Source organism: Apteryx mantelli, chromosome 6 (genome assembly GCF_036417845.1).
Source record: "Apteryx mantelli isolate bAptMan1 chromosome 6, bAptMan1.hap1, whole genome shotgun sequence".
Lineage (NCBI taxonomy): Eukaryota > Metazoa > Chordata > Aves > Apterygiformes > Apterygidae > Apteryx > Apteryx mantelli.
This window is the reverse complement of record NC_089983.1, coordinates 47,820,776-48,319,927: the sequence shown is the minus strand read 5'-3', so window position 1 is coordinate 48,319,927 and position 499,152 is coordinate 47,820,776. Positions and strand designations below refer to the sequence as shown.

At 38.9% G+C, this 499,152-nt stretch overlaps 4 protein-coding genes and 1 long non-coding RNA gene across 15 annotated transcripts; 2 read left to right on the top strand and 3 right to left on the bottom strand.

Annotated features, from left to right (window-relative positions):
* Positions 1 to 7,143: 7,143 nt before the first annotated feature.
* EPC2 (enhancer of polycomb homolog 2) lies at positions 7,144 to 60,524 on the bottom strand. Of its 2 annotated transcripts, none has more exons than XM_013957356.2 (14): positions 60,325 to 60,524; positions 41,450 to 41,609; positions 33,062 to 33,207; positions 31,323 to 31,529; positions 30,441 to 30,589; positions 30,069 to 30,201; positions 26,240 to 26,431; positions 25,488 to 25,577; positions 21,446 to 21,591; positions 20,989 to 21,332; positions 13,579 to 13,709; positions 11,855 to 12,014; positions 9,786 to 10,119; positions 7,144 to 8,413 (listed from the first exon to the last, which is right to left on the bottom strand). In XM_013957356.2, the coding sequence occupies exons 1-14, from the start codon at positions 60,475 to 60,477 to the stop codon at positions 8,341 to 8,343; spliced, it is 2,418 nt and encodes an 805-aa protein (XP_013812810.1). In that variant the 5' UTR covers positions 60,478 to 60,524; the 3' UTR covers positions 7,144 to 8,340. The 2 variants fall into 2 exon arrangements, with proteins under 2 accessions (XP_013812810.1, XP_013812809.1); XM_013957355.2 differs by having other exon boundaries at positions 13,579 to 13,715; positions 60,325 to 60,523.
* Positions 60,525 to 87,798: 27,274 nt separating this feature from the next.
* Positions 87,799 to 91,823, top strand: LOC106496639 (uncharacterized). Its single transcript, XR_001294650.2, has 3 exons — positions 87,799 to 87,947; positions 88,114 to 88,232; positions 88,608 to 91,823. It is a non-coding gene; the product is annotated as an uncharacterized lncRNA (long non-coding RNA).
* Positions 91,824 to 91,951: 128 nt separating this feature from the next.
* MBD5 (methyl-CpG binding domain protein 5) lies at positions 91,952 to 236,951 on the bottom strand. Of its 8 annotated transcripts, none has more exons than XM_067299418.1 (16): positions 236,582 to 236,951; positions 184,718 to 184,815; positions 162,560 to 162,726; positions 158,419 to 158,553; positions 153,943 to 154,133; positions 149,104 to 149,161; positions 139,337 to 140,018; positions 134,538 to 134,640; positions 133,403 to 133,583; positions 128,005 to 130,143; positions 111,018 to 112,046; positions 109,114 to 109,328; positions 106,132 to 107,340; positions 100,894 to 101,006; positions 94,637 to 94,712; positions 91,952 to 92,538 (listed from the first exon to the last, which is right to left on the bottom strand). In XM_067299418.1, the coding sequence occupies exons 7-16, from the start codon at positions 139,447 to 139,449 to the stop codon at positions 92,467 to 92,469; spliced, it is 5,250 nt and encodes a 1,749-aa protein (XP_067155519.1). In that variant the 5' UTR covers positions 139,450 to 140,018; positions 149,104 to 149,161; positions 153,943 to 154,133; positions 158,419 to 158,553; positions 162,560 to 162,726; positions 184,718 to 184,815; positions 236,582 to 236,951; the 3' UTR covers positions 91,952 to 92,466. The 8 variants fall into 8 exon arrangements, with proteins under 8 accessions (XP_067155519.1, XP_067155520.1, XP_067155521.1 ...); XM_067299419.1 differs by lacking the exon at positions 162,560 to 162,726 and having other exon boundaries at positions 139,337 to 139,471; positions 139,901 to 140,018; XM_067299420.1 differs by lacking the exon at positions 162,560 to 162,726 and having other exon boundaries at positions 139,337 to 139,471; positions 139,916 to 140,018.
* A 372-nt stretch (positions 236,952 to 237,323) lies between these two features.
* ORC4 (origin recognition complex subunit 4) lies at positions 237,324 to 257,917 on the top strand. The gene is made up of 14 exons (XM_067299414.1): positions 237,324 to 237,395; positions 240,737 to 240,808; positions 243,454 to 243,530; positions 245,215 to 245,305; positions 246,692 to 246,767; positions 247,185 to 247,270; positions 249,412 to 249,460; positions 250,022 to 250,173; positions 251,933 to 252,106; positions 252,456 to 252,542; positions 255,355 to 255,463; positions 256,095 to 256,190; positions 256,269 to 256,336; positions 257,610 to 257,917. The coding sequence occupies exons 2-14, from the start codon at positions 240,752 to 240,754 to the stop codon at positions 257,796 to 257,798; spliced, it is 1,311 nt and encodes a 436-aa protein (XP_067155515.1). The 5' UTR covers positions 237,324 to 237,395; positions 240,737 to 240,751; the 3' UTR covers positions 257,799 to 257,917.
* A 3,167-nt stretch (positions 257,918 to 261,084) lies between these two features.
* ACVR2A (activin A receptor type 2A) lies at positions 261,085 to 328,374 on the bottom strand. 3 transcript variants are annotated; one of them, XM_067299412.1, is made up of 12 exons: positions 327,260 to 328,374; positions 326,496 to 327,086; positions 292,918 to 293,125; positions 290,519 to 290,628; positions 288,950 to 289,104; positions 273,822 to 273,965; positions 272,351 to 272,494; positions 270,578 to 270,723; positions 269,443 to 269,557; positions 268,087 to 268,225; positions 266,054 to 266,184; positions 261,085 to 265,075 (listed from the first exon to the last, which is right to left on the bottom strand). In XM_067299412.1, the coding sequence occupies exons 2-12, from the start codon at positions 326,548 to 326,550 to the stop codon at positions 264,881 to 264,883; spliced, it is 1,542 nt and encodes a 513-aa protein (XP_067155513.1). In that variant the 5' UTR covers positions 326,551 to 327,086; positions 327,260 to 328,374; the 3' UTR covers positions 261,085 to 264,880. The 3 variants fall into 3 exon arrangements, with proteins under 3 accessions (XP_067155513.1, XP_067155514.1, XP_013815225.1); XM_067299413.1 differs by having other exon boundaries at positions 326,496 to 326,559; XM_013959771.2 differs by having other exon boundaries at positions 326,496 to 328,374.
* Between the last annotated feature and the right edge of the window lie 170,778 nt (positions 328,375 to 499,152).

Here is a 499,152-nt window from a genome sequence, read left to right as displayed (position 1 = left end):
GAACGCAATATATAGGAGTGTTATTTTACAGAGGAAAAAGAAGTCCTTGAGGCATTTACCATCTGACTCATGTAATGAAAGGCAATAAAAGGCAATGTTTAATTGAATGGACACAAGTTGCTCTTTGCCTCTCAGGCAAAGCACATTGGCAGGACTGGATTAGAATGTCGCAGAGTCATTTAGCAGCGAGACACAAGACCTGGGGTTGAACTGAAAATTTAGCTAAAGAAAAACTTGGATCAAGATCAGTATTCCTTTCTTTTTGTTTAATATTTTGTCTCTCATTACAGCCAGCCCTCCATAAGATGTTCACTAGCATGCAGTATTACGGAGATAATTTCCTCCTATTTCTGTGTAATGGCATCTTGATATGTTACTTACTCTAAATCATAGAAGAGGTTTTAAAACAGGTAATAGGAAATACTCCAGAATAACTGGGAAGGTAACACAGTTCAAAGATTTAAACTAGATTTTTAGAAGACTCTGTTTCAAGAGAATTTCTGTAATTTAAAATTCCTTAACTCCAGATTGGGAAAAATTTCAGGTCAAAATATCACTTTTTTATATAAACACACACAAAATGTTGATCTGTATTTTATATAGTAATGTAGAAGACAAAACTTGAAACAGAGTAATTAATTTTAGTACAATTCAAAGTGGAATAGAACACAGGGTCCTTATAGTAGTACGGGTTAGATGTTTAAAAGAAGTAATTGAAACCAACATGCTTCCACAGAAAGTTTAGATTTTGAAATAGAGTATTGCCAATCAAAAGATATTTGATCAGAAAATGTTTGATATATGCTAGCAGAAAGTTTAAGAGCAGCCATTGTTTCTGATTTGCAAAACACTTCAATATGTGCTTACTTCAAACATGTATCTAAATATGTTAAGCACATTAAACAGTCATATATATTATGCTGACTTATCTGTAAAAAATGATTTTACTTAAAAAAAATCTTTACCACTTTGTATAAACCCCCAAATGTTTGTTAGCTAATTATTCAATATTCAAAACATGATATCTTAAGTAACCCACATAATATGGTTATAACTTGGAAAAATATCTATTCAGATTAATTTGTCTTTCTTAACTGTAGGAAGCTATAGGCAATCATGCAATCCCTTCCCCCCCCCCCCAAAAAAAAAAAAACCCAAACCCTCCACACCTTGAATTTTATTTCAAGGGAGAGTAACACGTCCATTATCTTAAACAAACAAACAAACAAACAGACCTTCATGCAGTGAGGTCCAGAAAGAGTTAAGCAACATCACAGGCAGATGATGCCATCTTCTGGTGTCATTTCCAAAACTGCTGATTTAAAAACACAATGACTAGTCTAGCCAGATCATCAGCAGGGAGACAGGGGGATGATGTTAGTTTAAGCATCACTTTATCCCCAGGGCAAGGTTCAATGAAATAACATTAATTCAGGAACAATCACTGAAGCATTAATAGCGGTGGTGGGAAAGCAAGCGCTAGGCTGCCATCAATTCACAGCTCGCTGCCACCAGCCTGTCCCCAGGGGTGAAGTCAGGGCATACGGGGCTACATCACAGCTTGCTGAAGCATGGCCTTGCTGCCGGAGCTGCCACTATCATCTCTGCCAAAAAGAAGCCCGAACCACTACTGAGGTTTTGAAAGCACTAGTAATTGTGCCCAGTCTTGGTTAGCTGATTATCTTCTGCCCCATTGATTTTTTCCTGCTGTCCTTATGAGAGTTTAACAGCTGACATGCACAGTACTAGTCAATTTTTCTGTGCATTCCTGAATAAATTCACACCAGAACATATATGATATATATGGTACTGTGGCCAGTCTTGCATGCCAGAACTCTAAGGCAGTGGTTGTGCTCTCCTGTCAGACAGGAGGATTTAGGCTGATATAGCCATTTCCTGTTAAAGTTTTTCTCTCTTACCACTATCTGCTATGTTATCTTAGTTAATTGCTTCCCTCCTTCATTTACCCCTTTCTCTCTAATTGATCTTTCCCCTTTATCCTCCCTTTGTAACTGCATTTGTATTAGAGTAAATTCAGTGTGTAATGGATTTCGACGAGGCTGGACAAAACTGATTTTCCCATTCTTAGTCACAGGAACAATCCTAGCTTTGAAACAAAAAACAGCAGTGTAACTGGTGTACACAGAAAAGGCTGTTCTGCCTCAACGACAGGGCTCAAGACTTTTTCCAGTTTTTCCTCCAGGAGGTTTTGGGCCATCATCGCTTCATCCATGCTTGCACTTCCACTTGCCCCAAGGCTGGGGAGGGATGCTGGATCGCACATACATAATTCTGTCAGTTGGTACTGGGACCAGCACTTTGGACAGTACTACACATGGGGCAAAAATGGGGAAGATCAGCTGAATGGATTCGAGTTATTCATCCTTTCCTTCCAAAGGAGGGGCAAACTGAGGAGCGGACATAGCCTATGTCCAGGAAGCAGTTCAGTTTTTCCACTGTTATCACCCATATAGCTTTGAGATTTTACTCTAATTCCAAATGCATTCCTTTTGTTCTTCATTCTGAATTGTGTGTGACAATAATATGTGACAATACAGACTGTGACTTAATGGCTAAATTCATGGCACAATGTAACTATTTCGGGTGCTCTTTGTTATTTAAAACAAAAAGCCCCAGACCACACACAAAAAAAACCATAACCCTGCATTTCAAGATACTCTAGGGGACTGGGAAACGAGCAAAAGTGATTGAAGGCACTTAATTTGAGGCTCCCTTTTCCTCCTGCGTAAGGGGATGATATTTCAGAAGAATACATTCTCATATTAGGGAACGTCATTTTGGAGCAGCATGCATCGCTGTGGCAGCATAGCACACAATCAAAAGACAAAAGAGAGCTTCACCTCAATCGTGTCAATTCAGATATTCCAGCAGGGTTCCTGTGAGCAGGAGGCTGGCACTCCTAGCTTTTCCCTTGGAGTCAGTGAAGAAGCAGAGGCAATTATCTCCGGTAAGTTAACAGAAGTCATCTGAACTAAACTGTTTGGAAGTCACTCCCTTGAGAAGACTGTATTCACTATCAGGAGAATAAGACACCCGAGCACTAGTTAAGCTAGGTGCTTAAAAGGACAGAATAAAATATGAGCAAGTATTGCAGCCAGTTTCAAACTGGTCATATATTTAGCCAATGGGCTTTTGTTACCAAATAGAAATGAAATCAATATCATGGTCTCTCAAAACCGTATCTTTACATTCTCCTACTGGTTATTGAAATAAAGTTTTATATTAAATTTACCCAAATATATCTCCATTTCATACAAACCTGCTGTTCTCTCATACCATTATCACTGGTCTGCATGCAAAATGCTGCCACTGAATGCCATTTAAGCACCCTATAAATAGCTCAGTAGGTTTGGAGGCTGCTTTCTTTCCTGATCTATGGAGGCTAGAACAACGTAACGAGGTATCTATACTGTGAGCACTATTACAGGGCAGCAACAGACTCCGCAACGTACAAACTCCTAGATAATATAGTTACAGCGGATGTGCTGGGAAGCACAGCAGACCTCACCGTGAATCATTCTGTTCCCCGTCTACCATGAATCCCTACCATCTCCTATTGCACAGTACGGCATGGCTTCAGTAATGCTGCCCTTCCCCTCAAGCTGCCCATCCTTGTCCCAAGAAACCAGCTGCCAGCTTCCCAGGCGCAAGTGATTCCACGGGGGAACTACGCAAGCTGACACATCACTGTCTCCATGTTGATTGATCTGGATGGCTTTCCTGGAAAATTAAACTAGCCCAGAGACAGCAATTGCCCACTTTCCACATAATTAGCTGGTTCAATCAGCTATGCAATTCAGATGTAAACACAGGGATCTAGCTCAAAATAGCTAGCTCAACTCCTGCTGCCAGGTCTGCTGCTTCACAGGAAGCATTTCTTCTCCCAGTTTGAGATGTCTTTCCCTTTTCTTCTTTCCCAAGTGACAGTTTACTGTAAAGACATGCTTTAATTTACAAGGATTTCTTAGATAAGAATGTTATTCTCCATCCTTCTAAGAGTAAGTCTGAATATCCCAAAACCTAAAAATAGAAGAAATAGGGAAGTAAGATTTGAAACTCTCTCTCCAAGTCAAATCCAGAAGGTCTGTTGAGATGACTATCCTGTGACATTCCTGTTATTATCTGCAAGGGAGTTGCAGATAGTGGAGCAAAATGGACCACCAGAGAAGGAAGAAAAGTTTCAAAGTCAGAGCCTCAGGACAATGGGCTGCGGTAAGTGGTATCATTTTGGCAAGGAAAAAAAAAAAAAGTGCATACAGTCTACTGAAGAGGATTAAAGAAAAGTGATGGTTCTGTAAATAGAATAGGATATTTTTTAGATGTTGTTTTGAGAGGAAGAGTCCTATACCAGAATTAGAAACAAGACTGGGTAAGTATTTTTTTCAACATTTTAGTACTATTATGCTGTAAGATCTGCTTTTGTGGTAGAGTGGGAAGGAATGAAAAGAACAGCAGAAATCTCTTAATCATTCCGAAATGGCTCTGGGAAAATCTTTTTGGTTTCATGAGGTTCAGCCAGGAACTGAAAAATTCTCACATGTACTACTCGCGACAGAACAGGACCACTGAAACATTTAACGCTGTGAACCTTCAATGTTAGTTCAAATGTTAATAGACTGAAATCTACTCTAACTCCTGAGCTTCGCACCTTCCTCCCCTCTGTCAGGATGATCGGTACTTGACTTCAAAATGGAGAAAGTTAATATAAAAAAAAAAAATTCACATTGCCTACAATGAAGCTGAGTTATATATCTTCAGGGTTAATATTTGAAATGTTAAATTTTACAGAATATGAATGAATCATTATTTTCTGCAGTACCTGACATTTAAAGTAAGACTGCACATTATACTTAAAAGCACAATATGAACTGCTGTACATTAATTACTTTCAAAAATCTTAACTGAGTATTCCCTAGTATGTAATAAATCAGAAGTCACTACTCAAATTATATTGCAGATGTGCATTTTGTTCAAATAAGGAAATTCAGAAATAAGAATATCAGATCCTCAACACACACCTTTAATGCAGCATGCAAGAGTAACTCAGTCATCGGCGTTCCTAACTGTATTTCAACACCAAGAGAAAACAGAAGAGTTTCTAACAAGAATACGCCTGCATTCTTTTTTTATTCTATGGACTTCTATGGACTTCAGTATTATTCATCACTCTCCTTTTCTGGCACTTGAGGCAGAGAATTAATTTATTGCTAGAAATCCTTAAGAAGAGAATTATAGCCTACTTTACAGGAAAGCTCCATCATTACTAGTCCTTTAAGTGAAACTCATTCAGCATATGGCACACTTACCGTATAGCCTTTGGAGTTTATAAGGAAATCCTTTTCTCCACCTAACATTTTCCCACCGTATATTAAGTGTTAGAAGCTCTAGCTAAAGGTTTTTCTAGTAATCAGATGAGGATTAGACTATACAAAATCACAGTTACACAGCAATTTTAAAGACACTTTCAGTCCAATTTATCATGAAATTTATCCGAATTTGTTGTGAGAAGAGTCTATTCTGCAGAGATCAATAGCTGTATTTTACTAAATGTACAGCTTTCAATCTTCAGAAAAAATGACTCCACATTTTTTTAAAAAACTGCAACAGGATTTGGGGTCTAAATTGGAGAGAGAAGCAAGGTTATTTTTATACATCACGGAAAATAACTTTTTTTTCCCCCCTCTTTTTCAGACTCGGTTTTGCAACAGCTCTGCATCCAAGAAATCGATTCCTACTTCAGACTACATAAATCATATAGCCCTTCACAGAAATAATTAAATTCTACAGCAAATCTTAAATAGACATGAAAAGATCATGTACTCGTAGGGAACTTATCCGACAGCGGTCATTCTGATAAAGGCACGATGCGGGAGCAGTGATGAACAGGCATGAATGTGCGCAGCTGCCTCTCCCTTGTGCAGACACCCCACACCCCCACCATCACGCCTTGCCTGACCACGGCAGTGACACCGAAGTGTCAAGGGTTTCCTTAATTATTCTCAATAGATATAATCTAATATTATCTCCCCTTGTGGGCTTCATAGAACTATTGTGACTAGAAAATAAAACATCAGTTAAGCTAAAATACAGTTAGTCATCTGACTTTCTGACAAGCTCTTAGTATTTCTTTGTGAATGATTAACTGTCAGAACTTATAACTTACTGAACATAAGACAACATTTACACAAAACAGATTAAAAGCTCTTTATATAAATAGCTAAAAAGAAGGATATGTGGATGGCATGGCATACAGACAGATGATACCTTTTTTGTTTAAAAAAAATGCACGAATTATTCTTTTAGATGTTTTTGAGAGGAAAAAAACCCTGCACTGTTAACTTTAGTCCAGCTAAAATTGATCATCAGAACACAGCACATACCTATGCTATGTCGCCTCTTGATAGGACGTGATTTCAGGCCGTCTCAAATCTCAGGAATGTAGTTGTAAAACATTCTTAAAGTAGAAAGAATTAATCTCTAAGTTTCACTTTGCATTGTCCCCCATAACCGACCTGTGACTCAGCAACAAGATACTTGTTTCTACCAAAGTACGTACTGCAGGAAGCAAATTTTCCAACTGAGAGGAGTTGCAAATAATTCCCTTCAGAAGCGCCCCAGTTGTCTCCATACGGATGTATGTGCCCTTACTGTAGATGTGATGCCTTGCAATCTGCATTGTGTTCAATACCTTGTGAAGGTATCCAGCTATGGGGGTTGGACTAAAAGATCTCCAGAGGTCCCTTCCGACCTCAACCAATCTATGATTCCAAGAAATACAGAAATATCATCCAAATTACAGGTAGCGAACCAAACCATGGAAAATTCAAATGACTTGCCCACAGTAAAACCTGAAGTTTTTCCTGCCAGAACAGGAAACTTGCCCTTGTCGTGATTATTTCCAAGTCTTAGGACCTAACTACTGGACCATCCTTCCCCTACTGTATACTGAAAGGGACATTAAAGACAGGAAATAATCACATTATTTCTCCCAAAGGTTTCAGTTGAAGTGCACATGCTTTGGTTTTAAAACAAAACAAAACAACCAAACCCCACTAATATCCCCTAGAATTTACATCCAAACTGTTTGCACATTGTGAAATAAACACATATGCAACATGTCCATGTTTTGATATGTATTTTTATTTCCCTGCAGTTTTCACTTATCAAGAACAAGTAACAGGGAAAGTTGTCTGAACTAGTGCATAAACAAACATTCTGAAACACCACTACACGTATCTAATTTACAAGAACCGTATAAAAAAAGTCACTAAAACACTACACTACGAAGGTGTCCAACGCTTACAGTCAGACTTTTTCCAACCCGTTACTTGCCTTGTAGCCACAGGAAAACTCTCCAAAATTGAAAAGACAATCTTGCCACAACCCTCCCTCCCCCCCACCACCTGGGATGGCTCGATATCTAGACATCCAATAATTATTGCAATGATATATAATGCAATACATACCTGGTAAAATATCCTTTATGTGGTGTGTTACAGTTTTAAAGCCGGTTAAAATATGCAGTCTCCAGATAAAATGTAATCAGTTGAAAATTTTCTCATATCTGCACAATTTAATATGTGCTAGATGCATAATTTTCCTAGACAGTTTTTTTCCTGTGTAATTATTTTTTATAAACTGGTATTATAAATAGAAATATACATTCAAAATATATGGAAAAGTGAGTTACTACATTAAATTTGCATGTATCGATCCATCCCTTTCCCCTGCACAGTAATAGAAAATACTATTTTGCCTTGAACTTCATATTTGACAGTGAAATGCCACTAAAGTATTTACCAAAAAGTCCATCTAGTCAAATTGTGAAACAAAATGAACCAAGTGAAAACTTTACATTTCCTTTAGAAAAAAATTACAAGAATTTTGTTTCCTAGCTATGAATCTTTAACTTTTCTTTTTAGACACAAAGTTGGATTTATTTGTACAAGATACAAAATGTAAACATGGCAAAATAAATAGTTAAAACAAGTGATGCAGGATCCCATTTCATGCTCATGATCCCATTAAAGAATTATTTTTTAATCCATTCAGTTGCAAATTCAAGTGCAAAAGCATGATGATGAATATCTACTATTCAAGTAACAGAAATAATATTGATGATACAAATAAACTATTTTACAAGGTAGTGATTTTCCCAATTTTACAAAATTTACATTATATATCGACTTAATATACGATATAATGATAGTCCATTTAGGTCCATTTTAGTTCTCTGTGATCCACAGAGTGCTGTATTTTGCATTCAGTTGGAATATAAATGACTACACCATTAGCACAGGTTGAGACACTGGTTTGAGGTTATGTCACTTCCATTGCTACTGTGGTCTCTGCTATGCCATTTAAACCCAATCGTTCTGGTTCATGGTTCTCTCTGCAACAGAAAAAAAAAATTCAAGAATTACAGGTAGAACATTAGTATTTCCTTACGCAAGTTTAAATATTTCTTACAGGCATTATACATTTTTACAAAGTTGTTACTTGGATCAGGGACAAAACTTAACATATACAACAAACAGGTAGAAACAGATTTTTTTTCTTTAAAACTAAATACTGGCATTTAAGAACAGCTTTTACTCCACTAGTACTGTAATCCTTTCTATAAAATTATTAATAAATATAGTCCAATTTTATTGCACTTAACTGTAAATTATCAGCTTAAGTTAATGGTACTAAAAAGCCTCTTGAAAGAGCAAAGCCAAGATATGCTCCGATGACTCAGTATCAATTACCAGTCGTTCTGTTGGTGAGCAGAGCACTGTTCTAGCCTGACTTTTTTTCAGTTCTGTTTCAGCACTAGCACAAGAAATCTTAATTTCTTTCTAAATTTGTCATTACTATTCTCTGTGCACAGGCATAAGACCCATTCAGCTAGGAAGAAGGTACTACTTTAAACAGTGACTTGAAACACCCCTCTGACCTAAGGGAAATAAGAGCTAATCGCACTAATGATACAAAGGAATGTTTCAAGGTATGATTGCTATTTTAAAAATATCTTTTCCCCAATCTACACAGTGACTAAGTTATGCAAATAATTTTCCATCTCAAAAGCCCTTTTTAACATCTCCAGAAAATCCTGTGAAACAATCAGCAAGCCACATTGACCAATGCCTGTTTTCTGCTTTTCCAATTCATAAACAAATGTGACTCATAACATAATACAATCCAAAGACCTTTAAAACAGAGCCCAAATACTGGAATTTTCAGACAATGTTATCCAAGAGCAAGCTGCTGCCGCTCCTGTGTAATATCCATTAAGTATCCTGAAATGCTAGTGCCTCAGCTGGTCAAAGGGAATAAACATAAAAATCTTTAATGGACGTGTGCCAGGCTGCATCTTGCAATATGGGTACACAGAGCTCTGGAGAGAACATTCGCACAGCTTGAGAGAATCTACTGGAAAGTGCTCCACGAGAAGGGACAAACAAAAGCAGCTAAAATGAAGCCAATTCAAACAAAACTGAAGTTTACCAAGAGTCGTGTGCCCAGCCTAAGTATAAGTTATCTGGATGTTAACCTGCAAAAAGACATCACTGCATGAACTTCTACAGTTTATCACAGCCATGCTGAAGACGAGATAATGCAGCTGCATGTTTTTGCAAGGTTGACGCTATACTAGAAATCTCTTAGAAGAGGAAAACACTTCAATTAAGTGCTCGGCTGTAGAGTTGGACGCGTCTATGGAGACATCCATATAACATAAAGGTAACTCGAATTCTGCTGCAGCTCGCTAGGTAGGCGCTTACCTTGCTATACTGCTGATGGCACTGCTCGGAGTTACCTTTGGCACTCTGTCCATACTGGCAGCAACTGTGGCAAGTTTTAAGGCTGTTGGCGACGGTGCTGAAGTCCTTGTATTGATATGCACATTGACTGGAGAAACAACACTGACATTGTTGAGGTGCACTGCATTAGTCAGGCAAGAATTGTTCATGGGAAGCGTCTGAGGGCTGCTTGTGCATAATGCTGGAATTAAATGGTTTGTGGTGGTGTGGCTGACTGTCCTTACAAGCTGTACAGTTGAAATCCCTGGGCTGGATGATAAAGCCATGTTGGTGGAGTACAAAGTTCTGGAGGTTCCTGTTACAAAACAAATATGTTACCAATTAAAAAGAAGAAGAAGAAAAAAAAAAAAGCTGTTACTTAATCCCAAAGCCAAAGATTCCCCTCAAGGGTAATGTTTTAATTACATGTGTCACTGGAACGGTGCAAAAATCTGCTTTTTAAAGATTCAAAAATGTGAAATTTTAAAAACTTTTCCAGTTAACACCAGAATTCTTTCATAGCTTTTTCATTCACAAAAACAGCAGAAAGAAAGATAAATTGCTACTGTATCACGAAGAACATCTGTGCTGCCCAACTTCATGCACCTCATTTTAGGTGCCTTAGAGGGGCAGTATTTCCCAAAGGAAATCAACTGTGAAACGCCTTAGCTAGACAACCTCAGAGATGGCCTGAGGCAGAAGCAGCCAAATTCAGGCGCTCTGAATCACGTTCTCGAGTTCTGGGGATCAGTCTCCCTCACAACACCACGATCAGGGGTATAAGACTAGGCAGCGTAGAAAATCCCTCTCAGCTTATGTTCCGATGCTCTGTTCGCACTCCTCAGTTTTAGGAAGCTTCAGATTAGAATTCCAGCTTCCAATTGGGCACAGCATATAGTTGAACCAGAGGTTTCCAAATTTCATCTTGGTATCCTAGCTATTCATTACTCTGGTTTTGACCACAATGAAATGGCATACGTTTTCCCAATAATTTTTTATTTCTGCAAAAATTTGTTTTCAGCTGACTTTTAAAAAGTCTTTCTATCCTAAATGGCAATAGCTATCCTACATCATTCCCATTTACAGCTTTGAAACAGTCTAATTTTACATGCATAATATTGCAGTGGTTTTCACCAACCATAAAATTGTGCACCACGTACCAACACGGCACACTAATGTACCACTGCCTAGTTTTGCGCCTCTCAAAATATTACCCTCTCAGATAGAAAAAAAGTTTCTTTTCTTTCCTGGAACTGTTCCAGCATATTGATTTCATTCAGCTGTGGTTTTTTTCCACTCTATTCATTCCATTTTATCATTAAAACACCCTGGCAGAAGGTCTGGAAAACTAATCACACCATTAGCTGTTAAACAACAAATTACTGCTTATTTGTTACGGCAGTCAAATTCCAAATGACCCGTGTCTCAGTAACGTGGCACCTACACTAGCAAGCCTGGCATTGCCGCCTTCTCACAGTGGAGTTTCAGGTGGGGGGCTGGGGGGCAAAAAAAGGTAGCAAATGCCAGCGCGTACATTTGTTATGATTTGGGAGGAACCTCAAATGCAATAAAATCTAATACTTAGAGCAAGTCTTTTACTATGGCTGTAAGTTAAGTGCTTGATTTTTGTCTGATACACAAGTTAATAACCAAACAATGTAGTAACTTTTCTATTTGCCTTTCAGATAATAAAAAGTATTTTTAAGTATATCTTTTAAAAATTGGTGCTTTTTTTAATTACACATTCACACTGCTTCCAACATGCTATCACCTACATTTTTGATTGTAACACTGTTATATTGAAATATAGAACCTACCAAAAAAGCCCAGAAACAATGCTCTTCCAAGTGTAAACGAGCACTCAGTAGTTTTATTATCATATTAACCTGAATGCCATGGCACAAAAATATTTTAAAGGGTTGTAATATACAAAGAATAATATTTGAAAGTATTACTGTTTAATAAAAAATTCAAATACATTATTTCAGAAGTCAGAACAGTTCACACATTCTCAGCTCTGCACTAAACCATTAGTCTTAAGAAATCATCACCTGAAGGCTGGACAACACCATTAATATTGTTGTGGCTGGTGTTTTGCTCCTTCGTTACCTCACTGCGACTGGGAGCAGGTGCACTGACCACTGCCGAGGCCGCAAAGTGGGCGCTGGCTGAATCGAGGGTTTTCGACATACAGTCGGAGGTGCTTGAGCCCTGTCGGGGGGGGGGGGGGGAAATGAAGACGTTTTTCTTTATAATTATGCAGGTACAAGCCAAAATACCATGTCAGGATCAATACAGTGCAAAACTACCAGCAATCAAGTAAACACACACATCTTCTAGAGCAGAAATATTTCCAGGTCACAAGACTTACTACACACATCCTTCTGAAAAGTTGAAGATTAGTCGCCAAATAAATGCAGAGCCCCAGGTCAACCAGTCAATGCAAATGGCATCTCAGAACGGTGTGTCAGTTCAATGCTGTGTTTGAGCAGTTTCCTCTAGGAAAATAACCATGACACAAGTTTCCTCCTCTCTCTTCTGTGCCTGGTCAGCAAGTATTCTGCAACCGCAGGTCTACAGAGTTGCTGGTATTTATGGTATACTAGCACCCTATGGAGTAGTTTTTGCCACAGCATAATCGCCTACCTAATTCTGGCAGTTTACATCTAACTTCTACCAGTCCAGGTCCCTTGACAGAATGTTACGTGCTGGTTTAAAGTTCAGCTATGCACCCTGCAAGGACAAATCACCTAACCGTCTCATTCTGCACTTCCAGTTTATATTAGCTGAGAAAATGGCTTCCCATAGATGTTCAAAGTCTCTTAAAAATTCAGAATCTGTCTGTTCTGTTTAAACATTGCAATTTTTTGTTTTACAGAAACTGAAATCAATAACCACTAACACAGAAGGATTAACCAAAGAAAACACTGAGCGGAGGGAGGAACACCACTGGCCACCAGCCACACAACACTCACAATATGTGGAGAAAAACAAAGCAAAAAACAACAAAAAAGTTTTCCTGGTAACGGACAATAGCTTCTAGATTTTCTCAGTAAGAAAATACCAGACAACTAAGCATGACAGAAAACATATGTTCTTCCCTCACTAGGTATTACACAGGAGAAATGCGATTCATTTAGAGGTGAAATAGTACCACTGGCCGCTACAAGGGGAAGGGAAAGGCATCAAAATACCTACAGCTATCCTTGTCCTCTCGGAAACCACCAACTTTTAGCACTCCTTCAAACTTTTGCTCATAACAGAGCATACTACTTCATAAAGTAGTTTCAATAAGCAAGTCTCCTTCAGAGCATGTCTGCACAGGAGTATAAGAACAGTGATAACAGTATGTATTTACAGAGCATTGACTAACCCTGTGGACACCACTAACACTAAAACATGAAGTCTCTTACTCAACTTTAAGATACATGTCATGGCTGCACTAAAAAAAAAAAAGATTTTAAAAAGTAAAAAAAAAAGTTTTGATGTTGAAACTTAAAATATTATCTCATTCTGCAAAGAAAAAAAGAAAAAAAAGAAAAAAAGTATTCTTATTGGCCAGAGCACAAATTACCTTCCAGGTACTATACATCAAACTGGGAAAAAACCCATCCTGCCCTAAAGCTGTTCTATATTCATTCTAAAATTCAGTGTATTTATTGAAGTGTTACATTTAGCTTGTAACAGAGATGATGAACACAATAAGCAGAAGGGAAGGGAGCATCTATCAAAGGAGAAGATATAAGCATATAAAAACATTTTACATGTGCATTACCTGTGCTTTTGGATGCGTCTGTTGTGAGGAATGCTGAGATTGCTGTTTCTGCTGAAGCTGAGCAAGTTGTTGCCTCTGCATTTGAACTAACTGCTGTTGATGTGTCTGAAATTGTTCCTCTGTGATACCCCCTGTTACTACGGAAAAAGAAAGCAACGCCACTGTTAAATGGGTCTGCACAAGACAAAAACATCTAAAAACGCAAGCATAGACCACTGCTGGGTAACAAGGGGGTGAAAACAAGATATATTAGTTGTGCTTTAGATGCTTCCAAAGATCTTCATAAATTCCTTTGTAAAGGACAAGTCAAGCTAAATTTCTTAGCTTTGTTTTTTTTAGCATAAAATCAACTTATAATACAAGGATTCACAACTGTCACTGCTTTTAAGAAGCTTCCGTCTTTGGTGTTCTTCTCTCTAGTAGCTATGCCCGTCATTTTTGTTAATCATATGTCAAATGAAGCTCTACCATGACCACATCAACCAGATAGCATCCTTTACAAAGCACTACTTATCCAACAGCAAAAGCTGACTCGTTTCTGAAAACGTGGAAAAGAATTTCTGTATATCCTAGAAATCATAGCTGAGGGAACATGGTGAATTCAGCTGGGTTTCTTCTCTCACTCCCACAGCCAGCACCCTCCGTTTATTCCTGTACGACTTTCCTTCCTATATAGTCTCCGATACCAGAACTGGCTTCGCCGAGGAAGCACGTGCCTGGCATTCCAAAACCACCTATTTCAACAATATAGCCAGACTGCGTTCTGCAGGTACTAACAAAAATGCAACACCATTCCACTTATTTAATAGCAAGTCTAGAGCTACATACTAATCCTCACTTGAAAGGGAGAGAAATTAATATACAATGGCAAAACTAATCTTCAGATCTAAAACGTAATACATTTGCAAGCAACACAATGCATTGCTTATGCTTGCTTAGCAGATCCAGTTTGACCTTCCAACTTAAGCATTTCCAAAAAAAAAAAAAAAAAAAAAAAACTACACACCCCACACATGAAGTTTCACCTGAACAGTATTTTCTACCCTATTAAACTTTTTTAAATGAAGTAGGAGTTTAAGTGACATAAGGCATTTGTCCATTTGTGAGAATGTTTGTTTGCAATCCCAGTAGCATCACACTCCCAAAAATGAAGTGTGAAGTCAGAAAAGCTGTTTTCAATTCTGTTTTTACAAGAAATGGCACATATGATAAATCAAGAATACTGTCAAATCTTTGACGTTAAACCTGAATTTTGTGCAGTCTATGCTAATCTGAGAACAAAGTTTTTATGAGCAAGTAAAAAGAGAATTCACTTTTTGAAGATTCCCATTTTCCCATTTTTCCCCAAAGATTCCCATTCCCAATATATTTTAGCATTTTATTTTGAACTATATTTTTCAAAGATTAAGTTGTCATTTATCTCAAATATCTATATTCTGCAGGAACACCATCTTACCAAAAGACACCAAGGTAACAACAATAATAAAGGTACTCTGTCTTTCAGGGTCTGCCTCTTTCATCTATTAGATGAAATACTCATAGCTGCACGGAAATTCCATTTCAAATAAATGCCAAAAGGAGGACTGATAATTTAGAATTTAGCACTGAAACTTCTCTACTGCTGCTACATTAAAAGAGGCTTTAAGTATATTAAAATGGGACTTAAAAAAAACAATTTAAGTTCTGAGATAACAAATTCCAGAATACATCTTTTGGTCTATTATAAAAAAATGTTTTAAAACATGCTTATATGGCATGAAGAAATACCTAAAAAGCATTTAGCCCTAACTAGGTATTATCTGGCTGCAATGAAACGGCATCAACCTAGACTCAAAGTTACGCTCTTCTATGAACTACAGCGCTAGAGAACAGCCTCTGTATCAGACCATCCTTTAATTAAGAGCGAACCTATGCATCAATTCCGTATTTTCAGTCTCCCCTTCCTCTCACTTAGGCACAGACCATGATGCCACGAAACCCTGTTTCAAGGTACAAGGCAGATTAGCGTAATAACGCAATAATTGTCTCCTCTGCTTTTACATGTTTAAATTCTCCCCAGTTCAGTGCCTATCACCTGATGATGTTTCAGTAGTCAGGCTGAACTCAGCTTTAGCCTGTTATAGAGCAGATGCTCATTATTACATTTAAGCATCATTTGCTTCTGCCAAGGTAGCAAGTGAAGAGTCCTAGAGGAGATCAAAGTTCCACCGCACCCCGAAGTCTTTAAGGCCACTGTTAAGTGCAAGCATTCCCGTGCTTTTTGCAAAAGGCTCTATTTACCAAAATTTTAGTTTCCACACTCAGGATCTTCCTAATAGTATTTCAGTACAGTTAGACAACAGGAAAGCATAAAAAGTCCATGTGAAATTAATAGTCTTTTAGTCTCCACTCCTGGAGAGCTTTGGTTTAGATTACTATGTCACTTCTCTCAGGATCTGAAGGCTTTAATCAAAGATCATCTTTCAGGCTGCCCCCAAATAATCTAATTCAATAATCTAATTACCTCTACATTGTATTTCACTCTAGAAGAAAATACCTCTATAGAAGGCCAAAGCTCAGGCCATAAGCAAAACTCTTCAACTGAGAAGGCCATGGGCTGCAGGTCTCTTCTGCGGGGAGGGACGCAGTGACTAAGCAGGCGACCGTGCGCGTGGGTCCCCAGCAGTGGCAGCCGACACATGCTGGAAGCCCAACACAACACACCGACCGCGGTGCGCAGTGCTACAGCTTTTGCCTGAAGCCTGCTTCTACCTCCAGCCCCAGAAGTGACCCGAGTGGCATTCGGCATTCACCCTAGGAATTAAGCAAACCAATTAAGAATTAGCTTGCTCTCATAAGCTGTATTATCTGTCAGATTCCTGATAACTTCTTCCTCCGCCATTCACCCTAATCATCCCTTGTATCCCTAGGGTTTATCTGATTTTAGAGTAAACAGAGAATCCTGCCAAAGGCGTCATTCCCAAGGAGGCCAACTCGCTTTTCTAGCTACAGCGTACAAGACTACAAAAAAAGCTCACACCGCTGATCAAAGCGTCGGACTGTTTCAGCCACCTCCCCTCTTAAGAGTTCCTCAAATTCAGCTCCCCCGTTTGCACTTCTTATAACAAGGGCAAGAGAACAATTCAGTTTGAAACAGTGGCTCTTTATTCATACACTGGTTCGGCACTCTCCAGAAAAGAGATGGCATACATTTATTTATTTTTAAATAAAGCTTATTTTTCCGTCAGTACAGTGCCTAGCATTCGAGGAAATACCAAAACAGTTGCTTTCTTAATACAAGTGAAAATATAATACAGAAGTTATTTTAAATATTCTTGTGCATTGAAAACCAAAGCAAGCTACTCCAAGTCTTCTAAGCTGAAGAAATAATCTTCCCAAAAAATCCATTTACTTAACAACTATCATCGTTTCCTCTAGAAGTAGGTTACAGACAAACCTGTTACAAAATTAAGTGCTTTCAACCATTATCTCCCAAACAGAATCACGTCAGTGAGCAGTGACAGTACCTGTGCAGATGCAATGCACAGGCAGCCTTCGAGCATCCCTTCCAAAACTTCCTCACTATTTCCCAAGAAGCAAATCTAAACCAGCAGTGCCTCGTGTGGGCTCGGTTACTGTTTGGTGAAGGATTTTGCTGGTATTGCACCTGATCCTTTACCAAAGGGATAGGATCTGTTCTGCAGTCTAAGTCTGAAAAGAAAAAGTCTTCCACAACCATAAATTTCTCTGCATAATGTATTATTTAATAAAATACTGAGTGAATTCTGTGCTCATCCAAATGTAATCTTCAGGGAGATTTCCAGAATTTATACAACACATTCCCAGGGTTACATATCAAATTTGTTTTTTATCTATTTTTTTTTCTTATAGTCTCTCCCATCACTAAAATGTGTATTTTCTCTACCTTTTCCTTTAGTTCACTTTCCCTAATAGTGCAAATCCTAAAGTACAAGTGCTATTCCACATATTTTTATCACCTGTGTTTAATTTAACATGTAACAGCAGCAATTCAGGTTTTTATTCTTGTTGACTGGATTTCTTGAATCAGTGTATAAGTGTTGGCTTTTTTTTTTAAATGTCTACCCAGTTCCCTTCCTAAGAGAAGGGTGCCCTTTCACTCAACGCACCACTGAAACATTGCTCTCATTTTTATTTTCTTTTTATGCCATCAGTCCTCTGGCTGTGAAAGTTCTCTTCCAGTGGTGTCTTCTTCTTCATTTGTACTAAAGCCACACATGGAGATTTCACAAGTCTCCAACTTTTTTCCTTCACTTAGTTAACATACTGCGCTAGAACAAAAACACCAGCTTCCATCCCAAGATATTCCCCTAATTCTTTAGGCAGACATCATCCCTCAGGAAAAAAACCCAGACTTTCCAAAACAGCACAAGTCCTGAAGGCCCTCAAAATTTTACATTTAAAAAAATCAATCCCACCTCAGTCATATTACTTGCTTTCGTTATATAAAAGAACCATCAGCAACAACTTTGTTCCTCACAGCTTTTTTCTTTTCCACGTCCTTAACTGACAAATAGCACTCGCTTCCATTTTCTGCATCTGCTCTAAGAACGAACCTCTGGACTCTCAATGACCATCCCGTCACACCCAGCTGCCCCTCTCCGCTACCGGTGCGACGCTGCGGCCATTTACATTGCTCACAAAAACTTACCAAAACCTCATCGCTGCCCACTATGTCCGCTCCCTCCGTACATTAGAAAGTGTTCTTGTGCTAAAGCTTTCACGAGAGAAAGAACAATAGAAAGGTTGCAGGGACTATAGCTAAAAATAAATTGTGTGTTAAAAAGAAACCATGTGTAAAAAATATTAGGTTGTAAGAAATATTCTGTGCATATGTCAGTACTATACTGATGTTATGAAATGTTAATGATGATCTTTTAAAACTATAATTCAAAGAAAATTGCCTTTGTCTTCAGGAAATTTAATTTCTATCCATGAATTTCTACACAGGTTTGTTATTAAATTCCCAACCTTGCAACTGACTTTAGAGAGACACACCGGTATACATCCATGCAAAGTTAATTACAGGATTCAGGATCAGCCTATTATCCAATTATCCTGTTTTACAATACCCAAGTTCTACACATGCAAGAGAGTGGGAGAATATTCAGATGCCTGTAGATGCTTGGTAATAGATGTCTTTTGGCATATCCCCAACTAATCAGCATTTAAAGCACTGTACATTCTTTTACTAGTATAAAAAAGTGGCAGTGTTAAAAATTATGTAATTAAAGCTCCTAATACATGAAGCAAGTGATGCAAGATTGCTCACTTAAGCTTTTTTGGTTCTGGGAGGTTTTATTCCAACTTTAGTGTAGCTTCTATATCCAAATCACAAAAAACAAGAAAAGGAGGGAAGGTCTACAGAGATCAGAATAGTATTGCATAGATTTTATATTCATGTGAAGATACTACAAGAGTGGGTTTTTTGTTTTGTTTTTTATAAAGCCCTCTCTCTCTCAACTGCTGTCTTGCTCATCTGGAGCAATCGGCTCATAAATCTGAATGGTAAAAGACAGCTGGGCTTGCTATGAAGAGAGTTAGAGATCACCTTCAAAAGGAACAAAAATCTCCTATCACTCAATCTATGGCTGCTGATTTTATGACAATCCTTACAGCACAGCCAGCAAGATCTGACTCTTACCTACAGCATTGCCTTCGACTTCTGCCATTTACATTATCCTTCCTAAATGCACAGCTGTGCTAGACATACCACAGTTTTAGTGTGAGAGGATACAAAAACAAATATCGAATAATTACTCCTGTGTAAACAGAAAAGGCATTACGCTTCTTAAATTATAACGTTTACAGTGGTCTAAGATACAGCCCACAAAAATCCCATCATATATTTTACACATATCAGATTGGAGTCTGATGAATAGCAGCATCTATTAGGATTATGCTTTATTACCTGCCTCTCCCTGTTCCCGCGGGATGACTTGGTAAATGATTGCCTGGACCAGGTCCCCAGCCCCTCTGCACTGCGGGTGACTCAGCCCACGAGTGCGGAGTGTAGATCATGGAATATGCTGTAACCCACGGATGCCAAACACATGGCTTTCTTGGGGCAAATGACTTCTTTAGTAAGGGTCACTGGGGATCGTATGGCTGACAAGCACTTTTACTTTGAAAGCTTGAAGTCGGCACATCATCAGCATTTGTCAAACACGAACCGAAAAGCTGTTCTTCCAGCCTTGGACATCTGAGGTAGTTGCATGAGAGGCAAAGTTCAACAGCACTCAGAGGTTTACTCCACATTACTATTTTAAAGATCCTGAACGCTGGCAAAGTTCCACAGCAGACTTGGGATGCTAATTAAGCCACGATGGAATATGCCCCAACGTTCTGGGGCAAAGGCTCATCAACTGTGCTACCAGATGAAGACACATGATATGATCCAGTTAACAGAAACTCTGCAACAGGAAAGATTAGATTTTTGACACCTGGCTAAATGAAAAAGGCCAGGAAATAAGGTGTTAAAGTGCTACAGCAAGCCTCCAGAGAAGTTCAGCATATTTTACTTCTCTCCAGGTGCCCAAGATAATTTGGGACAAGACTGGAAAGTCCTAGTTTTACTCATTTAAGTGTACTTTATTAGAGTGAATTGAGAGCACTGCTTTGGAATCTTTATGCCCCGACTGATATGTATAACAGTCATTTATAGAGAGAAGCCACCAAGCCCTAACTGAGCTCTGAGCTAATGGGAAAGCAAGTCAGCTCCAATCCAAACGCCACACACCCACGTTACTCGAGCGGTATTAATCCTACAGCTCCCCGAGCAGCATCCCAGGCCTAAAAACTGCTGTACCAGAAATGGATCAAGATTTGCATGTGTCTCAAAGAGCGGTTCAGGAATATCACAGAAGGAGCATCAAAATTCCAATCGTGACAGGTATCAACAGCAAACACGGTTTTCCAATTTCTTCATGCCTGCTCAGTATGTTTACTAGCTCAGTACTGAGATATTTTGAGAAAACAAAACAAACAACCCCCCCCACAAACAATCCCCACCCACCAAACCAAAAACCACCCTGCTTTACTTTGCTTTTACATTTATAAAGAGCATTCTTCTCTCAAATGAGGTTAGACCAATAAATGTCTTTAAGACTCAGTGCTTATGTATAAGCAATCCTTAAATACAAGCAAAACCTTCGTGTTACTCAACACAGTACCTGCCACTTTATCAAGGTTCAGTATTGAAGCCGAAATTAAAGCAGGGAGAAACGGACTGTTTGTGGAAAAACTCTGCGTCTTCTAAGAAAATCAAAAATAATTAGCTTGTATTTTGGGGCATCTTCACGCATCACTACTGAAGATATTATCAGACCAGACCCAAGGAGAGCACTGGAATTTAATATTTTAAGTCCCATATGAATTCAAATCCTTGCCTACCTGATATGCCATTCTTGCTGGTGTTCAATAAAGCTACAGATGCTGCAGAAACTCTTTTATTATTCACAGTCTGCCCTGGTTTCCTTGAGGTACATTCTTCACTATCACTGTCCTGTAGATTTAGTAGCCTTGGCTGAAAACACTGCAGTCGACATGATCTGATATTGCTTAGTATTTCAGAAAGGGACAGTCTGTTTTCACAACGTTTATTGGAAGCATTGGTCCGTGAAAAATTAGAAGAAAAGTCTAAAGTCTGGGAAGAGCTTGAAAAACTATTCAGCATTTCCGGGTCAATCTGTCTCAAGACAGGATCATGTTCTGTAGATATTCGGTCCATTAAAACCCTGATCAAAGTGGACAAAAATAAAAAAATAAAAAAAAAAAATTAGTTGAACTACCTCTTTCTAACACCCATACGCTTTGAAAGGAACAAAGAGTAAAAATAATGCAACTTTACCTTCCACCCCTGCCAACTCGTCTTCTTGCAAATCCTATACATCTCCTTGGAATTGTAAGGGTTGTAAGGCAATGCCTGAACCTCCGCTTGTCCAATTCTGCCAATTCCGAATTCTCATATGAAGAATTAGTTTGGTCCAAACGAGGCTGCAGAGAAAAAAGAAAAGGCAATTTTGCACTAAATCTAGAGCATATGCTTCGGCCAAGCTAGACTATCCATACTAAGTGATTTAATACACATAGGCTGTGTTACAGTATTAAAAATGCTGAAAATGCACAAATTAGTATCACTTGACTAATATACTCAGCTCATGACAGAACTTAGAAGTTTTGTGGAAAAAAAATAAGGTATGAATTTGTGCAGCAGAATATCCTCTTTGCTTGATTATACATGAAACAAAACAACGCAAAAAAACCCCCATGAAACAGCACAACCAAAACACAAGTCAGAATTAATTCAGTCTACTAATAAGTACAAAACTGTCCTACTCAAACAGACAAAGGTCCGTCTGGCCTGGCATCTCTTGCCTGATAATGGCTCGTTTGATCATTTAACAAAAGGTATAAAACACAGGGCCTATGGAGCGGTTCCTTCCTCGTCCAGGCTCTGAGCTTCAGGCTATGAGTCGCCTAAGGACTGCCTGAAGGAAAGGCTGCGTGTCCCGCCTGCTTCGCGGCCGGCTGGGGCCTAGCCTGCAGGAACCCGTCTGTTCCCTTTAGTGAGGGTCAGCAGCCTAAGAGGTCTTGTCTGTAAAAATAAGCTTAAGAAAAATAATAGGCAGAGATCTAAGAGCATATGCACAACTCTTCTGCTAAAAATGACAATGCAAAATTTTAGGTGAAGTAGGAGAGTACTTTTAACACTTAATTGTGACAAAGAAAATAACAAGAAGGCCCGTCCGTCCCTTTGGGATCCTACTGAATTACCAGCTGTACAAAAGCAAAGTGACAGTTCCCAACTTGGACAGCTTACAACCCAAGTGAGTAAGTATTATCAAAAGCAGTTCCAAAGTTTGCAGTTTACTTGGCTCATAAATCACGTATTGCCAAAGGTAACAAAAGCTGATTTTAACGGCCTTTGTGCTGGTACACAGCATTCAATTACAAGACCTTGAGAATGTGTTTGCTGGGGCACAGCTACCTTAGGGTTTTTTTTTTTTTAAACTAGTCCATAAAAATACTTATTATAATAAAACTCAGAACTGGATAATCATTACAGGTGAAAATGCTGTGTATAATCTGCAATACTTTGTAATTGGTATTAAATATTAATTTAAATAATCAATTTTTATGAACAGGTTAAACCTTTACAGCAACAGTAATGCTGTTGATTAAATCAATTTATAAAGAGTTAAATGATTAGAACTCAAATGGCTTCAGAAGGGAGGGAAAAAAAAAAAAAAAAAAAAAGCAGCACCCAAACCCACCCCAGACCCCACAAATTTCTGCAAAAAAACAGCAAGTTCCCAAACTGTTGGCAGCTGATTATTTTTATTCTTAACTAATCATGGAACTGTGCACTGTGAAGAAACCAAACACAGGAAGATGTTAAGTGCTGTATGCATTGGAAAATAAACATTTTTTTAAAACTGATTTTATTTTGTTCACCTTCTTTTAAAGGCTAGCATCAAGTCGGTTAAATAACTTGATTCTAAACAAATAACAGATAAAAGCATCAAATATGAGATTCTAATTATCTCAACTTCTTTTGGCCAAAGACTGAACTCCTACAGATTAAGGGAAAAAAGCCCCATACACGCAAAGTCAAAGCAATCAAGTCAGAAGCTTCAGCTAAACCTCTGGGGCTAAGCAGAGCAGATGACTAGATGAGCAATCAACAGGCAACAACAACAACAAAAAAAATCCCACTTCATGAACTGAAGGAATAAGCAAGCTAGGAGGCCATGCCAGAACTGCAGGGTAAGCATACAAACTAGTATCTTAAATAACCCACTGGTAAATCTCCAAAAAGCAGAATACTTAAAGTAATGACATATTTTTGAAGAGATCTAGTATTAGAGCAGAAACGCTATAATGTGGGTACTCCACAAGATGTTTTGACTTGTGAAACAACCTACCTAGTAACTGACTTCTCTACTGAATTACAAGCAGCCTTAACGACTATACAATTACCGAAGTATTTTGTCATCTAACTTCAGCAGTCCTCCAACGAGGCAAACAAAGAAAAACCAAGCCCGTTATAGTATTGTGCTCATCTCTGCCAGCTCTCTGCAGCCAACAGCTCCCAGTCTCCGAGCACGTGCTTGGTGAAGTTTCAATATGGTTCTGAGATAATGACAGGACATCTATAATTAGGCTCAGTGCTCTGCTCACTGCTGCAATCTCAACCAAATGTTTTTCAATATACTTAACAGCTTGCACCGATTTCAAAATAAGTTTCTGACATGAAAAAAATCTTAACGCCTTAAACCCCTCTGCTTCTGTAGCAGATTCTACTCAAGCCCCTGGTAGGTTCTCTCAACAGGTCTGGCAACTGAGACAACTAGTAGCTAGCAAGCTCTACGAGCTGGGGAAAAAGGATTTGCCAGTAAAACTTGGGGCAGGTGGGGTGCACTCTCTTCTTAGCAGTGGCTGAGCTGGACTGCTGCCAGCGCATTATGTTATTTTCAGATAATCACAAATGGAAAACATAGAGAGAAAAACTCTTGTGAAAACTCAAAATGGTTTTCTTTGGATTCACCAAACGATCAAAGTTTTGATGCTGGAAGCGGGAATAGGAGGAACTATTACAGAATCACAGAACGGATGAGGTTGGCAGGGACCTCTGGAGATCATCTAGTCCAAACCATCTGCTCAAACAGGGTCACCTAGAGCACATTTCCAAGGATTGTGTCCAGATGGCTTTTGAATATCTCCAAAGATGGAGACTCCCCAGCCTCTCTGGGCAACCTGTTCCAGTGCTCTGTCACCCTCACAGTAAAGAAGTTTTTCCTCATGTTCAGACGGAACTGCCTGTGTTTCAGTTTGTGCCCAGTGCCTCTCGTCCTATCGCTAGGCACCACTGAAGAGAGTCTGGCCCCATCCTCTTTTACATCCTCCCTCCAGATACTTGTACACGTTGATAAGATCCCCCCTCAGCCTTCTCTTCTCCAGGCTGAACAGGCCCAGCTCGCTCAGCCTCTCCTCATATGAGAGATGCTCCAGTCCCTTAAGCATCTCTGTAGCCCTGTGCTGGACTCAATCCAGTAGCTCCATGTCTATCTTGTACCGGGGAGCCCAGAACTGGATGCAGTACTCCAGATGTGGCCTCACCAGGGCTGAGTAGAGGGGAAGGATCACCTCCCTCAACCTGCTGGCAATGCTCTTCCTAATGCACCCCAGGATACCTTTGGTCTTCTTGGCCACAAGGGCACATTGCTGCCTCATGGTCAACTTGGTGTCCACCAGGACCCCCAGGTCCTTCTCCACAGAGCTGCTTTCCAGCAGGTCAGCCCCCAACCTGTATTGGTGCATGGGGTTATTTCTCCCTAGGCACAGGACTCTGCACTTCCCTTTGAAGTTCAGGGGGTTCCTCTCTGCCCATCTCTCCAGCCTGTCCAGGTCTCTCTGAATGGCAGCACAGCCTTCTGGTGTATCAGCCACTCCTTCCAGTTTGGGATCATCAGCAGACTTGCTGAGGGTGCACTCTGCCCCTTCATCCAGGTCACTTATGAAGAGGTTGAACAAGACCGGACCCAGTACTGACCCCCCAGGGGACACCGCTGTCTACAGGCCTCCAACTAGACTTTGTGCCCCTGATCACAACTCTCTGAGCTCTGCCTTTCAGTCAGTTCTCAATCCACCTCACTGTCTGCTCGTCTATCCCACACTTCCTGAGCTTGCCTATGAGGATATAATGGGAGACAGTGTCAAAAGCCTTGCTGAAGTCAAGGTAGACAACATCCACTGCTCTCCCCTCATCTACACAGCTAGTCAGCACATTACATTAGCATTAGGTCAATTAAAAAAAAAAAAAAAAAAAAAACACCACACACACAAAACAAAACAAGCAAACGAGTAAATCCAACAACAGATAGTCTTACAGCATAATACTGGCATCCTGCTCTTCTCCTGAAAGCACAAGGTCCATCAGGATCATTTTCTTCTTCTGCTTCTGATACTGGTGAGGGTACCTGGACCAGAAAGCAAAGTCATTTTTCCAACTGTTACATTTATGTTTGAAAGAAGTGTTTTAAGGGACTTGAAAGGCACTATTAATGAGGTACAGCTAGAAAGCCATTACTTCTTTTTGACTGTACTTAGCTTTTTAAAACAAAACGTAAAATCAAATAGGTTGACAGGTTTTTTTCACTCATATTTAAAAGGGATCATAAAAGAGGAAAAAAAAGGCAATATATGTTAATGCAATCACCAAAAGACAGGTCATTTAACTCGCATGCTTTTGTCTAAGCAACTAGAGCATAACCATTGCAAAGACCATCTGCAGATGCCTTAAAAAAGTACCAGAAGGTGTTTACATATTTTAAAAATACAAAATAGCTAGGAAGAAAGATTTTGTTATGTTTGACAACATCCTAATTTGGGGTCAGTATTCTTTGACACACAGTAGAAAAAAATCCTTAAAATGAAAGCTTCTCTGAAACATAGCTTATAAAATAAAGGAAACAAACTTGAATAGTTTATGCAAATGTCTTTTAGATAAAAATATTTATCTAACACAGGTACTCTCCATCTACTATTAAAAGTTCAAATGAGAAGTTTTCAAGCTGGACTAAGTTACAGGTAATTTAATTTTCTGTCTTCTGTAAGTCAGAATTTTGTAACAAAATGTTACCTGTGGGAACTCATCTTCGTCTGAACTGTGGAAGTCATACTGTTTAATATCACTCTTATTGACAACAGGCAAGGGCTCAGTAGAAGGCTGTTGAGGAGTTACCACACACTCTAATTTAGGTTTCTTTAGATACTTCTTCTTTTGACGTACAACATCTGACACCTCCTCCTTTAGAGATGAATGATGAGGATGCTGTTTGTGAAAAACAAAAAGTATTTGGACAAATAAAGTATGCAATTAATTTAGTCGTTTCCTCTTTTCATGCCTTAGAAAGAAATGACTGCTCGTCTTGCAAAGTCTTTTAACATGCAGCATCTGCAAACTACTTCAGACAGATAATGAAAAAAGCAGTTTATTCAAAGCATTTAAAAAACCCAGAACTTTGCCTGTGACTGCCTTTACAGCTACTTTATTAAATTAACAAAAAACTATGCTTTCAACTACATGACTGTATAAAATAAGTTCCATCCTTTGTAGTAAACACGGTACATACTATAATGAGACATTCTATTCCAGTTATTTCCTGAAATCTCAGTTTTGTAAGCCAAGCACTTGCAATTTTCTTAACTGCTGAAATTTGTTCAGAAGAAACAATCTAATTTATGTTTAGTGTTTCTCACATCATTTTTACTTTTAAAGGGCTTTAACACTACTAGTCTTTGCTCTTTCCTTGTAAATTTTGCTAATATTAACCCTCTAGAATAAGCAACTGAGGTAACAGTAAAATGTTCACTTGAACATGGATGGTGTTAAATCTCAAAGCTTTCAAATCTATTTACAACTTGAAGATTACTTTCAATTGCGCAATTTTCAATTATAAGTAAAACCCTGCAGTTTTGAAAGATATTCTTAAATTTCCCCAAATTACCACTTGCCAATAACCATCTGACCAAAACTAACTCGAATAACGGTGCTCAGCTTCCTAACAGGAGACGTGCAAAGCAAGGCATAACAAAATCCCCGCAAGAGAATCAAGGTAACAGACTTGTTTTTAAATTTAGTGACCACTAGGTGTCGCAGGTGTTAAATTAAAAACTTTAAGAGGTCTTCAAACCTCTAGTCTTACTTCCAAGCATTGTATGACAATAACTAGTATTCCAAGTCGCTTCTCAAAAACACATCTTAATTCTAACTTGTGCAATTCTACTACAATAACAGCCACCCAGTCACAAGGATGCAAATGAAAACCAATGAACTCAGAGCTGATAATATCTCACAAATGATTCAAGTAATTAAAAAAGTCTAAGAAACCACTGAATAAGTTAATTATTTGTTTTTGCTACAGACATTTGATACAGCATGCCTCTGCCTAGTCTTCTTCCTAAAAATCACTTCATTTCTGGTGTGCTCATGATCTGTATTATACACACATTAAACAAAAACAGGCTCTCCAATTATTGCAGACTAAGAAAACAAATTCAAAAGTCTCACCACCCTGAAACATGATGTGCTCCCCAACTAATCTGCTACATTCTTACATATTTAAAATGCAAGACGACACTGCAGCAGTTGCCTTTTCATGCTAGGTAATTTTCTGAGAGAGTTCAACAAGAGACGTGTTTAAATGTTTGGGGCGGGGGGGGGGAGCTGTTTGCTTTTTAAAGTGCAGCTCTTTGCTTTGCTACACCTGGAAATCGTACAGCATGAAGGCATCCTCCCGCCTCTCCTCTCTCGTCTCAACTCCTCCTTTTCCCCCAGCCTTCAGCTGCTGATCCTGGCTAAGGGAGGGCTGGCAGGAGAACCGCAGGCAGAATTTCAGGCTCAGAAGTACTGAGGTGCAAGCGAGTCCCATTGCTCCTCTGCAGTGCATTTTTCCTCCTGTCACATCAGCAATGGAACATCATGCCTTTGCCTTTTTTTCCTTTTTTTCCTTGTTCAGTGACCTCAACTACAATAACGACATTACAATGGCTTGGGATGAAAAAAATTTTCTTATATAACATGACTATCTACTACATCAGAGTGGCCTGTTTTAAAGCAGAGAGAGCTCCTAAAAAGAACAAGAGATACTTATGGCTTCAGTGACAGTTAAAGGAAATGTCATACGAAGAAGCAGAAAAATAGCAATACCAGTACGCTAAGGTTATGGGCATTAACTGCAAAATTAATTGCTTCTATTAACTGAAAACAACAACAAAAAAAGACCCTATTCTGAAATAGTAGTTTTAAACCCGAAAACGAAGTTAGATGCATTTTTCAAGTATAGCAGACCTTCTGTAAGCTGGTTATAGCTATACTGATCTTTTTCACTTAGTTCTACTTGAACTGCAGGCCACCAGAGCCAACAAATAGTCAGAATCATGGTTAACGTCTGAAAAGAGTATTTTAACTCTGTTCTGCACAGGTTATCCAGAAAGATCAGGGTAAGCATACAAAAGCTTACTGCTCTGATTCAGGATCTGACTCGAGCAGGGACAGAAGCACAGAGATGTACCCTGGGATGTACTTCTCTTAGTTTTGAGCAGAACATGTTCCTCCATGATACAAGAACAAAAGAAAAGAACACAAGTTAAAGTCATATAAAAAACTTGGATAAGTGGAATAAATTTGAAACCCTTGTCCAGTGACTTGTCTGTATGTTTACAGATGGGATTTTTTTTTTTTTGGGATACATTTAAACAAGGAGCTTCAGATATATTATGTAGTGAGTAGTCCTTTGGTGGAGATTCTCCTACTGATGACAGTAAGAGAGCTCAACGAAAAAGTTAAATATTTACAATGTTACAAATGTTGAATAGGCAAACTATTGCACACCATGTCTAAACAAGGTTCAGAGTTTCTAGCTATGAATTATTTTTATACTATCAGCTCTCCAGACTTTACTAACAAGGCCAATCATAAAAATAAAATTAGATCCACTGGGCTTTTGTACACAAGAAAAAAAAAAAAGTAGAGGAAGACTCTGTCAAATAGCATGAAATTTCTTGAAGTCCAGCATGCCACAACTTTGCTAGTTTTAGAATGACAAAATAACTAGCATGTGGCACACTGCGATTCCAGTCTTACCTTTCTGTGCTCGTTCTCTCAGAGCCTTCCATCCCTTTGCAGAAATAAAAGGTTCACAAACTGGTCCAGCTTTTTCTTCCCCCCTTTTGTGTTTGCTACTTTCCTAATACTGCAGGGTGAGCAGTGGTAGGCATAAAAACTCCTGCTCAGTGTTACTGAGAGGTGTACAGCCTTGGTAATAACAAATTACTGCTACAAATTCCAGCAAGTGTTTTTAAAAATATTAGTTGCCTACAGCTTTTTCAGCTGTTGACAAGATATAACAGTTGTCATCTTCTGCCTGGAAATACTACCAGTATAGGATCACTTAAACAGTTCAGAACAGTTGTCTAGAATCCCTTTGCGTTCTAGCCAAATTTCAGTAAAATCCTTTATTTGCAGGACTTTTATCTTTGCACTGCGGTCCAGCCAGTACTCGCAGACAGTGCAACTGAAGAAAATCAGACGTCTATTCTCCCAATGAAGGGAAAAGGAAAAATAGTTCACTATACTTTAAAGTTTCACAACTGTCCTGATGTCCATGTAAAGTGTTCGTGTTTATGCCACCTTACACAAAAGAGACAGAACTGTGAGAAGGAAAACGAAGACTACTACAACGTTGGGGTTTAAAGAAACAAATGGTGATGTCAGCCAATCATTTTAAAACTTAGGTGGGAAAGAAGTCAAACATTAAGCTACAAGCTCTTGAAGCATGGCAGTCTCCCTTTTCAGTTTTCCAATGAAAACATCTGCAGCGGCGTACATCCAGAAGAATGATGAAACATGGAACACCGGTGAGTCAAAAAAATCACGCAACAGAGTCTTGCAGCAGCAGAAAGCTTACCTTAACTTTACATTCTTGAACTTTGTGATGATTTCCATTATGAAGAGTGGATGGAGTTGTGCTCATCTCTTTTTCAGGTCTATTAAGTTTCACTTCATTGAGGATTTCACCTCCATAATCACCCAGATGATACCTTCAAAAAACAAAAACAAGAAAAGCCTGCATTTCCATTGCCCGTTTCGTATTTTTAAAACATTTGCCATCAGGCTACACAAACCCCTTCTATTTTAGCTTTCTAAAGTTTACAGTGATGCCTTCAAGACTAGCATCCACAGAGAAATAAATTACAGGAAGTGCTGCCAAATCTATTACATGAAAACAAAAACCTTTATGTTATAAACAACTTTATACAGATTTAATTTGCCATTTTACCTTTTCTCTACAACTTCTAATGTTAAATGCAATAGCTCGCGTTTTGTTTTCTCTCTTCTCTTGATCATCTCCAAAATTGTTATGGCTCTGCTAAACTCTCTTCTTAATTTCAACATCTTCTCATAAGAAGCTTCATCATTCTTTCGATTCTATTGAAAGATTAATTAAGTTTTAAATCAAAAGCATAATCTGTGAGGCATAAATAGCACCAATTTAGCAAAAAAAAAAATTACACAATGCTGCTAAAGAGAATCGTATGATTACACTTGGAATAAACTTTTCACAAGTGTAAGTTATTTGGATGATGAAGTCATAAAAGCAAAAGAAAATGGATTTTTTTTTTTAAATTAAGATAAAAAAGAACTCTTCGGTCATCTTCTCCATACTTTCTCTGCTCAGATTCCAAATCAGTCCAGTGGAAGTCTGTCAAAACAACGTATTCAGGATTTGGTTCCTAAAACACTTTTTTCCACCTGGATTCTGCACACAGTAAGGGTGAGTGCACATCTGTACAAAGTCGATGTAAAATAGTGAGTAATTACAGACTTCCTAGTTCAAATCAATTCATGCTACAAATACAAAACTTTCACAAAAGGGGAAGTTTATAACCTAAAAAGTCTCTAAGTTACTTACTTGCTCGTGTGCCAATATCTATAAACTGACGTTTGACTTTCAACTTTCTAGAAAAACGGACAGATTACAAATTGACTATAGAAAATCAATGGATTATAAACTCACTATATTATTTAACAAGTCTGAAGTTTAGCTGGGTCATCCAATATTGCAACTATTAAGAAACAGAATGCTTTAGGCACTGCAGGATTTAGAATGACAAGTTTAAAACAACAAGATTTAAACCAACAAGTAACTTATCAAAGTTACCTTTCTTGTCTGCATCTTCTCAGTTCTCCTCCGAAAGGCAACGTAAGGGTCGTTGTTGGTAGAGCCATCCCTCTTTTCTTGTTTGATTTGGGGGATGAGAGATGGCCCTCTGCAATTCTTACGCTTTCTTACCCAGTAGTCATATACAGCCTTAATAAGGTAATCATCTTCATTTAGCAGCAATTTAGCTTCTTGAAGTGTTACAAGCTAAAAGAGAAAATTCAAAAGGTGCAACTGAGATGTATGTGCGGAGGTGGAAGGACAAAAAGAAGGTTATCCCATGTCTGTATTTCTTCTAAACTTTCCAGATAAACTTAATCCTTTTTCAGCACAAGAAAGCAAAAGGAGAAAAAAGTATTGATCTAAATCAAAGTATTTAAGCCAGTAGTTGTTTTTGTAACTTAAATATAGTTGCCAACTTTTCTGCATTTTTTTTTTTTCCTCCTTCGAACTCCATCTTCTTTAGCATAATAAGAGATTTTTAACCCAACCATTGTAAAGTCTCTCTAAGATGTGGAGAATACAACATTTTGGCCTCTTAACACATAGCTTCAAACTAAATCAAGGTAAGTAATCAAGGTAGAGCTACAGACCCTGCAAGGGATTTCTGACCCCAACAAAATGTCTGTCCCATTCTGAGAAATACTTGCATCCATTTCAAACTTGCCCTTCAGAACCCTATCTTGCAGGTGTAAGTTTTTGAGCAACTATTCAAGAATACTATTTCACATAGTCCTTGAGACATCAAGTCAAGGCACGGGTTGACAGAACAAAAAACCTGGATGGTGTGCCAATACTTTGAACTAAAAGGCCAAGAGACATTAGAATCCCCTATTCTCAGCCCTTTATTTTTCAATCCTCGCAAGATCCTCTTAAATTCTTCCCAAACCAAGCAAACCAACTGGCCGCACTGAAAGATTCACGTTTGATGAATGACCTTTGAAAAGACATTCTGTCCAAGTTAACAGCACTTTTTCCAAAGAGTTATTTTTACAGCTTTAAGACTGTTCTCCAAACAAAGATCTCCTGGAGCACCTCAGCAACTTACGATTAAAATACCAGCACCCTGATGAAGTCAGGGGATAAATATGCAGCACAGGCCTGCTCTTAAAGCAAGAAAACTAGCCTCTCAGTCTGAACTATAGAGACTGGGGTAAATCTTCCTTCCTTGCACCTGCACAACGTGCAAGGTACCAAACGCTGAGGCTGCTGACTTGTGGGAATGGCTGAAAACCTTTCTACTACAGGAGTCCAACCTTTGCAAAGGCTTTGCCTTGCTGCCTATGCGCCCAAGCCTAAGCTTTGCACTTCAACTTCAGCCAGTGTCCACTAGCACCAAGGGCAACAAAAATCTAGATTCACACACACACCCGAAGTGTGTTTACAGCCCAAACTGTACGCTTACCAATCACAGTAAGGTTCTTTCATAGCAACACTGGTAAGACAAGATGTTTTAAGCATCTTCTACTAATGGATTACAGTTAGGAATTAGAATTTGAACCCCCCCCCCATCCTTTCCCCTTCCCCCCATTACACCTATTTTTATGATGTTGACGATTAGATACAACAATGTGATTTCTGTATACTAGCAAACTCACAAGTACACGCTTATCCAGTTAGTAGGATAATAAAAGCAAACAAACAAAAAAAACCACACAACCCCCCAAAACACACCAAAAAACCCCCAACAGAACCTCAGAAATGAAAGAAAACATCCAGTTCTTAACCTAGTACAATACCTGACTAGAACTGGCTTTTTCAAGCCTGTCAACCATTATTTCAAACTGCAACGGCTTGATTTCCATCTTCCGATTTAGTCTGTTCAATAAGGTTTCATCCTCAGAGTCCATATCATAATCTGGCTGTTCGTTGTCCAGATTAAAGGCTGAAACAAAAATACACACACAGAAGTGAAATGTTAGGTAAATAACATACTACGGAAATACAGAAGTGTGTAGTTCAATCAGAAAACAAAAACACCAATAAAACTTCAGATTTATTTTAAAAACTCACTACAGGTGCAAACTTTAATAACTCTTTACAAAACACAAGAACAAAAATGCTTTTTAATGCCATTATAATACAGTTCTTCTATAATACCAGGAGAAGTTTCTGAACAGTGAAGATTATAATTTTCAGTCAAATCCTAGACTTGGAAACAGGTGCCTAAACTGAAGTTACAAAATACTTTCAATTGCCCACTTTTAATTCATTCAGCTAAGCTAGATTCTTAAAACATTTAATAGGGTAAACTTTTTTATGATTGTATAACTGAAATTGTAAAAGTGCTAAACCAATCCTGTGGGAATTAAAATGCTACTCATTCTCCAAAACCAGTTCAACAGTAGACATTGAACCCGACTCTTTCCCCATACCGTCCAAATAGTAAGTTCCCTTCTTTATAGCAAAGATCATATCTTTATTACAGACTGCGTAATTCATTCTCCATACTTATGCAAAACTCCTGGTCTTTCTAAAAGCAGAAGAAAATTATCATTCGGATAACATAGCAAAACCTTTTTTTTTTTTAAAAAAAAAAAAGAAGTACGAGAAAATCCTGTACAACAGTGAGAATTATTACGTGTAATTAATATTTCACATTAAAGCCTTGACAAGCTGAAACACTAACTACAATCCTCCAAATAATTCAGTCAACAAATTACTGTATTAACAGCAGTGAAGGTTTGTTAAAATATATTCTATTTGTATTAGCCAACAAGTCAAAGCCCTATCACATGCCTACACTGTTAAGTCATGCCTGTATCCAAGCACTAATTTAAGGAAAACTGCTATTAGCCTTCCTAGTATGCTTTGAAGGGACCCATAAGGGAAGACCTGGAAACACCAGGTCCAAAGACTAGGACCAAAAGAATAAGGCTAACAAATATCTTTAAGGCAAATCAGAGTGTCCTCTCACACAACATCCAGACAGTCAACTAAAAGGCAGTAATACCCTTCTTTGTACATCTCAGACCAGCCCAAGACCACTCTTGCTGCATTCCAATGCAAAGTCAATAAATTAGCTTAAAGCACCGCCAGGACGGAAGAGAGTCTACTTGGCTTTGCATGGAAATAGGTGAGACACACTCACAGAGTCGGATACAACCGAGAAGTGCTAAGATGCAATCCCTTACCATTTTCAGCTGTGAAACGAGGCAGTGCTTGACTGTACTAATTCAGATGACACTTAGCCAAAAAGATACAATATCAACATATGCCAAAATATATTTCAAAAATAAGTTAGTAATAATAATATATAATGGTATAGTTATGTATTAAGTGGAATTATTAACATCAGCAATTTAATAATGTAATTTGCATGACAAATTTATTTAAGACACACAACTTAGGACACAAGACACTTAAGATGCATCCCCTTTGATGGGACACATGACCCCCAGCACCCACTCTATCAACCAACAGCAGGATACCAGACTTAAACTACATCTTACAACATCGGGTCCTGCTGCTTCAGTGGCAATCTGTAAGAATCTATCTAAAGTTTTGAGATAAAAATTCATATGGAACCATGAATTTTAAAAAATATTCTGGAAAACTGCATTAAAATGTCACCAGGCAGGACTGCGCAATGGACACAGAGAGAGACTCTTACAGTACCTGGAGTGACAGCCACAAGAGCCCCTTCCGACAGCTGAACAGCCAGTGAACAGCCAAACATCACTGTTGGGATCAATGATGCCAAGGTGCTGTACAGTACCTTCTGGTCCAGTAAGCTGTGCTCCAGTTTATCCTATGTGACCCTGGCAGAGTCTATTGGGAGCACTGCAGCGTTGGCACCAAAAGCACATCCCACGAGCCAGACGCAGACAGGGTGAACCGTCCTGCCCGAGCTGTAACCCTCATGCTGGTGTGCTCCACTCCACTCTCCAACACTTGAAAAACCTTCTCCCTCATGCAGCTCTGACCACTGTTCACATATGGACTGCATATGTCTGATTCCACCTGTTAGGCGCCCGAATTTCAAAACTATTCATAGCTCTCCCAGCCAAGTCCAACCCTGTCAGTTCATACTTCCCCTGCTCCTAGGTAACGATGCCCCATGTTGCACTTCCCCTTCACCAAAATCTGTAATTCGATGACCTTGTAAGCATAAACTGCCACTTTCTCCAAAAAGGAAATTGCAAGAGTTCCCCTGCCCCTGCCTAGCCCCAGTGCATACAAAAACAACTGCAGTCCCAGCATGCACTGCAAAATCACATTCAAGCAACTCTGCTCAAAGTAGATGGCCAAAGTTTTCTAGACAACATATCCACGTCATTTTGGAGCACATCTCCAAACACAAAGGGAATTTTGCTTAATCAAAAAGCCAGATGTTCAATCATGTTCTCACAGATGATGTGAGAAGGCAAAGACATCCATGAAAAACCTGAGAAGGTATCGACTGTTTATCTTCAGACAGATGCTGATCTTGCACAGAAACTGTCATCCTGTTACCTGTCAGCAGGCAATTCACTAACTCCTTGCAAACAAGATGTTTCAAGTAAAACTTCTTAAACCAGAGTATTAGTGAACAGGAGGATCCCTACGATAGGGAACAGATGATACTGTTCACCCGTAAGCAGTGCCAGTAAACTTGCCTTGGTTTCCGCAAAATGAAAGGGTTGCTGAAAACTCTTGCACCAAGCACCTTTCAGAATCACCTCACAGGGCAAAAAAGTGGACAGGCCGAGATAAGGTGCAACCAGCAGGAGACACCAAGACTAGCTAGAGGAAAAAACCCAACCATTCCACTGATAGGCAAATTAAAAGACCAAACCTTCTCATGAACTCATTCTGAACACTAGTGATTAGAAGGCGAGATCCCCATCTCAGATAAAGAAGGAAGCGACTAAAGATCACTGAACTGCAAGCATCTGAACTGACCCAATGGCCCACCTCAGCTGAAAGCTGGCGGGTGCCTCCCGCCTGCTGCTCACCCACCTGCGCAGTCCAGCCCCTCTCCTGGTGTGGCACCCATGAGCCTCTTCCCTTAGTGAATTCAAGCCCCTAACCCAGCAGGAAATTATACAGGTTCCCCCCCAACATAAACTCCAATAAGTTGAATCATTTGGAGACACACTCAACTCACTGTCCCAAAGGGGCCTCAGAGAAACCCTAGATAGTTTCCTGCTAGGTTCGTGAGTTGAGTCAGTTTGCAGAAGTAGCCAAGACGCATCGGGACCAGTACAGAGCCAGTACAAGATATGCAGGGGTGTATGCAACCAGAAGCAGAAAAGAGAGGAGAAGCAGAGCCTCTCTCTTTTGGCTGTTAGATTGGCTCACCTATTCTCATGAAACCACAGGCTAAACAACATGTCAAGTCCACCTAAGTTCACAATACCACACAGGTATTGTGAAAACAGAAGTAGTAGCTTATATCATGTATGACGTTTTTAGCAATGCTTTTGATACCATTTGTCATGACCTGCAGTTATCAATAGCTCATTGCCAATGAAAGAGGGTTTATATGGAGGCTGGGTGATAACAGAGTGAAAGCAGTAAGCAAATCTTGCAATCCACCTCCCGTCTCAAGGCAGGCAGGAAGGCCACAAAGCCTCAGCAACCTCCTGGAGACCTACAAGTCTGGAAATGTAAGGTTTTTATATATATAAATTTTTTTTTTTGGTCCCCCCTCCCGTCCCCTCCTCTTCTCTCTCCCCAAACTGCTGCCTGGAATCACAGAGAGTTAACTCATCAACGCTGAGCTGGCTTGCCTCAGCTCTGGGGAGATATTCAGAGAAGCGTCCTCCTTCACTGAGGTCTGCTCTTTGAAACACACTTCAGTGACATCCTTAACCACCATTTTGTGCTGTATTCCCAAATACAGAGTAAACAGTCAAGTATCTGCAGCTAGTTCCAGAAAAAGCCATTTTTCATCCTGGAGCTAGCCTTTAGTATGGCAGCTTGCTGGCTTCTACAGCCATCACAAGATACAGGTGGTTTATGTCTCCTGTGATATAACCACCCATCACAACCTCTTGTTTCTGCCCCTGCCAAAGCAACAGATGCAACTGTTCATTCATGCCTGCACAAATTAGTGGAGAACAAGACTCAGTAACAGAAAACACTGTATTTCAGATGACTGACTCCTGGCCAGCACTTTAAGGCTACCCAATCTGCTGGACCATCTATAGTGGACCATCTATATCCATTCCTCCTGGCAATTCTGCGGAGTTTCTCGTGGTTGACTAATAATTGTCCTACTCCAACACTTCCGTCATTCTCCACATTGCAGGTTTCCACAATGCCCTGAAGGAAAGGGTCTTGATGATCCCAGCAGTAGCCTTGTCTCACGTGAACACTCAGAACTTGCTGGCTTGCTACTAGATGCTGCAAAACCAACAGCCTATTTTACATCCTCCGTCACTTCAGCCACTCCTGATGGCAGAAACTTTCACAAAGGGATTTCTTCTGTTTAACTGAGCTCCCCTAGGAACTCAGTTGATACTAACTTTAAATTTAATTTAATGTAACTTTAAACCAAATTACATTAGGGTTAACTTAACTAAGTTAACTAAATTTAATTAACTGAATTAAGGCTGTGGTTCCATAGTCATTTTAAGCTGACATAAGTGTGGGTTACCATTGAAACAAGTGGCTCCACTAGCTTTCCCTCCCCAGCAAGCTACGTGTTCCTGCCACCTTGCTCGTGCTGCTGCTGGCAAGCACACAATGAACCGAGTCAGAAAACTGAAAATCTGAAAGCTAACCAAAGACAGGTAAGTTTTCTGCCAGATCAGTTCCCTGACTTGGCTCACCAGAGAACACAACTGCCACCAGAAGGGAGATGGCAGTAAGAAGTGAGCGGGCAGTGGTGATCCTGTTGGCAGCAGATACACCTGTGCCGACCAAAAGAAAATGAAGAACCACATAATAGTAATTATAACCAAAGTAAAAACAAACCAGCAAAGCTTAAAGTCATTCTTATCTCAGAAGGGAATTGCACTACAGACCTATTTCAGTTTAAAATTTTCATAGAAGTTCTTAAATCTAATTCTATTAAAGATGCAGGAAAATATTGTCTTTTTGCAAATAGTAAAATCTTTAGATTTATACAAATCCTATTTTCACTTCTCTAACATCCCCTTTTCTTCTCATTCTATAATCCTAATCCAGTCATATTCAGCATTACTTTCTTCCATCGTAGCAACCCTTATTACAGGCTTTCTGTCTCACTCTCAACATTTCCTAGTGTTATCATGTCTATGGTAAGTTTGTAGCACCTAACTGGAAGACAGCTTCTACGCCTCTGAACTAGAATTAAAATATCTTAGTAGGACAGGTATCGTGCAATTACTACCCATTTTATACGTCCAGGCTGCAAGCCCACAGTCTGAAGAGATCCTGCTACAACATTCTCTAAAAACGTGGCATGCATAACGAATAACAAAAAAAAAGTGCAACTCTAAACTACATGAAATGCACACTTCACTTTTAAATTTAAACAAAGTAACACAACTTTAAGTGAAGATTATTTGATGTAGGTTTAAAAATTCTGGCTTTCTGTGTAACTTATGATGAAGTATTCGTTTGGTATCATTAGCATTTTTTTTTTTAAAGTCATTTATATGCAAGAGTCTTTGCTTAGGAGGGAGGTTTCTTTGTATATATGCACACACACATATGAAATTATATATACATTATATATACATAGCAGTAACTACTTGCATCCAAATATATATTTTGGGGTCCATTTTTATTATTTTAGTTAAGGAAACCAATTTGCAAAACCCAGTTAGCTATAATTCTAGCATAGGCGCAAACATAGTAACTTATTCCCTTTGTTGCATACTAGTTAGTTATAATGCATCTCTATGCTACTCTAAATACATTCATTCTTGGAAAATTACTAATCATACTAGCATAATTAGAATAGCTCGAGGCTTTTGCTTTATATTCAGTTTAAAGTCATCTGAATTGGTACTTCCCAGGTTCCGTAATGCCTAGAATCCATGCCAATTCATCTATTTCATGCCTCACCAAGAAATTACCTTTTCTCTGCTTGGAACCATTGGTTCAAATAAAAGAATCCCCTTAATTATGCTGGTAAAGTTAAAAATAAAATCCTTAACTGCCACATGAACTGCAGAATTATTTAGGCTTACTCATAATTTGCTAGTAATAACCACAGTAGGTATGGAATAGAGTACCTGGCCTCTTGGTTTCTGTCAGTTTACTTAACTGAAGCCAGTACTTCTGTTCAAGCTTTCAGCATGAAAACAGAATTTCTAAGCAGTTATCGTAGCATAAAGTTCCCTTGTACCACACATACTCCAACCAGAATATGTGGGAAAAAGTTATCTTAAAGCAGTATCTGGTATTTATCATCAGCTCAAATGCCTTCTGTAATTCCATTCAGAAAGGCTGTGCGTCTTCGCAAGGCAAAGACTACTTTGGTGTAATATATTTAACACTTTTAGACATGTTTATAATCAATATATTTACAATGTTTCTGGCAATGTCCAACAAAGAGAGGAACAAAGTACATTCCTCATTTAGAGACCTTAGTCAGTCAACCTGCCCTACACATAGCTTTGTTGCTTCTATTAAAAAGAGAAGAATTTGACCAATTTCCTTTGGCTCATTTCTTACATTACCAGTATGAACCTTATTGTGTCTTAACCATGTTATTTCCTAAAATCTCTAATTTTGGAAATACATGAGGGAAAAAAAAAAAAAAGAAAAGAAAAGAAAATAGGAGACATCACTAAGACAGTGAGAAAAAAAAAAATTGGAGGATCTTCAATATACAATTAGTTTTGAGTTTCAGCATCATTGGCCTAACTTGAAGTTCAGTTGCCCCATAAGAAAAGCAGAAAACATTCCAACATAAAATTCTTTTTCTGCTCAAATCTACATAGAGATCAGCAGCCTCTTGTCGAGGCAGCTGAAATGCATGTGAGGAGCAAACAGATATCAACACATGCTCTATGTCTGGCAAGATGAAATTCAATAAAACCAATACCATTTGCACAAAACCCAAAACTAACACAGCAGAGGACTGTATTCCTGTCCAAAATGCTCTGGCGTAACTCCATCAATAGTCTTTCCAATATGATCAAGGAAAAAAAAAAAAAAAAAACACCACAGAAATTGGTGATGAGAAGCTTTCCTTGCAGAAACCCAACACTGACCTTGTGCTTCACCATCAGGTCTCACAAACTATAGCAATGACTGACTCTGAAGTTTTGCTACAAAGGTAACTTCTAGGAGAAGTCCAAGTCACAAAATAACCCTCTAAAATGACATTCTGCATAGGACAAAAATGATTCACATGCCAAGGAACAACTGAACAGCTGGAATACAAATATCATCTGTCTCCTGTCAACTGAACAGCACCTGCGAAAATGTTAAAATGAATCCAGAGAAATCCATGATTAATTTTCCTAAAGAGACCTTTTAAAATATAGGGAGCCAAACACATACAAAGGAATACTTCCTTTTATCTATAAAATAAGCTAAGAGTTCCTTGCATAAAGAAAAACACAATTTTAGCAAAACTCTGAGAAAATCATTGTCACCCATAGCCCATAATATATCTGGCCCTAGAAATGTCACACATGCTATAGCAATTAGCTTAGACTTTGCTTTTAGCCCAGTTCAAACTGAACTTTCAAGAGCTTTGTTACAATCAGTAGAACCAAGGCTGATTTTCATTACAAAAATTCTTCTATTTACTTGATTTTTGTTTAGATATACCTCTTGAATTAACAGTCATTTCAGACTCATTCAGTGAGCAACCCCCTTCCTCCCCTCGTATTAATATAAGCACCTTGAAGGCAGCTAGGGTCAGTTATTCTTTCCCAGAAAAAGGAAAAATCTGAAGAATGCCTTGATCAACAATACCAGCTGACTAACAGACAGAACACAAGGCTTACTAGTTACTATGTATGAACGTCAGCACAGAGCCCATAAATGAATACTGTAGGGAAAAAACTCACCTTTAATCATCACATTTTTCCCCAAACTTTAAAAGAGAAACTGGAATTCAAGTATGTAAATCCACCTTGGATTTCTGAGTCCTCCCACTTTCTGAATACTGCGGCAACTTTGGCTTCAAGATTGTTTGACTATTACTCAATTTAACTAAAGGGGGTGGAAAAAAAAAAAAAAGATTGTGAACTTACGTTGAATGTGAATGAACTGCTTTGGTTGCTTAAACTCTCCTTTATACAAACGATTGTAATAGTTGACATTGCTCTCTGCTTCAGGAACTGGGATAACCATGCTCTCTTTCTTTTCTCTGAAAACTTGTTGTGCTGAGATAGCCCGTTGCAAATGGTGTTCCTGCAAGAGGAAAAGTTAGAATTTGTTTATTTAGATACCAGCATATACAAGTGCATATGAGAAAAAAAAAGTCATCCTACTTTCCTATTGTTATCCTGACGTAGTACAGGAGACCCAGATAAAGAGTTCAGGCTTGTATCACTGTATTTTAGAGGAAAGTAGAATGTTTGCTTTCAGATTAACGTAAGGAGAAGAGTAAGTCCTTCTATGTGTTATTATAATCAACAGATTCAAATTAAAAGAACAGCCAATTTCATCATTCCCATCTCCCCAGCAATCCTTACTCGCTTGCTTTCTTCAGAAGTTCTGCCAGTTGAGAGCAACAGAAGGAGCAGTCCTCACAATACCATGCAAAGGGCAGGGACTCCCTAAATAGATACCAGCTATTTCATTTTATTCTTGCAGTACAGGAGTCAGAATCACCAGAGAATCACTTCAAGTGAAATACGGATCATAGCACAGGTATTAGTTTACCAAGACTTTTTCCACATCCATAGTTTTACTAGTTAACTTGGTGAAACCCATTTACTGCTGGGATTAATACTAACCTTTGACTCTTCTCTCTCAAAGATTTTCATAAATATTTGTGTTAAACTTAGGCAAAGAAAACCTGTACAGATGTAGTATTCTGATTCATACTGCTACCTACATATCATATGAGTGGAGTTTGGAGAACCCCTGATACGCACTGACCAGCGACCAAAGGCTGGGCTGACCGGCTGATTTCAAATGCCATCCCTGTAGCTCTCTGCCCTTCCTAGGGCGGGAGGCTGGTGGCAATAGAGAACATGCCCCTACGCTTCACATCCCCCAGTTCAGTTAAACTATTACAAAAACTGGTCATGCTAAGACTTCAAACTGCTAAGAAGTTGGCACATGCTCCCTTCTGTGGGCCCTGTAGAGGAGGAGAAGAGTGGTAATCTTCAGCAGGAGGAGATCTTAAATCACCATAGCCATTTACTCAGTGAAAGTTAACTCAAGAACTCTCCTTCACCTGCCTAAGTCAAATATAAAACAAGCAAGCTGCATTCTCCTAGGGGACTAACTGCTAGTCTCTTAATGGAACCAGGAGCTCAAAAGTTCTCATCTCTCCTTTCACTGCTCTTCTTCAGTTGTCTGGGGAGGGAAGACAAAATAGCAGATCACTGACTTGGAACCTACTCTGAGGCTCCGTTCGTTCACAGAAATCCATAAAGCCTTATTTTGCCTATTCCAAGGGCTATCACCTAGCCATTCCCACACACTGACTGTTGAGAAAAAAAAAGTTTCAACAGAAAAAAAGCCTTCTCTCCCCCCTCTTGGGTTTCTGGGGTTCACCTCCCCACAATCAACTCCACCATCCATCCTGCCTCACAACACAGGTGCCACCACCACAAGCAGCAGAACCAGCCCATTTTGGTAACCTGGTTACAAGGCAATCTGGCACGCACTTCTGTCTTGCGCTCACAGATTCTGTACTATGCACTTGGTAAATTCTCTAAAGAACAGTTTTTTCCCCTTCTAATTCCACTTTTTTTTTTTTTTAAGGGTAATGAATGAAAGTAAATCTTCTAAAATATGTAAATGAAGTTATTTAATAAATGATAGCCTCTTAAATACTAAGATCTTGCAGAAATGTAAATAATGCAATTTCTGCAAAGTTAGAATATAATCACAAGTCAGTGACTGGAAGAGTAGAATTGGGAACCTCTTGTAGCAGATAAAATGACATTAAATCAAACTATCAGGCTCCCAAGTGAATGCTATTAGAATTAAGACAAGCATGCAATCAAGTATCTGGTGTGATCTGCCTGAGTTACCACACACTGACTAATACTGTCACTCCACCATTAAAATATGTCTTGGAGAGCTTCACAGAACTGAGTATGTAATTTGACTTAAATGAAAAATTATTTCTTTTCTTGCTGCCCCCCTCCCTTTTTTTTTTTTAATTCTCTAATGTCCCTAGAGTTGCCTCCTAACAGTTAACAGTACAGCACACATAGGAATACCACCAAAATGCTGCCAGGTAGGACCTCTGCAGGTTATTTGTCCAACCTCCCACTCAAAGACCATTATCACTACCACTAAGACAGGTCAGCCATGACTTTGCCAAGTCCTGAAAACCTCCGATGACAGGATCCCACAGCCCCATTAAGTAACCTGTTCCAGTGATGCACTAACCCTCCTAGCAAAGATGTTTTTCCCTAGTGTCCAATCTGACCCACTCAAGCCATAGCAGGTGCTGCCCCTTGTTTGCCATGTGCCACCATCAAGACTAGCTCGGCTCTGCCAGCTTTGCAACCACCTTGCAGTCAGTTGTCGGTTGCTATCAGATCCTCCCAGCCTCTTCTTGCCAGACAGAAGTGGTGCAGTACCCCCTCCTCATAGATAATGTGGTCTAAGTCTTTAACCATTTTGGTAGCCCACTGACATATTCTCTTCCAGTTTCTCAATATCTTGTGAGAAATTTGGGGAAAGCAAAGACACTGGAAAGAGCATTGCAACTGCAGCCTCGCCATCGACGAGTGAAGGAGCATAACTTCATGCTGTCTGGTAGCCATGCTCCTCCTAACAGACCCATATACAATCTGCCTTACTCATAGTCAGAGCACACTGCTGGTCCTTCTTCCGCTTGGCAGCGACCGTGACACCCGGACCTTTGCAGCAGGGCTGCTACTCAGCCAGGCAGTTCCCAGCCTGTATCGATGCACAGCATTAGTCCGCCCCAGGGGAGGAGCTGTGCACTTCTCCTAACTGAAGGTCGTGAAACTTCAGCTGGCCCCAACCTCAAGTTTCTCAACATCCACAAATTTGCTTGGGTTGCTCTTTTCCATGTCCTTCCTAGAAAGGAGGTGAAGTTGACCAGCTTGTAGTTCCCAAATTCCCTTCTTCCTTGCCTCTTCTGAAGATGGGCATAATGCTGTTTTCTTCTAGTCACCATGGATCTCCCTCAATTGTCATAGTTTAGACAGCTGATAACCACCAGCCACACAGTCAAATCTGTCAGCTTTTCCAGCAGCTTTTGGCTCACTTGCCTTCATGAACTTCATCAAGCCCAAACAACACTTATACATACACACCTCCTTTGTTGCCTGTATCTTGCTTCCATCTTTTTTATTCTCTCTCCTCGCATTTTAAGTTCCTTAAGAAGCTCCTTGCTGTTGCACAATGATCCACATCTCAGTACAAAAGGTCAAAAAATTTATTTCCACCATTCTTGAAACTCACAAAAGACATTAGAAATTCCCTTCAAGCTATCCTTAATCATTCTGTATTCTGTAGGACAATCCCTTTACCTCTTCAAAAATCTTATTAATCTAGATAATTTTTTCCACACTCTGCTCTTTGTAGATCTGTGCTATCTCCCTTACCTTGCTATTTTACTCTTCTTTCACCCAGAAAAAGATTTTAATTTACATAAATTATGTCAGTTTACACTTTAAATAAGATACAAATACAGGCTGTAAAGAAGATAACTACACACACAAAACGCACCACTGAGCATGAATGTATAGATATGGGTCTCCAGGCATCGAGTCATTACTGGGATGTGCCTAGCAGGTACAGTGCTGATTAAATCCCAATTGGTTGCAAAGCCCTTTACTGGGCTCCTTTAATCCCCAGTTCAAGCATTCAATGTAGTCAGCGTTTCCGTTTCTTCTTCTCAACGGACATCCTCTTACTCTGATCAAAAATAAGAGCTGCATCTTTATTTGCTCACAGCCAGAGTTCAGGTATCAGTTGCTCCTCTACACAGAGAAATAACATGGAACTGGCAGTGCTGTTTTAAAGGCATATTTCCAGTTTATATAGTGGAGAAATTGTTGTTTTTCACCAACATAAATTTCCCTATTCACAGTCACTGTCCCAAACCATGCTGTAGTTTTTCCTTCCTGTACTTGCTATCTATGGTGACACTATACTTTTAGAGGCCACGTGACCTGAAAGAGTTGGCAAGTTTTTGTCAAATACATTGTTCTAATTTGTTCAGATAAATTCCTTTCCACCTTTTTCAGGACACACATTCCCAAATAGTAAGCTTAGGGTGCTGTATCCAAATGTACTTCCAAACAAAAGAATCCCTGTTCCATTTTCAGTTTTGGCGTTTTTATTTTAAGTCACCACTGCTCAAGTTGCAGTTCTCTTAACAGAAACGAATACTCTGAAAATACTTAAAGGCACAAAGCTCAGAGCCAGTTTAAAGACTGCTACATCACAGACTAAATCACTTCTACCAATATCCCACTGCCCCCAAAACAAAACAAACACTGACATTTTTCTAAAATGAGATTAAATAACTTGCTCATATGGAAGACACAGAACCATACCAGCCTAAGTAATTAATGGGTAAATAAGGTTTAACTTTTGGAAAAAGAAGTAAAGACAGACACATGGCAACTGAGATTCAGAAGATCTTTTTGGCCCAAGCATAGCTCCACAGCTTGTAACAATACCAATGAGTAATTCAGATTCTCAGTTTTTATAACACTGTTAGTGAATGTACCAAGAGTTCCCAAAGAAAATCTGACAATAGGTCACTTTACTATAAAAAGCCCTCACACATAACAACTTCCAAACAAAAAAACCCTCGGTAGTATTACTGTCACCCACTGAAACAGCAGAACTTCAGAAGACAGATAGATAAGCTACATATATTTTTCAAATTAGAATAAAACCAAAATCTTTCTGCTGAACATGAAGTTAAGGAAAGGACAGAATTCCCGAAACAGTTGTGTTTAAACAGAGTTCAGAGTTTTGCTTAAACTCTTAAGACCATTATATGAAAATGCATCTAAAGAGCTAGATTAAACCTGAAATACAGTCTTTCTAAAGGCTTAAAGATAGATTTAGTGACTAGTTTACGAATACAAACTCTTTTTTATTTTTTCCCTTTTCTTACGGTTTTGAAAGACACATACTGTATTTTAAAGCGCACTTCACTCTGCAGTAAGGGAGATTAAAAAAAAACCTACAAAACTGAACATAGAGGCAACGGTGATAGTAGCATAGAAAATACAGAATATGCTGCCATGGGAATAAAAAGGAGCATCTGTTAAAGTGTCATTACCCCAAAATTTACTAAAAACAAACAAACAAACAAACAAACTCCCACAACTTTCTCATTAACTACAACATTTCAAACAAATACAATTTAGACTGGCCTATTTCTTCAATTAACATCATGACTGAATTAGGAATAGCAGTGTTTAATACCTGCAATACTGCTGCTTTAGCATATTTAAATATTAAAAACAATTTTTTTCCCTCCATGTGCAAGATTCATACATCTAGATTCACTCTAGCCACTGAGGTAGCCTCACCGTACAATAACCCCAGTGACACCAGATCACAGTGGTTCGCTAAAGGCACTGACCTCAGGTAATCTGGTACTGCTTCCCTCCGTGCAGGCAGCATGAATCCACTCATTGTGCCCGCAGAAGTGCGCACCGCAGCCAGCGGTCTCACTCTGCCACTTCAGAAGCTCCCATCCACATGGCCATTAACATTAACAATAAGGTTGGCTGAGGATAAACATTAGCTTTAGTCCAGAACAAGGCTTGAACTCAGACCTATGAACCCCTCATTGGTTTGGCTGCATACATTCAGAGCCTGGCTCAAACTCCAATCTCAGAAGCAGAGCACGATACCTTTGCCGCTGTGTCCTTCCATCCCTGAAATGCCAACAACAATTTTAATGATCATTTTATCTGGAAATTTCTTCACTACGAAAAAAGTTCATCAGTAAAAAAAGAAATTTTAGGAGACTATTATCTGGTGATTTATTAATAAACTTTAAGGGAAGCAGTGATCAACACTGAAGCCTTTTTTTTTTTTTTTTTAAACCTGTTAGAGGTACATTTACCCACATACCCTGCTTTGCTCTACTACAGCAAAACAAAGCACACTGATCCTGCAGATGGGTTTCTTTCTTCCCTTAACCCGGAATTCCCGAAGGCCATTCTGCCCAGTACCCTCCTTCAATTTCAAGTACTTCTCCTTCTCATTTCAAGTAGATGTGCTAAGTTTTTGGATGTGTGTGCTGAATACCATCCCCTTAATGAAAAGCTGATCTTTGTCTTAATTATGAAACTGCAGCAGGCAACTCTGTATTGGATACAAACATCCTAGGAGAAGAAAGTTTAGGGCATACTAAATACATCTTTCTCCTCCTCCATCCCTGAAAATTATACTATAAAAGCAGCGGAACAGTTTTTTTTGTTTTTTTTTAAAGTAAGGCTATTTCAACACCTTTATTCAAGTTTTCCAATTTTTGTAGTTTGTAGCTTTTTTGATACACATTTACTACTATTAAGACTTTGCAGTAGTAAGTACCCAAGCATGTTGCTGTTTACTGTGACGCTATTTAAGAAAAGAATTTCTGTTTTGTCAGTCCTTTCACAACAGAGCTTCAGGACACACGATTTAGATTAAAATTTGCAGCGTTGCAAATACTGCTAATGAAAGAAGTATCCGCACTGATGTTACCAAGATACAAGTGAAACAAAACAAAACATACCACAATGTGGTTGATAAACTGATTCACTCAACAAGATAAATGGCTTTAACTGTGTAGCACTCCACTAAAACTATATACAATCTGAAGGTAAAGAAAAGTCAATTTATTAATAGATTTATTTACTCAAAATAAGATATTTCTAGGGTAGTCTAGGGTCAGCCTTGTGTTCTACCTGCAATCCAAAACAGAATTAAAGCAAAGAAAGGAAGAATGGGGAAACTTCACTAAAGCCTAGAGATCCTATTGCCTGAATATTATATTAGGGCATAGAAACCTATTAGTTGACATTTTTATATTTAACATGGAGATTTGAAAACAAAAACCTATAGAATTCAATACAAAATGTGCATCAGACTTATCTTTTAATGTCAACAGCAGCTAGCACAAAGAAAGTTTTAGGCAACATCTGTCCACAGTACTGACAAAAATACCTTTGTGTCAGGAAGCGCCCAAAGCTATATATATATTTTTTTAAGGCATTGCCCTATCTACTCCTGTAAAGTTTTCCAAGATGAAAGCTCAAACACAAAGACCACCTTTTGTTTTCTCCTGTAGTTAACCCATTCAGTTCATAACTGCCCCAAAAAACACAGCCAATGTAGAGTTCTCCTCCTCTATGCAGAGGACCTTTATTTTCTATTGGGAAGGATTCATCCACTTCCATAAGATTACTGGAAGAACTCTTCTTGAACTGACAGCAGCTCATCAGCAAAACTTTTTGAAAATTTTTTTAGTGACTCCTGGACATGTAAATTTATGTAGTAGAATTAAAATGATTATCAATTATCTGAAGCATGGTTGACCCTCAAAAAAAAAGGGGGGGGGGGAGAAAAAGTACTTACAAATCTGTTTTCCTTTCTTTCCCCTCCCTCTTCGCTGGGATGGAAAGCGGTTAACTTAAATAAGTAGTCAAATATGCAGCAGGAAACCTGCCTGCGCACCACAAGTAGTTTATATCCTTGAGAGGAAAGTGAGCATCTTAGATGAGAGTCTCATTGCTTCATTTCCATTTATTTTGACAAACAGACATTTCCGTGAAATAGCATGCAAGAGGGATCACATTTTTCTACTGATCTAAGAAAGAACATCCACTATGAAGAATTAACATACTCAGTAAGTAGTGCTGGCTACTTCTGCTACATGGTCCTCTCAAATGTTGCATTAGATATGGAATAATGCAGAGAGCTGAGCAAACAACAAAAATTCACATACTGAATTCAAGCTAATGCGCCTGAAACAAACCTGTTTTATATGACAAACTTCTCTCTCAGTTGCACTAGAGGATTTCTGACTCTTGTAGAAAGAAGCTCAAAAACCCCTCAAGAAGCAGGAGACAGTATGATGATCCCTCACTGTAAGTGGAACGGACTTGTGGAACAACCTCTCAATTTCACTTTTGGCTATAACATTTTTCCAATATAATTCCTCAGTTTCAAAAAACCCTAAGAAGACAGAGCATTCATCCACTCAAATCAATCAGTTCTTCTGTTAATGACTCCTCATATGAACCATTATTAACCCCAAATGTACAAAACCAGGAATTCCTCGATAGGAAAAAATATATATATTATAATCATAAAAGCAACTGCCCCCTCTCCAATCTTCCTTACTGCCACATTATGACTACAGGAAAACAAAAGGTGAACTAACAGGAGGCAGCTGTTACAAACCACTCAATGAAGAGGGAGGTGGCAGAAGTCAATCAAAATGTGCTACTCTACCCTAAAAATTCACAGAAGTCCTGTAACGGGTAAGATACTAATATAAAATACACACACACTTTAATTGCTTTCTTCTGCTTTCTACTTCTGAAACGGCTATAGTATCACTAAGCAATGCTAGTGCTATCTAAACACTGAGGAGAAACAATTCCATTACTGTGAATACTTTACAGTTTGCCTGAAAGTTACCTAAGAATGCTGACGTAGGCTGAAATGATACAACAGAAGGGCCATAAAAAACCCCACATAACTGGGCCAAACTTCTTTGTACAACACTTGGTGTCTGGATACAATGAGTCAACATAGGACCTGCGGATCTAAATGCAGAAAGTCCAACACAGACTAATAAATGCCAAAGATTTCCTTCATTTCCTCTCTGACAGTCTGACAAAAGCCAATTTAAGTGCTATAAAACACCTACTGGCAAGATACACAGAGTGAAATTAGCCCATGAGGCACCAATGAAGGTATAGGAAAATGACTGCAGAATGTCATAGTCATTTTCATGTTTCTTTAGCTGACCCAACAGCACAGAAGTCTTTAAATAAATTTAACATAGAAAAACAAGCAATGTGATTTCCATCATCCTGTGTAATAGTTGGGACATCTTGCAATCATTTCATGTCCATTATTACCCTACACAGTGGGACAAGAAGCAATATGAGAACAAGCCATCTCTCATTCCTATAAACATGATTGTGCACCATTTACAAACATGTTACCAACAGAGTCACTGTTTACAAAATGTCAAAAAAAAATCCCCTCGAGCATTATATTTCAAAACTACATTTAATTATTCAAATATCCAAGCTGTCAAAACTTCAATAAATACAACTTCAAACTGAATTATTAAGAATTCCTTTTGAATAGGCTGAATATGGTACTTTGTGAAAAATATATTTTTTTCCTGAAAAGCAGAGCGTTTTGTTCTGGGATGCCTTTTTACAGCATTTTAAGAGAAAACTGTTAACAAATGCTGTTAATACCTAATAAAAAAAAAAAAGCCCATACAGAAGGTAAAGTCTTAATCTAGCTCCATTTAATACATTTGTATCATTCATTACATAACAAATACAGTTTGTATACACAGAAAAGATTACTGAACTGCCTCTCAGGATTTCCTTTTTATTTTCTTGCTTCAATTAACGTAACTTGATTTTCCCAAGTCAGGCAGAACTGAGATGGAAAGATGCATACTTACACACATAAATTCTCTCCCTCAATTTTATGTAATTAACCCTCCAGTGGTATTTTAAAAGGCTCAGATTCCAGAACAACTGATTTGCCTCTTTACTGATAGTACTACACATAAAATCTCGTCCTCCCTGCAGAGCCGAGGGGAGGGAGGTGGTGGAATCCTCAGACAGAAGCCGGAAGCCGGTAGCAGCTCCGCAGGGCTCCGTCTCCCTGCTCTCGGTGAGGGGGCACAGCGAGGCCAGAGCACCCGGGGAAGGCAGTCCGAGGAGCAGCTGCTGCTGCCTCACTTCACCCCCACTCGGGGATTCAGATTATCCAACACCTCCATAACAGCACATCAGGTCCGAGCACAGAACCTGCACTTAAACTACTCAAGAGCCTCCTGTGGCTAACCAGTCAGGGCTAGACACCCCCTGCAGGAGGCTACCTGCTCTATAAATCTGTCAGAAATACGACTGGTAGCAAAGCAACTGTGTTACCTTGATATCAAAGATCTGGTCTTTCAGGAACTCAAATTTTTTATCATACTAATCACTGGATACCATTGCCAGACATCCAGTATTTTGTTTACATCTAAGTTTCATACAGGTAAATTGGACAATACGAGGGTGCTTCAAAGTAGAAGTGATATTTGTTTTGCAACTCAGACTGGTCAAACAGTAATAAGATGCAAGTCTCAGCTACACAAATGGGAGAAAGCTAAGATAACCAAATTACAAATTAAAATGCAAACAGCGGGAAAAAGACTAGGACAAAAGAGGCAGAAAAATATTCATAAAGTGTTGGTTAAAGAAAGATATGTAAATTAATTACTTCATGTGTCATGAGGGATACATTGAGATAAAAAGAAAAAAGAACAGTTTAGTGATACAGGAAATTGTCAGAGAACTGACACCTAACAAACTGGAGAACGTTTTCACATGGAAAGTTGTTTAAATCCCAAATTCTTGCAATTTACAAGGCCACAAACATGAGAAAATACCTTACAGAGACGTGTCTACTGAAGCAGACAGACTGGCGAGATGCAGAGCACACCGCATTTCAGAGACTGGAAAAGTAAGTCCATCAGATATCAGCAACCCAGTTCTCTCCTCACACATTTACCAAGGGCACTCTTCTTCCCCAAATAACTTATTTCAGGGGATACAATTCTGATACCAGCTCACCTACTCCTCCCACTCAGAAGTGACCATTTAAAAGAGCAAAAGACCAAAGACATATCTGTATCCAATAAAGTCCAAAATTCTTATGCCAAGCATTTCATTGTTGGTTTATTTCTGAAGAAATAAGATTTTTAAGAAACTGTGAGAATCGCATATAGCATTCTCTCCTTTTATCTTAAAGGATTAGGCATTCTATCAGAGCAAATGCATTAATCACATAACTAATTATCACTGACTGCAATTAGAACTGCACCAACATAGGTTAAGCAAAACCTGAACTCAGATTTTTTTTGGCAAACTTGCCCCTTCTGCTCCTTTACATTTAGAGCAGTTCTACTGAGTACAGAAATAATATTTTAAACTGATACCCTGAGTAACACTAAAAAGTGATTATTATATGTTAACAAGTACGTATTTGAGAAATGGATTAAAATCAAGACTTTAAAATAGTATATTACAATACACCTCATTTCTTTTTTGACTCAGAACTATTCAAAACTGAACATGAAATTATGACAGTCTATACCAATATTACATTTAGTTTCATCAAGTGATTATCTCCAGTTCTTGCTCCCTTCATGTGCAATAATTCAGTTCTGGTTCAATTCTTCTTTAATCTGTTACAGACGTTTCAGTTCTACAATTTATCTTGACCAACAACGGTTTTCATGGCACCTAATGTTAAATTGTAATCTTATTTATGTAAATATTTAATGTGTTCTTTATCTTTGAAAAAGTTGAACAGTTAGCATCTGACAAATATGCTAATGCAGAAAACTATTCAGATAAGCATAAATAAGGCATAGGATGTTAGCTCCATTGGCAAAATAAATTACAAATAACCTTTAAATGGTTAGCAGCCAAAGTGATCTTTCTTATGAAAAATAACTAAACCCAAGATTAACATAAGCAAATTTAATGTTTGCTAAATTAAATAATTAAAATAGGACATTTTAACTGACAAGAATCAACACAAAAATTTTATGAAGCTGACTACTGCTCAATTTTGCCAAGCAGGAGCAATATGAAATCTGGCACGGTGTGATTCAAAGCGCTACTGAAGCTGCCTGAGGTATTTCTTTCCGAGGTTCCAGAGCTGAGCGACAGAGCACAGAGAGCTAGATTTCAAAACGTTTTCCCAAGCTTTCATCATGGCTTTACACCTCATCCTGAGGAAACGTACCTATAAGGGAAAGTTCCTGCATAATGAATGGCGGTGCGACTCTCAATTCACTTCCATGCAGATACCATTGTTCTCTGTTAAGGACTCAGGCACCTAAGCAAGTTAAGACAGATTCCACAGACCAGGGTTAACTGACCCGATGCATCCTGCTCTAGCCTGCAGCAAAATGCAGCTTTATCTAAATTAAGGGTGTAGTTTTAGGAGACAGCCTGAACCCATCTAACCTGAGGATGATACTAATAGGGCAGTCTCACAGTCTTCCATTCCCAGCCTTTCTATCCCCACATGCTCCTGCCATTTCCCATACAATAGAGGATGCTCATCTTATCCGCGGTGGGCTTTCGCCTCCCGCTATCCAGTCAGGTGGGCCACAGTACTTAGGAAAGCACAAGCAAGCAAGAGTAACCATAAGGGACAAGACGGAAAAAGCATCCCACCCCTACTAGCACTAGACCACAGCTAGACTGGCTCAGCCATATCTTAAAAGCACATTCCAAGATTAAGTTACTTGACGTTTGTCCCAGGCTAAGCTCACGCTCACAAGCAGTTGTCACAGGTTAGCTAATAAGTGTTAATGTGATAAGCTCTAATAAACTGATCATTAATTTGAGTCTTAAGAGCAAACCTTCACATTGTTTACATTCATCCACATAACTACACCCAGAGCAAATTAAAAGAAACCTACTCAATTTAACAATCCACCAGTCAACTCACCAGTCAAGTCACTCGGCTATTCTACCATTTAGATTGGTCCAAATTCAACAGAGGTACTTTCATCCCTACTGCTGTGTCAAGTTCATGCAGTCCAAACCGCTTAGTTTTAAGGGCAAAATACCCTTATCAAATAGGATATTACAAAGTACAAGTGGTGCACTGAAAGGAAACTTCTCATCCACAAAAATATTTTGCAGGTGAAAGCAAAGGAAGGATAGAGGATGACAGCTGAAAACTGAAATAATTGCTGGGAAATGGAGTTGAAACATGCACTTGTGAGGAATGCACAGCATGATGCAGTGGGTCTCACAGGGAGGGAGAACAGTACAGAACCTGAAGGCAGGGAAAGAGGTCTCTCAAACAGAACTAAAATTGAAAATGCTATGAATAAAGCTTCCCATTACCAAGAAGATTTGAGGGCAAAATTACAACACAGCATTATGTTACCTGCTACTAACCAGACTTCAGTAAATCCAGCAGTCTCAGAACATACACAAAAACACTAAAGGTGCTGAACTCATACCAAGAAGTAAACTTCTAATGGGAGTTATGGGTTTTTTTCCCTCTCATATCGCCAGTTCATTCCAATAAAATGAAAGCCATTTCTTCCCTAAAGGTAGTCTGTACAGGTCTCATTTGCTCTAATATTCCTGAACTACATGCACATTATCTGCATGGAAGAATAGTATCCACAAATGTTTATCTCACAAGTTACATTTACTTAATCACTTATTAATAACTCAACTGTTTTAAATTTGACAATATTCAAATATAACTCAGCTTTTAGGGTACCAAATACCCAAAGTATTAATAAATAAATGAAACAGAGATGCTGATTGCTTTTTCTAAAGAGTGTGAACCAGTGAAAAAATATGCCAACATCCACATTAAGATAATAACAGTTTGTTTTAAAAATAGTAAAAAATTTTCTTATTCTTGAAATTGCATAGCTGCTTGGTAAGGCTAACTGGTCCATTTTCTGTCCTTTCAGAGCCCTCCCTCAGGAGACATGGATACTTATCACTAGAAGAACTGTGTAACTGTGTAACACTACTACACACAGTATCTGCTCCATGGCATATACCCAGGCTAGCTAAGAAATGAACAGAAAAAGCAAGCCTATCACTTCATGTGAAAAAAGGTACTTCAGCAGCAGCTTGAAAGGGTAATATCTGGCATTTCTATTCAAATACGAACAGAAAACTGAACACTTAGATGGAAAAGCAAACAAAGTTCTCGGAGCTGTCTTCCCTACTAGGGATGGGAAGAGACAGAAATGGTATGGAGATCAGTTCCACAAGTTGAGCTGTGGAAAAAACTGCTATACAAGATGGATTCTTTGCTTAGTTATTTCAACATAAGTTTATTACAGCATTTCTCCCATAATGTTCATTAACACACTATCCTATTTTCTTTAAGTGCTTTTTAAAACTAAATCTGAGTGCCTCAGAAGGTACCAGATAGCTACTTCTACTCAACACCTTAAACAATACTTGACTGTATTTCTCTAAGTAAAAGTCACATATCAATACTAGGAGTAGCAACAGAACCTAGTTTCTCTCTAAAAGAAGATACCATCATCACTATGAAGTTAAAGCTATCCAAACATTTTAAGGCACCTACTGGTTAACAAATATAATTTAGTACAAATAATTATTGTTAAGTTGGGAGGGAGAGAAAAACTAATTAATACAATGAAAGCAACCATCTACAACACTTCCCCATACAAATCAGCTTTAAAAGAGGTATGCTTCCCAGTGAGATGTGAAAGTCTTAAGCAGGGAGAGACTCAAGAAGGAGAAGAGAAACTGTTAACTGACCTCCAAGCTCAGATTTCATTGTAGAAAGCAAGTCAGTAGTATGGAAGCAATCAACACATTTCCAAGGAGTAGGATATACATGAAAAACAAGGCTACTTGCTTTTATGCTGACAAGTAACTGTAATATGTGAACATCTCCATTCATTTCCTTATATTAAAAAAAAATGACACTGTCTCTTAATACTTAATTGTACAAAAAAAAAATCTGGAAAATGTGTATGTAAGATTTTAAACAATAAGTAGAAGGGCCAAAAAGTTTGGCTGACTGGTTTCTTCTTGTTCAGGGATTTTCCTTTCGGAAGTCTGAGCTATAAGCAAACCTGAGTATATTTTTGCTCCAGTGCTGTTCACTACAGCACTACTATCAACTGGAAACCTGGTCATTTCAGAATTGAAAGAAAACAGAGCACTGCTGAAGTCTCCAACCAATGTGTTTATTCTCACACATGCAGGATGAAACCACTCCACGAAAAAATTAAGAGGTCTCTATTCATTCATTTTGTAACCAAAAACCAGGGAAAAACTGTTCAGGCATAAAGATATGTTCAAGAGAGTGCAACTGCAGGACAGAGCTATAATTAAATGCTTTTTAAAAAAAAAAAAAAGCACTGCCAGAAAAATAAAGTTAGTGATAATCTTTATATGTATGTATGCACATATCTTTAAGTGCTCCTGACTGAACTCTTCCACATTATTGTATCAGCAAAAATATTCAGTATGCTACTCTGTATCAACAGAAGTATTCGAACAAAAGTGACATCTGTGCAAAATTAATGCTTCCTGCCTTAAATGGAGAACAAATATGCTATTTTAGAAGCACCACTTGCTCCACGATGCCTGGAAAGCCAAATAGTGAACTCAAGTTTCCAGTATTACAATGGAAACAGAATGAACTAAGGGATGGAAAGCAAGTGTGAGCAGAAGACAAAGCAAGGAAAAAAAAAAAAATCTTCAATTTAACTATTTCCAGCCTTTCAAAATACTCAAAAATTGAACATTAGATGATGACTGAAAGATCATCCTGAGGCGATTACTCAAGGGCTGAGAATGAAATTCACTCCTTTTCATTCTTACTCAGTCAGCATTTTAATAACCTTAAACTATGTCCTTAACTTGCTATTCATGCACTTTTCCCTGTATAACCTTAGCCTTATCATTTCATGCCAACCTAGCTATAAATGAACGTATGTTCAAACAAGAATTTTCAGGTGTCCCTTCAGATAGCTCTGATTGTCCAATCTGTGTACTTTCAATTACTACCACGCTTTTAACTTTGTAACAACTCAAAGTTAAATCCACCTCTGAAAGTCTTCAGCCTGAATTTGTCTCATTATTAAATGTTTTTCCCCTAAAACGCGCAGCTCAACAATATGTATTCGAATAAAAAAGACACTTATGGGATATATATTCTGCAATTTTTCCCCTTCTAGCAGCAACAATTCATTAGCATTATGAAGTAAAACTCCTACTCATCAAGAATATCCAATAGTTTTAAAGCTCAGCAGGAGCATTTTATAACAAAAGGTCATCTTTCTACTTTTGCTTAACTGTAACTCTCCTCTTACATGAAATAAAAACAAAAAAAACCCAAAATACCACAAAACAAGTTTTTCCTCAGGTTTAATTTTGATTAAGTTATAAATACTTGCTAACATAAACATACTACATACCAGAAGCTTAATCTTTTCACAGCTGGAATCTCCAAGCAAGTTACAATACAAAAATGAGCTGCTGATCTCTAAAAGGTTGTATGAGTGGATACAAGTCTCTAAGATACTGAAATGGGAAATAACTCCAGAATATTCATCAAGATCAAATCAAAAGAAAAGCCAGATAAAGATGCTCACACTGAGCAGTACTGCTTTCTGTAATGGCATGACTGGGGGTTTATATTGTGCTTCTGGGACAACAGTGATTGTATGACATTTTAATACAAATAACCTTAGCAGTAGTATAAGAAATGGGCGACAATAATTAAAATGCTCCAAACTTTAAAACTTTCCATGTTTCCAATACAATATTATTACTTAAATAAGAACTTTACTACCAAAAATAAATCACATTAAAAACAAATGGACTAAAATCTGCATTTTTGTATATACAAAATATTAATCACGAACAAAGCAGCTCATATGCCTGTGCTGGCAGGACTAGGTTGTAAAGAACAGCAGGTCAGATGAACAGACCAACCTTAGCTATTTTAAAACTTGTAAACACATAACTATTTCCAGTTAAAAAACAGACCTGGAAGACGATGCTTAACCCCATGATCCACTGTACTACAAGATCCTTCTGACCTCACTGAGCGTTCACACAGGCAGTGGCACACCAAGGACAGAGGTATACTGGGGCCACAGTAACGTGAACTTTGCGTCTTTGTACAGCGAGTTTAAATCATGAGCTACCCTAATGGTTCAGCTGGCTTTCACCAGATGCATCCCTGGCAGAAGTCCGAATTTAAAAGGGTCCTGAGACACCTAAGTAACTGAGATGTCAGAAAGGAGTATGTGTATATATCCCTCCTCCCAAAAGTCCCTCTCAAAATAGACCAAATCACATCTGAGTAACGCTTACTATGATAAAAGCTGTTTAAAGTGAATTCCTCGAATATTCAACTACTGTCATCTACAACAGCCTTTTCCAGAGGTGCTGGGAAACTGTCGTTACATGGCAATAATATAAACAATCTATTAGAGTTAATAATCTTGTTTGGCTGATGTATCTAGCACTATGCTTATATATTGCTTCAATGACCATTTCATTTTGAGATTATGGCATAATATATCAAATACAGTCACATTTCAGTGAAGAAGAAAACACCTCAATCTTACAAGAGAAACATTTTACTACAACACTAGAGCAGTTTTATTAAAGTGTAAATCTAATCCTCTTCACAATCATTTAAGCAGCCCACAAGCAGCTTGCCTGCTTTAACTCTTAGAGAAATTTTCCATCAAAAAATTTAAAACCTGATTTATTAAGAAAATAATCATTTTTTAAAATAAGCCACACTTTATAAACATGAAATGCTAACAGAAGACTGCAAGGCAGACTTCACTGAAATGTAAGAAAACCAAATTACCCTCCAAGATTACTTCATCAGTACCACACTGCTGTGCACGTCAAATACGTTCTCAGGTTCTAGGAGAAATTTACTCTTTTGAAGTGCTGGAAGTTTTGATCACTGTGTATTACAAATTGCAATAGGATGAAATAAACAGCAGAGGAAACCAACGGTAAAAGAGAGAAGGACTTCTTTTAATATCAATAGTCAAGTGAGAAAACCAATCGGAAAGGCACGAGGCTTCCTCTGACAGCTGTAACCTCTGAAAAGCCAATCCACATGCACAGAGGTTTGGCTGAGGCGGAGACAGGGATTCATTGAAGAAATTCTTGAGGGTGCCTTTACTATCAGCTCTACATACAAGTACAGATACATTAGGCAACAGCCGAAGTCTAAGCTAGACAACACAACTCGAAGGAGCACAAGAGTCAGTATTGAAAAAATAAATAAATAAATAAATAAAAATCAGTAGCACAGAATAGCACATTCGAACAGCAGAGCTGTGGGCATGCATTTTCAAAGTGCTGTCCTAATGCTTTGAAAACCCCGAGAAACTTATCTTTACCTTACAGGGACAAAACTTCTTTCTCCCTATCACACTACGAAAAGGAGAACAAGTATCATGTATGCGTTTTTAAAAGTTGCTGCTTAATTAAAAAAAAATCATCTAAATGCTTAAAAGCATAATGCTTAACGCAACACGTCCAGCTGATGTGCCTGACAGCTGGCGTACACTCTGCAGCAGGAAACGCTTGCTTTCTTCTCATACTTAAAAAAAAAAAAAAAAAGCAAAGAAAAACCTCAAACACACACACACAAAAAAAATTCTTATAACCACTACCAAGAATTTCTAGCAGAGCATCTGTTTGCACGCCGCTGCCCCGTCCCGGCGGGAGCGGGAAGGCCGGTGCCGGCGCTCCGCCCCGGGCCGCGGCAGCAGCGACAGCGCCGCGGCCGCCCCGCTCCGCTCCGCACCGCGCTCCCCGGCCCGGCCCGCTCCGCTCCCGCGGCGGCAGCCAAGGCGCGCTACGCCAACGGCGGCCACAGCGCCCGCCCGCTCATTCAGAGACGCCTCTTGCGCCTTCCTCCTTCCTACGCTAGCGTAAAGGCCTCCCCCCCACCACTAATCAAAACACTCGCGAGTCGGGACGCAAAGAAGATGGCGGAGCAGGGCCCGCTTACGGCGTCGGACAGCAGTTTACGCTGCGCTCTTTGCGCAGGGCCCCATAAGAACCGTGCAGCGCCGCGGCGGGGAGCGTGCGTAGTGCGCTTGGTGAATGCCAATGGCCTATTTCCCGTGAGGGGAGGGGGGTGTCTGATAAACAATGGTGCCCCCCCTGCGCGGCTCCCTTACCGATTCCTCCTCTTTCTCCATGCCCGTGGGCATCTGCGGCACAGCCCGGTTGATGGAGACGCAGTCGTTGAGGTCGGGCATGTCCTTGCCGCGGTAGATGGGCAGCGGTTTGGCGGCGTCTAGCGCCCGGGCTCGGAAGGAGAGTTTGCTCATTGTCTCCCCCTCACAATAACACCCCGGGGCCGGGCGGGCGGGGGGGCCCCTCACTGCGGCCGCGCCGCCGCCTCCCAGCCGCTCCCGCACCCGGCCCGCAACACCATGGAGGGTCCCGCCGCCCCGGAACAGCTCTCCGCGGGGCCGCCCGTAGCTCACAGCGCACGCCCCGCAGCCCTAGATCCGCGCCGGGCTCGCTCGATCCGCTCCCTGCGCCATGGCAAACATGGCGGACATTAACCAAAGCGGCCAGCGATCCCGACAGCCAACGCGAGAGCTCGGGACGGGGGGGAGAGGGGGGAGGGAGAGGCCGGGAGGGAGGGGGGGAGGCCGGTGCGCGCGCAGCCTGAGGCGGGCGGCGGCGGCGGCGGCGCTGTGACGGGAGGGCCGTTGAGGCGGGCCGCGACGGTGGCGCCGCTCCCGCCGAGCCGGGGGCGGTTGCTGGTGGTGGCGGTGGTGATGGTGGTGGGGGAGACCCGCCGTCCTCCCGCCGCCGCCCCCCGCTCGGGCGGAGCGATAGAGTGCGCTGGCGGAGGCGGGTGGCTGCCGCCGCCGCGCGCGCGCCGGCCGTTGGGGCCGTTGGGGCCGTTGGGGCCGTTGGGGCCGTTAAACCGCGCTACTTTACCACAGAGCAGCTGCGTTCGCCTCCCTCCAGAAGGCTCAAGCCCCGGAGCTGGAGGGCGCCCCCTCGGCCAGGTAACTCACGCCTCTCCAGGCTGACACCTCGGGTGTTTTATTCCCGAAACGATCAGCCAGCAGGAGAGAGGCTCCTCCGAAAACGACCTGATGCCGGGAAGGCGTGAGACACACCGTGCAGTCCCCTACTCACGTAATACATTTTAAGTGTATTCCCAACTACTCCTCACTGGGACGAAACTAGCCCCTTCTCAGAGACGGTCTCAGGTGCTTCAGCCTGTTCAGGCGGATTGTGGCTTCCCAGCAGCAGCAGCAGCTCTGTGACACCTGTCAGAGCGCAGCCATAGCAAATTTTGCTGGCAGTGAAACTTAAAGTCTTTATCCTTCTTTGTATTTTTATTTGGGATTATTCAGGCTCATCGGTTATTTGGGGATTAAAACAGATTTTAGCAATAAAAACAAATGGTGCAGAGAATTCACTTAGGTTGACATAAATTAACTTGATGGTACATAACTGCCCTCAGATTTGCCTTGTATGAGGGACGATTAGCCTTGTAGAGAAGACAGTGTTCATGCTGTGAAACAAGGCTTCAGCTACGCAGAATCACACAGTCCTCGCTGTACTCAGAGCTCCCTCACTACCTTTTGGACTTCAACACATCTGTGTAAGGCAGCACTGCTCACTGTTTAAGCATTGCTTGAATTAGAAATGTTGCTGTGCAAAACAAGACTGGGTAAAGGCCGCAGACTTCAGTTACGTCACAAACTAATAGTACAGAAATAAGCTCATACTGGCCCAGGATTTTTTTTTTCCTTCAGGAGTGATTTCCTGTATTGCTCTTTAAATGGATTTAGCTTTGAAAAGGGGCAGAAGTTCCATATACTGCAGAATGCAGGCACAAAATTTCTCGTTTGTGAAATTTTGTACTAAAGTTTTGTCAATATCTGGAGTTACTTAAAGATAGCTATGTGTTGTATGTGTTGGCACTCTTCTACTATAAAAATGCCTTGTTCCTATTTGGCTTAGCCTACTTTCAAAGTATACTAAGCTAACCAGGAACAAGGCACCCAACTTTCAGAAGGAGATTGCCCACAACATGGAAAGAATAATCCTGAGCTACATGTGTGAGCAAAGCCACAGCCCTCTACCATTCCAGGGCTTCCCACATCTTTTCGGTGTATTGACTTTAGTCTGCAAAGCCCTTTGTAAAAGGTCTTTAGTACTTCAAATACCTCATCACTTGCATATTATCTTGACACCTTGAGATCAGGTCAGCTGCTTTTCCTCATCTCTTCCTTGGAGCTCTTACAGGAAATGTCAGTACAATCTTTTGTCTCTGGAACTAACCTGAACTGTTAGTCAAATAAAACTTGACCATGTTAACTTTTGGAGCTCAGTGCCGATTGTATTTAACACTCCGTTTTTTGATTTAAAAAAAGGCTGACTAAATAAGTTCAGTGTCTGAATTGCAGAGTGGTTTGGAGTTTGTTATTAGTTGCCTGATGCATTTGTTATTTATATAGTTTTATATAGTAAATGCAACTACTGTTCATGATAAACACAAGATTTACAAAATGAAGAGTAAAGAATTGCATCCACTAGAGAAAGAAATAAGGGAGATGGAACAAGTGCAATAATGCACAAGAAGGAAAAAGAAACAACAATAACTTTACCTACATAACCCATAGACCTGCATTAACTTGGGAAAGAGATCTTGAAATTATATTAGCTACTTCTATGAAAGCATCAGGTTAATGTTCAATAATAGTTATATGAACAAATGAAGCATTAAAAATTAGGAGAAAAGGAACAGAGAACAAAACTGTGATACACTGCCCTTATTTATAATTTCCTTAAAATATTTTTATTCATACGGAGACGATTCTTGACTTGGATTATAATTAACACCCTTCATGCAGAAGTGTATCATAAACCAGAGAGCTAAGTACCAATCTTATGTGCTTATAGCTGCTCAAACTGTGTAGGAGATGGGCAGCTGCACTCTTCATCAGCTGAAAATTTGGAGCATATTTCAAGAGTTATGCCATGTGCTAACAGTAGAAAACATGCAGAACTTGCCTGTGCAGTGGCTATTCAAGCCAGGCAAGGAGATCTACAGCAACATCTCTCAGTCTCCCATTACTGTGAATCAGGAGCAATTCTGTTACGGAAATTACTGCACAGAGACTCAGGTTCTGAACTTCTTTCTGCTCTAGAGATTTGATTCATTTTTGACAACTGCTTCCAACAATGTTTCTGCTTGCACAAACACTTAAAGTTGTGTAATCTACAGTTTAGAATTTATAGTTTAGTTAAGCACCATTTCAGAAGCAGCCAAATTTCCACCACCCAAAATTGATTTGATATCCCCAGATTGATTCACAGTTGCTTGGTAGCAGCTGAAGGTTGCCATTTTTCAAAGAGTAATTGCAGTGGGCTTCTGCATGAGCTTTGGATTTTCAGTCTTACTATGCAGCACTGAAAGATCAGTATTCAGATCTTCAGTCAAATTCAACTACAGCCTCTTCCTGAGGGGAAAACTGTGCATCTTGTTCATCCGCTCAGGTCTGTAGAGCAGTATAATCCCACTAGCTGTGGCTGAGAAAGTGGAAGTCGAAATAAGGATAGGGTAGTTGACAAAGTATATGAGGGGCGTGAACTCTAGTGTCAGTAAATAAAATGCATTTTCAGTTCATGGTTCATGAATTTTCTGTATAAACACCCATTATATAGATTCCTTACTTGTCAGTTACATAGTTGCAGCTTGCTGTACAAATAAATGCACTTTAAAAGATTAGTTTAGCTGCATGGGACAGGCAGTTCCTCCTGAAGTACTTCCTCAAGTAGTTAAATGACAAGAAGGACTTTCCTCTTTCTGCTGCCCTTCTAGCAAGAAAGCGGCATTTTATACACTGCCATAAGATTTTTTTTTTGCTTTTTCAGTTAGCACAATTGAACCATACATACTAATAACCTTACTCCCTTTGTGTGCATGTTTTGTTCCTTTTTCACTGCTTAAACCAAAACAGAAAAAAATGTAGCATATTTACCCTCAAGGTGGCTCTTGGTCCTAACCTCATCCCATTATTTTATTTTTATTCACAATGCACTTTTTTAAAAAAGAAAAGATGCCCTGTAGAATACTGAGGTTTTTTATATAGTTAAAAAAAGCTATTGCACATAGCTGAGAACATGAGTAAAACTAAAGTTTCAACTTACATTAATACTTCACGTAGCTTAGCTTTAAGCCAGAGCCATACATCTTTTTAGTACATATTCTTATCTCTTCATCTGTTAAAATATTACAGATTTTCTGAAGAAGTTCAGCTGTAAAAATAATTGCCAGCTGTACTTGACCTATAGATAAAATAGCTTACTTCTGATGCACAAATCAAGGAAACAATGTCTCAAACAAAATCATTTGTTCAGTAGTTGAATTCTGAATTGTCTTCATGTTTTCTATGTAAAATAATGCAATTGAATATACATATTTGTATGCTGGATGGACCAAAAATACCAAATTAAATTTGAACACATATATCTATGGAAGTCTGTTAGAGTCAGGATGAAAAAGAAATCCAGGAAGAACTGATGGTTTGGTTCACAGCAAGTGTAGTAATATTTGCTCTAGCCATTATTATTTTTCAGATTGCCCAGACTGTTCGTCTATCTGATAAAAGATACCCATTTTATTATAAGTATACAGTTAACAATATGACAGACAATAATATATAATGGCATAGAACTTATAGGATACAGTTATAAGACGGTAGGAAAAGTATGTATCATATCTTAGATACAGGCTATGGTGCTTTATGAGCTCTAACACAGCACATCCTTGCTTTTTGTTTCTGTTTCTCTATAATGATGTTTAACACAAGGAATGCTTGGTCACACTGTAGTTGGTTAAAAACTGGATCGTATCTGGAGGTCTTGTTGCAAGTTTTTTTCTGTTTCTTGCTAATAATTTACAGGTCACTGTATAAAGCTTACATGAAGCAGAAGCATTGTTTATGAACAATTATGTTAAGAATTCTCAGTGTGCTTTACTGCAGTATGACTTATCAGAAGCATTTAATAGTTCTTTGTTTTGTATGTGCTGTTTCCTTATAAGTACAAGGTGGAAAGAAGTATAAAAAACTGCACAGACAGTATAGAAATACAGATTCCAGAAGTGGTTAATGGCCTCTGAAAAAGCATGGTATAGTTCAGTCTTGTGGGGTGTTTGAAACTTTAATTAATTGTATTGTATTAAAAGTTAACTAGAATTTTAGGATGCTAATGACTTGACTGTAAATGCACAGAAATAATCATCTAGATACAAAGTATATAAAAGAATTATCTTTGAATGTTAGTCTTCTGCAACATGCCAAATATATAGTGCGTGAAGGTTTGAAGATAAGATTGTGAAAGTAATGATGATGATTCTATGCTCAGAAAGCAAATGTTTCCAATGTCATTGACACAACTATTGTGTATTCAGGGTTCCTGTCTTGGTAGCAGAAGCAGAAACCTCATTATAAGAGATTTTTGATCTCATGTTTAAGCAGAGCTTCACTAGAAGAGAGCCTAAATGTAGTCAGGAGGCTGGCTGAGTAACTTCAGCACAGGGAAAAGTGCTGAGCATTCTAGGAGATACATGAATGGACTAGGAGTCTTTTTAAAGGTTATGAAGTCCTTCTTTCTCCCTATGTCTGAAAACTCCTATTGAAGTGAAAGGAACCTCTGTCCTATTCATTTCAAAGGGGGTTTTGTCAGGAAAAAGAGCTTGATCAAAGTAGCTACTAAGCATGCTTAGTGGCTAATGTTCTCAGTTAAATATATCAGCTGTTCCAAACTATTTCTATTACAAATTTATTCAAAGGGTTTAGGGGACTGGCTGCCTGCACATTTTCCTCTTTCAGGTCACCAAAGCCCATCAGCCAAAACCTGAAATATACTATGGAATAGCTCCTTGGGAGGCTGTTAGATTTAAAGCATTGAATAAAAATTAGAAGACTGAAAAATAAGTTAAAACCTTGAGTCCAATAGCAATAGGCACTATATAAAACTATTAAAAAGGCAATTATGAAAATAGCTTGATTCCCAAAATTATAGCAGGAAGGTCAAATGATGAAAGATTCCTGAGCTAGGAAGCAGCAGGAAGCTCCTGATTTAGGAGTCATATACCAAAAATATCTATGTCAAGAAATAGGTTTAAATTGGCAGGAAAGTATGCTTTATATCTGAAGGTTACCAAAGGTATTGGAGAGGTCACCAAGTCTTTAAAGGAATCTGGTGCAGCTGTTTCCTATTGTATATAATTTTGGATTCCTAGTCAAAAATCCACTCTTGACCGTGCTGTTTTATTACACCATTCAACAAGTTAACAGTAGTACAATTATGAAACCAAATGAATTTGTCTTAGCATTATACTCCATAAACGTCTGCATTTATGTGACACTACTTCCTTAAATGACGCGGACTACACAGACTGGAACAACTAGTTTGCTCAATGGATATCAAAAGCTAAAGTAGCAGAAGTTTTCATTTTAAGAAAGGTCATTTTAGGTGCTTATAAAGACATTAAGTTTTTACCTTGTAGGCTGAAATTTGTTCTTCATCACCGTGGAAGTGCATACACATCTATATTAATCTCTCTCACATAGTTAAATACTTTTACTGAGTATACATAGAGCATGAAGTAAAACCGTTAGACACCTTTAAGAGTGTAACTCAGGAACACAGGAATGTAAGACTGAGATTTAAAATATGTAAGGAGGGGTAGAATATCAGGCAAAAATGATGCATTTGAAAACAAAAGGTTGTTCTAAAACAGCTATATTTCCCCCCAGAGAGTATGTAATAATAAGGGTATTCATAGCTCAGATATCATGCATGTATTCAGATTACAGAAATCACCATGTCTCAGGAGTTAAGCCCACTGAAAATGGTAAACATTAAAAAGTTTATCAAAAGCATTTTGAACCCATTTGTTATCATTTAATCTTGAAAATGATAAGCATTGAAGGAATTGATAGTTCTTTTGATATATGACTTCATAGGAGATTCCAGTGTGGCATCATTGATATCATATGGTGTAATCTTGCAGATATTTCAGTGAAAGTGTAAGGGAAATTACTTAAGTCAGCTCTTTAAGTTACTCACATGCAGGTTTGGAAGACTGGCTAATGGCCCGAAAGTAACAGCTTTTTCTATGTCATTAAGTCCCATATATGAAAATGAACATAAGGAGGTAACGCTAAAATACCAAATCCCTCCTGTATTTTAGGAAAATCTCAGGATAGATTTTTAATATTTCCCTTAAAATAAACAACAACCCATTTGCAATTTTTCTCCTTCCCCTCTCAACCAAAAAAAAGAAAAGCCCCTCACACTAAACAAAACCATATGATGTGCTAGAGTGGCATGGGCTGTTCTCTTCCCGGTCATTCTGAGTAACAGTGCAGCTTTCACTGCTCACAAGGGATGTATGACTCATGTAAATATGCATTTTAACTTGTTTCACCACCAGGAAAAAGGCAACTATACAATGGAATGACCAGCACAGAGGAGAACAATGGTTATTCCTGGAACTAGAAAACTGCTGTTATAATTGGCGCGTAATAAGTACACAGTATATACCATCAAGTATACCATCAAATTTTGGAAAATAACATTTGGCCTTAAAAAGAGAGAGATTTACCCAACTTTCATTTCGAAGAAACTAACAGAGAAAATCTTGAAAACTAAGTTTACAAATATATACAAATTTATCCCAATATCTCACAGCTCAGGAGGCAAATGCCACATAATTTTGGGGGGTGTTTTTTAAATCAATCTTTTTCTAGGAGCTGGGAGCTCCCCAACTCGTGTTAAAAAAACAAACAAACAAAAAAAGAACCTGCCACACAACTGCCTCTCTCCAAGTACATCAGTGCTTTTGTAAGGCTTGCCGATAAAACAGGAATCATGGATTTTTAAAAACTGTTATAATTTTTATTCAGATCTCAGAACCGAGGATGAAGGAATGTTCCTAAAATGAAATAGACTCTATGAAAAATTCTGCTCCAGCACTAAGTGATACTCCTTTTCCTCTTAAAAGCTTCATAATTCTGCTGAATTTTAACATAAGGGTGGAAATGGGCCTGCTTTCTAAAAATATGTTTGCAGACATCTGTAAAAAGAAGAAATCAGGAAATACACAAAACATAACTTTTACAAAATAACCTAAAAGCCACATCCTTACCTAAATAATCTTGAAAATTGCCGTCTCCTGGATTAGTGGCCCAGATACAACAATTTTTCTTCCTGCTTAGAAATGGCAACTTTTCCTCTGCCCACCTATTTCTCCCAAAACTGATACCATTTGCTTCAGACTGAGCCGAACTAGCAGTCCTTGCCAGTGTGGGAAAGTAGTATTTAATGATTTAATACAGTGAAAATTGGAACTATGATGTAGCTTGCACCAAAGTGTCAAGCCATGGAAAGACACCTTTGCCTGTGTCACCTACCAGTTTTTCCACTGTGGCAGAACAGCCCGACGGGGGGCTTGATGTCAGCCAGATTGTTTGCAGCCAGCCTGACATCAGGGTGCCTGGGCGAATCACAGTGACACAGCCTGGCTACTGATGTAGCCTATGGATACTGTGAATTCCAGCTGAGCAGGAAAGGGTACAATCCATGGCTTCTAGAGCTATGCTGGAAGAAAGCCTCTAGTGTAAATGCTGTTATTCCAGCAAAACTGTACCTTCTGTAGTATTGCTTGTTTTCCTTTTCAGAGAAGAAGCGGGATGGAAAACACTACCATATCAGTACAAAGTCCCACATTATATTTGCTTTTATACTAGCAATAGTATATTAACCCTTTAGTGTATAGACCATCAGTTCTCGCTCTTTTTTTTTTTTCCTTCTCAGATTATGTCCCTCCCTGATCTCTTAAAAAAGAAAATATATTTAGTGCTGCTTTGCAGCTGGGATAGCAAACTGGTCCACCTCTACAGCAGTGAGATGCTCGTGGTTGCTGTTCTTCCACGTACCAAGAGGAGCTCCTTGCTGCCTGCTCTGATGACCTCTCCTTCTGCATCACTCTGTTCCTCTGAAGGGAATTGTTCTAGCGCTTACCACCAATTCTGGGTCTCATCAGCTGGCCTCAGCAGTGCAGGCCACCCGCGCTCTCTGTCATGGCTTGCCGGGCTCGGACAATAACAGGATGGCAAGGCATCCTTTAACCAGTGCTTTCAAAAGGCCACTTTGTGAGAATGAGTTCCTGTGATTCCATCCACTTCTGTGGATGATAGCCACTGTGCAGAAATAACCCAGCTCCTGCTCTTTGCAGTGATTCCCCTGCCCCAAATCTCTGTTGTGAATTGTGGTCTGGAGGCTTTTCCCTAGGAAGAAAGATTGCAGTTTCATTTTACTGCACCACTAATTAGAGGGAAGTTTAACATTGTTTGTAATCAGAATAGTGTCATTGTGTGTTCTGCACTTCAACCATAACTTCTGGAAAATGAGACCTGAGAACAATCAGAGAAAAAAACAAGTAAGTGTGTCACTCAATGAAGTTGCTATACATCAAGAAACAAAAATATTAGCTAGATTCTAAGAAAAGTCAAAAGAAAAATGAAAGTGTTAAGTTGACAATGAATAGTGCAGTGGCAATACTCTTTGTAGTATACTCTCAGTGAATAAATTCACACTTATTATGAAAGATGCACACAAAGTTTTTAGTTTTCTGTGATAATTTATGCAATGAACACAGATTTATAAATGTATTGAAGCTTCAAATTTCTGTAGTCCTTTGCAAAAGAAGAAAATAATGTAAAAAAGATACCTTTAATATGCAGATGTCAATCATAGCAAATCTGATACAGTATTTCCTCTTCCAAATTGCTATTGATCACTGTTCATCGACCAGTTCAGAAATATCTTGAAGTTATTGCATAACAAATACTTTAGAAAACCTGCTTCCAAGAAATTCACAAATTTATTCCAGCTATTGCTTCCTCAGAAACAGTAGTGTGAGCTACACTCAACTGAGCTCAATTTATTTGTATTTGAGTGACTAACGATTCAACATTGTTCCCTGAAAAGATGGGAAAACTTTGCGTGTTAGCACATTCAGCTTCTTCTCCACTTGCTCTTTTGGATTACAGTCAAGCTCTTTTGGAAAGGTGAGTAGTGTGTTTACTTGTGAGGTGGCTACACCTCAATGCCATGCATCCATTGCCAATTTCTGTCCTGGAAAGCACCACTTCAGGAATATAGACTCAGATGATGGGAGAGGTAGGAGTAGGCAGGGATAAGATGGCAGGAACTGGTTATACTAAAAAGGGCAAGTGAGATGCCAGGACAAGAGTTCTAGCTGTTCACATATATTGAGTCAACCCTTACCTTGCAGTCAGCTCCCCTTGGTGTAGCTGGCTAGCATGTACTGCAAAGACTTGGGTGAGGAGTGAAGATGAGCCCAGGGTTAGTACATGCACCATTTGCTCCGTGTCGGGCTAGGGAGCTGGGAAAGATCAGCTGCACAGCGTATGTGATGGGATAAGGCATGTAGAACATAGGTACCAAGGGCATGGCGTAGGTGCACAATGTTTTGGGTGTAATGCAGAGCTGAAAAAAAGGCCAGTTTGGAAAATTCAACAAACCAATACTAAGACAAAGTTGAATAGTCAGGAACAGGAATCTTTGGTGCATATTAGACAAGCACTGTCACTGTATGAATAATGCCATTCACAACTCTCAGAGCTTTTGTTTCAGTTTGGATTAATCTTTAGAAGATATTTTTATACAGCTGAGTCTGACTACATATTTCTCTAAGACTGAACTTGAAGCTGGATGTGAAGACCCTATTCCTCATGTCCTAGACTCAGGTTTGGAGTACAGACGAAGCCATAGCTGTTGACAACATTTCTCTAAACTTCACTAAGATAGAAAGGAAGAAAAAGGTTAAAAGTGGGAACTGAATTATGGGATAAGAGGACACCTGTGAAGGGTGATGCCTTCAAGTTTGAATTTTCACATTTTACATTTAAGCAAATTATGAATAACTCAAGTTAATATTTGTGGAACTACAAGTAAAGATATGTAGTGCAATAAGAATTGAAAACCCTGAGAAAAGATCGTTTTGACATAAATATTTTATTTTAAATAAAAATTTCACTCTGTAGAGATGTGCAGTGAGACCATCTTCCCCTAGATGAATTAAATAATTGAGGAGGCTCAGAATTATACAGGTGGGCACCTAGGGTCTCTTAAGGTAGCTCACAGACAGAACACATCTCCGTGCATGTATTCACTTTGACAAGTCTGAGTAGCAATTATACAGCGACCATAGCAAGCATGTACCTATGGCAATCATGTAAATGCATCAGTAGCATTATTTCTGTTAAATAATTGCAAGCTGAAATGCTGTAATTTTTGACAATTTGGTGCTACCTGATTTGAGGTGGACTAGGACACTGCTTCCACACAAAACACTGCTTCCACTGGGAGCGGGGCATTGCAAATATCTTGCTTCCAGCGCAGGTCACTGGGAAAGAGGGAGGATTTGTAGGAGTAATTATCACTGTTTGAAAAAAGCAGGTTATTCTATTTAGTCTTTTGTTTTCAGGTAACCCATTCATATTATTTTTCAGTGTACACAGAAAATTGATTAGTAAAAATAAGTGGCATTTGCTTTCATAAAAAATTTCTTTTGTTATAAGGTAAATATCAGTGATGCATGCATGGCAACCAACAGGTCAGAAGAGTCAGTGCACAAAAGAACAGGAACAGCAGAAAAGAACTGAAAATAAGAAAAGATCGGAAACAGCAAACCACACGGGGAAGTTTCTAAAGCGAGTGCCCAGGCAGTGTTAATCAGCATGAGACAAGCGATTGCAACTGTTTCACTTTCTATCTACGCTGGCGCGATTCAGTGTGAGGCAGAATTCTGGCATGCTTTGCTCTACGCAACTGAAACTTTGAAAGCTCTAGTAACAGTTGTGCAATACCTTATGCATTTGTTCATAGAAAAATCAAGCAATGTTGCAGGCGTGACGAGAATTTCTAACCCTGAAATTTCTGATCCTGAATAATGCCTGTGAGATTAAAAATCCAGACTCCGGGTGTTTCACTTTGCAAATTTTACTACATATACGCTCATGTACAGTTTCCTACAATGAAGACACATATAGCAAAAATCTTGTAAGACACTAAGCAATGGCTGGATTTTGTAATGTTTCAGTAAATACATAGATAATATCACTAATTATTCTTAGAAACAAAGGAGAAATACAGAAATGGGAAATACTGCCATTATATAAAATAAACAATGACATCAGAATTTTACTATAAATCTTCAACTGAAAAAAATATCAGTGCAATAGTTACAGTTTTCAGGAGCCCAAATTAATCCATTCCATTTTTTTCTCCTGTTTTCAGTGGTTGTTTACTAATGAATTTCTTTGCACAGTTCTTTCTTGATTTTAAACACAGATATTTTTGTGAGCTTTCCTTGAAGTCACAGACAGGTTAATCCTTTACAGGAAAATGACCCATAGAGCATAGGAGTTGCAAGGAGCAGTAATCCCAACCTGTAAAATTATCCAAAATATATTTGTAAACTACTAAGCTTTTTTTCTCTCAGTGAAATTATAATGCAACATGGGATTTTCTTTGATCAGAGAAGACTGACAGATTTAAGCTCTCCTTAAAAGCAAAATAAGGTGAAGCTAGAGATATCTTCTCCTCTTGTCTTAACTACCAAACAGTACTCTATTGTAATAACTGGCATAGGAAATATAAACAAACATTTCTTTGTAGTTAGTGTATGTATTCTTCTGAGATGTTACCTGCTCAAGGAACTTGATGAACAACAGATAGTACTCAAAATGTAAACAATAATAAATGCACACAGAGTAATGTCCACCACTGAACCCATAATGACCCATAAAACCAAATGATCTGTAGTAAATTTCTTGTTACATTCACCACTGAGCCTTTAAAAATTTCGTATAGTGGTTCTAGCAGGAAAAAGTATATTACTGTCAAAGTGGAAAACCAAATACATAGATTTAATCCAATAGCAAATTCTTTGTCTAAAACCTCCAGCTTATTGAAATGAGCGGCCTCCCAAGTTTATGAGAGCATTCTCAAGCTTTTCCTATACTGTTTTAGCACCTTCCAATAAAATATAATACCATATGGTAAAATCAGGAAAAAAAAATTGGAAGACAAAACAAAACAGTTATTCTAAATTGCTGTTAACAAAAGAAGAAGAGACATAGCACTGCGCAAGTGGAAGAACAATATAGAAACAACAGTTTGATACTTAAAATCACCACCAATGAAAAAAAGTTTTATTCTCAGAATGTGATGGCAGTCATTGAAATTAATATACCTATCAATGTATTTTGTCTGAGCCACGTTGTCCCTGCAGCTTAAGAAACAATAGTTATGGGGGTCTGTTAGGAAAGTTGCACATTTATGGGCACTCAGTAAGCCCTTTCTTGTTGCTTTAAAATGGCTTCTCTGGTGGCTCTCTTTCCCTTGAGAAATTAATTTTGGCAGAAAATCTTGTATTTATGAACCTTATAAGAGAGAATATTGAATGGATGAAGGGACCAGATGGTTCCACTCTTCAAGCCATGAGCTATGTCCTAGGGGAAATATTTTAATGCAGAAGCAGGAGCAATGTGTCTCCAGGAATATCCCAGTGAGCCTAGCAGCTTTAACTCATCGTCTGCAAAGTTTAGATACCAACTGTGTATCGTAACTCCCCTTTCCCATTAGCTACAAGCTAAATGTTGAAATATAGTAAGGTGAACTAAGTCACATAAGCTCCAGGTCAGAGATACTTCGGTTGAGTGGGACAAGATGAAATACAGCTAGTGCATAGCTTCCAGGAACTCAGATACCTGCAATACTATTTAAGGAATAATCCTTCTGCTATGCTAGGCTTCCTGTTGTCCTTCCAGAAATAGCTGCTGAGCTACTACATAGATCTGCTAATAGTCATGTCAGATCGTCCATGGTCCCTCTTCTAGAAAAAGGAGGTGTGGAAAATCCCATTTCTGGTTCAGAATCATCACGCAGACATCATGTGAGTGAAACTGGAGGAGCAAACTCTTCTCTTAGTTTGTTAATAACAAACTGACAGTAAATTGAAAGACTGAGCATGTGTGTATTGGGGTATAAACAAAATATGAAAGTGATTCTTCCCTTGTATTCTGCAGTTTGATATGCTGTCTGGAGAACTCTGTCTAGTTTTGGGCTCTCCGGTAGAAGAATGACTTTGACATACTGGAGCAAGTCCTGCAGAGCACTGCCAGGATGGTTAGGGGGCTGGAGCACGTGATGTATGAGGAAAGTCTAAAAGAACTGGGGTTGTTCTGTTTGGAGAACATCTTGTTTTAAAGACTCAATATACATTAGCTTTACATTGAAAGCTGAAGCTTCTCTTCTTTCTCCAGCCCCTCATCCATGCAAAATCAAACTGGTTGTGAGACGATCATCTTGCAACTATGATCTTTCTATAGGAGTAAAAAATTTTTTCAGAAGTCACAAGGGTTGAATCCTCATTCAAGCTGATCTTCAGGGATTGGGATCTGTGGCTCATAATGTGTAAAACAGCTCATACAATTTTATCTATTTCAAGTGGCTTTACCTTTGATGATTTAGCTACTTTTTTTTTTGTTCTTCCTATTAGCATGGGCCCAACTAATGTCAAAGCAGCAAAAGACAGTCCAGGACCATAGTCATGCATTTTTCAGAGGCTTTCAAAACAGAATTGTATCAACAAGAAGTCAGCCAAAATGATCAAACCAGTTAATAATTCAGTCTGTGAGTTTCCCTAATTTCTTTTGGAAAAGTGAAAAACACAATAAAAATGTTTCCACACAGACTTTTTAATCAACTCTGTGATATTTCTGATGCACAAAATCTTAGCTTTCCATCTGAAAACTCTGATAATATGGATCTTGTCTAAGCTTAAACAAAATTTTCTTATGATCTATTTTTAACAAAAGGCTATCTAGGCCTGTTAGATTTTTAATGGACTAGCATTTTAAAAGAGATATGCATAATAGTAAGATTTGAAATAGAAAGTATATGTAACAAAAAAAAAAAAAACCCAGACAAGCAAGTCACATTAACAAAATTCATTTTCTTATATGACAAATTTGAAGAGGAAGAGAGAAGGATTAATTATTGTTTTGGTTTTGAAGGATTCTAAGGCTTCCTCTAATTTTTAGCTAATCCTCTTTCATTCAAACACTCAGCAATTTCAGATTGTCAGGTGTGGTTCAGAAAATTTGGCATTATTCAAATTCCAAATTACACTCTGGTTACATACACATGCTAGTTGCATATAGGAGAGCAGTGAGCACCATACAGTTGAAATAAAAACATACCTTCTCCTCAAAGAAACAGCCATTAAAAGAGTTCTTGCCATTATTTTAAACATTTCCTTTTTGTTTTCTATCTTATTTGGCTTCAGCAGTATCTGTGGTTGACATGTGGTAAGAATCCATGCTGAAGCAGCACTGAAGCATTATGTGGCTAGAATCTCCAGAATCCTGCCCATCACGAGTTTCTATGAATATACTCTTTTCTGGAGAAGAATGGGACTTTCATATTCCTGTAGCAATATTTGTATTAGCTGACTTGTTTATCCTTTTTTTTGTTGTTGTTGTGCTGATAAGTTTCAGACTTATGATTTTCACTCTAACTTCAGATATCTAGATGACAAGCTCAAAAGATTATCCTTTATTAATAAAACAGTGACCCTATGTCACCAGGAGCATACTAAAGTACTCTAAATTGGGAAACTATGGTTCTATTGTATGCAGCTTGCTTTTCATGCTTGCACCTGTTAAGTAATATGTTTTGCTCTTCTCTGACTACCAGTTAGAAAGGGAATAGCTTCTATATGTGACAAGACAACCGAAAAAGAAATCATAAGCCTTTGCATTCTATTGGGATTATTAATTTTCTGATGAACAGTTCCTCAGGTATTCATTCCACTGCAGGCAAATATTTCGTAATGCTTAACAATCACTGTGAAAGTTTTTCCGTTTCTCAGTTTCTCCAGCTCAGAACAAGAATGGAGCCATTGTTACTACAGCATCAAAAGATTTGATGACATTCTTTCCAATGGGTCATGGTGTATTTTGAGACATCAAGGAGCATCTAAGGAACCCCCCGCTTGTGGGGCCTTAGATCTTAACACAATATGCTAAACACCACTTGGGCGTTGTAAAATTAATCTTTATATCTACTTCATGCTAGCCAAAATACCAGATCCATGGTACTTGACATCCAATATCTCCTGAATTAATGACCTCCCAATATTACTCTCTGTAAAATTACGTTATTAATTGTGAAACTGTGATATTTCCCCTCAAAGGGCTGCCAATAATGCTAGCTTTTCTTACTGTCCAAGATCCTGTCATTCACGTTAGACAGAAATGCTTCTTTTTTGGCCACCCAACAGTGGGAATGTTGAAGATGTTGGTATTCAAGTATCCTTTTTTAGCTATAATCCTGAGGTCTGCCAGTTTCATTTCCAGAACTGGTAAATTTGACAGTTCTAAATTCAATGGGTTTAACTGTTCTGCATTTGTCCTATTCCTATGGACACTTCATCATTCATGATACACTTTGAATAAATTAAATCATTTGAAATATTTTCCTCTTTTAAATGTACCTTTAATATGTTAGAAAATAAATTTTAAGAAGTCTTTTCAACATGAATGTTTGTGCACCCAGTACCCTAGGAGCCATAGTCATGGATGTATGAAGCAAAAACCCATTTCTGTCTGCCAAGCAATTTATAATCTAAATGGTGTAACCTTGGTTTTTGCACTTCCTTTGAATAAAATTTCATAGGTGCTCAGTTCTGAGATATGTATTTTTAGAAATGGTTTTATTTACATTACCTATGTGTTTATTTTTTAAATCATATCTTCAGGTAAATTCCTGTTACCTTCATTCATGACTAGACATGGCCATGTTAATGTAAATAGCCATTTGGTGATAGTTTAAAACATTCAGTGCAAATTTGATATTTTTATAGCAATAAGAGCAAGCAACATAAAAAAAACTTCATAAAAGTCAATTTTATTTCAGTAGTAACAGAGCACAGGATGTGGGGATACCAAGAAAACTCTTCTCCCCATAGGTGTGGTTAGTGGCAGGCAGTCAAAGTGGCATCACCACACCCAGGGTGTTTTTTTGCTAGTTACCAAACACTTCCAAAAAAACAATGTTTAAAATAAGTTTAAAAATAGATTTAACAAAACAAGTTTAATTTCAGTATGTCCAACAGTCCATTTAAGTATTTTGCTAAAAACATCTATTTTCAGCTTTCATGTTTTAATCCACAAACTGTTCTCTTCTCCTATTGCTCCTTGTTTGCTTTTGTTGGGTATGTGAGAGTTTGCCTGAGAATTGCTCTCTCCTTGCGCTGGCACTAGGCTTTGCAGGCTCTCTGTAGCTCTGGCTTCACACTGTTGTACTTCAGCATGGTGGTCCCCGTCCTCAGTGTGCTGCTGAAAAACATCTATGTATAGATTAATGCAACAGGCAGCAAACAGTAAAGAATAGAGGCCTATGAATTTACTTAATATGAAAGAGCCTAGAATAGGTCATTTTACTTGCAATTCATGTTTTTCAGCAGTTAAAGCTGTTATGCTCAATAGTTGTAACTCCAGTTACTCCTGTCTGAATAATAAAAGATAAACTGGTGCATTTGGGGGATAAAGACTGGGCCTATATCTTAGAAATTTTAGTTCTGTAGTTTTGCTTTGAGAAGTTTTCAATATAAATCTTAAATATACAAATTTATATAAATCTTCTTGTATGCAAACTTTCCAGCATGTATTCAAAAAGCGACTACTTTAAGCATGTGCTTAATTTAAGCATGACAAGTGATTTGCTAAACAGACTTACTTGTATGACTAAACCAACACATAGTTTGTTCAGTGGGACCAAAATTTGTTCCAGTGTGATTCATCAATGAGTAAGAATGATGCTATCCAGAGTTTTAATCTAAGCACAAATTTGAATAATGACCTGGATTTTTTGAAGAGGAGCTAACTAAGCAAGAAAAGAAAAAAAAAAACATTTATAAAGAATTCTATGGCTGATATCACTACCTATTTTCAGCTATATGAGTCAGTGAGCTATATCACATGGATTTTCACAGAAATATCAAAGCAAATCCCACTTCAAACCCACACCACTTCCCAATATATACCCTCACTCATCGATTCTGACAGAGCGACTGAACGTATATTTGTCTGAAATAAAAGCATAAGATAACACAGATCATAGCTACAGCAACAATTAGCTTTCTTACAGACTGTAATTTTCCGTGGAACTTCTGCCTAGGCTAATTTATAGAAAAACTGAGGAAAAAAAAAAAAAAAAGCAATAACCAAATTCAGTTTGCTGGGATCTATAAGTGAGTTCTTTAGAACGTGTGCTGGGCTTAAGGGAGGCAAAATTTTTGCGAAATTGAAAAAAATAAAGATTTTTTCTAAAATAACAGAGATGGTAATTAGTGCAAATATTCCTTAATAATCATGGCTGAAAGAGCTTCAGCTGTCATGAAAGAATTAAAACCAAACATTTCTTCAATATCAGAGGCCTACTGAAATATAAATACGAGATATCTCTGGATACATGGGAGAAGCATAATTTGTACTGGTTCATGTTTTGAAACATGAAGCCAAATACTGTAGTGGAAGAAAACATCACTCAATCTGCTATAGTGTGTTTCTGCTAAATCACATCCTGCTAGAAGATGAAGCTTTGATGGACTTCCACTGTTTCCAGAATGTTCTGTAAGGTGCTGCATGGTGCTGCCAGATGTAAAGTCCTCTGGAAAACAAAAGAATGATTTAGGCAATATTTTTAATGGTGTATTCAGAACTGTAACATTTACACACAGGAAGACTGTTGTATTGTATTTTTATTTCTTTTATGGAACTAAATAATTATGCTTTATAAGTCCTTCCATCTTAGGACATCATACTTTTTCCCAATAGTTTATAAACCTCTCTAATTAAAGATGATTAGGACCTCCCCACTACACAAACTAAAGAGAATTTAGAAAGGCAGCTGTGAAGAAGCAAGCAAAAAAGAGAAACAGAAGAAAACACTGACTTGCCTCACTGTTCCTTGCAAAGGTCTGCTTCCAGATCATCAGTTCAGCTCTGGGATTTGTGGGACGCCCCTGTTCTGCTGGACCCACGTTCACCAGTGAGCAAGTGTTCTTCGAACCCTGACTGAACAGGACGGGTGATATCAAACTCACCTTTGCAGTCGTCCAGGGAAACTTTACAAAGCTCCGCGAAGCCAGAGCGCAGCAGCCTCTGTCTTCAGCAACGCCAGCTGCCGAGAGCCCGAGCGCCCGCTCGCTCCGCTCCCCGCTGGCTGCCTCACCGGGCAATGTGCTGATCCAAAATCCACGAGTTGAAAGAATCATTGAAGGCAGCGACTGGTGAAGAGCTGTAAGCTCTACACTGTAACAGGACATTGCAGTGCTGCAGTCTTGGGGTTGCATAGTTCTGCGTTTTGTGGAATAGCTAGACTCCTTGTTTATACTGGAAGCACAAATATACGGCGGATCTTATCTACGTATATAAATACCTGATGGCAGGGGGGTAAAGAAGATGGAGCCAGACTCTTCTCAGGGGCGCCCAGTGACAGGACAAGAAGCAGTGGGCACAAAGCGAAACACAGGAAAGTCTACTTAAACATAAGAAAAAAAGCTTTACTATGAGGGTGGTCAAGTACTGGAACAGGTTACCCAGAGAGGTTGTGGAGCCTCCATCCTTGGTGAGGTTCAAAACCCGACTGGACACAGCCCTGAGCAACCTGCTTGAGCTGACCCTGCTTTAAGCACCTAAGGGCTGCCAAGATGAACAAGTGAGCAGCGAAACTATCATAGGAAAAAGAGATGAGAGGTGTTCGGCTTGTTTCGTCTAACAAAGTGAAAGCTGAGAAGGCATATGATTGCTGTCCGTAGAGGTATCGGAGAATAAATACCCAGACAGAAGCTAAACAACTGTGGTGGAAAAAGAACAAATGGATGAAAACTAAGTTTGAGCAAATGTAGGTTTGAAATTAGAAAAAGACTTCTACTCTGGAATGATCTCCCAATCAGAACAACTGCAATAAAAAATCGAATACATTTTGATGGAGCTTAAAAAATTCTAAAAGTTATACAACACAGTGCTTAGTAGCACTGGCCAGGACTTTACTACATGAAGACCCTTGCACCACTATGTTTCAGGGTTAGAGTTTTTGTCATTTGTTTTTATGCAAAGTTCTTTAGACTATGTTCTTTGTTTTAGCACCAAACAAATAAGCATAGACTAAATAATGCACACTGTATTGCTTGGTGGATTTCTTGATAAGAAAAAGCACGTATGCAGGTTAAAAAATGAATTTCCTTCAGTGGCACAGAAAATTTGCAAGTTCTCCTAATGACCCAGGAAGAGGGAATTGCCTTGCAGTTATGAAAAGCAGGTCATTGACACTAAAGAGCGAAACACATTTCCAAATAGAGCAGCCTTTGTAGAATGCCAATTCAATTTTCGTGGACCATTCACATCCATTAAGCCCTGACCCAGAAGTAAAGGCAGGTAACTACTGCAATAATTTTATTGCTAAGCTTGATTGGGAGCAGGAATAAATTTAGCTTGGTTTACTTTGTGGATTAGACTGTGGTTTTAATATGATTTTTAGAAGATGCTCTATGAGAAATATTATAAAAATCTTTTCTAAAATCACTGAAAATTTGAATAGGTGCTATTGTCTACAGGGTTTAAGTAAGAATTCATTTAAATTTCAAACAAAAAAGACAAAATGTGCAACATCAGTTAAAAGCAGTTATTTCTAAGAATGACAAACAAGCAAATCTTGGATTCTGTTTATTTACTTGAAAAAAATGGGTCCTGATACTTTTTTGCAATGCTAACATCAGAAGTTTTGAAAGAAACCTTGTTTTCTAGCTTGCCTTTTTTTTAAGAAATGTAAACTTCAAAACTTTTTACCCATTCTTTGGATCCAGAAGCAGAAAGAGCCAAATATTAACTGCTCATCAGTTGGCATGCATTACTTTTTTGTTTGTTTTATTGTAGAACAAAATTGAAATAAACCTCTGATTTAAGAGGCCCCCTAACTCATGACATTTCTCAAGGAGAAGAAATCTCATTTTATCTTTTAAGAGATCATTAAAAAAACTATGTCGGCTGATAGTAAAAGGATTTCCAGAGTCTGATGTAAGGTTTATTTCCAATATTAATGTAGTTTACAATATAGAATATATTACAGAGCTGTAACTAATTATTAGTGATGTTACAGGAAGAATCTGAGTTTACCCAGTCAGATTCCTTGAATGAAGCCCCGACAATTGGACTCGGAGAGATTCATACTGATGTAAGAAATTTACTGATAAAATTTCATCGTATTGTAAAACCAGGAACAGTGCAGGGCTGGAGAAAGCACAAAAGGCGTCTTTTCTTCCCTCGGTGATAACATTTCAGCAAGCGGGAGCAGTGGCAAAGCGCTCTGACCGTTGACCACTGACCTACCACTGCAGAGCGAGCAGAGAGCTTGGGGCTAGTACTTGGATGATGTTGTGCATCGTAAGACATGCTTTCTTCACTGCCTGTCCTTGTACAGCCTGCTTTGGGGGGCAGCTAGATGAAACAGTTATCCTTTAGTATCTCTTCTGCTATCCAAGTTTTAATGACCACCCCCGGAGAACTTCAGGGCCACACACTATATTCCTCAACCCCCCCCAAGAATCGGCGGTTAAACCTGTGCCGCTGTGCGTTTGGATGTGTACAGCAGCCCTCATTATTTACATCTGCCTGCGGCTGCTCCCACCAAACACATTCCCGGAGTGGGAACGTCTTGATCACAAGGTTCTGTTTATAGCTCCTTTAATTAATATTCATCGATCCTTTCCAGGAAATCAGATTTAAGCATAGGCAGAGCAAGCAGTAGCTTATGGCAGCAGGATGCCGGGAACAGCAAAACAGCCCCGGTCTCGACGCCTGCCTGCTCCTGCCAGGCCTGCAGCTGCGGCCGCCGCCGCTGCTATGGAGGCAGTTGGGGGTGGTGGTGGTGGGGAAGAGCTATTTTGGGGAGAAACAGCCACTCCCAGGAGCACAAGCGCTACCCTTGTCTCGGCGGGAGGAGCAGAGCTACACATCTGCTGCCCCCCATCACTCCTCCTCCGTCGTCTACTTTCTCTCTTCCCCTTTTCTCCCAGGATAGGAATGGCCCCTCCTTGGCCCGGCCCAACTTCTTTTGCTCACATCTGTTGCTGAGAAATGCCCTGTATTCTGTGAACGGTTTGCAGAACAGATACATTGGCTCTTTTAAAAATGCTTCACATCTTCAAGATGTTCATCCCCTAAAAGTTTTAAGATCAAAATCAGTAAGCCTCTTACTTTTTCTTTCCATTTAGTAAATAATTGTGTTCATTTTGCTGCAGGTTCAATTATCCTCCTGATACACTTTGTTCTCTTGCTGTTTGTTCCATTATTGTATTAGACACTTAAGTCACCCTTATCAGACAATTAATAAGAGGATCATTGTAAATAGTTAATGGCAACATCTCCACTTGAAGACTAGTTAATAGAAACACGTCCTTCACGTCCTTCAGAGTTTGGCTCAACTTAAACTCTTGCTAGCAAAGCACAAGAAATCATTAAAAATATTCGCAGTTGCTCTGGGGTTTGTTAGAAGCTTTCATTGCCTGTTTTTTATTTATGCATCGCTCGCTATGAGATGATCCTCTTCAGCAGTAAAAGCGCAAAGACCACGGCACATTTTTGATTACGCGCACTACGAACGAGCTCACTGGCTCGCACGGCACGACCTTGGGCGCGCACCCAGCTCCCCGCGAGCCGGGAGCCTCTGCAAGGCGCTGCTCCTCCTCCGCCGCTCTGCGGAGGGGGCCTGCGTGCGGGAGGGAAGAGCGGCTCGGTTTGGGGGACACACAGGATAACATCTTGTTGCACAGATTCCATAATTAATTTTAATTTACTTAAATATTTAGTCTGTGGGGAGGAATATGACGAAGTTGCTTCAGGAGCTGACAACGGGCAGTTATTCTCAAGTTCTGATCCTGGAGGCATACGTGGTAATGAGAGCTGTATAAATACCTAGACAGATTGATTATATAAAATACATAGGATTCCCCCGGCACAGTCCTCTCCTGTGTTTTCAGAGTAATGGATACCTCTGAGCTTTGCTGGAGTAATTCGCTGTTCCCCAATTTCACAAGAAATTAAAACTGGCTTTGTCTGACTATTGGGGGATAAATATGATAGCATTAAAATGAAAGAAATACAGAAGAAAGTGGATGAATTAGACTGAATTGCCACTGCCTTATGTGGACAAGAGCAACAGAAGTCAAAATGTGGAGACATCAGTAGTTTCAGATTCGAGGATAGAGTTTAACAGACTGCACTTTCATTGCACAGGTGGAAGAAATCTTTACAGAGTGACTCAAAAAGCTGTCCAGTATGAAAGCACTAAATGTGCCAGATCAGGAGGCGATACTCTGAAAATGGCAGCTAGTTAAATTTATCCGACTTTTTGGGTTCAGCATGTGGAGGCTTCATTTCCGCACTAAAACTTCTCTGCAAAAGAGAATTTTCATTTGAAGACTTATGGCTTTGATTGTTAATGAAGTGGTTACTGATTTAATTTCTACCAGAAAAATCATACCTTCACCAAACATTAAATCAATAGACAACAGAAGTTGGGGAAATTGTTATTAAAATTCTAACGTGGAAATTCCCAAATCTTTTCCCCAACACACATAAAAATAAAATGATATAAATGTAAAAGAAAGCCAACAGATGTAGTGTCATATGGACTTGCTTAATAGCAATGCGTAGCCTTTCAAAAAAAGATTTACATTTACATTCACTACTAAAACTTGACATTTGCATTGAATAATTCATAATTTGTTGTTTATTATGCTTTGCTGCTTTTCTTAAATCCATGAATCTAAGTAATGTTATTTCTGCTGTTAGTGAAGTAGATTGATTCCCACAAATGCAGATATTTTGGTGTTAAAATGTAAAAATCAGCAAACACTCTGCATATAGCAGAAATACTCAATAAAGATTTAATTCGCACCATTATTGGGCTTGAGAATAGCTCTTCCACAAGTATCCCGAGCATCTTACCAACAATCACCTGCAGTCAGGGCACGTGTTTTCACGCCTACACGCGTCTCATTTCATACAAACTCACTGCACCTTAGCATGGATGCAAATGAGATCGCCCTCGGTGCTCTCCACCACGCCTGGGAGACTTTGCAGCTCATCCACCGTTCGGTTCCCACCTCTTGCTGACCTTGCTCCAAACAAGAAAGCTGGCTGAAGATATGTCCGGATTCAGCAGCTCTGCGTCAGAGTGGTTGCCAAAAGGGGACCTAATGCCTGATTTCTGTTACTGCTTTGCTGTTTCTGACAGCAGCCCTGCAGATTTTAGGGTTGCAAACAGCATGCTTGTACGTTCATAAATCTCCTAACTAAAACTTGCACTGTTTTTTTTTTAATCTAAATTTAATCCTTGAAATTTTATTGTCTTTTTTAAGCTCACTCTCATAACCAAGTTGTTAATTACAAAGATTTAGGCAGTCTCAGTGTTTGCCTGGCACTTAATCTGTTAGTCTGAGGGCAGCAGAGGGTGCTTTTGTAGACCTGCTGGCTCTCCTCCCGCATCAGTGCTTCTTTCGTTCCTTCTCTCCGAACAGTTTAATAATTCAGACTCGTGGATCAAACAGCACAGCAGATTTGATTCCACTAGCTTAGCACATGCTGAAGGGTCTAAGTACACTTCGCTCTACAGCTTCTCTGCAGAGGGGATTTGCCTAGGAGTAACCTCCCTCCTGACACCCGACTGGCCAGCGGGCAGGTCACGCTGCTTTGCAGGCCTGTTTTATTTTCATTTATTTATTTATTAACTAACTTTTCATGACCTGTGGACAAACTTGCTCCCTACAGATGCAGGCAGAGCGCTGCTCTACACCAGTGCGCACCCTGCAGACTTCACTAGATGAACCAGCAGCTACAAGCTGTAAGTACGGTGTCTAATAACATGTCTTCCAACATGAAGTTTTTTGAAAATTTAACAGTCTCTTTTCTATTCTGTATAGTTTATTCTTCTTTCGGTTCAACTTCTGTACTAAATATTGCATATATGATCAGGCCCTATCTGTGCACAAAAAAATCTGTGCAAAGTGTGACTATGCAGCCTTAGTGTTCCAGAATGGGAGTGTAAAAATTTAATGTTTAAAAACCAGAGTAGAGGAGGATGTCAGAGATTGTTATATCGCTGTTTCTCGAGATTCCTGATAATCAAAAGAACGTGTTAGAGACTTTAATAACTGGCTCCTAAGAGCCAATAACCTTCTTCATAACCTAAAAAGCAAATTAATAGAAAGGCTATCATGACATCATCTAAAATGCCAAATGCCTTTTATTTTCTTATTTATGTTCACTTTCTTTTTTGTAAAATAAATTTTTTAATATCTGAAAAACAAATAGAAGGCTGGAGAAGACTGCGTGTTGTTAGCAATTGAAACTAAGAACAGCTGTTCTGCGATGAGACCAACGGTGACACTGTAAGCAAGATGCTGAAAACCATTTCTTCCTCCTTTAAATATTTTTAAACATAGTTCACTGTTTTCTTCCTCACCAAATTTCCTGCCCGAATCCCCCCAAAGATCAAACACTTTTCACCTATACAGCAGCTCCAAGGTGTGCTGGACGACTTTCTTTTTTTTTTTTGTGTGAAGTCCCAGATCTCTCTGCTTCCCAGTTGTTCTTCCCATTGCTGTTGCCCCCTCCCCATGCCCTGGAAGAGTTTAATCCTTGCAGAAACCTGCCGGGGGTGGTGGTGGTGGGGGTGGTGGTGGTGGGCAGCAGTATTGCTTACCGTAAGAGATATCTAAGGTCAAAACCTGTAAAGAAAATGGCTTAGCTGAGGCAAAGAGAGATGCATAGGTCTCTGTGATCTCCCAGGTTATAGAAGGACCTATGAAGCCCGTAAATGCAGCTCATACGTGCTGGATGCTGGAGGCCTGGCTTCAAACCTGCGCTCGGGCCCAGGGCAGCGCCGCAGCAGCCCTCGCTCGCTCGCTCGCTCTCGCCCACGGCCTGGGTCTTGGTTTTTTGGTTTTTTTGGGTTTTTTTGTTTTGCAAGAACTGGAAGTCTGCCTACTCTCCTGGGAACATTCTGCAAAACCAGCAGCTGTTTCCGGGTACTTCTAATGCCTCTTTTGCATAGCTTAATATACTTCCACATTTATATATGGGAAACAGGTGCTTTTTCATATAATGAGAATTACCTGCGTATTTGGACAAGATATGCTTTGTCACCTGTGTGCCACCATGCTTCCCTCGCATCAGGATTAAAACGTTGCTCCAGGCTCTCCTTCTGTGTCCGCATCTTCTTTTTTTCCCCCAAGTAATTTTTTCCCCGACACAAGACAACAAAATATATTTAAAATCCAACAGGCAATTAAGTAGGCATGCCACTCTGGAGTCTATTTTTGAACACTGCGATGGTATCTTTGTGTCTAGCAGAGTAATTTCGGTCGTTTGGGCTGGTTTTGTTGCTATCTTTCAGTAGTGATATTGGGAGCAAGAATTACATGTTCTGTTTGTTGTTTTGTTTGTATGAAACTCTAACGATCTACGAGACTGAGTCATGGAACTACTATTTCTCATTTCTGTCACAATCAATTAAACTAATAATAGAATAAAGCCCCTCTTTCCCTTATTTTTGGGGGTTAAATCCTCGCTTCTTCCTCAGAAGCAGAGAACAGCTTCCACAACTGATAATAGATAATGGCGAGCCCTAATAATTTTTCTGAGTTTTATGACTCTTTCTCTTCCTAGGGAAGAGAGATAAGCAGCAAATTACTTTCCTGGAACTAAAAAAGTTCTACCACAAATTAATAATTGCTTCTACTTCAGATGGGTCTGATTCGATTGCGATTTGATGAGAATGAAAACTTCTGTTGTGGGATTAAACAAGTATCTTCTCCATAAACTTGGTCCCTCGATCGAGGTATTAGAAAGAATTTCCCACTAGCTCCAAGAGGTTTTGCTTTTGCCTCACACGCTGTGGCTTCTTCAGTGTCGGCTTATACACACATACGTGCATATGTTCACATTCTACAAATAAATGTGAAGCAGGAATCGGCTGAGTAAAAGTTATATATATCTTTTTTTTTCAAACCAAAAGCATTTATTCCTCCCTGAATCTGGGGTATCGTTCTTCTGCTCCTTTGTACTGTAGGTCTAATTTTGGTATCTGGACATTTCCTCAGGGCAAGAATGTTTTTTTTTATTATTTTTTACAGCATCACATGATCACTGGTTTCAATAACGGTTAATAGAGATTAACTTTATTAGCCAACTGCAGTCATTAACACCAACAGGAGGACTTACCTGCAAATTCTTTGCCCCGCCAGACCTTGATAACGCCCGTGGCTGTAACAGAGACTTTGCTCTCTCATCTGCTGCTCTAATTGTTTTAGTGCTGCTCAAAGATGGACTGAAATCGTGGCTCAGATCCAGCTTGCAGACTTTGGTATTGATTTCCACCTGTAAATTTTAGAATGCCAGCTAGTACTAAATGTGTTTTTCCTGTTTTTCTCCTTTGCCTCCTGACAACCTATCTGGATGCATGTCCATCGACATGCTTCCCCGGTGCTTGCCTGCACGTGGAAATACACGGGGGCAGCTTTTCATATCATCCTGTACGTGGTTACTCTTATTCTGGAATGAAGCTGTCTTCTCCAAATTAAGCGTAGTCCACAGTAAGTATATGAAACCCTCCCCCCACCTCCCCGCTTCCCATATCGTTTCTGGAATAAAAATTTCCAGAAAGAGCTATTATATAAATTTTTTTTTTCTGTTCTAAACCCTAAACCCTTATCTCCTGTTGGAATAGCATTCAATTATAGACAAATACTTATCTCGCAGCAGGTAAAAATATGAGAGATGAAATCTCTCCAGAATGTGCTTTCAAGGGGGAAAACAGAGAACGAGGGGGACGTTTCCAGCAAAATCAAACCGCTGTGATTTTTCAAAGCAACAAAAAGGTAGTTTCTTTTAATTGTTCATAGCCAATAAATAAATTAATTGTAAAACCTGGCAGAGAAATGATCTGTGGAGGCCTGATTCGCCACTGCTTTGCAGCGCTTAGCTTTCCCGTGCAAAGCGAGGGCGCCCTGCTGCCGCTTTGAGCTGTGCTTGTGATGAGTTTTGAACTAAATTGTCTGTTTATGTGTTTTGGATTTTGTAAATTAAGAACAAGCTTAAACCACTTGGTTAATGTTTCTTAGGGAGTTCTGAAATGTGAATGTAAGTTGCTCAGTTAGTACTGTTAAAAACAGCAGAGAGAATAAAGTAACTGAAGACTGCGTTAAAGGCGCAGTTATGTTTTGACGTAAATCAGTGTCCTGTTTTTTTGCCAGTGAAAGCTTCGACAGCCATCGATTTCCTTAACTTACCTGTCAGACGTCACATGGGATGACAGTACGCTGTGTACGATACAACAGGAAAACTACGGACAGGTGACCAGATTTTCAGTCTTAACTGTGAATTCTCTTGTTTTTTTAACATTTAAATCAACCTTAACATTGTTGGTTACTATTTAATTTTACAGTGGTGCCCATGGCCCCGTTTAGGATCGGGCATCCCCTTGTGCTAGGCATTTTACAAATACATAGGAAGACATAGTCCCTGCCCCGAAGAGAACATCACAGTAACTTTTTTTTCTGGTGATTTAATCATAATATTGACAACTTTATCAAAAATTACAAAACTGATATTAAAAAAATTTCTAATTCTTAGTAAGACTAGAATGGGTTTTTTTAAAAAATAGAAAAGCATTTTTATGCTACTGCTCTTCTGGAATTCTCACATTACAACCCTACATAGCAAAATACAAACTGTAACTAAGAAAGGTAGCAGTTCTAAGGTAATTCAGTCCACCATGAGTCCTCTAATATTTCTATACCACCAAACTCAGGGACTCCAAAATGATACCACATTACTTATAAACCTTCTGCAAAACTGACTGAGGAAATAACTTTAAGCTCTTTTTAACCCCTAAAACCTTAGACTGTGAGTATAATAGACCTAGGACATCAGAGAAGTGTTACTTTTTACTATGTGGATATTATTTTCATAGCTGATACCAGCAAAACTTTTTGTCAGAAGTGAAAATATGAAGAAAATCCATCGAAATAAATGAAAATATTTTTATGGTGTTCACAAAATGCACCATAATAGAAAGAGGAATATTTCCTTTAATTTGAATGTCATCTGAATGACTCAACCACATTGTCACCCACTTAGCAAAAAAAATAAAAAAATAAAAGGCATAATAAATAAATAAATAAATAGACAAGAATACGTAACACTTTACATCCTCAAAGAATCATGTAGTTAACTAATTTACCGAGATACCGATATACTTTGTGGGCTCGCTTTACTCAGCCAGTTCAGTTCTGTGTGATTGTGCCATATTAATGACAAATAAAGTGTTGTTCCACTTTCCACAATGGAGTATTTTTTCACCTTTTAAATATAGGAATTCTCTCTTAAATTAGAAAGTAGGCAAAAAGTATTTTTTTAAATTTTCATTTTAAGTCTTCTATTAGAAAAAATATAGATTTATTAAACAAAAAATAATAAGGTAGAAAGAAGGGTTGGGCCTCCATCAAAAAAGTATATTATGCTTTAATGCAAAGAGAAAGAAATGGCTCTATGGGCAAAATTCAAGTATGAGTGACCAGTTTTTTAATTGTAAAGTAGGTGCAACATTTCTTAAAATGTTACAACACTGCATGACCTGTAATGCTCACAATATTTACATTAACTGCTTACATGAAACCATAAAAACTCTAAAAGAGAAAAAAATTTGTATGGACTGAAACAAACTACTCCTAGCACCCACATCAATGCCATTATTAACCAATGAAACCAAGTGCACAAAAATACTTTACATAGTCTACTAATGTAAAGTATACATTGGTGAGAAAGTACAAACCTAATTAGTTAAAATGCCAAAAGAAGGGTTGGTCAATACAAACTCAGTTTTAGGACAGAAAGCAAAGGTAGAAATAAACTAAATATAAGCACGCACACGCGCATACACACACACACATACGCACACGTATTTATGAATAAAAAACGTAGGCGTAGACAAACAGCAGAAAAGCAGGCTGGTATGGAAAATGGACAACGTTAACTCTTTAAACATAACAAACACATTAACTCGTAACATAAAATGCCAACTCAGCTACACAAGCGATCACGTCACATGAGTTTGCATGTAGGACCATGGCGTCACACGACAGACGAATGAACCTACCCGCGGAAGGAAGGGCTCCGGCCCCCGGCCCCGCGGCCAGCGCAGCGCCGGCGCTCCGGGGCCGGGAGGGAGCGGAGCGGGCGCGAGACGCGCGCGCAAGCAGGGGAGCCCAGAGGTAGTGCTTTGTGCTCTGGCACCCGAGCGCCGAGGCCGGCAGAGCCTTCGGCCTCGTAGTCCTCGGGGACAGCTGGCCTCAGTCATGTCCTTCGGGCAGAGGAGCCTGGGATTTGGGCAAAGTGAATCGGAAGAGGAATAGCGACTCGCGATACTAGTGCCGCGTGCTGGCTACCGGAGAGTGGTCGCACCGCCAGCTTCACAGGGTGCTGATCGCTGCCAGTCCTTAGCTAGAGAGCAGAGATTTGGAAACTCAGGGAAAAAGGAACTCTGAGGTAAGTGGTGGTCCCAGATGAAGAGGTGGGGGTTAAGGACTCCATCCGGGGACCAGGAACGGTGAACTGAGAATTATTCGGGGAAGCCTTGAAGACAGAGTATGTCATCGCTTCCATCACCTTCACCACCATCCGTGTTAAAAATAAATGAAATAAAATTGAAATAATGTTGTGCTACACTTCCGTTTGTTAATTTTATAATGGCTCATAGCTTTAGACTTTTAAATCTGTAGTGTATTAATTTTTTTCTACATATGTTTCACATTTCTCACTTAATATAACATAAATAATTTGGTTAATAGATTTAACCTGCACATTTCAGCCACATTAATATATATAAGAATCTGTTAACGGTATAAATAATTCTTTTTAAATAAAATAAATCTGATATGTTACATAATACTGATAGAAATTACTGTTGCTAATAGTTTTGTAAGCCACCCTTAATTTTTCGTAGTAACACTGTAAGATGGATACTGGAATTACTTTTATGAACACTGTGGAGCATGCCCTCTCATTCTACTGCAAAACCAAACTGTAATCAGTACTGATCACGTTATTAAAATAGGGCTTCTGCCCCATTAAAAGTAAACAAGATGATTAATGAAGTTAGATAATTTAAGCTAATAAATCTAGGGGGGCTGGAGGGTTCAATGTTACTGGGGATACAAACTGTTTAGTTTATCAGGTGGCTATGAAACTTTAACTACAGAAATGGTTGACTAAAATAATCCATCTACTTTTTTTCTTTTTTTAATAAAATCTACAGCATTCTACTTCAAAAGTTAAGTAAATGAAAATGCAACCAACAGTTGCAGCCTTTGAGTTACTAAATAGACCTGTGATCCCACATCCCTTTGGGAATCTGCAAGGCTGCGCTCTCCTACAGAGACCGGAAATGGAGTACAGCACTTCCAGGCAAGGTTCATTCCAAACAGACAATATAAATGAACACTCAGTGGCGTGAAGTGTATGTCATAATTAAGGTATTACATAATCATGCCTTCTCTCTGCTGTTAAATACAAAAACAGCATCTTTTACATTATCATATAAAAGCATTTAGGCTGTATTTTTATTTATCACTTTACACTGGTAGTCTCTTGTATGTGTACTCAATAGAAACCAAAGAATTTTGTACACTATTTTTTTGTACAATAAAAGATAAAGTGTGCATTAGGTACGCTTGTACATGACAATATTGTACAATATTTACATTTCAGATATCACCATGAAATTCTGTATTATCTATATACACAATGAAAATTTCTCAGAAACATTTGGACTATTTCTTATAATCACAATTTTAGTATTATAGAAAAAAATTTCAGTAATCATCTGACATTGTTACTGTAACCTTTCAAGATTTCTGATTGGCTTATCCAGCAACCACTATCCCTCCTAATCATCAAAAATATTGTACCACTAATCCACGTAGCACCCTGTGATGGTATCTATCTGTCCTCATATAAATATTGATATAACCACGTCTATATCAATACCTACACACAGACTTATGTGCATGGTCATGTCGATAAGCACTGGACCAGTAACAAAGACATTCAATGTTATCTAGAGATCTTCCTCCTCTTGGGTTTTGGAGGCTTCACTTGTCTGTCTCCCTGTGGGATTTGGTGGACCTAAAAGTAAGTATATTTACAAGTTAGCAGCGAACATCAGGCAAAATAACCAGTCAGTAACAAATGAGTTACAGGATTGCTTGAGATGCTATCACACTGCCCTCATGAAACGGTTCTTATTATTTAATGTTTAGATGGAAGCCGGAATTAAAAGGAAGCCCAAGAACTTTAAAACACACTGCCACAACCTGTGCATCTCCTGGATGCCACAACCTGGGCGTCTCAAACCTCTGCCACCTTGGAGACAGGTACCAACTACATTGAGCGCGCAACAAAAGCGTGATAACGTCAAACGCTATGAGACAAATCTTTATAAATCACTGTGACAATAGTGATAAAGTAAAAAGCAGGTAGGCAGCAAATATTGCTAACGTGCAAAAAATGAGAGAGGTCAAATTCAGGTCTGTGGCAGCATTATTAATGAACAAGCTACGTTCAGCAAACTGTTTTCATTTAACATTAAAATGAAATTTTCAATTTCAAGTCAAATACTAGATTTATTTGAATGTGAAATATGTTTTCATCGACTGCTCAATAAAAAGCACAACACGAGTAGAAGAGACGACGTGTGAGAACGCATTACTGCCTAACGTGGGATACCACCACCATCTGTTGGTAGAAGTGAGCTTGTGTTTGAGAAAGAGCAGTTTTCAGCTTGCAAATAGCAGTCAGTCAAAAATAACAAATCCTTGAGCAATGTGTTAAATTGTTTCCTGGATTCCTTTCCAAATGCCTTCAGAGAGCTAATATTTACTGTATATTTAATGGCTCTTACAGTAGAGATAATGCTTTAAGCTAATTATCCTGTTCGCACATGCTTTTCATTCAAAACAACTGACATCTGAACAGCAGTAGCTGAAAAAAAATGCAAGTCACTACAACGAGAACAACCGTTGATTCCCTACGATTGTTTCCATCATAATATTCATGGAAATAAACCCTGATTACAAATTTTGTGACAAGATAATTAAAATACAATTCAAGACTATTTAGTGACGTACAGTCTGGCACATCGGCTTTTCTGCATTAGGAACAACCAGATCAGCAAAGCCAAATGGCAGCAGTTTCCCCCGAGCCAGTTTATATCTTAGTTAAAATGCATATAGCATACAGTTCTGATTAATACCGGCTTTATAAACAAAAGCAATGGAACTGGTATCGGTAGAACTGTTCAGCCCAGACATTTAAATTGTGGCGTAACAGACACAGAAGATGCGAGGGCCGTGAACAGATCTCACGGTTTGACTTTATTTGCAATAGGGCTACAATCAGTGGGTTTACTGATTCTTTTAAATATGCGGGTGTCCAAGTATCTTCAGTACTGAGCATCAAATATCAGCAAAAAGAACCTTTTATGCATTCAAATGTTTTATAATTAATAATTTGAATAACTGCCAATGATATGTTATGAGATACACGTTATGTCACATGCACTCTGATACCCTTTTATGCATTTCTAAGTCTGCTTTAATGAAATTATAGGCATGTTTGTGATGTGAAGATCAGTACATCATATAAATCAATTTATAAATTAGAAAGATTCTGAGCTTGCAAAATAACAGTGTAAATATTTAAAAAAGCAGCACTGTTAGATTTGATATTAGGAATACTCTTTTTAACTTACCTTCAATGACAATAACTTTCATTTCACAAGAGAGAAAGTTTACTCAGAGAGTGTTACAAGCAAAAGAATGATACTTCTAAATGCAGTTTCAGTAACTTGCTAGTCAGCTGAAAAACAAATGAGCCTGATTTTGCACCACTAGTCAGAGAAAACCAAGGAATATGAGCGGGACTGGAACTGATCCAAATATTTTCAGGCTGCATGGATAAAAAGTATGTCCAGGAATCTATCTTTGTAAAAAATATAATTGGCATTGTAACTAAAACTATACATCTTTTCCAGCTTTTCAGAATGATTAGACATTTGCAGTTTTTAATGCAAGAGTAATACTGAAAATTCCACATCATTTTAGAAAATACAAACAAAATTTATATTAAAAAGCAATCCAAAACAGCACTCCCAGTCTTCAATTTGACACACATGCACAAACATAGAAAAATGAAAAGATTATTGCTAACATGAAGAGAGACTTACATTCCCAGACATTTTGTCTAGTTCACTCATGGCCTCATGAATAGCAGCTTCTAAATGGTTATTTAGCTTTCCACTTCTAGGAAGAAAAAATTAATGCCATCAGTAATTCTTAGTTGCAGAAAAAACCTTTAAGATTCATAATAAAGAAACACATGCATTCATCAGACATATTCTACTAACTGTATTCAGCCTCCCAGGTAGTTATAGTACAAATAGCAAAATCAGACCTATACACAGTATTATGTAAATTAAAAGCTTGTGTTATAATGACAAAAGAAAAATTAAGGACAGCACTTCAATGAGTTGTTAGTTACAATAGCCACAACATAGACTACAGCCACGAATAATAAGCAAGAGTACCGCACAGTAACATATCAATCTTGAACTATTATATTATATTTACATAAAAACACGGTGTTTTGTGCAACGTGCCTTTCCTTCTGTCGCTAGATTAGGAGAGCAACGAGCATCAGGCTCTCGGGTTTTGGTGAGGAGCAGTCAGTAGGCACAAGAAGAGTTCTCCAGCTGCTCTGCACTTTCTCAAAGACCTGAAGTGTTACTAAACCCGCAGTGTTGCTTGCCTCTGCCCGCTTCCCACACCATATTACACGCTGCATTTACTTTGTACTGGCAGTTGCATTTCAGCAATACATTTATGAAGGACTAAGTATGTTCGCTAATAGCTTCTTGAAAAATCAGTGCATGTTCTGCAAAGTTTTCCTCTTACCCGAAGTATGAAGCTCAAAGTTAAATAGCCCTTCTAATTTTAATTACCCGGAGGAAGAGAAGTCACATTGTTCCTCTCAAACGTTGCAGTTTTACCCTGGAAAGACAGCCCACTGAGGGCTACGATAAATACAGAAAGTGAATGCCCAGGGTTTCCCTCGTAGTTAACAGAGGGATGGAGATGCAGAGCAGGCGGCTAACCTCGGTGCGGTAACTGTTCCCAGAGGGAGCCTTCAGCTGAGGGAAGGGAGGCAGAATAGTTTCCTCTTCCAAATCTAAAGCTACCCCAAGTCATTGGGTAGCCCCATCCACATCTAGTATTACACTGACATTTCTGATTTATGTATATTTATTTAAAGAATTTTCCCCTCTTAAGCGCCATACTCAGCACTATGGGTCATACTTCTATGGCTTCTTGTTCAGAGTTGCAAGCTAGCAAATAGTGCTTAAGCACAAGTGACCATCATTTGTTGACAGCTTGTTGAGGATCTGTGCTTAAAAGATGGGCTGGTTCATTCTGATGAGTCCAACTCAACAGGGACATTTAGAAGAACAATGAACTTGAAGAGAAATGGCTGAATATGCGATGGGAGATGGACTGTCCTGGAGATTAGAGACAGTTCTGTGAGCATCCATCACAACACCCTTCTGAAGCAGGGAAGTGCTATTATCCCAACTCTGGAGATGCAGAAGTGAGGGGAGGAGCAAGAGTGCTGCCTAGCGTCTTAAAGCAAGATTATGGCACAGACAGGAAACAAGACAGCTTGTCCCAAGCTGACACTGGTGGTCTGGCTCGCTGGCCATCTATGACCTTCACAGAAGCAGGTGCTTTCTAAAAAATCTTCCCTTCAAAGAAAGAAAGATAGTCATGTCAGCCTGGACGTTCTTCCCTGGGACTTAAAAGATCCATAGTGACAAAGAGCACTGGCAAGAGATTCAAGAAGTGGCAGCAGGGACAAACGATGCAGACAGCATTGCTCTGCAGCAACTCCGTCCCCCTAGTTCAGCAGAATGATTTTCAAAACTATCAGTACAGCTGAGAGATCAAAGATGGGAGATCAGAGGGTCAGTTACGTTTTTCAGTCAAAGTTTTTTAGTCAACTGCTCTATCAGCAGCCCAGTATGTCTATATCTAATTTTTTTCCACTACTTAACACAATCTCCCTTTTTATTGGAGAACTAAAATGAAACAGTGTTTGCAAACCCAATATGAAGTGCTTTTCAATAACATTATTTGCCTAAAATTCAATATTAAATTAATTGAAGTTCATTACAAACAGTACAGAGAAACTTCATGCTATAACACATTTGATTTTAATGGCATTAGACCAAGGATAAATGTGCGTATACAAAGAATTGGTGCATCAATTAAAGCTTCCAATGAGAACTAAAAGAAATTGCAATTTTTAAATACTTTATTCCGCAGGTGTGCATACCACTAGTTTTCAAAATGTCAAAAATTCTGTATTGACATTAAAAACTTGAATTTCTGTTTTAACAGAACTGCATTTGAGCTGATGCTTAGTATGGCATTAACAGAATATCTAGCATTTCAGTAGCAATCAGTCCTAACAGAATGCAGGGAAATTTTAAAATGGTGTGGTACAGTTGCATAATTTCTCAGTTAAAACAATAAAGCCTTAGAGATCCTCCTTAGAGATGTATTTTTTCCCATGAACTTGCTATAAAGTATGGCAAACCCAAAAGTGAGGGATGTCACTCCATTACGTTGATTTTCATCGTCATAGTGAAACAACACTAGCAATTAAAATAATCATAGGAAGCATTACATAATAGCCTTTTTTCCAATTTTTTTCTTAATATACCGCCTTTGGGTAGGAGCTTGATTAGATGACCTCTCGAGGTCTCTTCCACCCTTATTATGATGTCTATGAAAATTATTGCTATTTGGCAAAACAGCCATTTGAAAGTATTTAATATAAAAATGATCATTTGAATTATAGCCTTAAAACACTATTGCTGTGTACACTGCACCATGAAGAAGATGATCTGTCACTGAGCAAATCAAAGTTTTAGAAGTGCCCATCACTAACGTATCTATTTACTGCAGACAAATCACTTTAGCTAAAAGCCTGAAAGTTTAATTTCAAATAAATATATACATCAGGTCTCTAGTGATACAAACAAATCTGTGAATATCACAATTTTTGTTAAATTGTATTGAAAAGATTCTAGCAATACTTTCTTTTTCTTATTAAAAACCCATCACCTAATCTCTTTGAAAGCCTCTAACGGCCGACGGCTTTAGAGAGGGAATGTAAATTTGGCAGGCAGAGAGGAGAGCTGTTTTGTCAGAAGTGCTCCTTTCATCCTCTGCGCTAGAGCCCATTAAATTTTTACCAAATTGTATCAGAATGAAGTCTGAATGTGACTTCTTTGAGTTGAACAGGTAAGAACCTCTGAAGCTCCTTCCCACAGTGGGCATGTGCCAGACTTCAGCTGCGATCACTGCTCTGGGCTTCTGGCACTGGCAACAGGGAACCTTGATGTGGACCCACCGTGCTCGACCCAGACAGGATGGTGGAAGCAGCTACTAGATCCAAACGCAGAGCGGACAGACACACTGAGGTAGAGGATGGAGACTGACCGGAGCTGGAAGCTGGAAAAGCAGTGGAAGAGTTGCAATAGCTCTTCCCCTACTCAAGTCCTGTTCAACTTTGAAGATGGCACATGGCCCATAGGAAGAGGGACGTCACAGACTTAACTCCCAAACGAATAAGCCATGCTCAACCTGCATTCTGAAAAAACTTGGTAAAATCTGGATGGATGGTAGGGATGGCAATGATGGCAATATTAAAAAGCACATTCCTGACAAAAGAGCAGCCTGGAGTGAGAACTAAACACAGAAGGACAGGAAACCACAGGAGCAGGAGAACCTGGTACTGGATGAAGACACTCAAGAGATACTCGCACGCAGTGGGACCAGAGAACACTAGTAGACAGAGGAACATAAAAAACTATGAAGCTTGGGAAGAACAAAAATTGGACCAGACGAGGCATTAAGAAGGGAAGACTCCAGCAGCTACTGCAGCAGAGATACAGCTGGACAGGTGAGGAAGCTGCTACGTCATGGCTGGCTTGAAGCCGAAAGACACGGTCCCAGTAAGGACAGAAAGGTCATGACCAGGAGGAACCGAGAAAGCTTGGGAAGGACGAGCGGTTTGTACCAGAGTACATCTTCCTATAGAGCCTAGAGCAAGTACAACCATTCAGGAGTCGTATCATTCCTCTGAGAAATCCCCACGCAAAACACCGCACCGTTTTCCAGGCAAGTTCTACACAAAATGCTCTGGATTGTACTTGAAGTGGCAAAGCTCTACGTATAGCAGATCTAAAGCATCTGACTACGCCGATCAAATGTGCTACAATGACATTTTTTCTGGCTACTTGTTTGAAAACTTAAGAAACTGAACACGCAAAACATTCCCATTTAAAAAAACTAACAGTTAATGTGAGATTAACACTTAAAATTCACAAATACTGTATTTAGGGTTTTCTGTGCAACTTGAATTGCCCCTTACTACCATCCACACTATGATACAGTTTTTAGTTTCACAGACATTTTTTCCACCTCCTCCTAATTTAATGTGCATACGTCTGGAGACTGAGTCAAGACTGTGCAGCGAAGGAGATTATTGCGGCAGTCCCGGAAATAAAATTCGTTGCAAAAACTGGAAGACGCACTAGACCCAAGGCAAGGAACTGCGGGAACAGCAGGAGTGATTTGGGGGTTGAGATATCCCAAGGTCACGTTGAGGATCTGGACTCTAACCTTGCTCTGCCGAAGATGCTCAACCTATGCGATGTAGTTCATGCTCCTAAAACAAACTTCTCCTCGGGTTCTTTACTTGTGTATTCTTTATTACGCAAGTGCCCAGGTAGGCGCCAGGACGGGACGTGCCCAAGGGCTGAGCTCTTGCACTTTATGCTCACGATGGCAACGGACACTAATAGGAAGGAGCTGTGTTCCACGCGTAACACCTACAACTAATTTAAATGTTCCAAAAAGCTTGGAGCCATGGGTGACAATGCAAGGTACCGCAGAGACATACACCACAGAAAAGACCACAAGGAGATTAGTAAGTTTTTCAGATCAATTTAGGACGGTAAACAGGTAAGAGAGGAAGGGGCTCCCCTCCAGTTCACGAAGAAAAAGCAAAAGATTTGAACGGCTACCATGAAACATGTGCAAGCAGAAATACGGACAGAAATGTATGCAAAGGCTGAAGCAACCCTAAGAAAAGGGGCAACCAGATGCCAGCAACAGCAGCCGCTGCTTCCCCCTGCACCAGCAGCGGGACAGAATCAGCGACGCCTCAAAAAATGGCCCTCGAATTGAGTGAAATTCCAGACAATTCCCTGCAGCTGCTAAATATACACATGCAGATCAGAAGATGGGAGTTTTTCTTAAATTGTACTGTTTATTTCATCTTTTACACCTCTTTAAATTTGCTCATGGTGTCACCTTACTTGAGTCGCATATTTTGCTTCAGAGACAACAGCAGATAACTGAGGAGTTGCCAAAAGCACTTTCCTGTTCTCACCACACACGCTTAAAAAAAGCAGTAAAATATTTTTGAGGGTGATCTTGGAAAAAAAACCAACATTGTCTCACTGGCATTAAGAATATTTCTCTCGAGCACCGCATGACATATAAATAGAGGAAAAGCTTACACCTTAAAAGGAGCTGAAGACAAATAATTATTTAATTCCTTTAAGTCTGTGTTTATTGTTGTAAAGACGAGCACTGCAAGCTGACAGGGCTTCACGTTCCCCCGCAGACTCAAAGACAGACATTGCTGCTGCAGCAGTAGGTAAAACCCAGCATCCTAGAACAACTGCAATCACCGTGCAATTTCCACTTTTCTACCCTTTTATAGCTGTCAGGAATTTTCTCCTCTTAAAATCAACTTCATTTTCCCCTTTTGGTCTATGCCTACGTTTCCTGCTCTAATACTTCGTATTTCACAGTTTTTCTGTCCTTGTAAAACAGTAAGCAAGGGGGAAAGGCGAGCTAAACCCAAGTGGTTCCTGCCTGCCTGGGCTCTGCCTGGAGGAGCCGCCGGGCTGAACGCAGCCAGGCGTCGCCAAGTCCCGGCCGCTGCTCACGACTGCGAAAACCACCGGATTTATCCGAGTCGGCCTGGGCTCTGCCTGCGGTCGGGCTGCCGGAGGGGAGGCAATGGGCAAGAGGGGCAGCTCTCCTTAAAAGGCAGGTTTAGGCAGGAAGGTTTCGGGGCGTTAGCTGCTTGCAGGTGTAAATCGCAGTCCTGCACGTGAGAGCTCGCACAGGCGCGCTGGCATTTCCCAAAGGCCACTGTAAACATCAGGCGATGCAACATAAATGCAGACATCAGAGAGCGCGGACGATTATCATAACCAACATAAGGAATTCAGAAAATCAACTCTCAGGGTTTGCAGGTCTGCTGAGCTCTCCAAAATGCAAGCCTCAGGAAGCAAAATAATTCAATTATTCCATTTCACTAGTGAATAAACGAGTGTTTACTTACTTTCTGTTCCTTTTTCTGGCTCGGTTGTAGGCTTCTAGACCTTCTGTTAGTGTCTTCAACTTCTCTGGCTCCACCTGAGTGAAGGTATGAACACCAAACCACATTACCCAGACCTGCAATTATTAAACACTGCTTTTACTTTACTGCTAGACATGCATTTTTTATGGAGCCTAATTTTCACTGCATCTATAAAACACTAACCTTCCCAGCAAAAAAGGGACTAATGTGTACCTGTACATACCCCCTCATATGTATATGTATATAATTTCTCTACATGTCCACACTACTAGCAATAGAAATACAAAAAGTAAAAACATGACATCTAGTAAAACAAAATTAAGAAGGAAAATCATATTTAAAAAAAATCTACTTTTTCTTTGTATTATTAATATGAACACTGTTTAAGTCTCATACTCTGTACTCACATTTTACACACAGTTTTACACGCTTGAGACCACTTGGAATGCATTAAAATATTAAGTTCTCCAGTACACATGATACAAGTTTTACAGATGCCATCAACATCAGAGAGTTTTACATCGCCTCAAATTTCCAGGTAAAGCATTTCAGGCCTTAGTTCAACCATGCTGTTAATGACATGCCCAAATTCATCCCTTTTGCAGAAGAGCCACCGTAAACGCGTAAATTAAGTTAAAACAACCAACCAACCAAACAACCCACAGCCCCTAAAAAGCTTTGTTCAGGCATTAACCAGAGCTTGCTTTAGTGAGCTACTTTTTCGGTTCGGATAAAGGTCTTTTCTTCCTCTTAAGTACATACTCCAGTGATCTGCTGAATCAGGAATGCATCTGAGCACGTGCTCTAAAGGGTTGCCGAACTGGTATTTTAAGTACTTTAACTGGACATTTAAGTCCTCTTGAAATCAGCCAGAATATAATCTTATAAGCAGCCTGGACAGAAACCACTGCACATAACCACGGCACCGCTGCAGAGGTAGCGGCTATTACTAGTGTAAACAATACAAACGTGAAAGAAAATGAATTATATCTATACGATTGTATCATCTGCATTAGCCCCGTTAACTCTGCATATTATTTTGCCTTGGTTCAGTCATTTCTACATTGACCAAAAAAAAGAACCGAAAAATTCCTTTTCTTTGTTAGTAGCGTTGCATTTTGCTTGGCTCATTTTTAAGCCTTGCATAACTTCACAAGATCTTTATATAACATTTGTTTCATTAATAATAAGTACAGCTTGTATTCTGACACCAAGAAAATTAAATCAATAAATATAAATTTGTTAAGCATGCCTATGTACAATCTTAAAAAGAAATTTAAATGCAACTTCCCTCTAAACCCAACCTTTCAATTACTAAATAATTTATATTCACAATGAAACTGATTTTCAGAAGTGACGACCTGAAGTTAATGGGTGAGCAAGTTGTCAAAAATCTCTAGAAATCAGGCTAAATATAATAAATTCTTAGACCAAATTTAACATGTCTTGAACTTCTGCATCTGATAATGAAACCCGGGAATACTGCAGTTTGGGGGACTTGCAAGAGAACCGTCGCTGTCGGTGCAGCCGGCACATGGGGAGGCAAGATTTCCATTTTCATGAAACGGATTCGGTTACACGACAGATTGTACTGTGGACAGCACGGATCACCAAATTAAATAAATATACCTTTCCCTTCAAATTATGCTTACTTTTCATATAAGACAGCAGATACTTGAAATAATTCATTCCACAGTCGGACTTTGTAAAAACGCAAATGCGCATATGAAACACTATCTACTCAAAATAACCGCCTGGAGCTGGGGGGGTTTTACGGATAACCGTGAGCACAGAAGGCGCGCAGCGCTCGGGGGATGAACAGCCCAGCTCAGAAATGCATACGTTGCCTTACATGTCCTAAGTTAAAACGCGTTATGGGAAGCCACGTCTGCAACGCACTATAGCTGTAATTCAATCCTTATTTTTATAGGATGTTTGAAGAATAGCTAAAGAAAAATCTTATAATTTTCAACCTGGACAGAATTAAAGGGCAATAATATAATTAGTCCGAGCCTTTACCTATGAAACTGTACTACATCACAGAGATATAAATGAGCACTAAATTGCAGAGTATCCATATCCATGACAGATACGTGCATATAAGCAGCAAACTTTGCAGAAGGCTGCATATGCCTGCCATTAGATATATAAGAAAGTTTAACGGTAAACTGGTTTTAGGCAGAGTTCATATGATGTTTGGATAACAAGGGACTTAAATCTTTAGTACTGAACAGGCATCAATACCTTAACTTTTTGAATTGCATGATGGTAGAACACTAGAAAAGTCTGCTAGCACTTACTTTTTTGAAGAAGTAGGATCAAATTGCTAACTTAACCTGGTATCGAAAGCAAACAGGTTGGATATATTGGAGTTATAATGTCATAGGCCTTTGTTTACAATAAACCATTACAACACTAAATAATAAATACAAATCGGAAAAAGGTTTTAAAATTGTGTATTCAAAAGCCCGGCTAGAGGTACAAGGCAGTAAGAGACAGCCCAAAGGGTCTCCTCTTCAGGCAGGTCTCGCCATAGCTTTTTTCCTCTCTTTTTTAAGGTAGCCCTTATTTTGTTGGCATCTGCTTTCGCTGCCCTCCCCCAGACACTAAATATTTATCCACCTAGCTGTGCGCTTTTCAGGAATTTCTGCTGCCACTGCTCTACTTCCTGCAGATTCCTCCTTACTTTTCCAACAACCAAAATGCAAGCGTTCGCTAGGAGAAAAAGGCACGTTCAACCTCTCTCCCTTCTCCTGTCAGAGACACCATTCTGGTTGCTCTTCAGATAGCAATATTCTTACATTTAGTACCCAAATTCTTTTAAATGGAAGTAAAAATTAAATTCATATATGATATAGAGAGCAGAGAACACACAACGCACAACGAAGCCCCACAGCACAGCAAAACTGATGCCACAATATAAGGAATTAACATTTGATTATACAAATACTTAAATAAGATGCTTTAAGAAGCCTCCTCAGAAAATACAATTTTCAAGACCGCTACTAGCGACTCCCATCACGAATTCCAGCCTTTCGGGATTTCCTGAAGCGCAGAATTTCTGAAGAGCATTTGCTTTGCAAGTTTTTTCTTTTTCTTTTTTTTTTTTTTTTGCTGCAGACCAGGCTGCCGGCACCTCTGCAGCTGGAAGCGCACTGCCGGGGCACCGGAGCACTGCCACCGCCGGCCACCAGCAGCGAGAGCTCCTGCCGCTGCTCCGCTAGAAACGCGCGTCTTTGCTCGTACTTATTTTCACCTCTCTTGCACTCTCTTACATCCCAGCTTTCAACCTCAAATCCTGCCCTCTGAATGGTAATTCATGCTGTATTTCTTGTTGGAGAAAATTAGACATACTTTTTATTATTAGGATTAAATGAAAGATCTTCTGAACCTAAAGGTGCTCCATCACGTGGGACCTGGTGGTGACGAACCTGAAGCAGTCTCTCTTGCTGCCTCCAAATTGCCTTGCGGTGCTGCACGAGCAGCAATACGTGCACTTGCACAGTTTAGAAGGGATCCATAGCTTGCTTCCATGTTGTTTGTTTTCCAGCATATAATAAAATCTATGCCATTAAATATTATATTATGCAACAAATGTATATTACATGAGAGAGACAAAATTAAGGTAGGTAGAATGTAGGTTTGCACAAAAGCAACTATACGTTTTTGTACTCACAAAGTGGTGAGACAAGTTATAAAACTGCTAAGGAATGCAAATGTGAACATTTTCTGCAGTTTACAAAAGTTATAAAAATGTGAGCTCTTAAAATGTATTAAAAACAATCTTATAAATATGGATATGCATTAATTTTGTGACGTTAACACATACTTGGAACATCCATGCAGCGTAAGAAGGGCACCAGTAATTCATACAGGACAGCAAGGTTGTTCACCTCTTAATTTTTCCATTTTTATTTAATCGTTTACAGTTTGTGGTCTGCCTTATTAAGAAATGTTTGCCTATACTTTAAAAGCGTGTGTTATAACTCGGGGATCTAACTCTTTAAAGAGTGAGCTCCTCGGCATGCAAACACTGTTGCTAGAGCAGGCTGATTTCCCTAAAGTAAGAACTTCAGATCCGAAGGCTCGGGGAGGACCTCTTCGAAAGCTCTGCAGGTACCAACACCCCCGAGGAAGCTACCTGAAAACGGAGACTAACGTTGAGTTGAACCAGGGTCGAACCTGTTCTGGCCAAAGCATCGCCCCAGTTAATTTACAGCGCAAATTCGTTAGGGAGCTGTTGGACCGCTTGGGTAAACGGTATTCGCACATCGGCCTCAGATGACTTTGTGACTACTAAGGGCAGTAGGAGCAGCTTTGGTTACAAGTTCCCGAGCCCCGCGCCGCCGGAGCGGGAGTGCTGCGGGGGAAGCACTCAACGCGGGCTGGCGCTCTCCTCGGGATGTCTGCTCTTGGCCGCTTTTTGGGGAAAGGAATACTTTGGTCCGGCTCAGGATGGCCATTCTCACGTTCCTGCGATGGTTTTCATGCACCACGTTCAGCAGGAATATGGGAAAAGGACAATATAATTTTTAAGTGGTTCCATTTCTTTGTGCTAGAGAGAAAAAGTTATTTCATTAGAGCTTTGTTTTCTGTTTACACATTTTTAGAATTTACATTTTTTTTAAATGGTATTTTAAAGCAGGTGGTATCTTCCCCGTTAACAGATGTTCCAAACCTGCTGTCAAGGAGGAAAAGCTTATACATTTCCTGCCAAAAAGCGTATGTGTCAGTCAGCAACCTTTTGCTTATTACAGATTCTTCATTCTGGTTAGATGAGTTTTACATTTTGCGGTTTTCATCACTTCTAGATGTCTACATACACCTTACACATCGGAGCAGTTTCTGCAGAAACAGTCAGAAGTTCAAGTAATTACAAAATCTAAGTTAAACAATTTTCTGTTAAAGCCAAATATTTTTTGTGTTGTAAGTATTTCGTGGACAAACTACTTAGTAAAGCAAAATTAGGCCTGAACATAATCTAACATATTTCATGGCACTGATAGAAATTCCTCATTAGATAACTATGGGATAAACTCAGTTCTTCAAGTTATATATATGAAACAAAGCAATTTGTATTACTAGAATAAGAGACAAAGGAAAAAAAAAAAAGAAAGAAAAATATACCAAAATAAAGTTTTGATAAACATTTGCGTGGGTGTATGCGTGTGTGCACAGACATATAGATAGATATGTGCATATATATATATATAAATATACCTTCCCCTCCTCAGTGTTTTGTTGACATGAATTGTGAACTTCTTCTTCTCTTACTAGTTTTCCAGGCCATGAAGTCAGTCCTTTGATTTGGCCCCAGACCAAGTCGCCAACATTAAACGTCCTCGGCCTGTAATGTATCAACTCATTTGAAGAAGGGGAATCTGGATTCCTTAGGTCATCTTCACTACTGATGCTTTTAGCATCTGAAGGGCTAGGCACACACCCATTAATGCTTTTGGCATTAAAATCTCCATTGTAATGGATATAGTCTTTCACCAATGAACTCTCCAAACTATTTGAGGAACTTGGAGATTGCTCTTCCAGGATTAGGTCTTGTTTAGAAGTGTTCAGCAACTCTCCAAATCCTCTGTTCTGTTGAGGCCTATTTCCATTTATGTGTGCACATCGTTCCACAGTGTTCTCCAGTCTTTCCTTAAAACTCATCATAGTTCTTTTGTAATTGTTATACCTGAAATTCTCCTCCAACATTTTATCACTTTGACAGTTTCGTTGTGACAACAATATCTGATGCTGCTCACCTTGTAATAATGGCAGTGTGGAGATGTTATTGGGTCTTTCATGACAAGGGCTACTATGGATATGGGTAGAGTGGTCTAGAAATTCCTCACATTTCCATCTATTTATCTCACTGACAGGACTCTGCTCCCCTTCCCACTGTTTTTTGGGTGTGTTACAACTTGTTGATTTGTAATATTCATACCCATCCCCTTCACTTGAATTTTTACCATGTTCTGAATTCTTCAGTATTCGTGTTCCTCTAGTGTTTCTTATCCTACCTTCATGATCAGAAACGGCAATGTTTCTTCCGTGGATTACTGCACTGACAGCACTAGAAAGATTTAATGGGTCACCAATCGAGGCTGTGAAGGCACTCATGGCACTCAAAGCTGGAATGGGACTCATCTGTGTTGTACTGCTAACGGCAGTGGTGATTACTACTTGCATTCCTTTGCTTGCAGCATCTACAACCGCTTTGTAGATAGCGTCCACCGATGTATCACCCTGAGCAGCGACATTGAGGTTATCCTTTGCCTGTTGTCCGAGAGATGGGTCAGTTCTTTGCTGCAAATCACAAGATGTTTCTTGGAAAGGAGGAAGCATAGTGTTGGAGCTCTCAGGAACTGGTGTCATTCCCATTTGAGTGATCATTCTTTTGTTTAGGACAGCAGCATCTTCCTGCATTCTCACCTGAAAAAAAAAAAAGAAAGAGAAAAAGATGGAAATTGCTATTCTGCTTGAAGTTCCATTTCAATAGATAAACTGTGTTTTGTTTTAATTAAAAATAAGGAGGGTGACCTGGGTTACAATACATAAAAAATCTGATTTTGGTTATACATCAGCTACAAAGTTTAAGGCTGAAAAAGTAGATAGAAAAAAAAAAAGCATAATTTAGAGGAAAACAAAACCCCTCGTTATTAGACTTTGCCTCACGGTGCAAAATAGACATGCATTTCATTTGCATGAAATGATACAACCTACCATCCACTGCTGTGACTACACTACCGTCTCCTCTTTTAGAGTCCTTTCAAGGGTTTCCTCTTCTGAATGAGGTACAGCATCCTCCCTTTTCCCTTCAAGTCCTAAACAACTCTACCAAGGTCAATATTTCTGTCCTCAGCTATTTTCTTTTGTTCCTTTTCAGACCCCAATTTTTCTTCTCTCCCTGCTCTTCTGGGCTCCTCTATGTTCGGTCCCCTTTGAACCTGTGGAATGTAGGTCACTTCGGAAATGCCCTTTCGGAATTGGCAAACATTTCTAATTTTTCCTTTTTCTTACGTGCTTCTCTCATGGGATATCTTTTTACTTCAGTCCCTGTAAACCACGTCTGCCTCCCTTCGCATTGCAGCTATTATGTCAGGCACTGCCACAGTAAACTGCAACCTTCAGATTAAACTAACTGTGCTTTTTATATTTCTTGTCACATATGTAGGGAGTGAAGACAACAATATTAATAGTAGTGCAATGACAAAAACCTTTAAGTAACAAGGGCAGAATATTTCCAAAAGCTCCTTTAAATACTTACCATTACTAAGTATTTATATAATAGAGCATCTGAAGCAAAAATAACTGAGATAAAGCTATCAAAATTCATACAAAACCAGAGAAAGGTAACAGGCAATTTTGGGACTGTGATTTTGCAACAGCAGTGAAATGTCTACACTGAGAAAACGACACGTCGTCTTCTTCCTTCTTGGAGGGTAAAAGCGTTCTCTGGCACTAGTATTTGCACGCTTCAGCCTTTACCTTTCGGGTTCTGCAGCAACCACAGTAATATTGAATAATACTAAATACATACTGTAACTCTGTTTTTATTACCTCTCTTGGTTGCTATGCTTCCTGTCAGTTTGTTATTTTAATAATTCAACTTGCATTATGAAGGATTGTCTATTTAGGCAGATAGTACAGAGGTATCATCTCTGCACAGTTTGTCACTGTATATTAACCCCAATGGCTGTTTTCTTCAGCATACACTGTCTAAATCAGAGCTAGCCTTTCTATTCCATTTCAGGGAGAATATAAGAGAACTGGTAGATACAGCAACCTACAATCAGCTTTTAAGTTCCTAGTTACTATAAAATACTAACGATATTTACTTTTCACCACTGAATTGTTCAGAGGGGTCTAAAAGTGAATTTATGATCATCTTTTCAGCATGAAAATTAATTTGCTAAAAAGGTATAGCAACTGTCAGAATACGCATAGCATAATTTTTTCAACATACAGAGCATAACTTTTTTTTTTTCCCCAAAGAAACTATACCCAACTTCTAAGAAAGAAGGTATAAAATCTCAGTAACAAACGATACTGATTTGCAAAATGCAAAACCTACTGAAAGAGGCAAGCAACCGTATACACCACGTTGCCTTACACATTCAGCAAAAATTCAGACTGTGGAGGATCCGGTTTTACCTCCTGAGAGCTGCGCATTTGTTTGAACACCGATTTGATTTTGCTTTCTACCTGGAAGTTTTGGAACAGACACGCCATGGGGTTCGGGTTGCTAGCCGGGCCAGGGAGCGGGGGCTGGCCCTGAAAGCCCTGCACGTTCTGGTACCCCTGGAGCAGGTGCTGCTGCTGCTGCTGATTTGAAGGAAACATCTGATTGTTGTTTAAGAGCGACTGGAGGTGACTCAGCTGATGGTTGTTCAGAGTAGTGTTTATAGATGACATGTCACCTGCAATTCAAACACAGGGAAACGCAAGTCAGCACGGTTTTCACAGGTCGGCAGGAGTTTCCTCGGCTCAAACTTTAACTGACTGCTAAGCAAATGCCTCTGTATAACATCACTTTTCCCCTTCAGTCTTCTACGGAAAGGTCCTCAAGGCATGTGTCTCCTACTCTTTACTCCTTTATTTCTTCAGCACTGCTTCTTTTGCATGCCACCTCTATCTGGGCTCTTTCTAAAGGTCTCTGACATGTCTGTCTGTCTGTCTGTCTGCGCAACGGTACACAGCCAAGTATGGCACGGGGAGCTTCTACGACATGCTGGGTCCTGGACCCTTACGCCTAGTTCCCAAAGAGTGACTGCTTCAAACAGGACTGGGGTGGTGGGCACGGGCGGGAGGAGGAGGAGGAGGAGGAGGAGGAGAGAGAGAGAGAGAAAGAGAGAAAATAATTTAAAAAACCCAACAAAACTGGTTTTTCATCAACCATGACAAAATAACTTGACCTAACTACGAAAGAGCAAAGGCTTTGTGGATCACGGACATGCCAGCCAACATGCCAAACGCTCTATTTTTTTTACATTGAACAGAAAAAACTGTATTAACGTTTTTTATTACACAAAAATCTCACTGTGCATGAAAACAAATAAAAAATACCACAAGTTCTAGTAAAATAATACACTGTTGGACCTGACTTTATAAAATTAATAATAAAGCTTTAAAATGTATCCGTTTCCTAATTTCTGTTATCAAGAGCTCACATTTTTTGTAAAGGTTTCAGAATCATTGGTTGATTGTATTTTACATGAAAAATGAAAAGTAGGGTTGAGTTCACAGTAGCAATTTGGTAGCTAGGTTTGAGGTATTAAGGAACGATGCTTTTCAGCTCTTCACCACTATTTTATTCCTGCTAACAGTATACTTATTAATTTATGCAGTCCAAACAACAAAGGAACACTAGCTATATTGCATAGTCTAGTAAATTTAATCTGAAGACTAGGCACGAGAGAATTTAAACATAAGGTTTTTTATCACTTGTTTTGTGAGGCAGGTGCTTGTCAGGTGAGATACCCTGGGCTTCTAAACTACAAGATAAAGTAAAAAATGAAGAAATATGAGAACAGAAACATACAATAAAGGGCTCGAAGGGCAACTTCCCTCTTTGAACTTGCGCAAGGACTTACTTCGAGTGCTTTATGTATTACTTTACAGGGAATGTGCTTGTGGTTTTGGCACTTTTGCTTCATTTGGAAAAACGCATTTGGCCATTTTTCATCTACTGCACAGCTACTCGTACTAACCCTGTGATGCCACACGCACTTGAAATGAAACGCTGCATCCCAGAGATGCACCTGTGCTTTTAGTACTTGAAAAATGAAACGAGTCCAATTGCTTGCAGAATTTTAAGGTATATAGTAGGTCTAGGTGGCATCAGAATTCAGAACAGAATATAAGGTAATTTCCAAAACAGTTATTTAGTATTACTGAATTAAAGAAGAGTGTATTTAAAATTTCTTACAATAACAGTTATGTTTGTCTCCATAGAAATAAACAAGCTGTAACATATAAAAGCCTTATAGAAAATATTATGATAAAGTGGATTCTTTAAAAATAGAAACTAGAGTCAGAAATTCCCCCTCCCCAACCCTCTTCCTTTTTTTTTTTTTTTTCTTTTATATCTGTGAATAAATTGAACTTACCAAGCAGACCTGTCCCCAGTAGAGGGTTAAGTAGCTGTGGCACCACAGAGTTATTGTTGAGTTTAGCTGGACCAGATGCATTCCCAGCATTATTAGATATGTTGAGCAATGTTTCTGCCATTGACACCACTGCTGTCCCACCACCCAGGGTTGAGACAGACAGTGCTGCCACTGCTGATGATGTAGTGGTTGTGGTAGTGGTTGCTTGGGAGGAGGTGGCTATGGAAACCTCTGGATGATTAGCGGTGTTGCCCGACGCGGAGTTCAGGACACCTCCCACCAGCTGGGGATTCAAGGCCATTAATGCTGAGGCCCCAGAGACAGCTGGGAGGAGCAGGGGGTTGGAAGTAGTGTCAGCGCCCGAAAAGCTCGGCATGGGGTTCCCCAGGGGGTTGGTTAGGAGGGTCTCAACCCTGCTGCTCTCTGACTGAGCGCTCGGCAAGTGGTCGGGTGGGGCTGTCATCTGCGTTACTGAGGGCAAAGGGTTATTTTGCTGTTGCAGCAAATCTGAGATGGTCAGATTGAAAGATGGTAGGGGAAGCATGGCAGCTGCTTGGGCTTGGTTCTGGAGGAGGGTTGCTAGGAGCTGAAAGTGGACAGGCTGCAATACCTGCCCGTCCACGTCACTGGAGAGAAAAGCTAAAGCAGCATTTACATTTGGGTTGAGAAAACCTAAAGGGTTGAGGTTGACCTCAGACTTGCCTTCTCCTGCTGAAGGCTGTAGTATATTTAATAGATTCTGGTTTAGGAGATGTTGCTGATTCACTGGCAAAGAGATAGGTAGAGAATTGAGGAGGTTTTGATTCAAAGAGTGTGGAAGATTGTTGTTTGAAGAGCTGTTCTGCGGAAAATGAAGCGAGTGTTCGTGACCGGCAAAAGGGAAATCGCTCCCAATGGGCAGCTGGCTCTGGAGCGGGTTTCCAGCTGCAGTAGTGACTATAACACCATCTTGAAGAACAGATGTTGTCTTTGTGATGGCAGGTTGGCTGGTGCCAGCTATGGCTATAGATGATGATGGTCCTGAAACCCCTGCAATGCAAAGGAACAAAATATTAATAGTGCGCTGCCTTTTGCAAAACAGTCATCAAAGTTACAAAGCAACTAGGTTAATCCAAAAGAGCAGTGTTTGAAACTTGTGCATAGGAAAGAAAATATTCTGAGCATCCAGATTTCGGTATTTCTTAAATATGAAGGAATCTGCAATGAATTACTTCAGGTAATACATACTGTGCCACATCTCATCAGAAATTATGTATCTATATACTTGTGTTTCCCTTAAATTTCTTGAACAGTAAGGGGAGTTCATTCATTATATTTTTTTATTAGTGTGAGCTTGAAAGTAACTGTGACTTAATGTCATTAGTCACGGACCAATGTGAATTTAACTACAATTTAACTACAAGGATGAAGGATTGATGGGAGACGTGGAAGGTGCTGGGGGAAGTGCGTGACCGCATGATCTAAATGCAGATGTGAAGCTTGTGCTCTTCGGGTTTATTACCAGATCTATTCCACTAATGGGGTTTTGGAGAATTATTATTTTAAAGCCTTATTTTGGATGCTTGAAGAAAAACACAATGATGATCATGATTATGATAAAATCTAACAAGCAAAATATATTATGGTCAAATGTAAAGTATCAGACAAAAAACCCAGATTATTTATTTAGAAAAAACATAAGTAATTGGCATGGTCTAATCATATCCATCACTTGGCATGGAAGGAAAGACCAAGTCTTGCCAACTAGATAGATTTACTCTGATGGTATTACCCAAAAAACCATTATTATTCTTCCCCCATTTCCATGTATCTTCATACCACTTTGACCAAAGTTGAAGTCTAAAATAAATTATGCATTTTCTTTTAATTGAGGGAGAGTACTGAACTGACAGTGATCATACACAAAACAAACATGAGGGGAGACTAGGAGAATTAAAGCAAGTGAAATTACCTTGAGCTACGCCTTTCTACTTTATGCATTGTATTAGAGAATGAACGTTAAAAATACATATTAAAATAAACTAAGGTTTTGATGCTATGAAATCATTTTCCATTCCAAACTGCCCTGTATACATAGCTAATCTGAAGAAGATCCGAAGGTATCAAGTATCATTTATCTAAAGAAATACTATTTGAAAAGTTACATGCAACTAACTGGTAAGTAGCGTAAAGTACTGACAGCTCAAGAAGGCATGAAAATTAAGAGAGTATGAGAGTCCTCGTGCTGAACTCAAGGAAAGAAAGATCACACCTTGTCCTTCAGGTACCGTTATCACATTTCAGTACAGAAATTAAATAATAAATTAAAAAGAGATAAAAGTAAAAACAAATTGTAATCATACAGCACAGGGTACCCTATTCTGCTGTAAGGAAAAATACGTTAAGAAAGCAATAAAAACGGTTCCGTGACACACACATTTCTCTAGGCTGTTTTGGAACAAAAGACGGATAAGCCCTTGAGAAAAAAAACAACGTGCGCTGAAAATACGTATCCCGTTGGATTGCCACTTACAGGTTCGTGTTTGAACCTTCGGGTTAGGCAGCTCAGCAACTGCTCCGTCTTGACCCCCTCTCACCCCCCTGCCTCGCCAGCCCCAAAACGCAGACGTCCGCGCTGCAGGCACCTGCCTGACGAGAGCCAGCAAGAAGCTGCCAATGAGGCAAGTCGCTCAGCTGCCTCAAACCGCGGTGAAGGTGGTAAGAGCAGCCCACGGGCGCAAGCGCGCGAAGCCTGCGGCTACGGGCAGCGACTCTGCCCTCTGGCCAGGCACCTGCCTGTTCTGGAGACCAGGGGTCTCCGACAAGGTCTCTGAAATGGAGCATAACGGGAGGAAAAAAGAAAAAAAAGAAGATTCTCTCGAGCACACGTTTACAAAGGAAGAGGTACGTAACCTACTGAGATGATGTGTTGAAAAGGATTTGCGTCCGGGGGCGCGTGCACGTGTTTTCTTTTTACCAAGAGTTTTGGGAGTGTTCTGCTACTTCCGAAAAGCAGCCAAGAGTAAAACACAGTTCAGTCACATCAGCAGCGTGTCACTATAGTATTCGCTGGGCGCTTCTATTTCTTAATATAAATTCAACTCAGAATCATTTTCAACATGTATTATTAGTATTATTTATTTCTAACACTCAACTGAAAAACCTGGTTACTCAAATTCAATTACCCAAATCCCAGAGAACTTCAACTAAACTATAACTACGTTTTTTCCTTTTTTGCTAACCTCTGAAATATCTTCAATTACATTTTTCAAAAAGTAATATAACACTTTTTAGGATCTTTGGGGCTAAAAGCAAATTCTTTTTTCTTTCACCACAGACAACACTCCTATCTCTAAGAGTTTCAGTCTAATTACAGGCTTGTAATGGAGCAGTGCATTACAAAACCTACAGCGATACACGCTGAATGTCACAGGCTGCTCTCAGGAGAAAGCAAGGCAGCGGGGAAAAACTTTCTCGCTTACAAAAAAGAAAAATTTCAACTTTTTTTTTTTTTAAATCAGAATATTCAGAGCTGCCGCTCCGAGGATCTGAGCGTCAGGAGAAGTCCCAAAGAGCAAACCACGGATTTCAGAGAGACAAGAGCAAAGCCATGCCCGCGAGGGATCAGCTGTACCGCTGCCAAAGGAAAGAAGATGGGTTTGGCGCACGGAAATACACGGGCCCTCTCAAACGACGCCGGTGGAGACAGGGCTCGCGGGGATAACTCGCTCACACAACCAAACGTCTGTCTCTGCACTTAGAGACGCATTAAACATTACTTTCTCCAGTTGTAATTTAGCCTAATATGGGCAAGTAATACCCAAATACCTTCACAGAGCTATTCCTACCGCTTGTAAGTGACCTTTGGCATAAGAAACTTACTGTCATATAGATAAAGGCAGGCTGTGATCAGCTTAGCCTGACCTACAGGGAAAGTCTGCTAAACCAGGCTTTTAAAGGCACAAGTTTGTTTCAGCCAGTTTCGCTTTTTCTTCTTCTTTTTTTTAAAGAAACTCTTCACTCCTGCACTAGGGAGAGGATGATATATGCAATTTTTTTACCCAGTGGACAGGGAAGCCTTCCCTAGAGGAAATTTCCTTCAATGTCTTAAGCAGAACATGGGCAGATTTTTAATTCAGGCCTGAGCAAACTATCCTATATTTAGCTCTCATGAATATAAAACCTAATTTAGGTTTTTCAAGTGGACCTAATCTGTTTCTAATTTATTTATGATCATATTTTCCATTCCAGTCAGGTAAATGGTCACACCAAAGAATATATTTCGAGCTGGTAAAATTGTTGCTCATTTTTTGCCGAACAACAGCCTGTTTTTTATCCCCCATTAAACACTACTTCCAGAAATCCAACCCGAGAGGTCTACAGTGCATTCAACACTTGCCCTTCCTTCAGATTAATTAGGCAATTAATTAATTGCTATTGGGAAAAAGAAAATCTTGATGGAACCTGAGTAGTAAGAAGAAAATGTTTATTTCAATCCAGACTTGAGAAATTAGGGATTTAAAGCCTGGTTTTTAGAAGTGATGAGCAGCAGGAAACCACCCCTGCTTCTGTTAGACCTGCCTCACAGAAAGACGCAGCATGAATTAGGATAGAAAAGTCGTGAAGAACTGAAAAGTTGTGTAGCTAATACACTATTCACAACTGCATTCTGGAACGAATCTATCCACACCAACAGACTGATGTGTCAGAACAGAATTTTTGAATCTCTTCCAAAACAGCATCACTAACAAGTCAATATTGCAGATGGAGAAACACATGCAAACGCATCCTCATTAAAATACAGTGCTGCTAGTCATCTTCTGAATTCTTTATCCCAACCCAAAAGACAAAATACTGAATTGTTTTTTTTTCCTTATAAAACACACGGAAGAAAGCGATGCCCAACATCAGAAGTGTAAAGCCACAAAGAGTTCTAGGGAATTGTAGGGAAAAACGCAAGACATCTCCCTGAAGTAGCAGTATAAGCTATACCGCTGGTGCACCACCAGCCAAAGTCCTAGGAAGAGGCCTATCCTTCCGCGTGGGGCAGCAGCAATAAAGCACAGCAGCGGCCACCTGAATTGACTCCGGATGTCCTTAGAGGCCTGTCTTTTATTCAAAGCAGTATTTTGAACCATACATCGTATCTACTACAATTTTCCGGGAGGGCAGGATGCCAAGGAGAAACACAGGGTGCAGGTCAGTCGGGAAGGATCTCTGCGCGACTGGGTGCCGCAGGCAGGAACGCTACAAGGAAAACAGAACTGCAATTCTGACCGTTTGCCCCAAGGAGGATGACGGGGAGAAGAGAAGAAGATGCACCACAGCACCGAAGGTGTTCAGTGGCGCGTTGGCTCGCCCAGCGCTGCAACCTGCAACGCTGCGGTAATCCTCCGCCTAGACTCCAAGCTGACAGTCAAGGTGTTTTAATGAGAAGTGCGAAGGGGAGTTGAAAGCTAAGAGGAAATCACAAGCTTTATTGCATGTTTCATGAAAACATGACAGTTTGCATCCTGGAAACCCAAGGCACTGTAAATGTTAGCTCAGTAAACAACAGTCCTCAATAACGAGAAGTTTTCAGAGTAAAAGTGGAATGAAAAAAAGATGAAGGAGTTAGAATAAAAGTAATCAAAGCCTACGATGAAAGCAGGCTTCCCAGTCTTGCAGATACAGATGTCTGCCAAGAGCCCGTTCACCAGGTACTGAAAAAAAGGAACCGTCTTTGCAATGCTCTGAGTACAAGAGATATCCAGAGCGGCGAAAAATATACCTATTGTCTTAGAGGGTCAAATTAATGTTTTGGGAATCAATAAATGGAAATTCAAGAGGATATACTTTTTTTTTTTTTTTTTTTTAAGTTTTTTGCTTTCATTTATGTGCATTTTTAGTTTGTTTTTTTGAAAGCAGGTTTGCTTTCCGGTGTGGATTGTGCCTTCCCGAACTGCACCCCGTTCCTTTTTCTGAAGTATTGCTTGACAGGTGCCCTTAAGCAGATGCAATAACATAATATGTATTATGAAATCAGTCTGCATTCAAGAAGATTCACTCCCTGCTCACTTAAAATAAGGAGATTAGAGTGGAAGATATTTATGATTTATATATCAGTGTTGTTTTACCATGAAATGGCAGGAACATATACGTACACACACTGCACCCTTATTTGTATTTTTCCATAAGAAGAGTAGGAGTCTAAACAATACTTGTTTCATATATGCCATTCTGGCTCGGAAGCGCTCGTTTTTAACTGTTTAATTTCAACTTAATGGCAGAATAAACTCATCTCGGAATTAAACAAATGTTAGTATCAAAAACTTTGGCACCAGCTGAACAGGCCAAATCCTACATTTGCACACATAAGACTGTAACTCGCTCGGGTTCCTACCGAAATTAATGGTGGGCAGCTTTGCTGAGGGCACTGAGAAAACCTGACAAAGGAGTAAGGTCTTACCCTGATATTTATTTTTTCTTAAAATATCTTTAAAAATGAGGATTAAAACTACATTTTACTTAGCTCAATAGATAAGTAAAATTACAATTTAATAGGCATAAACACCAATTTTTCGGATTGTATATTGAATATCTAAAAGCCATTTATATGCATGTAAAACCCACTGAAATCAGGGGGATTTGAAAGAGCTCCATACATTATACCCTGAGCTTCTGCAACAACTCCTGGTACACAGCCGCGTTTGGCAGGGGACATTTATTTCCCTGCCGCGCTCCAATACAGTACTGAAGATTACAACGTCCTTGACTGCGCACCCCGCACAAACGAAACCCCGTGGTAACACCACTCCTTGAGACAACATTTGCATTTGGGATGGGTGAAACAGAACCACTAAAGCAGAGTTTTGGAGAAAAGAATGTGGTCTAGCGGATCAAATATCAGTAACTAGGCAGAGATCTTGACCCCTAGCTCTGAGGTGGATTCGCTGGGATAAATTGTTTTGTCTCATTCAGCCCGATTCGACGTTAGCTCCAGGGAGGTAAAAAAGGGAGAGCTCTAGTTTCGAAGGTACTGTGGGCTTGGGAATGGGGAGAGGAGAAACGTTAGCAAAAGTTTCTTAATTTCTCAAGAATTTCTCTCTCTCATAAAATAAGAGCAGGCAGATGGGATACAAGGAAAAGGAAGGTCATCTGGTGTCGGGCTGGTAGGATATATCTAGATGTCCGTCTAGTTTTGAATTCTAGTCTTTTAAACAGCATTAAGATTTGAATGGCAAGCCTCAATGGTTGTCCTCGGAAAGAGAGACTGGGATGTGAGCTATCGATTTCAGACCAAGCAAAGGGAGAGTCAAAAACAAAGTAACATTTCTGCAGCAAGTAGAAGGAAATTAGGTAGGAACACTAATGACTTCATACACTGTGAGCAATGCTCAACTTCCTTGCAAACCAGACGACTCAAATTGAAAGCAAATTGCTGTAGCCCTCACAGATATTAAACGTATTTCCATGAAATTAAAGAACATCTAACTATATTGTATTTTTATAATAAAACACAAAATGGCAATTCCAATATAGCAATTAGAAGGTGATAATGCAAAGGATATTTTACAATACATTCCTCTGTGAGAAACTATACATTATGCATTCTAACATTTCAATAGTTTCAACGTTGCATTGATGGAATTTGTGGAATAAATTAACCAAGGAGACAGGTATTAGATTAGGCACTTAGGAAATTAAAAGTGCTCAAACAAAACTGTGCTTGTCCTTTCAGGAAAGCACTTTTAAAAAAATCAAAATCTGTAAAATAAACAAACAAACAATTCCCCCTGCCAAACAATATTGGCTGCATTCTGCTGTAATTTAGTGGAGGACTCGCTCAAGATCATTACGACATTAATATCTAAAACGTTTTAAGAGTTTAAAAACAAATCTTATACATACCACTTTTAAAATTTGCCAATTCTTACAATTCTGCATATTAAAACCAAAGTGCAGCTAGCATATTATTTTACAATTGGTATTTTCTTTACTGTTTGTTTAATTTAAAACATCTCCTGTTTTTGAAACCCTAGTCAAACTCACATTTAACTCCTTGGTCATACAATGAGCTTCTTGCTAAAACCTCCGCCCTTTTCTTCCTCTCCTAGGGTCAAACTCGGCAGCTCTCGCAGAAGGAATCTGCGAGATTCCTTTCGAAGAGATTCAGCGATGGTGTACCATCCTTGACAGTCAGCGTAATGCAGGAAAACTTGGTTAGAAAGAGAGGAAAGTTTCACTGCACACCTTACCCTAAGATTCTGAAGGTGTCAAAGCACAAGAGATCACTTACTCATTCTAATCGCCACTATATCGCAAAATGTTTGTGCAACGTTTACTGTAAAGAGTCTCCAATCCACGCTTGAGACCTCCAGAAACTACTAATATGAAATAACAGTAAAATAAATAAGTTTTCAGTTTTAGAGATACAAACACACTCTTTGCGTTAATGGCAGAATTTTTAAATTGGCAATTGTGAGAAGTTTAGCTTTCACCAAAGTATAAAGCCTGGTGGAAGCAATATGACTTCATATTCCTTAAAAATTGTAGACAACACGTTCCTACTTTAACTATATATCCCATCACTTACCTATAAACTTAGAACCAACGGCTATACACTTTTATAATTATGTTCTCTACATTCTTTTTGGAATGGAAAACATGTGAGATATTTATCTGGTCACACATTTATTATAGTGCTTTCAATTCCAAAGAAACTATAACTCAGCGGTTAACTGCAGACTCCTGCCGGTCGTCCTCCTTATCGAGCTTGTGGGCTTCCTCGAGACGACGGAGAAATCGTGCAACAGTGGACCAATAAATAACGTGTCCTCCTCAGTCCCGCAGAACCAGGGGCTGCTCAGTTTGAAAAACCGGGCTCCTCTTACACCTGATCCTCCTTCTGAGCAGAGCTTTTCTGAGACGGACTGAACTGCCTCACTGCAGTGTCGTGCTCCTCACGGCAGCAGCCGAGCGCGTTACAGGGACTACCAAGGGCACGGTGCTGCACGATCATATACTCTTTACTTGCAACCAAACAGCTGCTCCATTTGCCCCATTTCTAATACTTAGGGTTTTTCAAACTCTTACTCTAACAGATTATTTTAAGGAAAAAAATATCATCCAGGACTACTGCGCACAGTCTCTGCCAACTTCTGAAAAGTGACTTAATGAAGACTGAGTCTTTCAAAATTTTTTGTGGAAGGGCAAAAAGCCCGAAGTAGTTTCTAGGACAAAATAAATGCTTAAAATGAGGCATTTTCTTAAATACCCGACTGAATCTCGGTCTTGGTTCTTCTCCTTGCCCCTGTCTCTTCCGACTTCTCCTCTTCTACATTTTACCATCACTGCTGTTTTTAAAATGACTTTGGGAAAACTATTCTTATGTGCTTAGCTGTTAACAGAAAGCAGAAGCAGTTTTCTAGTAAAAAACCTGACAAGACAAAGGCATGCATTAAGGAGGAGTCGTTCAGTATTTTCCATGTTGGCACTTGTCTGCTCTCTTTCTGCATCATTCCCCCATTCGCAGTTGTGGGAGATGCGCTCCAAATGAGGCATGACTTTTTTTTTCTTTTTTTTGCAAATTTGCAAAAACTAAAAATCCAATAAAAAGCATTATTTTTCTAGCAATAGTCCCCTCTCCACCCTCTAGGGAGTTTTGTAATTGCCCACTGGTTCTGCTCAGGAATATTTTCAGAAGATGTGGAGAGCGAACTATGTATAGGAAATCTGGTATTTAATTAATTCACTTTTTCTTCATGATCATCTCTTTAATAAAACAGGACCCATCTTTCTGCACTTTCTTTAATAAATCTTCTGATTTTTATTAATATAAATTCCTATAGAAGTGTATGGCGGTCAAAACACACACTAACCTGACAGGAGTCTGGGTAACCAAAGGAGTATATTCTTGGGAGTCAGTGGCAAATTCAAATTAAAAAAACAAACTCCAAAACGAGCTGTGCGTGTAAGCACACGAGGTGCTCAGTAAGTGGAGCTCAGCACAGCCGAGCTTTTAATCTTTGCATTTATCTCAGAGCTAAAGCCACTGTGATTCATCACCTTGGTAGAGCAGTGCCTGCGGGGCCCAAAACAGTAGCTGAAGTCAAGGTATAGCTAATATACGTTGATAGTATCAAGCTCAGAACCGAGTACTCCAAGCTGTAACCGCTGCCACCACAACCAAGGGTGAGGGACGCAGGGGCAAGGGTGAGGGACACGCAACCGCACACGTCTACGCAGGAGCCCAGCACCTAGAGCATTTGCCCCGGGAGGTGGGAGAAGCCGTAAGGGACCCCGTTATGAGCCTCGACAAGCCAACACCCGGTGTTACTGTTTCTGATCTCCGCTTTCCCAAATTCAACCCGCATAACCAGACTGAAGTATCTATAAATAAAACATTCTTACGTTTCCTTCTTCCACTTCTATTAAAATTAGAGGTTTATGCATTTCAGGTCCTGATACTAAACAACTGAGTTAATTAAGTAGAGATCGAGCTGATTCCCAAGTGTTTCCAATTTGCTAGCACTCTCTAACAATAAACATTCATAAATAGAGGTAATTAGAAAAAAAATAATCTATTCCACTTCCAAATTCTTCATCTACTGCAAACATCATGGTAGCAAGTAAGTTTGCACCAACTGTGTAAGGGTCTATCACACGTTAACAATTATGGTTGCAGCTAATATGGTCACTGATGCTTATTAAGGCAATAATTCCTTTATGTTCAGAGAATGAGAGCGGTTTTGTGCGTAAGTCTTCTATCAAGAGTAAAAAGGGCAAATAATTAGAATATTCATTTCAAAGGCAGGGTAGGGAGCAGACTTGACCTGCCATACATGTCTTATACCTGGATATCCTATTCTTCATAGGAAACATTTCCCCCTTTCTTTACAGTCCTCATTTGAATAGTAAATGAATCACTTTTTTTCCTTCCCCAAATATTAATACAAAAACACAGGAGAATATTGAAAAAGTAGTGCCAGATTTCAAATAATGGTAATTCCTTATAATCACAATTTTTTGTTGTTCCTGAGAAAAAGTCTTTCTGTACATTTATATAAACACTGAAAGACAAAAATCAATAGAACATTTCAATCTGCTTTATAATTAGAAGAGTACCTCGTTGGCATCCTGTCCGGGGGTTATTTAAATTTAATAAGAGACTTTTCTCAGACATAACAAGTTTCATAGAGGATGCCAGCCAGCCACTCTTCCAATTTTAAAGTCTGGGGAAAAGTTCTACTGATTTTATATTTCAGTGATATATAAAAGTAATTTGGGGGAGCAAATCCAAAGGCTCACATATTAGAATATGCCACTTTGCACAAGTTTAATGGTTTGCACCATGGTGCAAACTTTGACCATACTGTTCAGTATTTTCTAGAATAGTCTATCTTGTCTGATGCATAGGAAGACAATTTTCAGAGAACCAAGGGCCTAAACTATGTTGAAGGCTACTACTACATCCAATAGTGCATTTAACCAAAAATTCCTTTTATTCAGATAAGACTTTATGCTTTAGTTTCCAAACATCATCAAAAAACCAGGTATGGTTCCAGCACCGTTCCTTTCCATCTGCCTCACAACCTAAACCATTTGCATTCATGGCACTCCTGGAAAATAAGAAAGAATACTTACCCCAGACTATAAAAAGGAAAAGAAAGAAAAAGCAGGTTGACAGAAATTAAAATTGGAAGTGATGCTGCTTACATCACAGGTCAGTATTTTTCACTTAGATTAAGCACAAATCCTTTAGTTAGACTAATGCAATTCATTCTTCAGGAGACTTAGCTTTGTGCTATAGGCAAAAAGCAAGAGAAAGCAGAACATTTCAAACGGCAGAGCATTGGGACATGTCCTGAAGAAGGCCAGAAGAGACCACCCTTATTATTCAGTTAGATCCTCTGCACACTTAGGTTGTGAAATCTCCTAAGGACTCTCTGCTAATACGTTCAACATGCCCTCTGCTAGTGCGTTGCAATGTTTAGTATTCTCACAAAAAGAAAACCATTCATTTCTTTGATGCTGAATTCACCAGCTTTCAGCCACTAGATGTTGTCATTGCATGTCTGTCAACAAGGTAAAAAAAAAAATTATCCTCTCCATCTTCTCAGATATTGGCCAAGTATAAATACCTAAAGGAAGAGATATAATTCCCTGGCTATATCTGCACTTATTTGAAAGAGCAGATTCCCAAGTGCTCCTTAGTGCTGGAGGATCTCGTGGCCAGCTTGATGCCCTCCTCTGCTGACAAACCCACAGGATGGAGACAGCCAAGCCTGACTTCAGGACCTTTGGTAAGACATAGTATGGACTTAACCTCTAAGGCTAAGATATCCTGAGACCTGACCTGCGATCCCCATAGCAGCTGTGCCTCCTTTGAGCTCTCTAGCACTTCTGTACCTTTCATGAGGAGAGACCAGACCACCACATCCTAACTGGTCTTCTCAAGCTATCCATAGAGCCAAGAGCATCCAGAGTTTCACTGTGTATTTCCGTTTTCATACTTCCAAACATTTAACTAACTTCTATTTTCTTTCTTTTTTTTTTTCTGACAGTTTGCATTAAGTCTGTTAAATCAAAGACTCCTAAGGCCTCTCTTTGACTCACTGTTTTCCAAGATAATGTTCCATGTTCAACTCTGCATTCCCAATTATATTGCACTATAATTGGCTGCATTAAAATAGGTTTTGTTTGAGTGGAAAAGAAACTCCTAATTGAATGGCATTGGTCACATGTGCTCCTCCTTATTTAATTATATCTTACTACTCTTCTAATCTGTAAATTTCACCAGTACAATTTTGCTATCCTGAATCCATGGCAAGGAGAACCTCAATAGTTTTTTCCCCCCAATATGTATCTGTCCTTTATCTGTCACTATTAAACTTGTAGACCTGGAGTTTCTTATACTTCTGATATTCAAATATTTGAGATAACTTATTGTCTTTAATCCTATTAGCTATGGTTATTGGATTAGTTCCCTTGGTTTCCCTTATCAACTTTATTTCCAAACATTTTTTCATTTGTTTTCCTTTATCCCATCCTTTACGCATTCTGCATTCTTAGCAGGGCTTGAATGTCGACTGTTCAACACTTACACACAGATTTTCTACGCTGTGAACGTCTGGACTACCTGCACATCCTAACAGCAAGAATAAAGCAAATGAGCCAGACTCTGCAATAACATATAATACACAGCGATACCTTCCCATTACAGAAAGAACAGACAAAGACTGCTTCTGAGGGGCAATGTGGCTTAATGAATAAATCTTAAAGCTGCCAGATTAGCAAGCTGGATTTTACCTTCAGTTTGTATTAGAACTACGAGAGCTTGATTAGTAATGAGAAATACAATGTCAAAAGTTAGCAGAAATACTAATGTTGCTCATTGGAAAAAACGAGTCTAGTACTCAATCTCTTGGCCGAAAATGGACTCTTTTCAAATGAATAGCCCTAAATAATCTATACAGATTTGCTGCCAGTTCCTCCTATGAGACAGTTGTTATTAAACAGTGTTTGCAACACAAATATCGCAGAACAGAGAGCTGGAAACTTAATAAAAATGAAATGAATGTAACTGGTTTTCAAGTGCTCAAACTAGGAAAACCACTGAAAGTCTCCTACTGCATAAATATAAAATTTTATTTCAATTTTTTTTTCATTTTTATTGCTATCACACTCATACTGAAAATTACCTGGAAACTAAAGATATTATCTGCAGATGAAGGAAACACAAGCTAGAACAACAAAACAGTGTTCTTGTGGTTAAAGTATAATTAAAAGCCCAGGCAATAACCAGCTAGCTAATTGTGGTGATTCTCAGTATTTTTTCTTTTAGGAACTATTTTCTGATGAGCAGCTATTCCGAACACTGGCACAGAAACAGAAAACAGATTTAGCAACTAAAATACGTAAAACAAAGCAAAAAAGGCCACAGACTCAAACGTGGACATGTTTGCTGAGTTTCCTGAAGACACCTGACTCAGCTGAACTGCTCTTGTACACCTGGTTCACCCTGCGTGTTTGACACGCTCAACTCCATACACCAAAGCGATCGCCCTGCTACACCTCTGCGCAGAATAACTCATAACCTTCCTCCGCAGCATTTTTGTCACATTGGACATAAGTGAATGCAGACAGGTAACTAACTTTTATTTTTTAAAGGTTAATATTAATGCAAAATATTCAACATTTCACATTTCTACAACACTTAGATATCTCTATCAAGTAACTTAAACATTTAACTGAAATCAAAACACTGAAGTAGTCCTTGTACCATCCTGAGTAAGACACTATTACGAAGGCTTGGATTTAGAGCTTGTTAGCAATGACCCAGCAGCAATGGCAGTGGTTTCAAGAAAGCAACACTTCCATTCCACTGTAAAATATAACAAAATGCCCCTATCTGGATTTTAGCGTGCTATGGGTCATATTCAGCTGCTATGCTGGAGCCACACACTTCTGCTATATCTCAGGCAGGAGGGTGGATGAAGGTTTATGCACAGGTTTAGGGCCCTGAGTCTGGGAATAATGCACAGACATCAGAATCTCAAATTTTGATATCAAATGGGTCTTCAGGCTTCTAGCCTTCATGGATATTAATAAATAAATAACTGCAGGTTGTGTATATTTTGCAGCCCCCAGAACCAAAGAAATAAAAAACTTCACTAGTGAGGAACCAAGCATATTTCAATCTTCCTAGTCTTTGCCTACATAGAATTACCATTTGCCATTTGGATAGGGAAAATAGTGTCAATTTAAGCCCATACAATTATATTTTTAAAATTCTAACAGTTATCTCTATGGTATTAGAAAAACCACTGTTTTCTGGTTTAACTTCAGTTGCTCGGAAGAAGGTTTAAGGTAAATCAGAGAAGTCAGTTACAGCAGAACAAAAGTCCCCGTGTGGGGTTACATACACGTAACTATCCCTATATTGATGAGAACTGGACTAGCTGTTCAGGTTGAAACACGTTTCTTCAGGAGGCTTTGCCCAAGCCCGCAAGCAGAGCACAGCGAAGTGCACGTGCACGCCTCCGTCCTGTCGCTGCTGTCCCGCAGGAGGCTCGTGGCTCACACTACCATTGCGTCCTCCTCGTACAAACATTTGCCTTCTCAGGGAGCGATCCAGCTTGCCTGGAGGCAAGGACTGGCAATGCAAAGAAAGGCTCTGATTAACTGAAGGAGGGGTGATGACAAGCCGTGCTGCCTGCCCAAAAGTCAGTTTTTGCGTGAGCGGTCCCTGCTACAACCCGACCAGAGCAGGGCACAACTATGGGAAACGGCCGGGGCCAAAGTGATGGAGCAGGACCAAGAAGATCCCACGGGGGGATGTATTTAGATTCTCTATTCTTAGAAGTCCACTTTAATGACCTTTAGGTAATGTTTTATTGACAATTCTTAAATAATGCAAAATTTTTGTTAATCAGTTCCAGTCTGTATTTCCTGCAGGGATCTTGAACCTTTTCAATCCTTTCCCTAGGTGAGGCAAGTCACTACTGCTCAGTTTTCTGGTGGTAACTGCTGGTGTACAGGCTCTGATCTCACATCACCTTCACTCTTTTCTGTTCTCTGAAGGGCAATTTAATGTAGTTCAATGTTGCAATAACTTCACTGCTTTCTTCTGCTGTGTGGATCATGCCAACACAGGAGAACCCAAACCACTGTTTCCACTGAACTCAGCAGAGGTGGATCCCCACAGGGTTCATGCAAAAGGGATCTTGTAGTATGCACGGTGGTAGAAGAAAGCAAGCTTCTAAGGCAAAACTTGACCTTTCGTCTATTCAGGAGAGAGTTCAGGGTCTCAGGATAGACAGAAGGTATCAGGAAATACTCTTGTCAGCCTGGCAAGACAAAACTACCATGAAAGGGTTAATAGCTGATTGCTTGTGACATAAACCACCACCATATCTAAGGAAAAGAAGCCTTTTTCGCCGGAATGGAGAGAAACCACTAAAAGCCATTAGAAACTGTGACCGGTATCATTTTAGAAAAATTATTTTATCTAATTCAGCTCTGTATTTTGAGGAGTAAACAGCTCTCTTAGAAGCAGCCCTGGAATACATATCAGGTTCTTCCCTGGGCTAACGAGACAGCTTGCACGCTTACAGGCACTTTCGTTTGACCTGATGCAGTTTATCTATGATTGTATCAAACAAACACTTTGAAAGTTAACTGAGCTGCAAGACCGAAATATCAAATAGAAGTTTTTTCTGCTTACGAAATTAACACAGTATCGTCTTTCAAAAATTTGTACTTTGTTCAGCCAATAGTAGTTAAATGAAACCCACATTTTTGAGTTGTCTCCCTTTTATCTTTAAAGAGCACAAAGATAGTAACAGCTGCATACCTGCTTCCTCTGGAAGTCTTCATTGATGAACAAACCAGGAAATCTCGCTACACTCTTCCAACCAAATACACAGTTTATTCAACCATCTAATTATCAGCTTAGTAAAATTAACAAGATCAAGGCAAACACAGGCTTGACACTCCCCCTCCCAACCCCAAGGAAGGTTATTTCGCAAACTTTTGTACCCCTAGTATTTGCTCTAATCTCGACAGCACCCGCCTATTTAATGCAAGGGGCAGAGAGCACATACCTAGCCAGGAACAGACACTACTAGGTCAGCCATAGCATTCTAGGATTGAAGTAGCAGGACATGCTGCAAAAAACAATTTATTCGGGCAAGTGTTTGAAGAAAGTTGAGGTCTAGGTGTGTACAAAAGCGCATGGATTTTATTTATGAGGAGCGTGTGGAAGTTAATAGAAGCAAAGAGTGGGCACAGGAAGGAGGCCAGGATGTTTTTGTACAGAAAAAGGGAGATAGATTTTAGTCTACCACTGTTTTTTCTTATTGGTTTTATTTTTGAGTATCTGGATATCAGCATGAAATATGCATATTTTTTATATTGGTAAGTTCAGATTTCAAAAGTAGATATGCAGAAGGAATCCATTTAAAAATAGTCACAATATATTTCCAAACAGTCAAACATACGGGTATCCTTTTAAAAGGAAACATACCTGCTTCAGGACTGGTTTGATTACAGCTGCTAACAATGCTGTTTGGTATCACTGGAGTGGAGGATGCCTGGATTCTTGGCTGAGGTGGGTTCGGATGTAATGAATTTCCTAACGCCACTCCTGACTGACTGAGCATCCCACAGTTCCCGCTAGTCTGCATCTGATTTATTAAACCTGCCAGATGGTTGGTTGAGCCTGGGCTAGTACCGTGGACAAAGTTAGTGTTTGTGTTCTGGCAGTGCATACCTTCCCCTCTCAATGGTAAACTCTGTGCCAGTGAATTCTGAAGAGTGCCAGGGTTCATATTGGTGTCTGCAAAATGCATCTGGTTACCAGAGCAAGGTAAAACAGTATTTGAGCTCCCACAACCGGTGGTACTATTGCTGCTCATGTGAGAGCTTTGACAACTCATGGACTGAAGTAACTGGGACATTGAACTGATGGGAAATGAGCTTTGACTTTGTTTTCTTATCAAATCGGATCCAGCCTTGGAGACTCCCGAACTGTCCAACTGAGACTGTCTCAGCAAACTCAACACCGTGGTGGTTGGCTGCTTTCTTTTTCTCAGAGGATCTTTTTGCTGAGACATCAGTTTATCTCTCAGTGCTGCTCGACCACTTTGCCCTTCGCTTGTTGGTAGGAGCACATTGGCAGCAGGAGGGAACATGGTATTTAAAGTGCTATGTCCTTCGTTGTTGCCACCACTGGCAACAGGTCCAGAATTGCTACTGCTGTTATTGTTGTTACCAGCAAGTTTATTTTGATTTGCTAGCTGTGCTTTGGCTGCTGCTGAGAGTAAACTACTTGCTGGAAAAGAGGCAGCGTTGTGCTGGTTCAAGATCTGATTTAAAGGCATTCCCAGCAAACCAGGCTGACTCTTCAAGGAACCACTTCCAGCCGATGCAGTGGAAAAAACTGCATTGTTTGGAGGATTTAATACATTACTCATTCCAGCAATTAATGGGTTAGGGATGTCCTTGTATTGATTAAGTCCATCATGCTTGGTGGAGGGGCTAGATGGCATAGATGGTCTGGGTGACCCTATTGTTGACCTTGGGGACCTGGGAGGAACTTTAATACCACTACAGGATGACTGTGGTCCTACTGGAGGCAGCAGGAAATTTCCATGATCTGATGATGTGGAAGAAGAACGTGATCTTTGGGGAGAAGCCTCGATCCTTCCAATCCCGGACCCCATCATGTGAACAGGGGATGTCACTGGCGAAGGAGAGAGGGAAGTTGAAGCTGAATGCTGAACTCTTTGAACATGACTTCCATGGTTCAGGTGACCAGGTTTTACAGTTGGCAAAGGAAGATTACTTGGCAAAGGGACGACAGCAGGAGGCATGCTTACATTCATCACAGGTACCTGAGAGTGGACATTTGAATGGAAAGTAGTTGGGTTAATGATAACAGGATTCTGATTCACTGGTTTGCTAGGAATAGGGTCAAGTATGCCAAGCGGATCCTTTTCTGATGTTAATGGCTTTTTCTGAAGAGCACAAGAAGGCGGTGGAGGAGGTGGAGGTGGACCTTGGGGCGGTTTATGGTGAAACATTGCTCGTGGTACTTCCATACCAGTTGAAAAATTACACATAGGTTTTTTCATTACTGGGCTTTTTGTGGTCAAGGTTGGGGAAAGAGGTATATTAGTCCTTCCAGCCATTGCACAGGATGACTGTATGGGAGAACCATGTAGCATTACTGATGGTGGAGATAAAGGTGTCCTGTTCATGTGAATAGGACTGGAGTTGGGTGCTCCATGAAAATTGGGATTGTTCCTTGTGAAAACGTCAGGGCTTCCAAGTGGGTCAGTCCTAGGAGAGATTGAGCCATCTCCATATATCTGTGATCCTGATGAAGCTGGACTGGGCATCCCACCATGACTGCCACGATATGGAGACTTCTGTCCAAGTTCATTACTACCCAATCTCTGCCTAGGATAGACAGAATGAAGTTCTTGTTGCTGGCTTCCAGCCATTTCTTGCACGTAAAGCCTACCCATGGCATTAGATGCCCCTATCATCAACTTGAAAGGAGTCTTACATTCCGGCATCACAGAATTTGTAATTCCTTCATGTGATTTATTCCTCATTGATCTTGGAGTTGCTGCTCGAGTAGGAACTACTGGAGTTGCACCTGATATTAAAAACACAAGAGTTACTAATTAGAAATCTGAAATCACAATTCAGTGCATGAAAATATTTGTGAAAGCTAGAAAGCCTTTTAACTAAACTTCTGCCTAACCAGAAATAATACCTAAATCATCAAGTACTTGCTGGAATGGTGCACGCTCCCGTATTACATGGTGCAATTGTCTATATATTAACTCCATATCCCATATAAATGCTGTATGAATATGAACAAACTACTTTAAATCTTGTGTTTCTTAGGTTTCAAGCATACTGGCTACCTACATAGAATTTATTTTAGCACAGTCCTTCCAAAACATAAACTCCTAAAAGCGTTTTTTCCCCCCCTTTTTTCTCTTCCCTCTAACAACCATCTCCAGTGCTCTGCTCCTGAATCTTCAGCGTCACCACTTCGGCTACAGCGCTAGCTAGATGAGCTGGCAGGAGGAGTGGGCTGTCACTAACACGGGGAAAAGGAGTCTCTGGCACCATCTATTGAGTACAGGAGGAAACAAGGACCAACCAGGGGTGAGACCCTCTTTTCCTCTTGCCCTGCAGAGAGCAGGACCCTGCCCCAAATGCTGTCCCTGATGAGGATGGTTGGGGAGCCGTGCTGTACGCACTTAAGCATAAGCCTAATGCTGAGAAGGGGGCTACGCAAGGCAGGACGCAGCTTCCGCCACTGCTCTGCACCAGTCAGTGGCCCTGAAGGCACCGAGAGCTGGACTCCGAGTTAATTTGTTCTTGGTAACTGCTTTGTGGAAAGGGGAGCACATGATATAATGTCTAATGCTTGACTGAATTAAGGCTTTTCCTGCAGCTTCTGCAACAGTTTTTGTTTGGGATCAGGTTATTAAATTTAAGAAGGGGCTCTTCCTTACATCCTTGTTTTCAGGATAAAGGCCTCGGGGATATTTACGTATATGCACATGTGAATCCTGTTCTCTATTATGAAAAACTTACTGTAAATTCCAGTTTTGAGACCAGAATTTCCTACATGCACAAAGCCACTTAGGCCCACTAATACCAGTTTTGTTTTTTAAAAGCTTTTATTTTTTCAGTGTTTTACTTTAAGAATACCATCACAAGCAGCTTCAAGTCTGGTGGACTTTCTGCCAGTTTTGCCGCTCTGGGAATTTGTAATTCAGATTTCAGTGTGAGCTTAGTAAGGGAAAAATGAATGCATTCTTGGCATGCAGCCTCTGAATATGCAAAGTTAAATTTGAGTAATGAGCTAAAGATTTCATGTTCAAATGAATTCGGAGGTACCTTTAAAATTCCCTACTCACAAGAACTCAATTTCCTTCTTTCTTCAGTCTGGCCCTAGTAGACAGATGGCACTGACAATTCTGCCTTCATCCTATTTGCTCAACCAGCTACATCATGACAGAAACAAACATGATACCTTTCCCAAAATATAACCCAAGTCTCATTCAGTGGACAGATCTCAAGACTGAACTGCAAAATGAAATATGTACAAGAACCCTCACCTTGAATGCTGGACCTAAGCAAACTGCCAAATGTAAGTGTGCATAAATGAAAAGACATTCTTTCATTTATTAATGCACTTCATTGGGAAATTGTCTTTTTCATCTAGTGCACAAAATGCTTGTCAAGAGAAGGTAAGACTGAATAAACAGGATTTTTGTCTTTACTATTTAACTGGCTTTCCTCTTTCATTTTCTAGTCCTTTTTAAAAAGAAATGTAATTTAAGAACTACTAATAAAGAACAATAAAAAAATTAATATGGAAAATGCATAGTAATTTGGGAAAATGTACTGTTCGGTATAAAAACATAAATTACACCCCCAAAACCAACTTAAACAAAGCTTTAAAACCATAAATAGCAATCTGAAAATGCAATACTACACCAGTACCATGAACAACACAGGCATCTTAGCACTGTCTACATAACGGAAATTTATTGTTGGTTTTTATAGTCTTTAAATTTTCCATTTCAAAGTCAGGTTGCAGATGGTTAGAAACTAGCCAGCTATTATTTTAGCAATATAGAATTGCAAAAGATCTCTCAGATTATCAAGGGCCATTTTCGAGCAGATGCAGGTGTCATAGCATATAATCATAAACTTACTGAGCTCTGTCTTAAAAGTAACTTCACTCCCTTGTCCTAACTGCTCAGATTAGCAAGACTACTTCAGAACCTTTTGTTGTAATCCTTAAAAACTTAGTTTTCAGTTTAAATTTCTGTGCAAATCGCATAGTTTTTGAAGCCTTTTTTCAATGCTAATTTTGTCCTTTATTTAAAGCAGCTTTATTTTCTGGTGCCGATTCTCCTAGTGTCGTTACTGACAGCAGTCATATCTCCTTTCAGCCACCATTTTGCTAGGCTAAACGAGCCAAACACTTTTAGATCGCCTTCGTAAAACAGGTTTTGCACTTCTCTAGCTATTCTATTGGCCTCTGTTGCACCAGCCTGAGTGCCTCTCTCCTGAGTGCTGCTAGCGAGAACAAAAGCACGGGAAGCTGGCGTACGACAACATTTGTACTTCTCTACTTCAGAATCACATTGATCTGCACCATACTGCCATCTGGTACTGCTCAGAGGCATCTTTGATCAGCTAGCATATCCAGGTCGTCGTCTTTCTCAATAATTCACAGGTAATAGCTTTTGTTATTAGTCCCCAGGTGAATAACCTTACAATTAATAGGTTTGTTGCTACACCTTTCTTGCCGTCCAGTTCTCAGTGACTGCCCGTTTTTTCAACGTATTACGATCTTCTCTTGTTTTGATAATACCTGTCAGCTTCATCCATCAACAAATTACTTCATTTTTATGTTGATATGAATAATTAAAATATTAATCCAGGTTGGTCTGAAAAAATAATCCTTGAGAAATTACAGTGGAGATCTTCTCTAGCTGTATATTCTGCCCTGCAATACAATTTCCCACTTAGCCTGGTCCTTAGCCATATTATAATCCCTTTATAATCACTTTACTCAGCTTCTCTAATTTCCCATGTGACAGAATATCAGACATATTACTACAGTTCCAAAAGATGAGCGCTAATGTATTTCCTTTGTTTAGAACAATCTGCTATCTTTTCCAAGAAAATCATGCTCTTAGTGCGGGATGACCTGCTTTTTAGACCCATTTTCTATCTATCTACATCTCTTTAATTATTCTTTTTTTCTGAACCTGTTTACAATTGCAGTATAGATACAGGACTTTTGGGGGTGTTTTTGTATAGCACTTTATAATTTTTAGAAATTAGGTAATTAGATGATTCTGCCTGATTTTACTTACTTGTTCCACCACCAGGACTAGTTAGAACTAGTGAAGGATGTGGTGCTTCCATGCTTTTATGAAGTGTAGCCACAGCAATAATTTTCCTTTTATGTATGCATAGTTTGGTGACATCTTCGTCTGCTTTAACATCTTCAGCAGTTCTCTGCTTCACAGCAGCTCCAGGATCAAAATTAAATACCTGGGAGTAAAAATTCCAACTTTTAAAATACTTATCATATAGACAGCAAACTTAGCAAAATATACCTGAACCAGAAATTTTACATTAAATTACATTTGCCTCTGTTCTTTAGATCTATCTGACAGGTCCTACATTGCACAGGATATAACTTATAGTATGCTTTGAAACTGCAAATAAAAATTGAATATATTTATAATAAATAAACAGAGACATGTAAATTGCCATTTAGTAATATAGAACGCTAACACCCTGCAGTTTAAAAAGTTTAAAGCTGGGGTGGGGAGGAGAGGAAAAAAGAGTTACGTGCGATTGAGATCATTTTATCATTAAGAGGGAAAGTTTACAATTTGTATGTAGATGTTACAACTGTATATTTTAGTATGTTATAGTGATTCAGCTCAGTTACTGGAAATAATACATCTCTGTTATATTTATGCATATGGAGCACCTTTTATGTCTACTTTTAAAACACGTTATCAAAACACGTGAATTATTGGTCTAATTCTAGCAGCTGCTGGGCTCCTATGAGGAAGCATTCCACACATCAGCTCCCGCTGAAGCTACTGCTGAAGTCCGTTTCTCTTTCCAGTTTTCGCACGTTAACACAACGCTGTTGATGGAAGGTTTCTAACTTGACAGGAAAGTGTTCAAACATAGCAAGAACCAAATCAGATCTTTTCCATGAATGAGAGTGGGAGAGACTGGGAAAGGGAAGGGGAGGTGGAGAGGGAGATTCATTTTACGGTTTTCCCTTTCCCCATTCATCTATATTCTGCTAATGAATAACCTCTCCCACTTACGTATTTAAAAACCATACCAATTCCTTGGGTGCCTACCAGTTATCTCACTTTACATATACGTGATGTGAACAGAGGTTCCGTTCTAGTGTAGTGCACCAGCTGACATAGTGGATAAGGATGATAATTGGGGATACAGAAGTAGGCTTTTCTTTACCTTGGGAAGAACAAGAGGACATTCCAGGCCACACTTGCATGTTCCATCAGTCAGCAAGTACGTCTTCACCTGCTCCAAGCAGGATAATAAAGACCCACTGGGACTGAAAAGGAAGAGAATTGATAAATAAAAGCAATTTGATAGGTAATGACATCTATCTACTGTTCTAACAGCTCACATAGAGAACATGAAAAATAACACAGATATGATTTCATATTCTGTTTCACAGTACTTCCTGCTTTTAGTCAAGACCCAAGATGATGCTTTAAAAACAGCAAAAAAATCCTACTTTCAAGGAAGATCTGATTACAGAAAAACAAACTTGGCAAGTGTGGAGAAAAGAAAGTAGCTGAGATTATTGATATTTACTGTTCACATTACAGTCATGCTGGAAATCCTTAACTGCTGCCTGACAGCACCGAGATTGCTTTTCCCTGTCCTTTCTCTATCTATAGAGTGCAAGAGGGAGGCAGCCAGCGCAGTCCCCACGGACCTCCGCTCCCTCCAGCCCATCGCTGCCGCTCCAGGGAGGCAGGACAGTCGTCGGTACTTTTTAGGACTGGGACCTAATTTTAAAAGAAAACATTGCAAAAATGTGTTTCAAGAAATATGAAAAGCCAACACGGGAAATGGAGAACAGTAATAAACTGCTGCGGCTCTGTCTGTCACGTGCATAAACAATTTGGTTTTATTCAGCTAAAATTTCATATCTCTCACTGGAAGTGAGAAATATTACACCAAGAAGCCAGTCCAGTGAGTTTCTGATAAACCGCATATGGATTTCTCTAACTCCCACCAGAAAATCATTATCTCCATATCCAAAAATAGGACACTGGAAATTCTGCTACAGCAAAATCACTAATTCATAAGAGGGAAAAAAGTTCTCATGTCACAAGTCTCTAACTTCCAGATTGCTCTTTATTACTTAGCCATCTAAACTGTTTATTGGTGAAAGCATAAAATAATTAGTGAGGACTGGCCAAAACACTGGCTCCTAATGGCAGCTGTAAATAGCCCTAATTTTAACAAAAACAATGTCACTGGAATATTTTGGATCACAAAAAATTCAGAAGTCAAAATAGCAAACTATGACAAACTTTCATATTTCAAACCAAATGTATAAACAACTAATTCTGCATGACAAAGACTGAGTTATATATATAGCAACATCTGCAAATGACATTTAAAGTTATGTTAGCAGTTTAATTAAGTGGTTTGTCTGCCAAACCTGGCCTGAAATAGTCATTTTAGAGAGAACTACTTAGGTTGAAAATGCCTAACAGTGAAAGTTCTGAAGAAAGCAAGATAAAACAGCAATCTAAAAATACATAGTACAGGTATGAAGGAAAAACTGATAGGTAGGCTAGAACATCAACCCCCTCCTGCCTTAAACTGAAGCACCTTGGCAACGGGGATAACTAAATAAATAAGTAAATAATAATAATTTAAAAAAAAACCCCAAAACACACTTTATTCCAAAATCCCAGAGCTGGCCCATCACTTTGACCAGACAGGATCTCACAGCCTGTTTGCAGCAAGCACAAGGGGAAGGTCTGCTCACTCCAGGCCAGCTCTGCAACTGAAGATGTGACTCAGCTTCCCATCAGAGAAGCTCAGTTTGCCATTTGCCCTACACTACCCCATCCACACGCAAAATCCCCATGGACCATTTCTGCGATGCTTTAAAAGCTCATCTTAAATGGCATCTCTGGGGATATGCTCTGGAGTCAGGATACCATTTTATTTGCGTTGGTAAAAGGCCTACTTAGCAGCAAGAACTAAGCTCTTGTGTAATTTTGCTTATTAGCAGTCCCTTGGCTTCCCAAGTGGCCCCAAATGCCCAGAACGGATGAGTTCTCCGGCAGTTCTCCGAGGGGATCACAAAGCGGCTCCGTTCAGCGCCGTGCAGGGAACCTCAGGAGACCACAGCCTTCACATGAACACACCGCAACGTGGACAGCCCTGATTCGCAGTGCTGTTGCCCACAGCTGGAGTAGATTTCTTTTTCTGCCCGAACCCTGGGCAGACAGAGAAGGCAGGTCTGATGAAACCCAGGCATACACGACAGCCCTACCGATGTCCCTCAGAAATCACCTCCTCGGCACGCTAGTCAAACCCTCCCTGGACCCGTGTCCTTGGAAGGTCTCCTCTGCGGGTGCCGATTTCCTCCCGCTTCTCTACTGCAAAGGGCAACCTCCGGCTTCCTTCCCAAGGCACCTCCAGCCTCCTGTCGCTGAGGAATCCAGACGCTTTAGGACCCCGCAGAAACAGCAGATTATAAAACCTATTTGGATCAGTTACTGATGGTTATGAAATCTTTTCCCATTATCAAAGGGCTTTTCTCAGTTTATTCCACTCGTGATTATTCACAAACAGCAACCTGAAGAAAAGCTCTAGATTCCTGAATTCTACTTTAAGACTGCAGCACAGTTTTACTAAGAAAATCACTGAGACTCAGAGTTTTTACCAGGTAATAAAAGCTTATTAATTTATGAATTTAATCCGGAGCTGATAGTTGATAGAAAATGTGTACGCTTTACATGGAAGCACAAATAAAATAAGTCCTTATCTAGCTGGGATCACCTATTCTAGTTAACTCATGTCGGGTCTTAATACGCACACTGATTTCCCCTTAGATAGCTTTTGAGTCAATACTGTTTGACCTTCTGCTCTCTCAGTAAAGCCGTGAATATCCCCAGGGAAGCCGTTAGCTAGCGCAGCGCTAGACCAGGCGACCCGAGCGCTGGGGCACTCGCCAGCCGCGAAGGGTGACACAACGAGGGTGGACCCAAGCCAGTGCTGGTGGCACTCTGCGCCAAGCAGGAGGCTGCACCAGCCGACGTCCGCCCCGTCCAGGCAGCACGTCCGCGCTGACGGTGCCCTTCACCCAATAAGCACGTATGAGCCGTGGGACATATCCGAAGCGTTGCGTAGCCTTCCCTTACTTGGGACACATTACAGAAGGCAACCGGAGATTTAACCGTTGGATTAACGGGAAAAACAACACGTGGGCGAACCTTGGGGAGAGGGTGGCAATAACACGAGCTTCTCCAAGATGGAAAAGCCAACTGGTGAACTAAGCGGGAGTAGAAACAACAGTTTGCATCAGGCAATTTCGAAAGTTGTTTCTCCTGAACAAAGATCACATGCATAAAAACAAGACAGAGAAGTAACTGTCAGGATGATACCAACACGTACTACTTTATAAGCGTACACGAGACACACTTGAAGCAGCAGCACAGGCTAGGTGGCCTGCTTCTTACAGCTGTACAAAATGAAGTTCAAAATTAAGCAGGATAACCAGCCGTATAAAAATACCAAATGCAAGTCCTGCTGCCTGGATATAGGGATGACAGAAAAAAACCAACTCTTTCTTTCTCATTGATTTTTAACTAAGGCAGAGGCCCAGTAAATTATAGCTATAATGAGAAATACATGGGAAAAGTGATTTATCTTTGACATGCATATCGCTGACATGGACTTTGCTTGGTTCTGCTAATTAAGAATATAACAAGAAATCCTGGAATGCATTTGATTTTTTATGTTAGTTCAGTGTAAAGCTGGAGTATGCTTTGACTCATTAAAGAATTCTATATTGGTATTACATAAAATGTTGTGAAGAAGTGGTTATTTCAATCACAGAATATTGGGATAAGATTAAGCAAATAATAGACTAGTAATCATTTAATATTAATGCGATGTAAATCTGATATATCTGTATTTTGTTAAAGCCAACTATGACTTTTTCCCAATAACATTAATTTATAGTCTGCCTAAACACACTCATTTAATAGTAATTTCAATTAATTTATTTGTGACTGTTTCAGGATGAAACAAAAAAAATCCAATAAGCTAACAAAATAAACAAATAAAACACCTAAAACTTCAGTGAGAGGTTACAGTCCAGGCTTGTATCCCTGTTTTTCTGCATGAGAAACATGGGGAAATCTGTACAAGTAAATCTTGCTGGAGAACACCAGTGATGTTGAACACAGAACCTTCACAGAATGTTTAAAAACTGATGATTTCCGGAGCTACTGAAGTTACGGAGTTACACCACTTAATTTCCTTCCAAAAGAAAGTATGAAAAATGCAAACATATAATGTAGATCTGGAACATAAACCCAGAAAAGACTTAAGGAAGAAGAACAGAATGGCAGAACAAAGTTATGTGACATTGCATGAACTAAGCTGAAGACTGGCTACTGACAGAAGAAGAAAGTCCCACTCTGTCCAATCTGCAAAAAGTTGTTTTTATGCCTGGTCACTGATGTGAACTCAACTGGCAAAGGATCTAATGAACATTCAGTGCTGGCGCAAGGGAAAGGCAATGTTTATGCATCTGGGAGTAAGATGGAGACAGCATCACTTTCTCATCATCTCAGCTGCAACGTATAACTTAATTCTCTGGTTAGTTTCATTATAAAAGGTTTGAATAATACAAATATTAAGTAAGGTTAAATCTGCTACTGTTCAACTTTAAAATCCACATGACCATAATAAGTAATAAAGAACTATTCATGCCTAAAGCAAAATGTACAGCAAGGGTATCAAATTTTCAAGACTTAGCAATATTAGATTTGGATGGCAGAACACGTTATGGGCATGTGAATGGCGCAATTCCACTGACTTCAATGGGCTCCACTAATACCAGTGGAAAAACTGGTCTAGCACTTCCAAAAGAAGAACAAGTCCTTGAAGTTCTTGAGCACAAAAGATTAGTTGAGCTGCTGATTTACCACATGTTCTGGCAAAACTACAATGAAAACAAAACCAGTCACCATTTTACACAACCTTACCTGATATAGAGCACTCCACTTTGGTCCACCCGCCGTTGCCACCCAACTGGAACTTGCACTGCTGGTGGCCCTCCATCCGTGTCCCCTCCGTCACACTCCTTTCCTCCATTCATTTTTCTGTTTCTGTTTATGAGTCTTCAAAGATATCAACAGTAAGATGATATCCTTTTACTACATGTCATCATGGCCTCCCAAAGAAGGCCATTCAGTACACCTTTCCCCAAATTGTACAAAGTGCATTGGGAGGCTCCAGCTCAGTTTGAAACCAAGTCCTTAAAAGTGGCCATTTTTGTTAATGAGTCAGTTTCCCATTATAATCCACATTAAATATGCAATGTTTAACTCCTTATATATTCATAAGGATGGACTATATAGATAAAAATTAGTGCTTCCAACCTGGGAAAATGATAATTCACCAATCCTTTGTTACCTGTCAGAAAGGAGAATGGGGAAAAGGAGAATTTCTAGTTCAACAGCATGGCTCCAAGCTTGATGACTGTCTAAGATAACTTGTATTTTGTGAAAGCTCGTCTCATTTTTATAAATATGAGTCAGATCTAATACCTCCAGGTATTATACCCTTTATATGCCACATTCTTTTTGTTTTCTTTTTATCTTCCATTCATTATCCAAGTTCTCTTCTTGAGATTCTTTCATGACTCCCCAGCTCCAATAAAACAGTCTGAAAAACACAGATATAGAAAACACATGAGCCATTTTCTTACATCTTTTAGCCCAGTTCTGTAACTCATGAAGATGTATACATCTGCGTTTGTTTACATCAAGATATCATATACATCAAGAGTTTAGAATCAAAATTTTAACCATCAATGAAACTGTAAAATAAGGGTTAGGGTAAATACAATCTCACTAGCATATTCTATTTATATGTGAATGCAACTGAATTATATCTGTAACCGCAACTGCAGTTATTAAATAGTTAATGTATAGTTTGGGTGAATTAGGGATACATCTTTTAACTGAAGTTTCACAAATGTTTCTATTCAAAATTATCACTGAATGACTCACTCAGTTAATGCCCTTTATAAACTGTTTATAAAACTAAACGAATTTAATGTGAAGGAAGTTGCTTTTAGGGTTGATAATATCCATAAGAATGGAAAAAATTTTGCATTTAAACTAGATTGCAATAATCAGTGTAAAAAAAGTTGTACAATAAAAAGGAAAAAGCCAGCATCATTAGATTTCTTAATCTAAGTTTAATATCAGAATCTTCAGGTTTTTCTGCATAGATGTCAGAATGCCTATGAAACAACTTAAATGTCAGAAGTAATACACTTTTCCGATATTCTTGTATGAGCAAGTCTTCTTTAAAGTAGTTCAGAATTACATGAACTGTTATCCCCCCAAAATAAAGTTTTATAAGGAATCCAGACAAGAACTAACTCTCAAGATTGGAAGTTTTATTAAGGAATATGCAATTCTAGTAAGTATGTTATAAAAACTAGAAAACAATAATCCTAGAACTCTAACATTAAAGAGCATTGATGACTTTCTATTGTAGTAAAGACTCTATTACAGGTTTTATTTGTAATTGTATGCCAATTCCGCCTCATCGTTCCCACTGCTAACATTTTTAAATACAGCAACTGTTGCTATAGACCTGGCTGATTTTTATAAGAAAAAGTTTTCTGAGATAGAAAGACTGAGGATTTTAAAACATTTCTACAACAGCATCAACAACACATTAGGTGTACGTGTAACAATAACAGCAGCTCCTTCAAGACCACTAGAGGAAGACTCCAGAGACATAAATTCAGTCCTCGAAATGATTCCTTTAAGTATTCTTATGCAGTACATGCTCTTTGGATGTGCTACTTAAAAATGTAAAGTTCAAAATGTTACATAACGAAAAAAAAGAAACCGATGTAATATTTACGAAGTGATGTGGACTGGAAAGCAGCAGGCTGGACATATTCCCTCGACTAAGGTGCAGAGATCTAAAGACTAAACACTGCGATTCCTTCCTGAAAGAAGGCTTCCCGAAAAGCCTGCCACAGCTTTCAGGGACCTGTTTCAACTTTCCTATACTCTGGAGTACCCCAACAGGATGTAATCCTTGGCTGGCCAAAACTGGGGAAAGGATGAGGAAAATATATGGCTAGAGGTTTGCACAGATAAGATCCTGATTAAAACAGGGAGGTTGGAATGACTGCATTTATTTCTTCAGAGTTACGTACACATAACTCCCAAGTTGCCCAGTGCGTGCAGTGTGTCTTGCTTACAGCAAGCACCTCGGAACAATTCCACTTTGCAAGATACTTGCATGCCCTGCCTTTTTTTTTTTTAAGAGAACATATTTTATTAGTAAATGGAAAATGGAAAATTTTATTACTAAATTGTGAATCTCCATCCAGGAGGTGGAATCAAAACGCTATGGAAATTGCACAAGTTTTGACCTACAGCCCAGATACACGTTTAAAGAAGCAAGGCATAATTTGTGACATATTTGCTGCTTCACCTGCCAAATGAAGGTAATTTGTAAGAGAGAAAAGAGCTTTCTGCGGGCATCACCTGGGGCTTCTCCAGACAGACACCTGCCTTGGAAGCCTCCTGCCTGTTCCTATCCACCGCGCCCTGCCGGCGAAAGGAGCGGAGGCCCCGCGGAGAGGCTCGGCTGAAGCCCTACCCCTTTCCTCGGCAGGCAGGGTCTGCGTAAATGCGTTACGCGTGGCACTCCGTGCAGCCTGGCCACCTGCTACAGAACTGAAGATCCTGGTCGCTGACACTGGGAAGGTGAATAAGGACAAGCTAAAGAAGATTAGAGTGAATGTCACATGAAACACCTTGCCGTCTTTCATACAAACAATATATCCTTTAATCTCTAAATCTGGCAAACAGAAATGGGATCTGGGAAGCACTTGGCAAGAGGACAAGACTCTCGAGTCCTGGACTCCCGAGTTGAGCCTTTTAGTTTAACAAAGTTTTGTCTTGGTTGCTAGGTTGGTTTTATCCCGATTAGCAGGATAACAGATGATGTTTCATCAAGTACAAGACTGAATTTACCTTTAAGTTTCGTTATTATTGCAAAAAGGTGCTTTGGAATTTTATTACAGGTTCCATGTAAGACTAAAATAAGTAAATTATCTCCCCATTATTTTTAATGAGAATTAACGTTCCGTAATACACTAAAATTAGAATCAGAAAAGACATATTAAAAATACTGGAAGCAGATGCTACAGAGAAGGCTCATTTCTTGACCCAGCCTAACTTGTTGCTATTTAGGGCAATTACATTGGATCCATTACGAGGAAATAATAGCCATCAAATTTTTTTTTTTTTGCACAAGCAGCAAGAGACACTTGCAAGTAACCTTATATTTTTACTGGTTCTACGATGCCATGTATCAGCTAATGTTGCAATCTATCACTACCATAATGTTTATCATCATTTAATCAGATAAATCATCTTTCTGTGCTACACATATCTTGAAATAGTATGGCAAGAAGCAAAAAACTTCATATAACTGCTTCTTCTGTGGCAAATATTTAAAGATTTTTACTCAGTACAGTGAGTTGGTATAAAATGGCTGCTTCAGCCATATGCTTTTTGGCAAAATTTATTATTTATACGACTTTTTCTTGAAGGCTACTAGAGACTGAAGAACTGTAAAGTAGTACAAGGATTTCAGTGATGTAAAAATCAGAGCATACACATGATTATCCATTTTTTCCCAAGGTACAAAAATATTTCAAACAACACACACACACCCTAAGCAGAAAACAGCAAACGATGCTGTTCCCATTAACCAGGTTGGACCTTTTATCTTTTAACTTACTGCACTCGTGTAAGTTGGGCTCTGCGAGGACACACCAACGTGCCTGCATGCAATGAATTACAGGGAAAAAAGGCTGAGGCTCTCTGGAAGCTTCTTAGAAGTACATAGCTCATCAGTGTGTAACTAGTCACGTTTTTATGTGTTTAGATGAAAATGCTTACGGAAGCAAGATTAGTTCGGTAAACCTCAGCACAGTTCAGCGTGGATTTCCACAAATTACAGGCAATAAAATAATCAGAAATTGCTTATTGTAACCATTGCATATATCTATTAGGCATAAACGACAAAAATAAGAGGTTGCCACTGATGCTGTCATACAAAAGCTTTCACTGAAACCCACATCCAGAGCTGCTATCCGTTATTTTATTCCACTGCACGACACCATAGAAAAGCTAAGCGTGGCAGAGATTCCCTCCAACAGGAGTCAGTCCTTCCAGCTCTGCCGCGAGAAGGGACACCCTTCGCATGCCCCAACACCCGCTTCTCAGGCGAGGAAAACGGAGCTGAGGAAGGCAACAGGGGAGAAGAGGACGAGAGTCCCTTAAAGCTGCTTGAGTCTGGCTCTTTTTCACCCTACAGCTGGCACAGGCGGGTTTCACAATATGTTTTAAACGGTGATGCAGGCCAGCCTGGACAAGGAGCTGCAAGTTCTGAGGAGACACCTGCAGAGGACAGCGGCACTGTGCTATTAGGTTTGACCAACCCTTCCGCGGCTGAAAAAGGACACTTAAATCCCAGCAGGGATCGGCATGACTGTGAATGCCCTGACGTACGGAGCATCCGCTTGACTACTCAAACCTTTACATTTCTTGCCAGCCCAGAATCTTCCAACTCAATTGCCCAAACGCTGTCGCTTCTGATGTACCATCTTCCCTTTCTCTACCAAAGTATTCTAACCAAAGTAATTCTATTGGTTAAGAAAGTATTTGGATTTTGGACTGGATCCAAAGTATTTTGCACACTGGATTCTATCCAAAGGCCTGATTTTCATCAACTCATGTAATAAATACCTCTTCTCTGTAATCTCATAATAACTCCAGACAGCTCATGTTATCTCACCACGAGTAACACAACTTTCCATATCCAAATCAATTACTTCTTTTTTTCTGTGTGCCAAGACATGCCTTTTAGATTTGTTTTGCACTCCACTTTCATTATAATATGTTTAAAAATATTTCATGAGAACTATATAAAACTATACTGAACTGTTTTCCCCCTACTTCCCCCTGCAAATAACCTTCCTCCCATGAAAATTTTCTCCCTAGTTTTCATATGCTGAAAGCATGTTTTCAATTTTTAATGGAGTTGTCTCACTTTTTAAAATGCTCCACTTTCAAAGCCTCTTTGAATGCTTAGCTGTTAATGTTTACTTTATCAATTTTTAGTTAAGTGGTGAAATAGAAAACTTGGTATAAAGTAAAATAAACTTAAATTAGATAATAATAGTCTGTATTCACAGCTATCACATGATAGATGAACCCACATCTGGACTTACATCTATCACAGTGATACCCATGTAACATTTATTTCATTAATAGGTGGATGTAAACTCAGTAAGTCATATTTTGACATTCTAATATTGAAAATATGCTTTGCAACTTTTTAAGAATGAACGTTTAAGTGTGTTTAACAATTCTATGCATTACAGAGAAAAGCTGATCAGAGGCCTTGACAAAAGACTGCCTCTCTGATGCACAAAACTCAGCCCTTACTGAGGGCATGACCACAGATTTTGGGTATAAAGTTTTGCAAACACTCAGAACATCCACAAAACATACTGTGTATAAATTCAAATACCAAACTCACTTCCAAGCTTTACTTTCTATCACAGAAATACTTATGATCTATATTTAATAAAATTCAAAAAAACATCCCCCACAGTTATTGTTAAAGGAAAATTCTGTGTTTTACTGATATTAGTTCATACACATTCAGAAATAGAACTGCCCTCAAATCATGGTCTTGGGGTTTTAGAACTAACACAAATTTTTAGCTTGTTAAAGAGCATTATTTTCAAACTATGCAGAGTTAAAATGAGCTTTTATTTAGTTATCACTTGCTAATTATTAATCTGTTTAAGTCTATCAAAGCAATTAGTTAGGATTCTCTTGTATCATCTAATTAGAAACAAATGCATGTTCCATCACTTTTGGGGAATGCTTTTCCATTTTGAAAAGAAGCATTCTGTTCACTAATTAGATCGGTATTGAACAATTTATGAAGTGCTATTTTTATGTGAGTGGTTAAATAAACCTATGTACCTAATGTATATTTTGTTATACTGGATTCTAGGACTAAAGCATAGCTGTATACATGATATACTCTGGTCTTTGTTTTGAGAAAGACATCTTCATCTTATTCGTAAACAAGGAGTATTAAGAATACACTGCAACAACCATAAAATTGATCTGTATTGAATGATTTAATTAAAATGGTACATTTTAAATTGCTTTTAGTGCAGAAGCAGTTTATAGCAGTCCAACTACCTCTGGTAGGAAAGTATTTTGAACTGTACAAATGACAGCACTGTTAGGTACTGGAACAAGGCTCATGTGGTCCTAACTTAAACTGGTTTTGATGGCGTTGAACTTTTCAGGATTGGAAGACACCAATTTAACCACTCTATAAAATGAGAGCTATTTGGATGAATTCACTCTTAAATAGCGAACAATTTCATTCAAGCCCCAAGGCCATCTTACCCAGCCCTCTCCACGTCCACCATGATCTTTGCCCACTGCATACGCCCCAACTCAGAGAGAATTTCTTAGCTGCATGGACATAATCCTGCAGCACTTGGTTTCTAACGCTGCCAGACTAGACGATGGGAGCAGCCGCTTCAGGGCGTACTATTTAGGAACCTACAACAATGAAACAATTTTCAGCTGTATCGCTGATAGCTAGGGAAAAGATTCTGACAGAAAAGCAGTGATTTATTTTCATGGATTCTGGCTGATCATTAGGACTGCACAATACGAACCTCTTCTGCTAGGCTACGCTGGACCAGAACGCCTTTAGCTAAATAGAAATTGTAACCCTTCCTAGCGATACTTCCAGTACCGAGAAAAAGCAACGAGGTTTCCTCGATTTATGAGACTTAGCTAACTAGCACTACAGCTCTCCAAGGCAATGGCTGCACTGGAAAGGAGAGCGACTCTTTTCACATCCTTTACGTAGTGTAAGCATAGAAGCAAAATCTGAAACTTGCTCAAAGTGTGATTCCTTTTAACACATCTAGCTGTGCGACTCCCCGAGTTGGGAACAACTGAGGTCTTCATTTCCAATAAAAAGATGGAAAGAGTATTTCCTTTAGGGAACTGGTCATAACTGTGTGTATGTGAGACAGGCCTATGCTGCTTATACTTACTTTACACTGCCAAAACAAAGCAATCAGGCTTTTTTTACTTTTAAAGTTAAAACTAATATTTGGTAGGAACACAAGCAATTTAAAACAGCTAAGTTATTCTGCCGAACAGAATTTCATGTCACCATTATCAGCAAACCTTTTTTAGGGAATGTTATGAAATAAAATGTCACTAACCTACTGCTAATAAGAGGAAGTGAAGAAATGTCCATTTTGTCACTCTAAAGAGGAGTTTGTATAATGAAAAATGTTTGTCTCCAGCAACCTACCAATCTAGGGAAAGTGAAAATGGACATAGATGGTTTTCTGTTTTTAAAATGACCAAAAGCCTTTCGTGCATTTACTTTTCAATGGCCTCATTTCCATCTGCAAACATAAAGCTGCAGTAATCTTACACAAACCGATTATTTTTTTTTATTTTCTGAAACAGAGCAGCAAGTAAAGTATTATGCAGCAGAGAAGAGACTGCATAATGAGGTTCCCATCTGATGAGTTTAAAAGGATAAAACTTTCTATAACAAAGACAAATCATACTTAAACTCTTCTTCTGAACAGCTTCTTCTCTCCAGTTCTTCCTTCCCTCACATCATGCATGTTCAGTGCGTGCAGCCAGTTCTGCACCCGGAAAGGACTCTCTTGTTTGGTCCCCTTCAAGCTTTCTTTGGGTAAGAAATTCTGTCTCCTCTAAAACCTATTTTACCATAGAGAACTCCAAGACTCTTCAAGTATTTTATTTTGTGGACAAAGTTCCTTTCCAGATTTTAGTGTTTTGGAGCAGGGATAAGTAGTTAATTTTGAGGTTAGATGTCCTCTATCTTAATTCTCTGCGGCTTCCCTTTCATGGTTGTAACACTGACTTTTTAAAAATTGGTGGACGTTCTGTTAGCTCTAGAAGAGACAGCAAGCTCTAGGAGTCTAGCACTAGAAAGTTAGCAAAACAGACACCATATCATGAGAAAAGACAACCGTGAAATGTGGAAGAAAAAAAAAAGCAGTCTGCACTACAAGAGAGAAACAATTCAGACCTTCAAAGAGCAACTGCCGCAACAAAAACGGATAGCAAAACAGAATAATCTGATTTGTCACAGTGGGGTCCATCTCTCTCTTGCTAACTTAATACACAGATACATTAGAAAATGACCACTGTAGACAATTACGTTTGTCAGGAAAAGTGATAAGGAAGTTACAGACCAACATAAACTTAAAACTGTAGAAGTAACGCACTGATTATCATCAAGAAATTCAGCTACAAATATAATAAAGGTTCAGACTACTTCCAAAGTAGATCCAAGCACATAAAGAAAAGAAGAAAGTTGTTCCCTCAATGTTTCAGTCTTCCAAAATCTCAAATTATTAAATATAATTTTATAACAGTTTTTTAATGTAGCTTGTATGAATTTCAGAAACAAAAAAAAAAGCAGGAAAATTCAATTCATTTTCACTTACACAGTTAAAAAAAAAGAAAAGAAAAGAAAAGAGAAAAAATCAGGTTACTGGAAATATGATCAACAGCTTTGAACTGCAGCCCTGACAATTATCCCTCAGTTAAGATAACCCCAAATCTCCATTAACTGTGCTATGTAATGTCAAAAATACAGCAGTAAAGGGTGAAAATAAAATTATGCTTCTGAATCTCAAATGCAGAGACCTCAGTAAGCTACATAAACTTCCTTTGTATTAGACACCTGAAGTTCAGGACACAGAAATACTTAAATCATTTGAATAATTCAGACTGAGTTTCTGAGTAAGACAATGTCAAAAACATAGTAGGATTGCAAATTAAGCCTCTAAATTATGCTTTTGTGCCAAAGTAATATGTCATGTGACTATACTATTTTTAGACACATGGAATTTTTTCTCCAAATGTCTTTTTTTTTTTTAAACATTGTTTACTGAAATATGCACCTCTACTCAGCAATTTCCCTCATGAAAATACTCTTAAGATATTAAAAATAAGATAACAAACCCCAGCTATTCAGACACCTTAACGCAAACTCCGCAGCATTATCTGGCATAACAGTAAAAGTGCTTGAGAGCTTAGGCTGCCCCTCTGAAATCTGGCGTGCTACAAACCTGCACAGTATGATGCATGAATCTCTTTCTAGCATTAGTAGATTATTATTCACTGTCTTTCAATGATACACTAATTGAATGCATATTTGGAGGATTTGGCCCCACTGTTTTATTTATGAGATAGTCAGTATTAAGAGTCTTCCTCTCTTTTCTAAAAGAGCACTCAGAAGTTTAAGGATATGTACAAAAAATAGTGGGTTATTTTAATCCTTTTAAATGCCTTCACTCCATGAAAATTATGACAAATATTTATTGATATACAAGAAGCCCATTAATTTTAAGTTTAATATTTTAAAATAAATCTCTATGAAGGCTTGTATACTTGACCTTTTCTTATGTAGTTTCCTTTTTCTATTTACACAGGTCTGAGTCAACTGTTTTATGAATATACCTCTCAATTTAAAATACTCTCTCAGCCTCCTGTTAAACCTTGTATTTGGTTTGCTGTGTAAGAAATATGAAATAAGTAATGCAAATATACAGTATTTTGAATATGCTAATTAGCAGTAGTATACAGGATAAAAAAAAACTGACCTTTTTCCTCATTAAGCATTAGATTTAAGGTGGATATGTTCGTCTTGTTCATTCCAAGCTGAAAAACAAAGAATCAGTTGAAACAGAAGATAAGCAATACGGTCCTCTTATTATGTTAAGATTTCAATATTAAATTATTCTTAATTAGTCCTTAATATTTATACTCATTTAATCAGTGAGGTTTCTTTGAACAGTGTTTCTACTTTGAAACTCTGCAACAAACACCTGTTTGCACTCCATATTTTGTACACATTTTATTTCAATAAAACATCATAAGCATATAAAAGATAATCTAAAGTACAACTTAAAAAACCCCCTACTCTATTGAAGTTTACTCTGCATTCCAGCAACAATGACAATAAAGTTCTCAACTGTGCATACGCATTTAGTTTCATACAAGATTTTGTGCTTACTGAGCCAAAACCTCTTTGCTGTCTCGCTGGCCCAGGGAGAGCTCAGAACTTCGTTAACCTGCCCCTGTTCTCCGCGGGCTGCTGCAGCAGAGCTTCTGGCAAGACTCACCAACTCATAATCCCCTTTACTCCAAGATTTACATTCAAGAAAAAGCAAGGTATATTCAATCTACTCAAATAGGCATAGTATCTAAATGTTAGTTTCTGCATATTTTTAGGCTGAATTTTTACATAACAAGTGTCAGAGCTATTCACATTGACACCTTAATACAAGGACAAATTTCATTGTCCAATAAACTGCCAAAGACTACTTTCTGGCTCCTGGGAAATGAAATACGTGTTTTTATGATGATAAAAATCACTCTGCTCTCCATTTTACTACAAGGGTTGTGAAACTCTCCTTGGAGTTATTTCACCATCCAAACGATGCTAAAAGTCTAGATTTTAATTAAAAAAAAAAAAAAAACCTTTCTCTGCATATGTTTCCAGAAGCACAATTTTAGAAAAATATTTTTAAGTTAGGACTCAGAGATGGAACATGAAATTTCTTCTCAAATTTTTAGGTTACTAACCTGCACTTTAACACAGAAGTCTGGGCATTTTCAATAAGTGTCTAAAGAACCTTTGTACAACAGACTTCTAAAAGCAAATTCTTTTGCCACTTCTAAACAGTTTTTTTCTACAGTTAACAGAAGTGTTAAAAGGCAAAAACTTTGGCTATCTGGACTTTGACCAACAAAAGCCAATTTACTGTGCTTCTGAAAAAAGGATACGCAGGCTACTAAGCATACTTTACTTTAGGTAAAAGCTTTTTTTTTGCCTCCTTAAATACCCCCTTTCTTCCTCTGCAAAACAGGAATGAGTGTTTTTATACTGAACGGATCTCTCAAGACTTCCACACCCTCTCCCAAATAGTTGGGCACTAGGAAAGACTGGTATTGCCTCTTCCCGGGATATCGTTAGGTGTAAGGTAGAGCTCGACGGTCCCTGAACGATGCTCAACGCTGTCTTGTCAGGTGTCTGTGGCTTTGCTCACTTGAGGCACTGTAAAACCTGATTTTACTACACGTGCAATAAAACGCACGTACTCTAAGCTGGACAAGAAAAGGTTTGATTCCCTTGAGAGGGAATTCAAGCTCGACAAGTGAAAAAGCACTGCACCAGCTCATCAAAGCAGAGAAAACAAAACTGAGAGTAAAGACCATGGGTTCGCAGGAATTAGTAACGCCTTTCCCTATTTCCCTCTTAATTATAACGTTTTAAAAGCTTTTTAAAAGACACCCATTTAGTAACACAAATATATCCTGCCACCAAAAAAAAAAAAGCCCCAAAAACCAAAAACCAAATGTGGCCACCTGTGTCATGAACAGATGCCATCAACTTTTGGAATAAAAATATAAGAAATGTGAATTCAAGGTATAGACAGGTAAGACAGCTTTCTGCTTCTCTTTTTTAATGTATTTATTTCTTATGTTACACTGATGCATACCATCTCAATGAAAGTCTGAATTCACTGAAATCAATGGCAAGCATCCAAAGACTATTGAACCTGAATTTCACTCCAGCTTAGATAAGGTCTTTTAAAGCACTTTATACAAGAAAAAAAGGCCTTTGGTTCATTTTCATGTACTGAAACTTGCTGTCAGTAAGTAAAGATTTTAAATACCAAATACCTTAAACTGGAATATGTTACCATTAGTACAAGAAGTTTTGAGGGAAGTAAAACAAGGCTAACGCCAGAGTCAAGCTGGTAGAATTACCGACACTGCGACTCCGGTGAGGGACCTCAGGAGAGCAATCTAGGCAGCCCACGGGCACTGAAGGAAGATCAAATTTACCAAGACCATCTCTGGACGCTGCTTCTCTATGCGTTTTAAAAACTTTCAATCACAGACTTCATCACAGCTGTAGGTAAAAATTCCCAGTTTTTCATCTGTATTTACAGTCAGGTATCAGGAAAAACAAAAAGGTGGCCTGCTTTCTCCTAACATCTATCCTAAACTATCTTTAGTGCAAATTAAACTTTTCTGTATTTTTTTATCCACAGAGGAACTGCCACCATTCCTTTTATAAAAAGCTCTTATCTTTTTCAAGCCTCCCATCCATCCTCCAGTATTCTTTTTTCCTACAATAAACAAACACAATTCTTTCAACGCTAAGTCTCTCACTAGTTTGTTGTTCTCCTTTGCCCTCTTCCAGCTAACGAAAACTGTTTTTCAAGAGCAGTGTCCAAAACTGCAAAATATATTCTACCTGAGGTTTTACTAACTTACTAGCTTGTAAAATTGCCAGCACTCAAGGAAAGAACATTTATGATGCGTATTTTCTTCAAGCTCTCCAATCATCTTCCTCTTTTAGAGGGAAAATGCAAAGAAACACAGAAGTTTCCAAAAAATTACTGAAATTATTAAAAATTATTTTTAATACCTTTTTTTCAAGCCAAATGTCTGTCCAGAAAGTAAAAAAGATTTTAAAGGAGGGAAGAGGTCTTTAAGGAAGGAGAGATAGGAGATCTAGGTTTGTGCTGTCTCTAGAAGAGAAGGTGAAGGGGGAGATCCCATTGCTCCTTTCAACTAGCTAATGGCGGAGTAGAGAGACGATGGAGCCAGACTCTTCTTGGATGTTCACATTAAAGGACAAGAGGCAGCACATGGAGTTGCAAGATGGGAAGTTTTAAACAGACGTTAGGGAAAGATTTTCACCGTGAGGATGATTTGGTATATCCTTGTACAGAGGCCCAGTGAAGTCGTGGGATCTCCAACCTTAGAGGTATTCGAAATTCAGATGGAGAAGGCCCTGGACAACCTGTTCAAAGTTGGCCTTGCTTTGAACAGGGGGTTGCACCAGACGACCTCCAAATGTCCCTTCCAAATGATATCATTCCAGGATTATGTGGTAATTCTGTCTCGTGGCTTCCCTAGCTACTGTTGTTTGCTATCTTCAACAGAAAACATTAAACAATGCTTCATTAATACAAGTATTTGTGTCTTTTCATCCAACATCATGGAGAAAAGAATCTGTTCATTTACATGCTCAGCAATTTACTTATCTCAGAATCCAGAGCTTTTCTTAGAGACGCTTGCCTTATGACCTATTCACGTCCGAGACCGGCCAAATTTGATTATAAAGGGAGTAATGCCCTCGCTAGAAAGTTATGAAATCCTGCAAGTCTGCTTTCAAGAATTTACAGTATCAGGTATGGAAGCCAGGAAAACAAGCACTTCTGAACGTAGCCACGAAAGTGTTAGAGTCCATAGGTACAATTTACAAATGCCAAGGAGAAAACACCACAGTGCCTTCCAAATTTTCATAAAATCCTACCAAAGTAGATTGCTTTTCTGTTAACTCTCTCTACTGAAAGGGGCAGCTCTCTAAAAAATACAGATTCAAAATGACTTGGGAACCTCAAGTATTCTGTGGGAATACCATAAAGACAGGTTCCATTTTCTCCTTTCCCAATACAAGCTGCTTTATGAAGACCAACAAGGAAGAAATTCCTGATGAGAATGCAAACATACCAGTCTGTTTAAAAACCTTATTTTGAAGCAATAGTACTCAACTACATTGAATCATTATGATGCCCAAACAACCTATTGCAGATTGACATAATTTTATTTAAAAAAGAATAATGTACATATTTCTTCAACTGGGGCACATCAGATTAGGATTCTCTTCAGTCTTTTCTGGAGGGATTTAAAAAAGCTTTGGAGAAATCTTAAAGCTATGGAATTAGGCTGGTATTTATAGCTCAGATTCCTAGTGTGCTCTTTGAGCTTCCTAGGACGTTCTTTTTCTCCATCTGCTGGCTGCTGACATGGTATAACCTTATATTTTGAATATGAAAATGTATAAGAATAAGAGCACTTGATTTTACATTTCACGGTAAAGTTCTAGCTTCATCTCAGGACAAGCCAGCTACACTTAGTTTCTACAATATAATCTAGGTCAAGAAGGGTGCTGAGTATTTTCTGATGCCAATAAGTGGAGTTCTATTGTTTAATTATGTCAAAATATATTACTACCAATTATGACTAATACTCATATGAATCACACTGTTACAAAATTATAATTTTCTTATCATTAAAATACTGTACTTTATATGCTGTTTCAATGGAATGTGTTAAATCTAGGTCAACAATGCTTTTTTCTTCCTTGTTCAATTAGCAAAAAGGTCCACGTATGGGTGCACTGTCTATCTTACAGAAAGATATGAATTGCTAAATTGTTTACTCCAGCACCGTTAAATGCTGAATTTTTCACTGTCTACTGTTCTTCTGATTAGCTTTTCTAACATTGCCTCAAATATGTTATAATATATCACCTGAAATATCTTTTGCAACAATCTTTCCTACAACAGCACAGATCTATGAAAATGAAATCCTAAGTCTGTTTAAAAAGATTCACTGATTTACTTTTGAATACTTACCTTCAACGCTCCTCATGGTCTTGCTTCTAGTGACTTGGGGATCTTCAGGTTTCTTAAAATTCTTTGTGCCCTTTCAGCTTTGCTTTAGATATTCTCCTGTTTACAGCTCGGTGATGGGCTACGGCCATTGAGGCTGGGTCCTGGCCTTGCTGCACCCCTCATGTGTGGAACTCCTGCACCCCACGTTACATCTGTCGAGACAGGAACATTGCTCGAATTAAAGGATGAGCCAAATGATTTTATTTCACTTTTCCTGACTGCTTTCGAAGCCATTATCCAATTACTTTGTAGTATAAACTGCAATAATACTTGCTTTAAAATAAGGGTAGGATAGCTCTGACTGGAACTGATGGAAAAAAAAGGTATGTTTTACTAAATTATGATGGTTATTTCATTGTCTGCAAGAACGAGTAGATTTCTATAAAAATAAGTATATGGATTTTTAAAAGGATGGAACTAGTATAAAACTGTATGCATACAAAGTCACATCTTCAAACAAATGTAGTTGTAGTGACGCATGCTAAAACCTTCAGCTAGTAAGGCAAAAAGCCTTGGCCTTAAAGAGCCAAAATATTGCAGCTAATACTACATGAAAATACTTTAAAAATACAGTTGCAATTTCTCTTGCTTTTTCTCTCTTTTTTTGTTTTTTTTTTTTGGTTTATTTTTAAATCACCTGACTGGCCTCAGTCACGTAGAAGGTCCCACCAGCATGGTTTGCGAGCTACCAAAGGGGACTGCTCAAGCACAGGGATACGGGCGAACCCCCGCGCAGGGCCGCAGCGAGGGGCACTACGTAACGCCTCCCACTCAACAACGAAAGCACGGGGCTGCTGAGGAGCTATTTACTTAAGAAACGACGCCAAAACGTGCCTGCGGCCCTCCGCTTGCTCCGAGTTGGGCTCCGCTTGCAGCAGCTTCAGTGTCTGCGACCCTGAGAGGAGCTAACGACCTTCGCAGGACTCTGAGTCAATTAATCAGTTCTTTCAGAGGTGAAATGGATTGGTGCTCGTTAGGTTAAAGGCATATCCAGAAGAGTTAATGTAGGCCTTTACGTGTTATACCTTGAAGCCTGTGGGCTCAATAACAGTGTACTTAGGGATTAGAAACACACTTTTAACAAATTCAGAATTATAGTGGTTTTTACGTTGTTTGAATAAATCTTCTATTCCAATGGATGCAACATGTCCAATCACTGTTTCTTCAGATCCTACCGAAAGCCTAAAGTATCTGTTCTGATCTACAGGTCTTTTAAAAAATGTTTGCCATCATAGTAAGGGTCTTGGCTGTTGTTAAAAACCTTTTCCTCTCTCCAACAGAGAACACAAAACATGTAAGAAAACCTCCAGTTTAGTCAAACAGGATATATGCGGATTCATCAAAAGTAGACTGGTAGCAAATACCAAACACAGTATTTACTACAATTCTTAAATATCTCAGTTAAATTCATAAGCAAAAAAAAGTTTGCTTTCTCGGCAATGACCTGCTCTTTAGCTTTTATTAATTTATTATTATTAGTACCAGTAATTCAACTGAGCTATTAGTTGATCAGCACCTTTCCAATTTAAGGGCAAAATAGGGTCACAATATATTGTAAAAATAGATACCAGACAGTCTGTTTTTTTTTAAGATGTATTTACCAACCCAGTAGAGTCTATCATGGATCTAGCTTGTTTTTTTCACAGGCAAACTATTTAGAAGGAAAAAACTTAACTCATTAGAGTTCTCTAGCCGATATCACTTTGAAAATTGTGTTCCTATAAAAACATAAATATATATTGTATGAAGTTCTTACTCTTTAGGCTTTCTTGAAGTCTGGGACACCAGACAGCTTTCAGTTTTGAGCACTGTACATTCAATGTTTCTGAAGATTACTAGGCTTAGCAGTTCTTAAAACTGAACGTTTTTATTTACTGAGACTACTAAAAGATACATAGGTGATGGCTATGCAGCTAACATCAGTAGTCTACCAATGCCCGTGAACACCAGGAAATAGATAAAAAGTCTTCTTAAAGACTAAAGAGTGCTTTGTTCAAAACTGTTAAATCTTCTGCTTCCGCAAAGTCTAAAGATAAAGATAGCAGGCCAAAATGACAGCTTGTTCTTGTTGCCAGATCATCCAGTCCACAGACATTAATAAGATGATTAAAATAAAAATAAATAATAAAACATTCATAATAAAGTAACAAAATCGATATTATTGCTATTACTAAAATAAAGCCTCTTCCTCTTAGTTGAAAGGGTTTACAACAAATAAAACAATCAGAACACTAATATTAAAGCAATGCGACTTGACAAAAGCAAGGAGTCATAGGGATCCAAATATACTACAGAAAAAATACTGCATTTTAGCCAGTGAAAATTTGGGGTATTCAGTGAAGAAAACTGCAGTTGCTCATCACAAAGCCAGACTTCATGCGAAAGGAGAACGATGTCTTGGTATGGACACAGATGTGGTGGAGACTGGGGCCGCGGGGAGCTTCCTCCTGCCAAGCGTCCCCAGGACTTGCAAAGTTGGGCTCTCAGGAGCGGGCCTTAGCTACGAGTTTTTAGCTTACCAAGAAAGCAAACGGCAATGTTTTCTACATTACTCAGAAATTCTAAATTCTAAAGCTTAAAATCTGACATATAAATGGCACAATTTAAATAGACAAATTTCTTCAACTGTAGGAATGATAGAATTTTTAACTTTCTTCCTCTCTATATAAATCTGATGTATGAAATATTTGAAAAAATAAACATCTTTAAGTTACTCATAAAATTGTAAATAAATACCTTAAGAATCTATGGCTTCATAACATAGCTTTCCTTTACAGTAATAAAACAAATGGAAAGATGGTATAACCTATCTCTAAAGAACCTGCATACAAATATATCTCAGACTGTAATTTCACTATGGAAATAATATTCTTTGGATAAAATTATTTATTCATGTTTAAATACATTGAAAGGTATTGATTGGAGACATTTTTGTAAAGACCTTCCCTTAAGCACATAACGCTACTCACAGCAAACACTGTAAAACAAATTTACTGGAAATAATTTCAGTAGATGGTGAAGTAGCCCAGCAATGAAACCTAAGTCATACTCGAGCTTAAAATAACTAGGTCATATGGACAAGACTGAAGACTGAAGTGGCATCAGTAGAAGAAGCTTCTAGTGAAGGCCCCAAGAAACCTACATTATTAAAATAAATTTGAATATATAACCTGTTTTTTGACCTGTAATATCTAAATACAATAGTATCAATGAACTAATGATAAAAATTGTCTTATTGAGCATATGGAAATGAAAACACGTAAAAATTTCTGCTGAAAGAGCAATTACATTACCTTAATTATATATCTTCAGTTTACAAACTTACTAACATTAAAACATTACCATCACAGACATAGGTGACCAGCCATACAGTATAGTTTTATAAAACGCTAAGCCTAAATTACCAGTGATAATCAAAATGGTCCTGTGTATCTCAGTCTAGAAAATTTTTGCAGCTAATACAAATTCAGTAGGTTCAATCTTGCTGTTCCCCTCCTGAAGTCTTTCTCTCTCTCTCCTTTTAACCAACCTTCTTATTTTTCTTTGCCTATTAGGAACTATCTCTTTTTTGTGATAAAGAACTAAAATAATCATCTGTAAAAAATTTCAAAGGATTTTTTTCCCCCGTTCAATTAAAAAATGAACACTTGACATTGAAAAAAAGCACTTATACTTCTGGAAATCTGCTATTTAATGTAAGATAGTGATTATTAGAGACTGTCCCAGCTATTATTAAATAGTTAGCACTGCATCATGCATGAAAAGATTTTTTATCATTCAGAAGTAAGTATAGGACTTATACACTGACTACAAAACATTTATGCTTCTATTGCATACATATCCATAATAAACTTCCCCATGAGTTCTCACCAAGGTGCAGGAATCTAATGGTGAATGTATTTTTGGAGGAAGAGACAGCTGTTTTTTCTGCGAGTGCGCTTTCTCATTTGCTTGTGAGCTTTCTATTACATAATAAATCTGTGCTAACAGATTAAAAAAACCAAAGACTGTCCCCATCTAACTTTTTAAGATACACACAATATTCTTATAATTATAGTACTTGACGAATCTAAAATTCAGGATGCTCTACTTTTCATAAGACTGCACTAAAAAAAGCCAAAAAATGCTTTCCAGTAAAAGAAACAGGCCCACCAACTTTTCAGTTGTGTGCTGTCACGAATGAGTAGAGAATGGCAGTCAGCGAGTTTTCTTTCATGTTTGCTTTTCAGATATGTTTTAACTGTATAGTGCCTAAACTAATCTACTTGACTATTGGCTATTTCTCAGATTATTCTTTCCATGTGTAAACAGTGTTGATTAACACGTTGCTTCAGAAGAAAGAAAAAACAGAAGAAAATTTAAAAATTCAGACAACTGCATTTACTATCTGTACGTGACAGGAAGGGAACGAGTGGGAAGGAGAGAGAATTTGCTTACCTCAGATCAGGTAGACTGGTGGAGATGATCCACCAGACTTTGGTGGGTCTCTGAACTGGAAGGAATTTGGGAAGTATCGTTTCTTCAAGTCTTTATGATTCTTTGTCTGTTTTGTTGTGAAAACACCTCTTCTTCCTGTAATAAAACATACCTCGTACTAAAACAAGAGTTGCAGAAGGACAAGTTATCAATACCTGTACTTAATGTAATCTGCGTGGCTTCTCTAACATACTGCTTCACTGCACAAAAACCACAGGGGCACTCACAAACTCAAACATTGAGCGAAAGTGGTTAGTTTATGGAGGATCTCTCTGTAGTCAGTGAAGAAAGGTAGACCCCAAAGTGCCATTTAAAGCACCTAAATTAATTGGTATTCTGAACTGCCTTCTAGAAGGACCTCTCTTTCTTCATGGACCATAAACACAAAAGCAGAAGAATAGCCTCTGAAGTTGAGGGTTCAACTTTGGGTGTATCCTCCATTGCTTTGCAATTTTCACAGAATTTAAAACTATAAAAATAGAGCCTACATATTTGGAGAATAAGGAAAACTGACCTTTTTATTCAGATATTCTTGAGAAGAACTACCATAAAACTTCAAAGAATTAAAATCATCAAAAAGATGCCCAGTGCTTGTTACTTACATATAATTATATGTATACCCCCCCAATATATAAAAATTAACATGAGCAATGCAAAGTAGCTTAGATACTTATGAAAGCAGATTTTAGAACTGTAAGCATTTTAACAGTTTTGGCCCTGTGATGATAGTACTGAGCATACTCAACCCCCCACCATTATCATTTACATATACTCACACATGGAAATACATTATAATGATGCTTTCACACTTTTACCAAAAAAAGCTTAAATAGAAAAGTAGCTTAAGTGATTTTTTTTCCTAAAAGAAACACAGCTACAGATAATTCTGTGAATTGAATGTGTGAATGAAAATTGTGAACTCTGCTTCAGCAGGGCCTTGCATTTATTTATTTATTTCTATATTTATTTTATTTATTCCCATAATCAGCATAAATAGTTGCCAAAAATACCTTTGTACGATTATTATTGGACAAACTAGAGGGATCGTCAGATTTTTAGCTTTCCCAGTGTAGATCTGGAACCTTGGTAAGTCTAGAAGATCTGGCTTAATTCAGGGCTCTGTTAGCTCCACAGCAGAAAGCCTGAAAACTCTGAGGACCCCAGCATTTTCCCTTCCTTCTTCATTTTCTGGAACTTGGGCAGGAAATGCCCAACACGTAGAGCCTTAACCATGACATGGTGGCATAACCCAGTCCTTCTCTGCCAGGGCTCCATCCTCCCTCCCCTTGCTCCCGGCTGCTCCCTCTCTTTGCAGAGGCCACCCCGGTCCCACCGCCTGGTGAACCAGACACGGAGCCCATTTGTGCATTTCTACCGGATTAGCTTTAACCTAGATCAGCTCCCTAATCCGCACGGCTGGAGGAAGGCTTGTGCCAGGCTATGCGCTTAGGAAGCAACGGCACACATGCCGGGATGAATAACCCAAAGCGGGACCTGCTCTTTCAGCAGCGCATTTGCCTTACACCAGTTTAACGTGCTTGGGGAAATGCAGTATCAGTTGGTTCATTCATTTTATTTCAGAATAGCATACGATGGAAAATACCTTCTCCTTCCCCCGTTTTCATAGGCAGACTTCAGTATATTATTTCACTGTTTAAATAAAAGTAGTATTTAGCTATCCACACAGTCAAAATGTATGATCCTAATTCTAAATTTTAACTGCCGTAATACCTAAGAGTAGTTAGGGTATGTCTTAAAATCTGTTCTGAGTTACCTGATTAAAGTCTTCATAAAGCTGCTGGAAATGCATAATCCTGTTTCTTACTGATTAAAACTGACATACATTATCCTAAAAGTTCCTAGACATAGTATCTGGAGAAAATGAAGTTAAAACATAACAGATGATATAGGAAAGCAAGAAAAAAAAAAATTTCTGCCTTCCCAGACTACCTTTGCATGCATGTATGGCCTTTCAGAACTGTACGATTCTTTTATACCATAGCCACATTACTATAATAACTTAAAAAATGTATTTAAGGGCCTAACAATGCAAAAAAAAAAAATTTAAAGCTAAAAAATACACTATTAAAATATAGGTCTTTTAGAGGAGCTTAAAGATTAGCTATAAGGCTAACACACTAACATGTTTGTTTTATGTATATGATATATATCTGATGATAACATAATAACATTTCTCACAGACTTGGTAACTGTCATGTGAGTAGATGTAGCTTTGTATAGAGAGGATGTAAGGGGGATACTACATAGTTGTTTTATCTGCAGTTACATAAAAAAAGAAATGGATTTTTAATTTGCAAAAGGAGAAAATCAGAGACATCAATTTAGTCAATAGCTGCAATCCTATAAACCCTACAAATCTGATACTTTCATAAAGTGACAAGTACTGATAATATATATCTTACAAATATGAAAAGACTTTTATTTTATAAAAAGCCTTGGTTTGGATAGCATAGGTGCATGTTACCGTTCAGAAACACCATACATGCAGTCTCCACCCAGCGATTTAAAAACTGAATGAAAACAATCAAATTGACAAATAGATCAGTTCCAAACTATAAAGAAAATCACTGCCATGCACAACCTTGGGTAATAAAGAGGTAAGCACAGTGCAGGTCCACGTACCACAGCACTCATCGGACCTAACTGCTGGTTGCTATGGCAAGCATTGGCCTGTATTCTGTACATTAAACAGTAGTATGTTTTCTGCTTCCTTGTTCTTGGATTTTGACGCAGTTAATACTCGAGATTTATACTTATAAGGTGTGAGAATTGAAGGTTCTCTCAAATAATCATATATTTCAATTTATTTTGGTTTTGCAAAAAGATTTCATAACTAAAAATTAATTAATAATTTAAATTTTTTTCATTCATTTGTAACAGCATATTTAAAACTTGTGATTTATTTCCATTAGCTTTGTTGCATACCTGTTGTATATGCATTTCTGTTTTCTAGTTCAAAATATAAGCAATGGAAATGCAATCTACTTTTCTCCTTCACTGATCTTTAATTTAATATAGAGATAACTCTGGAACTGATGAGAACTGAGATGATAAACAAATGCTTTTAGCTGTGGATAATGCCAGTTTGTCTCCCCGCCCCCTTCTCCCTTTTTAAACAACATTTGTTAGAGATACAAAAGAATGAATTAATCAAGATGTTTTTTATTCAGTGGTTACTACTTTAAAGTAACAGAATAACTGACTTTATTTCTGTGTTTGCCCATATTGGAGATGTAGTTGTATTCCAAAGGTGCAATAGGCAGCTCGCGGTAGAATACAAGTCACTCTCCTGAGAGGACTTCCCCCTTTGTATGGCTAATGTAAAGCCATAATATACAAAATAAAAATACCCCAAAGCGAACACATTTGACAAAATACTCTCAGTAGAAGAGAGAAACACAAACCTCTTCCCACCCAAGGGGTCCACACTGACCCAACTGCAAACTCAGGTGTCCGCTACCAACAAAAAAATCCATAACAAAACTTGCTAAAAGTCAAACGCTTTTTTTTAGACAAAAAAAAGCTTCCTGTCGATCTCGATGCTGTTTCCATTCTCAGCAAGCGTACACATTCCCTCTCTTCCCCACAAACGATAATAAAGATTTTGTGCACAACTTTGGCACCATGGCTTGACATCGGGAACTACCACAGAGAACTTTGCGTGGGGATCAGTAGCCCTGGATTATGACTTTTTACTTCTCTTGGACGTGGTAATTTATTTGACCTGCAGGAACAAAGTCTCCGACGGCTATTTACAAACTGTATAAAGGAGAAGTTCACACTTCGCCTACGTTCCATGGATAAATCCACCAGCAGCATAAGTAACAGGGAAAAAAGGATACCTGGACTTTAAGCTGAATTTCTTATCCAAAGCCTCTAACTCATAAGGAAAGAAGAAATTAAATTTGGCACGTGCACTTACAGTTTATATTTTTCTTAATGATACATAATCATTGGATAAGGTGTCTTCTTTTAGACATGATATTGTGCCACTGTTTAAAATTAGATCCTCCAACAAGGAGACAATGTAAACTTTTCCGAACTGTGCTATTTCTTATTTAAATATTCTTGGCAGAGTTACCCAGAACTGGCAATTCTTGCGTCTCTTCAACTCTTGTTCTTTCTGAGCAGGCCAAACGCAGCCGTCAGAGTTGACGGTGAAAGGACTCAGGGCCTGACCGGCTTCCACTATGGACGCTTTCTTCAAGAAGATGACGACTTTTCCTCAGACTCGGACTGCAACCAAAGCTGAAGGCAGAGAAATCGGTTTTCACCTAAGTTTGAAATATTACATTGTACATCTGAAGTTCACGGAGAAAAGAATCAGCTTTTTTGTTCACTGTAAATGGACAACAGCATCTATGAATGTTTCTTCAGTTGTTACGGCGCAGGTATGAGTTAACTAGAAACTCTTAAGGAAGCCAAGTTGCAAACCAACCAACCAACCAACTCCCCCGCCGTCGGCTGCCCCACAGTCCTTTCCTGACCACGAAGCCTTTGAAAGAGGAAGAAGTACCTTGAGGACGTTCAGGAAGCGTTATTCACCACCAGTGACTTTGGTGCCAATGTTTTTAACGTGTCGATTTTCGCTCTTTGCTTATTCGCTGTTGTGACTAACTTCGGCACTGTAATATTCATCCTTTCCACACTGGCCATAAGATTTCAACCTCCCAGTAAAATGACAACCAAACCCACCACACACGCAGTACTAGATTTCATTACTTAATACCTCTTCGATGCTTTAAAAGCTGCTAAATTTCGTGACGCTTCGCAAAAACCTGAACAGTCTCTGTAACGCCAGCTGTCCCTGCCTGAAACCGAACAGGCTGAGAAGGTCCAAGACAAATTCCCGGCGGGAAGGAATTCCACCTCGCTGCCTAGCCCCTCGCACGCTGTCCCCTGCTAGCCGCCTCCGTCACCAGCGACCTGCCGGCAGTTTGCTGCTTCTATGTACTGCTTTCGAACCGACGGCACTGCTAATTAGTACTACTAATTGTCCAGTTCATTCATAAAGTATCGGGATGGTATTTTAGTAATCCCCTGGCAGACGACTCCTAATGCAGAATGCGGTTTCCGGAATTTTAATTCTATTCTTGCTAAGGTTAATAGATGGTTTCCCGCTGAGTTTAGTATAATTCACACTGGATCACTACTGAGCATGTATTTTTATAAAATGCCCTACTATTTGAATCTCTGTTCTATTACCTTAAAAAACCCACCTTATTAATTCATAAATAGAGATAAAAATTCTCTAAAAATTAAAAATCCTCTAAAAATTTAGCCCATGATCAAGTTAATTTTTTTTAGAAAGCTTCCATTAGATTTTATGAAGTTTGTTTTTAAGGTACTTCAAAGTATCATGGTACTATCATTACACATTTCCCTGAGTTTTAGAAATATATACCATTTTTTGGAAATGGCGTGAAGACCAGACAGACAAGTTAAATATTATTAAGCTTCTTTTAATAACAAATGTCCCAAATATCATTGGGGAAAAACATATCCATCCTCTTAAAAGGGTAAGAAAACTGGCTTCTTTGTTGCAAGGGTTTTCTGAAGTCACTGTTAAATACTCTGTTATCCATCATTTTTACTCTGTATTAAATACAGTTAAGTAATAAGTTTGTGAGAAGGGCAGAGATGAGAAAAAGACCACAGGACCACAATAGCTAGTATATAAACATATTTAAGACCTCATGAGATCTTAATGAATTTACTAATTTGAAAGCTTAATGGTGATCTTGGGCAATTACTGATATATATATATATATATACACACATATACACACACACATACATACACATATATACATACACATACATGGGGGGGGGTATCGTTATGGTCAATACGGTGCTTGTAATGCTTGCTGTAGAATTTGATAAAGCTGAATTTTTCCAAAATGACATTTTGAAGTCCAACCCATACATTGGGAAATATAAAAAATCCAAGAGAAAACCCAAGAGAAACAAAACGGCACAGAAAACTGGCAATAGTAGATGAAAATATCAATTTAATCTGATAACTACTCAAGGAAAAATACACAATTTATTACCCATAGAGAACTGCTTTGATGACACCTGATGATTACAATGCACAGAAACATCCTAAGGTCAATGAGAAAGCCATTCCTAAGTGTGCAGACCCTAAATTGCCCTCAGAAAGTCAACAGCCATCCTAGCAAACTTGCCAGAATCCTTTCAGTTTCAGTTTGGGGGAATTCCCTCTTGGAGAGGCCATGAAAACCATGTTCTCAAGTATGTGACTAAGGGATGCATACAGAAATTGCCAAGCCTACTGGCTACACCTCAATTCCTCTAATTTATTTTTTGACATAGGAGTAAAGCACAAATACTTGTGCACGAATCACGTTCTCCCCCCGCTGGGAGAAGCAGCTGTGCTGCCTTGAAGGCTTCTTCTGCAAAGTTGATTCCTGACTCTCACCTGCAACTCTTCTTGCTCCTCCGCTTTTTCTCCTCCTCACCACAATTTTGCTCTTGGATCTAATCCCACACATATATCATGTGGATAATCTGCACTTACTATAATCCTGAAACTTCCTCATATCCTGCTCAAATCCTTTCCTGCACATGGTAACATATTGCCCGACATCATCTTAACTCGCTCTCTCTTGCTCCTGTTCCCCCATCCGATTTTCTCCTGGATTCACCCCTTTCCCAGACCCCAAACACCCCTTTATTCTGCAATCAGTTCCATCCAAAAGCATCTTTGCCTTCTTGCCAGGCCTTCAGTTATTCTCCCAGCCCCCTCCTAACTTTCTTCACTCCTTTCCATTTCTGTATCTCTACCTCAGTTCCAATCCTATACTTCATTTCTCCATTTCTCTAGTAATTCTCTATGGGGTCTCATCAGGGAAAGCTTGGCCCAATGTATTTTTTTTTCAGCTGCCTCATCTCATTTAGAGGAACATGGTAAGGAAAGCATGCACCCTTCCTTGAGGGATGCGTTTGATGATGTTAGCGCTAACGGGAAACAGAATTCCCAGCTCCCGGATTGACTAGGGAGAGCTGTAGCTGGTGAAGACCATCAGTAAGAGGCACAGCCGTGGGCTAGATTAAGCGACTGATGGATATGAAAGCATTTCTATTCACATTAGGCTTTTTCAGAAAAGAATCTAAAAATGGACAAATAAATAAGCTGGTATTTTGTGCCTGTAAAGAAAAAATAAAGACAGTCCTCCTAATGTACACCTACTCCCTACTTCTTTCCAGGGTTGGCACTGAAGAGCTGTTCTCCCCCAGATCAGACTGCAGGCTGGACGAATTACTCCAGCAGCCCTACTCCCTCAAACCCTCATACGTGACCAGAAGCATATCCATCTCCCAGGCAAAATTAAGAACCACTTCCCTGGAAATGAGATTTCAGTCACATGACAAAGTATTTTCAAGCAAATGACAAAGGAGAGACCAGAAAGCACGTCTCTTCAGCGTATCCATCTGAAGAGCGACTCACCCCTGCGGTAAGCCTGAAAAAGAGACAAATGGAAATGCACGGGGAAAAATCTAAGCCTACGTCCGCTGAAGGCAAACGTAGTTTCGTCATCTGCTTCCGTGGGGGTTCAACCAAGTCCACACAACTGCTATGGCGGCACGCGGCAACAGAGGTAGGACACACTTTCTTCAGAAGCAGACGACTAAACTGCTAGTTAAGTGCAGCAAAAGTAGAGCAAAGTCTCAAGACGGTGCTGGCTATGTGCTGTTTTAGGTCAGGATTTCATCTCGCTTGCCTAAGGGAACTGTGTAGACAACGTCTGGTTGCTGTTCTCCAGGACGGTTTACCACGTATTTAGGCGCATCTGGTTTCGCAGCGTGACGCCTAACAGTTTGAACAGCAGACTGAGCCCGGGGCACTGCTTGGTTTTCCCGACTTCACAAAAATCCGGACGAGTAAAACCAAGCATATTTAGGAAACATGCTATATAGATATGCCATCTGATGCCCTACTCAGCGAACTAAGAGGTTGCAAGGACTGACATAAGGGCTCTAGGGAAGCCAGGTTTTCCTTCTGGAGAGTGCCATTAGAGCACTTTGGGACGTCGTTATCACGGTGTTTTCTGTCACACCGCTCCACTCTCGCTGTTGGGAAGGCTGTCTCATCCCAGCGGTTTGTAATGGGAAAAAATTCAAGTTCTTTGGAGATGATTGCAGTTCTAGCTACAGCCAGCATAGAAAAAGCATTTTACTCAATGTCCCCTAGCACGAGTCAGTCACAAGTCACCCGATGTCAGAAAGCGATTAACTCGCAGGTATTTATTCAATACCCCAACAAAGATACTCAACAGCGGCAATACTCAAAGCAAGCAAACGGGCGTGAAGCTACAGGAGAGGCAACGGGAACCTTTGCAGCACAGTTCGCCATCGCGCAGCAGCGGCGTCGCTGCCGCGGCGCCACGCAAACGGCCCTCCGGCCCCTCCGCGCACGGAGCCAGCTCTTCGGCAACGCCACGCGTTTCAGCTTTTCTTTTTTTTTAATTTGCAGACCGCTACAAATAAAAAGCTCTGCATTTTCCAATTCCCATTTTAATACAGTATTTTGTAATACAGATTTATACATTTAAATTACATGCTCAAGAATAATGAGTGGACAGAGGCATGTAACTGGTTTATTGGTCTGGTTTTCTGCTTTTATTATGTAAAACAGTAATGATAATTTTTATCAAATAAAAAAAAATTCATATTCTTTTTACTCTGAGCAATTCACCAACGAGAAAGAACAAGGCAGATTCCCAAGCTAACAGTTAGAGGTGCTGATGCATTATGAGGTGTCAGCTATTCATACAGCAAATGAAAAACCAGAGGAAAAATACATTTCATAATAAAGTTATAATAAATTTTCAGAAAGCCGTATCGCACAGTATCATAAATTTACTATCTCTTTGCTTTACTGAGACAACTGAATAACTTCTGGGGGAAGGGGATAAAAACAAAAATAGAAAGAATTGCCTTGGAAAAAAAGCCCCACCTACTGAAAACAGATGCAGTATTTTATCCCACATAAGGCAAGAGAAAGGGGATGGTAGTAAAAGCAAGCATTTAAAGCTGTCAAGGTATTTGACAGTAAAACAACAATAAGAGAAAGTAAAATGGATTTTTACAAAGGACATACAAAAACATACATTGAAGGATAAAGGAAAGATAAGCTATTTTTATACAAGAAAAAAAGAATCCATCAAAATCACAAATTTAACATATTTTCTACAAGCTTGTTATACTCCAAAATCTACAATGTAAATTCAAAATAAAAGGTGCATTAGGTTCTTTGCTTGTAAAAACTTCTTCAGAAAGCAATTCAGTGAACGGCTACATTAATGCTGTCATACAGAGACCAAGAAAAATGCAAGTTTCCTGTGCTACAGCAACTGAACTAATGAATTTTACTAGCTTCAGGTCAGCCAGCTCTTCACATCAGCAGAGCACGCGGAGAAAAAGGATCCCAAACCATTACTTTTAGCAGCAGTTAACAGATAACTGGTTATACCTTGGTTTGGTTTTGATTACAAATTCTATGTAAAATTTGCTCTGCCACCAAAAACAACTGTCAAGCCAAAGAAATTTCTAACACATGACAGGAAAGACTTAAGTCTTCCAGTTGTTAACAAGAAATTAAACACTTCTAATTGCTTTGCAAGTTTTCTTAATTTAGTAATTAAAAAATGCAAGTATAACAGCTGCATAGCTTTGCAATTTTGTATGGATCTAACAGTAGCGAACGACACAGTGTCAAGTGGCCAAATTTAACGAATACATTTTTTTCCTTCTTCGCAGAAATCACACTGTAAGCTTCCCATTTACTCCCTTTTTAGCACGTTTTTGCCCTACCTGGATTTAGGTAACATGAAATAAAGTTCGTGACTCTGCATTTTGGACTGCCCTTCTCAGCTTGCAAAGGTCTCCAAGGCAGAAGCAGGGCGCCTGAGCGGAAGGAGTTAAGGGGAGCTGCCAGCCGACAAAAAAAAAATAAATCACTGAACATCCATTCAACGAGAAAAACCTGAAATTCCTACCGCATTACGCTAGATTGAAATTGATGGGGCAATCAGATCCCCGAGCAGCTACTAATCCGGTAGATAAAAAGATTTCTATTCGAAGCAAGCACTGAGATATTAACAGCGAGCTGGAGCCAAAGGGCCAAAGCGACTCTTCACCTTAACGTAGACTCACCCGGCTCTGGCCAGCCGCAGCGGGAGCGCGGTGCGCGACTGCGGGCGACCGAAGCCGCCCGCGGGACCCTACGGCCCGTCGCCGTCGCCAGCAAAGGCAAAGCGCCGAGGTCGGGAAGCGAACGCCGTGTGGCGCCCTTCTTGCCTCCTCCACAACGCGTCCAAGCTGGCACCGGCGCAGCCTCCCCGCAGCTCACTAGTTCGGAGCTCTAACTACTAAAAACTGATCCAAACTAATTAGGCGCGTGCCTCATTTAAAGCAACCGAGTGGTTCCACTGCCTTCAAAAGATTACTCATTGCTAGAAGTAATTGAATATAATCTAATTAGATTTTAAAAATATCTTGTGAAGGATGCCAGTAAGTAGTCCTGGTTATGCCCAAGGAGAAATTTTTAGTTAGCTTTTTTGAACATGCCAAAATGGAAACATGACAAACACACCGAAACAAAAGTTGGGACCTAAAAAAGTCATTTAAAATTCTACTCCTTCATCCTCACTTGGGATTAACAAGATGATCAAAAAGTATAATGAACAGGATCTTCACTCGAGGAACTAAAGACTTGCAATCTTATCTTATTGTAATCACAGGGTGTCAGTAAAAACATGATCATACATAAAGGTGCAAAATTAAGATACTGAAGGAAATGGAAGTGTGCTCTAGTGCATTAGGAAATATCTATTTTAGCTACTGCTCAATTTCAGAGAACAGATGAAAACATTTAAAGTTTGGGCAACAAGGATTTTTTTTTTTAATATCAAGACAGCCTGCAAACAGGTAGGTGAGAATACCTTTAATTCCCAGCGAGCTAAGACCTTTACAACCTCATATGGCTAGTTTAACATACCAGTTGTTAAAGCGGCAAGGTTTTAAATAGTTACACAAAATATTTAACCGTCACATTATATAAGAGGAAATATATAAGGAATGTTTCCTAACCTTTACCTAATCATCCCAAAATACGTCTTAGACCATAGCTTAGCACGTATTTATGATGATATGACTTTGAAAGAGTATGGAGACAGCCATGGCTCCACGTCTCATTCCCACTCCTGAGCCACCCTCTCCTCGCTCCAGCACGGCTCCCGCGGGCTTCTGAAACCGCCCCGGGTGACGAACGGCTCAGGGAAGCAGCCGGCAAGCGCACACGCACACGCGGACCTCCGAAGCGCGCGCGCGCGCGGTGCCCTTGCGGCCGCGGAGCCTCCCGGCCAGCACCCCCGCGGCTCTGCAAGCCGCGCGGAAGCAGAAGGAAGGGGCACCGATGGGGGAACCGTGGCCAGAAAAGAAAGCAGCAGTAGAAACTGCTGTTTGGCTTAAGTTCAAGTAAAATTACATCCTAACTTTCTTCGTAACTGAAGAGTTCTCTGCTTTACAGTGTCTGTAATTTCTAGTGGCTTCCTAACATTTTAAATGAATTTGTCAGTACAGTCTTTTGGCCACTGAGAGCCAGCAGGTATGAGTAACGGTGTGTAATTCGTTCCTCAGTTCCAGTAGCTACAAGCTTTTTGACAGCTGTTTCTTGAATACTTTTAGTAACACATATCTTATCTAGAAGTTTCAGTGCTAGAGACAGTGACTCAAATTACACACAAAACAAGACTTTAAGAAGAGATATAGGAAATAAGCCAGAAATACTTGTAAAGTACCAACGCAATCGCTATTAAAATTAGCATGCAAATGTGTCATTATAATGTAAAATATCTAACCAGGACATACAATGGCAAATGGACATCACCAAAAAAGTCAGAATCCTGCAAACTCAAGTAGCGAAATCGTTTTTAAGCAGAGTTTCAAATAGCCAACGCAAACCAGATGCAGACTTCCGAATTATATACTTTTTGAACAACAAACATCTCCTCTGTTAATCCATCAAATTCAGAAGCTACTTACGCAGCTGGAGCCTCCTCTTGCGCAAGAGGGCTTAGGCACGCTAGAAACACAAAGCAGTGTACATTTACCCAAGCGAAGGATTTCCCCTAAACATCCGCAAGCCTGTAGTAAACAGAAACATTCAGGACGCTTGCGTCTAACCGCTGCAGGCCAGCCCAACTAGGCCTACCAAGGCAAATACAGTTTCTCTTTTGGCACATGCAAGGATTTTAGGCAGCAGGTAACAACGAACAGTTTAAAACAAGCTTCTTCAAGCAAACTTTTGGTTTATTCTTCCAAAGAACGCAAGTAAATAAAAAAGCCATGAGTTCACCCGCACAGCATCCTCCCTATCAGCAAGAACTACTGGTATATCCACGTACAAATTATCTTATATTGGTATTTCTTCCCACTTGATACAATTAAGCCATTTTGAGGTAGAGTTAATTTGACAGCGCACAGTAACCAACCTATCCTTTCTCCTTTATCAGTTTTACCTGTTGTTTTAATCCGAATACAAGATCCTACTGCAAACAGTGAACTTGTTGCAACCCTACCGCGAATGGTAGCCTGGGCACTCACAAGTCGGAAAGCTGAAAATACTTGCTTTATGTGCAAATATTAGGGAATAAGCAATTACTCAAGCTTACAGAGCAGCCCTTTTCTAAACCTCAAACCACGATGAAGCTTTTTGAAACTATAGCAACACAATTTAATATACTATACTGCGATGCAGGTGGGGTCACGTTTATTGACATCAGGTTTTGCAGGTATTTCGACTGTCCCTGGCATTAAGTTATTTGACATTCATGGAATCATCCTAGGTTAAGCTGAACAGCAATACACTGCATCAGGTTGCATTTTAGCAACTACACCACCGCAAGCTTAGCAAGCAATTCAGGATCTGAGATATTTTGTATTACTGCAAAGGCACTGCATATAACAGTTACTGTATGTAATGCTACATCAGAGAAAAAATTACTCTGAATTACAAGTATAGCACTTACGCACGGTTATGAACCTTGAAACCTATCAGTGTGATTTTTCCTCTCTTTTCTCTTTTTAGCTGGCATTGGCACAGCGAGTGCTGGCACAGACTGTTTTCATTTTGCACACAACTAAGACCAGTGCTCATTTCCTGGGACAGTTGATTTAAAATTGGTATGTGCTCTCTGAGGATGCACAGAGTATTTGCAGGCAGGTTCATACACCTCGGAACAGCAGAGCAAGCCAGGGGACGGCATCGAGGACGCGATACCTGGACGCGGGGCTTGGGCTTGGCCTGCGTGTGCAACCTGATACGCCCTACGCTGCTCAGCAGAGGCTTTTTGTTTCCTAATTATCAAATTATATATTCTTTAGTTTCCTTTGTTTTGTTGCATTAAGTAGCTGTTACATGTTTTTGGACTGAATAAGGAAGTGCCAGGGTACAGCATAACTCTGTTTTGGTGCAGTTTTTGTTTTTCAGAAGGGAGGAAAGGGAACAGACAGACGATTTATTTTTGGCCTCTTTGGGTTTGAACGGCAATGCTAACCAAACTCTTTCATTTGTCAGACAAAAAGTGAGACTGGGGTTAAGGTGCTTACTAATAGGTATCAGAGAGCTTTCTGCAGTGTTAGCTTTATTTAAGCAGAAACACGTTAGGCTTAATAGTTTACAAAACGAAAAAGCACGACGGAATTACGAGAGCAACAAGAAGTCACAGCATACAACGGTAAGGTACTGTATTTTAAAAGTACCTGTATAATAACACCAGACCCGTCTACGCTCCTCAGTGAAGCCTCATTCTGCCTCCTCCCACTCTCCCCGCAGCCATCTCCACCTCCTTTAGCGCAGGAAACGTTTCTTCAAGCTGTGCAAAAGGAGCTGAAAGTCTCTATTTCCTAACTCAGCCAGCAGCAATTGCCAGGTACTATGCAAAACCGAAACATGCCCTGCTCAAAGCAGGCAGGTACCGCTCGGAGTCCTGCAGCCCACGTGCGACATCCGACCACGCAGACCTCTAGCCCCAAAGCACTATTTGCTCGTGTCCCACCATCAAGTGCTGTAGTTGTCAGCACGCTGGTGAAACACCCAAGTGGTACTTCGTATGGAGCACAACTCTTCGATGGAGGAGCTGGAGAGATTTTTTGGCACCAGTAGGGATTACAGTGAATTAAGAGTAAATTAACAGACATGCAGGAAAGTTCTCCTCCGGCATCCAAAAAGTCTAAAGCCATTTTTGGACTTGTACACACGAACCACTAGAACAACAACAGATGAAGAGAGTCTGATTCCTGAAAAGGACTGGCCAAAGGCCTTAAATCTTGTATTCCTGTCAAAATATTTCCAAAGATACCACGGGTGGCATCTAGCAAAAGCCGAGTCCTAAAAAAATTAAACCAGCCTAATTAGGAAGCGAGCTAGCTACACCATTCCATAGTAAGTAGGTATGAAACAACAAAGGTAAGAAGTATATAAGGTGCAAGGCTCCAGAGATCACCAATATCTGCATTTGAAACTATAACAAGATCTTAGCCAGCATAATTAGCAACATGGCTGTATTTAAGGGAGAGGTGGGTAAAAGTTGGACAAAATGCAAGTCTTCCTAATACTCAAAAATTATCTTCAAGGTGTGGTACTTTTAAAGCTATTTTAGTATATTTTCTTAGTAAGCACAGATGAGGCTTGTGTTTTATTGTCTTCTGCAATCTTTTGCTCCCAAGTCTTTAAGTATTGACTCAGCTTTCTCTTCCCTGAGCTGTAAGAAACAAATCTTGATTTGGTTTTACTGTTAAGCCTGCCCACTGACGGGGAGCGCAAAGGGACCTCCGCGGAGGCACCGGATCGCAACAGCCGTGCACAAAGGCCGGGAAGCGGAACCGCGGCGAAACGCCGCCGCTGAACTGCTCGGGGCAGACGTGGCAGCCTGGCCGGACGCCGCGTGGGAACCGCGCGGCCAGGCAGCGGCAGAGGTCCTCTTCAGCAGACACAGGCCGCCTGGAGAGGCAGACGGCGGCGGCGGCACATGACAGAGATTTGGACAAATCGCGACGTGTCAGAGGTTATCCCGCCATTTACACTGGCCAGACCTCGAGCCCAGCAATTTACTGAATATAAATCACCAAGTTGCAGAAGTTAGGGAAAAAGTCTGCTCAAAACTCGTATTTATTTTCTCTGGAAAGTGCTCTCAAAAGAAGCTTATTGCAAAATCTTCAATATTCCCCAGAAGTCTTTATTTATTTATTTATCTTTTATTAGTGCAAAAGAGTCATGGAAATGAAAGACAGACGCAGCTTTAGCATTCAGACAGTGTTCCCTAATGTTGCCAACAAATAGTTTTTATATGGCACAAGTACTAGATGAGTTCAGGGACAGATAAGAAAAATTTAACTGATATGGAGTCTGTAGCCTAGAGCTGGTATTGCAAGACATGCCGTGAAAATACCTAAAAATGTGTCAAATCCAAAAGAAGGACCAGGCATCTCAAATGAGATGCCCATCTAGAATTTGGCAATGAAACACACTTCAATCAACACAGCACTGCACTGCGTGACCATGACCGAACCCCTGCGGCAATTCTGCCATCCGTTTCAACGGAGCCGGGACCTCACTCAGGCTTCAGAAATTGCTATGGACACTGACTGCATCCTCAGATGTATCTACTTTAAAAAACACCTTTTAATCATCACTAAATGACCATATTTAGTTCCACACCGAAACATACAGTTCAATCCTAGATTTAGGTTTTGTACGTTTCTATTTCCACCTAAACAAAATAATTTACTGTCACATCAGTCCACTAAGACTTTTGCACTTTTTTTTCCCCTTTCAATGAATGCATCCCACTATCCTGAGTATTATACAAACATGAATCTAAGCTAAAGCTTAGTAAGAAACGTACCTCAAACAATTGCTTTCGGTAGCCCTCCTCCACCACAGCCCTGCTCCAAGAGCCACCTCCCGGCTCCGCGGAAAGCCCCCGTGTCCCCCACGCCCTCCCTCTGCCTCCCCTCCGTTCGGCTCGCTTGCCAGCAGTGCCACCGAGCTCGGGGGCTAAACTGGCTTTAGCATCTTACATACTTAGTTCCGGATGTAGGAAATGATCGTGGAGGAGGAAGAGAGAGACCCTTCTCCCCTTCCAGTCCCGCGCATAATCCCTCTGACCTGCTCCCGAGCAGACCCCAGGAGTCACTTAGGGCTTTAGCTTCTCCTCCAGAAGAGCTCCGTATCCGTAAAAGACGGACCGGGCCAGGCGCAAAAGCTCAAATTGATTCTGGGCTAAGTCTGTGCTTACGGCCCAGTCTCTAAGTTTACACCAAGGCATTTTTTCCCTATCACAGATTCTTTTTTTTATTATACATTTGGGGCAACAGAAGCCTTAATTCACTTTTTGGCTTCCCCAAATCTCTAAATTCTATTTAACATGTACCACATTCATTCTCATCAGCAATTTAGGGGATAAAGCAGTGAGGCATGACAGTAACATAGCTGCAAACTTAGTACACTATAGATCTATTATATGCTAGAGAACCACAGTGAAAGCGTACCAGACTACATTAATTATCACAGAGTTTAGGGTACCATTTTAAAATAAATGGCTTTCACAGACTTTTCCAAATTCACATTTTTATTTTTTTTTGGCTAATAATGCAGGAAAATGCTAAAACATGTACAACTAAGAGAGATGAAAAAAGTATATTCTACTATAAGAAAAACAACATGCAACAATACTATCATGAAAGACATTTTAGTACCTATTAACGAAGGGAAAGATTTTAAGTTCTTCTAGATGAAAGGTAGAGTAGTATTAATTTTATATAAGAAGCAATTTTTTACTATTATAGGTAATCAAACAAGGAAGCAGTTTTCTAGGTGAAATGATGGGCTCACTATTAATTTCATGCTTCAAAACCAGATCAGGCAGCTTTCAAAAATGCAAACTTTAATCCAAACTAATTCCCCTTTTCTGGGAAAAAGTGTGATGGCCTGCATATTGTAGGAGGTCAGACAACGCAGTCAACGTTGTCCCTTCCGGCCTTCAAATTTGTTAGATTTCCCTTACTCTCCATTAGATATCCCCCCAAAATAGACTTACCTTGGTCAGAAAAGTACCATAAGCAGTGGAGATAGAAGACACAACTGAAGAAGCTACGTTCAGTTAGAATACACTACTTCCATCTTTACACACTTCTATAAAAGAAGTATTTCTAGCCTGAAAGCATTTTATTATTAGCTGTGCTTTACTGTTCTGCAAAAATAATGCAAGTTTGTGCAGTAAGCGTGTGTCCGTAGAGCTCGCTTCACTGGGGAGAAAGGCGGGAGTCGGGAGGGACGCAGCCTGAATTAGTACCAGCTGATACGGTGCGTGGTCCAGCTGCCCGGACCTCGCTGCTTGGCTTCATCTGCTTCTCCCTACCCCATCGCTGCAGCTGCATCCCGCTTGTCCATTGGTAATTACAAGACATCTTGGATGTCTGCGTGTAACATGTATTGCATGTTATGAATGACAGAGTCCCACACACTTGATACAGTGGATGTTTAACTTATTTTTTAGTTAAACTGGAAATTACAAGCTTTTTTGTCAAATTTATCAGTACCTTGTTTTTGAAAGACAGCATGCTAAAGCAGTGACCCATTTTGATAACAAGAATCTAGAAAGCTCTTTCTTATGTCCTAACAGGGCAAAAACCCCAACGATTTCACAAGATCTTTGTGCGGCCAAAATGAAACGTCAATATTCTGCTCACATGCTGAATACAAGGCTCTTTTTTTGTAGTTTTTTTTTTAAAGGAAAGAGACTAAACAAAAATGGGGTATTAATCAAACGGGCGTACTCCCACCACCTTTAACACATCGGTAAAAGCTGTGTTAGGTAAGCCATTTGAAAAGTATGCAACTTCCAAGTACCATCATCCTGAGGAAGGTGTCCCAATTCTTCCTAAAAGACGACACCGTAAAAAGAACCGACTTCTACAGGACTACAGGTATGCAGATAAAGTATCGGGGCTATCCACAGTCTTAATACTGTTCAGGACAGATGGAAAAAAAAATCAGCTGAATATTGGCAATGTGGCTTTTTTTTTTTTTTTTTTTTAAGTAACATATTCTAACGCAGTGATATGCTGATCTGCTCCACTAGCAAATACATAGTTTAGTTTCACAATACGAACGAATTTACGAAGCATCTTAAAACGCCCCTCTGTAGGAGCAACTGTACTCTTCTCTAGCATCACTGGTTCCAAATGATTGTTTGCCAGGGATCACAACCAATTTTAATAAATACTAACCTGATCAAGGCACATGCATCAGTTTCTGCTGATAAAAGTTACAGACAGGCCACACGGTTTGCTAAGATTTTTAAACTTTAAGTGGTATAATAGCAGTTAGAATGATATTTGAGTAAAATGACATATTGATCAATCTTCCATACAGACAAAATAGTATACCAGTATTAACCAAGTTAATGTTGAATTCATGTTTTTCGGCTAGCAGACAGTTATCTAACCTTCTGCAAGTCAATGGTAATACTGGCATTAAACTTTAATGAAGCAAAGTTTTCTTACTTTCTCCAGCTGTGAAATTTCACACTACACACAAAGTACTAACTCACTTTACCAAGATCTCTTGAATACACACTTGGGGTTTGCAAATCCATAAAGAAGCCAAAAGTTGGCAAGCAACCAATGGCCAAGCGCTCCCTCTCCTTCCTAAAAAATTAACACCTTTATTCCGAGTTGTTCTTAGTACAGCATGGAGAGGTTGCGTGGGTCAGTCCACAGGGGAGCGTACTAAGCCGCTCTGGAAGACACTGCCCTCTTTCACACCTGCAGCAAAAGCCAGGACTTGGACTAGTGTCCTCAGACTCCTGTATCTATCCGTTGAATTTGCTTTCAGAGTATGTAATGATACTTCTTCAAGGGATGAAATCGCATATTCATGTGCCTTGGGTATATGTTTTTCTTCTATACTATGAGAACGCAATATAAATTGAAATCTACTACAGGAGAACTTCATTCAGCACCATGAGCACCTTCCAACCAGACCACCTACGTGCCGGGTTATTCCAGCTGCCGTTATGCCTACCGTCATCGCTCATTTGCCCGCAGAATGCTGCTGTACCAATGTCGCCCTCTGTCACTCAAACGCTTGAGGTGTTTGACATACAAAGAAGATTAAAGGGAAAAAAAAAAGATATACACCTTACGTCTTGTAAGTATAAATGTCTGCATTAGAAGGCAGGAAAACTTCCAACAGAACTTGTAGAGTAAGAAGAAAAGCTGCATTAAAATTATCTACGTGAGGTTTGATTATATACTGTTTTTCTTTTTCTGCCTTTTATTGAAGGTACACAGTCATAAACCGCGACCAGGTCTGCTGTTCCATTTCCTGCTTCCATTTGCCAGAATAGCAAATAAATCAGAATTCTGTTATGTATCTACCTTCTCATAAACTATTTTCAAATCAGAAATAACATTCAACACTGAACATTTTAATTTTATTTATCAATAATATAAAAATAACTGTATCCCTTTTTTCTAGCATTTAAACAATACGGATCTGAAATACATGGCTGTTACTTTGAAATTCATTCTGGGATCTACGTCCTAAATAGCTTTAGTTCCTGTATTAAGAACTCAGACAGATGAAGTTGGTTAAAAATAGGTATTTTCATTATTCCTAATACCTTACAAACAAAAGCTTAGTTTACCAACTCTTTTCATGAGCTCAAGTACTTTTTCCCCTCCCAGACTTGTACCTACTGCCTTTCATACACTGAAGATAAAAACCTTAACAAATTTAAAGAATCCTTTGAAATGATGTAATTTCAGCTTGGGAAATTAAGTTAAAGGAAACTGTGGCAACCACATACACATCTAGGTGAAAATCTTCTCTCATTAACATCTTTCAGGGATGTGAGAGAAAAAAAAAAAAAAAAAATCCTGTGCCGGATGACAATTATGGAGTATCATCACAGTTTTTCAGTGGAGAATGGTTCTTCTCTTCAGAAATTCTGCATGACTGTGAAATTAAAAGCATCACTAGTTTGGGTTTTAAAATGTTTTGCTAAACTGGGATCCTTCCATGTGAAGAGACAAAGATGTTTCTGAGATCTGTGGAGGTTGATCTGCAGGTATCAACTTCTTCCTTTAACAGAAATATGCTGATACAGGCCAGTTAAGAATTTGAACAGTTATGACTGTTTAAAGATAAAATAAAAACAAAAATTAGACTGTTTCATTTGAGAGCTGTTCCTTCTCATCGCAGGAAAAGCAAGTTGCAGGTACACACTGCAAACGGGAAGTAACGAATAACTTTGAACTGGTTCTCTATCTGTAACCACAGATCTATAGATTTTTATTTTTTAAATCACTGGGGTTTTTTTAATTAATTTTTTTCATTTGTCTTTTGTCTCCAGATTAGCATTTAGAATAATATGATTAATTCCCCTCACTATTAAACAAGGTGTTTAAAAAGACTATGCTTATTTCTTGAGCAAACTAAAGAGACCGGCTGGACCGACCGGCTTGCACTGAACGCTGCCTCTACTTGTGCATCAAATTGCAGGAACCAGCGGGATGAGGCCAGACCAGAAGGGGATAAGGAGCGGCGATCCAGGCTGAACAGGGCCACTCCAAATCAGGGCTGTGGGCAAAGCCTTGGAGCGCCGAGGGTTCATCCCTTCCCCCCGCTCCCCCGGCGGGATGCAATTCTCGCGTAGCCGGAGCCGACCGCGAAGCATCTTGGCATGACAAGGGGCCGGGGGCCACCGGGGCCGGGAAGAACCTAACTGCGGTCGGGGTCACCAGCACCAGGAACCCAACCCAACCGCTTGCCTGATGAGAAGGTGCCGCAGCAGAGAAATCCTCCTCTTGGGAGAGTCTTCTCTTTCTTTTAGACTAGCTACCCTTGAGTTTCTTTTTAGAACATTGTTTTTTTAGACGGAATTATGAAAGCAAATTAGAAGACCTCAATTTGGTTTGTTGTTACAACAGAGAGGAATTATCCTGTTTAAAATACTGCATTCTACATGCGTTTTTCCTTTATATATTTTTTCTAATTAACAAATAACGATGGCAGATCGATGATCTGTTATTTTAAACAAGTAGGTCTTGTAGAGAAAACAAAAGAGGACCTGGCTCAATTATCACAGAAATCTCTTGATGTATTACAAGAAAATGGATATTTGTAGAACTTTCTAAACTCATGGACTGAGTTAATAATAAAATACACACACCTTCTGGAGACATACAAGTTACTGTGATATGATACCAATCCTTAAACAATTAATTCAAAAGCTTTGCACATGTGTATCGAGCTTTCTTTCATTAAGAAAAATGATTTAAAAAGGGAATTTTAACAGTTTTGCTATAAAATTATCAGTCTTACAGAGACACAAATAATTTACCTTAGAATCAGAAACTTTTACATTATTTAACTTTGAAATTCCAATTAAACCACTAGGCTTGATTAATTTAGTAACAGTAAAAATGTGTGGGAATATTTACTTTTCTTTGGGGCGCTCTCTGTCCCAATTTTTCAAAACAGAAAGCTCCTGTAGTTTGCAATATTTATTTCCAGTATCTGTTTCAAGAAGCAGTTTAAAACATCAGCCCACATTTGACTTGAAAAATCTTCCAGAATGACCAGCTGGAAAACAAATGGGGACCACTGAAAGCAAACAGCCAAAATGTATATTTTTAGGTCAGTCCCACCCTTCTTGTTCCTGTCAAATGTGAATAACTCAGCAAAAGAGGTACAATATTTTTTGCTGAGACAGACACTTACCGCTTAAATTGATTATATTTAAAACATATTCTAAAATTTGGCTGAGAGTAGAGATATAGAAAGTATAAGTTCCACTTTTTTTCAAAATCCTTCAAATAATTTCTGTAGAAGTGGCTTTTGAATTAAGTAGGCTTCCCTTTATTAAATTTAAAACAGCATAATTAGGTTATATCTTGCATTAGAGAAAATAACTTTGGTTTTCACAAAATAAATACCATTTCATATTAAAAGATGAGAGAGACAGAGAATTGACTGTTCTCAGAAATACATTAGGGCCTCAGAAAAGACAACTGGACTCCTTGGTTTTAATAACAATTCAGGAAAAATTGTCTGTCAATCTGGACTGCAGACAGCTCCAGGGAGAAAAATGATGCAACTGTGCTCCTTTCCTATCTTAGAATAATTACTATCAAAACATTAGTAATGACACAGTTCTAAGACAAACTATTGAGAGCGGCACTGTGTGCGCAATGCCAAGTCATATATTATAGACTTCAGTGTAGTTAAACAGCCTTATAAATTCTAAAGTTTGGATAGCGTGAGGCCCGCTTTTGTACAGTGATATATCACGGATGCCAGGATTATGCAGCTCAGAAAGTTCCCAAAGACTACGCGGCTCGCAGCTGGAGACGGCGCACAGGACTAAACACCACTGTCACTTTTATCACACAGTATAAAATCCGATCTAGCTACTAGAATTTTCCATGTACCATTTAAAAAGATAAAACACATGAAACAGATGTTAGGACCGCCTATCCACCTTACGCTTGCATAACCAGTTTCCTATTTTATTAATGCTGTATCTCTCTGATATATTTTTGCATCCTTCTGCATGACTAAAAAGAAACAAAAATTATGAGAACTTGTAACGTATAGTTCTGGTTTCTTTCACACGCTGGAACAAATAGTACAAACCAATAAGCTGCATCTCCATTTATGGATAAGAAAATCCAGCGTTCACGTTAAGATGCTATACGAACACTAAAAACATCCCTACATTCCATGCTCTCTTCTAGTGGACAGCCTAAAGGTTTTTGACATGCACGTTTCTTGAAATGCAAATTTTTAACATAGGCACGCATCATGGCAAGGACGTACGGTTTGGCAGAGAGGGCTGGTCTTTGCCCTAGGGCTGCGTGCCAGCAGCGCCCGGCAGCAGAGCCGGCACGCTCAGCTCTCCAGGGCACCTGGCAGTGCCGCAGAGGAGCCCGGGCCCGGAGGGGACGCGCACCAGCTGCCCGGGGCATGGGCACGAAGATAGGCCACTTCCCGCGTCCGGCTGCGCAGGCATTGCCCTCAGCGACACGGGTGTAAGGCTGGAGCCAGAACGGAACTAATTCGGGAAGGTAAGTGACATGCCGGAAGGCTGCGTGAGAACGGAAAACGGACCTGGAATAGAAAACAGCTGACATTGGGAATCACTTGGACAAGGCAGAAAGAGAAAATGAAGACAAGAGAGAGAGATGTGGAAGAGACAGGACATGAGACATGCAAGGGGCTAGGACACAAGTAAAAATGGCTCAGGATGAAACTGGTATTGGGAACACAGGAGAACAAAACTAGGACTAAAAGGCAGCGCCCAGGCCAACAACCCTTTCAATTCCTAGGCTTTGCGCGAAGAATCGCAGGTCCCACTTTCCCGGCTTGACGAAAGTCTTCATGGAGCGAGCACCCCAGTTCTGCACCCACTGTAAAAAGCATGTGAACCCCAGCAGCCCATCAACAGAGGCGGCAAGAAAAGTTCATAGAACGAATATGTTTCTGCAAAATGTCTTGGGCTTCACAGGCTGGGTTTGGCTACAAAGTCTTAGAGAAAACTTGTTGCTAAAAGGTATAATAAAGCGCATAAGCAAATTCCTAACTCTGTCTTCAGAGCAAAGTTAGCAAATTGCACAATACAGAAGATCTGGAACCATGAACAATTAAAAATACTATATAGCCACATACTGATTAAATGCCATCTATTTAGTGCAAGGATTTCCTTTTATGGGGAAAAACAGCACACTATCATATAATTAAAGACTGCATGATAATGCAGGTACAAGTAGGTGAACCAAGGTCACTAAGGTTTTGAAGTATTAGACTGCAAGCACAGTAATGCGTATTAAATACAAAAAGCCCCTACATTTAAAAATAGATCAAATGGAATAGAAACAGTGTCTGCACATACTTACACAGCTGTGAACAGTTTAGTACTGGTAGACAAAAAAAGTGCAAAGTAAGAGCTAAGTTACAGAGAATAAGGGCTAAATGTTTTTTGGATTTAGTCAGAAGCATTCTGAGGTTTACCCACACGTATATATTAAAACTTTAAGGAAATAACCAGTTAAACATTAACCTTACAGAAAGAAAGACTTTCCCTGTACCAGTTTTTCAGATACAATAAAGGATTCTTCTTAACCCAAATGCAAACTTTTATTCCCCAGTTTTCCTTCATCAAAATCTGGGAGTTCCCCCTTTTGGAGCAACTAAAAGCATACTCAAAAAGCCATCCTTGCAGGAAACAGTAACAACAACAGCCAAAAAAGATTTAATCTCACCATGGCACAGGTATAAATAATCTCTCAGCTCAGTAGAATTTATCTTTTAAATAAAAAAGGTCTTCCATTCTGGGGTTCAAAAAAAAAAGGAAAAAAAAAAAGAAAAGGAGAAAACTGCCTTCCTTTCTTTCTTAATTTGAGCTTTCCTCAAACAGCTACTCTTTGTTTCCTTATTTTAGGTCATGTAATTCAGTTATGCATGCCACACTCTTTAACTATTTCCCATCTGCTTTTCTCTTATAAAAATCATTTGGAAGCTGAGAAAACCTAGAATGATCCAAAAGCTAATAAAACCAGGGCTGCATTAGCTCAGATACATCTGCCAATGACCACTGCATATGGCAATATATGTTTTAGTATCCTTGCAGTCAAACTTGGGCTGGAAAAAAACAAACAAAACAAAACAAACTAAAAACTCCAAAGTGAAAAAGTGTTATTACAGGAAAACTCCTACTTATATACAAAAGATACTGAACAGACACTAACACAAATGCATCACAAACACTAAATAAATAAATAAGGTCTTTTATTCTCATAGGATAGAAGGGAGACGCAGAACCTTGATCCCGTGCATCCTGGACCTGATGCTCCACTAGGCTTGGCCTGAGCTAACTACTTCATTCCAAAGATTTTCAATTCATGCTGCTTGAAGAATCAGTAATAAAGATCTGCAGAACAAGCTCTTCCCCAGCAGATCACGGCTGCCCAGAGATGCGGAAAAGAAGACCATTAGTTCAGTACACCGCACAAACTTTGCACTACATACATCACTGGGCTGCATTGCATGGCCTCGCGCTGCAGGTGAGAAGAGCATCGACAGCGGCACAGCGCCCCAACAACGCGGTGAGTTTTATTCTTCAATAAACAGCTCATGAAAGCTATCTGAAGTTCAGATTTTGGGAGCTAAATAACTTACTCAGGAAACGAAGACCATTCAAAAGAATTTTATGCACTTTATTTCATAAAGTCTAAGAGGTAGTTGCTGTATTCAGAAGTTCAAAAATCAAGCTGTACCTTCGTTTTGGACCTGTCTACTAAAACGGAGAAAGGCAAATATGCAGATTTCAAGTGAATTAAAGTGCCCCATTAGGAGTTTAATTATATTCTGGAATTATGTCTTAATTGGTTTGCTTATAGATGAGCTGTACAGCTAACCAAAAATCTACTGCCATATAATCATCACTAAATTTCAGATATTGCCATATGTAAATTTAACAGTAGATAATGAGTGGGAAAATTAGCTCTATTTCCATAACAGATACAATCTTCTCACAATATTACCTGAGGTGTTTTATACAGTTAGTTTTAGAATAAACAGACAAAAAATACACACGAAACTATTCTGAGTATCTGACGTATTTTGGTGATCAGAGTCCATATACTCAAAATAAATAGTACGAGCAGAGACATGTCTCTAACTAACACCTAATTAAAATGAAGTCACATTTCCAAAATCCTACCGAAAACTTTAAGAGACCAATCACTGTATCTTATTTTTGTGTTGCTGGCTATTTCTTTTCCACATAACTTTCATTTTTTCAAGTAGCAATCCCCACGTCTAACTACACTTCATACTGCAACATATAAGGTATTCCTGGTTATGATCAGTATCACACATAGATGATGCAAGTGGTCAGCGGTACAAAAAACTCGGGAAGGATAAGGACTGCCATAGTAAATGCAGAATCACCAAGTCAAGGATTCATATTTTTATAACTAAAAGAAGGAAAAAGATCCAACTGCTTTCATATAGCTCATTTTTCATATTAGTTATTAAAAAGCTTAAAACTTTCAAAAGTGAAACCAGGCTAATATTCTTGAAGGAAAAAAAAATCTAACTTATTAGTCATATATAAGTATATAACACAGATATTTTACTCACCTTTGCTGTCTAAAGGAAACAGATTTCAAACATCTTCTCTGTAAATGACATATTCTTCAGTATTTATACCTCCAATGACCACCATCGTCAATAAGGATCTGTAAAAATCCACCACAAAACAGTACATAAGCCAGGTCAGTTGCAATTATACTTAGGATTTAAAAAAAAATTGTATTTATTTATATATTTATTTATTATGAAGGCACAAACTACAATTGTACCTTGTATACGATATATTAATTTACTTAGTGCTTTTAAAAGCAAATGGACAAGCACTAAAGCTATTCCATCAGAAGGCATTTATCTACATGAGTCACAAAACAATTACTCTGCATTAACATATTTAAGATTCTAACTAGAGCAAACTGGGGAAATTCACTGTTATCATACCAAAATAACAACAACAACCACCACCCATGAGTTAGTTAAAGATTATATAAGACATATTAAATACACAAATCAATATTGAAGAATGCTATATGATATGCAATAATAAACACATTTATTATGAAAATTTAAATAGCTCCCTAAACTCTGAAAAATCAAATTAAAGATAACTTCAAGACAAGGCCCCTAAAAATGCCAGCTGCAGTTTTAAACGAAAAAATGCCATTCACTAACATAACCATACAGTGCCATTGGTTAGTACTGTTTTCCCATTTCAGAACCACAAATATAGGAAAATGAATTAAAAAACAGTAAATGTCTGCACTTACGGTAATGTCAGAAACCAGATGAACTAGTCTAAGTATGTTGAAGCGTATTAACTTTACTTCATTTGGAAAGTAACTTAGGCTAAAACGCCCAAGAGTTACACACGTTAAAGCCTCAGTTTCTCTCAGCAAACCGGAACCCACTCGACTATGTTACAAGCACGACAGCGTTTTGGAGAACGCTCCCCTAGCAAGGGGACTGCAGCGGGTAGCTCTGCCCCGCAAGGCAGACGGAGCCTGACAACGGCCCTAAGCCAACGCAACCCTCGTGTACACGCTTGACGTTATGTACAAAATTAAGCTCCTCCGCCGGTGCCGGTGTAGCCTAATATATGCTGCAATATTCTTGAACTCTTTTGGTCCTGATTTAGCAATAGGAGCCATTAACTATGAAGTTAATTGAGTTAAAAAAAAAAATTCTTCTCCTAAGTAATTTTTCCCTCTGCTCAGTTGATTGGGCTCGGTTCGCCTTTTCTCAGGTTAAGGAGGAGCCCAGCTTCGAGCGGAGGCAAAGGAAAAGCCGCCGCCGCCGACTCCAGAGCACGCACAATCCAATCGGCACGGGAACTTGGGTTCAAACAGGCCGTTCGCTCATCCTGGAAGGCGCTCCGTTTTTTACAGCCCATTTAGCTATTTCTTTGTGGGCCTGGAAGAGGCGATGGCCTGCGGCGAGGGCTTTGGCGTGGGAAGGCAAGGCTGAGCGCGCCAGAGGCTTCGCAGGACCGCGGCCGCTCGCTGCCGCGCGGACACCCAGGCTGAGCTAACTACCCTTAACGGCACAAATGCCATGTTTCTGCCCTTCGCCCGTATCGGCCTCAGCTTTAGGGCACTGCTCGATCTGCTCTGCCCATGCTTCCTTCTTCGGAAGGAAATCCAACCCCTGAGGTTTCACCGCTGCAGAAGAAACATCTCCCAAATCGACTTCATCCTCAAAGCAGCAGATACCCGAGGCTCAAGCGGGTACTTGCTCCTCATCCTAGCGCCTCCAAAAATCTAAAATCCTTGTAGGAGAGTAACCGTCACACCAGTCCCGAAAATAAAACATTACAGTTGCATACGCTACCATGAATATGCTTTATTCTCCCCTCCCCCCCCCATGAAAATCTTAGCAATAAATTGGCTGCACATTGGGCCTTGACACTTGCCAAGCTTGGCGTTGATGGATTGGTACAGGGGGAAAGTCCCAGATCCGGAATGACCCTGTTACGGGATGAAAAAGCCGCCGCGGGGCAACGCAGCGCGGCACTGCCCCAGCGGACCGCCGCTGTCAGATGCGGTTCACCACGGGGCTGAGGGGGAGCAGAAGAGGCGAAAAAGTGTTTTTAAATAATCGAAGCCTAACGAAACACCTTGACGGGCAAAACAAACAGGCAGACAACAAGTTTTGCTGACAGGCAGCTCATGATCACAGCCGGACACGATGAGGTACCGAACGCTGTTGCTTTATGGTAAGCAGTAGGGACATTGCAAACGAAACGCTTAAAAACCCAGCACTTTTACTTCAATAGGTCTATATTTGGTGCGGTCATGACATACGCTTCTTTGGTTAGTTACGATAGGCTTTGGGTGCGTTTCACTTGTTTCATACGCCAGCCCAACAAACTCAGAGGAATAAACTGACGCAGAAGCAAAACCAGATCCCTCAACAGGTCTGTTCGGTAAGTTCTGCCGGTGGGACGTTCATCGCTGGTAAGTGGAAGAACACCTTCAGACGACTGCATCGTGAGAGCAGAGCTGCCCCGAGAACCCAAGAAAAGTCTTTTTTAGACAGAGAAAATGTAATACGGAGCAACTGCAGGGAAAGAAACGTCGCATGTCACCGTAGCATTTTAAAAATTAGTTTTCGAAGCGTTTCAGAATCGGTGGTTTGTTTCCCTACAAGCCACCTTGCGCACGCAGTTAGGTGCTGAGACAGTCTATCAATCGCCCTTCAAACCTGGCCTTCAATTTTCTTAAGTTGAATCTTACCCCAAACTCCCCAGATTTTTTAAACGCTACTGCATTGATTACCTTTTCTTTTTGCCTGCTGCATAAATCACTCCCACTATGTCTTCTATATATTAGCAGATGACTATATTTTCTTTTTTTGTTGGCACTGAATTGCACAACCAAAATCCAGATATTTAAATTCTGCTCCCATTGCAGACGTTATTTCTGATCTTTTTGGTCTTTTTCTCATTCACAACAATGGCAATAATTGTAAGGATACAATTAATTTTGTTCTCACAGCCTTAAAGGAATTTTGAACATCACTACAGGGGAAAAAAAAAAAAAATTCTTCTGTGTTAATACCCATATGTTTCAGGAGAATATTACAAAGCTCTTGGGACTGGTTCATTTTACTAAGGGTAAACACCCGTGTTTGGTGATTTTGTTCTTCATATGGCTTTGTGATCCTTTTCTTAACAGCCAGAAGGAGTCAGTACAATCTCAGCTTCAATTAATGTGAGTTTACCAATGAAATTAAAACATTACTTCATTTTAATAACACATAATCTTATTTACAATTCCTGTTTCACATATGTCATCTAACACTGACGCAAAAGAGGAAGACAGTTGCAAGGCACTAGAAATACAGGGACATTCCTAAACAGGTCTCATATTAGAGATTTTCTGTCTACCCCCTCCCCCCCCCCAAAAAAAACCCCAAAACCAAACACCCCCTCCAACTATATTCTGAATTTTTTTAAACTCTTGAGCACCTTGCTTTGAATGTTGTTACTCTGAATATTCTACAGAATAAAGAGTTGGTTCTATAAGATTTGCATACTAGTCTGGTGCCAACCCACAAAACATATGTCTGTGCTCAAATGCAAGAATCTGTTTTGATTCTTTTTTTCCTTCCTGGACAGGGAACAAAACAAATGAATCTTCTTCTGAGATACTAAACTTGCTCAATCCCCAAATACATCATGGTACATACAACCAAAAGAATATTTTGGTTAATTTATTACCAAACAGCAATTTTGAAGAAGATAAACTGAACACATCATAATAATCATTCAAGGTAAATGCTCAAAAATCATTTGGGAAATATAATATATTGTTTGTAGACATTATTATTTACACCCATGGGTGCTACTGAGTCTTAAAAATAACAGATTTATTTTTTAACCTAAATATTTTATAGCATAGCTATGTAAAAACATCAATATGTTTTTCTAATGTCATTACCTGAATGCTTAGTTCCTACTGTAAATAGTCCTTTGTACCCTATTTTGGCCATCTTTGGGATAATGCAGATTTTCTGCTATTAATATTATTGACATAGCAGCAGGAAGTATTGTTCAAGCATTTTACAAAATAACTGAAACTCAGACGCGTACAGAGTAGATTTCTGAGCCCACTACCGGCTCTCTTCAGGTCGGCCTTTGGGCCTGTACAAGCTCTGAGGAAACCAGGGTTGTGTGGGCTCCGACATCCGTCCCCATCCACCCCCCCGGGGGCTTTGCTTTTAATTAGAGCACCATAAATGCAAACAAAAGACACTATAACCTCAGGAATTAAATATTTGCATTTGCTTCAGTGAATCAGCTTCTTGATAGAGCCAAATTTTGCACAGGCAGAAATCAAAAGCAACTGCAATCAAGTTAAATGTGTTACTTTAAATTACATACGTGTAAAACGTGCCTGAGCTTCACACAGACTTCCACACATAAAAGGAACCCATTAGCTTGAAGGGGTGCAGAATTTGAGACCATTTTGTTTCAAATAATGGACTATATGGAAGAAGGGCTACCACAGAAGTGCTACAAAGGCTTGCAACTCCTATCAGTCGTTTGCCTCTGGGAGATATGTTTTTGTTAGTTGTAAGAGAAAATTTACAGTCTGATGAAGATTATTTCATGTCAAGATAAATGTACAAGGAGAACGTTAGAAACTTGAGTATACACAAATATTAGAATATCTGCATGCAGTTATACAAGGATAAATCAGTCTCTTCCAAATTTTAGCTCTTTTCTGTGTCTTTTCTAAATGTTTGAAGTGACAAATTTAAAGGATTGGTAGATTTGAAAAACACTGAATGGATCTTTGTTATTTTTACATCCACAAACATATATCACATACTGGTGAACGCACCTGACACGCATAGTGGAAGACAAAGAAAGCAACTGCAACAAGCCTTGCACAAAATGCACTGCAATCTAGAATAAGGTTAAATTCTCGTATTTTATGATCCTCAAGACAACTCAGCTCAGCTGAAAAGGCATACCTCTGAAAAAGGATTAGGAGGAGGAAGTCTGATTTTCTTTTTTTGTTTCACGATGCAGAAAAGGCAGTCTCAGTTTTTTAAATTAATATTTTAAATAAAAAATAAACAAAACAGGTCTGTCTTATCTTGTTTTTGTCAAAGAACAGCAAGTGAGAACTAATGAGATCACGCAGGAGACAACTTTGCTCCAGTATTGTTCTATGAATGAATTTCTTCCTGCTTTTGGCCATTATAAACCATTTTATTGACACCAATGTAACTGAACTGTCTGATATGCATTAGGAAAAAAAAAGACATTTTTACTAAAAATTTGAAAGCCTCACTACTTTTATCATTGGTAAACTGAAGCAGCTCAGTCTTCACAGTTCTCCAGAACACATTTCTGGAAGAACCCTCCTCCCTCCAGTCTGAGGGACCCATTAAACTACATTATAAAGAAATCCCATTTCTTTTCCAAATGCAAATATCTTTCTCTCCCTTACAGGTTACTTATAAATACTTATTTAGCAGCTCAAGTTTCTTTAAAGCTGAACAGTGTAATTTCTTCTACAATTAACGAAAGCAAAATTCTCCATGAAGATATATTTTCATTTAAAACACCTATTTGTCTCTTCAATGCTCAAAGCCAATGTCATATTGTGTAATGGGCAACCATCTCCTGGAGTACCGTAGGACTTCAGGTCCTGCATCTAATGGAACTAAAAACATATTTGAGCTTACGTAAGGGGTAGGACAGAAACACAAAACAAAACACAAAACAAATCCAAACAAGCCAACAAACAAAAAAACGCTCTACAACTACTCAAGCTCTGCAGAAGATCTCAGGTGCCCCCCTCGCACAAAACACACGCGCCAGATTCTCCCACAGCACCATTCCCGGACACGTGATGGCTGGGATCGTCCTAGAAACAATCTGGACTTTTCTTCTACGCTGTTATTTGATACGACCTTAACAGGAAAGCATGCTCCTAAAGCTGGAGAGCTTAAAGTGAGTACAGATGTTATGACTCACTCACCAGAGCATGAGGAAGCTTTTGCATCAATTTTCTTCACGTCTCAGGCAATCTTTGAACCAGGCTGCCCGCCGAGGATCCGCACGAGCAGCAGCGCTGGGAAGATGAAGACGGTGGGGTTTAAGCTGAGATCAAAACGTCTGAGATCCTCGGGGAGGGGGGGGGAGACAAAGCAGGAAACTCCGAGCGCTGGGAAGAGGAGGAAGACCAGGAAACCCGGCAGACTGGCCGCGACGCTGGAGGGGGACCCTGAGGCGGTAGCGAAGAAACTGGAAGAGCCCTGTCACCGTACGAATAGCCCAGAAACTGGGAAAGATGAGAGGAGGGCAGGGGCCCCGACTCAGGCTGGCGAGATGGGGCAAGGCGGCGGCGGAGCAAGGGAAAAGCCCAACGCCGCCCCGGGGCAATTACTGTCCACAGCAAACTGAGCTGTATTACAATAAACACTGCAACACATTTATTATTAATCTGGCCTATCAAGAGACTTAAAAAAATGCCTCATACATCTACCTATCGACATTACATAGGCTCTGTATTTTAGATAGTATAAAACGCGCCGACTGTAAAAGCTATCTACATCAGAAGCGCCGTTCAGAGCAAAGGCCCAGCACGCTGTTTCCAGCACTGGTCATAAGCAGGTGTCCAGAAGAGCAAGAGCTGACAAATAAATGTTGAATGGCAGGTTCTGCACAAACAGATCCTTATGCTGAATTTTTCTGTAAACCAGTGACATATATTAACATATTTACTCCAGAAAAATCAGGTGGTCTTTTTGATGTAAACCGTGATGCTTTTTCAGACTGAAGGGGAGAGGTTGAAAAACTAAGTCACAAGTAAGGAAAAACAGGGAAGAAAATCCTGTTAAATAAAAAGGAATTATTACGGACTCAAATTTTACTATGGACTAAGTATCATTCAATTCAAAAGTATATGGACTCAAGTCTATGCCTCACATACTGTGTTGCACATGGTTCGTCTACAGTCTTCTGACATACTAAAATACACATGTACAAAAAGTTGTAAGAATCAGGGCTATGATCTTTCACGTTACTTTTCAACAAGCCTATGGTTTTCACAACACTCATCCAGTTGTATTGAATTCTTCCTTTAAAGAAGTGCAGCAAAAATACAAATTAGCCTTCAATCTGATATAACATGGTAACAGAATTATACTAAGGCCGATAAATGTTGAGTAACGTGTGACCTAATGAGGACAGTACGGAGACCTTAAAAAGCCTGAGACCGTTTCACATTTGCGGGGGGCGAGAAGGAAGAAGGATCTGCAGAACTGTAGAAAGCTTACATCAACTGTGCCGTGGGGGAAAAAAAAGTTTATAAAAAATAATGTGAAGCTAAAAACAAATTTCAGATTTTAAAATGAAAATATCAGAAAATGCTGAAAATGAATGTAATTTCCACTTATGGGTAGAAACACGTGTTGCAGCATGGAATTCACTGAAAGAACAGCTGATCTGTTGTGCTCACGCGGCAGCTCCTGCTCAAACGAGAACATGGCATTGCTCAAATTGAAGCTAATTCGGCGACTAAACATTTTCAAAACTAAGCTTGAAGCCATAATCTTTCCGGCTGCTCCGGTGCTGCAGCTGCCCCTCAGTTGAGGGAACCCATCCCGTCCCAGCTAGGTCGCTCCCAGTCCCGGCACCTGGCTCTGCACACGGAGGCGCTGCGGCTGGCTCGCCCGGCGCCACATCAAGGCTCATCAGGCACATCGCACGTTCACTTGTTCTTTGAAAACATAAAAAACGAGTAGGATTTACTACAAATATCCTTTACTTGTAATTGCATGACCACGGCTGAAGTTATAACATCTGTTCATGTCTCCCCCAAGCACTCTTGCTGTAGCCTGACTTACTGTAAAAAGCATATCCCCCAAATATATTCTTGAATATAATTTATTTTATAAGTCATGTGAAGATGACATTTTACTTATAGAAAACAGAGGAAGAGCAATTTAGTGACCTTCTCAAATTCTCCATATGTCAGTGGTATAGATGGAAATAAAATCTGAAATTTCTGTCAACTCTAATCTTGTCACTGTAACAGTACAATCCCTCTGATAGTTCAAATCCTTTTGATAATCTGAGAATGTAGAAGCCAAGAAAATGAATGAAAAGGATTAGGGATATTAGCTACTTTTTATTTTTGGATTCAAGAAAGAAAATGGAAATACTATTTTTATAACTATGCAAGTATTACTGTGCTTTATGAAATAATGTTGTTCTTCTGTTTAGATGGTTCCAAAAATATTCACCTCCAATCTGTGGCAGTTGATATCCCCTAACAGCATTTTGTAGCTCCAGGGCAGTCTATGTCTATAACAAATCTGTAGAGAACTGATGTCATAGTAATAATTTTTCTAAACATAGAACCAAAGACTGAAAGAACTGCATTACAGAGCTGTAGGTATCAAGCCTTAGTTTTTGAATGGATATTTCATGTCCATACTTGCATCTAATACCTGCAAAGACGTTACAAGTTGGACTAAAGTTCCATTTTTGGCTGATTTTGAGAAACTAAGTACTGACATTTACTACTATAAAATAATTAGTGTGCTTGTGCTTTCAAATACTGAGCATCAGAAACCATGCGACTGAATGAAAAACTGAAAAGAGGACACTACACGGCAGATAAAACACTGACATCTCTTCAGAGACCTTCTGTTAAAAAGGAAAAAATGGCGCAGTGTTGAGCCTCAATTGTTTGAGGAAATATTCCTCTCCTTCAAAACTGAATTACAAACATTTAGCAAAAGCACAAAATGCTATAAATTTAAGAATGCATGCATCTGTGATGATTACATAGCAAAAGAAAAATAAATGCATCTTCAGATATGCCTCTTGTTCTGTTTTCTGTCTTTTTTAAACAGAAAAGACAATAAAATGCAACAGAAAGCTTGTATTAACTGGCTGATTGTGCAAGGGTTTCTGTTCAACAGCATGTTTGCATTCATTTAGCTGAAGCATAGTTATTTAGGGCAAAATGCAAAGTTTTATAGCACGTTTCAGATACCAATAGGCAGAATGCAACTGTTTTGTAGAAAATCAGGTACCAAACAGGAAAGGACATGGAGACATCACCAGAGCCCCTGTCGTCTGTTTAGCAGGGTCACACCTTAAGATCTGTATGTACAGAGATCAGCCAGTTGTCTGATACCACCAATTACACATGACATTCAGTATAGCAATATTCCTTTTTTTAACCTCTAGCCAGACTCTCAAAAGAGTTCAGCAGCCTGTTGTGCCAGATGACTTTCCCACCCGGCAGAAAAAAAAAAACCCAAAAACCCAAGCCCCCAGCCCAAACAGTAAGAGGAAGAGGCACATGGGGTCGGGGCACTGCAGGAAATAGGATGGCAAAAGATGCTGGAGCAGAGACTGGGGGTGCCCGCGCATGCACAGCTCCTGACGCACGGGAGGAGATGCAGGACGTGGCATTGCTACATCCTTGAAAACAATTTCAGGTCAAAGATTGGAAATGAAATCTTTCCTCCGTACTGCAGTCCATCAAATTTGTTATTTTATTTTATTTTTTTGCACGCAGATATTCACATATCAATACAGAAGAGAAATGAAACTGAAAGAGAAGGTAATTATTAAAACAAGAATTACTGGGATTCCCAAAGCAATAGACCTATTCATAGCAGCATGAAAGGGCGAGCTGTTCTGTATAGGTACCGGTACTATCAAGGCTAAGGACTTGCTCTTCGTTTGCACTAGTCTGCAATCTCCTGGTTATTGTAACCTACAGTTTCTATTAATTTTTCTATACATTACAATAAGTTCTGAGGAAACCGAAAAATTCTTGTCTTTGGGACCCAGCACCAGTTTCAGGATTTAACAAAAGTAAACTAGTCATCTTGATTCCACTAAATAAATTGATATAGATATTTCCATGAATATCTTATTTATAAAGAAATGAAGCAGAAAGGAGGATTAGGAAACCTGTTTCTATGAAATCTTGGAATCCTAGTTAGCAGGTTATCGGGGTCTTCTCTGCGTTTTTGACTTCAGCTTCTTTTAACTTCGGCTGCTGCTAACTGTATTTAATTTACCAGAACAAGAAATATTTGGTTTGCATCTTAACATCTATAGTTTTATAAAGGATTTCTCTTCTGACAGAATTTCCAGAAACAAATTCAAAAGTGGCCCAAACTCTCACAAGATTTAGTGGAGGCATATTTCTTTCTATCAGCAGTGCATGGACACCATGAAAATGAAACCCAGTAGCACTTGCCATATAAAATTTAAGTGTTTTTTGTTGAATCTGTAGAAATACAGATGCCTGGCATCTATTCTTTGAGGCTTTACATATCCTACCACATTTTTACATATTCCTGTTACTGTGCCTGCTTTCCCTTTTCCCTGATGTTCAGAAATGAGCACGGACAGGAGGGCCACCCAGCCGCTGGAGCAAACATACCTACTAGCTGCTACTGGGGATACCAAGCAAGTGGCACTGTAGGCCCTGACAGCGGGAAAAAGAAAACAGCAAAAGGTGAGAGAAAGGAGATGAAAGCTGGGGACATGCCATAAATACCAAAATGTCTCACTGTCTAACTGTTGCTTTGAAAAAAACAAAAAAACCAAAACAACAAAAAACCAAAACTCAACAACCCTACAACACAGGAAAGATAATTTTAAGGACAGAGAATAGCTATCAAAAGCAAGAATCAAACAGAAAATAGCAGGAAAAAAGCAATTCTCTACATGTTCAGGTAAAACAGTATAAGCTTTGCTTTTACTTTTAATAACACTAGAAAAAAGTTGGCAAGGTAATCTTTTTATCCCACTGCATGCATTAAGAGAATGGTACTCACACTACAAATACCATCCACACAATGTTTGAGCTCAAAGCATGAGTCATATTTACCAACAAATTTTTCCCTCTATTAAAATAAGAGGGACAATTTTGCAGAATTCCATAATTGCAGTACTTTTAACACAAGACCGTATACAACTATCACCCTCAGACTGATTACTACCACAAACAGGGAACGTCATCCTCCAAAACTCCATCGCTTCCTTTGCACCCAGACCAACATGAGCCATTTCATAGCTGATTATTTAGGAGCCAACACAAAAGGCATCGGTAACAACTTCGTTGCACTAGTCTGATCTAATAAACAATACCTTGTAAGATGGCTGCATTACTGACAGAAAGGAATTTATCTCCCTTTTCAACTATGTACACACCAGGTACAGATCAGTCCTGTGGAACCTGCAGATCACTAAGAAACATGAAAATACTTCCCAATGTAATAATGCAAACGTTTTTAAAAATAGACTATTTGAAGTTACGCCCACATTCCCTCCTCGGTTAAATAAAAAAAATAAAATCTTATTTCGTCCATGTTCACTATGATGCCTTCTTGACAAGCAGATTTTTAGATACATGGAAAATAAGGAAAGTGACTATAGGTTTTTTTTTTTTTTGGATGGACTTTTTGTTTCTTTACCTCATTTCCCCTCCAATGTATTTGGCTGCCAGATTAAAAACACTGTTTCTGTGTGTCAAATCTATTGTGCCATTTAATCAGCTTAGTTCAACTGTAATTTTACACTCTGTTAAGAAAGTGGACTGAAGTTTCAGGCAGGGACTATTTCTTTCCAGAAGGCTCTCAAATTCTGCATCCAGCCTTGCAGAGTTTAGCAATACCAACCTCTAGCCTACCCGCTCTACGACAGCTTGGGAGGCCCACGTGACTCAAACTGCCAGATACCTGTTTAAAAGCATTCAAGTGAACAATTCGGTGCTCTTTATTCTTTCACAGAGAAAAGATCACCTACTATTAAAGAATTTAGTGAGGTACTGGTAACTTCTTCCGAATGGGCTTTTCAGCTCTGAAAATGCACCTAATACATCTTTAAAAATTCTGGCTTTAGACTGCTATTCCTTTTGATATTTCTGCCTTTATCAGTTTGGTCTTTACCACTACTTTTTTCCATCTTACCGTTATTGAAAAGAAAATCTTTCCCAGGAATCTGCCTCATCCCTTCTAGTGGCTTGAGAAGCACCTCTCCGGGTTAGTACCATGATTATCCCACCAAGGCACTTCCACAACAGGTACACAAGACAATTAAGGCAGACAAAGCTAAAAGCAATATTCCCTTGGTTGAAATGAGATTTGGAACTTTTTGTTAAGAAAATGACCTTGTTAATTCTTTTTTTTAAGGACATCTCCCAGGAGTACCATAATCATCACATCCCTGTTCCACAGCCGCCAGGAGGAATGCCTGGGACTGCGCTGCTTGATGCCCTTGGTATCCAGGCATAGCAGGTATTCAGTTCGCCTCTTCATAGTCTATCAACAGAAACAATATTTGTAGCAAATGCTGTTTACAGAAGCTGTTGATGGGACTGGTTATTCTCTGAGAAAGGGAGAGATTGAATGTCTGCATTTCAATAAGACCCTCTTGGGAGAGCAGAGAGGCATTTGAGCCTAAGGAATAGTTGTGTTTTAAATTTTAAGGAGAAATTTAACTATTTTTGTTATGTATCACATAACATCTCTTCTTTAAATATGTAAGTGGTTTGGAGCCAGGCTGGTCTCCAGTTTCATCCAGGCTGCACTTCATTACCAAGCTGGAAGTGACAACTAGTCAGATTATTATTTAAAGAAAAGCTCAGCTGGAATACCGCTCAAATTCAGAGAAGTGCAGACAGTAAAGGCACAGAACTAAGCTTACTTTTATGCTACTGAAGATGAAAATAAGGTGATATTGATAGATCTAATAATTTCAAACAATTTTAGAAAAAGCTTTCATCTTCAATTAGAGCACTTAAAAGTTTTTTTTTAAAAAGTATCACTTATTTTAATTATAGTTGCTAATAGTTATTTGTGATAGCTACAAGACTGGAAAGATATATGGGGAAAAAGAATAATCAAAGAGCGCTTTTGCATGTAGATCTCCTCCAGCGCCAGACCTGTCACAGAAACACCGCATGGTTCCTCAGCTCTGCGTTCACATCTGGCCCTTGCAGCACATCGGCCTCTCAGATGTGCCTACGTAAATATTTGCGGAGCCACACTGAAAACTACAGCACCGAAATTATTTGGGTTTGGGGGGGGGGGACCCCAAATAAAATCCCAAAGAAACAAAAGATGAACCAATCTGAGGAATTTTTGCAGGATCCAGATTAATCCCCCTTCCTCCCCAAAATAACAAAAAAAATTATTTTATCAGCACCATTTCATTGATCCACAAATGCAACCTCACAAGCGCTTTCCCTGGTGCAACTGAAAAGGAGGAGAGAAACCTTCGTGCTGGGAAGCAGCGAGTGGCCTCGAGGAAGTGGGCAGAAATGGCTCAGGGCATCTTGGCTGCTAGAGAAAACTGCACAAGCATCCTCTTAACTGCAGTGTTCCTGATGCCAGTTTATAGTCTATGTTTAAAATGCCATCTTAATTTTGACCTGCAAGAACTTTACGACACCGGATATAATACCATGAACTTTTCAGGAAAGACGCTTTAGACATCAAAAGCTATTGAAAATTAAGCCAAGAGTATCTGAATGTGTCTAAATAGCATAGTTAAGAATTATCATCTACTCAATCTATTAAAAAGTTTAAATTTAGGATTTTGGTTTGTTCATTACCTATTATTAGTGGTCAACAGACCACAACACATATATAACTTTCTTTCTCTTTTTAGAGTGATTCTAATCTCCAATAAGATGGTACAAATTACTGGTAGGATTGTCATCTAGGTCCTACTGATGGCAAATAAGCATCAGCATTTATACACGTGCAAAGGAAACAAAAAACCTCCTGTAAGAGATCAGTAATTTCTTCATATCTTCCTTCTTTTCTTCTCTACCCACTTCAGCCCAAATAGTTTTTACTCTCATTTATTTCAGCTTGTCTAAAATGAAATCCGGAGCCATGTGGATCCTTTTATTCCTACAAAGTCCCACTGAAGCTAGTGAGATGTCGTATGCTCACCGTGCACACAGACCTACCAAGACAGACTAGGCGACAGGGTTAGAAGTGTGTACTGTAAGGTCCCACGGAGAAAAATTGTGGCTTTGGTTCTGCAGAGCTACACAGAACTTCGGCATCATGACAACAACTCCCAAGGATGCAAGACTGCCAAGAATTTAATACATTCTTTAATATACCCATATGAGACTATTTTACATTGAATGGTTAAACTGAAGGAAAGGAAAGGAAAGGGGGAGGAGAAGAAAAAAATAAAAACAAAAAAGGAAAAAAAGGCCTTTGTCCTAAAGCAGTTTTTTTTTCTTTGCTTTCTTTGGAAGAGTCCTCTAAGAAAACCACTACTATTACAGAATGTTCTTTCATGACATTTAACCTTAATCTCCTCTTTCTTCATTTCACTGCTTTATTTTTAGCTATAAGCCCCCTGAATATTTCCTTTTTATCTTTAGTTGTTTACAATTTCAGATATATGTAAGGCTGTTATGTCTTGCCTGTTCTGCTTTCTTAGCCTATCTATAATGTTATTTCCTTATGAGACTAGACAAAGGCTCATTCAGGTGTCTGAATAAATAAGGCATACCACTATTTTAGCCCAGAAGAGGTAATATTAAATCGTCTGGCTGGACCTCTTGGAGTGAATGTCCACACAGACGTGGCTATAAGTCATGTAACCAGTTACAACCTTTTCAGCAGGTTGCGCTGAGGTCCTTGAATTTGGCATTTGCTTCTAGCTCTCTCACTTCAAGATATATGAGACTTCAGTATTAAAATTCTAAGAAATCAGCTATTTCCTGAAGTCCTCTGATTCTGGTAACCTATGTGCAGAAAATAAATGCAAACACAAAAATATACACAAAATAATGCCCCCAAACCAACAGAAAAATACCCATCCGCAGAAGTTCTAAAAGTTTTTGTTGGATGAAGTAAATACATGATGATACAGTTTCAAATGAAATCAATCTAGATGGATAACTCTTTCACAGACATAACCTTGGCCATTTGAAAAACAGTACTGTCATCCATAGCAATGAAAACAACAGTTTTGACCAAAAATAATTAGCACAGTAAATGTAGTTTTATGAGACACCATGACCGAATTTCTTCCGTCTTCCTCAGGCAGCGACACCCCAGCGCAGCATTCGTCCTCTCAGCCCGGGAAACTGACACCATACTTGTGCATTTTTGTGTTAAACAAGCTGCTGATCCTGCTGAAGGAAGCGGTCCTACTTCATCTCCACTTCTAAGCACTTGTTTCTGCTCAGTACTTCACCCTTTCCCTAGTGCTATCACAAGCACCAGACTGCACCAGACTGACCCTTTAAACGAACTTTTTTTTTTTTTTTCCCTGCTGTACTAATTATAACCTGGATAAGTTTCCTGATGCAATTCATCATAGGAACACTTGCGGTGGCAAAAGGGAGGGCATAACGACACTGGAATAGCAATGAGCTTCTTTTGGGAGTTTAACATAAATCGGGCATAACAAGGTAACCTGCACGCTGTAAATACAGGCTGGTCGCAAGTCACAGTCACTCGTACTAGCGGTGGCTTGACCCAGGGCAGGACACCTCGTGAGGGCCAAATCCTCGCATTTAGCTTACTGCACAGAAACCTGCACTTGCTGCAGGCTAGAACCACAGAAGTAGGTAGGCTGGAGGTCTCTAGACCAACTTCTGGCTCAAAGGAGGTCCAGCTTGACCAGGTTGCTCAGAGCCTGGACCCGCTGAGTTTCACCTGCCTCTGCAGATGTAGATATCGTAACCTCTGCAGCGACTGGCCACCTTCAGAGATTTTTTTTTTTTCTCCTTATACCTAATTGGATTCCCCTTGTTCCAACTTGTGTCCGTTGCCTTTCATCCTAACACTGTGCAACTCCAAAAGGAGCCTGGCTCCATCTTCTCTGTATCCTCCCATTAGGTAGAAAGGCACTTTTACAATTCCCCTTCCCTGGGTGACAACCAACTCTATCCTTCTATTGAATACCATTAAACCCACAAGTTTCTCTCCTATTTATCTCACAGATAGAAAATGGGCCCCATTTACTGCTGAAATGAAGCATAAATACCCGGAAAGACTGTACACGAGGTGACCAGGCAAAGTTTAATAAATCTCCTTAAACCCAACCAACAGCTCCACTGAGATATTTCAACTGCTCCTTCCACTACTCAGTGCAACTACACCTGAGCACGCAAATAATTTTCAGTTGCTAGTGCCAGCTCAGCAGGGGAAGATTTAAATCTGGATTTTCTTCTACTATAACTCTTTGTTTCTTTGTTGTCAAGGTCCGAGATATTTTGAATTCTATGCACTATAAGAGCTAGAGATACTGCCAACCAATCACAGTTCTTCACTTTTTTTTTTTATTTTAAAACATAAGGAAATGTTTTTTTAAAGTAAATTGTGTCCTTTCAGGCAGTTGAGGTTACAATGTCAATTTGTGGCCAAGACACACCATTGCAGTTAGCAAAAGATACAGATGCTATGGAAATATTAGGTTTTCTACCACTTTGTAAATAGTGTTATAATTTAATCACGGTAATCATCTTTGTTTTTTCATATGCTTAGAAAGTGAAGTTGCTTCCATACAAGGAAGGAAGAAAAAAGTTACAAAAGTACATGTTCTCCCAAATCTCGACTGCTTTACTTCAGGTTGCAGTAACACAAAAGAAAACTCTTACTCTCTCTGTCTCCACTCACTCTATAGCCCCAGGTCAACGCAAGCACACAGCTCTCCCACCACCAGCTTAACCTCCTCAGCATTACGCGGCTCATACAAGGCATTGCACTTAGCGGGCCTCTAGTCATCACGGTCCAGCTGGGCATCAGTACCAGCTTGGGCATGGAAGCGTTCCTTACGCCTCTCTTGCTTCCAAAGGGAGTCGCATTCACATCCCCTTGGATGAACCGACCACTCAAGAGCCAGCTCATCTTCCGTTGCCAAAGTTCAGGCAGCGCTTACACAATCCCTTCCCTTACCTGACACAGTCTGCCCTGCTTTTGAGGAGGACAGTCTTGCTCTTCCGACAAGCCTCGCCATTCATCGCCGTCACCTGCCGCTGCTAGCGCTGGCATCTGCCTGGCCCTGCAGCGAGCCACGACGAGGAAGCGACCTGACTAAAGGCTACTTTTTTTTGGAGGGGGAGTTTTTACTCATTTTGTGGTTTGCTAAGTGATTATACAAACGCTAGCACTGGTGCAACAGGAAGCAGTAGGGACGTGGGCAGCTGATTCTTCCTATGCCGTATTTATTCCTCCTCTACACTGATGCCTCCCAACTTTGTTTGTCAGGACTGCCCTTCTGCTGGTGCCAAAGTCATTAACACAAATATTTAATAAAATCGGTAGTAAGACTGTCCTTAAGAAAATCCTTTGTTAAATTCACTCTAGCTTGACAGCTCCCCTTTCAGCACTACTAGCAGTCATTTTTAAAGATCCTTAATGAGGTGGGTAATTCTTGTAGTACTTCCTACATTTTACAGTTTTGATAAAATCGTATCAAAACGCTTCACTGAAATACTTCACCAGAATGTCACCATTCTTCGCTGAATGGGAATTCCCCATGGCAAACACCACAGTCTAAAATAGCTCTAAGACATGTAAATCTATCATTCATCTCCCTGGGTGCTCTCATCTGCCTCCTTCCACATCATCAGCGCGCATGAACCCACCGCAGGTTCCCAGAACACCTCTTCCCAGCTTCCTGCCCAAAGCTTCCCAGAGGGTATTTCTGAATTCCTCAAGGATCCCTTGGATCTGGATTCCTCAAGGAAGATGCCCCCACACTCTTGAAACCAATACACTGAGCGATCAGAGTCCAAAATTCTGCCATAGGATGCTGTGGAAGACAAAAGCATAAATCCCCTCAAAAAGGAATTAGTAAAATTATGGAATACAGATCCATTAGTAGCTATTAAAAACAAGTGGTCTGAGTACAACCTTCATTTCTAAATGTCTTTAACTCCGCTGGCATGGTATCTGAGGTTCTGATAATCAGTGCAGTGTAGCTCTGTACATCCACTTCTGCTAAGCACCTGCACCACCCGTTCTCAGAGGCAGGACCCAGAAAGGGCTGGACGGACCACAGATCTGACCCACTATGGCTCTCTTTGGAAGAAAAACAGGCCTCCTCAGACCACAGTACAACCACAGGAGAGCAGAGAGAGATGTGGGCCTCTGCCCCTTCCCATCCACACAACCCTGAGCGACACAAAAAAGAAACAAAAGCTTGACATTTTTCATTTATTTATATTAGAAATTAGAAGCCTCATTAATTTAATTAATCTTATGACTTTTCTCCCTAGTCTCTCCACCTAGTTGCTTCCTCTTCTTCAAACACTGCTTTCTTACTACTTCAGCCTGAAATCAATCCCTCTGACCTTAGTTGTTTCACCTGTTGAGATCTCTTCATCCACCCATCCCACAATTTAAACCACATTAATTTTCACATGTGCGTTCCCTCTGATTCATCCGATTTCTCCTCCTCTCCCTTTATTCTCTTATTTTACATGAACAGCAATCTCAATCTAAAAATACTAGGACTAACTTCATATCAGTCTGGTTGTGTACTAGGAACCTTTTGGCCTAAGGCACATCCAGTTCTCACGTTCAACAAATGGTTTTATCTTCTGACTTTCATCTTCTCTGAACTTGACCAGTTGTGCTTCAGGTGGAAAAGCTAAAGCATGCTCAATCACCACTCTTGCACACTGCTGCAGTACATACATCATCTATTTGCTTCCACAAAATAGTCAGCAAATTTGCGTCAAGCACAGACATTAGGTTCTCACAAAAAATATAGACAAGTAACTGCAAAAGAATAAAGAAACTTGACAAACCCCAGTGGCAGCAACATAACTACAGAGCACTCTCCGTCTGCTGCCAGGGATTAAGCTTGGACGGCCAGTACATGCAGTTCAAAAACTGTGCTTTGTCTCTTTGATCCATCAAGTCAGTATGATTGCCTGTCTGCCTGCAAATCCCTCAGCCAAATTTTGCTTCACACATTTATTTCAATTTCTCAGTCAAAGCATTGAAAGCAAATGTTGCTCAGAAGAATAAAACTTTCATTGGTAATTCCAATATTGCTTAGTTAATGGTCTGTACGCAAGCTGTCAGAAATTTTGCAAAGCTAAGATGATTTGATAGATGATGATAAGCAAGCCTTGACCACAGCTATACAGAAGGAGTTGGAAAATCCATTAAATTTACAAAACGTTGATGTTTGAGAAACAGTCAAAAAATATTTTTTATTTAAATGACCAGAAATTTAGCTCATGAATTACAGGTAGGGCGCTCTGCTTCCTGATAAAACAGAACAAGTTTTGAGACAATAAGCCCCAGGATTTTATAGCACTTTGAAAGTCCTGCTATGCCTTAGATTTCGCAGCCATAGTTCAATACCCGTATTTGCATGAGACTGACTAAATCCCAGAGAAACAACATGATTTAGAATAATGAAATACAAATTTTAAATTAGAATACTACACTTACATATTATATGCATAGAATATTAAAATATTAAACACAGGCAAAAGTGCTCACACATCAATATCATTCTTCTTTAAAAGCACACTATAGTTATTGCTTCTTCAGCTAAAACAAGTTTCATTCATCTCAAGGTGGAAAAACTTCAACCTCAAAACTTCAATCTCAAAGTCTGAGTAGTTAGACTACTAAAATTTAAAGTCTGAAACATTCCCACAGTTAAAGCCTATGAACTTTTAGGGTAGAAAAAAAACCAAAGAAAATGAGGACACTAAAATTTTAGATCTCAGGTATTATTTACAAGTTGAAAACTACATTATTGATTATTATTTCCAGGACCCCTGTTTTAGAGATACCGAAAAATTACATCAACAAGTCGCAAACTACTGCCTTTGGGAAAAGAACTCCCATTTTCATGACTGTTTAAAACTAATGTGAATAGTAAATACTAATGTAAACTCTGCAAACATGAATTTTTGCATATAAGTTGCTATATGATATTTTATTAAAACACACTAGAGCCCATAAAATATAAAAATGGCAAAGAGGATTTATTACATCTTTTAGAATAACTGCATGAACAATTGAATTACATCAGTATTTTGAGTGATAAAAAAAATCTTAAGAGTTGTTAAAAATATGAAAATAAGTATGTTATAAACGTGTTTGACTTTGTAAATAAGAAGGCAGATTAAATGATGGAAGTAAAAAGACAACAAACATCTATGTTTATTAGTATTATCTGCTATATCAAAGAATAAGTAAAAAGATGTAACTAATATGTTGAAAAAATTGGAAAGTGAACATCTTCAATGTCAAGGTTTTGAACACAGAATGTAGCACATTGGGTAAATGAGAAAAAATAAAGTAACAGAAAGGCAATAATAAAGATTATCTAGTAGTGATATTGAATTGAGACTGTAGGAACGCAAATGACTTATAAGTCTATATACAATAACTATTTATCATACTTAATAAAAGCTTCAGAGACCACAGGCAGATGCTATACAGACACCAGATATCTTTAAAATGGGCTTTTCAATGAGAAGAAGCTACAGTGTAAAATGAACAAAGTTTCATAAAAGGCTGTAAAAACATGCATGGCAGGAAAGCAGCCATCAGAAAAAAGGCAAACTTCTCCCAAACCAAAATCACAAAGCGGTCGTTTATCAATTGCTAAAAAAGCTGCTGAAACCCTGCAAACAGAATTGCTCTTCAGAAGAGGTCTTACAAGGAGACCTCAAAGCAGGAGTTCCAGGGACAGCCCCCACGGGAAATCACAAACACAAAAAGATAAAAGACAGCTTCCTCGGTCAGTGAGGAGGCGACAACGTACAACTTCTGCGGCGCATCCGCTACCGTCGTTTTTAAAAAGGTGTTCAATCGAAGCGTTCAAAAAGGTGTTTTCAAGGTTTGAAAATGACATCGAACGAAACCAGAAATAGGGAACGACCCATTTTACCCCATGCTGCTTAGCCTAGACCGGCACCAGGGTGGCAGAGCCAGACTGCCCGACCGGATGCTGACGACGATGATCCACCACGTACCAACTCCCAGGCACCTCTCGGCGCCTTTCACATGGAAACACTCCCCTGATGCTGAGCGAACGCCGAGAACTGTAATTCCAGCCTGAATTACAGTTTCTGCTGCTTACAGATCACACACAGAGATCAGTCACTGCAAACTGTCAAAAGGAACAGAATATTACTTTCATAGTATTTAAATAAATTATAGCTTCAGCTAGGCTAAGGAGCCTGGAAGCTTCACAACAGCACATCCAAGGTACTTCTGCTTGGCGTGAAGACTGACTTCCCCGACAAGAGCGTACGCACCTACAGAACAACGCACCAGACAACCTTCCCATGCCCCATTTCCCATCGCGCAAAACTACGACACTTTTGAACAAGACAAAATGATCCGAGAATGCTTGAACTACAGGGTTGAAGAGCTCACGATTGTTTCGAAAAATTTTAAACGTTTCAGAAAAAGCCAAGACTACTTGCAAACACCAGTGAACTTAACTACTCCTTAATTTCAGGAGACGTTCGTTACAAGCAGTTTTGAAGCCTCTCCTATCAGCAGTCTCACAATCAGCATCGTTTGTACATTTGTAAGCATGAAGAGTACACACGTTGTCTTTGACTTGAGTACATGACTGAAGTTAAAATGACATTTTAACAGTTGCCATTGCCAAAATTTCTAACTTGAAAACTGACTGGGCTGCCATGCGTCACGCCTCTAACCGGTTCGGAGAGCCGAGCTGCTGGGAGGCCTTTCTGCCCGCAGCCTGCACGAGCGCAAAGCCCAGCTCACCGGCACAAAGCCCCGGGAAACCGCCGCGGGTTCTTCACTACTGAGAAGGCAGGTTTGTGGGGAATGCAGATGAAGCGACTCCTTATGCTTTTATTTAAATACAGTCACTCCCACTCTGCAAATGCCATAATATACTAATTTATATTAGTATATTCATATCCAAATACCAGAAATAGAATATAGGAAATTATCTTATTCCTAAAGTTTATTATTAGAATTTAAAAGTCAAGCAAAAAAAGCTTTGGCTATATAAGAAGTCTTGACTTTGGTCAATGAATTCATGAGTACCTTTCTTCTAATTAGATATTTAAAATTTGCTAATCAATTCGTGATTTGCAAAACATATTTCCATCCGGCAGGAAAGCAACCTTGCTTTCAAAAGCTACTTTAGAAGTACGCAAGTTTTGAGGACACGACCCCTAGATACACCCTCTTCTGCATCAATGGAAACACCTTCACATCGGAGAACAAAATACTCTATTTGAAATTTGAAATGCTGACAAATATGTGGATTTTAATAATAACTTTTCAGCCTTTTTTTCCCCCCACAGGCTATAAAATTAAGGACTTCAGAACCTACTCAAGTCAATGGAAAGTTTAAATGAGTTGGCTTTGGCTAAAGTCCTCAAAGGTCAGGTCTGTATACATTACAAGTTTTAAATACTCAGTCCTGAACATCACAAAAGGGAGTCAAAGACTATTTTTTGTATGAATAAAGTTATCTAACCATTTTAGGTATCTCAAATATGCTTTATTAGATTGCCCTGATATTTTTTACAATGCCACTTTTCAAATGCCATCATATGTGAGATTTTATGTGCCTAATTATTAAAAATATGAAAGAAACTGATACATTTTTATAAAAATAGAAAGAAGGCTTACACAGATACATCATATACCAATTATTTTGATATTAATCCACAGCTAAAGTTATTCAATTCTGTGAAACAGAATGGCTTACAAACAAAAGTATGAAGATCCAAATTTGATTTTATGAAGAAAGGAATTTAACACTCACACCCTAAAAATATCACATCATAATACTATGGGTCAAAAACAAACCACTTCATCTTCCAGAGACTCCCCCTCCTTCAAAAGAAATTGTGTGTTTTGTACACGGCAATTGAAGGATAAAGAACACTTCTGCCTTATAGATGACTGAATGCAGCCCTATGATTTTAGTTTTTAATCATCGAATATTTAAATTACTTTTAACAGAGAGTTAAATAGGGGAACTGAGGTGATATCCATAGGCTAAATCTCTCCTGGCCTGCTGAGTGCCGACTGGGCTGCCAGCCCTGAGCTGCGCTGGACACTCATTACGTAGAGGTCTATTTTAACAGGTTTGATTAAATCATCAGTGACTTCTGGAAAATGCCCCATTTTAATCTGCGCAAGTATACTAAAGAGAAGCTGGAAGGAAAATGTTCTCTTCTCAAACGACGAAGGATAAGGAGCAGCCCTGTATTAATCTAAATACCATTGGGTTTCTATTTGTTCATACCTGACTTGAGTTTTTATTCTGGTCTATTCCATTGCTTGGATATTTAGCTGTCTAGGGCTGAATGCTGTACTCAAGAAACAAGTTTGGAAACTGGAAAAATCCAAGTTCGGTATCCCAGCTGTGCTAACAGATCCTCCTGGTCTTTACGCACACCACAGTTGCTCAGGGAGGGATCCAGCTTCAGCGCAGGCACCCAGCGCCTCCTCCGCTGTGTCTGACACACGCAGACCAACCGGAGACCTCACGGAGCCGCAACCGGAGGCCAAAAAGACACTACCTGCTCAAGACTAAGCACCTGAATCCTGCTTGCAATTCTGTATCCCGCTACTGAAAACGGCTTTTTTCTTTGCTTCAATAATTTTGTCTGTTTCAAAAATTTTGGCAAACAAAAGCTAACATGCTGTATATGGACTTCAGACATTCAGAGTGGTATGCAAGACCTAAGTCTCATTAAATCTATCATTGAAATTTATTTAAATGGACAGTTACCTCTATATTCTCAAACAGAAAGAGGTCCAGGCAGGTCCATCACTTTTAGGGCTTGAACATGTTTTTGACAGTGTTGATCTACATAGCTTTTGGTGGAAGCTCGATTCTGCATTTAATCCTTAACTTCTAATCATCTGCTAGATGAGATGTATACAAAACATCTATATAAACCATATGGTCCCGTGAAAACGCGGAATTGAACTGAATGAAACGTAAGCTCTTGCCTTTTCTGAGCACATCTGTTGCTGTGGCTTCTGACAGGATAGCACCAAAAGGGCTCCCGCGGCAGCGGGACAGACGGCAGGAAGCATTTTGCACATGCTGTGCTAGGCTGCAATTAGCAGACTCAGAGGCCACCTGTCAGGGGACTCGGTGGCACATAATTCCAGGGGACGGCGTGGGGGAAGTAAACCGAGTTGTTAGTAGGCATCAGGCATACCCTATTTCCTTGGCTGACAGCAGTAAAATATCTCTTTCCTTCCCTCAGTTTTTTCCCAGCGTACCCAGTAGACAGGTCCCTGCTAGCAAATTTCTGGTCCTCTTAATACACATGGTGGGGGACTGCAGCACGCTAAGATTGAGACGATTTAATCTTTGCAAAATTACCCAGAGTATCTCCCCGATTGTCGCTGGAGGTCAAATCTGGACTATTCTCCTCAAGGCAAGGTATTGCACATACAATCGAACTTTGCCTTCCTTTAATCTAAAAAATAAGTTGGGACTTTTCTAATTACATAATCAAACCGGGAATTTTTATCGTGACATTTTAGGAGTTTGCGACAATGAAATTTTGCAATATGCACAAAATACGACAGAAAATCATTATCCAAGTTCAGAAGCAATGAGCTTCTACCCTTTTTTGGCACAGTGTGTTGGATCGCAGTCAACTTTTCCCTCCTTATAAACGGGAAAGTTACAGATATCATGAAAAGGCCACTTAAAGGCAAAACAAAATAAAGGAATGCAAATTTATATAGGAGTTACACAAGTGCCAAGAATGCCCTGAGCCTACAAATCTTGTTTATTACTTGTATGTTCTCCTATTTTCTTCAGTAGTGACTATGCAACACTGAAAACTTTGAAAACTATGTTTTAAAAGCTGACTTTGAATACCACGAGCATGAGTCACACAATTTACATGGCTGAAATTTCACTAAATATCTTTGAAATTATACCACCACAAACCTTGTCAGGAGTATTTATTTTCAGCTTCTTCATGAATTCTGTTACTGTAATCCCGAGCTCTCTAACAACATGAATAAATTTAATGTTATATTAGCAGCGTGATGCAAGGCCACCATCAGTCACTTTTTAAAGCATAGATGCAAAGAGCGTGATCGATACAACGGCACGTGGGAAGTCTGTGGCAGCGCCGAGAACACAGCTCAACCATCTGAGCCCTGGACCTTTCACCACAGACCATATGCTCCTGGTGCCCAACACGTCTTTAAAAACCAGACCACCTTTTCCCGCACTAGCAGAGCTTAGCCAGACTGCTCCAAACACACCTCCTTTCTAAAGCCAGCCACACAAACACAAGAGTGGTCTGAGATCCCTGACGTCTACTCGTGATGCCTCGAAGAAAACACTGAAAGCTCGGAAGAAAGTTCTTCCATCGCTTCTGGAACAGCCGGTCGGATTTGCAGTTTGCAGCTATCTGAAGCAAAATGTTTAGAAGGAAGTTGCACCAATATCTCTGGTATTACCTCCTCAGAACCGTGCATATCCACACTCAAGAAATACCGTTCCTCTTGCACACTGGTCTCTACTCTTGCCTCTTGGCAAACTCTTGCCTACAGGAACATCAAAAAGGACAGGAGGGAAAAAAAAAAGTAAAAAAAAAGCTTTTTCACAGCGTGACATACTTCTTAAAGCTGTGGATGACACAGCAATGGCTTTCAAGAAGAATCAAAGAGAAAGAACTTCTGCCTCTCTCCAAAGAATGACTAAGTGATCTACTATTCCTAGAAAAGTCATGGAAGTGCGACAGGGATCCATTGCCCTCTAGTGAGGCACAGACCGTGTATATTCAGATGGTGACTGATTTTTTAAGTTATTCTCATGCTATTAAGCATGCATAATATTTATCTACAAAAGAGGAAACCAAAATCAAGAGATACTTGTACAGGGTAAGTTGACCCTGAAGGTTCAAAGAAAGGAAGGGGGGAAGGGGGAAAAACATTTTTTTTAAATATATAAACAGATGGGTTTTATTATCTACCACAAGGTAACAATTAGTACTACTCTCAATGTAAAGGCACACAAACCTGTGGAGATTCATTTTCTTCATATGATCACCCCCTCCTCAAACTCAAAGTCCATTAAAGAAAAAAAAAAACAACAACTACCAATTGCTCTATCCATTGAAAAAAGGAAAACATGCATGTGGGATTTTTTTGGACAATTTAGTTTGACCAACCTGTATTATGATACTGCTGATTTCAAATGATACTGTTGATGTCAAATTTTCATCCTTTTAACCAAGTTATAATTCTTAATGAACAAATTTACTTTTCTGTATGAAGACTGATCTTTAAAATATGTTTAAACATATATCCCTCACTTGAATAAAAACCAGAGAAACTCAAATGATGTCAAAAAAGCATAAACCAGTCTTCTAAATACCAGAAAAGGAATACTTAAAAATGCAATAATTTTCAGAGATGCTAAATAATCTTACTCTGAGACTAGTTTTCAAACTATGTTGATACCTATGTTGATATTTATACACCGCAATGACAATCATGCAAAATGTATTCTATTTTAAAAGTCTTTTCTTTAGGTTTAGATCCCATTCATAAAAAGCTAAGTCTTACAAATCGTCCTTCCTTGCCCTGTGTGGAGCACAAAAACAAAGAGCAGCAGAAGTTAGCCTTATGATTTTTGCTTGTTATTTTTCTCCTATGGATACAGTGATGTGCATCATTAAGGGACAGGTATTTGCCTAACATCTTCATTAAAAATGGTGTTGGGTCTAGACTCGTGGTTCAACTTAAAGCACCTTTATTATACTAATTCACTTCTACCCTTTCAGCTCTGACGGTAGTTTTCATATGCTAAGTTCACTGTTTGACCCATAAATGGATCTTATGCCCAGAAGACGACAGGGGTACAATCCTGCTACCACCTGAATCCATTTCAAAATTCCCACTAATTTAACCTACAACTTCCTGATTATTTCATCTACAAACTTTCCCCATTCTTGGTACGCACAAAACACGGATAAACAGAAGAGCGCGAAGCTCCGATGCGACTGCAGCATACAGGGAGGCTTGCTAAAGTCGGAACCGCTTACCCTGGTCCCATGCTCGTACTCTTGCCATCGCCTAGTTCTGGTCTAAGCGACGTTAGCTAACAGCACTACAAAGACTGTAGTCTGCTTATACTGCCCTTTGTTTTAGGGCACCAAATTATCAATATAAGTATTATAAAATTGGCCGAATTTTAAGAAAGCTCAGAACTTTTGCACTTTCTCTTCACGTGCATACAACCTCAGGTCCTTCAGGCATGTAACGTTTTTTGACTCCAAAGTGAAAATTTGTACGTGACAGTTATTTAAACACGTTTTTACACTGGTATCTTTACAAACTTTAAAATTGTTATATATTTACACATACCTAGAAAGAGTTTAATCACTGAATAACACAGGATGTTTGTACAGCTACTGGACATGGGTGATAAATCCTGCTCATGACACAGTAAGTTAGATATGAATAACAACAAGAGGACACACTTATCCTAGCTTCTAAACACTGTTTTATTAGACAATAATTCAGGATAGAACTAACAACATAATCCCGTATGTACAGACTAGACCAGACACAGAGTCCTAATCCCACTCCAGACACCGACCAGAGCAAGTTTTTTAATGTTTCCACTTGTCAAATGACATGTTTGTTTGACTTGCAAGTTACTATGAGGATGCACCAATAGATTCAGCTTGGGGGGGGGACGACCCACAAACAAAAAACACCCAATGGAAGATAAAATGGAAATTAGGCGCTCTAAAGGTATCATAAAATAAAATTATTACAGCAAAGGATCACAACCTAAGCATATCAGGACGGAACTGTACAAAAATCCTTAAGCCAGACTAGAAGACCTCAACAGTGATTAAAGATGCATTTAAAAATTAAGCATGTGAGCCTGTTTGGCCATCACAGCAAACACTTGGGATGAACAGACCTTTATCTATTTTTTTTTTCCAACAAGAAAAACAAAGAAAAACCCATTATAGGTGACAAAAAAAAGTGGGAGTTTAACTCCTTGCTGCAGCCAAACACCCAGCAGAGAGCATGAAAGGCCTACAGAGCTACAAGCAAGGTGTTAAGGGCTGCACTAGCAGCTGATACAGGATCTGTCTTAAAAGCACTAGCATAAATCATGAGACCTAGTGAAATACATGCATTAGTCTAGTACTGCATGAAGCTGCTACTGCTGCTCAAAGCTTTCCCAAGCAGTATGAAACCGAGATGATTGCCTTAATTTCCCCGTTGCCTACAGTATTCTGAAGAAGGAAAAAACCACCACAGTATTGCAATTTTTTCCCTGCTGCTGCTTTTCTATTTAGCAAGGTTTGAAGCAGAAGCAGCGAGCCTGTATTCTTGGAAACATTACACTGCCCTGGCTCACATTTTAAAGGTTATCTTTACAACCAAAAGAGCTCAGAATTGATCTTTTAAAGCTAGTGTGTTCTTCTTCCTGGACAGGAAGTGCTCCTCGGAAGTTCCCCCATTGGAAAACCGGGAATAAGCAAGTGCTTTCTTAGAGCTTCTGCTCGCCTGCCCCTGCTTCCCCTCCCCCCTCTTCTTCCTCTGGTATAGAAAGCCCTAGTATCCCAACAGAATTTGGCCAAAACGAGCTTTAACATCAGTGCTGTTTTGTCTGCATTTTGTCATACGAAGCCTCGTTTATACAATGTTAAATTAAACACATGACTCTCTCTAAAAAAAAAATAGTTTTTTTTAGACTGTCTCATTCCAGTATTCTGCAAAGTTATTTCTCCATTGGCACAGCTAGGTAATTCATGAAAACTTGCAATCAATTTATTCCATGTGACACTGGTAAACAAATTAATGGAGAATTTAATTGCCTTTGTCCCTTCAGTTCAGAATTGCCTTTTAGTGATATTTATCTGAAATTATGATCTGCAAAGAAAATAAATTATAATTGGACTTATAAAATTCATCATATTTAGAAACTGACAATTGTCACAATTATTAATCTGAATTTTACTTGTCCAGGAAGAAGCTAATTTGATCAAAAAAATTCTGCAAAGAAGGTTGTTTTTTGCTGTCTCATGTTTCCTGCAGTATTTTACTTGCATACATTTTTCTAGATTTATTTATTTATTTATTGTATTTGTATAAACCACTCTTCTAGTTTCTTGCAAAGCATACCAGAAACCCTCTTTTCGCATCCTTTTTCACAGGAAAATACAAAATAATCAAATCTTCATAAAACCTGATCCACTGAAAAACAAATAAAACAACCCAAGTGAAAAAACCTCCTGATAATCACTGTTACATAATGCATACTGCCTCATCAATATTAGTACAAATCATTAAAACAAAAAAACCCCTAAACCCAAATATTTGTATACACAAGTAAAAATAACACATCTGACATTTATTTTCTAAAACAAAGTTTGAATCATGGTATGTTGAAAAATTATGGCAATGAATACTCTGCATTCCTGAAAGACCCACATATTTTCAAAATTCCTATCTATTGAAAATATACCTTATAGCTGCACCAAATCACTCAAAGAAATTGGTATAAAACAGGTAGAAAACACCTTCTCTGTTCAGACCTTTCCTCTGTAAAGAAGCTTTGGCAAAGAAAAAAAAAATTTTTTTTTAAATTGAAGATATGGCTACCTATACCGATGAAATAATATTCCTGTTTGCTTATTCTGAGATTTACAGCAAAAGAAACGCATTTGAATCTGGAAGTGAAAGTTTATTTTCTTTAAGGAAAAAAGTGCAGGGTGGAGGCTGGGAAAGGAAGCAGGCAAGAGCAGGCTGACTGGGCTTTTGCTAGCGTGGATATGAATGGACTTCAGTAACACGTCTCAGTTATTTTTGCCTAAAAACTGGGGCTTTTTAGCAAATAATTACCATAGCCTGGAATTACTTTGGATTATCTCCGTGGACAGGAGAAACACAACCTTAGGCTTGGGACTTGCACCTGGGGGCTTCAGGAAAGTCCATGCAAGAATATAATGATCTCAACCATCTAAAATGGAACAGCTCAGTCTTTCAGATGAATTTACTTTTAGCTAAGACAATGACACAACTGAAACATAATTAAATATTTTATGGACATGTGTGTTCACTCTTCACATGTTAAAAACAGGAAGAATCACAACAATAAATTCTTACAGTTATCAGACAAAGCAGCAACCAACATTTCCCCAATTTAACATTCTGGATTCACAGTTACTTGTCTGTCTTTGACGCTGGGGGCAGGGAGAAGAGGGAGGATTCCCTGGGTAAAAGAGATTAAATTTAAGGTATGCCTACATTGCAAACAGAAGGGTGTAACCGCAGACAGACAGATGGACATGACCTAGTTTTAGTCTCACTAGCTTGGGTACAAACAGCAATGAAAAAGGCAGCAGCAAAAGCGCCCGTGAGAGTAGCTGGAGCATGTTGAAGCCTGTTCTTCCGCAAGTTTACTGCTTTTGTGCCCAAGCTAGTTAGCGTATGCCTAAATGTGCTGCAGTCGCACCTCCCAGGCCTTCAACAGGATACGATTACTGCCGTTTCTCCAACAAGCAGCCGACCATTAAAGAAATGAAGGCCCCACAGAAGCACAGCAGAGGTGCAGTTCCCGCAGGCAGGTAACAACAAGGAAGGCGACGAATTTCCAAGCCAGCATGCCTCTTACAAAGCCACCTGAGCGCTGGGCTGAAAACAGGAGATCTGCCAGAGCTCTTCTCTTCGTATTTCCTTTTGAGACACGACTCGCCTCTCCACGGGCTGAGCAAGAGCACTAACGAAAAAGGCCAAACAGAAAGTAACTGGCAATTTTTATATTCTCTTCTCTCCCGTCCTCAGCAATGATCCCATGACAGGCAAAACATGTAACTGCTATCTCCTACAAATGAATTTTATACTTACAAACATTAAAGAATGCCAAAAAGCTAAAGCCCTATCATTAAAGTATTAGTACAATGTTTTTCAGCCAGAAAATTCAAGCAACTAGGAGAAAGACAGCTAAGGGGGAGGGAAGAAGCCCTTTTCTCCCTCTAAAATTTGGTAAGTTTAGGCAGGGAATATTAAAATTAGCTGAATGCAAGAAGAAATGCTAAAGCCAAAAAGTTGTCATCCACAAGCCGTCCCTTGTAGCACACTCGTCTTAAAAGCCCAGACAAACAGATACAGGCGTTTAAGATTCTACACTGTCAGAAAATCCAGCTTCACTGTTGGTGAAGAAATTATAGGTTGTCTGGGACAAAGCTCTCCCGGCTTACCTTTTCTGGCATCATAACACTAGAATTAAAAAGAAAGGCTTATGTGCTGTTACCCACCAAAGCCTTAACAGTCCTGCCTGATCGGGGCTTCTCTCTCGCAGGCTGCAATGACAGCCAGAAGAAACTTCAACACGTGACAAAGCCGAGGTTACAGAAGTGGAATAGATTGACAGGCAACTGCCATTTAACAAGCCAGGAATAGGGAGGCCAGGGGAACGAGTCTGGTTTAAAGTAAATGCTTCTTACTAAAATCCCCACTTACTTTTGACCGTACGAATTTAAGAAATACTTGCAGCAGCAGTCCACAAAAGATAAGCGATCCCATTAGCAATGATAGTATTCATTCGCGCATTTTAAAAACAGGGCTCTGGCAGAGTGAGCAATCCAGAGGAATTTTCATAGGATGTTTAATAAAGACCAAAAGGTGGATGAATAAAGATTATTTCATTAATCTGCCTCAACTTTTTATACAGAAGAAAAACAAACAAACAAACCACCAAACAGTAAAATCCCTCAAACTTTATTCTGTATAGACTTCAGAGAGACTTGCTCAGATAGGCATCATCTCAAAGTCAGCTGTATTTACAGAAAGTCCCCATTCGATAGCTGTTCATCCAATGGTAGATGTTTCTGGCTTAATATGGGATCACAGCAAGATCCAGAGTAACTCTTCTTTAGTTTCTTTAATCGGAAGTATGGATGTGGCTGAGGATCAGACATGTTAGGTAATGAAAAGCAACCGCCACACCTTCGGCTTCGGAGAGGTTCTGGCACAAACACCTCCCTTCTCCGGGTTCACAAACACCTCTTCCAAACGCATTTGTTACGTCTCCTCCTTTACCAAATGGTTCGGTCTTTACGACAGAGCTTATACGACACTGAACACACTGCTGGTAACTGAAAAGAAGTCTTGTCCAAGGCCTAAATGTATTTGACATGCAGCTACATCGCCTTGTGAGTCGAGGCGTTCATGAAACAAATTATTTGCCAACCACAGCAACATCATGATGCCATGTTTGCACCTGGGCTTTGCCGGGGAAGGAGAGGACGGGGGAAGTCGGACAGGTATATCGGAGCTCTGTGGCACACGTGCATGTAACAGCAGTGACAAGGCAGTGCACACGGGACACTGTGCAGCATCCGAAACGCATCTATGTGCCCCAGCCTAATGGGGAGCAGACTGCTAATATCTTTTAAACAACGTTAGTGCCGAGATGCACGTTTCAATCATTCTAAGCTAGCCTGACCTAGGAAAGAAGGTTTAGCTTTCTGTCTATGAAGCTGCGCACATCACAAGTCAGAAGAACCTACTTCCTCTCTATTAGCAACATTGAAAACATACAGTATGTAGGTGAACTTCAGACACAGTCTTACAGAGTCCCTTAAAGGGAACACCACAAATACGTATTCTGGGCAATAAACACGAGTGCTGGCTGGCGGATTTTTATCCTGCTCCCGCAGTCCTTCAAGCTCTAATCCGAAGCAGGGCGCTCTCCTCCTTCCTGTCTACGAGGACAGGCAACAGCAGTGTTCTGCTACCGACGGTCTCTACACGACTACTCTGCTCTATCTGATCAGCTTGCTGCCATCCGTAATCATTTCTTAAACAGCCACCATTTTGTAAATGCACTCTGATTTACGAAACTTTTATCCAATATTTCTTTTGCAGCAAAAGGGTTTGTTTTCAAATTGAGACAAACTGCTCTGGTGCCAGAAAAACTTCCTTCGCTGTACAGAAAAAGGCAGAGATGAGTAATGTACTGTCTGGAAATATCCACACATAAAACAGAAAACCTACTATCATCCATCTCCTATACGGCTTGGACAATAAAGACACTGTCACTGGTCACCGAACCCCACGAGGTGTTTGCGCGACCCTGCTAAGGCCTATTGCCGTGGACGCTGTCGCGCTAGGTCCCCTATGGAGGTACCTGCAGTGCCTGGTTTCCGGCACTTGCATGGCAATTTGGAGGCATCTTTCCCTACTAGCTAACGGCGAGAGAAAGGCTACTTCAGGCAGGACATAGAGCCTAACGGCGCTGCTTGCCGCTCAGCCGCTGACCCCAAGTTGATCGAGTGAGTATTTCAATCAGAACTTACTACTACCAAAGGAGGTTCTAAAGGAGGACAGTTCAGAACACATGCAAATTATTTATAAGTACAGATACAACTATGTTGTCTTGCAGAAGGCATAGTACCAGGAAATACTCCTAAACGCTAGTTAGAGACAGTTCAGCCACGTCTCTTTTTTCCTTCTTCCCAGTACACAAAAACAGTTCCAAGAGATCAACAGTTTTTAGAAACAGATATTTAATTTTTTTTTTAAGAGGACAAGCAAGGTGTTATTCCCCCAAAATCCTGTTGACATATGACCCTAAGTTTACACCACAAAGTGGTACACCAATCTCTGCTTTTACACTAAGGCTTAATACAATGTTTTACATCAATTTTTGAAGGATTTGAGAGGAAAAAAAAGAAATCAAAAGAGTGACATTTATTTTTGAGGAATTCATTGTATTTTTATACTTTCATATTTATTATAATGTATGCATTATTATGGAGGAGCAGAGTAGCCCCGGAAGATGACAACCCAAAAGCAGAGCGCATATACTGAATACTGTTAGAGTTCACCGAGGGAACAACGTTCAAGCCTCGGAGCTTCCCTGCAAGCAAACGCTCACCTTCACAGCAAGAGTCGGCTTGCATTACTGCAACAGCTAGCAGTTACGACACTTGAGTGACTATACTCAAGCTAGCCCCACCAAGCACAAACTTACAGCCAAAACTGGAGCTCAGAGTGGTTTGACTGGCAGCTGCTGAGTTTTGCTAATTAATGTAAATGGTGCTAACTTGATATATAGCTTGTGGTTGAATTCCCATGTAGAATACTCCAATAATTTTACTCACAGACATGCTTTAACCCCAGACCTTGTACCATCAACAGGCAAAACAAAAACATGTACATATGTGTGGTTTGGATTAATGCTTTTTTGCAAAAATTGTGGGTTTTCTTTGATACTCTGAGGTATTCCTACAATTCCTTGGGCCAATATAGTGAACCTTTCTTCCTGCCCACAATTCCTGCAATCTTCTGATGCTGAAAACTAATGCTGCTTATACACGCCTTTTCACTATTTTGCAAGATCTATATGTATCGGCCAAACTCCAACTGTCTACTATAGAGCCGAACCACTCAGAATAGCACATGTGAGGACTGACAAGAATACAGCTGGGTCTATGACTTTCGGAGAAACATCAGAAATACCCATTTGCATTTTAAGAACTAACATAGGCACAGGTCGATCATACTGCTGTATGATGCCAGAAACGTGTTTAGAAACTGAAAACCCTCTTCTGCAAGGAAATGACAAGTCTGGATACTCCTTCCCTTCCCATCCCTACTACAGGGAGTTTGAACAGTTCTTTCCTTCATTTTCTAAATATAGATCTCATGATTAGATTCTGGTTTATGAACAGGAGCAGTATGATTTCAGACTGGAATAGCAAAAGCAAAACACAGAGCAAGCCACAGTGCTCAGAACAAGCCACAGTACTTATACAAATCCCAGTTAAGGTCACCACCCTTAGGGCCACAACCCATGAAGCTGAGTTGTGAGCCTAGGGATCTACCTCCCGAGAACCAGCCAGAGCTGCAACCGAGTAAGTGGTAGCAGTAATCTTTATTACGATGGGGTAATAAAGTGGAAGTGACTTCCAGACCTTAAACAGTAATGTTACAGTAATGAACGATATTATAAGCAACAAATTGGATGGCTTTAATTGCAAGGTATTAGTAACACTATTTCCCTGACTTCCTCTGTAACAACTAAGGTGGACTCAAAGCAAGAGAAAATAACTTAAATATGTAACTATCAGTTGATTTTATGAAGCTTGCATTTATTAAAAAAAAAACAAAAAACAAAAAACCCAACCCCCAAACTAGATTTACAGGTCTAGCAAGCATTACTGCATATTTCTGTAAACTTCCACACTCCTTGTAACTCTATCATACCGGTAACTTAATAGTGCTATATAGTTATTAGCATTAGAGGAGCGTTTCAGTCAGTCTGGATTAGAAATCCAGTAGCTGAATTAAGCAAAGAACCACCCCAAAGCCATCTGTGTTTGGGCTCCTCGCCCTGGAGAGCGGGGAGAATGAATTCTGCTAGCAAACCTCTGACCCTCCACTCAGCATCCTGCTCAACTGACTTGTGCTCATTTCTGTCGGATTCAGTGAAACTCCTACCCAGAGCAGTTTACTAACTCTTTGTGGTCCCTGACAGACGGTTCAATCATTAACAGCACTAACAACCTGTGTACCATGAGACAAATCATTTATGACCCTCTTCCTCTTTCCTCCCTGGTTTGTCTCTTCTCCTTTCCCGCTTGTGCTGGTGTCTTCGTTCAGTTGAACTCTTTGTTCATTTATTCTTTCGGTTGGGGGTGGGGAAGAATTGGAGTATTTTTCAGCGAGGAGACAAAAAGAATCCTTTTGTTTTGCCCAGATTTATATTTTTAAAATCTGGTATGCCTTCCCTTCAGTATTTATTCTGCCTTTAAAATCCAAACTGGTAAGATGTTCCTTGACAAGATGCTCCCAAACCACTTTGGTAGAAATTTAAGATCGCACTTACTTAAAAATAAAAATTAAGGTCTAAACTGATAGATCGTATCATTGAACTGGGCCCTTTTACCTGTGCTGGTGACAGTGTTACCTCAGGCTGGAAGGGCTTTTAGAATATCCTGGTCTAGTGGAAGTCTCGGTGCAGAAGGAGCTGTTCTAGATGACTTGCAGAATTTTTCCAAGGGCACAATTTTGCATCAGGTTTTGTTTTACTATACAATTTTACTTTTCACCTTATTAGTGGACAAGAAACTGGAATACTTTTCAGTGTATTCTTGGTTAGTTTAAGGCTCTGTTATCTTCCAATCAGTTTTTTTTTTTTTTTTTTGTAAAATACAATGTCATTTTAATTTTTGTAAGAAGCAGCAGAATCAGGAAGTTATACCCAAATTTCTAATGTCATTACTAAAGGTCTAACAGTCTAATACCAGCACATCAAAAATAAACTGATTGCTATACAAGCCAACAGAGCACTCTACTTTCTCATCACAGCACTGTATTTTCTCCCTCTAGATCTTCACACAAAGCAAAGACACAAGCACAAAGCACACAACGCTCCTTGGTCACCTGGACCTGTCCCCAGCTTTGACAGCCGTACCTGTTTGAAATATGCCTGCTTGCAGCAGTGCCTTCAGTCCGCTTCAAATTAAAATGATGATATGTATGCTTACCGCTGTGCAGAGCAGAGCCTAACACAACAATGCAGATTGCACTGGCTCAGTGGCATTCAAACGGCAGTTATTTTGCCTTTAGGTGTCAAACGTGCATTGTCCTGCACTGCTGAGTTTGTAACTAGAACGTGGCCATACCAGCAACTCTGCGGTAGTTTTGGTAGTACAAGGTGGGCAAAATCCTCTGAAGCAACACTGGGATACTCCTCCTAAAAATAATGTTATTCAGAAAGTGTAGACCCATCACTGCCTAAATAAGTTAATGATAGATCTTCCCAACCATGTGGAGTTGTACACTTTGCCAATGCAACCTTGTTATATTTGTTATGGGAAAAGAGTTCATAGGGCTAACCAAGAGCTACTTTATCTAGCAGGCAGTAACCTTCGCAAGTGAAATTTCATGAACAGATATGAACACGATTAACCCAAGGAAGACTATCCTCTACAAAGCCAGCTATCACTTCAGACCTATTTGCTGCATTCACCATTTGTACGTAAACTGGGTATAAGATGTGGCATATTTAATGAACATCTCCACAACTGCAGAAGTAACAAGTTCACAAAACAAAGCCTAATCCCCAAACTATTGCAATCCGAATAATGGCCACCTACTTTTGGGCTGTAAATAATAGCTCATTTCCCTGGCTAGACAATGGACAACTGGAATACTCTCAAAAAAAGCTCCATGTATGCCTTGCTTTCTCTATCAAAGCGCTCAAATATCTCAAGTATTCATACCTGTAGGATTTCACGTTGTTTTAATTGCACTGCATCAGAAAGCAGCTACAGAAATGACAGAAGCTGCCAAGTGTAACAGGTGTCTGCAGCCTGCCACGAAGAACCTCCTTCTAGGTGCCTTCTAGAAATCAGAAGTGCTGGGTTCCCACCAGCCATCCTTAGTTCCCACAGAACCCGAAGTGCAACCTGCTCCAACGCCAGCTCAGCCACAGGCAGGTGCGGCTCATCCAGCAGCCGGGCAACCGCTACCACCAGGAGAAAAAGGCAGAAGTGAAGAACATAATTGAATCAGCTGTACCTCAGCTTAAAAAAAGGTGATGGCAAATATTTGGGCAAGATGACTTAGAAAGGACAAACACATTCTTCCATAGCATATTAATTATGCCATAATTAGCTAAGGCAGTTGGTTACAACCTCAGAAATTTTAGCACCGATAACGTGCAGTTGCAAGATACAGCTATACATAACCGGATTGTAGACAGTTAAGGTAGTGGGCTCTGAAAGTGGGCTCTGTGTGTGTTTATACTTGTATAAATCTTTGCATAGGCATATTCTGTAACATTATCATATACTGGATTACAAAACAGAGGGTATCTGTCAGGCACCTAGCCAAGCCTATCCAAGAACCTAAAATAAAAAGTAATTTTCTGCGAGAATGGCATCTGAGTTAGGCATAATGTTCAAGATCCGTGCAAGTCTAACACAAGTCTCAACTGGCAAGGGCATGGCTGATCTCTCAGATTTGCTAGCTTCAGCAGCGCGGATCTGGCTCTACCTGCTCCGCTCTCCCCATGCACCCCCCCGCCTTCTCCAGTGTACGCTCCGGAAGCACACCAGTTCACGGGACTGAGAAGACATCTCGTGTTTGTTAAAACGTTAGTGTCCTCCTGACAAATTCACTGCTGGACACAAGGTTAAAATTCAATAAAGAAATCTCAGTGGGGTGCAGAATACCAGTGCCACGGGTGGAGCAATACGTATGCCCAAGTTCCCAACTCACAGGCCAAAGAGAAGTGAGTGGACAGATTATTACAAGAAGCCTTTTGCCAAATGATCTGTAACTAGTTCTATTAATACTGCCCAGGCCCTCAACGGAAGAGCCGATTCTCAAGATAAAATGAACATGCATGTGGATTTTATAGCACTATGGGGAGAAAAATCACACCCCAAAACTAAACAGGTTTGTGAAATGTTAGACTGCTCCAATTTATCTGTTGAGTTGCTATCATCTTCATAACTCCACCCTCAAAAATAAAAGCGCAAAGCCTATTAAAATATCTTTTTCAAGACATTAACATTAGACTTTTTAATCTACCTGCTCCAAACTCTCTGTTTCACCCTACGGCTCAAGCACTGAAGAATCGGAAGGCATCTGAAGCAAGCAGAGTTTTAGAAAAGGCTACTATCTCCAGTCTCCTGCACGCGGAGAGCTCAGTGTTCCCGTCACATCCTGGCCCAGTTACCTACTGGTGGCTGAAGATAATCTCTTCCAGGCTTCTCAAACGCTGACACAGGAACCTCTGCGTGCACACTGAACTACTTCCTTTTCTCCTTGAAAAGATCTAATAACCTACAATTTTTTTTTCTGTGCCCTAATTGTAGTCTATGGTTTTCTTCCTTCATGTACAACACTTGCTAAAATAAAATGTTATGGTGTGTCAATTCAACAAAAGAAAAACTATAAAGTTACCTCTGATAGGTCTGGGAAAAAGAAAAAAAAGAAAAAAAAGAAAAAAAAGAAAAAAAAGAAAAAAAAGAAAAAAAAAGAAAAAAGAAAGAAGAAAAAGAAAGAAGAAAGAAGAAAGAAGAAAGAAGAAAGAAGAAAGAAGAAGAAAAGAAAAGAAGAAAGAAAAGAAGAAAGAAGAAAGAAGAAAGAAGAAAGAAGAAAGAAGAAAGAAGAAAGAAGAAAGAAGAAAGAAGAAAGAAGAAAGAAGAAAGAAGAAAGAAGAAAGAAGAAAGAAGAAAGAAGAAAGAAGAAAGAAGAAAGAAGAAAGAAGAAAGAAGAAAGAAGAAAGAAGAAAGAAGAAAGAAGAAAGAAGAAAGAAGAAAGAAGAAAGAAGAAAGAAGAAAGAAGAAAGAAAAAAGAAGAAAGAAGAAAAAAAAAGAAGAAAGAAGAAAAAAAAGAAGAAAGAAGAAAAAAAAAGAAGAAAGAAAAAGAAGAAAGAAAAAGAAGAAAGAAGAGAAGAAAGAAGAAAGAAGAAAGAAAAAAGAAAAAAGAAAAAAGAAAAAAGAAAAAAGAAAAAAGAAAAAAGAAAAAAGAAAAAAGAAAAAAGAAAAAAGAAAAAGAAAAAGAAAAAGAAAAGAAAAAGAAAAGAAAAAGAAAAAGAAAAAGAAAAAGAAAAAGAAAAAGAAAAAGAAAAAGAATAACCTTTGCCCTTGAAAGGACAAATTGAATAGCCTTTGGTATTCTACAGCTGTCTTCATATTAAAAATTCTTTTTGGACACTAAACACACAAGTCTTTGCTGAAATGTGTTTTGCCCAATTCACAAACTTCTTTTTCCGTTGCACAGAGGCAAATACACTGCACTGCCGCACTTAAGCTCAGCTCTCGGAGAGGTGCAACTCAAATTCAGCACACATCTCAAGGGGATGCAATTCCTGAGATAATACCATCACATGAAGTAACCTCAAAAAAGCCACAAACAGATACACAAACGTATGACATTCAAATTTGGGAAAACAGTATCTTCTCCACAGAAATACCCATGATATTCTGTCCAGAGATTCTCATGTTTCATTATGGAACGTTTGTCATCAATACATAAATTACATAGAGACATTACGATGGCAGGACTGAATCACAACGCATAGTACTTAAAAAACAAACAACTGAAAAAACTGCCTCAAACCCCCAAACCAAGAGATCAGAGAATGTATGGCTGTTGCTTTTCCATGCAGAAAGGGCATTCTCCTATAGAGCATACAGCGCAAGAGCAACGTAAAGATTCCTGGTTATAAAGGAAAATGAGGCCAGTACTCTCAAACATTTAAAGTCTCCCTGCATTTCCAATTTAATATATCAGATTGAAATACTGCAGAAATCCATTGTTTTCCCACTTTTATCCAAAACAATTAAGTTTGATTCTAAAATTTTGCATTTGATAGTACTGCAAAAAATATCTAACAGAAATGATTATCAAAAATTAATCCAATTGCTGAGTATAGTATTTATACTCCTTGCAGAAGAGGCATTTTCACTTTGTCAGATGGCCCCCCCAATCTATCTGAAGTTAAAAAGTCAATCTACCAGTGTCTTGCTATATAAAAATCTAAACAAACACACAAATTCTTTTAAATCTGTTTTTCTAAGTTAAAACAATTATTTATTAACATATCATTCATCAAACACTGAACCACTGGGAAAATGCATAACCAACTCATTGCTACTTTGCAGATAATTTTATTTCAGCTGATTGAACAAATCTCTTTTTCGTGGCTTTGGCAGAGCTGTATCAGAATATTTATTTACCAGAATGTATGCAGCTGTTGTAGCTGAGGACAAAAAAACCCAGACATTTAAGAATTTTGTGACAGATTTTTTTTTAAACCCTTGAACATAAAAAAGGGGGAAAAAAAGGCTTACTACTTATAATACAAAGATATTCACTGGTAACCACTACAAATATTAAGAACCTAACATAGAATAGTATCAGCAATTGGAATTTAAGTTGTCCAATAGAAATTAAATTTAGAAATCAAGTTTATCTCATTATTAGAAATCCCTTCTACTGTTCATCCCAAATTATCACTTCTTTTTTTCATATTCTTCTCTGAACTATTTAAAACCATCCCACTATATTAGGCCCAATTTCATTTTCACATAAGTCAATGAAAAAAATCCCTCATTATTACTATTATTCCGTATTACAGTAATACCAAGGCTCCAGTCAAGACTGACAAATCCACAGAAAGACTGTCCAGAAGATATCCAGACGGATTTCGTCAGCCATTGAATTCAAAGTAATTGGAAAATAATTCTGAAAATGCAGACTGCTTAAAGCATAAAAAATCCACACCTATCTGGTCAGGTTCCTTAAAAATTTCTGTTCCTATTTCTGCTGAAATATCTAAGCACTCAAAATACAAAGAAACTGATGTTATTCAAAAGATACCTATGTCCTCACTAAGGTATGCTGGATTTATTTCCTATAGCAGAAGCCATATTTTTGAACACCATCTCAAATTAGAAAATGCTGTACATATTAGAACTCCTGCCCATTAGAAAACTTTTCTGTCCGTATTCAATAGAAGCATGTTTGTCCCTTTATATACAAGCATAGAAATATTAATTTGAAAATGAAGATACAACCATTAAAAATAATTTTCATATTTTTATTAATTGTAAAACATAAGCTTCTGGTTTTGATGAATAAATTCACAGTCTTAAAACTCTGAAGATAAGAGTTAAAAAAACAGAAAGTTAAATTCTCCATCAGAATCCATTTGCTCAAGTGTAAAGCTAACAAATGCTAAAATTTTTGGCAACAGTCTGCATTGCTGAATCATTAGGTAGTCAAACTATTTTTTGATTTTGCTTGCATGAGGTTGGATTATAATAATCCATATAAATCAGTGGTTTCCCCTCACTAGGAATTCTGTGTTTACTTCTGGTCATCTGATGTCAAAAGGATGCATAAAAAAGTAGGGAGGTTCAGAAATAAATAACAAAAGTGGCTTGAATGTACAGTAGTGGATTAGAACTGTTTACTTAAGAGACAAATAAGAATATAGTCAAAGTAAACAAAATAATGGATAGCCAGAGAAAGTATGCTGAGCATTTCAGTCACCCTTTTCAGAATATAATAATGTGATGTTTCTCCTAATGCAAACTTAAACATTTAGGTCTTTGCGCGAGAGAACTGTTTATGCTATGGGAACGCCAGGATTCTCTGATGCTTTCATACAAACAGTGCGGAATCTGCAGCCGTGGGACTGAACCGCACTAGGACACAGCAGAAAAAGCTGAGTTCAAGTCATGGATTTAGTTGCCTAGAGGCTTGTGGAAACCTAAACATCTAGGCCAAAGTCCTCAAAGATATTTAAGCATTTCATTTCCACTAATATTAGTTAACACTTGAAACCAACGGGGCCGGTGTCCAAATGTGTCTGATGATCTAGACTGTAAAAGCTTTAAGCTTCTCCAAGTCTAGGCAGCAACAGTGAAAGCATCATGGATTTACTTATATGCCTAGGACACCAGGCGGATACCTATTGTTGTTCTGCGATCAAAATCCCCCTGTGACTCTATCTTATTTAAAGATTGCTGTCAAGCAGCACTTGCTAGTTGATACTGTGAAAAAATATATGCGAAGGGCTTCATACTTGCGTCTTCTGTGAGGCTACCAGTTTACTCCCTTAAGTCACCACCAGCTCTCCTTCTGCTCACCGCCCGTTACCAAACCTCCGCCTCTCTGTCGTGACAAACACTTTACGCGCGCCCGCACCGCGAGGCCCTTCCAGAAGCCTGCGCCGCAGGTCCTCATCTCCCTGACGGAGCGGGGCACCATCTTCCCATACGACGATTGCACCGAAAGTCAGAACCCAGCTCGCAGCAGGGAAACTTGGCCCCGCGCAGCACCTCGCAGCTTTAAGAAACTGGCTCCCGTGGTGAGGCAGGCCTTGCCGCTGTTTGTTTGCGCGAAAGTAAAAATACTTCCACACTGCGAGGCACACAATATTCTCCGAAACTTCTAATTTATCTACGCGGCATTCCAAACTCGCTGTCCTACCAAACAGAAAAATGCCATCAAGTTGAATATTAAACATTACTTTTTAGACCAACTAATGGTGAGCAAGTTCTTAGGTAGTTCTGCTAGGGAAAAATAAAGTGTCTAGATACATTAAAAAAAAAAAAAAAAGTTAAAAGCAGGGAAGCATATGCAAACTGTGGGCAGAATAATTATGGATCATACTGGATCAGATTAATACAGAGCTTAAAAAATATTAGTTATTTGCAGATTTTCGTTGAACGTGAGCATTCCTACAGCCTAATCCTACGGTATCACTTGTCTGCAGAGATCTCTGCTATATATAGCAACACACTGGTATTTGGACCCTACATCAGGCCATTGAGCAGAAGCCTCTAACGTAAAAGAACTTTTGTTCAAGATACTGATAACTGGAGATGCTTTAACACATCTTCAGCTAAAGGTCCAAGTGGGGCCAGGAATGAATAAGTTTACATTCATCACCATTACACAAGATGTTTGTTATATTACATATGAATTTTGATTACTTATAACAAAACAAGAATTAAAAAATCATTTTTCGCTTTAACAGAAACTCAGAATCATTCTAGACAGATACTATAAAAAGGAAATTCTAATGAGCACGTATTATAATTATTTGCAATAATTAGAAAAAGCTTGATATTAACACTTCTAATACTGTTTTTTTAAAAGCAGTAATATTAAAAATAGGAATAATATACATCCAACAGTTTCACCAAGGGCAAAACAAGTTTAGAATTGGTTTATTAAACCCATAGCTTTGCTCTATGTCTTTAAAAAAAAAAAAAAAGTCATACTTTTTTTTTTATTCCTACTAGATCAATATTTGGAGACAGTCAATTAATTTTCTGATTTCCAGTTAAAAAAAAAGTTTCTACAAGGTTTACATATTAAAATTTCTGAAAATACAATAGGTATTGCTCTGATAATTATTAAAGAAAAAAATGGTAGCTCCTACACACAAAAATGCATTTACTGGCATAAAAATATTTATAAATCAATCACTTTCACATAAAAAGAGACCGAAAAATCACGATCTTTTAGTTAGCTGTTTACTTTTTAAGTTCCAGGGATATGCTCATTAAGTCCTACTTCTCCATGTGTCTGTGGATTCTTAGCAGAACTCTTACATCAGATAATGATTTATGAGTTGCAAAAAATGATTAAGACTGATTCATAACTGAGAAGTTTTAAAAATGAGCATGAGAAAGAGCAGCAAAGACCGCAAATACAGGAAGAAAGCTAAATATTTAAGGTGATCCAGGAGGAATACACACACCAGCTGATTAACAAGTTGCCTAAAGACCAGCTTTGGGGATTATTACATGGTTAAAACTCTTCATTCCCCAATACCTTCATGAAGTTAGAACTCATGAAAAATTTAGGGTTAGGGCTTGATCCAGCACCTATTCAAGTTAATAAATATTTTACCACTGACATCAGTGAAAGCAGAGTAGATCCTTTATGTTTTTCCTTAGTATAAATATTTCATATATAGATTTTTATCATAAAATACCAAGTTAAATGTACAAATATAGTATTTTATTGAAATTCCAAAAAATTAAAATCACCTTACACAGCAAAATTATAATACCCCAAATTACATGCCTAATGTAAGTTTATTTATCAAGCAGTAATATTTTGGCCAAAATGCGATGCAAAGAAGCAAAAGACAATGAAAATGCAACAGCCATAACAAAGATGTGACGAGCGTATTCCAACTTTCAGAAAAAACACCAACACTACTACAGTGAACACCGCAACTTTACAGCTAGTACATCCTGCACAGATGGACAAGTAATTTTTAGAAATGAATCACACTGCAAATGATTTTACTAATTTTAAAACAGAGGTGAGGAACCAATAGCCTACAGGCCAGATATGGCTTGCTTCTTCATTTCAGATGGCCTACAGACACATATGTGCTTCCTTACTTAATAACACCAAAGCACACTTCAAGAAAAACCAGTCATGTTTTAAAATACTCCTATTTTTAAATACATAATCCCTATACCCAAACATCAGCCTAAAGTTTAATGCATTAAATGACGTCTACACTATTAGTTCACAATTTTTTTTTAAACACAAATAATTGAATTAGTGTCCATTAAGTTGAAGTATAGCACATTCTTGCTGTCCCGAAAAAGCTGGACTTTACAGCCTAAACATCTAAATTATCTTACTAGAGAAAAGTCAATGGTGCTTTAAATTTTGATCATAGCTTATGTCATGGCTACGGTAGAAGTATTTTGACAAGACAGAAGACCTTATTCTACAATCCTTATTTAGGGCAAAACTTCTACTGAAATCAGTGAATGTTTTGACTTGGAAAGAAACAGTCCCAAATATAGATTTCAGTCTTTCATACACAGTTGTTTTTTTTCCAAAGTGCAGAGCATTTCTGAATCTGAAAATATATGCAAGAGTCTAAATATGAAGTGAAAAGAATAACAAGTAAAAAAATTCAATAGATATACTGAGAAAGAGAGAAATCAGACTACCACTCTGTTTTCATCATTTCTGGCAATTATTTGCAGCTGCCATGAACATATTGATATTTAGTAAACTGAAGGCTGCAGCTTTAATTGAAGTTTGAATGTTATAAACAGTTAGCTGTCTGGCTCTGGCCTGCACTCTAATACCATCAGCAGAACAGAGATGGGAAGCATAAACAAACCTTTTAACTAGATTACAGCTTCTAAAATGGCCAAGAAACCCTTCGGCAAGAACTCCTGTGTGACAAAATGTTAAAGAAGGAAAAATATTTTGAAGCAGTATCTTAAAAAAGCCTAACCTTTCCTGGGAATTTTCCAAGGAAAAAGTCTTTGTTTTAAGCTTTCAAATGGAGCTATCCCTGAGAAACACACACACACACATATAAAAACAACCTTTCAAACAAACGGGTTGCAAAACAGAACAATATCTTCCAAAGGTTTTTTCTTCAGACTTCAAAACATACTGAAAAAAGTTATTGAACTCTGAAATACCAGCAGACCTAATAATATCATTTCACATTTCAAGCAGCCATGCTAAAGAAAAATGTAACTAAAATACCTTGCATCACCACTTTATATCATTGTCTACCACTTAAATTTGATCCTTCAAATACCACGTTTTACAGTGAGCTGCTTCCTCAGAGATTACAAGGGGAAAACCTCCCGCCATCCCAGATCTATGAAAGATTAAAGCTCTGTTCTCAAAAAAACAGCTATCAGCTTGTGCAAATTTCTGACAACTTTGTATCTTTAACCAGCAATGTCACTTGCCCACTTTCACAGTGTTTTTTTTTGCTGAAATACTCGATATTCAAAAATTCTTCCTCTTTGGGGTTTATGGATTGCATTCTGATCCAGCAAAAACTCTGTGTGCTTGTCTTCTGCACAAACATAAAAAAATAAGTAAAATAAGTAAGATCTGTCTCACTAAGTCAACAGCATGCTTACATACAAAAATTAAGTGCATGCATAAATCTTCATACTATCAGAGCCTTAAAAGTATAAAAATGATAACTTAAATGTAGTTTAGGTTCAATCACAGTCAAAGTATAAAACCAGGACCAGTGCTTGTCATTGCAGCCTCAGTCCTACAAAAGCACATGAAACTTGTACCAATTCTAGTGGGGCCAGCCCTATAAACTTATGTGTCTAGATCTATACTGGTATATCTGTATAGATCTCTACAGATATACCGGTATAGATCTAGACAGACAGAGCTCTATAGATAGACACATATATGCATGCACATGCGTATACATGTGTTTGTGTGTGCATGCGTGTTTGTGTGTGCACACATATGTACATATACATATTTTATACATATAAATTAGGTATACAGGTAAAAGTTTGAAGGGTGAAGACAAAAATCAACGTTTTGTATATTTTTATAAAGAAAGAGTTTAGTTTGTCATAACAGACAATCCTAAAAAATGTGTTGGCAATGATCTACCAGAGCTTAAAAATAAAACCTCTAATATTGGGAAACTGAAATTTAATTTAAACGTTTTTGAAACATTAGGCAGTATGAATGGATAAGTTAAACTATTTGTATTTATGATATTTAGGCCTACCTTTTATTTGCCTGACCTGTTCTACTTTACTCCTAACTTCCAGGGTATTTGTTTCCTTTGGCAGCAGGGAACAGGGCAACATTACTGCAAGCCTCTCTTTATTGAAATGTTGAAAATATCACCATTTGATCCAGCAGGATTTGTTGTGCAAACAACTGACAACTGTTCTGGTTCCCCCACTTGGGAATTATTTTTAAGCAAGGCCATGCTACTGATGTTGCAACCCAAGGGCCCTAAAATTTAAGATGTTATTTATATTTCAGATGATTCTTCCTTCAATAAGTCACCAAAATAATTTTGGATTTAATGTCACTGAATGTAAACTAATGTCAAATTCCAAGAGTAACAATCTTGAAAAATCCTGGGCTTCACCTTCAACATACATAGGAATAATAAGACTTAACACCATCGCTTCATTAGGTCTTAGTTACCAGACATTGTGATAAAATAAAAAAAAATTTTTTTGCTATTTTATTTTAAAATATTTCCTTTAAAAGAAATGAATAAGAAATAAAACAAAATGAAAACAGCACAGTGAAGAACTTAACCAGAGAGTAATGGATGAAATCCTTTATTCTTTCTCTGATAAAGGAAGTTATTAGAAACCTCAAAAAGAATTTCCAGATAATTCACCACTTCATTTCTAAAGTAAATGCAATGCTCATGAAACGGAGGATTTCAGGAAAATCAAAGCGACAAATGGCTCCTGTGCAGCTCCAGCTCCTCTGTACTGCCTTTACAATGTTTCTCAGCTCCAACTCCGTGAATCAACATCTAGAGAGGAGAGAGGCACTCAAAGCCACTTTCCGCGGCACGTTCCGCAGTCACTCCCACGGCAAGGGCGGGAGGTAACAGAGATTTTTGTGATGGGAACACCTGTCAGGCTGTAGATAAACCGAGATGATCAACTCATTTCACAAAGGTCTATGAATAGCCATCTCACGGTAATGACTGATTCCTGCTGCCATGTGCCAGATCAAATCAACAGCTTAGAGGTAAAAGACTCCAAATACAAATATTGGAGCCACACAGTCTCTTTGATTTTAACTTTTAAGTACTATTTAAAATATTTATTTTTTGCATTTCTTGTATACATACACAGTATATATACAACATGCATTTGTGTATGTAGCTAAACATATGCACATGCACACATACCTTTATATTCTAAGTGGTTTTAACAAATTTTATATTGATTTTAAAAAATCTGCTAAGTCTGAACTCCTTTCTAGACAATTCATCAGAAAACAGGTATCCTTATAATTAAGAACTCAGAATTTAGAAGGGGAAAGGAGTCAGCACTCCTAAATCTCATTAAAATATTAGCATCCAACCTGGTTTAACTCTAGTTTATATATATATATATAAAACACACACATATATGTAGTTTTCAGGGAGCTTTAATTCTTATCCATCTCCAATGCCATTCCAAAATTTTACTTCATGTTCTTTCTGTTAATTAATACAGGCTTTGGTTCTTTTGCAAGAGTATTTGAAACTGTTTGAGCAGTATTATTCTACCTAATATTCCCCAAAATATTTACAGAGAAAAGCCAATGAAGTCCACAAGTCTAAGCATTCATATCATTTTGGAAAAGAATAACCAGGTCCTTAATGACATAGGAGCATTCAAAAATGTATCCCTTATCTTGTTCTTATTGAAATCAGTGAGAGTTTTGATATTCCCTTCCACTGGGGCAAGGCAGAAACCAAGACAGGGTCCTTAAAAAACAAGCCAAAACCCCAACAGAACAAACCCCAAAGCAGCAACAAAGAAATCCCACTTTTCAAAAGTATTAATACCATTTTTGAAAAGGAAGCTTAGGCACTTTAAAAGTTTGTGTCTTGAACCATTTATAGCTGAGATTCTTCTCTTGCAAGCTGCTTTGTGCATGAGGTCTCTTAAGCCCACAGAAAGATGCACTGACTGCAGTGGGGCTCCAGAAGGGCGTGGGGGGCCACCCACCTGGTCTACTTCCAGAAGGAGCATCCACGTTAAGCCCTTGCTGATGATTCAAAAACTAATATTTCAGTAGTTACTGACTGTATTCAAGTCACTGATCTGCAGGCTTCCTCATAAAAGTAATCACAGCCAATAACAGTAGAAAGAAAAAATCTACTAATAAACTGAATTAAATAAACCCAGATGAAAAACAAGCATTCAGTTCTTGAGCAAGCTGTTACTTATGCCAACATCTTCATTGCTTTTTTTAAAAAAAACAAAAAACCAAGAAACCCCCCAAAAATGGAAAGACTGATCCCTCCCACATCCAAAGAATGAAAGGGTTGCAACCAAAGAAAAGTTAGATCATTTAAAGTATGGTGCATCTAACAACATTCCCTTTAAACATCTGCTTAGCTAGACTAAATAGAAACTAACAGGTTCATCTACAATGAGTAGCAGGGTAGCAAACTCCAAGGAAAGACTGATAATTTAAAGACAAGTCCAAATCCAGCCTGAATAACGTTTTTACATCTAGCACAGTCTATGTTTTGATGTGGTAGATTCCCTGATAATTCAACATGATCTGTCTGCTTTAGAGTCTGGAAAGCTACTAATATGGAACACTTGAAAATAATTATTAATTTTGGCTTGAAAAATAAAAATTGAAAAATATGAAAATGTTTTCCTAAAAAGCAATCAGTAATTGTAGATACCCATTCATCATAGCAGCATAAAGAGCTTAAAAAAAACCAACAACCCAATATTGACCTTTAGTTATAGCTGTTGATAACTAACAGTTTTCCTTAATGCAAGTTGATAGATTCAATTCTTTCAGTTCTTAGAAGGTTGTTGTGACAGCAGCCAGAGGCCCCAAATTAGCCTACGACCTCTTTGTACTAGACACTGAAACGCAGAAATTACCTCCGACACAACCCTGGAAATCCTACAGTTCAGACTCCAGCCCTACAAGCGGTTTCTTAGGATGAACCCTCCATCCTCAACCCCCCCAAATCAGTGACTGTTTTTCCAGCACAGACTTGGCTACAGGAGCTGGAGACCTATGGGAATTAAAGTTCTATTAGTAATTTTTTCTCTATAATTTTAAATCAGAGAAGACCCTGAATTATTCTACCCAATTTTAGAATTTTGTTAGCCTATTTTACTGAGCAATCAGATTAAATCAAATCTTATCTATTTTTAACATTACAACACAAAGAAATTAAAGTGTTAATCTCTGTAATAAATAATACATCTCATCAGCTGTAGTCCATGAAAGTTGCAGGCAGATCTGAACTATACATATATTGAGAACATAATCCTGAAGGTGCTATGGGTTCCCATGCACAGATGAAAGCACATCTATGGTATCTTAGCTTGGGATAAGAATTATTGTTATGAGCGGGGGGGGGGGGGGAGAAGTGTCATTTATTTCTGGACATTCTGTTGCTATCCACTTCTTGCCTGTAGTAAACTAACTAAAGGAGAACCACATATTTAAAGAATGGGCTTTCATACGTGTACCTGCTGATTTTGAAGAAAAATATCATTTTATCAAAATTTTTCATGTGATTAGAAACAGTCATCTTGTTTTCACAAGCTGATAGAAAACTAAGGGCAAAACTATTAGAAAGAACTGCAGTTATAGCCGTTAGCTTCAGCTCTTCTTCACAATATTTGAGTATCAGTCTAAATATGTTTTTCTCTGGTTCTTTCCCCTCCAATCAAACTACTGTTTTCTCAAAATCTTTCCGGCCTGATCACAAAATTGCTGCTTTAGACAAGAAATTTTTGTGTACAAATTACAAATGGGAGAAACCACAGCATTTACAAGAGAGTTGTTTTTTGTGGCTGTTTTTCCCACGCGAGATAGAGAAGATGCACGTGCTACACTGAACGCTATCTACCCGCGAAGCCCCGCCGAAATACATACTCGTGGCCTACTTCATGCTTCAGAATACTCTGTGGTATTGACCAAGCCGAGCACCCAGAACTGTCTTCCCAAAATCGCAAACAACATCATTAAGCTCCAGAAGTAAGCGGACAACAGCAGTTTTAATACAAACATCCTACTTAGGTAGGTGACTCTCACTCCAATTCGGCATTGACGCCTGAACTCTTACTCCTGGGTTCTTTTAAATCTCCGGAAGGATCGTTCCGATATTTTCTTCGACGTGCAGTTGGACGTTTAATTCGCGCGCTTGCGTTCGACGCGTTACACCCTTTTTGCCAGCGGAAAGGGGGGTCAGTGGAAGCAACCCGCGGTACCTGATCCAGCAAACTAGCAGCAGCGCAAACACCGGCGGGGAGACTTGGCCTTCCCAGCAGAAGGCCGTGGAAAACCAGCTCGCGACACGCATCCGAACGAACCCAACCGCTGAGGATAACCGAGGCTCGCCGTCGGGCGCGCGGCGCGGATCCCGACCTCGCGAATATCTCCGTCTGTCGGCAGTCCGGCTCCCGGAGCGCAAGGAGAAGTTCAGCGGCCGCCGAGCCGCGGCGGGACCGGGGCCTTAACGGCGGCGTCGACGGTGGCAGCGCCGAAAGCTCGCGGGCGGCCCAGCCCGGGGCAAGCGGCCGCGGAGACTCCGCGGCGCCCTGCGACCGGCGCGGCCGCCCCGTTCCCTCCTGCGGGCCCCAAAAAACGTCAACGCTCCGCGGAGCGGGGCCGCGGCTCGACCCCCCCCAAGCCGTCGCCCCTAACTTTCCGCCGCCGCTAACGGCCGCTCCCCCCCCCTTCCCCCCGCGGCGGCGGCGGCGCCCCCCGGGCCGCAAAGCTCCGGCAGGACGTTCCCCCCCCCCCCCCCCGCGCCGCCCCGAGCCGGGGTGACAGGCGGCCACCCCCTCCCCCCCCACCCCCCTCCCGCCGCCGCCGCTCCCTGAGGTAAACAAGCGGCAGCCCCGCCGCGGCCCGGCGCTCACTCACCTCAGCGGCCCCCCGGCGCCCGCCCGGCCGGCCGGCCCCGGAGCAGCGCAGGCGGAGACGCACACAAAGGGTAATAAAGGGGGAGGAGGGGAGCGCGGGGGGTGGCGGCTGCCCAACCGCCGGCTGCTCCCGTGCCGCCGCCGCTCCCGCCGCTCCCTGGGGCCGCGCAGCGCCGCGCCGCGCCGCCGAGAGGCTTCCCGGGCGCTCGCTCGCTCGCTCCCTTCCTCCCTTCTTCTTCTTCCTCCTCCTCCTCCTCCTCCGCCGGCAGCCGCCGCGGGGGGAAGAAACTCTCCCTCCGCTGCCCGCGTCTCTCTGCGCTCCTCCGGCTGGGCTGGGGGGGTGGGGGGAGAAACTCGGGCGCCGGGCGCCGGCCGGCCGCCCCCGCGCGGAATTAGCGCGCTGTCCCTTTAACAATATAAATAACGGGCCCCCCCGCCCCCCCCCGCGCGCCTCATCATCAGCTGCTGCTGCTCCGGCTGCTGGGCTCCGGCGCTGCCGGGGAGGAAGATGGGAGGCAGCCACTGCGCATGCGCCCCGGGGGAGCTCGGGAGGTTGAGGTGGGGGGGGAGGGCGGGACGTGCCTTCCCACAGGGCAGCGCGCGCGGCGCGCGCACCCGGAAGGAGACCCGGCCGAAGGGGGAAGGAAGTGCCGGGCGGGCCGGGGCGGAAGTGAGCTAGGGGGGAGGGGGGAGAAGAGGCTGGAGGCGCGCGGTCACGTGAGGGGGCGGGCGGCGTGCGCGGAGGCTGCTGGGAGCGCGCGGCGTGGGGGCCGCCGTTGCCGCGACCGTTGGTGCGGCCGTTAGTGCCGCCTGAGGTGAGGGCGGCGCGGGGAGGCCCCGGGGGCGGCGGCGGGTCCTGCGCGGTCGGAAGGGGCTGGCTCCCCCCTTCGCCCGGGCCCTCCGGGGAGGCGGGAGCCGGGAGCCGGTTGTTGCCGCTTGCAGCAGCGAGGCGGTTCCGGAGCGCGGCGGGCCGCAGCTGTGTGAGCGCCGCGCTCGCCGCGGGCTTTGCCGGTGAGCGCCGGGGCTCGGTAGGTGACGGCTGCTGTTGCCGAGCTGCCCCGCTCCGCCCGGGATTTGGCGGCCGGTCCGCGCCGCCGCTGCTTTTCCGTCGGGGGCGGCGGAGAGGGTGGCGCTGAGCCTCCTCCAGCGGGCTCCCAGGCAGCGTACAGGGGTCGTGGCTATTTTTCAGTTGAAATCTCGCCTATTTCTGTAAAACGTGGGCGTCGCTTGGTAGCTGGTCCTTCCGTATAACTTTCTGAACCGTGGTGGGGGGGAAAAATGTGAACAGGAATGTTCTTCTTCCGTTAATCTTGTTGCTCTTGCACGTCGGTTTGAATAATCTAATTGCTACGGTTCTGCTTTTCCAGCCTTTTGTTTGCAGCCCTCGCGCTCCTGCATGTCTGCCCCCACAATGACTACTTATTTATTTATTTATTTATTTAACATCTGGTCTGGCCCTTTGCAGGTGTAGCTGCTGTAGGAGGTCACTGAACACGGCTGTTTAGGTAGTGCTACAATAAATGCAAAATGGGTTGCAGGGTGAAATGACTATGATAGTGTTAAGCTTAAATTGTTGCAGAGCAGCAGTCTTAAAGATTAATAAAATTGGAGTCGGAGCTTTTCAGGTCTGATATCCAAGACTGCATTTCTGTTTCCCTACTGAAGATTGTAAAAGAAATGAGAAAACTTTGCTGCTTTGCAGAGTAGTAGTCACAAGTGAACATAGTCTAAGGGTCGCTCCTATTTCTCTCAAGATCCTCTGACTTGTCACCCCACTGAGTGCCATCACTGGCACTTTTGCAAGGGTTTCTTGACTTCTTGGGAAAAACCTTTTAATAACTAGTAATCTTTATGAAAACGGGTATCAGTGATGTTATACCTTAAAATGCCATACAGTGAATGACAACCTTTTGGATGTTTTTTTACAAGTGGATTGGTTATCTGTGCGCTGAACAGGTGACTGGTTTGTAACCTCATGGGCATTTTCAGGTTGTGCTGCCATCTCTCCTGAATCAGTCCTACATTTAAAGGATTAATTCTTTTTTTTTTTCTCCTTCTTTCACTAAGACCAAAGATGACTTGAGATAACAGAGGGATTTGAGCTATTCATCACTAAGCCTTCTGGCAAACAAATTTTTTATGCTCTACCCTTCTGTAGTGATGATTCTAGTTTGTTATCTTTGTGGTGCAGTTGAAGGATCGTCATATTATTCCAATTGGCATTAACAATTTTCCTTATATTTGAACCACAATTTGTTTTTGCTTGGGTATCATCATTGTAGACAAAAGAAGCATGGCTTGAGGGAATGAGCATGTTTAAGATACTTGGTGATATTTTGTAGAAAAAGTGTATTACTTTGCTGACTACCAGGAATTTTTTGACTATCACTTACTAAAGTTCTGGAGCTCATACTCTATTTCATATATTAAGCCTTTTCTGCTGAGGTTCTTCACAGTCCTGTGATATTTCAGCATGTTTTTTAGGGAGCTCAAGTGTTTCAGGTTATGTTAGGTCATATTTTGGAGAGTTTAGCTAAAGACACATAAGTTTACTCAAATGTATTGACATGGTCACAAAAAAGTACCAAGCAACTTTCTTGTTTGTTTTTTTTGTTTTTGTTCTGAGTATTTTATATGTCACTTATGAAAATCATGACTTACCTCTAGTATTGTTTAAGCTTTTATTGGTAGAGGCAGGGGAAAAGATCACACATCCTTTTTAGAGCAGTGAGGCAGAAGTAAGTACATCTTTAACTATAGGGTGATGATAGATGTTTACAAGAAATACTGCTTAAACAGGGCTTCCTTCATTTCTCCTGTTCACTTACTGAGGAACTTCTGAGTTGGATCAGTTCCCTGATTTCACTGCATCAAGGCACAAGTGCTTTCTGTTGGCACAAAGAAGGGGTATTGGTTTTTTCAGACTGACACTGGTTATGAATATTTACTCATTAAACTTCACCCCCCAGACCCCATACATTTGAGTTTAACAATGACTAGGAGAAACATAAGAAAACATAACAATTAAATTACCTACAACCTCAGTAAGTCAAATATGATCCATTTAATCGCTCTAAAATTTCTGCATAGCTCTTGCTCACTGAAATGATCAATTTAGACTTGAGAATTTACCACGTGTGGTGTTTCGGCCAAGATTCTTAGCTAGGAGAAAAGACACGGGGTTGAAGGACTGCAGAAGGCTTCAAAATAGCCTATATGGAGATATACATACATACATACAGACATATATGTACACACACATGCACACATATATAAAACTTTCTGTATTTCTGGAGACACTGTGGTTATTCCTTTCTTCCACTCTCCCCAAGATAATTATATTAGTACAACTGCCCTATGTGAACATAAGCTGTACCAATATAAATATGGACAGCCAATTGTTACTGTAAAGAAATTAGTTATCATGGCTTAACATGGTGCCATGTGCTTATAGCATGTTTCAGCTAGACTGTAAATGCATTTTCTTAAACTATTCTAAACTTTATCAAAATGACCACAATAGATTTTGTAGTTAGTAAGCGGAGAAGGTGAACATATGTGACTTGTAAATACAACTTACTGAAGAGCATTGATTTGATTGTTTGAAATAATCCATCTAAAGTCAGTTCCCATCCAAAGAGTTGGAACACACTGTAGAATGAAGTGCAGTTGTATAAGCTCTTGGGCTGGTTCTGTGCAAATTCACTTTGTGTATAACTGTGCTGTCTTAGTAGACTTTGGCACGTCATTCACAGACACATTATTGCCTTTATCTTAAGTAAGAGCTGTCTAGAGAAACCTGGAAGTCTTGTTACTCCGATATCAGTTACATTAGGCACTTTTTGTTTGCATTGCATTGCCAATATATTAACAAAACAAATGGAGTTCAGAAGTTGTGCATAGATAAGGATTTTGTCTCCTCAGAAATGATGTAAAAATTCATTCAGTGGTTTTGTTTCACAAGTAATAAGATAAACTAATATATCTTTTTCAGTCAAGAAAAAAAGTCATTAAAACTTAAGTTCTTACAAATTAGCAGTTGTCCTGTGTTTACAATGCTAAATTTAGTCTACTAAAATTTCAAGTACAGTTTCTGACTAACATGGAAACCAAAGTAATTTAGTGCAACTGTTTTATGTTGTCCTTCTTATTTAAGGTAAAAATTTCTGCAATGAGTAAACGTAAGTCAAAGGAGAGCAGCAGTGCAAATGGAGAATGCATTTCACAGGTTAGTAACATCCTCATTGGCTGGCTTTGGCTTGAGTTATGAACCTTTTCCATCCTCTGTCATCCTTATAATTCTGTGTGTTTTCAAGAGACCAGTAAAAAGGCGCGTATAGATACTTGATAAAATTTCTAGAGAGAAGTGGTTTTTGCATCTATGTTCTGTATTAATTTCAGCTTCTCACCTGGTGTTTGCTCGTTTTAACTGTTTCAGTAATGATCTAGTTTTTGGAGTGTCTTAAAAATGCTAAAGGACAGTCTTATACTTTGGCAGCCACGTGTGGCAATAGATTATAACTTGTACACAAAGAGGGTTTTTTTTCTTGCTAATGCAAGGGGTGGAAGAAGTTTGAGTATGTAGCACATCTTAGCCTTTTCTCAGACTTGGACTAATCTATCACTGTCTGATCAGATCCTTTATTTTCCAGTTTGTAGTGTGAATCAGAACCCAGATAACTTTTGCTTTTTAAAAGGAATAACCCAGGTTAGGTAGGACAGTAGCTGCCTAATCAGGTTTCAGCTTTGTAAAGTTTGTTTGTCAGATTTCTCAAATCGGCCACCTAGAAGCTGTGATGTGTGTTGTGGTGTATTACCTCTGGTGTGCTGCAGTGATTCTCTTATGTTTTAATCTTTCCTTTGTCTATCTCTAGAATGCTTTTAGAGTTGGAAAGTCTTTTTGCTTGTGAATGGGCAATGGTGACTGTTCAAGCTTTTTTTTTTTTTTTAACAGAGTTAATCTGGAAATTAAATCAATAGGACTTTAGTAGAAGAGAAAGGGACTATGAAAAATCAGGTAGACAAGCACAGCTGGTGTATTAAAAAAAAAAAATTCCTTTCATAGTGGAATTGTTACCAAAATAGATTTTTAATCTTCTTCTATCCATTATTTAGACTTACTGAAGAATACTTGACAAAGATGGAGGTTATGTGGGTTTATTTTTAAACCAAACACCTAGAGCTTGTGGTGGTAATTCCATGATGAATTAGAAATTAGCTAAAACATTAGAAATAACATATTTTCAGGATACTAAAAACCTGCTAGTGATGAACCCCATGATAGTGACTGGTGAATGTTAATCAGCTAAAAATGACATAAAGAAATAACTACTACTTAGGATCAGAGAAACTTGGGAAGCTTCAGAAAGACCTCAAGATCTAAATAGATGGTAAGATAACTGACCAAACCTAATATTGACAGAGCCATTCTTGAAATAATTACTTCAGCTTTTTAAAATGTTGGCTGCTCAGTTGTAGTTGAAACGCTATTCTCTATACAGCATTAAAATGCAAACATCTGGTGTACATTACTGCCTCTGTATAGGCTTACCTGGATAGCACAGCACTTTTTTTTTTCATGATTTCTTAAAATTCAGCAGAAATGAAAAAGGATGCAGTCGAGGTGCAACTGAAGAATGTAGAGAAAAAACATATGAAGGGGAAGATTAAGGCAACTCAGATTATGGGGATGAAAAAGTAACGTCATAGATATGTGTTGATGATGATATAGGAAAGAGTTAGACTGAAAGGCCAGATGTTAAAATGTGATTTTAAAAGGAAGATTATTTCATTAACAGTGTGCAATTTAATCTCTGCAATTCTTTGCTGTGACACCAAGCATTTAAATTGGACACCAATCATTACAAAAGGATGGAGTATTCAGGTATAGCTTATATGAGGGGCAAGGATTAGTAGCAGCCTAGTCCTGTAAATTATTAAAAATCGGGATTCTCCAGTCTGTGTGCTGTTGGTTAAATGGTAGGAAAGGTATGCTATGATGCTAAAGGTTTGCCATTTTGGAATGTATTGAAGATACAGTTTTAAGTAATGGTTCTTCTTAAAATGAAAAACAGAAATCAATGCAGAAATATATCTAATGATATTCCAACAAATCTATCCAAACTCATAGTTAAAATACTGTATTCAATATGCAAGTTGAAGGACTTGAGGAAAAAAAATATTTAAGTTGCTTCATACCACTTCATTCTATCCTTTGTAAGAATATATTAGCTTGGTTTTATAAAACTACCTCTCTCCCCCCATGCCCCCCCCCCCCCAGCTCTTTACAAATTGTAGGAACAAAGTGTTTGAACTGAGTCTTCAAAGAAACTGGAAAAACTGTTGAAAAAAAGAGATTTGACATTGTTCTGATGTTTGAAGGTTGTAAGCTGCAACTTTGTGTTATGGCTGATGCAAGAGGTGTATCCAGGGAGGATTTTTTGGAATAGCTAAGTGGGTTATTTTTCTTATTTAAGTTTGCTAGTAAATGTTTTCTTGTCCATATTACACAATCAGTTAGAATGCTGAATAAGATGAACTACTGACCTAATTTTGGCAGCAAGTATAACATCTCTTTGAGGGTGAAGGAAAGAAACTGTAATAGAAGGGACCAAAGACATACATCGCTATCACTGAATTTTCTCTTTTCTGCTACTAAGTGTCTGTTAAATACTGTGCTTACTGCAATTTTATTCTTATTTTCAAGACCTTATGTCGTTGGTGACAGTTAAAGCTTACATGTTATAGAATGGTTTCAGTGCCACAAACATGCATATTTTTCTGTCATTTTACCTGTAGTTATTACTTTATTGTTACATGCTAATGTCTGAAGCACCAACCATTTTTTTTCTGAATCTTGCTCTATATCAATAGGTACAAAGAATTTTACGTGAAAGATTCTGTCACCATCATGCTACTGGAAAACCATTTGGGATTGAACACCAGTACAGGTGAATAAGCAGATTCATACACTTTAAGTTTCTACTTTAACCTCAATAGAAAAATAATCAAGTAAAATACAGAATTTTCTGCTACCTCTAGTTTTTTAAATTATACACAGACTTAAATGACTTGAAATGCAATGCTTCTAAAAATCGTCTCAAACTTTAATAGGTTTTATACAACTATTACTTGCTATGTAGTGAAGCTCCAAATACCAAGTTACTTGTCCTTGTTTTAAATATGCAATTCCTGAAATGTTTTTTTGTAGCCTGGAAGATAGTCTTCAGTGCATATTCTAAGCCTATGTTTAATGAGCTGTTCAAGCAAAAAGTTAAATTATCCTGTTGTGCATGTTTATTTTTACTTCAGATTTTCCACTGTTTGATTGGATGTGTTAGAAGTAAATTTGAAACCCTGGATGCCAACACTGTATTTCTCTAAGTAGTCTTGGAGACTCACGTTTAAAACAAGTCTATTTCTCGGAGTCCAGATGTAAAAGTTAAATAGTTGGGGAGACAAGACTTATTTTAAATCTTAATGTCTGCATGACTGGGTAGTGGCAATAATACTGTCTTAATACTAATATCTTTACAGCTATAAGGTAGAATTCTAAAAGTAACCAACGTATCTCTAAAGAACTTGAAACAAATTGATTAATATTTAAAGTAAGGATAATTTTTTTATTTAAGTTAAATCACTTGGTGTGAGCATTAGTTTCCTTTCCCTTAAAGGAAGGAAAATAATATCTTCCTTACTTTTTTACTATATTTCTTTTATCTGTCTTACATGCAGATCTCATGTAGACATGTTTAATATAGCTTTGAGAAAGTGTATTTCTGTGATGTTGGTATGTTACAAAACAAGCCAGTGTTGATGAACTATGCTGGAGAAATGACATGATGAACTTCCCAACTCTTAGTTTTTATTTCTCAAGATATATCAGGACTCTTTGCTGTTGTTAGCTTTCAAATAGTAAGCAAAAATGCATGCATTTGCTACAGCTGTTCCATAATCATTTTATCACTGCTTACAAGCACTTGTGACATGTGAATGTAATGTATTCTAACTAAAAGTTTATTAAATGCGTGTATTTGTAAATGTGTAAATTGGGAACATCAGTATTTTTTTTATAAATATTTTGAATGTGGTATTGGGGGACAAGTCGTTTATGAAGGTCATTTAGAGTTATTAGTTCCCTTCTTCAGGCAGGTAGAAAATACATATTTGAAAGAAGTTCAGTATTGCTGTTATGGTTGACAAGTTTTGAATAAATGATTTAGCATATAATCAGTTTTATCAAGATTGTCAAAATGAATACATTTCACTAGAACGCTAAATTCCTATTGGTGTTGAGGCTTTCCTTTGACATATTTGCCATAAACTAAAGTGGTATCATAGAAAGCAGTCTTTTTAGTCTTAATTTTTTTTTTAAGTCCTTTCATGGTGGAGAATTGCAAAACTTTATGAATTAGTGATACTCTTGAATTATGCATGTTTTAATATTTTAAAATATTTCAAGTAGTCTAATCATTCAGCCTTTTTGTACTTTATTGTATTACATTTTGCATGCCATGAGTGTTGGCTCTGAAAGCAAGTTAAATTCTCTTGTGTTCTGAAGATTCTTTGAATTTTCCATAGTTTCAGTGAATGCTGTCTGGTTTGAAGTTTAACCTACTGCTGTTTTCAATACAGACATCTGCTAGAACTACTGAAACGAACTACAGTTCATGGAGAAAGTAATTCTGCTCTCATTATTGGACCCCGAGGATCAGGAAAGACTATGGTATAAACATGTATTAAAAGTTTATACAAGGTCAAGTTAAACATGAGGTAGATTACCTCATTGAAATATTTGGAGCTTTTGGAGCTGAATTTTTCTCTCTGTGCCTGTTTTTAAAGAGATCATGTTAATATTGTTAATATTCAAATCATGTTAATATTCAAATTGTGTATTAAGAATATGTGATTTGAAGGCATTTCAGTGGTTTCTTGTGAGGTAATTCTATTGAATAACAATATGGAGAAATCTGTTTTCTATCACTTCAAAAACTTCAGAAGATTAGCTACATAATAATTTTATAAAATGTAAAGAATAGAATAACTTCACGTGCAGTTACGAAAACTGGTACCTGACTAACCTCACAAGGGCTTGCAGGAGCTTGTATGGCTTTGGAATCCTTTGCATGCCTTCACCAGATTTTATGACATGCTAAAGGTGCCTACTATATCTTTTAATTCATTTTATCAGAACAAGTTGCATTTGTTTCAGTTTTTAGTATTCTTTCTGTGAAATGGCTACACTATCGATTCTGCCTTTAACAGCTTTTCTCCTCTTATAGTTTTGTTATGGTTCTTGCCACAAAAGAGTTCATCTCTGCAATTATAGTCAGATTTTGCTTGATAACTCTTGAAAAAGTTAACCTGTTATCACTATTGGGTCTTCTCTGTAAACATGACTGAAAAGGCATCCCAAAACTTTAAGGGAAGTAGACTGTGAGGAGTGCCTTTCTACATAGCTGTTACATGTAGGGAACGGTCTTAATCCTATTTTAAACATGCTAGAGAATATTGTTACCTAAATTGCTGGGAAACAGAAAATTCTGTGGTAGTTTTAGTTTGCTTATAGTAAGTATAGGTTTTGTATTCTAAAGGGACCCCTTCTTAGTTGTGGCATGTGAAGTGATCACATCAACTTAAGTGTTATATTAATATAATATTATGTAAACACTTCAGTCGTTTATGCCTGCATTAGTACTATTATGTGGTAAAAAGGTTATTGTGAATGATCATCAGTGAAGCTTTGGCAATGAAGCTGATTATTATACTAGCTCAAGTGACAAATTCTGTCACCTCTCAAACTGTTAAAGCTTTTTTGACTGAGGTAAAAGTCCTAGATATTAACCCAAAAGTTTGGTGTCTAAAATACTAGAGGCATTTTTATATTTCTTTCCCTAATAGTTCCGCAAAATTAACAAATGTTATAGCTACAGTCATGATACTGAATGTGAAGTTGTCATCTTAGTGCTTTTGTCTTGAAAATACTTAAAAACATAGTTGCCTAACAAAACTGCAAATATTGTTTTCTCTCTGATGATATTAATTTGTAGATTCTTCTTACTGTTAATACATTAATCTTGTCATAGAGAAATTGTGTGTTCTTTTTTCCTAGCTATTAAATCATGTCTTAAAAGAGCTCATGGAAATAAAACAAGTTAGAGAGAACCTCTTGGAAGTTCACCTGAATGGCAAGTAATACAGCATTATTCAAATGTTATGTTACATTCAGTTGTTATATATTCCACATACTGAACAATAGTTTTGCTCTTCAGCAATTGTAATGAAGTCTCTAATATGTGCACTTATTTTTCATTGTGCTCAACAATGACTTCCTTTCTTTCTCTCTATATAAAGACAACAAGTGTGCTTATGATGACTTTTTTCAAAATGTTAAAAATCTTGTTCAGTTGTGAATGAATTGCTTGAAATAATCTTTTTATTACATATGGAAAGTTACAATCTAGTCTTAATTTTAAAAATGCCATAGTTTTGTAGGGCTGGAAGCTGAGAGAAGCTTCTGGATATGTTTCTATTGGCTGTAGATGTGGCCTGTTGGAGTAAAGGAGAAGAGCAAGTTCTTCATTAAAAAAATCATTTTGTTTCAGGGCTTTTGCAGACTAATGATAAAGTGGCCCTGAAGGAGATCACCAGACAGTTACACCTGGAAAATGTGGTTGGGGATAAAGTTTTTGTAAGTATCAGCTTTTATTTATCTCCCTCAAAATTTGCCTAGAAAACTAGCTTTAAAGAATTGCAGCTTGTTGAGACTGAACTGGCTTTGAGCATTTATTAGTAAAATTGTGATGTTTTGGCTCAGTTTTCCCACAGCTTTCTGCTTTAAAATATATAGCAATTGATAGCTGTAAAGAGCTGTAGTAGCATTTACCTATGAAGACCCTGGTTTCAAAAACACTTCAAGCCTGTCAAAAAATACTTGTTCTACAGAAGTGCTGAACATGGCATTTTGCTAGTTGAGTAGTATTAATGCATCCTGATACTTTTTCAAAAAACATTAGTTTAAAGCTAATGTTAAAAAGAACAAAGAGGGGAAAGTCTCTAAATGAAAAAATATTAAGCATTTTAAAGAGACTTCTTTCTGTCTGGCCAGAGCTTTTTAGAAACATCTGCTTTAATATTTCAAGACAAAGAGTAGGCAAGTTAACCCAGCATCTTTAGTATATTTGAAACCTTGTCTAAATTGTCAGGAAATCTATGCAGATCACTGGGTTCCTAGAGCTCTCATTTTACATAGGATTTTTATTAAAATACTTGCTTCTGTAGACCTTTTCCCGAAGAAGAAACCTATTTACCTTAGTTCTGAAGACAGTAAAGAGAATAATTTAAGTGCTTCAGATTGAATTTCAATCACTTGAGTTCAAAATAACTTGGGCTAGTGATCTGCTGATTTCTGAGCTACTCTGGTTGTTGCCTGTTATTCAGTGGGTGTCCTTGAGAGGCTATCTTCTGGTGTGATGGAAGATCATTCTGAGCATCACCTGCTCCTTTGCTCCATGAGATTGGCATAGGTGCATAGTTGTGAGCCATACATGATACGGATCCAGGTGGGGAGAGTAAGGCTGTAAAGGGGGAGAAAGATGAAATTTCAGTAGATATGAGGTTTCTTTCCATCAGTTGCATTTAGAAAGCTTCTAAAGGAGCAAAACTTTCCTGCTTTAGGTAAGAGAAACCAGAGAAGTGGGAAATAAGCAGTGTGGAATACAAGATGAGTGGTCGGTTATAGTTATTAAGCTTTATTATCTTTTGGAAATGCTTGCTGTGTTTTGATTTCTTGAGGTCTGAAAATAATTGCGCATTATCCCAAATGATTTTAGATACAGAGAATGGAAAGCTCTTCCTAGTGCTGAGCTAAAATTTTCCCAAATACAGGTGTAGTGGAAAAGAAATAGCAAGTATTTCAGCATAACCATTTGAATGTGTTCTCTTTTCATCAGAGAACTAGGACAACCTTTCAACTTCTACAGTTCCGCTACCAAAAAAAGCTACAGACAAAACTGGACTTGGATACGTGAACTTCCCCTACTTTTTTTTTCCTCTAACTTTGTTATTGTGGCATCCTACTTAAAACTCTTAAAGGCATCTAATCCCTTCTGCTGCACACATGCATGGAAACATACTGTTTTGCAGCAATGTCCTTTCTTCTGACCATAGAAACTTTTTTCTTTCTAAGCTTCTGCAACTTTAGTTCAAAGACTTTTAAATTGGTTCTTCTGTCTTCTACAATATGGCTTGTGGTCTTCAATTATAGCTACTTCCCGTCTCTTTGTAGTACAACTTAGAGTGGGTAAATGAAGTAGAATGGTCATATCAATTCATTGCTTTCTGTCATGAAGATGTGTGATGCTTCCAACTATCTCATAATGTTGCAAATTTAACAACTGCTTATTTAGCATTCTCAAGGGAACACATTGTTAGGTGGCAGTTGCGTATGTGTAAACAGAAAATTAGGTTTGCAGTAGCTATTTATTAGACTTAAATGTGAACATACGGTTATGAAAGGGGAAGAAAAAGGAAAGATAAAGCTACCAGTGTATTTGGCTTATTGTAGAAGTTCTTCTGATCACTAATTTCTGCCTGTCTGAGGCAGATAGTTGGGGGTTTCAGGCTGAAAAAAGTGGATCAGTGTGGAGTTAACCTCTTCTAGTAGGCAGAGAAAACTTGTGATTATACAACATGAAGTAGCATTGTAAATTTTTGAATACAGCCTGTTTTTTTAATAAGGAAATGGACTTCATTACGTGCCTGAACTTCGTGTAGTCATATAATTCTGAGAATAACCCTGAAAACTTATTGTGAAACTTCTTGTCTATTTAGGGCAGTTTTGCTGAAAATCTTGCGTTCCTTCTTGAAGCTTTAAGGAAAGGTAAACACACTACCGGCCTCTGTTCGGAAATAATGTGTTTCTATTTGTCAGTTGACTGAAAAATTAGCATATCACGCTTCTTTCATCTATTTTTACATCTACAGTTTCTTCATCCACTTGTATAAGTGGTATAAGGAAATCTTGCTCAAGAATGTATCGTGGTTGCAAATCCATGCAAAAGACTTGTAATACTAATCAGATACAGATCTAACTTAAATGATGCCATGAAGACCTGCATCTGATAGTCAGCTATGAAGGACGGGTTCTTTTATCCAGATTGTACCCATTAAAAATAGCATTTTTAAAAACTGGCCATAGGAGTCTGTCTTCCTTGGCACTCAGAAATGATGTCTGCCAGAACAGTACAAAACCTCACCAGTTTTTCTATGTATTTTTCTTTTTAGTATTGTAGCAGTGTGATGTGAAAGAAGGTACTAGCGAAATGGCTAAAAGAAAATATATGAACTGGTTAAAGCCTAAATATGTAAAAGCTGTAAAGATAAAAATTTGATCATGTAGTTACCACATCAATGATCATAACCTTTTAAATTGCTCTCTCAGGTGATCGAACCAGCAGTTGTCCAGTCTTGTTTATATTGGATGAATTTGACTTGTTTGTTCATCACAAGAATCAGACGCTGCTGTATAACCTCTTTGATGTATCGCAGTCAGCCCAGACTCCAGTAACAGTTATTGGACTTACATGCAGACAAGTAAGAAATTGCTCTTTCTTGTTGAAAGTTTTCAAATGTTTTTAAGAGACTTCTGTCTTAATTGGAATGTTTTCCCTTCCCCACTCCTGGAACTTTACTTAATTTACTAGGAGATTTTTCTCAATTATCTGTTTATCAGACTCTTGAATTAAAAAATTCTAATTCAGTGCTGAGAGCAAACTTAGATGACCAAAAAACTGCAAAGCCTTCAGTTTTACTGCTGAAAAAGTTTTACATTTATAAGGAGATGAAGAACCGTTGTCCTGTATTAGCACAGAAGAGCCATATCTGTCAGTGTGGCTGTCTTGTAGTATACTGTCACTCTGCCCTTGAAGGGGCTCCTGGGCATTTCAGTTTCTTGGTCACCAGTTGGTAAGAACAGACTTGAATTAACTTAGTGTTCCAATCATTGTTCTGAGGTTAAGGGATGTTTTTAAGCAAACATTTCAGTAGAGTGCTTTCACTGTAATATTAGCGTGTTCAAAAGGGATTTATGATCCATGTTAAACTTGCTGTGGTTTTTATAATGGTGTTGTAAGGAACTGTGGACAGACTGTGTGTATACCATGAAATAATTGCTTTCTAACGCTATGGGAGGTGATACTTGATAAAAATGACACTTTTTCCAAATAAAGTGGATTGGTTGTGAAGATAGCCAGGTTATGGCAAGAACAATAATTAAAAATCTTTCATCAGAGCCTAAATCTGGAGTTGGTTGTGTTTGAGTGACATTTAGCTGGGCAAATTACTAGAAGTTAATAGTGGGCTTTGGTTTTGATCAATCAATTACAGACTTTTCTTTTGCTTCATTACTGTCCTGAGTGTGGTATTCTCATCATCCATAATTTAGAACGTTTTATAGTGCACTGCTTTTGAATCCAAATAAGGTAGAGTCTTCAGAGACTGTGCCACGGTTGTGGGGGTACCTGTTGCTTTTCAGGTTTCTTTGGAATTGGCATTTTATCACTGATATCCTGTTGCATGTGACTTCTAAATAGAAAGGGGAGTTAATATTTGCACTGTTGGTGCTGTATTTTTTGGGGGAAAGATTTCAGTATTCTTAACAAGACTTTTTTATTGCAAGTGAAAAAACAACAAAAGAACCCCAAACCAGAAAGACCCTCCTCAAAATCCTAGAAACAAAGAGTATAATTATTCTGAATAGTACTTCCTTTCTCTAAATGGACAAGTACCACAGCTTGCTGCTTATGCCAGTGTATTGCTGCCTCTTCAGAGAAAAGTAAGCTATTCTCTGCTCTCTGCAACAACAATTTGATGATGGACTTGCTTAATTCTGCGTGATGATCTTCAAAGATAAGTATTGGCTCTTAAGATTTTTTTTTTTTTAACTAGATTCTTTCAGCCTGACAAAAGGCATGAGAAATGACAGCTGCCAGCCTACGTATCTACTAGACAACTTGTCTAGAGCCATGATAGGCTGGAACATCTTGGCTGCAGACCCAAATAACTGAAATATTCACATAATCTATGGAGGAATTTGCCGAGTATCCTAGCAGCTAATGAGCCTGTATGTGTAGTGCACCCATGAGTTGGGTGGATGGCTACTTGTTAGGCATTTTAAGGCATGTCAGCTATAATAATGAGCAAAGGTCTCGTCTTGTTAGAACACCTGGAACCTGAGAATGTAATAATTATTTTTTATACTATTTACTTTTTTAGTGCAGTCTTTTCTAAACTAAGAAGTAAGTGTGTCTGCTTGTGTGTGAGGTGTTTTTTTTTTTTTTTTTTTTTTTTAAAGGATATCCTGGAACTCTTGGAGAAGAGAGTAAAATCAAGGTTCTCCCATCGACAGATATATTTGATGAATTCCTTTGATTTTAAACAGTACATTAAAATATTCAAAGAACAGCTTTCTCTTCCTGCTGAATTTCTTGATGAGTCTTTTGCACAAAAGTGGAATAATAATGTTCAGGTATTTAAAGCTCTTTATACCTTTTCTAGGTAAACTTTTAAAATAAGACCAGTTTATAAGTATGTAAAGTTTTTACCTAACATCAATATTTCCTTTCACTATTTGAGTTTGATATTGGATAAATCAATTGTGACATGGAATCTTTGCTTAACTGAAGTCTGAAGATACAGTTAGATGACAAAAAAGACCAAAAAATTAAGATTACACGTGAAGGTAATTGTACAATAAGTTGAGTTCTTTCTGGAAGTTAGCTAACATACTTTTTCCGGGTGAATAAGAACTGTTTTGCTGAGAAGATTCAAATGTTGCTTAATGGTGTGAGGCATTTATTTATTTATTTATCTTTAAGCACCTCTCAGAAGATAAAACTGTGCAAGACATGCTACAAAACCTTTTTCACTACAGCAAAGACCTGCGCTCACTTCATTTGTTGTTGGTATGTATTTAGATGTGTATATAATATCTTCTTGGATTTACAATAATGTGTAAACATCACGTGTATTTTTCAAGTCAATTATCAAAGCTGTACTTGAAATTTCTTTTTACTGATCAGGCTTTTGACAGTATTGTTCCTTGTATTGCTTTAGGTTTTCCTCAGTCCGTCTTTATTAATGAATTTGACTTGCACTGATTTTTATAGCGCTTACTTTGTGAGGGTTTATTTTTCAGTTAAAAATGGTGGGGTTTTTGGACTACTTTAAAATAACTTTTGCTTAGTCTTTCAATTTATAAAGCAAACTGTAGGTTGCTTTATGTCAAAACATTTTCTTTCTGAGATTCCTTTTGGTTGTTGCTGTGTCCTGAAAACTGCTCACACTAAAAATTACTTTTTCTGCATTTAAGTCTGCTTTTTTTTGGCGCCAAATGCTTCTATCATTCTTCCTCTTTTATTAAATCTGCCACTGTAACTGCTGCTTCTCTGTCAGTGTCTTACTTTTTCAAAGTTCAATAAATTTTGGTGCCTTTTTTTTCCCCCCCCGTATTCTTGCATCTTACTATGCTTTGTGCTTTCTCCTCCTCCTGGTGTTGTTAGTTTGTTTTCCTGCTCAATCCTCATCTGTTTCTTGACCTGTTCTTGAATAACTCTATGCAGATATATGCACTTTCCATGTAAAAGTACTCTGTGCTGCTTTTAGAGTAACTGACACTTGCAGCTGTGTTGTTTGTTGTCATCACCCCTCTTCCTGCCCTTTTTTCCTAAACTGTTCTTCTTGCTAAGATACTTGCATTTATTGACTAGTCTGTCCTGGATACTGTTCAGTAAGAGTATACCCCTATGTCTGCGGTCTTGGTATTCGCACTAAGGAAATGCTTTTGTTTTCTGTTACCATTTCAAACTTCTTCTTGCACAGAGTAAAATCACCTTACGAGCTGTATTATTAGGTACTACTTTGTTTTCCAGAGATGGTTTCATAAATGGAGCAATTCATTTACCCCAGTTGCTATCCTGAATTTTTCTGTTACCATGATGCTAGTCCAGGAAATGTGATCTTAATCTTGAGGTGCTGGAAGCTCGAGGCTACTTGATTTCTAGACATACTGAGGTGGAAATTGCTTCTGATCTGTAGAATGACCACATTATCTGGTATCAAGAGCCTAGGGAAGCTTTCAAGAACTTTTCTTGGTAGCTTCAACCTAGTTGTCCTAGGGGAGAGCAAGGAGGCCTTTTCATTGTGTGAGGAAAAATTAGGCTGCTGCTTCGCTGTTAGCAGTGAAAGACGACTCTTCCGTATTCAGTAAGTAGGAGGTAATGCCAGCAGCGTGCTTCCTCCCGTCGCAGCAGCAGAGTGCAAGCTGAATGCACTGTCAGGCTTTCTAGAGGGTTGCATTTTTTTTGCTGCCTCCCTCACTAATGTCTTTTAACACAGTTAACACTAATGCAGTAACATTCATTACAGCAGATAGGTAACATATAAATAAATATCTTTAAATCCCTGTGTGCTTTTGTCAGTGTGAAAAGCCCACTATACCTACCTGCTTATCTGTCGCTGTGCGGTGCAAATACTCAGATTTTCATCTTGAGCTCTGTAGTGGGCTGTTGCTGGACTGTTTCATGTTTACAGCTTCTCCCAGCACTGAGCTCATGGTCTCCTTTTCAGAGTGGATATAGACTTTTGGCTTTTATTCTCAACCACTGAGTAAGTCACAGTCCGCTTTTTGATAGACCTCTGTTTACTTGAGTTGGTTACAAGCTGGCAAGTTATTTGTAGCTTGGCAGCACCTGATTCCGTCTCTGTGGCTCTAAGACTCTCTGGTTTCTAAATCCTGTCGAGAGGCTTCTCTGAAGAAGGCCAGAAAAAGAGCCGATGGCTATCTGAAGAACTTCACTGAGCTGTGACACACCTTGAAGCTCAGAGGCTGAGGCTCAGAAATGTCATCTTCACCACGTTCTCAATTTCTTTCCTTTAGGAGGAGGCCTACTAATTCACTCTGAATTTATCTTGCTAATAAAAATACAGAGGTACAGATTTTAGCACTTCTGTAATTCTTTTGTGTTTGCTGAAGCACGGATAAATTGCCCCACAGGATGAATCTTCCCTCAGTGCTGAAAATTTGTATGAATCTGCCATTTGAACTGGTGGGAGAAGCTTTCTGATGGGCAACTTCCCACGATTTTGGGTGTGGGGGGAAATGGAGCTACCCTTGCTAATTATATTTTAGTATTTTAATTTTAAATTTAAATGTTTTTTCCAGTAAAGACAAGTGTGTGTTTTGTTTTATAATGCAAAGGTAAAGACCTAAAGCTTTAAAACAAGTAAAATCCACTGCAATGTTTCTACTACATAAAGTAGTTTATATATTTCCACTATATGAAGTTGTGAATAATCAGTAGCTTTGAAAGAGTGGTGTCAGAGGAGGTCAGGTAACTCTCTGTATTTATTAATTTGCATCTGTTGAAAGCTCGTTTTCTGTGACAGGTAATTGAAGATTGTTAAAGATTTGAATTGCAATTACGTGAGGTCGTTTTAGCAAATGTCTCGAGTAAATCTGCTGCATCACTTCCTACATTAACTGATATTCTGTAAACTGAGTTGCCTTCAGATACTTTGTCTGGAAAACCTTGCAGGCAAAATGTAGTTGTAGCTACTAGTTAGAAGGTTTTCAGTATAATCCTACTGCATGCATAGGGTTTATTTGTTAGTGACTCCAGTAGGTGACTCCAGGGGAAATGTGTTATTTTGTATTCCATCTCTAAGTAGAAGTATGTCCAGTAATTAGTAAATTAGTGTTTTCCACTTTATTTTTAGATGCTTGCTTTAAGTAATGTTACTGTGCATCACCCACTTATCACTGCATCAGATCTTCATGAGGCAAGCAAGCAGTACAGAATGGACTCCAAAGCAAATATTGTACATGGTGAGACTCGGGGTTGTTTGGTGGTGTGTCGGGACACGTCGGGGATTTTGGAACCTATACAGATAGTAAGAGGAAACAGACTTACCCTGATAAGGATGCTAAGCCCAAATATAGTAGTGGAAGGAATTACTTTGCTGACCAGGAAGATAATTTTTATCCTACTGCTTCTTTACGGCTTCAAGGTTTTACCGGCTTTGGTTTAGTCCTGTGAGTCTTGGAAAGCTCCCTTAGTGTTGTGGAGCTAGTTTCCTGTATCACTTCTTTAGCTTTGAATAGCAAATAATCTCTTCAAACTCATTTCATGACGTGCTATACAATAAGCTGTAGATTGTTTTGATGTGTCATGCTACACAATCTGTAATGCTGATTTTCTTTATACTTAAATTTCTTCTATTTTGATAGAAGCAGACCACTTCTTAATTCTTCCTTCAGATACCTGGAAAACTAATATTCTGCTCTTGTTTAGCCTCTTGAATTCAGGCACTTGGTTGCATCACAGAAGATACAAAACACTAAAATCCATGATGTCGGCAGCATATCATAAATTGAGGATTAAAAATAGTACATGTAAACTGTTTGCATTTCTGATATGCTTAAGTGAAATATTCAGAGCTCTTGTCTTTCCCTCTAGGTTTGTCTGTCCTGGAAATTTGCCTAATTATAGCTATGAAACACTTAAATGATGTTTATGAAGGAGAACCATTTAACTTCCAGATGGTTTACAATGGTGAGAGAAATGCATTACCTTTACGTGCACAAGACCAGTTATTTTCCCTGAAGTAACTTTCTTTCCCTGTTGATACAGAATTTCAGAAGTTCATGCAAAGAAAGGCCCATTGTATGTACAACTTCGAAAAGCCAGTTGTCATGAAGGTAAACCCTAAATGTAACTTTTTTTCACAAACGACTTTATTTTTTCTAGCACATACATTTAAATAGTCAAATATAGTCCTAGAAGTAGGACTGGATGCTTCACGAGGAACAGAAAAATCTGCTCTTGGAATGGACGTAAAATCGGGTCTTTTGCTTAGTGCTGTGCTGCCCTCTGCTGGATAGTAGCTGTCCACTGGCACAAGCAGCTCACTTGCCAAACGACCTGCCTTGCGTGGAGTAGGAAGTTTAGGAAGAGGACTGGGCTGGTCAGGTAAATATCTACTTGTAAGAGTTTAGTAGCCAAACACTCTATCTCCATTTTATGGAGAGAATTCCTGATGCTTTCTGAACTCAGTGATTCCTTGTATAGAAAAGTGCTTCTTTAGAAACAGATTAAAGACTTCTTAAATGGGCTTAACTAGCAATAATACTCGGGGTCAGTGAGAGTGACCGTATCCGAAATGCCTCGCTCTTCCAAAAGAGCGATTCCTGGCAGTGTGTATGTGTAGGTGTCTTCAGCTTGCTTGTCTGATTCTACTGTTTAGAAGTGATGTCTCCAAATCTTCATGCATTAAGGTTAGTTTATAAAACCTGTTTTTCTTGATTTAAGTTCAGACAGGTCTGACGGCTATATGGAATCGATGTGTAGTCTAGTATGGCTGTAAACCAGCAAATTGAAAAATAACCCTGTTGGTTACAAACTCAATGCTCGTTGGCCTTCTGGGCTACTGGACTGCTATTCTGTTAAAGTAATTTTGCCTAGCCTCTGTTTAGCGAGCTGCTCTTATGGTATTTAATCTTGTTCTAGCACAGTATTTGAGCAGGTAGTCATGCAGATGTTAGGTTTTCAATTAATAAACCTAACCCCCATGACCAGCAACTCAGTAGTCAATAGTTTTGCTGCTTTTAAGCTGAACAGTTCTGATTCAACATTATTCAGTCGTGCTTAAATTTATTACAAGTGCCCAGAGTGACATAATTTCTAGTTTAACTGTTCCAGCTTGTATTCCCAAAGAAGAAAGTCATTCCCACTCAGTTATATATACACACCAGATTTCAAACACCATTTTTTTTAATAAGAAAAGCATACTTTATTTAGCTCACATAGTCAATATGCTTTGAAATCTATTCAAAAGGAAATGGAATAAGGTAAAATTGAGCTGGCATTTAGTGTCTGTCAGGGTAGCATATCACAGATTATTCAAAATCAATAGTATAGCTGGGGAGGATGTTGCTTCCACTTCCTAATTACTTTTTGTTCTTTTGTTTTTAGGCATTTGAACACTTACTACAATTGGAGTTAGTAAAGCCTATAGAAAGACCATCTGTACGTGCTCAGAGAGAGTACCTGTTAATGAAACTGCTCTTGGACAATAATCAAATCATGGATGCTTTGCAAGCATATCCAAACTGCCCCACAGATGTTAAGCAGTGGGCAACATCATCACTTAGTTGGCTGTGAACTTTTTGAAACTAATAGAATCACTTGCTCCATTAAAACTTTTGGAGTTAACTCTACTCTAGAAGATGTTACTTTTACCTACAGCAGGGTGTTCCCGTTAATAAATTTTTTTGAGAGAACTGCTGGAAGCTTTCTGTTCTGTGCTTTGCTGCTTGGTTTGGGATCTGAAGAACTATAATCCTGTTATCTTCTAGTTGCCATAAATTAGATGAACTCAGTTTAGCTCAGCTCAGTGCAAACCTTTCCTCTCGCACACAATTTTGACTTTGTAGAAATCAAAGCAACTGCCCTTCTGCATTTCTTAACCTCAAAATTAAGGCTCCCTTAGCTACAGGCTTAGTGGCATAATACAGCAAAAGGCTGGGGGCTTATGCTGTAATTTGTGTCGTCTCTGAAGCACAGAGTCATTTCTAATGCAATTTAAGGCTGCCGCTTAGTGTACTTTCTCTTCTCCAATGTGTGACTTGAGATATAAAACTTCATTAAACTTCTAACAACCACAACTAGCTTTCACTGGTAAGTAAGTGGCATTCTTGTGCAAAGCGGCACCGCTTGCTCCACCCGTGCTCTTTCACCACTATGACTCTGTTACTCAGCTATTTTATGAAGGGGAAGAGCAGTGCTTTTACATCCGACTTTAAACTGCAGAACACTTGCCTCGGTGTATAGGAGCAGCTGTAAAAGGTTTCATAGCTGTCTCAGTGTCAGAACTACAGGGGATTCCTGTAGAGTTAGTTAGATGGGCTTTACAGGAGTTCCAGTGAAGGCTTGCCTCACTAGAAGATAATATATAGAAACTTCCTAATATACGCCTTGAGAAGTAGGCACCTTTCCTGTTAAGAGGTCTCTTCAGTCTAGTACCAGTGTGTTAGGAAACGCTGTTTAAAGGCCAGTTACTTCACTTCTCTGGAACTCCTCCACCCTGCTTGATGACAAGCGCTTTAAATAGTAAGGGTCAGGCTGAACTTTAACCCTCCTGTTCCATGCAGAAACCGATGGCGTTTTTCTCTTTCCTGAATGAAGAATAAGTTAACTCACTCTTCCCTTAAAGCCTATATAACATAATATAGATTTTTAATAGCCTTATGGCCTCAGTCTGTCAAAAAGCCAAAGAAGTTTCACAGACCTTTGTTCATGCCTAGAAGCTCTTCTCTGGTTTCAATCAGAAGCTTTCTTTCCTATCCAAAAGGTTATTTATTTGTTTTGCTCTTAACTGCTTCATTAGTTTTAAAGATGTTATCTATACATTAGCACATCTTGAAAAGATTAGAGATACTTTTGAAAAGCAGCAAAATAGTAAGTAAGTAATGTAATACTCAGAACTTCACTGTCTAGTTCCTGTAACAGCTTATACAACTAGACAACATCAGACTATCGAACACTCCTGCAAATACATATTTAAAAAGTTTGTCAGATCAAATTTTCAGCAGAAGTATTTATCCAGAAAGCAGATTTATTCAGCCAATACATATTGCACATTTCAGTTTAGTTCACATAATTCAAGCTTGTCTTTTAGGTAGATACTTGGGTTTAAAAGCCTACTCCCTTTGGGGAGGAAAGCGTTACCTAACGCTAGCAGTGGGAAGGACATTGTGATTAACAGGGCTGATGTCAGCGTTTGATTTGATACAGAGTTTTTATAACAGTTCATTAGCAGGACCCAGACTGAGTAGCTGGAGATGAGCTGTAGGCCCAGCCTATTGCTTGCGGGAATCCAGTATGCCCGATTAAGTGGTTACTTCCAAATGAAAGGCTCGCATGAGTTTAACGTGAGACAAGCAGCTGACGCTTCCTGCTGGCTCAGGAATAAGCAGGTTGGGCTTTGTGCTGCAGCACTCCGGTGGACAGTCGCAAAGATGTGCAATGCAGAAGGAAGTCTGAAACAACTCCTTTGGCTTGTAACTCACTGAGGTGATAATCCTGTCATGGAGGTGATGATAGTCCTTCACACTGTGGAACAGCCCATGCAATCCCTTCGGAAGCAGAAGGAATTACAGAAAATACAGGCTTGCATAACAGTGATGTAGCCTTACAGGGAAGGGCGGATTAAATTCATTATACCAACACCTCCCTCCCTCCCCCCCACCTTTGCTCTGTCTCTTGGTCCTGGGGGTCTAACTTACTAACCAGACACTTGGCACAGGACACGATGGGGGGAATCGCGAGGGAGAGAGCACGCTTATTCCAGCACTGGAAAATAAATAAATACCTTGAAGACTAACAGCGCAATAGTGCATATTCTGATAAGGTTGTCATTTACACATCATTACTCATTAAACCCTCCAGGCTGCATCCACAGATTAAAGTTCAATTTCTGCAGTCACTTGTTAAAAGTATTATTCTTGAAACTACACATCCAGTATATGCAGGAAATAAGATAAATTTGTAGTTTCACAAAATAATTGGGAGCTCTACCCGTTCTGGCTTCTGTATACTATCACTCCTATAAGGATAAAAACTGCAATGTCAATACAATAGGCAGGAGAAAAATACAGTTTTAACAGAATAACTGGTGCACCTTATCTGTGGATTTTATAAAAGTCTGGTTGATTGAATTTAATAGCATTTTTAAAAGGGAGTGAGGCGACTCACTTGGAATTCAAGAAAAAGAAGGGAGGCTTGGCAGTCTCCATCCAAGCAGCTTGGTAGGGAAAACCCATCTTCTGAATCCTGGCAGACGGCACGTTGTGCCAGGGTCCTTGCGATGAACAAATCTTGCAGAATAGAAACCTTCCTTCTTCCTTCACTTCACCAGAAATAAGGCTGTTGTAGAAGCGGTTGCTTTGCAAGTCCACGGAAAAGAAATACACAGTTGTTCATTCGACTTGTCGTCTGAGTAGATCTCTGCAACAGGAATGCTCGTTCCAGAGTGCAGAGAGCAAAGAATTACCAAAACATCAGTCAGACTTCTTCCTGCCCCTGGTTGACCTGGGATCCTCCAAGCAGCACTGGCACTGCGGGAGCATATCTGGGCTCGGTGTTCTCCTGTAAAAGGTGCCTCACCCTCTTCGACACGCTACGCTGGTAAAAACTACGGAAAGGAATTGTGAAATATCCCTTCATGACAGGGAAGAGTGAAAGAGATGAGTCCTGCATCAAAATGCCAGCGATGATGTGGATTCTGCCTTTGCTTCGCTCCCAAATTTACAACAAGAACAAGGTCTTCCCTTCTCTTTTACCACAGAACATGTTATGCAGCTTGAAGATTGTTGCCTAACTAGGAAATAGGAGCTACAGGTCTCTTCTCCCAAAGTGTTAAAATTTGAAAAAAGGCATATGCAAGTCATAGTAGTCACATTTTTTATTTTAACTTTTTGGGGGATGGGGAGAAAGAGCATACATTTTTATTTGTACAATATTTAACAATCACTTTATTGAGGGCGGGGGGGTTGGTTTGTTTTCAGTACTTGCAGAAAAACAGCAAGTACATTTTGACAGTAGTACAACAACCTGTGCCCAAAACACTGACAAATACAAAGAGTAAAGTTAAAATAATTGCTTACCAAAATCTTGAGAGGTAACAAATAGTATATGGACTGAAACTGCATAAAAAAAAAAAAAAGGAAAAAAAAGGAAAAAAAAAGTACTGCTGGTTGAGTATCTGAGGTAAATGATGTTCCATCAAGGATGCTACTCGAATCATTTTGCCCATAAATCTATATTACAGCTTTCCACATTTTGTACCAAGTGTTCCTAATAAAAATAAATGCATTAAAAAAGGTTAAAAAAGAAGCTGGAAAAAGAGCAAACTGGTAACCCTATTTATTCTGTTGAATGCTAATATGAACAGGAAATGTCTTGTTACTGTCTGGTTATGTTTTAGTGAGCATACCAAAAGCTGGTATCTGAAGACTACACCGATTTTTTTAAAATCTCAAATCGAAGGTACGAAGTGGTGAATTTCAGTCCCGATTCTGTAGTTTCAGACTGCCACCGTGAGCGACGGTGCTAGTTCAACAACTCCAACAACTACGAGGCACGGTCTCCGTTCCGAAATGCTACGGTGCGCGGGGTGCTAAGGACAAAGTCGTCATGCAGTATGTGATACAAAAACCTCTTAGCTTCTAACACAATGTAAAAAGTAATGCAAGGCTTAAACTTCTGGTGAAGCCAAGAACTAGCGAATTTATGGGTTCTGTGGCAGTTACGCAGTAATCATTTAGGGAGACTTAGCTGCAAATGGAGAGCAATGGATTGGCTTTTCCTCATGAGCCGGAGTACGAGGTGACCCTTTGGAACAGGCCCTAAGCGCACGTCCAGACCCACGTGCTATACGCCTAAGGGACATAAAGTGACAGCGGTCACCGTGTCTGCTAGTAAATAATGCCAAAGTATTTCCACTAGCATCAATCTTGCTTAATCCTGCCCTCGTTTACGCTTGTAAAATGCTGGCTCAGGTATTTTGACAACTTGCACATTATCTACATTTACTGCACTAGAAGTAAAACAAAAATGTGTATTAAAATGCCCTGCAAAACTGTTGTACCAGAACAGCTCAATGGATACTATTTTTACCAATTCAAAAGCATTTATACTATGAACATCTTTTTCACAGTGATACTAATTTATGCTGTTTAAAAATCAGAAAATTCTGAGTAGTACAATATTGAAACAATTAGGGATATCCAAAAGTGGTTTTAGAATACGAAGATAAATTATCTCAGGTTTTCTGATGCCAGGCTTTGTGACTGCTGTACATCACTTGCGGACACGAAGTGTATTAGCAACACCAAGAGAGTCCCCACCGCTTTGCTGCTAGACTCCACAGTAGCTGAAGTTCAGAGGATAACACACAGGCGATGCAAGGTTTACACATGACCAATTTTTCTATCAAATCTTGAGTAACGTCATTAAACCATCTGTACTTATTCCACTTTTGCTAGTAAAGGGGTTAAAACTCAATAGGAGACAGAAGTCTTCAGTAAAGTCTGAATGGATTCTTATTTGTTCAGAACTCAGCAGCTATTCTCATGTCCTGCTGTGTGCGTAAAACAATATCCCTGGACTGAAAATGGACTGGGAATGGAAGCAAAATGAAAATGTCAATCCAAAAAGTGGCCACAAACTAGATTTTTTTTTTTTTCTTTTTTAACCAAGCTGAACAAGTTGCACCCTACAGTACCAATAACCCTTCAGAGCAGGGTTCTTCTGGCTGTGTGAAGCCTTAGGCATAGAAGTGACAAACAGCAAGACAGACAGCACTGGGTGGTGTGATACACGTGAGCAACGTTGCTATACCTTTCTTCCCCTCCCTGCTAAGAGCATGCTCGCCTAGGTCTGGTTTATCCATAACGTCTCTTATTGTTCCCAGAGATTAAGTTCATATACATGTAAAACTGAGTGTATCTTGTGGTTGTACAGATTAACGCTTTAAAGGTAACATTCACAGTGAGCTCCTAACAGCAACATTAAAAGCTTCTTTCAAAAGACGTCGGATGCATGGTTTAAAAACAAACAAAATACAAAATACATAGCATAGTACTAGCTATTGTTGGTTCTGTACCCTAGAGGTTTATAAAATTTATGTTACTTTGACATTTGTGTAAAGGTTAAGGATCAGCAAATAAATGTAGTGAAACAGTACTTCTGAAAAGCACTTTGGCACCTATCTACCAGCCGATTTCCAATTTCAATAAGGCATGACTTCCTAAACTCTAAAATAATGTTGGAGTTGTGAAAGCAATTTCAATGTTTTTCCTTTTTTTTGCGCATCTGTGCTACGTACGTTGGTATTTGTTACCTCTAAATAGTCATTGCATATTTTAAGTTATAAGCATAACTAAGTTATCCCTGAAATTTTTAAGCAGTTATAATCTGAAATCTGTGGCTGTAATTTTTAGTTTGATTCGAGGATAAACCTATGTATCACAGACATTAAATAGTACTCCGGTAAGATGGCACCAAGCTTGAAGTAGAGTGAAGTTGCAAACCTCAAAGCAGAGTAAGGAATTTGGGGTAACTGAGCTTCCTGAGGTGATCCTGAAACAGCGATACAGAACCCACTGCATACTGTTTAGTGAAACAGAAAACACGCTAGGCAGACCTTTTCACAAACATAAATAGGAAAAAAGACTTTTTAAAAAAGAGTAAGAATTAAGAGCCTTCCAGTGTCATAGCTCACAGAAAATTAAAAAAAAAAGTCATGCTTAAGTTTTCAAATATTCCTCAGACACAGCAAACCTAAATAGAATTCAGTTAAATAAAGGTATGAGATATTCTGGGACATGGAGGTAAGAGAAAAAATTTAAACTAAAACAGGAAGAAAATTTTTGTTTCAATAAACAGCACTTTTTTTTTTTTTTATACACAACAAGCTAGTACAAGAGAAGGCTAAAAACACTGCTTTAGGAATGGCCATTTACTGTTGGCATGAAGCATAGCTTACCCTTTTTAAATAACACAGTGAATTTGAAATACATCATTTACAAAACATGGATCAATTTATTATTCAAATTTTGTTAGTGTTGTCAATCTCATAATTTAGCAGAGGTGGAACTGAGGTATACCTTGTTGAGGGAGGTTAAGTAATACTTGGAAGCCTCTTTGCTATATCCCACTTGATTACTTTTGTTTATGTACACTGAACAGCAGCACACTAAACATTCACAAGCTGTGTCATATTGGCATTACAATAGTCATTTTTATAAACAACAGCAAATGCAATAAAAACAAGTTACCCTTTTTTAAATCTGAAATGAAATGTTTGATTTAAAAAAAATAACAGTAGTTCATTTAAGGAATTAGTCTCTTCTGACAGACATTAAGAAATCTGATGTCAGTTTTTAAAACACTTGATTAGCCAGTATAGGTCCATATTCTTCATTTAAGTTCCTTAATAACATGTTACCATTTCTCAGTCACATGTCCTTCAGGTGTAAGCAGGGAATGCAAAAAGTCTCATGGATCCATGTCTGGGAGGAGAGAGGAAGGGAAAAAATAAAGGAGAAAACACCTCTTGATGATGTTCCGAAGAGACTTACCATTCTTTTCACACAGAAAACAGTAATAACGTGAGCAGTCTCGTTAGATTTAGCAGCTCCAGTTAAGAGTCCGGTTGGTCAGTGACGTGACCAGTGCAACTATCATAGACTGGATTCTTTGGGAGGAAAGTCAACGTTTGTCACCATTGTGACCACAGTCACGATGTCCTCTGTTGTTATAATGTTAGTTAATTTTTGCATCTGAATAATCCGTTCTTCTACGCAGCCTGCTGACAACCTGGCCTCTGCGTCGTGATCCCAACACTCCTCTATCGTTTCGCACAGCATTGCCATTCCCTACAAGCAAGCAAACAAGCCCAACAATGAAGTAAAAAATAACAATATACACTTACCAGCAAGTTTTATGAAAGTAGGGTCGCCTAACAGTTCCTATTATCAAGCTGTCTTTCAAGTTACTTCTGCCAAATATTAACCCTTTGGCCAAGCAGGAAGCTATAGCAGATTTGGTTCAAAACCAAACGTGTCATGTGGGGACTTAGGTCATATTTATTTAGTACCCTTTAAACAATATCTGCAACAGCGAACGAATGTTTTTCACTACACAATGTTGCAGTCTGTCAGTCAAGTCATCATGATATTTTAAAAGATCTCGAGCTAAGAAAAGTCAAGGTTTTCACTGAGTAAATGGAACTTCAGTAAAAATCAAGCAGCACAAAAGGGGCTTTATATTTGGCAGCAGTTAACTTTTCTCCAGAGTAACACTGAGTTAATACAGCAATATGCTAATTACAAGTAGCAGATGGTCACATACACTCATTTTTCTTGCGGATAGTGTCATCTATTGTTTCTAATAACCCGTTTTTGAAAAAGCACTGCTCAGAATAAGGGGTGGCATTAGTGTAAATCTCGAGTTGTAAACCAACTCAGAAAAGCATACTTTTCCTCCATAAATGATGCCAAAAATCTCTTACATGACACTTCCAGTGATTACATTCACTGAGGTTTGTAGCATCCCTGGTGTAAATCAAGACTATTATTTTTTAATATAATTTCAACATATACATTTCAATTTCAGAAATTAAACTCAAGAATCTCTTCTCTCACCAAAAAAAATTCAAATACTTTCAAGTCACTTGAGAGCTAATATTTTAAAATGAAGACCATATAGCTCGCAGCCTATTTAATTTTTTTACTATAATTATTAAATCAAAATTCTTCCTAGAAGAAAGTAACATGAACATGACACATAATTGACAAAATTTGAAATTCAGAACATGACAGAACTTTGAAGAACTTGATCGCTTAACTACTTACAGAATGTTTTTGCCAGCACTCTCTTAAAACAGGTCTCTTCTTTTTATGAACTACAACTTCCTGCATGTCTTCGAGGGAGGGATGCTGGCCAATTTCTTCTTCAAACGGCAACATGTACTCGTCTACAGGGCCTGTAGATAAAAAAGATTAAAACACATATTTCACCAGCACGTATATTTGCTTTATAAAAAATGACTGGTAGCTTAGAATCATAGTTCCTAATCAAAATACTACAGAGTAATCTACTTCGTGTTGCCATTAAACGCTCTTCCCATGACAAGTTAGCAGCGAGCACCGTGACTACGAGATATTTTAATTAAGACGCGGTGGGGTTTCCAGCAGCTCCGAGCGCTCGCCCCGCCGGGCGTCGCAGCCAAGCGCAGCTTAGCTCTGCAGGCGACCCCGGACACGGCTGCGGCCCCAGCGCAGCCCCCCGCACCCGAAGGCTTCGAAACGCAAGGACGGGTCGGAGCTCACGAAACCCAGCTTCTCCCCCGCCTCCTCCAGCGAGGGATACCTTTGGTAAGACAAACTGTTATTCTTTCAGGTTTGTTTGGGCTCTCAGGGTGTCTGACTACCAAGCAGGCATCTGATGGCCGCTTGTGAGTGTTTTCCATATCACACGTACTCCGAAGGCCACAAGTCTGCAACAGTAACTGCTGCGTCCCTCTGCAGAGGTGCTGCGTTTTATACTGCAATCCATATAGCTCCGGACGAAAGCACTTATGTTGAAGACTAAGAGTAGTGTCTGGTCCTTAACAGGATGGAAGGGATGAACTTTATACCCCGAGCTACAGATTATACAATTATAGACCATATAATACATCATATATTTCACGCAATCGGATCAAGTTTAACAAAAAGGTCAGTGTGCCGGGAGAGGAGGAGGGGAGGGTGGAAGGAGCGGGTGGTGTGGCAGAGGTGGCAGTGCCCATTCCCACCAGCCAGGGAGTCCAGTGCGGCTTACTAAAACGGGCCAGGTAGCTTCTGAAAGAGAGGCGTCTGCCGAGCCTAAACCGGCAGCCCCGACAGTCACACCTAGGTACGAGCGAGGAAGGCAGCGCTACCGCCGGCTCCTTTACTTCCTGGAATAATCATCACACCCGCCAGAGACCCCTACAACATACTCTTAATAAGGTTTAGATAAGCATGTTTTACTGTACGCTGAGGCAATGAAAAAAATCGTTACGGAACGTGGGGCTGACTCAGATTTTGCGCAAGACTCTGTTGATCTTGTCACTGAACAGCGGAAAAATCTTTAAAAGGGTAAAATCTCCCTAGTGGCTTCTACTTCAGGAGGAGTGTTTGAAGCAGAAAAGCACGGTGTGACCGTGCACTCACGTACTAAGATCTCCAGTACATCTTGACTTTTTTTAATGGGTATTTTTCAGCTGCTCTAGACTCTCAGAGAGCTTTGTGACAAATGCCATCACTATGCCAAGCGAGACCATCACGTTCGCTTAGCTGAATTTAGCTGCTTTTAAGACTGTACTGAAAATGCACTTTCTCCCAAACATTCGGGAGACATTGTCTTCTATCTTGTTCTTGATTAAGCCCAACTTATTCTGGACACCCAAGAAAGATCTCTATTTACAAAATTTAAGATAAATAGTCATATTTGAAATACGATATTTGATATCTTTTCTTGATAGCTTAACAGTTGGATCCAACAATCTGCTTTTTTAGAAAAACAACTGTTATGGCCCCCTAGCTGACAACATATCAGAGAGGATTTCTCAGATGCTACTGTATTTTCAATCTACAAGCTATCAGCAATTCAGACGCTGAAATTCTGACATCTGTGTGAGCTGAAGGTATCCAAATATCAAAAACTTTAACTTGAGATATCAAATACTGAAGAGACCAAATTATAAAGTGACTAGAGGGTTGTGGCGTTTCACTGGTTTCCCCACCAGACTACCAACCTTATTACATTTTATTAAATATGCATATCCCTACCTCCCAATTTCTTGCTTAATATACACTCTGAGAAATCACATCATATATTTCCATAGATTAAACATTTTGCTTACCATCTGAGGCAGTACATCGTGATGCCAGTTCCCAGAGGACCAACCCCATGGCATACATATCTATTCTCAAAAACGCGTCCCTTTGGAAGTTTATAGCACCTTCTAGTACCTCAGGAGCCATGTACCTTCGCGTACCAACCTTGAACGACAGAAAAGCATAAACATTTGTAACAATAAAAATAAACATGACCAAGAAGATTATTCTGATCTAGCTGTTGCAATTACTGTAATACTGTACAATAGGACATTAAAAAAAAAAATTAAAAATAGCTATGATTATCCTTGCTTAGGAATAAATCTTGGAAGTGTTTTGTATTCTTACAATAGCAGGTGAGAGGAATTAGAATAACAATCTTATAGCTTGGGCCCCATAAGTGTACTTGTGATTCTCATTTATATTTACGAGAATCTGGATATATTTTAAAATGACTTATTTCCATAACAATTCAACACACTTGTCCCCACCATTCCTTATTTTCTTCCAGATTGCAAGAAGGCCACTATTTCTCTCTCTCTCTCTCTTTTTTTTTTTTTTTAATGTCAAAGGGATTATGTACCGTTTCACATAAGCAGATTCTCCAGGACAGAGGTGGAAATGCAAAGCAAGGAAAACTAGCCACCACACTGCAAGTTACACTGAGCAAGTTATACTAACTCACTTACACAAATTTGGACATTAAATGAAAACTTTAGGGTTATCCATTTATTTTGGCTATAATCAATGGTGAAATGATGTCATCTGAATAAATCAGAACTTACGCAATATCTAAACAAGGCCCACTCTGCTATTTAAGCCGTCACCATAAGAGCTACAAATCTTCTGAGCAACATTACTGGGTTTTGCAATACTATTGTATGGATTTTATTTTAGTCCTTCAACCATAAATTGTGAAGTTTTGCCTAAAACCAAATATATTTCATTTTCCAGAAACCATAATACACCAATGAGCTTGTGATTTTAAAACTATGCAGTACTAAAAAATTCTCTTTTGTATGGCAAGTATTTAGCTTGGACTGTTTTCAGGAATCTGTTGCTAGGTCAGAAAGTTAGAAATCGGCTGCCGTTATCATTACTTAATTTCTGAACAGTATCTCAGAACAATTAGTAAAAAATAGCAAGACTGCTCCTTCTTGTCCAAATCCTCTCCTAAGACCGAAATTGAGAAGGGATCCGTAATTATCTGCAGAATTGCTTAATGTTTAGCCTGTGAAGAGAAAGCCAAAATTGCCATCTTAGAGGTCACAAAAATTGAGTTGATGATACAGCATCCAGGCCGTGAAGAACGTCTAACCTATCGATTTTCATTTACATGCAGTTAATAGTTACATCATTTATGTAAATAAATCAGTGTTTACCTGTCCGTGCGTATCCCCTGCAGACTTTCCAGCCTCAAACTTTAAAGCTAGACCAAAATCAGCAATACAAGCTGTAAGATTATTTTTCAGCAGCACATTCTTGCTTTTGATGTCCCTTTCAAGTTAAGGAAAAAAATTAGAAAACTAGAACATGAAATATCCTATGTAAAGTTCTAAGGAAAAAGTAAAATAATAGAGAACATGTATAACTGTAGTAATATGAAAGGCAAGAAGATTATAAATGAGTAGTCTATTTAAACAACAAAAGAATAATAACAAAAATAGAAGTACAGTTTTACACCTTTATTCTTATGCAAATATATATGACTAATTGTAACTAACATTATATACTTAGTTTTAAAATACATACTGATTTATATGCAAATATGATACAGAAATAGTATAAAAACGTAGTTATTGCATGCTTCCTTAATTACAGCTATGTTTTTTTTTTTTTTAGATAATAGGGAACAAAACACTTCAAAAAAGGAATTTTGATGATTTAAGGAAATACATGATTGCCTGCAAAAACAAAAGATACTGGACTCCATCCAGAGAGTCCCATCTGTCCTATGCGTACACACTCACGCACCCCCCTATTCTACTATCAGTCAAGCTTCTTTGCTCCAAGTTCCAAATTCGGAGGGATCTGTATTTCTCTTACTCTGTGTGCCTACCTTTTATTTTGCTTACCACTATTATTTCAGCTCTCTGCCTCCATTAATAGCTTCCTATACCTACCTTATTTAAAAAACAGCAATTATACTCAACAATAGGTATAACATCACTTACAGTTAATGCTTCTGTCCGAAGGTATTCAGTGGTATTTAAAGTTAGTACATGAGTGTTTAAGACGTTTCAAATAGCACTAATACCAATTATTTCATACAGTGCATAGGGTACTTAAATAGTTAATTATCTGAAAATGGAATTTATGACACCAACCATAATCACCAAGCCAAGTTCTATAAACAATCAACTAGCTTTTTCTTTAGGCTGAGCAGATCTTTCTTATTAGGCTCTTTATTATTCTGGAAGCAAGATCTCACCAAGACTAACTATTTGAATTCTTCATATCCTTTAGCTCAAAGCTAAATATTAACAATCCTCTGAAAATATCTGACATATACTATACCTATGTGAGATGGCAGGTTTATGTCCGTCTTTTAGCCCCGGTATATCCTCATGAAGGTAAGCCAGACCTCTAGCCATAGTTTGAGCAATATGACATAATTCATTCCAAGAAACCACATTAGCCTTGAGAAAGTCAGTTAATGAACCCTGCGTAGCAAAGAAGAAAAACAACTGTAACATAAATTTCACTCTCACCTACCCATAAAGAAAACCTCTAGATGGCCACCGTCATTAAAGAACACGATACGCCTGTCTGCCTTTCTCTGTTTTCTGATAGACCTTATATTTATATACATGCATACACACCACTAGTTTAAACAGGAGCAGCGAGTAAGCCTAGCAGCATCTCTGGTCCACGAACAGAAGCCAGATGCACCTGCATTTCAGCTAATAACCAAGCGGTGTCATGATCTCCAGTTCAGAGGCACACCTGCAGTGACTTGCGCTTCACCACAGATACCAGAAACAGGAGTCAGCCTTATGAAAATATTTAAATTCTTTATAAAGACAATCCTGCTTTTAGCAGAGTGATTTATAATCTTGCAGGCATAGGAAATTACAGGTTATAGATTCACCTTCAAGAATCTTGCTGAACTGTGTACGCACATTCTCTAAGACCTTAAATTGAGAGTCTAAGTCTTTCTACTCTTATGGCTAATGACAGTAAATTCCAGTTTCACAACATAGTTTCAGAGTGAAATACATACTTTGAATAAAGATGAAGAGAAAATGTGAAGTAAAATGCTAGTTAATATAAAACACTTCTCCTTAAACTCACTTTACACCCCTCGCTCTACACACATTTTTGTGGATTTAAATATTACCGGGTTTGTGAGATGTCACCCTGTCGCATGTTACTGTGTGAAAAGCCAACACAAAAGCGAAAAATGAACAAAGCACTGTCAAAATGCAGAGACTAAACTTAAAAAATATCTTCAATTAGTCATCTTAGACGTCATCTTTCTAACAGTAACAAAGTTTTAAAAACTCTTAGACAAAAACAAACAAAAAATTGGCAAAAGCCTTTCAGAAAGGCGAATTAGTTTGACATTAATCTACCTAACTGTGAAGCTGTCACAAATGTGAAATAATTGGATAGTTTTAGCTTTCTAACTAATGAAAGAGACGGCACAAATGGGACAAGTATGCCAGAATGACGAGAGTGTAACATTCAAAACTAGAAATATGACCTATGACCCGGCCTTAATGCATTTATATATCCACATCATACTGATTGGTATTTTCACATATCTGCTACAGGTAACATCTTCCTAATGCCTTTGTCCACACCACTGCTAAAGTGGTTTTGTTTTTGCTTTTTTTTTGTTTTTTGCTCTTTGTACTTACTCCACTGTGTCATTTACATACATTAAAAAATCTAAACAAATATTTCCTAATAAAACAGTGAATATGTTCTTAATATGCTTCTTATTGTGGTTATCACAGTGCAATTGGTACATAGTACTTCTTTCTTTAAAGAGACTCAAATCAACTAACTAAGTAAAACAAAAACAAAACATCAGGGTCTCTATGAGATTAAGTTTGTTTAATTTGGGGAGATTCAAATGGGGGTGATCTTCAAAAAGACATATAATCTAAAGAGACTGATATCCAGTGACATGACACAAGCTAAAAGTAAGTGAAAACTATTTTAAGTTTTACTTCTTAATTGTCTAAAGTTCACATTTGCATCAAATTCCTAAGCGGGTTCATGCACTGTAATTACAAAAACAAAAAGCCCCCCAAAGCCCCCCACCTTCAGAACCGAACATACCTTTTCATGAAATGCTGTAATCAGCCAGAGATCTACATCGATGCTGGTGCCTCGTTTCTCTGCACCAATGAACTGCAAAATATTGTCATGCTTCATTCCGGGTAGACTGTAAATCTCATATTCATTCTGCCATGACTGCTTGTCCTTAAAACAAAAAATACAAACCAAGTTAATACTTTAATAATAAGAAGCAAAGGTACTTTCCATGACAGAAATTTCCTCCTACAATTTCCTGCGCATTGCGAAATGGTCTGCCAATGTGACTAAAACCTAATTTTTGGTAAGTCGGGATTTACTGTCAAAAGGATATATATAATATGAGGCTGATTATTTTAAAATTACAAATGTTTAGAGTAATACAATATTTGTGCTAAAAAACTACTGACTTAACAGATTAAAAAATATGAAAAAGTCTGTCTTTCTTCACATATATTATATATTTATGTTTAGTGGAAAATTGTCTGAAAAACTTAAATACATTGTATTATTTGAAAACAACATCAACTGTCAGAGATATGAACCATGGAAACAGAAAGCTCCTCCACATACTGCAAATCACTATAGTGCTTTAGTTTTTACAAGTAATGTTCAATTTTTATATTTCATTAATCAAAAAACCCCCTAAAGAACTAGAAACAGGTTTTCCTTTAATAAAAATAATGAAAAAGGCTTCAGATTTAGCATATATTAAACTGATGGCTTAAGCCAGCATAAATACAAAACATTTCTCCTAGAAGAAAAAAAAACAAAAACCCAAACCTGCAGATGTATTTATTCAGCAAGTCAACACTTGGTTTATCATTAAAAAACACAAGAAAATTTCTGCTCCTCGAGTAGCTGGGGGTGTTTTTAATTAAAGAAAGATCTATCCTAATACCATTGTGTGTGGTCACTTCAGATTCTTTAACTCGACTAGACCCAGCCTAGCACAGCCCTGGCTCAGGCGGGGCTTTTGGAGGAGGCGTGTTGGAGGCCAACGTTATGCCGCTTCACTGAGGCGCTTGCAACAACCACCTCATGGGTTTGCATTTCGGGACATCGATTTAATGGCCGACGTTCATCCTGACTATGATTTAGTTTGAAAAACATTAACAAACTCTATTTAACTGATAAACTGTGTGAGAGCTGCAAACGGTATTTACGTGCTTAGAACTATTCATGCTAGTAAGTATTTTCAGGACTAGAAACATACACTGTCTTTGGTATAAAATTTCACAGAATTCATGTTTCATTAATCTGTTTTCTGTAATAAATTACTTATTTTAATTCAGTAAATCACCATCTACACATTTTCTGGCTGAAAACATTTTTTGTGTTTGAGAATTTCTTTGAAACAGCTAGACTTAGGGAATATTCTGAAATTCTGTAAAATAAAAGACTCTTATCATGACTAGAAAAGCTGGTTTAAATAATGATGTTAAAAGTAACACGATAGCACAAGTAACGCAGGACATTAACAACTGTTGCCTACCTGAATAGGAAAAATCTTGACCGCGACATACTCATTGAGTAGCTGAGCTTTCCATACACAACCAAATCTTCCCCTGGCTTTGATCTCTAGTAACTGCAATGGCTTCAAACCCATCAGAGGTGAAGGTGGCGGTGGTCCAGGGTCCTGAAATCAGGTTAATACCATTAATTAATTTTGCTATTATACGTGTTATTATGATGACAGCACTAGAAACAGAAAGATAACTGGACGAGACTTGGTATCATATAGCCACCCTCTGCAACAAGTTCCCCCAGATAAACCAGAAACAACCCCCCCCCCCAACCCTTCTAGACGGGAAGGGAAAACGCGATTGTAAAACATGCTCAGAATCAATGCGCGAGTAACAGCATAAGAAAGTTACAGTATAAATCAGCCTCACCAGGTATAAAAGCACAGCAAAAATTAGGGAATAAAGATAATCAAGCCTTATTTGTCTTTTTTTTTTTTTAAAGTGATAGAATTTAAGCAAGCATCTTCCATACATGTAAGTTTTTTTTTTTTAATTTTTTTGACATCTCTGTTACCCTGCCTGCCGAATCCGCTATTTCAATGGCTCGACGGCTCGACGCTGCCCAGCCAGGGAGAGCCTCTCAAGGTGCCTAACGCTCCTCAGCCACCAGAGGGGCGGCAGAGGTGCCGGCATCAGGCATTTGGTTCGGGGCAGCCGGGCAGAGCGGAAGCAAATTCTCTCCCTGCCCCCTCGGTTCACGTCGAGAGCTGCCCTGGTGCGTACGAGCCTGACGCCTTTGGGCAGCCGCTCCTCCGCTGCTGCTTAATGGGGACACAAGGATGCAAGCCAACCTGCAGGCGGGCCACCAGCACGCCACCCCCAGGCCCTCCGGTATGAAACTGCCGGTTTTGCGCTCGGAAAGCACACGCATGGCGCAGACGCTTGTCACAGGAGACCCGACTACCTCTCCTCCAAAGCCCGCTCTCAAACCGCGTTACGCAGGCGTGAGGAGCCCCTGCACCAGCGCTTCAGTCCGCTGCTCCGCTTCTCTTGCGCCCATTTGTGCTAATGTAGATGCAGTCAGTACATGACTAAAATGTGTGTATTTGGCTGTACCATAGGGAGCAGGATTGGAATTAAATTTAAGAGACTTTCCTGTTCTTCACATCTTACGATACTGGCGTTTTAGATGAACAGGAACTTTAATGATGGGCTTAAAAAAAAAATAATAATCCCAACAATTCCTGTTCAAATATAACAATACAAATTGGGAAGTTCAACTGCAAACGAGATAGAACTACAAGGTTATCCCTATAATCACCAAGCTAACTACGGATTTGAAAAATTTTCTTTTTTGGGGAAAAAAGCATCAGACTATCAAACATCTTGTATTATACATTTTATATGCATCTTACATATCCTGCATTATACACATCATCTGAATATAACAAGTAGATTTTCAACTTTATTGCTTCTGTATTGTCTTTTTCTTTTCAGTCTATCACGTCAGATTAGCTTGCATTATGTGAGCTCTTTCCCTACCATGATCACAAACAGCAGACCCACTTACACATGCCTCTGCGTAAAACAGTAATATCTTATTCCCTGTTTTCTGCAGAAAAATATGTTGAGTTCTGGCGTGCATCGGTCACCCTAAGCAGAATTGCCAATACTTTCCCCAAGAGAAACAGCTCCACCTCCCCGCTTCCCCCCCCCCCTTCCCTCCACCTCTCCCAGAGTTAGTTTAAAGCCGGGTTTGCTCCCCAATCCAAGTTACTATACAGAAAAGTAGACGCCAAGGCCAGTGGAAGCGGTGGCAGCGTGGGGGCAGACTGGAGAGATGAGAAGAAGGAGAACTGCTGCTTTTTGTGGCAGTGCAGGTCTACAGAGAGCCCCAAATTGCAGCACAGGTCTTGAGATTATATGTAAAAGCAAGTTTTCTGAAGAAGCCCGCAAATGAAAGGTAGGTACAGCTTTTAAGTGATATTCGCACCGCAGAATACAATAAAAAAAGAGAAACTTAAGTTTACTGTCCAAATCTGAAATGTACATTTTGCTTTTCTACTTTTTTTCCAGCTAGAAACTGCAAAGCTGTTTTTAAGAGAAAGACTGAAAAACAGCAGTGTAGTCATTTCTACACAACAAGTGAGAGTACTCAAGGATGTGAGCGCTCCAGTTAGGACCATAAAAATTCTGTGCGTGTTAAAGACATATTTTCTAAAGAACTGTAGTTGTAAATGTACTTCACTGTTGTAAGAACGGGGACAAGTGCTTCTGTATCCAACACAAATTTTGAGTAGTTTAAGCACAGGAATACATAACCATTCTCTTTTTTCTTATTAAATAATAAATAGATCCTTCAGAAAGAACTAGCTTCTCAAACTGATTTATATCAATTTAAAGAAACTGTAACCGAATTCTACTGAAATTAATGCCTGTAAAAGAAAGTGTAATATTTAAAATTCTTTGCCTAGTTCCCTGTTAAAAAACACTCAAATTAGAGACATTAAAATATTACCCTCAAAAAAAGATGAAATCCTTTTTGCAAATATGACAGTGATAGATGCTTAAATCTACATGAAGCTAAGCTACACGAAAATTGCAGGGCTTAAATCTGATAAACAACAATTTAGAAAATGAAGTTCAAGAATTAAAAATCTTTTCTGACACAAAATTTAATTCTCATTCTCACAATCACTGATACATAAAAGCGTAAGTTTTCACTCCTGTGCTGCCTTTTACTCAATTTCAGAGTCCTTTATGAGCATTTTGAACACAGAGAAATCACTGTCCTTGATTTGCAAGAGTTACAGTGGCAAAAAAGACAAGCAAAACTGGAAACAAGATGCTTTAAGTTACTTACAAAAGCCTACTTCAACTTGTAAAAAAACCCCAAAACCATTATTTTCAAGAATCTTGAGCACTATCATCTGGGGACTTAGCATCAGACAATTTTTTTTTTTTTTTTTTTTAAGTTTTGAAGGTAGGGACTTGCTTAAATTAACAAAAGTTTGTGGGAAGTAAACCCAAATCTGAGACTCTGTTAGGGATTAGAACAACCCCCTTTCGTTTCTAAAGGGTGAAACAAAAAAACCCCAACTCACGGTATTTTTTGTCATGCTATGTGAATTTTTTCTTTACCATCAAGCAAATGACCACTTAACACTTCCCAAAGAGCTGATGGAAACGGCATCTATCACATGAGAGGGGGCAGTCACTCCTCCGCAAAAACTGGCCACAGGGCGATTCCTACTTTCACATTAAGCCAAATGTGATTTTTTTTAATGAAATGGAGAAGATATAATAGTCTTCTGTTAACATAGCTAAAAAGAATAGGACTCAGCTTCTTTGTTTTTTTTTTTTCTAAACAGTTTCATCAAAATGAGCAGGCATTTACTCTAAGACAAAAAATCCTATTTTTATGTAGAAACATTCCTTGACAACATTTCCAACTTACTCTACTTCTAACCAAAAATATTAGTGTGCCACTGGCATAATTATTTTCAGCAGGCTTTTAAAAATCATCTCCGTGGTGCCAGGGATGACGGCAGAACATGAATAAAGGTATAATGTGGATATATTAATCTAACAGCTTGCCCCAGCCGCCAAGATGTAAGGATGGAAGGACGCTGTTCCCCATGGTCCGGGTCTTCCCTCTCCCTTGGACTGACTCCACTGCTTGTCTGACCACACAGCAAATCCAGGCAACGTGCTATCTCATCAGAAAGCTTTTATTTTTTAATATTATTATTATTTTTAATAGGGTTAGTCTTCTGAGAGTTTAGCACATTGCGCTGGTTTACAACAGGGCCAGAGCCGCAGAGGCAGCAGCGCAAGGCAGAGGGAAGCAGGACCGTCGCTTTGGAGAGCGGCAAGGCGCCGGCCCGCGCACGCCGGTGCCGAGAGATCCCGTCGGCCCCGACGGCGGCGCGGGCCGCCAAGGAAGCGGCAGCACGCCTGCTACACAGCCGTCTGCCGCCAGAGAAAAACCAGAAGCAGCGGAGTCCGCAAAAAGTACCCAGACTGACCGGGTCCTAGCACGCGCCGTACTCGGGCGGTTAAGCTCTGCTCTTCCCATAGCTCAAAGCCATTCGCTCATTAAGCCAGTGCAAATTCAGATCGTACGATGATCTCAAATCGCGGACGCCTAGTTATGTTGTGCACCATACGATTTTTCCATTTCAAACAGGGCTTTTTGGTTCTGATTTTTATACCTGGGAGTTTCACTTCAGCTGTCAGGTAGCATGTACTAATCATACTGCATAACGAACAGCTTAAAAAAAGCATTTATTAAAATTCAAGAATGGCAACTTTCAGAAATTGGTTGCCCTAAGTGACTTCAAGAATGGTTCTCGAGATCCGACAGAAGATTAACAAACATGCAACTACAAACCCTTTAAAAATATGACAAACGGAGCAGCTTGTTAAAAAGCGTGCCTCAATATAGTCCGGCAGCCCCAAAGTTTATCTCCAGGCATTTCTTTCATATGGCAGCGAAACCAAATGCCTCATCACGTATATCCAAAGGGGAAAAAAAATGTTCAGTTATCCAAACTGGCTGTCTATTAACACACCTCCCTTCTCCGACTCCAAAACCTAGCGGAAGTCCTAAAACCTCCAGTGCCCATGCAGGTTTTCCTTTGTTAAATGGTGCATTATTTCTCCTTGGTTATATTTATTCTGCAGCTGATTTTGTGAATATGTTTAACAAGTTTTCACTTAAAGAGTCTGAGCACTATCTCAGTTATTTTTCTCCCTTTCTGGTTTGGGGTTGGTTTGTTTTCAACCAGATGATCTGTGAAGTTTAGATGCAAATACAGTAGAAGGAGTCATAATTTTACAATTCTGTAATCTATTCTAAAATTGACTCTATGACTTATATCAAGCTTTTAACCTTTTTTCCACCTGCCTCCCCCGAATCTAATTTTTTTAAATGGTGATAAGTTTTCTCCTCTTCTTTCTTCACCCAAGAAAATCCTGCAGATTTTACATTATATTACAAACACATTCCCCAAGTAACATATACATCATGGTTAGCTGCAGACGGGATATTTCTTCCCTAGCTGAAATTATTTCATTTGAAGCAAAATAATGACTAAGAATAGAAAGGACTTTCTAATAACTCTTTACTGATGCAAGATACTCAGGAAAAAAATAGCAACATTCTGTTTTCTTCTAAATTATATTTAGGAGGCATTTCAGCTACTAAGTAGAGACATATAGAGATAATAAAAACTGAGTATTCATTACAACTCAAATCTTGACTTTTTCTATATTCATTAACCCTCCCCACCCACAGTGACCAACATTTCTCAATGAAGAGTTTTAAGTTACTTGTAGTTGCACACGAACTATCAGTAGTTTAATATAAATAAAAATCACTTCTGGACAGCGAGGGAGTCAAAGCAGAGACTTAAAAATGAAAGAATATTTCTCCTCTGGTAATCTACCTTTCTGAGCTCCTGAACCATGAGAAAAAAAGCAATCGTGTCACCAAAAGTCACAACGTTAAGTCCATACACTTCAGAAAGTTACAGGCAGTTCATGGACGGGAGGTGACAACAGACACCTCAAGACAGGGCAGAACTGGGCAGAACATGCAGTTTTCTCCCGGGCGACCCCCTACGACGAGGTCCGCAGCCCCTGCTAGAGGTCTGCTCCCACGGCCGGGACCCAGACCCCCGGCAAACGCTGCTCCCGCAGAGCCCCGCTCTGCTCCGGCGCCGCCGCGGAAGCGGCACAAGCCCGTTGAGCCGCTTGTAATCGAAGAACCACAGCCGACTCTGCCTGCAGTATTTCATTCCCGATCCCTACCGACATTTAACTCAATAGCCTGAGAAATTACAGTGAATTTTGCGAAAGCTATGGACAGCAAGCCAAATCTGTATTTTTAACCCAAGCATGCTTGCAAATTTCTGGTCCAAAAATATTGAGAAAACGTAATTACAACTTCTTACATGTCCACAGAAAGTTCCATAACCATGAACAAACATCAGTGCATCTTACCTCAATCATTATATGAAAGGCGTGCTTGCAGAGAGGGGAAAAAACACAAGCAAAAGAAATTACTATTTATATCGAGAATGGGATGAAAAAACAGCTTATAAGAAAAGAGACAAAGCAAATTGTTTGTGAATTCATAACAAAAATATTCATGGGGATAGCAATACTTTCTCGTACTAATAATAGACAATTTAAAATAAAAAAAATCCATCATTAATATGTTAGCAAAGGAAAATAGGCAAAAATAAAGAATATAATACAGATCATTAGTTGAATGCATCTTATAATTCAAAACCAGAATTGTCCATTATAGGCGTCTAGATAGTCATGTTACTATAATACAGTATATAAACACATACAAAAAATTAAACATATATACAAACAGCAGCTATGCAAACTTATTTCTTGTTATATTCACAACTGCGCAGTAGAGGGCAGTGTTGTATTTTTTTAAATTTAACAAACTACACTGTAATTAGTGACTAGCTGTAGAAAATGAAAACTGTTTAATGCCCAAGTTATAACCAAACCTTACAAACAAATAGGTTGTTGTACATTAGATCTATATTGCTATATTCAATCAATAAATCTAGTATGTTGGAGATGTAACTAGAAGAAGTGAACTTCAAAATACTGTATCCAGCACATATAAAAGCACATTACAATATTTAAGACTATTTCAAACGGGTCACATGATTTTATGGACTGCTGAATGAAATACACTATAAAAATGCAAGTCCCAGAGCACTGTTACTGAAACTTAAAACATGTTTTAATGAGACAATCTTATTTGCTCTACTTTCATATCCCCTCTTTATCAACCTCCCCGCCACCTAAGGCAAGAAGAAGCCCTGCGACACCTTCATTCCTCCCCGTGCTGTTGCCTCAGTCGTCTTCCTTGTCCTTTCTAATTTGGTCAGATAGTTGGTGCGACAGCAGAAAACGACAATGCTGGAGGTATTCAGCTGCCACGCAACAGCAACGATCCTTTTCTTCCACCCTGTGTCTTTACATTCTCAGGACTATACACAACAGAGCCAGTAATACGCTTTTCTCTGCGCCTGAAAACTGTCTAGCACATACTTAGCATTATCTAAATAATTAATAATAGAAGAGATGAAGTATTTCTTGAAGGCTGGATTAGCTGGAGTCAGCTTTATGAAAACTGCGGCAGGGCTTGCTGTCACCACAAGCACTGGTGTCATCACCGGAGCCCACCAGCATTTGCGTCCTCCTCCTCTCCCCGTCAGCCAGCAGACGGCTGGAGACGAGGTCAACCCGCACCCTGAGAGTCCGAAACAGAACGGAGCAGCACTTGTACGGCCTGCCAATAGTTTGGGACACTTTATTAAAAGGAATAAAAGAAAAAAAAAAAAAAAGAGGGGGGAAAAAGGAAAAGCAGCTGATCCTCTTCACCATCAAACCCTTCTGCGACCCGGTGATTCAATATAACGACAGCCATTCCCTGTATACTTTACAAAACACAAGTAAGACTTAGCAGCACAAACTTCACAGCCCACGGGGAGCGCAGTCACTGAAGGCAGTTCCTCTCCACCCCCATATTCCCTTGCCTGAAACAACAGCGAAGCAGAACGCGAATAATAATTTGTGAATCGGACAGGGAATGGCTACTGAACAGAATAATAAATAAATCTTTGTTTACCCACTTTTCTACTAACTCAAGAAGTCGAGGACAAGAAACATTAACTGCTACAAAAATTTAAAAAACCACTGCTTGTATGAAATAGTTACTCAACAAACTTTTTTCCTGTGGCTGTAAAAATTTATGAGAGAGTCATTTTCAGGCCTATTTGCTCCTGAGCAGTGTGTATATGCCTCAGAAATAGGGAAATCCAATCCTTTTGCTCTTGCCATAATGAAAAACCATAATCGTGAGACTCTGAAAAATAAAAAAGCCCTATCCTCGCTACTCCTTTATGGGGATCAAACCCCCAAACCTCTAATTTAGAAACACATGGCAATTTTCAGAGAGAGATTTATGTATATCACAGACCTTCTGATTTTGAAATCCTTGTCCTTCCCTTCAGACTTAGACCACCATCTCATACTTTTCATTAGAAATGCAAGTAGCATCAGTTTAAGCATTATCTGGCTAACACAGAAATGCAAATATATACTTTCTTGGTTTATTTTAGGAATTAATACAGCTCTTATAAATAAAAGAGTAATTAAAAAAACCCCACAAAGTAGTCACCATATACACAAACATGTATAAACACATAGACTTGCTATTCATACTAGCTGAAAACAACTCTAAGGGTTTGACATACAGGATCAGGGAGATGGCTGTGATCTTTGCAACCAACTAGCCACAAGCAGTATGGTCTGCTCCAAAATTTGGGCTATCCACAACCACATTCTGAACTTGAAGCATGTCACAAAACCTATATGAATATGATGTTCACACTAAATGCAAATATATATTTTAATGTTTTGCAGTGATTCCTTGATTTGTTCCTAACTAGGGTCCTAAATATGCCATCAAACATATTCATCAACAGTCTCTCAATCTTTTCAGAGAATGTAAGGTAAAAAGAATTATTTTGCATACTTTGTGAAGAATGCAATTCTTACACATTTAGCGATACAAAAGATGATCTGAAAGAAGGCAGACTAAAACATTCATGAGAGCACATGTAAGGATAGGCAGTGAACTGGACAACTGTGAAAAGACTCCGGAAGGCAGCACCTGATTGTAAACTTCCCATAAATCCGTATTTCCACTTTCACAGGACTGTCCCGCAGCACTAGCAAAGATGACAATCTAAAGGAAGTCTTGACAGTGTCAGTTCTTTTGACATACCACTGTTTTAAATGAATAACAGAGAGATATTCTTCCAGGTACGTTAAACACAGACTATAGAAAGCCCTCCATGTTTTGTCAGTTTTTAATGCGTATATGCCCAGTCAATGTTTATGAGAATAAGACACAAACTACCGTCTGCAGCCAGGCCTATCACTTGGAAAGGCATCTTCTCCCATCAGCCTCTCAGAGCTGCTCAGTACAGGTGTATTCCTAAAACTAAAACAGCTTCTTAAGAAGTCAGGAAAAAGTTACAGTATTAAAAGCATACAGTTTATAAGATAATGCCCTGCTTGAATCAAAGCAAAAGTACAAAGTAACTCTAAGCTCACTACAGAAATATATTTGAAATATTTCACTCTGAATTTTTCTTGTACTGTACTTTAAGTATAAAGCTAACTGTAGGCTGCCATTTAGGACAAAACATGGTATGTCTGGATTGGTATTTTGTTACCTGTTGAACACAGGTAACAAATACAGCTGCAATTGGGGTTTATTTAAATGGGAGATAGCTCATTTTGAAAGCAAATTAAGAACTCAGGACTTTTTTTTTTTTTAAATTTAAAAATAAAAATCATCAAGATCTAGAACCAGACACTTGGGCATCTGGTTTTACACCAAACATAGTATTAAATATGCATGCATCACTAAGTACTTGGGCTTCAATTATTTGTCATATAAATTCTTCCTTCTGTTAAAGATCCTTAGTAACTACTTATGTAATAGCCCATGAATGCTAAAAACCATGCAGTTAGCAGCCATTTACCAACTACACATTTAAGGACTCCTTATCTATAATACCTTTTCTATTGCATTCTTACAGTCCCCCATCTACGCATTTTCTTTTCTTTTAAGCACTCATATCACAATTGGGTCCCTCAATACCACAATTGAAAGAACACATCAGATCCTTGCCCGCTATGATTCCACTTAGTGATTGGAATCAGATTACAGAAGAAATCCTTACTAGTCCTGAAGCGATGAAATGTAATATTACAGAACAAAGTCATGCACACTTCTGGCAGTCCAAATCTCAAGATCATTTAGTTTTTCCTTTTTAAATTAACATTGCCTAACATCAACATTCCCACGTTTGGAATACAACACTTGAAGAATATGAAGAGGAGAAGTGTTTTTACAAGGAGGTAATGGCTCTATAAGAGTATCTCCAAATAAAAAAAAGCACATTGAAGGCAAAAAAATGGAAAAAACCCCTAAACACTTGATTTAATTTCTTCATTCTTCTCTGTAATCAACTGTGATCTTCTTCCTTAGATGGCAGCAGGATAAAGGCTGTCTCAAAATTGTAATTGTACCAGGTAGATTATTTGATGAATTGAAAGTTAATTTAGAGAATAAAAGTAATAAATGAAGATAATCTATCTTTACCAATGCAAGCCATAAAAATTTACCCAATGGTAACTACTTTCATGTTCTTTTGAAAACAAACCATTCAAGTTCCACACACAACTCACCAAATTCTTTGGCACAGGTTTGGTGGCTTAGACCAGACGTCAGAGGCCAAAGACAGCAGCGAAGAGTAGTGCTGGTTTTGTTATCTGTTCTAAGTCAGTAGCTCAGACTATGTCGTGCACCTGTCACTGCTAGAGATCTTTCTCCTTCATTGCTATTCACCCCATGTTATTTTAATATAGCAGAAACTGCTTTGAATTCTAATTTCTTAAAGCTGAAACTGAAATATCAAAACCAAGACCTAAGTACAAGGTCCTTGTAGCTAGGTGTCTTCAGGAAGAGATACACTGAAGAAAGATATTCATGGTATGGCTGTGACGAGAGCCATCTACCAACCATAATCATACAGAATATTTTTTGATGCTCACAAAAGCGGTCTTGCCTCAGGGTGTTTAAGACCAGAGAGACAACCAGATCAGCATCTCTTCCAAATACATGCTTCAGTTAAGATTAATTCTTGGTTCATCTAGTACATGACTTTCAAGACAAGGGATGCACTTCATATATGGCTGCACCTCACTGGGGCTGTATGTGGTAAATGTATTCTTAATAAAAAATGAAAATTAACCTCATACAAGATTATTGTGCTCAGCACAGGGAATACTGGGTAAAGAGTTAAAGGAAGTGATTTATAGGAGGTTAAAAAGCATAATATGTAGTCCTATTTTTCAACAGTGCAATCCTCTCCGAGGAAATTAAAGCGAAATGATAATTCCTAGCAACCAAGTTCGCCTTTATGAACACTCTAAAGAGAGCAGTAGGACCTGTCCATTGCTATTTCTTACACTTCTGGTAATACCTAACAGGCCTAGATCAGGACTTTCTTGTGCTTTGAGATATTAAGAACACGAAGCATCTTTGATGCAAGTCATTTCAAATGTTTCAAAAGAAAGCATAAAAGTAGGTTATGAAAAAAGCGTTAGGTAAATCTGTAAAGCTTTTTTCAACCCTCTCGACACATGACTCTTATTTTAAAACTAACACAAAACAAAACAAACAACTCGGTGATCCAATAAAATACTCATAACGTGGGCATTCAACAGAAGTACGGGTGGTTAACTTCTGTTTGCACAGTATGGATGCAAAATGTGGAGAGCCACACCTGTGCGAATTGATGGAAAACGAACATGTTATTTGTGTCAATTATTATGCTATAAAATAGGTTATGGTCCTATCTATCAGACGAGAGTATGCTAACGCTGCAGTTGTAATTAGCATTAACTGACATCCCTGGCCCAAGCTCAAGAAATCTGAAAAATAAATGAGCATAGCATGTCAGCTCCTGGCCATCCGTAGTCATATTTCTACCAGGAATATTAGTCGGATGCTGTGGGGAAATCTAAACTACATCTAATTTTGAGAGTGAAAGCCTTTGTCCACAAAGACTGTAGTCCTATTTTCAACGTACTTAGTGCTGATGACTGCAAATTAACAGAGCAAGAGTAACTCTTTCTAAATAAAAATACACAGACCAAAATATTTAAAACTCTAACCCATTTTCTGGTAAATTTGATCAGACATATGAATATACGTTTGTTGCATGATAAGATCAAATATAAGAAAGTGATCCAGTCCTTTCAAAATGTTATATATAGATATATTTTGCAAACTTACATTTGCTAATAACTCATTTAAGAATTTAAAAAGTGACAGATTTTGTAAAAATTTGATGGTCTGCTTTAACTAGACAGCAGACAATATAGTGGAGCATAAAATTAATAGCATAAACTAGAGACAAGGACATTTGTAACCCCAAACTGCTGGGAGTGGCAGCAGCGATAACAACTCCCTCCATCGCCATCGGCACCTCCGAGCTGAGCGCGCCACAGCTCCCAGCGCCGCAGCGCCTTGCCGCCCCTACCAGCCTAGAACCCAGGGCACAACCAGGAACCTCAGGTGGCATCTTAAAGGAAAAAAAATAAAAATAAAAGAAAAAAAAATTGTTTTGGGGAAACCTGTCCAAAATATTTCAAATGGAGTAACAAATACTAGGCGCTTGTGCTTCAGATACTGGCAAGGAGCTGAACAGCAGTTACCTACTCCCCATGTAGCTCCCCATGACCTCCCTCTAACCAAAATACCTGATTGAAAACAATAAGGAAACATAAAAAAAGCAAACAAAAATTCCAAACTTAAATTAATTATATAAACTAGCCCTAATGCGTAAATTCTTGCATAGTCATCTATATATCCGAAGGGAATACACAGATTAAGATAATCCACACAACTGTAAATCTCTCTGCAGGAACTGCCTGCCTGATATATGCACGTACTGTGAAACAATTTTACTTTCAAAAGAAAATGAAGCTGTTCCCATTTTCTCAGATGTTTGTCCTTTATATTTCATTATAGGTGTGAACATTTCTTCTTGCATATTACTTCATTTTTTTTAATCTTCCAATTTCTTTCCTTATACCATATTCTGTGACTTTATTTTCTTAATGTTTCTTTTTCTAGTTCTTCCAAAATTTATCATTCTCCTATCTTTCCTCATTTCTATCTTTTACTCATTCCTCATCCATCCTTCAATTTCCAAGAAAAATTAGTACCAGGGCGTACTGCACCCCAACACGCCTTTCATCTTCTCAGAATAAACTAAGGGAAAAGAATAAAAGGTTCCAAGTGTTACTGACTTCATAACTCGTACAGAAATCACTGTTTTCCAGTTAGTATTTGCTACACAACCCACCTGACCAACCCTCATTCTGCATAGGAAGACTTGGGGAAAAAAAAAAGCATTTGCCTAAAAATTGTAGATCCTGTCCTGATTATTATTAAATATTATATTAATATTTAATTTATTCATATATAAATATTTAAATATTTGGTGTTTATAAAAGTACTAATATTTATCTCTCTTCCTGCTTCCTCTGTCTCCTATTCAAATCAGTGCTAATCAAATTTAAAGTTGAGAAATACTATTCTGCTGCATATATTAGAATATTTTTTACATTCTATTTTCATAATAATTTCATTTAGTTTTTCCAAACAGAAGTAGCTTTTCCTGACTTTCTACATCAAACCTTAATGCTTCTTCACCACAAGATGAGAAAGCGTTATTACACCATAACTAGCCCATATGCAACATATATTTATCCCAACAGATATAATTGGAGCACTAACAGATTATTATCCTGTTTATTAAAAGTTTATGACGTATCCACTCCTGTATCAAACACAAACCATGCAATAAAAGACCTACAGTAAACTGGAGGAAAAGCACCAAAATTCAAGTTCTTGATATATCACACACATTTAGCAGTTATTTGCTTTCCTGTCACTTTAACAAGTATTTTCTTTAATTTCTTTAAGTCTAGAAGGGAAATTACATCCTGAAATCACTGACAGATCTAGCAATTATGACTTTCATCTTACAATGAAATCTACTAGGATGATGTAAAGTCCAAAATACACAAAAATTGTGATGGATGCAAGAGTTCACGCTACTAGATTTGCATGAAGTTTGAGTATCTGCAATATTTTCTGCAGGGACAGGAAAACCACGCTTTTCCTCTAACTTAAGTCCCTGTCATTTGGCAAGTACTTACTCCTGCTGTTCCCTCTCCCCACCCCAGCTTTTCTTCTCTATTAATATGGAACTGAAACCAAAACAATTTCATTTAACGACAGGCAATAACTCTCCCTGGAATACCTTGAAGTCAAGCAGCATACACTGAAAATATCAGCGAAGTCGGCAGTCCAGGGAAAACTCACACAACCCTTTTCAAATGCAATCCTCTCAAAAAATCACTGTACGAGGAGAGGCAAAGTATTCCAGCCAAGAGGGCACTGCCCCGAGTTAGGAAGCATAATATCTATTCCCACTCAAAAACCCGGCAGTGGTATGACCCTGGGCAAGTCGCTTAACCTCTCTGTATACACTATCGTATTTTGTTCATCTTTTCTACTTTGGCTCTGAAGGGTTTATGGTCTTAAGGTTTTTTATAATGGCCTTCTAATCTCAGTCGAATCTCTAGACACAACCGAACACAAAAAAAGGAAAGTCTAGTACTCGTACTGTAGTTACACTTACGGGATCATCTGGAGCCTGACAAGAGTAGGAACTACGTACGTGCAGCCAAAAAGTTTTTGTCCCAACATGGTCAATTTACATTTCAAACTTTGAGAACATGATCCTAAAATGTTTTCCAGGTAAAACACAAACACTGGTAAAATTGGGAATTTTTAGACAAAGTACAAAATGCCTAAACAAGAAAGATGAAAAAAATGACAGGAATGTCAATAAGGCCACCAGTTAGGCTAAGCCCAATGACTATGTTTCAATTAAAGATTTTGCTTATAGTCCATTTAAATGATATCTGTATCTCAGTTCCATGCTTTAATAGCTATGCTTCCACTAGTTACTATTTTCTGTCTGCTGCTAATTGCCGTTATGATCTTGTTCAGTCTGTAGTAGCCTCTCTATTTTATTTTTCTTTTAAGCTCAGCATAAAGCTCAGTCGTAAGTACCTGAAACCAGCTGTAGGCAACTTTCACACAAGTAGTCCTTTTAACCACCTGGGAGTACAAGCTTCCCACACCCATCCAGCAATATTAAGTCTTTGCCATCTGAAGTTTTGTGTTGTTTAGTTTTTTTCCCCCCTCAAAAATAGAGACATGTACACATATTAAGAAGCTTCTCATACATTCATCAAATATTAATTAATTAAAGCAGATAAGGGTATTTAATAAAAAAGTTGGTAGCCATAACACCAGAAAAACAAGTATTAACACCTTTAAACCAGGTATGTAACACAGACTTCAGCCATGTGACAGGTACACACTTCCTTTTCCCCTCTCCTCTTCAGACACAGTTTTACCTTTCAAAAAAAATGAAACCATAATGCAGCAACTTACTTGGGTTGGAACGAGTACCGGAGGATACGCTAGCTTGTGATGTCTGTACATCCAGAACGAAAAGAGTACAATCACTGCAATTCCCATTATAGGCACCAACGAATAAAGCAAGGTATTGAACAGAGGTGGCTTAGGTGTAACAGGATTGGAAGTTGCTGGTGGGGGGAAAAAAGGAAGATTAATTTTCTGCAATATATCTTCTAAGAATCAAAAATCATCCAGTGCTTGAAACACCTACGATCCTGCTTTTCTGAAAGTTATTGTAATCAGCACAATAGACAAGCAATATTGGATTAAAATGCACTCTAAAAATCTGAAACATATTTTAAAGGCAACATTTTAGAAAGCACAGAAATAACTCAGATCCCCAGATTTACAGATCGGCACATCTAATTTTGTTCATGTTTTAAGCTCTACCTCTGTGTGCCTACAGTGTGTAAGAGGTGTTTGTATTTACAAAAGATTCTCAAGACTGCCCTCACTTAACACATAAAAAAAGAATCAATACAGAAGTTTAATCTTTGAAATATATACAATATGATTTCATTAATAAGTAGAACAGGCCAGAAATAATCTGCCAAAGTTTGTATGCACTGTTGATTTGCTGAAAATAAAAACTCGCTAGTTCAAGACACTTCTGTAAGGCTTTGGGAAGGATTCCAAAGAAACCCTGCTTCTGGGGTAGCTGACACAGAGGGAGCCACAGATCTCTGGGGCAAAAAGAGGTTTAATGAAAATGTTGAAGAATGTCAATTATTGTGTTAGCAGTAACACTGACAAACCTGATAAGAATGTCACTTGGGTCAATGAAGGCTATTTTAATCTCACATAAAATGTAATTTAATTTCATAAACAACTCCCTTTGACTGTTTGGTACTCAAGATGTTTTCTGCTTTCAGTTAAGTTATTAAAATTATTTGGTTTTCCAACTAAGATTAGATTCCTGACCGGAAGAAGATAAGCAGGAATAATCTAATAATCTTTCAGTTATTGTTTTTAAAACATTTATTTGTTAGATCTGGCGGATTTTCTTTGTAACCTGGGAAGAAACCCTTTCCCCCTTTTTAAAGGTTACTGTGTCAATTCACAGAGAAACTACAAGGTCCAATTAGTTTAAAGAATTATAGAGTGTACTGTTTCAAGAAGAAAAGCATTCACAGGCTGGTACGTGTATACATGGATGATATGGCTTATACCCCATTGATTTAAAGCCTGTTACAGAAGCTTAATCATACAATTAAGGTAAGATTTGACAATAATCCTCATATCTCAAAATAGCAAATTATTTCAGATTATCCTTCTTTCTTACACTTAGAAAAGAAATATCTTTTATCAATTTAAACTATTCTGTTCTAGTACAGAGACCTTTCAGAATTGAAGAACTGAACAGGCAGTTCTCCAGGCTCTTTACATGAATGCATATAGCTCTTTTTCATTTGGGAATCAGAAACCTTCTGGCAGGAAAAGCTGACCAGAACATTTTGAAGAGTCTAGCCTGAACATGCACAACATTAAATGTTTCTGAACACTGCTAAGCAGTTCCTTCATAAATATGTCAGACTAACTTACGTTGTGTGACCTCCATTTCTGGAAAATAGAAAAAACGTTCGTTACACATGTTGCCTTCACAACAACAGAAAAACACTTCAGGGCTGTCCTTCTTTTCTATGCAATCATTCCTATAAAAGATAATAATAAATAACTCTTATTAATCTTAAACTATTTCGCTCAAGATAAAACATATGTTCACATTTAAAATAGAAAGTGAACTTCAGTAATTCGTCCAGAAAATCTTAGTATCCAAAAGTTAAATTTGAAGAAGAAACAAAGTAAAATAAATTTTATTCATCATTTTATATTGCAATGAAATATCATTAATATTGAAACTGAACCAGCACATTTTGCTATTTCCAAAACAATGTTCAAGAAACCCCCCCAAACAAGATCGAATGGCTGGTGCTTAGCCATAACCTCACAGGACAGTGTTACGTGGCTTGGAGAGAAGTAGGAAGGAGACATTTTTTAGCAGAAAAAGTTGTAAAAACATTTTACAATGTCCCCTGTGTGCATTATGCTCAGGGACAGATTTACTTCACTAATCAGGAATTAACTGCGTGTAAGGTGTTCTAGCGATTAATAAGCTGAAGCTACTCAAGTCAGGTATGGAAAACAGGAATCATGTAGGAATCAACTTGACAGCAGAAAGAGAAGAATTTGAATATCTTGCAGAAATAGTTGAGGATTTTTATATACAGCTAAAGACCTAAGAAAAGCTTTTTATTAATCTTCAAAAATTAGGTTATTTTATAGAACCAACTATTATAATTATACTGTACTGTAACTTCCATAATGCATTTATTTTTTGACATTCTTTATCTGCTGTTGTTTGTTATCATATTGTAACTCCATGTTTAGTAAACTGGTCTTCAATTTCGGAGATAACATTTTGTCTAATGGGTATTTTAAATAAAAGTATGGCAACATGCATTCTCATGATAAATAACAGTTAATGAGGTCTTAGAGCCAGACAAGTTTTCACCCAGTTTTCAACTATTTCCTTACTCTTTCCTTACAACTATTTCCTCCTCCCCACATGTTATTTCTTCCCCTTCCAATTCCTTTTCATTACTCAAGGGAGAGCTTAATACCATAATTTTTCACAATGTTCAATGATACAAATGGGAATTGAGGGGTAACAATGCTATAGAGTCTCATTCCATTTCTAAACTGAAAATTCGATTTTCATCCCTAAGTTTAACATTTCGTAGTAATAAAATTAGTTCGGTAATTGTAAATATCCTTACTTCTTCACCAAAGCTGACTAAGAAGGGAGGGGTGGGGGGAAGAATTAAAGTACTTTCCCATCCTGGCTGATCTACAGTTACTGAATACCAGTACCAACAACTGAGACTTCTTGATTGTCCTTTGCCTTCCAGCACACAGAATTTCAGTTGTGCCGTGCAAGCGAACTTGGAGATGCTTTGCTACTTCTCTGAGAAACATATCAATCAGAAGTACCGTTCAATTTAGCTTTAAACTACTCGTAAAAAGAGAACACATATCTCAGTGAGTATGGAAACTTTTCATTTGATAGAAATGACTATAATGTTTTCTTCTACTCATTCAGTATTTAAGAAACAAAAAAGGAAAGTTTTATAAAAATTATTTTTAGCCATATTTCAGAAATACATGTTAAAAAAGACCCACTATGTATTTATTTTCTTAATTTTCTCCCTTTTCAAACAATAACTGTTTTGTCAAATAAAGGTTAGTCTAATACTTCAAAGAACTATAATACTATTTATTGAAAGAGTCATGACCTTTATTCAGCCAGTATCTAACAAAACTCAAGTCCTGCTGTTACTGCTCATGGGTACTTGCTAGACCATCTGTTACACAAAAATGACTGGGATTTTAAAATATTCGACATCTCTTAGAACTGCCACTGAGCTGAGCTTTTAATAAACAGGCACAACACTTCCATGTTTAAGTAAAGAGCAGAGCCAGTGCACTGAGTTTCCTACTCTAAAGACTTTGGAAAACCGAACTCTCTAATTTTGCATTTTAGTTTCAATAGCTGTATTTGTATTGTTTGACAATAACAAGCCCTTAGAAAAAACTATTATTAATGGCCTAAACATGAAAATATTAAACAGATGATTTTTAACATATAAAAAGGAAAAAAGTAAAGAAAAAACATATAACACGTAAATAATATGTACATAAAAAGGTAGCTCATGCCATTCGGTAAAGAAAAACTACTTTGATGAATTTAGTTCCCTCACTCCAGATTAAGTGAGAAAAAAAAGTGTGTGTGTGTGTGTGTGTGTGTGTGTGTAAAAAAAAAAAGACTACTTTACCTACATTTCTCTTAGCCACTGTTGCAGAGGGGACATTGTATAAAACATGGACATGCAAAAGAGTTTTAAATTACTAATAATTTAAAATTTACAGGAAAACTTGCTTACCTGTCGTAACAGTTGATATCATCCAGCCAGCAACCTTGTTTCACAATTTCAATGGATCCGGAAATATTCTTCCACGTAGCAAAACAGTGTCGCCTTTTATCTTTATCACCATAACAAGGTTCAATGCCACTGCGATTTGTTTTATCTTTTTCCCAATTAGCGTTGTAGTAGATACACTCTTGTGTTTCTGATCTGCCAAGTATGGCACCTTTTAGGGATTAAAAGTAAATCACAGTTAAACAGCTTTCTAAAACCCGAGACATATCTGAACAGTCAAAACGAAACAATATTTGTATCAAGATACAACCTCTCACTATAAAAAAAAAAAAAAAGTTCGCATGCATTCCAAGCAAGTGTTGAAAAAGAAAGCAAAGATCTTCTGTTAAGTCTAACAGTGATCTGGTTACCTTATCAAGATTTGGAGAAATAAAGAACAAGTTATGGCAATACTTCTGCCCGCGTAGCAATAACAGAGAATTTTAAAATACTTAACAGTAAAGGTTTAGTCCTTATATTAGCCAAATGAGAAGTGTTAGCTAGTAGAATTTACCAAAAGGCTTTTCCTTCCTCTTATGTTGTTACATGTGCCAAAGAAAAGCAGTTCATTTATCTCAGAAACACAAATTCCGTTCATAAATTCCATTTTAAAACCTTAACATTTTCCCCCTACCTCTCATCTGTAATTCAACTTCTTTACACAAAGCACTAAAGTATAAGATACCCTACGCTAAATAATAACTTTTTTGTCATTCTGATTTGTCAGGCGCGCAACTGGAATCTAGACCGATAGCTGTGAGGCAGCGATCCCCGATCTCCAAGAGCAGAGCTGACTTTTTGCTGTGCGATCCCCTAGTCAATCAGCTCCGTGATAAAAGGCACTGTGTCTTTCTGCCGTAACTCAATAACCGGGTGCTTCCACCGTCACGTGGCCCAGAGGCATGTCTCCCCTTCTCACGTCACCTGCCCAACATGCACAGCACCATCAACCACAGCCACCAACCTGCAGGCTTCACACAGTAAAAACCAGGAGGTGCCTGGAGGCCAAAAGCGCAGATACCATCAGTATTAAACATGCTGGTGGACCATCATGCACTAGCAGACTAGCCAACTCATCCTGATATCATGTGTTATCTTGGTATTCTCAAAGTCCAAAGTTCAGAAACTTTTAAGTTTTTAAGTTACAAGCACAATTGATGCACTGATGTCTGCTGACAGCCTACAGCAATAATCAACGAGTATTAACAGATTCGAGCACCCTGAAGGGGAGCTAACTTCATAGATCTGTGAAGTTAGTCATATGAAGCACCAGTCTGGTTTCTGGAAAGATAAAGAGTTGCTAACGGTGTAAACCCATTAACAAAATACTGGGTAACGGAAAACTGACAGTTTAGAGTTTGAAAGACATTTCTAGTGGATATAGTGTGAGAAAACATTCTCATATATCCAAAAGCACTGATGCAGCTAGGGGAGAAGGGAGGAATAACTGGCTTTTTATTTCTGTTTTTATTTTGTCAAAGGCTGCCAAGAGGATGTCATTAATCTTCATCTGAGCTCCAGCATTTAACACATATTAAAAAATATGGAGAAAAACGGAGAGGGAGAGTGACTATAACTACCTGAAGAGTCAGAGGACTCATTTCCAAATTAAGGAAGGGTCAGAAGGATGACAAAGCATGTTTACTTTGCTTCTACACTTATCTGATATATCCAAGAGAGACAGTTACATAACACGTCACATTGAGGATCAGATTTAGTAATTTCAATAGCAGTACCTGTACATCAATATCATACATATTTATTCGTGTCACTCATTACATCAAATATCATTTTGATACACTAGCTACAGCATTGTGGCCTTACCCATATTTCTCTCTTTTCATACTCCTACACGAGGATAACGCACAGAGCAGTTATAACCCCAGCTTCATTTGCAAGCTTAAATCCTCATCAGGCAGACACTCTACAGAGCAGCAGTAAGAGGTGGGACAGAGGGGGACGGGGACACGGCACTGGTACACTGGGAAAGGCATCCATCATGTAGCACCTCCTCAAACAAAAAACAACTGATGGGAAGTTAACTTTCCTAAGTAAACATCACTATGGAGCCTACTACAGAGGGACCAAAAAGTTGCATCTCGGGGTGATCAGAATTATTTCAAACTGAAAATTACTGCAACACTCTTGAAAGAGTACTGGACCTCTGAGTTAAGCGCAGCACTGCAATATTGGGCACTCCGCATTACCTCCTTCAGCAACTTTTGACATTGACGCGTTCCCAAAATAGGCAGAGGATGTTGCTTATGCTTTTTGGGAAAGAGCCTAGATGTTCAATAGGAGAAATGCACTAGCCAGCTGGTAACACTGTGAGATACAGCATGTTAACTATTATTTCTTTGTGTTGAGACGGCCTGACCTTTAGATCTCCCAGCTATGGCAAGAAACAGATGAGGCAACAGATTGAACAATTTGGTTCTGTCAGTGCAATAAAGCAGAAGTCCTGGATTTCTCTCATACGTGCCATTCCTTTTCTTCTGCTGCCAAGCCTAGCCATAGACAAGCTGAATTTGATGCAATTCTGAAATTACATTAAAATCAACTTTGCACAAATATTTTTTCTCATAGATGTCTTCTCTATAATCAGGCTTTCTTATACATTAAGGCTCTGAATCAGTTCAACATATTCAATTGGCCAGCAACCAAATTGTTGGTGTAGTGACTTTGGATCTGAATGGAGCATCTAACTATAATATCTTCCTAGGGGCTGAGTGGACATTTGCAATAAGTCTGCCAGAAAAAAAATGATGTATGGACATACTAGAACAACCTTGGCTTAATCTTTCAAACTAGAGAAACAGGAATGAGGTGAAAGCAAGGGAAGAAGAGAAGAGGAAATCACACATAAAGGCAGCCCTGACCCCAATGCACAGAGAAAACACCTGCGTATAATCACCCCCTCCACAAGAAAGAAGCTAAATCTTAGAGGAAAAGGGCAGTTGGCATTTACAACACAGAAAAAAGTCTATTTGGGTCCCAGTTTAGGAGCATGTCTATAATGAAACTCCTATAAATATTCAGAGTGCTGACAAAAGGTTTTCTCATGAAAATTGTCAGGTCCTCAGGAAATCATCTACTGAATCTCGAAGGGCGAACTGCTATTGTTGAAAGAAGCCACGAACAAAGCACCAAGATGATCCCAGGGACTGAACCTGAAGTCTTGACAGTTTGTAAAAGAAAAATACATTACAGAATGCAAAAATGTTCAAGTATATGATAGAATTTAGTTTCAACATGAACACAGATAACATTTAACATACTCTGTGCACAGCGTTGCAATTAGTTTGCTATTGTATCACTATATGTTTGTGCTCATCCAAAACAGACACAGCAAGAAAAAAGAACCAACATTTGCTACTGAACTTCTGAACTGTTGTTAATACAAGATACCCCATAATTGTTAGCAGTACAAAACCCAAATTTATTAGATTTCACATGAGCACTCTGGACAACCTCGTCTCAGTCAGAATCTGAAGGATTGTCTACCATTTTTTTCAAGCAGAAAGTCTATACAAATGTCTGAAAAAAATTTTAGCCACTTGATTTTTTCTTTTTTAAAGGTAAACAATGATATCTAAGCATATCTAATAAGAAAGACTATACTGACATAGCCCTAACTGAGAAAGGGATTAATGAATAAAGATACCAGATGAAGTACGAGTTCTCTATCACAGATACCATTATATTATGACCAGAAAGGAAAGAGAAATATAACCTTCTGGAAGTTTATCATTTGGGTTATATTTTGTAATCCTGAAACTGAAAAACACAACCTTATTGGTCTGTAATGCAGGAATGATTTCAGTACCTTAGGATTTTATCAATAATTCAGAGGTGCAATCATGATCATCTTCATTATTTCACCTGTGTCCTGCTCCCATCTCTTTTAGGGAATACTTGGTCGGTGACACCACGTCAAGAGCACAAGGGCTTCTAGTCAAAGAGAAGATGTGTTTGCTTGTTGATTTATGAAATCTATCAAAATCTGTAAGCTGAAATCATGAAAACTGCTGAAAAGGCTACAAAGATTATTTGATGGTGCTGAGATCCAAGTCTTCTGAAAGCCAGTCTGTATACTTAGATTGCTCTGATGGGCTCTCCTAATGTGTACCTAACACATCCTTAATTAGAAGGGAACTAAGAATAAAGCAATTTCAAACACATTTCTGTACATCTTCCAGCCCTAACTAGACTACATTTCCATCTAATATTTTTCTGAGATGTAGTTACTTGAGCCAGAAATGCAAATGATAACACTGAAGTCTGAAATGAGTAATTACATCTGTATTTCATGGCTGTATAACCTACCCAGACAAGTCCCTTGCAGTGTAGCTGAACTTCATTCCGTTCTAAGCACTAATGACCAGATTGGTAAGGATATACATGCAGGAACACTCCTGTGAGAGAATAAGACTTTTTATTTTTGCCTGTTCACTAGAAAACCTAATATATAAGAGAACTGAAGGGAAAAGTCCAGTCTTGCAGCTACTGATACTTAGGACAGAAAGGTTACTTGTTTTATGAATTCTGTGTTCCAGATGAAATTAAACTTATTCTGAGCACACACATCTGCAAATATATAGAGAATGAAGAAGTTTATTAGAATAAATTAGTTCAGCAGAATGGCCAGAAGCACCACTGGGACAGCACATTATGCAAGTTACTTAGAGGATAGAATAGGCACTAAAAAATTAGCCACCAAAAAATTTAAATTGTATGCAACACACTGTTCTAGGGGCAATAAGTAAGGACAGAAAATGTTGCATAGATAAAGGATAGCATCTTGAAAAACTTCAGTGACTATACTGGAAGCCTTTTCAAGTGCTTGTCCATATATATTATTCTATTTGTTCCTACAGTGCCTTCTCACACACTCTCTACACCCACAAATATCCAAGAACAAAGTGCCAAAATAAACTAGAAAGGGTCAGCTTTGATGTTTTCACAAGCAGAAAATAGGGTTTTATCATTCTGTATTTATTCTGATAACACCCATGGGAATGAGTGATGTTCTAAAGGGCTTGGGGAAAGAAGAAAACATTAAAACATATGAGTTTACAAGTCTATATGGGTCCTACAGTGAGCTTGGAAGTTTTAGTATAGTTTCTTGGATAGCAATATTAAACTTCGGTTCTGCAGGTTTTTAATATGATTTTGGGGAAAAAAATTATCAGGAAACCTATACTTGACTTGCTTAGATATCTAACTATATACTTAAAAAATATTTCAAACTTAGTCCATAACTTAGAGTGCAAAAATTGTAGAAAGTCTGAAATTCTCTAGCTGAGATGAACACTTCTAAAAAGAGCTCTCTTTTACTAATGATTTTGTAAGGGGAAAAGCTTTAAGTTTTTTGTTTGTTTGTTTGTTTTTTTTTGGAAGCATAACCTTGGGACTGCACTCACCTCTTCTGTGGTAGCTTTTATAGACATTACCAGTCAAATGTTCCTTCCCCAAAGAAAAGGTAAGGTACCATGAGATGATAAAAACCTACCAAAACAAATGACACAGAGCACAAAACTCATCAGAAGTTTAAATTCTACAGGATTCATAGGCTGAAATGCACCAGTTCCAGGGCCAAACCATGCCACCAATGCTAGAAATACATACAGAAAGAGTTTCCGATTAGGGTGCCTGTCTCCTGCTCCCCTGCCCCAAACTCTCAAAGATCAAAAAAAGCACAACCCCTCCGCCCCAAACCCCTATCCTTAAAGAAAAAAATAAAATCACAGCAACTGACCTCAGAGGAAAAGCTGCTTCAACTCAGCTGAGATTTAAAAAGAAGAGAGAAAGAGGATGTACCACGGACGAGAGACAAGGCTTGCCTTAAGAGATCCTTCTCACCCCTTCCCCCAAATTACTGGCACACAGTACTCTATACAGGTTTGAATGTATATATAGCTAAAAACTCAAAACAAGAACTGGGGCTCTGTAGTACCCTGACTCCCTAGCTGGTATCTACAACTGCCTCTAGATGAAGCTCAGGCAAGGCAGTTGCTCAGGAAGGAGCACGTAGAGATACTTTCCCATTTGAAACATCCTAGCAATACCATTTCCACTAAGAGACTTACTATGTTGTTGCTAAACTAAAAGAGCAGGGAGCTTTACTGGTAGCCACACTCCCAGACCGAAGCCTAAATAAACCATCTGAGAGTATCAAAGCTAGAATATGAAGATATGAATAGTTTTGAAGGATGTCTATCATGCTTTTGGTGGCAACTGGCAGAATTTCCATTCTGATGTTTGACAGAGAGTTTCTCAGCAATGATCTCAGATACCTGCCATAGCTGTTCATCTGATCTGCTACTCAGAGCCGCAAAGCGAGAGAAACGCTGCAGCGCTTTGCTGCCAAGGCACCTGCTGCCTCTCACCAGATACGAGTCTCTCAATGGCAGACTCTCTCTCTTTGCAAGGGTCTGCACAGCCATACAAAGGATCTACAGAAGCAGCCATCTTATGGGGAAGATGCTATCAAGGGATAGCATCTGGCTTTCCTTCTTACCTTTCTCTATCAAGCTAGATTTCCCAAAGATGAACTAGGAGTCACAGCAAATCCTGGGAACCACGAGAAAAAGGATGTACCTTCAAACAAACGCTATCTTGACAGCTTAGAAATGCAAGCAAATTTCCTCCTTCTCTACAGACTGCATACAGCAAAAATGTTATCCCCGTTTTCTGTACAGCAAGAGGGAACCAGTCTGCAGGTAGCTGTGGAAAAGCAGGGGCTCCTCATGGATGGAATCCTGCCTCTGCCCAACAATTTTAGTCTGCTTACCGACTGGTCAGAGCAATAACTCGGTAACATCCATCTGTGTCTCACTAAAACACTTCTGATCAAAGTGATACTTTGGTCCAGGTTGGTATTTGTAGAACCTCTCCTCCGTGAGCTATGATACATTGGAAGTACATCCCTACTGTGAACTATGAAACATGTTAAGAACTTCCCAAAAGGAAAGACTGTCAGTTAAAAATTCCTGCAAGCTCAAAGATAGATGGGAACTTCTATAATAAAGCTTCACAAGAATGGTATCTGTTTTTAAACTTTCCTTACCTGCTTAGACCATAAGAAAGACAACATTAATAAAAATGAAGTTTTCTCCAAATCTTTTTCTATACTGTGTAGTTCATAAGTCTTCCAGAATCCTGTTGAATATGATCAGTATCAACATTTTGCCAGTATATATAATGAGACATAAGAAGTTTCTCCTTTCTCAGACAAGGAGGTGAATCTCCTCCCCTCTCAAAAAAACACAAATAGAAGAGAAGTCAGCCTAGTCATACAAAATTATTATACCTTTCACCTTCCCAATCAGTCATCAAGTTCACTGCACAACTTTATTAACGGGTTGATTGCAAACAAAACCACACACCAAGTCAAACAAAGCCTTAGTCAAGACATCCATGAGGCAAGCAACCCACTTTACAATTTGTGTCCTCCATGTCATCCATTCTACCCCTATGTCTCTCTCTTTCTCTTTATTGCTATTTAAAAGACAACAGGACTAATCTGATTCTTTGTTAAACTCGAATCTCTCTTTGGGTGTCATGCCCCCCTCTGCGCTACAGCAAACGAAACTAAGCAATTCTCTTTCATATACTGACCAAGCTTCACTGCTATATGTGAACTTCACTTTTTCAGTGGTTATAACTCAGCTCCCAGACTAAACATACAACCAGTTTATTCCCCGCCCCCTTCCCCCTTTTTGTTTTTAAGGGTCAGCCCTGTTCTTTTGCCTGAAACCAGCCCAGTAACCTTATAAAATGCTAAGCTATTTGTCTGGCCTGGCTCAGCCAACTGCTGACTGGCACCAGCTAGCTGGCTAATGAATATACATATACTGACTAGCAGATCCAGACAGGTTACAGCTGCCCTTGTCCAGATGGCAGCTAAACAGTATGAAACACGTAGGTACCAGACCTGTGTAAAAGGAAGGAGGGATTGCCTTGGACATGGAGGCAAAGAGAATAATATGTTTGGAGAAAGGCGGGGTTCAGTATTGAAAACTTCAAGTCTTTAATTGTTCAGCCACTCGTCTGAGCTGGAAACTCTTTTAATTTAGCTCTGCAACATATTTATGGAGAATCACCATGCTCTATTTCAGTCTTGATTTTGCACAGTCAATGATCAGGCTCTTCCTGTGTCCTTTTCACTTCACCGCCTCATCCCAACAGTAGGCCTGACATGCTCCTTCCCAAGTCCATCTTTCTTGAGCAGGTTGGCCAGAATTACATTCGGTATTTGAGGTGAGACTTTGCTGACGGCTTCTATGGTACCAACATTGTTTTCAGTCTCCAGGAAATACTCCCTCAAAGGCATTTTACAATTGCGTGCATCACAGCCAAATCACGTTAGTAGCTCATGGTTTCTCTGTTATAATGCTAAACCACAGTCCGAAATACATTTTTAAGTTGTGGTACAATCAAAAAAGCAGACTATGCTGTACAGCCTCACAAAAAGCTGAACTGGCACAAATAGCTGAAAGTAATCCCTTCCTTCAGCCACTAACCTTAAACAACTGTCAAACTACAGCATTATGCATCTGAGTAAATACCTATCATCACAAAAATGTTAATATGCTTTTGACAGCTGAACCCTCTTTCTAAAGCACAAAAAATGTTGCATAACCTTGAATCTTGCTGTATCAGTTTAATTCCATTTCTATTTTTGTCCTGTTTATATAAAATTCCAAACCTTCTCTGCATTGACAAAGATTTTAAAATTTGTGTTATGTTCCAAAATTGGTACTGAGTATATGGGGGGGGGGGGAATCCAGCAAAACGGCCTCTGTACCTCCAGCTAAACTGCCTGTCACTGGCAATGGATTTTCCATTCCCCCCCCCCCGACTGCATTATTTTGCTCATTGTATCAGAAGTTGAATCTGAAGATCATGTAAAAGTTCCCATTCATAGAGCTTGAAACAGCCCATATTTTTATGGACAAGAATGCCGTTGATATGCCAGATCCATACTTTTCTTGCTTTTAAGCTCCTAGAAAACTCTCTTATACCTCTAAGTCTTTGGGTATGAGTTCCCAACACAGTAATGCACGCAGTTACTGGTATACAAACCCTGCACTACAGCTAGACTCTTTGTGAACCATAATACTCACCTTCAGCAAAAAAGGTCTGAGTCCGGAATGAACGTTGGAAGAAAAGAGTACAGAGAACTTCTGCAGGAAGTATCTAGTCCTGGAATTATTTTCTAGAGAAGAAAAGGGAAATCTAGATCCCAGCTATCTTACAGAGTCTTGATTAAGTTAACATTTTCACCATATGCAAAACTCCCAATTTAAGTATCCTTACACTTTTAACCCCTATCATCACCCTCCAATGCTCTGAAAACATTACATCAAACTGAGGTTTGCCTCAGGAAGCGAGAACTAACAGAATTTCACCAGGGATCATTATTATGCCAGTTTCTATGTAGAATAAATTCTGATCTAAGTGACTGGTAGGCTATCAAAAACTTCAGGATATTTGAGATCCACACCAAGACGAAAAAAGCAATGGAATAGCATAGCAATTTCCTAACATATCCCAATATTAGACTACTCCTCTGCTCCATTTTTGTTAAGCTTTAAGTATCCCTATAAAGCAGATTTTCTGCTATCCATTGTGTCATTTTTTGATACTACTGCTAATTGTATATGGAAAAGCAGGATTGACAACTAGAAGAACATACCTAAAAATGAAGTATTTCAAAACTAAAATTAGGCTGTTAAACTCAGGATACTACATACTAAAACTTAACTATCTCATTATGTTGTATTTGTCAGAAAAGATTCAAAAACAACTGACTAGGAAAGGGAACAATTTAAAAAACGCTTATTTAAAACCTGTATTTGTGCTCTATAGCATAATTGTGTAAAAGTGACTTTAAGAATATGCTACACATGGGACAATCAGCATATTTATTGTTATTAGAACAGTTAAGTGCATCAACTGCTACAACAGCTGTCTTGAATAAATCAGCACTAATCTAACATGAGAATCAAATCCATATAAAAGTGATGCAAGACAGCCGCTTTTACTTCCCTTACCTGCATACAAACCCTTACAAATAGTCTACATTTTCATACTCAGTGTTTTTCCTGAAAAAGTCTTTTCTAATGGTGTTTGATGTTCAATATGAACCAAGGCAAGCACAGAGATTTCGAAATATCAGGGCTCAGTGAAACATAAGCTAACTCCCATTAAATACTACTGTTTCTTGTGTACAAAGAAGTGACTGTGCACATGCTTCTAACAGTTTACCCCGGTAAGTGGCAAAAGCAATAATCTCTCCAGAAAGCCCTCTGAAAAGAAGTTAGGATATGGATTATTATTGCCACCATTCTTCCAAACAAAAATGCTTCTGAATTGCTGTTAACTCAACCTCTACACTGGAGAAACTAAAACAGTAAGGAATCATCCCTCCTTTCCCTTATTACAGCAAATATCAGTTAAACTCTAGTCATCTAGAAACCATCTCCCTACTCTCTGAAAAGTAAAAATAAAATTATTTGGAAAACTGTACAATCTATCCACATCAAATAATTTAGAAAAAAAAATCCTACTACAGAAAAAAAACCAACATTCTTCCTATTTGTGATTGCACATGAAAACCAAAAATTATTAATTTGCTGTCAGTCTAAAATGTCTCTCTGAAAATACCTTTCAGAAATTCAAGATTATTCCTGCAATTACCTCCAGGTATGAAGATAATGAAGGCATGTTTTAAACATCTAAACATTTAATAACTAAAACTTCAAAGTAAATTTCCATTTAAGATGAACCATGCACATATACTTAGTAAATTGAAGTCAACAGAACCTAAGGCCATGCTTTCCTCCAAGTTTGTTACAAAAAGTATTCACAACTACACTAAAAATTTACCTTTACTGACTTTGTTTTTAGCAAAAAACATGAACAAACTGAATTTTGGTACTATATGCCCTGATTATCTAGACCATGGTAAAATAATTCTAAACCAAAGATGTTTACAGCATGCAAATCTATGAAAATTTGCCTTAGAGAAAGAAAGTGTTCAAGTAAGCCAGTTCTGCTTTATTTAACTTTGCGAGAAAGCCTTAAGAATCCATTTGTCAAAGTGTTGTATAAAATCTTTAGTGTTAGCATTTCAATATGTTAATTCAAAGTATTAAGATAATCTACCAGAATTTTATTAAGCAATTACTCTCAAGAAATGAAGGTCTATTTGCTGAATGAGAGGTATAAGGGGTGCCCCAAAGGGTTCTCAACTACAAAAGCACATACATGTGAAATGGCCACTCTGGTCGAGCCAGTAAATCAATTAAGTCCTGGGTAATGCTTTTAGAATAGGGGGTAATGCTTTTAGAACAGGGGGTGCTCAGATTTGCTCTTTGAGACTTGCATTCAAATCTTTTATTTTGATTAATTTTCCCCTGATTGCTATGTCAACTGCAATCAATCTCATTTCAACAACTGTCAGGGGATTCCTGAGTTGCTACAGATCCACATAGTTCCATCTGGGTAAGCAGGAATATCTTCTTCCCAGCATTTCAGAATTGGGCTGGGGTGAGGAAGGGGTCTATTCCTTGCCCTCCTTGAGTGCCTCCAAGCTTTACTTCCAATGCAGCTCCCTGTACTTATCTTATTGCTTCTACCACAATCCTTCCTTCTCGTACCTCGTACTCCAGAAAATTCTCCTAGCAGAGAATGTTCTTTTGCTCCTATGGAAGATAAAAGCTCTCTGGAAAAGGTCTAGCTGACCGAAGGCAGCAGCAGCAAAGATAAGCCAAATAGCCTTCCTCCTTGCTGTCCAGCCACCCTTTTTAATGGAACATAAGTAACAATAAACGACGAACAAACAGATAGAGCCTTCACAGCAGGTTAAGAAGTACAACGCTATGACCCTAGTCCACATCCATGCACAGTTACAGATCTCTATAGTGATAATCATGCTCTAATACAAAAATATTAATTTTGTTACAGAACTAAAACAAAAAACCCACACACATCACTGCAGATGATACAACAAAACCGAAACAGTTTTAGCACTGTATAACTAAGGACTGGGGAGGGGGAAAAACAATGTCAAAGTACAGAGTAATGCACAACTCACTGCCTTCAAAATAGATTTAAAAGAACTGTATATGAATTAAGCATTATTTATTATCCAGTTGCTTTTTCTCAGGTCATGTCTTGTGTACAGATGTAAAGTATCTAGCAATCCATCCATTTTGTGTACTTGAAGAACATATTGTAACGGGCCATGTCCCCCACCTTGGATTTAAGGCACCACTGTGGTCTAGAAACTACAAGTCACACATTCTGCATAAATAATTCTACCAGACTTATGTAATGCACTTAGTGGCAACAGCATAAGGTATAATAAAAATAAAAACCCATCTGTTTTAATATTTAATGAAACTACCCAAAATGTTTTACTGAATGACCATCATATAATTTATTAGTATTAAAAGGATTCCCTTCACTTAAAACTTCCCCATAAAATATATCAAGTTTTCAAATTGGCCCTATACAATCTTCACCCAATAAATAAGCAAATAAATAGAAAATCTAGTTTTTCTGCATCTCAGAAAAACATTTCCAGTTGTACTTAAAGAGTCTTAAAACGAAGTTAATTATCTCCCAAAGCAATAAAAGATTTAATACCAAAATAAAAATTTTTAGAAAAACTGGTTCCTTTCAATTTTTTTGCTTTGCCATTTTGTGTGCACTTACCAATCCCTGATAAATTATTAGATTCAGGTTCTATACTTGCCACTGCTGCTTTTGACCCTTTACACGGCTTGAAGCAGTCTGGCTGAAACACCCTTAGCTGTGAGGATGGTTGGGGGTGCAGGAGGAAGGTGAGTGCGTGCACCTTGGTTTGGCAGAATAAAACAGATATTAGCAGAACATTAATATCAGACCTGACAGAAACACAGATGACTGGAGCAAGAAGAAAATCACGGAGCTAGAGACTACAGAATGCACCAACTATCTTTAGGTATATATCCAGCGGGGGCGGGGAACTCTTCTTTTTTTAAACAAAACATTACCCCGATTCACTCCCTATGAATTTAAGTAACTTACTATATTGAGTAACTTTTGCTGTATTTGAAGTTAAATTATAGTTTTAAGGCTTTCAAGAGACAAAACACCTATTTATTGCTAGTTGCTGAGCATATCCAAATGTGTAATTTTTACAGTATACAGAGAAGATATTTGGTATCTTCCTATATAAACAGACATACGTATAAAAAACAGTTAAGACAGTTTGTGAGGTTCAAAAAAGGAAGATGATAGATGTAATACAACCAGTTTTAATCAAGATCAAAGCTGTAGGAGAATGCAGACAGTCTAGACTGCTCTGCTTCTCAAAGTCTAAGCATATAAAGCAACATCTGCAAAGATCATTAATCACATTTAGTCTACAATCTTATCACCTCCTAAGCAAGGAGAAACAACTTTTACTTAAAAATCATATGTTTAGCTATGACAAGCATTTTTAATTATCTTTAAATTAGATATTTATCACTGATTACAAAGCTATTATCCTGACTTTGAAATATGCTAGGTTAATTTTACGTATACTTCCATAGCTCCCTGAGTGAAGGATCTGGGGGCGTACAGGACAGAAGGAAGTATTGGTAAGGAAACTTACTGAACAACAAAGTTATTTTTGCACTCTTAGTATAAAATGGGAATTATTTAAATATTGAATTAAGTTCTGCTTTGAGCATTTTAGCCTATAATTCAGCAGGCAGCAATAACGTGCAAGATATTTTAATACACACTTTTTTTCCTTAAACTAGCTTTGGGAAATGACTTGATAATATAAATTATCAGCTCACAGATTTTTTTTTCCTGATTCTTTTCTATAAAGAAAGGTTAGCTTGCTACTATATTTTTAAAAGGAATTAAAAACTAAGGAGGTGTTAGTTTACATTCTGGTCCCTTTTCTTTTATGATTTGGTATACTCACCAGCAATCATTTCTTTTATTAAAAATGTCTTGTACTAAAAAGTTTTCCCTTCTGATATTTCCCCACACCCCCTACCTTATGCATAATATCCCTCCCTTATGTGTAGTATTTGTCATCAAAAGGGCAAGGAAATTATCAGAACTACCCGAAAAATTTCCTTTAATCTAGTAGGTCCGTCTACAACTTAATTACGTAAATTCAAACTGTTTGGAGCATGAAATAAGATCTATCTTTCAACAGGAGGTTGGGAGAAACCTACCCACCAAAAATCCATCAGTTTATAAATCTGTGGCAACAGCTGTGGAAATCTAACAACATTTTAAACCCAGAGGAACCCTCATCATCACAAAACAAACAACTGCAACCAGTAAATTCTGCATCAAGCTCAACTTTTTAAAACTACACCACATCCCACAGAAAATCTATGGGAGTACAGCAAGCATTTCAAAATCTATGATTCTTATACAAAATTTAAATGTTATATTTTTCCGCTAAAAATATAAACTGTCTGTAATCACTTGTTTACCGTTAACTGAAAATACTGATTTTTTTATATTTATACTCAACATTTTTGATGTCAGAAATCCCTTCTCATGTCATTTCTTAAACAGATTGAGAATTCTTAGTCTCTCAACACCAGAAAATTTGTAGACAACAAAATCATTCCTGTAAGTTTTTTTTTCCTGAATCCTTCCCAAATTGTCACCTTCATTTTCAAAGCTGAAGCTTCAAAAGGGGACAGCATTTTTCAGCAATAATCTCACCAATGCCACAGTAATCCCATCTCGGACTAACACAGTCAGCATTGTGCTCAAGTTGAGTACGGCAAGCTCCTGCCTTCTATTCCCCCAGCACGTGCAGAAGTAGCATCCTGAAGCTCTGCAGTATTTCTGTAGTGCTGGAGTTCATTTGCTTCTGTTCTATTTAAAGAATTACCTATCTTTAGTCCTACTGACAACAGATTTTTAACCTCCTAAAATGTGCAGTTTAACAAAGGGATTTTCTGCACACTTTGAGACTCCTACACCTGTGGAAAACAGGGGGCTCTGAGAAATGTCCTACTATGCTGTAATTTAAATTCTTTACTTCCTCTGGAAGAGAAGAGGGAGAGTAGGAATTTCCTGCAGAGCTGCCAGGGCAGCAGGCTGGTGACGAAAAGCATCAAACAAAAACAATTAGAGCAGCGCACACAAAGGGCATAAGACAATACAAAACAAGGTGTTCTTTTGATGTTTAAGTTGGACCAAGTCTGTCAGTGCCACACCGAGGCAATCTTTTTTCTGGTCTATTGTTCAAATTACCTATCTGATGTATTCCACCAGGGTTTTACAAGTTAAAGAATAAGTATTCAAGTAAGGCAGGAAATTAAGTATTGAAAAAATGTGCAGAGATTTTCTCAGAGCTTGGCTATTTATCTTTAAAAACTTGGGACTGGTATGGGCTGTAAAAGCTTTTATGATGTCAAATTTTAACTAGATACACTTAATAGAATGATTAAATCTAAATGGACTATTTTTGGTTTGTACCTGGCAAAGAAAATTTCATTTCTATTATACTGCAGCTATACAAACTTAAATTGCTAGTCTCTGCTCATTTTTCTCACATCAGAATGAATATACAAATATGCCATTAATCTGTATCTGTAGAAATCTCAGGAACATTTTAACTTTTCAAAGTCTTTGAAGACAATGAGAAGCTCACTCTTGCAGAGTGCAAGAGCACAGAGATTCTTTTCATCTAAGGTATTTAACAACTCAAGCATGTTTGGTAGTAATTCTACCAAACAGCCCATCACATAGCTACCAAACAGCTAGCCTACACCACTTTTAGACATTTGCTCCCTTGGCCATATGGTTTTCAAAGCTGTCATTTTGTATTTCTTCCCACAGACCTATGCTACTTCTTTGCTACGAGTATTGCTACTCCCTTTAGAAAGTAAGCTTTGCCTTTTGGAAAACAGGGAGATTCTTCACTCTAACAGTCTACAGATACCTGAGGTGAGTACCTTCCCTTCCCCTCTAAGCAGTTTAGCATGAAAGAACTACTGTTTCTTAAAGAATCTTACAGATGCGCATTTTGTATGACAAGTCCAGCTAGCAAGCTAGCCTCACCCGAGGGTAAGAATTACTCTTCTGTTTTTTGTGTGGAATAGGGAATTAAACATACAGCCTAGAAGAAATAACACCATGGCTATGTAAGTTTTGACACTTCTCATTAAGCTACAAATGGAAAAAAGAAATCCAGAAGCCCATATAAATATATGAACCAAGGATGCACATGATGAAAGAAAACAACAAAACAAACAAAGGAATTACAGCCTTTGCTACTAGAAATTAGTCTTCTAAATATAGATATCAATTAAGAAAATGGCATCTCTTGACCTGAAGCCCTGACGACACGTTAGGATATGTTTTTGACTTTATTTTTCTTATTCAAGTAAAAGTGAAAACCAGACCAAAGAGTGAAAAACAGAACATCAATGTTGTTACTACATTAACAGAAAAGTCTTCCCCAATTTGACAGCTAACAGTCCTAAAGTTGGCAATTAAAACACCAAGTTCCATGCTAATAAAAGTCTTGAGCAGGACTCCTTAAACATGTTTGAAACATACTTCCCCCCAAAAGAAAATGACACCAATCTCTCCTATATATATAAGATAAGAAGAAAAAAAGACAGTTGGTATACTCCAACTAGTTTACCTCTGGAAGCACCTGACAGACAGGTTATCTGCTACAGTGTCTTCAAGACCACTCGTAAGAAGTTACTGGAATATAAGACACCTTCAGTAGGAAAAAAAATATATATATTTTTTTCAGTTGCTCTGCTCAGAAGATTACTAAAAAGGAGTGTAGGTTATAATTTTGCCCATTAATGCCCTTCTCCTGTAAGCACAAATTCAGCAGTACCTCCCAATCTATACTTTAAGCCATGGTAGAAGCTACATGGTTGCTTGGAATAATGCCAACTTCTCACAAAATTCCTTAAAAATAACATTCCTGTCATTGCAGATGAAGGCAGACAAATAAGCAGCAGAAAAATATCTCTTTATGGATTGTATATTATAGGCCAAGACTAAATAATTATCCTGAGTTTTTGGTTTCACAGCATTTTGGAAAACAAGACTACCATATACCAACTAAGGCTTTGCCAAAGCTAGCAACAGAGTTCTCTCTTGAATCCCTACCTCAATAGTTACACACAGCACACAAGAACAAGGATCTTTCAAGACTATCAGTAATCCTGGGAGGTGACTAAGTCCAGAAATTTTGAACCACAAGTTCTAAACTGGCTTATTCTTAGGACCAGGGAAGAGATACCTACACTTGAATCAGGAAGCACAAATCACAGGCTGTATTATTGTACGTGAACTGGTTCTAATCTGTTTAGCACGAGCAACATTAATGATAAAGAAGCAGCAGAAAGCAGATGGTTCAGCACACCAAAGCAACCTAACAAGAACCCAGGATATTTACTTTGTATTAGCCTATATCCATTTGCAGTGTATTCATTGCCACTATTACTAAAGTCACCTAGAATAAAAAAGCTTTAGCAAGGAGCATGTTATATTGAACACATTGACAAGGTATGCTTCAAACCTGGAGAGTCCGAAGAGAATTCAGACATTAACCCTGTCTCAGATCAATAATATACACTCATGGAAACAGATTAACTACCCAGCACTTCTTTGAACCTGGCACCATGAATTGAACTGGCACTTGTCTTTCTTCTACCTTCTGATCCCCTTCATGCCCTGAAGCATACCTTCTTTCAGAACTATGTAAGAGGAACAACTACAGAGTCACAACTATATTGGGAGCTACAGTTAACTCTTCAAAAACATATGGTAAATGGAAGCAAAGTGAACTTTGCACAAGATTATAAATGCTGATCCAGCTCACTCCCTAGCCACACAACTGCTTGGTCCAGCCCAAGCAAGGCTGTGGAAACCTGTCTTAGGGAGGAGAAGGACCGCTTCCTTCTCAGCAGGAGTCAGTAGTTACACAAAATCACGTGTGAAATGAAAGCGAATCTTTAGTGCATGGAATATTTCTTTAATGTTGTCATCTCAAAGATGTATATGTACAAAAACTCCAAAGTGCTAAAACTGATGCTAGAACTTCCCTCTGTCAGGAAGAGATGAGAAAATAAGCATATAACAAAGAGTAATTATTTTTCATGAACTGTTGCAAAGATTTTGATTTTAAGGTGCGAACTCAGTATAAGAACCATGAATAAAAACAGGTCTGCCTTATTTTCAGTAGAAATATTCTTTGGAGGAGAATGTTTCAAAAGTATCAAACAACAATAACTCTAGGTTTAACTAAAAGCTTTTAGGAGGAGTCTTCAGTGATCAGGAATTATTTGATCTGGAGGTTCCATCCAGACCATGTTTAAGCACATCTGAGGGAACTATCCCCCACGAATTCATTCATTTCCGAGAACACTTTTACTCTTAATTTACACAATGTTTTGAAACACTGAGTTCTACAGTTTAATTACACATTGTCTGTAAATGTGCTTTTTTGTCTAAAGCAGCTTCATTGATCACTTCACCAGACTTAACGTGAAGCAGCTGGCCAGAAGGCTGAATAGGAACAAAGGACAAGCTATCAAGGTACTCAGCCCCAGAAGCATCCCTGAATGCACTGCTTAGTTATCAGCTACAGGTAATATGCTGGCATGTGCTAAGTACCTGCATAAAGAGAATTAACTTCAAGTTCTCCATATGATTTAAAAGAGAATGAGGCTTAAAAGCTGAATCCTCTAGTCTGATGCTTGGAATTTTTAAGACACTTACTTTTAAGGTAAGAGAATGGAAAACAACTAAAGAGATTTCAAGTAGTTTAAATTTAGTTTAGAATTAGTTATATACACACACTCCTTTATAATTTTCTGTTTCCAGTTATTAATAAAAAAGGATTTTAAAATCTAAGAGAATGCATTCCCTTAATAGTAAAATAAAGCCTCTCCAGGTATTAAGGAAAGGGGCAGAACGAAACAAATGCATTTTTAGTGTTGTATTTTCTTTGAGATAGCCAGCAATTACGCTGACACTTTAAGAGAACTACATTTCCAAAGTTGTATTTGGAGCATCTTACAGAGCAATGGCAATCCTAAACAGTAGTTTAAGGGCTTATGCTGCCAGATGCTCCTGAAAGAGGAGGAGTTCTGTTCAGGGCAGAGACAGGTACTCTTCTTGCCATAAGCGAGGAACTAATTCAGCAATAAATTCTCCTGGTGGTCCAGAAGAACATCAAAGCTTCACAGTTGCCTCTCCCTTCCCCCCAAAAAAAAGTTACAGGAGAAATCTCATATCTTGCCTGTTCCTTCTACAGTAGTGGATGAGTACTAAACCAGTGCATAAAAAGCTGTATCATTAAATTCAACAGGAGAACCTCCCTTCTCAACAGTAGCCTTTTGAAATGAGTGGAAGAAAAACACTTTGGTTTTATTTTTGTTTTGCAGGGGTAATGATTATCTACAGCTAGTCAACACAGTCAACAGCTATTTGGTAAATCAGTGGCAGAACACTAACAGTGACTCACTCTTCTGCCCTGCTATAAAGAGTGGCAAGACTAGAGCTTTAGAGACAATACAGTGAATTCTAGGCTTCTATGAATTACTTTCCTTACAGCAAAAGCTTCCTCGAACAAGTGAGATAAATATACTTTATTATGTTCTAGAGTTAAAGATGAAGGTAGGTGCCAATGTGGATGATGTGGATGTAACATTCAAACCATTATGAATCTTCATTCCTTCTCTTACATCGTTTATTTGATCATAGTATTATTTATGCAGAAATATCAAGATTGATTCTCTCTTCCTGCTGGAAGCCAGAAAACTTTTTGATTGTCTCAGGCTTAAGTACCACAAATCAGACACCTTTAAGGTTATGTGGAAAATAGGCTTTCTGAAGTGTTCTCTTAGACTTGGAGAGTAACTTGATTTTACAGCCCACTGTATCAGTCTGAACCTCTTTTTTTCCTACCTCAGTATATGACCAGTGAACCTGGGAGACAAGAGAATTTTATCATCTGTTCATTTGATTCAGGTTCCACAGCTTTACCAGTTTGTAAAACGCTTTGTGGAAAGACGGGAATTTGACCTCACTGGCCAGCAGTCGGGCATTCCCCTGCTATCTGTGAAATATTCAAGAGAGCGCAATGGAAAAGGGTGCAGCTTAAGCAAAGGATGACTGAGAAAGCTTTTCATTGCCATACTCCTGCTCATTCTCATATGCAAGCCTCATATGTCTACACAAAGAACAGTAGTTCTATACCAGTGAAACAAGATGTAGGATACTATCTATAGCAAATTTACAACGGGCACTGGCCTATCATTCTGCCTAAAAATGAACCCTAGAGAATAATGGGACATAAAGATGTTTAAAAAGCAAGGGGGGAAAAATATCCCATGACAAGAGGTGTACACCGAGATCCTCAGAACCACTAAAAAAGAAAAGCAGTTCTTCTTAAGAACAGAGGTTACTAACAGCAATAAATAATTTTGTTATTTTTCCCTTCTTGCTTAACATGGATAAGGAACAGCTCTAGACATGAACTGTGCTGTGTCATTTTGCCTTGATATTTCATTTCCTAGGTCAATTTACACAGACTCACTGCAAGCCCTCATTCCACCCATCTCATTCCAAGCTCCTCTCATCTTTTACCCCTTGCCCTCATTTGATACCACTTGCAGAAAGTTACTTGCACTTCTTCCAAGTTGCTTTTGTTGGTTTAGCAAATTGAATCAGCCCAGCACTATGCCAGACAGCCATGAGGGCTGGTGTTTGAGAGGGTTCAACTGACAGCGAAGTGTAACTTCACCCTAAATTGGGTATGTGGGGGAGGAAGAGGATACAGAGGAGAGGAACTGTAAGTCTCCCAGCCCTCTGATCAGTCTTTTCTTGTATGCGATGTCATATACAAAGCTGACAGGACAAGATGCCAACACTGACAAGATGTTTTGAAGTAACACTTTTCATTAGATATAATTTGTAAAGTTTTGACCCTATGTCAAATACAGAATCTAGCTTAAAGCAAGAAATACAATCTTAAAGTGCCATACAACAGGAATTTTAAGTAAAGACACTTCAAAGGTGCTTGGGGAAAGCAGAAACTTAACTTCTTACCATACAGAGAACTAGGACTTGTCATCAGAAAGAGAAAAGGAGGAAGAAACTGATTTTGATTAGAGAAGGACAAGTTATCCTGAAGGACTATTTTAAGAGATACCAGCTGCCACCTTTAACAATAGAAGCAACTGTAAGAACCCTCTTGGACAAGTGGTAGAAGCTAATTCACTATTTTATTAAGCGGGCTGAGCTACTGGAGGAACAAGTAAGAAACATGCACTTTGCTGGCTTATTTTTGAAGCTTTATTCCATTACTGAATGTCTCAAAAAAAAATTTTTTTTAAATATCAACATTGTCTAACAATAAAACTGACCAAGCAAAATCTGACACATGCTAGATGCTCACAGTGTTTATCATCTGCAGCAAGGATTTTGCAGTTTATTAGTAAGATTTTAAGAGTTTCCAGCAAAGTCTACAACCTACTGCACGGTGAATATGTCAGTCCACGGTTGAACAATGGATTTCCCCAACAAGTGTTGAGTTTGCAAACAAGCTTCTCCCTCAGAAAAATATTAAGACTGGCTTGGGCTGGAAGGAAGACAGTGAGAAGAATAGCTTCAAGTTCACATGGTCACCTGGAGCTCCCCTTGAGCATACTTTGTGAGCATGTAAATATCCTGAAAGTCTATGAAAAAACAAATTCAAGCACACATTTTTACTCTTACATATGTGAAAAGTGCGTACTTGTCACCCGCCTCTTCTCTCGCATATTGAAAACTGCTAGCACTCAGATGATAAGATTTAAGAGTCTGAGTTGATGTGCTGTACATTACTTGTTGAAAGAAGCTTCACAATCTGACCAAGATGAGTACGCTGAAGTGAAAAAATATAAATAGGTTTTCTACAAATATATCACGACCACCGTTCCTTGCCTTTGCTACTAATGAAAGAGCTTCCGATATCAATATATTTATAATAATACTGGAGAAAAATTTTTTTCTGATTATTAAAATTAGTATTAACATTAACATGAAATACTTCAGCAAAAGCTGTAACAAGGTCCTAGAAAATTTCCAGTCACCAAATAAAAAGCTCATCCTACTCCATTAGGCATCATTCTCCTTGCAAATTAATATGACATTTCACCAAATCCTAAAGTTTACTAATCAATGACTACACAAAATCCAAAGATAAAGAATTTCTGTTCTCACAGATCCTTAGAGTAGTATCAGTAACACCACAATTAATTACTTTTTGTGCATATACTCAGCACTCCTTAGATTTTGTTTTACGGCTGAATCCTCGTGACAAGACATCAGAAGATGGTTCTCCTTAGGATATGCATAGATTGTTTTCCTTCCGATCAGAATTCTTCCTGAACTGAAGAGCAGATTACTGATTTTTTGCAAGTTATATGTTGCACAGCCTCTGTGTAGGCATTATCAAAAGCAGGTACTCATTACCTTAAAGGATGCTAGATAAGAACAGAATGGAGGACAAGGGGGGAAAGGGAGTTTAAGTTCAACTTGTCCGAAGTACAATTCCTCCATTTTGAAGGGTCAAAAACCAACTGAAAGAAATTCTGCTTTATTTGCCATCTTTGAATTCCATCAGAATGTTTTTAAAAACACTGGGAAAACAAAAACACTCCATCTACATACTAGAGTCTGTCAAGATTTTTCAAGACAGAGCCATTCAATTTCCACTAGAAGAAAAAGTGGGACCTAAGCACTTTCAGCTTTTTTGAAAGCCTCCAACTAATGTGATTTCGTACTTTTTCCAAGTGAAAAGACAACTTTATTTGAACTGCCAACATTTTTTTTGACAGGGTTTTTTCCAAAGTATTGGCAAGTCACTCCACACTATTGTCTAATTAGTTTGGGGTTGTTTTATTTGGGGGAGGAGGGAAGGACAGGAAGGGAATCAAAAACATCTTGAGTTTTTAAATAAACTTCTTGCAAATTATTTGTGGTTCCAAATCTTGGTCTTAGTACATATATGGTATATATGAACTAATTAAGATCTCACTACTGATTTATACCATTCTATAGAGGGAAGGTTAGCTGAGACTTGCTTTTTTCTAGTGCATGCCAAAACCATCAAGTTAAACAAAATGTAATCAAACCATAAAATAAATGTTTGTAATAAAACTTACAGGATTTTTATTTTTAAAAGCAGTTTTTAAGACAATTCTTTTGACAGGGTTTTTGTTACAACTAATGAAATATAATTATCAGTAGAGGTAATTTGCAAAACAGACTCTTCCCAAATTAAGGATCAGAGAATTAAAACCAAAATATTTAACTGGTGGCCTTCCCTATACTAATTTTACTGCAAAGTAGCTTTATAAACAAATAAAAAATAGAGACTGTAATTTATTATAAACTGTATATTTATTAAAAACTGTAATTTATTATAAAAGGTATAGAAATTTAAACAATTGTGTGCTATTTAAAACTAAAGCAACTTTAACAATCTAAGTTTTTCAATCCTGAAACATGAAAACGTTTAAAGAAAATTCTTCCATTATGCAATTGCTACAAGCTGGAGAGAACCATCTGCACCCTCTACTGACAAATGCTACCAAAAATTTCTAAAATTAACAGCTATTTCCTGCTATGTTTAATTTTGTCTCATACACTTAATATAACTAAACAACGAAATTAAACTACTTCCCTGTTTGTTTGGACCTTCCCCAGAATTCCTAGAAGGATTTTTTTTTTTTTAATCTTAGAAAGCTTGATAAAATGATTGGATATATTTAGAAATTACTTTTAAATACAGACTAAATTTCAACTTATATGCAGATATTGACATCAAACCAATCCACATATTCAAAAATACAACTGACAGAATAAAGACCACTATGATCATTTAGGCAGTATTTAAAAACTAGAGATTAGTCTTATCTAGATAAGATAAGAACTCTGAACCTGAAAAAATAAGGTCATGCTTCAGTTGCAAAAAATTCCCAATCACAAGTTTGTATGCCACCGAAAGAAAAGAAACTGTTGAAAACAAGCTAAAAATCAGCTATGCTAGCTAACAAATAAAGGTCAAGACATAGCAGCATGTGATTGGAATAGAACCACTCAAATAAGAAACACAGCAAGAGCAGGATGAGAAATAACGCCAGCAGAGTCCCTCAAAGGTGTACTGTATGGCATACGCCGTTTAGTACCTTCATCAATGACCTGAAGGAGAAGGCAGAATGCACCTCCCCAGGTCTGCAGATGACACCAAACTGAGGGATGCTCAAGGGCAGGGCTGCCACTCAGGGGGGCCCCTGACAGCCTAGAGGGATGGGCCAACAGGAGCCTCGTGAAATCCAACAAGGACAAACGCAGAGTCCGGTGCCTTGGGGCAGAGCATGTTCTGCATCAGTACAAGCCCAGGACTGTCTGTCTGTAGAGACCTGGAGGTCTAGAGAACCATATACTAATCGAGTCAGCAGTGTGCTCAGGCAGTGAAGAAGGCTAACAGCCCACTGGGCTGTAACATCTGGAATAATTATTCCTTTTACTCAGCACTCATCAGACCACATCTGGAATACTGTGTTTGGTTTTGGGCCTCCCAGCACAAGAAAGATGTTGAAGAACTTGAGCAGGTCCAGTAAAGGACCACGAAGATGGTCAGGGGCTGGAACATACAACTTATGGGAGGTGGGGGGAACTGGGCTTATTCAGCCTAGAGAAGAGGAGGCTAAGGGTTGTGGAGGGGAGGGAGGACACTTACTAGGGGCCTTCCAGTTCTTAAGAGAAGGTTAATGAAAAGACAGAGCTAGGCTCTTTACTGAGGTGCATTGCGAGAGAATGAGAGACAAAGGTCATAAATTAAAACAGGGATGGTTCTGACTCAGTGTAGGGAAAAAAAGTTTTCACTACGAGGATATGCTTCACTTGGAACAGGCTGCTCACAGAAAGACTGGGTGATCTCTGCGCTTGGATGGTTTCAAAATTTGACTGGACAGAGACCTGGTCTGAATTCATTGTTGACTCTGCTTAGAGCATGGGGCTGGAGTAGATGACCACCCACTGACCCAAATAAACTTAAGATCTTATGATTTCAAAAAATAACTTCAAAAAGGAAACCATTTATATTCAAAACCATTATTATAGCATAACATAAAAAAAAACAGGTAGACTGCAAGATGTTGTTAACTATCAACTGTAACACTGTTGCATTAAAAGCTTACAATGCTCTTCTAAAATAGAAATAGCATTTAAACACCAGTCAAGCATTTTTTTCCTCAAAGGCTGTATCTATACTGCAGAACACAAGAGGTCCAAGGATATTCGCCAGCCCTGAGGAAACCCTAAGCATAGGGTCATACATTTATCACATCTATTCCACACAGCACTTGACCACTGACCTCTTTATGGCTCTGTATTATGTTCTTCCAGCCCCGAAGCATACTGCTCTTTTGGGAACGAGGATGTTTTTCAGTTTGAACGTCCCCAAAAATGCAAAGGCTAAGCCATAATCCAATGTAAATCAATATGCACAGCACACTGAAGGTACACGCATCATGCCCTAAAATGTGATACGAGGGCATGCAGCAGTGCTGAAGATGCAGAGTCAGCTGCAGGAAGTCTGGTACCGTCTTGTCTGTACTGCCTGCTGGCACTGGCCCCTGGCCTGCGCTATCCCTCAAACTGTGCCTTTATGCCATCTCACTAGACACCAATTGGCACAGGCTAAAACTATGTCAGGGAATGTGCTAACAGTTCAGCAGTATTCATGTTCACTTTGTGGCCTCATTTTACCAAGAATTCTAGAAACAGCCAAAAAAAGGCAAACCACTATCTCAGAAATGAGCACAGATCATCTCTAGTATGTTCTCCAAGTCTACAGTCAATCATATTTAAACCACCGACTTGCTTTCCCCCAATGCATTTTTTCCAAGAGTAAAAATTGCACACTGATTTATCTTTGCAAAAAGGTTAGTATCTTTCAGAAGCAGTATCTTAAAGATTTGAGGTTTTGATCACCTTTTCCATTTCTAAAAATGATGAATATACCCATCCAACTTAAAAACCTCAGTCTGTCACAAGCAACTTCGCAACTTCAGTTAAAAAAAATTAACTCTTTTCTGGCAAAACAACAACACACTGAATGCATTCCCCTTTGGAATGGAAAATGCAGGAAATTAAAGCCTGATTAATAGTTTGACCTGTGCTATAGAAAAGCAACAAAATTCTGAAGCAAGAAAGATCTTATCCTCATTTTTTTCAAACAATTATACAGACATTTTCCAAAAACAAGACCTTTGGATGCAATCTGAAGTCCTAAATAGCCATTCAGGTATAAGCTTTAAACTGTGTCATAAGAATTAAAACAGTAAAACATAACTTGTTCACTGTCATCATTTTAAAGACAGTGGAGTCTTCTGAAATATGAAAACAACTTTATTGAGGTGCAGAACAAAGCTAGATTAGACAGCAGTACCTATCTCCTGATATTAAGGAAATGAACATTGTATTTTTGCATTTGCAGCTTAGTTAATGATTTTCTCAAAGTTCAGGAAACAAGAAGAATTTCAGAAGTCTTCTTGGGCTTCATTTTCGCTAAGACATAGCATTTACAAAATGTTGATTCTTCCTGAATATCATGCTCTTCAGTCAGTTCAATTCACTAACCATCAGCAACGTTTCCCTCATGTAATACAACAGTTATAAAAGCAAAAAAAATGTATGCAGGCATTTCTTACGTGCTCATCACACTTAAAGAGTTTTCAGGGCTTGGCTTTTAATTAAATTCTCGTTTCAGCATTTTCAGTTGAACTACCACTTAATACAGCTTCAAACAAATCATTAAAACTAAAAGCATCCATGATACTTTAACAAAATAAGGAATCTCAAAAGGTGATATTCAGCTATTTAAATTACTTCAACAATATGTAGCCTCCTTGCCAACTAAAGATACTGAACATCATAGGAAGGACATATTTACTTACAAGTCAAAGTAGTTTAATAGTTACTAACAAGCTTTCACAGTGAATAACTCAAGAAGAACATTGAAATTAATTATTATAATTTTGGACTGACTCTGCATCCTGATTGAAATATTTTCTTACACCACTTTAACCATAAATACCAGTAGAATATAGTATTTTAATAAGGAAAGTTTTTAGATCTCAGCAATACTTAGTTTACCCTCAAAACCAAAAAACAATGAAACACTGAATTGTCAGAACATAGAAGTGTTCCTGTTCTTCCAATTGGCACATTGTAAAGTCACCAGGATTTTAGGTTACACAGCTGTCATTCAGACCTTTGCTGGCATCAATACAATTGGAAGGATGTCACTTGCTCTCTTTCTCCATAATGAAGTTTCTGCCTGAAAGCCATAGTGGCGTAGTTCATTAAGAGAACCATGACTAAGAAAGCTCCAGAGAGTTTGACTAAGAATCAGAAAACGGGATTAAATTGGGAGAACTGTGGAACAGGAGCTAGGCAAGATGAGAAAAATCACACATCTTTCACTGAGCTGCTAAGCTATCAAGTAATTCAACTTTTTGTGAGAGCATCTAACTAGAGACGAGTAGAAAGACGTATTTCAAGCCTCCAATACCCAGTGTTAGTAGACCCCACCCTAAGAACAATACTAGTGCTACCTTCAGCTGTTCTGGGTGCAGGAATAGGTAATCTTCCCACAGATGCTTCCCTCATTTCCAAGTGTTTTTCCAATACTTCTAATCACATAACCAAAGATTTACGCCTCCAGTTAGTAAGCGAATCATCTGTCTTTTTCCTAGGCAGATTATTTGCTTCCATTTACAGCTCTAACTAGGAAATTCACAATGAAAATCATGATTTTTGACCTTTCTTGTCAAGAGCTACGTTACTGTGAAACTATTAAGGAATGGTGCCTTAGCAATATTTATTGCAGTGAATAAATCCTTCTCCTCTGGTCTCTCTCCACCAGCAATTCAAGTATTTGGTGCAGCTAATGTAAGTTTGGGATTCTTAGACACAAAGCTATGCAATGTAAACAATATGGCAGTAAATATTCATTTTCTGTGGGATTATGCCTAAATACTCTCTGTTGCTTGGCACTGTAGTCACAAACTGTTTCTAAGGGAGGGGGGAAAAAAAAAACACCCAAACACACACACAGATATTGTAAGGGAGAGAAAATAAGAGATGCCACATAAAGTCACTGGCATCCAATAACATTTCAATTTCCATATGGAAATAAGAGGAAATAAGATGTGCTGAATGTTAAGCACCAAGGCAACAAAAACACATTAAGATTTCATCACACAAGAACTTGGCTGTAAAATTCGTAATTTTCTTCATCTTTTTTAAGAGTTCTCATTTTCAGGAACATCAGATAGCTAACAGACCATGTATTTTACCAACCAGCTAAAGCAGACATTTGCATTAATTTGTTTTCTGTTAATTAAGTGGTGGAAATGCATCTACCCTTCACCAAGAAATCTCTTCTACCATCAGATTCCTAGTCAACTTCTACCTTTTTACATCCCATTTTAGAAGAGTTATTCTCCACATGATTTCCAAGGATAAATACCCAGGACTTGCTATATCTTAGCTCTGAATACAGTTCTTCAAAAGACTACTTTGGCATGTACTGCCCATCCCATTTTTCTGCAAGTAAAGAAAGAAAGAGTTACTGCCATCTTTTAAGAGCTCCAGAAACCAAACATATAAACTTCATAATGATGATTTATAAGACAACTGAATTTCAATTTCAAAGAGAAATAAGTTAGGGGAATTGAAAGCCAGTTATTGTCAAAAACTGAAGCATTAAAAGCAATGGCTAGAGTAGGAGAGAGAATCACCAAGAATTAAAAACACTGTTAGAATTAAAAACACTGTTAATAATCTTTTTTTTTTTTTTTCCTACCTAAAAGTACCATTTGATATGGCAAAATAGAACCTCCCTATTTGAGGTTAAAAAAGTTGTTTTTCCTCTCATCATCACCTGCAAACTGACAGAACCTGTCATCTAAAGGCTTTTACCCCCAAATTCCAGCAGGGTGGGAAATGGCATTCAAATACTGTCCATTAAAACCAGATGAAAATTAGTATTCACTACAGCAGTAATTATCTTCTTGCAACCCCCATATAGCAAAAAACAGTTTTCACCTCACACATTAAAAAGCCCCAAACTTACACAGCATCTGACACTTGAAGACAAACTTCCTAAAATTTTTTTCTAGGAAAAAATGACTTGCATCTGAAAGACAGACATGGGAATAAACCCATGCTAGCTGCATTTGTGATTAAATACTTGTCAAGCAGAGTTCCACTAGAACTATGCTTATATTTTTCTAATACAGCATTAGTATGATTTTAGATATTTTTCATATCCCAGAAGATTTAGGTTTTGTAACTGTTAAGTATTAACAGATTATATAGATTCTTCTCAGAATCAACCTAGAACCATAAGACTTTGCAAAATATATTACAGTACATTCACATCTATGTAAATGTATATATGCTTGAAAAAGATATTAAGCAGGTTTACAAGTCCTGCCTTGAACAGCACTGTCAAGACTGTTGGGATATTTCCCACAGATAACACACTTAACAGGAAGTAAAAAAAAAAAAAAAAAAAAAAAAAGTGCAGTTATAAAAAAAGGACTCCTGAGCAGCATTTTATTTTATAAGTAGTACTAACTCTTAAGTGTTTTATTGCTCTGCCTGTGCAATAAAGTGATTAGAGTTCAACCACAATCATGGAGAGCATGCAGAGAACATACCAGCAGAGACAATTTCACAAACTTTATTCCCAAACCTTTGGCAGGATTTTCAAGTGCTACCAAGTAAATAACAAAAGGATAATCAAAAAGTGTTTAAATACACTAGCAAAATGAAACAAAACATTCTCACCTCCCACCCCTCCATTCCTTCAGAACACCCAGCCACCCAGCTTCTGAAGTTGCAGCTTAGGCGTCAGTAGTTGTATCCACGTTTGGGAAGGGGAAAAAACCCAAACAAACATGTTTTTCCCTAATAATAATCGGGGCGAGGCAGGGGGAGAATAAAATAAAATCAAAAAGTAGAAGAGTGAAAATACTCCATCAAGTACAAGGGCATTTCTGACATGTCATTTCCTTTGGCAAAATTACTCAAGACCCCCTCCAAAGGCTGAGTAGCTTGAAAATGATCTGGCATCAGAAGAAAAAAAAAAAAAAAAAAAAAAAAGAGATAGGGCCAAAACTACTGATGTGTGTTTCCTTTTGCTTAAGTGATTTTTAAGATTAATTGTGCTTAAGTGAGTTTTACCAGTTTTAGTGAGTTTGTCTCCGGTAAAAGACAAAGCTGGAGAACTACTGTGATGACAGCCTTGCAGGCACCAAAACCGCAGCTGGTAACTGAGAAGTGTGGAAAAGATGGTTTGGAAGAAGCAGAGTTTAAGTAATAAAACCATCCATGAGCTGTTAGAAGCTGTAGCATTTACAACTGAATATTTTGAGGCAAGACAATCTAGTACATTAACAGCTCTGACATCTTCAACTACATAGGTGGATATATAGCACATCACAGAAAGCTATGAAGGTATACATTCTCTATTCCTGAAAGTCCATAAAGTAAAGCTTATTTGGGGATCATGAAGGGTGGAGGAGAGAGAAACATACTTTCTCGGGGAGGGAAAACAGTGGGATGTGGGAGAACACAGATAATATCTAAGGGAAGTGTTCTCTGATGAATGTGCTATTTTATTTAGTGTTTTTCTTTTTTAAGCTCACCTACAGTCTTACATCATGAGAATCATAGGAAGCATATTCAGTTGTTCTAAAGTATTTTATTATTAGTTTGTGATCTTCTGTTCTTTATTTTTAATAGAGAAAACTTCTTCTTTATTAAAAATATGCATAGGTTTATATAAAAAGCATATTAAAGGGCACACCAGGAACCTCGACCCAGGCATTTTGTTTTCATGTTTAGCTACTATGCGTTCATCTCATTTTCTTGAATTGGTACAAAGGGGTGCAAACCTATGTCAAATTTTACCCAAGTACCTACAAATATGGTAACAAATATTTTAAAGTGTAATAACATGACACAGATGTTCACTTTTTCCATACCTTAGTCAAAAAGGGGAAATATTTCCACTTTCTCACCAAAGATTACTACATTTGAATTCATTGGGAATCCATATGCATTTAAAGTGCATTTACGGCATTTCAAATAGTAGTTTATATACAGTAAAGTAAAATGCCTTCAAACTGAAGACCACTTCCACACCCACCACGTAGAACAAAAATATTTTCACCTACTTAAAGAACTCTGGTAATAGCGGGCTATGTAAACAATTGTGGAAAATGACTGCACACAAAACATTAAAAATAAATAAATTATATCAGGAAAATCCCCCCCCCCCCAACCACACACACATTACAAGTGGTTGGAGACTGCATACTGGAGAAAGGAAAAACAATGTCCTTACACCTGAACTCTAGGATTTCTTCAACTATTGCCTACATAAATAAATAATCTGGATAGACTTTTTTTCAGTCTAAAGAATGCAGAGGAGACTTTCTTCTGACTATGATGTTAGAATAAATTCATCAGACATGATTTTAACCAACATAAGTCACAGTGAACAGAAGAAACATTATGAATCAAAACACATGTATTTCATGCTAAAAGCTTAAATAATCTTAGTTTTGAATAGTAGAAGCAAAAACTTACTGTAATTCTGTTCATTTTTATACCTACACCAGGACAGCAGATGCTCTGCTTTTCTAAATACTAGGATAGCAAATAGTTTAATAATTGTTCAGTACTGGATTATTTCATGTTTAATACTAGAATAACCACCAAAACAATGTCATTAATATAAGAAGCCGTCCAAGATTTAGCCAGTTCTTTTGCCCATTTAGTTAAGACTACTTCTATTTTCACAAGGCAGGAGAAACATTCACTTTTTATCTACCAAGAACAGTAAGAGCAAGAACGCTGAAGAAAAGACTGCTCTTGTTGCTTAACAGTTCTTTTCGGTGAGGAAGATAGGTAATTTCAACAAGATCACTATTCTGTGCTCTAGGCGAAAGGCTCTTAATAGAAAGACATGGAAAGGAAAGACATACACGAAGAACAGATGGAACTAAGTCTTCCAAAAACTGCCAGTGGGGGGGGGGGGGGAAGTTTCCTATGAAAATATTCCTGAATTAAGAGAAATGTCATTCGAGTAACTTCAAAACAAGGTATTAGGTCAAGACAAAAGACATGCCTTTCAGTGAAAGACAAAATTGTCAAAAGCAATCACGTGTTTTTTTTAAGAATAGATGGTACACTTAAAAAAAAAAAAAAAAAGCGTGCCCGTAACCTGTTCTGCTGTTTCTCCGATGAAAACAGACAGGATTCTTTTGGTTCATTTCTGGCAGTGATCGCCATTTCACAGCACATTTAGCCTACACGGAATTGATCAATAACGCTACAGACATAAGACTAGACTATCCATTTACTAACCACAAGAAAATGTACTGTTCAGCAAAATCCTGCACATTATAGCATCGAAATTTTAAAAGGCATTGTTATACAGATCTAGTCGCGCTCTCACACAGGTTACAATTAAAACCTGAAAACTAGCAGTCAAAATAGACTGATAAACAAGTTTATCTTTGCACACCATACGAGAAAGCTAAAAAGCGTACATAAACACACAGAGAGGACTCTGCATGCGTTCAAAAATATATAAACAAGTTTTAAAAGTTACATAGCTCAGGATTAGTAGCTCATAATAGCTTTCTGTAAAACTGATGGAGCTTCAAGTAGAAATGTATCAACAGTTCATCCAACCACTGGTTGCTATCATAACAATTTTCCCCCAAAAACAAGCCCACGGAGGTTCTCAGGCTACACTTGTTTCTCATGACTAAGAGCTAGCATTAGAAACTGAACTTTTGATGCTTTAAAGTTAACAGTTTTTTGTATTACAAGATAGTGATGTACTACAAGATAGACATAGCAAAACACAAAGCCTTACAAATCGCTTTGAAACTGATTTGAAAGCCTTCCGTTTGCACCTAATTCTGTGTGTACATCTATACGTGCACACACCCCTTCCTGTCAGTAAGGGGCTAGCTAATACTTTCATAGTAGTAACTGTTTAAAACTAATGAAGCATTAATGAAGGCTGGTATTCACCACTGAATGCCCCAAAACAAGAGATCTGAATGAAATTAAGAATATTTCATCTTGATTATTCATATTTTAAAACACGAAACACGCTAATAATTGCATCATCAGATGATCATCTACGACATTAGGTGGATAAATCTCTACATGGGTCCTATACAGTTTGTCTGAAATGCAAGGACTGCACACACTCGAAATGATCATCTATACGAATTTTTTAAGAATAACGATCAAAACAGCTCCTGCCTTTACAATCACTGCCATCCCGAAACACCTGTCATCTGAAAAGGAGATTTATCCTAGTTCATACTAATGAACAAAGTTACCTTAAGCTTTCAAGTGCTGACCCTTACGTTTAAAGTGACAAAAGTAAGACTTACCTGAAGAACATGAGATAAGAAAAACAGCGAACGCCAACTTAGTAGCAGCTCCCATTTTCCAATGCTGTTAAAACATTTAAGTGATTTTAAGTATCCAGTTTCCTGGGTCTTGCAAGCTGGAAAATCCCCCTTTCTGCTGAACCGGAATAAAGCAATCTATAGCAACATTTCTGAGGAGTATAATGTTCACAAAATAGTAAAATCAGATTTATTTAGCTACTGACGATCTCTCTCCGTCTCTTTCTAGCGAGAATCCGGGTGCAGGGATGGATATATTTGGAACCGTGTTTCAAAACACACGTGTCATTTGGCTTCTATACAAATGGTGGCAAAATTTAATTCATAAAAGCATGTCACGAATCCACTAAAAAAGTCAATAATTAAGCCGCTGGATACTTTATGAAAACAAAGTCTCAGAACACACTCCAGTTCTTTTCCACATCAAGCTTTGTAAAGCATCCCTCGTGGGTGCTGAATATCGGGGAGTCGTATTGAGATTAGTAAACAATATATTTTCGTCCTCACTCCCGTTATACAACATGTAGTGTTTGGGAGAAAAACAGTTCCATTTCAGTTTCGAACGTCACAAGCCTTTGATGAAGGGAAGGATAAGAAGTTTGTCAGTTCCTTTACCAAAACTACCCTAAAAAGAAAGCTACCGGCTACACGTGGGCAACGCTTAAGTTTTCTTTAATAATGCTGAGGGATTTAGCGTAACCCAGAAGAGAAAAAGGGAAGAAACAACAGTTCGACAACAAACAAACCTCCAAGCCTCCTCAAAAGTGGTAAATCTCTAGTCCTTCTTCCGCCAGTCAATGAAAGCTGCACATTTCTCCTTCTCTCCCCTATTTCCACGAGCCTTTGCCTTGTCCGTTCAACATGAGCCCTCGCGAATCCAAGCCAGATTTCCAATTCTTTCAGGAGATCGCCACCCCCTCCCCCCCAAGAGACTATATTTGGTATTTAAACACAGAAGAGTGACTGAAAAAAAAAAAAGAAAAAAAAAAGCAGTATCCAGCCGCTGGGGAGGAGGGTGATAGATCGGCTTTTGTGGCGAATCCTTCCTTCCTGGGCTGCCGTGTTTCTGTGAGAATTCCGCTGCTTTGGAAGCGCGGAGGCTACCGATATTACACGCGCACGAGAGGAGGCAGCAGCAGCTATCGCCTCGTCCGCGGGGCTGGCGGCAGGCTTCTTGCTCCCGGTTGCCAGGCTGGTGCCTCTTCTGCTGGATGTATATATATATATATATACTCCTCTCCAACTCCTCACAGACACATTTTTTCTTTTTTTTTTTCCTCTCCTTTCCGCGCCTCTACCCGCCCCACTGCTGTTAAAGCGGAGACCCTAGGCAGTCTCCCACTCAATCCAGTTCTTGCTTGGTCTAACAGAAAGAAAAAATACACATATAGATACGCAGCTGGGGTGGAAAGGAGAAGCCTGCCGGGCTCCCGCTGCCTTTTCGCTGAGCCTCCCACACAGCGCACCAGGCGAGCCCCGGCCGGAGGGCGGAGGGGGGAGGACTCCCCTCGTCACCCTCTCCCCTAACTCTGACCCCGGCTCACTCGCGGCTCGGAGGAAACCGCCGCTGGAAGCAACTCTCCCGTCTCCCCGGCGGCGGAGGCAGCGCGGCCGAGACCAACTTTGTCCCTCCAGGAGTGCAGTTTAGGGGTTGGCGAGGAGGAAAGGCCGAGCCCGGGGCTTTTCTCTGGGCGGCGGCGGCGGCAGGAGCCGTCTCTAGAGTCTCCCGAGTCCAGCTGGCAGCTCTGAACAGCCCTCCGTACCCTGCTGCGGCTGCTGCTCCCCTGTGGTAATTTCATATCTACCCATTCACTTGTGTGGCGTGGAGAACGGACCCAAGATGGCGGCGCCCGGGCGATTGTTTTTGTTTCCTCTCCTCCTCCCCCCTCCCCCACCCTCCCCTCCTCTCCCACAGCCACAGTCACGGCGGCCCGTCGCGCGACGCCGTGCGAGCGCGCGGCGCCGGCGACTGACAGCCGCCCCGACCACTCGCGGCCCGCCGCCCGCCGCCAGGCCCCGCCCCCTGCCCCCGCCCGGCGCCGCGAGGGGCGGGGGCAGCGCGCGCGCCGCCCGCCCCTACCTGCGCCCGCGTGCCCCCTCCTCCCTCCGCCCCCCCTCCGTCCCCCCGCCCCGCGCGGCGCCTCGCACACGCGCACACACGTGTCCGCGCGCGCGCCCGCCCGCCCCTGGGCGCGGCCGTTGGGGCGCCGCGGCCGTTGGGGCGCCGCACGCGCGCGCGCCCGCCGCGGCCGTTGGGGCGCCGCGCGCGCCCGCCGCCCCAGGAGGGTTGCTGGCCGGTTCGCAGAGCGGGGGCTGGCTTCTGTCGCCTCTCGCCTCGGTAATGCTGGAGGGGGGGTGCGTGTGCTGGCGCCGCCGCGGGGCCGGCCGGCCGGCCGGCAGGTGTGAGGGGCGGGCCGCGCCTCCCCCTGCCCCCCTCCCTTTGTTATTAATTCACCTTTCCCGGGCTTGTGCCTGGCGTTTGGGAGCTTTTCTCTGTCACCACAGCCTTTTCCTAGTGGCAGCTAGCGGTCTGCTGAGGAGGGAGGGCTGGAAGAGAAAAACACCGCAAAAAAAATACATTTGAGACGTGGTGTCAAAGCGAGAGTTGCAGGCGCTGGTGTCAAACGCTGTTTTCCCAGCTTTCTGGCAGCGTTTAGGGCGCTTTTCCTCACTCCCCCAGCCAGCAGTGACACTACTTCTGGTTTCTAGCAGGGAGCTTTAGTAGGAAGGATGGCACGTGGTGTTCCCTATGACAGGCTTATTCCTCAGGGACCTAAAGCTAATCCCTGTCGCCACAAAATCCAGCGTGTGTTGCATAGTCCTGCTTTCAGATGCTGCCATGCCCAGATAGTGCATTAACAGGTGGTTATACCTATGCAGCATATTAATTATATATATATATATATATATATTTTATATATAGTATATTTCTATGATGTTTGCACTGGTTCCCCCAGAAGAACTGGGTGTTCTCCTCGTGTGGTTGCCGCGCTTCCTGACTCCGGCAGCTTTCTTAATCTCGGTCTGAATCACAACACACTTCTGTTTCCTATCATTGTTTGTCCTTTGGCCACCACAGCCTAGCGGCTTGCATTATTTATGTGTAGCAGGACAGCCTTTAGAAGTTCCCGAGATGGGCACAACAGTACGTTGTTTTACTTGCGGTGCAAAAGCAGAACAAATGGTCTGTGCCGCAGGACGTGGGTACGGAGCGGCATGTGTGCTCAGCTTGGAACAGGGGAGGGAGAAAGCGGGAAGAATGAGTAACTTCCAGCGTTCTCATCTTTTGGAGAGGATACATATGGGGACCTTGGTGGTGGTTTGTGTCACTCTAGATAAAACATTTCTGCAGTAAATCATCCATCCACTGCAAGGACAGCTGTTCTTCTTCATGAGTTTGTTCAGAGTCTCTACTTTTTTGGAATGGATACCATACAATATGTTACCTGCCTCCAAGCGCAGAGGAAGACACCTTTCTTCTAGACCTGAAGAAGGATGCAGGAAAGCATAAGGGCCTTAATGCTGTCCTATGATTTTTGTATTTTGTAGATACCTGTGCTTAGGGAAGCAAAAGGTACCAAGTTCCCTGAAAACGGATAAATTGTTCACAAACTATAGAGGTGTATTGAGTAATTTCAGATGCTTTACTTTTCAGGCTGCTGATGGCATGGTCTAAGTTTTTAGGTGATAGAAATACCAGATTGGAAGGAATATTATGTATAAGATATTTTCACATATGCTAATGTGCAACCAAGTCAAAGCTGAGTAAGACTGCCAAGCAGTCTGAATTGTACTAATTCACTGATCAACATGGGCTTTCAGTAGCTGGACCTGTTGAGCCACCATCGGTACTTGGATTCAGACATGAAGAAATGTAGATATTTTAGACCTCGTGTTTATATTGAAGTATCTGTTAGAGACCTTAATCAGGATTTGGGTGTTTCTCTGCCCTGTTCAGACACTTACCAAAACTACAGTCATTCACTGATGATAATTTGCTTTGAAAACTCCAAAAGAAAACAAGATGTATGGAATTGTGCACATGTAGAAGCATCAAGACATGTGGCAACACTTTTTATGCCATCTTTTATCCAAGTGTTTCAGAATGATTTACAAGCATTAATTAATGTAAGTGTTACAACACTCCTTCTTAATCTGTAGTTTTTAATATTCTTCAATAGCAGAATATTTAAACGTGACCTGTTCTGCAGGTTGTATTTTCACTTGGCTCAGCTTCTTCAGAATGCGCATCATGTTGCCACATGAGCAGGAAATTATAGCTAAAAATATTGCTATTGTATGTGTGTGTATATGTTTTCTGTTGCAAGTATTTGATTTTAAATACCTTTTTTACTCACAGAATGTAGATTACAATCCATATCCATATTTCACCAATAATTTTTACTATAAAATAGAATAAATGTTTGTCATCTATAAAACACCATTTGCATGAATGTCATAGTAAGAAAGTTTCTCTTTCTCAAGTAGCTTATTATTCTAAAGTAAGGCTGTTTTTTTGTTTGCAGAATCACTTTGGCAGCGTAATGCCTTCTGCCCATCCAGTAAATATTACCAAAACAGGGATCTTTCTTATCAGGTTGGTCTTGGGAATCACATGTTTATCAGGTCCATAGGAGTCATGAATGAAGCATATCTTTCTCTCTTTTTCTTTCTGGTTTTGAGGCCTAATGGGACAGCGCAAACGGTATATGAGTTAGAATGACTGTTGGTAATTAGGATAAGGGAGCCCACTCACAGTTTCAGACTAGTCCAGAAGCATTATTATAGGAATCAGTCTGTTTTCAGCCCTCCCAAGCACTGAATGTAAGCCTTGTATCCTTTGCAGAGCCACCTAATGTAGCAGACCAAAAGAAATAAATAAGAGGAGGCACAAGCATACTCATTTTTGGTATGTGGCCAATAAAAAATTTTTGTTGCTTTGATGGCAGCATCTTACGATTGGTTCAGTTATATCATTATAAGCACAATATCAATAGAGCTCTGTCTGTATTAAGGATTTGCTCCCATTTAGTTATATTTTTAAAAATAAAATTAGATAGTTTGGTGCAAATATTCCCAGACCTTAGAAGAAATTGCCTACCATTTTTGCGAGGTACTTCATGCAAAATGCTTTAAGGGCTTTGCGCTTTCTCTAGGCTTTTGCTTTTATTGTTAGTAAAAGGATGAGTTTTATCCCAAAGTAGAAATATTAAATGTCAACAGAGTTGCTGTCTCTTCTTTCTTCTTAAATGTCTTTTTGGTTGCCTTTCTTATGTGAATTTTGGGGTTGTTTCCCTTTTCTACCTTTTGGCTCTTCATTTCTATTTTCCTTTCACCTTAAACTCCGGATCTTTTTTCCGTATTCTAAGATCAATCTGTCTATGCATTTTTAATGAATCATTTACCATGACATATGAGCACTGAAGATACAGTATCAGGGACTTATGCATCTGCAGAGAGCTTATTCTTCTATGCAGAAGTAGCAGCAAGATGAAATGGATGTGATCTTAGTTTCATTCTGTTGTTCATGTGGGATGGTACCTTGCCTAGAGGCAGCACAAATATAACTTTCCTTCTAGGGAATAATGAGAAGAATTAAAAAACAGCAATGTCTCATTTTTTCTCTTCAGAGCGCTGCTAGGAATAGAGGATTTCGTCTCTGCCTTTGCTATTTCCACGCTTACCACTGAATCAATATTGTTTACGCAGAAACAGCATTATAGGTAAGAATCTGTTGTGGAAGGTTCACTTACAGTCTCTACACAACCATTTTTAAAATGTAGAGTGGGAAACGTGGGATTCATGATATCAACAGTAATATGAACAGATACAGTCTTTGTCATTATCTCATTAATCTTCCCTCATGGTCTGAGTAATTCTTTCTTAGAAACTCTGAAGGAAAAGAGAACCACATTTCAGTCACTGCCCTTACATAACCAAAACATAAATGACCAGCAAGAAATTAATCTAACTCACAGAGATCTTCTCCTTACCGGCCAGCTTAGCTTTCCATGCTGTGGCAAAAGTGCAGATATTGGGGGACAGCTTCATTTTTTTTTTAATTTGGTAAAAATGTGTCTTATAGGTATTCTTAATTTTATGAGTAAGAATGTTATATGTAAAACTTGGAAAATTATAAAAGAGTTTTAAAACAAATTTTCAGTTTTATTTCACTGGATAGATCAATAACATTGCTACGAATTATTCAGTATTTTGCATTTTGTACTATGTTCCAAAACTGTTGAGATATATTACCATCATACAGATAAAACAGCCGTAAAAACTTGGGGAAAATGTAGAATTAATCAGAATTTTAAAATGCGTAAAATCAAAAGCTTGCCTCTGATTTCCATTTGGACTGTGTCACAGTATACATGTCCATCAAAATTTTCTCCGGTTATGCTCATAATCAAACTTAAAAATTCTGCATGCAGCTGTTGAATCCAGCTGATATCCACAAAGACAAAATATAATACATGCTGAAATTGTAGCCCCGTTTGGATTCAGGTATTTTGGTGTTCGGCTAAATTATGCTTGTTCTATTCATGTAAGCAATACTGATGACTTCACATGAGCAGGATTTGGTCTGTATTGTCTTAAGTAAAACTATTTCTATAGCAAGTTTGTGTGTGTGACAAATTCCTTTTTAATGTAATCAGATGGAGTCTGTTGCCCTACACTAAGATGAATTTGTTTCCTTGCTTCTAGTTTAAAAAATAGGTAGATTCAAAATTTTACAGAAATTAACATTTAAATGTCATCTCCATCAAATCATTGTCATTAAAGGCTACAGTTAAGACCAATGATTATCTTTCTTCATTTTTGATCTGGTTTCCAGGCTTAGTGTCCTTAGAGTACTTGTATAGAGATGCAAGAATATCTAAGCTATTTTCTTAAGGCACAGAACGGTTGTTTCTTTCTAGGACTTGCACTGTCTTGTCAGAAAAGATCATCCAACTAGAGCTTCCTGATGCTTTCAGACACTACATTGTCTCTCAAAGTTTGTTGTGTCACAGGTTCTTATTAGTATGAAATTTATCATGTTAATTTTGGTATATAATACATACTAAATTATATTTTTCCAAATATTGTACTATATTTTGTGATTTATGTTGCACAGTTCTTTTTTCCAAGTGTCATGAAGAGTCCAAGAGGAATTCTTAAATGTCTAATCTATATTATGAGAACAAGGTTCTGTCAGGTTTTCATTCTCAGACTATGATATAATAATACTGATTTATACACCCCTTCATAAACAAATTATGTTAATCACAGAAACCAGAGTGTCGCAACATAAAAATGTTCTCATGTTTATTTTACATGAATTCTTAAAAGGTATGGCAACTATCATCTTTTGCTACAGTGTCCTGAAAATGTTGCAATGTGTAGGAAATAACACTAGTTTTTAAAGAATATATCTTTCCTACTTGTTTTGAGAGTACATCTATATGCATGTGTGTGTATAAATAATAAAATGGCACAGTATTAACATTTTCAGCAAATTCATTTCTTTGTGTAGTCGAATGGATAAAGAATTACATATTTTAGACTGACAATTTGTAATTAAAAAAAAAAGATGAGAAAAAGGAGGGTAAAGAGGAGTGGTGGCCAAGTGGGGAGAGATTGTTGGATATTTACAGTATTAAATTGTATACCCTTTAGAATTATTTTATTAATACTACTTTTGGTTCTCTTGAAACAAGAAAAATACTTGAATTTCTATGTGTAATTATTTATGATGTCATTCAAAGTACAATAGAAGCTTTCTACAATAACTGGAGAGTGAGCAAGACTAGGAGAGTGGGCTAATTTTCCAAACTGTGATGTGTCGTTTAGCTTCAGAGTTTAACGACAAATTGGATATGTATTTTATTTTTTTAAACAACAGGCTTGTCCTTCCGGCTCTCATGTTAGCTAGAATCTCAATGTTTATCTGGTTTCCATATAGCAGAAAGCATGTACTGGTAGTTTAATTTGGGATATTGAAGCTGCCGTTGCCTTTATTCAGAGTAAAACACAACTGAATGCCATAATGAAACAATAGCAGTGTAATAAATATATCCCCATGGTCAAAGCTCAGAGAGGAACTGGAATTTTTTCATGTTAAAGGTTTGATATGGCAAACACAGGGACAGTTCTGGAACTCTGGGACTGTGTATAAGAGCCTAGGATCAAGGAATATCAGAGGAGCACAAGAAAGTCAAACACTGTCACAAGTAATGTGACAAGTGAATACAATATGCATATGTTTTTTTTTATAACCCAAAGAGGTTTTATCAAAAGGATACCAACTTTGTCACTGATTTCTCTTGATATCAGAAACAATTCACAGAAGCCTGTTGAAAAACTATATTACTGGTGTCAGGTATAGACCTCGTTCCTAGAAAACATTTTCTAATTGAATCAAAATGAGAGAAGTGCTCAGAAAAAAAAAATAGGAGAGTGGGCTAATTATCAGAGCTGTAATATGCAATTTACACTCAGGATTTAACAACAAATTTGGTGTGTGTATATATATATATTTATATATATATATATATGGTTTTATTAGCCAACAGAAGTTGTCCTTTGAGTTCTCATTTCAGCCCAGAATCTTGAACTTTGCTCTCTTATAGCAGGAAAGTTTGTAGGATATGAACAGTTAGCCAACTGAAGTTCAAATGACATAAAGCAAGTTACAAAGCTTGAGCTGGAAACCTTAAAAATATGGCTTCTGGAAGTCTGTCTTGGAGCAACAAATACACAAGGTCTAGATAAGTTAACAAATTCGGTTGTGACAATTCCAGTCAGGAATGATCAGATAAGCCAGCCAGGTTACCAGTAGCATAATTGCCATAGGCCAGGTTTTCAGAAAATAAAGGAAAATGTGATAAGTATTTGTGAATTTTAGAATTCACTACCAGAGTTGGGGGGTGATAGTTAAACTGAAGAAACCCTTTGAGAAGTAAATCAAAAGTTCACATATCAAAGTGGAAGTTAGTTGCCAGGAAGAAGAGGAGGAGCGAGAGGCCTTAGGTCAGATTACACGTTTACAGCTGGGTTTGAGTCACATATGTGTGTGCGCAGCATGAGAGATAAGGAGCCACAATTACCTCTGATATTTCTAAGTCTCTCAGAAGCTAGTTTTGGAATCAATCTGGTGGAAAATTCACATTTTCTTTTTTTTGCTCCTACTTTTGGACATGCTGTCCTACTGTCCCACTTCAGTAATTCAAAACCTCAGAAAGTATACCATTCATAGGAATATTATTTGGTTCAGTTCAGTATCACAGTGAAGATGAGTGTTTGGGAAGATGAGTAAGTGCCATTTTTTGTTTCAACAGGCTACTTAACGAATAATAAAGATCCCAACAGTATTGTTAAAGAATCATAAAGGGAGGTGGACTTCTTGCAGGTGCAGATGGATTGGAGGATATTGGAGACTCGAACATTAGTTACTACTTACTTATGCTAAAATGCTAAGATATTGGGGCTCCAAAACATAACTAACTGATTTCAAATAGAGGTGGCAACTAGTTGTCATATATCAATCAGAAAACTGCAGATATTGTATTTGAATATTGGTTATTTGGAATTTTAGAAAAAAAATGTGAAGAGCCACAGTGGTGAACCAGCAACTAATCATTTTGTGTTTTATTGTGGCTAAAAACTGAAAAAATGTAGAATAAGTGAATTATGTGGCAGAAGAAGTTGGCCTGCCTCTAGAGGCTGCATATACAGGCTGATAAAGTTTTCCTGCAAAAGAAAGTGTTAGCAATAAGATTTGAGACTCACTTCCTTGAAAGAAATTTTGCTACTGAAACGCCTGCTGTTAGCTGAATACTTGACTCAAACAGCAAATAGTGACTGTTAGAATTCTAGTTGTGAAAGATGTACAGCTACTTCTAATAAATACTGATCTTTATTAGAAAATTACCAAGGGAAGAGGAGCTTACAGACTTTCTTTTGTATTTGTTATGGGTTGTATTTGCACAGTGAAGTATTTCTAAATGACGGGTAACAGAAAAAAATCTAATATACCAGTGTCCAAGCAATGAGATCTGCTACCGTTAAAGGTGAGAGATGCTGTTGCCTCTCAGTGCTTCATCTTAAAACTGCATCTTCTTCAGGCCCACAGTAGTATCTCCCTTCTTTGATCTACCAGATAAACACTGCTTTTTATTAAAGCTATATATATATGTATGTATAAACGCAGCAGGACTGCTGAGGAAATCAGCAGTGTGACTTGGGGACAGTGTTGTCTAATGCATATGAATTGTTTTAAGTTACATATTTTGGTTTCGGCCTCTTATCAGTGATGTAGGGATTTCATAATTCTTTCATAGAATTCGAGTAACATTACAATTTCATAATTCTTTCATAGAATTCGGGTAGCATTACAATAAACTTGCCAACAGGAACTCAGCTCGCAGACACCCCTCTGTTCCTGTTTACTGTTACAAAAAGAATACCTTGGAAGATGCCCAAATTTGTCCTACTTCAGATCTAAAGAAAGCCAGAGCAAGATTTTAGAAGTCTCTCATGGAACACCTACTAGCTGTCTGCTTGTTTTTATCAAAAAGAGCATCCAGCTGTAACATTTCTTTCTGATGACTGTAGCTTGGCAAGATGGATGGGGTAAGCCAGTCCAAGGCCATTTAAGGTTCTGTAAGTTAAAACCTATAATCTTTCTTCCGCACTCTGCGACCAGCAGATAGCCAGTGCAGATCCCAGACTCGTGCTGTTACATATCTTTGCCCAACTCACTGAGGAGCTAAATGCTTCCCCAGCTTCAACTTCAGAATAGTTTTGGGGTAAATTCATTTTATATTATTTACAATTTGGACATTTAAACAAACATTTTTATGTCTAAGATGACAAAATTTTGTTTATTCAATAAACTTAGAAGTTCCTCCAGTCCAAGCTATTTTAAAATTAAAAGCTAACCTTGTTTCCATTTAAGTAGGAAGTTTTGTACCTAAAAGTCAATCTTTTAAATCAAATGACTCATTTATTTGCTTTCAGCTTCTTTAGGCAATGAAAGCATACTTCTAAGGTCATCTTTTAGTGATACATGGTCCATGCACCCTATTTTAGGAGCATCAACTAATTAACTTTCATAATACTGCAGAAAGGCATATCCTTGTTTTATATGGAGAAGTAGGGAAGCTGAAGCACATACATGGAGGTATTAGTTTTTTTTAATGTTGGCTAATGGGTTCCTCATGTGTACATACTTGCCCCAAAACATTTGAACAATTCCATTTGAACATCACTGTTTTGAAGCTGTTAGTTCTGAGAATGAGTGTACTGGTGGTTTAGTAGTTGTTATAACTTTGCTGGCATGTTAATGCAGTTTCTAGAAGTGTGAAATGAAAGTGGATCTTTATTGGTCTGGCATTTGTACACAAACATAAAGCTCAAAAAGCTTTAGGACGTTCATGCAGTCTTCACTTCCTTGAGAACCGAGTGTTCATATAGCAATTTAAGGTATCTTTCAGACTTCACAGGATTCAGAACTGAACAAAAGTTGTCTAAATTGAGGCAATACCATCATATCAATCATATAATCTCCATAGAGAGAGGATTAGTTTACCAGCTAAGATAAAAAGGTCCCACGCAGATCCATGCTCCAGGCAGAAGGCCATTCTTCCTCTTTTTATCATAGTTGCTGTTGAACTAATGGCAGAGCCAGTAGAGCTGTTACTATAATTAAGAAGCTCCTCTTTCAGTGCTCTGTTTCCTAAATTATAATGCCTTTCTTTTCCAGAACATTTTATATAGTTGTTTCACCGTTACTGTAAACTGCTTTTTCTCAAAGGTCAACAGAGATTTTTCCCTTCCAGTAAGATTTTCCTTGAAGGCCACAAGCGGTTGTGAAAGATTTCAGTTAGCTCATGTCTTAAAGCCTGTCAGGTTTTACCTTGAGAGAACAGAAACTCTCAGACTCTTGACCAGCTATTTGGAAGTCAGATGCTGGGTGCCACAGTGTCTAGCATTTCAATATCAAGGTGGATTAAAGAGTATTAGGGAAGCTTAAATAGCTCTCAGGAGAGAGATTCCCATGGTTTTGAAGGCTCATTCCACTAGAGCAGTTGCTTGGCTGCAATTTGGGCTGAAAGATCAGGGCTTTCCTCATGGAATTGTGTATTGTACTACCTAGTTATACTTTTTACGTTAAACATATTCAAAGCCTGAACGTTCAGGTCATGTTGAGTGTTTCTTTTTTTTTTTAGAAAAATCAGACTACATTTCTCACCAAGTTTCATTAGAAGTTTTCAGACACTGGCTAAGGCAAATGAAAGGAAAGAGGTGGTTTTTTTTCTTGTTTGCCTCATGTTTCTTTATTAATGATCTGCTACAATTAATAGTCCCAATCTATATTGGTTTAAAAGTTTTATTATCATTAAAGTTAAAATATCAGTCAGTCCACTGAGTCATGTAAACAGCTGTGCTATTGGAGGGAAGGATTAAAGCATGGCTGGATGTTTCATCTGTATTAGCTAACATGGAAGAATTTTACAGAACCGTGTTGCCTGTTGTAGTCGTGACTGGAGAAACCGAATTAGAATGTAAGAAAGAGACTCTCCCTCTCACTTTCCAACTAAATAATATGAAAGTATTCAGCTAGTCATAATTTCTGAAGTGGGTTTAATACAGTTGATGTAACTGAACTGCAATAACTTTGCTCAACTGTGGAACATTTTCCAACTCGAGTGTACGGTATATGGTATGCTGCCAGTTGGTTGGTTGCTATGCTTTTTTGTAATTTTGTAATGGAAATTAACCAGGTATACATAGGAATCTTATAAATAATTGCTTTACCTATGGATCTCCTTAAGATCACCAGCATTACATTGCATCTTCTAGCAGCCTAATACTTTATATAGCCCTGTATATCATATTTAAAGGAAATATTTCATATTTAAAGGAAAACAGTGTTCTCATAAACAGGAATTGCTTTCTGGAGTACAGACTGTAGTGAAAATTACAAGTTTTTAGCAAACAAGCTTAAAAGTACTGAAAGAACCTTTTAATTACTATTATTTTTTAAAAGCATTGTGTTATCTTTAAGACTTTTTATTTTATCCCCACCTGAGAAAAACTTAGTGGGATGTAAAATATATGTATGTATACTTAGAGTATCAGATAATTATTTTACATTATTGTTTAAATTCTGCTGAAGATTTATATGAGACACAGACAGGCTTTTTTGTGAGTTTTTTTAATTTAACTAGTACATAATTACTTTTTCATCAGTCATTTCTTAAAAATAGGTAGATAAAATGAAAATATTATGTAAAACAGCAAATCAGTGGGCATGAAATCATTTCTTATGTTAGTTCTGATAGTTCTTATTACTGAAAACAGCTAATATTTTTGGTAGAAATGCTATGTTGATATAATAGTGAAGAGAAACCGTTTAAACAGAGTAGAATACAGTGATGCAGCAATGGGGTGCGGTTTGGTGGGAAGACGGTGCTTATGAATTTGCGCATGCCCAGTCCAGTTTTTTGTGAAATAGTACAATAGATTGGCACAAGAGCATTCACATTCTCTGTGGCTAGTGCTTATATTACAATGCTGAAGTTATGGGAAAACTGGAGTACCATTCTGCTGTTACTTCTGCTGTTGCTTCAGTTTGATTCTCTGTTACTTTTGGAACGTTACTGGAAGATTTAATCAAGAGACTGAAAGGCTTAAAAGTAGCCTTATAGAGAAGGAATGTTGCAGACCATAGATGGGTTTGAAGAGAATGAAATGAGAGCAGGACAGGTTAGGGATGGAGAGATGGGAAGAATACAGTAAATGTGTCATCAGCTTTCACACAGGGGTCACATCGTGAGAGTCTGGTAAGTGTATTTATCACATTATAAACAATCATCCTATAGTTTAATGCAAATGACTTTGTGATCAGATTTTCATTCTTGCTGTTTCAACATAAAGTTACCTCAAAACTTACATATTTTTAAGTTATTACAGTAATTTTTAAGCTCTCCTTTGTTAGGCCCCTGTGTGAGGCACATGGCAAGGCCATTTATATGCTTTAACTATTCCTGTGTTCTGGAATGGCATTTGTGCATTATTAGCAGTCTTAGACTATAGCAGATCTTTAGTTACACCCATGCTGAACTTCCACAAACACTTTAAGCCAGCATAAGCCAAAAGATACTGCCCTGCCCTGCACAAATGTTCTTGCAGCTGCGCAGTTAACTGATTGGGGAACTGATTTTAGTTAAAACTAGCCCAGCAAACAAAACAAAACATTAGCGTTAAGCTGGTTCCTGAACTCAGTTCACTCCTAACCTCACAAATATTATTTTGGCTTGAAGGTCTTCATCTTCATGGTGTGAAGACCAGTGTGTGAAGAAAAGGAGTCCCTTTTTTGATACAAGGACAGGTTTAAAGGGCATGTGAAGCTGCAGCATAAATCATGGCTCCTCACTAAACCAGCGAGACATTCTAAAGGAGGCCTAACTGGCGTTTTTTCACCCCCTAACTCCTGCGTTATGTCAAGCGCTTCTTGGATAGAGCCCAGGATGTGGCCTTAGGCTAATTCTGTCTACTTTACCTGCCTTCCTTTAACCATTCTTCTGTAAAGAAAAGAGCTTCAAGTCTTATTTTCCCTGATACAAACTTTGTCAAACCAACATATGTTTACACACCCACTAAAACATTGTTCCTCCCTCTTATGACCTCTCACAGCTGATATATTGTGTGTTAGTTACATTTCATGTTTGTGCAACAGAACAATTGGAAAAAAGCACAAGACTAGATGAATTATGCTTGTCAGTATTGCAGTCTGACAGTTTAATTAGCTCATCTCTTTTCTCCAAAACTATGCTAGTCCAGCAGGATAATTTATGGATTTCATAAATGTTTTAGCTGTGGCTTTCAAATAATTTCACAGTGAGAGTTTTGCTCATCCCAAATTATATACTAGAAAACACATTCACATCTCATTTATTACATTGTTGAACATCAGAATAAAATTACGGATCAGGGTTAGTTACCACAACTCCTTTTGTTATTCTTGCAGGTCTTAGGTAGTACTTCTGCCTACTTTTAAATTGCATGGAGTTACTGAGACAGTTACAGCTAGTTCAGTAAAAATTAAATTCCTTCTCTAAGAGAAATTCCTTCCCTCCTTAATTTAAGTACTCACTTAATACAAAGCAAATACTCGTTATTTTATTTCCATCTTGCCATTATAAGCCTGCCAAATTTAATGCATTTTGTGTAAAAGTTATTCACGTAAGCCCCAATTTGTATTTTCCTGTTTGGCACTTTTATCTAATGCATTGCCAGCCTGCACCACAGCTGCTTGAAACGAAGGATGGAAAGAGGCTGTGATGCTGCACAACAGTTTGGTAGCGTTGTAAAAGATGTTCCTGTGCTCAGTGGAGCTCCGCTGGAAGGCCTGCGCTTCCCTGCTGCATTCTCACTTTGGAGTTCCTGTCCCGTGACCTGCAGGCATGTTGTTTAGCATAGACCTTTCTTTACAGAAAACAGGATATGGTCCTGTCACAGATGGCATTTGGGCACCGACAGGGAAGCATTTTGCTACCTGTTTGATTGGTGATTTTTGCTTGTTTTAAGATTTAACCCAAACATCTGGTCAAAGATTGATAAATTATTCTGAGTTGCATTGACTAAAGCACATCTCTGGAACTGCAAAAACACTACAGAATCATGAGTTTCTTCAGCTAATGTTGAAGAATCAACTCCTACACGATGCGAAGCAGAATTCAGGAATGTAGCATACACTGTGAAATTTAGAAGACACGGAGAAGCTAAAGGACCAATTATGGAGTTCTCCTGCCAATGCTGTTTAAGCTGTAGTTTCCTTCCTCTTCTGAAAAGCAGCTAGGACACTGCTTTAAAAAAATTGTCTTACAAAATTCCATGGTGGAATGGGTGCTAGTGAGCTCTTAACTCACACCTTAGGTTATTGCTGTTTGCATGTCAGTCATTGATTTATTTCTTATTTCACTTTATTCTTGAACAACAAAATTATTTCTGAAAGTTTATCAAACATTCTTTCATTACAGTGTAGTAGAATAGTAGAAGAAGGATTATAATCGTGAAAATATTTGAAAGAAGGGGATTTCTTGAACTGTATGAATTTCCAATTCATTCTCATTTTTCTGGAATTTTATTTTTTCTTTCAATAAGAATTCAGAACCCAATAGCTACTTTCAATTATAAAAGCCAAAAAAAATATCACTGATCGGTTCCCAGCTGTACTTTCTTAAAAGGTTATCTGAAAGTATTTGGAACGCTGCTGCTGAGAAGGCAGTTCAGCAGACTTTGAGGTAATACAGATTAATATTCTAACTTCTATTTTTCAGCCCTTTTCTCTGTAATTTTCTCTAGTCCTCTCCACCTTACAGCATCTCTGTTATTTTACCTTAAAAGAGTATCTGAGATCTTTAAATAAGAGGATGATAAAAACCTGGTTAGCTGTTCCAGCCAAATATTTAAATCACATTTTAAACCGAGTCTCTTTAATCTGAATTGATAATTCAAAAAAAGCCTTTTAAAATACAGAATGCAATATTTCAAACTTAACACACCTGAAAGATCAGCAATTTTCAGAAGGGAGGAGGAGTATGTGCAGGTACTGATGATTTGGGGACGTGAAGGTGAGAACCTGTTAATCTGGACCTGCCAGCAGAGATACTGTAAGCCCGGAAGCACGGCCTCCTCTGTTGTACTCCTTTGACTGCGAGGTGGGGTTGGGGGGAAGGGGGGGCTTCTTGCATTGAATTAAATAATGTTTGTTAATTTGCAAGGTGTGAAAACTCACAGTGGCAGATAAATTTTCCAGCAGGATACGAAGCTGACTAAAAAATTATGGGAAAGACCAAGAATATACTTCCCCTTCCAACATCAAGTTGCAAACACACAATTCTGCATTGTAAACATTGTATTCACTTCAAAGAGGGTATAGGAGATAGAAGGAACCAGAGTTGCAAGAAATGTTGTGTTAGACCAGAGGAAGTAAGAAAGTTGAATTGAAAATTTTTAATTTCATACTGAAATTCAAATTTTTAATTTTTAATATTTCCATTTAAAGGAAATTTCCAAAAAATTTCCAGTCCAAACTAATTCCAGTTCTTTTCTAAAGTAAAAATGTTCATCAGTGTGGAAATTCAACCAGTCCAGTTTCGATTCCCTTTAGAGCATACGGAATGATTCTTTTCTTAAACTTAAGTTTAAAGTGAAGGTGATTTTTTTTTTGATTTTTAATAAGTAAAGTTGTATAAGACAAGGTTCAGATGCTTAAATTGCTTTATGATGCTCTTAATTTTCAGAAACTGCACTTTCATAAGAAGTTACTACAAACTAAATTGCCTTGAGTATTTATAAATAGCTTTTCTGGAAAATAATGTGAATGTGTCTCTTTCATTGCAATAGTAGTTTGTTGATTTATTTCTAAATATTTGAAGTAGGTTGCATTATAAACCATGCTAGAAGATATATGCTAAAATAATTCAGATTTTAACCTTTGGTGAAATACAAATTATCATAAAAATGTCAGTATGGAGGTGAGTTCTGCCCTCAGACAAAAGGATTAGAAATTGTACCGGTAATGTTAGTAGTATGCAAAGAGAAAAAATGATCACAGTACTTTTTAGTGGGTGAGTTTCTAACCAGTATTCAAGTGGTGCCTGGAAGCAATACATGAAATAAAAAGCTATTTTTTTTAGTAACTTATAGATATTACTCTGATTTAACAGGTAGTCTATCACAGGAATTGCTCTCTCTACAGATCTACATGCTGGAGTGTGCTGTGCAGGTTTTTTGCTATGTGACTCCTTTCCCTGTCATTCACCAGCCTACTGCTTTTAGTTGTGTGTCATGAGTTACTGTTACTTTGCTTTGCTTACCAGCTTCCATTATCATGGCTGTCTCAGAATTGGTATTTTATCTTTCTAGATGCTTAGGAATTAATATCTCCTAATGATCTGAAGTTTACTGCTTTGAAGACAGAATTTTTAAACAGGGTACTTGGCAATAGATGTATTGTAGCTGCTCTTAACAGTTTAATTAATGCTGTGTTCTGTAGGCATATTTTTTAGCATGCACTATTTTGAAACACTGGCTGATACATAAGATGAATAAAGTGTGCACACTCACTAAGTGAGGCATGTTGTTTTGTCTGTGAACTCTGTAGGTTTGTAATGTTAAATTTGCCAGAGTTAATGTGTTGAAAAGTAACAAGTTACTTAAGTTAGTTAAATGTCTCTTTCCTGAGGAAAATTACCATAATGGTTACTTCTGCTCAAATGCAATTACTGTCATTGTAACAATCAATCATATTTTCTTGTGTAAGGAACTTTAGCTAGTTCTGAATGCATTAAAATGTAATATCACTCTGCTCGGTGTTAAAATGAGCTGCAGAGGCAGCATACCTTTGGGGGAAATCAAGTGGAAGTTCCATTCATACAGTTGTCTTTAGTATTGTTCAAAAAGAGAAATTAAATTTTTAAATGAAATTGAACCCAGTGAGTTGTACGAAATCAAATAAAGCATTATAAAATTCTGAAAGGTTTTAAAAATAAATGGAATTTTTTTTTCCCCTACTGAGCGTGACCAAGGCTTAAGCAACAAGTTACCGTATGCCATTTTGACATTTACCACTTGGTTGACAGAAACTAAGAAGTTCTCCACAACAACCTGTAGAACAGTATTGACTTGTCTGCTATGGCATCCTCCCACTTTTCTTTCTTGTACTCTCTTTTCTCTCTGTATTACTGAGCTTGCAACTTACACCCCTTGTTTTCCTAACATTTCTTTTTCCTAACCTTTGTTCCTTCCCCACAGTGTCTTTGCGGTGTTTTTGTACTTCTAACTCCTGTGCTTCTGCCATGAGCCCCATTGTTCGTTACCAAATTAAAAGGGAATAAAATCCTCTGCAAAAAGTAGGAGCAAGATTAAAAAAAAAAAAAAGTGAATTTTCCACTAGGTAGATTCCCAAACTAGTCACTGAGAGACTTAAAAGTACAGGTAATTGTTGCTTCTTGACCTCTCATGCTGTGCATAAATATAAGAGCCAGGGACAGGCCTTTAGCCAGAACAGGCAAAATTATTAAAAGGCCCATTGAAAATGTTGGAGCTGCTTTGATTTGCTCATAGTACTGCAGCTGGTTGCTCCTTTCTCTAAGACTTATTATTTTTCATTGAAGCATATGAGGAACAATACTAGAAGAGAATGGTTTCAATACCTGCTGCTGCATATATATTACAATACTCGTCTTGCAGTATGACAATACGGTGTTTCTTTACCAAAGAAAATAAAATAACATATTAAAGCATAGGAGTATAATGTTGAATATAAGGTAATAATACCCTCGCTAATCCTTTAAGATAAAGGGATGATTTTTATAATAGTATTTGGTAATCATTTCTTTCATGGTATTAGAGTAAAGGAACTGTATTACCGCTTTGCTTTACTAACTAGAGTAATTTATACTCATTTTTTAGGTAATTGTGCCATTCTTTTGCTCTCATTGCTTCTGTTCATGCTATTTGTGGATAGAGTTGATATTCTATGTTTATTATATGAAGACATGTTATCTTGAAAATAATTGAGGAATATTTTCAATATCCTAGACCAAAGTTATCAAGTATCTAAGTTTTATTGGCAGATCAGGCATTGACATTTTGAAACTGATTTTTATATTTAAGTTTTTCAGGTATTATCTTGTTATACTATTAAATAACTTTATATAATGCTCAAAAATCTCTTTATGGCCTTCTTTATAGGAAATGTTTTTATCCTTTATCTTCTCTGTCTGCAAAGAAGAAATGTACTTAAATTCTCACATATGCTAAATAATTTTGGTACTCAGCTTGAGACAACCTATAAAGAACATAATTTTTCAGTCAATATTGATCACTACCTCTTGGAAATTTGCCTCAGATTGGACACCCATAACCTGAGGCACAATTAGTAAACTCTTTTGAAAATTTCAATTTATGTTGTTACAAATTTAGCCGATCTGTTCTAAGGCTGTAGACTTTATCATTTCATCTGTATCATTTCATTATTTTTATGCATCTTTATCTATACAGATGCAAAAAATACCATGTTATGAAAAAACTACTGCTAAAACATATAAGTGTTTTCACACTTCAAGGTTCATGTTAATATATGATACTACTGTGGTAAACAAATTATGAAAAACGCGTGCATCCATATGTCCCCCTTTTTTTTTTGTTGGTTTTGTTAGGTTTATTTCACACAAAGAGTGCCATAAGTTTCAGTGAGTATAAGACCCATAGACAATATATATTTAGATCATTTTTGTTTCAAAATATGAATGTTATTTTCACTTTACCATATGTAATTAGGCAAATTATTACTGTAAGTGTATTTTTAATATTTATTCAGTGCATGTTTTTTAAGCTTTGGACAATATAAGAGATTAATAATTTTTATTGGTGGCTTGATTTGCAATATTTGCTTGTAAGTTTATTAAGGTATTGCAATTTTTGTATTAAAATCTGTTCTTCATTTTTGGTTTTAAAATTTATTCTTTTATTTGAAAAAGTATTCTGGCTGACATTCTAGATGCCTTTGGTGGATTTTGGAGAAATCACTCACCAAATATATCCGTCTACAAAACTTACCTCCTACTAAAATGCTTGACTCCAACTTAATGTCTCAATGTTATGGTTCACATAGTAATATGAAGTACCGTAAAATTTGACCAAATGCCAAACTACTCTGTTCTATGCCAAGTTCTTCCCCAAACTATTGGATAAGCAGTCTCAACCCTTCTTATAAGATTAACCCAAGAAGTACAGTGGCAAAAACTTAGAAGAAATATGTAGAAATATGTGTAGAGTATGAGGGGGAGAGAGATTAGAGTAGAGCAGGCATTTGAAACCTAAATTGACCATGAAAAAGCACACTTCACAGAATGACATGTGAAGTGACAGGAGAGAGCAGCATTACAAGTGTTCAGAATACACATTGCATACTTGAGCTAGTAGGAGGAAAACATGTTTTAAGCATGTAATGTGTTTAGTCAATCGTTAACTAGATTTTTGGTTTTTAGAGGATAATTTACAATATATATCTAGCAAGCTCATCATGCCATTTGTAAACCACATGGCCAATCTATGTGTGTGTATAAAACCCCATAAAATTGTATTTTTCAATTGCATCAATGTACAATTTTGAAATTGTATCAATGGAAGATATTTAATGTCTTTCTAATTTACACATAAACTAGGTAATCTGATTCCTACTGACAATCAAATAATAATAAAAAAAAGAACAGTGCTTGTCATTGTTAAGGCAGAGGCTGAAAGTAAGATGATTTTCAGGGCTGACTGAGAAATGTATTTTCTGTTGAGGGTAAGCTATGATATAGATGGTAAAACCAGTTAGAATAGGTGAATAAAAAATATTAGCAACTACTTGCTTAGCTAGACAGCTTTTTCACTAGATTAGAACATGTATACTCTTATCAAATTCTTCCTGCATGTGAATGGCAATTTCATTGCATTTTTCATTGCATTTAGAATTGCATTTCTATTTTTAAAATTTTATAGATTAATATATAGCATCTAGAATAATTGCCTATTAATAAATTTCTTCAACTTGTCCTATTAGTATTATATCTTATTGTTACTATTTTGCAATCTATTTCTAGAATAGATAATTATTTCACTGATACAGTCACAGAAATAATAGTATTGTCCTTTTGTTAGAAAAATGGAGGTCTAATACAAATGACATTCTAATTAGAATTCAGAAGACTCATTGGCACACAGTTGATTTTGTTGGCTCTCAGCCTAATCTTGTTACATTGTTTTTAACTATGAAGAGGGTGGGTTCAAAGATCTCCAGCAGTGCAAATGAGATGAGGGAGTTATAAAGAGCTTAAAGAATCAGAAAAGTATAACTCCTTCAAAACAGATTATGTCACAGACATGATGCTTAAAAAACTTTGTCTAAACATCCTTCAATGTAACATGGATATTTCCAAAACACATTCAAATTTCTGGGGTCATTAAATGGAAAGCAGTGATGTCTTATTGTACTACTGCACTGTTTATAGTACTACTCTCTAATTGCGTAACAACTTCTGAATTTGTGGCATATAGCTGTAGAATATTCACAGTCTTACAGTTTTCATTTTAAAAGTTTAATACTTTAGTTAATAAAGAATCACCTTATTTTTACAAATACACAGAAGATTTATACAATGTGAACTCTGTAGCTGTTCTGAGTAAGACTGTTTGTAGTGTAAGTTTCCATGAATTCCACGACACTGATTTCAAACTTTACTGATGTGGTTGACCGCTGGCACAGGTGGTTCAGACTTTTTTTGTCTTTGTTATGGGAAACAACTAACATAAAATCTTTACATTCCATGGTCATTGGACCATACCTAGGTTATTCAGATTTAATTGCATTATGTGGGCGAATGTAATTGCTGAACACTTCAGATAAAAGTAAATTTAAGCATGGGCCAAGATAAGCATGTGAAATTCCATTAACTTTAATGTAGGTACTGTCCTATGGTACCTGTGAAGTGAACCTATTGTAGTAAATAGGACTTGACACCCAACTTGCATGTAGCTCTTCAGGAAATTCTACAATACAATACTAATAAATACTTTATATAAATAAGGTGCTTTCTGATATGTTCTCCAGTTTCTTTTTATAAACTGGCTCATAGTAAATAATTGTAACTATACCAATACTAGCATATTCAAGGACTTCTGACTGCTAGTCATATTCTTTACCCACTGGCACTGTGAACATGATGCTTGACTTCAAAGTTCTGTGGATCTGCTGTTTCTCTGATGCTAAAGAGTAGTGTTTAAAGAAGTAATAACTATAAGATCAGTAAAGAAATTAGTCTGTGACTGATTTGTAGCTCTACTGTTCCCTTAATTTCAAGTTCTGTTGAGTATCTGGAGCTATACTATATGAAGAACTGAGGAGATCTTATAGAATAAGATTCCTCTGTATGAATTCAGAAGCTGAACTGTGACCTACCTAGAGCACACATCCTTTATTCAGTGTTCTCCAGAAAGATCCCAGCAGACCTGCTTATCAACATAAATAATAGGATAACGTTTGCCTGTGTAATTCTCCACTGTTATACCTACATAAATCATTAGATTTTGAGTCAGGTCAAATTAACAGAGGAGATTCAGAAACTGTAAAATGCTTCAGCATCATTCCTTTTGCCTTTTATTGTCTACTATTTTATATGAAACAGAAGCATGTGCACAGAAAATTATTTAATATTATTTAATATTCTCAGTAAGGTTTTATTTGTACCTTTGATTGTACTGAAGATTCAACCACTCTATAATTAACTTGTTATATTGTGGGTGGAGAGTGGCTATCATGGTCACTCATTTTATACCCTTTGATGTAAACAAAGAACATCAGTGAATGAAAATATCAAAAAGTGCTTTCTCTGGGGTTTGTTCCGAGGTATCTTGCAATAGTTAGTTTTTGTGAGACGTTGCAAAGATGAATGCCTGTGAGAATATAGTGCAGTAAATACAGGCATCAGTTTACAATGGTTCCATTGCTGATTATTTTAAAAGTTAATACTTTCATGAGTATTGTCATCTTATGTTTGGGCCTAGGAGCCTGTGTCCCCTTGATTCTATCTGCCCTTAAAGATAATAAATCTGACTTCTGATGTTCTGTAAGCACTGAAAATCAGACCAGCTAGAAGGAAGATCCAGTACTTGTTTATATGTGTGAGTGTTACAGACAGTCTGACAAGGTGGATGAATAAGCATAAAAGGTGTTGTTTATATTTTCAATCTTTAGAAGAGCTGCAGAACAGGACAACATACTTTTCAAGGCTTCTTTTTGTTGAAATACATAGCTGTAGTATACTTCACTTTAACCTGTGTGTATAGATGCATCTTGTCACTGTATCTCAAAACATATACTGCCACTCATCACTGGAGTTTTTCAGCGCATAAATAATATAATAAAATTTACAGTATATATACACAATAAAATATTATATTTAAAATAAAAGAGAAACTGTAGCAAGGACCTTCCTGACTTTATGAAATCTAGTTGACTAATTCTTTGAGTAATAGAAATTATGCCTGTGGGAGTTACTAATTTCCAGGTAGTATGCTGCTTCTGTGTTATGGTGGATAAAGTGTGGAAGAGTCATCAGTATTTTTTAAAGAATTTTTCCCTATGATTATAATGAATTTTTTTCTTTAGGTGAGATTTGATTCATTACTATACAAAGCAATGGAAATCTTTGAATTTGCCACTTTTTGTTTTAAGACAACATTGTGAAGTGTTCACCTTAGTAGCTGAATTTCCAATCATTTATCTTGGTTAAGAGTGAATGACTGAGCTATACTCCACTTTTATTTTTCTCCATATAATAATCTAGTTCTAGAGCTGGAAAGCAGAAAATTTCTATAGGCAGAACTTTCTTTTATGTGAAAGAATTTTTAACTGAAATGTTTTAATCAGCTCTGTTCATATCTTCAAGAGTTAGGATAATAGGTATTTTATTTAACTCCTTGGACTTTTCATCTTAGAGCATCTTTGTTTTAAGTGAAAACATGTTCAATATAGATGTTCATTCCCACAGAGGATTTCTTCGTTCTTAAAATGCAGTATCCTATATATTCTGTTCTCTAGTCCATAGTCAGCTGACTCAGCATTTGGTTACCTTCATGGTGGCTGCATGTCTGTCTGCCTATCTGTCAGTTCTTTCATCTTTTATTGTAGATTTTCTATTCTGTAAGTTTTTAGGCATTCCCCTTTGCTGATATAACATCCTATTCTTCCTTTTTTTTTTTTTCCTAAAGTCAGTCGATGATTCAAAGATCATTCATTCCTACTCTCTTTGGTCTTATGATACAATTGTCATTTAATGCTGATTCTTTGATTCCATACAATGCTATTTTCAATTCATTGAATGGATAAAATTTGACTTGGACCAAACAAAATCTTCTTATCATAATTTATAATTTTGCAGTTTTCCATATAACATTTCTTCCTCTCCATCTTTGTTAGAATGACCAACATTCTTTGGTACATGGATTTACTTACTCTGATGTAAACATACATCCTTGAATGGGGACACATTTTGCTGGGAATTCCCTGTAGAATTGTATCAAATACATCAGAATAAGATACTATGAAGCATGAGTATCTAGAAGGAGGAAAACTAGGTCAACTGAAATGATTACTGAGATTTTTCAAGAAACTTGTGAAAGAGAATTTTGATTTCATACCTGAGCAGTTCAAACTAGTTACCCTTGGAAACTGAGCCCGGTAGGGTGAAGACGTTTTTACCTGTGTATTGCTGTTCAGGAGATATAATAATACTCCTGCAACCTAAGCAAAATGGACTGAACTACTAAAATCTTAAACTCACTTTGAAACAGTAAAATAAACCTAATTGCTCTTCATTGTTTACTATGATGATTTTCTATGCTACTGCACAATTTATTTTCCAAGTGGCAGATTCTGCTAGTCAGGAACTTTGTTTTCTGTGGAACCTACTGCGTTTTTTATGGAAGCAGTATCTTGCATTGTTGATGCTCTTGTTATCTAAGGACAGAAAACCGCATACAGCACAGGATCTGTTTGTTCATGCTATTACCAGTAGTACGTACAGGACGTACCTACCCATTTCTCTATCAAAATACAGAACTTTTTCTCTGCCTGCCTTTTTACCTTTTCCTTCTGTCACTCCTACAGTTTTTTTTAAACTTTAATTTATACTGAGCTTCTGCTTTCTCTATCAATATCACATCATTATTCTTACTGATTCTCTTGATAATTTGTTTGCACTGGAATTCTTGGCAGTGAACTAAGAATTTCATTGTCTACCTACTCTCTTTTCTCTTGGAGAGTATAATAGAGTGGGAGGGAGAAGCCTCATGGTAATATTTTTGTATTTGAGATGTAGCCACACTTTATATGCTCCTACACATCATGTTACTTATAGATAGTGAAACAAGTCTCGTCTTGTGGTCTGCTGCTTTTTCATTTTGTGCTAATTCTACTCGTTTAATCTCAAACACTCTTATTAATGCTGCTTCTCTTTGCTTTCCTCTGTGATATTATTTAGCAAGGGACTGTTATCACTGACTTGGAAAGCATAGCAATAATCCTCACCCCAAGAAATGACAAAACAGATAGTCTCCCGTTGAATTAACATGCATGGACAGTGCATCCTTTAGGAACACAACATGCTTCCTATTCTGCACCGTGTGCTTCTGGTGCGTGGTGACACAGAACTCCACTTTCCTCTCCTCTTCCACCATTTTGGAAGGCTCTTGGGATCTCAAGCTTCCTGGGACCACAAGAATGAACTTCTTCCTTCTTCTCCCTTCGCTGTGCGCCTAAAGATTAGTAGAGTGCATTGTTGCTATCCTTAACTATACCATTTAGCTAGCATGCTCAGTGCCATTCCAACATTTTTTCCTCCTGGTGGCCAAAGTCCACAATTTTTTTCTGTAATACATTCAGGAATACTACTATATCATGTTATATACATAGATAGGATATAAATGAAATTAACAGAATTTAGTTTTAAAATAGCTCGTCATTGCCAGAATGGATAATTTTTAATTCTGTTTCTTTTAAATAGAGATTGTGATACTTTATTTTTAGGTATTTTAAAGGGTGTGCAATGATTTCAAGTAGTACAAAAAAGATCTTTTCTAATGACAGATCATCTTTTCTTATGTCCGTTGTTTTCTGCCCAAAAGATTATTTGTTCTGCTAAGTTTCTATCTTGAAATAAGTTTATCCATACAGGTCTTTTCCTACAGAAATTCTTTTAGCTTACTATTGGTTGCTTAGATTTCAGAATAACCTGGGAGTCCTTTGATAACATACATGGATTCAACTTTACTCGAATTCAAAAGTAGGACACAAAACAACAAAAATCCATATTGTTTTGCTTATCTTTCTCAGAAATTTTTGATAGTTACCACCTGATTGAAAAGATAACTTCATGTGATTCAAATAAATCCTGAAAAATTAACTTGAATTTCATAAGTCTGATTTACACAGTGCTTTAAGATCTTCTTATTAAATTCGTATTCAGTTATGCGTTCAAAAACATTCATTATAGACCAAATTAAAATACACATACAGGTTCATTTCTTGTAGATGAATTAGTTATTTTCAAATGTGTTTTCTACTTAAAATGGATTAATTGACTGCTGAAGGATGATATGAAGTTCTGAAACATATATTTCTTAGAGTTCTGGGATATAGGAATTTTCAGGTTGAATTCTCTTTGCCATATCTTAATATTTATAGTCTCTTAGATGCATTAAAACTTTTTTTTTAAGGCTGGACTAGAGAAGATTTTGAAATTAAAGCTAATTCACATAGAATTCCTGCTTTAGTTATAATGCCAAATATAAGTACAAATAAATAATTTTTTTAGAACATTTTATAAATAATTTTAATGTTTAACTGACTCTACACACTGTCTTGGAGAAACATAAAATCCTTAATTTTTTTTTGATAAATATAGAAATAAATTCATTTATTTGTGTGTACACATAGTTTTACCTTTGTCAAATATCTTTTATGAGATCAGTTCTAATATAATTGTTTGAAATTTAATGGTATGTGTTGCACAAATTTAAATACATGAAACAATGGCTGGTTTTTGCCTTGAATATTAGGATAATGTTTGATAAAGGAACAGTATGTGTTTTCTAGATATGGATTAATCAAATAGGTGGCTTACCCTCTTTTGAGGGTAAGCCTAAGCACTTGTGTTCCAAAACCCATTCATATTTCCATTTGTTCCTGCTCTTGCCTCATTCCATGATTCACTTGCTCATGTTCCTGATCAAGTCTTTTTCAGTCACATCCCAGACCTCATCAAGCATAAGTGACATCTACTCTGTTGACTAGTTCTATCTCCTAACTAGCAACATCACTAAACTAGAAAAAATAGTGGTCTGTGTGTTTCTACCTTGAGTTCCAGAGATGAGACAATTGCAATATTCACCTCAGTTCAGTTTCTGTCGTCTTTATTGAGAATGTCATAAGCCAGTTATGTTACCAGTTTTTGTTAGGACCCCTGCTTCTTCTTTTACATGCTTTATAAACCTTTTTTTAAAAATGCATCTTTAAATGCTTTATAAAGCATTTAACCAGATGGTAATTGCTCTTGCACACTGCAGGTCTGATTTGGATTTGGCTTGCTGTGGGCCAGTCAAAGGATTTGTGTAGCATTACTAATTCAACAAGATATTCAGGTATTTAAAAAGACAGCATTTGATGGTTTTCAGTAGTATTTGTAATTTTTTTGAGAATGATATCCAATAATAGTTGCATGTTTTTCAGAGAAATATTTTTGGTGGATGGTTTCCCATTGCAAATTGTGACAGAGGAGATAACATTCCATTCTCACTTCAGTTTCTTTATTTGTTGTTAATAAGCAATTCTGGGAATAAAATGCATGGGAGATGCAATTTTCTTTTTATGTGCCGTGGGACTTTCTAATGTTAGTAAACTTTGGTTCTTAGTAATGTATATGTGCACACACACACCCACACGCTCTCACCCACATGCTCTCACCCACACGCACGCGCGCACACACACACTTATCTCTGGCTTGTTTTTTCAGAAGAAATGCTTATCATATCTCTTCCACAATTATAAATAAATCTTACTTTATTGTAACTTCTGTGATGATCTGGAAACCTTACCATTCTAAATCTCTATGTGCATTTTCAAAACTTAGTTCAGTTTTTTAGTTTGAACTGTTTCTTCAGTGTCTTTGAGTCTTTCATGTCATGATTTTAAAATATTAGTTTATATTCTTCCAACTGTAAGAAAGCTTTTCTTCAGCAGTCTTTCAGAAAGAATCATCTTTTGAATGAAAAGAAGTTCTAATTTAGCCAAAACCCGACAGTTTGGGCCTTACGTGATATGTGGGGAGAGAGTAACCCAATGTCATTAACAACTGAAAATTGCACAGTTAATTATAGAGTTTTGAAATATACCCTGTAATATCTTGGTTATTTTTATAGTAAGTAGCTTTGCACCATTATAGTTTTTGATGCTTATCTCTCTTGCTCTTCATTTTGTATGGCTTTCATGTATGTTTTTAAAAGCTAAAATTAATCTGTTACTTTTTTTCCTCTTACAGAAATAAAATGGTATAAATATTCTCACCCCATAGCAAAATATCTCAATACTGTATTTTCCTATTTATTCTGCAGTTAAGGCCTTTGTCAATAAGTCTGGAAGATTTAATTAAAACCTAATCAGATGTCTTCACCAAATGTTCAGAGTAACAAGGTGATGCCTAGGACAAAATACCATACAATGTACAGAAAAATAGGATGCAGTAATGAATTCAGATGGATAAATTGTTAATCAAGGTCTGCTTTGTTTTCTTTCACTTCTGTCTAAGCAGCCAATATGTACAGCTGTGGTCAGATGTAGTGTTCTAGCTGCAGCTTAGACTCATTAAGTGGTTCTTCCTGCGGCTCTTCATCTCTGCATTTATGCCAGAAGCTAACACCTTCTCAAAGCTGCTGACAAAACTGCGCATATCGTAGCTTCTTAATCCAGCTCTGTCAAAATGGCAGAGGCTAAATTTAAGTGTGCTACTAACATACAGTGTACTGCATGGTAGCTTGGATCTTTTTGATCTAGATGGATCTGGGAACAATTACCTATGCAGCTGCAGAAGCGATCAGAGAGGATGGTCACCCCTTTTGGGGAGAGTAAAGATGGTAATGTAGATGCCTCTAGCCAGAGGCAGTGATGTCTTAATTCAGTCAGCTGAATCCAAAATGTATCTTATTATAGGCTAAAGGTTTGTACAATTGGTCTTAATTAATTAAGATCCCAGTTTTGCTTATTGCAAAGTTCCACGCTGAATTTGCAGTGTTGTGGGGTGTGAACTAGCCGTGTTCAGAGACTCATTCTAGAGGAAGGGATCCTACCTCCATACTGCCTGTCGTCAGATTCCACGGTAAAGGACCGTACTATTTACTTTACTCTACAGAAATTACTAGGGACAGAGAATCTGGCATGATAAGTACATCCTGTGCAATGCAGTGCCAAGCTGAGCTACCCAATGTTAAAGAAGTCATATCCAGAACGGAAAGCGGTATAGCTGCATGAGGATTATCTTGTTTCTCATGAATTAACCTGCATGATACTGAAGCAGCTGTACTGCGTCAAAGACCTGCCCTAATATCTATGCACAGCAATGTTCTTTGCCGCATAAAAATACCAGCGCATTCAAAGTTCAGGTCATATGTCTCAAGAGTTGCACTGCATTGCTTCATGTAAACAGAACTAGAGCAAGTCTGGTTCCTTTGTCTTTGTTGTAACTGGTCAGTGCTGTGTAATGTAAGCTCGTGTGAAACCCAGCACCCGATTTCAACTGACTGGTGAGTTATCCGATTAAAATGAGTTATCCACATCTCCCTTTCTGAGCCAGACATAATCTTAAATACTGAAATGGTACAGAATTTCAGATATTTATAACCAGTTTATTAAATAAATTAACTTGTATTTTTCACTTTCCCTTATTTGCCATGCTGTTCTCTACAGAGCTATTGGTGTCACTGTAGTCAGGAGGTAGTAAATCCATTTGTTCTGCTGATTCCTGGGGCACAGCTGTTGCAGCTTGCTCTGTTTTTTGCCTGTCTGAGATGATCTTAGGCACAACGGCTGATTTACTGCCCCATATGCTCTCTTTGGTATTTCTCCACGGTGTATAGCTATCCAGAATGACAACCTTGTACTGCTGAGGCTTTACCTGTATCTAACTGCTGTTTTGCTCTAATTACGGATATGGACAGCATCATTTTCATGTAGTCTCTGTGGGATGGATAGAAGCTGTCTTTTTTATAACTGTTAGATGCTCTGCTCCTCTCTAGTGGGGGTAACAGAGTTTTCATCCTGCTCTACTTAGATGCTCCGAGAGGACTAAAGAAGAAAATTATGAAACAGCCGGAGCTGTGTTTTTATATTTTCCCTGTCATGTAATAGGAAATCTACTTGGTAGCTACAAAGAAATGATCAGCTTCATTTGACACTAACATAGAAGTGTCGTGACAAGACTGACTTTTGCAAATTTTAGGTTGAAATCTTTGTATGTGGATTAGGAGACATTTTATGTTCAACATTGATTATGATTTTTCACTTTAAGGCAGTGCCATGAAGTCTAAAACTTTTATATAAAATATCACTGGGCCAACATAATAGCTATGAGTAATATAGTGCAGTTAGTCACTTGCGAGTGTTCATTTTTCCGTATATTTATGAATGAACTTTTAACAGTGATTTTAATTGTAACTGTGATTTTTTTAAAACTGTGACTGTGATTTTAACTGTGACCAACGAAACAATGGTTTATGTAAAGCAGCACCCTTCTCTTGGGAAGTTAGGTAGTAACTTGAGAAGGTATGGAGAGGCGATCTAGAGTGATCAAATTTATGAAACAACTGCTCTGTGAAGAGAGATTGAATTGTCTAGGATTTTTCAGCTTTGAAAAGAGAATGCTGAATGGAGAGATATGGAGGGGGTTTATGAATTCATGAATAGTGTGCTAAAGGTGCACAGAGCAATTTTGCATCATTTTTCATAATACAAGGAACGGGCAGTATACAAACATGAAGTATTCTCAAATAGCACCAAATTAAATTTTGGAATTCATTGCTACAGGAGACTGTGGAGACTAAAAGCATAAACAGATTTTAAAGGCAGCATCAGTGGCTATTAAAGAGAAACAAAAATTCCAAAACACACTCGAAGCAACTGTTTAGGGCACAAACTCCAGGAAGACCATAAACTGCTGATTGCAGGTGACAGAGATGTTACGTGCCTGGTGACACTCAGAGACAGGGTAATGTGTTAGATGAACATTATTTAGACCCATATGGCCATTCTTGTGTTCCTATAGAAACTGCGTTGTCCCTCAGGGGGAGAAAGTCATTTTACGGTTTATCTTTACTTGCATCATTAGAATCATGAAACAGTGATTTTTGTCAATTTTGGTCCGTATTTTAAAAATCTGTCCAAAGTCCTCAGTCTTCAGCTCAGTATTTTTATTCTCCCTCTAAACTGTTTTTTGCCTACTTAAACATAAGCTAAAGGAAGTGACTTCAAGTAGCAGCAGAACTGAGAGAGTGGAGAGAGCAGGGAATATGCTGGTCCACTGCAGAACTTGTTCCATTGCTTCACTTTAATTACTGCTACGCTGTGTCCTGTAAGCCAGTGTCATTACAGTGGCTCACGCCTGCAATTTGCATGTTTTCTTTAGCATAGTGATTTATTTAGCTTTCTGTGATACCAAGCATGGAGAGCCCTGTTTGATTGAATTTGCCAACAGGGTGAATAGTTTGCTGGAGCTCTGGTGAAATCTATGCTTAAACTGGACCCCTACACCACTGTTGCCAAAAATAACAAAGATAACAGGTGTAAGCAGATATAGGATGTATAGCTAAACACTTGACAGCCATGCTTTGTCTTTTCAGTAAGTGGGAGCGTTTTCATGCACGTAGCCATTTCAGTTTTGGAACACTAGTGATAGTATGAATGACTTGTACAGTACTTTTCATCCCAAGAGTTTTTCAGATTGTGCAAACTCTGCCTCATTCTCTCATTGCTGAAATGTAGCCACCTTTGGCAGGGAGAGCGATAGTTGTGTAATTGCCCACAGCAGTTCAAAACTGAGATTTTGCTGCACTTGAAATTATTGGGGTACTTTCTTGATAGGTGTATTAATGCTGAAGTCTGCTATTGCTTAGTTTGTGAGAAATTTGTGATTCATAAAAACCCTAGAGCCCTGGATTAATATTCAAAGGGTTTTATGCCTAAATGTCATAAAAAAATTTTGTCAGTGTTTTTTTTTTTTTTTAAACTGTGGAAAGTTTCATATGTTTGTGTTGTTTTCGATAGTGCTTCTGTTTTTGAGTTTGGTATCCTTTCAGGTTAATGCTGGCTGGGTGACAACATTTGCATAATGTTTGCATACACACTGATTAGTTTCATGTGCCTTGTGCGTTTGTGGTAGCAAACAGGCTTGTAGGTTAGAGGTGGTGGCTGAACTCGTGGTTTGCTCTGTTGATATACAGCCCACATAATCTATCACATGTATTTTACAAGACCTCTCAATTTTTTGTAATGTGAAAAAAATGATCAAAACTTTGTGCCTCAAGAAATCCTATAAATCAGGATTAAAAAGCCTGCTTTTGACCTGAGTTTTTGATGTATCTTTAGATTAATGCTACAGCTTTTGCTGCCAAGTCTAAGTAATTGAATAGGCTGCTTTTTTTTTTTTTTTTAATCAGAGTTGCATGAAGTAGTTACCCAGACTAAAAATCACCTTTCTTCACTTCTAGGCAAGAAAGAAAGTTCATTATTCTAAAAATAAGAAGAAAATTCCAGATCCTATAGCTGGAATAGTGGCCTGCTGTCTTTATCATTAGGTCTCAAAATGGGAAGTTGAGTTTTTCCATGGAGAACAAATTGCAAGAGCTGGTCCAAGAGCACCACTAGAAGCAGAACTTTTGTAGATTGTGTGTGCTGTCTCCCATTAAATATTTTTTGGCTATTGAGTCTACCTAATTAATACAGTTCCATTAATAGAGTTTTGAATTAAGAGATGGGAGACCTGAATTTTAGTCGGACTAACAGACTTGTGTTTTTCTTTAGTTGCAAAAGCATCCTAATTCCTCATACAGGAACTGTTATGTCTGTGTCTGTAGTAAAAACTTTTTAATGGATCACGTTCATGCAGTACTTTATTAAGTAGGGTGAGATACTAGTTTATAGTCCTCTAGACACTCTTAAAATTTTACAACAAATAATGTAATATCTAGTAAGTAATTTGTCAAAATTTGTAAAATTTCAAATTGTTCAACTTAAAATCTGATCTTAAATCCCATAAACCAGAAAAAAAACCTTTTAGTTATATAAAAAGTTTTAAAGAATTTTTTTTTTCTGACCTGAGGAATTGCTCTGCGACCAAAAATCTGTCTATTTTTTTCTGAATTGTATCAGGTTATGTAATATATATTATCTTCCTTGCAAATTTTCTTTTTTTTTTTTGTCTTATGAAGAATTTAGGGTCACTAAAACCACTACTCATTGGATATGGTATAGGAATCCAAATAGTTAAATAAGAAAATGTCTTTGAATCATTAAGGTTTACCATAATTCATAAGAATTATTATTAACTAATAGAATTATTTTGTATTATTAAATAAGGGTTGGGAATCTAACATGAAGTCAGAACTATATTATAGAAAGAAAATTTAAGTCCACAGCATCTATTTTTTCCTTGCATTAGATTTAAATAGGAGTACTGTACAGCTCGACATCTGTCATTAACCTGTAGAAAATGGCAGATGAATTCTGCTATAGTCACATAACAAAGTTTTTCTCTTTATGATTGCTTTTTCCGTTTTGATGCTGTTAGCCTTCCATAAGAACATTTGACCTAAGTCCACTGTATACTGTAGCAGCTACTATAGAAATTCATCAGTATTCCACTTTCATTTGGAAAGAAAGAATAATCTACAAATAGGAAAATGAAGTGCCTGTGTAGAAGCCGCTGCCTGTTTAGTACTTTACCGAAGTGTCACTTGATCTTGGGCTTCATTTTGTGTTACATAATCACAGGCATTTGAAAGACCATTTATGTAGAAAGAATTCAGTCTAAACAAGGAGGGAAAAAAAAGGGAGAGAAAAGAAGCACAGCACGGCTAGGCCAGGCTCTCGCAAAAGACCAGGGCGTCCAATACCTTTTCCACTATGAAACATTATCACTGTTGGTGCAGGAAACAGCTGAGAAGAGCAGAACGCACTATGCGTAGCGCATGCCAGTCTGTCCTGCTTTGAGCAGGGCTCAAGGAAATTTGCCTCTGTATTAATGACCAAGTATTTTTATCTTTTTTTTTCCTGATGGAAAAATTACTTTTGAAAAACAAACTCTCTTTTCACCTCATATTCTCTTGTGATCCCGTCACTCTAGGATTTGCAATTTTAGGGAAAAAGTGCTTATTGTTGTGGCATTCTTTATAACATGTTGAGTTGGTATGGCAGTTATTAGCAGTGGTTTTCTAAACATGTAGAGTTTGAGAATCCCATTAGTGTGAAGTGACAAAAATTCTAGTCCTGGCCGCACAGCTATGAATATTTTCTGAGATGTCAAATTGCAAAATAGGATAGACTTCTGCATTATGGATCCTGTTCTGTGTTTGGGGACTAAACTGGTGGTGTGCCTTAGGAAAGAAAAAGTGATGGGCTGCCATAAGCAGGATTCTGGGAGATCCATTGGGATATTTCATTCTTCTATGCTTCTTCATACAGAACTGGATCATGATGCCATCAGCTTCATTTTGTAGTACAAAAATCCCCCTACATCAGTAGGGCTATATAACTATTCATATGTATATGTGAAATGAGTTAAATTCCAAGAATATTTAATCTTTGCTTCAGTATGTGAGAGCATTAAAATACTTAAGTATTACTGCATTTACTAGTTGTTGTAATAGTGTTTATATCCACAGTTGGAACTGGGACACTTTCATCATGCATGCACATCACAGGACATGGATAAACATCTACACCGTTTACAGTCTATTTTTTTTTAAATAAAATTCACCTATTATAATAAACACTAAAAGGGAGGATTACAACACTGGGCATGACAGGTGTTAAATGTATTACCTATTGGTTCCATGTCAAAATGTATAAAAATACTTATTTATACAAGTGAAAAAACCCCATCCCTCTGAACTATCGAAGCATTATCAGCTGACAGTTTCTCATGGACATCATAGGTAGAAGTGCATTTCAAGGGGGAGTTTGAAGAAAAGGGGTCTTTCAGGTTTCAGGTAAGCTATTTTAGCTCTAGCAGTGGAAGTATGGAGCAAAGTAAAAGGACGTCTGTATGAGTAGTGGGCAGCTGAGAAGTGGAAATTGTTACCCATGGAGCACAGAATCCAGTGCAAGAGGAGGCATGTGAAATAACTAAAATGCAGGTGTTGTTCCCTTGTGTTCCTGTATACAGAGTATTTGGTGTAACGGACATAAAGGGGAGAAACAGAGTGAACAACTTTGCTATAATTCCAGTCTTTGGGCTTTCCATCAAACATTTCACGTAGTGGATAGTTTACTTTATTTCATTCCATGACTTGCCAGTTCTTTCTGGGGTTATAGCTAGAACTTGGGAAGAGATAATGTAACAGCAAAAGGAGTACTCTACTGTGGCGGTGCTATTCCAGTCTTCCTTGAGGAATGATTTGCCAAAATGGAAAAGGAATTCCTGAATGAGGGACATGGACCCACGGTAGGTAGTTCTATACCTCTGTCAATCCCAAAAGTAGACGAAATGAAGAGGATAGAGGGTCCAAGTCCCTGAGATCCCTGAGTATCAATGTAGTATATACTTCGTGTAGCTAGCAAGTGTTACAGCACGCCTGAGTTAGTGTTAACAGTGGGATTCACTGTGACCTGAGAAAGGGAGATGCAGCGTTGGAGATGTTAGTTACCTTTATCTAGCTCCATACCTCTGAGCTCAACCCAGGCTATCTTAAGATACAGTTCACAGAATAATTATCAATAAAAAAATAAAAACATAGCTGGTGAATGCAATAATTCAATGAAAAAATTTAGGGTGAGAGCAAGGAACTATGAGCATAGCTGCTTTTTTAAATTTCTTGAAATCTTTTTTTTGCTATCATTGCAGTGAGTTCCAAATAAAATAGTAGGTAGATTATAATGTCAACTGTCTGAAACTGTGGTCCTGAGTGAGTACAGTTATTTGCTTACCATGATACAGTTTCACTTCAAAAGCAGTGTGGCCATTTATAAAGAACAATATTTCCCTGTAGACAGCTAACCAATCATCCGCGCATAGCTGAAGCCAAAATAGTCCTAATATTCTCTTTACTGCACTACAGTATCTCTTAAAATGAAGGATGAGATCATAGTAGCATTTTGGTTATTGGTTCAGTTTCCTATTTCTTTCTAGATCTTTTTTAAGCTCATACTGTCCTTATGGAATGACCTCCTAGGTTTCTGTGTGTAATCATGTGACCAGTTGTTTACTGTGTTTCACTGTGTCCTAGTTTGAGTCCTTTTGATAACCAAAGACAACATTTTTAGATGCGGTATATTAGAGGATTCAACAGTGATTTACTCAAATACTCAGGAAGAATCCAATCCTAAGCTGAGAATAAAGTGTGGCAGGAAGCACTGCAATCAGTATTGAGTGTCATATTTGATCATTAATTAATAAAGTAATGCCAGTAGAGTGAATTACTTGTCTTTAATAATAGTTCTGTTAAAAAAAATAGTAAAATGTTTCATTTTCCTTGTTGTGCTGTAAGTTTGCTATGAAGAAATACCATGGGCCTTTTATTTTCTGCCAGGAAAGGATCTAAACAGTGTTCTTCAGTTAACAGAACTTGAAGTACACAGAGAAGTCCCAATAAGGAGCTAATGGAAGAAGTTTGTTTATACCGATGGATGCTTCATAGTAGTAAACACTATGCTTAATAGTATGCTAATTATCTGAAAATATATTTTATTTTCTATTATAAATCAACTTGTTGCAATAAGTATAGTATTTGTTATCCCACATAATAACAATATTCTTTGCATATGAAGAGTTTTGGGGAAGATAAGGTGCATTTTGTTATGTTCACTAGTGTGAGAGTTCCAGCTGATTTTTCATGTTCTTGAATTGCAAATGCCTGGGTGTCATAGGATCTCCTCTCCTTTTATTAAAAAAAAATATAGCATACTATTCTGATGCCGAATATTCCTTTGGATAGCTATTTTTGCTCCCACCCCCAATAGTAACTAGAAAGTACTGCACTGTGAGTTATTTTTAAGTGGATGGAAATAGCATCCATATTATTTCGAGGCACTGATGTTTAAAATCTTTGTAAGAAAAGAATGTCCACTTGTTTATTGAACATTGTTTTCTCACATTTGTTTGCTCTTAAACTTTAGAGAAGTGTCACGTGAACAAAAATTATCATTCAAAATAATTTGTAAGCATCATGCACTTTCATTTATCAAAAAATCACGGTTGCATGTGTAAGTGAGAATGACTTCTAGTCTTCCTTTCTATATTGTGGTGAAACAAAACAACAAAAATCTGGATCCTTGATTCTTAGAAGTTGCGATCTGTCCATTAGAAGAGGACAGTTCTCAAAAACTTGCAAGACCAATCCCACAGAATAATGTTCTCACTAACAAAAAGAAACAAGGGTGATAGAACTCTGAAGGCACTGAAAATGTATACATGTAATTCTGTGTTCATTCATTATGTTTTATAGGTGTATGAAATATTATGTAGATTATGGAATGTAAGAATGTACAGATTGTGTCACTGACAGTTCTTAAGTAAATGGGACTAAATTTTCAACTACATCAAGAGAAGTGTGACATCATTATTCCTAATGTATTGCAGAAGTTGCAATAGCTGTGATGCATAGATTAGAATATTATTACAGTGATACAATTTGTTTATTTTCTGTTATAACACCTAAAATAGGAATAAATACTTAACAAAAGTCAGAAGTAACCAATACTTTCTAGTATTTTATGTAAACAGTGCGAAAATTGAACTAAATCTTCTGTGTACTTCCACTGTAATAGTCAGCTCATGATTTCCAAGACAGCAGAATTTGGATTATGTGTGTCAGTAGTAGCTTGAGAACTTGCAGGATAAGATCTTAAATGCAGTTACACTGCGCACTTTGCTTTTTGAACTGGTATTTCTCAAAGCAGTGAGGTTATTTCTAGATGCTGTTTTGTTCTTCATTTCACAGAGTAGATGCTCCTACAGTCATGGAGCATAAACGGTCAACTGCCTTTAGTAATGTTTTCTTGTGAACTGTAATTCATTTTCTGGTTATTTTTTATCTGTAACCAGCTTCACTCCTTATTCTATAGGCAGAATTAATTAGTTCTATAATAAGTAATGAAATAGATTTTGGAGTTACCCTATGTATGAAATATAGGAAAGAAAATGTGTTAGGTTGTACATACAGAAGTTAGCTTCTAAAATAGCAGACTGTTTATTTGATGGATAACATTTTTTCTTACCAAACTGTATCTAATCAAATCCTTACAAAGCAATGCCATGCATTCAGTGCATGTCCCATAATTCTCTTTGGAGACAGTGCACAGCTGCTGCAGTTAGTATTAGCTGCTTCTTATGGGTTGGTATTTTCTTTCAATAAAAATCACAGATGGCAGGGTGTCTTTCACACCATGATTGTAAATATGAGCCTGGGTCAGGTGAAGAGGTGATGTAAGTACATGTAATTCTACTTCAAGTATAAAAATCCTGCGCTGAGCTCAATTACTGTCTGTTTTTTTCTGTAGTCCTTGAAATATCCAAACATGATCCCATGACAGCAGTGACATAAATTGTTGTGCATCTTCAAAAAGACCTTGGCACCCTTTGCCTATAAAAATAATAACATAGCTCTGTAGTGGTTAGCTTCTTGTGAATTTAGCTGTGTTGATGTTCCTAAGTGTAATTGTTACTACTTTTGTTCAGAGTTCTTTAAAGTGTATGAGACTGCTTAAAACCTACCAGCTTCTTCAAGTTTGCTTCTGCAGATAGCTTATTTTCCCTTCTGCGTGCACTCACACATACTCATTTGGGTGGATGAGGGAGAGCTTTGCAAATTATTTGCATACAGCTTATGCACTGCTATTTTGTAAGAGTTTTCTTATTGCGTGATTTCAGGGGGAAAATGTAGTGATACCAAACGTTTTCAGATTCTAATTTTGCTTCTCTATTGACAGACAGTAATTAATTAGAGCACATCTGCTGTGAAGAGTAGAGTATGATAAGAAGACCCCTTTAATAGCCCCACCGGAGTTAACTCCAGTGTTGGAAGCAAGGTAGCTGTGCCTTCCTGCCGTTGTAGCTAAGCTTCTCACAGAGGCTTACTAGCTTGCAAACAGCACTGTGAGGATGTGTGTATGTTGCTATAGGGGCCCAAACTCAAGGTGTGACTATAGCTTGGTCAATATTAACTTGAAGACCTCTACACCATGCTTTGTTGTGAGCTGTAGACATGTCCTAATAAAAGACTAAGATCTTATAGAAGTCCATTGCAGAACTAACAAGCATTTAGGAATTTCCATCAGGTTGTACCATGTGTTGCTGTCTAATACCAGCTCAATCTACATCCAAGTTAAGCAGGAGGATATAGAAACAGAATCTGATAGTGACTCAGTGTCAGAGGAATATAGAATAGAGACTGACACAAGCACAGAGCCTGTTATGGACTATGCTTATTATTAGAATTAGTGCTGGTAGATATGAACTTTCTTTGTCTCTGGACAGTCTACCTGTTAACTTTTAAAATTATTCCTTCAATATTGGTGAACTTGCAAGCCATAGAAATTTGCTGAGAACATTTAAATCAGTTAACAGTATATCACTATACCTGCTCTGCACTTTTTAGGATGTTGTTCAGACTATTTTAAGTGTCACGTGTGCTGAAGCTTCCCATCATTTCTTTTGAGTCACTGTCTCTGTTCAAAATACCCTGCTTTCAACAAACGTAACAAGTCTAACTTAAAGTATTTTCTGAATTGCATCTTTTAAGTATTTCTCCATTCCTTCTTTGGAGCGAACTCCTTGCCCCCATAAAGTCAATAGCAAAACTCCCATTGAGTTAAATACAGCAATTTCAGTGCTAATATTTATACTGTTTGAAAAAGTGTATGCAGTCCTCATTTCTCCCCAATTTGTTCATAACTGTGTTAAACTATAGTGGCTCTATCTGAGTTTTTTAAAGTTCTAATGATTTTTCATTTGTCTCCATTCACTTACCATTTTTATTATTCTTCTGTGAATTTTCTGTCGTAATTTAAATCTTTCTAGTGATGAGAAACCTCAGCTGAAGTCTTCAGTGTATGCAAGTGCGTAACACTTTGACTTTTTAGTTTTACTGCCAAACTCAATTGCTAACTCCTAAAGCTGCTGTTCACTGTTACCTTGCTATCTGTTTTGTATTTGAAAATTCTTTTTTCCCAATGCAAAACCATTTCAGATAGTTTTCTCTGCTTTTGACTTTTGGCAGTTTTTGTAAGCTGAAGTTTTTTTTATCCTCTTCTGCCAATCTGCCTTCTCTCTGATTCCCTTTTTTAATGTTGCTGTTATTCTCCTTACAGCTACATCATCATCCCTGGGATTTTTTTTCTTAGATTTCCTGTTCATGTTGGTTACTTTCCTACTGCCAGTCTTTGAGGAAAGGTCTAGACATCAACATTTCATTACATTTGCTTGTAGTTGCTGCATTTTTGCATTGTTTATTAGCAGTGTTTAGGTCACTTTCAGTCTATATGTGTCTGTATTCCTGTTATCTGTGGACATTAGAAAGATCTGCAGACTATGAGCTTGGTGTTGGATGGATAACCCAGAAACGCCAATAGGATGGGATTTCTCCAATGTATTTGAGAGTGGATATGTTTCAGTGTGGTGCGTTGGAAAGCTTTTACATGACATTCACTTCCATGGCAGGGTGTAGAAGGGTTGTTGCATGCTAGTTATAAACTCAGCAAAGAGACTTCCTGCTCATCACTGGAAAATAGTAATTCTTGTCATGTTTGATATTTTGATACCAAACAAAGGTGATGTCAAGGAAGTTTCCAAATCTGTGCAGTAACTGGAGACAGATATCTTCAATAGGCAGGCAAGGTTCCATTTATCAGATTGCTTTCCCTTCCCTACTAGCATTTTAAATAGGTAAGTAGGAGCCAGCTGCTTATGTCTTTCAGATACTCGGTTAGCTAAATGACAGCATTGTGTACTTTTGATGAGAAGATATACAGCTGTGCATTTCTGACATATTGCCAGCGCATTAGTCCATGACGTCTGACAGTTTCACCTAATGTTCTCATTATGTATAATCTAAATGAGAAAGGGACTGTAGCTGTTTCGATAAGTATACGGAGAATGCTTAACCTCACTCAGCAATATAGCTCTGTGTTACAAAACTACAGTTCATAAAAGTACCTCAAGATTCACATCTCTGTATAAGCTACCAGACAAAACAAAGTTCTAGTTCATTTCTTGTGCTATTCAAAGGAGAGCTTATCTGGGTTCAGATTTTGAAAGCAATCGTTAGCGAATTGAAAGAGCTTCAAAGGGAGTAGCAAACATGACTTGAGAGTGGACTGATCGAGTACACCTGTATTGCTAAATAAGGGACAGGGAACAGTCCCCAGCCCCAAATCCAAGTGTTGCATGCATTTTGGATAGCTATTTCTAAAACAGGTTGGTCACATCCATCCCACAACCTGGGTAACCTCTGGGTAAAATGTGGTAGCTGCACACCAGAGGTGGTTACTGTTTGGGGGTGGGATGAGGCTTCAGTTCACAGTGTGAAAAGGCGAGAATTTGGCTGCAGTACACTAGAGTGGTGCTTTAATTTCATGCCACTAAGGGTTACATTTTCCATTTGTTATGTGAAAGGCATTTAGGAGAGACTGAGGACTAAAGTCTTCTTGGACTCTGCTGAAAGACTGTTTTGGGAGCAGAGAGCCGGCACTGATGTAGTGTTTTCCTTTGCTGACTCTTTGGACAATTCCCTGAAGAGAACCATGCCCAGAGCCATGACCATGCTTTATCTTGGAGAAATCTAGTTGGATTGGTTCAAAACCAGATCTAACGTAGATCTAACCAGATCTAATTAAGTGATGTGGACGAACAGGGTAGAGTGCCTGTGCTTAGGCTCTTTAATATGGCAATGCAGGCATATCCATAAGACCAGGCTGAATCTCATCACTCTATTTAAAAAGACAGAAAGCTCCTCATTACAACTGCTGACAACTTTTCTTTAGCCTCTCTCTCTCTGAGATCCTATGGATAGCTTTCTGCACAAGACCTTGGCTAAACTTCAAGGAATAGATCATCATTGTTTCTGTGGATCCCTTAGCACTCAATAGATTTTATTTCAAAATCAACTGATACAATGTTAGTTTTTGCTGAATATCATCTGTGGCCTGTCTTGCATAGAGGTGTGAGGGCTTTGCCACTGTCTCGTACTCTAGGAACTGATCTTCTAGGAGAGAAGGGAGCAAGAGGAACCTACAGTGCTCTAGAAAACCATAATGCAGTGGATTTTTTGATGATCTGTAGACATCAGAATTCTCGTGCATCTTTTTTCTAAAACCACCATCCTTATTACTTAAGAGGGAGGGATTTCCGTGAAAGTCAGGACTTTTAGCTGCGGAATAGCATATGCTTAAGGGAAAGCTTCTTGGCTGCATGATTAGACATTTTACCATCCAACACAGGGAATTCTTTTATTATGTGCAACTTCAGTTCATTATGATACTAAATCTGATGCCTTGGTTACCTGCTTTTTCTGCTCCTATCAGTCTTCTGAATCACCTTCCCTTATAAAATGCGTTCTGCTTCTAATTCATTCTCCTATATTTTCATTCAATTTTAGCTTTCAAGTCTTAAGTCTGTAGCTGCATGAAATTTATTTTACAACTGCTTTTGTTTGGCATATTTTTTCAGTGTCATTATGTTATTCTGTCATTTTGATAGAAATTTAGAAATTTATAATATCTAAACCTTTTAAAAATAAATTTAGTTTTGAAACAAATCTTTATTTTGGGTGAAGAAATGCATTGCTTTTTGTTTTTGCGTTTTTGTGCTGTACAAAGATACTGTTTTGTAAGTGCAAGTACATATCATTTCATCTAGTACTTCTTTGGGTTACAGTTTAGAAACTCAGTGTATGTCATGCTGGTCTGTTTTTCATAGCAAGTATTGAATTTTGGTAAGCTACCTAAACTCTGCATCTGATAATTTTTCCAGAGATGTTTGCTACTGTGAGATTTTTAGGACTGAGCCTTCCATTTCTCTTTCCCGAGCTCTAAGTGGGGTTGTTTATGAACAAAAATGTTTGGCAGATACGGTATGGGTGGAGTGCAGTTTAGATATCTGTCTTGAGAAACAAGAGTTTACATAAATCTTACTTAGATAAATTGTTGGGTCAGAGCCAATTATGTATAGCAGAACTGCTTTTAAAAATCTTAAGCTGTATGCCTAAACTTGTCATGGCTCATGGAAATTGTATAATTCTGTTTCCCTCTCCCCCATTTTCCTCATGCTTTTACGTCTTTTCTGCAAAGATTCTGCAGTGACTGTAGACAGACAGAAAATCTCTGACTAGTAAGACCACTTACAATGTCGAGTTAAATAAGTTCATTAGGACTTATACAACAGAGTAATTTTCCCTATAGTACTTTGAACAATGCTGCCTTTGATCAAATTTTGACCAAGTCCATCGAGTCTTTATATAATGCAATGTGAATAGGTTTTTTTGTTGTTTTCCCCCTACTTTATGCCCCCTCTAAATTTCCCTTAGCTTTCGTGTCACACAGTTTTTCCTCTTTGGACTGCCTTGGCTTCTTAACTGTTTTGCTGCCCTTTACTCACCACCCTTTTTGATGTCGGGTATCTCAGAAAAAATCTCCAGATTATTAGTAGTTATTTTGCCAATTTCCAGTAAAGCCATTTTTTATCATCCTTGACAACTGGCTATATATTTTGGTGCCTATGTATGAATTTTGGATTTCATCCTTATATATGCCATTGTCTGACCCTGTAATTGTGGTTGTTAGCTATCCTGGAATACTTTGCTACCTGTTTGCTTATGGGTCACTCTGAATAGTGGACTGCACACTATATATGACTGTTACAAAAGTTTGCTAAAAAGAGTCCCTAAGGTTTGTAATCTTCAAGAAGGAAAACAAGATAATTAAAAAGAAACAGCCAGTGCCTGATACTTTTTTATTTCTTGTAAATTCATTATTTTAGACTATAATCAAAGTATATCCTGCCAGGACTGTAGCCTACAGGTTCTGAATATAATTTTTATTAGCTTCTTTGAAGCGGTCTATTACCTATTTAAAAATACTTCAAAATGTAATTATTTTAATTATTTTTAATCCTGCAGGTTACATTGCTAATTATTACTGATATTATAGATTAATTTTATTATATAGGATGAATTTTGTCTGACTAGTTTTGGGGTTTTAATTAAAAGTTCTAATGGATTTATTATTAATAGCTTTGGGCTCTGTTAACTGGAATGCTAATCACCTCTTCTTCCCAGTATGATTTTTTTGTGGGAGTCGTGCAGGCAATTGGAAGAATGATTCAGTCCATGTCAGCTGACTGTGGAAGTGGGATGATTTACAGCCTTCCGCAGAAGACTGACTTGCGCTGTCTTCTACAGCGTGGAAGTTGTATTTGATAATCGAGACTCTCATACAGAATTTTCTTTTACAGCTAATAGTTCTTCTATCCAGGCTGTTAAGAACTGAAGTGATGTGACCTGGCAAACAGGTTTATGAATATAATTCTACTCTTGTGATGCAGAAGGGACCAAGCTCATAGTCAACTTCTGGCCAATGTAGATCCTGGAAACATAGAAAGAGCATGAAAATATGGGGACTGGAGAATGGGAAAGTGGGAGAGGGATCTGGGAACTAGAGAACCAAAGAGAGTTGAGGATCCTCAGGGCTGAGATCCAGAGGTGCTCAGGGAGCCTTGGGGCCTGCAGCGGAAGAGGCGGTGGAGAAGTCTGGGTTTGGAGTTTGTGATGGAGGGAGTTTGGAGGGCGGTGGGGGTGTGGGAAGCAGGAATCTGTGTGCGATAGAGAGGCCTGGTGCACAGGCCTAACCGGAAGGCAGCAGTGATCAGCTTGCGTTACTGAACCAACTAATCATGCCCAAAGCCAAGCCCCAGCGCCAGCTGTTTTTTGGACAGGAACAGCAGCTGATGTTGCTGCGTACTTTGGAGTGTAGGAGGAAAAGGCAGATAGTAGAAAAACTACAGCTCTGGTTAGGCACCAACTCTCAGGCAGAGGGTCTGGTACTTCTGAAACATTTCATGGCTGTTGATAGTAAGTAGCCCGGAGTCACTGTGGACACCAGAACATTAGGATATTAGAGCATTGACTTCTTTGGATCTGACTGTGCACATTGGACACCACAAACTTCACATCTTATGATATTGTTTAACAGGCTGTTGTAACTGTCATAAAATGCCCATAGTGAGGTCTGAGTTAAACAAAAAAAAATCTGTGGTTTTAAAGCTGTACCGCTCTTTTTTTGAGGCCTTGCATTGCAATGCTTAAGCAGACTAATAAGATAATTAAGTACTTTTCTACTGGTAAAATTATGTCCACTCTAAGGGTTGTAATTAAGTAGGTAAAAGACTTGAAGTAGTGAAGAGGCAGTGGGCTGGAAGTGGGGATGAGCTGTGAAGGTAACAGCTGTAAGGCTTATGAAAGGTTGGAAGCCACTGCTCTGTTCTGTGCAGCTTTGATTTAGACATTTGACAAAGTAGGGGGCACGGAAATGTCTGCTGGAGGTAGAGTAGAGGAAGGGGACTGTGCACTAAGCAGGGATGGGGAATAAGTTAAAGTACGCAGTGGGAGACAGAGGGCATCAGGATGTACAGTGAATAGGTCTGGGATGCCCGCATGAGAAGATGGAAGGGCAGGGGACATCGAGATGGCTAGCTGAATAAGCACTCTGCGGTGTGGATGTGACATTTGCAGCTGAGCGCAGCAGGAGATATGGGTAAGGGACATGGCGTTCTGTACCTGCATCCTGGAAATGCGTCAGCTCTTAAGGATCCACTCTGTGAATGCAGAGGCAGCAAGTGTGGCCCCTGTTGAAAATTATCGCAGAAATGGTACTTGTGTAGCCAGCCCCTACTGGCTATTGCTGGCCGTACTACTGCTATTCAGGCAGCTTGTAAGCTGCTAAGCCTCGCAGCAAGTGAGCTGGCCCTGTGGGCGTCCCGCACTGCACTCCCTAGTGCTCTGACTTCCGGAGACCTTCCTAGCTGCAGCGCACAGCTGGGCCTGTGCTGCCTTCATGTGCTTTGCTGCACTGACCCAGAACTAATAAGTCCTCCCAAAACTCAGCCAGAACAGGTCTTGCCAGGCTGGTACTGAGCTAGTAATTCCTGATAGATCTGAAACGTGTTCCTCTGCTGCTTCTGCAGTACCACTTACTATCTGTGTTTCTCTGTTGCTTGGTCAGCGCCCCTTATTTCAGTCCTGTCATCCAGTGGTAACAGTCTACCTCTGAACAGCTGGGAGCAGAGGAAAAGGCCCTCAAAACATATAGGAATTGGTCTCACTGAACGTAATTCCACTGAATTCACTGTGTCCAAAAATAGGAGGCTGCAGAATCAGGGCTTTAGTTTCCTGCGTTAGGTCCTTTAAGCTTTTGACTCTCAGGACGCTCGCCAGAGGCTGTGGTGGTGTAGGCTAGCATCTGACTGGGGGTTTGCTCCCCTTCTGTGACAGCCACAAGTGTAAAGGTGGAATTCTGAAATATAGATTCTAGTCCCCTAAAGCCAGGATTCGCATGAAAATTATTTATTTTATTCATACTACCTGTTTTCTTTTAAAAATGTCATATTCCCATTTCTTTCAGATAAATGGGATTCCACCTGCATTTTCATCACTTTATGCATTTTGTTCGCTTCTTTCCCTAACTGGAAAATCATTTGAAAATATTGATTACAATCTAGATTTTAGTTAACATAGTTGAATTTATTTTTAAACTGGATTTGATCTACAGAAATATATTACCAGCATGGCTTCCTTAAGAAGGCTGACTATTAGGTGTGCCAGAAAAGAGAGAATAAAATATTTTTAATCAATTAATTTACAGGTGGTGCAAAACCTTTCACATAGAGCTGTAAAAAAAAAAGATAGATATCAGAGATACAGTTGATATTTAGGGAATACAAACGGACTAAGCTGCATAACGCTGCTGAGAAAAAACTGTAGTTACTAAAATATTATTCGTGCTGAAGATGTGAATTGTTTGGCAGCCTGCAGCCATCTGGTTATAGTCAAAATGTGCAACATGGAGGCCTTGAGATTATACAATGACCAGAGATTTAAAAAATAAAAAATGAGATATTTTATACTCCAATTCTTTCAGTTCTTTTGCCTTTTACATACATTCCCATGAAGAAAATATTTTGAAAGAAATGCTGGGAAATCCCGCATTTTGCCATGTTGCACAACAGTGATGATTTCAAAAAAAACCCCAAAGCTCTAGAGTTTGCCTTATTAAGATGTGTTTTGAGGCTTTCTGATAATTTTGTAATTTAAAGGAGCCCAAGAGAGATTTAGATGTCCAAATCATACGGAATGTTCATAGGAAAAAGAGACCTAAGTAGTCCTGTTGTCTGCTTTTGGAAATTACAGCATAAGTTAGGCTGCGTGGCCCAGGCATCTGATGTGAGCGAGCCTCTCTGTTAGCCTCTCTCTTATCTTCACTGTTTTGACTGCAGTTGTGGTGTTTTTTTATGACACTGTATCTGAGATGAAACCTGGAACATTAATCATCTACGCATCCGAGTTCAGAAAGAAAAGATCCTACATTAGGTAACTTCCTTATGAACAGGATCATTCTGTGGTGAAAGTAAATTTTTGGTACCTTGCTCTAATGTTGAAAGCTAATTTAACAGAAAGTTTGCTTTTGTAAGCCAATTTACCAATTAAAAAATGCATACTCTTCCTGTCACCTCCATGCCAGTGTATTTAACTCCTTTCTTGACTTCTCTAGACAAATGCAAAGTGACACTGTAAAGGAAGAGCGGCTGTTGGTAGCACTCAGTGCGTTGACCTGGTGTGCCCTCCATGACCTTGGCAGCGTGAGGCAGATGAGTGGTTCAGCCCATCTTTGCGTTCATGTTTATTTCATTGGAGGTACAGATGTTGCCTTCACACACCTTACAATCTGTGAAGTTAAAATTAAATGGTTTGCCATCATGTCTTGCAGTGAGAAACTGAAAATCACACTTCTGTGTCTGTGTATCAGACAATGGTTTGTGCTGGATGAAAAAAATGTTAGAAAGATAGAGAAAAGTGAGACTTTTGAAGAGACTGAGTAAATGTGGGGAGCTAAGTTTATACCTTTTGAAACAAATTAATCCTAAGTATCAAAGGAATAATTAGAAAATAGGATAGTGTTCACATGACTGCAAAACCTCAGTACAAATGTTTTTGAAACTCCAAACTGAAATGCTCTTGTACCATATAATGTTCTGATTGGAACAATCTACTGTATGAGTCGCTTTCCAGTAAAAAGTATGGCAAGTTTTTTGTAAGCCAATGGGAGAACTGAATTTATGGTTATTCCCTGCCAACTGCTTAAAAAGCTGCCAGCTACTCTGTTTCTCTGCTTTTTGTGTCAAAGTTGAAATCTATCTTGACTTGAGCGGAATTCTTTGCGTTAAAGCATCGCGATTGCTAGTGTTCTCCTGTAGTAAAAATGCCCTCTTACCTGAAAACTTCACAAACCATTTTTCATAATCACACAATTTGTAGTGGAGCCTAAGAACGCTGAAAGAAGAAGAATAGGGCAGATACTCAGAATTCATACAGACAGTTAATCCAAACTATCAGGCACAGAAATTACTATTTCTTGTTAATATCAAAATGGAATTTTTTGTTAATGGAATTTTTCTGTATTACATTAATGAAATCAATGCCATTTGATCAGCCATTGTGATCAGTTGTACTATACTGTAACACTTCTCCTGCATATTGCTATTAATATATATTACTATTATTAGATTACTGCTTATCTGTGTATGGATAGGCAGAGGCAGAATGTGAGTTCAGATAGTGGAACTCTTGTTGGTATAGCCTTTCCTTACCAGTGTGATGATCGCTGTAACCAGAGGACTTCTTCCCTTCACTCTTGCTTTATTTAGGCTGTTTGTCCTTCTCTTCAAGAACTGTGTAACTTTGCCCTTATTTCTGCATGTTCTGGCTCGTGTTCTCGAACTTTCTTCTGTTCTCACATTCTTACCACCACTTTTTCTCGTGAATCATGCTTTCTGATATTGATTCACCTGTCTTGTGTGTCAAGCAGCTTTCTTTCTTCCCTATTATCACTCTTTTAAGATAGAAAAGGTGAATTTGGAACTAATTTTGAATGCTGTTGAATTCAGAAGACATACATTCTCTCTCCAGTTTGTCACAGACTTCCTGTATAACTTAAGAAAAGGATCTATGTTTTGGTATGTGAAAGAGATGTATGAAGGTATTTTTAATAGTACCTACTGTGATATTTAGGAATAGTTATTTAAGATATGTAAATATAAGGAAGGGAAGAATGATTAGAAGCCATAGCTTCATCTTTCATTCCAGTGAGTAGAACTGGTCAGGAGTATTCCAAGAAAGGGAAAAGCATCGTAGCATAAGAAATAATAGCATAGCATAATATTCCAGCAACCTCCCTAAATCAAACTCCATCTGAATATCATGGATTTTCTGTGCATCTGAACACCACTGCTGTGAAAGGGCAGCTTGTACACTTATGGCCTCTTGCAACCAATTGCTCCCCTGAGAGCAATCTCTGGTGTTGGTCTTGGCACAGGCTTATCCTAACAGGCATAATTTTCTTTAGATATTTTTGCAAGGTTAATTTTGAGACTCTGTAGTATTCACTGTTTTGCTTCCCCCCCCAAATATTTTACTACTTTCTGCATGTCTTTAAAAATTCAAATGAAAGTATCCCAATCCAACTAATGTGCTGTTTCTCAAAGATTTATTCAAACTTTTAAATATATCCTTTAAAAACTATTATATATGTACCTGTGTGGTTAAAAACAATACATTGTTAAGTCAATAGCAGGATCCAAATCACTATTTTAGTCTTGTTGGCATTAGAATTTCAAACTACAAAGTACTTCCCACAGCACGTCTCAGGACTAGATGTATTTTCTTTTTAAGAATATAACCTGCATATGTCAGTGTTTCTTCTTCTACATTTGAGACAGATGTCATTGTATTAATCACCTGTTTACAGATGTACTGTGCTTGCGTGAACTATTCTCTGTAGGTGACATAATTTGGAGTAATTGCTGAATGGATATTTTGAATCTGAGCAGTAGTGGGTGGCTAAGGAGGTAGCATGTGATTTTGGTCTGCTTTGTATCTTAAAAACTGAAGATCAAACTAGTTGAGTTATGCAAAATCCTTTGGGAAAAGCTTACAGAGAACTATGGCCTGTTATTCAGAGCACATATTAGCATCCTTCATTTCTTCAAAACAAATTCCAGCAGTCCTCTTTTCACACAGTGCTGAAGTAAATATGCACATAGTTTCAGAAATTATTAAGCAGAAAATGTTAAATTTGATAATGTATATGTCTGACTGTATGACACATGTGATTATCTTTTCTGATAAATAGTGTCTGATTTGACTAATTTCAGTAACAAAACTTTTATTTAAGAGATGTTTTGATCCTTGGTTGCAGAGTCCAACAAACTTTAGTTTTCCTTGCTGTATGTGGAAAGAACCATTATTGAAATGATAACTGGTTATATACAATGCTCCTCAATGTTTAAGGAAGCCCCTTCCTACTCACAAATACATCCTGATCGAAACCCTTTCAGACCTGTTTTTTTCATATCATGGTTAGAAGGTCTTCCTTTTAGACTTGGCTAAGACAGATTGTGCAACTTACCCCTTCTAACAGTGAAGGAATTTAACCTTTTCTTACCCTTTCTGGGCAGAGATTTTGTGCATCCCATCATGTACCTATCATTAATAATGCACGTTTATTCCTCAGCTGCCAATTTTTCATAGCAGTCAAATTATGAGTAGTAGTAGATGGTTTCCAAGCAGCGTTGCTTTTGTTAAAAGCCTCAATCGTATCTGGTGTTATTAAGGATAATAATTACCTTTGGAGTGTTAGAATAGAGCTACTACTTCAGAAATTTAAGGTATGTTTTGCTACTTCTTTTCTGATATTATTTTCAGCTGTTTAGATTGAAGATGTGAGTGCAAAAGGGGGCATTAAAGCTGTAGTGACCCAGTGATAGTTATTCTAGATGTTAAGCACTAATAAAAGATAGGCATTTAATATTTGCAAAAATGAATGAAATCTTTTTATTCACTGTTTATCATTGCACTCTTCAATGGTCTTCCTAAAAATGAACACTTGACAATTTTTCTAAATGTTTGAGATTGCTCATTTTCCGATGAGCCAGCCCCTGCAGCTCGGTTCACTGGGGATGGAATATTTCTCATTAATTGTTAAAGGATGCGTGGACTTGCATTCATGCTTTTCCTGACCATATGCCCATATGTACATGCAGTAGCCATCTTCTTCAATGTTTTAATTGAACTGTTCTCTGATTGCAAAGATAACCTCTTGAATATAATCGGAGATACTGCAAAAATACTGTGTATGGATACAAACTGAAATAATAAGTTTTCCTGTTCATCTCACTGGAGTGTTGGCTTTGCAGACAGATTATGGCAATTTAAATGTCAACAGAGTTATTTTACTTCTGATCGTTTTAGTAAAAGCATCCAGCTAATGTGCTTATCTGGCATGGTTGGATATTCCATTCATCTGAAGGGACATTCCAAAGGAATAAGGCTGCAAGTTTTAAAATGGGGATGGTTTCATCATTGAAGCAGCAGGTTACATTTCCTAGACTAATATCTAGACTCTCTGGAACCACAGGTTCAAATCCTGGCAGACAGTCCTGCCAAGTGTCACACTTGACACTCATTTGGTTCCCAATGTGTGGCTCCAGGACAGCTCTGTTGAAATCTCACACATACAGCAGGGAGTAAACAGCGTGTTTCATCCCCTGCCAGTGGGGTACGTGGTGACAGCAACTTTGTTGGGCCCTGGAATTGCCTCTCCTCCTGTTCACTCTCTGGTCCTGCTCTTCTTCCTATTGTGCATCAGAAAAATGCATGTTTATTCTCACTTACCTGTTTTGTTAGCCTAGGCAATGACAGCATCTTATTCCTGTGCTGGGAGAAAGAGGACAGTGGTTTGATCAGTCGGAAGATTCATGGAGAGGAAATGGGAAATGTGTGAAAGCCAAACATCGGAAAGGGGCTATGAGAAGGCATGGGAAAGAATGGACCTGAGAGAAGACATTTTTAATGGTGGAGAATGTGTGGAAAAAATGGAAGCCATAAGAGACTGATAATTAACAAAAGGCAGAGCTTGGAGGATCACAGAGGAAGATGAACAGTGAGGGGGAAGAGGGGTGAAAACACAAGATAACATTCTGCAAGCAAAATGAAGTGACTCAGGAAAGAAAATGTGACTTGGAGAGAGAGCGAGCGAGTGAGAGGGCAAGAGAGACAGCAGGTATATTAGAGTGTGGGAAATGTGCATTCAAGAAATGCTAAAAAAAAAAACAAAATAAAAAACAAAGCCCCCCAACCAAATCTGAAAAGTTGAAATGGGAAATATCCAGAACTGAGTATCTTGGAGTTTGGAAGAAGAATGTGGGAGTTTTCAGGTGCAAACCGAAACCAGTCTAGTCATTCACGTCAGATGGCTGTTTGTTGACCTGAACTGTACTGTTTGGTGATCTCCTCCTAAAGCGTAGTGGTCATATGTCCATATCAAACAAACAAATGAGCAAAAATCACTGTCACATTTGGAAATCTGTTTGGAAGTCTGAACAAAATGGGAATATACCTTGATCTATGCTATCACCTGTAGGAGACCCTTTCTTGAGTAGACATTTTGACAGAGAAATAGTTATGTATCCTCTCTGATGAATAGAGAGATATTCCTGGACTGTCAAAATGACATTTCATAAACAGTTCATGTTTAGATTTTTATCTCCTTTATTTCATATTTTTAAAGGCAAATGTAGAGAACTGTGAAGAAGCATAAGGATGGCATTGTCCTGCTTATTTAAAATGAAAATAGGCAGTATTTGCTAGATAGCAAGGTGTAAATGTATCTGCTTCTGTATCATTGCTCATTAATTGAATGATTCCATTCATTCATGAGTTGATTGACATCCAGTAAGAATTTGACTATACTTATCAGTTCTGTGCTTGAGTGCCGAACAGACAGATTTCACATAAATATTTTAATGTATTAAATATGTTAGTTTCAATAAGTATTTTGACAGACTAAAACAAGAAAATATTTTATCCCTGCCCCATCCCTAATGCTATTACTGCTAAAATACTGTTTAGCTAGGAACTGTAGCATAAGAGCACTTCAAATTATGACTTGTGAAGTATCATTCATTTAAAAGTAATGAAGACTGAAATATAGCCATCTTCAAGACTGGGGGGCATAGCAATTCTCAAAAAGCATACTGGATAGCAGTGAGTGGAAAAAAGCCCAAAGGACTGGAGTTTGCTTAATATTTCCGCAGTGGAGATAGCAGTTGTTTTTGTTTTGGCTTTTGTTTTTTATTTATCCCACAGCAGGTCCCTAATCATACTGATTAGCATGGTATTTTATTTATGCACTTGAGATAGCTGAAGGGCTGAGGGAACATTGATGAGTCTGAAGCTGAGGACTGACTAACAAGGCGAGACAACTTAATGCTTAATCTTCACATGGTCTCAAATAAGCAACGAGTAAAGGATTAAAAAATTTATTTATGTGTGTGACATCAGCAGCTTTTCAGAGGAATATCATTTTAAGAACTGTTGCTATTGTCCAGATGGTATTAACTTAGCCTTAGACTGTTCTGCCAAGAGGTGGGCGTTCTCCAAAGGATTTGGGAGACTGTCCCGTAGGTTTGCTCAGTTGAGTAATTCTTTTTCATTTGATTTCTCTTTGAATATCTTAAGGAAAATGACAGAAATCAGTTATGCTGTAGAGTTATTTGTAAGGAAAAAAACTCAGAAAAGGCTGGTGTGATGTGAGTTGACACACCTGCAGTGGTCTGAGAACCGAGCCAATGCAACATGGAAGCAAAGTGCTGTGTGCATGGAGCAGCCTGTGCTGCGCGCTGCTCTGTGCGTAGGCCTGCGTGTGAATGCCGCAGCCGAGCTCCGAAGACCGATGAGATCCAGCCGTGCTGCGGTGTTGGCCTCCAGCGTGCCGCCTCCCTCCATCCCTGCAGCTGCCAAGGTGAGTCCCACAGACCGGGTCTGATGTGGGAGGGGAAACAGCAACACAGCCAGAACTGGAATGTGCACTCGGAGCAAGCGCTGGTTCCTAGTTAAATCAGCAATAGAATAAAAATGAGTCGAATAAAACAGCGATATTATTATTATTAAGAGGTGTTTAGCAGCACAATGTCACTCATTTCCAGACATTGTGCTATATAATATTGTTAGAAAATAAACTGTGATATCCAGTTGTGCATATCTGAGTGATCCTCATAGTGATCAAGTATAAGTTCTCGCGTGTCTTTTTACATTTTGAAAAGTTTATTTTGTTAATATAGATACATTTTTGAGAGAGTTTCATACTCAGGAAGAAAATCATTTCTAGAAAAAGCAATTTTACCTTTCTATTAATACAGTAATAACTTAGGCTTTTAGATTATCGTTCTTGCACTTCACTAAAATGAAAATTAAACAAACTTCATCCTAACTAGAATCAGTTGCCACAAAAGTAAAAACCTAAGGAGAAAAAAAAGCTATTAAGAGATTTAAGCACACAACGAACAAGACCTTTTAGAGGAGATTAAAGTATGTGACAAGCATTAGTATTTCAAGGTGCTGTGGTCTACTCATGGATTGATGTGCCTTAGAATGAGATGAGGCACATTAAAAGCTGAAATCATTCAAGCTGGTTCGAAAGTGAATATGAGCAATTACCAAATAGTTAGGCATTAAATAAAATGGATGGTTTTGTGAACTTGCAGTATAGAAGACTTCTTTGTGTGATCAAATGCTCAGTCTCTGAACCTTTCTCTTGAAATACAAACTTTATGAAACAACACTTAGTGTGGAAACTGGGATGTTTAAAAGGAACAGTTCCTATTTTAATGTTGCTGTCTAGCACTTTGTGTGGTGAGAAGCATTACTCACTGTGAAAATAACATTAAAGTGTTTAACTTCATCATTTCCATAAGCATTAGCCATTAGAAAGTCACAGCGTTAGCATTTGCAGGTTAGGAATGCTGTTGTAAGAGACGGCCATGTAGCCTCCGTCGTGCTTATGTAATAGTAAAGACTTACATGCAGACTCCATTAGGAGGCTTTTTCTGCATTAAAGAGCCTTATTCCTTCTGAGCATTAAAGCAGAATCCTCTTAGGTCCCGTTCAAACAGTTTGTCTGGTCTGTAAATCAAACATAGCAGTTTTATAAAGGGTTTTAGCATAAAGCATGTATAACTCTGATTAAACAGCAAACACAGCTTTCCACCGGTACGGCTGTGGTCTTAGTTGGGATACTGTGCTGGGGCAGCCACTAAAATGGCACGATAGGTGCCTAATTAAGAAGAAAAATGGTAATTAAAAAAAGCATCTGTGAACAGTCATAAATGAAATACTAAGTAAAAGTGACAAGGAGGAGAACAATTTTTTAGCCTTGTTTCTATGATTTTCTCCTACTAGTCAGAGAAGAAAGTAGATCCATATATGAGCTATGATTTTTCTTGCCAATGGATTGATTTGCTTGCACTGAACTCAGCTGAAGTTTTGACACTGACCTAAGTAGAAGCAGGCTCAAATACAGTAGAATCCTATAAACTCATTAAAGAGATACAAACATACAAGTGTATTGAAATGTTAAAAAAGAATTTATGTCTAATTAAAACTTACCAAAACTTTACTTAAAAAATTATAGTGAATGTTATTCACCAACTGTGGTGAATAAAAACACTTCTACAACCGTTAATACATCAAAACCTAATGGTCACCGGTTTCAGAATGGAAAAATGTTTTCAGTAGTTTCAGTCTATGTTTCGGAAGCAAAGAAGTTTTTCAGTGAACTGCAGAATGGACGAAGCTTGTTTCCTGCAGTCTTTCGGCTTCTAACTATCTGGGCACCTTTCACTTGGGGCAAAGTGGCAAAGTTCTTTGTCTTGGCCATACTATTTTGTGTGCTAACTGGCTGGCCAATGCACTCGTCCTGCTGCTTCTGAGTATGGGTAAGAGCCTGAGCTATTTCACTGCCTACTCTTTGGTCAGTCAATCCCAGCTTCCAAATTTTAAGCAAACTGTTACAAACCTCATGTATTTGAGGCCCTTTTTCCCCATTCAAATTTGGCTGAAAGTAGCCAGAGGCTATGGGGAATAGGCAGGTAAGGAGCCAAGCATTGTGAACCGTTCAGTGTAATTTACTTAGGAAATCAGAGTAAGACACATTTTAGCGTCCAGAAGGTGGTCTTGATATAAAATTGTAGGTAGCATAAGCCATTTTTATCTCACTGTCAAAAGCTGGCCAGAGTAAAGTCTGGCTGTGACAGTAAGGTGAAAGGGAGGGTGGCTGGTGAAATTGAAGGGATCTGGGTGTGATTTGATTACTACTTTTTATATTTCTTCTGATAGAATTTTTCACTGAGATAGCTACCTTGATTTTAAAAGGATGTATTTTTGCGCTGAGGACTTTGATATCCATAGATGGGTAAGGATAAGGATAAAAGAAGGCCCTGTGCACGTAGAAAAAAAACAGAATAACAAAGACATATATTTGCACAGAACTTTGTTCAAGACAATAGTGATTTTTATGGGCTTCTTGTGCCGCAATCATTTCTCTTCCTATTCTTCATTTTAAAACAGATCTTATTTTTGCTGGATATGAAAGCTCATAATCTCAGATGGTGTAAATGAGGATGGTTGCACAGAAGACATCAGCTGACACTGCAGAGATATTTTCAGAAGATAGAAATTAAAAAAAAATTTTTTTATGAGCTATATGGCAACAGTAGGAATAAGTATGTTCCTTGTTCTTGTTTCATCTGAACTGACAACCTCTACATTAAAATCCACAGCTAATCATAAGTTCTCCATAACCTACTGACCTAATAAAAAGAGAAATCCTGACTGATGGAATTCCTGCTAGTTCAGACTCAGTAAGTGATTATTTCTCCTCATTATTAGTCAATTCTAGTGATAATTGACACCCCAAAAATGAGATCTCCATGGTTGAATGGTATTTGCTAAATAAGCACAAGTTTTGTTCTGCACTTTTGAAATATTTTAGTTATGGTAGGTACCGGTTTGATCTGATTTCAGCACTGAAACTTTATTAGATCTTAAGTTGACTGTATTCTCTGAGACTGGATTTTCTGTGTGAAAATCTTGCTCGGTCTTCCATATTCATTTTTGTTAGATCTTTGAGCTTACCAGGTTCTGTTACAGATTCATTCTAAAAGCCACTAACAAGTGACTTAATTTCTTGTTATATGCTCAGTTCACTTTCATATTGTGACCACTAAAAGCATTCTTCTCTAATTACATTGTGCAGTTTGCTCGTACTTCATATATGTATCCTGAAAAACTTCAATCCCTTGGTGATTGCAGATCTTCAGTTTGTGATCTTGATCTGGCCATTCTTAATTCTGTGATAGTGTCACATACTGACTTTGCATTTTGTGAGCTAGACCAGATATAACGTCTGTCGCTATATGTCAGAAGCTTTTACAATGAAGCCTTGTTTTGGGGGACTTGATGGATCGTTGGGTTGGCTGTAGGCTATAGAGCCTGTAGATCATCCACTGAAATCCATCATATAATGGTGGTGTTTGAAAGTCATTACTGTCTGGTGATTGTTTATGCCCGTTTCATTGTGTCTATACAGAAAAACCACCTTCACATCTGGAACACTGAGCAGGCAAGCTAAGGACTGAATACAGCTGGAAGTTAAACCACCCAGTACCAGTATAGGGAATCTTCTGTCATGGATGAGGCTCTTTGCTGGAGCAGGCAGGGAAGTTTTCCTTGCTCTTGCCATCTGAACATGCTCTGAACACATATTTCAAACTCTGGGGTTGTTAGTCTGTCAATTTTCACCATTCAGTTTGAGTTATATTAAACATCACAAATCGGTTGAAGAAGCAGCTCTAAAAGTTTCTGACATTAAATTGTTGCAGACCTCTCTGACCTCATTTTTCAGGGTAGCGATGATGAGGAAAGGTTTTATTAATTAATTTATTTTTTAATATTATCTTCCTTGAGATTTATTTCCTAAATCCTGGAAGGAGTCATGCCACAGATAGATGGACTGCAGCGTTCTTCCACAGTAAACATTTTCCATTCCAATTACCCTGTTTTTCTTCAGGTATCAACCCCTTTGTTCATCTGGGGTTCAAATAGTATTCTTAATAATGTAGCATGTTAGATAGGATGACTATAGGAACCACTTGACATGGCATTCACAGTTTTATTCCAAGTGAATGACAGTGGATAGAGGCAGTGCATTTATTTGAACATTTTCCGTCAAGAACATTTTCAAATATTCTGGCTTGCTCTCAGAACACTTCAGCTACAAACGACCAGGGTGGCTGCAGAGCTAAAAAGGACCGACAGTTTTTCCCAGTGTATGTTGGGAAGGGGATGAGAATAACAAGATTAGGCCTTTGCCCATCTCATTTCTCTGGAGTGGCCTTAAAGAGAGGTACAGTGTCTCTTAAAGAAAGGTGAAAAATAGTTTATAGAAGATGCTAAAGTTCCCGAGTCTGTTTACTCCATGGGCTGTTAGGGAAGAAGGAGAAAAATAATGAAGCAGAGTCTGACAAGGTTTAATGATTATTCCAGATTTCTGGATTCATGTCAATGCATTCACACCCAGTTCTAAACTGAACTGTGTGAATACAAACTGACAGATTTCATGGAGGTCTGGTTGTAATAATGTTGAAAAAAATGCTGTAAACTTTTCTGTAGAGATTTTACTAAATTTTATGCTAGGAAGATGATTTGAGGAAATTGCATCTTTGCATGAAAGGAAGTTTTAAATCATGTGCTAAAAGTAACTGAGCCATGAGGAAGCTGTCTCAAATATGGAAAGATCAGAACTTTAGCATCCATTTTTCTCAATATTTTCTTTTAATTAGGCAAGATGCATGTTTCTTCCCTCTTGAGGAAACTTCACTGAAGATTCTTAAGAAATACTTTGTTTACTCACCCAATTCTGCTCTTAAGGACTACCCTTGATATAATGGCAAAGAGTTCAAGAGAACTGTCTTCTTTAGGTGGAATCGAGGCTTCGTTTGTGTTGATTTCATTTTTGAAATGCAAATTCCCTGTCTAAAAAGTTCAACAGTCCTGATTTGAATGGCTTTTTCTCAAGGATGCATAATATGCTTATTTTAAAAATGCATATTTAGAACAGTAAAGCAATTTAGAATCAGGCATTAGTGCTATATCAGTAAGTGAAGCATTCTGCCTATTTAAATATACTAAAGTAAAATAAGACTAAGAACCAAAAAAGCACCTCTTTCAAAGAATCTTATTCTTAAAAGTTTGTTGTTTTAATAAGCTTGTTTTGAAAATTGTAAATGTTTGTGTAATGATAGTGTAACACTTTTATGCTAGAAGCAAAATGATAGAGAGAGCTCAAATAGCATTTAATTACTATAACCATTGATTTTGATTTTACAAGTAGCTCTTTTCTATTTGGGTGAGCCAAATACAAAAAAATACTTGTGTATCTCATTGAACATTTATATAGTTTTCTTGCTTACGGGGATATTTGCTTAGTTGAGCTAGTAGGGATGGATATGTATTTTTTTATTTTTATTTCAGCCTAGTGGATTCCCCAAAATGAAAGCAACAGCCTAAGCTTTCAGTGACATTTTAGAGTTTGCTGTATATCCTGCTAATAAGAATCATGCCCTAAAACTATATTCGTTTTGTGGCTAAAGTTGAAAATATCAGAGTGAGTCTCAGGACATTTAAGTGGCTTTAATCTCAACATATTTATCATAGCTGAATAAACACAGTGTAATTTAGAAGAAGGAACAAGAAATCCAGGGTTACTGAGAGCCCAAACAAGTCATCAGTTTTGCTAGAAATTATTTATTGAGCAACCGGAGTTGGATGTATGAAGCTCATTGCTGCAAAGGCTTTTTGATGTTTTTGAATCAAACCAATGCGTTTATCACAACCTATCAAATTGATATTACTATGAAAATACGTATAATAGAAAAAAAATCAAGCGCAGTCATTTAAAGTTACTTTTAGGAAAAATTGCTCAGGAGTTTCCATCAGTACATGAATAAACCCAAATTACTACCAGATTTCCTGTACTTTAGTAGTAGATTGAAAATTATAACTTGTTATCCCTAATATAAACATTTACTAATTAAAAAGACCCAGTCATGTGGTTTTGACATTTGTTTTCAAAAGCTGTGTCAGAATGTCATGGGGGAGTTGTTTGTATTTTTTTGCTTGGAATTGGAAATTAAGAATTTATATTTTTTTAATAATGCTTTCTTTAATAATGTTTTCTGAATACTGTATTGATTCTAGACCCAAGATCATGTGAAAAACAGATCCAAGTCCAGATTTTGAATACTTTACTGGACAGGTGGCCTAGATTAAGATTTTAGTTATAGTTTGTTCTAAGAAACACGGGAGGAAATTTGTTTGGACTAAACGTGTTGCTGGCATCTGTGTATTCTGATTTCTGCAGAACAGAACAGTTAGTTAATATTTCTCTAGTGGAGTTACAGTGCCAGGGGACTTACAGAAAGGCTTCTTTTGAGGGTGTAATGCACGGGAAAGTTTTCAAAATATCAGACTGATTTTTAGAGAAGTAACTTATGCTCATTTCCTTTTACATTTCTATGAGATATAAACCTTAAAGTATTTTAGGAATAATTGAAAAATTCACTCTTAAAATATCATGTCAGTGTACCTGTGCAGAATTTTAGGTGTTACTTTTCTATCTCTGTGTCTCAGATAGATGTTAATAAAATAGGGATGGGTCAAGGAGACTTACTGGTGGAGGTAAGTGTCAGTATTTGCTGAACTCTGCTGTTAGTGCAAAATGACTGCAATAGGTAACAGGGTTAAAAAAATACTGAGTCAGTCTCATATGGGTGAGAGAGAAAGTGCAGTGCAGCCTCCAGTTTTGAAGGGTTGTCTTTATACCACCGTTATTTGTGGTGGTTAATTTTTAGATTGTTTTGAATGATATATAACTTTCTGGAATAGGTCTGTACCATTAGACTAAAAGCTTGTTTTGAACAGCCAGCCGTTTCAAGTTTGTTTCTTATTATATTGAAATATATGAAATTATAAAATATTTTTTAAGTTCAGTAAAAATACTATTGCTATACATTGAAGAGAAGTGGCATTGTTATGGAATTCAAGAATAACCTTTGAGAGGTTGTTATGGTATCTTCAGACTTGTATTTTTATGTAAATAGATAAAACATTATTAATCACATGAGATTAATCACTGAGGCTCTTCCTACCTCTGAGCCTCAGCATAACTTTTAGCAATGTTAGTATTCAGATAGGACCTTTCTAAATAGCGGAGGGATGTTCTTGTTTGTCTTTTTTTTTCTGGGGTTAGCTTTTTTTAAAGCAAATATTGTATATTGATTATTCTGTAAGAGCAGGTAGCATTCTGTACAGAGTATGTTGTAGTAATGTTATAATAATACAGTATGCACATATTAGAGTTATATATCCTTCAAAAAACCAGCCATTTCTTAGGTGCCAATAAATAATATCTGGAAAAAAAAAAGGCCTTTGCATGAGCTTACATTGTAACAGAACTGACAGTGGGCAGAACTGAAGCACACTCTGTTAGAACAGTTTTTAAAGGAAAACTGCATTTATTCTGATTGCAAATCACCATTTCTATGTCAATATCCGTGGAGCTCTTGAAAAAAAGAAAAAAAAAATGTTTGAGTTCTATATTTATGCTTTGAGCTAACATGAAGTCAATAGAAAAGCTCTTATGGATATTATGGAATTAGATTGAATCTGTATGAGAAATTTGAGAGAAAAACACCTTTATTTTATAACATAAAATAAAACGTATCACACACTGGTGATATTCCCAAAATGTGTGGGGTTCAAAGAATTAGTGCAGCTCTTCTACTTTCAGGATTACATGCTAGCACTATTAAATTAGTTGATAAAATTCCCACTGCTCTTCAATTGGATCATATCATTTAAAAAGCTATGAACAACCTGACCCCAATGTTTTTGATTTGAGAATACCTTTAAAGTTACCGATACAGTTATCCAAATAAAAAAATCCAATAAGACATAAATTACCAATATATTTAAAATAGCATAATTGTTTGAAAAGTAAAATTGAAGACTGTTGTGTCTCGTGGGGGACTATAATCTGTAATTCCATCTTTATTCCAGAAAGCGTGGCAATATCTTGCACCAAGAATGTAGTGCTGCTTCATTAATACCTTTTAAAATTGTTCTTCAGTACATTCTCACTTAGAGAGTGTCTGCAGTGAAACCAAGAGCTTTCTAATGTAATTATTGCAATTTTTTTGAGGATGATGCATCTACGTGTGTCTGTAAGCACATTTCTGCCGTGATTCCAATGCACTATATATTGATGACACAGTATTAATAGTATCGATATACTACTGGTTGATAACTTTGATTGGTTTATTAGTTTTTCTGAAATAATCTCTGATACCAAGGTTTGAGTAAAAGTTAATTAGTGGACTGTGCCTCTTAGTCCTATGTTTATATAGTAGATAGCTTAAAGCAGTCAGGGCAGCATGTTAGCACCCAGGCTGGGCCAGGCTAACGAGCACTGCGTGAGCGAAGGTGTTCCTCAGGTATCGCTGGTTGGGGCAGTGCACCTTGAGGAGTTACTCAAGCAGGAGAGGGAGAAGGCAGAAAGGAGGTGCTCTGCCCAGCCCCAGAAACTCTGATACTGCATACTGACTGGAGAGCGAGCAAAGAAACTGGCTCTGACGTGTCATTCCTTGGGTGTTCAGGGAAATAGGGGGTTCGTGCCTTCCTGGAAACAAGCCAGGCTGCATCAAAGGAATAGCTACCTCCATCGCAGCTTTCTCTCAGGACCAGGAAAAGAATTAAAGGCTCACAAATTTTACCTTAACCATTGCAGCTAAAAGGGTAAGAAGGACTTTCATGTGAGTTTATGTGATTCTGGATTATTTCGGCTTTACCGTGCATTGTGATCACTGTGGAATTGCAGCCGCCCAGAGAGAGTCCCTGAGAAAGGCAGTCTTCTCCCCACTGCAACTTATTGCTCAAAAGCAGTTAGAAAACTGTGTTGTTAAGAAGCTACACCTAGGAGAGTTACACCTGCTTCTGGTAGTCTTGATTTATTTCTGATTGACGCTGCTGTTTTGGGGTAACATGCATGGGGTAACAACATGTGTAGAAGCAATGGTTTCTGTGCTCCTCACACATTACTGAAGAGTTTCTTGCATGATTTCTGCCTTCAAACTGCAAAGGAAGAGTGCAGTTAAAGTAGCAGACGCTCTTGCTCTGCTGGAGTGAGAGAGATCAGGAGAAAGCCCATAATGAGCAGGGCTGGGCTCTCATCGCCAATGGATGCCGTGGAGCTCACACTGCCTTGTCTGTCTAAGGCCTGCTAATCTGGTTAGCCAGGGAAAGTAGAGCACTCCCAAGTTTCCCTTTGGTTATTCACTCTGCTTGTCCAAACTGATGGGATTCTACACGACTTGTGTTTCAGGAGGTCCAAAAATGCCTTCTTCGTAGCTTGCTGAAATAGGCTCTCTCACAAACTACAATAAAGTATTTTGGATGGGAGCACACTTGTGCTTTTGAAAACAAACATATTTTCCATAGGATTTATTTCATTTGTGTTCAAGGTATTTACTGAAGTCATTTTGACTGCTGTGCACTAGGTTATCAGCTGGTTTGAATCAATACGGACTTGTTTGTGGTGAAAGTTCCAGCTCTTTGTATCTTGTGGGGAGACTTACCAGTGCAAGCATTTGCTTTTCGAATTTGTTCTTGTTATGAAGCGAGGTGGGTAATCCGCTCACTGTCCCGCAGGATCTGGAGCTTTATGCTGAACAGAATGTCCCCTGGAAACCCACTGGCTTTAGATATCCAGCAGCCACAGTGGGATCATGTAAATGATGACATGGTGCCATCAGCAGATGAACATGAGCAGACTTGTGCATACTCAGCAGCTCTTCACAGGGGTGGCTCTAAGCTGGAGGCTACAGTTGAGGACCTGAGAGATCGTCTTCCTGCTGTGTGACCTCAACCCCTTCCCGTTGAGGGGAGAACAGAGCTTGTAAGGAATGTCTGCAGACAGTTGTCTTCTCCCATTCTCCTTGTCTGTCTTTCTATCTGAAAGATAGAAAGGCTCCAGATTATATTAATAGAAAGTCTGTAGAATATAGAAGGCTACAAAATATAGAAGAATGTAGAAGGCAACAGAATATTGAAGGCTATATTATATGAAGGCCCAGATTATAAATTCAAAAACTATACAAAATCTTTATTGTAAGTTTGGATTTCAGTCATCATAACTCTACTCCACAGACAAGAGCTTACTGAGATTGCTCTGTGAAAATGCTCCTAACATCTAGCACATAACTGTATTTAGAAATTGTTATTATGAGTTGCTGTTTACTAACTATATCATTAAGTCACATTTGTTGAAGCCAAGTATGGAATTGTTACCTGAATTTGATAGACTAAAGCTAGCGTGGAAATATCTATATTTATTGCAGTTCCATCTTTGGTTATTTTCTGCTTTTAGATGTGCTTTTATTTCCTTTACTTCTGCCAAAGTCTGAGCGGGAACCCTGGGTATGTCTTAGATGCATCAGGCAAGAGCAATGGAGGGCTGAAAGTGGAAATTCAGTGTTATGTAACTTAAAAGTCTGTTCATCAGTATTTGTTAACAGATCACACTTGCTTTATTCTCCTGACTAGGAATCTTATATGTTTTTTTATATTTTGCCTACTGGTGTTAGCATATGTAAATGCTGTTTGGCTCAATTTCTGACTAGTAAGCTTATTTGTGCTGGTGAAAGATAATGTCTCATCCTACTTGCAATGAATATAGCCCCATGTGTTTCTGTATTTATTCTGTAGCTTTGGACATCCGCTTTTCAGTAATTTACAAGCAGTTCTAGTTTTTTGTTTTGCTGGTTGGTTATGAGAAAAAATTTTGAGTATAGATCAGTGTGTTTTGTACAAGATGCGAACATATGCAATGCCTTTTCAAGTAATTGAGGCAGAAATAAATAATGATTCAGAAACTTGAAGAAACACGTTCTTAAATAACTTTAAGCATCTTTCAAGTCCATGGGACTATTTTTGTGTTTAAAGTTAAGCATTCTGTTTTAATTAGGCATATATACCTGAATCAGGCCCTCAGAATATATAATGTGATGTGAAAAAAAATCTATATTTCATCTTAGTCCTTTCAAGTCCCTCTGTTGCACTGTAGCTAAAGAAAATTGGAGATAAATATTGAAGCAGGCTGATGACTATAATGAAGTTATGAGTTAAGACTAGAGAATGATGACGTTTCTTGAAATGGCCCTATAACAAGAAGCAGCAAAATGCGTCTGGCTCTTAACAGAAAGAACATTAGAGAGAAAAGCTTAAGACCAGTAATTTTTTAATGTGTACAGCAGGGGTACTTTATAACCTGATTGTAGTATGTCAAGTATTTAAGTTACATATCAAAGATATATTATTATATGGACAAAATTGGTCTGGTGCCTAAATATTTCTGTATCTTTTTTAATTATTAATTGCCTCTCCTACATGATATTTTATGAGATTGCATTGTCCCCATGGAACAAAAGAAAAGGAACGAAATATATTATTTATAAAAGATGTTGTTATGATGTTTATGTAAAGAAAATGTTAAAACAGTAAAAGGTTCTGCATGCACAGGATCTTACTGAAAAGGTAAGTGTAAGGTGAGAAGGACAATGCATCACGTCTCTTAAAATTTTGAACTTCCCACAGCTGGAGCAAAAAAACATGAGTAGAAAATAAACAGTTTATGTTATCTAAAAATGTTACCTTTCTTTTAAGCCCTTCTTACATTTTATATTTGCATTTGAGAAATTTCTGCTTTTTGAGAGAACATTTTTATATGAGGAAATTGTGACACATATCAGTGGTATGACGCATCACTAACGGGTAGAAGCTGAGTATGACTAATGTAAGGGTTTGAGCTATTTCATTTCCCTATAATCAGTGAGGCAGATATTTAAACACAGCAGCTAAAATTTGTATTAAAAAAGTTGAATGATTGCTTTTTTGAAAGCATTTTGAAAACTGCTTTTGAAAGCAGTTTCTATACTCTCAGAAGATTAGATTCTAGTTTGTCCCGTAGGCAAAGGTGTCATTTTCTTCTATACTTGTTTTTGGTTTTCATTCTTGCCACACACTATATCTTTACTTCAATATTTTTATTAAAAAATAGGTTCGAAAGTATATTTTAGTTTGACAGCCTAACTTGACAACTTGCCTCTGAAGAGTAAAACATTGGGGGTTCGTTGTTCAAACAAAAACCTGGAAAAGCCTCCAAATAAATCCTCAAAACTCTCCAACCTAAGAAATCTACAGGAAAGTAAAAGAGACTTCCTTGCCTTCTGTGTGTTTAATAGGTTCACTTTTAAAAGTATAGATAGCATTTGATAAGTTACCTTAATGAGATCTGCATTTACTTTCAAAGTATTTTATCTTCTAGAAGTTGATAAGAGGTTTTCAAGAATAAGTACTGCATGGGTCAAGGCCCCCAAGTAGATAAGGTTTTTGTTTGTTTCTTTAACTCAGAAGTATGATGTCTCAGCTTTAAATTGCCATTACAGAAACAAAATTCCTTTCTAAACTGTTACAGATCTGTAAAATATCTGAACGTTGAAGAGTCCTGGCTGAGGCACCTACTGCTTAGGCATAGCAGGGGCTGACATGCAGATACATGGCTTTGGCAAGGTGGCTCAGCATGCCCCAGTTGGGTGCTTTGGCTTCAGATACAATCAGTGAAGAGAATTAGGTGCTGCCAGAAGCGACCTAGGAAGATTAGAGCATTTCCTAGAGATAGGCAAGAGCACACCCTTCTCTGGAGCCTGGTGCCTGTCTCAGTCGCCGTTCCTCTGGGATCATTAGCAGACTCAAAACTGAAAGTAATAGAGAAACTCCTTCTTTTTAAAACAGTGGAAGTAGTTACCTTTTTGGTAAGAAGCTAGTGGAACGCTCACCTGTGAAGGGTACATCTAAGCGTTCGCCTGCCCTCAGCCTGAAAGTCCTCAAGCCCGCCTGGGGAGTGCTGCAGAGGAAGAGCCGTGGCGGGCGAACATCCTGAGCTCCTGCTGAAGTCCACGCGCTGGGCAGCCAGCAAGCTGTGACCCCAAAACACCGGGCGCGAGAATGAGTTGTATTTTGCAGCCTTGGAGATGGGCTGCCCATGTGGGACAGACTGGGGGTCCAGTCTCAAACTACTCTGCTATATGTGTGCAGTTTGTGAAACTTAACAACTTACTTGCATGAGGAGCGTACAGCCTAAGGGCCCACTTCTGTCCTCTCAGAAAGCTGCTGGGACTGCGCCTTTGACTAAAATTCAGATACATATATGTAGAACACAACTAAATGAGTAAACAGAAATAAGTGAAACAATTTTATCCAACTTTCCAATTGAGTTTTGTAAAGTCTTATTCAGGCAAATTGATAAGTTTTTAAATCTTACTGCCCCTTTTGCTATCATTTAGGGAACTTGAAATTTCATCCCTTTCCAAAATTTGCCTTTTGAAAATAACATAGGAGAGTAAAAGTGGAGATTTGAAGGAGGAGGACTGAAGATGCAGACACAATGAACTGGCAAATTTAATGGCTACAGTGAGGACAGGAGATTTTACTATGTCATAAAGATAAATTAATATCACTCAGCACTAGAATGAATAGGATTTTTTTTTCAGAGGGTTTTGAATCAGACCCTAAAATAGCAACAGGACAAGGAGAATCAGCAGGATATATGGTGTGATAGGGGAGGCGAGAGACAGCAAAAGAGATGTCAGAAGGTGCAGAGTTCTACAGCATTTTAATGGCAGAGATAAGGAATGAAATACTGCTTTGCTGAAAGAAGATGGGTTTTAGTAAGATCAGCCTTTCACAAAGAACATAATCCAAATACTATATCAGTTTATATTCCTTAACGGTATAACTGTGTTGAAATTATAACAAGATCATCATAACAAAGCTAACTCTAAAGTTCTAGGTTAAAAAAAAAAAGGTGGGGGGGGAATAAAAAGCTCTAGGTAAAATTAGTAGAATCCAAAGGCAAAGAAAACATCATTATGTAGACTGACATGTATCAACAGTAAGACTTATGGCCACTTGCAATAGGTGCTTCATGTTTCTTATGTTACAGTTTCATTTTTTCCAGTAATTCAGTTACATGTGTATATTTTTACTGTAACTTAAGTGTACTTATCTTTTAATCATTGACCATTATACTTTGTTGAATTCATTTCTATTCTTGGTTACAGTGTTGAAATAGTCTTATGTACCAGTAGACCAATTAGAGGTGAATACATTTACATTGTCAAGGAAATTCATCTGTGGTAGAAAGTTTGTTTTTCCGTGTGACACCACTGCTCTTCAGGTGCTGGTAATTGTAAACATCCCTTGTTTTCAATTCCTTGTCCCCTTAATCTCATTAGGAGAATATCAGACGTTAAATCTTTTAAGTAGCATTAGAGTGTGTTCATCCGTAACATATGAGAATGCCAGTCAGTTCTTATCACCTACCTTTTGCATAATGTTTGCTGTTTTGCAAGTTACTGTGCTGAAAAATGAGATTAGATTCCATGAAGATTTTGCTGGCAATGGTCATGGTGAACTGAAAAAATGAATATTCAAAATCAGACTGTCAGTATAGATTAGAGAGAAAAAGAAGATGCACATGGGGGAGGGGGAGAAGACATCATCTCACACTGCTAGATTACCAGTCTCGACAAAGAGGACTTCAGAACAAGGCTGAAGTCTCGTATGCAAGAGCATCGTGATGCAGCTAGCATGATCATTGTACACATTTGTGTTATATGCAAGGTAATAAGATGTAGGCAGTAAGCATACAAGAGAAAGCCATAACATATTGTTGGTACAATATCTGATATTTCAGCAGAAAAGTCTTACATTGTTAAAATAGCTTTCATCTGAACCCATGACTAAATTGAATATAGCAGTTTGTTTTGCTTTAGGAAATAGCTCATTTCTTACTGTTGTCAATTTTTACAAGTTGTAGGAAAAAGATTTCATGTATTGCCCTTGATGCTTATCTCTTCTTTCTTTCTCTTCATTTTCTTTTCTATCAAACCTGTTTCGACATCCATTCTCACTACCTTCCCTTACTCAACCTTGCATAAAAAACCTAATTAATAACTTCTAAAATATAAGGGACAAAGAAGCTTTATGCCTATCATTTCTCTAGTCAATGTAGATAACTTTGCTGTCTGTATACATTTTTTTTGCCTTTGAGTGATTGTAGTCTACCTGAGGCAAGTTTTAGAGCTTAATATAAAGACTGGGGCATTTTGATTCTACTGTGTGCAATTTTAAAGCTTCTGTATGTGGACAGCAAAAAAAGCCCCAAATGAAACAAAAATGCAACAACAAAACCCACCCATATAACGCTCTTGCTGAGCCAGGGGTAGAGATAGCTGGCCTGGTGGTGGTGTTCCTACTTAGTTTTACAGCATTGATGATGAGGTTCATGTCTAGCCTTCCCTAGCTAAACATAGCAAAATATATTACTCCTGGCTAAAAAAAATTTAGAAGAAATATGGACTTTGATCCCTGCAACTCCATGGAAGAAAAATTTGTGATTATGCTGTAGAGAATGCTAGAGAGAGCAGAAAAAAGAATAGGCATGAATGGGGATCCTTTACTTAAGCTGCTGAACACAGAGAGGGTCCCATAGGTGTATCTGGCCCTTTTATTTGTAGACTATGTGCATGCTGCACCATCTGAGTCTTCTGAAGAAGAAGAAAAAAAACCCTGTTGATTATTATAACATGGACTTTCATTCTACAAATATTAAAATAGACCTTTGACCAAACAAAGACTAAAAGTGAAAAGTTTATGCTCTGGCAAATCTGTAAGTGCCTTGATGTGAATTTTGTTTTATCTGTAAATCCATGGTTTATGTATATATATAAAACATTATAGTTTTATAGATGCAGAGTGCATCAAAAATAATTTGATATTGTGCCTGTTTTGCAAAAGTATTTTCAGATTGGACCCTGTCAGTTTAAAATCGCAAACCTTACTGCTCAGAATACAGATAATTCATGAATTGCATGCCATGGACAAAAAATCCCAAATTTTATCTTGTAAAGCCACCTGGCTGCAGTTGATAGTAAAATCTATTGTTAACCCCTTTTTTGTAATATAATTAAAACACTGCTGAATTATCTGTTTAGTGAGGCCTGGCTGCTCCCTGCAAGCACACCCCTTTGTGTCAAATAATCCTGGCCTTTATAGATGGCTGTCCATGACAGGGGCTGTGAAACCTTGTTTAAAGATTTTAAGATCTTCTTAATCCCTTCCCTGATGAGACACCCATTGCTGAAAGCTGGGGGGGAAAGGTCCATCTGTCTTGCAACATATGTGTTTACACTGTAAAATCAGTAAATACAGCAGTGTGCTCACAGTGCCAAGAATTTCCTTTAGTCATAGATTGAGATACATTGTTTTGTTATTGCTACTTGTGTTTACACACATCTGAGAGATGAATATTACTAATTACCTAAAAAAGAAAAAGACTGCAGCTCAAAGCAAACTTTTAAAAGGGTAAAATGAAAACTCCCACATTTCTGAAAATACACTCAGTAAATGCAGAAAAGTAATGGTAAACGCATCACTTGCACGTGCTTCTGTTTTGCGCATCAAGGCCATTATACATTTATCAGTTGGCAGAGTTGTACAATGGAAGATTTGTTTTTCACACCATCTACTTTTATGCATATTATTTACATACCTAAGTTAATAGCCAAGACTCCCTCTGGGTCATTGGAGAAGGAGGCTCCCATCCTACTATCTGTTTCTGATACTGAAAATCATTTAGCTTCTTGGTTTGTTTGTATTTCCGCTTAGAAAACTGATTAAAAAAAACAACTTTTTTATTATGCACAGTGTTTGTATAACTGTAGTGCCCAGGAACTCCAGTTACGGAACATGATCACTTGTGCAAGGTTTGTTCAGATTTTGGATTAAAAATGTCCCCTAGAATTTAGTTTTAAGAGACATCTTAAGTATTAAGTCAGTCAAACAGGGAAGACCATGGAAACAATATGATGATATTGAGCAGTTTGGCAGGCAGTGGTCTAAACAGAACATTTTTTTTTAATAGGTACAATGCAAAGGAGAGTTTTCAAGGGGGTTTGGAAGAGGGTGACTGGGTAACATTTGCATGTTTACTGGAAGCAATTCTCACACGTGAGGAATAATAACAGAGGTAGTATAAAAATACTTATTTGAAAATATAAAAGACAGATAAAAAATAGCTTATAGGTGCTCAGAGTTGGAAATTAGTCTTCTATATAGTGAATAAGACATAGATTGTTAGGGACAGTGTGAAGGGTTCTTTAAAATGGTATTTGATAATACTGTTAGATTAAAAATGATTCAGAGAGTTGCAAGTTGTAACTTGCATTAGCTCACGTTAGCAGAAATACTTATTAAGTAGTTTGGAGAAAACTAGCAGTTTGGTAGGTTTCTGGGTGGTAGTGACCCAGGTGCTGTTATTTCAAAAAATTGTGATACAGAAGATTCTATCCATTATTAGAAAGCCAAGAAAAGACAAAGAGAGGAAACCTGTACATTACGTTGCAAAACAAGGCAAAACCTCAGAATCATTCTAATTACATATTTTGTTTTTTACTTCTAATAATAATTTCTGCTATAACTGGACACATTTGTATCATGAAGAGCAATGGAAATTACCTGGACAATTCCTGTTTCCAGTAACAGGCTTTTTTAGAGTATATGGGTACATTCCTCTATCAAAGCTTGCTCCCATGCATTGTCCAGGAGAAAGGGGCAAACAGGTTGATAAAACAGACACCCCTTTGCAAGATTAAATTAGTTGAGATTAAAGCAAACAAAGAGCTGATTCTTGAAAAAGTGGGGTGCTGTGAACAGAGCAAAGCAACCTTGGATGGTTTGGAAAGATTTCTAGTTCTCCATAAAAAGCATGGCATTCTGCAATGGACGAAAAGAAAGAAAATAAATTACTACAAAGCATCTGCTTCGTACTTTGGATGCAGAAAGATGAGAACATTTGAACCGGTGGGTAGCAAAGAATGTCAGTTATGTTCTAATCTACTTTGGTGAATAAAAAGATAATCATCAGTAAATTAGAAGAGATGTTGAAAGCTCAGTTAATTATAGGAAATGAGGAAATTAGAGTGCTGAATCTGACTGTTTCTGATTCACCTGTTAGATTAAAAAAGGCTTCTTTTTGTCATCCCTACTTTTGGTTCAGGTATATAATGATATCAGATGTAGGAATTGGGGGGTTGTTTTAAAATAACTCCTCCAAATTAAGGTTTTGGTGTTGGGCTGGGGCATCTTCTGGAGTGACAGTTTGGTCGGATAGTGCAGGATCCAGAAGCATATCCCTACCAGCGCATCCAGAAGCAGGAACAGGAACTCGGGTCTCGACACAAGTGTTCACTTTTCTAGCTCTTTCTTGGTGCCTCACTTCCCTGACGCTTTCTTTGTGGAAGTCATGAGGCATCTGCTTAAAAATGAGGCAGTTACTGAAACTCAGAAATTGCAGGGGGTTTTTTTATAACAAATGCCTGTATGCGTGGGTAAAAAGGGGGGGAGTTGCAATTTTTATATTGATTCTGTTTTTATTACATCTCTCTATGAAGGTCATGAATTGTTTTCTGTTGCACGGAGCATGAGTGATTGTTGCTGCTGATCATGACAGCTGAACAATGTTGCCTGTTAAATTAGAATGTTTTTCCCAAAGATTTTTGGAAAAAAACCACTGTAGCCTGAGATTCCCCATATCGTATTTTACATCATGATTAAATTCACTATGCTGGCAGCATTTGGGAGAGAGAAGTAGCTCTACCTTTGGTGTATTAAGAAATGTCTCAGCTTTTATTGTAATTTGAAAGTTGTATGAATTTTGAAGTTGAAACAAGTGCTTGATTCTGATGGTCATTCAACATTTACCATACTTTAGAACACATTTGATGGGTGTTTACCACAGTGTGCTTAAATTTCACACTTGTAGATAATTTTTAATCCATATCAATGATAAAGAGTTAAGTGGTGCATGACCTATCAAAAGTCTAGCCACAAGTTTGAAAATCTGTTCTCCCCAGTGGAAATTTGGATTTCACTCCATATTTAGGTGGGTCTTGCTGCCTCAGACCTTACCAGAGCAGCAGGTAAGAGATCTCGGGGGCATCCACGAACCGAAGGTGATCAGAGCGCCTGGGGCATAGACACCGGTTGGAGCAGCTCTCTGGGGAGGGGTGGGTAGTGATAGAGGGTCAAGGCTTGAGGATCACGAAGTGTATTTTGGTAATGTTTTGGCTGGTACCCTATTTAAAGGGCAGCTTTTAAACTCCTTAAGTGTGTACCCTTGATTAGAGAGGTGACCTTGAGGAACAAGGTTAGTTAGGGTCTCCTTTGATTAAACTAGTTTTGTTTCGGCCAAGCTTTAGTGCAACAGGGACACACTTTATTTTTGGATTTATTTTAAGATTTTTTTAAATCTCAATATTTTTTACTCTTTCTTTGAGTACATAGACAGCAAGCATATGCATTTAAATGGCCCAAACAGTTTCTTTCAAAGATGAAAGTGGTATCTTGGGTTAACATTTACATGAAAAAAATAAAGAATTTTTGATTTGTCATACTTGTTTATATGATAATTTTAAGTTAAATCATTTTCTTTGCAGTGCCTGTTGCAGTTTGGAAATTGGTTATGAAAGGACACTGGAGTTGCTGGACAGTTTACAGAAAATGGAGTATTGACTGTTGGCAAAGGTTTTGGGTGAAATGGAAATCTAGCTTACCTCTGGGACTGGAAAAGTCACAGAAGAGGCTCCAAGTAACTTAGAAAGTGGTTTTGCTATTTTTTTAGGGTATCCAAGCATATGTATTACATTTCCTGAATTTACAGAGGTTCTTTAATTAGCAACAGTAACCATTATTTTTATATATAAATAATCCCAGATGTGACAATACTATACTGTTAGTTAGATTTAAAAGGGCAACATTTCAAGAGCTATCTGCAAGTTTACAGAAAGAATATATGTACATAAAAAAGTCTGTCTCCTTTTCTCTGCTGTCCTTTAATCCAACTTCTTTTTTTCTTTGATGTAGGCTCTTTTGGGGGGGAAAAAAAGACTCATGAACAGAGTGATTTGCCACTATTCTATGAGGCAAATTTCCTGCTCAAAGGGTAATTCTGTATGAATTCTGTATAACCCCGGCACCTTTCGATAACGTGCTAATCCATTGCCAGGTCTGAACTTCTGAACTCTGTTGTAGCCAAACAGACCAATTGCAAAAGGTGATACCTCCAGAGAATTAAATGGAGAGAAGGAGAGATATATCCCCAGACTTTTTTGGAAACAGAACATTTCCTCACATCATTAGCTGAGGTCCTCCTTAGTGCTTTACTGTTATTTTTTAATCTGAGGCCCAGACCGCAGTCAGCCCAAGGCAAGGTGTATGACAAAGAAAACACAGAAGAAACATTTTCTTGACTTTTGCCCCTCTGTGTAAGGTTTTCTGTAGCACAGGGACGAAGGAGCGTTAAGCAGGGCTAGATCCTCTAGCAGCGTTGTCTCTCTGCGAAAGAAGAGGTGGGCGCGGGGCCATCTGCCCGGCTCGGGCGTGCTGCTGGGAGGGAGCCCAGGGCAGAGCATCATCATGATGGGCTGTGCCTTTAAACTCCAACCCAGCGCAGAAGTATTTGGAATTAGGACATGGTGATGACTTCAGTGGATAAAAATCTACCAGAATTAGCCTGGAGGTCCTCATTATTCAGGGGATAGGGAACAGTAAAAATCAAATCAGCAGAGATAAACTGCACAGATCATTTCTGCTGATCAATACAGGCTTGTGCAAATAACCTCGCTGTACAGCAGCCCATCTTTGTCAGAGTCAGCAGGGAGCGAAGATTAGATAAACTGTAGGCCAGTAAGACTTTTACAGAAGCTTAGTGCGTAGAAAATGTCCATCGCGCCACGATTTGATCATAATATAATGAACATTCGCTTTGTGCATGTGTGGGCTACAGGAGTTTATTATGACTATCAAGTGTAACCAGCTGTAATAAAAATAAACGATATTCTCTGACGTAGTATTTCCCAATGCAATATTTGTCATTTCTAAGATATGGCGAATTTTAAGCTGCAGACTGAATCTTGAATTCCTGCATTGCTAGAGCAGTGGGACTATGGGTGCATGTGGAAATCCCATGTAAGGTATGTCAATACCAGTCTCCTTAGTCAGTGTCATTCCTTGCGCAGAACAGATGTGCGCAATTAGCTGAAATAAATACTGCTACAGAAACCAGCATATTCCAGCTAATGCAAGAACTTAACTACAGTTGCCTCACAAATATGACAGCAAATTGTTCTTGCTGATGCAAGGTATCAGAATGTATTTCAAAATGCAATTGCTGTAATGTAGAAATATTAATTCCATTTCAATTCAGGGTAATTTCTTCTCAGGACATGCTGTTTTGGATGTTGTTGTTTTGGCATGATATTCCCTGCTTGATACCCTCAGGCTTGTGACTCTGAGATCTCGGTACCAGGCAACTCTGTTAGCTTCTCCTTGTCTTCATAGCACTATCATGATCTCAAATTGTTTGTTTGTTCTTTTGTATTAGATAACACTAATGCTTAGAAAATAAGCAAATACATTGTTGCTTTTTTTTTTTTTTTTGTCTAGGACTTTTGGAACCAGGATGCTTTATTTGATGTAGTGTTATTACTATACATTTTAGCTAAGGTTAATAAAATGGAAATTTAATAGATACATTAAAATGTCTGGGATAGTGGCTAAACATACTAGTGAGCTGGAACATTGACCTTACTGCACTTAAAGGCTGTGAGTCAGACTCCTGACGCCACAAGACAGAGTGAGAGAGGAATGCATTTATGCATGCGTATGTGTGTATTTATGTAATTTGGAAATATTTTTCACTGCTCAGAATCCTTTTATGCACTAAAAGTTATTTAAGCGTTGCTTCAGCAGATGTAATAACAATCTCAAGCTCAAAAAAGTGAAGTTTTTTGTAGTTTAAGGTTATTAAAATTTTTTTTGCCTTGCAGTTTTGTTCATCAGTGGTTAAAATATCAATATCAATTGTTTTTAGCTGTTCAGTTAGAGTAATCAATAAAAATATATCAGAGGTGAGGCACGGACTATTCCTGTAGTCATTAATCTCGCTTTTTTCTCAAAATGTTCTCTGGATTTGGGCCTCGGTTTGGGTTTGTACAGAGGCACGTGTGTGCTGCTGTGGCAGCGAGAAGGGCCAGAAGATGGTGCGTTGCTGAGAGCGCTGTAGAGGCGGTGGGCTGCCGCGGTGGTGCCCGCGGGGCGGCCGCTCTTGTGGCCCTCCCAGCGTTTGCACTAGGTCATAGCACCACGAGCTGCTTTGTCGTGGACAGCCTTCTTCAGGAGACTGGTGTGCATCTCTGCAATGCCACTGCTGTAAGGGTTTGGTTCCTTAGGCCAGCTCTCTAGCTTGGATTCCCGTTCGTTATGCAAAGTGAACGTGATAAGTGAATGACAGAAAGCTAATGCCTTGAGGCTTCTGCTCCAGTTGAATCACGTGTGGTTATTTTGCGTTTTTCTCATGAAAAAATTCAAACAAGAAACGTGAGTTAAAAACTTGGAAATTGCCTTTTTTCCAACGGCTCTGTAAAAGGAGAGCTGTACTTTATCAGGATCAAAGTTCGGACTGTAGCACTTGCTTCTTCTCTAGGAAACATTCCTCTCACTGAACGGCTGAGTGGGTTCTCCTGGCTGGGGGTGACGGCTGCCTAGGCTTCGTGGCGTGAGTGTGCCCCTTGGATCGGCAGGACCGACGTGCGCGGCTGGTCGGGCAGGCACCATTAGTTCATGTGCAGGCATCTGCGTGTAGGCGCAAAGGAATTTAAAATCAATGGAACTTGATTCTAAGCACTGCTGATACCGCAGAATATGTTTTATATTCTTATATGAGACTTAAATGCCCCATGTTGCACTGAACTCTTCAGTTAGACAGTATGCGGATTGTCCCGCGCTCTCTGACTTCAGTGCAACGAATCACACGCTTATAATTAAGCTCATGGTTAGAATCAACATCTAGATGCATCTAGGGATGGCAGAGAATATAAAAAGTCATGGCAATAGTCATTTCCTTGTGCGAGGCAAATTAGCTTGCCTGAATATTAAAATCTTCTAATTAAAATCACATACATACTTATACTCATGTGTGTATTTATGTTTACATGTGGAAAAAACTAAAAAAAACCTGGAAAATAGCTATCTTCAGTTTGTGGTGGCTTTCTCATTGCTAGTATGACTTTTTTTTAAGAGGAAACACTGGAAGAAAGCAATAGCAAAGGTGAGACATGGTAGAGTAAAATTTGAAGTTAGATTGGGAGCTATATAAATAGTTTTATTCAAAAATCTCCTAAAAATTCAGTTGAGGAGATATCACTCCTGAGGAAGAGTCCAGATAATTAAAAAAAAATATATAATTGCAAGAAGATTGAATGTTCATACCTTTGCTGCCTGCCTGACGTACTGAACAGTCACTCAGGTAATACTGGAACCATAATTATTTGAAATTCTGTGTTATTGTTTTAGTCTGAGATATCATAATAATTATTCAAGAGGAAAATGCTTAAAATATTTGCTTATCTGGCTCTGTCACATGAGTTTCATGAGAAAAGCATCAAACATGACAGACTACTGTTTTTATAACATGGCTATCAGTAATAGGCTAAAAATATGTCTTGCGATTGAAGTGTTAAGTGCTGAATTGATTATTTTTATTAGCATTCACAGCTATTGGGAGTTGACTCAGTGAAAGCTCCATTGCAGTAGCAATCTGGAAATGTTTTCAGGGATGTGCACTTTTTATGGAATAGCCAAATTTCACTCTGTGCGAGTGGTAGGTATAATTGAATGTCATTGACTGGTTATCTGAAGTTGTTCTTCACTCTTCTGGAAAGCAGTGAAGTCCAAAGCATGTGAACTATTGAAAATAATGGGTCCTGAGCTCTCTGTGGCAGAGATTTTAGTGTGGGGGGGTATATATCAGCACTGCTGAAATTTGATATCTAATACAGAAAATGGTGCAGATATGCCGCTGGGGTTGGTTAGTGCTGAAGTGTGTCCCTGCGAGGAGGACTCTTTCCTGGCACGTGTGGACCGTAACTCTGTCTTACGCTATTCGAGCAATTCTTCCATTCTAGCGCAGCGTAAAAACCCTAAGTTCAGGACGAGTGGATATACATTAGGGCACTTGCACAGATGTCTTAATGGAAGAAAGCAGAGCTGTGGAGCATCACAAGAAATGGTCTCGTTACAAAAATCTTTGCTTTTGTAAATCTGATTCTTGACGTGCTTGGCAGGCTATCGTGTAAGCTCCAGCACTGCACTCAACAGGATGGCAGCTCATTTCATCTGCTGGACCCACCAAGGGGCATTCACAGTGCAGTCAGCGTGCTCTCTCGGAGAGAAGGCTGGTTTGGCACCGTGGGATTTCTCCTTCTCTTCTCAGTCCCAGTGCAAAATTGAACAGTTTATCTTGAACCCATGAGAGCTGTCATCAACGGCCTCCTCTCAGGTAGTCATTAGCAGCTCCCAGCTGAATCCCAGGAGTGGTGGGAGCTAACTTGTCTGACTATGTCCTGCCTAGAGCCAATTATGAGTTAAGTATGGTTATAAGGTCTCAGTTATAAGCCAGTAATTACCACAGGAGAGGCAAGCAATTTCCTCAACTGCTTTTCAGTCGTTAGTCTCCTCCTTCGCTGAGAAGTCAGTGGAGCATCCCCGTGGCAGCGTGGCCGGGGCTGGAGGGCTGGCCTGCTGCCTCCAGCCAGCCCCGCGCCACCCGCTCCAGCGAAGCGTCACTCTGCATTAGGCTCTTTGCTGGATGGGTGCTCCGAGTTTTAAGTGACGTGTTCAGGCTGCACCGACTTGGCTGTAACTTGGCCTATGTCAATATGGCAAAATATCACAGCACGTGAAACAGGCCTTTTGCTTTTACTTGGACTGCTGTTTAATTGAAGCAATATCCAACTTCTGTTTCCAGCAAGTGGTTTAAGGGAAATCGTGAGATTTTTATGATTTCTACATTGAGCTAAAAAATCATTAGGCTATGCAATATTATTTAGCGAAAAAGAAAATGGTACGACATGTTTGTATCCAAGCTTCTAGAGAATCTCCATTAACTTCCCGTTTAAAAAAAAATTTGAATTAGTGCAGTGGTATATATGTGAGCCAACAATGTATAGCAAGTCTAGTGAATTTATATTGCTTGCTTATATCTGGAAGAATGACAAAATGGAAAAAAATGCTGGAATTTATACATTACATTCTTCAATAAAGTATTAATTTCCTCTATTTTTATTGCAACCTCCAGATAAATATAAAAATTATGAAACATCTGCTTATAAAAAAGTCATCTCCTTGCAGGCATCTGTTTTTTCCTCTTGTTCAAGCTGCCTAAGCAGAATTAGAAATCTTTCTCAGAAGTGGGAGCAATATTGTAGACTGAATTTTCAAACGCAATTATGTGCCCAATATTGCTGTCAAATTCTTTAAAGCAGTCAAGCAGCTTTGGTATTCTTCCTCCCAGCAGAGTGGGTTTGGCACTTTTGAAGCACCTCTATGTGCCCCTATATAAATATCAGTAGGCACCTAAATGTTTTTCAACATGAATTTTTTTATTGCTCTGTGTTTTCTCCGGCTGAGTTTTCTTTGGTTTACTTTTATGTAACGCTGGTTCCGTAGTTAGCAAGCAATTCCGTCATTTCTTGAACTCCCACCGTTCGTTGTCTCCGTCCTTGAGGCTATCAGAAGGATTATGGCAAGGAGATGAGAGTTTCATTATACGGGTTTGTGTGCGGAAAGGAGAAGGAGGAGCTGCTTTGTTCTCGTGTTGTCTTTGGCACAGATAGATAGTTCTATGAAAGTCAGAACCAATATGGGAGAGGAATAGACTTTCTTTAACTGTCCCTGAAAAATGCATTTCAGTAGACATTCTGTGCAACTAATAATGTTGAGGAAAAATGCAAATAAAGGAATAAATAGTAAAATGAAGTTGCTCAGCCATTGTAGACAAATGTTTATTAATTGAAAAAAGCTCTTTTTAAAAAGGAGAAAATAGCCTAGTACAAATGGAAACTAAATGCAAAAGAGAAGCTTTTAAACATAGATATCAATGGAAAATTATGCACAGAAGATTTTATACATGAAGCCAGGGGTATATGTTCTGGAAGTACTGTTAATTATTTTATTTTAAAATTACTTAGAAGATATACAGATGATATCATGAAGATGAAATGTGGAAATAATATGGAACTGAAACATAAATGTGGGTGCTTAAAAATAATAAAGCAATAAACAGGATATATTTGATCTTCAGCCTCCTGCTAATAGAGGAGGTAAGATATGGATTAGATAGCAGTATCTCCTTTTCCAGTTATATCTATAGTAGGGAAACATTCTAGGATTTCTAGACTTTTAGTGTTTTCTACAACTCATTTTAGAAGATCCTAAGTATGACCCAGCGAGACACTGGTTTCTTAATTGTCAGTGAAGTCTATTGGCACGTAGGCCTTTGAGGGACTGTTTCTGATACTTCATCAATTTAATTTGTTTAAGAGCTGATGCCAGCCTCATTCCTTTCCCCAGCATTGTAGATTTTGTAGATCGTAATTTCAGAATTATCATGAAGAAACAAGAAGCTGAGGGAAAAAAAACAGAGGTACTGCAGTGCGAAGCTGTATCTTTTCTGAGATTTAGACAGTGAAAATGTCATCAACCTGTCTGCAGAACCATTAGTCCAGAGTGAGCTTCCAGCAATACAAACTTCCATCTATCTGTGAGTGAGGACAAATAGGAAAGAAAATGGTAATGATGAAGTTGACCCTTTCACATTAAATGAAGTAGCTTTGATATGGTCAGCAGAATTCCCCTGAGGCGTGCGAAAAAGGAAGCTTAGTTTTGCAAAGGAAGTGGATCAAAAATGAGCAGTATGTTTGCAGTTAGTAAAGCAGCGGAGCTTAAAGCAATATAGCTACCGCCTTAGGAAAGCATAAAAGCATATGTACTGTGCAAAATCCACAGAACTGTCAGGCCCTACTGATGTGGGAGGAAGATAATTTGGGTGTATTCTTTTATTAATTAAACAGATACTCTCATGACCACTGACTTATCTCAGAGACTCCTGATTTCTTCTTTTTTCTTTCTTTAAGGCTTTTGTAAGCCCATTACACCTTACAAAATTAGGGTTTGCGCATCCGAATGGGGCTCAGATGAACCTTCTAAGCCAGAAGATCAATGGTGAAATGATCTTTTATGACACTTCTCCAAGTGGGATAACTCTGCAGTGCTATGAGTCAGTTAAGGACATGCATCAGGTCTCAATTCAGATAATTTATGTAATAGCAAATTAAGCTACTATAAGATGGCTTTTCCAGTTTTTAGTGCCTTTGTAAGCAGTGAATTTCATTGTAACATATATACGTATGATATCTTTTTCGTACCTCATTCTCAGATACTCCATTTTTATATTTGTGCAATCCTTCTTTCATATAGCTGTAATACTGCCACGTTTGAGAAAGGACTGAGTAAATAGCACATGTAGAAGTGACAGGAGAAAACACCCTTTTTGTACATCTCTGCACTGTAATTTATTGTGTAATCTGTAGTTTCTGGTGTGAAAACTAAGACATATTTTTCATTGCATTGGCTATACTAATCCAGCTGCATATCTCTGCCATAGGCTGTGCTGAATGAATAGCACAGAATTTTGAAGGTATTCATGCAGAGGAGGCATGAACGTAAGATATTTTCTTTATTCTCTATGGCTTTTTAAATTAAAATGCTATATAGTTCATCATGAGTAGTAGCAAAAAAGTGTTAATCTTTTACTAAACTGGTATTAGAGTGTAAAATCTTCAGCACAGCAACAGTAATCTAAAGAGCCAGCTGTGCTTATAATTTGTGTGGCAGTTTTATGGAATGGACTTTTTGGTTTTTTCAAAGCCCTGTGTGAGCCCTGCGCGGCTCCCTGCTCAGCACGCCGGCCACTAGCAACCCACTGCACAGCGCTTGTCCCCTCCGGAGGCTGAGGCCTCTAAGGCAGGGCTGGGACTTCATTCCTGGAGTGGGGCCTCCGAAAATAGGTGTGCGTATTGGCAGTCCATATCACCAAATTTAAATTGCTCTGTGGGTTTAACTGAGTGTCGAAACCGTCTTAAGAAATGGAACTTAGGATCCTCATTTCTGTGCTCACTTTGAAGGTTTTGCTGAATTTTGCAGCTGAAAATGCTAGTTAACCTTAATTGTAGGCAGTGCTGTCAATTGCTCATATGATTAAAACAAACTTTTAATAACTTTCCATACAACTAAATTAACAAATACTTGTGTAAAGGAAGTGAAGCGGTAAGAATTACTTAAGCTGTGGATGAAATTCTAACCAGGGAATATTTCTATATTTGCCACACTGTGCTCTTTCTGTATGCGAGAGCTTAAAAGCTGTTTCCCAGTGTCATTTTGCTGCAGCTAAGGTTTGCCAGAACTAGCAAATCAAATGCAATGGAAGGTAGCTTTGACCTGAAGCCTGGCTTCTTTTTCTGCCGATCTAATGTAGAATTTTTGTTGTTGAATCTATTGCACTCCCTTCTGTCAGTTTAAAACCCGGTGTAGTATTTAAGCTTCCGAAGCACCCCATGGGGATATAATCAAAGAGAAAAGCAGCTTGGGAAAGAGCCAAGAGTGTTTCCCTTGCTGCTGTGCGCCACGGCCCCGCTGCTCAGTCAGTGGGAACCCAGCTCGAGTGCGAAGGCCTGCGCTCGGCTTTTACCTCTTAGGGGACTTTATTGATAGTGATGCATGGGAAAAGATTTGATTTAGGTAATAATTTGTTTTTTAAAATTACGCAAGTTAGGTAAAAAGTGCCTGCCTGGCAAAGATAATACCTCTAATGAGGTTTACTGATACAGCGTTTTATTCAAATGTGACCCTTGTCGAAATCGAAGTCCAGCAAAAAAATCTTAAATGCCACTCCGTTTTAGTGACGCCCACTAGTGTTGCTGTATTTTAGGGTCTGACAGCATTTCTGTTATAAAACGTCAAGAGTTTGTAATTTAACTTGGCTATAAATCTGTTCTAGGTTTGAAACATGCCCTGCATGTTGTGTGTTTAGCATCATGCTTCAGCGTAAAGAATGGAGAAAAATGTCTCTTCTCCCTGCCTCCCCCCCCCCATTTTTAAACAGTTTCTCTGCTACTGGAAAATATAAATAATTACTGATACTACCATTGGACAACTAGCTTTTGAAACAGTTCTGTGTGTTGAAAATTTTCAAGGCTTATACAAGGAGTTTAGAGTTAAAATTTTTCTCTTGAGAAAGAAAAATGCTGTGAAGCTTCTTTACAGAATCTTATTTTTTGTATCTCTTCCATTTATGGCATAACATGGCAACAAGGGGGATTTTATAGGGCTTCATCATTATCATATAACCTTTGGATGCGGGGTGCAAAATAGGTGTGAAAATCTAGTTACTGCACTTACAATTCCATTACATGGCAATCTTAGTATGACACTTTTCACTTAGTGCTTACATTTATGGTCTTCTCAAATTACTTCTGTGAAGGATGAGCAAGTAACTCGTAAGGAATTATTTATCTGACAAATTTAGCTTTCTTTTCTGTTCAGGACTTACCCATGAGAAGCTTATAGTTTGAACTGGTTCACTGCTCAAGGCTTTTTTGGTAGATTTTCTATTCTTACTCTACAGTTTGTGCAAAACTTCTCTGTTCTCTATCTAATTAAATATTATATATATATATATTTTTTGCATAATCTATGTATACATATGTGTAAATATATATATACCTAACACAAATAATAGTTTTTTTCCAGAATGCATTGGTTATTTTCAGTGATGCTATCATGGCCTTATTTCATTCTTTGGCTCGTACAGATGCAACACCCTACAAGAAGCTAATCGTTATTAATGATCCACTCATTTTGGCCTTTCTTTGCTTTTAAACATTATTTAAGGTCTGTGGATTAGTTTCTGAATCTCAGTTATAAGGAATATCAACAGAAACATTTTTCTGGGCTTTTATATTCTGTGGTGTCCTATCAATGTTTAAAGTTAAAGGAGCCAGTGTTATAGTAGCTTGCTAGAACATTTGCTCACCCCATAAATAGTCTTCTAATAACCATCCATTTAAGAAATAAAATGTGAATGTTATTTCCTACCAAACACGCTGCAACAAAGCAAGGTTGGCTGTTTCACAGCTGTATTGGTATGTTTTCAATAAAGTCTGAGAGACATTGTTCTTGGAGAATAAGGGAGCCATTCTGGAGTCATTGTTATGTACTTTTCTTTGCATTTCTTAAATCAAATTCATTTTCTTTCCCCTTCTGGTTTTCATGAATGAAGTTGCTGAAGAAGTGACTTATTAGCAGACAGGATATGAAATACATTACGCGATCCTTGTATGTTGCTGTATCGTTTGCTTTGAAATGTTAAGTATATCTATATATAGAATGCTAAGTATAGCTATATACAGTGAGCATGTGCAATTTTAATATATATATATAATTTTCTCCAAATAAGTTCTCCAGCAATATGTGCTGATTAGAGAAATGATATGAAAATTTGAGGAGGGCTTAAGTTTATATAAAGAGATCATATGAAGGGCAACAGCAACTTCTAGTGGGTCTCATCCTGAACCTTTGACTGCAGATGGAGTTCAGTAATGATTTTTCCCAAATAATGATCTCACTGTGTAGCTGATTGACTGTTATTTATCACTGTTCATACATTTTGATAGTTGATACAGGTGAATTATCCTAATATAAGCCACTTCTAAGTATATGTTTCTCCTTCAAAATGTGGTGTAGCTCCAATTAATACTAATAGGCTTTATAGAAGAAAAGACCCTTCAGTACTTTTATGCTAGGTTGGTGTAACAATACTCTTAAGAGCTATATCTTACTCAACATGATCATATAAGATTGTCAATAATAGTTCCATGACTGCCTGTTTTTCTCTTTTCTCTCATTTGTTTATTAAATCCATACATAGTGAAATAAATACTTTGTAATACTTTGTTTATTACTAAATAACTACTTTATGAACCAATCTTCTGTTAAACAGGGTATGGGGCATCTTAGCCCTATAACTGCACGGGAAACTGTATTAAAATATACAAAAATGAAGGATAAGGTTTTAGGGTGAGTACACTGCCAGCAAGTGTGGGAACCTAAAGAACATTAGCTCTTGAAAGGAATGGAGTAAAGAGAATTACATGGAAAGCTGAATCTTTAGGAACCTATGTACGTGGGCGCTTAGCTGTGTATAAGAACTGATCAACGGCATATAGAGTAAAAAGCTAATACCTGTTTGGGATAGAGTTGAAGTTGCAAAAGAAAAGTATATTTATTTGGTTTATGAGCTTATTAGTGTCATTATTACACCCTTGAAATGTCAAATGCTGAAATTCATATCCTTTGCTTTTTATGACATATTAACTTTCCTGTTGATGATCTTTGTAGAAAAGCTTAGTGTACATACTGTGTGTGTGGACTTAATGTCTATTAGAAGGTGTTTGTAACCAGTCAGGAAGCAGAGTCAGCAAGGGAATGGTTTATAGTTTAGTTTATAGAAGTAAAATGCATAGTATCCATTCTTGGGTAATGGACAAGAGTAGAGATATGCAAATATCTGTGCAGACTTGTGATATATTTGTGAACCTGTTTGCATACTTTTGCAGTAAAATTCAGTGTCACCTTACATATGCTTCACCTTTCCAAGTTGTGACACAGTTGTTTAGATTCTGCCACCTTCTGAATTACAAAAAGCAAAAAAGTAAATATGCTACAAAAATGTAAGTATTTATAGCTCTTATCTACTACTTTCCAGTCATATTTTGGTTATTGTGGAGGATGGTATTGCTTCTTTCTACAGCAAGTTACATATGCTGTGTGCATGTAGGTGTTACTCTTGTTTTTTATCCATTGATCCGTCAATTAAACTAATTTAACATAAAGTGAGTTAGTGCTGTTTGTTTACAAGCTAAACCTGGCTAGCAGTGTAATGGATATAAAAAATGCCTTTTTCCTCATTAGGAGAGTCAAGCAGGGGAATAGGTTGCCCAGAGATGTTGTGTAGCCTCCATCCTTGGAGGCTTTCAAGACCCGCCTGGATAGAGCTCTGAGTAACCGGGTCTGAACTCATAGCTGACCCTGCTTGCAGAAGAAAGTTGGACTAGAGAGCTCCTGAGATCCCTCCCGACTGGGATTATCCTGTGATGCTGCTATGGTGAGTGGATCCTGGGCAGGCTTGCTGAGAATGCCAGTGCGATCGTACTCCCTTGTATTTAATGCTGTGAAGCACAGTGCAGCTTCCTTGTGTAGAGGTGCCCTGTATAACAGAATCGGCTCTCTGCTGGAGCCCTTGCAGAAGCCCTGTTTTGGGGCGGGATTCTTAAGAGCAGTTAAATGGGGAACTGTATTCTTAAGGACTTCCTTAAGAGAAAGTTATAACAGTGGTATTGTACAGTGGCTCAGATTACAAAGCCCTGAAGAGTTCAAACTCACGCTAAGGGAGCTGTTCTTTCTCTGAATCTTTGGCTCTGACTGATTTCTGTATCACACACAAGGAAACAGGAGAGTAGTTCTGACTTGGTATTTGAACATAAGATATTAGAAATGTTAGTTTGGGAATCCTCTGCTCCCCCTTTCCTTTCCTTCTTTCTCATGACTATCTGCAGTAAAATTCACTGAGGAACATAGGACTTGTACTTTGCCCTCTTTCTTATATCAGAATTTTTTTTCAATTAAAATGCTTATTATTCATTCAGTAGCCAATGCGAATGGTCTGTGGAACCCACAAATTACCTCAATGCAGTATAATAGAAATATGCTCTATACATTTCATCATCGGAGCCACATCTCATTTCATAGCTTACTGGTATACCATAGGCAGTTAATATGTGGGTTCCACATTTGCAGATCTGGAGTCTGTGACTGTCATAAACATACGGAAAGTCATCCCTCTTCACAAGCAAAGCTGTTAATACCCGATTCCTTTTCTCTGTGGCATTATGTGCTTTTGCTGGATGCTTTCAGGTTCTTGAAGGTTTTTGTTTTAGCCATGCATAAAGCTTATTTTAAATGCTTATTTTTCAGGCTCCCCTTAACCTAGTTTTGCTTTTAAATACCATCAAAACTTTCCCTGGACACCTAAATTTTGAGTTTGTAAGTTTTCCGTTTGTTCTTTCCTGGACCAAATATAGGAATAGTTGCTACAAGTACTGCATATGTGGGTGTTGGGTATTTGACTGTGTTTAAAATTAATTTCAATGCTTTACTGGATGCGTACTAGCATAGGAAAAATAATTGAATGTCAAAATCAAATATGATCATGAGAAAAAGTTGTTTTCCATCTATAAATGTACACCATGTAAACAGCTGGGCTAGATGCAAGTCTTTGCAGTTAGACTTTCCCAGAACAACATGCAATGCCGACAGCATGTCCAGTGGCAACTGCCAGTGCTGGAGAATAAAGATCCATCTTTTGCCTGTACTTCTGCAATAGCAAAAATGTTCTTCATAATAGGAAACACGCATACACCTGCATACGTTGCGCTAGTTTCTTCTCATTCTGCAGAAGGTTATTTTTTGAAAATGAAGGGAAGGATGTAAGTTATTTATGATCTCTTCTGCTTACTGGTTCAGTGTTTTTATTTACTCACCTGCAGATGTGAAAACTCTGCTGTTTTTCATGTAGTATGTGTTTGGCTTTGAGGGGATCGGGACTCTGAGGTCTAAGCTTAGCCAGCTGAGTGCTGACACAGCAGTAAGAAACCTAAGTAAGCATTAAATCGGCACAATTATTGTGTGATTGAGGAAAATACAAACTTTGGAAATATGCGTGCTAAAGACATGGGAACATTTACTTGCCTTAAAAGTTAGGCACAGTTTTTTCTTTCTGTATAGGTATTATTATTTACAACAGTGGTTCACTAATCTCTATGAATATCTAGTTTTCTGGAAACATTCAAATTCTTTTGTAATGTGGTAGATCTGGCTGTAAGTGGCCTCTTTTAAAATATAAGCAATGGCAAAAAATAATAAAATTATTAAATATTGCTGAATTTAACCTTAAAATTCAAACAATAGAAAAACAGGTTACTGGAGAACCTAGAAAAAATAGGAAATCTGATATTTTGGATCAAGTTTTTTTAACTGATGAGATTCTATAAAGGGAAATGAGCTTGATACTGATATAAATCTCAAGTAGCAACACTAAAGTCAGTAGAGTTATTTTGACTTTACCCTGAATTAGATGCAGCCTGTATCTGCCCGACAAGGTAACATTTTGGTTGCAGCTTTTTGTCTGTGAGATCACTTACTTCTTGCCTTGCAGAATGCAGAGGACATGTAAGCCTGCTTTAGCTGGCATCATGCGGCAGGACCAGAGTAGAGCATAAACTGGGACCAGGAGGGAGCTCATGTTAGAGGCCCTTGCAGTTCAAGTCCTGATCCAGTGGAGATAATCAATATTGTGTCTAAAAGCATGTACAAACAGTCTCAATGTGACTTTTAGGCAAATTAATGCCAGTATAAATTAGAGCAGCCATAAATCCTGAGGGAGAGCAGTTTGATCTGTGCATTGACCTCCCTTGGCTATGAGATCAGTGGGTGATGAGAGATGGGGAAGGAGAACCTGGGAAGCATCTCTGCTGCTCTCTCGGGGGCACATCTGTTCCAGAACCAAAGATTCAAACCAGTATTTTCTGGAAAAAGTACTCAAGAAGCAAATAGAATAATACTACCTAGTTTTAACTTTGAATTCTTCCACTTTTTTGCTGTCGAATCATTATTAGTACTTAGCATATTATTTTTCTTGTTGCTTAAAAAACCAAATGTTTCCCACTTAAGAAACTGGTTGCTGTTCATATTTTCATACAAGTATCTATAGATTTTTATTCAAAATATTTTCCTATCTTTATTTTGGATTGTAAAGAATTTATCCGAAGACTTTTATGGAACTGCATTACTGATGTATCATTTAAGAAAAAAATATTTCTTAACACATTTTAAGGAAGACATCACTTCAATATACCATATATTTTTCATGAAACTAGTGGCTCACACATTTCCTGGAATTTAATCCTATCTCACTTCATTTTCCACAATAGTTTCATATCAGAAAAGGTTATTATGCGTGGGGACAACATCCATCAAAAAAACCCTAAAGTGTTTCTCGCCTTTTTTGGGGAGGGAGGAGGGTTGCCAGCTAATTTTAAATTGGTGGTATGCAGCAGCACAAATGCGCCGAGAAGCCACATTCTGGGAGAGACAAATACCGCTGACTGAGGACAGTCGCCTCGAACTACTTATCTGGTTGGACTGAAAAACAGCCAGTGATTCAGTGCTGACATTTGAACATAACTCTTCCTCACCACCTTCACAACAACATTTGCATTAACCCACATGGAAATAATTTTCCTGTAAGAAATCTTACAATAAAATGCCTGCTGCTTGCGGTGATCTTTAAGCTTATTGTGAAAGTAGCATGAAATGTGACTTTTGCTAAGCAATGTGCCTTTCCTGCAAGTCCCGCATGGAAGGTCTATTCCCCATGTCTCCCTTCTGGTTCATTAAGACTTTTTTCCTTTGTTCATATAATTCGTTCAGATATTCATTTACTCAGACATACGCACATGGGAAATAAAAAGGCATATTGTTTACCTTGTCTTATACCTTTTCATACACCTTTAGTATTTGGTTTGTTCTTATTGTCCTCCTCAGCATTTTCAGAAAGGGCTGCCTGCTTCTTAGTTCCAGAAGTAAATTCATGCAAAGGGAAAACAGACAATTTTTGGTTGCAGATATTGTCGTTCTGGGGTTTGGGTTGCTTTGGTGGTACAGTAGAAGGCCTAATTTCCACTGTTTGAGTGTTGAACATTGTTATTGTTTAAAGAAAAAACTGTTGCTTAGAAGCCAGCTTAGCTAGTTGACAGTCAAATGTAGCACTTCTGAGATCTGAAATTTATTTCTCTGGAGCTCTCTGTTCCTGCTAGTATGAAAATTGTCTATATTGAGAACTCTTCTGCAAATAAAAATGGAGCGTTCTACTTAGCTATTTTGCAAATAGAAGTATGGTGTTGCAACCAGTAACTTTTGGTTCTTTCCTTATGCCTCATTATATTATGTTGCTTTGAGAAAAGTGTGTAAGGTAGAAATCCCTGGAAGGAAAAGGGGAGATTGCTTTTACATAGGGAGCAATTAAGCATGCTTAGACACGGACTGTCAGAAAAAATTTCTGAAAAGCTGTCTGTTTATTATTTTGCAAGTGGAAATATTGGCCATTAAAGAAAGTTCTCTACAAAAAACTGATTAATACTGCAAAATAAATGTTTAATAGTTAGTTTCCTTTTGATCTAAAATTTTGCACGATAGCCTCAAATTATAAAGGCACAGTGTTATTGTAGGTGCTCTGATGGTGTGATTTAATGAATTCAGTCACTGCAAAGAGGACATACATTTCCATGATTAGTTGAGCAATGGTCTGATGCAGTTTACGCTGGTGGGGTATTTGTTTTTGGCTCTCCGATTTCATAATAAAGTCTTGGCTGCCAGCAGTAAGAGGCCTGATGCCATGTGGAGCTCACGGAAGTCGGCGGGAGCTCGGAGCACGCATTTGATGAACCTTTGTGTCTAGCACACTGATAGCTGCACGCCCTCTGCTTCTTATTAACTTGGAGTTTAAAGATACCGAACTTTTAAATAAAACAAAACTTACTACTAAGTGCACTCCATATATTAGCCTTTATGAACACTCATTTTGAATAACTTTGCAGGCTCTTTGGTGCCAACATCTTTGTTTAACTAACACTCTATTTTATTACATTCAAAAATGTACTTGTGAAAAAGAAAGTGTTTTATGTTACTGTTGTAGCTCAAAAGTGCCATTATTTAACACTTTTCTCTGGTTGATTTTCTCTTTATAATTTGTGCAGATCTGCCTTCTAGTTACAAGTATTTCGAGATTGTAAACAGCAGAGAGGAACTGTTCCTGGTGATCTTAGCTAGCAATAATAGCATGAAACTGCACCAAGAACGCACATGAAAAGTACTGTGAAGATGGCAGTATTTGCTGAGAACTGGTGGCAGTTCCATCTTCTGGTTTGAATTAATAATAAAACCATACAAAAAACTGGGGACTAATGGCCAGAATAATGTAATAGTTGATCTCCACCTTTCTTTCCTGGGATGTAGTAAAAAGTCTGATGAGAAGTTTCTAATAGGGATGCTGATGTGTCCTAAGGCTACCTCCCCTCTACCCCACCATGAATACTTATGAGAAAAAAGCAGTTTGGGGTATGAACATTTGAGGCTAGTGCTCCATAAATCTTTTAATTAAAAGTCTTGATAAGACTTTTAATTTATGGTATGAACACTCTAGAATAAACATCTACAGCTTCATTTCTTCAGGTTTTTAAAAATCTGAGGAAAATATCAATAAGAAATAGGATGGGTGGTTTAAACTGTATTGCTCGTTATGAAATACGTTACTAATTTTCAGTGGTTATTTTCCTCACAATTATAGTAGAAACGAAAATAGAGGCATACTTCAAGAATTTGGAATCCATAGATGCTTTTGGCTTTAGGATCATGAATACTGTATAAATGGAACTGGTTTTCTTTTTTTAGGTAGATAGAGCTGCAGTTGCTTCAAGATATTCAAAGACACTAACCTCTGTAAAAGACATTTAGGGAATATGTCCAAAAATGCAAACTGTAATCTTGTAAATCAGTAGCAAATTTCAGATGTCATCTGACACATGAAAGTGCCATATATGAAGCAACTGTGAAGCTTGCAGTAAGAAGCTGTTTTTAAAGCTAAACAGCTGAGGGCAGCTGCTCTGATATTACACTAGATTTAAATATTTAATTACTACCTCTATAAAAATTACTTGTATTAACTGTAACAGACTGAGACATTTTTTGAAAAAATATGTTCCTTCCTTTTGAGAACAAAACAGTCCAAACTTTAAAACATACCTATTTTACATGATAGTTTCGGTGGTGCTAAAAGAACCAAAACTGAGTTTCCTCTGGTTGTTGCAACCTATTCGGTGAGGATGAATAAGCAAGAGAGTTTTTGGATCGCGTGCAGAGAGATGGATGCCAGGTTGTGAGGGCCACGAGGGTTCATTCTTGCAGGTGGTTCCAGCAGAAGTATCTTTTAGCACTTTTTACCTTGGTTACAAGGGCTCTGGAGAAACATTGCAGAATTACTCCGTTGGCTCTCTGACAGCTGGGAAACTCCCTCATCCTGAGGTTATTCCTTGTGAATCTTGTTCTGCCAGCTTTAGCACCTTGTTCCGTGGCCGCGACAGTATGAAGCGCCTGGATTGGAGAACTGTATTCCCGATTTCAATGTCTTTGTTCTGCAAAATATGTGCATAAGAATAGATAATGGATAAGATACAGAGACCTACATGCTTGCATCCTGGAATAGAAAGAAGTAAATTAATGGAAAAAATGAATTAAAAATATTTCTTTCATTTACATAATTCCCATTAATAAAATGTTCTTTTATCCCAAGAAAATGGGGCACTAGCTCTATTTTGAACTGGGGATTAGTCAGGGAAGTACTGGGTATTAAAAGAAGCCTGTTTTTCCCCGCAGTCTGACAGGAAATGGCAAGTGACTGCAGAGCAGAAAACTGTGCTCCAGCAAGCACATTCCAGTCATTCCTTCACCCACCGTTCTGCAGCGAGCTCCGGCGAGGCACAGCGGCACAAATGCCGGGGACGCTTGCGTCGGGGCAACTTGCGCAGCAAAAAGTAAACATATGCACAAAATGTTGTCAGACGTTCACTTCGTGTTGTTCTGAAAAGCTTGAGGTGTTTATCCTCATTTTGTAAATTAGCCTCTGGTACAGCCTTCAGGCTTAGGAGGGCTGCAGATACTGGCTTCATACCAGGCTGAGAAAATTCAGTCCTTCCTTCATATGCAAACATCCTTCTACTGTTGGCTAAGGCAACACAAGCAGAGGGGGCTAAAATACAATCTGGGATAAGAAAGCATCTTTTGTGACTGTGCTGCCTGTACGTTGCTTTCCGTGGGACTCCACAGAAGTCTTTTTGATGGCAATATCACAGAACCAGGAAGGCAGGAAAGGTTCTTGCCACCAGGACATACCATTTACCCTGCCTGCTGTCCATGTGACCGTGGCACTGCATGGCTGAAGAAAGGAGTACCGAAAGCTGTCGCAGCGTTCCTTGCCGCAGGGAACTGCCGTTCTTGCACACAGCAGTTCTGCTTTTCCAACTCTTTGTGGTCAATCTGCTACAACACAGGTTATCAGAAGCAACTTTTGATGGCAACAGCACTTCTTACAGGCCACAGCTTTCTGTCCTACTTTCTAGGTGCGTTGTCTGCTTTTGTGCCCGACTGAGAGGACTTGGAACACTTTGGTACTTATATGCAAGATGGGAATTCTAAAATGTGGCTTCTTCCCATCGTCTTTCTCTAATCTTGTTAAAACCCTACAATTTCCAGATTTGATGGTGAGCAGGAATCTTAGGGGCTGTCATAATTCGGTGTCTTTCACATGATTTAAAGTGAATTAATTAAAAGATTGTTATACATGCTATATGCTAATGATTTTACTGAATCCTCTGAAATACAGCAAAGTGCAAATGAATATGGCTCAGTGTAGATATTTTTCTTTTCTGGGTAGTGGGGGGCTGGGGGAGGAGATACCTAGCGTATATTTATTTAACTACTCTTGTGTTTTTGCCTGAGATCAGTTTGAATTGCCGTTGATGACACTTTCCATTTTATCCTGACTTCTGGATGAAAGGAATTAGCTGAATGTGAAATTTAATCATTTGTTCTTTCTTTTTAAGCCTTCTTCCTTATTTAAAGGCTTATCCTTAAGAACTTATTTTGGTTTTATTTTTCTTTTCAAATTATGGTCTTTCCCCACTGTGTTTCTCCGTGTCTCAGCTGACCTGTACCTGAGTAGAACGATGCTCTACTGGGTGACTACTCCTGTTGTCATCTATGAGGAAAGTTTAAACATTTTAATATGTGGCATCATTCCCACAGCTGTCATTGCTGTCTGCAAGTTTATTCTCAGCACAGTGTGAAGTTTTCAGCCATGCAGAAGGGCAACACTTTCACTTAAATTGCTAAGACATGAGTTTTATATTCAGTTTTCTCTTGAGTGTAATAGAACTTGTTACCAGGTCCTCTTATCTCCTCAAATATAAGATTAGTTTTCACTGTTAAGTGAATTCTGAGCCAGTCTTCATAGAATCCTGTATAGATATACTTTTTTATAATTCTGAAAAGATTTTTCTGGTTAGAAAACTGTTGCTTGTAGATAATGAACTCGTGAAGGCCAGTCATCTAAAAATATGTATATTTTTTCTTAACACAGAAGGCTTGTGTTACCATGTAGAATAATTTAATTCTGAGGGACAAAGAAAAATGTTCCTTTGTCATTCTAAAATATGGTAGTTCCTTATGTGTCTTAATGATGATCTGGTTACACTTACCTTATGTAAATAGGACATGGCTCCAGTTACTTATCTATGGTTTATGCACACAAATATGTGTGCGCATGGACCCCTGTGCATGCACATGTATATATTCACTACATCAAGAGGAATAATTTTCCAAAGTTATAGTTATGCCGACATTTGCCAAATGCATTTGGGAACATAACTTAATGTAGGGAGTAGTATTGGAAGCTGGGAATTATCTGAAAGCATTATCTGGGATATCAAAAACTTGTGGCTCCACAAACATCAAAAAATTTGGTCAAGAAGTCACCCACATAAGAAAAAATATGAAAATAAGCGGCAGTAGAACAAACAGCAATGCACTGAATAACAGGAAAGAGGAAGTAAATGCGGGTGGATATCAAGTAGGAAGATTTGCAAGAAAAGTTAAAGGGATCAGTGGCATATTGCGAGTTCCCAGGTTTTATGGCTGTGATAGCAGCAGCAGCAGTTCTGCACTTCCCAGAACCGTGCACTCCAACGTCCTGCACCAGAGCGGCCTCTATCTGCTTTCCTGTTCTACATTCCCATTCTTTAAATCAAGGCTCAAATCTGTCTCCTCATCCACTGAACTATCCTTACTTAAGCTCATTCTCTCCAGATGACCTATCCTGCTCTGCAGGAGCCAGGGTCAGATACGCGCATATGCTTGCAGGCTTTAGAGTGTGAGAACCTGCAGGTGGGCAGAGCGTAGAAGTGCTGTTGCTGCTGCTGGAGGGGTGCGTCACTTTGAACTCCAGAGACGGGAGAAATATTTAATAAGTACTCCTGTATTTGCAGCAAAAATGGTGTATTGATCATCTATCAAGCTGTAGCTGAAGACTTACCAATCTATAAATAAAGAGGATATGTGGGAGCGCTGGCTATAATTAAACATTTTTAAGTATGTAGCCTGGTTAATTTGCAACCAGTAGCCTCAAAGAAACCGAGTGAGGAAATTTTTTTGATCTACTGATATTTTTGGTTTACCAAATCTTGGAAGTCTGTCTTACAAAGCAGTACCTCAAAAAAGTCTAGTCCCATGAAAGAAAAGACCTGGTGTGGTTTTGGGATATGTAAAAAAAGAGAAATGATCATTTTGAGCAAGGAAGTGACTTTACATCTATATGCAACACTGAGAAGGCAAAGCAAGAAAGCTATGTGTTAGTACTGTCTGGCAGAATCTAATGGAGGATATAGTTGTTGATCCAGAAACTCCAGAAAAAATTATAGGACAGCTATGAAAATACTCTAAAAGAGAGAAATGAGGCTCAGGCAGCTAAAGTTTTCAGCTTATAAAAGAAAATTGAGTTGTGGTTTTATGAACTTGTGTATCGGGCATTATCTGCTAACAGGAGGACTCTTTGCCCTCGCTTGTAAGGACAGAAGTTCCTAGGGCAGTAAGTGGAAATTAGTGGACACATAAAACCTGTTCTTCCAGACTTATGCTGATGTGAAAGAGCGTCAGAACATGGCAGGTTCATAACAAGGATTACTTTTTATTCCAAGATATAGTGTTTTCATTTAAGTTATTTTTTTCTGCCAAGTAGTGGCTCTCCATTTTCAAGGAGTCCCCAGGTTGTTTGAGCTACTGTAATGTAGCATGGACGCTTCCAGGCTTGGTAGAGTTGATGCAAAATCCAGGTGCCTCACTGATGCAAATGCTTCCATCTAAGTGGAACAGCTGGAGGAACAAGCAGAACAGGACCTATTCTTTGCAGACTCCGAACTGCATTTCTTACCTAATTCCTGCTTTGCTTTTCTACAGAGATCCTTTGCTGGCTCCAGGTTGGTCTCCTTGCTACTTCCCAAGTTAGATATTTGTTCCTGAATGGTTGCAGTACTAACAAGTTTCCTGGGTCCTTTTCATCTCTTCTTTAGAGCTGATATCACCCTCTTCTGCAGTGAATTACTCCTTCAAAGACTGACCTCCAACACCAGAGTGAATGCTGTGTTCTAGCATTTAAGAACACTATTTTGTGTTTCTGTAAGGATTCATAGAGGCAGAAGACTTCTTTGATTTCAAAGATTCTCTTGTCATTTACCATTTTTTTTCCTTTAGAATTAAAAAAAAAAACATTTTCAGTGTGCTGGACGCAGGTATTATGTGTATATTGATTCTCGCTCTGCTGCCATAGCCAAAACCTCCATCTATTTCTGTCCCAAAGACAATGATTTGTGAGCAGTTTGGCTATGTATATTTTTTCTCTATTCTTTGCCTTTTTCAGTGCTGTTCAAAGGAATCTGGTGAAGGATGCATCCTTTTCATTCCATATTTGTGGAATAAGGAACTGATCTGTCTCAGTGATTTGCTGTTATGATAGCTTTTGTATCCTACTAAAACCAAAGCAGTATTTTCTCTGTGCTGCTTAGAATTGCACAATTTATATTTATTGCTCAGTTGCTCAAGGAAAATAAGTAACCAGTTACTAAAAGGGCAGAAAGGATGAATGCTTTTGCTAGCATAACTTTGCTTTAAGTCAAATTTCTTTCTTTCCTTCTTTCTTTTTTTTCCTCTTGATTGCTAAATTGCACTGTTGTTCTAGTTCAAGGATAATAAGGTCAGGCAGGAAGCATATCTTCCATTGAGAAGTTTGCTAAGTGCTTATTATAGAACTTGTGATTTCTTTGTTCAGCATTGGCATTTATGTAATATAGACATGTAGAAATTCAAAACAGTAATAGCAACAGAATCTTTGTGGAGAAGCAGTCGGAGGGCAATCTAATCTAGTGGTCAGTACACAGGTTAGAAGTCTAGCTTGCTAAATTAATCCGGGCAAGCTATTCAACTTTTCAATGTCTCAGCTTCCCTATTTTAAAGTGGGGTTAGCTAAGACATTTTGACATTAAAACTAGATGTTGTTAATGTGAAATCTAGTTACGTTGTTGCAGATATTTAAAAAGTGGCTCATATCCTGCTTTAAATATAGATCCTTTCTCTAGCTTTTTTTCAGTGTGAGATGTGTACAGACAAATGGAGATATTGGCAAAAAAAGGGGGGGGGCATTTCTCACTTGGACAGCTTCTCAGTCCATTAGGAATCTAATTGACATAAATGGAATTGCTAAAGGACTAAGATAGTAGTGCTTAGTGAAAATAAGAAAGACAGAATTTGCTGATCCAAGGGAAATAGTAAAATTAGGCAGCTCCAAATGCTCTCGGGAGCACAGAATCATCTGAGGTCTCCCTTTTTCACCTGTCATGGGCAGCTCCAGATGGGACAAACTGCCATTTCAGTGGTTGATTAGGTGTTTCTACTAAATTGCAAGGAGAGGGAAGGCAATTAGTTGTTTTCTTGTAATATTTACAAATTTTGTGTGTGGAAGCATTTGCTAGGCCTGAAAGGGTAGTTAATTCATGTGAAATGGAAGAAACTCTTTGGTAGTGGTAAAATAAATAAATATTATTGAAATCAGTGGAGCCATGTGCATAGAAGCATTTTGTCATATGAGGATTAGTTGGGTTTGTAACTGATACAATGATGTTTAAAATACCCATTTCTTGTAGTAACTCCAGTAACTCTTATTTTACATTAAACACTAGGAACTGGTTCTATGGGCTTTAAAAGATTTAGAAATACATAAATATAGGGTGAACAAAGTTAGCACCTTATTGAAATGTCATTGTTTTGCTGAGTGTGTTTTAGGGTCTGAGGTAGGATATAGGTATGCTCACATGATAAAGGATACTTCGGTAGCTCAGATTAGGTAGGAACCTGGCAGTGAAATATCTAATTCTGAGGTACAGAGGTGGATTTGGGGGTCATCCTGATGCAATAACTGAATGTTCCAGGTTGTAGTCTTCAGATAGCTTAAACTTACAATTATTTACAATGCATTTAGTACATATACACTATCTGGTATAAATAAAAACTTCCCAAAGCTTTCTGTTAACAGGTCAGTGATGAAGATATTTGACCAGGTAAGGAATTCTACCTGTTGGACAAAGCCCTTGCCAGCGTTCATGGTGAAGTGATGTGCTCTGTTAGGAGACTGCAGGAAAAATCCTTGCTGTACAGCTGGATTGATCTTATTCTTAGCCATATAAAGCCAAGAGTATGAGAAAAGTTTTACTAGAACTGGCATTTTATTCTTGGTGAGTTTTTGTTTTTACAGTCAAAACAGATGTGCTGCCTAGGTAAGCCATTGGTAAGGGTTTTATTTCACCTCATGCTTGAGTCTTTAGCTGTTGAGCTCTCTGTTAACAATATATAGTTTGCTATTTAAATGTTTGATTGCAGGCCAGCTTTCTAAGGAAGAAGTTGCGTATTGTGAAAGCTTTGCTTAAGTGCAAGCTCGCTCAAAATAATAGTAAAAAAGAAGGCAAAACAAACCCCTCTCTACTTTCAGTGGCCATTAAAACCTGGGAAAACTTTAGAAAGAGCAAGCTCACAGTTCAAGGTGAACCTGATGTCTAGATGCAAGAGAGATTGGAAGTGTTTACATTGTGCTGGTTACTTTGTGCTGGAGTCCTACAAATTTGTGCCAGTTAAATATAGAGAGTACGAAGGTCTTGGTGGCTGTTGGGTGCATTCATTCTCCTAGAAACACACAAGGTTTGTTCTGTTAATTCAGCTGTAAATCCAATTTGCTAGATTAAACTGTAAAGATATCTAGTATAATGTAGGCACCTGTCAGTTTATGGACACCTAAAAATATCTCCCTGGATATAGCATATTTTTCAGCAACTTGAAGCATATGTAGATTTTTTGATACCTTTTAGTTTTTATTTCAGGACTTGTCTATCACCTTAGCTTGTTGTGCTAGCTACAGTACAAATAATAAAGTACTTGCTGTTCACTGGCCAGCTTGTTGTATATATATATATATAAAATATGTTTATGTATGCAGTGAGGGCTTGTTGGTAGAAGTTAATATAATATATTTCCACTCTGCAGAAAGAAGTCAAAAGGCAGCACTGTTGCCACACTTACAAGCTGACAAGATGGGATATTTTACTGTTAGTGAGCTGGGTGTGCTCAGAGGGGCGAGGAATGACACTGCTTGTAAGAGATTCAAAGTAGCAGCCCTATTTTGGCAAGAGTGAAATGAGGCAATTGTAGTTTTTATCGTGTAGATGGCTGCTTGTATTTCTTGTGTCCAGGAACACAAACTTGCTCAAGAACCTTAATCTTAATATGTAGTCCTTCAGGCCATGTCTTCCCAAGCACGTTAGCGTTGCACTGACTCTGCACTTGAGGATTAGTGCCTTCAGTGCCTTAGCTTTTAGTGTCTTTAACATCCAGATGGCAAATGCTCTCGTGCAAGATAACATGAAGCTCAAGGTAAATGGAGCACATTGCTAGATAAAAATCTCCCAGAGCTGAAGCCTTACATGTGAATCCACTGTTCTTGCCTTGTGACAGCGAAGGCAATAGGCATGGGCTTTAGTCCAGAGACTTGCAGCAGCAGTTCTCCCTCTCAGCTCTTTGTCATGGTTCCTTCATGAAACTCAACAATCGCTGAGTGCTTTTAGCCCTCTTCAGGATATGGTCGGGCTTGTGAGTTTGTCTCTGAAATGGGCTGGAGCAAGACCTGATCACAGCTGAGATTTAGGAAAGTTCATCTTACCACCTCTCACTTGAGTTTGATGTCTGCAGCAGGGGCGCTGTTTTGGGTATCTCTGTCCCCTGCGCACACCCCTCCCCCCTACCCCCCCAATTTATAGAACCTTAATAACATTGAGATTTCCATCCCTCCATTAAATATGGTTGAAATTGGCCAGTGGTTCAAAAACTATTGGTGGAGTGGGAGAACATGGTCTGGCAGACTGATAGCCAATGTATTTACATTAGCCTTGTTTTCTTAGGCAGCCATGCTGAAAAGGCATCATTGTGTTGATATAACCTTTGAGGGTGTTTGGAGGGGGTTGGCTCGTTCTTTGACTGCTGATTCATTTTACGGTATGTTTAACTGTGTTGAAGAGAACTCTTAACAGGGTTTACAGATAACATAAAATTATTAGCTTGAAACTTGGAGATGGGAGGGGAGAAACAGGAAGGAAATCTGAGCTGTCGCAGGTCAATCTTTTGGTTACATTGGCATTAAATCAAGAACAGGAGGACAGAGATTGTGCAACGAGAATCTGAGTCTTTTTTACTGGCTTGTAGCTTTCTATTTATGGGAACCCAAAATGACCTGGCTTCCTGGGCTGAAAACAGTAGTGATATACCCTTGATGATAAGTCATACTTTTTAAACCAGTCGCCACAGTGATGTTTTTTAACATATGCCATGCCCAGACTGCAGTCTGAAAGGCTGTGGGGCCTGGGACTGCCTCCTGTGACAGATGAAGCATCATGTGATGTTAATGAAATTAGTGATGACGTTAGGGCTGCCTCTTCCTCCCCCTAGTAATTTGACATTCAGTGCTTCTCTCATGCTGGCCGTCACCCTTGAAAAAGTCTATATTGTCACCCATTCTTCTTTTCCCGATAGTGCCCACAGAAGCAATGCCAGCAGTGGTCAGCATGAGAGGGAGGAGGCAGAGACATTGGCGGTCCAACTGTTGGGGTTTTCCTCCTTTGGTTGGCTCATGTGGTAAATTTAATCCGCTCCCCAGGCAGCTCAGAGTCTATTTTTTTCTGTTCCATTTTTCTGCGGCATCTACTGTGACTGGTTCTTACCTATGCCTAGCTTGTATTGCTACAGTAACAAAATCATGAAGGTGAGACATGAGTTGATATACGTGGCTCCCATTAAAAGCAGTAGAAAGGTCCCCACTGATTTCAGTAGAACCTCATCAGGACAAGAATCACTGCGAGTTATTAAGAAAGGAAAGAGCAGGAAAGAGAATTTGCATTCACACACCTTTTTGGCAAGGTTGCAAGAGCATAAGTCTGTGAACAAAGAGACTGTCTGTCATTTGGTGCTTCCCTTATTTAGGAGAAATGGCATTGGTCAATTTTTGTGAATAAGTAACTCTGCATCTTGTCTACCTGTTTCACCTTCAATGTTTTGCCTTGCAGAGCCTTGAAAATTGGACTTCTACACTTCAGTGTTTGGCATAGGTCAAAAGAAGCACCATTATATACAATACCTAATGGCTTCTTAAACAGCTCAAAGCTTCTAATCTTTTTTAATCAGCATGAACTGTATGAAAGGCTTTCCCTGCCTCTTTTGCTCATTTTTGCATGGTTTTGAGATCATACGCTTCCTATTTTTTCTTGCACTGCCCAAGTAATTACTTTTACTGTGGTTCACATTGACTGCTTGCTGTAAGAAGCTTTTTATAGTTGTTCTGAATGTCTCTGAAGTGAAAACTTAAGTAACTTTCTTACAAGTCTAACCAAAACCCCCTGAGGAAGCAAAATTTCACTTAGCAGCAGCCTGTAAAACACCTCATGATGGCATCAGCCATCCATCACCTGGATTTTTCAAAAACATTGTCATCTCTCAGAAGTGAGATCTATTCCATTTCACATCCTTTTTCTCCTGTCTACTGGTTGATTGTAGCCTGCTGGATGATGCAGAAAAGAAGATTCACTGGTGTATTTTTTCCTATGCATGCAAATAATATACACATGGGTAGGGGATTATTTATTCATAGGTGTGAAGAAATCATCTAAATATTTCAAACAAAATTAACATTTAAATATGTATGAAAAGTGCTTATAATATTTAATCCTATCGTAGGCATATAGCTCTAGTTTTTTCCCCTGAACTTCTTGAAATAATTCTTTCTAAAAGACAGCTCACTTTAATAAAATGAAAAAATAACAGAAATACCAGGTCAAATTATGTAAACCTCTTAACCTTTTAGTTCAACAGAAATTGTGCTTGAGCAATGATAAATTACACTATCCATTTGCAGTTTGTTGTGCAGGGCCATTGCAGTTTGTATGGTACAATTTCATGTCTCTTTTTTCAAAATTAAAGTATAGTAAAAATTTTTTTGAAATAAAAAAACTCCATCCTTTTCCTTGGGAAGAAGTCTTGAAGAAAACCCAGCGGCTGAATGGTTGGCCCTTTCATGAACATTGAAGAACCTAAAAGAATTGAGGAAGCTTATAAATACTTTGTGATATTTCTGATTATCCAAGGGGACTTTGCAAACTCCGCAGTAGTGAATTGACCTGAATCTGGATCTCTCAAGTACTATATCTGAAATGTTGTGGGATATTCATGACTAAGAGACCAGGCATCTTGCCATGAGTCTGGTGCCCAGCTTAGGTTTTAGGGGTTTTTAAATTTGTTTTTCAGAAGTGCCCCCTTCAGGATAAGGGATTACGACATCATTGTTGTTTCTAAAATCTGGAGTCTGAAAAATAGCATGCCACAAATTAGTATAGAGCAGGGTAAGAAGAAAGTGAGAAACAGATCAGGTGATAATAATTGAGTCATATATCTCCACTAATCAGGCTAAAACACAACGTCATGCTTACATTGTTTTAGAGCCTTTTGTCTTTTACCAATCATTGTTGCCCAATTTTCTGTAGACTTCAACAGAAGAAATAAATTTTAAGGAGGGATTCTGTAGAGATGATAGTGAATGAGACAACAGGAACAAATGAAATGTGAATAAGGATTTAACAGAAAAAAGAGGTCAGACAGCTCTTAAATTTGACCCTATCTGGTTATTCATTTTTTCAGCATTCTTATCTTCTGTATTCATGTGTAAAGATAGTAAAGGGGAAATATAGGCAGAAGGCTGCCTACTTTTCCTTCTGGCTGGAGGCAGATTTGGCCACAGAATAGAGAATGGGAAGCAGATTGGTAAGTGCTGATTGCAGCACTACTAGGGCAGCTCTTCTGCTGGCTGGGGGCAGGAAGTTCCTCTGCCCACAGCCGCTGGCTCACAGCAACGCTCCTTTGTTCCAGCTGAGGAATTTGCTAGTCGTACCACAGGCAAAACAAAATTTTCAGCTTCTGTGGGTGGAGAAGAATGTTTCAAAGGGCTAAACTGATCCTTCTTCTGGCTTGTGACTCTGAATGGAAGGAGGATACTTAAAGCTACTGTTTGCATATTTGGCTTGTAAGGACCAGCCATCATGGAGCTAGTTGGTGTTCCTTTGCCAGATTTTCTTAAATATTCATTTAAGGTCCTTCTTTGAGCCAGCCTCTGGTTATTAATGATCTCACCTTTTTTTACATGGTAGATCATATTTGCTAATTGTAGGAAAGATTCTTGGTTTTGTCTAAACAACCTTAATGTTCTTAATATTTCCTTGATTTTACTCTGCCTTTGAAGCTGAATTGATGCTAATGCTGTTGGATTAGTGATATCGTCCAAAGTATGGAAAAAGGCATTGAACCCATTCTGATACCGTCCAGGTTATAAAGGAGAGGTGTCCATTGTGCTTTTGTGGTCACCAGGCTAGCTGACACAATGTCTTCTAGTGGTGACATACCCTGAAGCATAACCCAGCTAAAAATGACACTGCTGGAAGGTTTTATGAAGGAATCAAAAGTATCATTTAGTTGTATCAGCTGCAGATGATGATAGATGTCCATTATTTGAAACCCATGTTTTGAAAGCTCAAGGTCTAGAGGACATTTAGCTATTGGCTGTAAATTCCTACAGAAGCATCCAAGAGCCTGCTTTTCTATCTGCTCTTGCAAAGGTAAATGTGGCAATTTACTTTGGAGACAGACCTGACTTCTTCGTTAGCTCTAATGCAATTTATTTGTCTTGGAGCTGGATGTAGGAGCTGTATAGACTGTACAGTTAGTTCAAATAGCACAGCCAGCCGATTAAAGATAGTTTCTTGTGGTGAGCACACTGCACCTGTGGTCTACAGGTTGTGCTGCTTGTTGGTTGTAATATGATGCAAGACGCTATTTGCTACTGTTAAATCCCGAGTGATTCAGGGCTGGATTCCTGAATACCTGCTTCCTTCTTGTTTTTTGTTTATTTTATGCTACCACAGGAATGATCAATAGAAGTCCTTGAACTGAAGCCAATATGACTTGTAGGAGCCAGTCTGGAATTACTTCCTGCTGTTGTGTGCCAGAATCGTGAATTCCTAACATTCCTGCCACCTGAAAAGGTTTAATGGGGACTTTCGGAAGGAATTGGCTCAGAGTTGATTAATTGTATTTAATTAGATTGTGGTGATCTAGTATGCCTGCTATTCCAGATCAAATCATGTGACATAAAAAGGCTGATGGCACAGAATTACATACATTCCACATACATTGCACTCTCAGTGTTGCTGATATCAAGTAACCCTTGCTGGTTGACTTCAGGTGGAGTTTCACCAGGAAAAAAAAGACCATTGAATTGATCCACAATGCAAAATTTTTTTTTGTGCCTTTTAACTAAATTTCATGTTTCTCTAATATAGAAAAGAATATTGATTATTAAAGAAATGTCTGTAATAGGACAGTCATGTTTCTTTGTGATTCAGTTTGAGTCTCCCTGAATGATGGGATAATACCTTGTGTCATTACCTAAGCCGTGAGTAGAGTGCTTCTTTCATCAGTACACTATTGCTAGGCATGAAGTGGTCTGTTTAGGATTTTAAGAGCCAAATGTAAATGTGCTTAATGAGACACAAGGGGACTGCTCTGTGGCTGGGGAGGAATGGCTTTTAGTAGCAGATGCAGACAAAAGTATTGGATTTCAGTCTACAAAAAGTCGAAGACAAAAAGAAAAGAGACTGTAGTCCCAAAAGGAGGGGGTGTCAGGATTTAGAAGGCTGAACAGCTGTAGCCTGTTTATGTATTTTAATTCATTGCTAAAGGACTGGATATTAAAAAAAAAAGAAATATGAAATCCCTTTTTTAAAAAATCTGCAGTTGACCAAGACAGACTACAAGGAGAAAATAAACCCCAGAAATTACCAATAGTTTTAGGTTTATACGGAATGCATCTAAAATAATTTGAAAAGATTCTTCTGAGGAAAACACTCAAAATCACAGTGAAAAATAAGATCATTTAGACATCTCCTAAAAAATCTGGAGTGTCTGAAATTTGCTATTCCGAAGCTCACAGCTTAGGTCTGAGAAATATCCTGCTACTGACAACTGTTTCAAGTACTGAGCTTGCTATTTAGGTAAGCATTTTTTCCCAAACTGGTAAAAAGTGCCATGTTTCTGAACTTTAACAACGCTGGCATTCGGTACTGGCAAAAAAGGAAGCAAAAATAATTATGAAATCATATACCTTTAGGATGGGATGTAAAACTCCTATCCATCTCAACATTTTTAGTATTTCAAAACAGGTACTTGCTGGCCCAGATTTTGAAAACAGTATAAATGAACCCTTAAAAGCAGCTAGCTCTGTCTTATTTTGCAGGAGTCAACCAATACTTTTTCTTCTCTTTATTCATTGGCAGTAAAATTTCCTAGATTTAGAAAATGACAGTCTGAAAGATTTTTTTTTTTTTTAACCCAAAATATTCCATCTTCCTGCAGAACAGAAATCCTGAGAGGTGCAGTGAGGCTCGGCTTTCTTGTTGGTGGCCGCCACCAACCCGGGGGCTCCTGCCCTGTCCTGCCCTGTCCTGCCCTGCCTGCCTGCCTGCCTGCCCGCCCCGCTCGCGTGTGCCCGGATGGCCCGACCCGGCAGCTCGGGCGTCCAGCTGAGCCGTGGCAAGCCCCGTCTGGTTTTGGTAGGGGAGCTTGCTGTCGGCCTGGGGAACTGATAGCTCGGGGCGCCGGAGGAGCCCCATGTGCCCTTCGGTGCCCGGGACCTGCTAGGCAGGATGACGGAAACATTTTAACTGCACTACGTGGACTTCATATGATAATATAACTTTTTGTTATAGGCTTTTGTTTAGTACGTACGCTAAGGTAACATTGCTAAATGTCAGAAAGATGTAGCTAGGTTAGGCACAGCGAGGCTGCTTAACAACTGTTTTGCTTTGGTTCGATGCTTGTTTAAAGACCGTAGTTGAGCGGAGTTAGCCAGACCGCTTTCTTCCAAGGTGTTTCTGTCCAGGTAACGCTGTCGCAGCCGGAGCGCAGCCTGGCAGGAGAGCACGTTAGGCAGTCTGCAGAGGCGGTTCATTACTCGGTGAATTTTCAACAATAACTGTTAGACAGACAATGGCAACGGTGAGCCTTTAAACTGGCTTAACTTTTTTTGTGTCTGTGAAGATTTGAAGATTATAAGGCAAAAATCTTCTTCCTCGTGCCCCAGCGAGGTGCCTTGCGCTCCGCAGGCACCGCGCAGTCGGCAGGCGGCTGCTTCCCCGCGTAGCGCCGTTGCCGGAGAGCTCCTGGTTAGCGGTGTGACGTTTTCCCTGCGTGGAGCTGGCAGGTGGGGGGCAAGGAGAGGCGGCCACAGCTCACGGCGCCTCTCGCCAGGCTCACCCGTGTGGTGGGTCTCCTCCAGACGCTTGTCACTCGCTGCAGCCTCCGCAAACCTCCGCCGGGGCCGGGGCTGCAGCGAGAGCTGCAAAGGCAGACTGCAGCGCTACTTCGTACAAACGTCTACACGCATTAAGCATGACAGAACTCTAGTCCCCTATTTGTTTTTGTGCAGCAAAAAGACAATTCAGAAAAGCCTCTGACTGTTGTTTTTCTAACAAGTTAAACAGATGGATTGGAAATAGTATTTACTGTTTATTTCCTCAACATATCAATATGTGAGGAGCCAGTATAAATTACGGTTTGACTGCAAACAAACAAACCCACGCCAAAGCAATAGAGTAAACATTGTTGTATTTTGTTTCAAGTCAATATTATGTGAATTTAGATGACTGATCTTTCTGTTTCCACTGACTGTCTCTGACTAGCTGAATTCTGAGCCCTATAGTACAAGAAACTTATGGTTTAAAAGATTCTTCAGAATAACTTCAGTAGTTGTTCTGCAGAACGTCAGGAAGTGGTAACTTCAGAAGCTACAGACTTTAACAGTAGAAGCAATATTTCTATTTCAGATCTGTTTAATTTTTTCACAGAAGAAAAACACGAGTGAAGCTGTCACTGGGTACACCCTAACAGCGTGGTTTTATGATACAGCTAGGACAGCCTGCTCCCTCCTCTTCTCCCTGGCTGCATGCCGGTGCTTTATTCTGGCCTGGCTTCGTGACCCTTCAGGGAGCCAGCTGAGGGACCTAAACCAGCAGAAAATCGATGCTACTAAAAAAAGTGGGTGGTTTCTGCTAGTTTAGTTCCGCCAGCTGGCTCATGCTGATGGCAGAGCAGTACGGGCAGCCGGGTGCCACTGCGAGGAAGGGGCTGGGACCGCGTGGCTGGGGAGGGCGTGCAGCTAGGGGACCGAAGCAGCAAGCCGTTCAGTTGGCTTGTCTGGATTGTACGGTGGTGTCTTCAGGCTGCTTCAGCTCTGGGTACCAAGAAACAGAGTGCGATGCGTGTCATGATCATAACAACTTAGTCTGTGTGTTAAATCAATAGATTTAATGTTCAGTTGGGTAAATTGTTAAGATGTCAGACTTCCTGATCAGTCTCCCAGACTGGCCGTGTACTTCCAGCTGTAGTTTTCCAAACAGCATATTGTGGAAATCGAGAACAGAAGAAAAAAAGGGAATGTAAAAACAGGCAATTGATACACTCCCCAAATTATTCACTTATTTCAACAAACAAGAATCACATTGATGTAATATATGGCCGGTTTCGATGCTAAAAGCAAATCAAGAGCTGGAATGTACTTACGTGGCTAGACAGTAAATATCTTTGAGTCCTTATAATCCATTAAATTGTAAAAGTATGTCTGCTTGTCTAAATGGAAGGAGACACATCTCTCTGCACCGCTGTCATTTACTCCTCCACTTCCTGGTTCTTTAGCTTTCTTTTTTTTTTTTTAAATAAGGCTTCTTTTGTATGTGTGAAACTACTGCCACTCCCACGTAAGTTCTCTGGGGCTCCTGAAAGCTGATTTAAAGTACTGTACCCATTCATATACCAAAGGATGTGGCTTTTTCATTGTTAGCTGCCGCGTTCTGGTATCAGAAGATGGCCTAGTACCGAAGATGGGATTGAACGCTGCAAGGCTGAACTACCCTTGCTGTGCTGTGTATGGAAGCTATTTGTTCTTCTTTTGATCAGACACAGAAACGTTTGATTTTACCTTGGTGCCTACTGCTGCATGCAAACTGTGTGGAACTGACTGATTTGCAAAGTTTCCTTGTATTAGAACACTGAATGTTCTTATTTTACCAAAATAAGAATTTACCCAATCTGCCAAAAGTTTTCTTACTAGGTAGACACAATGCTTTCTCAAGTAAATAATTTTATGGCTGATACAAGCTTCATTCAGTTTAGGCCTGGGAAATAAATCTTTTTCTTAGTGGTTTAGTCTTGGGTTGGGGCTTTGGAAGTCTTCCAGAAGCCAGGCGGGAGCCTTGGTTCAGAGTCCCTGTGTGCCTTGCCAGTGCATGGTCTGTGACCTGAGAGCACGGAGCAGAAGGGGAGCAGAGCTATCATAGGCGGTCTGAGTTGTTCCAGTTTATCCATCCGCATTAACCTGCTAGGAAAGATCAGCTCTAACAGTGTCACCCCTCAGGGTGTTCTGGAAGCATATTTTGTGCACAAATGCAGGTGATGAATATGCAGTGAACAGTATAGATGTTTAGTCTTACTAAACAGTCTTACTCTACAGTCCATGTTGTGGTGTTAATTCCCATGTGTTGACCCTCTCATCAGCATCAATAGTCATCTTTTAAATCAAAAGGTGAGGAAAAGGTCTTTATCCTTTCCCTTCCACCTTTCACATACTCCAAGATTTGCAGTTTTGTTTCTGAAATGTTTGATGTGTGATATTCAGTTTTTGTTGATGACATGTTACAAAGCTCCTTGGGATTTAGAACATACTGTTATAATTTCATATAAATGATATAAATTGACACACATTCTTTATACAGAGTTATATATGGGATAGTTGTATGTTGCTTGTTACAGACCAGACATCGTCTCTCAATTAATCACTTGGGTGGTTAGTGATGTTATGAGCTGACTGATCCCTAAAACTATCTTTTTGAAAGAAAACATATGCTTTGTGCATAAGTGACAAGGCTACATGCGAATTCTTTATATTACTGAAGCTGTGCAAACTTGTAGCTTCTAAATGTGCAACATAGTGTTTACTCCTAAGTCTGGAAGATCTTGTATACATATTTGAAGTCAAATACCTTGTGTCTAAACAGCCTCCTAGGTATTTTCATAATGGGACTATTTTAATTTTCCTCTCTCAGATTGAACTCCTAAGACCTCCAGGCTCTGCAGCTGCTATTTTCAGTGGTGCTGAGGGCATACAGCTGCTGTTGACTTCCCTCCCTAGTCTGGGTGCTCCGCACTCCTCAAACTGAGTACCTACAGAGCAGGAGTTCCAGTAAAATTGCTGAAAATTTTCTATTGCATTCCTGTAGTACTCATTTGGGTTGTTCAGCACATGTGGTGCTGTGCTGTGGTATGAAGTTTTGTAAGCATGGTAGTTACAGGGGACCTGCAAATTGACTTACGGCTTCACTGCGTGTGAGTAACATGACCAGCCTAGGCTCATAAACCTCTCTGCTACACTGTCATGTACCTCTACATACCCTGTGTGGCCTTCACAAGAATATTAACTTGTTTTGGAATCAAGAAGTCAAAGTTTGGAGGCTGAAAAAAAAAATCTACTTTGGGGACCTTTAAGAATTTGCTTCCAATTTTTTTGAATCAGATGTAGAACTTGATGTTAAACATGAACAATGTCAAGCCTTTTCCATCCTCCAAAAAATAAAGTACTGGTAAGTCATTTTCCAGATCTGTTAATTCAATATTTATTCTTCAGCTGAAGTATTCAAATATGTCTTCCGTACATGATTATTGTGTTGAACTCACAAAGCTGAAGGTCTTTTCTTTTCTATGATCATTCCATAATATTTAGTTACAGTACAGAAAGGGTTTCCATTTGCTGAAACAGCAGTTTTTAAGTATTGCACTATAGTCTGTCAGTAGGACTTTGAATAGGTATGAATAGTAGAGATTGGTCTGCATCAAAGAAAAGTGGACAATTGTTTCAAAGCTTTCATGTTCACGGGCTCTTACGCTGCTGCAAATGAACAATTGCTGCAAGCTGACATATAATTTAGAATATATGTTAGGTAGACTTCTAGCTGAACAAAACCCACTAAGATATATGAGAAGAATCATGCAGCTATGAGTGATGTTCGGACTGGAAAATGTTGTGTTATTCTCATCTGAAATACCGCCATAAATGTGCATCAGTAGTCTCTGGTAAGACGAGGTTCACAGAACATTAAAGCCTACTCGTTTCAGAGCTGTTAAAGAGGCCTTTCAAGCAAGAAGCCATGAGCAACTGTAAAGCTGTCTTCATTCATAGCCTTTGAAATATAAAACTGTGAAATCAGACCACCAAGAAATATTGGGCATGCCAACTAATGTTTACAGCAGTGTAGTCTTAATGTTTTCCATGTATGATTTGTTTTAGTTTACTAAATATCTGTCAAGTAGCAGAGTTTAATTTGATATTGCAGAACTGAGTATCCTAGACTTTTTGTACTTTTGTTTAAACAGGCAAGTAATAACAATAATTGCTCTCATTGTTGGTTCACACCTCAAGGATATAGTGCTACAGTGTTTGTTATTGAGTTAGATTCAAGAGAATTTCTTGCCGCTAGTCCAAATATAAAAAACGCAAGTAGAAATTTTTTATAGAGATACAGTTATTGCTGATTTCTGAACAACAGATAAAAGGGACTGTGGGTTATTGTGGTCTGTGATGTATGTTTTACTTACTACGGACCATCTATTTTCTTTCTAAATATCAAAATGTAAAGAAAGCAAATGTTCAACAAACCAAGCACTGAATTTATACTTCAAACAATTCTGTGGGGAAAATGTGAGTCCTGCGTTCACAGTGGTCTCTGCATGTGTTGCTGTATTAATGTATCATGGGAATCTTAAGTAAGCATGGCAGTACAGGCAGAATAAGTACATATTTTTAGAAAACTGCAAGAAAAAGTGAAAAGTGAAGCATCACTTTATTAACAGTAAATAAAATACAACTTTTATATATTAATCTTAGCTGCTCAAAATCAGTCTTCCTCTGAAGTGGAAGATAAGATTTGCTCGTGAAGGTGTAAAAGATGCTCATCCAAATGTGTTTCTTCTGCAGTATGATCTTTCAGTTATTTTTTTAGCAACAAGATATAGGACAATTCATACTGGTGAAGGAATTCTTAATACTTTGCATGGGATGTGATAGCAATGTGCATATCTCTGTGTCAAGGTACACAGTCCAAGTGTTTTATTGCAAGGACTACTGCATGATGTTAATTAATATAAATAATTGTTATTGCTTTTTCTAACTGCCAGACACTCTGAACTCTTCCATATGGGCCTCTTTGCAGGATTAGACCTGACATAATAGCTGAGAATGAATATTTGCTGGTATGAAGGTACTGTAATATATGTTTTAGATTAAATGGTACTTTTTTTCCTGCTGTGTCCAAAGATCTCATACAGGTTTTCCAGGCCAATATGCAGAGAACCTGAGCATCTCCAACAAAAGAGGTGATGTTTCATTATGCAAGGAATGCAATTAATAGCATGAAATGGCAGATTTATAGTTTGGCACCATAGGATGAGGCTAGTGAAGCAAAGAGCTGTAGTCCTCTTCTTTTGTTAATACTATATTTTTTACACCATGTTGGTAGGGGAAGTGCTGGAGTCCACCACTGTCCCGGACAGGTGCCTCCAGGCTTTTCTAGTCAGTGCATGCTTTGCCCTCCACAGTTAGTACACAGTTAGTGTCCTCTCCCCTTCCCTCTTCAGCTTCCCAAGGTGTATTTTCTAAGGGATTTATCACTCCTACCAAAGACAACTTGTAATCTCATGCAATAAAACCATTCTTGAAGTCCTAACCCATAGAGGGTTTCCTCCATATAGTCCTTAAGAGCCTCCAGAGCAAAACACTAGCACAACAGAAAGCTCGGTTCTAATACCTTCTTTGGTGACTTTAGGGAAGTCACTTTATCTGCCTGAGTCTCAGGCTCCCCATCTGTTAAAGAACAGTACTTTGTAAAAGTACTTTAAGATCTGGTGAGGAGAACCATTTTCACACTTCCTTTGTGTCTGTGAGTGCTTTTCATGAGGGAAATCCTGCATGGTATTATATATGTATTCATCGTAAAAACAGCCCCCAAAAATCCAAAGAAACTGCAATTTTTTATTACTCATGCTAGAGTGCATTGGTTCGAGAGGATTAGAATCTGATATTTGCAAAAATCAGTAAAAATTAAAGGGATTATTTAAAAAGCTTTTGTTCAAAGACTAATGAAATAAACAGCTCACAGGGAGTCTATGCCTTTTGAACAGTTTGTTATTTATAAGAAAATAATCTGGACCCGTTAGACTTCTGCTGTTTCAGAAGAGTGTGGAGACTTAATTAAAAGGTTCACGAGGGAAAAAAGGTTGGTGAGAGGTTTATAACCATAGGCTAATATGTTTGAAAAGCATTATTATGTTTTTTAATATGTAGAGGTCTTGTGAAAACACAAACTTGGAAGGCAAAACTACCTTCTCATTCACTGCCAGTATTAACCTGCAGGTTCCTGTGGGACTTCACTATTCACAGGATAAGGTCCTGAACATTTCAGCTGCGTGGATCATACATTTTGGTGTGTATGAAAAGGGCTGGATTAGCGTGACTAAAAAATGAAATTTAAATCTTCAAAAAATTTCTAGGAAAATCTGTGAGTATCAGCAAAACACTTGCCTGTGTTTCTTTTATGTATTTTGTTACATATTTCCCATTACAAAGGCATTGTATTGTATCTTTTGCATGCTTATCTTAGATTAGTTTGGTGCTAAAAGTTCCTTTCCTTTTCCAGTTGCACCCTGGGAGTTTGGGTAGTTTGTTGTGTGCACAGCTTGATTACCCTTCACTTCTTTGATATGCTACATATGCTAGGAAATAGCTGTCCCTAGTAGGTTTTGTATATTGGAAAATTTCTCTGCTGGTTACATTGCTTGTCATAAGTCTGCCTGGGCATATAGGCAAGATAAACTACCAATGAATTAGTTGTCATATACTTGACTGTAGCCTGTGCTTATTTTAAATCCGAGCAAAAAGTCAAAATCTTCAGGCTGTTATTGAGGCTAGAGGTTTCTTTGCTGGCCACTTGAATTCCCCTATTTCTTAGGAGAATAGAAGGAACTGTTGCTAAAGCCTCTAATCGCAGAGAGGAGAAGGAGGGGGAGAAGAACTAGCTTATGTTTGAGATGTGCTCCTGCATATGCATAGGCATATGCATATGCATGCAAATAGCTGAAGGCACTTGAACGTGGGGGCATTCAAGTCCGACCTTGAGCACAGCTTCCAAAGGCGACAGGGACTGAAGGAACTGCAGGAAAGGCTCCCCAGGTCTCCACCACTGCATGGTCCCGTGCTAAGCTATCCCAATGCACGTGGAAATACGATAGTGTGTGAGGGTATGCGAAGTGTACGGCAGTTTGTGAAGCCTTTCCTGGTGTGCTTGACACCCCACTCTTATGTACGCTTATGATTTTTATAATGCACAACATTTAATATTTCTTAGAACCTCCATCTCCAGTCTTATTATGACAGAATTTCAGCCTTCATCTAAAACAAAGCTTTCAGTCTTCTGAGTTACAAGAGAAAAACTTGGAAACGTAGGCCCAGCTGTCAAAGTGCCAACCACTTGTCACTTGTAATTTCACTACCTAAATATGTTACAGAAAATAGCATTATTTAGACCTGTCTGGGTAGTGCTTTCATATTCCACTGCACTTCTTTGATTACTGAGGTGTCCTTTTGTTTCCACACATTAAGTAATGTGTTACTCATCAATTTTTGACCTTACCGAGATGAAGAATTAGTCAGATTGATGTCTATATCCGTGCCTCATGACTATGTTCCTTCCACTTGGGTCAAACAGGAGAAATTTTAGATCTGAAGCACATGGCTAAATTTACCCAGTTCTGCATACTTGATTTGGCAAAACCATATGGACTTTTTGATACATTCCTCAGATCTCATCTGAATCAGTTTCAGAAGTCTATATTCATAAATCGTACCCACTGTTCAGTAGGAGGTGTAGAAGAACAGGGCCTATTTTGGGCGGAAGGTTTCCTGTGAATGTACTTGTCTGGGGCCGGCTGAAACGGGAGCTGCGGTCTGAGGCTGTGGAAGGGGACAGTGCTGTCCTCCCACGGTGCTTAGCCCCGCGGTCGCGACGCCTCCCCGCCACCGGCGCCCGGCGCTGTGCCCGGGCAGTCGGCTCGGCTCGGAGGTCTCGCTGGGCGTTAATTTTCTCGCTGTGTCCTTCAGGCCCCGTGTTCAGGAGCAGAAGTCTCCGCTGTGACCCGAGTCAGCGCTGCCGCGAGGGAGGGGTGAGGACGTGCCGCTGGGTGAAGGGAAGGGCTCCAGGCAGCTAGCCCTCGCCGTTACCTAGAGCTTGTGGTGGGTTGTATGGCTCACACCAAAGGAGGGAAAATTCCCTTTTAACCTGCCAGGCGGGATATCCACAGGAAAAAATGGTATTTGCTAAACACAAGCTGTGAAGCAGCTGACTGATCAGTCCCCAGTCAAATGCTTGAAGATGGTCCTGCAGGCTGTTAGATGTTCCCGAGCGGTTTGCCCCGAGGACGAGAGCTGGAGTTGCCTCCCTGCGTTCCCATGGGCGACTGCGGTGTGCCTGAGGTGCTGCGCGAGCTTTGCCCTGCGCCTCCGAGCCGTGGGGCCCAGGGAGAGCCTGCAGCCAGGGTCCGAGGGAGCCCATGCCTCGAGCAATAACATGGGGCTTTTCTCTCCGAACGCGCAGGCCTTGGTGAGTAGTGGTACAGTAGTAATGGAAGGTGGTGGAGAAGGAGGAACTCTGAACTGCTAAAGCAATACATATGGGAGTAATACCAATTACCTTCATTTTTCAGAAATAATAATTGGATAAATGTCCTTATAATTACTTTGATATACTTTTCATTTTCTTAAGGAAAAAAAAAACTATTGGTCGTTCTGTTTCCTTCTGTCAGGAAGGAAAAATAGATGCTTAAAAACAGATGATTTGTACCTGAAAGGAATGAGCTCAGCCCAGAAGGTAAGAAACAGACGGCTGCCAGAACTCACTGGAAGCTCTCACCTTGCAGCTAAGACATCTAGAGATTAGCTGACGCAGAAAGAAAAGGATCGCCGTCTTTCTGCTGCTGCTCGCCCAGCCGTTGCTCCTGGTGCAGGCTCCCAGGGTCATTGCCCTGTGCTGAGCTGCTTCAGGGAGCTAAACTGGCAGGAAAGTTTTTTGCCTTTTTTGTGCCATTACTTCTCTGCTCTCCAATTTTTGGAACCGACTGACCCCAGAGTGAGGCAAACTGCAAAGCCAGGAGCGGGGAAGCAGAGAGCGGCAGAGCAGGAGAGGAGAGGAGCCCGCAGGGCAGCCCCTTGCAGCGAGGGGTGGCTGTTGGGTTGGCCTAACTGTGATCTAAAGTCTCCTTCTTCAATTACAGACTGCACGAAAACCATTTTTTAATTTTGGGTGATAGCATGAGTCTGTGAAAATACGAGTTTCTTCACCGCCTAATTGCCCAAATAAGATTTGAAAGTCTAATTGATCTCATGGGAGTTGAAGTCAGTCCGAGTATACTTATGCATGCCTGAATGTTCTGCTATAGGTTTTGGCAGGATTTGGAAGAACACCAAGATATGGAGATTCACTTTTTCATCAGAACAATCAATATATTTTCAGTTCGGTTCCTAAATTGAAAATATAGAAACAATTAACTTGGACATTTAACTTGGGATTGAATGAAACATTTTGTTTCACATAAAATATATATTTTTTTAATTTTTAAATTATTTTCCAAGTTTCAGGTCTCTCCTGCCCTGTTGTAAAACCCAGTCTGAACTTGCAAATACTTTGTTTACTCCAGAATCATATTTTTGGAGAATAAATTATACTTTTTTTTTGTGCCAGCTGTAGCTTTTAGCGCAGCCTTATAATGCTAGGCTACTTCCCCTACCATATATTCTCAGTGAGTCAGGATTGCGGGCGGAACTTGAATTTTGTCATCTCCAAGAATAAAAAACACTGTTTTGTCCCAGCAGAAAACACTTGGTGTTTTCAGTTGTATGTTTATATTACTGGCATTTCTTCATTTTGCAAATTAAAAATATTCAATGCACACATCAGTTTAATAGCACTTAAAACCCATCAAAATGCAGCTTGATAGCCCAGTGTGCTGGGTGCTTTGGCCTCATCCAACAAGGCACCAAGACGCTTAACCGTGTTAGTCATCACAGGGTTTCAAAAGGGAGCGCTTGTCGCTTTGCGGGTTCAATCCCATATTCAGCTAAACTTGCACAAGATCACAGAGAAGTCTAGTATCCGTTTGGCTGAACTGACAAATTTTCTGGAAACTCCCCTAGAATCTGGGCTAAAATTATTTCTTTTTGATGCTGAAATCACAGCTGTGACAAATATTCAGCCTTATCTATGATTCATGTGTTCTCTCAGAATGGGAAGTGTTAGAGTAGCACAATTTAGTAACTTTTGTTTACTTCCCCCTAACTCAGCATTTCTAATTTAACATGTTTTCTCCAGAGTAGGTTGTCTATCAAGCTTACCCCTTATTACCTGTTTATAACTGATGCTTTGCCATTTGTTCAACCGTTCCCTGCTACCTAGTTGTAAAATATTCAATTTCCTGTAATATCACCACTTGGGGAAGAAATTTTCTGTATTAGAAGATTCTCGGTTGAAAAAATCATTTATAGTCTCATATCTTTTTTACATACAGAGTATTTTCTTCCTTCAAAACATACCACAATTTACCTGCAAAATGGAATGATTGCCTTTCTGTTGGCAGTTTGCAAGTTCCCTTAAGCCTGGTGACTCATACCTCCGTGTGCCCAGCTCCCGGCAGGTACGGCAATACTGTACACCTTTAAGTTCAGCCTTGTTCTGTTCCCCACTGTGACAGAGCTGCAATAGGGATGGTCCCGGGGAAGGAGGCCTGTTTTCCTTTGGTGTCCACATGCCCCTCAGCCCCGGAGCAGGGACGTGTTATTCCTGCACAGCCCTGTGCCCTGCTCCTCTCCTCCCCTCAGTTCGTGCTGGCAGCAGCCCAGCCCCAGGGCTGCTCCCTGGCTCCCGGTGCATGGGCTCGGAGGGGGGCGGAGAGGCATGCCCTGCACGCTGCCCTGTAGAAAATATGCCCTTTTTCCGCCAGGCAGACAAAGACGAGAGCTAGCTGGTGGTCTGAAGCTGCTCCCTTCTTCTGTACGTCTGGGCCTGAGCACAGGTTCGATAGGTGCTTCTCCTACAGCTTTCTTTCCAGCATTTTATATTGGGGATGTGATATCCTGGCATAAGGCGCGTGCTGCAACAGATTCACGGTGCTACTGCGAATGCTTCGTAGCCAAGCTCTGGCTGCTGAGGTGAAAATAGCTTAAATGCTGCAACTGTCACTTGCCTCTATTTTTTCTGAAACTGAATGGGCTATTTAGTAACTGTTAAGCTACACGTGAATTGAGTGGGGCCCTGTTCTCATCCTTTAGGTCCAAGGGGGGTTTCATGTCTCTGGAACTGCCCTTTGCTAATGGGAAATGATTATCTTGATAAGGCAGATTTTCTCCAGGAAAGGGTGCTGCCTCTCTCTCAGACTTCTTGACATCGTTCTTTCAAAGGAGAATAAAGGAAAGCAATCCTTTGATGTTTCTTACTGCATTTAAACCACGATTAAAACCTGTACTTCCCTCCTGTTTTGCCTAGCACAAATAGAGGTTACTTCAAAATATAGCTATTCTAATAGCTTATCTTGTTAATTTTTCCATTTATCAGTGTCTGTCCCGTGTTCAGTACATACTTGAAAGCCATGCCTCCTGTAATCTTTTGCCTTTTGGTTCCTTTTTACAACTTTAAAACATTTCAGCATATTAGAAACTAAAGATTGGTTTCATCCATGTGATAGTTGTTTCTTTAACAATGTGCTTTTGCTATGAGTTGGAGAAAGAAATCTCAGTGGTTTTTCATGCAGTTAAAATCAAAGTAGCTGTGGGGATCTTGACATGAAAATATATTTCGCTGTGAAGCTGTTATCCTAACCAGTTACTTCAGATAAATACTTGCTATTCTCTCTCCTTTGCTATAAAATAAATTTTAAAGCTGAGATTTTTCATCCCCACCAATGGTAATTAAAAAATTGTAAAAGAAACATAGTTATGTGTAACAGCTGGTAGTCATATTAAAAAATTTTACGGTAAAGCCAATGAAGTAACACAGTTAAAGTCTGTGCACTGAGAGACCAAAAAGGTGATAGAACTGCTCAGAAGTTCCTGAGGACAACTGAGGACAAGTGAAAATATGTCAGTTTAAAACAAAAAAAGAGTTTTGCTTGCACATAGTTTTTGTAAGCATGACTTATCTTAATGACTTGCCAAACCTAAGTTGTTAAAAGTCATATGGTACCACTTGCAAGAGATTAAAAGAAATGATGCGCCTTAAAGGGATTCTCTTGAATTGGAGCAAATTTTTTTCTCCTGCTCCAGCAACATCATTTCATTTAAGTGAATGCACTTCACACTGGAGTAAAATGTAATTCGTTGTATCTAACTGTGGTGTCGAGAGCTTATGGGTAAGGATCAAAGGGCAGGCTAACAGAGGTGACACTGTTGTGGGTGTTTACTACAGGCCACCTGATCAGGATGAGGAAGTCGATGAGGCCTTCTACAGACAGCTGGAAGTAGCCTCACGATGCCAGGCCCTGATTCTCATGGGGGACTTCAACCACCCCGATATCTGCTGGAAAGACAGCACAGCTAGGCACAAACAGTCCTGGAGGTTCCTGCAGAGCACTGGTGACAACTTCTTGACACAGGTGGTGGAGGAGCCAACAAGGAGAGGTGTGCTGCTGGACCTCGTACTAACAAACAAAGAAGGACTGGTGGAAGATGTGAAGGTTGGGGGCTGCCTTGGCTGCAGTGACCATGAGATGGTGGAGTTCAGGATCCTGCGAGGAGGCAGCAGGGCACCAAGTAGGATCGCAACCCTGGACTTCAGGAGAGCAAACTTTGGCCTCTTCAGGGACCTACTTGGAGGAATCCCATGGGTGAGGGCCCTAGAAGGAAGGAGTGTTCAAGAGAGCTGGTTAATATTCAAACATCACTTCCTCCAGGCTCAAGAGCGGTGCATCCCTATGAGTAGGAAGTCAAGCAAAGGAGGCAGGAGACCTGCATGGATGAGCAAGGAGCTCCTGGCAAAACTCAACCAGAAGAAGGAAGTATACAGAAAGTGGAAAGGGGGACAGGCCACTTGGGAGGAATATAGGAATGTTGTCAGAGTATGCAGGGATGCAACGAGGAAGGCTAAGGCCCGTTTGGAATTAAATCTGGCTAGAGATGTCAAGGACAGCAAGAAGGGCTTCTTCAAATACATCAGCAGTAAGAGGAAGACTAGGGAAAATGTGGGCCCTTTGCTGAATGGGGTGGGTGCCCTGGTGACGAAGGATGCAGAGAAGGCAGAGTTACTGAATGCCTTCTTTGCTTCAGTCTTTACTGCTCAGGCCAGCCCTCAGGAACCCCAGATCCTGGAGGCAAGAGAGAAAGTCTGGAGAGAGGAAGACTTTCCCTTGGTGGAGGAGGAGTGGGTTAGAGATCATTTAAGCAAACTTGACACCCACAAATCCATGGGCCCTGATGGGATGCACCCACAAGTGCTGAGGAAGCTGGCGGACATTATTGCTAAGCCACTCTCCATCATCTTTGAAAGGTCATGGAGAACAGGAGAGGTGCCCGAGGACTGGAAGAAAGCCAATGTCACCCCAGTCTTCAAAAAGGGCAAGAAGGAGGACCCAGGGAACTACAGGCCAGTCAGCCTCACCTCCATCCCTGGAAAGGTGATGGAGCAGCTCATCCTGGAAGCCATCTCCACGCATGTGGAGGAAAAGAAGGTGATCAGGAGTAGTCAGCATGGCTTCACCAAGGGGAAATCATGCCTAACCAATCTGATAGCCTTCTATGATGGAATGACTGCCTGGGTAGATGAGGGGAGAGCAGTGGATGTTGTCTACCTAGACTTCAGCAAGGCTTTCGACACTGTCTCCCATAGCATCCTCATAGACAAGCTCAGGAAGTGTGGGTTAGATGAGTGGACAGTGAGGTGGATTGAGAACTGGCTGAATGGCAGAGCTCAGAGAGTTGTGCTCAGTGGCACAGAGTCTAGTTGGAGGCCTGTAGCTAGCGGTGTCCCCCAGGGGTCAGTCCTGGGTCCAGTCTTGTTCAACTTCTTCATCAATGACCTGGATGAAGGCACAGAGTGCACCCTCAGCAAGTTTGCTGACGATACAAAACTGGGAGGAGTGGCGGATACACCAGAGGGTTGTGCTGCCATTCAAAGAGACTTGGACAGGCTGGAGAGGTGGGCAGAGAGGAACCTCATGAAGTTCAACAAAGGGAAGTGCAGGGTCCTGCACCTGGGGAGGAATAACCCCAGTCACCAGTACAGGTTGGGGGTTGACCTGCTGGAAAGCAGCTCTGCGGAGAAGGACCTGGGAGTGCTGGTGGACACCAAGTTAAGCATGAGGCAGCAATGTGCCCTTGTGGCCAAGAAGGCCAATGGTATGCTGGGGTGCATCAGGAAGAGTGTTGCCAGCAGGTCGAGGGAGGTGATTCTCCCCCTCTACTCAGCCCTGGTGAGGCCACATCTGGAGTACTGCGTCCAGTTCTGGGCTCCCCAGTACAAGAGGGATGTGGCACTACTGCAGCAAGTGCAGCCAAGGGCCACAAAGATGATTAGGGGACTGGAGCATCTCTCTTATGAGGAAAGGCTGAGAGAGCTGGGCCTGTTTAGCCTGGAGAAGAGAAGGCTGAGAGGAGATCTTATCAACATGTACAAGTATCTGAAGGGAGGGTGTCGAGAGGATGGGACCAGACTCTTTTCAGTGGTGCCGAGCGACAGGACGCGAGGCAATGGGCACAAACTGAAACACAGACACTTCCATCTGAACATGAGGAAAAACTTTTTCACTGTGAGGGTGACAGAGCACTGGAACAGGTTGCCCCGAGAGGTGGTGGAGTCTCCTTCTCTGGAGATATTCAAAATGCGCCTGGATGCAATCCTGTGCAATGTGCTCTAGGTGACCCTGCTTGAGCAGGGGGGTTGGACTAGATGATCTCCAGAGGTCCCTTCCAACCTCAGCGATTCTGTGATTCTGTGATTAGCAAAAAGAACAAATCTGTGGCTGGCTTTATATGGAATGTAACTTTTATGTGATTAGAAGAATGGAAAATAAATCATTTTTAAAGGGAGGTTATAATGCCAGTCTTTATAGTGGCATACTGGAAGAGCCCTATCAGATATGAAGGACTCAGGCCTTTACATTTCACAGGGGTGCTACAAGCCTGCACTTCGAAGGCTTCCTGTTGGAGAAGGTTCTTTCAGCAGGGCGTTTTCTCCCTGAGCTGCAAGCCTGGGAGATCTGCCTGCCCCTGCCTCAGGTCCTTCCCAACATGAGGAGACCCTGCTTTGGACTCTTGCATTTCAGCATGGAAGCTGAAGCTGCTTTTGAGGCTCTCTGCAACATTCATTAGAAAATGTGTAGTTCTTCATCTAGCTTTCCTTTTTTCAATACTGCAAACAGTGTTTTCATATGAATTTTCATGAAATTTTTAGATGAATTTAGAGCACAGATCCTGTTGTTCATATTCAAGTCACAATGTCTGTATGACTTACATGGACAGTGTTTCTTCATTGATAAAGCCCATGAATATTCCAGATACTGTATCAAGACTCATCACTTCCAAGTAGTTTTTACCATTACGCTGAAGTCTACTAAAAATAACTAATTGTTCTGTCTGTGAAGAGCAGACTGAATAACCCATATAAGCCCACAGAAATAGTGGAGACCTGCAAGCTCATAAGCCTGCAAGCCTAGTGTCAGCAAAGTAGGCTCTGGAGAGTGTTGTGCTACTGATACTCCCAAGATCAGTGTCAAAATAATAACCTAGGTGTGGTGGATTTAGCTTCTCTCTCTACGTTTTCTTCTAACAGTCCAGGAGATACTTTTTTTGTGTGTAAACAAACTTTTTTTTGCATTTTAAGCATGGAGGTATTCATTAGCCACTGACATTATTATGGTTACTTTGCTTGCATCAGCCTTCAATGTACAGACGAGCTAAATTTTCTTTTTTCAAACTATTGTCAGCTGAAAGGTGGGCAGGAGAGAGCATGTGCTGTGTCTGACTCTGGGCTAGCAGCATCTGAATGGCCAGAGGCAGGCCAGGCATGGTGGGTGACTGATGAGTTCCCATTTAAGCCTTTCTACCAGTGATGGTACTAATTTGTGTATTTCTTTTCCAGCCATCAGTTTTCATTAAGCTGATAGAAACTCATATCTGTGAGATGTCTACCTGGCCTTCAAATTTGATTAAAATTGGTTGAAAGTTATCGGACAAAGGAAAGATGGCCAGTGTGATCACATAGCTCTTTTCATTAGCAGCGGAAGCCAAAAATGCTGCATTATGGAACTATGTCATGCATTTGTGGGAGATCTTACGTCTCTTATAAAGTGTTTGTCTAGTCCATCTTTGGCATTTAATGGCAGTCATACAAACTATAAACATTACCAGTAGTTTGAAGTGATATTTTATATCGCTTGAAAACCACAGTGATGGAAAATCCAAGAGGATTATCTTGCAGGAGTGAGAGATTCTGAGAGGAATAGGAACAATGTGAAAATTGTAAGGCCCAAATGTTAGCAAGGCTGCTGAATTTGAAGACATTAGGTAGTTTTCCTACTGTTATTCGTAGAGCTTCCTAATAGTTCTTTCTCATGGATCTGCAAAACACAAAAGACTTTAGGTTAAAAGAATAGTAATGAATCATTTATGAGATATTATCTACAAAGATGGATTGGTTCCATCTGTTACAGTAATAAAAATAATAATGCTTAGCAATTACATAAATGCTTTACAGGTTTTCAGTGTGCATCACAAACATTAATCTAAGATCTAGCCCATAGCACAGTTTTTAAGAGCTTGTAAAATGGCTTCAGCTTATATGTACTGGTTTATTTATTTATTTTTAACAAGGAAATTTGTTGTAAAGAGTTTTCAAACTGGTTTAGAAAATTCAGTTGTAGTTACTTGGACTAAGACACTATATGAAGATAGCCATAAAATTTGTTTCTTTTCCTTTTATTAACTTACATTGCTGCAAATGTCTATGAAAAACACAGCTCTAAAGGCAGGTGTTAATTAACATATGGATGAAAAAAACATCTTCCAAGATACAGTACCCACATTATCTCCCTGTTATTTGATAATTTCGCTTTTTGTGTCTTGTAAGCAGCTCACTGATTGAAGGCCAATATATTCTGAACCTTAGTATATTCTAACTGAAGTTATGCTATACCCATGTGTTACATTTCACTATGTATAGGATCACGATACCTGAAAGAAAGAGCTTCTTTTGCTCAGTCCAGGATGAAATTGTATATATGAAGTAGCTGTTTTCCATGAAGTGTACTTTTAGATGCAACCTAATTTACCCAATGGAATGAGTATTAAGTTTAATTTTGCTCTTTTCAGTTTTTAACTTGAATTCTTGAAAAATAAATCATGATAAGCTTAAACAAAATTTTTTTAATAGCTATTGGGATTGTTTGATGTACCCCCTAGCAGACAAAGATCTGGTAAAGCAGTTTATTAAATGCTTATCCCTACCAATATTTGAGTATGTCTATAGGTCATATGAATATTATTACACTTGGGGTACATCACATTATAAATAGCATGTAAGTGTGTGTAAGTGTATATATTACAGTGTCTTGAAGTTGGCTTTTTTGCTCTGTAACTTGTGTTCTTGAAAGATAAGGTGCTATGTAAGCTATTGCTTTGTAAATCTGTTTATCTATATATGTCATAGATTAGACATGGGCTTTCTAGTAAGACCTGATTGAAACAAGTGACATTAATTCCATTAACTGTGGTCAAAAGTACTGTATGTATTAACAGATTGAATGAGGTGGGTTACATATCTTGAACTACCAAATGTTTAGTTTGGAAACATTTAAGGCATTAGAGTGTGCTAGATAATAGAAAGGTTTTAATACAACTAAAACAACCCTTTGCCAAAATAAGATATAATTTCCTTAAGCAATATTCTGTTAATTTATATCTGATGAGATTAAAACAGACAAAAAAATTCAGTGTTTCCTACACAGAGAATGATGGGTTCTGTTTAATCATACCTGAGTGCTGATAATCATTTACAAAATAGAGCAACAGCTTCAAGTTTGTTATCCATGCTGGCTCTGCCCTTTTAATTATCTATGACCTGGAAAGCGGTTCTCTAGTCTCACTATCTGGGCTATCTGGGTTAGTGTTACAAAGTATAAACTGCAAACGGAGGAAGCGATTAGCAGTGAAGAGTCAATCTTGCTCAGTCGCTTCCCGGCACTGCTTGGTGTGCTGTGTGGTTGGTCTCCCACCGGAGAGCTGGTGCAGGGCACTTGTAGCGTGAAGAAGCCTCTCCGCTGGCGTGTGCCAGTTCCTTGGTTCTTCACTGGACTGCAGTGTCTGTCTGTTCACAGGTGCCAAACTATGACTAAATAGAATTATTGCTTGTAACACACTTTTCCTTCCCTGCCTCCTCCAAAGCGGGAAGTATGCTGCAGAAATGCCTTGCTACAAATGAACATCAACAGGTTCCCTCTGCCACTGGAGAAGGATGGTAATCCTGCTAACTGTGGTGGCAGCAATGGAAAACTGCCTAGGAATCTGCCTGAAGAGACTTCTGGAGGAGGATGGAACTTCCGTGGCCTGAAACCTGTGATTTATTTTTTAATACCAGGCTGATAAGAGTTAGATTTCACTGGCATTCCTCTAAACTGGTTTTGTTTCATACAGTAGGGCATTAAGGTCAACACTTCCAAGTTGGTGATGCCCAAGAGCTTTTACAAACCGGTTCCAGCAAATCTTAATTTGAGGTGGTTAGATCTCATGGTCCCATGAGATCGGGACCATGAGCCTGCCCAGTTTTTCTGCCAGGACTCACCATCCCAGGCCAGAGTTTGCAGAAAGGAATATGCACTTCTGTCTTAACCGGAGTCTTGTCTCAAGCCTGGTCACCAGCAACTTAAACCAACATGTTGCTCTGTGAACTGGCTTAGCTGAGACATCACACACGGTGTGTTCTGCTGCCCTCTTGGATGTGTTGTACCTCCCTGAGGATTAGAAGTTATAATAGTAAACCTCAGTTGCAAGATTTCCCAGAAATCTTGTTTCAGGTAACCTTCACCTGCAAAATCTGTAGTTAGGCTAGTTAGTAACCGGTTTGATTTTTTTTTTTTTTAATTCAACTAGGAACAATTTCAGTATTGTTAGTACTCTTTACCTTCTTAAAAATTGGTATTTATAGTTGAGAAGTTTGTCCCAAAGTTCTAAAATGGGCACATTTTATGAGAAAATGGTCCTACGTTGTTAACCCTCAAATGAGATCTCAGCACATACCAGGGGTTCAGAATATTTTAAGAAACGGGTTATTTAATACTAACACAGTTTGTCTAGAATACATAAGTAATTATCTGTGTTACACAGCAGGAAGATACCTAGAGCTGAGCTGAAACATAGCATAGTATATTAGATTGATTATCTTGTAATAATGGAAAAACTGTGATAACTTCAGAAATTACTACATTCTTTGTTGAAAAGTTGCTTGTTAGCAAGCTTCTTGTTTAAATATGCCTGTAATATTTCTGAAATGATTTCTTGTTTCATGTCAGTGCTGGTACAGGACTATTTTGGAAGCTTTCCCTTCTTTCACCTTGCAGATTCTACTTAAAAAAAAAAAAGTGTGTGTGTGTGTGAGAGAGAGTTCTTGGTTATATCTTACCTCTGATGAGTTGCCTTTGGCTCATGCCCCAGATCTGCCAAGGCAATGGAAAACTGTTAATTAACCAAATCTTTTCAGTGTTTTGCAGGCATAGGTGATATTGAGAGTTTTTTCTTCTCTTTCTACTGCCTTATAAAGAACCAGTACAGTGTCTTGTAAAATTTGATTGTGGAAAAAATGTATTAATGACTAATGAGAAATAATCTGTGGTTAACACAGGCCATCCCTTTTTTTTTTGCCTCCGTCATGATCAGAGTGTATGATTTAATTGCTATTGAATGTTGGATTATCAAACTCTAATAATCCTTTTTGCAAGGAAGTTTTGCTTTATCTCTTCCCATCATCTCTGCAATCACATGGTAGCAAGTAATACACATGCCTGTGGACTCCTTTGCTTGTAGAGAGCAGCTAAGAGGAAGCCTGAGAAATGACTGAGAGATTTAGATTTCCTAATGTGGTTTAAGATTCCTTAAAGTGCAAGCGAGTTAGCGTCTTAAAATGGTAGCATGCCATGATAAAGTTGGATGTAGACTCTTGCAAGATGGGATGTGGTCCAAATTAGTTGTCAGCTGCAAGCTGGAGTACCTACCAAATCTAAGGCTGATCCGGTCAGAACTCTGAAGTTGATAAACAAAATACTGCTCCACTATCGATTGTTATCAGACACTTGTATTTCAGCTGATTACCAAAATGGTTTGTTAATGTCCTTGTTGCTGAGTAAAGCAGAGACAGTTTCCTTTAGTGGAATTTCCTGTGTTGTTCCTGCCTGTGTCCTTAGCAGATGATATGTCAGGTAATCAGGTCCTAAATTATTAAGAGCCTGAAGATAAACTCCAGGAACACCTCCCAGGCAAGCAGCGAGCCACTGTTCTTGGTGGTATCATGAAGACAGAAGGAACTGTCTTCTCATTGTGGTCTTGAAGTCCAAGTGAAGCAATGATAATTACTTATCACAGAGGGACAACTTGTTTTTCTTAGTAGGTATACTCAGAGTATTAGGCTGCAACTACAAATGAGAAATTATTTTTATATCCTTCCGTGCTTTGCAACATTTCAGTGATGTCATAGTTCATCTAATTGCATGCTATGCTCATTTGGAAAGTGCAGAAATTGGGGTGAAGGATCACAAATAACATTAAAATTGGGGTAGAGGTCAAAGCTTCCCAGCTTCTACTTTCTTCCTTCATTTTACATTGCCAAGCAAAAGCATAACAGAAGTTGCTATCATGACAGAAGATTCCATTAGATTCTCTTTCAAAAATCATAATAGGGTCATTTGGAGAATAACCTTTAGAACATGAAATGTTAATGACAGCTGAGGTCTGGGCAGGACAGATACACTCTGTTTACATAGCCTTAGCTTCAGGTTGTCAGGAGTGTATGAAACATAGGCAACTACAAAATAACTCATTACCCCATGGAAACAAAAATGTTCCTTACCTTCAAATTTTCACTTAAAGATCATCAGAGTTAAAGATAGACCTTTAAAAATGTTGTTTCCTGAATGTTCTTACCATTATTGGTGATATCATTTGACCAGATTTACAATCATGTGAGGAAGATGAGTACAAATAGCTATTAGCAAATTATTCCTCAGGGAAAGGGAGTGTTGTGGTTTGGAGTGTGAGGTTGGCTGATTTTATTTTAGACGATTGCATTTCAGCTTGAGCAGTGGGATCTCTGACTCTCTTTGCTGTATGACTGGTCACACAAGTCTCGTTTCTCCTCCATGGAGCAGACGAGATGATTTGAACTCTTTAAATAATGAATAAAGAATAGTGAATACTATGGTGTGTGTGTGGGCAAGGTTAATCATGATTGTACAATGTGGGAATTCATGTAAAGAAAAGCCAAGAGTCTACTTGCTTGTGTATTTGTCCGTAGTGGTTAAGAAGGGCACAAGCACATTGAATCGGAGTTTGTGATTTGTGCAAAGATTTTTAACCTAATCAACCCAAATATCTTCTGGATGTCTGTCCTAACCGCTGCTGAATATTGACACTTCCTAAAGTCATGACAACCAGTGAGCCTATGATGAGAGACTGGCTAATAGAGTCCTATTAATGAGGGTCTTTGGAGGAATCTGTATATTAGAAGGGAAACTTGTCTTTGAAAGTGTTGTTGGACTAGTTGTTTTTAAATGTTTCTTGAGCCTCCCTGGTCCTTTTTTTCTGGCAAATGTATATAAAAGGTGGAGTGAGAGAAGGGGCGGGCTCCTTTCCAGAATGTATTTATGATTTAGTAAGAGAAGTGGATTTTGGTAGTGCATCATCAACAACAACCATGAGACTTCACATGCTGATAAAAATCGCTGGAGACTGCAATGGACACTGAAGCCAGAAATGATCGTGGTAATTTGGCTGCCTGCCATTCTTTTACTGTCTTTTGCTAATTTATGTATGGTTTTGCATGACGGTTGTTCGGAAAATAGACGACTTCATGAATGGTGTCTTTTATTGCAAACGTAGCTGTCAGATTTGATTTAGTTTTATTAAATGTAATGCTCACCCCTGATATTCACATGACAGACACTGTGACCTATAGTGCATATCTGTTGGGTTAGGAAAAGCAAAAGCAGTCTTTCTTGTGTGTGTTTGGGCTTATTTGAATGTGTTTTCCTTGGGGTGAAATCCCACATTCATACAGGTCCCAGATGAATCCTCTCCTTTCATTTCCCTTGGGAGAGGCAGGAAGGCAACAACAGTTACTCCCTCAGGAGTGAGCTCTAGTAGTTTCCTGCTGGATGAGAGTCGGTGCTGATGCTGGGTGCTAACATAAAGGCTCCACAGTACATTTCAGTTGAAAACACAGCGTTAGGAAGCTGCTTGAGGTTGTTAGCAACATCAAGGCAACTTTGTAAGAGAGTTAAATGAAAGAGTCAAGAGCAAAACATCCGTGCAGGAGTGCGCTCTGGTGCGGGTGCGGGTGGGGATGGATGCAAAAAAAGTAAAACAAGCTGAAAGGAAGACAAAAGTTCCTAGGAGAATGGCTCAATATGTTTCCCAAGAACAAAAGTAGAAACCCCTGTGGAATGTATAACAATTTATGTAACTTTTCAATTGTTGTATAATTGGAGCTTTAGCATGACATTAACAGTGCAAAACTTAATACTGAATAGGTTTATCTCCTGAATGGGGTGTATGCCTCCCTTCTGCAGAGCAGCGGCTCATTTTGCTGTTACACTTTGCTAATTTCTTCATTTCTAGTGAGTTTGGTTTTTAAATATCTGCCAACTCTGTGAATTCCAACAAGCATTGGCATGAGTAATGAGTCAAGCGTTAGTACAGTATTATTCTTTGACAGTTCTAAAAGGATTATATAACTAGAATTTTAAATAATATTTTTGCAATGTGTAATTTAAAAGGTCCTCATGTTCTGTAAATGGTTTAATTTTTCATAGCATTTAATTGACATTGCAAAAGAATCATTAAGTCAATGATGATTAAACCAGCACATTTATGGATCAAACTCTCTTTTTAGTCATCATGAAAGAGATATAGACATATGCTTTTGAAGGAGCTGCAATATAAGTAAGGACTGAAAAGGTTTTCCAGTCTAACCTAGAACTCCCTTTTAGTCAGTCCAAGACACCTTCGAGTCAGCCCTGAGTACTGTGGAAAATGCTGTTGTGCTGTTACAACATGACATTTATTTGAAAAGGAGAAACTTATCTCACCCATGTGATTTCAGTTCAATTTGAATCAGATTCTAGACAAGTGAGAATGTAAATAAATTACTCGGTGTATTCTCATGTTGATATTAAGCTGCTTAAAGTTTCTGCATAGTAAACTTCTGCACTCGCTAAAGTAATGAAGAAGTTTTGCTTGCTTTTGTATTGCTCAGTTTCATGTTTCAAAATTCTGCATGCATAACTAAGTCGCTGCAGATATATTTACTTTTTCTACTTTGTATTATACTTCACTCTACTGTGTAATACATATATGGCAGATTCTGAAATAGGAAAAGAAAGGAAGAGCACCTAGATGTGTTTTGTCTTTCATTATTTCCAATTCCTGTAAACAGTGTGTATGTTAGAGCATATAGTTTTTGTTCCTTCTGAAGGCTGCTAGACTGCATTATCCTGTCCCATATAGAAGAGGAATGGTGTCATTACAGATTCAGCTAGGTTAGTCTCATCTAAAATCTTGTAGTACATTTAGCTGTGTTTGCTAAATGCTTCTGTTTAAGTTACCTGTAGGAGAACTGTGTAAGATGTGAGCTTTATCGTCATAAATCAAAGAATTAAAAAAATGCCATTTAATGGACAACATCTGTACAGCAAGTTATGTAAAAAAAAGTTCATAAAAGGAAAAATAAAGGAGTTGAGAAATAAAGAAATGATAAATATAGAAAAGCAAGTATTAATGTATCAGATCAGGAAAGAGTGATACTCTAACAGGGTTGGTGATAAGAGGGAATTGAGATAGGACAGGATTACAGTAAGAATGACACCAGAAAAGAGCCAGGAACTGCTCAGAGAGCATAAATAATTGGAGGTAGGAGCAGATTGTCTACAAACCAAATATAACTGATCTTAGTTTGAAAATCCACTCCACATTAGTTTGTAGAGTTAATGAGCGTGTTTTTAATTTTATTATAGCAGGGAATATTTATTATTACCTTGAACAGTATCTCTGTTCAAAAGCACTTTTTTCCAAAACTTAAAAGTTCGCAAAACCAAAGGTAAAAAATTATCAAAAAGAGGAAAAAACCTCTAGAATATATAGATTTAAAAATATAAATTGGCCAACAAAATAAGCTCTTTTATTTAAGTTCTCAGACCTCTCAATGAAATGTTTTAGCAAAAGCTTGGAAAAATATTTGCCTTGCAGCATTTTTCTGAAGATCAGTGAACTTGAGTTGGACTGAACATGACTCTGATGCTTTCCTGAAAGAAAAGAGCAGGAGCTCATCCATCCACATCTCTGTAACTAAAGGTTTGCCACTAAATAGCATGGCCACTGATGGTAAAGAAATTTTCCAGACCTAGCAAAGCTTTTGTAGAACTTAGTAGTTCCTGTTCAACATTTGTTCAGTCTATGCCATTAGCAGTAATAATAAAGAAAAATCACTGGCTCCAAATACACAGACTGTTCCCAGATATACACACAGAAACATATAAATCTGGACTAAATGTCAGCACTTACAAGGTAAAATGGCTAATTGCAACTAAAGCAAATTAGCCCTTCCCCTAAAGATAAGGAAACCAAATCCTGTATTCCTCTCATCCACGGCCTCATGTCCCACTTAATCATGTTCCCTAATACAGTTTTCTTCCATGAGTTACATTCCCTACCCTTCCCCTTTTCAAAACTTCAGTCTGTTGGTGGGTAGGAACTGGAAGTAGACACTCCTGTCTTGGGACCTTTTCCTGTGGGTTTTCCCCTGGCATTTCCCCTCCAGGTGGAGCAGTGGGCACTTCAGATGCTCTTTAGCATTCAGTAAGGTCCCCCCTCCTTTTCAGTGTTTTAGAGTCTTTTGCCTGGTCAGATCTTGCACCAGCAGTCAGACAGGTTAAGAGATACCGGGTGTCTCCCAAGCTGCAGGGAGCGAAAAAGGCAGGGAGTCAGTGCTGCCAGTGACTCGGGTGCTTTACATCCTCGTACTACAGGCTGAGTAAAGCACGCTGTATAAAACTGAGCAAAAACTGAGAAATCTCAGTAGAGAATTTCTGCAGCAGGAGGAGACTGGGAAACATAAGTAGAGATGTGCTTTTAGCTCGGTTTTGTTTCAGCAGCAGGAAATAGATGAAAAACCCTGCACATCAGTGTTTCAGTTATGCTGATTCTGTTCACTTCACTCCAGTGAAGTGCACTGTCAGATGCATTTATTTTATGAACCAGGACTTCAGCCAGTCTTAGTCAAAGCAGAGCTCTTCTCTCTTCCACATACACTTTGCAAGAGCAGATCTTTGAGCTGCCTCCTTGCTGATGGTCTGCTGGGGCTGTGCCAAATAGTCTGGGAGGCGTCTTCCTGTTCTGCTTATGTATGAAGCATCCTAGCACTTATGGGAGGCCAAATAAATTTAAATAGTGGATCAATCTATAAAATCTTAATTTGCAACTTAAATGATTTCTTTGGAGGGGAACAGATGAGGCCTCCCTAAAATGACAGGACTTTTAAAGTCCCTTTCCAGGCTGGTAGCAGCAAAGCGAGGAGGCGTAACAGCAATCCTGGGTTTGCGGAGCGGCTGAAGGATATGATGTTTCCTGAACAGCTAGCTGAAGGCAAGGAATTACACAGAGGATTTTCCTGTACCTTGAAAAAGGCCCTTAATGTGATGATCTGTTTGCGATATTTTCTTTGCAGCTTAAGAAATCCATTGGTTTGCCTGCTGAAGTTTTCCCCTTGGCTAACTTCAGTATTTCTTTCTCTTTACAAGAGTTTGTGATTGATATAGTTCTATTTGCTTTGCTAGTAGTCCCTCACTTTTAGTGTGGGGCTGGTGGGCCTAACTTTTGGAATGTAACTATTTTAACTATTTCAAGCAAATATAAGGAACATGTAAATGCGTAATATTTTAGTACATCTTTTTGCATCTAGAATCACTGGCAATTATGTGGCAATGATATCTGAGCTGAACTTCATTCTAGAGTAGCAGGAACCTCAGGGCAGCAGTATCTTCTAGATGTAACTCTTGTCTATCTCTGGTATTTGTGCTGCTCTATAATAGTTGTCCTTGAATACAAATTCTAATGTATTTATCTGGCAGTGTTTCTGAGCATTGTGCGCCTATTGTCAATGTTTTACAGAGATCAAAAGATTTTATAGTTCTGAAGAACATTTTTAACAGCATTAGGATTCAACCAATACTTCCCAAGTCTGAAATCTCATCATGAAACTATCACTCCTCATTACATCTTTCTGGGGAAAAAGCCTTCAAAAATCTCCACTGGAAAAACTTTAGTGAAAGTCTTCAGAATGCGTCTTCACATGCAATCATCCAACTCTGTGGCTTTGGCTACCACTCTTGGGGAGTAAATATTTTTATGCCCTTTAAAACTTTTTGAAGAAACTGAATTCTTGTATTGCATGTGTAATCGGATGCAGTGATTTCCAGATTCTGCATTGAGGAGCTGATCCTTTAGCTTCCTCTGACTTATCTTGTGGCCCTGCTATATAGTAAAACCTCTGGTGGAAACAGCTTACATTAGTCCTAACTTCAGACCGCCTAATAGCTCTGATAACTTGACTACAAGGCACTATATCAGTGAAGCAGGATTTTGGAAAATTCAAGCCTGACTGTTCCTATTACAAGAATGTTAGCAAGTTTCATGGGATTTTGTCATTTTTTTCCCCTTCCCATTTCAAATTTATGCTGTATTTTGCAATTACTGGTTTATAATAAATTGTTATATTGGAAGTGTTATTAAAATACAATTAACTTTCTTTTACTTTCCTTTAGGTCCTATAATATCCAAAATATTTTCATTTACTTGGGTGTATGAGATACTAGTGAGAAACCTGACTTCTTTGTTTCTACCTTTCTCTGTAGTTTTGGTATTTTATTGAACAGCTCAAGTTTGCTCCTATTTCTGCTCATCAGCTCAGAAAAGTTTTATTTTAGCTCCATGATGAAAATTAAATCTAAACACTCTTATTTAAGGGTTTTTTGGAAACTATTTCCTGGAAGAGAAATCTGGAATACATGCACATATGGCCTGCTTAGGATCTTATTTCAGTGTTACTCAGAAATCTTACATAAGTAGATAGGGAGAGCAGGATGATAGAAATTTTGTGACCATTGACTTCCTGTCTCACTGGTGCTGGTACATTAGCCCTTATCAAAGCTGGACGAGCAGCTACAACACAGCCATTGTAGGCAGCGGATCAATAGCTGGCAAAGAGCCCGAAGGTCAGATAAAGTACTTAGGCAGGCAGTATGCCAGGCTAAAGAGATGTCAAGAAAATCAATTAGATACTAAAGAAAGAGCAGCAAGCTAACTAAAAATCCAATCTTGAAAGGCTCTTTATATTTTGAAGTCAGCTTATTAGTGTTAGCTATATCTTTATCTCTCTAATAAAATTATGTTTGTTAAGCAATTAAAACCAGACTCAGGTCATACAAGGCTAGCACAAAACTGATTGTAAACACCTGTACAAGACTAGATTAGGAATAGCTACAAGTGATGGAGATTAAATCAAACTACTTTCATGGTACAGCATTACATAACTTGTGATTAATTTGTTCTCCTCATCCCCATATTGATTACTTTACCTATGTGCATTTGGCGTATATCTAAGATACTTTCTCCTCTGAGTGGTAATGGAAAACATAGACTTGGAGTTCGTCTACTGGTGCCAGGTAGTTTACTTAGTAAATTATAGCTGTCTGTAATCAATAGATAAAAGAGAAATTCAGAACAGATAGGTTGTCATGTCCCCCCTCTCCTCCTCTTCTCCTCCAAGTTGCAGCAATGGAAAAAAGCATAAATTTTACTGTATTAGCAGGTGGAAACCCAATTGCTATGAGTAAGCATGTTGCAGCAAAACCTTTTTTTTTACCAAAGACTGACTTTTGTGCATGTGGACAAATGCAGTGAGGCAGCTGCTCTCCTGGCTGTGCAAGCAGCATGCCCACGGACCGGTGGGGAGGCCATGCCGTGGTCTACGGCTCCTCCTGATCGCAGCCGCCCTTCCCAGCCTCTCTTCAGCGACCGAGAAGCACCTGAGAGAGCAGAAATTCACTGCATGGGAGTACCCAAAGAGAAACTAATGCCATTTGTGCCTTACTGAATTCACTGGCAAAAATTCATAAACCGTTCCTGCCAGCTAGTCAAGCTGCACAAAGCTCGAGCCTTCAGAGGTCTGCAATGGTCTATCTTCTCCCCAGACAACAAGCAGGTTATGCACTGCAGAGCAGGTTCCTTGTATCTCTGTTGTGCATCGGGCCACTGCCACATTGTACCTTTTAGCCAAGATGTGGGGTGCTGGCTCATGCCCAGTCCTTGTCTGATGGAGGTCATAACCCTTGGAAATGGGAGCTGAGGTTAGTCATTGAAATGAAGCAAGTCCCAGCTGCAATAAAGGTATGTGCACTTTTTGGCAAGGTCACTAGCTATTCAAAAATGTCTGTACTGTTGTGGTAGATTATCACTTGACATCTTTGAGTAAAATTCTGGCCTTGCTGAAGGCGCTGGCTTCATCTGCTCTTTTGGGATAAGATTTCATCTCCATTGAGTATGATTGAAAATACTAATTAAAGTTAGGTCATCTTGTTGCTTATATTAATATATTCATCCATGGACAAAAGTGCTCAATGGTATGCTGGTTTTATTAGCATGCATTTGGGGTGACTGCTAAATAGCATTCTTTTCTCAGAAAGGAATGGCACTATTTTCGCTACTCCACAAGTCTTGTTATACATACGCTCTCTTTTGACTGACAACTTTGAACTTGTGCTGGTCGGATGCTGAAAACATCATGTGGTTTGCATGCCCATATGTGTGGGTATGCTGATTTATGGACAGGCGCTCGGAGCTCATGCTCTATAAATCACTGTGACAGGTTCTTGAAACCTAAATAATTTCCTTTTCCATTTTGATCTTATGTGAAGACACAAAATTCAACACATATTAATGAAACAAAAAAAAATTGTACATAATTAATAAGGTTAATTCATTTTATTCAGAGTCTTATTGGATAACTGAGGAATCAGGGTAAGCAAACAAAATGGGCACAAATAATGACAGCAGGAATTTGGTCTATCACTGAAGAAAACAATATAGTATTTTTGCCACTTCTTTTCTGATTAAGGGCTCAGGTTCTTTCTTCATTTTGTGCTCAATTTCCTGCTCAGATGTATTTGTAATAACCTCAACCTGTAGTGTCAGCACACGCACCAGCCTTTAATTCATCTGAGCCTTTTGGTTACAAATGATCTAAATAAAACCATATTTTAGCCTTGTGTTGTAGGTCTTCTCACCCTATGTTTTCTTTTCAAGTTCTTTGGTAATGTCCAGGACATGCTTGGTTTGTCCAGGACAAATCTGTAACATCCTTGTCAGTACTCATGAAGATTATTTTGTCACTCAGATCCAGATTTCGCTGGCTGGCCTATAACATAATTCAGTCTCTAGGGATAAAAAATCTTTCAGAATTTGAGGTGTTGAGATTTGAAATTAAAAAAAAAATTAGGAACTTTCCATGAGAGTATCGTTTGCTGGTTTGACCTGCACCAGTCAGAACTTCTCAAATCTCAAAAGTTTAACTGGATAAAGAAAAATTTTTTTGATCTTTCCCTTCCCATCTACCTACCTCTTCCAACTATCTATATATTTTCCATAAAACCAGCTTTATTTAACGGAGTTTGTATGTATGCTTTATACATACATACATACATGCATACATACATACATATATATATAAAGCTGGTTCCTCACCAGCTTTCTAAAAATAAAACAAACTAGTTTATCCTTCACAGGCTTCACTATTTTATGTTCAGTATTGATAATTATATTGAACTTAATTCATACCTGAGTGTGCACCACTGTTCTTTCTCCCTTGAGAGGAATAAAACGTTTCCCTCAGTGTCACATAAGACAAATTCTGCTCTGAGGAAAACCTGTTTAAAAAACAAAAAAACCCTAAGTCAGCAGTGTTTGACAACTTTCATTTACTCTGTTATTAACTTTATCATGGAAGCATAAGAGATTCGAGAGGCACGCTTCTCCTTGGCGGAGGCTGTGCAGTTTGGATTTTCGCTCTTCTTGGCTTGTCCTCGGTGAGACTCTCCGTTCAGCTCTCGCGTTGCTGCGATCTGAAGAGCACTGCAAGAAGCCAACGAAATTGTAGCTTTCAAGAATGGTAGCAGTGATGTGTGCACAGTAAATTAGGGAGATTCGTGAGAAATCCTTTGTACTGTTATGGAGATCAAATATAAATCTCAATACAGAATGAAATTTAGCTATTGTGGATATTAAACAGAAGTTAAGCTTGCAGTTTAAAAAGGGGAGAAGGCAAGTAAACCAAGAGTAATAATTTAATTATGAATGTTCCTTTTTTGAAGATTAATAGATACTCATGTCTTAAACTGATTTATAAACTTGTCTCAAGGACTTTTAGACGTTTCAAGTAACTCTGAAGGCTAGAGCAGATATGATAAAGTTGCTCCAGTTTTCACCTTTGGCTTCATCTCTAAGCTCTGGAGATTCCCACTGGGGTGGTGCTACAGGGTCCCTCCTTGCTGTCCCGTCCCCCTCCGACAAAAGGTGCCATCTCCATTGGAGTCAGGAACATGAGGTGTGCACTGCATCGAGCAGCCAGATGCTGCAGCCCATGCTGCTGGTCTAAACGTAGAGTCACTGTGCTCGTATGGCCTGGAGTGGGCACTGAGCTCATTCCTCGATGTGGACGCCAGTCTCTTCTGTGGAGGAGAAGGGCGAAAGTCTGAGGTCCGTCACGTCGCTCAGTCACGAGATAACAAAACCTGTGAATCAGCTAGCGGCTTTCCAGCAGCATCGAGTTCTCCAGGTGTCTGGTGCTGACTGCGGGGTCAGGTGATGATACCCCTAAGCGACTGCCAGGGAAGTCATTTCTCTCATTCTCACAGCAAGACTGAACAGTGTTTAAGTACCTAAAGTATAAACCTTTGATTCTCATGGAAAGCAGCCCTCGTTGTCTGTGCTTACTTCATGAATACAGTATCACTCAGAAATGCCTATTTTATTCAGTGTTGTCACTTTCCATCAAGGGTATTTTTCCTTTTAGCAAAGAGAACAGGTATTTCAGGATTGTAAAAATATAACAAAGTGGGAAAATCTGTTCTGGTGTTGGCAATCAGATTACTTCATCTTGAAGAGAAAACACAGATGAAACTGAGCTCCAGTCAACAGTTTTATTAAAAACATAACAACAACAACAACAACAAAAGCGTAAAAACATTCCGACCCAGCCTAGGATTGCTAGCAGGAAGTAAAACTGGAGATTACTGCATGTAGTTCTGGTTTTCCGACATCTACAGACATATTCTGCCAGTAAGTATTTCATATCTAATTCAGTTTTTTACAATTCCATGAATGATTTGGGTGCTTTGACACAAGAATTCACCAATTAAGAAACAAGCAAAAAGACTTTTAAATAAAGCTTAACCACATTTGTTCGAGTCATTGAAAAGCAGGAAATTACTGTTGCTCTCCAAAAAGCAGCTGTGTGTATACAGTGACTTTTTATTTAATGATTCAAATTATAGCATAAATATACATTGTATTACTTGTTATTCTCATTTGTATTACAATACTACCAAAGAGCCTTTGGCACAGACAAGAACTGTAGCAACTGAGGCTTTATATAAGAGCAGCAAGAGACGCAAACCTTACTAACGTTAGAAAATATTAACTGTCTTTTAGAATATGATGCTGCAAAAGTTTTATATATAGTTTTTGAATCCCGTCATACTACGTGCTGGTCTGCTTCTTGCTGAATGTGACTGTTGTTATTTAAGACCAGTATGAAATAATAATAATGTTTTAGGAGTCATTAAAGTTAAACTTACAAGAAAAAAAAAAAGACTACCCCATCAGCAAAAATAATCATACACAATTGATGAAGGAACTTAGATCAATTGCAAAGTAGCTACAGTGGTTCTTTGCATGTGATGTCTTCCAAGCCTAACTATTCCACACCAAGAGGACGGGACAGTCTGCAGAGCCACTGGGCTGCCGGAGAACCTCCCAGTGGCTTTGTGCATAAAACATCTTGCTCAAATCTCTGCTGCCTGCTGCTGTGGTACTCGTGTGGTTTCTCAGATAACCTGCTCTTAAACCATTTCAGTCTTGCAAACTCCACCACAGGCGAAACTACTGATGCAGATCCTGGAGCACTGATCCTTGGTTTATTTAAATAGATGGAGAGAAAGCACCTCAGAATTGTGCAACAGTTAATTTCCTTGGAAAAAATGCAGCTGGACTAGTTGCAGTGTTTGATGCTTAGGAAGGTATCTGGAGAAGAGCAGGAAAAGATCCCGGTTCAGAAGGAAAGGAATTCAGCAGGAGGCCTGCAGAAGCCTAGTGTGAACACCTGAATAGACTGGAAATATAAAAAATAGATGTCTGACATTATTTGAGTAATGGATGATGAATAATGAACTGGGAAAATGAACTATGGTGTTAAGAGCATTCTGTATTTTAATTATAGGGTGGATTGTAAATTATGTAATTATGTGCATTTCTCTTTTTCAGAGAGAGAGTGAAGCCTTCTGCATGTGGAGGGAGCTGACCTCGACCTCTGCTTTGGAATGGAGCGGGAGATGGGAGCCAACCTGGGTGCTAACGCCCCTTTGCTTCCCTGTTAGTCCACGCTTGATGGATTTCAGAACGAAACAAGAAACTGCAGAAGTCATCAGATAAGGTAGCTGCAGGCATGATTAGCCTCATGACCACAGTGGAGGGGTGGTGCTGGAGACACAATGCTGCAGCGCCCCAGCGGCCAGTGCTCCTGGCCAACCCAGCCCCGAGAGCGGGACGTGGTTTGCTGGGAAGAGCTTTGGGATGCAGTGTTGGGGCATCATTGCTTCCATTTATGCATTCTTGAAGCCTTGGTTGCACTGTAAATTTGCAGCCATTCCCCTTTTGGGTTTAGATTTGAACTTTTCAGTTAATTTATATACATATAGGGCTCCAAACTGTACTTTGCCCTCTATGCTCTCATAAGGTATGAGCCAAATCCTGTGGCTGGCGTGGGAACACTGACTTAGAAAACCAGAGAGGACGGTCTAGAGCATTGACTCTCTGCACTAGAGCTGATACTCTCACAAGATAATTCATTTCTTCAAAGCTAGGCAGCAGCTCAGTTTAAAACCATTTATATGAAAATAGATTCTCCAGGAAGGAGAATATATTGCTATTGTGCTTTTATAATGCGGTGATGCTTTGTGCTCTTGCGAGTGATCTCTGATGCTTGGTACCAGGTACTATTTGAACTCCTGACTGTAAGCAAATTTGGTAGGGCAACAAAAGTCCTGTAGAAAGGAGTGAATACATACATAATGTGTAGCTTAATTTAACTTTGTTACAATTTTGAGAACTTCAGCCATACTCAGAGCATTAATAATAATTAAATATACTTAGCCTGCCCTTAAAAGCAGGTTATTTTTCTGAGATTTGCTTCTTGCATGATGAAATCTCAGGGAGCAAAAGAAAAGTGCAATGTCTTCCTTTTGACAAAGACAGTATTGGTTTTATTTAATACAAGGCAATATATGGTAAAGCTATTAAACGAATGACTTTCTTGAAATTAATGTTTAGGCACATTCTAGACGCTTTGACAGTTACCATAGAAATTTGCTGATTGATTTAAGTTAGATCTTTTTTATTTATTTGTTTATTTTAAGAAGTAAGTTTTTTTTTACTTTGGTTCTATAAACTTTCAATTTTTTTTGGCCATATATTCTAGATGCAGAAGAAATTTATTGTCTATTTTTTAATCTAGAAAGTTCAAATATGTTACTTGTAGTTAATTTTCCAGCAAAGAGAAACTCACTTGTGTGAAGGAAAATGACGCCAATTTTATTCAATCCATCAGCACCGATAATTCAGTTGTTGTAGAGAACCATCTGCATTGATGAGATAGTATTTACGTAAAACTGCATGTAAATCAAGCCATTCATTCCTGAATCCCCACCTGGGGAAACATGTGCTTTATAGGGGGATTTGGGATTTTTTTTTTTTGGTTTTGTTTTATTTAGAGATGTGAGATAACTACTGCTCTGTAATAGTGGAAAACAAGAGCAGTACATCTGCTTTGTTTTAAAATGTCTAGTTGGTTGGAGATTCAGTGTCTATGTGAAAACAGTCTGAATTGTCATGTTGTGGGGCTGGGCAAGAAAATGATTAAGTGGTTCTATTTATATGCAGATCAGGGCTATGCAATTAAATATGTACTTACAGACAAAAGCATAAATAGAATTGCTTCCTCAGTTTCAGCGAAAAATAATAGGAAAAGATATAGAATGGTATGAATAAAGAAATAAATGAGAGCAATAAATGGCCAGTCAACGAGGTGTATTGGGATTAGAAGAGGTCAAGCTAACTCAATCTTTTATTCTATTATTTTTCAGTTTTTCTGAGACTGCAGGTTAGACTGAAAAAGATAATGTAATGTAAGAAACCTAAACTTCAGTAAAACATTTGACTTGAGTCTTATTTGAAAGGTTGATTAAGAAATATAAATCATTATCTGGCACATATTAAATAAGTTAAGAGCTGGCTAACTGACTGGCTTCAAAAGGTAGCTTTAAATGGAGAATCATTTAAAAATATGTTCCTAGTGGAGATCCTTCCCGGCTGGTTCTTGATCCAGTGCTATTTAAATTTTCTGTCAATGACCTAAAAGAAAACATGAAATCAGTAGTGATTATGTATTGATACATGTAGACAGACAGATATAGATATATGTCAAAGCATGTATGGTGATATCATATATGTATGATAGAAAGAGTAGGGGAGTAGCACATGATGAAGAGGCCAAGTCATTTACTTAGAGTGAGTTGGATTAGTGAGTGACCTGGTGTGGCGGTGTGCTCCTCTCCCCCCGCGATGTGCTCTCTCCCCCGTGTCAGTAGGAGGGTAGGCAGCAGGTCAAGGGAGGCGATCCTTCCCCTCTCCTGGCACTTGTGAGAGCACACCTGGAGTGATGTGTCCAGTTTTGGGCTCCCCAGTGCAAGACACATTGATGTGCTGGAGCGAGTCCACTGGAAGCCACCAGCCTGGCCGGGGGCTGGAGCACAGGGAGTCCAAGGAGAAGCTGAGAGGGCTGGGGCTGTTCATCTGGGAGCAGCTGGGAGGGCGTAGAGGGGACGGAGCCGGGCGCTTCTCAGAGGTGCACCGTGGAAGGATGAGAGGCAACAACACAAGTTGTAACAAGGGAAATTCTGATTAGATACAAGGGAAAAATATTTTACTGTGACAGTGGGCAAACACTAGAGCAGGGGTGCAGAGTATTTGTGAAATTTCAGCTCTTGGAGATATTCCAGACTTGACAAAGCCCTGAGCAATTTGATCTAACAGGACCTGCTTTGAGCAGGAGGTTGGACTAGAGACCTCTAGAGGCCCCTTCCAACCTCAATTATTGATTGATTTTGTGATTCTCTGTGTTTGGCCCTAACACAGACTCTTCTACTTACAGTTTCAATCCTGATATTCACTATCCTCATTCCAATTCACAAGAGTGCAGAAAAGCTAAGAGCATGACTAAAATATTGGCAAATACACTTTATCGAGAAAACATATATTCTCTTCATATGGAGAATATGACGTATTGGTCTTATCAAAATAAAAATTGTGGGATGACCTCATCTGTAATAAACTATGTGGTGTATAAAACACTGCTTAGCAGACAAAGGTATAGTAAGATCCAGGACTAGAAGCTGAAACTAGAAAAATCTGACTGTATGTCACGTAAGGGTGCAGCGTCTCATTACTTTTATCTAACTTCTGTCTGCTTTTAAAGGAGTAGATCTGCTTATATTCCCAGTCCCCTGTCACCTGCCTTATGTCTAATGACTGTGTAATCACAAGGTGGATCAGATCAGCTCTCTGATGCAATGAAAACCCAACCCACCAAAAAGCCCCAATCTCAGCTAATTCTGCTCATCCTGCAGCTGGATGAATCTTATGGAAGGGAGAGAATGAATGATTCCTCCTGGTGATGGTGTGGTTATATCAAATTAAATAGAATGTGAAACTTTGCTCTGAATTATACTGGAGGTCAAACTAAACGACTACAATGGTCTGTACTGCATGTCTATGGCCTCTCTGCTTCACCCTGTTGCAGAAGATTTCCCAAATCACATTCTTGCTGCACTCAGGGAGTCTTTGTAGTTCCCCAAATATTTTTAATGGATCAGCTGGAAAGGTGCAGTTTTGTAGAAATCAGTAATCTGGATGGAAAGATCAGGGAACAATTCTATAATACATTTATGAATAAATTAACATTTGCCCAAATTAGCTAAAATGAAGCTAATGAAACTAAGATACTGTCTGTCTGGGCTTTGTCTTTTAAAAAGACTTTATTTGCTTTTTGACATATGTGAACGCTAGCTGCTTTTCTGGGAAGCTGTGCCATTAGGACTGCCTTACGCGCCTTGTGTCCGGAAACAACGCGAAGGTTGCCCTTCTTCCCCGTTGGCAGGGTGGGAAGGTAGCTGCAGAGCTGCTGTGTGCTCTTCCTGAGACAGAAGGGAGTAAGCAGAAATCTGGCTGGTCCACAAATCTCCGTCTGTTCCTGAAAGGTAGATCCGAGACCTACAACAGCAGGAGTGTTTATAACCACCACCGTGAGCAAAAGTACCCAGAATCTCCCGTCGGCCATCAGATTCAGACCGTCAATCCCGCCCTTCCATAAGGCAAGTACAGTGGTGAGCGTCTCCCTGCTCTTCCTATTCTCGTAGTTCATCCTCATTTTGATTCTCCTTATAATGTATATGTATTAAAGGTTTACGATTTTGTAAGTAGAAGTCCTGTAACACAGGACTTAGGTGGGGAGAAAATCTTCTTTTATCCTAGTTTACCCTCCCTAGGGAAAGTGCTGTGTAAACAGTATTTTGCGATCGGTTATTAGTGGGACATCTCCCTCTGATACAAAGGGTGGATGCATGTGTGACTGTGTGCACTTGTGTGAAAGCTTCTTCTTTGAATACATGTGGTTAATTCAGCCGCTCTCGTACGTTCGCTTTTTTTCTGGATCATTTGATATATTATGTAAACTGCTTACTAAGATATCATGTAGACTGAGGCTTGCATTGTTTCGTGGGGAACACTGACAAACCCGCTGAATTTATAGCCCTGATTTCCAGGTGAATGCTGAGGCTTGTTTCGATTGTAATTCAAAGTGCTGCCTGCATCCCTCTGTTTAGAGTGTACTGGAGGGAAACTGTTTATGTTGTGGAATTACTTTTTGACAGTGATGCATGGGGAAATTATTCCACAAAAACTGAAAAATAGGGTGCATGCTCTAAGAAATTCAATGAACTTACCAGGATAACCCTCCAGCCAGGCCAGAAGAATGGAAGCCTTTCCAAGGATTGTGTCATCCAAAGGCAATTGTATGGTGTTCTGGAAAAATTCCTGCAGGACAGTCACACTCAAAATTCCCGCAGATTAGCCTATCGTCAAGTCATCAGGATATCGCTATCTGAATAAACACAGCTGTTGTTTTCCAAGAAATATGGCAAAGAACAGCAAGGAAAAAAGGGACAATTAGTGTTGCTAAATGCCAAGAAACTCAGACTGGCACAGTTCTATTTAAGAGAGTTTGGGCTTTCTGGAAAGTCCTTTTACAGTGCTGTGATATAACAGAAAAGAGAAAGTAACCTGCCTCGTTTGTATCAGAGTGTCATTCATGCTTTTATAAATTCGATATGATATGGGAATTATTGCTTTCCTGAAAATATGTATTTTTTCTTTCTAAAATATTTCAGTTTATCACAGCTCTGCGCTCTGACTGTAACCACGTGCAGTAGTTTAGCTATACAGAGCATGGAGTCGATATTTCATGGCATAACTAGTTTTTTTTGTCATGTTTCTTAGAATGATTTTGTCCTGCAATGACTTGATTACTTTGCTCTCCTATTTCTGTTCCTGGTCTGATTCATATCTTAACCAGAAAAAGGATCATTAATTTTGAAATACTTGACTCCACTATTACTGCTTGCCTCTCTCACATTGCTGAATCTTCTGGCATGTTTTGTGTTGAGCTGAGACTTGGGAAAGAACTTATCATTTGATTATAGTATTATCACTGACATGCATCATAGCGGGCTAATCTGTTTTGTCCTTAATTCCCTAGAATATGGAGGGCATATTGTGTTTTCTGTTATCTTAAAATGACTAGTAGCTGTGCAGAAGTCCATCATACTCTGGACTAAGTCTGTATCAGTGTTCCTGGCACTGCAGAAAACCAGCTAGCTTAAAGCCACCTAGTCTGAATTTCCCATCTTCTGATCTTGTGCCAAGGAGAGTTCAGCCAGCAAAAATCTCAGGAGCCAGAAGCCTGTATGTATATAAAATCTCTCTGGGAATCATATAAGTTAGGCCTGAATGTATATATATGATGAGAAAGAAATGCATTAGGCTTTCTGTGCTTCAGAAGGATTTATTTTTGAAATAACTGCTCCCAACATCTTAGTCCATAGCAAAAGGAAACTTGATTATTTTGGAAATAAAAATGTCCCACCGGCCTTTTTTGTTCTTGATGTAAGATCCAGAGGAAAGCAAAATAGAAGGACTATGAAATAAAAAAAAAGGAGATTACACTTTCATAGCATCTCCCTCCAAAAAATCTGCAAACATAAAAAATGAAGTCAAAGGCTTCTTTCTGAGGTATGGCTTCTACAGTTGTTTTTTTTTCCTCCCAGATAATGCAGCATACTGTTTATTAGTGCAGACAGTAGACCAATAAGGGCCATAGACATGGAAAATTGCAGTTTAAGTAATTTGTTCTTTCCCGACATCCTTGAGGATTTTAGCCACTCTGCTTCTAGCTGTTTTCCAGCCTTCCCTTTTAAGCATGAAGCACTTATTTCCACTGAAGACCTTATGCAGCCTGTAGGCCAGGGAAGTTCTTCCCTAATATCTTGCAAATGTCGTGATAGGTGGTCCTGGAGTCTGGGCTGTTTTATCTGACCACATATGATCTTTAGTGGGCTCTGTTATTTACAGCTGGTCCTCTGAATAGGGGAAGCTTGGTTCAGATACTTTAATTAGGGGAGAAAGAGATTAATTTGGAAGACAGAGGAAATAGAAGAGTCTTGACCTCGTTAAAGGAAGAAAATGGAGAGAAAATGAGAGAATAATCACATAATATACTTACGGACAATGTGGTGGTCCCTCGACAAGACGACAACATAGACAATCAGATAAAATATAGGAAATTAAGATTTGTTAATTCCCTCTGGATCAGTCTGAGGCATCTCATCTCATCTCATCTCATATGCTTCAGTGTTGTAGAACTTTATTTATAGCTGAATTTTGGCAGTATGCATGGAGTAATTTCCTTAGCAGTCATTTGATATCCAAACTGGAAATAATCCTGATATCTCCATTCATTATGGGAAAGACAATGCAAAATTGTATTAGACCTAGAAAAGGGACATAGGAGGTTACTTGTACTAGCAAGTGTTAGAACTGTCACTCACTTACGGCATTCAAAATGACAGAAAAAGTATAGCAGGCTTCTACAAAGCACTTAGCAAAGGCCTAATTTGGCTATCCAAAACCCACTGTAAAATTATCATGGGAGACAGCATTATGCCAGCTGAGGGCTCTTTGGAAGATGCCACCTGAACTATACACAGAATTCAGAAGCTTTTAACAACACTTTTTAACTGAAGTCTGAAAAGCATTGCTCATCTGTGGGCATAAGGTGGTCTAGTTGGTCGTGGTTTTGCCACAGGCCACCGTTCAATGTGTGAATGGAAGTTGTCTTGTGGGGCACAGCTACGTCCTATCCCTGAAGGTACTGAAAAGAAGAGGAGTTGAATTATTTTCCTTGAACATTACTCAATTCACCTTACGCTGAGAAATTTACCTCTTGCTCCTGCTTTTAAGCTTATTAGTACAAATTTCCAACTTCTTTACTCCTGGCAATGTCAGAGAGTTCAGAATAAAAATTCATGTGTGTATTTAAGTCCAGACAAGCTGGCAAACTTTATTCAAAGTAAGAATGGGAAATCTGATAAAATGAATGATTCATCCTCTACTGGAGTGGTTAGTAGAATCTTTGTTATGTATTATTTTTCACCACTTAAGGTGCAATGTCATACCTTCTGGCATTGAAACCCTCTGTAGAGAAGTCCTATTTATGAAGTTAAATGGAAAGTCCCATGAAATCTTTTCAGATTTCTTTTCTGTCACAGTAGGTTGTGGAACCACATGTTGATATCAGTCCACACTTTTGTCTCTTAGTAATAGGAGGAACTAGAGTTTGTAAATATTGGTGCATAACTGAAAGACTGGAGAACATGGAAGTTAAGAAGTTAATTTATTGAAAAATCAAATCTATGATGTATGAAATTCCAGAGTTAGTAAATATTAGCCAAGACATACCTCTAATTTGATTTTTATGTGGAATTACCGAGTGTGAATGGCTAAGAAGATCATTTTATCTGGCATGTATATTTTTTAATCTGGTAAAGTAATGTTCTTGCTGAATACCACTGTGGGATCAATTATTTGAATGCAATATTGTGGTTTAGGAGCATACTACATACACGTGGAGAGAATATACAGCAGAAATATTGTTGCCCTTCTTGCATCCTTCCTCTGCATCAGCCCAATGCTGTGCTATCCCGTACTGGTGCTCATGGTGGTTATTACACTTCCACTGCTGGAGAGGGTTGCGTATGGTGTGGTGCAGTGGTCAGCCGAGACAGCACGTGTATATGATGCATGGGTGGCCCATGCGTGGCTGGGGTCCCTAGCTGTTACATCAAACTCGTGTAGGAATGTGGTGCACATGGTGTTTGTTCCAGCTTTTCGCTCTCCTACTGGCTAATATCATACTGCACACAGCCCTGTGCCTCCATCTGAACCCTCTGTGGCAAGGATCTGTGCTTTGTGCTTGTTAAGCACTTTGGGACTCTAATCTTGAACGGAGCCTGCGAGTCCTACTCCAAATAATCAAGTAAGAATAATAACATTAAGTTAAAAGAGGTAAGAATAACAAAATACATTTTGAAAATATTTTCGAAAATAAGATAAGTGGTATACATTGAAGTGAGGGAGCCAGTTTTTTGAGTCTAGGCTCCAACAGTAATGATGTGATTTAGATTAATTGCAGTGTTTTATTGCTTTGAATGGAAAACAGCATTTTTATAGGCTAGACAGCAGGTGCAGAATATCTCAAAAGCAAAGATCCAGTTTTCCTGAATGCTTACTAAGTAATAAAAATGGGAAAGGAAAATAAGACATAAAATTCACAACACAAAGTGATTTTTTTTTCTAATAGAATGTCTTATCCTCCCCCTCATCTCACTTGAAGCATTCACAGGTCTCGAAGGAGCATATTTCTAACATGATTCACTGTGCACCCTAAAGCTTGAGATCCAGGTCTGATCTTTGTATAATGTGCCATTTCAAAGCATTCAGTTGTGTGGCGGAGATTTATTAGAGGCTCTAGAGTAGCTAATTGTAGAGGCAAGTGCTGAGCACCATGATGCAGCATGAACACAGAGCAATTGCTTCAGAGAGCCGAAATGTGCAGTGAGTTCTGTTCATCACCAGTCTGTACAGCAGTATGGCTAAGTATGTTGTTCTAGCTTCAAAATAAAAAGAGAGTTTATGAATGAGGCACTTAGATGTGCAGCAGCTGCCCTCCTGAAAGTACATCGTTATTAGTTTGCAACAACAGAGCTCAGCTTTCTGCTGAAAGTTGCTGTTTGTTAATTCTGTAAGGGTACGGAGATAGGAATCTGTCATCAATGCACGTTATGCTGCTCAGCACTGAAAGTGCTTTTCTTCCTAATTTAGCCCAGAATTGTTCACCCTGATGTCATTAAATGCTGAGAGGTACTAATTTACAGTCTGTTCCCTGGGATAACCGTAAGTACGTGGTGCTCTGTGGTTGAGACCAGGAGGATTTGGGTTTGTCAAAGGCAAAGGGAACATGGGCTGAGGAGTGCGGCGGGGTGAGCTGTGGGTTCCCCATGTGCGCGGCTTGGGAGGGATACGGCTTCATCAGTGTGTTGCCTCTGCGATCCCTTCAGGGAATACATTTAGAAATATCCACAGTGTCAGCGCAGGACAGGCAGTTCTGCGGTGTGCTGAGGGCTTTCAGGGCTCGTCTGGAGGAGCGCTGCAGGCAGGCAGGGAAAGCATGGCCTTGGATAACGGCGGGGAGCAGCAGCAGAAGCAATGGAGCGCGGTCTTTCTAGGATCCTTCTTAGTCTCTGAAACTGAGCATCAGCAGATGATACCCAAGGTGACTGGCTTTCTCACTCCCTCAAGGAGCTTCATTTAGTTACAATAAATGAAACAGCAAATGCTCCTTGTTAGAAGAGAATTTGCATTTGGAAATGCAAATTCATCATTTGTAACAAAAGGAAGAAGCATCTGGGCTCTATTTTGGCAGCAGAAACATGAGAGAGACCTAAAGAGAGGAGAAACAAGCCTAAACATAAACAAACATTTGCTATTTTAAATAACAATGTGATTCTGGCATTTTTCAAGAGTTGTTTTACCAGTGGGTTTCCTTTATTTTCCTTACCATTAATTTCCAGGTTGACTTTATGTATGTGATAAGGGTAAGGAGAGAAATCACTTATCTTTTTGGCAAGAATCAGTCTGAAAGACCCACGGAGGACTATTAAGAATGGCTGGCTCAGCTAAGTGGTCTAGACCTTTTTGTGGCTGGTAATTGAAGTGGCTGCTGAGCAGGCAGCTGTGCTGTGGTGCAGCCGCCGTGGCTGCCATGATGGCCACCAGCTGCGGCCACCCTCCTCCTTCTGTGGAGGTTTCTACCTGTTCATGGGAACACTTAGAGGAGAAACAACAGCTCTGGATATTCACTACATTTAAATGCAAATAGAAAAATTAGCATCAACATGCCTTTTGCACAAGACAAAAGATGGTCAGATGTTGGCCATGGGTTCTGATCAATTTGATTCTACTTCTGCCTTTGCCACAGGTTTCCTGCCTGGCTTTATGCAAACCATTTTAGGCTTTTGGAATTCACGTGCCCAGTGAAAGCTTCAGTTGCTCCCTGCATCTGAAAATCCTATTGATCAGACTGTTAATTTCTCTTTGTTATATAGAAGCAGCCATATATCTCTGCCACTCAGTTAACTTGGTCCGTCTGCACCAATGGACAGAGCATGTCAAGCCAGCTGTGCAAGTGCAGGTCTGAGCTCACAGCACAGAACCCTGAATATAAGTAGATCCTGATAGTGGGGTAAAAGTGTTTTCCATTGTTATTGCTTTGCTTTTAATGAGGTTTAAAAGAAGGCTTATATTCCCCAATAGTTCACTGAATTTGTAAAAAGGCAACTGGGAAAGGGTAAAAAGGGCAAAGGGCAATCTCTTTATTAATTTAGTGTTTCTTGCATGAAGAATGAGCACAGGAACCAAAGATCTGAAAAGGAGAAATTTATCCCACATAACGCTGCCAGCTAAGCACAGCCTGCAGGGGCACATAGGGCTAGCTTGTTCCTCCTATAGATAGGTTCTCCTATCTGTAATAGGAGAATTAGGTAATAATGTATAATTTTAGGTATAAAGGATGAAGGTTTATTTGGTGTAGATGATTACTAGAATGACTGGAAAACTAGATTTCACTTAGTTGTGACACTCCAAAATATTTGTTATATGGATGATTGAAGTTGCTGTCATAATTTGTTTCCCTCCTAACCCTGTCCTTATGGTAGTCCTATTTACATTCTTAATGTGCTTATTCATGTGGCAGCAGAGTGAGAGCTGGTCTCATTCAAATCAAGGAATTTTTTTTCTTTCTACTTCCGTTTGTCATTTTCTGGTGTTACAGATGAGGTTGTAGTTGTTGGCAGTGATGCTCACAGAGAGACAGAAGACCCAGATTTTTGTTTAGTGTTTTTCAAAGAAGAACAATATGTTTGGCACTTTTATTTTCTTAGAACATTCTATGATTTGTTACGTCTTGCTCATTTATAATGTAAAGCTAGGGTATGACCAAAATGAGAGATTGATACCATATAAATAGTCTTCAAAAGCTCACAGGTGAGGAGAGCTTGTGAACTATTAGACGCTGTAATGTTTAGATTAAAATGAAGCAGTCAGCAGTGTTCGGGAAGACCTGTTACATTCCATGAATTCAAAATGCCAAGAATTTTGTGTGTGACGGAGCAGACTTCTCGCTTGTGTAAATTGGCATACTTCTCTCAACTACACCATTTTGTACTGGCTGAAGACTTGTTGCAGTATGTTGAACTTGGTTTTGTAGCACCATAAATGACTTACTACCTGAAGTCAGGTAAAGGAAGATATCCCTGCTCTGAGGTTGTCTAACTTTACTTCAGCTATGTTATAATGAGATTGGTAAAAGGCAGTTGGAGGACTGAAGAGGAGGCAAGTGGGATAAGTAGAAAAGTGCTGTAGCAGTGAGGTAAACTCCATTTTGATTTATTCATCTACCCACAAATGAAAATATTTAATCTGAGGCTAGATGACAGGACATCCAAGTCCCTTGAAAACAGTATGTGATGAATTATAGGCAGCAGTGAGGAAAAGCAGTGGGACTCTAGTTTTGCTTCTTTATTTCTGCCCCCATCTTCACCTTGTAAGTGAGTGTTATTTTTACAAATATACTTATAAAAGAAATCTCCCACTGGAGATATCATTGTATATTTTTAATGCCTTAGTAATGCTTTTCACTTCCCTGTGCTGCCTTTTTCATGGATCTGAAAGTGCTTATAAACTAATCATCACAAAAATCTGCAGGAGGCACGGAAGAGTTATCGCCACTTGACAGATGGGGAATCTGCGGCACAGATGGGGTTTCACGACTTGAGCAGAGAGGTAAAGTCGCGCGTGGCGACATTGCAGAACCTAGAACATCTCGTCTCTCTCAGATCCTTCTCCAGCCCTGAACTGACACTGCTGCTATACGTGCTAGGGCAAAATTAAGTCAGGAAAATTCTGAAGTAATTCCTGTGGTTGTTTCTGATCCTCAGTGCTTCTGTGTGATTTCCACTAAGAGCTGTGCAACTGCAGCAGAGATGCATCGCGGGGAGGAGGGCGGCTGGTGGTAAGGGGCTTGCAAGAACTCTTTGACCTTAGACAAGTTGTGTACCTTTTCTGTGCTAGAATCTTAGTCCTCTTGTGGAAGAGGACTTTGAAATTTGTTTCTTTCTGATACAGAATAAAGGAGTCCCTGGCATCCTCCCTGGTAGTTATCAAGTGTCTAGAAGGACAAGATGGTTGGAAACAAGGCAGGTTTCCTCCAGAAACTCTCTTGGGTGCTGGCCATCCTTGGCAAAATTTGAACCTTGTCTGTGAAATGTTCTGATTTCACGGAATTGGCAAATTTCTCAAATTTCAGCTTTTCATCTATTAAATGTGGGGTACTGTGAGAATGAATACATTAAAGGTTGTGAGAATCTCAGAAAGAGAAGTACCAGGAGAAAAGGAGGCAGCACTTTAGATATTTTAAATAGACTAGAACATAATGGCAAATGTTTAAAGGTAGATAAATCATTTCTATCTATCTTTCTTCGGCAAACAAAATTTCCTGTGGGTATAGAGAACATTAATTGGTGGGAGAAGGCAAACACCTATTGAGTGAGCAGTCACCAAGAAACCGAGGCATTTACATTGACATTTGTGATTCTTGTATTTTAATATAATTCCTTATGGAAGTTAGATCAGGCTTCCTGGTTGAACTTTTTACTGGTGGAACAATTAATTGGTAAAGGGTTTCATGCGAGGCCTCAGCATCTTGAATGATTCATTCTTCAAGGAGCATTCACCATGGAATGGACAGTGGTTGTCTTCATGAGTGATTACCATTTCATCTGCTTCACTTGCTAGCAGGAAGTGTTCAGGAATTAAGTGATCTTTTTTTTATGCATTGGTGTAAGAAACACAGGCATTATATTGAGTTGAGTAATAGCAGTTCTGTATCATTTTACAAAACAAATGAGAAATAGTATACTTTAGAACTAGATTTAGCATGTCAGAGTTCAGAGCTCATTTTGTATTTCAGTTTGAAGATATTATTAAACTTTGCATTGCTGTGAATTATGTATCAGTCAGCACATTATCAGAATAGCAGCATCTTGAAATACTTATTGAACAAACATGAAAGTAGCTTCTTAGATTACTTATGAAGTATCTTTACCCAGCAAAGGAAAACACGAGCTTTCTATTTTTCATGTAATAAAGGGCAAACAGATTCAACAAATAGCTGCTTTTCAGAAATATGATATGATATTCTTGAAAGTCATCATTCCTGGAAAATAAAATAGAAAAAGAAAATAGTCTAAAAACACAGGACTCTCCTCCATACAATAGCAAGAACTTTCATCCAGCCCACTTTGACACAAGGAAGGAGTTCAGCTTTTGTCAGTCACGGGCAGTTCTTTATTTGTCGCAGAAGAATCTCCAGAGTCCAAGATTCACCAAGTGCTTTAGGAAGTGCTCCAAGCTCATTAAATGAGATGGTGGTAAAACTGAAGAAAAGATGATTTTTATAAAACACATTTTTAATGATTTTCACTAATTTTAAACATTTTTATTAATCTTTTTTGGTATGTATTTGCTGCTGGTACCTAATATGATACTCTGTGAAAATAATGGGACAATTTAATGCTCAAAAAAATGGTAACAGCAAGAAGTCATACCTCAGTGAGCTCTGAACTGAGTCCTAATGCTGTCATCATTCCTTAATGTTCATTTTATTACAATAACCTAAAAGTTGCCCAGAAGGAGATCCCTGTTTGCTGAGGACTGTGCAAACAGTAATAAATGTTCCCTGTCATGGAAAAATGTGTGGCTTACATGGATGAGACAGAAGAAAGGCAGAGTGAAGAATGAGTTGGCAAGTAAGATGTTTTTTCTGTGCTTGGGAGACAAAAGGTCCTAACTTACTAATGGAGATATCAGTTAAATACAAGGAAAAGAGCAATAGGTGAAGGGCAGGCAGTAGGGAAAGGAAGGAAAGAGAAGGAGGGAAAAGATGTGGCTTGAACTTGAGGTGACAATCTCAATCTCCTCAAATGTCCGAAGGACCCTCCTCTGCTGCTGCTGCCACTGGATGCAGTGTCCATGGGGGTCCTTTCTGCCGTTTTCACCAATACTGCGTAAGAGAAGGAAAGAGAGGGTATCCCTGGGCCCTGTAGCACCCACAGTAATATGGGTGATGCTTCAGGAGGTTGCTGGGAGATCTTCATTTTGATCTCTTTCTTCAGTCTTCTTTGAAGTGATGAAATTGGTTTAATTTACTTACCAATACTTAATTGGTTTAATTTACTTATACCTGCTATTATTAAAATCACAGTGCAGCTTTCTTCCCGTGAGCATGGCTTTACTCTAGTATGTTACTCAGTCACTGGTTGTTTAAATTATCCCTTGAAAGTAAGTGACTGTGGTCGGGCATCTGGTTCTCAAGGTGTACTATTTACTACAAATCTCTGTTCTCCAGAACAGTGGTCTGAAAGGCTTCAGTGCTGCCACACTCCCAGTCATTCTCAGCCCTTGCAGCAAGCTGAGGTAGCAGCATTAGCCCCGTTGTACTGAACGCAGTTTCAAGCTATGCATAATCTGTAAAAGTCTTTTGGCAGAGTGTAGGCATCCCTGAGTTTCCTGGCAGTGTTACGGATCACATCCAAGGGAGGGTGGCTTTGTCACTGTAATTATATCTAAGCTTAGCCTTCGCAAAACAAAGTGATGTCAGGACCAGTCAGTCATGCTTTTCCAGTAAAAGTAAATACAAGAGACTTCTCTTTGTGCGTCTATACATGGTGGTGTATACTTGTAAAAACCCTACTTCTGTGATGATTTTTATGGCTACTTGTTTTAAGTGATGTTAAAGTGCACCTGTTTCTGATATCACTCATGCCTATGAAATGTGCAGTAACTCTGGTCAGTAGATGTCAACAGACTTACTTGGTTGGTAAAAAACTATAAAATAATGGAGACCCAATTATAGTTTTATAATCTTGTTTTATCTCACCTCCTTTTTTATATTATGTCCCTCATTCTGTATTTGTAGGAAGCAGTGCTAACAGCAATTTTGGTAAGCAGGACAACAAAAGTGTTAAAATTTTGTTTCGGCTAACTGCTGACCTGCGAGTCCTCCAGTATAAGTAGCCTTACAGGCACTAAACTAAATGTAGACAAAGCCATGCTGTCACTTGATGTAAACTGATCTGACAGTACTAAAGCATTCAGAGCTGGGCTGATTTATTATAGCAGCTGAGGATCTGGAAATCATAATTCTCAATGTTTTTAACCATTTGTAACGTTATTCGGACTGGCAGGAGCAAACTAATATGTACAAGTTTCCTGGTAAGGTCATCTCCTGGAAAGCATGCGTGTGGCTCCTGCAAGGTGAGGATCCCTGGCACCCTGGGATCCCAGCGGCACCGGCCAGCACAGCACCCCTGTGGTCGGAGCAGTCGGACAGAGCTGTGGCGGCCGCTATTCGTGCTCCCATTAGGCTAACTCAGATGGCAACGCCGCAGTGAATATGTTTCAGTACACGTTATAAAAGAAAAAAAAATCACTGAATTTGCATGAAAACTTTCGATACTCTTGGGTTAGCCCTGGCTTGCTCATCTCCGCTGCTATTTTGCCTCCATAAGAGGCACAAATGTTCTATTCGCTGCATTTGAAAGTGGCTGATACATCCATTGACTTTGATCCAAAAGCAATTGCAAACCTCTATAAACACTCATTTCATGGCAGTCATCATCACTACTACTTCTCAGCGCTGCATCCTTACCTACTCTAAAGCCTTCTGGTTATCTAAAGCAGCCTTTAGAATCCCATTTAAATGAGTGTAATCAATGGTATTTATGGACCAGTTTGTACTAGTAAGCCATCCCAGCAATTTTTGAACATATTGCAATATGAACAGGTTGCATTTCAAACCTTAAATTGTTACACTAGACTTCTAAATACTTTTTTCACCCCCTTCTAGAATAATAGAAATGCAGGACAGGGTGCAAACAGACCAGAAATTTAGAATGACTTTTTGTAGCCTGATAGGAAAATTGACATACTTAATCAGTGTCTTTTATTGTTTGTGAAATGCCTTGTGGCCTTAATAATATTACCAATTAGTAACTGGTAATTTCCTTGTTAATATTACCAGTATTAACAGTGAATTATTGCTAAGTTAAGAATATTGGTAAGTCTCCTCCATTGGCCAATAACGTTAATTAAATGCCTTTGATATTTTATGAGTCACATTCTCTTCCATTTTGCTTGCGATCAACAAAATGACATTGTCTAAAATATTATTCAGTTTTGCAGGGGAACGCTGTGTGTGCAGGCCTCAGTCCATGATCTGATGGTAGTCAGGCTTTCAAAACATTAAGAAAATCTTTACATATTCTATATGTCAACCTTCTGACTCCTTTTGCAAATCAGGTGAGACGTAGTTTGAAATAGGCCTGTTGAAGTTCTCTCATTTAAGAATATAAAAAATATTTGCAAGAATAATAAGTTCCAATTTAAATTAAGGCTGTTGATTCCTAGATCAACTTTCAGGGAAATTAATAAGTGCAAACGCAGCTTGCCATTTCATGAAAGTGATATTTTCTTCCGGGTCTCAACTGTTCCCTGAAGCAATAGAAGTGGGGGAAAGTATCCTGAAGCTTCTTGACATTTGTAAATTCACTCTTATTCATCTTTGTATCTAAGATTTCTCAGCTGGATGACAAATGTGTGTCATCCGTGGAGTTATGTTTTTTAGATGTCTCCCTTTATTGGATGCTCCAGGGTGTTTGGATTCAATTGGAACTTACAGCTTGTCTATGTTTTATTTGCATAATAAGGTTATGAATGACAGAGCAGCTACAGCCAGACGTGTTGGCTCCAAAGACTGCAATTTAAGCAGGGAGTATTTTGCAAGAGTGAAAAAAGAATGAGAGAGAGAGAGAGAGGGAGGGAGGGAGAGAGACAGCGAGAGAGAGTGTGTGTGCAGGAGAGTTATAGGAGGGAAACACCATTCGGTAATACTTGTGGTTGTCTGACATGAGTGTTCTGGACTGATGTGGTTATAAACAGCCTGAATCCAGATCATTTGCATTTCAGTGCTCTCCTGGCCAACTGTGGTAGTAGGTAAAGAAGTTCAGAGGGACAAAGAGCTTTACAGATTTGACAAGACTTTGAAGGGCTGCCATCGTCTTTGTAGTAGTAGTTGCAACTACTGAATGTTGCTGCTGAGGAATCTGCCCGTGTAAGCCTGTATCGCCCATTAGCTTGGATGTGAAGTGACTCTTACCTTTAGAGACCAGAAATAGAAACAGATAGAAAATAAAATTAAAAACCAGCCCACAGCTTCCCACCGAAGCCCCAGTGTATATTCTCACAGTCTCTCTGTGTAGTCCCATAGGCCGTTCCCAACCCAGCTGGGGTCCCCTATTGCCTGCCACTTTTCTCTAAGAGCAGCAAACAAGCCCTTGCCCTGAAGCCCCCTCTCCACTCACACATACACAGCCCTGTACAGCAGGTGCTTTGGGTAGGAGAGACATTAGCCTGTGATTTTAACTAGAACGCAGGGCCTGCGTTACGTGTGTGTTAGATAAGCCTATTTAGACAATAGATTTCTGTATATTCCAAAATACTTCCTTTTTTCCCTGTAAGTCACAGTCTGTGGCATTTCAATTATGAACCTGAGGAAGGCTAGACATTTGCACATAATGTCCCCAAGAACCTTTATTAAAGGTTCATTAAAGGTGTCTTGTGGTACTACACGTCCTTCAAAAATATCAGTTTCAGAGACTGCCCATTTGAGAAACACCTTTGTCTTTCTGTGAGCTGACTTACAGAGACAGAAGAATCTGCTTAAGCGTCAGTGTTAGTCGTTGTTTCAGCTGGTGCCGTCCTCTGCTGCTCGTAGGCTATGCCGGCTGGCTGGCACCATCTGTAAGCATGCATTAACTGCTTCTCAAGAGCATTGTTTTTGCAGTGCTGAAATGCTGCAAATATTTTTCAAAATATCTATGGATTTGTATTTATAAATATGAATAGTAAAATTGGGCAACATATACAGACATGTAGGCTACTGACTTGGAAGCTAGTTCTTTTATACTCCAAGGGTTAATTCTCATGTAGAGAGCCAATCAGAGCTTCCCTGTGAGGCTTTGGAGATTTATTGAGCCATGAACTTTTATTTCTAAAATGAGTACTTTTCATCTACGTCAGGTAAGCTCTCCAGCTATGCCATTCTGGTAATGGAGCTCTTTAACAAGACATCAATAGAATAAAAGATTTTTCTTAATATTCTCTGATCATAGAGGCTATTGATTATACACGATGGTCACGTCAGGCAGTGCATTTTTAGATGATTACTTCATGCCTCAGGTGATGCGATGTAACATAAAGATGATGGATGGCGCTTTGCACTTCTGGTACCTTCCAAGTGAAGCTTAAATAATGCCTGTGATTTTCTTCCTTACTTTCTACTTGGGCAACCACAATACTGAAACTGTTGGTCTTCTCCTGAAGCAACAGAAATTGGTCAAGTGATCCAAGCTGCTGTGTTAAGTGCCATCTTGTGTGAATCATTTTTCTAATAACTGCATTTATTTTCTATTGATTAACTTGCTTCTTGTGCAGCTTTTTCAGTCAGAGCAGTATGCTAGCAGACATTATGAAGTTAGTAAACACTATAAAGTGTGAAAGCATTTGCTGCAGGAACTGTAGTCTAAACATTACAGGAGAAAGCAGGATTCCAGCTCTAGTCTTGGCTCTGCCTCTGAATATGATTGTAACCTTGGGCAAAGCATTTAAATTTGCCTTTCCTTAGTTGACTTAGTCAGTGTAGCAGCATAATGGGACTTAGTTAGCCTCCTGATCCCTTTTTTTTCCTAGGCGGTTGGTGGAGAGAGGGTGGAGGGGAGCAGGAGGAGCTGGTGCGGTGGCTGCGCCGTGTGCCGCGGCGGTCCCGGAGGCTGCGGGAGGAGAACCGTGCCGGGGGAGCGAAGGCAGCGAAAGGGCTCCACGCCTTGCCGTTGGAGCCAAGGCTGGAGAAGTGCACTGGGCAGACTTAGTCTTCATTGACTTATGTTGCTTGGCCCTGTGTTTGAGAACAGCTTGATGAAGAAAACGTGTAATACAAGCAACCGATAACGCATGTCCGGGGAGAGATGTGCTGCCCTAGACTGAGGCACGGCTAGTTGGAAACCTCCTGGAAGCCACTGGTATGAATTATTAGGGGGATACCAAGCTCCTGCCCAGAACTTTCACCTCATCTCCCTAGCATCAGTTTTTATTTCTTCCATATTAACGTAAGGCATTAGCTTTAAGAAACGCAGTTAACTATGAGACTGGAACTGGTCTGCTTCTTCTCTTTTGCTCAGTTTCACCATTATACTGTTCCCACTGGGGTGGTAGATTCACAACTGTTAAAGAAATTAAAGGCTTATTTCATTTTCCAATCCATCTTTTGGCAAAAGCATTAATGTTCCCTGTTCTGCATGTACTAGGGCTCTTGCCCAGTCATGTTTTAAAGAGATGGGGATTAACTGCTTGCTTGGGAGATTGTTTGAAGCTGAAACATTTCACTGTCAGGAAGTTGCTCTTCAGATTCAACCTGAATTATCTTTTTTAATTTAATCACATCACTCCTAGCTATGCCCAGTGAGTTGCACTAAATCTTTCGTCTCCGTTCTTTGTGTTTACATCCTTCATGTGTGTGTTGACAGAAATATTGCCATAGGTACTGCTTGGCTTGACTATATATATTTAATTGAAATGCTTGTAATTACTCCTCCCATATCCACCCTTATAGTCCCTGCTCTGTTTTTCTTTTGCTTTTCTTTTCCTGTGCCCAGCTTGTCAGTAACTTGCCGGTAAAAGTGTTTTCCAAAGTGTGTTCAGTGCCTGAGTTCTGGGTAAAGCAGAGCAAGGGAAGAGGCCTCCTTTGTGACTGACAGGAGCTGACTGCAATTTTCTAAATCCTTGCAGAGCTTTTGCACAAAGCAGCAGCCTGTGCATCTGTCCTTTGCCTCGCTTCTCTCACCAGAAGAAAAATAGTGCCCTAAGATATTTATCTTAGGCTGGCCCCCATTGCTGTCCTGGGCTTTGGCATTTGCCTGGGATTTCTGACTAATATTAGAGGTCTGTTATGTAAAGGCCATAAAATCCTGTTTCAGAGAAGATGGAGGCCATAGACTTTCAAGCAGTGAATTTGTATGTAGAGCACTGGTGCAGAAAACCCCACGTGGTGGTAAATCTGGCTTGAAATCTGCTGGGTACCTATTCTGTATATGTCTCAAACAATCGTCCTAACTTCTGGTTTTTAATAATCTTCTGACTTGTCTTGGTTTGTCATTTGGCTAATACTGAAAAATTAGTAAAGTGGCTTTCACTGAAAGATTTCCAAGTGCGTTGAAATCTCTAACTTAGTACAGTTCGGATCACTGCTGTTGTACAGCATTAGCCACAGCATCAGCTCCTGCAGGTTGAGCTGATTTTTGATCTAATAGTTCCCCTTTTCCTCTTTGCCCTGAGGGAGCTCTAGAAAAGTTACCCTCCTCCTGTCTAAAGCCAATAAGTAGAAAACTTGATTATTTCACTGCCACTGTTCATCCACTCCTTACCTTCTGTTGTTTTTACCAGTCCTTCTCAGCACCAAGCTGGAGAGCCAGGCTCGGCACATTGTAGGACTCAGCACAACTTCTCATGCAGTTCCAGCATCCCTCCAGTCCTGGAGGACTTGTCAGTCAATAAACCAGGAATAAGTAAATGCTATGGATGTTATGAAAAAGTTTTACCAATACTGACTGAGAAATAGTATTTAAAGGCTGAATGCTCTGCAGCCTAATTTAGCTTATATTTATGCTTTGATATGTGGTGGTGGATGCCTTTGACTGTACACAGATGTTCATGAAAATTTAAAACTGCAACTCGGACTAGCAAAATGTGTGCTTTCTATTGCACCTAAAAATTCCTCTGACTACAGACTGACATTCAAAGATCCCAAAGCTCTTCAAGAGCTTTAAAACCCATAGCCTGTTACCTCTGGTTATTTTGTGCAGGATTTGGCCAGAGTCACAAAAGCACATCCACTGCATTTCCACTTCTCTCCTGGTTTTCCAGAATCACTCGTATAGCAGGTGCATACAGCTACATGAGGGAAGATGCCAGCTTGGGCTGAATAAAGACATGTATGTAGAAAACTGTTTTTCTTCCTTGCTTCATGCTGCTAACATCACAGAGCAGCAACTATACCACAATTTCACCTAAAAATGAGAGAGGATTTACCATACTACATACAGAGGACTCTGCCATACTATGAAACTACCCACAGTGAACCAAGTCTGAAAGCTCATCTCCGCACTACTATTGAGTGGTATTAACAAGCTGTAATTGATCATTTTATTGTGGACTCAGCATGCCAATAAATACAAAATGCTTTCAGTTCATTTCAAACTATCATGCAATTCCCTTTGCATTGCTCCAAAGTGAATCCTTGACAAAACGATTTACCGACAGTGCCAGTCACTGTCTAACGGTGGGACTGCTTGGACATCCTCTCCTTCAAAGTGACTGATACCCTGCAGCGTCTACAGCAGAACAAACAACTTCGCTAGACAATGCAAAAATATCTTGACAAGTTCAACTGTTTTACTTTAACCCCTTGAGCACTTGTGTGCCAAGTGTTTTGTATTTGTGGACTTCACTGCAGTGCAATAGGGTAAAGATAGCAGATCTTGGTGTGCCTCTGTAGGTGCCAGTTTTTAAACATATGCTCTGTAACTTCTGAAGTTGCAAAATTTGTTCAGCATAGCAGAATCACACTACTTTTCCACTCTTAACTTTTAAGTTGTCAGGAAGGCAAAGTGTGGTAGACTACTGACAGAGTTTGACTTTGCTTGAGGCTTTTAATGTTTTTAAATTGAAATTATACACAAACCTGGAGATTTGAATTTAATGCATTATTTTATGCAACAGCAAATAGTTTTTCCAGTGAAATTACTATTTCTATCCATAATGATTTGTTCTGTATAATACATGGAGAACTTAATCTTGATTAAAGTTCTGCTGGGGTAGGTGCTGAAAGAACATATAAAAATTCCACATCCAAAGACATTACGGCAGATCTGTAAAAGGTCTTAGATGCTTAATTCTCATGCAAATCAAGGCTCAACACTTTAATACTGCTCAAGTAAGGCCACTGCAAAGTATGAACATATATGTTAACACTTGACCTCCAGATGGCAAAGAGGTTTCAAATAATAGGTCCAAAGTGTAAAAATTAGAGTTCAGCGCATTCAGAAATGCAAGGTGTTTCAGTAATGCAACATATTTAAAAAACCTAATGCCTTCATTACCTTGCAGATAAAATGGTCTTCAAGGAACCTGAACAGCATTAGGTAGGCCCTAATCTAAATACAAGACTGGGATTTGGTAAGGGGGAAAGGGGAAAGAGATGTTAAGTGATAGATTTGGGGAGTGGCTTAGGTCATCCCTACTTCCATCACCGTTGAAACCGAGCCCCCAGAACCCCCTCTACTTTAAGAGCATCTTAAAAAGTCTTCCTTTCTGATACCTTCTATCTCGTGAGTTCTGGTAAAAAGGAAAGTAAATAACTCAGAAAATACAAACCCTAAAACAAACTAACAAGAAACCTTTAGGGAGAAACCAGCAGAGATTTCTGCCAGTGGGAGAAGCTGCAGAAGCTCCCCAGGACACCTGGAGAAACGTCTTTTGTTTTTCCCGTGCTTTTTCTGATCCAAGCTGCGCTCCAATCCCACTCTTCTTTTCCTTCATCTCTTCCTCTTCCCCTCAGGTTTGTTCTCCCACTCTGCTCCTCTGTTTGAGCCTTTTCTTGCCATTGATTTGCAGAAGAACGCCAAGGCGTTTTGGCACGAAAAGCGGGTGCAGATGCCCCCGCGATGCGCTCAAGAGAGCGCGGAAGCGCGAGGACGCGGTGAGGTGGGAGCAGTGAGGCTGCTCCAACCCCGGCTGGGCGATCCTGAGGCTCTAATGCAGGTGCCAGTCATCTGCGCTAATGGTGCGCTGCGCACGCAGACTCAAAGGTGTATTTCTCTCTTGGTGCCTGCTATAAATCATTTGTATATATATTTAGAAAAACCTCTGTGTTTAAGCTTGTCTCTTCACTGGTGCCTGTTTGTTTATTTATCCTCAGGCTCTCAGCTCCTTGCAGTAAAAACAGCCATTTCCTGAATGTCAAGTAATATGTAAATGGTGGTTACTTTTCCTTTCAAATTAATTCATTATTATTTTCGTTTTATTTTTCTGAAATAGAAGCGAAGGATTCCTATCAGTGACTGTGGGAATCCCAGAGTAACTCTGCAGCAGTTCAGGCCTGCAGATAGGTTTTGGGTCAGCGGCCTGGGAGCCTGCCTCCCCGCTCCATCCGCACCCTCCGGTACCGGCAGCGAGCCGGGCATTTCTGACAGGCTGTGGGCACTGGCGCCGCCAAACGACCTCCCAGCACTTCCGTGTTGGTACTGTTTTAAGATGTAGGTGAGCTGCTTCCTACCCAAAGCGATGCTTGTTAGCGGCCAGGAGAGGAAAGCCAGGTGTCCGAGTTGGGACGGGTGCAGCCGGCTTCGGCGCGTGATGACATGCCGCTTGTTCCGTCGTGGCCGATGCAACAGGTTCAAGCACAGCAAAATGTAACGCGACAGAGAGCTTTGCAGGACGTGCAAATGCGGTGGGTTCTGCTGATGGAAGAATATACATTTGGGGACCAAAAATTACAGAACAGATTGTTTTCCCTCCTGCCGGAGAGCTTCCTTTGAAGATCAGAAAAGATCTTTTGCTATGTAAAGTTTATCTGAAACGGTCGTGGGTATAGCTGATGGTTCAAACAGCATGTTAGGTAGCTGAGTTCCTTTTGCCTTAAGGAGATATCTCCTCCTAATGTTCTTCCAGAGTTTTTACAGAGTCACTTAGGTGCTCTGTTTCAGTTATCCTGTCTATAAAATGGGCAACTCCCCAACTTCAGGTGGTCCTGATGGCGTTTGGTGAGTGAGTGAATGTTTGTAAACTGTAAGGAAGCTGTTAGCATGAAGCTGAAATGTAAAGTTTGGTCTGACGTATATAAGCCCTTCTGCTGTTGCCTCAGTTCTGCCTCCCTGCCCCAAAATGTCCACCTGGGGATCCCTTCTGCTACCACAGTGATTGCCTAAAAATCCACTGATACTCTAAGGACTGCTCCTTTGAAGAAGGTGCGATGTAGTTGTCTCTTGTCCCAGAGTGAGGTGCCGGCGGGTCAGCTGAATTGCTCAAGCTCAGCTGCCATGTCTTTGCTGGGCAGTGAAGGAGGTTTGGCGACGGCCGGGTTGCGGTGCACACGCCAGTTGGGTTATAACCCTCTGCGCGGGCTACAGTGACCTGCTGGACCTCCCGCTTGTGCTCCTGCCTTCCCCCCTCCTCTTCCTCTCCCTCCTCCACCTTCGCTGGCTTTTGCAGTTGTCAGACCCTTCTTTCAGGTTTTTAACCTGATGGATAACTTCTCAGTTTTCCACTGGATTAGTGAGTTGAACTGGTTCACGGGGGAAGGCCAGGAGCCTGCAGGGAAGGGAGGGCTGGGGAGGGGGCCGGGGAGCTCGGTGCTTCGGCAGTGCTGATCTGCCAGACTGGCTTCGCTCTCCCGCCTTGGCCTGACTCGGTAGCTGCAGAAGCAGCTATTCCTGCTCACTGGGACCCGAGCTAGCGTCCGACTGTCACGGCATGGCGCGGTGTCGATACAGTTGCAGGAGGTCCGCGGAGGAGCCCCCTCGACACCGCTGAATGCTCTGCTGCTCCAGTCTCTCTTCCTGGGGCTTGAGCAGTGAAGGTTAAAACAAAGCATCACATAAGCAATTAAGAGGCCCGGATTCAATCGCCTCACTAATTGGTTTTAATATGCATTGTTAGAGTCTTTGACAATATGAGGAGCATCTATGTATATTGAAATACTGTCAGCCTCAAATGTTCATCTGACATGTCTACCCCCAATTATAAAATTTCTATGATTCTTTTATTTGTTGTCTTGTTCTAGCACTTCTGATGATTCTTTTCATCCTTTTAACTGCCAGCATCAATAAAAACAAAAGCTGAGATTCACACATTCTGACATGACTCTAGACGCTGGGGATTAGCCCTGCCTCCCTAGTGTTGTTCACAGGAGTAATCATATCTGAACAGCATGACAGACTATATATTTTAAAACCTTGGTCCTCAATGGGGAGAAAGGGCAAAGATTTCAGAAATGCAGATTGACAAGTGCCTTGGCTTCTAGGTTCTCAAGGATATTCACATGGTTGAAGTTTTTTTGCCTTTCCTGTGCTAAACGTGCTGTTTGGTCTCTGACCTTTCCTTTCTGTAACTCCAGCAAAGTGATTTACAATTGCCTGGACTATTTATGGACGCAGGGTAAAAATTCAGGTCCCACCCCCTGTGCCGGATGAATGGATTGCAAGACAACAGCCTTTGTTCGCTAATTTTTGATGAAACTTATTGCTTCCTTCCATGCAGCATTTAACACGCAAAAACCAAATAGCAATGCTGTTGAGAGAATTTTTGGCCTTGGGAGATGCAAAGGCACAAAATCTTTTTAGAAGATCACATAAACAAGCACAATAAGCAACCAGAAGAGTCACAAAGGAAATGGAATGGTTTGGTAAACAAAAGATCTACAGTAATATAAGCTTTCATAGAAACTTAGACTAGCAAATAGTTGTAAAACTAAGCTCTTCCTGTAGAAAGCACCCCCCAAACCAACCCTAATCCCCCGACCAACTCCAAGCCGCTCAAGTTGCAGGGATATTTGGGTTTTGACATGGAGCCTTTGCCAGGCTTTCAGCCCGAGGGGCCTCGCTGTCCAGGCGGGGGCAGCGGTAGTGACGGCTTTCCTGGCCCTCACGGCCAGCCTGATTGCAGTGGCCGATGCACTGACTTTTTCCAAACACCTCGGGTGCCTCCTTGTATCTCTGCCGCCTGACTAACGGCACCAGATGGACTGGCCAAACCACCCAGTTTGCTGTTGTTGCTGGAGCTGTCCCGTGTTTGCCTCGCCCCATCTGCCTCCGGGTGGCAACGCATGGATCTTGATTACCCTTCATCACTCCTAAGTGCAACAGCACTCGCAATGAGTATTTGTGAGTACCAGCAGCGGGAGACGGTACCATCTCTGTTCCAGCTAAGTTTGCTTACAGATTTCCAGAATCATCATTTACAAAGTTCAGAGGCACATTGATAAATCCCCTTGCTGCTCCAGTAGTGCTTCAATCAATCATCAAACTAACAGCATCAACATTTTTCCTGGGCTATTATCATCACTTCAATTGCTGCAGCAATACTTTCTGCACCGATAAATCAAGGGTGATCATTTCAGACGGGCAGAAACATAAGCAGCATTTAAAAAAAAATACCTTTTAGCAACCTCCCTTCCTCTTTCTGTTGGTTATTTTTATGATATAAAACCAGGATTATTTTCCATGTTTGTGCTAGTTTCCCCATTTACACAAAAGGCAATCTGATAATTTGCAATCTTTTTGCCTCCCAGTCAGCAAGCGCCTAGCGTGTTCATTTTTCATTTACTACCACCTTTTTTGGTTTCGCTGCTCATTTCAGTAACTGTGGAATGTCCTTGCATTAAGAAATGGGTTGTATTTCCTCAGGCAACAGGTGCTTATCTTTTCAGTTACAACATATAACTGACAAAGCAGCTCACATATCTAACAGCTATCGTATGAAAATCTGAAACCTGCCTCCCCCTTAGTGAGCAGTTTTCTTTCTTTAAGGCAAGCTGCAGCTGCAACACCTGAATTGTTGTACGATGAGGCTTTCTGTGGGTTATATTACATTTTCCTGTTACCAACACAAGAAATATATTTGTTCTTTACATCATTTGCACATACTAGTTTTCATGAAAGTTTTCAATGCACTTGCCTAGTTAAGGAGAATTTCTTAATTTCTATTTTAGCCTTTCCTCAGAGATGGCATGTTATGTTTTTGCTACCTTACCATATACAAACATGTCTGCTGCCTGAAAATAGTAAGACTAGTCTTTGCTGAAAGTTGGCAACTCAGGTGATGACTACTGGCTCGCTCTCCGTGTTACCCAGCTGTAGCATGTGTTGACTTTAGTGCCAGATGGCACACCATGCACATATAATAAGACTGCATTTTATGTTTCTGGATGAGTAATATCCGACTTGATTGTGGTTTTTGATGCTTCATTCAAAAGATCCATTGTCTTTTGCAAAGCAAGCCTTAAGTTTTGGCTTCATACCTAGTGTGTCATTTAGGCTTCCACCTAACACAATTTTATCAGGTTGCAAAGGCATTTTGTTGTGCAGTGCGAGGCTGAGAGGTGAGTTGAGAAAAGGGCAGTTCGTAGAGGACTTACTGTATTTGACTGAGAACTGAGACTGTTTCGTTGTGGCCATTGAAGCTGTTTTTCAAAATAAAACAAGTTGGTAAATGGAGTTATCTGCCTAAAGAGCAAAATCCCTGTTTCATGCACAGTGAATTTTCTTTAAGTTTTCTAAGCTATATCTTTTTTTCTTCAGATAAAAATAGTTTTAACAGGTTGTTTTCATTCAGGCCAATTATAGTGACATCTTGACTCTAGCCATCGTGTAGCTGGCAGAAGAGGTCTCCTGTAATGACAAGAGTCATCTACAGGCCTGAACTTGCACTGTCGAAGTGAGCGGGAACTGCGTAGGGGTCCAGGTGCCGATGTAAACTTGGGAGCCGCTAACAGAAGAGCAAACAATATGCTCCATGAGCTGCTATAGCCAATTGGAAAGTCTGGGTAAGAAGCAGGAAGATGAATGTTGAGAAGAGGAGCTCCACAGGTGTTAAATTTATCTAAAGAAAAGCCAGTCCAAGCACCAGTGCACTTAACGTACTAAGGGGTTAGACGTCAGCTTGTAGTGGGACTGTCTTCATTCCCAGCATCGTCAATGGCAAAATTGGTTTTCTTTTGTGTAACTAAACTTATGATTTGGATTATAGAAACAATGAGGATTTGAGGAGAAAATACTGTGTGTGTTTGGGGTACAAGCCTTGTTGGAATAGTTGTTTCTTCATTACATTAAGACAAAAATGAAAAAACGCAACCCTTCGCCAAGAGTTTGCAGATTTCAGAAAATAGGCTAGTTTAAAAATTATCAAAATCAAAAAGTATAGAATAGTTTATTAATATTCAGGTGACTTAACGTGCAACTTGTAATAATTAAAACAAAGAAAGTTGTATCCACTTCCTAATAAGTAGCGAGGGAAAGATTTTCTTTACCTTTCCTACGGCCTGAACTGCGACTTGGAAAATAACTAGTTTTCTAATCACCCGGTGTTTTGCATGCAAACTTCTGATCCATATTCAAATTAGAAGCTTAGAATTGAAAAAAAAATCAGCATTTTTGTCAGTCTCCTGAGTCAGCTAGTTTGGCAGCTACATAAAATGATTTAGGTTTTTTATAGTTCCAAATATGGCAGGATTAGCAGTTCGTCCTCTTGTATCAGTATTTCTACTTTAATTATTTTCAGTCCTCTTTAATTCAACAATAAACTCACATTTTCAATTCAATGGAATGGCATTTTCTTAAATCATGTAAACATTATTTAGACTAGGTGATACCTATGCAGTCTTGCCAAAATATACTCATTTATTTTTTAACTTCTTTAGCATACTCTGTCATCCAAGGAGCAAAACAATGCATGAGTTATAAAAGGCATTTAATGAATTTCATCCATTTCCCATCGGAATTTAAATATCACTGAGCCATGGGCACAATTAGAAAGAACAACAACAAAAATCCCTAAGAAATTATCCTCCTGAGTTGGGGTGCAGTTCTAGTTGTGTAGGGAAAGGCTGAGCTGCCGCTTTGCTGTCAAAGCCTCCTCTGAACAGAGGGCTGATTAAACCAGCTAATGCCCGTGGCCCCCGGTGCCAGGGAGGGATTTGCTTCCCAGGACAAAACGCCCGTTCGAGGGAAGCCCAGCTGCCGCGCGGGGCAGCACTGGTGGCGTTGGCACGGCGCTGCCCGTCGGTGCCCTGTTTCCTGTGCTGCCCGCCTCTCAGCACGTCGTGTTTCGCTTCGAGCAGCTGGGCACCCTGCGCCTGGTCTCCGTACAGCCGTATACGAGGTCGAGTTGCACGAGCGAGTCTCGTTTGAGGCCCCGGGGATTCGGGAGGTGCCTGGGAGGCAGGGCCGGAGAGGGCTCCGTAAGCGTGGCCAGCGTCGGGGCCTGCGACCCAGCCGCCAGCCCCACCCACGTACCAGCCCTGCCACGTAGCGTCCCCCACCAGGGTGTTTTGGCCCCATTTGCCGGTCCTTCAGAAGGCAGTAGAAACTTGCCACTGCATGAAATAAGGGTAATTTTGTCATCCCTCAAAAAGCCTCAGTTAATACAAGCCTGTGTTGTTGCATTTTAGAAATTTAAGGCTTCCTATTAATTATCCCAAAGCCTTTCCATTTTCCAATTCTGCGATTCCTTGTGTTTTGCCTTGTGGTTGGAGGGACAGAAGTTTCCTAAATTAAGATGAGCCTGACGGCTTAAAAGCCATGTCGCTGTTCTTCTAGCCTTAGTGTATTGTATAGAGGGTTATCATTTGAACAGTGACCCAGTCCGCCTGTGTCAGATATACTTCTTGGTTTCCTCAGCCGGCAGAAGAGTTGACAACAAATTCCACTCTCCGGTTCTAGATTTGTTTTGTGCAACCTGAGCATGGTTCTCATTACAAATACAAGCTGTCCCTGTTGCAGCCAGCAGCAGGATTATATATGACTTCTATTTAGAAGGTAAAGGTCTATCCCAGTACAATTTGTATGGTACAATTTGCAAGCAATTAATAATGCAGTAATATTTTCTCTTCAACTCAGAGAAATCATGTGGCCGTGCAAGCTATGTAGAGGTTAGAACTGGAGAGGCGTGCAAGACATAGCAATTATGGATCGCAATATTTATTACAGTGATAACCATTCTTAAGATACGGCTACTGTTTATTCTTTTTATTGCATTTGGAATTTGAGACACAGACGTTTCAGATGAAATCTTGCTTTATCATGCCATTTTAACATTTGTCTATTATCTGTTAATTATTGATGTCAGCCAGAGCATTATTTTCCTGCGATGATGGCTGTTTAGAAGATGTCAGCTACAAGTCAGCAGTTGCTGTCGTCAGCATTGCCCTTAATCACGCAGTCACTGTATAATTCCTCTTTCTCACATCATTATATAGTTCTGTTCTTTGTGATCTTCAGTCTACTGGTAGGATTGTGGAATCTATATGTAAATGAAAATACAGCTTATTAAAATAAGAGCTAAACCGTAGTGTTCTGGCAAGCAGTGCGGTGCAGTGGGCTGTACGAAGGGGGGCACAGTGGGACACTGAGGTCTGGCCCCAGAGCTGGCCCTGCTGGGCGGGAGATGGGAGCAGAGGGCTCCTGGCACCCCAGGGAGCCTGTCACGGCTTGGAAGCAATGCCAATAGCACAGGCGATTAGATAAACATTTTGATAGTCTCCAAAATCTCCAGCACCTCAATCATTCTTCTAGGTTTTTTTCCTAGATACTTCTGTGGGGGTGTATAGCTTGCAGATGCATGCTGAATCTCTGCTGATAACTTTTCAATGACTAAAGATAATGATGTGTACATGTTTCACTTAAAAAAATATATATATACTGCTAAATTGGCCCACTTCAGGGGAAATTTTGGCCAATAACTTGAAAAAAATATTTGAATGTTTTTGCATTTTTTATGGAGACATAGCAGTATGACACCAAATAAAGCATAAATAATCAGTGGACAAAGTTTTGTTTAGAAATGTTGCAAATTTTCTTATAAACCATATAAGTACCTTTAAAGCAGCTCTTGTAATCTTTGCAAAAGGCTTTTCATGCCAAATCAAACAAATACATGAAGAAAGAGAAATCTTTTAAGCTGTCTCCTCGTAGTCAAAAGGTCATTATTATCAAATGCTTGTGGTCTCAGCAGTTCCGGTGCGTGTTTCTAGTTGCTTTGGTAAATCCAAGCAGCCAGCCATTTCATATCATGTGTACTAGATTAAAAAAAAAGAAATAGAGTTTTAAAGTAAACTCTGTAGAATTTTCTATTCAAAACAGGAAGGTCATTGAACAGCACGCTTTTGAGATCTGGACAACTTGACGCTTCAAAGTGGTACTGATTCCATTCAACTTTAATGTCAGACCAGCTTCAGTGTCAGACTCTGATCCATTGCACCATTTTTGTATTTGGTATTTAACTGGAAATTGTGTTCCTGTGGCAAAAATTGGAGTTTTTCCCATGACTCTGAGACTGTTGAAATCCTTGACATCCAAGCACTGAATAGCAAACCTTGCAACAGAAAAGCATGCGAGAGGAAATGAAACTGAAATTGCTTCATGAAGATTTGCTTAAGAAGCACTTTCTTAACAATATGTTTCGAATGTATCGGTTGAATGAAGAAGCACAGAGTGCTTAAGTCTCGTTAGGTATTTTGGCTTTGGTGTCTTGATGCTCCTTCTTCTGAAAAACTTACTTAAGTCTTCACAACGTGATAGCAAGGCTCAGTACTTCATGGTAACTCTTGTCTTTGCTAACACTTACTAAAGCAAGAAGACATTGCTTGTTAAAAAGTAAGGTTGATTAGAGAAATCTGTAATGTGTGCTGTAATATATACCTTCAGTGAAACCAGAAGCTTTAAAACCGAATTCAAAAGTCACACCACTCAGCTTTGCTTATTTTTGCTGTTTAAAATCTGGTAATCATGTATATTAAGCAAA

Bases quoted from the DNA above. Each gene is read 5' to 3' on its own strand.
- MBD5 (XM_067299418.1), bottom strand. From the start codon at position 139,449: ATGAATGGAGGAAAGGAGTGTGACGGAGGGGACACGGATGGAGGGCCA. The intron at 109,329-111,017 runs GTAAGTTCAATT...TTTGAATTGCAG, and splicing joins ACTGGGGACAGGTCTGCTTG to GTGACATGTCATCTATAAAC. The intron at 92,539-94,636 runs GTAAGTCTCTCT...ACTTACTTTTAG, and splicing joins TAGACAAAATGTCTGGGAAT to GTCCACCAAATCCCACAGGG.
- ORC4 (XM_067299414.1), top strand. From the start codon at position 240,752: ATGAGTAAACGTAAGTCAAAGGAGAGCAGCAGTGCAAATGGAGAATGC. The intron at 245,306-246,691 runs GTATAAACATGT...CTTTTTTCCTAG, and splicing joins GAGGATCAGGAAAGACTATG to CTATTAAATCATGTCTTAAA. The intron at 252,543-255,354 runs GTATGTATTTAG...CTTTATTTTTAG, and splicing joins GCTCACTTCATTTGTTGTTG to ATGCTTGCTTTAAGTAATGT.
- EPC2 (XM_013957355.2), bottom strand. From the start codon at position 60,477: ATGAGCAAACTCTCCTTCCGAGCCCGGGCGCTAGACGCCGCCAAACCG. The intron at 41,610-60,324 runs GTAAGGGAGCCG...TTCCTCTTGCAG, and splicing joins TGGAGAAAGAGGAGGAATCG to GAACACCATTTGCAACGGGC. The intron at 21,592-25,487 runs GTAAGACTATCT...TTTTCTCTGCAG, and splicing joins CAGGATGCCAGTATTATGCT to CCTCGTTTGGACCAAACTAA.
- ACVR2A (XM_013959771.2), bottom strand. From the start codon at position 326,550: ATGGGAGCTGCTACTAAGTTGGCGTTCGCTGTTTTTCTTATCTCATGT. The intron at 269,558-270,577 runs GTATAGTATATG...TTAACTTGAAAG, and splicing joins AAACCTGCCATCTCACATAG to GGACATCAAAAGCAAGAATG. The intron at 268,226-269,442 runs GTAAACACTGAT...CTGTCGTTCAAG, and splicing joins CAGGGGATACGCACGGACAG to GTTGGTACGCGAAGGTACAT.